This window comes from Lissotriton vulgaris, chromosome 1_1, assembly GCF_964263255.1.
Source record: "Lissotriton vulgaris chromosome 1_1, aLisVul1.2, whole genome shotgun sequence".
Classification (NCBI taxonomy): domain Eukaryota; kingdom Metazoa; phylum Chordata; class Amphibia; order Caudata; family Salamandridae; genus Lissotriton; species Lissotriton vulgaris.
The window spans coordinates 4006209-4553837 of record NC_141685.1 but is presented as its reverse complement, the minus strand read 5'-3'; the positions used below and the strand labels follow the sequence as shown (position 1 = coordinate 4553837).

The window sequence follows — 547629 nt, the reverse complement described above, 5'->3', positions numbered from 1 at the left end:
TCAGGCTGACCTCAGGGAAGACGGAGGTTCTTTTTTTCGGACGTGACACTTCGTTTTGGATACCTGGCTGGTGGACACAGGAACTGGGAGATCTTCCTAACCCAGTCACCACAAAGAGGAGATGGAAATCGCTGAACAACTAACGCCCAGCTAAAAACTAAGGGCCCCATTTACAAGCCCCTTGAACCACTTTTGCATCACTTTTCCCATGTTAAAAGTGACGCAAAAGTGGCACAAGGGGCTTGTAAATTTCCCCCTAGGAACTTCACACTCGCAACCACAACTCGCTTGATTTGGTAAGGATTTATAAAGCGCTCAAAGACCCATGAGCTTCAAGGCGCTGTAGTATAGCACATAACGCAGAAGACTAGTAAAATACAAACGATATAGTGACTTTATAGTGTAAACAACCCGGGGGTTTATATATCCTTGCATCAATTTTGCGCCGCTGGTGCGTAAATGTTTGTGACGCACCATCGGCGTAAAAAATGAGCCTTTTTGCACCATATTAACAAAGTGACGCATCTACCTAGATGCATCACTTTGAATACCCCTGCTCCACATTATACCTGCACCAGGTATAATGTATGCAGGGGGGGGTCAGACGCAGGAAAGGGTCGTAGAAGTGACGCAGTGAAATCTATAAGATTTTACTGCGTCACTTCTAGGGCGCAAATGCGTCAATATCTTATGCCGGCCTCACAACAGGCGTAAGACCGGCGCAGGCACATTTAACATGGGATTTGCCCCATGTGTCATGACCCATTGCTGGAGCTGCGTCACTTTTTTGACACACTCCAGCAAAGCGTCATTTTTGCGCCTACAGATACGTCACAAATACTGAAGTATCTGAAACTCCTAGCGGCATGATGCGTCATACAGTAAATATGACGCATCCCTGGTGTCACAAGGAGGGTGCAATGAAAAGTGATGCATCGCTGTTTTCACGCAGCGATGCGTCACTTCTCATAAAGGAGGCCCTGGGTTTTAGTGCTTTCCTGAAAGGGAGAAGCATTTTCAAGGATGTAGGTCGGAGAGGGAGAGTGTTCCAGAGCCTCCCCATTTCTTCCTCCGAGCTCTAGTCGCAGTCACCCGATTTAGATGTGCCGAACAGCGAGTCCTGGGGCACATACCACTGAAACATTTAATATCAATTGGACCTACCGTGAAGAGAGCTTTGTGTACCGTACATATAGCCTTACACCACACACGTTTCTTCACTGGTAACCAGTGCAGTTCTTGGAGTCCTTTTGAAACAGACTGCTGCATAGGTATTGTCACGGCTGCTGGCTCCTCGGGGTCGGAACAATGCTCAAATGGGGTCCACCTCCTGACGTCCCTGTACTCTGACTAACAGTAAACATCCAGAGCACAAAGGCAATCAAGCGAGGGATAGGTAGGGGTAGGAGCAGCAGGGATAGGGAGACCTGTAACAAAAGAGGACATACGTTAGTACACACCCCTCTTCGCTCTACACTCCTATACTATTCGTTATCCTCAAAACAATACCTGACAATACTCAGGAGATGACCTCGTCCCTCTTCAGAGATACTTCTCTCTTCTGCTGCCTAACTGGTCAAAGGTGCGCTCCTAAGAGTAGATCGGGGAAATTCGACTTCTCAGTTCTCCAAGCCAAAACCATAAACCTTCCTCTTTACGAATTCACCCAAGGCAAGAGTTACTTCACAAAGGTGACAAAAGAAATACTAATAATGTCAGAAAACAAAGACAGCCTACCGGCTGGTTCCGGAGTTGAGGAACCTCTCCGTTCCTTGTCAGAAAGCTAGAGGAAAAACTCCAATGGAAAAATTAGTTTTAGAGTTCGAGGAGGGGGCAATCCAGCGTCTCCTGACTCTAGGGAGGATGGTAACAACCACTACCACTGGTTACTTGGTGCGGTCAGGAAGGGTGCAATCCTGCATCTTCCTGACCGAAGTCTCAAGCAGTAAGTACCCCCAAACACCAGATCTCATTGGTCCACAACACTCAGCCGAGTGCAACGAGGGGGCGCCGAGGGGGAAATCCGGCATCTCATGTGCCTCACCAAGGTACGAATAGCAGTACCAGCCGGTAACTGCTACAGGCAGAAGATACACAGTGAGGACGCAGAGGGGGCAATCCTGCGTCTCTCGCACCTCACGGAATACTGGAGTTCTGGACTTTTTGGTTCCGTCCAGAGGTGTCAGGGATAACACCCGAAGACCCCGGAGTTCTACCTGTCTCGGTGCACAAATAAACAGAAACACGGGCTTCTCGATGGTGGCGTCAAAGACCAAAGGTTTATTACTGCAGGGACACAGAAGTCACAGAAACTACACACGGGCAGTATCTAGGAGCCTGTTCGATTTGTACAAATAGGGTTGCTCCTTATATACTAAATATTAGGCTTCGGGCAAATTCTTTACATGTTAGTACATTCCTAAACCTTTGTGTCTTAAACAATAAATATTTGGCGTTGCACAGGAATCGTCAACAATATCTGATGTCAAAACATTTCGAACGAGGGGTTCCCACTGTTCCATCATAATCCCATGTCAACTTTTCATTCAAGAGCCGGACCGCCTCATCGTAAATTTCGTTACCTCCCCCTAATAAAGGCCCAGAAGGAAAGGAGCAGAGCCAGTGCAGAAGATAGAAAAGCAGGATAAGAGATGTTTGTGGGTCGTAAATGGGCAAGGTTACCAGCTTCGGCCGCCTAATCATGATCAGGCCAACGAACACGAGAACCAGTATAGCAGGACTGGCCTCAGGCAGAGGAGGCAACTTCTGTCGAGTCATGTAGCCATGGCGTGTTCTGTTCTAAGGTGCACGTGTCACTAGCAAGGTGAATCTCCGGCTAAAGCTTACGTGTCCTTAGGTGAAAGAGGTCACTGCGTGTCCATTGACTATGTGAGGGCAAGAAATACAAAATGGCTGCCGTAATCTAAGATGGATGCCATGGGTAGATCAGAAATGTGTTCATAACAGGAGTGCTCTTGCTCGTAGCATAGCGAAAACACCAGGATATGCTAAATGGATCATTTGCGGTTCACTGATACCAAAATTATGTATTTACGACAATGTTGAAAACACGGGTTCAAATCGTCACGGAACCTCAGACCCTCCTTTTGCCCTTACATAGGCAATTACTCTATGTCTGAGTCTATCTCTATGCTCATCAGGTCAGTGACATGTTGTTGCATCATCATTCTTTCTCGCGCCTTTTCTCCAAACGCAGGTGGTTTTCTGAAACAGGTTGCAGCACAGAGACTACATAAAGCGGGACCACACTGGATAATAAGGCAGCACGAGAACAGGAATACTAGGATGACACCAATGACCATCAGAACCTTCCATCCCCACGCTGATAGCAGAGTCCAAAACCACTCCATGAAGGACCAGTTTCCCTTGTCTACGTGTAAAGAGTCGGAAATCTTGTGTAGCTTAGAGATCGCTTCATAGACGGTCGGAGCATTATTGGGAATAAAAACACAGCAGCTCGATTGGATCATTCTGCATACCCCACCTCGATCTGCAAGTATTACGTCTAGAACCATACGGTTCTGCAACGTCATGAGACGATCCGCCTGAAGCTCAGCTGTTAAGTTACTAAGGGCCCCAGCAGTTTCTGTAATAGTAGATTCAACTACCCGTGTTAGTTGACGTAGATTTCTACTATTGGCCATAGGCCCCCAAAACGGAAGGAAACCTTTGAAGAAGTCTCCAGCTTCCTGACCAGCGGTATCTTCCTTGCTGAAAACACCTCTTGCTACTCTGATCTTGTGATAATCTGAAGAAGCAGTGTACGTTGGAGGCAACAGTCCAGCAATATAACATGAACCTGAAAAGTCAGCAGGCAGCCATGTATACGCTCTGTCTTGACAGATGAAGTAGGTACCCCTAGCAGTAAGAAAGGCAGGGGAAGAGTTAGACGGAAACACGTAAGTCTCAACGCACTCACTCCTCCCTAGCTGAGCTCTCGGATTTCTCCCATTTCCTTGCAAACAGACTTGACCTCGGTGAGGCACGACCCAGACTGGAGTGGAGCTTTTGCGCTTGCTTTCTCCCAAACTAAGGCGATACTCTGTAGAGTTCCAACTCAAATATACCCGTAATTCATCTCTAGGGTAAGATGGAGTATTATTGACGTCTTTAATCATGTCAATAATTCCCTGGACTAAAGCTTTGTTGGCAGAGTTGTATTTAGTGGAACGTGGTGGACGCGGAGGATAGGTCTCAAGGGCATAGGCAAAAATGGTCTGAAAGGCCTGAAATGATCCATTATAGCTAAAAGGCAAGACTAGATAGGGAATGCCTTTATCCATAGTGTGGGGTATCAAGCCACACACCCAGCAGTATGTAGTGTTAACTACCAGTTGGTGTTGATGCAAGAGCTGTACAAAAGTGTTATTAATGAATTCTGAGCGTCGGGCTTGCTCGTGTTCAGGAAACGAGTGAAAAGAATGCATAGAAGAAACAGTAGAAGTAGCAGGATCAAGGGGAGGTACTGTAGTTGTTACCGGTGTAAAAATCAAATGCACACAAAAGACGATTCCACCCACCATCGTTATTAAAACAATCAAAAACGTAACTGCACATTGCATTAGAAAGCACTTGCTGTGAAGAATTTTGTAAAGTCTATTTCTGCAAACATAAATTACATTCTCTCGTTGCAGCTCAGGAAGCTCCATCTTCTACAATCCGCTCGCGACCACTGATGATGTGTACGTAGATGAAAATGCCTCTATCAGCCCTGGGAGTTCCCAGAACTAACAGAAAGATCGACCTTGTGTCTGACCCCCGCAGATTCAACTAGGCACACGGCCACGACCCTACGGCTACCCAGACGGCAAGGCAATTTAAAACAACAAAATAATACAAAGTTTTAGCAAACTTCCTGGCTGGAGGTAATGTATCAAAATGTAAATGTGTAAAATAGGCAGTTTCCTGCTTTATTTGTCCATATTGCGAGATCGTAAATTGTATCTCAGTTTTGCAGGAGCTGTTTGATCTGGAAACAGTGTATTTTCAGCAGGTGTTGCAATGTTCAAGTTCGCAGATGGCAAATGTTCTTTTGATGCAGATGACAAATGTTCAGAGTTCAAAAGAGCAGTTTCAGAAGGAGAGTCAAAGTTCGATGTGTCAGTGATTAGTTCTGCATCGCTGAAAGGGATAAACCTGGGTATTTGTTCAGTTTCAGAGGCACCGATTCCTTTCTTCACCCAGTTATCGTAAGGAAGCGGCAGGGGCACACGCTTGACGTGCGTTGTATGGATCCAGTTTTTTCGGCCAGCCACACGAATAGCAGTTCTCGTTGCCAACAACACCTGGAATGGGCCAACGAATCTGGGTTGGAGATTTTTCGTCCTTGCAAAATTACGGATGACCACTTGATCACCTGGTTTCAGCTGATGACCTGGACTCTCCGGTGGCTTTGGCAATGCATCGAAAACCTGTTGGTGAATAAGACTCAATTTAGCAGTCAAGTCGAAAAGGTAATCAATTAACATTGGGTATTCCAGCTGTTTAAATTCCTTTGGCCTAGGTACCCCCCAAACGTTTGCAGGACGACCGAATACTATTTCGTATGGACTAAGCCCTACTCTAGAATGTACAGTTGCTCTTGTGGATAACAGAGCTAAAGGTAGTGCATCTGGCCAGGGCAAACCCGTGGATGCTTGTATTTTAGCAAGTTTCAGTTTGAGGGTGCCATTGTAACCCTCAACTAAACCAGCAGACTGGGGATGGTTCGCACTGTGGAACTTCTGTTTTATCCCTAAACCGGCACACACACTCTGCATAACTTTCCCTACGAACTCACTTCCGTTATCTGACCATACAATCCGTGGCATGCCATATCTGGGGAAATATTCTTTGAGAAGGATTTTGGCAGTGGACAAGGCAGTATTGTCCTTCAGTGGATATGCTTCGATCCATCTGGAAAAAGCACAAACTACCACTAGGACGTACTTTAGATTGTTGCAACGATCCATGTGAATGAAGTCTAACTGAATCACTTCAAAGGGACAAGAAGGAGGAGCGAAATGACCAGCGGGTGTGGGGATTCCCTTGCCAGGATTATGCATCAGGCATACCATGCAATTTCTCACCACTCTCTCTGCACACTTACTAATCCCATCATTCTTCCAGACTGGAGCCAACATCTTACAAATCCCTTTAGAACTGATATGCGCTGCTCCATGTGCCATCGTTACTACTGCAAGCACATACGCATCAGGCAACATCCAACGCTGTTGTTCCGACAAATCAATCCAACACCCACTCGAGTCCAATTTACCCGTATTCTCTTTCCATGCAAGCTTTTCCTCCTCAGTCGCCTCTTTCTGAATTTCTTTCACACTTTCCACTGTGTCCTCACACATTCCAGACTCAGAAATCCATCTTGCAGACGTTGCAACATACATTCTACTCATCATATTCCTAGCTGTCTGTTTAGCGGTCTCATCAGCAAAAGCATTCCCACGACCAACATCATCCGTGATTGCTTTATGAGCACTGCACTTCACAATCGCAACTTCAGTCGGCAAGGTTAGAGATTCCAACAAGTCATTAACTAGCTGACCATGTTGAATCTTAGTCCCATGGGACGTAATGAAACCTCTCTCTTTCCACAAACGGCCAAAACTATGGGCCACGTCGAACGCGTACTGACTATCTGTGAACACATTCACTCTCTTTCCCTTAGCTAAAACACACGCTCTTGTTAGTGCAATCAATTCCGCAGCTTGGGCAGAATTCTGACTCACTCTTGCAGTCTCCACAATCGTACTCAAAGTCGTTACTGCATAGGCAGCAGTCACATCACCATTCTCCAATTTAAAGCAAGACCCATCAACATACAACGTGCCATCTGGATCTGACAATGGAGTGTCTATAAGATCAATTCATCCTTTTGTCTCTTCCTCGGTTCTGAAGCAACAGTCATGTGGTTCGGAATCACTCGACTCTTGACTAGTCGGCAGCAATGTTGCTGGATTCAATACATTGCATCTTTTGATCTGAATATGACTCGCTAGCAATGTCAGCTCGTAGCCAGATAATCTAGCACTGGTAAGGTGTTGTGTCTTGGTTCGGTTCATGAGTGTGTCCACAGCATGAGGAACCATGACCACTAGCATGTTGTTCATCACCAAACCAGCAGATTGTCGAATGGAAGCCGCAGCTGCCGCTGTAGCTCTCAAACAACTAGGCAACGCTCTAGCTACCGGATCTAATGTTGATGAAAAATACGCACAAGGGCATTGTTTATCACCAAATCTCTGTGTCAGAACACTCAACGCACAACCTTCTCTCTCGTGAACATAGAGCGTGAATGGCTTACTGTAGTCAGGTGTACCCAACACAGGAGCTGAACACAGTGCGTTTCGTAACTCAGAAAAACTCTCCTGACATTCAGCAGACCATGGCACCGGACTCGGAACACCTTTCCCAGTCAAAGCTACCAATGGTTTTGCCAAAAGAGAAAAATTTGGGATCCACTGCCTACAGTATGAGGTAATACCTAAAAAGGCACGTACTTCTCTCTGTGTGCTAGGAACATTCATCTGCGTAATTGCTTTTATTCTCTCTGTGGTCAACTTTCTTCCCTCCTTTGACAAGAGATGACCTAAGTAGGTCACTTCTTGGCAACAGTATTGCATTTTCGAAGGTGACACCTTGTGATTCAAACTAGACAAATGATGCAATAAGGAAATTGTAGCTGCTTTGCAAGTTTCCTTGTCATCGGCAGCCACTAGAAGATCATCTACATATTGCACTAAAGCAGAACCAGGAGGAAGTACAAAGGAATCTAACTGACTTTTTAATGCCTGGCTGTAAATGGACGGACTCTCACAATACCCTTGTGGAGCACGTTTAAACCTGAAGCTTCGACCTCCTAGAGAGAAGCCGAAAATATCTCTGCTTTCTTCAGCTATCGGAATGCTGAAAAAGGCATTCTTCAAGTCGATAACTGACAACCATGTGGCTGTAGCAGGAATCAATGTTAACAATGCAGTTATGTCTGGAACCACAGGGAACTGTGGAATCACAATTTTGTTAACCTCTCTAAGATCAATTACAAACCTATAGACTGGAGGCTTTGAAGGATCAGTACGTTTCAGAATTGGCAATACAGGACTGTTACAGACATTTCCTCTAGTTTCTTCTACTACGCCTTTCTTGATCAAATCTTGCACAATCAATAAAAGTGCACGTTCACCTTCACTAGAGATCTTGTATTGTGGGATTCGTGGAAATTTGACATTCGCTTTCAAAGTGACTACATATGGTGGAATTTCTAAAAGACCTACATCGTTAGGACCAGTCACCCAAAGAGTATCAGGGAGAGAACGCAGCTCTGGTGGGAGCGCATCCATCGACAAGTACATCGGGGAGGTGATTCTTTTACCCAACGTAAGCTGTACTCCTGCCGGAGAACAGTACAATGTCGCATATAGGCGTTTTAACAAGTCTAAACCAAGCAGATTTTCATTACAACCCGTCGTCAAAATCAAGGGTGCTTTCAATTGACGGGGTCCAACAGAAATAGACAAAGGACCAGATACGGGGTTGTAAACAGGGGCGCCTGAAAAACCTACAGAGACATTTGTTAAGCCAGACAAAGGTGCGCCAGGGAGTTTCTCATGTATGATAGAACTTTTTGCTGCACCAGTATCCAACAGAAACGGTTCGACTACACCTGATGTTGCTACTGCAACATAAGGCCCACTCTGATCTACTGGAACTGATACTACTCCCTCTCTTTGTCCATGGCTGTCCTAGTACTCACTTTGCTGAAATTCTTCACCAACTTCACAATAGTCTTCAACATGATACTGTTGAGATCTATTTTGTTGAGCAGACTGTCCATTTCGTTGATCAAAATGATTAGAAGGGCGATCATTCGTTTGTGGAGGCATAGCACCTCGTCCTCGACCCCTAGAATTTTGCATAGAACCACCACGACCTCTCTGAGCTGCTGCAGCATTATTTTGCGCTAAGACTGGACACTCATTTTTATAATGACCTTCTTTCTTACAATATGCACACTGATTCCACTGGTATTGCGGTCTCTGAGAACCATAATCTGTCCTTTGATATGACCCTTGCTGTGTATTAGTCTGATTCGTGCGAGGCGGATACGCTTGCTGCAAAAGAACTTTAGTTTTTAAATCTTTTGTCTTCTTCTCTGACTTTTCCTTCTCCTCTTTATCCCTATTTTCATAGTACTGGGCAGTTGCAAGTATTTGCGCAGTCGTAGAGACAGCCCACGCACTCTCAGAATCTTTCAATTTATTACTAAGCTCTGGCAACAGATTGTGCACAAATTTATCAACAAATAGTCTCTGTCCCCCTTCCGTACTCATATCCTGACCACTATGATCTACGAAAGTCTCTTCAAACCTTGTGAAAAAGTCGGAAACACTTTCGTCCTTCTTTTGCCTGCATGCGGACAACTTGTCCCAGTTAACGCGCAATGCTGGCATCAGAGTCTTCATTAAGTCAATTATTCTACCTGGTAAATCAGCAATTAGAGGTTCGGGTTTGGAACCACCTATTTGTTGACCATCCGCTGCAATTATAGCTGCCCAATCACCACCTAGGGCAACTGGATGATTCTCTTTACGAATTGTAGCCCAAATTGGTTGCGGAACTACATTCCCAAATAACATGTCAATGTCCGCTAAATTCATCACACAAGCTTCAACTGTCTGCGCTAACTCTTTGTAATATCCAGCTGGATTCTTACGCGGATCAGGCAAAGCCTGTTTCACTGCTAACACTTCGGCTCGCTTCCACGGAATGTGTATCCACACTCTTTGGAATTGGCCGGAGCGGCAGCAATACCAAGGACCGCATCAGCTTGCACAGCTTCAGGCCAAATTGGAGGAACCTCCCTCATTGGATATTGGCGATTCTGCTTCGTACTACGTTTTTCTAACTCCCTCGGTGAATGAAGGGATGGATCATTCCTATAACTTAAAATCAGTTCCATCGCTTCTTTTATATTTTGACCAACTATCATACCTGCAGCAAATTCTTTCTGAACATTAATTAATTCTTCTAGATTTGATTCAGAGTCATCCTCTTCCAATTCCTCACGCAAAAGGGAGCACATTTCATCGAACACATATCGTTGTGTCGGTTCATTCCATTGCATAAATGTATCTAATATATCTCTAGTACTATATCTTCCACTTTTCGAAATCCATCTAAGAGCTGTGGAATCTAATATTCCCCGTTCTTCAGTACTGGGAAGCTGACTACGTCTCTGCACAGAGTCAGAGGCAGGAGTCTTAATTAAAGTTTTATAGAAGGGAGATAGAATATTAGAGACAGAATCAGTGATTCTCCGACGAACAGAAAGCGGAGTCATGATGCTAGCAGAAGCAGTAAGTAAGGTAGCAGTTGGAACAGATAAAACAGGAGCAGTAGAAGTAGCTGGCAAAGTAGCTTGTGAAACAACAGGTGTAAGCGATACAGGTATAGGTAAAGAAGCCGGCAACCCTGGAAGAGGGGGTGCCGAAGGAACATTAACATTGACCACAGGAGGTACAGGAGCTTGATTCAGGGGAGCAGGAGCAGGAATACCAGGCTGTCCAGCAACCGGTAAAGGTGGAGCCGTAGCACCCTGTGCATACGGTGGGGGTGACCGTAACAAGTAAGACAACAGAGGATCGTTTTCGAGGTCCTCTACTATCTTAGCTGTACTCGATGGCAAGGCAGGATAGCACTTGTCTATCGCTAAATTACGCTCTCTATTGGCCACCTCCATTGCTTTCTCAGACTCGTTGAGTTGCAGCTGCTTAGCAGACTGTTCTAAAGTCAACTCTTGCTCTTTCTGTTCTTTCTTCAACTTTTTAATTTCTCTCTGTTTAGATTCTTTTCGCCAATAACGGAGAGAATCAAACATTGCCGGCCGGGCTTTCTTCTTAAACAATTTCATTTCTAAATTATCAATAACTTTGGGTTCAAAACTACCATGCAGTGGCCAACTAAGGACACCATCTTTCTCCGTATATCGGACCCACACCTCATTATAAGATATAGGACCCACTCCAAACTTACAATACAGATCATAAAGAGGAGTTCCAATCGGAGGAACCAAACATGAGTCCTCCAACCGGGAATCACTGTTGCAACCAAAACACGACAACATACAATTTTTCCGACTTACCATTTTATAATCCGGAACAAAGAACAGACAAAAACACAAACAAAGGTGCGCACTCGAACCAAGAACTTAGGCCTAGCAAAGCGAACAAATGTATCGATACCCAAACTAAACCAAATGATTATCGTAACTAGAACAACCAGTGATAATCTTACGAAACCAAACCAAACCAAGAACTAAAAAGGATTTTATCCGAACAGGAACAACCCTTACGAGATAACCAACTAGCAACCACTTAATACTTAACTGAGGCACTGAAGACGTCACCAAGGAGAAACCCGTCACGTCTCGCCGTACTAAGGACTGCACCTCGGGTCCAAGACAGGGCGACGGTCAAGGCAACGGACCACTGCAGCCGTCCGAACGGGAACCCTCGTGGAAGAGAACGTCGGGCCACTTTTGCGATATGCCGGGATCGATGAAGTGGGGCGCCTCCCTCAGGAATCTTCACACGAAGCTTCTCGAACTCTTCAGGCTTTTGGACCGGTACCGAATGACGTCGCCCTACGTTGGGCGCCAATTGGAGTTCTGGACTTTTTGGTTCCGTCCAGAGGTGTCAGGGATAACACCCGAAGACCCCGGAGTTCTACCTGTCTCGGTGCACAAATAAACAGAAACACGGGCTTCTCGATGGTGGCGTCAAAGACCAAAGGTTTATTACTGCAGGGACACAGAAGTCACAGAAACTACACACGGGCAGTATCTAGGAGCCTGTTCGATTTGTACAAAGAGGGTTGCTCCTTATATACTAAATATTAGGCTTCGGGCAAATTCTTTACATGTTAGTACATTCCTAAACCTTTGTGTCTTAAACAATAAATATTTGGCGTTGCACAGGAATCGTCAACAATATCTGATGTCAAAACATTACGAACGAGGGGTTCCCACTGTTCCATCATAATCCCATGTCAACTTTTCATTCAAGAGCCGGACCGCCTCATCGTAAATTTCGTTACCTCCCCCTAATAAAGGCCCAGAAGGAAAGGAGCAGAGCCAGGTGCAGAAGATAGAAAAGCAGGATAAGAGATGTTTGTGGGTCGTAAATGGGCAAGGTTACCAGCTTCGGCCGCCTAATCATGATCAGGCCAACGAACACGAGAACCAGTATAGCAGGACTGGCCTCAGGCAGAGGAGGCAACTTCTGTCGAGTCATGTAGCCATGGCGTGTTCTGTTCTAAGGTGCACGTGTCACTAGCAAGGTGAATCTCCGGCTAAAGCTTACGTGTCCTTAGGTGAAAGAGGTCACCGCGTGTCCATTGACTATGTGAGGGCAAGAAATACAAAATGGCTGCCGTAATCTAAGATGGATGCCATGGGTAGATCAGAAATGTGTTCATAACAGGAGTGCTCTTGCTCGTAGCATAGCGAAAACACCAGGATATGCTAAATGGATCATTTGCGGTTCACTGATACCAAAATTATGTATTTACGACAATGTTGAAAACACGGGTTCAAATCGTCACGGAACCTCAATACAATGGCAGCACCAGCCGGTGACGGACTTAGGCAGAAGAAACACAGTGAGGACGCGGAGGGAACAATCCTGCGTCTCTCGCGCCTCACGGAATTCAATGGCAGCACCAGCCGGTGACTGCCTCAGGCGAACTAGCTCGTCCGAGCCAGTGCAACAACTTGCTTCGCAGCCACGAAACAGGATCGGCTAATGCGAAGATGAACAAACGAACTCCGCAGCGATTCCGCGGGGAACAGACGTTCGTTTTCCAACTGACTCCTAAGGATGAATCACGAGCGTTCTCCTCTGCCTCTCAAGCTGCTATATGCCTTTCGCGGTACGTACCCCTTCCCGCTAGACATTATGGGAGATGTAGTTGTAGTCTTCCTTCCATATCTTAGGCAGACACATCCGCTAGACCCTGACAGTACGCCCCCCTTCTCTGTGCCTCCTAGCACCTGGGTTCTGCGGGTATCAGGCATAGAATGATCGGACCAATCGAGGGGCATGGACCTCCTCACTCGGTTCCCACGAGTCGTCCTCCGGTCGATATCCCTTCCAGGAGACCAGAAACCACAGCTTCTACTGGCGAAACCTGGAATCAAGTATCCGTCGTACCTCGTACTCCAGTTGGTCACCCCTCTGGATAGGCGGAGCGGCCCTGTGCCGCGCTGACCCCGCTGGTTTCAGTAAACTGCTGTGGAACACTGTATGAATCCTCATGGAAGAGGGCAACCTCAGCTTCTAAGCCACAGGATTGATTTGACGAAGGATGGTATAGGGACCGATGAAACGCGGGTGGAATATACTACGATAGGGAAAGCGGATGTTCTTCGTAGACAGCCAGACCTTGTTACCTACAGCATACCGAGAACTCTCCTGTCGATGTTTATCTGCCCACCTTTTGTACGAAGTTTTGGCTCAAACCAGGTACTTTTAGATACGCCGATGCGTGATCAGAAGAGCCTTTACATGGGCGGCTACCGTGGGATGATTTTGGACTTCTTCTGGCACAGTTATGGGCAGAGTGTTTGCATGAAACCCCGTGTTTGCTTTCTCCTATCGAACTGTGCCAGGCATTGTTGTAAGACATTTCCGCAAGCCATAGCAGAGAAACCCAGGATTGACTCGCTTCCTCTGAATAGCACCTCAGATATTGCTTGAGCGTCTGGTTGAGCCGCTCTGTCTGTCCGTCGATCTGCGGATGAAAGCTGGTGGATAGGGCATCATCCACCCGAAGAGCCTTACACCACATGTGCCAGAACCGTGCCACGAACTGTGGTCCCCTATCAGAGACGATCACTCGTGGAATGCCATGTATTCGCACCACATGAGTCAGTAGCAACTGAGCTGTCTGGCTGGCTGTTGGCAAGTTCTTACACTGGATGAAGTGTCCCATCTTCGTTAGGCTGTCAACTACAACCATGATGGCGTTAAATCCTTGATCGGTGGGAAGGCCAAAGATGAAATCCATAATTATGGTGTGCCATGGATTGGATAGAGTGGGTAGAGGCATGAGTTTTCCTCGGCTCGTAGAATGGTCTCCTGTTGCTCCAGCACAAGTGTCATATTGTTTAATCCACTTCTCCACATCCTTTGGCAGGTTCTCCCACCAGAACTGGCGTTTTACTAGATGTACCATTTTTTTGTTTCCCAGATGCACATCATTATGACACCAATTGAACGCCTTCATCCTCAGGGCGTGTGTTGGTAGAAACAGTTTACCGTCATGTAAGGGTATACCGTGTTTCATGGTCCGTTGACTGTTCTGGTTCACCCATACCTGCCACTGGACCTGGCTTCGTAGTCTCTTGACTAGTTCTATGAACTGATCCAAGGTTACCGAACACACAACCTTTTCTGGTGCAATGATGGCTTGCTGCATCTCTTGTGCTGTTACCATTTCTCCCCCTTGCCTAGAGAGAGAATCTGCTTTCCTGTTTTCTGTTCCTGGGCAAAAAGTAACGATGAAGTTATATTCTGCAAAGAACAACATCCACCTCATTTGACGGTGGGAGAGATGGCGTGCGGTCTTCATGAATTGCAGATTCCTATGATCGGAATACACTGCTATTGGATGTTGTGTTCCCCAGAGGTAGTGTCTCCTCTCCTGGAACGCCCTTTTTATGGCTAGCAACTCTTTTTCGGAGATGGTATAGTTGACCTCGGCGGAGTTGAGCTTTTTTGACAGAAATGCAACCGGATGCAGTTGTCCCGTTTCTTTGTCTCTTTGTGACAACACCGCCCCCACCACTGAATCTGATGCATCCGCTTCCACTACGAATGGAAGGTCCAATTGAGGATGCTTCAGTATCGGGGCAGTGACAAATGCTCTTTTCAAATGGTCGAAAGCCTCCATGGCTTCGGGATTCCATCTGAAAGGGACCCCTTTCTTCAGGAGGTTGGTTATAGGAGAAGCCAACAAGGAGAACTGAGGGATGAATCGCCTATAATAATTGGCGAAACCAAGGAAACACTGCACCTCTTTCACACTGTTAGGTACCGGCCAAGCACGTACCGCTTCTATCTTTCTTTCTCATTTTAGTTTACAAGGGAACCCAAGGAAGCAATATGATAGGGACCTTAGGGTAGTTATATCTATAAACAGGACAGTGGTCCCTAGACAGAGCAATATTGTCAAATAAATATGTCAAATAAATATGGGCTAAATAGACAATATATTCTTAGTCCAGCCGGACAGATTTATTTTGTAATAAACAATTTTTAGAAAATTTTATAAAAAGTGTTAACAGCAGGACACCAGCCGATGTCAACTGACACACTAACGAAAGAAACAAACACGGCAACTCAACAGTCTGTGTAGTTAATTCACAGTCAGACGATATTACAAACACACTATTGCTGGAATCAATATGTACATTTCAAATGCATATAGAGTGGCTCAGTCGACGACGTTTCGAACCTATGATTAATACAGGTTCATCCTCAGGACATTACATATATGCCTTTTCACTTTTATAAGAATTGTAACAAGGTTTAAATTAACTTGCTCAACCCCTGTAGGGATGGCGCAAAAGTCACTATCCTGGGGGTATTGGAGCTACCAGATATGGCAACAGTATACGCTCCGTATTAAGGGGATAGGCTGATTAAGGCAGTAACGGGCCGAAAATACGGTCCACGTCCGAGGATAGAACCACCCTATGTGATTCTATCCTTGGACAATACGGTCCACGTCCGAGGATAGAATCACCCTATGTGATTCTATCCTTGGACGTGGACCGTATTGTCGGCCCGTTACTGCCTTAATCAGCCTATCCGGTATACACCCGTTACAACGCATCTTTTACTCCGCACTACCATTACAACGCGACTTTTACTCCGCATACCATTACAACGCATTGCGCTGGGGGGGGCGCTCTAGGATAGGGAATACGTATAATTTACTATCCAACACCTTCCCTAGGGTCCACGGGGACTGGAGTTAGAATAGTAAATTATACTTACCACTATCCAGCACCCCAAAGCGCTATGCGTTGTAATGGTATGCGTTGTAAAAGTCGCGTTGTAACGGTATGCGGAGTAAAAGTATGCAGAGTAACATGGTACATCCGCCTATCCCCTTAATACGGAGTGTATACTGTTGCTATATCTGGTAGCTCCAATACCCCCAGGATAGTGACTTTTGCGCCATCCCTACAGGGGTTGAGCAAGTTAATTTAAACCTTGTTACAATTCTTATAAAAGTGAAAAGGCATATATGTAATGTCCTGAGGATGAACCTGTATTAATCATAGGTTCGAAACGTCGTCGACTGAGCCACACTATATGCAGTTGAAATGTACATATTGATTCCAGCTATAGTGTGTTTGTAATATCGTCTGACTGTGAATTAACTACACAGACTGTTGAGTTGCCTTGTTTGTTTCTTTCGTTAGTGTGTCAGTTGACATCGGCTGGTGTCCTGCTGTTAACACTTTTTATAAAATTTTCTAAAAATTGTTTATTACAAAATAAATCTGTCCGGCTGGACTAAGAATATAGTGTCTATTTAGCCTATATTTATTTGACAATATTGCTCTGTCTAGGGACCACTGTCCTGTTTATATCTATCTTTCTTTCTGCCATACGGAAACCCCTCGGAGTCAATATAACCCCCAGAAATTCTACCATTTTCACACTGAACTCACATTTACTGAGCTTACAATAGAGAGTGTTCTCTAACAGTTTCTTCAGTATTAGTATTACATGACTGACGTGCTGGGCCCGGGATACAGAATAAACCAAGATGGCGTCAATGTAAACTATAACGAACTGATCTACATATTCCTTCAATACGTCATTTAGGAAGTACTGGAAGGCCGCTGGGGCGTTACATAACCCGAACGGCATTACCAGATACTCGAAAAGACCGTATCGGGTTTTGAACGCTGTCTTCCAATCATCCCCCTCGCGTATTCGAACCAAGTGATAGGCACCACGGAGATCCAACTGTGTATAGATCACTGCCTCCCTCACTTGGTCCAACAAGACGGGGATGAGCGGAAGAGGGTAGCGGTTCCGTATAGTCTGTTTATTCAGTTGGCGGTAGTCTATACACGTGCGCACCTCGCTATTGGCTTTTGGCAGAAAAACAGGGACGAGGATGCCGGAGACCTAGATGGCCGGATAAACCCAATAGCGCTAAAGTGTGCCAAATAGTCTTGTAGGTGTTTGGTCGCTGGTTCTGATAAGGCATACACCCTACAGGACGGAACAATGGCTCCTTTGACCAGATCTATCCGGCAATCGTACTCCCGATGGGGAGGGAGGACTTCTGCCTTGACTTCACTGAATACTTCCCTGTATGCTTCTTAGGCCGCCGGCAGGGTCGTGTCTTTTTCTACTGCCGTGGCTAAGTGCATGGTTCGAGCCAGCGCTAGCGTGCGGGACGTAGGCACGTTCATGCAATTGTTCTTACAATCCTCCGAAACAAAACTCACTGTTTTCGCTTTCCAATCTATGAAAGGATTGTGTAATTCCAACCATGGTATTCCGAGTATGATCTCATATTGAGGGGCTTCTATGATGTTCAACACTATGCTCTCTATATGTTTGACCGTGCTACTTTCTAGGATCAGCACTACCTCCTCTGTGCGTTCGGTAATGAGACCGGATTTCAGGGGTGTTCCGTCCACTGCCAGCACAGTCTCTGGGTTTGTATTGGGGACTCGTCCCAATCCCAAACGGCGCACCAGTCCCTCATCTACAAAATTCCCGGTAGCTCCTGAATCTATCATACTCCACACCGAATGTTGTTGCTTCTGAGATTGCAACAGTGTGGACAGGATGATGTGAGTGGCTATCGGTTTGTCTATGGTAGACGCCAAAGAAGTTAGTCTCCAGACTTTCCCCTCCGACTCTTTTCTGGTTGGGTCTGTGTCTGTGGTTTCATCTGGGTGGCTGGTGGTAAGCGCCACTTTCTTTCCAGAATAAAAAGACTTAGGTCTTTTGGGTTTTGATGGACATTCCTTGACATAGTGCCCTTTCTTACCGCAGTACATGCATAACCCATGTGTACGGCGGCTCTCCCGTTCCGCCCTGGACAAAGGCAAACGAATGGCACCTACATCCATGGGTTCCGGGGCGCTGTCTCTAGGTACTGTGGTGACGACGACGGCTGCCCCGGTCCGCCTGAATATCTATCGTGTTTCCTACGATCACCTCCCCTCTCTGCTAGCCGATGGTCCAAGCGCAGGGTGAGGTTAATTAGATCAACACACGTAGTCGGTTGGGGTTCTATTTGGGCCATCACATCTTTTAAGTCGTCAGACAAGCCCTGATAGTACAATGCCATCCGCTTTTCTTCCGGCCATGCGGTTTCGGCCACCAGCCGGTTGAACGTAGTCATGTACGTGACCAAATCTTTTCTCCCTTGGCGAAGCTCTAAGAGCTCACGATCTGCGCTGAGAGAGGTCGCTCTTCGATCGAAGACTCGTTCGAACTCCGTACGGAAAGCAGACCAATCGTTCAGGATAGGGTCGTCGTTCTTGACAAAAAGAACCGCCCAGTTGGCTGCATCCCCTGATAAGTATGAAATGGCAAATGCCACCCGGGACAGATTTGTGGGGAACGTTGCAGGCCTACAAGAAAAATGAAGGGTGATCTGGGTCAAGAAAGCTTGTATCTTCTGAGGATCCCCCGAATACCTTTCGGGACTGGCTAACGGAATAGGTCACATATGTATAGCGCACTACTCACCCGCTAGGGTCTCAAGGCGCTGGGGGTGGAGGGGGGGAGTCGCTACTGCTCGAAAAGCCATGTCTTGAGTTGTTTTCTGAAGATGAGATGGTCCTGGTCAGCCGTAGGTGGGTGGGGAAGGGGGTTCCACGTCTTGGCCGCCAGGTAAGAGGAGGATCTTCCTCTGGCGGCGGCTTTGCGAGTTCGGGGGACGGTGGCGAGTGCGAGGCTGGCGGATCGGAGCTGGTGGGTGGGTGTTTAGAATGTGAGGCGGCTGTTGAGGTATTTGGGGCTCATGTCGTGGAGAACTTTGTGTGCGTGGGTGAGGAGTCTGAACGTGATCCTCTTGCTGACGGGGAGCCAGTGTAGGTCTTTCAGATGGGCGGAGATGTGGTTGTGGTGGGGGATGTCCAGGATGAGTCATGCAGAAGCGTTCTGTATGCGCTGGAGTCTTTTCTGGAGTTCGGCAGTGGTTCCAGCATAGAGGGTGTTCCCGTAGTCCAGTCGGCTGGTGACGAGGGCCTGGGTGACCATCTTCCTGGTTTCGGTGGGGATCCACCGGAAGATCTTTCGGAGCATGCGCAGGGTGTTGAAACAGGATGACGAGACGGCGTTGACTTGCTTGGTCATCGTGAGGGAGGAGTCCAGGATGAAGCCCAGGTTGCATGACTGGTCCGTTGGCTTGGGGGCGGTGCCCAGGGCAGGGGGCCACCAGGAGTCGTCCCAGGCAGAGGGGAAGGTCCCAGGATGAGGACTTCTGTCTTGTCTGACTTCAGTTTCAGACGGCTGAGCTTCATCCATTCCGCGACGTCTTTCATTCCTTCCAGGAGGCTGGCTCTGGCGGAGGCGGGTCGTTGGTGAGGGAGAGGATCAGCTGGGTGTCGTCGGCGTAGGAGATGATATTAAGGTTGTGTTGGTGTGCGATGGCTGCGAGGGGGTTCATGTAGAGGTTGAAGAGGGTGGGGCTGAGCGAGGATCCTTGCGGAACGCCGCAGATGACGTCGGTGGCCGCGGATGGAACGGGGGGAGACGGACTCTCTGGGTTCTTCCGGCAAGGAACGAGATGATCCACTCCAAGGCCGTTCCTTGGATTCAGGTGTTGCTGAGGCGCTGTATCAGGGTGCAGTGGCATACGGTTCTCCACCCCCTGGTTCTCCACCCCCCTTCGGGAGGAGAAAAGCAGATGTAAGGCTCTCGAACGCAAGTGGAGACTTAACTACGACCTTGAAGCCAAACATCTTTACAGAACGGCCCTAAAACAATTCCTTAAACTTAAAAAATGCGCGATGAAAGACCACTTTGCCGCTCAAATTAATAAAGCCAAAAATTCATCAAAAACGCTCTTTAGCATCGTTAAAGACTTTATTAACCCTCCGGCTAGGGCCCCCCAGAACACCGCTTGTCAGGCTCTTTGCGAGGGACTCTCAGATTTCTTTCTGGAAAAGATTAACAAACTCTGTGTCTCCTTCCCCACAGAGTCTGTCACCCCGTCTTCTTTTACTAGTCCCCCAGAGTCTCCGTCCTTCCTTTCATTTAACAAACTCAACCAGGACGAGGCTATCAGACTACTCATTTGCTGTAAATCCGGTGCCCCCTCTGATCCGGTCCCCGCAAAAATCATGGGAGAACTGGCGCCTTCACTTACCTGCCCTTTCCTTTCCGTCTGGAATGCCTCCCTTCACCATGGCTTCTTCCCTACCACCTGGAAGGAGGCATTGGTGATCCCTATTTTGAAAAAGGCAGACGCAGACCCCGCTGTCTTTACTAACTACCGTCCCATTTCCCTTCTTCCTAAACCCGCCAAGGTCCTGGAAAAAGCCGTGCAGCTCCAACTTACGGACTATTTAGAAGACCACTCTCTGCTTCATGGATCCCAATCCGGTTTCAGAGCCGGATTCAGCACTGAGACGGCCCTGCTGGAAGTATCTGAAACCATCCAAGAATGCGTGGACAGGGGCGAGGAGGCCATGTTGGTTCTCCTCGACCTGTCCGCAGCATTCGACACGGTCTCTCACCCCATCCTCCTTGATCGTCTTAAGCAGATAGGCATCGGTGGCACTGCCCTCAGCTGGATCGAGTCCTTCCTCTCATCCAGAAGTCAAAGGGTTCTGTTACGTCCTTCTAAGTCAGAGAATAAACCTCTGTCATGTGGGGTGCCGCAGGGCTCCGCCCTAAGCCCCCTGTTCTTCAACGTCTATCTGGCCCCCTTGGCTGACGTTGTGGAATCTTACGGAGTCAGGGTGGTCTCTTACGCTGACGACACACAGTTGGTGTTTTCCTTTCGGGACCACTCGGACTCCGCATTCCTCAATTTTCGCCAATGCCTCAATAACATCAGTGGCTGGATGACTGCGAACCACCTTAGATTGAATGCAGATAAAACAGAGGTTCTGTTTTTCAATCAGAAAACCTCTATCCCCTCTTCTTGGTGGTGGCCCACGGCGCTTGATCCTGCCCCGTCCCCTGTTCACTCGGCGCGGAATCTTGGTTTCCAATTTGATGACTCCCTGTCATGCAAAACCCAGATCAATAAAGTTACTTCCGCCTGCTTTATGAAACTACGCATGATAAGAAAGATCCTTCCCTATCTCCCCCTGGATTCCCGCCGCACAGTCACCCAGGCCCTCATCACGTCCCACTTGGATTATGCCAATAGTCTCTATGCAGGGGCTCCCCAGTACCTGATAGGCCGGCTGCAGATTGTCCAGAATGCTGCAGCCAGACTGATCGGTAATATCCCGTACCGTCAATCTGTTTCTGCCTACCGGAGGGAACTCCATTGGCTCCCTGTGGCTAGCCGCATCCAGTTTAAGGTCCTCACTCTTACCTATCGAGCCGTCAACAACTTCGGTCCTACTTATTTGAAAAATCGGGTCTCGATATCCCGCTCCACCAGATCCCTGAGATCCAATGACCTCCGCCTCCTGATCTCGCCCCGTTTCAGACTGTCTAGAACCGGTGGCAGAGGTTTCAGTGTCATTGCTGCCAGACTGTGGAACTCCCTTCCACTTGAGCTGAGGTTCTGTCCTTCCGAAACCATCTTCCGAGCCAAACTTAAAACCTGGCTCTTCTCCGGACTCTAGTCTCCCCACTATTCCTTCTTTTCACTCCCCCTCTCACTTGGTAAACCCTGGATTTTAGCGCCGGGACACCCCTTCGGGGGTAGCTGCGCGCTCTACAAACTACATAAAATAAATAAAATAAAATAAAATACGGTGTCGAAGGCTGCTGAGAGGTCCAGGAGGATGAGGGCAGCTGTCTCCCCATTGTCGAGCAGGGACCTGATGTCGTCGGTAGCTGCGATGAGGGCGGTCTCGGTGCTGTGGTTTGCACGGAAACCGGACTGCGAGGGGTCGAGGGATCCGTTTGTCTCGAGGAAGGCGGAGAGTTGTTTGTTGACGGTCTTCTCGATGACTTTGGCAGGAAAAGGGAGGAGCGAGATGGGACGGAAGTTCTTGAGGTCGGTGGGCTCCGCGGTGGGTTTCTTCAGGAGGGCGCTGAGCTCGGCATGTTTCCAGCTCTCCGGGAAGGTGGCTGATGCGAAGGAGCTATTAATGATGTCCCGTAGTTGGGGTGCGATGATGGAGTCAGCTTTGTTGAAAATGTGGTGTGGACAGGGGTCGGTTGGGGAGCCGGAGTGGATGGTGTTCATCGTGCAGGTGTTGTCTTCGGTGCTGACCGAGGGCCAGGTGCAGAGGGTGATGGTGGGGGGCGCTGGTTCGGTGGTTGGGTGCGTGGTCTGTGCACCGAAGCTGTTGTGTATGTCGGCGATCTTGGGGTGAAAGACCGAGGCGAGTGAGTCTTGTGAGGGTGTGATGTCATTGTTGCGGGCGCTGGGGTTGGCGAGCTCTTTGACGATGCTGAAGAGTTCCTTGCTGTAGTGGGTGTGGTTGTCCAGTCGTTCCTTGAATGTTGTCCTTTTGGTGGTGCGGATCAGCTGGTGGTGTTTGCGGGTGGCGTTCTTGAGGGCTGTCATGTTTTCTATTGTCTGGTCGTGGCGCCAGGCTTTCTCTAGGGAGCGGCAGGTTTTCTTGAAGCTTTTGAGGTCGTTGGTGAACCACGAGGCCCTCTTGCTGCTGGGTCTGCTGGGAGGGTTCTTCAGTGGTGCGAGGTCATCGGCGCAGTTGGTGATCCACTGTGTGAGGTTGCGGGCTGCTTCGTTGGGGTCCGTCGTGTTGGTGGGAGGGTTCTGGCTGAGGGTGGTGGTGAGCTGGTCGGTGGTGATCTTGCTCCAGCTTCTGCGGGGAACCTGTTGCGGGTGGTGGTGAGTCATGGTTCTCCTGAAGTTGAAGTGGACGCAGCTGTGGTCTGTCCAGTGTAGTCCGGTGGAGTGGCTGAAGGAGATGTGCTTGCTGGAGGAGAAGATGGGGTCCAGTGCGTGGCCGGCATAGTGGGTGGGGGTGTTCACCAGTTGCTTGAATCCGAGGTTGTCGAGGTTGTCCAGCAGGGTGGTGGTGTTGCTGTCATTGTTGTTCTCCAGGTGGAAGTGGAGGTCCCCTAGGAGGATGTAGTCTGAGGAGGTTAGGGCGTGCGGGCTGACGAGGTCTGCGATGGCTTCGCTGAATTGTGTGCGTGGTCTTATCTGTGCATACTTGGAACAGCAAATATAAAAAGAATGCACCTCAATTGTGTTCTAGGGCTGTCTGAATGATGAGATCCATGACTGATAATTAAAGGGAACAAAGACAGAAAAGTCACATTACAAATGAATACATACTTTTTTATTTATAACCCTATTTAGTACCAAGACAAGATCTTTCCAGGCTCTTTAAACACATGGCTGGCATTTTTCTATTGGCAACCCTTCTTTATATTCCTTTTCATGAAGTGCATTCTCAAACTACAGCAGTAAATGTAAATTTCAAATGTAAGGAATATGCAGAGTGGGTGCCCAGGGGGTGCTGAAACCAGAAAAAAACTAAGCCTCAGTAACCCGTTTACAAAGGTTTGTTGACTGTGCACCTCAGATAGAGCGTACAGATGACTGTTGTGGTGCACTGTCGCACCCAACAACACTTTTCAATAATGTACATCACACACAGACATGTAATAGCGCACACTGGGTAGAGCTTATACAGCGCATAGCTCAGAAATACCATATCGCTGGATGGCACACAGCTCCCAAGAGCATTGTAAGTAGTTACAACACATGGAAGCATCAAACAGAACGCACTGGTCGGACCTTGCATACACCCCACATAGCTCAGATATACTACACAGCTAGCTGCAATGTGGCCCGAAGAGCACTTTTCAGTAGCATGGAACACACACAAACTTCCAACACAACACATTAAATAGAACATTTTGCTTACATTTAACTAAGCACAGATATGTCGTTTTGCCAGTGGGCCATATTTTCCATAGAATGCATTATATAAACATAAATAGCGTACCATAAGATGTGATTGCTGCCCCTATAGTTGTGTGGCTCTGTCAATAACTTGGTCATCAGAATGTGCTACAACAAAGACGATGATGCTGGGCTGGCAAACAGGAGGGAGGGCCAACCCATCTTCACTATTGAGAGGGTCAGAAGTGCATCATTTAATTCATGAGGCAGGCGCCTAGCCGCAGGACGGATATGAGGCAACTGGTGCACCCATGCGGCCGCTGCGCGCTACAACTACTGCGCTGAAGGCCCGAACTCTACGCCACTCCACTCTATGCCACTGCACTCTATGCCACTGCACTCTACCCCACTGCAGTCTACGCCACTCCACTCTACGCCACTGCACTCTATGCCACTGCACTCTTGGGTAGAGGCGAATCAGTGAGTGAGGCGCCCCAGAACTGGGCTAGAAGTGCCAGCTGCAGATCAGAAATGCTTGGGCACATGTGCAACTCTGAGTGATCGCTGTAGTGGAATTGCAGAGGGGGCCGTCCTACAGGCCAGGCACATGCTGGGAGAGCGGCCAACTAGACGCTGAGCACAGGGGTCATCCCAGAGTGCTAGTGTCACGGCCCAGGCACAGGCACAACGTTTTGACTTTGGTCCTAACAGTGCTGGATGTGTGCGTGAGTTGACAATATATAAGTGGGCTCCAAGGACACATCCTCATACCAGTGAAAACAGTTTTTTTTGTGTTTAAAAGTGCTGGGGGGTTTCAAAATGTTTTAGTGCACAAATATTCACTTTGGTCTTATGTATGACATTCGAGACTGCCCAAGTGGACTAGCAGTCTGGAACAGAAAATACACAATTGATAGAAGCCATAGCATGAAAGAGGAGTTAGAGGCAAAGGAGCTGAGAGGGGTGAAGGGAACCCCTGGGTGCAGAGGGAGTGAAGGGCGGAATCACCTGGATGCTGCAAAGCCGTGGGATCCCACGCTTCTCAGAAGATATTGTGGGACCCGGGTAAAAAACAAACTAGATATAGGGCCCTCTTTCCTTCACTTATGCCAGGTGGCACTGGAATCAGATTCAAAGTATTGAAAAAAGGTGCTCGACAGAAACAGAACAGGTATTGCTGGTTATTATACATGATCTGATGCCATCTACTGCCAGTTCGATGCAAGCTGCCTCCTCATCATTAATATTAAAAGAAATGTCAGGCTTGATTTATAACTCTATAAATCGATTTAGAATCAGGAGAGTGTGGCCCTACAAAAATGCAGGGCCTGGGGCAGTAAAAATGCGTGGCCCTCAAGAGTATGGAAGTGTGGGGTCCCGGTGGGGAGGGAGACCGTGAATGTTGTGATAGCTGCATGATGGGGCAGAAGAGTGTTTTTTTGTAAGGAAACAATGGTCCAAAGCAGTACATGAATAAAAAAGAGAAATATTTAAGCAAAGCCGTAATAAGCCGCCTGTATTTACCCAAGTCCAGCCGGACAAGGAATTTATTTTCACAATGTAAGAATAATTGTAAGTCATGTTACAAAGAATACAAGAGCACAATCCTGTGCTTTACCACAAAACAGAAAAGTTTAGGGAGAGTTAGAGGTAAGAAGAGTTTTTACAGGCAGGGGCAGAAGAGTGTGGAATCATAGAAGCATGGGGGTGCTGTGGCGTCTGGGCTCACTGCGGTGGGCAGTACATTTAAGGAGCCTGGCGGGATCGATGGTACAGTTGGGCACTGGGTGCCGTTGGTGCGAACTCCCTGCGGCCAGAGGTGCATAGAACACTAGATCTCCGTGCATAGGGCTGCGGAGCATATAGGATTCAATATGACTCTTTACTCAGGGATAACTTGTCTCCCGTCCTAAGCATTCATTGGCTCCATTAGTGAATTGCAGTCATGAAGACAGTGAGTTTTTAAGGGAAAGCGCACGCTGGAAAAGAGGTAACAGAACCTGGAGGATGAGCTGTGGCGTTTGGGATTCCTGGGGTAGAGGAGCGATCCGTAGAGTGGAGGCCACTGGAGTCAGGGAGGAACTGGTGAGTTGATTACAGAGTGAGTGTATGACCCCTGCAGGGGGTACAGGGGGGGATGGAAATGATTTCCGTGGGTGTGGGGGGTAGAGAGTGCGGGTGGAGAGTGTGGGATACCACGGGTGGGATGACTGTGAAGAGCAGTTCAGTGTGAGGTGCCCTGAGTGCGGGACGCATGGAGTCTGAGAATCTGTGGGGGCGGGGCCTTGGCGTGAATGATGGTCACTGTCAGGGCAGTGGATTTTTTTGGACTGCCCTGGGGTGCTGTGGGATGCAAAGAGTATTCAAGGCAACGCCCTCACTCGCCATGAATGATTTGATTGGATCCCTTCCCACACTTGATTAACCCGGGTCCATCCTCGGCTCCTGAGACCAGTGGAACGCACAGAGAGTCCATCCCTCGGCGTCATCCATCCATCCTAATGTATTGCAACGGCACCCGTGCGGCGGAGGAGCAGAGGAACAGCGTTACATGTCTGACAGGCAGAGTTCAGTGGGTGGAGGGGGAGGGGTGAATGAACACAAAGGAGGTGAAATGTGCTTGGCATGCAGACCGTAAATCACTTAGCTCACAGCACAAAAGAGACACTTCCTTCTCTCCCTGTCACGCTGTCGTTCAATCCTTCTCTCTCCCTTCCATCCCTCCCAGTCCAGAGCTGCTCTTTCTGCAACTCCCGCCTCTACTCCTTGGCTTGCTGTCTTCTTTCTTCTTGAATATTTACCCTCTCCGCAATCTATTTCCTCATCTTTTCCTTCCCTTGCCCCTCCTTTCAATTCTTCCGCTTCCCTTCCTTCCCCCATTACTCCGGTCCCTCTACTTTATTTATTTATTTATTTAGCTGTTTTATAACGTGCTCTGTTACTACCAGAGTATCCTGGCGCGAAAGAAGAAAACAAGCAGGTGGTCAAAGGAAAACAGAAGAAATTTAAAATAGTCGATTAAGCAAATCTAAAAAGATGAGTTTTCAGTGCCTTCTTAAAAGGTACAAAATTCTGAATTGATCTTCGAAACAAAGGCAGAGTGTTCCAGGCCGAAACCGCAAGGACAACAATTGACTGGCCTCCAAGGCGCACTCGCCGAAAGCGAGGTACGCTCAGCAAATTACGATCAGCTGAGCGTAGAGATCGAGTGGGGGTGTAGCGGCTAAATCTTTTCTTCAGATACGAAGGCCCAAGGTCATTGACTGCTTTAAATGCTAGTGTTAGGATTTTAAAAGTAATCCTTTGTGTTACTGGTAGCCAATGTAGTTCTTTCAGATGGATTCGTACTCTCTCTCTACTGGGCACATTGCAGAGAAGTCTCGCCGTCGCATTTTGGATGACCTGTAATCTAGCGACTAGAAAGGCTGGGGTTCCACTAGGAAGAGAGTTGGCATAGTCGAGGCGTGATAGTATTAAAGCCCTTGCGACCGATTCTCTTGCCGAAGAAGGGAGATATGGAAAGAACTTTCTCATAGCCTTAAGAGATCCGAAGCACACCCCTGTAAGTTTCTTTATGTGTGCCTCAAACCTCAGATCCTCCCCAAACCATACTCCCAAATTCTTTGCAGGGATGGTGACTGAGCTTGGCTGGGGAAAATCCGGAGGCCACAAGAGTTCTCTAAAATAAGGCGGAAATTGGCCATACAACAACATTTCTGTTTTGTCTTCGTTGCATTTCAGCTGTGCCGCTGCTAACAAGTTGAAAACCGAAGAAAGACAGGAACAAATAACCTCAGTGCCTAATGCTGTGTCAGGCCATGTAAATAAAAGTTGCGTATCATCAGCGTACGCTATAATTTTGGCCCCCATTTGTTCAGCCATCACTATAAGCGGGGTAAGATAGACATTAAAAAGCAGGGGGTTCAATGTAGACCCCTGGGGTACACAGGTAGTAAGAGGCTTGGCCGAGGAAGAAAGAGGTGGAATCCAAACCTGCTGGGACCTATCGGACAAAAAAGATTTCACCCATTCCAGTGCTGAGCCCACCACACCAATCTCAGCCAATCGAGTCAGAAGGAGAGAGTGCGGGACAGTGTCAAACGCGGCAGAGAGGTCCAATAAAATTAGAACCGGTCTGCCGCCACTGTCCAAACACTCCCTAATAGCCTCTGTGATCTCCACCAGAGCTGACTCCGTGCTATTTGCTGCACGAAAGCCAGACTGAGCAGTGTGGAGAGCCTCAGAAGATTCAACAAAGACATTCAACTGACGAAAAGCAAGTTTCTCTCCAATTTTCGCCATGGCTGGAAGCAGGGAAATATGTCTATAATTGCCCGGCACAGCAGGATCAGCTCCCGTCTTCTTCAACAAGGGAAGAAGCTTTGCCTGTTTCCATTCCTCGGGAACCTTAGATGTCTTAAAGGATAGGCCCATTATTTGCGAAACCTCCCTTGCCACTGATTCTGCCACTACAGCCAACACCCGGGCCGGGCAAGTATCACCAGGGGCGCCAGATCTCAAAGACTTAATCGCTACCAAAGTGTCTTCCACTGAGGGGGAATAAATGTCTCCATAGTATGGGTAGGCGGTGCTATAGATCTAACATTATCAAAAGTCCTACTCCCACCATTGACAGATCTGAGACTCTGCTGTATTGTAGCAATTTTTGTTAAGAATCGCCTCCTTGCTTCACCAGCCTTGCCTGTCTTACTATTTGGGGCCCGTCTATCGCCCTCGCTTCCTTCACAACAGAGTTCCCCCTTCCTAATCCTCACTTTACCCCTCCTCTCCTCCCCCCATCTTCCCATCCCCCCCCCTTCTTTCTGCTTCTCGTCCCAATGGCGGCCATCTTTACATTTCACTCTCTCCTTTTACCTCCTTTACGCCTCAAGTGACGGTTTCTTCTTTTCTCACCAATTATTTCTCCTTCCTCATACCCTAGCCATCCCGCCGACCCCTCACCCAATCGATCTTTACAACCTTCCTTGTTGTCCGTGCCCACATGCTGCATTGCTTGCCTTTTCTTTTGCTTCCTCTTGGACGTTCTCCAAGAGTGTTACCACTATTGCAGTCACAGCTGAGATGGCAATGGGTGTAGGTGCATGGACCCTCAACCCCACACTCACTCCCAGACAGAGGTAATGGGAGTGAGACCACTGGCTGGGAGCACTGGTCACCTCCACTGCTGTAAAATCTGACGCTGTACAATAAACATCTGTTATCCAGCGCCAAGATACACTTGGGCGAACCTGCGATGCACAAATACACGGTATGTTATGTTATTTTATGTTTTGTGCAATAGCCACAATACCCGAGCACTGTAATTAATGCCTTGAAGGGTCACTTTTCATGGTGCACTGAGAATGAAAAGGTACTCGTATCTCTGCTACGCTTGCTTTTCTCAGGAGTGTCCAGTTTGTGTCCACTAGGGCTGGACTGGTGCCAGATTTTCAAGCACAACTTTCTCTTTGCAATAACCACAAATGCAGTCCCATCCGGCGGTAAGTCGGCCCCAGAACCCATTGAAAAAAGTTAAAGCTAGCAGGGGCGCCAAAAAAGGGGTGGGTACAATTGGTACACTTCACCAAGCCTAGATACCTTGAGACTTCCTTATTTCCAGGCGAATCACTTACAATTTAAATTATTCCTGTTTAAATGCAATCCTCAGACCTGTTTTTAATGTATATATACTTTGAAAATCTGGCAAAGCCCTCCCACGCCCAGCATGGATCCTGGTTTGGAATGCATGTCCAATGCTGCCTTGCATACTATGCCATGCACCACTTTCTGCCTGCGGCCTTACACCCCCTGCGGCCAGGCACCCTTTGCTATCACCACTTCTCTCTGCTTCTAGAGTCCCCGCATATGAACTCATACATACTGTAGGAACTAAGGAACGCTAGCCTCGTCCTCATCTTGTCACTCTCGCGCCTCACCGCCCCTCGACTAATACTTGAGATTGTCATATACCTCTTTTCTATAATTTAATGTCATTTATTAGAGCTGTGGGGAATGGCTGGGAAGACTCCTTTAATGTAAAGGTTCTGTGGATTTAAGTGCCGGAGCAGCCAGACTGGAGCCCAGGATAGGTGAAAGCTGCTGTCAGCAAGTGCAATTTTAAGTTAATAAAACGTGACATTTAAGCGGAACTGTCCCGACATTGATTACCTCAAGGGGCTGGCTGCACTGGCCCCAGTGGTCGAAGTGGGGGGAAAAAGTAGGGGAACTGTGGGTGTAGAATCAGAGGGCGGGAATACACTGAAGATTGGATCAGTGGGCGGAGTCGGAGATGTGGCTAGAAGTAGCAAAACCTATCAATTTTTAGTATGTTTGGCATTTCACTCACCAGTTACAGCTTATAATGTTATTTAATTCAAACAATGGATAAACATGTTTATTTGAGGTTTAATATCTAAGTTGCTTACATTTAATACATTTACAATCTGGGACATGTTTCTAATCACAGAATGTTCCAAATACGCTTATAAGGGGAATCATAGGCCATTTGTGCCCGAGCAATGCAGTTTCTTTCATCTGCACTTCTCCTCCCTTATTCTAACCATTTTTGAACATAAAATTCAGGTTCAAATTCTATGACTGGAAGCCCAACGTCTTTTCTGACCTCTATAGAAGACAGACAGTTGACTGATATTCCGTTCCGTAGTGGTGTGAGCTCATCACTCATTACATCAAAGCCCCGTTCACTTTCAGCAGTGGCGGTACTAAAGGTGTCTATAATGTGCACTAATGGCTTCAGGCTTCCAGGGATGCAATTTTTATTTTGTTGGTACTCTCTGAAACCAAGGATGTACTGCCTAGTATCAAATACATGCAGGCTGCTGCAAAGGGTTTGTAATTCTCCCTCACCGTATAAGATGTCTACTGGATCTGGCTAATAAACTGGTTGTAGGAGTTTCATTCTATGTACCAACTCTTGTATTCTATTTGGCCATTGTTTGTGGTTGTGCATCTCGAAACATTTGATGCATTAGACATTGTCATCCTTTTTCGCAGGTTATTTGCTAAGCTCCTAAAGAACTGTGCCCTATTGATGCTAACACAGCCTTTGTTCTGTTGCAGTCCCACACCAGCAAACTGCATCCATTCAGCAACATTTAATGCAGTTGTAGCAAAGGGCGCAGGTGAATCAGCCATTGAATCAAGCATTAAAACCTGCATCTGTATTGAACAATCCGCCTCATATATGGTCATATCCTGCCGCAGCAGCCTTCTTGATAGGCCACCCAGCTGGAACTGTGCGTTGTGCATGTACCACGTTGCAAGGTGCAAGCATGATGCAAGGCCCTTGGAATCATTCCCCTTAGTCTGGTGTGCATGCAAATCCTGCATTGCCAATCCCTGGTGAGTTGCATTAGTACTGCTGGAATAAGGCCAATGGAGGCACCAATCGTTGAGTCGGACTGGCCTCAAGGGTCCTGTGACCTCAGTGGCAAAGTCACTGCTGCTCTAGGGCGTGCTGCTTTGGAGGTCTGCCCAAGACTGGAGGTGACCTTCAGTATGGATTGTGGTGGACAAGGCTTCAAGGTGAACCCACACTGGCCACCGGTGAGGTCCACCTGCTGGTACTAAGAGACCAGGGCTTCTAAGGTCTAGTATGGTCTTTTAATGTCTAATAGGGGAATGTGCTCCCTCAGGAGAGTGGTCTGAGGGACTAGTCATGAAGGTTGAATCAGGTTTCCCAGTTCCAAATTCTGTAGCTCTGGCCATAGTGCTACATCCTATCCCCCCGAACACCCTTCTGCCCCACTGAGTGAAACTCGCACTGTCTTCAGCTACAACCCGATTCTGCCCCATTATAAACACCGGAATGTGACTCAATTCAAATTATGCGCTGCCTATAAAAAGTAACAACAGTCTGGAAAAGGCAAACACTCAAAGGGAATGCAGGATTATGTAAAGCGCACGAAATATAAGCAGGAACGACATGTTACCGTAACACTTTCACTGTCATTGCTCGAAAATCAATGAGTATTTTTTTGTCTCAAACATTGAGGACATGAATACCGGGCTCCTCCTGTACACATGTGTTTACAGGGCTCAGAAGAGAAAGGGACACTTCAAGAGAATTTGACCTGACTCACGGAAACCCACAAGGGCTCCTTCATATTCATGTCAGCCAGCTAGCTACTCAAACATAGTATCGTACTTATGTATTCAAGTGTCCTGCAAAGGATTCCTTTTGAATTGTCCTGCTTGGCCAACTCTTCTACTCACACAAAACGAGAGCGACATTGACAGTAAAAGGCAAAATTATATTTTCATTCAGGAAGCGAACAAAAAGCAGTAACCCACTGAGCTATGAACATAACATATGGCTCTTTGATATGCATGGTACACGTTCTTCGCAGTAGGTGTATTAACCCTGTGTGCTACATTAGTTAAGTCAAAACTAATAAATGCCAACAAAAAAAACTCCAATTTCTCTCCAGCAGGAAGATAAACAATCTTAAGACTTTTATTGTTGCAGAAAAATGACTGGGTTTATAAGGAATTATCAAAAAGGGGGAGGGACAGATGGTAGGGCTTTTTCGATAGGTCCAGCGTACTTGCCCAAGTCTTAGTGAAACAAAAGGAAGGGTACACAGTTCCTAGGTGAAGTAGTAGTCACCTTAACCCACCTAGACATATGTGCCTGGTGAAGTAAGTCAAACAGGGGTCGTGTCAAATAGAGGAGGAGGGGGATTCCTCCAAGTGGACCTTGGGCTCTCACGCACGCAGCAAGCTAGGTGTCATGCTTCATCATTTGAGCCTGCTCCTCGTCGGGTCGGCGCTGCAATGCCCAACGGGCACCCTTAAAGGGGCTCTTTATCGGAGATCTTTTGTTCCTTGCCGTAAGGGTGCAGTGGGGGTGAGGGGGCCTAGTCTAATGTAGATGTATGTGTAGTGGTTTAAAATAGGTTAAGGATTCCTCTATAATACTTTATTCTGTGGGGTACCTTACCTAGGATAAAAATACGTAAGGAGGGTAGAGTGTTCTATATGCTAGGTGAAAGAACCTCTAATCTACTCCTTGGTGGTCGACATGTTTCTCGCCCTGTTGTTGTCTAAGAGAGATCAATGGTGATGCTTCAGGACCGTGAAAGAAGAAAAATAAGTGAAGAAATAACTATCTACAAGTGGGGGTGGTAAGTATGGAAGTTCTACTTGCCACCATCAAAAAAAGGAAGGCCTAGGGTGATCCTTAGAGGTGATGGAGACCGCCTGAAAATAAAAAGCAGAGCAGACATGATATGAATAGCAGAGTCACTGTGTAGACACTCTTGGAACACAGTATCAGCAAAAATACACATGGATAAAATGCATGTAGTGTCGTAAAAGTAGTATGCTCATGCATTATTAATAACAGAAAACATCCAAGTGTGTGGAAGAAATCAATCACAGATTCTACACCAAAGACAATCACCCAAAAACCAGAGGCTACTCACCTAAAGTGTAGGGAGTAATGGCCTCATCTGGTGCAGTGGTAAAAAGAGACACGCAACAGTAGTGTCCCTAGGATAAGGGTGAGAATACAGTAAATCCAAGCCAAAACAGGTGGCGCATAGGGGGTAAGTTTGAGGTCCAGGAGGAACGGTACCCACTAAACCACAAGAGGAGAGAATGAGCCTCGCTATATGGCCCACTGGTTCGAAAACAATTAGTAGTGCTCGAGAAGTAATCTTATTGCCAACGTGAAAGGGCACAACACAACCACACTAAGCCCCGAAGCAGGTTGGCGCTTTACAGCGCATGCATTCCCACAGCGACGTTGCTTTAGATGACTTGTATGTTGCCGTTTAGGTGTCTCCTCACGTTTAGCAACACCCCCCTTATGACCTACGCAGACTAACACAAAATCCTAATGTATTTCTGCACAGAAACCTACATGCACTTTGCGTGCAGAACGCCAGCATTTGTCACCCATGTACACAGCTGAACGGAGGAGCAGGCGCGTACAGTCCAAACCTGAGTGTCTCATATGAAGAGAATTCAAGTATCCAAACAGTACCAGATAAAGCTCAAGGGGTATTCGTGAGATGATTTTAAGATGGGCAGAAGGCTGTATGGATGAATAGATGTAGGTTTCATGTACACCTTATGCACAGGAAATAGAATTTGAAGTAGAGAACAGAGCAAAATGCTGGCACCCATACAATCATTGGCCTCTCCTTGGTACATCCTATCGCATGTAGTAGTCAAAGGCCATAAAGTGGAGGACATTTTTTTGACCTGGGGAAAAAAACATGAACCACAGGTGCGAGCCTTGGGCTGTCTTGTAGTTAGTGTTTGTATCACTTTTTCCTGTTTGATTCTTACTCGATGCTCTCATGCTTACTGGCAAATCTGAACTTCTGTCTATGATGACTTTGTTAGGTGTGGCGAATTGGAGTGTCCAAAGGATTACTGAGTGATGTGAACTTTAGAAAACGAAAATAACTTGTTTTTTAAAATGTTGCCCGGGCCATCCTGTTTCAGTAAGGACTCACATACCAAGCAATATGTAATCTGGGAAAGGTTGAAACTGGTCCTTGAGCAAGAGGGATGGAATACAAAGATTGGGACAAAGAAGACTTGGGGTACTGCAGATACTCAACTGAGCCCATTTGCTGAGAATGAGTAGAATATGAATGCCCATTCCGTCCTTGGCCTCTTATAGTAGAAATCCCTAGCAGGGTGATAAAAGGCTTTGCTGCAAGCTGAAATTCAGGGACCCCAATAGATTTCCCTTGGCTCCAGGCTGCAAAGAAAATAGACTGTTGCCTCATAACTCCTCCATCAAATCTTACATAAAGTAGACATCATTTGCGTCGAACAGTCCTGTCAGAGAAGGGAATGGTGATTGGTGAGTTCCCCTCGGCCTACCCTCCAAGTTAAACACACAACTGAAAACATATGTCTTGGATTACTAATGGCTTCACCACTATATAAACATATATACCAAAATAGAAAAATTACAAGTAAATTACCTACACCGAGCGTAAACAAGAATTTGCAATGAAATAGGTCTCGCATTTACATGAGTTTAAGCTATTGGCATTGAAAATGACAATGCTTTTTATTTATGTTTCAAAAACATAAAATAAAAGGCATGGCCATTTACAACGCCAATAGCTAAAACTCGCATAAATGCGAGCCCTGTTGCATTGGAAATGTTTGTGGCAACCGTCAGTCTGCGTGAGCCCGAAAATAAAGGGCAGAGGAGGTGAAGGGTGGGGACACCAGAGTATCTTGATGTGACCCTTGTATTGGTCACAGTGGGGGCAGGCAGCATCCTCACTGATGAGGCGTGAACCACGGCAGCAGCAGGGCCATCAGAGGTAGCAGTGTTTGTGCTAACCTAAGACTGATGGCCCTTTTGGTGTTGTTTTGCAGCCCCCCCAGACACAGAGGGGAAGGGAGAGGAGGTCGTGGGCACTGCAGAGGTCTTCCTTGATGTGCACCACACAGGCTGAAAGATAAAGTTGCAATTATAAAAGTAGGGCTATTCCTGCAGTCCCGGGACGGTTTTTAAAGCAAAGAAGTAGGGGAACGGACTGACATAATTTTGAAAAGTAGGGGCAGCCGTGCCCTTCTGGTCCCACCCACTTCTAACACTGACTGGCCGCAGTCTTCTCTGCACAGTCAGATGTTGCCTGGGCTCGGCTGCCACTGCGTCACTGCTCTCATTCGCATCAGTCACCCGTATTTCCGCGTACCTAGAGGAGCTTTTCGTCCTTATCTAGCATTGCCACAAGCACGCAGGCACCGTCCGCAGCACCGATCCTGATAATCCTAGTTACAAATCCTTCCGGGATGGGCATAAAAATGCAACTCTCTCATCGTGGGCATGTCATGTCAAAAATGTGTGGTGTAACTGGTGGAACCGGACTCCTTTAGTCCATTGATGCATAATCGGCATTTAAATGTTTGAGAATAAATATAAATTCCAAAATAAGAACCGAACCAAGTCAAAACTAGCCAGAACTGAACTCGTATTAATCCTAAAAGGGACTACACCACCTATCATACCAAAATGAACCACAAGTATGTCCTGTAAAAATATCCGTGTCCCGTTTCAATGTAGGATACTTTAATGAAATGAGTGAAAAAACTAGCTACTTACCTGTACACTATGGTTCTCCAGTATTATCTTTCATAGATTCACATGCTTGTATCTTCCCCGTCGTCATGGTGAGAGTCTCACGGTAACAGAATGAATATAGCAGAATCATAGAGTAAAACACTGCATAAAAAAATCCCATAGGGGATAATTGGTTGCCAAACCGCCTCATAATTTGGTCCCAAACTCAGCCAATCAGCTACCAGCCCTGACATCACATTTCCCAGCAGAGCCATCATACCTCAGATTTCCAGCCCCGAGTGAGAGCCAAGGATAAGAGGTCTACTTGAGTAACGTGGAGGTGGGAGGGTCGCATGTGAATCTATGAAAGATAATACTGGAGAAACATAGTGTACAGGTAAGTAACTAGCTTTTTCTCCAGTATCGAATCTTTCATAGATTCACATGCTTGTATCAGACTAGCGAGCAGTACTTATAGAAGATGCGTTGCGCAGGATAGAACCTCTCAGACTGTGGGCTCTGCTCCTTTTTTATATATAAATTAACAGAATCTTAGAATAGTTTTTAAATTTAACACATATCATATCTGTTGAACAAACAGAATACCAATAAAGCAAAAGCATAATCTTGAAAGAACGCAACTATGTACACATATATATAAACCTTGGACAATACCTCAATGAAACAGATGGCGAAGAACTGCTTGACCCACTGCTGCATCATGTCACCATGCTGTATCTAGACAATAGTGTCTAGTAAAAGTGTGCACATTCTTCCACGTTGCAGCTCGGCAGATGTCTGGCAGTAACACTCCAGCAAATATTGCTGTAGAAGTTGCCATTTTTCTGGTGGAATGTGCATGTACTCTGGATCGAAGAGGATTACCAGTGTTGTCATGGCACAGAAAGATAGCAGAAGAAATCCATCTAGAAATACTGGCTCTTGAAAGTGCCAACCCTTTTCTTGGACCAGAAAATGCTACAAACAGCTGGTTTGTTTTTCTGAACGACTTCGCCCTGTCAATGTAGAACTTTAGACATCTTTTGACATCTAGGGAGTGTAGAGATTGTTCCACAGGCGACGAAGGATCCTTAAAAAATGTAGGCAATACCACAGGTTTGTTGAGATGAAATATGGACGGAACCTTAGGGATGAATTTAGGATTTGTCCTGAAGACCTCCTTGTCAGGACAAAATTGGAGAAAAGGCACAGAGATCGAGAAAGCCTGAATATCACTAACTCTCCTCGCTGAAGTGAGAGCTAAAAGCAAGGCTGTTTTCCATGAGAGAAATTGCAAATCTGTTTTATGTATCGGTTCAAAAGGAGACTTCATGAGTTGTGCTAGAACTGTGTTAAGCTGCCATGAGACTGTTGGACGGTGAACTGGAGGAAATGACCTGAAAAGTCCCTTGAGAAATTCCTTTATTACTCTCTGAAACCAGAGAGATGGACGGTCAGGATGTCTTCTATATCTTGAGATAGCTGCCAAATGCACCTTTATAGAAGCACTAGCAGCCCGCCCCAGCGTTGCCCGGGGCTGGGGGCAGCATTTCAGGCTTGCGTGCACTCCCACCCCGGCCCCCGCCCGCCACAACATGGTCTGTGTCCCGGACAATGTCGTGGCGGGCGAGGGCCGGGGCGGGAGTGCACGCAAGCCTGAAATGCTGCCCCCAGACCCTGAGCCTTACCGCAGTTGTTCCGGGCCAACCTCCCGCACTGGCTCCCTCCCGTCCCGTGTTCCAGAGCCTTACCTGAGCCGCCGCTCCTCCCCGAGCTCCTCACTTCACCGCCGCTCCTCATAGTCATCACGTACGTTGCGGCCAGAGCTACGTCGTGGCCGTGAGCGTCGCGGCCGGCGCTACTTTCAGGGCACTACTTTTTTTTTCTAAGTTATATTTTTAAATTTACGTTTTTTTTTTCTGTAGCCTATGTCCATCTGCACACCCTGAGGATTACAACAATGTATTGGGTGTGTGGATTGGCGCTGTGGTTCCCGAGTTTACCTTGCCAAAAGGTTTGTGTTCTCTCTTTATAATAGTAGTATAGATGAGAGAGTATTGCTCTGGCCAGATGCAAAAGATAAGGCAGGATTTGTTCTGAAGAAATATTAAAAGGATGAAGATTTTGAGAAGCGCACCATTGACAAAACCCCCTCCATTTTGCTGCATAGGGCTTGTTTGTAGAGATCGCCAGTGATTTGGAAAGAATCTCTGCATTCTTGAGAAATATTCAAAGATTGAAACTCATCTTCATGAGGTTCCATGCCAATAAATTGAGTGATTTCAAATTCGGATGAAGAATTTGGCCTTTGTTCATGAAAATCAGATTCTGAGAGAGCGGGAACTGAATCCTGGGTGCCACTGAAAGCTTGAGGAGATCGGAGAACCACGCTTGTCTCGGCCAAGCTGGAGCTATGAGAATCAAAGTGGCATGGCTCTGATTTCATTTTCCGGTTCACTTTTGAAATTAGAGGGAATTGGCAAAATGCATATGCAAATATTCCTGTCCAGCACACTTGGAGGGCATTGCCCCACGATTCCTTCTGATGGAAACTGCTTGCGAAGTGTTTGCATTTTTAGTTGCTAACTGTCGCGAAAAGGTCTAGGGTTGGGGTTCTCGGAAGATCTGGAGAAGGTGATCCTGATATAACTCCCATTCGTGAGAGACACTTAAAGATCTGCTGAGAGCATCTGCTCTTGAGTTGTTCACTCCCCGAATGTGCTGCAAGTGTAGCAAGATGTTGTGGAGAAGTAACCACCTCCAAATCTCCTACGCTTGTCTTGAGAGAAGTTCCGACCTTGTACCCCCTAGTTTTAGCAGGTAAAACATGGTAGTCGTGCTGTCGGTCCTGACTAGAACTGTGGAACCTCTGATCCTGGGCAGAAAAGCTTGTAATCCCAAGAATACTGCCTTTAACTCTAGCAGGTTGATGTGAAAATGCGATTCCTTTTCTGACCAATGACCTCGAATCTCCAAGTCTTGAAGATGAGCCCCCCAACCTTGCAGAGATGCCTCTGTCATCATTACACAACTTTGATGCTGAGGCTCGAATATCAGACCTTTCGTTAAGTGTATTCTGATTGTCCACCATGACAGGGCTCTTTTTATTTGAGGAGAGATGGACACTATCTTCGAAAGAGCCTAGAGATTGGATCCACTGTTTGTCCAGAAGTTCTTGAAGAGGTCTCATGCGTAGCCTGCAATTGGGAACCAACGGGATACAAGAAGACATCATTCCCAACAATGACTTGTAGATCTTCACTGAAGTGAACTGCTTTTTTTGCAGAGATGCCAGATTGAGCACCTTTTGGACTCGTTTTTCGGAAGGGTAAGCTTTCGCTTCTTTTGTGCAAAGCATAGCTCCTAGAAACTGAAGAGACTGAGATGGGCGAAGACATGGATTTTCCATGTTGACTTTCAAACCGAGACGACTGAAGAGATCCATGCAGCGCAGCAGAGAGAGCTGGGTTTCCTGAAATGAAGCGCCTTTTATGAGCCAGTCGTCCAGGTACGGGAAGACCGAAGACCTTGAAGTCTTAAGTGAGCTGCCACTGGCGCCATACATTCCGTGAAAACCCGTGGGGCTGACTTCAGACCAAATGGCAATACTTTGAATTGGTATTGGCACCCCACCACCATAATGCGAAGAAATTGTCTGTTTTATGTGGATTGGAATATGAAAATAAGCATCTAAGAGGTCCAGGGATGCTAGATAGTCTCCTCGGCAAAGAAGTATGAAAGAATGAATGAATGAATGGAGTCTTGTAATGCGCAACTTAGCCCTAGGGCATCAAGACGCCTCTTGAAGAGAGAACATGCAAAATTAGGTTTTTTTGAGGAATTTGTTCAAACTTCTTAGGTCCATTACCTGTCTCCATTTCCCTGTAAGCTTTTTCTTTATTAGAAAGAAATGAGAATAAAAGCCGTTCCCTTGTTGATGACGTGGCACTTCCTCTATTGCCCCCTTTTGTAAGAGAGATAATATTTCCATTTTGAGAGCAGACAGGTGCTGTTGCTTTCGGAGGATAGGGGGTTGATGTGGAGGCTTCTGTATAAATTCCAGGGTATGGCCCTGAAGGATTATGTCCAAGACCCATTTGTCTGTTGTAATGGATTTCCATGCAAGGTAGAATAGAGCCAGATAATGGTCGTTGGAGTTTGGACAGGTGGTGGGCGCACTGTTGTAGTCACTGTCTTCTATGAGACTGTTGAGCCTTGCCTCTTGCCGATGATTTTCCTCTTGTCTGTTGCTGGTGTGAGGAACCTGAGGAACAAAATTGCTGACCACTTGAAAACTAGCGATATCCCTGTTGATTGTAAGGTTGATATCTGCCATATTGGTATGCCGGTCTCTGGGTATATTGTCCTCTTGACCCTCTCCTACGAAAGGATGGAAACTTTCCCTGTTGCAAAGATCTTAGTGCCCGTGCCGTGTCCATGTCAGCTTTGATGCCTTGAAGGGCCTCATCGATATGCTCACCAAACAGATTCTCCCCGTCAAACGGCATGTCAATTATCTTAGTTTGCACTTCAGGTCTGAATGAAGTAGCCTTAAGCCGCTATAGCCGCTGCCATCTGACAAAATGCAAGCAACGACATATCCATGGCTATATCGATTGACTCTGAAGCCGCTCTGGAGCCATTCTGAATGATGGTGGATGCTTCTTCTTTTTTATCTTCTGGCAAGTGAGACAATAAAGGAGCTATGTCAGACCACATCTGGCGATTGTAACTACTAAGTAGAACTAAGGCATTTGCAGCCCTAATTGCTGCTGCCGCCAGCACAGCAAAGCGTTTTCCCGCTTCATCCATGCGGCTTCCTTCCTTGTTCGGAGGTGCTGCCGTTGTGGATACTGGATTCTTTGAGTTGTGCTGTGCCGCCTGCATCAGCACAGATTCTGTCCATGGATGCCCAATTAAACAGGCCGGACAAGACTCAGGTGCTCTATACTTTTTTCTATCCTCGGCACCGAGGCTGCAACGGAGGCAGGGTTTTTCATCAATTTCAACCCCTCTTCCCAAATAAAGTCTATAATCGGTATTGATCGGACAGATTTACGTGATTCGTCTTTGAAGTCGTAAAGGAAACATTCTGCCTCCTTGACTGGAAGCGAAAGCTCAAAGTGCTTTGAGGCCTTTACCATTATATCATGGAATCCTCCAATATCTTGAGGAGAGGAAGTGGCTGGCGACGGGGATGGTGTTGTAGGGAGAACTTAATCATCCCATTCAGTCCCAACTGGGCTATATTGAATAAGTTCACCTTCCTCTCGCTGATCTCCGTCACTTTCAATCAGAACATCTCTGATTGTAACAATAGTAGGAGAGCCTATTGCGTGGGAGGCGTAGGCAGAGGTGGAGGCCGACTCTTCCGAACCTGAGCAGGACTTGAAACAGATTTTGAGGTGACAGTATTCGCTTCCGGGAAGCGGCGATAGTAGTCATTTATCATATGGCAAAGGTCTGTTACTAGGGAGATTGGCATAGAGACAGTTTCGTCTCTCACCTCTTGTTGAACCCCCTCTTCTACTTCATAGTCGTAAGACTGCTGAAAAGATTCATATCTTTTTTCTGGCACTGGACGATCCTGGAAAGAAAAGTCCTCCTGTACCTCCTGGTACTCCTCCTCATCAGTGTCCTGACTTTTTATTTGTAGCTGGGATGGGCTATAAGCTACTCCAGACTCTTCATCCTCTGACTGCATTTCCAACAGAGTTGAAGGTGGCAACGGTGAAACCTTGGTCTATCTGGTAAAGTCAGAAGATTTTTTCGTCAATGACTTTAAAGTAATGGAGGATTTTGATTTCAGAGACTTGAAATGTGTCGTCGACGAGTCTCCCGTCGTCGAAGATCCTCTCGTCGTCGGAATTTTGATTATCGTCGACGATGTTGTCGACGTCAATAGTGTCGTCGTCCACGAGGTTGTCGTCAACGGCGTCAAAGCTGATCTTCCCGCTGACGAGATCGACGTTGAACCTTTCATCGACGGTGTTGTCCTCGTCGTCGACGAAGCTGTCGTCGTCAAAATGGTCATCGTTGACGTCGTCGTCGTCATTTTTACAGGAATTACAGCTGGAGCTGTGTAAGAAATGGGGGTTACCCAAATCTCCAAGGGGGTAGCATGGCATCAAGCGGGCAGGCCAAACTTCGAGGACATGTAAAGCATTCACGCAGTACCCACAGTCAACACACCAGGTACACCACAAAAGAGGCAGGACACCAGTTTGAGTTGGAAAAAGTTACGTAGTTTAGTAGGGTTTCCAACCTGCAAGGCAAGAGAATGCAAAACAGTAGTGTCACACAGGACGCCAAATGGCGCCAGAGCCAAGTGAATAAAGGGGGGAAATTATTTACATAGGAAGTAGTCCATGCTGAAAGAGAAAAAGGATGGAATCAAAATGTCATTAGATCTGGGGCCAATCTGGCGGGCCAACTCAGACTCTCATCCTACAGGGAAGGCTGTAATTGCAAAAGTTCTACATTAGCATAGTTAACCATCATGCACATTAACACCAACCCAACCCCTGTTAGGGAAAGAAAACATTAGGGCATCACGGCATAACATGGGCAGGAACACCTGCAATAAATCAGCCTATCTGGCCCGTCAATCTGGTACATAAACAAGGGCCTGGATTAACACATCAGGCCAACCCATTGACCAACCTAGGCGGAACATACATAGCCCAGCATAGATATCAGGTAGGGGCCCTCCTCCTAGATCAGGAACACCTGTAAGGAAATAGCTAGGCTCCCTCTACCAACAACCTTGAGGTAGCAACAACAGGGTGTACAAAACAGCCCACTCTTATTACTTCTAGACTCCCTTAGACATTTCCTTGCCCAGACTTCCTCTCTAACTGGGGACCTCAGGACAACCCATAAGGTAGGTACCTACATTTGCATTGAGGGGGAATAAGACTCTCTACCCCAGAATATGCAATAAGGGCATCCGGCTTGCTCCTGAGTTGTCTGTTAGGGCAGTTTGTGGCAGGAAAGTTAGGGCAGTTCAACAAATCTGGAGCCCAAGTCACAGGTGCCCTCCGCAAAACAGGGCGCCTGTCAAGGCAACACAGTCCCAGGGGGCGGGCACCGGCAATGTACCCCGTTGCCCCCCCTCCACCAACTTAAGACAGGCCCCACTCACCAGGCTCTCCTCGATGGCTCCTGCGGGGCTCAGTAGGTCCTGCGGGGCGTCCTTTGGGGTCTCCTCTGCAGGTGGGGACCAGGCACCGACAATGTGCCTCGAGTCGCAGGATTCCCCGGTGATCTGCGCCGGTCACTTGGCCCACAAGGCCTCACTCAGGCCTCAGTATCGCAACCGGGGCTCCCTCTTCACTATGGGGGGCCCCGCTACACAACTCCTGCTGGCTTCACTCCTCTCTCAGGGACCCGGGCTCTCCTCATCAGGACGCAGGGCTCCTTTCCAGAGGAGGGGGCAGGCACCGGCAATGTGCCTCGAGGCCCCTCCTCTCTGCGGCAACACTCGGGCCCCTCCTCCTCTCGGGGGCCTGGGGGGGGGCACTATACTTCTGGGCAGCCACACTCGCCTCACCCAGGCCTCCTTTCCTCACAGGGGCCCGGGGTTTCAATACAACCTCAGAGAGGCCTCAGGGGACACACGCAGTGTCTCGGCACACGTGGGGGAAGCCTGCCTGGCTTTCCTCCCACCTCGCACGGCTCCCGCAGTACTCTCTGGGCTCCCTTCTCCGGTCGCCTCTGGTCGGGAGGCGGGGCTGGCACCGACAGTGTGCCCCGGCCCCGCCTTCTTCACCGGCCCCTCGCGTGGGGCACAGACCGGCGGGGTGGCCTCCCGCTCCGGTCGCTTCTCTCGGGGCTCCCTCCTTGGCACGGGGGCCCCGCAACGGAGCTTCACCCGGGTCCCCCTCCTACCTCACGGGGACCCGGGGCTTAGACTCTGCTTCTCCCTCAAGCGCGGGGGCACTCACCGGCGGGGTGGGAACCCGCTTCGGTCGCTCTTGCTTCGGGGCTCCCCCCTCGACCACGGGGGCCCCACTCCGGCGCTTCACCCGGGTCCCCCTCCTACCTCACGGGGACCCGGGGCTTCGATTCCCCTTCTCCTGGCCTTCCCGGCCGACCGCCAATCCCTGCGCGGCCTTCCAAGGTCACGGCCGCGCAGGCCAATCAGTGCGCGGCGGGGGCGGGCTGATGACGCGGCCGGGCCCCCCGTCATGTGATGGGGGAACCTGACGGCCTCAGGGCCTAGCGCAGCCCTTTCTTCACTTCGGCGGCCCTCTCCTCACACCGGGGGCCGCCGCAACGGTATCCACAACGGTGGGGGTCCCTTAAAGGCGGCACCGGGCCGCGGTGGTGATTTTCACCAGTTTACGACCGGCGCGAGGCAGCGCCAACACTCCTCGGGCTGCGGCGGTAATAAGGGGTAGGCTCCCTTTTAATTAAATATTTATGTCGCTATTCTCCACAGAAAAAGGGGTGCTTTTCTCAGAGGACAGCTCCTCCCTCAGCCCACACAGTCCTCAGAGCCAACAGCACTTCGGGGGCCACACCAATCACAGGGCACAGTCCCTTGGGGGCACAATCCTCCCCAGGCAGCTCCACAGGCAGCAACAGTCTTTAGACACCCAGCGCTTAGGGGGCGATACTGCAGTTTACGCCAGTCAGCTGTCCACAGCCCTTCACCATAGGCACCTCACAGCCCAGCGCTTCCACAGCGGCCACAGCTTCCTTGCGGGCATCAATCTCCCCAAAACAGCGCTATTGCAGCACAGCATCTGGCAGCACACCTCACAGGGGGGTGAACAGTCCCACAGTCCTTCTCAGGGGCACACTCCTCACCTCCTGGGCGCTTCTTCACGCAGTGCTGGCGTGGTACCCGGTCCAACAGCGTCAGTGACCTGGGTAGGGGCCCTCCCTTGTCAGGGGCCCATGGGGACAGCAGCGGGGGGGTTTATAGGGGTGCAGGGCCCAGCTCACAGGCCCATGTGGCGGTAGCACCTCACAGCAGGTCCCCTCCCTTCCTTGTCCCAGCGCTGACTGACTTTCTGGTGGCACTTCTCCCTATTTATACCCTCCTCCCTCACAGTGCCAGCACCTTCCGGAATGTTGGCAAATCTGGCCTAAACTGGTTCTAGGGGAGGGGGTGCGCACCCTGGGTGCCAGGCTTTCCCTCCAAAAGCTAGGGGTAGCTGGGTAATATTATCTAGACCGCTGACCTATGGTAGTCCAGTGGCAAAACCCATGGCCATGGCATCCATTTTAAGAACACAGTGCATTTTAGTCAGGTACATTTTTAAAATGGGGATTGTTTTCTGCACACCATTTAATTTTACAACAGGGCAACTCTTACCACACATGGTCCATACATATTTAATACCATGGGGGAGTCATTCAAATTAGGGGGGCAAAAAGCGAAAAATTTTGGGGGAAAAAGGCCAAGTCCAACAAGCTGGATGAGGGAGCAGATGATACCTCCCTTGAAACAGCAAATCTCTTCAATGCTGTTTGAGGCAAAGAAGATGAAGAAGCCTCTTTTTCTTTGTTTTTTTGCTTTTTAGCAACCAATTTCTCCTCAGGGGCAGAAGACTTTCTTTTCTTGGGAGTCTGAGGATCAACTTCTTCTTCAGAGTCAGTCTCAGTAGTGGACTTCTTATTTTGAAACCACTATACTAAACGTGCCTCCCTATCCCTCAAGGTTTTAGCCGAGAAGGTCCTACAATGCTTGCAGTCTTTAGGGACATGTTTAGGGTGGAGTCAGTATAAGCAGTCCTTATGTGGATCCTCAGAGTAAAGTCTAGGTTTCCCGCGGGATCTGCAGGGCCTGAAAAGCCTCTTTTTGGAGCTTTCAGCCATTGTAGTTAAAGGAAAAAAACAGTACCTGAATCCAGTAGTAAGAAACACTTTCAGTTGAGCAGGGTGAAAAGTTCACAGGAAATAAACTGAGCAGAGCTCTGGGAGACTCTTCTTCACACGAAGGCGGTTGGAAATCGGAGGTATGATGGCTCTGCTGGGGAGTGTGATGTCAGGGCTGGCAGCTGATTGGCTGAGTTTTGGACCAAATAATGAGGTTTGGCAACCAAATATTATGGTCCTCTATGGGATTTTCTACGCAGTGTTTTACTCTATGATACTGATATATTCATTCTGTTACCGTGAGACTCCCACCATGACGACGGGGAAGTTACAAGCATGTGACTCTATGAAAGATTCAATACTGGAGAAACACGATTTAGAAGAGACATAGTGTCATTTATTTTTAAAAAGCTCGGCATACATGGTGCTGGTAGAAATATATGTTTGTCCTCGTAACAATACAGTATCAGTTTTTGCATGGGATATATTGGCAATTGAAAAGAGTGACAGAAAAGGGTGTCTATACATGTTCTCAACTTTGTTAAACACATATCAGTAATATTATTTAATAAGTCTTTTTGGGCAATAGCACAGTAATGGCAGAATTACCCATATATCCTCATAATAGTATAATACCAAATCTTACATGGGATGCAAAGTTATAACATGGGGTTATAGACCTATAATGAATCTCCTCGGTCAATGAAGTTTGTCAATACTCCCTGAATAAAGTTCTAATAACAATAATATACATAAGGTGGCAAAACTTGATGCGCCATGATTGTTTGTGCTAATTAAGAAAGCAGAGTCCCACTGGATATGAAATAGAAACGTGTTTGGAACATTAGTTTCACCTGCATCAATCTCCCAGAAAATACTGTAACTCGTGATCTATGATTAATTATTTTTCCACAGGCTGTAAGCGCATGATCCATATGGCTTCTTTTCTCCTTAGTGCAAGTTCCCTGTAGACTCCTCGGAATCTTTGTGTATATGTTCAATCCCAAAGGGTATGAAACCCCTATGTGGTCCCTGTGCGGCGCAATCTCTCACATGCAAAACTATTGGGAATCTCTCATCATTGTTTTTTACAGCCCTCTTGTGTTCATTCACTCTTTCTTTCAGCATCCTGATGGTGCTACCCACATATATTCAGTTCTATTTGCATTTGATAATGTACACTACATATGTGGTATTGCATGTTATATTTGAGCAAATGTCATAAGTCTTGTTTGGTGCAAACATTCTTCATCTTGTCACTAGCCCACTTACACATACCGCAATGTCCACATTTAAAAAAAAAAAAAAACACTCAAGTTACTCATCCAAAAGATCTCCAAGAATGGTGGTGGGGGAACTCAGGGGCATATTATCAAGCAGGGCGATAGGCAATTATCGCCGTTTTAGCGGCCGTTTTCGGCCTCTAAGCAGTGATAATTCTATCACCCTATTAGCAAGCTGTCGCTAACTGATGTTAGCAACAGCTTTCAGGCGATATCGAGCGGTTTGGGGCCCGCTTTGCATGTCAGCGAGGTTTATCGCTAATGACATGCAAAGTGGGCGTACCCAACCAGTTAGCGACTGAAAGCAGTCGCTAACGTCCTATTAGCAAGGCAGGCGTAGCAATGGATGGAAATATTGGCGCTAAGCGCGAATATCTCCAAATACTAACACCTGCCCAGACCAGTTCTTAGCCATGTCATCCAATGAGAGGTGGATAACATGGCTAAGAGCATTTCGTCGCTAATGCGTGAATATCGCTGTATTCTCAGTGATATTCACGTATTTCGCCGCTATCGCTGGATATTTTAGCACAATGGAGAAAAACGTTGCTAATAGCATGTTTTCTCCGCTAACATAACCAGCGACCAAAAAATTGTCACTAAGCCTATTTAGCGATAATTATTGCTACTTGTTGATAATATGCCCCTCAGTCTTAATCTGGTTTGCAATGTACGACCCCTGCGGAAGGTGATGCTCGGAAAAGCAGTTATAAATTCAGATAGGTTTTTATCCGCTCAGTATGTGCCATTGTCTCCTCATGCTCCTACATACCTGTTCGAATGTTTGTGTGTAATAAGGAGTGTCTTTTCAGATATAACTTTCAGATTTATTTTATTACCCAGTGTTGCCTTTCTTAATTTTATAGATTTTATCCTTGGCCTCATAAATGGTCTTTGAGTCACACCCTATGTTTGTCAAACGGTTACTTATGTCCTGTACACATGCATCGAAATCTTGACCCTGACTGTATTGCGCGTAGCACGCATCATTTCGCCAGACGGTATTGCTTGAATCTGACTCGTCGGATGTGCACTGGATGCATGGAGCAGCGAATTACAGGCGGTCCGTTTCCGGTATAGTCTACTATTTTGGGTGTTGTTGGAAATAAAAAGTTCTGTGTCCAGAAAGGTGATTCGATCTCTACTACTATAGTGTGTAAATCTGATTTCTGCCTCATTGGTGTTAAGAAAATCACAGAATTCCTTCAGTTTTGCTGTAGTACCAGTTCATATCATTAAACAATCATCAATGTACCGTCCCCAGTAGAGAACATACTCTGTCTACTGACCACCCTTTAGGCTCCAGATAAGCTCTTCCTCCAACCACCCCATAACCAGGTTTGCATATGCTGGAGAGAATCTGGAGCCCATGGCTACTCCCTGGATCTGCCTATACCATTCATTCTTAAAAAGAAACACATTATTGAGAATCAGTTCAACAATGGTGATTAGCATATTCGTGTGCTCCCATAGATTGGCCGATCTTGTGTGCAATATGTGTCTCAGTTTTCTGATACCAATGGCTTGCTTAATCCTGGTATATAGCGCTACAACATTCATGGTAACCAGAGTCATACACTCTTCCCAGACCACATCAGATGAAAGGCTCAGTATATGTTTGGCATCCTTGATGTGGAGGGCAGGTTTGCTACAACGGGTTGCAAGAAAATATCTACATATTCTAATAATCTCTCCATTGTCGTCCCTTATACTGGACACAATAGGTCTACCATGTGGGAAAGGGAGGCCGTTGTGTATTTTGGGGAATGTGTACAGGCAGGGGTATATCGGCCGATCCATTTCTAGATACCAATATTCATTATCGTCCAGTAAACCGTTTTAATTTCACATCTTGAGATGTTTAATTATGATTGTCATGATTGCCCAAATGGGATTTTGGGTCCGTTTTTCATACCATGATTGAGTATCAAGTTGTCCCATGATTTCCTGTTCATAATCAATTCTATTCATTATTACAATATTACCACCCTTGTCAGCTTCTTTGATAACGATCTCCGTTTCATCAAGGTATCCAGGGCTTTTTGGTCACCATTACTTAAATTATGTCTGACTTTGTCACCCCGGGAATTGCTGTTCCAGTTTCTCCATGTCACCCTTAACCAATTAGTAAAATATGTCTATTATTGCCAGCAGTGAGTGTAGGTGTGGAGAAGTGTGGCTCAATGGTTAGAGCGGCAGACCCTGATGCAGAAGTCTGTCCCGGGACCAGGGTTCAATTCCCGCATCAGCGGGTTTTGGGCCCAATTTACTCAGACCTGATAATTCTCGCCTCGGTGCCTATTCTAATCATGAGCCCCACGCTGCAACTCTGGGAAATAGCTTGCTTAATCTTCACAACAGCCCCAACAACGCTAGGATGCCTGGCTTCACCTTGGGGGTGCCCAGGAGTGGGCACTTCACAGGGAAAGGCCAGGAAGGGTTCCTCAGCGGTATTCGTACAAGCACCAAGATGCCTCCGGGCAGTCGTGCGCTATCCAAGTACCTCTACATACATTTCGACTTATTTTTTAGAGCAGTCGTAATACTGGTGTCCACCACTACTTCCAAGTCTTCCAAGACATTTGAGATAGTGATGGGATTAACCTCAAGGTCTCTAATGGAAAGCAATGTTTTAGTGTCCCCAGTCACACACCCCGTTTTTCGGTTCTCTCGGGACACTAAGCACTCCGTGTGTCTGGTTTTATAATGCAAAGAGTAAAAGCTTAGTAAAAGTACGTCTGTCAATTTATGGTGTGAGTGATTTTGATTCTTTGACTCAAACAAATATTCATGTTTTATCCCTCTCTACAACTCAAATGCATTTAGCTACATGGGAATATTCAAGTGCCAGCCCTAGAGCCTCTTAGAGATAGTTTGTTTCCTATATTTGTTGCACATGTATGCACAGGGCACTTTAAATTGTTGGTACTTTACTGTAGCTGCATATTGTGATCAAGGCCAGGCTTGGCCAAAACACGTTGTGGCAAATTGTGAACAAAATAAAGAAAACATTGCACACATATGTGGGGGCTGTGTCCTGACGTCCTCTACAAGGGAATCAAAGCGACAGGATCTGTATATATCCAATCATTTTTTGAGGTGTATATGACCCCCATGATTTTGCAATTAATATTGATCCATAAAGGATATTAGGAATGTTCTTGAATTCGACAGTTCAAATGTAAGCCCATTGGGAAGAATTGTAGAGGTTTCTATCGACATCTATTTTCATTTCTATTTCTTTTTACTTTATTTCATCGAATTCTATATATGACGTATACAAAGTTAAACAGTGTGTGTTTGCAATTCAATACTCAAACCCAATGGGGAAATGCCAAAGTGTTGCAGAAATAAAAAACACGTTATAAAATGGCCACGTATAACAGCGACCTGCATTGTCATTTTTCAATTTCCAGTATGCATAACATTATATGTGCAATGCTCACTGTGCATGGGCGTCCTGAGAAAGGCTAATTGCTGAAACGCGTCTGATGCTTTTGAAGTGTATCTGGTAAACTGGAATAAAATTGAACTTTAAACTAGCAACAAGAAGTGCCACCAGGGGTGTGGAATTCATTAAAATATCTACTTGTCCATGGGGCAAGTTGCTTCATAAATCTACTTGTCCTGTAACAAAATCCACTTGTCCCTTTGGTGCCATTTGGTTCGGCAACAAATTATGGCAGCAATCTCATTATATAAGAGCTCTAAAATAGCCTCTCTGATAATGCCAGGGCTCATACCATAGTACTTTTTGAATACTAGCAATCCCTTTATGTTGCCACATTTCTGCAGATCTACATACTAGGACTGAAGGTAGTGGTAAGCAATAGTTCCAGGGTTCTAATGCCCTTTAAGTCTGTGTAAATCTACTAGCTTGCATGTTTTAAGGGGTTTCAACAACTCTTTTCTATTTTTTTCCCATACTGAGAAACGTTGGAAATTTACCCCCGACAATGGCAGACATAAACCTTCTTCCAGAGTTGGGAAAAAAGTGGTTGATGGGAAAATGACCTTGCAAACACTCAGGTTTTCGCACGCGCAAATCTACACATGCATATTTGCTCATGATAAACTGCAATTCACAAATATTTTCCAGGAGTACATTTCTTGCCCTACTTCTATAAATTCTTGTAAATTCACGAAAGCCATACAGCTGCACTTAATGCAAGGACATATACCAAGGGTGCACTTTTGAGACTTTCTTTAATAATAGGGCCCCTAGTTTGGTCTGGCGATAACCACAACCTTTTCGGTTATTAAAATTCTCTCTTCCTCTCTCTGTATCGGCTGGCTTCACTGTGTGTGACGGCATTAAGCTCTTTCACAAGGAGTATATTGGCACACAAAGTAATTTTGTTCAGTGGCAGTAGCAAAATGTTGTTTTTTCCTACTTTCATTTTTAGGAACATTTTATATTAAAAGCAAAGAGTCATTAATCTTGCTCTCAAGCTTCTGCAAATATATGCATCTAATCAGAGAGCATTCTGGGAGCATTCTGCATAGCCTCATATTGCTAAACTTTGAAACCGTGAGTACACATTTTTATACTGTATCCACTGTCAGTAGTGCGATCAGAACTTACATTTACTTAGAGCGCTCCCCCTAATAATTAAGGCTTTCAATTAATGAACCATAAATACAAGTTTTAACAGCACTAACATAGGCACACAAATAATAACTTCAGGCAGTGGCCTTCCCTGGCCCTTAATGTGCTGCTGCAAACTGGCAGCCAAAGGGTTTGTGCTGTAGGGGGTTGGGCCTACTTGTCCCAAGGACAAAATACACATTAAAACTTGTTGCCCTTGGCCCCAAAGAATATGTCCTGGGCGTCGGGCTATAGGAATTCCACATCCCTGAGTGCCGTTCCGTTGTTTAATACGATCGGAAGGGTGGATTTGTTTAAATACACCCGGGCGTTTCCGTGCGTCCCTATAACCTTTGTTTTTTTCAGTGAATTTTTAAGCTTTTCTAAAATGCTAATGCCTACCTATACCGCTCTTGCAACCTTTGACTTTCTCAGTAAATGTCTAAATTTTTTAACAAACAAATTCCAAATAAACATTTCCCAAATTCTTTAGTTACATTGCATCAAAATGGGTAACCATTATATAAATTGATATTCAAATTCAAAGCAGCTTTATTAGAGGAAAAAAAACTCATAAAAGCATGATTATCAGTATTTACATTTGGTAATACAAAACCAATTCAGTTAGAAAAATACTAATAAAACAATTCAGTTAGAAAATACTAATTAAAACATGCACTTAAAAGAATCGCTTAAAACAGACCTAACACTATACTAGTTTAAAACATACTCAGGAATCATTTCATTTAAAATAGTATATAAGCTACTTCAAATACATGATTAACCCCTTCGATGCTGATGACGAGCTCAGCTCGCCATCAGCCACGGTGGTCGTGTGCTGATGACGAGCTGAGCTCGTCATGTAACATTGCTCCTTACATTTTTCAGCACAGGGGAAAAATAACCACAGCAGCCAAGGTGTTAATAAAAACAAATCCTTTTAAAAAAAGAAAAAGGTCACTTAAAAACAACGGGGAATCTGCTCAATCATGTCAGACATTTTTTCCAGATAACCCAGGCCCATCCAAGATATTTTGCCACTGCATATGAAATGACGGGTAAAGTGCTTGTGCGGATTAGTCTTGGGGCCACTGCACTATCAGCGTGCCAAGGAGTCTACAGACAGCTTTTAGCCACACCCGTCTCGGGATGCTATAAGTTGTGCACACGAAGAGAAAATGGGCAATGGTCTCTTTGTCCGTCATACAAGCCGGAGAGAGGATCGAGCTGCCAGGGGTCCACCTTCCAGTTAATGATCTTATTGGGAGTGATCCTGCTCGTAGTTGGAAATAAAGCTTTCTGTCCCCGGGGTTTGTAATCCCATCCCAATATAGCTCTAACTTAGGGAAAGCTTTACAATCTAAGAACAGCCCTCCATAGAGGAGGGGTCGGCAACGTTCCAGTTGCGATATTCAATCATTTCCCAATATTTTTCTTTTAAAGCAACCTTCGATGGGAATGGGACTATATCAGGGTTCTCCGACAACCCTTTCATACCCATTTCCGTTTTTAGAGGTCTTTTAGCCATGCGATCTTGTGGAAGTGGTCATTCTTAATTACACCCAGAAAACCCTGGGCATTGTGGGCCAGATCAGGTGTTACCCAAAACCTTCGCCAATATAGTATGGGGCGCAATCTAGCCATGTCTACTACAGCTTTTCTACCTAGATCATATCGTAGGGGTTTCATTGGTGTACTTTTAGGTAGATGGGTAAGATTGCGGAGAAATGTATTTTCAGCAAGGGTTCGGGCCGCCAGATTGTCATACCCCCATATCTCGGCACCGTATAGTGCAGAGTTCAGGGCCTTTGCCTCAGACTTGGAGGGATGGCCGGATCGGCTTAGTCATAGATTTCTTGTGCTCAATCAGTACTGCCCCTGCATTTTGGCGAAGTTTTAGAGCCGCCATGTGGACATGTTTCTCCCGCTTAATGCCCTTGGCGATGTGTATGCCCAGGTACACAAAATCTGACACCATTTCAACTTTTGACCCATTCATGAAGAAATTCCCTTTGTGGCTTTTGTGAGGGTTAAATGCCATGAGTTTAGTTTTTGCCACGTTTACCTCCATTCCGTGGTCAATGCAAAAATCCTCGAATATCCTTAGCCCCCGTTATAATCCACTGGGAGTTTTTGATACAATGAGTGTATCATCAGCAAATAACAAAATCAGGGTTTTCTTTCCAGCCAGAGTGGGGGCGTCTACAGATTCCGAAAGCATACGCTCAACTATCCCGTTAATATATAATGAAGAGTGTGGGGGCCATAGCATATCCCTGACGTACCTCACGTTCTACGGGAAATTCTGGTGTGACTTGCCCATAACCCCCCATTGTATTTTTGCATGATTCTAATGACCAGTGTCAGGATATCAAGTGGCATGCCTAACTTATGCAATATATTCTACAAGTTGGCTCGGGGCACTAAATCAAATGCTGCTCGCAAGTCAATAAAAGCAGCATAAATACTACCTTTCCCTAGCAAAACAGTCTTCCAGTGTAATAAAGTAAACCGGAAGATCTGATCTATGGTACTTGTTGATTTTCTAAAACCGGCCTGGAATGGAGACAGGATACTTTCTTTTTCTACCCAACCTAGGATTTTATCTAGGGTCAATTTCCCAATAACCTTTTGTATTGTATCAAAAAGGATGATGGGCCTGTAGTTCCCGATATGGTGGTCCTAGACACAAATTTCACACACAATGTTTGATATTATTCCAAAGAAACTTTCTCAATTCTTATTCCATGTTGCGAAATCAATCCTGTATTGAAGAATTTTGGAAACGAAAAGAAAAACACAATAGCCCAAAAATAAACAGGTGTCCAGTAAACACACAGAAGGATTGTTCAATCGTTTTAAAAGTAGAGGAGAGAAGACTCTACTGTTTATTTTCAATAAAATTCCTCCTCAACATTACAATACAGAAATATGCAGTTATTTCAAACCAAAAAGGGGGTTACCAAGCAAAAGTAAGGTGCATAGAGTGAGAGGTTTTGTGCTCGTGTGAAAGAGAGAAAGGACCAAGAGGTCGGGGGATAGCGAGTTTCACAATTGCCTTTGAGTCCAAGGCTAAGATAGTCCTTGGTTTTGATCAGCAAGAGCCTGCCCTCAGTGGTTTTTGCAAAGAAATGTCAATCTTTTTTGTCTTTGCGGCGGTCAATTCGCCATTATGCGAAAGGATCAATTCGGTTTATGAAAGCCGTCCAAACGTGCTCTGCTCTGTCTGTCAGCAGTCGCAAACAGACAGAGCCCCACTGATAGGCCGCGCAGTTCTACTGAGGAGACACAGCGTGTATACTGTTCGACCGATTAATCAATCACCATCCGTCGCCCAACAAAGCGAGGTACTCGAGAGCACGTTTGGACGGCTTTCATAAACCGAATTGATCCTTTCGTATAATGGCACACCATTAAAGGGTGTCAGCCCACACTACTGGGGTTACATGATTATAATGTAACTTAGCTCTTTCCCTTCACCTTCCCATCCTGATGAAGACCCGCCTATGAGGATATAAACTGCCCTTCGTATCCTTGGGTCGAAACGTCGACAATCTCCCCTACATTGAGCCTGCATCTCCTATGCCCCTGCCCACTCATCCCCTCTGAAGATACGAAGCTCCGAGCGAATTGACCGCCGCAAAGACAAAAAAGATTGACATTTCTTTGCAAAAACCACTGAGGGCAGGCTCTTGCTGATCAAAACCAAGGACTATCTTAGCCTTGGACTCAAAGGCAATTGTGAAACTCGCTATCCCCCGACCTCTTGGTCCTTTCTCTCTTTCACACGAGCACAAAACCTCTCACTCTATGCACCTTACTTTTTCTTGGTAACCCCCTTTTTGGTTTGAAATAACTGCATATTTCTGTATTGTAATGTTGAGGAGGAATTTTATTGAGAATAAACAGTAGAGTCTTCTCTCCTCTACTTTTAAATTGATTGAACAATCCTTCTGTGTGTTTACTGGACACCTGTTTATTTTTGGGCCATTGTGTTTTTCTTTTCGTTTCCAAAATTCTTCAATACAGGATTGATTTCGCAACATGGAATAAGAATTGAGAAAGTTTATTTGGAATAATATCAAACATTGTGTGTGAAATTTGTGTCTAGGACCACCATATCTGTAACACTTGATACCCAGGTCCTAGGACTTCCTTTGGGTTACCCCGTATATAATAACGGGCCTGTAGTTCCCAGCCTGCGTTCTATCCCCCTTCTTATAAACAGGGATTATTACAGCCCCTTGCCAAGACCTCGGTACCGGAGCACCCTGTGCTATAGCATTGGCCAACCTCAATATATACAGATCCCAGGGCGTTTCGTTTTGCAAAAAGACCTCCGCTGGTACCCCATCAGGCCCTGGTGCTTTTCCCCGTGAAACAGCTTTCAGTGCCCATTTCACATCGCCAATAGTAAAGGGTGGATCTATACTGAACACTTTAATTATGGGTTCCCTGAGCCTATCTTCCCAACTACATGTATATTGTGGACCAAAATATTCGACCCAACTTGCCTGCGATACATAGTTGACAGGAGGTTCAGGTCCACTATCCACCCCCACTTGACAATACTCCAAAATAGTTTTGAGTCTTTTAAAGCACTGGCTGATTTCAGGGCCTGCCAGTGCAGTTCGTCCCAGTCTTTCTTAGCCCGAAGGATAGTTTTCTTATAATTCTGCCTCGCCTGTCTATTAGCCTTGAGATCTCTATTCTTTAGTGCAACACCTAGGGCTACTCTCGCCACTCTGCAGGATTTATTGTACCACCCCGCTCTTGTTGGATGACTTTTATTGCCTGCAGACTTTGGTACTTCCTTAATAAAATGAACCTTTATATTTTCAAATAATATCTCATGAAGTCTAGTAATTTGCCGCATGTCAACCTCTACTCCCTGAATACCAGCCATAACAGCAAGTGCGCTTAAACTCCACTAAAGAATGCCCAACGGCAAACATAACAATTGAGTAATAAACACTTATGTAAAGTGTACATGATTCTTTCCAAAGCTTATAGTTCATGTGAGTCCAAGTGGCTCATACATCAACTCTGAAAATCATAGGAATTCCTTGTGAGATAGTTGCTAAATGTTAAACAGAATTCAACCAATTGTTTTAAAAATAGGTCTTTAGTGGAGTGTAAGCACACTTTCATTACCAACATGTTCCTAGGCTTATTGAATAACAATTTATATAATGTTACCCATTTTGAGGCAATGTAACTGAAAAATGTGGGTAAGTTTTATTTGGAATCTGTAACTCATAGGAGTTTATATTTTGTAAATTGCATTTCCCTCCCAAAAGAGTATATATATGTGTGTCTATGTTCAGGTGCTGCAGCTGTTTTGCATTGTGTTTAAAGGAATTTTCGACTATGCACTGTGAATTGTGGCTTTTTTCAAAGACCGCAAGGCCGAAACGAGTCAGCCATCACAATAAACTGAAGCTGTATTAAGAACCACAGGGGTGCTGGCTTTTTGTTTGTGTAATGTTTACACAAGGACTCTTCTATAGATACATATATTTATATACATACACATTTAATTTTTTTAAAACATTGGTTTCGCTTACCTGATATATCATTACATCTTTGTTGCAAAGGCATGCACAGGAAAGGCATATGCATGGTAATGGGCATGCGTGGTAAAGGTCGTTTCCCATCAGTGAACAGTCTTCCATGATTGTCTTTGAATTCTGAGAGTTATGCGAGGGTGGACTATTGGTGGTCGAGGACCTAAGTAGTGTAGTGTAGTTCCTATTTCACTGATAGGTTCTGCGCATTGGAATTATTATTATTATTATTAGCACATTTATAAAGTGCAATGGTTACAGTATGGCCAGTGTGTCCCCGCGCTGCGGTAACGTTGCCCAAGATTCTGCTACCCTCCTCTGACCCCCTACTTATCTCGGGGGAATAACATACATGTTAGAAATGGGATTTCTGGTTGGCTAAGGCTTGCGCCAAAGCCAGGCAGAAACCACCACTATAGTCAGGGCAAGGGAGTTACACGCCAAGATAACCCCAGCTCACCCCCTTGGTAACGTGGCACGAGCAGTAAGGCTTACCCTGGATGCAATGAAAGTTAAGTATTTGCGCACGCACCCACCAGCAACAACATTCAAGGCCACCCACAAAAGGAACTCCACACAAGGTTATATCAAAACAGCCTTTGTATTATCAGAACACATCAGAATCACAGGATGTACATTGTGCCATAGGCACGGGCATAATTTACAGGGGATTATATAGATGGGACAGGGCCATATGGACCACTGTCAGGAATAAGCACTGTAGAACTAGCACTTAGAACATAGAACAAGCAGAGCTTCACACATGATGCATAAAAACACATTCAGAGGTGTAGGAAAGACACATGATGCATGAAAACACATTCAGCGGTGTAGGAAAGACACATGATGCATAAAAACACATTCAGCGGTGTAGGAAAGACACATGATTCATAAAAACACATTCAGCGGTGTAGGAAAGACACATGATGCATAAAAACACATTCAGCGGTGTAGTAAAGACACATGATGCATGAAAACACATTCAGCGGTGTAGGAACAGGGTGCGCAAAACATTCCATACAGTACATTTCCTAGCACCCTAAGAAGCACATAAATCACAATTCGCACAGAACTCACATCAAGGTCCAGGTTGCGCCACTGCGCCAATACCTAAACGTAGCAGCTGCCCACTACTTGCTGGGCAGCTGAGGGCAGGGACAGAACAGGGCCTAAATGCTGCAGCTGGCACTAAGCGCTGCGCAGCTGGGGAAGGCCAAGTAGGGCGAAGGAGTGTGACTCACTCCTGAGTCCAACAGAACATGTCCCTAGAAAGGACAACCTAAACGGTGCAGCTACCCACTACTTGCTGGGCAGCCGGAAACAGAACTGAGACAGGGCTCTCACTAGCCCTCTCGACAAGGACTGCGCCAACTGCTGGAGCCATCTGGCTCTGCAATAAACAGGTGCATTAGAGCCCTCTGGCTCTTAAAACAACTGGAGCCCTCAGGGGCAGAACACGGGCCCCCTCTGGAGCCTCGAAACAAATACTACTAACTGGTGGGAGCGGCCCGCTGCCAACCGGGGCTGCTCTACCCTCCAAAATGCCCCTACAAACATGTGGGCGTAGGTAGGAGCCTCCCGTGGTCTCGGAATACCAGGATGCCCCCAGGGTCGTGGGAGCCTCTCGTGCGCGAGGTAGAACATGGCCGGAATAGTCCCTCTCGGGGGACCCTAAATCAATCAATACCCCCAACTCTGGAGTCCCCCCTCTTGGGACTCGGGAATTATGCAGCCAAAATGCAGGAGAGCAACGGGGGAGCGGCCCGCTGCCAAGCGGGGGCCGCTCTACCCTCAGACTGGAGACCCACCGAGACGCCACACTCACTGTCGGCTAGGAGGCGGCGTCCTCGCTGGGCTTCTCTGCTCCATTCCGCGAGGACTTAGGCTGCGGGGCTCTCCTTCACCGGGGCTCCCTCCTCTGCATGGGAGCCCCGCAACTCTGGTGCAGTGTTCTGCTGGCGGCCCCGGGGCTCTCCCCAATTCACGGGAGCCCGGGGCCACCGGAGGCCATGACTCGACCATGCTGCTCTTCCTGTCTTGGCAGCAGGGCGGGCAGCCAATCGCGGGGCTGGACTTCCTGAAGCAAGCGGAAGTCCCTCCTCGCTCCAGGCGCCCGGCCGCCTGACTTCCTGTCTGCGGCCTGGCCGCGGCGGTGATCTATTGGGGGCAAGAGGGGTAGACCCTCGTAATAAAAAAGTAAATAGCAGGGTGAGTACCCGCTTTGGAGCACATCAAAACTGGGTGGGCACCCGTAATAATAATAAAATGCAAATAAAGATGCAGGGTGGGCACCTGCGCACTCGGGGCACACAAAGGGCAGGAGCGCTTCCCTCCGAGGGAAAACGACCGCGCTCTGCCCAGGGATAAAAAGATAAAGCACTCTCAAGGCGCTGGGGGCACAGACAGCACCAGGCCCCTCAGGACTGACCCCCTTAAGCAACCAGGGCCCCAGCAACAAGGTCCTCCTGGGAGCAGAGGGCAGGAGGGTCCAAAGGAAGTCCTCCAGCACCCAGGCAAGGCAAAGGGGTCCCATAACAAAGTCCATCAGCAATCCAGGGGCTGGGCAGGGCCTAGGGAGGCAAGCTTTCTCCTGGGCCCCAGCAGCAGCACGCCCCTGGTGGATTCTAGTCAGGAAAAACAAGAACATTTTACAAGAGGTCACAGCCTCTTTTTATACACACGATTCCTTTGTCTAAAGGTGCAGGCTAGGGGCGAACCAGTTACAACTGGTTCCTGAGCACTTTGTTTTGCTCAGCCCCTCTCTCTATTCACAAGATGGGTCAGGGACATCAGACACACCACAGGGGGTGGAGCCAGCATTGTGAGGGGAAAGCCCAGCCCTTTTCAGGTCCCAGGTGCACTTCTCCCTCACATCACTCATGCAGATCTCCCATTCACCACCGGGGAAGACCCATCCTGACTCCTGGAGCCAGGCACACCAGCCAGTTCCAGCCAATCACAATCCAGCACATTCACTGCAAAGGCACACCAACTTCTAGAAGTGGCACTTCCACACTAGACACATTAAAGCTGCACACATCATCGGGCAGCATTCAATCTCACGAGTTCGCACATACCAAACTCGAGCTTGCACTCCCCACGCATCAGGAATTACCATGGACACAGATTCCCCATGCATTCGTATGGGAGGGCAAGCCAACCTTACCACAAGCACGCACTTTACCCTGGGACACAGTAGTAAAGTGCGCAGAAACCAAAATTCACTAACACCAGGTCACAATTAAAAGCAAAAAGTTCAGGGGTGAACCTGCCAGAAGAGCCAAGTCCAACAATACCCCATGGGCTTGGCATAGGACTGAGGTCAGTATGCCCCTATCGCGTATATTAAACTTGATTACTATGTACCAGCTAGCTCAGAGACCACTAGAAACTTCTTGAAGACAAGAAGGGAATAGCTTCTGGCAACCACATAACATAAAACCCTGCTCCCTCAGAATCGTGGAAATAATATGCTACTTTTCATTCAGTCACTCATCTTAGATAAGTACATAGAAGAAACAGTTGGGTGTATTTACAATAAAATTTATTGCACAGTTGTTATTCTAGTACTGGTTATATGTGTTGCGACAAATGTTGGAGAGCAGCAGAGAAATATGGCCAGCAGTGCAGGTAAATAAAAATGCATTGTATAGTTTTACCATTTTGCAATAGTAATGAACACATACATGAAATACGGAATGCATTAAGATAAAACCTATACGCCTATGATGGCTAACTAGATGTGCCTAAGTGTGCATTGAAATGACAGCTTGGTCACACTTATAAAATCCTGTATTTCTGATGTAGAATTAAAAGCAATTCATTCGCTTGAAGGCCTTGTTACATTCAGAATATCAAAGAGGTTTCCTGCTATTATGTGTTAGCTAATGCTTTAATAAATTATTTTTTAATGAATGCCATATATTCAGAACTCCTACATGGCTTCTCCATAGTATGGTTTTTCCCGAGTCCTATCTGCTGACCCCTTGAGGAGAAGGCATCAGATGGGTTTTCCGATGTAGAGATAGACAATTCTTTCGTCTAAAAGCCTTTTCACATTCAGTACATTGATATGGTTTCTCAACAGAATGGGATTTCTGGTGCCTTATTAAAAGAATTCTTTGTTTATAGGCCATATTACATTCCGAGCACTTAAATGGTTTCTCACCAGTATGCGTTCGATAATGAATTGATAAAAACGGTTTTAGCTTGAAAGCTCGATCACATTCTGTACATTTATATGGTTTCTCACCAGTATGGGTTCTCTGATGATGTGAAAAATCACCCTTTTGCCTGTAAGCCTTGTCACATACTGTACATTTATATGGTTTCTCCCCAGTATGTGTTCGTTCATGCACTGATAACTGATGCTTTGTACGGAATGCTCTGTCACATTCAGAACATTTAAATGGTTTCTCTCCAGTATGTATTCGCTCATGCACTGATAAATGATACTTTTGTTTAAATGCCTTTTCACATTCAGAACATTTATATAGCTTCTCACCAGTGTGAATGATCTGGTGCTTTAATAAATGAATCTTTTGCCTGAAAGCCTTGTTGCATTCAGAACATACATATGGTTTCTCACCAGTATGTGTTCGGACATGAATTGATAAAAGCTCTTTTAGCCTGAAAGCGTGGTCACATTCAGAACATATATATGGTTTCTCACCAGTGTGATTTCGCTGATGGATTAATAATCCTTCCTTTGTTATGTATGCAGAGTCACATTCTGAACATTTATGTGGCCTCTCACAGGTGTGCATGTTCTGGTGTATTAATAAAGCCTTCCTTTGCCTGAAAGCCTTTCTGCATTCAGAACATCCATATGGTTTCTCACCAGTATGTGTTCGCCAATGAATTAATAAACATTCTTTTACACGGAAAGCTTTGTCACATTCAGTACATTTATATGGTTTCTCACCAGTATGTGATCGCTGATGGATTAATAAACCTTGTTTTCTTTTGAATGTCCTGTCACATTCTGAACATTTATACGGCTTCTCACCAGTGTGACTTCTCTGATGGACCAATAAACTGTAATTTGTAGCGAAAGCCATGTCACATCAGAACATTTACGTGATTTTTCAGGTGGACTCTTGGTTCTGCCTGTATATTACCAGTATTGTTGAATTCAGAACATATACAAACTTCCTGAACTGTGTTTCTCATATCCTAAGATATTCATCTCCAACCAATAAAACTCTTGAATATTTCATCGCATTTATATCACCTCCTCTATTAATGTCCTTATTTATCAGTATTTTGATGTTCTGGTTAATCTCTTTACATGGAAGGTGTAGTCATTCAGTACATTTATGTAGCCTTTCACATGCATTCCAGCTAACAGACTCACAATCCCCTCCAGGTAAAGTGCAGGTATAAACATACTTATACCAGCTCTTTAGTGTGCTGTGCCAGTGGGTGTCAGGAAGAGATTCTTTGCATTGAAAACCGTTTTCACAATCATGAGAAATGAGTTTGATTTTTCGTAGATGAAAATCTTCAGTTGTTTCGCTCTTATTTTTTCAGACTTGGTATCTCCTCGGTGGGGCTCTAATGTCTGATGTCTGAGAAGCCTCTCCTTTGACTCTTGATTTAATCGAAAGGAATTTCCTCGACAGTGTTCTTATATAGAGGTGTACAGAGGAGTTCCTTCTAAACATTTAATGTTCTTTTTTCTTTCTTTCTGTGTTTCAATCACCTGTCAGACTGAAAAAAGAATTCCAGAATTAGTGTTGTATGAGAACAAAATAAGGAAATACCAAACAATAATCTAACACTATGGGTCTGAGTTCGGTGGATTGATGTCCGGATTCCCAGTAGGATCCCGGCCAAAAACACAATGGTGGTGTAGTGTAGTTCAAATATTGCCAATAGGCTCTGCGCTTTAGAATAATATATACTATAGATTTGACGTAGGACTGAGGTCGACTGGTCTCTATCGAATATACTAAACTTAATAGTGAGTTCCAGATAGCTCAGAGGTCACTAGAAACGTTCTCGAATACACACAAAGGGATTCGTTTCTGACAACTGCATGACCATGACAACTTTGTTTCCCCAAGAATAAACGTATCTTCAGAGTCGTGGAAACAATAAATAAATATTTTACTCAATCGTGCATGATTAGTTTCAACAGAGGTGCAAAGAAATAGAGAGATGGGCGTTTTCAATAAAAGGATTTATTTAACAGTCTTCTTTCTCAAGCAAGTAAAGTGAACTGCTACAATCTTAGTGCAGGCTGCAAAGTATAACGTGTGCAGCGAGAATAGTATTATAAAATAATACAGTAAAAGCATTGTATGGTTTCTAAGCCATATATAAGTACATACATAAATACACAGGCTAAAATACTCAACTAGTGCTAGCTAAAATACGCCTACCCCAATGTACCTAACCTAAGTCTAGTACGCAGGAGGGAGTAAGTATTTGTGTAGCATAGGTTTGGTTTTCTTTGCCAATAATCTACCCAAGATTTCTCTTAGGGTCTAATCAGCTCCATACCTTAGTTTAGAATGAAGGAGGTCTGGTATCTCTTTCTGGGGGCTTGATTTCCCAACACCCTGAGAGGGTAGATTGGAAACACTGGAGCTGGATTCTCGCAGAGAGAAATGCAGCCTCTCGATCAATGCCTCAGCTGGAGGGTCGGCTTCCTTCGGCACTAGCTGTAGCGAGCTGCGTCGGGAAAGTAGATAGTCAAGCTGCTCCGAACCACCGTGTCTTGCTAGAGCAAGTAAAGGCATATTTACACATTGAAGTGCCTAGTTTGACATAAAGTCGGGCATGATAACGTCAGAAAAGAACCCCAAGGGAATAGTAGTTCTTTGTAAAGTCCATGAGTTCTTGGAGAAATCAATATTCAAGCAGATTTTCCAAGAAATCGTTGTGACGTTTTGGTACGGGTGGAAGTAGCCATGCCTGTATTTGGACTGCACGAGCTAGGTCTAAATATGGGTATGATTTCCATGCCTATATTAGGGCAAAGTGAATTGTACCTATATAAGGGCATAACTCGGGAAATTTCGCTCGGATCCTACAACGCCATACAACACCCACTCCACTTTATTATGTTAGACATTACGAAGTTCTAAGCACATAAAACATATCTAAAGCATGTATTAAAAAAAACCTGCTTGAATATAGAGAAATGCATTCATAATGGGTTGTACCTAAAAAGAGCATTTGTGTTGTACACATTTTAAAAGCAATGTTTTCATTCAAAGCATATAGTATGATATTGGAAATACTATCCGAATGAATCATGAAAAATACATTTATGAAATACAGAAGGAAAAAAAATCAAGACCATTCTATGGCAGATTATATAAACTGTTTGTATTAGGACAAGGTCAAATATTGTCTCTAGGAAGTATTCAAAGAATTCTTGTTCTCTAGGAATAATTCTACTTTAAGCAGAGTACTTTGTGCCAAAAAAAAAAGTTTAATTTTGGAAAAAAGTCAAATTGTAGAAAAATAGAGTTCCAAAGTTAAAGGCTTGTTTTGAAAAGTGAAGGTCGAATACAGAGTCCCATAGAACACTGTGTGCTAACTTCTAAAGTCAGTCTCATTGTTTGGAGAAAACATCAAATCTTCTAAGTTTGTAAAGAATTTGTCTACTACAGTAGGTGAAAGTTGGACTACCTTATTAAGTAGATAGATTGCACAAAAATGAGAAGCATCGCCGTCAGCAGCATTAGCAATGTTCGAAAGAGATGGTACCTGTGTGCCTTTCACCGTCAGCAGTTTGCATCTGTGAGACCTCAATGAATGCCGTCATCAGGATTGGTAGCCGCTGGGGACAACACAATGCATGAGCCATTACCGATCCAAGCAAAGTATCAACATCCGTTGGCAGGACTGATGGGAGTGTCAGACAGATGTCTAACACGGATTCTTCTCCACACAGGCATCGTAGAACAGGTAAAATGCAATCTTGCCAGATTGGTCGGAATGATAGAAACCGCGTGGTATTCAGATCTCTTAAACGAGCCAAGCCCAGAATCTGTATCATGCGCTCTCTACATCACAAGTAGAGTGTTCTCTAAGGTAATCTGGGTGTTGCTGGTGGCTTGACGTGCCATATCGGAGCAGGAGGAACAAAAATAGTATTCTTGCTACGAGTCCCAAAATGAGAGGCAGGCCGCCGAACACAGAGTGCACGAAGTTTGGAAATATGCAGAGGACTTCTTCAAATGGTGCTAAAAGTCCAGAAAAAACTGTCTAAATACATGAACAATACCACTGGTATCGGACATCTTTAAGATATGTCCTAACTTAGAAATGGTTACAGGTGTGATAAGAACTCTATGATAGATTAAAAAAAGGGATTGGGTAATGCGTGCAGCAGCAGAAACCTTAAATAGTTTGGACCATAAGCGATCCCAAACATCAACATCAAAAGAAACATTCAAATCAGTTTCCCAAGCAACTTCAACAGACGATTTAAGCCTAGCAATAACATTAGATAACAACAGTTTATATACAAAGGCTGCTTTAGGTTGATGAATAGAAAATAATGGATAAAGTGGAGTTGAGGGAGAAAAAGGGGGGAAAAATATCAGGTATAGAAAAGGTTGATAAGTGAGATCGTATGGCAGCTGTAATAATTGTAAACTCAGCCAAACAGGACAAGGGCAATTGATATACATTTTGCAGTTCATGGAAAGGAAGGATAGTTATTAGAAAAAAAATTGATGTACAAAAGAAATACCCTTTTCTTTCCAATGTTTGTAATAGAAAGACTTGCCCTTATATCTTAGAAACTTATTGTACCATACAATGGATGAAAAAAACATTGGAGGGGAGTTAAACCCTTAGAAAAAGTATCATGAAGTAGCGTTTGGGAATACTTTAGAACCGGGTGTTTAGTCAAAAAAGTTTTACGTTTCTAAGTTTTCACCATGATCTTCTACGCTTTGTTGGTCTTGCTCTGTTGATTCCGGTAAACTCAGACATCAATTATATGAATGCCCTTCTGTTCTATCCTTTTGGAATTCTATTTGGAATATATGCATGCGAATGTTTCACTGTTCCTCTTCTTTATCATTTTTGAATGTGTTTTTAGGCTCTGTTTCAGATGATATAGATATTACCCCTTCTACTGCTAGGTTACTTGATCTTTTCATTGCTATTGCGTTTAAAGTGATTTTATCCTGTTGGAAAGACAACTCCAAATTCTATGTCAGGAAGCGGAGGCGAGGATTTTGCTAGTCCTTTCTCCATTATATTGGACAGCAAGTTAGAAGTAAGAAAAAACAATAAACCATAGACTACCCAAACCAACATGGCAGCGGTAGTCATGGTAACATATCAACCAATCAGAGTCCAACAGTCAGCATAAAGGGAATCCCAGCTGTTAGTCCTTCCTCTTTCTCCATTGCTGCCTCGGCAAGATAAGTCACGTTTTACTTCAGCTTGATCTTTGTCGTGGCAGTTTTGATTTTGAGTGTAGACAGCTTTGTTTGGATGTCTTTTGATTTGCCTTCGCCTTTGTTGTAGGCTGTGTTATTGTGTATTTAACGCGGTAGGCTTTCAGCCCGAGCGTTTCTCCTTCGCGCGTGCGCTGTCTTGGTGTCGGCTTCTGACGCCGACCAGCTGTTCTCCTCAGCGCTCTTCGCGCTTGAGTAGAAACGCGCTGAGGCTTTGCGCTTCATTTGTTTTTTGCCTCTTCCCTCACACTGACGCCGTTTTTTGACGGCAAGAATTATTTTCTGACTGGATTTTTATAAATTTCAATTTATTTTCAGTCAGAATTTTTGTGTTTCAGGCTTTTTATTGGTGTTAGCCTGTGGGGTACCTGTGTGAAGGGTTTCCCCTTATATATAGTTGGGGTGTTTGTTTATGGGTACCAGTTTTTCTGCTAAAATGCAGTCCGGTCCTTCTACTGTTGAGGTGGTGGCTCCTAATGATCAGCCACAACTGACCCCTTCGCACCCTCCTGCAGAGGTGGACAGGCTTCTCTCTTCTGCGATAGCTCAAGCTCTGGCACCTCTGCAGGACAGTGTAAATAGACTGTCAGACCATGTTTTCAAGACTGATACAGGTGTTTTTGGGGACAGTGGGGCAGGGCCCAGTGATGTTCCTTGTGCTCTACCACGTACGGCCAGGAAGCGTGACGCGGGGCACCTGGAGGGCTTCAGTAAATTATCTGAGGTCTTTCGTAAGAGTGCGCGCACGCTTAGAAGCGCACCCTACCGGGGGACGACTCGCCCGGAGAGACTGGTGGTTTTGCCACCCAGGACCTTTACCCGGAGGAAGGGTTCCCCATCGAGGGAGATGATGAAGAGGACGAGTACGTAGATGAGGATGAGGACGCTTCCTCAGAGGATTTTTCTGATGTGAGCAGGTCTTGGCGCCCAAAACCCAGTGCTCCTAGTCTTACGGAGGGTGATCTGGTGCCTCCTAATATGTTCGACCCATCTACTATTGTTAGGCCCAGGTCATCAGAGTGGTTTCCTGAGCAGTCTACAGCTGATTATGTCGCAGCTAAGCTTCGACAGTCTTTACCTCAGGATGTACGCCTTCGCCTGCGTTCTGAGTGCCCACGCCCTTCCCTTCAGGGTGGCATGCACCCCTGAGATTGATCCCAAGTTGTGTACCTTCTTTGCCAAGTATATCAAGGACCCTAAAAGGGGTATAGATAGGTCCTGGAAAGCCTGTCAAGATAAGCTTTTGGATGTCGTGGGTCCTCAGACAAAAATAATTGAATTGGCCCAACGTTCTAAAGAGTCAGGCTTACCGATGTCGGTTGATGACGTTGCTGGTTGGTCGCAACGGGCAATGTGCCTTCTTGGCAATGCCAACTGTGCGCTTTCGGCGGAGCGTCGACGATCCTTGCTACTTAAGATTTATCCAAAGCTAGGAGAGTTGTCGTCTTCTGAGGCGGGCCCGATTGCGCAGGGTGCTTTGTTTGGAGACCCCTTGGTGAAAGAGTTGGGGAAGTTTGTTGCTACCTTTTCTGCCCTGGACAAAGCTCAGGCTTCTATGAAGAAGTTTTTTCCCAAAAAGGTTTTTGGCGGGGCCGGCAGAGACAGGGGTCGCTCTTCCGGCCGTCAAGTCCAGCATTCCCCAACAGAGGCCAATCCAGAAGAAATAACGGCTGGAATGATGGACGTCAGGGTACCTTTTACCCTTTCCGAGGAGGCAGAGGCCAAGGCAGGGGACGTGGTGGAAACCAGTCCAACTCCAGAGGATTTAATGGTAAGATTTTGTATCATCTCTCTGGTTCATATGGAGGGGAAGGTTAGCGTTGTTTCCCCAGGCCTGGTCGTCGATTACTTCAGATCCTTGGGTTCTAGAGACTGTTCAGGGGTTTCACATCGAATTTTACGGTTCCCCCGTTCAACTCTCTCGTCCTCTAGTTTTTTCTGTCACAGAACAAGAGCTTATAGATTTGGGGGTTCGGGCGATGTTACAAAAAGGCGCCATCATCCCCTCGGTGCTCCACCCAAACGGCTTCCTCAGCAACAAATTCCTTGTGGAAAAGAAGGGCAAGGGGTTCAGACCGGTAATCAACCTCCGCTCCTTCAACGAATGGCTGATTTACAGACATTTCAAGATGGAGGGCATCCATCTTTTGAGAGACCTTCTGTTGCAAAACGATTGGTTGGTTCGCTTGGATCTGAAGGATGCTTATCTTTCAGTTCCAATCTATCCTCCTCATGGTCGGTTCCTCCAATTTCTGTGGAAGGATCAGGTTTACGAATTTCGTACGCTCCCCTTTGGTCTTTCCTCAGCACCTTGGTGCTTTAGCAAACTCCTGCGCCCGGTGGTAGAACATCTCCGTACACTGGGGATTCGTCTAATAGTTTACCTGGACGACATTCTTTTAATGAGTCAGTCCAAGGATCTCCTTCTTCACCATCTTCAGGTTACAATAACCCTTCTTCAGTCTCTGGGTTTCATCATCAATGCCCAGAAGTCGGATCTCATTCCTCGTCAGGAAATGACTTTCCATGGCTTTCTGATCATAACTACGGATGCAACGCTTCATCTTCCTTCCGAAAAGATCTCCAAGATCAAGAAGGAGATTCGCAAGGTTCTCCGACGGGATCGAATATCCCTCCGCCAATTGGCCAGGATTGTGGGCTTACTGTCTTCATCGATCCAGGCCATTTTTCCAGTCCCTCTTCATTACAGGGCTCTTCAGAGACTGAAAGCGTTTCACCTTCGCAAGGGTCTCACTGACTCGGAACTGATTTCCTTAAATCTGGAAGCCCAGTCGGAACTTCTTTGGTGGTTCGATCACATGGATGCTTGGAACGGAAAGGCGATTTTCGGTTCCCGTCCGGATCTTGTGATCGAGTCAGATGCCAGTCGCCAGGGTTGGGGTGCCCGTTGCGGCTCCCTCTCGGTGGGCGGCAGGTGGACGGAGGAGGAACTTCACCTCCACATCAATTGTTTGGAGCTCCTTGCGGGTTCGTTCGCAATCCGCTCTTTCACCTCGACCAAGGTTTCGTGTTGTGTTCTTTGGACAACACGACTGCGGTCAGTTACATCAATCGGTTGGGCGGCACTCATTCCAAGGTCCTAGCGGATCTTGCGAAAGACTTCTGGAACTATTGCCTTCTTCGCCAGATTTCTGTCACGGCGGAGTATCTCCCAGGCGATTTGAACATGGTAGCGGATTGGCAGTCCAGGAATTTTCGAGATGCCAGCGATTGGAGGCTGGATCATTCGGTATTCCTGAGAATTTCGGACCTTTGGGGTCTTCCAGTGATGGACTTATTTGCGTCCAGGTGGAACGCCCACCTTCCCAGCTTCTACAGCTGGAAATGTGATCTGGGTGCGGAAGCAGTGGATGCTTTCCTACAGGACTGGTCCCAGTTTCCAGCTTATGCGTTTCCTCCCTTCCTTTTCTTTCAGAGGGTGGTGGCTCAGGTCCGCAGACAGAGAGCTTCTCTGATTCTGATCACGCCAATCTGGAAAGCTCAATGCTGGTTTCCTTCTCTTCTGGAGCTGTCCTGGGACAAACCTCTTTGGCTACCGTCGTTCGATCACATTCTGACGGATCCTTTGGGTCACCCGCATCCTCTGGTTCTCCAGGGCCATCTACATCTCATGGCATGGAGGATTTCAGGGGACGTTGGTCTTGTGACTCGCTTTTGAGAGACGCTGAGCTCCTCATTCGAGGAGCCTGGGCCCCTAACACCACTAAACGTTATAGATCAGCATGGAACAGATGGGTTTGTTGGTGTGTGGCAAAACACCTGGATCCCATGGGCTCTTCTGTCACTGATGTGATTAACTTCCTCGCTGATCTTTTCAAAAAGAAATTGGCATACAGCACCATTAACTCTTTCAGGTCGGCAATCTCTGCTGGTCATACCCTTGTTGATGGCTCTCCGGTGGGTGAGCATCCTTGGGTTTGTAAACTCCTTAAAGGTATTCGCCTTTCGCGCCCCCCAGAGCCCCGTTTTTCGGGATTATGGGATGTTAATGTGGTTTTGAATTTTCTTAAGTCCTGGCAGGATAATCAGTACCTTTCCCGCAAGGAACTTTCAGCCAAATTAGCGATTCTTCTCTGCCTGATTTCATGTAAGCGTGCTTCAGATGTTCGTGCTCTGGATATCTCAGCCAGGGTTTTTACCCCAGAAGGGGTTACGTTTACTGTTTCAAGAAGAACTAAATGTAATACCAGGTCAGTAACTTACCCGGCTTTCCCAGATTCGCCAAAGCTCTGTGTTGTTCGTTGCCTCAAAACATATGAGGATGTTACTCTTGAGTTCCGCCCTCCGGGCGAGAGACAACTGCTTATTGCGGTTAAAAAACCTTTCAAGGCAGTTTCCTCTCCCACCATTGCCAGATGGGTCAGGTGGATTATGTCAGAAGCTGGAATTAACATCACTGACTTCGGGGCACATTCCACTAGAGGTGCAATGGCTTCTAAGGCTGTACAGGTTGGTGGACGCTTGGAAGATATCATGAATGCAGCGGATTGGTCCTCGGATTCAACTTTTAAAAAGTTCTACTTTAAGCCAATCCATGAGGCTGCATCGTTGGTGGTGAGTAAGCTTTGAACAAGCAAAATCCTCGCCTCCGCTTCCTGACATAGAATGAGAAATTTTCTAGTTATCACAAAGGAAAGTTTCAATTCTATTAAGGAGGCGGAGGCGAGGATTTTCCCACCCAGGCTTTATCGAGCCTTCCCTCCCGAGACTGGACTATGATGATTTTACTTCGTCTAAGGGAAGTATCTTTTTTCCTATGTATTAATGTTCTCATTGATAAACTGTGCAATGATGTTTATTTTCTCTTTGCAATTCGTTCTTTTTACTCCATTGCAATGTTCTTGACTTGTTCGACATTGTTCTTGACACGATATTATTATTATTGTTTCTCTTCCCTAGGCTCCGATCAAAAAGCGGACTAGTGGATGGATAACTTCTTTCCTGCGGCAGCACCCAAGAAAGAGGAAGGACTAACAGCTGGGATTCCCTTTATGCTGACTGTTGGACTCTGATTGTTTGATATGTTACCATGACTACCTCTGCCATGTTGGTTTGGGTAGTCTATGGTTTATTGTTTTTTCTTACTTCTAACTTGCTGTCCAATAAAATGGAGAAAGGACTAGCAAAATCCTCGCCTCCGCCTCCTTAATAGAATTGAAACTTTCCTTTGTGATAACTAGGAAATTTCTCATTATCTGTTATTACTTGGTGAAACGTCATCTGTGATGAACATAGGATTGCTGTCACCTCCTCTTCTTCAGTTTCCCTTAAAATCAAATCTGATCTCTTTTGGCTCCCTTTGGTTTCTTATCTCTCGTCTAATTCACCTGTATGATTTCCTATTCCGCTCTTTCCTAGCATATATTCTCATTACCCTTGGTTTCTTTCTCTCTCTCTCTCCTCCTTTACCCCTATCCCTCCTCCTCCTTCCCTTTCTTCTATTTCTTTCTTTTTCTCTCCTCTTCCCTTGTTTTTTACCCTTCACTTTTCGTTCATTCTTTGCCTTTTGTTTATTATGATGTTTATTGATATTACTGTATGATTTGGCTTGGTCTTTGTTGTAGGAGAGTAGGGTCTGCAATCCTATGATCACCCGGACTTTTTGCCTTTGTTTCACTGGTTTACGACTTTCTCGGGCTGTGGGCCTGCTAATCAGACCCACAGCCTAGCTGTTCTCTCACTAAATTGATGCGTGTACCTTAGGTGCATTACCCAATTGGAACTGGGCCACCTTGTCAGACCCTGTAACTCAGGGCATCGGTGTACCCTGGGCCTACCGGGGGCTGAAGCAAGTATTATGCCACCCCCAAATGGCCATCTAAATCTGACACAACTGGCTGCACGACAGCTGGGGCAACGTAGCATACTCGCTCGTTGCTTTAGGTATAGTATCCCTATATCTAACCTCACAATGGACACCCGGGTTCCTATCAGTCACTCCTATGGCAGGCCTTGACAATCCTGAAGGCAGAGTGCATGGAACCGTGTGAATTGGGCTCTGGCACGAGCCGAGTCCGGTTGCAGCTTGCGGAACCAAGACCCAATAGCTGTTCCATGATAACGCGTATCATATCGGTAACTTCGGTATAGCGTTATCAAGACATGTCGAGTAAGGTGTCATACGAATCGGGATGCTGCCCCCTCACCAATTCTGGCGACGAGGTTAGCATTCCGCCCTTCTAGAGGGACACGACATGTACGTAACTGTGAACCCCGGTTAAAAGTTAACTAAAGCCTCAGCTCCACAAAATGGATGCTGCCACCACAGACACGAGTCTGACCTCCTGCTGCTGGGAGTCCTTCCAGCGAGGAGAGCTTGGACAAAGGGTTTCCTGTCGAGGGCGGTGTTCGCACCGTCCCAGACAGGGTTTGTGTATTCTGGGTAGGTAGGGCTTTGCGAGAAGGTGACTGCGGAGTGGCACCCCGGTGCTCACTACGCATCTGCCGGTTAGAACCAGTTCCAGGGGCGCGCAGCCCCTGACCTGGGGAAAGTCCGGCAGGGAAGAGGGGTATAACTACCCCCCTTCCTGGTCCCACCCCTAGGGCAGGACCTAGTCATGTACCCACCCCTTTCTTTAGGATAAAGGCCGGAGCGGGGACCCTTCCAAATTAGATCATCTTTGAATCAAGAACTACTTTCTACGAAAGGACATTCGAGACTCTTCTCAAGATTTCTCCCTTGTGGCTAAGGAGTAGTCACCCTGCATCTGCAGGCACCATCTAAGAACTCTGCGGTTTGCTACAAGTCCTTCCTCAGGAATCCGACGACCCAGCTCGACGAGAACCGACTTCCCTGGCACCTCTGACCTCTACCCACATCGTCAGCTCAGCTGATATCTGTGGGTGCGACGAGACCTCGAGGGACCGGCCATCATCAAAACCTGCACGCTTTCTTAATCCAGCACGACCACTGAAGGAATCCTCTGGTGAGTGCTCTGGGGTCCGAGAAGCCCCGATCCTGAGCAGCTCCAGCACCTAAGTGCAGCCTCCCAGCATCTCCACGATCTGCGTGGGGCCCTTCTGCTCGCCGCTCAGCACGTTGTCCGATCACTAGCCGCTGGCTTGTGATCTCCTTGACGACATCCGACAACCAACGCTGCTGGTCTAGTTGCTCCAGACCGGCCTTTGCTCCCTTTACGAGAGGAGCACCCCGGACCCTCCTGGTCCACTCAAGACGCCATTTTAGGCCCACCCCATGGCCCTGAAATCTGCCAAGGCTTGTTGCCCCAATCCTGGGCCCAGCGACGCCGACAGCATCAACCTTCGTGGGACAGCTCGCACCTCCATCCTGGTCGCCGACAACGCCTCCTGGTCCGTGAGACTGCAGAGCCTAGCGTCGCCCACTCACCTAGTCGAGGTGACGGCCATCCGGTGCCTTCCTGGTACCCTCTGACTACTGGCTAGTAGTACGAACTTGGTCCCCTCTGCTTTCAGGTATCAACGATCTCTGATCCAGGCTTGGATCTCTACGAACTATTCTTCACTGGTCGCCGGCCAGCAACTCCTTCCGGCTCCAGGCTCGTCAGCGAAGACCCCCGACGCCTGTAAGACTTGTGCAGCCGCAGCCCTTGTGGCTAGGTAACTCCGGCATTTCGGTGCCCGCATAGCCTCCTTACTTAAGGGTCCTGAGTCCCTCGCTTCCGACTTGCCTTATCGGGTCCGCCCGAGACCACTGAACTATCCGTGCCCTCGGGCACTTGTATTGATTGTGCACTTGAAGTATTTTCCTAAGAGTTTTGTTCTGTGCTTAGTACCCTGTCCTCATAAAGAGTACAGGGCTGTTGTGATTCTAATAAATATACTGTTTATTTTCATAACACTTGTGTGGTGTCCTTTCACTTGGTGTTCAAGGGGTATGTGATGGTATAACAGCTGGCTTAACACGCCATCTAGAGTTTAGCCCGAGGACTGCTCGTATCCACGCTACTAGGATAGCTGGTCTAAGGTTGACTTACAACCAATCACCATAAGGGTCATTTGGAACGATACATAGTGATCACTAGAATAGTGAACACTGCATATCGGGCCAACTTCTCACATTTGTTAAAATCCAAATAAAAATTTCTTAAAAAAAAAAAAAAAAAAAAAGATGCCCTAACATTTCTACGAAATGTATAGGGCAGTTTGTTGATAAATGCGCATGTATCTCTGCAGAAGACCTTGCAACTTATAGTACATACATCTCTTTGGACGAGGTCAGTGGCACAGTTTTTTGTAAAAGAATGGCTTTCATTCTGCTTAAAGTACCAATTCGTATAGTAGAGATGTTCAGTGAAGGCCATAACGGTGACTCCCCGTCTTAGTTTTAGGAAACAATACTTGCATACAACAAGTGTCCCCGGCTGACACAGTTACGAGATAGGCTATTCCTGGCAACATGCCACAGCAGCTGTGATCATTCAACATAATATGGCTTCCATTAGAAAGCTGCCTAAAAATTGGCTCTATCACCGCAGCTGGAGAACCTTGCAGGTGGCAGGAAAGTTGGTCAAAGAACCATCGAAGGCCCCGTGTAAGTTAATACCCTGACATAAAAGTGTACCGCTTAGTGCGCTTTTGCAATTTGTACCGCTAAGAAATACTTCTTTTCCCCCACTCCAACATCTATGTGTATATGGTAAATCCCAGGTTGACTTGATGTATTCTTTACCCAACCTTTCATATATGCCAGCTGGTATAGGTTTCAAACTGAAAATGGAAAATTGTGACAGGCAGAGTGATTGTCCCTTGTATTTGCCATTATGTTGCAGGTTTTTCTGAAATAGTTAATGGTAATCTTTCCAGTTTCACAATGCTCAGCACTTTTTAGTCTGCACCTCTTTGAGCCAAAGTGATTTATTTATCTGTAACGTTAAATACAGAAAACGATGACGTAGTGTTGATAAGACGCCATTGCACATATCCCGAACCAAGATTTTGTAACGTCCAGCCTAAAAGCATTATAGAACGCAATTGTGACCATCCATGGTGTAGCATGAGCAAGTCCTGTTCCATTAGGTCTATGGCAGAGGATACTATGCTGTCCAAAGAATAAACTATGGATGACAGAGCCGTTAACTCATTGCCAACTACAGAGAGAGATCTCTCTAAATTAAAACAATAAATTTCTAGTATTTGTTCTGCAGTCTCTGCTTGCGTCGCTTTCCAAGCTTCATTATAAATGGCATATATACCAGCTCATATAAAACATTTATGACGCCGTTTCGCAGGGCCTTGTAAGAAGTCCATTAAATCAACGCCATCTTTAAGGAATGATAAGTGTTGTTTTACCTCTGTTAGGGTGGACTTTTGTAGCCAGTCAAGGCACAGTTTTCCTACACTGTATGTTGTCATTATCCCTGGATGTTATCTCTGGACATATCTTGGCTCTGGCCTAGTGAATGTAAACCATTGTGTCTTATTCAGGAATCTATTTTGACAATTATTCGTGTCTGTGGGCCAGATTAACCATTTCTTCCAATCAGGATCAGTTCTGTTCTTAAGTAAAATTGTTTTTACATCGACCACCCCACCCCCTCTGTAATGTTTTTACTATCAGGTGAAGGTATGAACGGTTTGTTCAAATCTTTTATCTTAGCTAGGCCAAGACTGGATGTCTGTTGGACAGTGTCGTTCAAAAACATTATTTGTTCAGGGATAATGCAGGTTCAAAATAAAGCTTCTATTCCCTGCACCTGCCAGTCTTTTGTGCCCCAGACAGTTTGTGTCTCAATGTTGTCTCTCCAAAAGTCAAAACCTAACAAGGACAGCTGGGCATAAAAGGCCGCAGAATAAATTTGCTTAGTAGTAGTCAACATACTTTTCATTCCTGTCTGAGTAAAAATTTTAAAGTAAAATGTTCCTGGATTTGAGACATTAAAACCTGAGAAGTATGGACATTTTTCATAGAATGTTTTTGAGCTACCCTTTGGTGGTGTTGGACAATGTTCCCATTGATTAGAAGTATGAACATTTCTAGGGTTTGCAGATTTGTGCAAATAATGAGGACCATAGTGATTATAACAGTAAATTTCTTCATAAGCCGATGAACCTTCTAAGTACTCATGTTTTGTAAATTTTGCAGACATCTCCAAGTCTGACATCATATTATTAACAGTCTCAAAGTCCCAATCATCAGAAAAATGTGCTGGGTGAAACAAAGTCACTCAATGAAACCTTGAATTGGTGTGAAATCTTTAACAGCTCTGCAGGACCAAAGATGTCATAATCAGTTCTGTCCCAGGCTATACCATCAGGTAAAGGAACAGCTGTGATGTTTACTGATGTCAAGCCTCTTTGTTCACGATGAGATGATTTGTGTGGCTTGATGAGTAAGTTGATGTTCTTACTTGCTGTGTCCATTTTACTATATCTTCCATTTATCAGCATTCCCAAACTTAATTCAAGAATTAGCCAATGTAGGAGAAAAAGTACACCTAGCACAATCCAAAGTTCAACCCATGGTGAAACCAGATAAGTTTTTTCCAGTAGATGGAAAAGTTTTGTTGCTTGTTCTTTAAAAGTTTTTTTTGCTGGCGTTGTTTCAGGTTCACTGGGATCCTCGGAAAACGTATTAAAGTTAATGAAACAGCCAGATGCAGTTCTGTCAATTGTAGGTATTGCATCAGAATTACTTGAAATCACTGGAGCTACTGGATCCCGTGTCATATTAGTATAGTCAGATGCTATATCATTGTAGACAGGTGTTTCTTGACAAACTGTTATTTGGGTGTCAGGAGGTACAAGTTGCATGGCTTTGTTGCTTAGTCCTTTTCAAACTGCAAATTCCTCAAAGGTGATGATTCTCTCAGTTTGAACCTCTTGGACAGTAGCCAGATTTGGTCGTCTGCTACATCTTTGGAGTCCACATGGCCTACTACTTATGATTGGCCACATGATGTGGTTTTACCAGGTCGATAGATATGAACCTGTTCTCCGTTCTTTCAGCAAGGGGCCGGCAGTAACACAGTTCTTGATCCGTGGATTGCTAGCACATGTACTGGTTGTCTGTAAGAAGGCCCAAATTCCTTCTTGTCCGTGATCTTTTCTCTGACCAGATCCCCAATTTTTGGAATCAGGCAGGCCTTGCTGGGACGGGAGGTTCCCCTTCAGTGGTCGTTGGCTTCTGCAATGTGTTGCTTTGACTTCTCCCTGTTTCATTTAATTCTACAAAACAGACAAAAGGTCTTTGATATCCAAAGGCTTTTGTTCTACCCATGAACTGTGACGATCAAGGTCCTGGACAATCATTCTAGTACCAAAAAGGATTTCATATGGCGTGTTTGCACCCAGAGAACTTCTTGGCAGATTTAGACTACGTTGGACACTTATTAGATGTTTGACCCACCCATCACCCGAGTCTAATACCCTAGCTGTTATAGATTGCTTTATGTCCCGTTTTTTTTCTCTCCAAAACAGAATTTCCCTCAGGATGGAATGGACTAGAATACCGCAATGCAACGCCCAGATTGATAATGGCCTCCTTGTAAGCTTTGGAGCTAAACGCAGGACCCTGGTCAGAATGTAGTGTGCAGACTGCGTATGTGCCGATAAAGACTCGCAAATCTTTTATAACAGTCCGGGCGTCAGCCGAGCGCTGAGGCCACATCCAAATGAATCTGTCCTAATAGTTGTGGGATCGCATTTGTCCATAGGGACGTCTGCGTGTAGATAGTCTAATGCAGTCTAACAATGGTGTCTGTACTGGGCTGGCTACACTGTAGTCGGGTATCTGGCAGTGTTCTTTGCTGCGATCTCTGTTGCAGTCATGGCAATTAATTGCAAATTCATGAATGTGGGCATTCATCCCTGACCCCAGTAAGTCTCCTTTAATTCTAGTATAGATTTAGAGATCCCTTGATGTATCAGACTCGCTCCCAAATGTGTTTCATGTATTAAAACTACTCTATGTCTCCTGTTTGGAATTACTCTATTCCCCACTCCAGGAATACGAGCAAAAGGGATGGAGTTAGCATCAATTATGGATGAATATTCAAGTGGATAGTTTAGAGGTAACACTGCGCCATAGCCTTTGCTTGTGGAATGGACAGCTAGCATTATTTTGCTATCTATTTTCGTTTTTTGAATGAGTGATGGCAGCTACGGAAGCCGTTTGCACAGCTGCCTTCGCGGCTTCATCAGCCAGTGAATTCCTTGCAACATGAAAGCCATCACGTTGATGACTGATCACGTGAGTTTTTTGTAGTTCTTTTTGTAATTGAACTACTAGTTGCCAAAGCAACGTATGCTTGATTGTGCCACCTTTTGCATCTTTGAAACCTGGGTGGGAAGGCACTGGCCTGGCTCCAATCCTACCCGAGCCCTCGGTCCCAGAAAGTCGCCCTTCGCCATCCTCACCAAAACCTATACGTTATGGTGTCCCCCAGGGGTCAGCCCTGAGCCCTTTACTTTTTAATGTGTACCTGGCCCCTCTCTTCACCTTAATTGCCAACTGGGGCATCAAAGCAATTTCCTACGCCGACGATACTTAGTTGGTGCTCCCCTACCAAGATCTGAAGAAGGAGGCCTTTAGTAATTTTAAGGGATGTCTCCGAGATGTTGCCATCTGGATGAACACAAACAAACTAAAATTAAATGCAGGGAAAACGGAGTTGATCTTTTTCGGGAAAAGCCCAGCGCCCTCACAGATCTTTGGTGGCCTACCGAAATGGGGCCTCCGCCCTCTCCTAGTACAAGTGCAAAAAATCTAGGGGTGAGGTGGGACGATGACCTCTCCTTTTCCGCCCACATTCAACAAGTAACGGCTGGCTGCCTTAAATTGCGAAATCTACGTAAATTCCTGGATTTACTGCCTGAAGACTGACGCAAACTCGTAATTCATGCCACAGTGACATCGAGGCTGGATTACGCCAATGGCCTGTACTTGGGCTTGCGGAGGTTTGCTATCCAGCGATTGCAAGTGGTGCAAAATGCGGCGGCAAGGCTTATCAAACATATACCACTCAATCAACATATCTCGCCTCATCTGCGGGAGCTGCACTGGCTCCCAGTGAAAAGCAGAATTGAGTTTAAGGCTCTGACATTTGCCTACCGTGCTTTGTAGGGCAATTGCCCACACTATCTTAAATTAAGACTCCATCGCTACAAACAGGCACGCTCCCTGTGATCAAATGCGCAAAATTTGCTCCTGGTCCCAAACGTCTCAAGAGCTCGGCTTAGAGGGAGGACATTCTCAGCCGCAACAGCCAGATTGTGGAATGCCCTACCACCCGAACTGCGCAATGTAAGCTCAGAGGTGTGTTTCAGGAAACAGCTAAAAACCTGGCTTTTTAATCACTAAACTTTTTGTGGCACTTGCTTCACGATTCCCCCCTCCCCCCACTTGCTCACAAAAGCGCCGGGACACCTCAGTGGAGGTAGCTGCTGCGCTATATAAACTTCAGTATTATTATTATTATTTTGAATCCAGTTCTGCAAGTATTCATTGTAAGATTGAAAGCAATAAAAAGAATTGCACACTATTAGTGTGGGGAATTCACGATCAGTATTTTCAAGCGCCATCTTGAATGCTTGTAGTTCAGCTCGCTGAGCTGTACAATCTGATATTGCGTTTGTGACCATAGGTCGGAATTTACCATCTCGTCAGCGACCTTTAACGATCGCGCACGTAGCACTATAAGCTTGTTTACCCATAATTGTGGATCTGTCTGTATAAATTATACATTGGGACCATTCTAGAGGCAGAATCTCAGTGGGCAGAGGACATTCTTGTTCAAATTGTAGAAATTCTTGTGTGGGTCAAAAACGTATTCACGTCTGTTGCAGCAAGAGAGTTAACCCACTGTATCCATCTTGGATGTAAAGCCTTTGCATTCGGAATGCTTGCTTTTGTCACTGCCTCTAAGGCAGAGTAACGGGGTGGAGTGCCCTTCCAATCGACAGGACTATGGTCACGATTGGTGGTCGGCTGTTCCTCTTTTACCCACTTCTATCCCCTCTCAGCAGCAGCCCGCCCCATTCACATTCGAGGACTGGCCAGGTGACCCGGGTGGATGGGAAGCCGCGGAGGAAAAAAACCCTGGCGCCTTTAACTGGGGATTCCAGCTTGACGAGATCCTCCCCATGGACGTCATCGCAGCAGGCTCCCAAAAGGTGTAGTGTAGTTCCTATATTCCCAATAGGCTCTGCGCATTGGAATAACATAAACAGAAGTGTAGACGTAGGACTGAGGTCATCTAGGTCTCTACTGACTAAGTTAGACTTAATTAGTTTTGCCAGCTAGCTCAGAGGTCACTAGAAACTTTCTCGAATGTTCAGGAAAGGGTTAATCGTCCTGATTTAGACAAGAAGGGATTAGTTTCTGTCAACCGCATAAACATGACAACTTTGCTCCCTCAGAATAAAGAGTGTATCTCTAGAGTCGTGTGGAAACAATAGACAGCTATTTCATTCAGCCAATCGTGCATGCTTAGTTCCACCAGAGTGCAGAGAAATAGAGAGACTGGCGTTTTCAATAAAAGGTGTTATTTTATTGAGCAGTATTCTTTCTCATGCAAGAGAAATGAATTGCCACAATTGCAATACTTATTATAAAGTAAAGTGCGTAGAGTAAAAGTAGTATTATGAAATAATACTGTAAAAGCATGGATATGGTTTCTTAGCCATATGATACTTTAAAATGGATAAAATATATACATACATAAAAACATTGACTATCGAACTCAACTGGTGCTTCTAAGATACGCCTACCCCAGTGTACCTGACCTAAGCCTAATACGTGGGAAGGAGTAAGTAAGTTGCAGTTTTAAGTTAAGTTAAGTTTTTGCCAAGTATCGGATTCAAGAATTCTCTCTAAAGGTTTTAATCAGCTCTGTACCTTGGTTATAGAATGAAGGAGGTCTTGTATCTCGCTTCTCAGGACTCGATCTCCCAGCAACCAGCGAGGGTGACTTGGGAACACCGGAGCTGGATTTTCTCGTTTGGAGAAAATGACAGCGTCTCTCTCAGTGCGTCAAGGGGAGGGGCGGTTTCCATCGGCTCTCATAACACCTGGGCTCCTGGGCAAGTAGAACGTCGCTCTGCTCCCAACCACTGTGTGTTTGCTTAAGGCAACGTTGGTATATTTATACATGAAAGGTGCCGGGTTTGAAGTAAGGTTGGACATAAGACGTCACCGAGAACTAACAGTTCTTTCTGGACTCTAGGAGTTCTTGTGCAAATCAAAACAAAAGCAGGGGGTTTTCCCGGGCTCCTGGAGGCTTGGTTTGTTTAAAGAACGCGTTGTGCTTTCTAGGAGTCTATGGGAGTAGCCTCGCTGTGTTTTGGACTGCATGGGCTATTACTAAATATGGATGGCTGTACCCCTCGAGTTAGCAGCTGGTGCTACCGAGCTGCAGGATCGGAGAGTTCATACCGGAGGCCCTAAAAGGTGCTACAAGAACATCACTAATGAAGCCCTTGCCCCGTATTTAAAAGCCTGCGATTACTCTTCTGTGAGTGAAGTGAAGTGAATGATGCCGCTCAAGATCTTGCTCACTCCATCGCTAAGGCCGTTGATGAACTCGCTCCTTTATCATTCAGGTACTCAGCAAGGCGTAAACCCTCTGCCCCCTGGTTCTCAGAGCCGTTGAGACTCTTAAGACAGAAACGCAGAAGACAGGAGAGGAGATGGAGGAAGACATGGGACCCCTTAGAAAGAGACATGCATAAGCACTTGCTGAAAGAATATAAGTCTAGGGTAATTAAAGAAAAACAGGAGTTCTTTGCGAACCTCACTACCTCTCTATCTTCGGCTAGAGAACTCTTTAAAATCGTCGATTCTCTTTGTTCTCTCCAAATGCCTGATCTGGTTGTGAGCTCGCAAGAGCTGTGCAATAATATCTCCGACTTTTTCCACAAAAAGATAGAGGATATCTATTTTGCCCTGGAGATACAGAGGAACACTTTGGGGGACTCTTCTGCCCAAACCCTAGCCAACCTTGAAGCCTGGTCCAGTGATCCGGCACGGACCTTCTCTCAGTTTCCCCCACTCTCTCTCTCTCTCTCTCTCTCTCTCTCTCTCTCTCTCTCTCTCTCTCTCTCTCTCGAGGCTAGATCTCCTGTTGGAGCGGACATAATCAGCCTCACCTTTGGATCCATGTCCCCTGAAGACTCTGAAGGATTGTAGGCATACGCTTTTGCCGCCTCTGCTGGAAGTGATGAACGGCGCCATGGCCCAAGGCATATTTCCCTTGGTGTGGAAAAAGGCTATAATGAAGCCCCTCCTGAAGAAACCCACCCTGGACCCAGAACAGCTCAAGAATTTCAGGCCTATATCCCTGTTGTCAGCCCCTGCAAAAATGCTCGAGTCGCACCTGAATGCACATCTATCTACCTTTATTGATTCCTCTGGCTTCTTGGATAGTTCCCAGCATGGTTTCAGAAAGGCCCATAGCACGGAATCTGCCCTGACTATGGTTGTGAATAATATCAGGATGAAGGTTGACTCGGGCCAAACCACTGTGTTGGTATTGCTTGACCTCACAGCAGCGTTTGATACCCTGTCTCCCTCTACGTTAACATCTCGTCTGAGGGAGGCGGGGATTACAGGGTCAGCCCTGAGCCTTTTGCACTCTTTCTTACATCTGAGAGAGCAGAGGGTCATGCTTGGAGAGTTCCTCTCCCCTGCCAAATCCCTGCAGTATGGGGTGCCACAAGGGTAAGCCTTGAGCCCGACCCTATTCAACATTTACGTGGCTCCCCTGGCCAGGTTAGTAAAATCGCAGGGGATAGAAGTCATCTCATACGCCGATGACACGCAAATCATGGTGTCTCTGGCCCACTCAGTCACCACTTCCGCCGTCAACTTTAGGACCTGTATGCAGATGGTCTCGGAGTGGATGATTCAGAACTCCCTAAGGTTGAACGGCGATAAAACCGAGATCCTGGTCTTTGGCAAGGACCAGGATATTTGGTCGAGTGAGTGGTGGCCTCCATCCTTGGGAAAGTGTCCATCTCCTTCCCAATCGGCCAAAAATCTCGGCGTTCTGTTTGATACCTCCCTGTCCATGACCTTACAGGTCAAATCGAACAGTGGCCACGTGCTGGGGAGTAATTAAGATCCTGAAAGAAATCGTGCACTATCTTTCTCCTCAAGCTCGTAACCAGATAGTGGTCGCGTTAGTGGGTTCCAGGTTGGATTACTGCAATGCTCTTTATGCAGGTGTCAACAAGGGACTCACGCAGCGCCTTCAGGTTGTCCAGAACGCTGCTGCGCGCTTTGCTTTAGCCCTACCCAATGTATCTTCTGCCACGACAGCTAGGAAAAGCCTCCACTGGCTTCCAATACAACAAAGGATCTCCTTTAAGATCTCGTGCTTGACTTTTAGGGCTCTTTCGGATGATTCCTCAAGCCCTCTGGGTTCTCTGTTAACTCGTCACATACCCTGTAGGACCCTTAGATCATCAGAACTTGATTTGCTGGTGGTCCCCAGAATTAAGAAAGTTCGCTGGGGCAGCAGAGCATTCTCTAATGTGGCTCCAAGAGTATGGAACTCTCTCCCACTAGAGATTAAAGCCCAACCATCTCTGTTGCTTTTTAAAAAGGCGCCTAAAACTTGGTTGTTCATCAAGGCCTACTTGTAATATTCGCATTCCACTCCTGCTAGATCTTTGGTTAGGCGCCTTGATGCCCCTGGGGCTGAGTTGCGCGTTACAAATTTATATAATAATAATAATAATCATAATAATAATCATAATATGATTCCTATGCCTTTATAAAGATATTATCTGTTAAAACCACATAAGGGCTTGAATCGGGAATATCGAATTAGGGTCCCAGATAGAAATACAACAAAGGAAGGAGGAACCCGGAACACGGCGGACGGCGTTTCCCTGTAGGTAGAGAAAGGAGAAGGTGAGCTGAGGTGTGGAGAGAACCCGAGGAGACAGGACGAAGAGAGCCGTGCAGCGCAGACCGAGGACGCCCGCGACAAGCCAGGAGGCCAACAGTTCTGCGACTCGCCCCGCCATGCTCCCGCAGGAGGAGCGTGGCTCAACAAGTCACACTTGTGCACCTGGTTTCCCTCAATCCCGGCCCTTAAAGTATTCAAACCGGACGCCCTCCTAAACCCCTTTCTTTTTTCTTTTCCTTTGTGGTGCCGGTTCCTGACGGAGTGCCTCACAGCCTGTCCTACCGGATACAATCTGGAGTCCCCAAGGAACACCAAGACGGACCCCGCTGTATTTGCCCGGGAAAGGATAACGAGCAGAAGAAGAAAGGCTTATATAAAAATAAAACAGTCTTTGAGATCTTTACTTAAAGTCTCCGATTCTGTGACTCCTCCCCCGGTCGCCCCAACCCAACCCCCACAACTGGTGTCAGAAGTGGGATTTCCAACACAGCCCATCTGCACAACAGAGATGGACGCCCTAATCCAGCACATCATCAAGGGGCAGGAGAAACTAGAATGGGCGGTAGAATGACAGCTCACATCAGCACAGGCAGATCAGGAACTATTCCAGAACACTAATACACCCCAAATCGAAAGCCTACAAAAGAATGTGCCACCTCCCACTGTGTCCATGCCTGTCTAGAGCCGCATACACATCCCAAACCCCTCGGGCATCACGTTGCAGAAGTACCTACCGGGAGAGGATCTTGACGCATTCCTTTTGAACTTCGAAAGGGCCGCCAGAGCGCTGGGTTGGCCAGAAGAGAAGTGGCCCTTTTTTCTGGCCCCTTTACTGGCGGGTGAGGCTCAATTCGCCTACCAGGTAGCCAACCCCGTAGGGGATTCCCCCTATCACCTAATTAAAGAGGTGATTTTGGATCACCTACGACTAGACACCGAAGCATACAGAGTTCGATTTAGAAAGGAACGGGGAACACCGGGCGAAAAGCCCAAAACCCTTTTTTTCCGCCTTAAAATGGCGGCTGACAAATGGCTAAAACCAGAGTCCAGCACCAAGGAGAAAGTATTGACTAAAATATACCTGGAGAAGTTCATGGAGGCTCTCCCATATGCCTCCCAGAGATGGCTCAGGCAACATGCGGGACTCAGCATAGAACAAGCAATCGAAATGGCGGCCAACTACGCCAGAGCCCAACCCCGTTCCTCAGGCTGGGAACATGAGAAAACGACGAAACCTATTCCTCTCGCTAAAACGGATAAGAAGCCAAATCCTGTTTGACCCCATAAGACCCAGGCCGATTAGGATGGAATCTCCCTTGATGAAGGGGCCACAGTGCTTTGAATGTGGCGAATGGGGCCACATTGCCTGCCCATGTCCCTGGAAACGGCCCCCAGAAGAACCAATGGAGGTGGGATACCTTCCCAAAACAGTCCTCTACTCCGCAGAGATGGGAGCCTCGTTCTATGTGAGTATGGGGATGATTGGCTATGTTGTGAAAGCTCTCCTAGATTCAGGGTGCAGGCAGTCAGTGGTCCAAGAACGCTTTATTCTCCACAGCCAGTGCGTTCCCAGGACTGTTGTACACATTAGGTGCGTTCATGGGGACATAAAACCCTACCCCCTGGCACAAGTGACCATTGACCTCCCTGACAGAGATCCCTGTATAGTAAAAGTAGGGGTGGTAGACTCTCTTCCAGAGGACATGATCCTAGGGGTCGATAACCCAGAGTTTCTTTCCCTGTTTAAAAACACCATTGCTAAACCAAACCCTATCCCTTCTCTTATCACTCCAGAGCCCTGGGTCATAGACCAAAGTTTTAAGTTCGCCCAAAAGGAGGACAGGACCTTATACAATGCTTGGGAAAGCGCACACGCTGTACAGGACATACAACCCCCCGTTTACCCCCGGTTCTTCATACATAAGGAGTTGTTCTATAGGGAGACCAAGGAAGGAGGCCAACGCCCAACTACTGGTACCCCTATCCTTCAGATAACAAGTGTTGTTCTTCGCCCATGCACACCTCACTGCTGGACATTCCGGGAAAGAAAAAAACATTGACAGCCTTTTGAGATATTTTTACTGGCCTGGTGTATACAAGGACGTACAAAATTATTGTATGAAATGTGACATTTGCCAAAGAAGGAATACCAATAGACCCCCTGCAGCCCCATTGCAACCCCTGTCCATCATTGGTACCCCGTTCGAGAGGGTAGGTATGGACTTAATAGGGCCCTTGCCAAAGTCTTTAAGGGGACATACCTACGCCCTCGTAATTGTGGACTACGCTACCAGGTTCATTGAAGCCTTCCCCCTGAGAACTACGACTACAGCAAGTATAGCAAAAAAAATTGTGGAATTGTTTTCCTGGGTCGGGTTCCTTAAAGAGGTCCTCACCGACCAGGGCACGCCCTTTACATCCCGTCTGATGAAGGAGGTCTGTAGAACACTGGATATCCATCACCTGAGAACCTCGGTATACCATTCCCAAACAGATGGCCTCGTGGAGCGGTATAAACAGTCCCTCAAAAACACCTTTAAGAAAATGCTGACATCTGAAGGGCCCGGGTGGGATCACTTACTGCCATTGGCTCTGTACGTCCTCAGGGCTAAGAAACAGAGCAGTCTAGGGTGCTCAGCTTTCGAACTCCTCTATGAACGCCAACCAAGGTCGTTATTGGAGATGACTAAAGAGGTATGGGAAACCGAAGAAGAACAGGAACAGAAGTCTCTTCTTGAATACACCCTCCATTTGAGGACCAAGTTGGGCAAACTAAGAAGCCTCGCTTATACCAATCTTGAACAGACCCGGAGGAAGCAGAAGAAATACTATGACATGGGTACGAAATTAAGGAGAATGAAGGTTGACGACTGGGCGTTGGTCCTCTTACCTTCCATTTCCAGCAAAGGCAAGAGCGAATGGTCGGGCCCATATAAGGTGGTGGGCACAATAGGGGATACCACCTACAAGCTACAACTCTCGCCCTCGAAATCCCAATGTTACCTCATTAATCATCTAAAAAAAATGGGTTGGTCCTGCACCCCGAGGAACCAACCTGACTGTACCTACAAACCCAAAGTTGATGACCACGGTACATCACCTGGTTGTCAATGAAGATCTTGCTTTCCAGATGAGAGAAGAACTTAAGGAAGTCCTATCCCCCTTTTCGGAGATCTTCTCCGATATACCGGGGAAAACAACCCTAGTAGAACATAGCATCGATACCCCTCCTGGGAAACTGGTAAAACAAAGACCCTACCGGATCCCAGCAGCTCGAAGGGAAGCAGTGAGACAAGAAGTCCGAGACATGCTGAACCTTGGGGTAATCCGGCCCTCAAAAAGCAGCTGGGCCTCTCCTATCCTGATGGTGCCGAAGCCGGACGGGTCTAAGCGCTTCTGCGTGGATTTCAGAGCCCTCAACGCTATTTCCACCTTTGATGCCTACCCTATACCGCGGGTTGATGAACTCATCGAGAGGATCGGAGACGCGGTATATATCACAACCCTGGACCTCACAAAGGGGTATTGGCAGGTGCCCCTCCATGAAGAAGACCGAAAAAACAGCCTTCATCACAGACGAAGGATTATACGAGTTCACGGTCCTGCCCTTCGGTCTTCATGGGGCACCGGCCACCTTCCAGCTCCTCACGAATACCATTCTAAGGCCATTCCCATCATTTAGTTTAGCTTATCTAGGCGATATAGTAATATACAGCCGTACATGGAAAGAGCATCTTAAACACCTACACATGATTCTAACCGCTCTGAAACAAGCAGGTCTTCACATCAATGCCAGGAAGTCCCAAGCCGCTTTCTCCGGAGTCAACTATCTGGGAAACGTCCTCGGTGACGGCACTATCTCCCCACAAATGGAAAAAGTAAAGGCCATCGAGAAAACAACCTTCCCCTCCAACAAAAGAGACCTCAGAGCCTTTTTGGGATTGATTGGCTATTACCGTAGGTTTATCCCTAGATTCGCGGCAGTGGCTGCTCCCCTTTCTGACCTCCTGAGAAAAGACAAAGAACCGAGAGCTAGAGAACGCCTCGCAAAAAGCACTGCATGCCTTTGAGAGCTTAAAACAGACATTAACCACCTCCCTGGTCTTGGTATCAACTGATTTCTCCAAACCCTTCACACTGGCCACAGACGCTTCGAGTGTAGGGATAGGAGCGGTCTTATCTCAGATAGGGGGAGACGGGCTGGAACATCCTGTACTGTAGGCCAGCCGTAAATTGTTTCCCTGAGAGTGCAAGTATTCCACCATAGAAAGAGAGTGTCTGGCCATTAAGTGGGCAATTGACAAGCTGCAATACTACTTAGAGGGCAGACCATTCATCCTCCATACTGACCATGCTCCCTTGAAGTGGATGTATAGGAACAAAAGCCTCAATCCGAGGGTGCTCAGATGGTTTCCGTCTCTGCAACCTTATACCTTTACTGTCCAACATAAAAAGGGGACGGAGAACGGAAACGCAGACTTTTTGTCCAGAGTCTTTTCTCTCCCCGATCGGGAGAAACCAGGGGGGGGGGGGGGGGAGGGATGTAACGGGTAGAATGCCCTTTCAATGGACAGGACTACGGTCACGATTGGTGGTCGGCTGTTCCTCTTTTACCCATTTCTATCCCCTCTCAGCAGCAGCCCGCCCCTTTCACATTTGAGGACTGGCCAGGTGACCCGGGTGGATGGGAGGCCGCGGAGGAAAAGAACCCTGGCGCCTTTAACTGGGGATTCCAGCTTAACGAGACTCCTCCCCTCATGGACGTCATCGCGGCAGGCTCCCAAAAGGAAGGAGATACCAGGAAGACAGCGGACGGCGTTTCCCTGGAGGTAGAGAAAGGAGACGGTGAGCTGAGGTGTGGAGAGAACCCGAGGAGACAGGACGAAGAGAGCCGTGCAGCTCAGACCGAGGACGCTCGCGACAAGCCATGAGGCCAACGGTTCTGCGACTCGCCGCGCCACGCTCCCGCGGGAGGAGCCTGGCTCAACAAGTCACTTGTGCACCTGGTTTCCCTCACTCCTGGCCCTTAAAGTATTCAAACCGGACGCCCTCCTAAACCCCCTTCTTTGTTTATTTTCTTTGTGGTGCCGGTTCCTGACGGAGTGCCTCACAGCCTGTCCTACCGGATACAATCTGGAGCCCCCAAGGAACACCAAGACGGACCCAGTATTTGCCAGGGAAAGGATAACGAGCAGAAGAAGAAAGGCTTACATAAAAATAAAACAGTCTTTGAGATCTTTACTTTAAGTCTCCGATTCTGTGACTCCTCCCAGGTTGCCCCGACCCAACCCCCACAGACAGGTACATGAGTAACGACCATTATGCATTTTCCCTGTGCGAGGGCTCTCTCTTTTGCTACTGCAGTTTGAATTGCTGTCAGAATTTTTTCTGTAGAGGTGAATTTCATTTCAGCTCGTGTGTACAAGTGTGATTTATAAGTAATTGGTACTTTTCCCCTTCTTTAAAGGTTAAGTACGTGAATCTGCATCTTCTTGGAATGATTCGGATTACAAGGTTGAGTACGTTTACGCGAGTCTGTAAGTGTGTTGTTGCTAACATGTCTGTTTGCACTGAACGCAAAATTTCTGTGTTTTTGAGTCCAATTAGTTGTTTTGAAATAAGTTTGATTAATTCGTAGAGAGGTTTCACCCTTTCTGCGGTTTACAATGTATGTTCTTCCGAAATTTAGGAAGCCTAGAATGGACTACGTTTTTCAGCATTTTTGGAGGTTGGAGCAGCACGCACTTTTCTAAAAAGTTTGCTGCCAGGATTTTACCTTCACTTGATAACTTGTATCCTAGAAAAAGGATGTTGAGGTGGGCAATTCTTGATTTTTTAAAATTGAATTTATACCCTTCAGAGGTGATTCCAAGTATAATGGTATTCACTCTGTTCAAGTGCCTGTCCAAGTCATCGTCTGTTAAATAGATGTCATCGACATAAGATAATGCCTCATCATACGTTTGCAGTAACTCTGTTACTCTAGCTGAGAATAACCCCGGACTATTCTTGAATCCCTGGGGAGACGACAGAAGTGACGCTGTGTCCCCATAATTGAGAAAGCAGTCAAGTACCTGCTTTCAGGTGCAATGTTTTGACAAAAGAAACCGTTAGAAATATCGAATGTGGTTTTATATTTTCACTCACAATGCTGTTCATTAGTGCTGCACTGTGTGCATTTTATACTGCAAAGGTTTTGCAAAAAGAGTGTAGATGTCTGTAATCCAAAACTAGACTATATGTATTGTCCGGTTTGGAGACAGGAAACAAAGGATTGTTCATGGACGAGGTGCATGTTTCAATCACCCCTTGATATTCAAGTTGATCTAATATCTCCCTGACCTGTTTTATAGCTTCTTGCTTAACTGGATACTGCCTCTCTGCAGTCGTTTGTGTTTTTAACTGGATTTTATGGTGAGGGGAATCCTCATCCCATCCTTCATGATGTTTATATAATGCTGGAGCCTGGGCTACAGCCCACTTTCTGGCGTAGGTGTATTTCAAATGATTTGGAATATGATTGGAGAAGGCTGGCATATGGATGTCCTCGCCATGTGGGCACTCCCTGACAAATTCAGGTGGCAGTCTCTCAGCTAGAAGAATGTCATAACCCTTAGAGAGCTTCTCCCAAAAGAGTGCTCTTATTTTCCTAGTTATGTCCCTCTCCACCCGGACCGTTACTTCATATAACTTATGAGGTACACTAACCCTCGTATCAGCTGTTTCAACTTGGATGTACTCATTCAAGTACACTGTCTCCAGATGATTCTTCAAGATCTTGTGAGCTACGGTTAGTTAGGCTGCGCTGTCCAGCATCTTCTGGGCCTATTCCCCGTTCTTGAGTTGTGTCCTCAAGATCCTTGGCACGTCTAATTTTTAGACCTGCTACCTTCTTTTTGGTGAATTGGGTTTTCTTATTTTTTTGGAACGTGTTGATCGTCTTCGGACTTCACATGTTCTTCCTTGTGTTCTGACCGTCCTCTTCTTTCCGATTTCTGTGAGAAAGTCTGAAAGGTACGAGAGGAACGTGTATCAGTATCTTGATATCTATCAGGTTTTTTTCAAATTATCCCTGTTCCTGAGGTTATACCTCTTTTCAGAGGGCTCCTTTTGAGGAGACCTACCTCGGGATTGAGAACGCTTCTCTTTAGAAGTTTGTTTAGTGTTCTCCCACTTCTTTTTGGGAACAGTGAGTGTTTTTAATAAATACCTTTTCAGGACTTTATTAGTTGGGGTTTAACTGGTTTCCCACCCAAACTATCTCTATCTAGTTCTTCATAGGATTTTTCAATTATTCTGGCAAGTTCATATGATTGCTCAGTTACATCAAGTTCTTTTAGTTTTTGGAGGATCGCCACGGATGCTGCTTCACCTTTAATATTAGCTAATATTATAGCGGACACCGGTCTGAAATCCTTCAGTAATTTCATACCTAGATTCAAGGCAGGCTCTGCCCCATATTCATTTTGAATCTGTTTCAGGACGTCTGGTATTACCGCCAAAGATGGAACACCATGCTTTGGTGTAGATTGCAGCAAAGACTGTACCCCAAGTGTCACAGTCCTCCAGGTGTGGTGCAATCCCCATTGGTAAACAGATTGTTAGAATTCTGTGTTTTTCATGAGAGGTAATCTCAGGAAATACTGCCTCGATTGGAGTAATTTTTTTGAGCTATCCAGAATGGAATTTGTTCCCTTTTTGCGGTCAGTTTAGCAATGACTAATTGTATAGTCTGTGGTGTAATTTTATTTGTGTTCCCCTGGTGAGGGGTGTGTTGAGGAATCCTTATAGGAGGTTGAACTGTTAAAGTCCGCATGACATATTGAACATATTGTCTATGTATTTTAATTAGTTGTTTTAGTTGAACTAATAGTTCTGCACCTGTCATTTCTTCAATGGCAGGATGTGGTGTATAGCTGGCTAAAAACGGCCACGTTGCTCCTTGTTAGACCTGGCACCATTGGCGTGGGTCTCCCTTCCATTTTTGTTGTTGCCTCATGTAGTTTTGCTGTGTTAGATGTTTTGGGCACTGTGCCACTGCTATACAGTGCCACAGTGCAAGTGCTCCCTACTGTAAATTGATGTACTAATCAGTGGTTCCATGTTTGGCTATTTGGTTTACTTGTCAGACCCTAGTCTAGTGCACCGAGTGTGCCCACGGGGTGTAAATCCAAATGCTGCTAGTGGGCCTGCAGCGCTGGTTGCGCCACCCACAGAAGCAGCCTTGTAAAATGTGTCTATGGTCCGCCATTGCAGAACCTGTGTGCAGTCTGGTACGCTCATGCTGACTGGGCAAGTGCACCCACTTTCCAGTCCCTAAACCTTCCATTTTCTTCATATTAATCACCCCTATGGTAGGCCCAAGGGTAGGGTGCATTGTACGTATAAGGTAGGACAAGCCCTGATGTGTGTGGCATGTTCTAATAGTGAATATGTTCGTTTTTCACTATTGCAAGGCTACCTGTTCTCCATAGGACAGAATGGGCTGTTAGAATGGTTACATTTTATAATCCTAACAGGCTCAGAGAACATGGTGGAAATTCAAGTTTAGTATGCCTGAACTCAGAATAATAAAATACATCTTTTAGTGAAGTTTATTTTAATATTCTGTGTTTGCAAATACCACTTTTAGAAAGTAGGTATTTGCTTGTCTAACCATTCAAACCTGCCTCTGCTAGGTTGTGTATTCCTATGTCTGGTTTCTGTGAGTGACAGGGCTGGGGAATACCAAGAGATAGGCTGAGTCACCCAGTGGTGAATAGAGAGATCTGTATCTTGATGGGAGAGAGGAGTGCACCTGAACTCTGAATAAGGCTGTGCCTGCCTTCTACAATGCTGACTCCACCCCCTGGGGAGCGGCTGATGTCTCAGCCCTGCACACTGAAAGAAGAGGAGCCCTGTCAACAAAGTGCTCCAGGACTGTACTTGTCTTCCACAATGCTGGCTCCACCTCCTGTGGGGCATCTGATGTGCATGACCGGCACTGTGAAAGGAAAGGAGAAGTCTGGTAAACAGAGTGCTTCAGAGAACAAAGGATTTCTGGGTATAAGTATTGGGACCCTGCTCCCATGAAATTAGATCACTTTTGGACTACAAGAAGAAACCTTTACGGAGGAGAGGAACCTGAAGAAACTGAGGAGACTATTCCCAAGCTGAAGTGCTACTTGGGGGATTGGCCAGCAGTGGTTACCTTACTGCCAAAGAAAGGAACTTTGTGTACTTTGCTTTCAACTTGTGAAGGATTTCCAAGGGCTTGGAAAACAGCTTGTCTCCTGCTGAATTCTCACAGAAACAGACTTCACCCCCCAGCTCCCCAGAGTTCTTGTGGAAGTGCCTGCTGCTGTTTTGGGCCTTCTGAGGAACTGCGTGTCGCAAGGAGCTGGAAGCGAGACTCAACGAGAAGAAGCGGGTCGCTGTGCCTGCCGTTGCAACTCCGGAGAAAGGAGGGTGTCGCCGCTGGAACTGTCGCACTGCACCGCATCGGAGAGAAGCGTGCTGCAACGAAGAGGAAGCGTGTCTCCGTCGCTGCTGCTGCTGCCGCAACTCCAGAGAAGGAGGGTGTCACCGCTGGAGCTGTCGCACGGCACCACATCAGAAGAATCTCGCAATGAGGTCGAAGCGCGTCGCTGTGCCCTGTCTTGCTAGAGCAAGTGAAGGCATATTTATACCTTGAAGGTGCCTAGTTTGACGGAAAGTTGGGCCTGATAACGTCAGGAAAGAACGACAAGGGAATAGTAGTTCTTCATAGAGTCCATGAGTTCTTGGACAGATCAATATTCAAGCAAGGGAAGGTCACTGACTGCTTATGCTGATTTTCCAAGAAATCATAGTGACGTTTTGGTACGGGTGGAAGTAGCCATGCCTGTATTTGGACTGCATGGGCTATGTCTAAACAGGGGTATGATTTCTATGCCTATATTAGGGTAATGTGAATTGTACCTATATAAGGGCATGAATTTGGTAATTTCGCTCGGATCCTAAAACGCCATACAACAGTGGCGAGTAGAGTGACGGCAAAGACAAAAAGAAGGAAACGAACGATGATAAAACCAATGTTTAGAAAATGAGCTGGCAGCGCTGGAAACTCAAGAGGGCTGCCAGATCAGTTATTCTTCCAGGGCACAAATGGAATGGAAGCATGTGCTGGCTAAAGAATGTGCGCTTCACCCAAGTGAATTCCTGAGGAAGCAGCCTCAGGGTTTCTCCATCGTGAAGTTCAGTCAGGGCAGTTGCGTAGTTAAATAATGTAATAGTTTCTTCAGTCCTAGGTCGCGGTAAGGAGTCTGAGAGGAGTAGAATCTCGACCTAGAATCTACTATTCTAATTTAGAGTAGTTTCTTCAGTGAGACAGGGCGCTGAAGTATCCTGTTGTGCCAGAAGTTTACTAATCAAGCATTTCAGAGACACTATCTACAAGATTAGTGTCCAAGCTAGTATAACGCTACTGAAGTCTTTCACAGTACATAGGAAACAAATCAGTCCGCAAGTTAAGAAATATGACTTACCTGATATTTCCTTCTCTCAATAAAACCCCCTGACTTAAGGAACAATAGAACGCTAAAGTGGTTCCTAAGAACTATTTACTACAAGATAAACGCTTACCCGAGGGTACAAAAGTTCATCAGCCTCAGCCTTCCATCCTCCTCCTGATTCACACAAGCACTTCCCCTAGAAGGAAAACACATACAACAATTCAACTGCCGATGGTTATAAACTGAATAAAAAGACCAGTAGATGTGAAATTGTAAAAGTGAATATAGAAAAAACTGCTTATATACAGGAAAGAATATCACTCACAATATATAGAAGAGGAGCATACGTCCTAGACTGATTAGGTATGTCAATTAAGTGATTAAATGAGCACAGAAGTTAGAGAAGACTAGATAGAAAGCATAAAAAATCTTTGTATTCTTTTGCAGTTTCTAACCTCCACGAGAAAGGGTTTGTAGCACTTCTATCTACGTTAATTCTGAAGATAGGAACACCTCCCGGGAAAAGAAGCCTCTGTTGACAGGCAGTTTCTTCCTTTTCCCCCTTCCCCCCTTAGTGCACCTCTATTTGGTAAATAGAAAGAACAGGCGATGCACCTGTGGGGCATTGGGAATGGTTGTCGTTCTGCTCTGTGTAAGTCACTGGTAAGATCCTTCTGACATTTGATGGGTACTCTGGGCACAAACCTGACAGATATCCTTCCACTTTATTTAGGTGGATTAGGCTATAATGCAGTGGTAATAAGACAGATGGGATAAGCTTTGCATTTGTGAACGCGGTAGGAGAAACGGGAGATCCTCAGGAGCACGCCAGGGATTCAACCCCATAAAATTTATCAACCGGATCAAATGTTGAAATATAATGTGTACAAAATGAAGAAATTTACAGAACAGATAACTTTGTAAATAGCCTTGAAAAAGCCCTGGCGCAATTTGCCACAGGGGCGAAACACGTGTCGGCTGTTCACGCTTTTATCCACACTAATAAAGCAACTTTTCTACAAAACAAGGACTCCTTTGATTGCATTTAAATAATACAGGATTGAGCCTAAGGACACTACGATGTAATGCATAACACACTCATCATCCCCTTCAAAAGCATTTGTGACAGAGTCCCTGCCTGTCCAACCCTAACAGGCCTGTATTCTTTATCTTACACAGAGACAATGACATCCCATAATGAATTGTGAATGAGTAGAAGACACAAAGCTAATAAAGGACGTCTCCATCCCTGATCATATGGGATTCCATAGTATAGGGAAGATGATGATTTAATGGCCGCCCACCATGGTCCTTGCCCCGCACCTATATTTTTAAATGCATGCAGCCCTATGGAGAAACGTGCAATACTAAAGCATTGAACAAAAGTCCTGAGTTGGCCACCACATTGGGCTACGCACTGAATCCCTGTCGCAGTGCACTCCAGGGATACTCGAAGCATTGCCCGGGGGCGGTTTGCGGCCCTCCTGACCTTTAAAATGCGGCCCACGTGTAGACTGCAGCTCTGAGCTGCTGTTTATTCGACTCTGCACCAACATAAAAAAGAAATATTAAACAAAATCATTTATTTAAAGGTTAATTTAAGTTAACGAAATTAATAACTATGGTGTCCTGCACTGCTTAATCTTAGAACTAACCTCATTTTAAAGACTTCTTGCAGTAAAAGTGTGATAGTCTGCTCAAAATTCAAAAGCTGTATTTCATTCATGTGCACAAGTGTTTCACCTTAGTATATCAGATTATATCACTGTATTGAGAAGTATTTTTAGGTCTCGCGAGACCTCTAGTAGGTGAAAAACGGGGAAATCAAGCTGACCTGAAATCGCACAAGCTTGTGCATGTGAGTTTCCTTTTCAGCTACCCCATTGGCTTTAGCGTGCGTCTTTTAATAAAAGACTGCACGCTATTGGCCAAAGGCGGGCGCATTGCTCCGCCCACGGCCTATTGGTGTCTATTAAGCGATTGGTATGCGTAATAGACACCAATAGGCCATCATGTGGTTTCAATTACAGTGCCCAGACACGGGCGCGATAATTGAAAGCACATCTCCTGTGGTGCGCACGTGCCACTCAGGGGGATTTGTTCATTTTCGGATCCATTTCTCAGGGAAGCAACGGCTGACGTCTTGTTTTATTGAACGGCTCCCAACTGCTTAGCAGTTAAAATGGGGTTAGATTGGTAACAGTACATGTAACTCTGTATATATATATATATATATATATATATATATATATATATATATATATATATATATATATTTCTTTTTTCCTTGGTAAAATTAACCCCCCCCGTTAACTGTAGTCCCTCACTTCTTCCAAGTGACTAAGAATACTGCACAGAGCTGCCTCTAGCCCTTCAAGTGGGAGGGGAGGTCCAACTGTGATACTTCAATAAAAGTCACAAAGAAACGGCTGTTGGTTGGTCACGCTTGTTCTGCATCTTGCATGCTTCAGTTGCCTGGTTATCTGGCACCCTGCAGGTAACCTTTAGGGAAGCTGCCCTGGTCGGAAACTACCCCCCCCCAACGAAAAAGAAACAGCTTATTAGTGAGGAAGGTGTCAAGGATGCACCGACTCCTGGCGTTTGTGGCAGGCAGCAGTCGAGGATTTTACAGACACTCATTCTTCGACACTGATGTTTTTTTCCTGCCAACACTCCAACTCTCACTCACTCACCTACACTAACGCTCACTCTCCTATTCTTACCACTACTACACTCTCTCTCGTGCACTCTCACTCTCTTCAACTCGCACTCTTGTACGTTCTACTACACTCACTCAGACGCTTGCGCTCACTCCGACACTTGCGCTCACTCCGACACTTGCGCTCACGCCGACGCTTGCGCTCACTCCGACGCTTGCGCTCACTCCGACGCTTGCGCTCACTCCGACGCTTGCGCTCACTCCGACACTTGCGCTCACGCCGACGCTTGCGCTCACGCCGACGCTTGCGCTCACGCCGACACTCTCCTTTTGTCACTGGCAATAATGAGACTCCGTGGGCCCGCAGCACGGCAAGCAACCAATGACTTTAGCAACCATGGGGGCCAGGGGAGGCTACATGGGGGCCAGGGCAGGGTATATGGGGGGGGGGGGTCAGGGGAGGGGTACATGGGAGGGCCAGGGGAGGGGCACATGGGAGGGCCAGGGGAGGGGCCAGGGGAGGGTACATGGGGGGCCAGGGGAGGGTACATGGGAGGGCCAGGGGAGGGTACATGGGCACGCCGCACGACAAACAACCAATGACTTTACCAAGCACTGTGAAGAATTCGCCACATTTTTCTCTGATACAATAACTAACATTGAACTTTCTCTCAAACCACCAACCTCCACAGCCTGCACTAAAGATGCCCCCTTGAGCAACAAGTGTCCCCCAGAGCCCTAAACGATGGCTATGCCTCACTCCCGGCGACACAGAGCTGCACCCTCCATCCTCCGCAACGGAAGAATGCTGCAACATGGACACCCTGCAGCCACAGCCCTGAAGAAGGCCTCCTCAGACCCCTTTGAGCATAGAGTCCACGTGACTGTGGGAGTGCCTTCCCAGTGTGCTCTGGCAGTTTGAATCTGCCATTCATTGCAGTGTGACCCTTCTCCCTGTGTTTGGTTCTCTTCTGTATCTTGCACTCGTCTCTTCTCTTCTCACACTCTCTTTGCTCCTCTCACATGTTGTTTGCTGTCGATACTTGCTCAAGGGCCAGCATTGCTTCGTAGCGTTTGCTCTTGTGCCTGTGTCCAGCATTTATTGCAGTATTTTACCTCTAATTGTACTTTGTTTTCTCTTGTAACCTGCACTCTTGTCCCTCTCTCCTCCTGTATTGCACCGTTCGCTCCCCGTGCATTTTGTTTGCTCACAATTGTCCCTTTTACCTCATGTCACTTATCGTCGCTTTTGTCATTTTGTTCATTTGTATCTTTCTCTTCCTATGGTGAGGCCTCTGAGGCCTTCGGGTAAAGTCCGCGCGAGAGGAAAACGCATCAAAGAAATAAATACACAAATCTCACCGGTTCAACCCCCGCCCCTCCCTCATCTCAGGCCCCTCAGCTCGATGCGGCCCCCATACGACACCCCCGGGCAGGAAAGACTGCGGGGCGGAGCCCCTCACCGGGCCCGAGGACTGAGGGAGACCGAGGGGGCCCCGCCGCGGGGGGGGGGGGGGGACTCTGGACCCACGTGGGAGAGCCGCAGACACCATGAGGGGCCCGGGGGGGGGGGGGGGCAGCGCACGCGTTCACTCACTGAGCCACTCACCGGCCGCGGGTCCGAGGCTCGCCCCCACCGCTGCTGCTGCTCGAGGCTCCCACCGCTTCCGTGCAGGACCCAGATTCCCACGACTCCCATTGGTTACTGCTGAAGCAGCACTGGTTCAGATTGGCTGCCATCCTCCTCATTACCATTGGTTACTTCTGGTAGACAGCGCGGGATCGGATTGGCTGCCACCCTCTAGGATAAGCAGTGGCAGTTTCTCTGTGTAAGTTGGAGTTCTGCCCGCGAGCCAGGCGCGCTTCTGATTGGTTGACCCAAGGACGACGCTCATTGGCTTCACTCCCTGCACGGGCAGGAAAAGAAGAACAGCCCTGATTGAATCAAACATCGACTCCAGGATGAAACTGTTGCCCGGAGTGATGCTGCCATTCAACCCCCGAGGGGGGCGGAGACAAAAGGGGCGGGGCCAGGGGAGGAGCCATGGAGCCAGAGAAGGGGCGGGGCCACAGAAGGGAAGGATACATGGAGAGGCAGGAAAGGATACATCGAGAGGCAGGGAAGGATACATGGGGGGCCAGGAGAGAGTACATGGGGGGCCAGGGGAGGATACATGGGGGCCAGGAGAGGGTACATGAGGCCAGGGAAGAATACATGGGGGCCAGGAGAGGGTACATGAGGCCAGGGAAGAATACATGGGGGCCTGGGAGGGTACATGGTGTCCAGGGGAGGGTACATTGAGGGCCAGGGGAGGATACATGGGGGGCCATGAAAGGGTATATGGTGTCCAGGAGAGGGTACATGGGGGGCCAGGCGAGGATACATGGGGGGCCAGGGGAGGATACATGGGGGCCAGGAGAGGGTACATGGAGAGGCAGGGAAGGATACATGGAGAGGCAGGGAAGGATACATGGGGGGCCAGGGGAGGATACATGGGGGCCAGGAGAGGGTACATGAGGCCAGGGAAGAATACATGGGGGCCTGGGAGGGTACATGGTGTCCAGGGGAGGGTACATTGAGGGCCAGGGGAGGATACATGGGGGGCCATGAAAGGGTATATGGTGTCCAGGGGAGGGTACATGGGGGGCCAGGAGAGGATACATGGGGGGCCAGGGGAGGATACATGGGGGCCAGGAGAGGGTACATGGAGAGGCAGGGAAGGATACATGGAGAGGCAGGGAAGGATACATGGGGGGCCAGGGGAGGATACATGGGGGGCAGGAGAGGGTACATGGGGGCCAGGAGAGGGTACATGAGGCCAGGGAAGAATACATGGGGGCCAGGGAAGAATACATGGTGTCCAGGGGAGGGTACATTGAGAGCCAGGGGAGGATACATGGGGGGCCATGAAAGGGTATATGGTGTCCAGGGGAGGGTACATGGGGGGCCAGGGGAGGATACATGGGGGGCCAGGGGAGGGTACATGGGGCCAGGGGAGGATACATGGGGGGGCCAGGGAAGGGTACATGGTGTCCAGGGGAGGGTACATTGAGGGCCAGGGGAGGATACATAGGGGCCAGGGAAGGGTACATGGGGGGCCAGGGGAGGGTACATGGGGGGCCAGGTGAGGATACATGGGGGGCCAGGGGAGGATACATGGGGGACCAGGGGAGGGTACACGGGGGCAGGGGTGGATACATGGAGAGGCAGGGAAGGATACATGGGGGCCAGGGGAGGATACATGGAGGGCCATGAAAGGGTATATGGTGTCCAGGGGAGAGTACATGGGGGGCCAGGGGAGGGTACATGGGGGGCCAGGGGAGGATACATGGGGGGGCCAGGGGAGGATACATAGGGGCCAGGGAAGGGTACATGGGGGGCCAGGGGAGGGTACATTCGGGGCTGGGGGAGGATACATGGGGCCAGGGGAAGATACGTGGGGGCCAGGGGAGTATACATGGGGGCTAGGGAAGGGTTCATTGGGGCCCAGGGGAGGAACCCGTTGCCCGGAGTGATGCTGCATTTCAACCCCCCAGGGGGGCGGAGGCAAAAGGGGCAGGGCCAGGGGAGGAGCCATGGGGCCAGAGAAGGGGCGGGGCCACAGAAGAGAAGGATACATGGGTCCAGGGAAGGATACATGGGGGCCAGGAGAGGGTACATGGGAGGCCAGGAGAGGGTACATGGGGGGCCAGGAGAGGGTACATGGAGAGGCAGGGAAGGATACATGGGGGGCCAGGGGAGGATACATGGGGAGCCAGGGAAGGGTACATGGGGGGCCAGGGGAGGGTACATTCGGGGCTGGGGGAGGATACATGGGGCCAGGGGAAGATACATGGGGGCCATGAAAGGGTACATGGTGTCCAGGGGAGGGTACATGGGGGGCCAGGGGAGGATACATGGGGTGCCAGGGGAGGGTACATGGGGGGCCAGGGCAGGATACATGGGGGGCCAGGGGAGGGTACATGGGGGGCAGGGGCAGAGATACATGGGGGGCCAGGGGAGGATACATGGGGGGCCATGAAAGGGTATATGGTGTCCAGGGGAGGGTACATGGGGGGCCAGGGCAGGATGCATCGGGTGCCAGGGGAGGGTACATGGGGGGCCAGGGCAGGATACATGGGGTGCCAGGGGAGGGTACATGGGGGGCCAGGGGAGGGTACATGGGGTGCCAGGGGAGGGTACATGGGGGGCCAGGGCAGGATACATGGGGTGCCAGGGGAGGGTACATGGGGGGCCAGGGCAGGATACATAGGGTGCCAGGGGAGGGTACATGGGGGGCCAGGGCAGGATACATGGGGTGCCAGGGGAGGGTACATGGGGGTGATCCAGCGCTCCTACTAAAATTCTGCATAAATGATGTCACCATCTACCACCAAACTTACCAATCAATACCAGGCCCATAGAAATAACAGAGCAGCTGAATCATGAGGCGAATGGATCTAATATGTTTGTTTTCAGACATTCACAATAAACAAGACCAGCTTGTCATTTTAAAAGTTTATTCAAACTTAGGTTTTGGAACTTTATTAAGCAAGCATTAAAAAAGTCATAAGAAAGTTTTATTCAGCATTTTTAAAGAGAGTTTAATTCAAGAAAATATTAATCATTAGCAGAAATAAGTGAAAAGAGCATTTCCAAATCCTAACTAACTCTCTGTCTCTACCCGCATCGCCTGGAAACAAAGTCTTAAAAAAAATACCTTTCCTTACATGTAATCATCGGACAGCAGAACACGTCCCTCTGGAATCAAGAAGCGTAAGCCAAAAATCTGCTGCAAGAGCCTATTTTTATACCCTAAATTAAGCTGAGCTAACTGTTTTTCACATTCCATCAGCTGAATTCTGGCTCCCCATTGGCTGAATCACCTCACACCACAGTAAACTGTGACATCTTCCACCACGAGACCAGGCTTTGACACAGAGCCTTTGTTCATGCACAGAGTCCTGGCGACAGTTCCTCAGTCTGCTACATTTTGTAGCAAACATGTTCAAGCATTACAAAATCTGTCACGTCTCTTCCTTTCAACCTTGAGCCTGTCCGTTCTGAGCTTTCCGTGGCACAAACAAAACCACTCCACAGAGTCGTCTTTAGCAGTTCTTTTTCAAAGCTTTTCATAATAAAAGTTTATAGGCTTGTCATCTTTTTCAAAATACATTTTCTCCTGTGGCTTAACATCAGCAGGCCTCTTTTAGAAGGCGTCAATTTTTCTGCGCCATTTTGCTTGCGTCACTGCGTCACTTTTAGCTCGCGTCACTTTCCAGAAAACTATTATTTAAACAAACACAAAACAATAATTAATTCAGGAAATGAAAGTCATTCTGTTTCCAACCTACATAGCTAAAGTTAACCCATTAGTATAAGTCACCTAGCAGAAGCCCACAAATAAAGCAGCACATTTAATATCTACCCTTCTTCATAGAGTCCAGCTTTAAGTTTCTGAAAGAGTAAAAAGATGATTAAATAATACACAGACAGACAATCACAACATAGGACAAACATATAAGCACATATAATAAAGCACATGCCATGAATGATCAGCCGCATATTAATGTTGACAAAGACAATAGGACAGACATGACAAACAAAACAATATTACGGTAGTTATGTGTTACAAAACAGACTTGAAAATGCAACATAAAGCACATTAGTCCTGTATAATGATGTGGAATCTTACTCTAAATTGGTTTAATTATAACAAATCATGCAAACACTCATTAATATGTTAATTCAAGTTATGAGAGTATGACATCACGAGCTCGCTTCATCAGGGGCCAGGGGCAGATACATGGGGGGCCGGGGGAGGATACATAGGGGCCAGGGAAGGGTACATGGGGGGCCAGGGGAGGGTACATGGGGGCCAGGGGAGGATACATGGGGGGCCAGGGAAGGTTACATGGTGAACAGGGAATGGTACATTGGGGGCCAGGGGAGGATAAATAGGGGCCAGAAAAGGGTACATGGGGGGCCAGGGGAGGGTACATGGGGGCCAGGGGGGGATACATGGGGGGCCAGGAAAGGGTACATGGTGTCCAGGGGAGGGTACATTCGGGGCTGGGGGAGGATACATGGGGCCAGGGGAAGATACGTGGGGGCCAGGGGAGGATACATGGGGGCTAGGGAAGGGTTTATTGGGGCCCAGGGGAGGAACCCGCTGCCCGGAGTGATGCTGCATTTAAACCCCCGAGGGGGGCGGAGACAAAAGGGGCAGGGCCAGGAGAGGAGCCATGGGGCCAGAGAAGGGGCGGGGCCATAGGGCCACAGAAGGGGCGGGGCCACAGAAGGGAAGGATACATGGGTCCAGGGAAGGATACATGGGGGCCAGGAGAGGGTACATGGGGGGCCAGGAGAGGGTACATGGGGGGCCAGGAGAGGGTACATGGAGAGGCAGGGAAGGATACATGGGGGGACAGGGGAGGATACATGGGGGGCCATGAAAGGGTATATGGTGTCCAGGGGAGGGTACATGGTGTCCAGGGGAGGATACATGGGGGGGCCAGGGGAGGGTACATTGGGGGTCAGGGGAGGATACATGGGGGCCAGGGGAGTGTACATGGGGGGCCAGGGGTAGGTACATGGGGGCCAGGAAAGGGTACATGGTGTCAAGGGGAGGGTACATGGTGTCCAGGGGAGGGTACATGGGGGGCCAGGGGAGGGTACATGGGGACCAGGGGTGGGTACATGGGGGGCCAGGGGAGGGTACATGGGGACCAGGGGAGGGTACATGGCGGGCCAGGGGAGGGTACATGGGTGGCCAGGGGAGGATACATGGGGGCCAAGGAAGGGTACATGGGGGGCCAGGGGAGGGTACATGGGGGCTAGAGAAGGGGAGGATACATCGGGCCACGGGAGGATACATGGGGGTCATGGGGAGGATACATGGGGGCCAGGGGAGGGCACATTGAGGCAGGGGAGGATACATGGTGTCCAGGGGAGGATACATGGGGCCAGAGAAGGGGAGGATACATTGGGCCAGGGGAGGATACATGGGGGGCCAGGGGAGGGTACATGGAGAGGCAGGGAACAATACATGGGGGGACAGGGGAGGATACATGGGGGGCCATGAAAGGGTATATGGTGTCCAGGGGAGTGTACATGGTGTCCAGGGGAGGATACATGGGGGGGCCAGGGGAGGGTACATTGGGGGTCAGGGGAGGATACATGGGGGCCAGGGGAGTGTACATGGGGGGCCAGGGGTGGGTACATGGGGGGCCAGGAAAGGGTACATGGTGTCAAGGGGAGGGTACATGGTGTCCAGGGGAGGGTACATGGGGGGCCAGGGGAGGGTACATGGGGACCAGGGGTGGGTACATGTGGGGCCAGGGGAGGGTACATGGCGACCAGGGGAGGGTACATGGGGGGCCAGGGGAGGGTACATGGGGGGCCAGGGGAGGATACATGGGGGCCAGGGAAGGGTACATGGGGGGCCAGGGGAGTGTACATGGGGACCAGGGGAGGGTACATGGGGGCTAGAGAAGGGGAGGGTCGGCCGAGATTACGGGGAGAGGTCTCCAGGGAGAGCCGTCTCCAACGACTGTACAGATAAGTAACTTCCCCCCCCACAGACGGACACCACACAAGATTGAAGGTTAACGAGACTTTATAGGCAATTCTTAGGTTACGTTGATATGATACAAGGAGGTCTGGACTCAGGGGTCCCCTCGGTTCTGATCTCTGGTTGAGGAAAAAGGGGTAGCGGGACAGTCTTAGTTGCCAATGAGTTAAATAGCTCTCAATCCTCGAGCTCGGTGTGTTTGCTGATCGGGCCGTGGAGGAGCCAAGCCGGTCCCGAGATGGACGAAGGATGATCGACGGGCCGTGGAGAAGCCAAGCAGGTCCCGGGATGGATGACGGATGGTCGACGGGCCGTGGAGAAGCCAAGCAGGTCCCGATGCAGATGACGGTTACAACGGTCCGCGGCCTCGCCAGCAGATCCGGACGACGATGAAGGATGAAGGTTACGACGGCTGTGGCAGCGCCAACAGGCAGGACGATGGTGCACAGGACAGAGCTACGGCAGCGCCAGTAGTCCGTCCAGGGTGAGTTCCTCTTTACGTCTCTCGACTCCAAGATACAACTGCCTTCCTGCTCTGGAGCTGCCCCAGTTATAGGGCTGGCGGGCTTTGATGTCCGGACCCTCGCACTTGGAGGTCGGGAGGTCCGGGATGAGGGAGTCCAGACACCCAGCGGGGGGGTGGAGCCAGCGCCCGGGGAGGCGATGGGCGAGCGGCACTGGCCGGGGGAGAGCCATCGACACCTCTTTCTCCCATTGACCTGCCAAGTAGCTCGCTCACCTCCTGGGTGGAGGGTGGTGCCGGAATGTCTGAGGCCGGGCTAGGCCCAGGGTTGAGGTCGATCGGGGGCCAGGCGGCCTCGTGATGAAGTGTCCAAGATGGCGGCCCAGGCTGAGCGCATGGGTCGGCAGTGGATCGGGCCCATGAGGTGATCATGTTCGAGGGCAGGTGTCCCTGAGGGGACGTAGGACGTACAATGGTGGTGTGTGGTGCTTGTATGACTGGGCTCGGGCCTGGTCGAGCCGGGGGAGAGCGGCCCGTCATGTGGCCTGTCCAACATGCGTCCCCCCCAGCTGAAGGCGGGGAGAGTTACCCATCCTCTTGGGGACTCTCTTCGTCGAGGCGGAAAAACCGGGACAGGCCATCCGCGTTGGCGTGGTCGGACCCAGGCCGGTGTTCAACCGTGAAGTCCATACCTTGCAAGGAGATGGACCAGCGTAGCAGTTTTGGGTTTTCCCCCCGCATATGCATCAACCACTGCAGGGGTCGGTGGTCAGTCTGTACCCGAAAGTGGGTGCCAAAAAGGTAGGGCCGGAGCTTCTTGAGGGCCCATACCACAGCGAAGGCTTCCCTTTCTATGGTGCTCCAGCGTTGTTCCCGGGGTAGGAGTCTCCGGCTGATGAAGGCCACCGGTTGATCAAGGCCTTCGGTGTTCACTTGGGACAGGACTGCCCCAATGCCCTGGTCGGAGGCGTCCGTCTGGACGATGAACTCCCGGCTGTAGTCTGGGGCCTGGAGCACAGGAGCGGAACACATGGCGGCCTTTAACTGTTCGAATGCCGCTTGACACTCTGGGGTCCAGTTCACTTTCTTGGGCTGATTTTTTGATGTGAGTTCGGTGAGAGGCCCCACGATGGTACCATAGTCTTTCACGAACCTTCGGTAGTAGCCCGTGAGGCCCAGGAAGGCTCGCACCTCAGTTTGAGTGATAGGGGGTTGCCAGTTCTGGATGGCGGCAATCTTCAGCTGTAGAGGGGCCACTAGGCCGCTTCCCACCTGGTGTCCGAGGTAGGTCACCGACCCTTGTCCAATTTGACATTTGCTGGCCTTGATCGTGAGGCCAGCTCGCTGAAGGGCTTGTAGTACTGCTTGGAGGTGGTGGAGGTGCTCGGTCCAATGGTGGCTGTACACAGCGATGTCGTCCAGGTAGGCGGCGCTGAACTCTTCGAGCCCCGCCAGGACCTGGTTGACGAGCCGTTGGAAAGTCGCTGGGGCATTTTTCATGCCGAAGGGCATGACCTTAAAATGATAGTGGCCATCGGGGGTGGAGAAGGCAGAACGTTCTTGTGCTCGGGATGTGAGGCCGATCTGCCAATAACCTGCCGTCAGGTCGAAGATGCTGAGGTAGCGGGCAGCGCCCATTCGGTCGACCAGTTCATCTGCCCGGGGGATGGGGTGTGCGTCCGTTCTGGTGACGTCATTCAGGCCCCGGTAGTCGACACAGAACCGGAGTTCTGGTGTGGTTCCGGGGGCGGCCGCTTTGGGGACCAGTACGACCGGGCTGGCCCATGGACTGTCTGAGGGCTCGATGACCCCGAGCGTGAGCATCTTAGCTACTTCCGCCTGGATGCAGGCCCGTACCCGATCAGGTACGCGGTAGGCCCGGTGGCGGATAGGAGGGTTGTCTCCGGTGTCCACATCGTGCACACACCAGGAAGTGACACCTGGGGTGAGGGAGAACAGACTGGCAAATCGTGATAGGAGGGCTTGGCACTCGTGGCGTTGTTCTCTGGTGAGGGACTCCGAGAGTCGGACCCCATCCACGGAGCCGTCTTGCTCCTGGGTCCGCAAGAGGTCAGGGAGAGGTTCGGAGTCGTCTTCAACCCCATTGTCTGTGGCCATCAAGAGACTGAGTTCTGTTCGCGCAAAGTGGGGTTTCAGTCTGTTGGTGTGGAGGACTCGGAGCGGATTCCGGGCGGACTCCATATCGATCAGATAGGTGGCAGGACCCTTGCGCTCGATTACCTTGAAGGGTCCCGTCCATTTGTCTTGGAGAGCGCACGGTTCTGTGGGGGACATTACCCAGACCTGTTGCCCCGGCTCGAATTCAATAGATGAGGCGTTCTGGTCATACCATTTCTTCATGTCCTCTTGACTTGTCTCTAGGTTGGCTTTTGCTAGGTCTCTGAACCTTCGGGACTGGTTGCGGAGGGTGAGGAGGTACCGGAAGACATCGGGCGGACTCTTGGCCGGAGGCATCTCCCAGCCTTCTTTGATCAGGCTGAGTGGCCCCCGTACTGGGTGCCCATAGAGCAGCTCGAATGGGCTGAAGCCTAGGGACTTCTGTGGGACCTCCCGGTAGGCGAAGAGGAGGCACGGCAGCAGCACATCCCACTGGCGACGGAGGGGCTCTTCCAATCCCCCGATCATCCCTTTTAGCGTGCGATTGAACCGCTCAACAAGTCCGTTTCCTTGGGGGTGATAGGGGGTCGTGAAGCGGTAGGTGACCCCACACTGTTGCCAGAGGGACTTCATATATTTGGAAATAAAGTTTGTGCCTCTGTCACTGACGACTTCTCGGGGGAACCCCACACGGGAGAAGATCCCCATCAGGGCCCGGCCGACCACTGGGGCTGTCACGGTCCGGAGAGGAATAGCCTCAGGGTAGCGGGTGGCGTGGTCCACTAGTACCAGGATGAAGCGATGGCCTTGTCTTGTACGCGGGTCTAGGGGTCCCACAATGTCTATTCCGACCCTCTCAAATGGGGTCGTGACTACTGGAAAGGGTTGCAGGGGGGCCTTTAATTTGCGGCCGCTCTTCCCACTGGCTTGGCACGTGGGGCAAGATCGGCAATGCTGGTGCACATCGTTTCTCATTTTTGGCCAGAAGAAGTGGGTCACTAGGCGGCTGTAGGTTTTATCTTGTCCCAGGTGCCCTGCCAGGGGGACATCGTGGGCCAGATTTAGCAGGAAGTCTCTAAAGCGGAGGGGCACCACTAGTACTCGGTTGGCCCCTAGCTCGGCGATTCGTTGCTCGCTGTACAATAGGTCATTGTCCCAGTAGACCCAATGAGTTCCGGAGGTATCCCCTGCGCTTTGGGCGAGCGCTTGTTGTCGGAGTCCCTCAAGGGAGGGACAAGTCTCCTGCTCCTGACGAAATTGTTCTTGTGTGGGTCCCCCTTCTTGAGCCCACTGGTCAAGATTAGCAAGGTCGGAAGGTTGGGCAAGTTCGAGGGGGATACCATGGTCGGGGGTCTCGGCGGGGGCGACCGGGGGCGGTGGCGCCGGCCATTCTGGTTCTTCGGGGTGAGGGTTGGCACGGGCGGCCATGGACCGGGTGGTGACGCACGCCCAGTCTGGGACGCCCAACATCCCCAAGTGTTCTTTTCGCTCCACGGCTGCCCACGGGGAGCTTTCCAGGTCATTTCCGAGGAGGCAGTCCACGGGGGCGTCGTCTCGGACCGTTACCTTCAGCATGCCGGAGACCCCTCCCCACTCAAAGGGGACGCAGGCCATCCGACACAGACTCTCTGAGTTGTCGGCGGATCGTACAGGGCAGAGAATGTTCGGTAGATATTGTTCTGGGGTCACCAGATGACAGCGGACGGCTGTCACACTGGCCCCGGTGTCTCGAAGGGCTTCGGCCCGTTGTCCATTGATGCTCACCCATTGGCTGTACTTCTGGGTGTTAGCGGGTAGGGGGACCCGCGGGACCATGTCTCTTCCCCCTAAGCACGCGAGAGTCATGGCTGCTGGCTCCCACTCTTGATACTCTTGCTCGTCTGTTTCTTGTTCCTCGGAGATCTGTTCTTCCCCTAGTGCCGCGGCGGCCACCTGGCGGGGTCTTGGACTCTGATACTGCGGGCAGCTTGGGTCGTTTGCATAGTGGCCGACTCGTTGGCATCGGTGACATGTAACATTGGCTCTGTATCCCGGTCGCGCCGGGGTGCTGCCCCGGTTGGCCGGGGGGGTGGTGCTGGTAGTGGGGGCGGCCGGAGTGTTGTCTCTTCCTCGTCCTTGGCCCCCTCCTCCTCCTCTGGGTCGGGGGTGACCATTGTTGTTCCTGTTCTGCTCGTAGGACCCATTCCGGCCCACTCTGGTGATCTCCCACCGGTCAGCTTCGGCTGCGAGCTGCCGGGGATCGGTTAACTTGCTGTCGAGGAGGTGTTGGCGTAGTTCAATGAAGCAATTGTTGGACAGATGCTCCCATACCATCAGATTGAACAGCTGCTCGTAGGTCGTGACGTTGTTCCCTCTGATCCAGCCTTCGAAGGCTCTGCTAAAGTACGTTACATAGTCCACCCAAGTTGTACCTGGAATGCGTGTGCAGTCTCGGAACCGCTGACGGTACATCTCGGGCGTGAGGCCATAGCGGGTGAGGAGGGCCGCTTTCATATGGTCGTAGGAGGTCATCTGGTGGTCTGGGAGCTGTAACAGAGTATCGCGGCCCTCATTAAGGAATTTGCCCCATAGGCCGGCTCCCCAGTCGGCTCTATCGATCCGGTGCGCAGTCATCGCGATTTCATAGGCCTTAAACCATTGCTGGATGTCGTCTTCTCGAAAATATTCTCGGACCACATCCTTGGGGATGTGCACTTTTTTCTCCGTGGTCCCTGGGGTGGACGGTCGGTCAGGCACCCCTAACTCTTTATTCTGTTTGCGCAGGTTGATCTCGGCTAGGTTCCGCTCGTGCTCGTACGTTAGTCTTTTTTCCTCGAGCTCCCTTTGCCTCTGTTTCTCCTCTCTTTCTTCTCGGAGGCGAAGGTGCTCTAAGTTTATTTTTTGCTCGGCCAATTTGAGTTCTATGTCCATCTTGAGTCGGGCCATTTCGAGTTCGTGTAGTCGGGCTTTTTCTCTTTCTTGGATCTCGTCTTGCGAGAGACTGGTTCTTTGCCCCTCAGGGCCCGTGCTGGTATTTTTCGCGGTGCTTTGCTCAGGGGCTTCGACATCCCCGGTCTCTGCCCAAGATTCTAGGGCATGCTTGAAATCGTCCTTGGTACTTAGTCCGGTGGTAGCGATACCTAGTTCGATGCAGAACTGCTTTAGTTCACGATGGCTGTATTCCTCGAGTTTTTCCATTTGGAACTTCTCAGTTGATCCGCTCTCTTTAGTTGACATTGTTGTTCGTTGTGGGGTGAGCTACTCTCTGTACGTTATGCGGTGATTCGGATCGCGCCGCTGGCCACCAATGTTAGACGGACCGGGAGGGTCGGCCGAGATTACGGGGAGAGGTCTCCAGGGAGAGCCGTCTCCAACGACTGTACAGATAAGTAACTTCCCCCCCCACAGACGGACACCACACAAGATTGAAGGTTAACGAGACTTTATAGGCAATTCTTAGGTTACGTTGATATGATACAAGGAGGTCTGGACTCAGGGGTCCCCTCGGTTCTGATCTCTGGTTGAGGAAAAAGGGGTAGCGGGACAGTCTTAGTTGCCAATGAGTTAAATAGCTCTCAATCCTCGAGCTCGGTGTGTTTGCTGATCGGGCCGTGGAGGAGCCAAGCCGGTCCCGAGATGGACGAAGGATGATCGACGGGCCGTGGAGAAGCCAAGCAGGTCCCGGGATGGATGACGGATGGTCGACGGGCCGTGGAGAAGCCAAGCAGGTCCCGATGCAGATGACGGTTACAACGGTCCGCGGCCTCGCCAGCAGATCCGGACGACGATGAAGGATGAAGGTTACGACGGCTGTGGCAGCGCCAACAGGCAGGACGATGGTGCACAGGACAGAGCTACGGCAGCGCCAGTAGTCCGTCCAGGGTGAGTTCCTCTTTACGTCTCTCGACTCCAAGATACAACTGCCTTCCTGCTCTGGAGCTGCCCCAGTTATAGGGCTGGCGGGCTTTGATGTCCGGACCCTCGCACTTGGAGGTCGGGAGGTCCGGGATGAGGGAGTCCAGACACCCAGCGGGGGGGTGGAGCCAGCGCCCGGGGAGGCGATGGGCGAGCGGCACTGGCCGGGGGAGAGCCATCGACACCTCTTTCTCCCATTGACCTGCCAAGTAGCTCGCTCACCTCCTGGGTGGAGGGTGGTGCCGGAATGTCTGAGGCCGGGCTAGGCCCAGGGTTGAGGTCGATCGGGGGCCAGGCGGCCTCGTGATGAAGTGTCCAAGATGGCGGCCCAGGCTGAGCGCATGGGTCGGCAGTGGATCGGGCCCATGAGGTGATCATGTTCGAGGGCAGGTGTCCCTGAGGGGACGTAGGACGTACAATGGTGGTGTGTGGTGCTTGTATGACTGGGCTCGGGCCTGGTCGAGCCGGGGGAGAGCGGCCCGTCATGTGGCCTGTCCAACAGGGAGGATACATCGGGCCAGGGGAGGATACATGGGGGTCATGGGGAGGATACATGGGGGCCAGGGGAGGGCACATTGGGGCAGGGGAGGATACATAGTGTCCAGGGGAGGATACATGGGGCCAAAGAAGGGGAGGATACATCGGGCCAGGGGAGGATACATGGGGGGCCAGGGGAGGGTACATGTTGGCCAGGGGAGGGTACATGGGGGACCAGGGGAGCATACATGGGGGCCAGGGGAGGGTACATGCAAGTCCAGGGGAGGATACATGGGGTCCAGGGGAGGGTACATGGGGGGCCAGGGGAGGGTACATGGGGGCCAGGGGAGGATATATGGGTGCCAGAGCAGGGGAGGATACATGGGGGCCAGGGGAGAGTACATGGTGTTTCCATGGGAGGGTACAGAAGATTGAAGTGGATTACAATGGCGAGGAGTGGATTACAGTGGGGAGGAGTGGATTACAGTGGGGAGGAGTGGATTACAGTGGGGAGGAGTGGATTACAGTAGGGAGGAGTGGATTACAGTGGGGAGGAGTGGATTACAGTGGGGAGGAGTGGATTACAGTAGGGAGGAGTGGATTACAGTGGGGAGGAGTGGATTACAGTAGGGAGGCGTGGATTACAGTAGGGAGGAGTGGATTACAGTAGGGAGGAGTGGATTACAGTAGGGAGGAGTGGATTACAGTGGGGAGGAGTGGATTACAGTGGGGAGGAGTGGATTACAGTGGGGAGGAGTGGATTACAGTGGGGAGGAGTGGATTACAGTGGGGAGGAGTGGATTACAGTGGGGAGGAGTGGATTACAGTGGGGAGGAGTGGATTACAGTAGGGAGGAGTGGATTACAGTAGGGAGGAGTGGATTACAGTAGGGAGGAGTGGATTGAGTGGATGACAGAGGATTGGAGTGGATTACAATCAATCAATCATTTGTAAAGCGCACTGCATACTCGCGAGGGTCTCAAGGCGATGGGGGTGGGGGGGGCGCTACTGATCGAACAGCCAGGTCTTGAGTATCCTCTTGAAGGTCAGCAGGTCTTGGGTCTGTCATTGGCTCAGTGGGAGGGTGTTCCATGTTTTGGTGGCGAGGTGGGAGAAGGATCTCCCACCGGTGGTTATTCTTCGGATGCGCGGGATGGTGGCAAGTGAGAGGTCGGCAGAGCGTAGCTGGCGGTTGAGAATGTAGAAAGAGAGCCGTCTTTTGAGGTAGGCTGGGCCGGTCTTGTGGAGTGCTATGTGTGCATGGGTGAGGAGCTTGAAGGATATCCTCTTGTTGACGGGGAGCCAGTGCAGGTTTCTCAGGTGGTGGGTGATGTGGCCGCAGCGTGGTACGTCAAGGATCAGTTGTGCTGAGGCGTTTTGGATGCGTGTTAGTCGATTGTTGAGCTTGGTCGGGGTTCCCGCATGGAGGGCTTTTCCGTAGTCGAGTCTGCTGCTGACGAGGGCCCGGGTGACTGTCTTTCCTGTATCTGTCGGGATCCATCTGTAGATCTTGTGGAGCATGCGGAGGGAGTTGAAGCAGGAGGAGGAGACGGCATTGACCTGCTTGGTCATTGAGAGCTTTGAGGCGAGGATGATTCCCAGGTTCTGTGTGTGGTCCCTGGGTGTCGGGGCTGCCCCCAGTACCGTCGGCCACCAGGAGTCGTGCAAGGCTGAAGGGTTGCAGCCGATGATGAGGACCTCCATATGGTCCAAGTTCAGCTTTAGACGGCTGGTCTTCATCCAGTCGACCTTCATTCCTTCGTGGAGGTTGGCTTTGGCGGTGATGGAGAGGATCAGCTGAGTGTCATCGGCGTAGGAGATTATGTTGTGGTTGTACTGTTGGGCTACGTGTGCGAGCGGGCCATGTAAATGTTGAACAGCGTTGAGCTGAGGTAGGATCCCTGGGGTACGCCGAAGATAATCTCTGAGGCTTTGGAACCGAATGTGGGGAGGCAGACGCTCTGGGTTCTACTGGAGAGTAAGGAGGTGATCAAATCCAGAGCTTTGTCTCGGATCCCTGCGGCGTGGAGGCGTGTGCATAGTGTGCGTGGCAGACGTGCTGAAGGTGGCAGAGAGGTCTAGGAGGATGAGTGCTGCGGTCTCGCCGTTGTCCAGCAGGGTCCTGATGTCATCGGTGGCGGGGATGAGGGCAGTCTCGGTGCTGTGGTTGCTGCGGAACCCTGACTGGGAAGGGTCCAGGGTTCTGTTTTCTTTGAGGTATCGGGTTAGCTGTCTGTTGACGGTTTTCTCAATGACTTGGCGGCGAAGGGGAGCAGAGAGATGGGTCGGATGTTCTTGAGGTCTCCTGGGTCTGCCTTAGGTTTTTGGAGTAGAGCGTTGATCTCGGCGTGTTTCCAGATCTCTGGAAAGGTTGCGGTCTTGAGGGAGAGATTGATGACGTTGCGCAGGTGGGGTGCAATGGAGCTGCTTGCTCTGTTGAAGACGTTGTGTGGGAATGGGTCTGACTGAGAGCCGGAGTGGATTGTGCGCATGGTCTTGATGGTGTCATCGATGCTCACGCTGGCCCAGGTTAGCAGGGGGTCGTGGTCAGCGGTGTGCCGAGGGTCCGTTGTGTTGCTGTCTGTTGGGGCTGTCTGGTGTTGAAGCTGTTGATGTCTGCTATCTTGCGGTGGAAGAAGGTGGCAAGGGAGTCGCACAGGGCTTGCGACGGCGGGATGTCGGTGTTGGAGCTGGGTTTGGAGAGTTCCTTCACAATGTTGAAGAGATCCTTGCTATTGTGTGTGTTGTTGTTGAGGCGGTCTTTGAAGGAGGTCCTCTTGGCCACCCTGATGAGGTGGTGGTAGTTGCAGCGGGCGTCCTCTTGTGCTGCGTGGCTGCCTGGAGTTTTTTCACTGTGCCATTTCTTCTCTAGTATCCGGCAGGCTTGCTTGGAGGCTAGGAGTTCTGGGGTGAACTAGCTGGCCCTCTTGCTGGTATCTCTGTGGGGGGGGGGGTTTCTTTAGAGGGGCGAGGGTATTGGCGCAGTCCTCGATCCAACATCTGAGACTGTGGGCAGCGTCTTCGGTGTTGAACGGATGGTAGGTGGGCTGAGAGCGAGGTTTGCGTGTAATTGGTCTTTGGTGATTTTGCTCCAGCAGCGGCGGGGGATCTGTTGGGTGCTGTGGCGTTTGGTGGGCTTCTGGAAGGCGAAGTGGATGCAGCGGTGGTCGGTCCAGAGGAGTTCGGTGGTGTGGCTGACAGAGACGTGCAGGCTTGATCAGTCGACGGGGTCGAGCCTGTGGCCGGCGGAGTGGGTGGGCGTTGTGACAAGTTGCTTCAGTCCGAGGTTGTTGAGGTTATCGATCAGGGTTGTGGAGTTGTTGTTGTTGTTGTTCTCAAGGTGAAAGTTCAGGTCTCTGAGGAGGATGTAGTTGGTGGATTTCAGGGCGTGCTTGCTGATCAAGTTGGTGATGGAGTCGCTGAACTAGGGGCGGGGTCCGGGGGGTCGGTAGATGCGGGTGCCTCTGAGGGTGGACTTAGGGTCTGTGTGGATCTGGAAATGCATGTGTTCGGCAGTGCTGTACACGTCGTCTGTGATAATCGAGACCCTGATGCTGTTCTTGTGGACAATGGCGATCCTCCTCCGACTCCATTGGTGCTGTCTCTACGGGTGATCTTGTAGCCGTCTGGGATGGTGTTGCGGGGGTGATGGGGGTGAAGTAAGGGCACAGAGACCAGATCTTGGTACGTATGGTTTTATTTTTATGAAGGTTTTCTTTTTCCTTCGTGACAGTCTTTCTCGAGCTAATATAGACGGGTTGACTCCTCTTGTGCTTGCTTGGGCTCGTCTATTTTCTTTCTTGGGGTCCTCAGCTGCCCACTCCTCCTTCTCAGTTACTCCACCGTGGGACATGCGTGAGAAGAAATGAGTACCAGTTAGGTGTTGACCTTATTAATCATTTCACCTGGGAACCCCGGGGGTGTTTAGGGCACCGTGATTTGTATATTTATAAAGGTATTTACACGTGGTGAGGGAGGGGTTGTGGGGATAGAATGTGTAGGGATTCAGGAAAGGTTAGGACAGGGCACAGAGAGTATTTACAAGACGCTGCGAACAGGCAAACTATGCAGCGCACTCTCACTCCTGCGAGGCACCTCCCCTCCTCCCAAGCCAGCGCTTTACGCGCTGCCGTAGCTGGTGAAGCCACATTCCCTGGGCGAATCGCAGGGACGGTGGCCACCTGGCTCAGGAACTTCCTCTGTCCGCAGCTTGTCTCGTTCTCCTCCCGCTTCCTCCTCCGAACGTGCTTCCTCTCCCGACTCTTCTCCCTGCCGAGCTTCTCCTTCCGAACCTTCCGACACTTGATTCCACAGGAAACGCGTTCTCCCGGTGACATCACACGCCGGTCTCGGGGTTTCCTGGATTTTTACCAATCCCACGCTGTACACCTCATTTGGGGGCGTGTCCTCCTCACCCTCGACATACGCCCAGTTAAAGGGCTCTCTTGCTGTTCGTCGGGGATGTCTTTCCACAGCGACTGGGTGTTCGAGCTCCACTTGTCCTGGTTTGAAGAAAAAGAGGGAGGGGCAGTCTGGTCAGAGACCCACCAGTCCACTGCAGGGGTCACCCCTTCAGTCGGAAAGTTCTCCACGCTACACTCCTCCCCCTTTGGATTCTCCCGATCGGGGAGAAAACAAGACCGAGATAGGAAGTCTGCATTTCCATGTTCTTTCCCTTTTTTGTGTTTCACAACAAAGGAAAAGGGCTGCAGAAACAAAAACCACCTGAGTATACGTGGGTTGAGGGACTTGTTCCTGTACATCCACTGTAGTGGGGCGTGGTCTGTATAAAGAACAAAGGTTCTACCTTCCAGATAGTACTTGAGTTTTTCTACTGCCCACCTTATGGCTAAACCTTCTCGTTCTACCGTTGGATATTTCATTTCCCTGGGGTGTAACTTTCGACTGATAAAAAGGATTGGGTGTTCAAGGTTGTCTGATCCTATCTGAGACAATACTGCCCCTATTCCTGTGTTTGATGCATCTGTAGCTAGAAAGAAGGTGTTGTTAAAATTGGGCACTATGAGAATGGGACTGGTAGTTATAGCTTCTTTTAGATCCTCAAAGGCCTGTTTTGCTGTGTCAGGGGGTTGATGTAGGTGGTGTGGGCGTACCTCTTTCTTTAGAAGATTAGTAAGAGGGCTGGCAACTTCGGCAAAATTATGTATGAATCTCCGGTAGTATCCTATTAACCAGAGGAATGCTCTTAAGTCTTTCTTGGTGGTAGAGAAGCGAGTACCTAGAATAGTTTTCACCTTTTCATCTTGAGGGGCAATATCCCCATTCCCCAGCATAAAACGTAAGTATTTGACTGTGTAACAGGCAGCTCTCGACTTCTTGGTGTTGACATGTAGCCCTGCTGACTCTAATGCTAGGAGTACTGTGCTGCAGTGTTTTAAATGCTCCTGCAATGAGTTGGTGAAAATTACTATATTGTCTAAATAGACGGAGCAGAAGGCTTTATAGGGTTGCAACACTTACGTTCATTAGTCGCTGGAAAGTAGCTGGGGCTCCATGGAGCCCAAATGGGAGCACATTAAATTCAAACAAGCCCTCGTCGGTGACAAAGGCAGTTTTACACCGATCTTTTCCCCGAAGGGGTCCCTGCCAATAGCTTTTGGTCAGGTCCAGTGTAGTTATGTAGCGAGCCTCCCCAATCCTTTCTACCAACTCATCCACTCAGGGAATGGGATAAGCACTGAAAGAGCATATTGTGTTCAGGGCTCGAAAGTCCATACAAAACCTAGTGGATCCATCTGACTTCGGAACCATAACAATAGGAGAAGACCAACTACTCCTAGATGGACGTATGACCCCCAGGCGCAACATCTCTTGTACTTCCCTTTTTAGGTCTCGCGCCTGCGATTGCAGGCCAAAGGCCTGCAGTCGCAAAGTGAGACTATTGTAATCATTCAGGCTTTCAAGGGCTAAATGGGAGAGGACAAGAGACTGGCACGCGCACGCAGCAGCCTGCCGGAATCGGATCAGGTCACGCGCGTCAACACGCGCTCCGATTCCGGCAGGCTCTTCACAACACATATAAAGCCCCCCCCACCCCCCAGCATACACACACACACACACACACGCACGCACACACATACACAGAGAACCCCCGGCGCTTACACACACATCCCCTACCTCATCTCGGCATCTTCGCGCTCCCTTACCCCCGCTCCTCTGGTGCGCGCTCACCACTGGTTTTGATTCCCGCGTCGGCTCCTCTGTGGTGCACGCGCACCACAGGTTTCTATTATGTGTTTATTTAAACAGCCAATCAGGAGGCAGAACTCCTTTAAGACATGCTCCCTCTCTGGTCCGCTATCATTTTAACTGCACGGTGCGTCGTGCACCCCAGCAAAAACGGCAGCATGGGCCAATCACCTTTGTTTTTGCTTATTATTTCCGTAGCTTTTGGTTATGCGCAGCCCACGTCACGTACAGAGACACCCGTGCGAATACTTTAAACGTGACTTGTCTTTCATGTATGCATATCTTGCTCCGGGCACAAAAGGCCCCTTCGTTTTCGGCTTTTTAACATTTGCGTTATTATGTGTTTACAAAAGCCCACATGTTGGAAATGTTTTTTTTTGCTTTTCCGAGCAAAGGGCTTTTAGGCTTTCTTTTGCTGTCCATGACAAAGCAGTTTTCTTCTGCACTGCAAGCTAACATTTCATATTGATAGCGGCACGCCTTTCCCCAATGCCTTCACGTTTAATAATAGCAGGCAGCATATTGATATAGCCCGTCTACAGTATATATTTTGTGAATTGTTTTTATTATATTTGTAAAACTACAGCACATAAAGCTGCCACGCTTTGTCTTTGTCGCGTGCGCCACAAAAATGTTACTTTTAATGTGTATGTGGTGCACAAAGCTTTATGTTTACGGCAGCCCGTACCAATCTGCATTCTAACATATTGTATTGCAAATGCGTGTTTTAATAGCGCAAACCGGACGATATCAGGCAGTCCTCCGTTAATCTCTCCCCCACCTCCGTAGCACACACGCCGCAGCCTCTCCTCCGGTTGCAGTCATGCTCCTGCATCTGACCAAGACCCGCCTTTGCCACTTTCAGGCTCGTGACCCGGCCATGGGCGAGGTGGAGGAGAAGGGAGTATCTGTGAACTTCCCGGGGCGAGGATCAGAATAGAAAGCGATTAAAACAAAAAGTACATACACGTCGAGTACATACACGTCGAAGAGATAGTAATTTATATCAGGTATGTTTTATTTATTAAATTAACATGTTGGCGTAGACGCTGGTATGCCATACCCTTTGCCGCTTCCTCTCCTCCTGGTTTTCTAAATCAGCGTGACGCCTGCTGTGCCCCAATGTTCACCCTCCATACCCTTCCTGTGGCTTGTCTTTTTTTCCGACACGATGTTCGCTTTATGGTGTTTCCTGCAGGGCGCCTTTGTTTTCTTTGCTCTGCTGGCCAACTGGTTTAACTTCCTTACAGTTGGTGTTACACTTCAAGCAGCATGTCTTGCTGAATACTATCACAAAGCTTTTTGCAGAAACTGCTGTGTCAACAGCGGTCAAAGGCGAGCTGAACAGAGCTCACCTCTGACCGTTTACATAGTCGTTTTTTTGCTTGAAGATTCTCGACCGTGTTCAGCAACACATGCTGCCAGTCAAAGCTTGTGCTGCTTCAGACGTCAGCAGCACAGTTCCGGGATTTGTGTGTTCTTGTTGGAACTGGTGCTCATGTACAGTGCTCCAATACCTTCAGGTCGAATTTGCACTACATAAAACTGCAGGTGAAAAAAAATGCATAAAATTGGCTGCCCACCATTAACATTTCAGGCAGTCACTTCTCGGGTAATTTCTGAAAGTGTTGAAATGTTCTGGTGAAGAAAATAACCGCTTGTTTGTTTAAGCTATAGGTTAGTCCGATTTCCCTTAACACAGTGGTGTCTTAGTTGAGAAACGGCGCATAAATCACATCTTGCATTTAGATTTTAAATAAGTATCTGAGAGTGCAGTTTTGAGACTTATCCAGGGTATGTCCTGTGGTCTGTTGGTGCCAGTGTGGGCTCAGCTGTGCTTTTCCATACAGTCATAAGTGGCTCTCGCCCCTATTTTGAGTCAGTGACCACAGCTATGTTACATCAAGTCCACTATCGTCATAGAAACCCTATGACAATCTGACATCGCTTTTTGAGAACCTTGCACTAAAGGTGTCTTTGATAAACCATCCGATATAAGCCAATACAAATAATACATACTTTAGGCTTTTTAATAAAACAAGCATTGGCAATGCCAATAGGTCACACATTATTGACCTATTGGCTTTGCCAATATTTTGCTGATGCTGTGTAACATAGGTAAAAAAAATAAGCATTTGCAATGCAAAAGGTCTCGCAACTGCGATTTTTAGAGCTATTGGTATTGTAAATGGTATTGTAAATGACAATGCCTTTATTTTATGTCGTACAAACGAAAACATAAATAAAAGGCATTGTCATTTACAATGCCAATAGTTTAAACTTGCGTAAATGCGAGACCCTTTGCATTGCAAATGCTTGTTACATCCTGGCGTCGGGCTTCTGGTATTCTATATGGCCATATTTTAACATGTTTTCCTGGTTCGGTCTCTATTTTATGCTCGACTAAGGTGGTTCGCCCAAGAGTGTCTGAGAATATTTTTGCAAAGGGCTGTAACATTGTAGTCTGCTCAGTTTTCATTCGTGGAGACAGCTCTTCATTTATAGGTAGCTGTTCCAGCGTGGTGGTCTTTGGTGCAGTGGGTAATCCGAATTGATTGTTTTTTGGGATGGGACCTAACCATTTCTTCAGGAGGTTTATATGAAAACATTGTTTTCTTGTGGGTGATATTTGTAGTCTATAGGTGGTATTGCCTAGCGTCTATTACTGGATAAGGACCCATCCATTCACTTTGGAACTTCTGTGTAGAAGAGGGCAATAATACCAGGGCCCGGTCTCCTAATACCAATTTCCTCCATCTCTTCCCTTTATCGTAATGGAGCTTTTGGCGTTGCTGACTTTTTTCAAGGTTAGAGTATGCGAGGTCCCTTAGTTTCCCTAACTTATTTTTCAACTGCTGGTTGTATTCTAGGAGGGTTTTGGAGGCATTCACCTCCTCTTTTTCCCAGGCTTCCATCATAATCTCAAGGAGAGACCGGGGCTGCCTTCCATACAATAATTCAAAAGCAGAGTATCCAGTGCTATTTTGGACTTGAGCTCTAAGTACGTAAAGAGCAAGAGGCAACATTAAGTCCCAATCTTTGTGCTCTATATCCAGCATTTTCCTCAATGTGGCTTTCAGTGTACGGTTGTAACATTCCACCAGATCATCTGTCTGGGGATGATAAGCGAACGTACGTAAATGATTCAGACTCAACATCTTACATACCTCTTTCATCAGTCGTGACACGAAGGGGGTTCCCTGATCAGTTAAAATCTCTTTAGGATACCCCACTCTTGAAAAGAGTTCCCGAAATTTTTCGGCTATATTTTTGGTGGTAGGCGCACGGAGTACAAAGGCCTCCGGAAACCTGGTTGTATAGTCAACAATCACCAACGCATATGTATTCCCTTTAGCTGTTTTGGGTAGGGGCCCGATTATATCCATTCCCACCCTCTCGAACGGGTTGCTAATGATTGGTAGGGGTTGTAGGTGTACTGCAGGGGGTTTATATAGGTTCTTTTTCTGACATACATCACAGGTCCTACAATAGTCGGTGGCTTCTTTATGTATGCCAGGCCAGTAAAACCATTTGAGCATGTTTTGTATGGTCTTTTCTGACCCCAGATGCCCTGCAGTTAGATGAGAGTGGGCATAGAAGAGTACCTGATCTCTAAAAGATTTAGGAACTAGTAATTTCCGAGGTTCTCTTTCTTTACCCTCCCAATACAATAGATCATTTTCTATGAGGAATCGTGGATATGGGGTCTCAGGTTTATTTTGGGTTAGATGGGCCAACTCCCAGGCATTAAAAAGCGTGCATCGTTAGACTGGGTGAATTTGAAGTTTCGGTCCAAGACCCATGGTTCTGCTGTTATTGGGGCTGATTTGGGGTTGGACATTTTATTTACCTCCCATACCTCTGCTCGGAATAAGGACAAGAAGTCAGGATTGTCTACACCTATGATAAGATCCTCTGGTAGAGACTCTATCACTCCTACCCTCACTGTACAAGGTACTCTCCCTTCGGGGTGTATGGATATTCTGGCTATGGGGTACGGCTTGACGTCCCCATGAACACACCTTATGTGTACCTCACTATTAGGGAGGAGCTGCTCGGGACGTAACAAGGATCTTTGTACAACTGATTGCCTACATCTTGAGTCTAGCAGTGCATTAACGGGTCTGTTACTAAGCAAAATACGTACGTAAAAGGAGGGACCCATTTCTGCAGTATACATCACTGTCTTGGGGAGATATCCAACCTCCATTGGCTCTTCCGTCTGTTTTCGTCGGGGACATAAACGTGCAATGTGGCCCCATTCCCCGCAATCGAAACACTGGGGTCCCTTCATTATGGGAAACTTGACTTCTATGGATCTGGTCTTCATGGGTTCAAGTATTGGGTTTGTACTTTCTCTCAGTTTTTTGTCCTGGTGTCTGTTTGGGTTTTTCGGTGACCCACAGAAGAGCTCTTGGTTGGGCTCTGGAATAGTTGGCAGCCATCTCTATGGCTTGGGCTGGAGTCAAACCTGAATGTTGTCTTATTCACCTTTGAGTTCCGGACGGAAGAGCCTCCATAAACTGTTCTAAATATATACATTCCATGATTTCCTGTTTATTCTTATGTTCGGGTTTGATCCACTTATCGGCAGCAGCTTTTAAACGAAAATACAAAGTCTTGGGATTTTGACCAGGTGTTCATCTCTCTTTTCTGAACCGGACTCTAGAGTCTTCCGAATCAAGTCCTAAATGGTCCAGAATTATCGTTTTGATTTCTTGATAAGGAGTGACCCCGTTATTGTTGGCCACCTGGTAGGCCGCCTGGGCCTCCCCAGTTAACAAGGGGGCAAGAAAAAACGGCCACTTGTCCTCTGGCCAGCCACAAGCCTTTGCAGCTCGTTCAAAATTGGTCAGGAAGGCATCAGGATCTTCCCCGGGCGTATATTTCTGTAAGGCTATCCCAGACAGGTGTGGTACTGGAGCTCCTCTGTCTGCTAAGGCAGGTGTTCCTGGTTCCTTTATTGCTTTTTGTAAGCCATCTATCTGGGCTGCCATGACATTCTTAAACATTTCTCGGTCTTCTTGCTCTGAGTTCATCTGGCGTTCAACCGCCCACTCCAGCGTCTCCTGCCCTTTAATCAGGTGTTGTATGAGTTGGTCCATCTCTGGTGACGAGATGACAGGGGAATATCCCACTTCTGACACCACTTGTTGCGGGGGTGATGGGGTGAAGTAAGGGCACGGAGACCAGATCTTGGTACGTATGGTTTTACTTTTATGAAGGTTTTCTTTTTCCTTTGTGACAGTCTTTCTCAGGCTAATATAGACGGGTTGCCTCCTCTTGTGCTTGCTTGGGCTCGTCTATTTTCTTTCTTGTGGTCCTCAGCTGCCCACTCCTCCTTCTCGGTTACTCCACCGTGGGACATGCTTGGGAAGAAATGAGGACCAGTTAGGTGTTGACCTTATTAATCATTTCACCTGGGAACCCCGGGGGTGTTTAGGGCACCGTGATTCGTGTATTTATAAAGGTATTTACACGTGGGGTGGGGGGGGGGGGGGTTGTGGGTATAGCATGTGTAGGGATTCAGGAAAGGTTAGGACAGAGCACACAGAGTATTTACAAGACGCTGCAAACAGGCAAACTATGCAGCGCACTCTGTCACTCCTGCGAGGCACCTCCCCTCCTCCCAAGCCAGCCTGTTACGTGCTGCCGTACCTGGTGAAGCCACACTCCCAGGTGAGTGTGGCTGGGCGAATCGCGCGGACGGTGGCCACCTGGCTCAGAAACTTCCTCCTTGCGCAGCTTGTCTCGTTTTCCTCCCGCTTCCTCCTACGAACGCGCTTCCTCTCCCGACTCTTCTCCCTGCCGCACTTCTCCTTCCGAACCATCCGACACTCGATTCCACAGGAAACGTGTTCTCCCGGTGACATCACATGCCGGTCTCGGGGTTTCCTGGATTTTTACCAATCCTGCGCTGTACATGTCATTTGGGGGCGTGTCCTCCTCACCCTCGACATACGCCCAGTTAAAGGGCCCCTCTCACTGTTCGTCGGGGATGTCTTTCCACAGCGACTGGGTGTCCGAGCTCCACTCGTCCTGGTTTGAACAAAAAGAGGGAGGGGCAGTCCGGTCAGAGACCCACCAGTCCACAGCAGGGTCACCCCTTTAGTCGGCAAGATAACCCCGCTACAGATGGCTATGGCGATGTCGGGTGCGGAGGAATCGTTAAACCAGGCCTCTGTCAGATTACAGAGGATTGAAGTGGATTACAGTGGAGACGAGTGGATTACAGTGGCTTGAGTGCATGACAAAGGATTGGAGTGGATTACAGAGGAGTGGAGTGGATTACAGTGGAGAGGAGTGGATTACAGAAGATTGAGTGGATGACAGGATTGCAGTGGATTACAGTGGAGAGGAGTGGAGTACAGTAGATTACAGTGGAAAGGAGTGGATTACAGTGTATTGAGTCGATGACTGAGGATTGAAGTGGATTACAGTGGAGAGGAGTGGATTACCGTGGATTGAGTGGATTACAGAGTAGAGGAGTGGATTACAGTGGAGAGGACTGGATTACAGTGGAGAGGAGTGGATTACAGTAGCTTGAGTGGATTACAGTGGAGAGGAGTGGATTACAGTGGAGAGGACTGGATTACAGTGGATTGAGTGGATTACAGTGGAGAGGACTGGATTACAGTGAATTGAGTGGATTACAGCAGCTTGAGTGGATTACAGTGGAGAGAAGTGGATTACAGTGGAGAGGACTGGATTACAGTGGATTACAGTGGAGAGGAGTGATTGGATCTTACACTCCTGTGGGGCTGGGGAGTGACTGGAGCTTACAGGCCTGTGGGGCTGAGGGAGTTACCGGAGTTTACAGGCCTGTGGGGCTGGGGCAGTGACTGGAGCTTACATGCCAGTGGGGCTAGCGGAGTGACTGGAGCTTACACGCCTGTGGGGCTGGGGGAGTGATTGGAGCTTACATGCCTGTGGGGCTGGGGAGTGACTCGAGCTTACACACCTGTGGGGCTGCGGAGTGACTGGAGCTTACACGCCTGTGGGGCTGTGGCAGTGACTGGAGTTTACATGCCTGTGGGGCTGGGGGAGGGACTGGAGCTTACACGCCTGTGGGGCTGTGGCAGTGACTGGAGTTTACATGCCTGTGGGGCTGGGGGAGTGACTGGAGGTAACACCCCTGTGGGGCTGGGGCAGTGATTGGAGTTTACACGCCTGTGGGGCTGGGGCAGTGACTGGAGCTTACACGCCTGTGGGGCTGGGGCAGTGACTGGAGTTTACTCTCCTGCGTGGCTGGGGGAGTGACTGGAGCTTACAGGCCAGCGGGGCTGCAGGAGTGACTGGAGCTTACACGCCTGTGGGGCTGGGGGAGTGACTGGAGCTTACACGCCTGCGGGGCTGGGGAGTGACTGGAGCTTACAGGCCTGCGGGGCTGGGGAGTGACTGGAGTTTACAGGCCTGTGGGGCTGGGGGAGTGACTGGAGCTTACAGGCCTGCGGGGCTGGGGAGTGACTGGAGCTTACACGCCTGTGGGGCTGGGGGAGTGACTGGAGCTTACACGCCTGCGGGGCTGGGGAGTGACTGGAGCTTACAGGCCTGCGGGGCTGGGGAGTGACTGGAGCTTACAGGCCTGTGGGGCTGAGGCAGTGACTGGAGCTTACAGGCCTGGGGGGGCTGAGGAGTTACTGGAGCTTACAGGCCTGCGAGGCTGGGGAGTGACTGGAGCTTACAGGCCTGTGGGGCTGGGGCAGTGACTGGAGCTTACAGGCCTGGGGGGCTGAGTAGTTTGTGGAGCTTACAGGCCTGCTGGGCTGGAGCAGTGACTGGGCCTCTCCCATTGGTTAATTTCTCCCTCTGCCCTGCAGCCTCCTGTGGGGCATCCATTCTCATTGGCTGGATTGACCCTCTTGGGGACTTGCAGTGACTTCATCATTAGTTTTACTTTGAACCTCTGAGAGGTCAGGGGTCTTTTTTTTTTTTGCGTTTTATATATCGCAAACTTGACCCGAATCCGAACCGGGTGTCGGAGCGCTTTACATGGCACCAGTTATTTTACAGAAGGACACTTTTATTTTTGTTAGGCCCGGGGAGATGACGTGATTTGCCCAGAATCACAGGATGTTCATGAAGGGTTCTGTAACGATCTCAGCTCAGAGTTTTCCAGTGTGTGGGGGGGGAGGATGTGGTGTGAAGGCCCGCGCTGCGGCGGGTGAAGCCTGGGGAGGCAGATGCTGCTCTCGGCGTCACCTCAACATCCTGTGATGTTCGGCCAACCAGCTGCGCGCAGCCAGGCCAGCCTGTATAGATGTCTATCAACCCCCCCAAAATCTTGGCTTGGGTTTGTTGTGCTTTTCTATCTCTTTTCTGAGCTTTAAAGTGCCTGGGCGGTGAGGCTGCAGCGCTGCTCGGGGTTTAATGTGATGTTGAGTGAGGGGGGGCTGTGTGTGGACCGCTGCCTGGGGGGTTGGGGGGGTCCTTCCTGCCTCCCTGGTGCAGCGGGGGCCACAGAGGCCCACGGAGGGCCCCTCCTGCCAATCGTGCATAAATCATGTCTAATCGAGCACTTTGAGCGGCTGCAGGTGGAAGGAAGCACTCTGCAGACTCGTCACTTCCGATGTGTGAGCAGCACAGCTGGGTGCAGTGGGTACAGCAGCACCGAGCAGGAAGGGCTGGGGCAGTGCCTGTGAGCCCGGGTCCATGGGCCCATCCTGCGTCTCAAGCTCCCTCCGGGTGTGAAGAATATTGAACACAGCTCCTGCTCACACCTGCGCACACCTGCTCACACCCGCTCACATCCGCTCACACCTGCTCACACTGCTCACACCCGCTCACACCCGCTCACACCTGCTCACACCCGCTCACACCTGCTGTTAGAAATGGGATTTCTGGTTGGCTAAGGCTCGCGCCAGGCAGAAACCACCATTCCTACGTCAGGGCAAGGAAGTCACCCGCCAAGACAACCCCTGCTCACCCTCTTGGTAGCTTGGCACGAGCAGTCAGGCTTATCTCAGAGGCGATGTGTAAAGCATTTGCGCACGCATCCCCAGCAACAACATCCCAGGCCCCCCACAAAACGAACTCCACACAAGGTATATGTAAAAATAGCCTTTGTATTACAAAACACATTAGATAGAAACACTAGGTGGCGCCAGAGAGAGGCTGTGGTTTCCTGAATCGCTAGAACGCCATCAACCCGGCAGGCACACGGACGGACAGATACTGCTGTGCTGTGCCCGTGAGCAAGGCGGCAAGCAAAGTGGCAAAGTGGCAAGCGGAGCGGAGCAAGGTGAAGCAGGAGACTCGCTGCCGCTGCTGCTTCTTCGAGGGAGAGAAGGAGGGATCCTGCTGTGGACCGCAGCCCGAGACCAAAGCGGAAAGCGGCAAATCGGCAAACGGTAAGCGGAGCGGAGGTGAAGCAGGAGACGTACTGTGCCTCGCTACTGCTTCCGCTATTTTGAAAGACCGGTGTAGCCCGAGCCGCTAAGTCCCTTTGCCTAAAAACGCGGCTGGAGCCGCCCAGCTGCCCTGCATCTATCCGGCCGGCTGCGTGGACAGTGCTAGAGCCGGCAATACTGCCTAAATGCCGGTTCAGCATCAGTGATTGTGTTCTGCCCCGAGCAGATGACGAACGCTGCAACCAGCTGCTTGTAGACGCTTGTAAACGCAAACGAAGCTCGAACGCTCTTCCTCTTCTTTTTAACCGGCGGTAGGAACCGCGAAATATTGCCTCAGCACGACACGACCAGAGCTGGCTCAAATCACCCCTCAGCAAACCCCTCAGCACTTTTCCCGATATCGCTGAACTACCAAAGGGGTAGTAGAAACGTTGCTACCAGCAGCTGGAGCCAAAGAGCTACAAAAAGACAAAAGACAAAAAAATCTTTGTCCAAAGTCCAAAGCCAAAGCCAACAGTAAGCCCAGTAAGTACATAACTGCAGGTCTTGTCCTGAGCTTGGAGCCTTAAAGCTTGGTGCTTGGCTGGTTTCTTTGGGGGGGGGGGGTTACCTATTCGTCGATTTGTGTGCTGGTGTGCTGGTGTGCTGGTGAGGACGACTTCTACTGATCCTAGGCTATCGATTCACTAGACAGACGCTGAGGAGTTGGAGTTGCCAAGACCCTATCAGTACTGTCTACTGTGGGATTTAAAGGTGTGCTGGTAAAAAAGGCTGATAGCACATAGGGACACAAAGGGACACTTGCTTATCGCCCCATCGCTTCTCTGCTCTGCTTTTCTGCTGCAGCGCCCAGCCGCTTCCCTGCCAGCTGGACTCGCTCCTCGACGGTCGCTCCCTGCCTCACTTCCCTACCTACCGGCACCCCTCCTGCTGATTTCAGAGTGAATTACATTTTGCTGCGCCAGACATCGCCTGCAGTTCCAGCGCCTGGACGCTGTCTTAGCGCCCATTGCCTGTCCTCTGAGAGCGCCTGGTATCGTTTAATAGAAATTAATATTTTATGTGAATTGCGCTGCATTTATTGTACTTTATTTGTCCCCTTCAGTGTGTTCGTGCCCCAGTTTCACTTTCCCTACCTCCATTTGTTGTGCTCGTGGCCCGTGTCTCCTCCCCGCCTCCCAGCTGCCCCTCCCACGCTCCGCCCCCCCTCCACTCACCATTTAGGACAGATGAATCAACGCGCAGCGTCCACGCGCTGTGGCCGCGCTGAAGGTGTGCCAAAGGTAAGCCCGTCTACGCCCGTCCGCGCCAAGCCCGCGCCCAGCGCCAGACCCCCTGGCCCCATACCACCCACCCCACCCGCATTACATACAACGTCTCCACCCTCTTAGCCCTAAACCCCGGCCGACTCCCCAACTGCGCCCAAGCCGCTCCTGGACACACCACTTCACTTGCAACTCCTGCAAATATGACGGCACCAAGACCAACTCCTCATCCACGAACACCAAACAGAGATCTGACACCAGCCACCTAAAATGCATCCTGCTCAACACCCACTCGGTCCACAGACACGCCATCGACCTTTGGAATCTACTAGACACCATCTCTCTGGACGTCGCCTTCCTAACAGAAACATGGATGAACGCCTCCTCAGCCCCAGACATCACCATTGCCATCCAGGAAGGCTACAAGATCATTCGAAAAGACCGCACCTACCGAACAGGAGGAGGCATCGCTATCGTCCATAAGAATTCCATCCGCATCTCAACCAGCTCAGACGTCAACCTCGCTAGCGCCGAACACCTTCATTTCCAGATCCACACCGACCCCAAGACCACACTCAGAGGCACCCTCCTCTACAGGCCTCCAAGACCCCGTGCACAATTCAGTGAAGACATCACTGACTTTATCACCCCACACGCCCTCCACTCCGAGGACTACATCCTATTGGGAGACCTCAATTTTCACCTGGAAAAGAGCAACGATTGCAACGCCACCACCCTTCTGGACAATCCCGCCAACCTCGGACTCAAACAACTTGTTAATACCCACACTCACTACGCAGGTCACACACTCAACCCCATCTTCACCTCCAGCAAACATATCTCCTTCAGTCACGCCACAGTTCTCCATTGGACGGACCACAGCTGCGTTCACTTTGTCTACAAAAAGACCACAACCCACAACCATCCTCAACCTACTCTGCGAAGAAACTGGAACAAAATCACCATCGACCAGATCTCCTCATCGCTTCTTCAAAACCCCCCTGCCCACTCTTCGAACCCCAACCAAGCAGCCATTAACCTCACTCAATGGCTAACCAACAGCGCCGACAACCTAGCACCTTTGAAAAAACGTCAAATCAAACTAGGCAGCAAAAACGCTCCCTGGTTCAACGATTGTTAGACAGGGACCTGGAGGGTCGGCCGAGGACAAGGGGAGAGGCCTCCTGTGAGGGCCGTCTCCAGCGATCGTACAGACAAGTAACTTCCCCCCCCACAGATGGACACCACACAAGGATAAGGTTAACGCTCTTTATATGCAGTTCTCGAAGTAAGGTAGTACGGTACAATGAGATCAGGACACGAGGATCCTCTCAATTCTAGTCTCTGAAGGGGGAAGGGGTAGCGGGACAGTCTTGTTACCAATCTGGTACTGAGATGAAATGATGGGTAGCTCACAATCCTCGAGCTCGGCGTTCGGGAAGGTCGGGCCGCGGCAGCGCCAGCAGGTCTCGAGGTGGTCGTAGGTAGCAACGGGCCGCGGCAGCGCCAGCAGGTCCCGACGAAGTTGGTGGTTGCAAGAGGCCGCGGCAGCGCCAGCAGGTCCTCACGAAGATGGTGGTTGCAAGAGGCCGCGGCAGCGCCAGCAGGTCCTCACGAAGATGGTGGCTGCAAGAGGCCGCGGCAGCGCCAGCAGGTCCTCACGAAGATGGTGGTTGCAAGAGGCCGCGGCAGCGCCAGCAGGTCCTCACGAGGATGAAGGTTGCAGAAGGCCGCGGCAGCGCCAGCAGGCAGGACGACAGGTCAAAAGGCAGGGCTGCGGCAGCGCCAGCAGTCCGTCAAGGATGAGTTCTTCACGGTGTCTCTCGACTCCAGGATACAACTGCCTTCCTGCTCTGGAGCTGCCCCAGTTATAGGTCTGGCGCCCTTTGATGTCCGGACCCTCGCACTCGGAGGTCGGGAGGTCCGGGATGAGGGAGTCCAGACACCCAGCAGGGGGGTGGAGCCAGCGCCCGGGGAGGCTGGGGGCGATCGGCACCTGGCGGGGGAGAGCCATCGACACTTCTTTCTCCCATTGACCTGCCAAGTGGTCCGCTCACCTCCTGGGTGGATGGTGGTGCCGGGATGTCGGGGCCTGTCCAGGCCCAGGGTTGGGGTCGAGCTGAGGCCACACGGCCTCGTGGTGCAGTGTCCAAGATGGCGGCTGGGCCGGGCAATGGTGTTGACGGTGGCCCGGGCCAGTGATACAGAGATATCCGGGAGCGGGCGTCCCGTAGGGGACGGGTTGCGGGTTGCTTCTGTGGGTAGCACCTGGAGAGCCGGTGTCCGGGCCCTGTCGTGCGGGGAGGGAGCGAGCCCTTCATGGGGCCTGTCCAACATGCGTCCCCCCCAGCTGAAGGCGGGGAGAGTCACCCATCTTCTTGGGGACTCTCCTCGTCGAGGCGGAAAAAGCGTGACAGGCCATCCGCGTTGGCGTGGTCCTGGCCAGGGCGGTGCTCCACAGTGAAGTCCATCCCTTGCAGGGAGATGGACCATCGCAATAGTTTGGGATTCTCCCCCCGCATCTGCATTAACCATTGCAGGGGGCGATGATCTGTTTGCACCCGAAAGTGGGTACCGAAGAGGTAGGGCCGGAGCTTCTTAAGGACCCACACTACTGCAAAAGCCTCCCGCTCGATGGTGCTCCAGCGCTGTTCTCGGGCCAGCAGGCGTCTGCTGATGAAGGCCACTGGTTGGTCAACTCCCTCGGGGTTTAGTTGGGAGAGGACGGCCCCAATGCCATGGTCTGAGGCATCAGTCTGGACGATGAACTCACGGCTGTAGTCGGGGGCCTGGAGCACAGGGGCGGTGCACATGGCGGCCTTCAGCTTCTCGAAGGCCGCTTGACAGTCTGGAGTCCAGTTGATTGTTTTTGGGAGTTTCTTGGACGTGAGTTCCGTGAGGGGCCCCACAATGCTGCCATAGTCCTTCACAAACCGCCGGTAGTATCCGGTGAGCCCCAAGAAGGCTCGGACCTCGGTTTGGGTTACGGGGGGCTGCCAGGACTGGATGGCAGCGATCTTGAGCTGGAGGGGGGGCCACCAGACCGCTTCCCACTTGGTGTCCGAGGTAGGTCACGGACCCCTGGCCAATTTGGCACTTGCTGGCCTTGATTGTGAGGCCGGCCTGTTGGAGGGCCTGCAGGACCTCTCGGAGGTGGCGGAGGTGGTCTGACCAGTGGCGGCTGTATACCGCAATATCGTCCAGGTAGGCGGCGCTGAACTCTTCAAGGCCCGCCAATACCTGGTTCACAAGTCGTTGAAAAGTGGCTGGAGCGTTTTTCATGCCGAATGGCATCACTTTGAAATGGTAGTGTCCATCCGGGGTGGAGAAAGCGGATCGTTCTTGGGCCCTAGGGGTGAGGCCGATCTGCCAGTAGCCCGCTGTCAGGTCGAAGATGCTTAGGTAGCGGGCGGCCCCCATGCGGTCGACCAGTTCATCTGCTCGGGGGATGGGGTGAGCGTCGGTTCGGGTGACAGCGTTCAGACCCCGATAGTTGACGCAGAATCGGAGCTCGGGGGTGGTGCCTGGGGCAGCAGCTTTGGGGACCAGTACAACTGGGCTGGCCCAGGGGCTGTCAGAGGGTTCGATGACTCAGAGTGTGAGCATTTTGGAGACTTCTTCTTGGATGCAGGCGCGCACCCGATCTGGTACTCGGTACGCCCGGTGTCGGATAGGGGGACTGTCCCCAGTGTCCACGTCGTGCAGGCACCAGGGGGTGACCCCGGGGGTGAGGGAAAATAGGTTTGCAAATTGCAGCAGGAGGGCCCGACAGTCTTGGCGCTGCTCCGGGGTCAGGGCATCGGAGAGTCGGACCCCGTCCACCGAACCATCTTTTTCACGGGTCCTCAGTAGGTCAGGGAGGGGCTCGGAGTCCTCTTCCGCCCCACTGTCTGTAGCCATCAGCAGGCTGAGCTCCGAGCGCACGAAGTGTGGTTTGAGTCTGTTGGCGTGGAGGACCCGGAGGGGGTTCCGGGGGGATTCCATGTCGATGAGATAGGTGACGGGGCTCTTGCGCTCGACCACCTTGAAGGGCCCCGTCCATTTGTCCTGCAAGGCACAAGGTTCGATGGGGGACATCACCCATACCTGCTGACCAGGTTCGAACTCGATGGAGGAGGCATGTTGATCGTACCATTTCTTCATGTCCTCCTGACTGGCCTCAAGATTGGCTTTGGCGATCTCTCTGAATCGCCTGGTCTGATTGCGGAGGGTCAGGAGGTACTTGTAGACGTCTGGAGGGGTCTTCAGGGGGGCCATTTCCCATTCTTCTTTAACTAGGCTGAGGGGCCCTCGAACGGGGTGTCCGTACAGGAGTTCGAAGGGGCTGAAGCCGAGGGACTTCTGGGGGACTTCTCGGTAGGCGAAGAGGAGGCACGGGAGTAGCACGTCCCACTGGTGGCGTAGGGGTTCTTCCAGCCCCATAATCATCCCCTTGAGAGTGCGGTTGAACCGCTCGACCAGTCCGTTTCCTTGCGGGTGATATGGGGTTGTGAATTGGTAGGTGACTCCGCACTGCTGCCAGAGGGATTTCATATACTTTGAAATAAAGTTCGTGCCCCTGTCGCTGACGACCTCCCGGGGGAAGCCCACTCGAGAGAAGATCCCCATTAAGGCTCGGCCTACCACTGGTGCTGTTACAGTTCGAAGGGGAACGGCCTCGGAATAGGTGGTGGCGTGGTCCACCAGGACCAGGATGAATCGATGCCCTTGTGATGTTCGGGGGCCAGGGGCCCCACAATGTCTATTCCCACCCTTTCGAACGGGGTGGTAACAACGGGGAATGGTTGCAGGGGTGCCTTGAGTTTGCGGCCGCTCTTCCCGCTGGCCTGGCAGGTGGGGCAGGACCGACAGTGGTTGGAGACGTCATTTCTCATTTTTGGCCAGTAAAAGTGGGTCACCAGGCGATTGTAGGTTTTGTCTTGCCCCAAGTGTCCAGCCAGGGGGACATCATGTGCCAGGTTCAAAAGGAAGTCTCTGAAGCGGAGGGGCACCACCAACACTCGACTGGCTCCCAACTCCGCGATTCTTTGTTCGCTGTACAGCAGGTCATTGTCCCAATAGATCCAGTGGGCCCCGGCGGTGTCTCCCGCGCTCTGGGCGAGTGCTTGCTGTCGCAGTCCCTCGAGGGAGGGACAGGTCTTTTGCTCTTGCCGGAATTGCTCCTGGGTGGGTCCCCCTTCTTGACGTCACTGAGCCAGATCCGGAAGGTCTTGGGGCTGAGTGGGCCCTTCTTGGGTTTGTTCTGGAGGATCGGTATGGACGGTGTCTCCCTCCGGAGCGATCGGGGGAGGAGGTGCTGGCCATTCGGGTTCTTCAGGTCTGGGGATGGTGCGGGCGGCCATGGACCGGGTTGTTACGCACGCCCAGTCCGGGAGACCCAACATCCCCAGGTGCTCTCTTCTTTCAACGGCCGCCCACGGGGAACTCTCGAGATCGTTTCCCAGGAGGCAGTCCACGGGGGCATCATCGCGGACAGTCACTTTTAGCATATCGGACACTCCTCCCCATTCGAAGGGGACGCAGGCCATCCGACACAGGCTCTCAGAATTGTCGGCCGATCGGACGGGGCAAAGAACGTTTGGCAGGACTTGTTCTGGGGTCACCAGGTGACAGCGGACGGCCGTCAAACTGGCCTCCGTGTCACGCAGGGCTTCGGCCTTGCGTCCATTTATGTTCACCCACTGGCTGTATTTCCTGGTGTTGGCTGGTAGGGGAGCCCGCGGGATCATGTCTCTTCCCCCTAGGCAAGCCAGGACCATGGCGGCAGGTTCCCACTCGGGCTGCTCCTGCTCGTACTCTTCATGCTCTTCGGAGATTTGCTCTTCTCCTAGGGCGGCGGCAGCTACCTGGCGGGGCCCGGTAGTCTGGTTCTTCGGGCAGCTCGGGTCACTGGCATAGTGGCCGACTCGCTGGCATCGGTGGCAGGTAACATTGGCTCGGAACCCTGGGCGCATTGGGGGATTGCCCCGGCCGGCCGGGGGCGGGGTGTTGGTAGCAGGAGCGGCCGGGACGGCGTCTCTGCCCCGGCCCTGGCCTCCTCCTCCTCCTCGGGGACGATGATGACCTTGGTTGGTTCTGTTCTGTTCGTTTGGCCCACACCGGGCTCTCGGGTGCTTTCCCATCGGTCAGCCTCAGCGGCGAGCTGCCGTGGTTCAGTCAATTTACTATCGAGGAGGTGCTGCCTGAGCTCGACGAAGCAGTTGTTGGAGAGGTGCTCCCACACAATGAGGTTGAAGAGCTGCTCGTAGGTTGTTATGTGGCTACCCTTGATCCATCCCTCGAAAGCTCGGCTGAAATAGTTCACATATTCTACCCAAGTTGTACCCGGGATCCGGGTGCAGTCGCGGAACCTCTGGCGGTACATTTCGGGCATAAGCCCATATCGAGTGAGGAGGGCGGCCTTCATGTGGTCATAGGACGTCATTTGATGGTCCGGGAGCTGTAGCAGGGCATCGCGGCCTTCATTGACGAACCTCCCCCATAGACCGGCTCCCCAGTCACTTCGATCGATCCGGTGGGAGGTCATGGCGATCTCGTAGGCCTTGAACCACTGTTGTATGTCGTCGTTCCGATAATATTCTCGGACGACATCTTTGGGGATGTGGACCTTTGGTTCTGTAGCTCCTGGGGTGCGTGGTTGCTCGGGCACCCCTAGGTCTTTGTTCTGTTTCCGCATTTCTATCTCTGCTAGCTTGCGCTCGTGTTCGTATGCCAGTCTTTTTTCTTCGAGTTCTCTCTGTCTTTGCTTTTCTTCCCGCTCTTTTCGGAGCCGTAAGTGTTTTAAGTTTATTTTTTGTTCCGCCAGTTTCAGCTCTCCGTCCAACTTGAGCCGTGCCAACTCTAACTCGTGTAGTCTGCTTTTTTCTCGTTCTTGGATCTCTTCCCGGGAGAGACCCGCTCTCCTTTCTTCGGTCGGAGTGGTGCTTGTCTCTGGAGCTTCGATGTTTTGGTCCCGGGGTCTGGCGGCATTTGTTTCTGCCCAAGATTCTAGGGCGTGTTTAAAGTCATCTTTCGTGTTCAGACCGGTGGTAGCAATGCCTAGTTCCATACAAAATTGTTTTAGCTCTCGATGGCTGTATTCTTCTATTTTTTCCATTTGGAATTTCTCTGTAGATCCGCTCTCTTTGGTCGTCATTGTGGTTTAGTCGTGGGGTGAGTTACTCTCTGTACGATTACGCGTTGGTTCGGATCGCGCCGCTGGCCACCAATGTTAGACAGGGACCTGGAGGGTCGGCCGAGGACAAGGGGAGAGGTGGAGTTCTGGACTTTTTGGTTCCGTCCAGAGGTGTCAGGGAACAACACCCAAAGACCCCGGAGTTCCACCTGCCTTGGTGCGCAAATGAACAGAAACACGGGCTTCTCGATGGTGGCGTCAAAGACCAAAGGTTTATTACTGCAGGGACACAGAAGTCACAGAAACTACGCATGGGCAGTATCTAGGAGCCTGTTCAAATTGTACAAAGAGGGTTGCTCCTTATATACTAAATTTTGGCCTTCAGGCGAATTCTTCACATGTTAGTACATTCCCAAAACCTTTGTGTCATAAACAATAAATATTTGGCGTACACAGGAACCGTTGATAAAATCTGATACAAAACATCTACGAAGAGGGGTTCCCACTAGTTCATCACAATCCCTTGTCAATATTGCATTCAAGAGCCGGACCGCCTCATCGTAAATTTCGTTACCTCCCCCTAATAAAGATTCAGAAAGAAAGGAACGGAGCCAGGTGTGGAAGATAGGAAAGCGGGATAAGAGATGTTTGTGGGTTGTAAATGGGCAAGGCTACCGGCTTCGGCCGCCTAATCGTGATCAGGACAATGGACACGAAGATCAGTTTAGCAGGACTGGCCTCGGGCAGAGGAGGCAGCCTTTGTCGAGTCATGCAGCTACAGCGTGATCTGGTTTAAGGTGCACGTGTCATGAAAGAGGTGAATCTCCGGCTAAGGTTACGTGTCCTTAATCGAAATGAAGTGATCAGAGGTTATTGCGTATGTGAGGGCAAGAAACACAAAATGGCTGACATGATCTAAGATGGATGTCGTGGGTAGATCAGTAATGTGTTCATAAAAGGAGTGCTCTTGCTCGTAGCGTAGCGAAAACACCAGGATATGCTAAATGGATCATTTGCGGTTCGCCGATACCAATATTATGTATTTCCGACAATATTGAAAACACGGGTTCAAATCGTCACGGAACCTCAGACCCTCCTTTTGCCCTTACATAGGCAATTACTTAATCTATGTCAGAATCTAATTCTATGCTCATCAGGTCAGTGACATGCTGTTGTATCATCATCCTTTCTCGTGCTTTTTCTCCAAACGCAGGTGGTTTTCTAAGACAAGTTGCAGCACAAAGACTACACAGAGCAGGACCACACTGGATAATCAGGCAACATGAGAATAGGAATACTAAGATGACACCAATGACCATTAGAACCTTCCATCCCCACGCTGAGATCAGAGTCCAAAACCACTCCATGAAGGACCAGTTTCCCTTGTCTACGTGTATAGAGTCGGAAATCTTGTGTAGTTTAGAGATCGCCTCATAGACTGTTGGAGCATTATTAGGAATAAAGACACAGCAGCTCGATTGGATCATTCTGCATACCCCACCTCGATCTGCAAGTATAACGTCTAGAACCATACGGTTCTGCAACGTCATGAGTCTATCTGCCTGAAGCTCAGCTGTCAGATTGCTAAGGGCACCAGCAGTTTCGGTAATAGTAGATTCAACTACCCGTGTTAGCTGACGTATGTTTCTACTATTGGCCATAGGCCCCCAAAACGGAAGGAAGCCTTTGAAAAAGTCTCCAGCTTCCTGACCAGCAGTATCTTCCTTGCTGAAGACACCTCTCGCTACTCTGGTCTTGTGGTAGTCAGATGAAGCAGTGTATGTTGGAGGTAACAATCGAGCAATATAACATGATCCTGAAAAGTCGGTAGGTAACCATGTATAAGCTCTGTCTCGACAGATGAAGTAGGTACCCCTAGCAGTAAGAAAGGCAGGGGAAGAGTTAGCCGGAAACACATAAGTCTCTACGCACTCACTCCTCCCTAGCTGAGCTCTCGGATTTCTCCCATTCCCTTGCAAACAGACCTGACCTCGGTGAGGTACGACCCAGATTGGAGTTGAGCTTTTACGCTTGCTTTCTCCCAAACTAAGGCGATACTCTGAAGAATTCCAACTCAAATATACTCGCAATTCGTCTCTAGGGTAAGATGGAGTATTATTGACGTCCTTGATCATGTCAATAATTCCCTGGACTAAAGCTTTGTTGGCAGAGTTATATTTAGTAGAACGTGGTGGACGCGGAGGATAGGTTTCAAGGGCATAAGCAAAGATGGTTTGAAGGGCCTGAAATGATCCATTGTAGCTGAAAGGCAAAACCAGATAGGGAATACCTTTATCCATAGTGTGGGGTATCAAGCCACACACCCAGCAGTCTGTAGTGTTAACTACCAGTTGGTGTTGATGCAAGAGCTGTACAAAAGTGTTATTAATGAATTCTGAGCGTCGGGCTTGCTCATGTTCAGGAAACGAGTGAAAAGAGTGTATAGAAGAAACAGTAGAAGTAGCAGGATCAAGGGGAGGTACTGTAGTAACTGGCACAAAAATCAAATTTATACTGAAAACGATTCCACCCACCAACGTTATCAAAACAATCAAGAATGTAATGGCACATTGCATCAAAAAGCATTTGCTGTGAAGGATTCTATAAAGTCTGTTTCTGCGAACATAAATCACATTTTCTCGTTGCAGCGCAGGAAGCTCCATCTTCTACAATCCGCTCGCGACCACTGATGATGTGTACGTAGATGAAAATGCCTCTATCAGCCCAGGGAGTTCCCAGAACCAACAGAAAGATCGACCTTGTGTCAGACCCCCGCAGATTCAACTAAGCACACAGCCACGACCCTACGGCTACCCAGACGGCAAGGCAATTCTAAAACAACAAAACAATAGCAAACTTCCTGGCTGAAGGCAAAAGTTCAAAATTTCAAAATATCACAATGGGCAGTTGCCTGCTTTATTTGTCCATTTTACGGTTTCGTAAATTATATCTTTGCTTCGCAGGTACTGTTTGATCTGCAAATAGCGTTTCACTGGTAGCTGTTGCAGTGTTCAGGTTCGCAGATGACAGAGTCTTTTCTGATGCAAGTGACAAATGTTCAGAGTTCAAAGGAGTCTTTACCGAAGGAGAGTCAGAGCTTGGAGTGTCAGTGATCAATTCGGCATCGCTGAAAGGGATGAACTTCGGCGTGCGTTCAAATTCGGAGGAACCAATTCCCTTCTTCACCCAGTCGTCGTAAGGAAGTGGCAAGGGTACACGCTTTACGTGAGATGCGTGCACCCAATGCTTGCGACCAGCCACACGAACTGCGGTTCTTGTCACAAGCAGGACCTGGAAGGGGCCGACGAATCTCGGCTGAAGGTTCTTCGTCCTCGCGAAGTTCCTGATAACCACTTGGTCTCCTGGTTTCAGCTGATGCCCTGGACTCTCCGGAGGCTTTGGTAAAGCATCGAAAACCTGTTGGTGAATAAGACTCAATTTAGCAGTCAAGTCGTAAAGGTAGTCTATCAACATAGGATATTCTAGAGAACAAAATTCCTTAGGCCTCGGCACACCCCAAATATTTGCCGGGCGGCCAAACACTATCTCATAAGGGCTAAGCCCCACTCTAGAATGTACAGTTGCTCTCGTTGATAACAAAGCCAAAGGAAGTGCGTCTGGCCAGGCTAAACCTGTGGATGCTTGTATTTTAGCTAGTTTCAGCTTGAGGGTGCCATTGTAACCCTCCACTAAACCAGCAGACTGGGGATGGTTCGCACTGTGGAACTTCTGTTTCAGACCTAGGCCGGCACACACACTCTGCATAACTTTCCCTATAAACTCACTTCCGTTATCTGACCATACAATCCGTGGCATACCGAATCTAGGGAAATATTCTTTGAGAAGAATTTTGGCAGATGATAGGGCAGTGTTGTCCTTTAGTGGGTATGCTTCGATCCACCTGGAAAAAGCACAGACTACCACCAGGACATATTTCAAATTATTACAGCGATCCATGTGAATGAAGTCTAACTGAATCACTTCAAAGGGGCAGGAAGGAGGAGCGAAGTGACCAGCAGGAGTTGGAGTTCCCTTGCCAGGATTATGCATCAGGCATACCATACAATTTTTCACCACTCTCTCTGCACACTTACTGATCCCATCATTCTTCCAGACCGGAGCCAACATCTTACAGATTCCTTTAGAACTTATATGCGCTACTCCATGCGCCATCGTCACCACTGCAAGCACATACGCATCAGGCAACATCCAACGCTGCTGTTCTATCAAATCAATCCAACACCCATTCGAGTCCAACTTGCCCGTACTTTCTTTCCATACACGTTTTTCCTCCTCAGTTGCTTCTTTTTGAATCTCTTTCACACTTTCCATTGTATCCTCACACATTCCAGACTCAGCAATCCATCTTGCAGACGTAGCAACATACATTCTGCTCATCGTGTCTCTAGCTGTCTGTTTAGCAGTTTCATCAGCAAAAGCATTCCCGCGACCAACATCATCCGTGACTGATTTATGAGCACTGCACTTTACAATCGCAACTTCAGTCGGCAAGGTTAGAGATTCCAACAAGTCGTTAACTAGTTGACCATGTTGAATCTTAGTCCCATGGGACGTAATGAAACCTCTTTCTCTCCACAAACGGCCAAAACTATGGGCCACGCCAAATGCGTACTGACTATCTGTAAAGATATTCACTCTCTTTCCCTTAGCTAAAACACACGCTCTTGTTAGAGCTATTAATCCTGCAGCTTGGGCAGAATTCTGACTCACTCTTGCAGTCTCCACAATCGTCTTCAAAGTCGTTACTGCGTAAGCAGCAGTCACATCACCATTCTCCAATTTAAAACATGACCCGTCCACATATAGCGTGCCATCTGGATCTGATAATGGAGTATCCTTTAAGTCAATTCGTCCTTTTGTCTCTTCCTCCGTTTTAAAACAACAATCATGTGGCTCGGAATCACTCAACTCTTGATCAGTCGGCAACAACGTTGCTGGATTCAATACATTACATCTTTTGATTTGAATATGACTCGCTAGTAATGTCAGCTCATAACCAGATAGTCTTGCACTGGTAAGGTGTTGAGTCTTCGTTCGATTCATGAGTGTATCCACTGCATGAGGAACCATGACCACTAGCATGTTGTTCATCACCAAACCAGCAGATTGTCGAATGGAAGCCGCAGCTGCCGCTGTAGCTCTCAAACAACTAGGCAACGCTCTAGCTACCGGATCTAATGTTGATGAAAAATACGCACAAGGGCGTTGTTTATCACCAAACTTCTGTGTCAGAACACTCAATGCGCAACCTTCTCTCTCGTGAACATAGAGCGTAAATGGCTTACTGTAATCAGGTGTACCCAATACAGGAGCTGAACACAATGCTTTTCGTAATTCAGTAAAACTCTCCTGACATTCATCGGACCATGGCACCGGACTCAGAACATTTTTCCCAGTCAAAGCTACCAATGGTTTTGCCAAAAGGGAAAAATTTGGGATCCACTGCCTACAGTATGAGGTAATACCTAAAAAGGCACGTACTTCTCTCTGTGTGCGTGGAACACTCATCTGCGTAATTGCTTTTATTCTCTCTGGGGTCAACTTCCTTCCCTCCTTTGACAAGAGATGACCTAGGTAGGTCACTTCTTGGCAGCAGTATTGCATTTTCGAAGGTGATACTTTATGATTCAAATTAGACAGATGATGCAATAACGAAATCGTAGCTGTTTTGCAAGTTTCCTTGTCATCAGCAGCCACTAGAAGATCATCTACATACTGTACTAGAGCAGAACCTGGAGGAAGGACAAAGGAATCTAACTGGCTTTTTAATGCTTGACTGTAAATAGATGGGCTCTCACAATAGCCTTGTGGAGCGCGTTTAAATCTGAAACTTCGACCTCCTAGACAGAAGCCGAAAATATCTCTGCTTTCCTCGGCTATCGGAATGCTGAAAAAGGCATTCTTCAAGTCGATGACTGAAAACCATGTAGCTGTAGCAGGAATCAATGTTAACAAGGCGGTGATGTCTGGAACCACAGGAAACTGCGGGACCACAATCTTATTAACTTCTCTGAGGTCGATAACAAACCTATACACTGGAGGCTTTGTGGGATCAGTTCGTTTCAAAATCGGTAGTACAGGACTGTTACAGACATTTCCTCTAGTTTCTTCAACCACACCTTTCTTAATCAAATCTTGCACAATCAATAAAAGTGCACGCTCACCTTCACTAGATATTTTGTATTGCGGAATTCTTGGAAATTTTACATTTGCTTTCAAAGTTACTACATAGGGTGGTATTTCTAAAAGGCCTACATCATTAGGACCAGTCGCCCAAAGAGAATCTGGGAGTGAACATAGCTCTGGCGGGAGTGCATCCATTGACAAGTACATGGGAGAAGTGATATTTTTACCCAATGTAAGCTGTACTCCTTCCGGAGAACAGTACAATGTCGCATATAGTCGTTTTAACAAGTCTAAACCAAGCAGATTTTCATTACAACCTGTCGTCAAAATCAGAGGTGCTTTCAATTGACACGGTCCCACAGAAATAGACAAAGGACCAGATATAGGGTTGTAAACAGGGGCGCCTGAAAAACCTACAGAAACATTTGTTAAGCCGGACAAAGGTGCGCCAGGGAGTTTCGCATGAATGATAGAACTTTTTGCGGCACCAGTATCCAACAGAAACGGTTCGACTACACCTAATGTTGCTACTGCGACATAAGGCCCACTCTGATCCACTGGAACTGATACTACTCCCTCTCTCTGTCCATGGCTGTCCTAGTACCCATTTTGCTGAAATCCCTCATCCACTTCACAATAGTCTTCAACAAGATATTGTTGGGATCTATTTTGCTGAGTAGACTGTCCATTTCGTTGATCAAAGTGATTGGAAGGACGATCATTCGTTTGTGGAGGCATAGCACCTCGCCCTCGACCTCTAGAATTCTGCACAAAACCACCACGACCTCTCTGAGCTGCTGCTGCATTATTTTGCGCTAAGATCGGACATTCATTTTTATAGTGACCCTCTTTCTTACAGTACGCACACTGGTTCCACTGATATTGAGGTCTCGATGAACTATAATCTGTCCTTTGATACGAACCTTGTTGCGTATTAGTCTGATTCATGCGAGGCGGATACGCCTGTTGCAAAAGAACCTTAGTTTTTAAATCTTTCGTTTTCTTGTCTGATTTCTCCTTTTCCTCTTTATCCCTATTTTCGTAATACTGTGCAGTTGCAAGTATTTGCGCAGTTGTGGAAACAGCCCACGCACTCTCTGAATCCTTTAATTTATTGCATAACTCAGGTAACAAATTATGCACAAATTTATCGACAAACAGTCTCTGTCCTCCTTCTGTGCTCATATCTTGACCACTATGATCTACAAAAGTCTCTTCGAACCTCGTGAAAAAGTCGGAGACACTTTCGTCTTTCTTCTGCCTGCATGCGGATAACTTGTCCCAATTAACACGCAATGCGGGCATTATAGTCTTCATTAAGTCGATTATCCTACCTGGAAGATTAGCAATTAGGGGTTCGGGTTTTGCACCACCTGTTTGCTGACCATCCGCTGCAGTGATAGCTGCCCAATCACCACCTAAGGCGACTTGATGATCTTCCCTACGAATTTTAGCCCACACTGGTTGCGGAACTACATTGCCAAATAACATATCGATGTCTGCTAAGTTCATTATACAAGCCTCAACTGTCTGTGTTAATTCCTTATAGTATCCAGCAGGATTCTTACGCGGATCTGGCAAGGCCTGCTTCACTGCTAGCACTTCAGCTCGCTTCCACGGAATGTGTATCCACACCCTTTGGAATTGCGCTGGAGCAGCTACAACACCATTTGGTGCATCAGCTTGCACAGCTTCGCGCCAAATTGGAGGAACCTCCCTCATTGGATATTGGCGACTTAATTTCATTTTACCTTTCTCTAGATCTCTCGGTGATCGAAGTGATGGATCATTCCTATAACTTAAAATTAATTCCATCGCTTCTTCTATATTTTCACCCACTATCATTCCTGCAGCAAACTCTTTCTGAATTTTAATTAAGTCTTCTAAATTTGATTCAACATCGTCTTCTTCTATCTCCTCACGTAACAACGAGCACATCTCATCAAAGACATACCGTTGCGTTGGTTCCTTCCACTGCATAAATGTATCTAGCACATCTCTCGTACTATATCTCCTACTCTTCGAAATCCATCTGAGAGCCGTGGAATCTAAAATTCCCCGTTCTTCAGTACTTGGAAGCTGACTACGTCTCTGAACAGAGTCGGAAGTAGGAGTCTTGATTAAGGTTTTATAGAAAGGGGACAGCATATTAGTTACAGAATCAGTGATTCTTCGGCGAACAGAAAGTGGAGTCAACACACTCGCAGATGTAGAGAACACAGTAGAGGTAGGAACAGATAATGGAACAGTAGGAGTATCGAGGAAAATAGTTTGTGGAACAGTAGATGTAAGCGACACAGATACAGGTATAGAAGTCGGTAACCCAGGAAGAGGAGGAGCCGTAGGAACATTTACATTGACCACAGGAGGTACGGGAACTTGATTCTGAGGGGCAGGAGCAGGAACACCAGGTTGTCCAGCAACCGGCAATTGAACATTTGGCACAAGTGGAGCCGTAGCACCTTGTGCATACGGTGGAGGTGACCGTAACAAATAAGATAACAGAGGATCGTTTTCGGAATCCTCCAGTATCTTAGCTGTTTTCGATGGCAAGGCAGGATAGCACTTGTCAATCGCAAAATTGTGCTCTCTAATGGCCACCTCTATGGCTTTCTCACACTCGTTATCTTGCAGCTGCTTAGTTGCTTGTTCTAGAGTCAACTCTTGTTTCTCTTTCTGTTCTTTCTTTAACCTTTTCATTTCTCTCTGTTTGGATTCTTTTCGCCAATAACGGAAAGAATCAAACATTGCCGGCCGGGCTTTCTTCCTAAACAATTTCGCTTCTAAATTGTCAAGAATTTCGGGTTCAAAACTACCATGCAGTGGCCAACTAAGGACACCATCTTGCTCAGTGTATCGGACCCACACCTCATTATAAGATATAGGACCCACACCATGTTTACAATATAAGTCATATAGAGGAGTCCCAATCGGAGGAACCAGAAATGAGTCCTCCAATCGTGAGTCACTGTTGCAACCAAAACAAGACAACATACAGTTTCTCCGACTTACCATCTTTCAGTCCGGAACACAAAACAAACAAAACACGAAACAGATATGTGCACCTGAACCAAGAACTTAGGCCTACCAAAACGAACTGATGTATCGATACCCAAACTAAACCAAATAGATTATCGTAACCAGAACAACCAGCGATAATCTTACGAAACCAAACCAAACCAAGAACCAAAAAGGATTTTAACAACCCTCACAAAGTAACTAGCTAGCAACCACTAAATACTTAACTGAGGCACTGAAGACGTCACCAAGGAGAAACCCGTCACGTTTCGCTGTACTAAGGACTGCACCTCGGGTCCAAGACAGGGCGACGGTCAAGGCAACGGCCCACTACAGCCGTCTTGAACGGGAACCCTCGTGGAAGAGAACTTCGGGCCACTTTTGCGATATGCCGGGATCGATGAAGTGGGGCGCCTCCCTCAGGAATCTTCACACGAAGCTTCTCGAACTCTTCAGGCTTTTGGACCGGTACCGAATGACGTCGCCCCACGTTGGGCGCCAATTGGAGTTCTGGACTTTTTGGTTCCGTCCAGAGGTGTCAGGGAACAACACCCAAAGACCCCGGAGTTCCACCTGCCTTGGTGCACAAATGAACAGAAACACGGGCTTCTCGATGGTGGCGTCAAAGACCACAGGTTTATTACTGCAGGGACACAGAAGTCACAGAAACTACGCATGGGCAGTATCTAGGAGCCTGTTCAAATTGTACAAAGAGGGTTGCTCCTTATATACTAAATTTTGGCCTTCAGGCGAATTCTTCACATGTTAGTACATTCCCAAAACCTTTGTGTCATAAACAATAAATATTTGGCGTACACAGGAACCGTTGATAAAATCTGATACAAAACATCTACGAAGAGGGGTTCCCACTAGTTCATCACAATCCCTTGTCAATATTGCATTCAAGAGCCGGACCGCCTCATCGTAAATTTCGTTACCTCCCCCTAATAAAGATTCAGAAAGAAAGGAACGGAGCCAGGTGTGGAAGATAGGAAAGCGGGATAAGAGATGTTTGTGGGTTGTAAATCGGCAAGGCTACCGGCTTCGGCCGCCTAATCGTGATCAGGACAATGGACACGAAGATCAGTTTAGCAGGACTGGCCTCGGGCAGAGGAGGCAGCCTTTGTCGAGTCATGCAGCTACAGCGTGATCTGGTTTAAGGTGCACGTGTCATGAAAGAGGTGAATCTCCGGCTAAGGCTACGTGTCCTTAATCGAAATGAAGTGATCAGAGGTTATTGCGTATGTGAGGGCAAGAAACACAAAATGGCTGACATGATCTAAGATGGATGTCGTGGGTAGATCAGTAATGTGTTCATAAAAGGAGTGCTCTTGCTCGTAGCGTAGCGAAAACACCAGGATATGCTAAATGGATCATTTGCGGTTCGCCGATACCAATATTATGTATTTCCGACAATATTGAAAACACGGGTTCAAATCGTCACGGAACCTCAGAGGCCTCCTGTGAGGGCCGTCTCCAGCGATCGTACAGACAAGTAACTTCCCCCCCCTCAGATGGACACCACACAAGGATAAGGTTAACGCTCTTTATATGCAGTTCTCGAAGTAAGGTAGTACGGTACAATGAGATCAGGACACGAGGATCCTCTCAATTCTAGTCTCTGAAGGGGGAAGGGGGTAGCGGGACAGTCTTGTTACCAATCTGGTACTGAGATGAAATGATGGGTAGCTCACAATCCTCGAGCTCGGCGTTCGGGAAGGTCGGGCCGCGGCAGCGCCAGCAGGTCTCGAGGTGGTCGTAGGTAGCAACGGGCCGCGGCAGCGCCAGCAGGTCCCGACGAAGTTGGTGGTTGCAAGAGGCCGCGGCAGCGCCAGCAGGTCCTCACGAAGATGGTGGTTGCAAGAGGCCGCGGCAGCGCCAGCAGGTCCTCACGAAGATGGTGGTTGCAAGAGGCCGCGGCAGCGCCAGCAGGTCCTCACGAGGATGACGGTTGCAGAAGGCCGCGGCAGCGCCAGCAGGCAGGACGACAGTTCACAAGACAGGGCTGCGGCAGCGCCAGCAGTCCGTCAAGGATGAGTTCTTCACGGTGTCTCTTGACTCCAGGATACAACTGCCTTCCTGCTCTGGAGCTGCCCCAGTTATAGGTCTGGCGCCCTTTGATGTCCGGACCCTCGCACTCGGAGGTCGGGAGGTCCGGGATGAGGGAGTCCAGACACCCAGCAGGGGGGTGGAGCCAGCGCCCGGGGAGGCTGGGGGCGATCGGCACCTGGCGGGGGAGAGCCATCGACACTTCTTTCTCCCATTGACCTGCCAAGTGGTCCGCTCACCTCCTGGGTGGATGGTGGTGCCGGGATGTCGGGGCCTGGCCAGGCCCAGGGTTGGGGTCGAGCTGAGGCCACGCGGCCTCGTGGTGCAGTGTCCAAGATGGCTGCTGGGCCGGGCAATGGTGTTGACGGTGGCCCGGGCCAGTGATACAGAGATATCCGGGAGTGGGCGTCCCGTAGGGGACGGGTTGCGGGTTGCTTCTGTGGGTAGCACCTGGAGAGCCGGTCTCCGGGCCCTGTCGTGCGAGGAGGGAGCGAGCCCTTCATGGGGCCTGTCCAACAACGATGATCTTAAGAAATCCAAAAAACTCTGTCGCTCCCTTGAGAAGGCCTGGAAAAAAGACCCAAACACCAGCACCAAGGGCGCCTTCAAAAACGCCACCCGCGCACACCACCAACTGATCCGGACTGCCAAGAAAGCCGCACTCAAAGACCGACTAGACAACAACGCCCACAACAGCAAGGAATTATTCAACATCGTCAAAGAATTTACCAACCCCTCAGCCAACTCCAATGACATCACTTCCTCTCAAACCCTTTGCGACTCCCTAGCTTCGTTCTTCCACAACAAAATCGCAGACATCCACAACAGCTTCGACAACCAACCCGGAGACCAACCCACCCAACCTTCTGCCGTACCTTCACCCCCCTTGAACATCCTTAATGACTGGAACCCAATCTCCACTGAGGACACCATCCGCCTGATGAACTCCATCCACTCAGGATCCCCCACAGACCCATGCCCTCACCACATCTTCAACAAAGTAGACTCCATCATAGCACCACACCTCCGAGACGTCATCAACTGCTCCCTCAACTCCGCCACCTTCCCGGAAAGCTGGAAACACGCAGAACTCAGCGCCCTTCTGAAAAAACCCACAGCTGACCCCACTGAACTCAAAAACTACCGCCCCATCTCGCTCCTTCCATTCCCGGCCAAAGTCATCGAGAAAGCCGTCAACAACCAGCTAGCCGCCTTCCTCGAAACCAACAAATCCCTTGATTCCTCACAGTCCGGCTTCCGAGCAAAACACAGCACTGAGACCGCACTCATCGCAGCAACAGACAACATTCGAACTCTACTGGACAATGGAGACACAGTCGCCCTCATCCTCCTTGACCTCTCCACAGCCTTCGACACAGTCTGTCATAGCACCCTGCTACAACGCCTCAGAAACATCGGAATCCAAGGAAAAGCACTGGAATGGATCACCTCGTTCCTTACCGGAAGAACTCAGAGAGTCCGCCTTCCACCATTCAAGTCAGAGGCCACTGAAGTCATTTGCGGCGTAACACAAGGATCTTCACTCAGCTCCACCCTCTTCAACGTATACATGAGCCCCCTCGCGACCATCGCACGCCAACACAACCTCAACATCATCTCCTACGCTGATGACACTCAACTGATCCTCTCACTCACCAAAGACCCTAACACCGCCAAAACCAACCTACATGAAGGAATGAAAGAAGTTGCCGAGTGGATGAAGCACAGCCGTCTGAAACTGAATTCAGACAAAACAGAAGTCCTTATCCTAGGTACCTCCCCCTCCGCCTGGGATGACTCTTGGTGGCCAGAGGCCCTTGGAAAAGCACCCATCCCGACGGACCACGCACGGAACCTGGGCGTCATCCTGGACTCCTCACCCTCGATGAACAGACAAGTGAACGCCGTTTCATCATCTTGCTTCAACATTCTTCGCATGCTCAAAAAAACATTTCGCTGGATCCCCACCGAAACTAGAAAAACGGTCACCCACGCACTGATCACGAGCCGCCTGGACTACGGAAACACCCTATACGCCGGTACCACCGCAAAACTTCAGAAAAAACTCCAACGCATCCAGAACGCATCTGCCAGACTCATACTAGACATCCCGCGTAAAGACCACATTTCTAGTCACCTGAAAAACCTCCACTGGCTCCCCGTCAATAAGAGGATAACATTCCGCCTCCTAACCCACGCACACAAAGCACTCTACGAACTTGGACCCGAATGCCTCAACACACGACTTTCCTTCTACACCCCCTCCCGCCAGCTACGCTCCTCCAACCAAGCCCTTGCTGCTGTACCTCGCATCAACAAAACCACCATGGGAGGAAGATCCTTCTCCTACCTGGCAGCTAAAACCTGGAACTCACTTCCCATTCACCTTCGCCTCACTCAGAACCACCTAGCATTCAGAAAGCAACTTAAAACTTGGATATTCGACAAGTAATTCCCCACCCTTCTTCAAGCGCCTTGAGACCCTCTGGGTATGTAGCGCGCTATATAAATTATTTGACTTGACTTGACTTGACTTGTACCTGTTCCCTTCCTGACGGCAGCTGTCCCTCACCTATAGGGCAGAGGGGCTTGGGAGGGTAAGCGCACAGTGGTGGAGGGGAGGTCTGGACACGCAGCAACGTAAGGCAACGTAAGGCAGAGTTCAGTAGGAGGTCCCTTACCACCCAGCTCCTTAGACAACTCTTTTCCTCGAGACAAACGATAATAACGGGGTGAAGCCTGACCAGGGACAAGACAAAAAAAATAATAAGATTAAATAATCTTGAGTTTGAGGGCTAGTGGCGCGCTGTTTGTATATAGGCGTGAGTGTGGAGCGACGCAGAGACACGTGCTGGGAGAAACAACACCTCTGCAAATTTGAAAACTCCCTGGTACACCGTACCCTACAGGTGGGATCTGGCTGCGAGTGGGTTGAAAGCAAGCGTGAGTGCAGAGCAACGCTGCCGCATCTCACAGGCCTCAGGTACAGAACAATAGGGTAGTTGCGATACAAGAACAAAAATCTTCTTATCTCTAGAAAAAAAAAAACTTAACAGCAACTTGAAATATCTGCATTGTGCTCTCTCCAAGCTTGAGGATACGGAAAATAATTGAAAAAAGGAGGCAGTGAGGTCTCAATAGGATAATATAAAAGAACTATGCGCTCAGGGAAAGTGAGAACAACGGGAACAACTGCCAGACGTATAAAGAAAATACAGCAGCCAAAGGTGAAGGCCAATACTCTAGGACCAAATCAAACTTAAATCTCACCAATAGCCAGAATGTTTGCAAAATCAGGAAAAATCCCGGATAAGTTTGAGTTCCTGAAGGATCCTGCTGGTGCTCTTCTCATTTTGCACAAGGATAAGGAAAATGACAATCTACAAACCCCAATAAACCCAATGTTGTCTGAAAAAATCAATAAACAAATCATTGAAAGCACCCCTCAGAAAGGAGTTTGTGACTTACAAATGAAGGACTATGAGTTCCATATTACAGATCAGGATATCCTAAATGCAACCATCCTACCGGACACAAACAAGGACACATCAGTTGACGCAAATGACCTAGAAATGCTGAGGAAACAAGATGCACTAATTGACAGCAGCATGATGAAACCAAAGCTGCCAGCAATTCCATTGGAAGTAAATGTAGAAATTAGGAAAAAACCTCAGTCATTTGCCGATGAAAACAATATCAGACCAACAAACACTCTGGAGCACAATATTGCTAATGATAACTAAGAAGAAACGGAAATGCTTAAAATATGGCAAAATAATATAACAATTGAGGATGTGTTCCCAAAGGCAAATACTATCCGTACAACAAATTGTGCATCTCTAACGGAACCTCTAAATGAAAAGTCAATTGAAACCAACTTAACTGGAGCAAAAATGCAAAATGTCGGAATAAAATGGGACCTATTCTATCAAACATCAACGTTAACTCTAGAGGCATTAAAATATCAATCGAACAAAATGGACATTCAGATTGATCTACTTACTATGATGGCAACACAAGTTCTCCGCGCCCCTGCCACCGTCCCACGCATCCGTAGAGCGACAACAGGGGAAAGGTCCTTCTCCTACCTTGCCGCCAAGAACTGGAACTCCCTCCCGACCGACCCGCGCCTGACCCAAGACCACCTCTCCTTCAGGAAGAAGCTCAAGACCTGGCTGTTCGAGCAGTAACGGCACCCCCCCCCCCCCTTAGCGCCTTGAGACCCTACGGGTATGTAGTGCGCTCTATAAATGCCTTTGATTGATTGATTGATTGAAGTTGCGGGGATAGATAATAAACTCGCACAGCTTAATAATCTGATAATCAGAGTCCAAAATGACAAGCAAAATACGGATATTGAATGCATTTGCTCCCCACTACTGGATAAACTTGTAGCAATACCAGAGGTCCTGCATACTATAATAGAAGATACAAAAAATGCTATAAAGAAAGAAATTGGGCAGGAAGTGAATATAAGAAAAAATAGAGAGATGGGTATAGAAAAAAAGGAGGAAAATAAATCCATGCCTAATGTGATGAAAGAAGATCTAACAACTTTGTGTGCTAGAGGAAAAAGAGAATGCACAAGATGTAAGTGACCTGTCAATAGAAATAAAAAAAAGGGATGTAACACACGAGGAAGCTACAAGTACAGTAGCAATCGCAGAGTACGATTGTAAGGAACCAGACCCAAACGGTTACATTATGTCAAAACGGCAAAGGAAAAAACTGTGTAAAGCAAAGAAAAAAAAAAAAAAGTCTAACCGACATGAATATGAGGAATCAATAAAATCTAATGGTACAATAAAAGATCAAGGACCGCAACAAGAAGAACCAACTATGGAAAGAAAAAGCTCCCCACTGTACAAGAATGAGTCTAAGAAAATATTCCCAATATTCATACAGGAACCATTACTGGAACAAGCATCATATAACGCGGTTAAAAAGGGACAAGATGAAATAAAATTAAATGAGATGGCTTTAATGAACTCTCCATTGATAATAGACAAAAGAAGGGAGGAAGTTGAAGTTCAGTTGTACAATTCTAAATATGGTCATAGAAATGGTATGCCTGAGAATATACCATTAAAAACAACGATAAAACCCTCCGAACAACAAGATCGGCTGCACAATGAGAACACAGAACTAGGTCTAAGGGAAAACAAAATGATTTAGCAAGATGGAACCTAGAAACTAGAATGGAGCATAAAAACAAAACTTCCGTATTGGGATCACCTGGTAATTGAAAAACGTGGTGGAGAAAAAACAATCAGATATAAAAATAAATCAAACAACGGAAGTGACATGTAAAGAAAACCAACTGGCAGCTAAAAAAATTCAGCTTATATTTAACCCTGAATATGAATCCAGAGGCAGATACGATACACTGAATAGAGGGAATATCCTGAACCATACCATAAACTCCGGCATGTCCTGCTCTTTGATCTTTATCTGACCAGCTGCTTAACAGGGAACTGGCTCTGCGAGGTCAGCCTCGGACAAGGGAGTCACTCGGCCAGGTCATTCAGAAGTCAGCCAAGGCATACGTGTCTCAAGGACTCGTTCGGCCGCAGTCTTCGGCCTATGTGAGGGCAACCACTCAAAATGGCTGCCGCACACAAAATGGAACCCGAAGGTTCAAACGAAATCCTCGAATACATAGTGTTCTCTTCGATCGATTCATGCAAAAACACTCGTACACACTACACTCGTGATTTGTGGTCTGCTGACACCAAAATCGTCTATTTCCGACGACCTTTATTGAACGGGTTCGGAACCACCGAACCAGACCCACAAACTCACGGAACTACAACCCCCGGTTGCTCAGGTCCACAACCGCCAGAAGAACTAACTGGGCGCCGCCGCTCCTCCAGGGTCCAACGTGAGGACCTTCCCGGGGATTTTGGCTTTCGCACCCTTACTGTGCTCCTGCAAAGGGTAGCCTTACTGTACCTTACAGCCTCTGGATCGCCCTGTAACTCCGCCACAGCACTGGGTGTGGCCACCGTCAACCCAGGGCCCCCTCACCACGATAGACCTAGTTACCTATCCCTGCTGATTCCAAGGCCTCCCCCAGATCCAGCCATATTTCACCGGGCCCCAGTTGGATGCTCACCTCACACCTCTGTGTATAGCGCTTGTTGGAGCATGTCCAAGAAACAAGCCAGTCACCACCCTGGGTGACGCCTTGCCCCCCCAAACTTCTGCTAGTCTTCTTGGGGAATGTTTTATAATACTTTGTATTGCCTTTGTGCTTAACCCAGAGTCTCTTCCATCTTTGGCCCTTACCACACTTGTTGGATGACAACTCTGACAACCTGCATGGCTGCCGGCTATAGGGCGGGCGAATTCACATATGTTTCTTGTTAATCAACTCCACGCCTAAACCCACGGAGCTCTCTTCCTACCGGCGCATATGTCCACACACGACTGACCATTGACACCTCTGTATTCCTCTTCCGGATGACGATCTAGTGTCTCATGTTTGCTGGCTTACTACTAAGTGTCCCATATCATGCACTGCTATATCCTAACAGCTTATCTACTTTCCCTGACCACAAGTTAAAGGATAGTTTCAACACCAGACCCAATGTACACAAAATTGCAAGCCGAACTTGTCAGGAGACATTCAACCTTTATCATTGAAGCGCCGCAAATTTGGCAAACGAAATTACAGAAGTCACAAGCCTCTATAGAACTTTAACTCGAGGTGTGACACATGAGGCTTTCCTGTTGGACAGGCCTCGTGAAAGGCCCGCTCCCTCCCCGCATGATAAGGCCCGGACGCCGGCTCTCCCTGTATCCCCAGAAAGAACCATCCCGGCAACCCACCGAGGCAACCCGCAACCCGTCCCCAACGGGACGCCTGCTCCCGAACACCCCAGTATCGGCTGGCCCGGGCCCCCGTCAGCACCATTGCCCCGGCCCAGCCGCCATCTTTAGACACTGCATCACGAGGCCGCGTGGCCTCGGCTCGACCCCAACCCTGGGCCTGGCCAGGCCCCGACATCGAGGCACCACCATCCACCCAGGAGGTGAAGAGACCACTTGGCAGGCCAATGGGAGAAAGGAGTGTCGATGGCTCTCCCCCGCCAGGTGCCGATCTCCCCCGGCCTCCCCGGGCGCTGGCTCCACCCCCCTGCTGGGTGTCTGGACTCCTTCATCCCGGACCTCCCGACCTCCAAGCGCGAGGGTCCGGACATCAAAGGAGACCAGACCTATAACTGGGGCAGCTCCAGAGCAGGAAGGCAGTTGTATCCTGGAGTCGAGAGACACCTTGAAGAACTCATCCTTGACGGACTGCTGGCGCTGCCGCAGCCTTGCCTTGTGAACCATCTCCGAAGCCTGCTGGCGCTGCCGCGGCCCTCTGCAACGTGCACCTTCGCCTTGGCCTGCTGGCGCTGCCGCGGCCCATCCTTGTGAACCATCGCTCCGGCCTGCTGCCACTGCCGCGGCCCCTCTGCAACGTGAACCCTCATCCTAGCCTGCTGGCGCTGCCGCGGCCCTCCTCGTCGTAAAGCCTTCATACTGGCCTGCTGGCGCTGCCGCGGCCCTCCTTGCCGAGAACTATCATCCTAGCCTGCTGGCGCTGCCGCGGCCCTCCTTGCCGAGAACTATCATCCTAGCCTGCTAGCGCTGCCGCGGCCCGACCTTGCAGACTCCTGAGCTCGAGGATTGTGAGCTCCTTCTGGCCGCCCCTGTACCGGACCGGTACCAAGGCTGTCCTGCTACCCCAGAGCCGGCGTCCGGGCCTTATCATGCGGGGAGGGAGCGGGCCTTTCAAGAGGCCTGTCCAACATGTGTCCCCCCCAGCTGAAGGCAGGGAGAGTCACCCATCCTCTTGGGTACTCTCCCCGCCGAGGCGGAAAAAGCGTGACAGGCCGTCCGCGTTGGCGTGGTCCTGGCCAGGACGATGCTCCACAGTGAAGTCCATCCCCTGCAAGGAGATGGACCATCGCAACAGTTTTGGGTTTTCCCCCCCCATTTGCATCAGCCATTGCAGGGGTCGGTGGTCTGTCTGTACCCTGAAATGGGTACCGAAGAGATAGGGCCGGAGTTTCTTGAGGGCCCATACCACTGCGAAGGCCTCCCGCTCGATGGTGCTCCAGCGCTGTTCTCGAGCCAGCAGGCGTCGGCTGATGAAGGCCACTGGCTGATCGACTCCCTCGGCGTTGAGTTGAGAGAGGACTGCCCCAACGCCATGATCTGAGGCGTCCGTCTGGACTATGAATTCCCGGCTGTAGTCGGGGGCCTGGAGCACGGGGGCGGTGCACATGGCGGTCTTCAACTTCTCGAAGGCTGCTTGACAGTCCGGAGTCCATTTGACTGTTTTGGGGTTTTTCTTGGAAGTGAGTTCTGTGAGGGGCCCCACAATGCTGCCGTAGTCCTTTACAAACCGCCGGTAGTATCCGGTGAGCCCCAGGAAGGCTGGGACCTCGGTTTGGGTGACAGGTGGTTGCCAGGACTGGATGGCAGCGATCTTGAGCTGAAGGGGGGCCACCAGACCGCTCCCCACTTGGTGTCCGAGGTAGGTCACGGACCCCTGGCCAATCTGGCATTTGCTGGCTTTGATGGTGAGGCCGGCCTGCTGGAGGGCGTGCAGGACTTCTCGGAGGTGGTGGAGGTGGTCTGCCCAGTGGCGACTGTACACAGCAATATCGTCCAGGTAGGCGGCGCTGAATTCTTCGAGGCCCGCCAGTACCTGGTTCACGAGTCGTTGGAAGGTAGCTGGAGCGTTTTTCATGCCGAATGGCATCACTTTGAAGTGGTAGTGGCCATCCGGGGTAGAGAAGGCGGATCGTTCTTGGGCCCTGGGGGTGAGGCCGATTTGCCAGTAGCCCGCTGTTAGATCGAAGATGCTCAGGTAGCGGGCGGCCCCCATGTGGTCAACTAGCTCATCTGCCCGGGGGATAGGGTGAGCGTCAGTTCTGGTAACGGCGTTCAGGCCCCGATAGTCCACACAGAACCGGAGCTCGGGGGCAACGCCCGGGGCGGCAGCCTTGGGGACCAGTACGACTGGGCTGGCCCAGGGGCTGTCAGATGGCTCGATCACTCCCAGAGCCAGCATTTTGGTGACTTTGTTCTGGATGCAGGCGCGCACCCGATCTGGCACCCGGTACGCCCTGTGTCGAATAGGTGGACTATCCCCGGTGTCCACGACGTGAAGGCACCAGGGGGTGACCCCGGGGGTGAGGGAGAACAGGTTTGCAAATTGTAGCAGGAAAGCTCGACAGTCGTGGCGTTGCTCCGGGGACAAAGCATCGGAGAGTCTGACCCCTTCCACTGAGCCATCCTGTTAACGGGTCCTCAGTAGGTCAGGGAGGGGCTTGGAGTCTTCCTCAGTCCCACTATCTGTTGCCATCAGTAGGCTGAGTTCCGAGCGTACGAAGTGGGGTTTGAGTCTGTTGGCGTGGAGGACTCGTAGGGGGTTCCGGCAGGACTCCATGTCGATTAGCTAGGTGACGGGGCCCTTGCGCTCTATCACCTTGAAGGGTCCTGTCCATTTGTCCTGTAGGGCACAGGGTTCGACCGCAGACATTACCTAGACTTGTTGTCCCGGTTCGAACTCGATGGAGGAGGCATGCTGATCATACCATTTCTTCATGTCCTCCTGGCTGGCTTCAAGGTTGGCTTTGGCTAGCTCCCTGACTCGCCGGGTCTGGTTGCGGAGGGTCAGGAGATACTTATATACATCTGGAGGAGTCTTCTGGGGGGCCATCTCCCATCCTTCCTTGACCAGGCTGAGGGGACCCCGGACGGGGTGTCCGTACAGGAGCTCAAAGGGGCTGAAGCCTAGGGATTTCTGGGGGACTTCTCGATAGGCGAATAGAAGGCACGGGAGCAGCACATCCCATTGGCGACGTAGGGGTTCTTCTAGGCCCATGATCATTCCCTTGAGAGTGCGGTTAAACCGCTCGACCAGTCCATTTCCTTGCGGGTGATAAGGGGTCGTGAATTTGTAGGTGACCCCGCACTGTTGCCAGAGAGACCTCATGTACTTCGAGATAAAGTTTGTGCCCCTGTCGCTGACGACTTCCCGGGGGAAGCCCACTCGAGAGAAGATCCCCATCAGGGCTCGGCCTACCACGGGCGCTGTCACGGTCCGAAGAGGAATGGCCTCGGGATAGCGGGTGGCGTGGTCCACCAGGGCCAGGATGAACCGGTGCTCCTGTGCCGTTCGGGGGTCCAGGGGCCCCACAATGTCTATTCCCACCCGTTCGAACGGGGTGGTGATGACGGGAAAGGGTTGCAAGGGTGCTTTGATCTTTCGGCCGCTCTTCCCGCTGGCCTGGCAGGTGGGGCAGGCCCGGCAGTGGTTGGAGACATCATTTCGCATTTTGGGCCAGTAGAAGTGGGTTACCAGGCGGTTGTACGTTTTGTCTTGCCCCAGGTGTCCAGCGAGAGGGACATCGTGTGCCAAGTTCAAAAGGAAGTCTCTGAAGCGGAGGGGTACCACCAGCACCCGACTGGCCCCCAGCTCAGCAATTCTTTGCTCAGTGTAGAGCAGGTCATTGTCCCAATAAATCCAGTGGGCCCCTGAAGTGTCTCCTGCGCTCTGGGCGAGGGCTTGCTGCCGGAGTCCCTCGAGGAAGGGACATGTTCTCTGCTCCTGTCGGAATTGTTCCTGGGTGGAACCACCCTCTTGACGCCACTGGGCCAGTTCGGGAAGGTCCTGGAGCCGATCGGGCCCTTCTTCGTTTTGTTCTGGAGGACTGGCTCTTAGGGTGGCTCCCTCTGGGACGATCGGGGGAGGAGGCTCTGGCCATTCGTGTTCTTCGGGACTGGGGATGGCGCGGGCGGCCATGGACCGGGTCGTTACGCAGGCCCATTCAGGGAGGCCCAACATCCCCAGGTGCTCTCTTCTTTCGACGGCTGCCCAGGGGGAACTTTCGAGGTCGTTCCCCAGGAGGCAGTCCACGGGTGCATCATCGCGGACAGTTACTTTCAGCAATCCGGACACTCCTCCCCACTCGAAGGGGACGCAGGCCATCCGATACAGGCTTTCTGAGTTGTCGGCTGACCGGACGGGGCAAAGGATGTTTGGCAAGATCTGGTCCGGGGTCACCAGATGACAGCGGACTGCGGTCACACTGGCCCCGGTGTCGCGTAGGGCTTCAGCCCGGCGCCCATTAATGTTGACCCACTGGCTGTATTTCTGCGTGTTGGCGGGTAGGGGGGCCCGTGGGATCATGTCTCTTTCCCCTAGGCAGACCAGGGACATGGCGGCTGGTTCCCACTCGGGCTGGTCGGCCTCGTACTCCTCAGGGTCTTCTGGGGTTTGCTCTTCCCCCAGGGCGGCGGCAGCGACCTGGCGGGGCATAGGGTTCTGGTTCTTCGGGCAATTAGGATCATTGGCGTAGTGGCCCGGTCGCTGGCATCGGTGGCAAGTAACGTTGGCCCGGAAACCTGGACGCATCGGGGAGTTTCCCCTGCCGGCCGGGGGCGGGGCGTTGCTGGCGGGAGCCACCGGGACGGTGTCTCTGCCCCGACCGTGGCCTCCTCCTCCCCCTCGGGGGCTATAGGGTCCTTGGGTGGTTCTGTTCGGTTCGCTGGGTCCGTTTCGGGCAACTCGGGTGCTTTCCCATCGGTCAGCTTCGGCGGCGAGTTGCCGAGGTTCAGTCAGTTTACTGTCGAGGAGGTGCTGCCTGAGCTCGACGAAGCAATTGTTAGAAAGGTGCTCCCACACAATAAGGTCAAAGAGTTGCTCGTAAGTGGTCACCTTGCTGCCCTTGATCCACCCCTCGAAGGCTCGGCTGAAGAAGTTCACGTACTCCACCCAAGTCGTACCCGGGATCCGTTTGCAGTCGCGGAACCGCTGGCGGTACATTTTGGGCGTGAGTCCGTATCGAGTGAGGAGGGCGGCTTTCATGTGGTCATAGGATGTCATCTGATGGTCCGGGAGTTGCGACTTGGGCAGAAGGCAATAGCCCACAATGACTTGACCTACTCTGTGCCTGTTGTGATGGTCCTCTCTCCAAGCCAGACAGTGCCACCTATTGGCAGACTGTCAGAGGTGCCGGTGGTGAAAATTAACTGCCGTGCCTATTGCACCAGGAAAAACCACTCAGTCAGATTTAAGGTGAACTTGCTGCTGCAGATCACAGTAGTGCACCCATGCCGCACTTACGGTAGTCCAGACTTCAATTTCTCACCTTGTGGGATAAAACAATGTACAAAATTGACAAGTTTGTACCCCGTGAGTAACTAGAAGAGCGGAAAAGGTGGCCCCTATTAATTGGTTGCCCCTGAGTAAAACCCCCCATGCCCCACGCTTCTTGGTCATGAGGGCAAGAGAAGCTTCCTAGCGTGCGGGGCTTGCTGAATACCTTCCTGCAAGCAAAATTCTGGATGCCTTAACAAAACCAACCAAAGGATGCGTGCCCCTGTCACCCCTCACCTCTGTATGCTGTGCACAAACTCCCTGAGATCTCAGGCATATCCCATGCAAGATAAAAAAGGACACAAGATCATTGCACTCTACCAGTGCCACAAGAAAAGCACTCAACTGCCAGCATCATCAGGAACGAAAGGTGAACCCTAACAGCAGGGCCGACTACAGCCCTGGTGGCGCCCCCCCCCTATCCACATCCATGACCACCTGCACAACGAAATCTCACCCTAACCACTCACTCGGGGGCATCTAATTAGTTTACAGGGTCACTCATAAAAGTGAAGGGTGTCGGAGCACCTTACATGACACACACCTAATACTTAATCATGCGTATAAATCAATGTATAGGAAACGTTTCATCAGACAGATGGTGGCATTTATATGTCATCCCTTCAGGTAGGTAGTAAAGTTCAGGGGGGAATTGGTTTGGAGAAACCTCTACTCTGGCTTTAAAACGTAAGACCATGGTAATGTATCATCTTTAATAATTGGAATTGTATTTCTACCCTGTTGGACTTGGCCCTCTTGGCAGGGTCATCCCTGAACGTTTTGCCTTCCTTCAATATTCTCTCTGACCTGTTTTTGTTGGTTAATGACTCTGGGCACTTTACCACTGCTGACCCGTGCTAAAGTGCATGTGCTCTCCCTACTATAAAGAGATTAAAGTGATATAAAGTGATGTGATTGGTTTCCATGATTGACTTACTTGGTTTACTGTCAGTCCCCTGTAAAGTGCACTAGGAGTGCCAGGGCTTGTAAATACAAATACTGCTACTGGGCCTGCAGCGCTGGTTGCGCCACCCACAGAAGCAGCCTTAAAATGTGTCTAGGGTCTGCCATTGCAGAACCTTTGTGCAGTCTGGTACTGTCAAGCTGGCTGGGCAAGTGCACCCACTTGCCAGCCTCAAAACCTTCCCTTTACTTCATGTGAGTCACCCCTATGGTAGGCCCAAGGGCAGGGTGCATTGTAAGCATAAGGTAGGACAAGCCCTGATGTGTGTGGCATGTCCTAATAGTGAATTACAGCCAAATTCGTTTTTCACTATTGTAAGGCTACCTACTCTCCATAGGCCAGAATGGGCTGCTGGAATTATTACACTATATAATCCCAACAGACTCAGGGAGCATGGTAGGAAGTCAAGTTTAGTATGCCTGAACTCAGAATAATAAAATACTTCTTTTAGTAAAGTTTATTTTAATATCCTGTGTTTGCAAATGCTACTTTTAGAAAGTTAGCATTTGCTTGCCTAACCATTTCAGCCCGCCTCTGCCAGGATGTGTATCTGCTGTCTGGGTTGTGTGAGTGACAGGGCTGAGGATGACAGGTGGTGAATAGAAGGATTACACCAGGATGGGTGGGGGGAGTGCCCCTTGACTCTGAATAGGGCTGTGCTCTGCCACCACAATGCTAGCTCCACCTCCTGCGGAGCGTCTGCTGTCCCTGCCCCACACATTGAAAGGAGAAGGCAGATTCTGCACAACAAAGTGCTCCAGTGCTGAAAAGGTCAATGCAAAGGCCCCCCTGGCCTGAAAAGACAAAAGAAACTGACTATAAATGAAGGAGCCCTGCTCCTAGCAAATCAGATCCAGTTTTACCACAACGAACCTCTGCCCAACTAGAAGGACTAAGAAGAAGCTGAAGGACTGACCTGCAGTGGTGCCTTGCTGAGGAAGGAGAGGAAAAGACCAAAGAGGACTTTGCTTTGCTGTGCTTAAAACTATCTCCAAGGGCTTGACTGAGCTTGCCCCTTGAACGGAACCCCAGGACCAGTGGGTTCCTTGTGTCTTTGCCCGTCTGTTGACTCGAGCCGTGGGTTCCCCCCGCCGGAGCTGAGACTGCGCCCCTTCGCCCCTCCTAGGGCCGAGGCACTCTGTAACTTGCTTGCCCTTCTACCCGTTGAGAGCCTCGCTCTGCTAGAGCCTTGTGTGCTGTGACCTGCCCCTGTGCGCTCCTGCCTGCCCGCCTTGTGCGCTGACCGCATGAGGCGCGTACCCGGTAGTAGGAGCCTCTTGTTCGTCTGGCAGTGCGAGTCGCACCAGAGCGTACGACTGCAGGGGAGATCGACCGCGTCGTACGCGGTGCACCGTGAGAAGCGTGAGAATCGGCAAGGCCGGTTCTCCCTGGCCGTACGACGCGCACAGAAGCGCCGTGAAGCACACGGCCCTCACGACCCTTGCCCCAGCGCCTGGATATAGTGTCATAAGTGAAGTGACACTGTTTTTGAGTCCCTAAGAACCTGATGGAAGCAGCTTAAGCAATTTGGTAAACTTTAAAGAAACACTTGCCATTCTGAACTCTTGTGGCCCCCTTTGAAAACGTTATAAAAGGTCTTGTGATAATTTGCCTACATATATATAATTTTTACATAAAGTCTACGTATTTTTATAGAAATACTGCCTGATGTCCATTTGTAGGGGGATCATTGGATTTATTGTGTGTAATCATAAATGCTTAACTGACAGCGCTCCTGAGATTAGCCTTGAATGCTCGCGCCACGCAACCTAGAGGGTGAGCAGGGGTTATTCTCGAGGGGTAATTCCCTTGCCCTGACTTAGAGGAGAGGGTCCCTGCTTGTCACAAGTACCTACCTGTGCCAACCAGAGACCCCCAATTCTAACATACCCCAATCAACAGTTTTTACAACATTAGTATTCTGAAAGTCTGGGGGGAAACTTAATACGCTGTAATCCATACTTTCCTGCATTTCAGTTCTTTAATGACAGTAAACAGCTAACGTCTGTGCACCAAGCATAGATGACTTACAAACGCAAGAACATTCAAGCAATAGTCCCCCCCCCTCCCGCCACGCACCTGCCTGGCCAGGCTGAAAAAAGTGATTGTCCTGATATATACAAACCTAACATTACCCCAAACGCAAGCCAGGACTATTCTCATTGTCAATGCTTGTTCGAGCATGAGTTAAATAAGAACAACTATGGCTACGCTGTGAGAATATTGAAAAGGTTTCGAAGACAGATTTCAAACACCACACCTGTGACCAGCATCAGGCGGGTAAATCACCGGCTCAGAGTTCGCCTCGCAAACACCGAAACTTCCAGCAGACATCCGAGCGTAACGCAATGCAACACAAGCCAGAAGCCCTGGACAATGCGTGGTCCATTCTCAATAAAGCAGCAGGTAACCGCAATCCCTTGAACATCCCCGACCGCGCAATGACAAAATCATCATAGAGAGGCAAATGAGATTCCTGCACAATCTCCCTGGCACACGACACACTCCATGCCCTGGCGATGGGGATTGGGGGCCGGGGATGTCAAACCAGGCTGTTGTGGAACGCCGAAACTGAAGCCTGTCTCAGCCACGCACCAGCGATATTCACACATTTAGCCGCTATCGCCAGATATTTTATCGCATTGGAGATAAACGTTGCTAATAGCACGTTATCTCTGCGATAAAATCTGGCGATGAAAAAAACGTTCACTCAGCTTCTTTAGCGATAGATATCGCTAGTTGTTGATAATATGCCGCGCAATTCTTAGTTTTCACAAAACGGGATTCTTTTAATCGTGGTGTTAAGGAAAAAACCTCTTTCTTTGCAGGCCCCCCAGCCCCCAGAAATGAATGGCTAACGCTGGGATCGTCTTATGTGCCGTGGGATGAAAACATTATGCAAATGACCCTCAGATGCCGTTTCACGTCGCATTCCCCCTTCCCCCCACCCCGGGAAAATGACCTCAAAATTGAGCAGTTTCAAAGCAGAGCCTGGGTGGGGCAAGACTTTCATGTTCATAATATACACATTCAAGTTTATTCTTACTTTTTTGAGTAACTTTACTACGTTTGGTTATTCCCCATTTACGGGTGTAAAGTTACACAAATGACGTATGCCTACACTTCGTAGTAAACACATAAAGGGGATAGTTTAATGATGCAGTGGAGGTGATATGGAAGTGTGTGTTTAAATGTTCTCTGTACAATTCTCGGACACTACTTCCTTGGTTTTATTTCGTTTAGAGCCAAGGCATCCTCCTTATCCAAAACTACAGGTAGACGCGAGGGCAGGCTGGGGCAAAAAAACATGCTTTGAGTGGGTTATAAATGGTGCTGTGTGTGTGAGGTGCACCCCCCCCATTCAAGAAACCATCATCCGCCCATTTGTGAGGGTGCCAGGGGGCAAAGACAGCGGTGCCTGGTCCTGTCAGCGTGCCTGAGCGCACAGTGGCTGCCAGCAGGCTGGCTCCTCGACCTCAGCCCCCCAGAGACCCCCTGCCCGACGCAGCGCATTAGCACCGTTGAGCTGGACAGATGCATGGATTCTGGGGGTTCAGTTTGTGTCCTAAGGTGGCCTTGAGGGTCTCATGGTGCAGGAGTTTGTGTCTGAAGGTGGCCTTGAGGGTCTCATGGTGCAGGAGTTTGTATCCGAAGGTGGCCTTGAGGGTCTCATGGTGCAGGAGTTTGTGTCCGATGGTGGCCTTGAGGGGCTCATGGTGCAGGAGTTTGTGTCTTAAGGTGGCTTTGAGGGTCTCATGGTGCAGGAGTTTGTATCCGAAGGTGGCCTTGAGGGTCTCATGGTGCAGGAGTTTGTGTCCGATCGTGGCCTTGAAGGGCTCATGGTGCAGGAGTTTGTGTCTAAAGGTGGCTTTGAGGGTCTCATGGTTCAGGAGTTTGTGTCCGAAGGTGGCTTTGAGGTTCTCATAGTGCAGGAGTTTGTGTCCGAAGGTGGCTTTGAGGGTCTCATGGTGCAGGAGTTTGTGTCCGAAGGTGGCCTTGAGGGTCTCATGGTGCAGGAGTTTGTTTCTGAAGGTGGCCTTGAGGGTCTCATGGTGCAGGAGTTTGTGTCCGAAGGTGGCTTTAAATCGTCTCATGGTGTAGGAGTTTGTGTCCTAAGGTGGGTTTGAGGGTCTCATGGTGCAGGAGTTTGTGTCCTAAGGTGGCTTTGAGGGTCTCATGGTGCAGGAGTTTGTGTCCGAAGGTGGCCTTGAGGGTCTCATGGTGCAGGAGTTTGTGTCCGAAGGTGTCCCTGAGGGTCTCATGGTGCAGGAGTTTGTGTCCGAAGGTGGCTTTGAGGGTCTTATGGTGCACAAGTTTGTGTCCGAAGGAAGCCTTGAGGATCTCATGGTGCAGGAGTTTGTGTCCGAAGGTGTCATTGAGGGTCTCATGGTGCAGGAGTTGGTGTCCGAAGGTGGCTTTGAGGGTCTCATGGTGCAGGAGTTTGTGTCCGAAGGTGGCTTTGAGGGTCTCATGGTGCAGGAGTTTGTGTCCTAAGGTGGCTTTGAGGGTCTCATGGTGCAGGAGTTTGTGTCCGAAGGTGGCTTTGAGGGTCTCATGGTGCAGGAGTTTGTGTCGGAAGGTGGCTTTGAGGGTCTCATGGTGCAGGAGTTTGTGTCCGAAGGTGGCCTTGAGGGTCTCATGGTGCAGGAGTTTGTGTCTGAAAGTGGCCTTGAGGGTCTTGGAGTTCTGGACTTTTTTGTTCCGTCCAGAGGTGTCAGGGAACAACACCCGAAGACCCCGGAGTTCCACCTGTCTTGGTGCACAAATAAACAGAAACACGGGCTTCTCGATGGTGGCGTCAAAGACCAAAGGTTTATTACTGCAGGGACACAGAAGTCACAGAAACTACGCATGGGCAGTGTCTAGGAGCCTGTTCGATTTGTACAAAGAGGGTTGCTCCTTATATACTAAAAATTGGGCTTCAGGCAAATTCTTCACATGTTAGTACATTCCCAAACCTTTGTGTCCTAAACAATAAATATTTGGCGTTGCACAGGAATCGCCGACAATATCTGATGTTAAAACATTACGAACGAGGGGTTCCCACTTTTCCATCATAATCTCATGTCAACTTTTCATTCAAGACCCGGACCGCCTCATCGTAAATTTCGTTACCTCCCCCTAATAAAGGCCCAGAAGGAAAGGAGCAGAGCCAGGTGCAGAAGATAGAAAAGCAGGATAAGAGATGTTTGTGGGTTGTAAATGGGCAAGGCTACCAGCTTCGGCCGCCTAATCGTGATCAAGCCAACGACCACAAGAACCAGTATAGCAGGACTGGCCTCGGGCAGAGGAGGCAGTCTTTGTCGAGTCATGCAGCTACAGGGTGTTCTGGTCTAAGGTGCACGTGTCACTAAAGAGGTGAATCTCCGGCTAAGGCTACGTGTCCTTAATCGAAATGAAGTGATCAGAGGTTATTGCGTATGTGAGGGCAAGAAACACAAAATGGCTGCCATGATCTAAGATGGATGCCATGGGTAGATCAGAAATGTGTTTGTTACAGGAGTACTCTTGCTCGTAGCGTAGCGAAAACACCAGGATATGCTAAATGGATCATTTGCGGTTCACTGATACCAATATTATGCATTTCCGACAATATTGAAAACACGGGTTCAAATTGTCACGGAACCTCAGACCCTCCTTTTGCCCTTACATAGGCAATTACTCAGTCTATGTCAGAGTCTAATTCTATGCTCATCAGGTCAGTGACATGCTGTTGTATCATCATCCTTTCTCGTGCCTTTTCTCCAAACGCAGGTGGTTTCCTAAAACAAGTTGCAGCACAAAGACTACACAGAGCAGGACCACACTGGATAATCAGGCAGCATGAGAATAGGAATACTAAGATGACACCAATGACCATCAGAACCTTCCATCCCCACGCGGATATCAGAGTCCAAAACCACTCCATGAAGGACCAGTTTCCCTTGTCTATGTGAATAGAGTCGGAAATCTTGTGTAGCTTAGAGATCGCCTCATAGACTGTTGGAGCGTTATTGGGAATAAAGACACAGCAGCTCGATTGGATCATTCTGCATACCCCACCTCGATCTGCAAGTATTACATCTAGAACCATACGGTTCTGCAACGTCATGAGTCTATCCGCCTGAAGCTCAGCTGTCAAATTGCTAAGGGCACCAGCAGTTTCGGTAATAGTAGATTCAACTACCCGTGTTAGCTGACGTATGTTTCTACTATTGGCCATAGGCCCCCAGAACGGAAGGAAACCTTTGAAGAAGTCTCCAGCTTCCTGACCAGCGGTATCTTCCTTGCTGAAGACCCCTCTCGCTACTCTGGTCTTGTGATAATCAGATGAAGCAGTGTAAGTTGGAGGCAATAATCGAGCAATATAACATGAACCTGAAAAGTCAGCAGGTAACCATGTATACGCTCTGTCTCGACAGATGAAGTAGGAACCCCTAGCAAGTAAGAAAAGCAGGGGAAGAGTTAGACGGAAACACGTAAGTCTCTACGCACTCACTCCTCCCTAGCTGAGCTCTCGGATTTCTCCCATTACCTTGCAAACAGAAGCAACAGAGCTCCGCAGGCAGTCGCCGGGAGACACGCTATTTTTAAAACATTGTGTAAATTGATTGATTTTATCTGTTCACTGTGTACTTGAAGCCTGTAGCTTCACTCGCCAAAACCTAGCTCGAACAGCGTCCCACGAGACAGCTGCAACGACCCCCTCAGCTCGCCTTCGGCGACGCACAGGCCACGCCCACTTGGAAGGCCACGCCCCCTTGAGACATCATTGAAAAGCGCGCGCGCCGAGCGCCGCCTTCTGAAGCAACAGAGCTCCGCAGGCAGTCGCCGGGAGACGCGCTATTTTTAAAACATTGTGTAAATTGATTGATTTTATCTGTTCACTGTGTACTTGAAGCCTGTAGCTTCACTCGCCAAAACCTAGCTCGAACAGCGTCCCACGAGACAGCTGCAACGACCCCCCCAGCTCGCCTTCGGCGACGCACAGGCCACGCCCACTTGGAAGGCCACGCCCCCTTGAGACATCATTGAAAAGCGCGCGCGCCGAGCGCCGCCTTCTGAAGCAACAGAGCTCCGCAGGCAGTCGCCGGGAGACACGCTATTTTTAAAACATTGTGTAAATTGATTGATTTTATCTGTTCACTGTGTACTTGAAGCCTGTAGCTTCACTCGCCAAAACCTAGCTCGAACAGCGTCCCACGAGACAGCTGCAACGACCCCCCCAGCTCGCCTTCGGCGACGCACAGGCCACGCCCACTTGGAAGGCCACGCCTTCCCCTGCCCATATCATGTGCTGCCAGCGGAAGCGCAGCGGACGAGCGCAGCGGGAGCGCCGTTTGCGCGCCGAAGGCGCGCATAAGGCAAGCTCGTCTGCGCTCGTCCGCGCCGAGTCCGGGCCTAGGGCCACCCCCCTAACACCCGTTACTACGAAACCCAGGCAGTACAGCTCCGAAAAACTCTTAGAGCTAAGACTCCCACAATTGAACTGTATCCAGCATCCTTACCACGTTGAATGTCTTCCGTATATATGCAACCTCTGCAAATGCACCCTCAAGCCCCCCCCACCCTCGGACCAGTGCCACGAGTACCGCATGTTCTTGCTTAACTGTAGGTCTCTGCCCAAGCATAAGAACGAATTTGCACTCTTGATGGAGGTGCACAAGCCCGACATTGTTTTCCTAACGGAAACCTGGCTCACCTTAGACTCGGACCCAGCCTTGGTTACAGCCATTCCCCCTGGCTTTAAAATCTCCCGCCAAGACCGCCCAAAAGGCAGAGGAGGAGGATTAGCAATTGTTCACAAAGAACAGTTCCTCTGCCGAATCATCGCAGAAAGCATCCCAGACTGCGAAAGCCTAGCGTTTAGTCTGGAGCTCTCGCCGAACAACTGCTTCTCAGGCACCCTCATATACAGACCTCCCGGCCCCCCAAAACAATTCCACATCCAACTAGCACGGATTGTGGCAGATCGTGTCAGCAGTTCCGCCAATTTCACATTGTTGGGTGACCTTAACTTTCACTTCGATGCCAAACTAGATTACACAGCAGCTCTCCTTACCGACGACCTTGCCGCGTTACAATTACACCAACTGGTCAGCTCCCCTACCCACGATCAAGGACACCTGCTTGACCCAGTTTTCAGCAATTGTACTAATTTGACAACTAGTCCACCCCTCCCTCTCCCCTGGACTGACCATCTACTGGTCCCTTTTCTATGGCACACCACCAGACCCCCAGCCACCAAACCCACTATAAGAATAGCTAGACCGTGGTCCCGCCTCCCTATCGAGACATGGACCAAAAAACTGTCCAGTAACACACCCCCGCTTAATGAGGACCCATGCCTCGCAAACCTTTCTTATGAGGAATGGATCACCAAGTCACTCGACCTTTCCCTACCTAAACGGAAAACCACCACTAAACGCTGCCACAAATCAGCTCCATGGTACTCTGAATCCCTCAGAACTACAAAACGTCAGTGTAGACAAGCAGAAAGAAAATGGCGCCTGGACTCTCTGCCAGAAAACAAAATCCAATACCAAAAATTACTCAAAATATATAAAGAACAAATTAAGGCCAGCAAAACAGCCTATTTCGCCAACAATATCATCCTGGCGAAATCTAAACCCAGGGAAATTTTCCGCATCGTGAAAAGCCTCACCAAATTACCACCCAGTCTAGATGAGTCTAAGACCGCAGAACACTGCAACAACATGGCAGATTTTTTCCTGCAAAAAATTACTACCATTTATGAATCATTCCCTGCTCCTCCCAGCACCCCCTCTATCGCAAGCCATTCTGACCTGAACTCCACCCCCACTTTGGACCACTTTGCTCTCCTTAACCTCTCGACTCTTGAGTCCTTGGCAAAAAAAGTCAAATCCGGGTCTCCGGGGGACCCAGCCCCGCCAGACATCATTATGTCAGCCTCAGCTATCACCCTGCCCGTCATCATGGACCTCCTTAACTCCTCCATTATTACTGGCGTAGTCCCGCCACAATGGAAACAAGCCATGGTCCGAGCTCTATTAAAGAAGCCCACTTTGGATCCCTCGAACCTCAGTAACTACCGGCCAATCTCTCTCCTTCCCTGGCTTGGTAAAATCCTAGAGAGACATATCAACAGCCAGTTGATCAAATATCTCGAAAACCACCAGCTCCTTGATCCCACTCAAACGGGCTTCAGACCAAGACATGGCACCGAAACCGCGCTCCTCATGGTCACCGAGGAATCCAGAAACATCTTGGACCAGGGAGGATCAGTGGCAGTGATCCTCCTTGACTTAAGCGCGGCTTTCGACACGGTCAGCCATGACACTCTGCTGGACCGCATGGCAAACATCGGCATAAAGGACAAAGCCTTGTCTTGGTTTGAATCCTTCTTACAGGACAGATCCTTTCGGGTATTTGACGGAACTTCCTCCTCTACCAGCAGACCATCAAAATGTGGAGTCCCGCAGGGCTCATCACTGAGCCCGGCGCTCTTCAACATATATATGAGGCCACTGGCTGAAGTTGTTCGTCAGCATGGAATTAAGATCATTTCATATGCTGACGACACCCAGCTAGTGGTCTCACTGGCACAGGAAGTTAACCAGACCTCAAAAGGAGGGCTGAGGAAATGCCTAGAGGAAGTCAAGGACTGGATGTCCTCCTCCTCATTAAAAATGAATGGAGACAAGACAGAGCTTATGCTCCTGGGCCCTGCCAACCCTAACTCCCTCAGCACTCTATGGCCACCCTGCCTGGGCACCCCTCCGGCCCCAAAGGACAGCATCAAGAGCCTTGGGGTGTGGCTAGACAGATCTCTGTCCTTCGGCACCCAATCCACCAAACTGGCAGCCACCTGCTTCGGCCTCCTCAGAGTGCTAAGGAAGGTACTCCATCTTCTACCGATGGAGGCAAAACAAGTAGCCATTCAGGGCCTTATCCAGTCACGACTGGATTAAAACAACGCCCTCTACCTCGCCGCCCCTGAGTACACGATACGGAGATTACAGACGGTGCAGAACTGTGCCGCGCGCACTTTGCTTCAGATCCCTCGACGTCAATCAGTCAAAAATGGACTGAAAAAACTGCATTGGCTACCCATTCCCCAAAGAATACAATTCAAAGCCTTATGCATTGCGCACCAGGCGTTCTGGGAAACGGGTCCTCTCATCACTCGCAACCTAGTGTCACACTACCTCCCCACTAGGAATTTGCGATCCAACCAGACCTTCATGGCCACAATTCCCAAAATAAAAAAGTCCAGAACTGGCGGTAGGACTTTCACCTACAACGCTTCCAAGCTATGGAACACCCTACCCCTCCACCTAAGGAAAAATTCCAATCTCACCTCATTCAGGAAACAGTTAAAAACATTCCTCTTCACGGCTGCCCAATAACACCGGGCTACCTCCCCTTGTTCTGTTGGTTTCTTAGCGCTTGGACGCCCCCGGGCAGCAATCGCGCTCTACAAATCGACATACAAATACAAATACAAATACAAACAGACCTGACCTCGGTGAGGTACGACCCAGATTGGAGTTGAGCTTTTACGCTTGCTTTCTCCCAAACTAAGGCGATACTCTGAAGAATTCCAACTCAGATATACTCGCAATTCGTCTCTAGGGTAAGATGGAGTATTATTGACGTCCTTGATCATGTCAATAATTCCCTGGACTAAAGCTTTGTTGGCAGAGTTATATTTAGTGGAACGTGGTGGACGCGGAGGATAGGTTTCGAGGGCATAAGCAAAGATGGTTTGAAGGGCCTGAAATGATCCATTGTAGCTAAAAGGCAAAACCAGATAGGGAATGCCTTTATCCATAGTGTGGGGTATCAAACCACACACCCAGCAGTCTGTAGTGTTAACTACCAGTTGGTGTTGGTGCAAGAGCTGTACAAAAGTGTTATTGATGAATTCTGAGCGTCGAGCTTGCTCATGTTCAGGAAATGAGTGAAAAGAGTGTATAGAAGAAACAGTAGAAGTAGCAGGATCAAGGGGAGGTACTGTAGTTACTGGTACTAATATCAAATTTATACCAAAGACGATTCCACCCACCAACGTTATCAAAACAATTAAAAATGTAATAGCACATTGCATCAGAAAACATTTACTATGAAGTATTCTGTAAAGTCTGTTTCTGCGAACATGAATCACATTTTCTCGTTGCAGCGCAGGAAGCTCCATCTTCTACAATCCGCTCACGACCACTGATGATGTGTACGTAGATGAAAATGCCTCTATCAGCCCTGGGAGTTCCCAGAACCAACAGAAAGATCGACCTTGTGTCTGACCCCCGCAGATTCAACTAGGCACACAGCCACGACCCTACGGCTACCCAGACGGCAAGGCAATTAAAAAAAACAATAAAACAATAGCAAACTTCCTGGCTGAAGGCAAAAGTTCAAGATTGCAAATATCACAATAGGCAGTTTCCTGCTTTATTTGTCCATATTACGAGATCGTAAGTTGTATCTTATTTTTGCAGGAATCGTTTGATCGGGAAACAGTGTGTTGTCAGTAGAGTTTGCAATGTTCAAGTTCGCAGATGGCAAAGTTTCTTCTGATGCAGAGGGCAAGTGTTCAGGAGTCAAGGAAATAGTAGTTTCAGGAGGAGAGTCAGAGTTCGGAGTGTCAGTTATCAATTCGGCATCGCTGAAAGGGATGAACTTGGGCGTTTGTTCAAATTCGGAGGCACCAATTCCCTTCTTCACCCAGTTCGTCGTAAGGAAGTGGTAGAGGCACACGTTTGACGTGGGACGCATGTATCCAGTGCTTGTGACCAGCTACACGAACAGCAGTTCTTGTTGCAAGCAACACCTGGAAGGGGCCAACAAATCTTGGTTGAAGGTTCTTTGTCCTCGCAAAATTTCGTACCACAACGTGGTCACCTGGTTTCAGTTGATGACCTGGACTCTCCGGAGGCTTTGGCAATGCATCGAAAACCTGTTGGTGAATAAGACTCAATTTAGCAGTCAAGTCGTAAAGGTAGTCAATTAACATTGGATATTCTAGAGAACAAAACTCCTTTGGCCTCGGTACTCCCCAAATATTAGCGGGACGGCCAAATACAATTTCGTATGGACTAAGCCCTACTCTAGAATGCACAGTTGCTCTCGTTGATAACAAAGCCAAGGGTAGTGCGTCTGGCCAGGATAAACCCGTGGATGCCTGTATTTTAGCTAGTTTTAGTTTGAGGGTGCCATTGTAACCCTCAACTAAACCAGCAGACTGGGGATGGTTTGCACTGTGGAACTTCTGTTTGATGCCCAGACCGACACACACACTCTGCATAACTTTCCCTATAAACTCACTTCCATTATCTTACCATACAATCCGTGGCATTCCATACCTAGGGAAATATTCTTTGAGAAGAATTTTGGCAGTTGATAGGGCAGTATTGTCCTTTAGTGGATATGCTTCGATCCATCTGGAGAAAGCACAGACTACCACCAGGACGTATTTTAAATTATTGCACCGATCCATGTGAATGAAGTCTAACTGAATCACTTCAAAGGGGCAAGAAGGTGGAGCGAAGTGACCAGCAGGAGTAGGAGTTCCCTTGCCAGGATTATGCATCAGGCATACCATACAGTTTTTCACCACTCTCTCTGCACATTTACTAATCCCATCATTCTTCCAGACTGGAGCCAACATCTTACAGATTCCTTTAGAACTTATATGCGCTACTCCATGTGCCATTGTCACCACTGCAAGCACATACGCATCAGGCAACATCCAACGCTGTTGTTCCGACAAGTCAATCCAACACCCACTCGAATCCAACTTGCCCGTACTTTCTCTCCATGCACGTTTCTCCTCCTCAGTTGCCTCTTTCTGAATCTCTTTCACACTTTCCACTGTATCCTCACACATCCCAGACTCAGAAATCCATCTTGCAGACGTAGCAACATACATTCTACTCATCATATCTCTAGCTGTCTGTTTAGCGGTTTCATCAGCAAACGCATTCCCTCGACCAACATCATCCGTGATTGCTTTATGAGCACTGCATTTCACAATTGCAACTTCAGTCGGCAAGGTTAGAGATTCCAACAAGTCGTTAACTAGCTGACCATGTTGAATCTTAGTCCCATGGGACGTAATGAAACCTCTTTCTTTCCACAAACGGCCAAAACTATGGGCCACGCCAAATGCGTACTGACTATCTGTGAACACATTCACTCTCTTTCCCTTAGCTAAAACACACGCTCTTGTTAGAGCGATTAATTCTGCAGCTTGGGCAGAATTCTGACTCACTCTTGCAGTCTCCACAATCGTCTTCAAAGTCGTTACTGCATAGGCAGCAGTCACATCACCATTCTCCAATTTAAAACATGACCCATCAACATACAACGTGCCATCTGGATCTGACAATGGGGTGTCTTTTAAATCAATTCGTCCTTTTATCTCTTCCTCCGTTCTAAAACAACAATCATGAGGTTCGGAATCACTCGACTCTTGATTAGCCGGCAACAGCATTGCTGGATTCAATACATTACATCTTTTGATCTGAATATGACTCGCTAGCAATGTCAGCTCGTAGCCAGATAATCTCGCACTTGTAAGGTGTTGTGTCTTGGTCCGGTTCATGAGTGTATCCACAGCATGAGGAACCATAACCACCAGCATGTTGTTCATCACCAAACCAGCAGATTGTCGAATGGAAGCCGCAGCTGCCGCTGTAGCTCTCAAACAACTAGGTAACGCTCTAGCTACCGGATCTAATGTTGATGAAAAATACGCACAAGGGCGTTGTTTATCACCAAATTTCTGTGTCAGAACACTCAACGCACAACCTTCTCTCTCGTGAACATAGAGCGTGAATGGCTTACTGTAATCAGGTGTACCCAATACAGGAGCTGAACATAATGCTTTTCATAACTCAGAAAAACTCTCCTGACATTCAGTAGACCATGGCACCGGACTCGGAACATTTTTCCCAGTCAAAGCTACCAACGGTTTCGCTAAAAGAGAAAAATTTGGGATCCATTGCCTACAGTAAGAGGTAATACCTAAAAAGGCACGTACTTCTCTCTGTGTGCGAGGAACACTCATCTGTGTAATTGCTTTTATTCTCTCTGGGGTCAACTTCCTTCCCTCCTTTGACAAGAGATGACCTAGGTAGGTCACTTCTTGGCAGCAATATTGCATTTTCGAAGGTGATACCTTGTGATTCAAATTGGACAAATGATGCAATAACGAAATCGTAGCTGCTTTGCAAGTTTCCTTGTCAACGGCAGCCACTAGAAGATCATCTACATACTGCACTAAAGCAGAACCTGGAGGAAGGACAAAGGAATCTAACTGACTTTTTAATGCCTGACTGTAAATAGATGGGCTCTCACAATAGCCTTGTGGAGCGCGTTTAAACCTGAAGCTTCGACCTCCTAGACAAAAGCCGAAAATATCTCTGCTTTCCTCGGCTATTGGAATGCTGAAAAAGGCATTTTTCAAGTCGATGACTGAAAACCATGTGGCTGTAGCAGGAATCAATGTTAACAATGCAGTAATGTCTGGAACTACAGGAAACTGCGGGACCACAATCTTATTAACCTCTCGGAGATCAATGACAAACCTATATGCTGGAGGCTTTGTAGGATCAGTTCGTTTCAAAATTGGTAATACAGGACTGTTACAGACATTTCCTCTAGTTTCTTCAACCACACCTTTCTTAATCAAATCTTGTACAATCAATAAAAGCGCACGTTCACCTTCACTAGATATTTTGTATTGAGGAATTCGTGGAAATTTTACATTTGCTTTCAAAGTGACTACATATGGTGGTATTTCCAAAAGGCCTACATCGTTAGGACCAGTCGCCCAAAGAGAATCAGGGAGAGAACGTAGCTCTGGTGGCAGTGCATCCATTGACAAGTACATCGGGGAGGTTACTCTTTTACCCAACGTAAGCTGTACTCCTTCCGGAGAACAGTACAATGTCGCATATAGGCGTTTTAACAAGTCTAAACCAAGCAGATTTTCATTACAACCTGTCGTCAAAATCAAGGGTGCTTTCAATTGACACGGTCCAACAGAAATAGACAAAGGACCAGATATGGGGTTGTAAACAGGGGCGCCTGAAAAACCTACAGAAACATTTGTTAAGCCGGACAAAGGTGCGCCAGGGAGTTTCGCATGAATGATCGAACTTTTTGCGGCACCAGTATCCAACAGAAACGGTTCGACTACACCTGATGTTGCTACTGCGACATAAGGCCCACTCTGATCCACTGGAACTGATACTACTCCCTCTCTCTGTCCATGGCTGTCCTAGTACCCATTTTGCTGAAATCCCTCATCCACTTCACAATAGTCTTCAACATGATACTGTTGAGATCTATTTTGCTGAGCAGACTGTCCATTCCGTTGATCAAAGTGATTGGAAGGGCGTTCATTCGTCTGTGGAGGCACAGCACCTCGTCCTCGGCCTCTAGAATTCTGCACAAAACCACCACGACCTCTCTGAGCTGCTGCTGCGTTATTTTGCGCTAAAACTGGACACTCATTTTTATAATGACCCTCTTTCTTACAGTACGCACACTGGTTCCACTGATATTGAGATCTCGGTGAACTATAATCTGTCCTTTGATACGATCCTTGCTGCGTATTAGTTTGATTCATGCGAGGCGGATACGCCTGCTGCAAAAGAACTTTAGTCTTTAAATCTTTCGTTTTTTTATCTGATTTCTCTTTCTCTTCTTTATCCCTATTTTCATAATACTGTGCAGTTGCAAGTATTTGCGCAGTTGTAGAGACAGCCCACGCACTCTCGGAATCTTTTAATTTATTGCATAGCTCAGGTAACAAATTGTGTACAAATTTATCGACAAATAATCTCTGTCCTCCTTCTGTGCTCATATCCTGACCACTGTGATCTACAAAAGTCTCTTCGAACCTCGTAAAGAAGTCGGAGACACTTTCGTCTTTCTTCTGCCTGCATGCGGACAACTTGTCCCAATTAACACGCAATGCTGGCATCAGAGTCTTCATTAAGACGATTATCCTACCTGGAAGATTAGCAATTAAAGGTTCGGGTTTGGAACCACCTATTTGCTGACCATCCGCTGCAATGATAGCTGCCCAATCACCATCTAGAGCAACTGGATGATTCTCTTTACGAATTTTAGCCCAAATTGGTTGCGGAACTACATTCCCAAATAACATGTCGATGTCTGCTAGGTTCATTACACAGGCCTCAACTGTTTGCGCTAACTCCTTATAGTACCCAGCAGGGTTCTTACGCGGATCTGGCAAGGCCTGTTTCACTGCTAATACTTCGGCTCGCTTCCACGGAATGTGTATCCACACTCTATGGAATTGCGCCGGAGCGGCTGCAATACCATTAATGGCATCAGCTTGCACAGCTTCGCGCCAAATTGGAGGAACCTCCCTCATTGGATATTGGCGAGTCTGCTTCGTACTACTTTTCTCTAAGTCTCTCGGTGAACGAAGAGAGGGCTCATTCCTATAACTTAAAATCAGCTCCATCGCTTCCTTTATATTTTGACCTACTATCATTCCTGCAGCAAACTCTTTCTGAACCTTAATTAAATCTTCTAAACTCTATTCAGAGTCATCTTCTTCTAGTTCTTCACGTAAAAGCGAGCACATCTCATCAAAGACATATCGTTGCGTTGGTTCATTCCACTGCATAAATGTATCTAATACATCTCTCGTACTATATCTCCTACTCTTCGAAATCCATCTGAGAGCCGTGGAATCTAATATTCCCCGTTCCTCAGTACTTGGAAGCTGACTACGCCTTTGTACAGAGTCAGAAGTAGGAGTCTTAATTAAAGTTTTATAGAAAGGGGACAGAATATTAGAAACGGAATCAGTGATTCTTCGACGAACAGAAAGCGGAGTCAACATACTAGCAGATGCAGAGAACACAGTAGTAGTTGGAATAGATAGCGGGACAGTAGGAGTATCGAGGAAGACAGCTTGTGGAACAGTAGGTGTAAGCGGTACAGGTATAGGTAGAGAAGTCGGCAACCCAGGAAGAGGAGGTGCCGTAGGAACATTTACATTAACCACAGAAGGTACAGGAACTTGATTCTGAGGGGCAGGAGCAGGAATACCAGGTTGTCCAGCAACCGGCAATTGAACATTCGGTACAGGTGGAACCGTAGCACCTTGTGCATACGGTGGAGGTGACTGTAACAAGTAAGACAACAGAGGATCGTTTTCGGAATCCTCCAGTATCTTAGCTGTACTTGATGGCAAGGCAGGATAGCACTTATCGATCGCTAAATTATGCTCTCTAATGGCCACCTCTACGGCCTTCTCAGACTCGTTGACTTGCAGCTGCTTAGCCGCCTGTTCTAGAGTCAACTCTTGTTCTTTCTGTTCTTTCTTCAACCTCTTAATTTCTCTCTGTTTGGATTCTTTTCGCCAGTAACGGAAAGAATCAAACATTGCCGGCCGGGCTTTCTTCTTAAACAATTTCGCTTCTAAATTGTCAAGGATTTCGGGTTCAAAACTACCATGCAGTGGCCAACTAAGGACACCATCCTTTTCAGTGTATCGGACCCACACCTCATTATAAGATATAGGACCCACACCATGCTTACAATACAAATCATATAAGGGAGTCCCAATCGGAGGAACCAGACATGAGTCCTCCAATCGTGAAACACTGTTGCAACCAAAACACGACAACATACAATTTCTCCGACTTACCATTTTGCAATCCGGAACACAGAACAGACAAAACAAGAAACAGATATGTGCACCTGAACCAAAAACTTAGGCCTACCAAAAATGAACTGATGTATCGATACCCAAACTAAACCAAATAGATTATCGTAACCAGAACAACCAGTGATAATCTTACGAAACCAAACCAAACCAAGAACCGAAAAAGGATTTTAACAACCCTCACGAAATAACCAACTAGCACCCACTGAATACTTAACTGAGGCACTGAAGACGTCACCAAGGAGAAACCCGTCACGTTTCGCCATACTAGGGACTGCACCTCGGGTCCAAGACAGGGCGACGGTCAAGGCAACGGCCCACTGCAGCCGTCCTGAACGGGAACCCTCGTGGAAGAGAACGTCGGGCCACTTTTGCGATATGCCGGGATCGATGAAGTGGGGCGCCTCCCTCAGGAATCTTCACACGAAGCTTCTCGAACTCTTCAGGCTTTTGGACCGGTACCGAATGACGTCGCCCTACGTTGGGCGCCAATTGGAGTTCTGGACTTTTTGGTTCCGTCCAGAGGTGTCAGGGAACAACACCCGAAGACCCACCTTCGGAGTTCCACCTTCGGAGTTCCACCTGTCTTGGTGCACAAATAAACAGAAACACGGGCTTCTCGATGGTGGCGTCAAAGACCAAAGGTTTATTACTGCAGGGACACAGAAGTCACAGAAACTACGCATGGGCAGTGTCTAGGAGCCTGTTCGATTTGTACAAAGAGGGTTGCTCCTTATATACTAAAAATTGGGCTTCAGGCAAATTCTTCACATGTTAGTACATTCCCAAACCTTTGTGTCCTAAACAATAAATATTTGGCGTTGCACAGGAATCGCCGACAATATCTGATGTCAAAACATTACGAACGAGGGGTTCCCACTTTTCCATCATAATCTCATGTCAACTTTTCATTCAAGACCCGGACCGCCTCATCGTAAATTTCGTTACCTCCCCCTAATAAAGGCCCAGAAGGAAAGGAGCAGAGCCAAGTGCAGAAGATAGAAAAGCAGGATAAGAGATGTTTGTGGGTTCTAAATGGGCAAGGCTACCAGCTTCGGCCGCCTAATCGTGATCAAGCCAACGACCACAAGAACCAGTATAGCAGGACTGGCCTCGGGCAGAGGAGGCAGTCTTTGTCGAGTCATGCAGCTACAGCGTGTTCTGGTCTAAGGTGCACGTGTCACTAAAGATGTGAATCTCCGGCTAAGGCTACGTGTCCTTAATCGAAATGAAGTGATCAGAGGTTATTGCGTATGTGAGGGCAAGAAACACAAAATGGCTGCCATGATCTAAGATGGATGCCATGGGTAGATCAGAAATGTGTTTGTTACAGGAGTACTCTTGCTCGTAGCGTAGCGAAAACACCAGGATATGCTAAATGGATCATTTGCGGTTCACTGATACCAATATTATGCATTTCCGACAATATTGAAAACACGGGTTCAAATTGTCACGGAACCTCAGTCTCATGGTGCAGGAGTCCTGTGTCCAAAGGTGGCTTTGAGTGTCTCATGGTGCAGGAGTTTGTGTCCTAAGGTGGCTTTGAGGGTCTCATGGTGCAGGAGTTTGTGTCCGAAGGTGGCTTTGAGGGTCTCATGGTGCAGGAGTTTGTGTCCGAAGGTGGCCTTGAGGGTCCCATGGTGCAGGAATTTGTGTCTGAAGGTGGCCTTGAGGGTCTCATGGTGCAGGAGTTTGTGTCCGAAGGTGGCCTTGAGGGTCTCATGGTGCAGGAGTTTGTGTCTGAAGGTGGCCTTGAGGGTCTCATGGTGCAGGAGTTTGTGTCCGAAGGGGGCTTTGAGGGTCTCATGGTGCAGGAGTTTGTGTCTGAAGGTGGCCCCGAGGGTCTCATGGTGCAGGAGTTTGTGTCCGAAGGTGGCTTTGAGGGTCTCATGGTGCAGGAGTTTGTGTCCTAAGGTGGCTTTGAGGGTCTCATGGTGCAGGAGTTTGTGTCCCTAGGTGGCTTTGAGGGTCTCATGGTGCAGGAGTTTGTGTCCAAAGGTGGCTTTGAGGGTCTCATGGTGCTGGAGTTTGTGTTCGAAGGTGGCTTTGAGGGTCTCATGGTGCAGGAGTTTGTGTCCTAAGGTGGCTTTGAGGGTCTCATGGTGCAGGAGTTTGTGTTCGAAGGTGGCCTTGAGGGTCTCATGGTGCAGGAGTTTGTGTCCTAAGGTGGCTTTGAGGGTCTCATGGTGCAGGAGTTTGTGTTCGAAGGTGGCCTTGAGGGTCTCATGGTGCAGGAGTTTGTGTCTGAAGGTGGCTTTGAGGGTCTCATGGTGCAGGAGTTTGTGTCTGAAGGTGGTCTTGAGGGTCTCATGGTGCAGGAGTTTGTGTCCGAAGGTGGCTTTGAGGGTCTCATGGTGCAGGAGTTTGTGTCTGAAGGTGGTCTTGAGGGTCTCATGGTGCAGGAGTTTGTGTCTGAAGGTGGCTTTGAGGGTCTCATGGTGCAGGAGTTTGTGTCCGAAGGTGGCCTTGTGGGTCTCATGGTGCAGGAGTTTGTGTCTGAAGGTGACCTTGAGGGTCTCATGGTGCAGGAGTTTGTGTCTGAAGGTGGCCCCGAGGGTCTTATAGTGCAGGAGTTTGTGTCCGAAGGTGGCCTTGAGGGTCTCATGGTGCAGGAGTTTGTGTCCTAAGGTGGCCTTGAGGGTCTCATGGTGCAGGAGTTTGTGTCCGAAGGTGGCTTTGAGGGTCTCATGGTGCAGGAGTTTGTGTCCGAAGGTGGCCTTGAGGGTCTCATGGTGCAGGAGTTTGTGTCCGAAGGTGGCCTTGAGGGTCTCATGGTGCAGGAGTTTGTGTCTGAAGGTGGCCTTGAGGGTCTCATGGTGCAGGAGTTTGTGTCCGAAGGTGGCCTTGTGGGTCTCATGGTGCAGGAGTTTGTGTCTGAAGGTGGCCTTGTGGGTCTCATGGTGCAGGAGTTTGTGTCTGAAGGTGGCTTTGAGGGTCTCATGGTGCAGGAGTTTGTGTCCGAAGGTGGCCTTGTGGGTCTCATGGTGCAGGAGTTTGTGTCTGAAGGTGACCTTGAGGGTCTCATGGTGCAGGAGTTTGTGTCTGAAGGTGGCCCCGAGGGTCTTATAGTGCAGGAGTTTGTGTCCGAAGGTGGCCTTGAGGGTCTCATGGTGCAGGAGTTTGTGTCTGAAGGTGGCCTTGAGGGTCTCATGGTGCAGGAGTTTGTGTCTGAAGGTGGCTTTGAGGGTCTCATGGTGAAGGAGTTTGTGTCTGAAGGTGGCTTTGAGGGTCTCATGGTGCAGGAGTTTGTGTCCTAAGGTGGCCTTGAGGGTCTCATGGTGCAGGAGTTTGTGTCCGAAGGTGGCTTTGAGGGTCTCATGGTGCAGGAGTTTGTGTCCGAAGGTGGCCTTGTGGGTCTCATGGTGCAGGAGTTTGTGTCTGAAGGTGGCCTTGTGGGTCTCATGGTGCAGGAGTTTGTGTCTGAAGGTGGCCTTGTGGGTCTCATGGTGCAGGAGTTTGTGTCTGAAGGTGGCTTTAAATCGTCTCATGGTGCAGGAGTTTGTTTCCGAAGGTGGCCTTGAGGGTCTCATTGTGCAGGAGTTTGTGTCCGAAGGTGGCCTTGTGGGTCTCATGGTGCAGGAGTTTTTGTCTGAAGGTGGCCTTGAGGGTCTCATGGTGCAGGAGTTTGTGTCTGAAGGTGGCTTTGAGGGTCTCATGGTGAAGGAGTTTGTGTCTGAAGGTGGCTTTGAGGGTCTCATGGTGCAGGAGTTTGTGTCCTAAGGTGGCCTTGAGGGTCTCATGGTGCAGGAGTTTGTGTCCGAAGGTGGCTTTGAGGGTCTCATGGTGCAGGAGTTTGTGTCCGAAGGTGGCCTTGTGGGTCTCATGGTGCAGGAGTTTGTGTCTGAAGGTGGCCTTGTGGGTCTCATGGTGCAGGAGTTTGTGTCTGAAGGTGGCCTTGTGGGTCTCATGGTGCAGGAGTTTGTGTCTGAAGGTGGCCTTGTGGGTCTCATGGTGCAGGAGTTTGTGTCTGAAGGTGGCTTTGAGGGTCTCATGGTGCAGGAGTTTGTGTCCGAAGGTGGCCTTGTGGGTCTCATGGTGCAGGAGTTTGTGTCTGAAGGTGGCCTTGAGGGTCTCATGGTGCAGGAGTTTGTGTCCGAAGGGGGCTTTGAGGGTCTCATGGTGCAGGAGTTTGTGTCTGAAGGTGGCCCCGAGGGTCTCATGGTGCAGGAGTTTGTGTCCGAAGGTGGCTTTGAGGGTCTCATGGTGCAGGAGTTTGTGTCCTAAGGTGGCTTTGAGGGTCTCATGGTGCAGGAGTTTGTGTCCCTAGGTGGCTTTGAGGGTCTCATGGTGCAGGAGTTTGTGTCCAAAGGTGGCTTTGAGGGTCTCATGGTGCTGGAGTTTGTGTTCGAAGGTGGCTTTGAGGGTCTCATGGTGCAGGAGTTTGTGTCCTAAGGTGGCTTTGAGGGTCTCATGGTGCAGGAGTTTGTGTTCGAAGGTGGCCTTGAGGGTCTCATGGTGCAGGAGTTTGTGTCCTAAGGTGGCTTTGAGGGTCTCATGGTGCAGGAGTTTGTGTTCGAAGGTGGCCTTGAGGGTCTCATGGTGCAGGAGTTTGTGTCTGAAGGTGGCTTTGAGGGTCTCATGGTGCAGGAGTTTGTGTCTGAAGGTGGTCTTGAGGGTCTCATGGTGCAGGAGTTTGTGTCCGAAGGTGGCTTTGAGGGTCTCATGGTGCAGGAGTTTGTGTCTGAAGGTGGTCTTGAGGGTCTCTTGGTGCAGGAGTTTGTGTCTGAAGGTGGCTTTGAGGGTCTCATGGTGCAGGAGTTTGTGTCCGAAGGTGGCCTTGTGGGTCTCATGGTGCAGGAGTTTGTGTCTGAAGGTGACCTTGAGGGTCTCATGGTGCAGGAGTTTGTGTCTGAAGGTGGCCTTGAGGGTCTCATGGTGCAGGAGGTTGTGTCTGAAGGTGACCTTGAGGGTCTCATGGTGCAGGAGTTTGTGTCTGAAGGTGGCCCCGAGGGTCTTATAGTGCAGGAGTTTGTGTCCGAAGGTGGCCTTGAGGGTCTCATGGTGCAGGAGTTTGTGTCCTAAGGTGGCCTTGAGGGTCTCATGGTGCAGGAGTTTGTGTCCGAAGGTGGCTTTGAGGGTCTCATGGTGCAGGAGTTTGTGTCCGAAGGTGGCCTTGAGGGTCTCATGGTGCAGGAGTTTGTGTCCGAAGGTGGCCTTGAGGGTCTCATGGTGCAGGAGTTTGTGTCTGAAGGTGGCCTTGAGGGTCTCATGGTGCAGGAGTTTGTGTCCGAAGGTGGCCTTGTGGGTCTCATGGTGCAGGAGTTTGTGTCTGAAGGTGGCCTTGTGGGTCTCATGGTGCAGGAGTTTGTGTCTGAAGGTGGCTTTGAGGGTCTCATGGTGCAGGAGTTTGTGTCCGAAGGTGGCCTTGTGGGTCTCATGGTGCAGGAGTTTGTGTCTGAAGGTGACCTTGAGGGTCTCATGGTGCAGGAGTTTGTGTCTGAAGGTGGCCCCGAGGGTCTTATAGTGCAGGAGTTTGTGTCCGAAGGTGGCCTTGAGGGTCTCATGGTGCAGGAGTTTGTGTCTGAAGGTGGCCTTGAGGGTCTCATGGTGCAGGAGTTTGTGTCTGAAGGTGGCTTTGAGGGTCTCATGGTGAAGGAGTTTGTGTCTGAAGGTGGCTTTGAGGGTCTCATGGTGCAGGAGTTTGTGTCCTAAGGTGGCCTTGAGGGTCTCATGGTGCAGGAGTTTGTGTCCGAAGGTGGCTTTGAGGGTCTCATGGTGCAGGAGTTTGTGTCCGAAGGTGGCCTTGTGGGTCTCATGGTGCAGGAGTTTGTGTCTGAAGGTGGCCTTGTGGGTCTCATGGTGCAGGAGTTTGTGTCTGAAGGTGGCCTTGTGGGTCTCATGGTGCAGGAGTTTGTGTCTGAAGGTGGCTTTAAATCGTCTCATGGTGCAGGAGTTTGTTTCCGAAGGTGGCCTTGAGGGTCTCATTGTGCAGGAGTTTGTGTCCGAAGGTGGCCTTGTGGGTCTCATGGTGCAGGAGTTTGTGTCTGAAGGTGGCCTTGAGGGTCTCATTGTGCAGGAGTTTGTGTCCGAAGGTGGCCTTGTGGGTCTCATGGTGCAGGAGTTTGTGTCTGAAGGTGGTCTTGAGGGTCTCATGGTGCAGGAGTTTGTGTCCGAAGGTGGCTTTGAGGGTCTCATGGTGCAGGAGTTTGTTTCCGAAGGTGGCCTTGAGGGTCTCATTGTGCAGGAGTTTGTGTCCGAAGGTGGCCTTGTGGGTCTCATGGTGCAGGAGTTTGTGTCTGAAGGTGGCCTTGAGGGTCTCATGGTGCAGGAGTTTGTGTCTGAAGGTGGCTTTGAGGGTCTCATGGTGAAGGAGTTTGTGTCCGAAGGTGGCCTTGTGGGTCTCATGGTGCAGGAGTTTGTGCCTGAAGGTGGCCTTGAGGGTCTCATGGTGCAGGAGTTTGTGTCTGAAGGTGGCTTTGAGGGTCTCATGGTGAAGGAGTTTGTGTCCGAAGGTGGCCTTGTGGGTCTCATGGTGCAGGAGTTTGTGTTCGAAGGTGGCCTTGAGGGTCTCATGGTGCAGGAGTTTGTGTCTGAAGGTGGCTTTGAGGTCTCATGGTGCAGGAGTTTGTGTCCGAAGGTGGCCTTGTGGGTCTCATGGTGCAGGAGTTTGTGTTCGAAGGTGGCCTTGAGGGTCTCATGGTGCAGGAGTTTGTGTCTGAAGGTGGCTTTGAGGTCTCATGGTGCAGGAGTTTGTGTTCGAAGGTGGCCTTGAGGGTCTCATGGTGCAGGAGTTTGTGTCCGAAGGTGGCCTTGAGGGTCTCATGGTGCAGGAGTTTGTGTCTGAAGGTGGCTTTGAGGTCTCATGGTGCAGGAGTTTGTGTCCGAAGGTGGCTTTGAGGGTCTCATGGTGCAGGAGTTTGTGTCCGAAGGTGGCTTTGAGGGTCTCATGGTGCAGGAGTTTGTGTCTGAAGGTGGCTTTGAGGGTCTCATGGTGAAGGAGTTTGTGTCCGAAGGTGGCCTTGTGGGTCTCATGGTGCAGGAGTTTGTGTTCGAAGGTGGCCTTGAGGGTCTCATGGTGCAGGAGTTTGTGTCTGAAGGTGGCTTTGAGGTCTCATGGTGCAGGAGTTTGTGTCCGAAGGTGGCCTTGAGGGTCTCATGGTGCAGGAGTTTGTGTCTGAAGGTGGCCTTGAGGGTCTCATGGTGCAGGAGTTTGTGTCTGAAGGTGGCTTTGAGGTCTCATGGTGCAGGAGTTTGTGTTCGAAGGTGGCCTTGAGGGTCTCATGGTGCAGGAGTTTGTGTCCGAAGGTGGCTTGAGGGTCTCATGGTGCAGGAGATTGTGTCCGAAGGTGGCCTTGAGGGTCTCATGGTGCAGGAGTTTGTGTCCGAAGGTGGCCTTGAGGGTCTCATGGTGAAGGAGTTTGTGTCTGAAGGTGGCCTTGAGGGTCTGATGATGCAGGAGTTTGTGTCCGAAGGTGGCCTTGTGGGTCTCATGGTGCAGGAGTTTGTGTCCGAAGGTGGCCTTGAGGGTCTCATGGTGCAGGAGTTTGTGTCCGAAGGTGGCCTTGAGGGTCTCATGGTGCAGGAGTTTGTGTCCGAAGGTGGCTTGAGGGTCTCATGGTGCAGGAGATTGTGTCCGAAGGTGGCCTTGAGGGTCTCATGGTGCAGTTGTTTGTGTCCGAAGGTGGCTTTGAGGGTCTCATGGTACAGGAGTTTGTGTCTGAAGGTGGCCTTGAGGGTCTCATGGTGCAGGAGTTTGTGTCCGAAGGGGGCTTTGAGGGTCTCATGGTGCAGGAGTTTGTGTCCGAAGGTGGCCTTGAGGGTCTCATGGTGAAGGAGTTTGTGTCTGAAGGTGGCCTTGAGGGTCTGATGATGCAGGAGTTTGTGTCCGAAGGTGGCCTTGTGGGTCTCATGGTGCAGGAGTTTGTGTCCGAAGGTGGCCTTGAGGGTCTCATGGTGCAGGAGTTTGTGTCCGAAGGTGGCCTTGAGGGTCTCATGGTGCAGGAGTTTGTGTCCGAAGGTGGCTTGAGGGTCTCATGGTGCAGGAGTTTGTGTCCGAAGGTGGCCTTGAGGGTCTCATGGTGCAGTTGTTTGTGTCCGAAGGTGGCTTTGAGGGTCTCATGGTGCAGGAGTTTGTGTCTGAAGGTGGCCTTGAGGGTCTCATGGTGCAGGAGTTTGTGTCCGAAGGGGGCTTTGAGGGTCTCATGGTGCAGGAGTTGTGTCTGAAGGTCGCTTTGAGGTCTCATGGTGCAGGAGTTTGTGTCCGAAGGTGGCCTTGAGGGTCTCATGGTGCAGGAGTTTGTGTCTGAAGGTGGCCTTGAGGGTCTCATGGTGCAGGACACAAGTGCAGGAGTTTGTGTCCGAAGGTGGCCTTGAGGGTCTCATGGTGCTGGAGTTTGTGTCCGAAGGTGGCCTTGAGGGTCTCATGGTGCAGGAGTTTGCGTCCGAAGGTGGCCTTGAGGGTCTCATGGTGCAGGAGTTTGTGTCCGAAGGTGGCCTTGAGGTTCTCATAGTGCAGGAGTTTGTGTCCGAAGGTGGCCTTGAGGGTCTCGTAGTGCAGGAGTTTGTGTCCGAAGGTGGCTTTGAGGGTCTCATGGTGCAGGTGATTGTGTCCGAAGGAGGCCTTGAGGGTCTCATGGTGCAGGAGTTTGTGTCCGAAGGTGGCCTTGAGGGTCTCATGGTGCAGGAGTTTGTGTCTGAAGGTGGCCTTGAGGGTCTCATGGTGCAGGAGTTTGTGTCTGAAGGTGGCTTTGAATCGTCTCATGGTGCAGGAGTTTGTGTCTGAAGGTGGCTTTGAATCGTCTCATGGTGCAGGAGTTTGTGTCCGAAGGTGGCTTTGAGGGTCTCATGGTGCAGGAGTTTGTGTCTGAAGGTGGCTTTGAATCGTCTCATGGTGCAGGAGTTTGTGTCCGAAGGTGGCCTTGAGGGTCTCATGGTGCAGGAGTTTGTGTCCGAAGGTGGCCTTGAGGGTCTCATGGTGCAGGAGTTTGCGTCCGAAGGTGGCCTTGAGGGTCTCATGGTGCAGGAGTTTGTGTCCGAACGTGGCTTGAGGGTCTCATGGTGCAGGAGTTTGTGTCCGAAGGTGGCCTTGAGGGTCTGATGATGCAGGAGTTTGTGTCCGAAGGTGGCCTTGAGGGTCTCATGGTGCAGGAGTTTGTGTCCGAAGGTGGCCTTGAGGGTCTCATGGTGCAGGAGTTTGTGTCCGAAGGTGGCCTTGAGGGTCTCATGGTGCAGGAGTTTGTGTCTGAAGGTGGCTTTGAATCGTCTCATGGTGCAGGAGTTTGTGTCCGAAGGTGGCTTTGAATCGTCTCATGGTGCAGGAGTTTGTGTCTGAAGGTGGCTTTGAATCGTCTCATGGTGCAGGAGTTTGTGTCCGAAGGTGGCTTTGAGGGTCTCATGGTGCAGGAGTTTGTGTCCGAAGGTGGCCTTGAGGGTCTCATGGTGCAGGAGTTTGTGTCCGAAGGTGGCTTTGAATCGTCTCATGGTGCAGGAGTTTGTGTCTGAAGGTGGCTTTGAATCGTCTCATGGTGCAGGAGTTTGTGTCCGAAGGTGGCTTTGAATCGTCTCATGGTGCAGGAGTTTGTGTCCGAAGGTGGCTTTGAGGGTCTCATGGTGCAGGAGTTTGTGTCTGAAGGTGGCCTTGAGGGTCTCATGGTGCAGGAGTTTGTGTCCGAAGGTGGCCCTGAGGGTCTCATTGTGCAGGAGTTTGTGTCTGAAGGTGGCTTTGAATCGTCTCATGGTGCAGGAGTTTGTGTCCGAAGGTGGCTTTGAATCGTCTCATGGTGCAGGAGTTTGTGTCCGAAGGTGGCTTTGAGGGTCTCATGGTGCAGGAGTTTGTGTCCGAAGGTGGCCCTGAGGGTCTCATTGTGCAGGAGTTTGTGTCCGAAGGTGGCTTTGAATCGTCTCATGGTGCAGGAGTTTGTGTCTGAAGGTGGCTTTGAATCGTCTCATGGTGCAGGAGTTTGTGTCTGAAGGTGGCTTTGAATCGTCTCATGGTGCAGGAGATTGATTAATTGAATTGCTGAGAATCACAGGATGTTAATCTGATCCGAGGCTCAAAACCCATCTCCTAAATTAGCAGCTCAAGCATTAAACCACAAGCTCTACCACAAGAGCTGAAGCATTTTCAATATCATTTACAACTTTATGCAACAAACAACCATTGACAAAGCCAATAGTCCTGGCTTCTTGTAGGTGTAATGTTACTTGTATTATATATTTGGATGCAATGACAGAAGAAGCAAAACATCAGTCAGGTGGCACACCATGCTAAACACAGATTTTTAGCTTAATTGCTTTTAAGCCATGCCCTTACTTGCTCCGGTCACGCCCCTTTGAAAGACACCCCCCCCCCTAGTTTTTTCATCCCACTTACAGCCATGGTCTACCTGGGCAGTCGGGTTCTTGGCGCACATAGCCTTGGCTGCAGCGCACAGAAACCTTAGTCTGCCGCACACAGAGGAAAAAAATTAGAGGGAACATTGGTCCTGGATAGCAGGATCCCAGGCCAACTAAGTCGAAAACCAGCTAAACACCAGGCAAAAAGTTTGGGGTAATCATAGTCAGATATCCACCTTCCTACACAACCTCCCCCCCAAACGAAAGGAGATAAGGCTATCCTTGACCAGGTAAGCCTATATTGCCTGAGTGACCATATGAGGAGGTGCATGAACTGGCATGGGTACCCCCTGTCTCATGGTCCACTAAGCAATCCCTCACCCTAAGGGTATCTGAGGGTCTCCACCATAGGGAATCTCTACCTGTGGTGTGTTTTGGCAAAGTAAAAGGCTGGTGCTGGGATGGAGTACTGAAGTGAGGCTCCACTAATGTTGGGCTCAACTTTCTCCAATCACTATCCCCCATATGTGCCTTTCTTTCCAGGACTGAGTTGCAGTGAGCTCTCAGGGTCAACCTCTGGCTACCTAAAGCTGGAGGCTGGGTCCCTCTGTTTGGCTTACTGGAGGGACAGGTCAGGTTTGGGGCCCTTAGGTCCCAGGTTTGGCTGTGCCCAACAGTGTCCATCTGTGGGAGGTCCCTAAGTAAGTTTAAGGTGGATCCCTCAGGAGTTTGTTTTATTTTCACTTGCCTAGGTCGTCTAGCTTCAGTGCCCTTAATCTCCTGATTGGGGAGTTCTTTTGGACAGGGGGCCCTTTGGGGTCCACTACTCGCCTCCCTGACCTCTGCAGCCCTGGGCTGACTGAGGCAGGGTAGAGAGGGGCAGGTTACCTGCTCCAGACTGGGTCCCACCTTGGAAGGGTCCACTGACATCAGGGGCTCTGCCAGGCTAGGCCTGACTACCTCTGGGGCAGTTCCTTCAGAAGGGGTCGAGTCAGTTCCCTGAGGAGGCTGATCCTTTCCTAAAGTCTGGTGGGAGGGATATTTCTCTTCCTCCTCAATGCTCTCTGTTTCAGTGGAGTGATCCATAGTTTCAGGCTTCACAACACTATTATCTGTCTGAGTTTGGGCTGTGGCCATCACAACTCCACCAACCTTTTCAGGAAGGGACTCAGTTTGGGTTTGGGCTGTGACCATCACAGCCTTGCCAACCTTTTTAGGGAAGGAATCTGTCTAAGATTTTGCTGAGACTGGCACAGCCCTCCTGACCTGTTTAGGGAGGACATCTTGGACTGGGGCTGTGGCCAGCACAGCCCCACTAACCTTTCCATAGAGATTTACCATTTTAGAATGGGTTACTTGCTCTACCTCAGCCCAGGCTGAGATCTCTAAATCATTCCCCAGAAGACAATCTACAGGCACGTTTGATGACACTGCCACTCTCTTGGGACCAGTGACACCTCCCCAGCTGAGATTTACCACTGCCATGGGATGATCTCTCTGCACTCCATCCATGTTGGTCATCTGGTATGTGGCTCCAGGTATAAGTTGCCTTGAGGGGACTAGGCTCTCAGTCACTATAGTGATGCTAGCCCCAGTGCCTCTATAGGCCTCAACTTTCAGACCATTGATGAGGGGCTCCTGTCTGTACTTGTCCAAAGTGTTGGGACAAGCAGTGAAGTTGGCAAACCCCATGCCATTTTCACAAACAGGAGTATCTGTGGTAGGGGACATGGTTAGGCCAGAGTCCACCTGAGTTCCCCAAGTATACCCAACCAAATTCTTGGGGGCACTCCCACCACCTGGGGGATTACTACTAGTAGTAACAGGAGGTGTTGGAGTATTACCTGGAGGAATATTTTCCTTATTGTTGGCCTTTGGGCAACTGCTGTCACTTTGGCAATGCCCTACCTGTTTGCAGCTATGGCAATAAGGTTTCTTTGGGTATTGGAAGTATTCTGGGCCCCACCCCCTTCAGAGGATTTTTGGGGCCCTCATGTGGTTTGCTCTTTGGATTTATTCCCACCCTTCTCTTGAGGCTTGGTTGATTCCTTCCTTTGGTCACCACCTTGGTTCTTAGGCCTGATCCTGGTTCTGACCCATTTGTCTGCCCTCCTACCCAATTCCTGTGGAGAGGTCAGATCAGAGTCTACCAGGTGCTGGTGTAATAACTGGTTCTGACAATTATTTAAGACTTGCTCTCTCATAATTAGATTGTACAATCCTGTGAAGTCAGTAACCTTACTTCCCAGTAGCCAGCCTTCAAAAGCCTTAGTGGCACAATCAACAAAGTCAGCCCAATCCTGAGACTGAATTTTCTGGGTGTCTCTGAACATCAAGCTGTACTGCTCAGTTGTTAAGCCAAACCCATCAACCAGCGCATTTTTCAGGACTTTGTAATCATTAGCATCCTCAGCTCTAACAGTGAGGAGCTTATCTCTACCTTTACCTTCAAAGGAGAGCCACAGGATAGCTGCCCACTGACTCTGGGGTACCTTCTGTACTTTGCAGGCCCTCTCCAAAGCAGTCATCCATTTGTGGATGTCATCTCATACCTTAAAGGGGGGCACTGTTTTACTCAGGTGTCTATTGTCAAAACTCCTGTTTTTATCTCTGGGGATAAGGCTGCCACCAGTGGGTTCTAACCCACTCAATTTCCGCTCTCTGGCAAAGGCAAGTTTCTCTTTGGCAAGGGCTAGTTCTTCCCTTTTAATCAATGATCAAAGAAAAGGAAAAGCAATGAAAAAACGTTCCAATGCAGGCTTGTGCTCTTATTTTAATCAATTCTTTAATGTTTCATTTAATGAAGGCATTTAATATATCACTGTTCTTTTGCATATGCCAAACAACTGTTGCATGTTCTATCCAATTTCCTCCGCTACAGCCTACACATTTCGTCCCCTCAGGGACTTCATCAGGGCTTCAAAAGCAAATATCCTTTCTCCAGTCCAAACTTCTGATATATTTGATAATTTCCTTAGGCCTATTATTCAGTGACCAAGACACTATCAAAAAACTATTTATAATCCTCTTGAAATAGAACTGCAATGGCCACTAATCCTCCAAAGTCTGTCGCCTTACAACCTTTTATTTCATTAGTGCGAACCAGTGACAGGTAGCTTATCTTTGGTCCCCAACACCACAGGGCACCCTATTTTCCTTATTTCCCTCAACGCAATTACCGTCAGGAGTCATCAAATTGGACCCTTTTTCAATCGTCTAGACCATCTCACTTCGTCGTCAGCCCAGTATAAAGCAACAAAATTTCATCTGACGACTGGTGCGATAAATCCCGCCGTCATCTAGGAAAAGACTGTTTACAATATTTGACTCATTTCCAAGAAGAAGCTCTGGTTTTGATATGTTTTCTGTCATGAAGAAATGTGGAGTCCTGCTGGCACACAGTTGTGTTTCGTGGAAGCCATGGGATGAGTCAGACGATGAGAGCACTCAGCATAGGTCTGAATGTCTTTTCTGTATGCACTAAAGGGGAGTATGAAAGAGTTTTTTCTTTTCTGAATGTAATGAAGACTGTCCTTTGCCGCCAATGTAATAAGAGCTGCATTACATAATTTATGAAATAGAATATCAGGTGCATTGGTTACCCTACATTGAAGCCAAATTGAAGTCTCACAGCAATGTCAGCAAACATTTTTATTGTTCAATAATTGGAATAATAATCATATTACACACTTTAGAATGATATGCTTACTTAGTGTGGTTATTTATAATGCAAATAGTTAATCGTCTACACATTTTTAGAATGTTTCTCTTGCTACTGTCTGCACTTTTTATATTATTTTTTTCCTAAAAAGACTGTATTCTGCAAATGTGACAGTTTCCTCTCTTCTTTACTGTATTTTGCATTACAATTAGATTTATTGAACAGTACATTGATCATCAATAAACATAGCTGGTCAATGTTCTACAATATAAATATTTGAAGTTATATGCATATAGCAAATTACTGTACGGTCTCTTGAGGGGTCTGACATATAAGTTTGACCTCCGTTTCACCCCAGAAGTTGCAGAGATTGAAATATGGGTAAACTGTGCCAGTGAAGTCTGCATCTGTCACTTCATATACCATTTCCATTGTAGCAGCATCATATATGGAAAGTTGGCCTGCCTCATGGTCTATGTACACCCCTAGCTTCATGGGGTTTCTATACTGGAACAGAGGGGAGGGGTACCTCACGGCCCAGAATCCATGCTCAGGTGAGTGGGTGATCCCACCCTTCCTTTTCACAGACTCTGCCGCCACTCCAACTGACCAGCCGCCCTCCCCCCGCATCAGGAGCAGCTCCCAGTAATGCCTTCCTGAGGAGATTCCTTCCAACCCAAGCACACAGGGATCAGCAGTGAATCTCTTGGGATTATCCGGAAGGGGATGTGCTGAGTGTGTGAATTTCACTTGTCTTCCATCTTTAGAAAGTGCCAGTAATTCATTAGCTGTGTCTGGATCCAGAGTCACAAGCACTGCAAAGAAAAGACAAAACAGATAAAGCCATCAATATGTGGGGGAAGTGGTATAAATAAAAATGAAACTTAATATTGCATACTTGTACAGAGTGGAGTGCAATGTCATTCAATCAATCAGCTTGTAGAGAGCAAACTACTCTCCTGGAAGGATCTCAAGGCATTGGGGGTAGGAGTAAGGGAGAGGGGGTCCGCAGCAGTCTGGAGGGTCACAGAGTGCCATGGAAGAGCCAGGTCTTGAAGTCCTTTTGGAACTATGGGAGTGATGTGGGCTGTCGGAGGTGGAGCGGGAGGGAGTTCCATACCTTGGCCTCGAGGTGGGAGAACGAGCATCCTCCTGCTCTGGTTTTCTTGATCCGAGGTACCCTCACAAGGGAGAACGTTGGGGAATGTGGAACGTGAGGCAGTGGTTTAGGTTGGCGGGTCCAATCTTGTGGAGGGCTTTGTGGTCATGGGTGAGAACCTTGAAGGTGATTCTCTTATCGACGGGGAGCCAATGTAAGACCCGTAGGTGTGGGTGAGGCTCTTGTTGATCCCGGCTTAGAGTGTATTGCCTTAGTCCAGTCTGCTGCTGATGAGGGCATCTGTGATGGTTTTTCTGTGATCGTGGGGAATCCAGTTGAAGGTCTTGTGGAGTAAGTGGAGCGTGTGGTAGCAGGAGGAGGTGATGGCTTTGACCTGGTGGTCCATTTTGAGTTCGGAGTCCAGGATGATTCTGAGGTTGCGTGTGCGGTCCGTGGGGGCTTCCAAGGGCGGAGGGACACCAAGTGATGTTTCAGGCGTGGCATGGCGGTGAGTTCGGGTATTATACTTCTATTTAACACTTTATTCCTTGGCTCTCTCACTGCTTAACATATTAACTAACACTTTGCTATGCAAGGTATGAAGATGAATGTTAAATTCACACTCCTAGATGTACACGTACCTGCCAGAAACCGTTTAAAAACCGCCCGTTCACATCTAGGTTTTTAAACAGTTTCTGGCAGGTACCTGTACATCTAGGAGCATGAATTTAAGATTCATCTTCATACCTTGCATAGCAAAGTGTTAGTTAATATGTTAAGCAGTGGGAGAGCCAAGGAATAAAGTGTTAAATAGAAGTATAATACCCGAACTCACCGCCATGACTGATCACCGGTGGTTGAACTAGGAGAGGGAGGGGAGCTATCATTGGAGTGTAAAAGCATTAATTGAAAATGGGGAGAGGTAGAGAGTATGATCATGGAGGGTGCAGTGCCGGTTAAGACAAAATTGCTGTATAAAGAGATGTTATTTGTGGGTTAAAGTTAATATGAGATTGAGTGAGACAACTTCATGATGCAGCATGATGTATTCTGATGGACTGTTACCTTTATTGTTCATTTACAGTGACACCCGAAGAAGGGCACCTCATGCCCAAAATACATTGGGTTTTATTTAATAAACCATCGCCCTTTACGATACTTCGCATCAGTCATGTTCTTTCAAGAGCCCCGGAGTGGCACAGGTTGAACATTAGAAACGTGGAAAAAAGGCGCACGACGTAAAGTGGGGACAACAAACTAAGCGAGTTGAATCAAAAAGATGAGGACAAGAATGAATGAAACGAGTCAAAGTGGTTTAAAAGGTAATAATCTTTGCTAATGTGGCACATTTTGCTGTGCATTGGGTCTGGGTCGAAGAAAAGTCCCATGTTCATGTTGTTAACTTTTTCAGTGTCTTTTGGGCATGACACTGGGACCAAGCTGCACGCATATTGGAGTACGTTCAGACAAACTAAAGTTGAGCAAGTGTAAAGAGGTGTGCATTCCACAACACCCTGTATGTTTAGATTAAAGAAACCACATCCTATTACTCGTTCTAAGATGTAATATACCACTAACTCAATAACAAGCAATATCACCAGTAGGTAGTTATAGTTAGGACCAATTTTCCATAGGAAATCCGCAACAATCTATTCCCAATAACTTTGGCGCCCATTGACGAATCTTTGCGAAATGTTTTCAAATCTTATGGCCCGCTCCTATCCTTATCGTTTCACATGATTCGTCAAGAGGGGGCTGAGAAGAAATGGGGGTCCCAAAACGGGTTTTCTCCATGCAATTACGAATAGGAAACTTTGCCGCAGCTGCAGCCCGGACTGCTGAACGGAATTTCACCAAATTTTGCAAAGAGGTAGCCCTTGATTCATAAGGTGCATTTTTGATGAATGGTGTAAATCCGTTCAGTAGTTGCTGAGAAATTCAAAAGTAAAAACAAATATATATCTAGGGCCCGGATCCTCCCGAGCACAAGCTTTATGCTAATTGGCTGTCAACACTTCAAACCAGGATGTGTTGGCAGCCATCTTGTGCTTCGGTAGAACCGAGGCACAGGAAAGCAGTGAAAGAAATGTGCAAAACACGCTAAGGGGGCAGTGTAGAAACACCCTCACCCCCTAGGCCTGCTCAGGAGATCCCACAAGGACCCCCAAGGCCCAAACAAAAGTATTAATTTTTTTTTTAATCGCTGGATGCGCACAAGATCTGCAAATCCTGCTGCCGAACATCTAAAACTAAGTGGGGTTCCAGCGCTTCGTTGTTAATTAGCCCCCAGGGGGCCAAGTCCAGGGGGCAATATGCAGGTGAACACCCATTACAACGATGAGCACACATGGCGGTTGCACATCGCGTGCTATTACAACCCATTTACATGGTGGAACTGTGTCATGATAACTAAACAACAGAGAGCAGGGGCATGTGGCATGGCGACAAGGAGGTGACAGCTGCACATTCACGCTGCTGCAATCTGTCACCAGAGATGCACGCAAAGCTTATCCACTATGCATGCAGTCCTCTAACCACCTACACACTTGTTTTTTACACCTGCAATTCCCTAGTCAGTATACATACACAGTTTGAGTTTGAGTTTTAAAATACTTGTAAAGCGCTCATACACCTGCGGTTTCTTGGCGCTACAGCTGACAAGATCCAGGGCTAAAAGACGGGGGAGACTGCTGGGGATTTAGTCAAAAGACTTTGTGAACAGGTGGGCCTTGAGGTGTTTACGAAATTGCGGGTACAGGGTGATGGATCGCAGATCCAGGGGAAGGGAGTTCCAGAGGATCGGGGCAAGGGTAGCAAATTTCGAGCCTCCCCACTTCTTTGTCCGGTAGCGTGGGATAGTGAGGAGGGACTGAGAGGACGAGCGGAGTTCCCTGGTGGGTACGTAGGGGGTGATCTCTGAAGAGATGAATGCTGGAGCCAGGTCCAGACGGGCCAAGAAGGTGATGGAGGCGAGCTTGAATTGGATCCGGGCTCGCACAGGGAGCCAGTGTAGGGATTTCAAGAGGGGGGAGGAACGGTGGAATTTAGGAAGATTGAAGACCAGGCGGGCCGCCTGGTTTTGTATCTGCTGCAAACGCCGTAAGCTGTATGCAGGGATACCTGCATATAAGGCGTTGCCGTAGTCCAGGCGGGACACCACCATGGCTAAGGTGATGAGTTTGAGAGCTGAGAAGGTGAAGAAACGGGACTCCCTGCGTATAGTGCGCAGTGAAAGGAAAGAGGAAGATACCACAGAGCTAACCTGGGAGTGAAGGGTGAGTTGAGAGTTGAGTTTTATGCCGAGGGTTTTGACAGAGGTGGAGGGTTCAGGAGAGGGGCCAAGAGAAGGGGGCCAGAAGAGAGAGGACCAGGGGCTGGATGAACCACCCGTCAACACCAGCTCGGTCTTGTCGGGTTGAGTTTAAGGTGATTGTGGTTCATCCAGTCCCGGATGTGGAGCATGACAGATTGAAAATTAAGGACAGAAGAGGGGGAGGAGAGGTTAAAGACCAGCTGGAGGTCGTCCGCATAATTAAATACGGCGACCTCCATTTGTTGAAGAGAAAAGATAAGAGGGGCAACATAGAGATTGAACAAGAGGGGGGAAAGGGAGGAGCCTTGGGGGACCCCGCACTGAACTTTCCGGACGTCCGCTGTAAAGTCACCCAGGCGGACGGCCTGGGTGCGGTCGCTCAGGAAGGAGGATAGCCAGACCAAGGCAGTCCCCCCGATCCCGGCCGCCCTGACACGGGAAAGCAAGATGGTATGGTCCACCGTGTCAAAGGCGGCTGAGAGATCGAGGAGTACTAGGGCCTGGCGCTGGTTGGTATCCATACCCTCCCTGAGGTTGTCCAAGACCGAGATGACAACGGACTCCGTGGAGTGTGCGGGGCGGAAGCCGGCCTGGCGGGGAGCGAGGGCTCCATGAGTCTCTACAAAGGAGCTCAGAGCGCAGGTGACATGGCGCTCGAGCACCTTTGCCAGAAAAGGTAAGAGGGAGATGGGGCGGAAATTGGCAGGGACAGAAGGGTCTGCCCCAGGTTTTTTTTAGAATCGGCACAATAACCGCAGACTTCAAGGGGGATGGAACCACACCTTGAGCCAGAGAACTGTTGAGGAGGTGAAGGGGGCGGTCCGGGCAGGTAACAAAAATATGGCGAAGAACGTGAGCAGGACAGGGGTCAAGAGGAGAGCCAGATTTAACCAAAGGTACTAAGGAAGACAAGGCTTCCTTAGATATGGGGGGAAGGGCAGTGAGTTGTCCCTTGTGAGGGGGACATTGGGGGTCAACAAAGGAGGGAGAAGGGGCGGGATGTTGGCTTTAATAGTAGCAATTTTATGGATGAAGTAGTTGTTGAGGGAGTGGCAGAGTTCCTCGGAGGGGGCGGGCTTCAAAGTTGTTCTGTCCGAGAACGCCAGGTTATGGACAATCGTGAAAATCTCCTTAGGCTGGTTTTCTGCAGCAAGGATTTTGGAGGAGAAGTAGGCGGTTTTGGCCTCCAAGATGTCTTTTTTGTACTGGGTAAGGATGTTGGTGTACTCCAGTCTTAGAGTGGGGCAGTAATTTCTCCTCCAAGCCCGCTCCGCGCGACGTACAGTAAGTTTGGTGGCCTTAAGCTCTGCGTTGAACCACCGGTTGGCATCCTTATCATGTTTGGAGGTAATACGTTTGAGCGGGGCAACAGAGTCACTGCCAGCGGAGAGCCACTGGTGTATGGCCTCGGCCTGGGAGAGAGTAGAGAGGCCCTGCAGGGAAGGGAGGGAGGTGATAAGAAGGGAAGAGAGGTCTTCCGGGTTGACATGGCCCCATGCACGAACCCAGATGTTTTTGGGGCGAGGGGGCTTGGCTGGGGGGTGAATGGGTAGGGAAAATGAGATAAGGTGGTGGTCGGACCATGTGCAAGGTGAAATAGAGAGGGATTCCACGGGACAGTTTAGGGACCAGATCTGGTCTAGCGTGTGACCTTTGATGTGGGTGGGGGAGTGGACATGAGGGGTGAAGTTGAGGGACTGGAGGGTTTCAGAAAATTCCTTTGAGGACGAACATTCAGCTGGGTCGGAGGGCCAGAAGTTGAAGTCGCCAAGGAGTAGGATAGAAGAATTATTAACTGTAATGGTAGCCAGGACTTCCAAGAAGTCAGAGAGAAACTGTAAAGGGGATTGAGGAGGACGGTAAGTGAGAAAACAGGTCAGAGGAGGAGTGATGGAGGTAGTGCGAATAACCAAGTATTCGGTGGTCGCGAGATCAGACAGGGACAGGGTTTGAAAGGGAAGATCGGTGCGTGCGATGACCGCCACGCTGCCCCCAGCTCTGCCGGAAGGGCGATCAGCCCGAAGGGCGTAGTAAGAGGCCGGTAAGGTGGCTAGTAGGGCGGGGAGGGAGTCGTCGCCGAACCAGGTCTCCGTTAGGAAGAGAAGATTAGGGGCTTGAAGATCCAGCACGACCGAGAGTTCGTGTGCATGGGCGACTGCTGACCGGGTGTTGAGGTAAAAGGCCGTGAGGGATTTAGGGGTTTGAGGTAAATCGAATTTTATATGACCAGGTATGTCCCCTATCGTGTACCCCAACGTCCCATGTATGTGCATGACCTCCGTGCATTTTCCCTCCATGGCCGAAAATGAAGACACAAATGCATTTGCGTCCAACGTTAACATGTTAGCTACCAAGTTCTCCAAGAAAGCAACATTAATTTGGTTTCTAAACCTATGTTGCCAACGTCTTTACATGGTGCACTTTTAACGCGAAGCCATGTTTTCCTGGCTCTGCCAAGCTATGCCCTGAATTGAGGCTCCGAAGTCTCTTCTGTCTCTGAAAGCTGCCATTTAGGTATGCATCCCTGACCTCTGCCTTACTTCCTGCCCAGCGAAGCGGTGCCCGGCTCAGCCTGGCCTGCCTGCCAAGACAGTATTTTGCCTATAGTTATCAGCTCAGCCTCCTCGAAAACACATTCCAGTCTAGTGAAATAGGTAAACATATTCCCGGCTGCAGAGTAAAGGGCCCTGCCTTCCTGTCTCCATGCAAGCGATTTACAGCACCCGTTACCATGGTAGGCCCATGGCCCCCGCGCATTGTACCAAGACACGTATGCACTCCCTAGCATTCAGTGATGTATGGCCCCTGCCCAAGAGACCTTTTACTTCAGACAACACATCCTCCAAACATGAGATATCAGATAGGTTATAGGTATAGGTCGTTCTGACATCCCAGACATCGAGACTCTTCTACTAGAGCTAAAGTCAAAGCCCCCAGCTCTCCCCAGTTACACGTCATGCCAGCTGTGCACGCATATAGAATAAAAGTTTCTGCTGACCCTGCAGAATCCTCCTATACATCCACCCACTTGTGACGTTTCTTGTGTCGTTTCTCTGACATGTCAAGTGCACGCCCACATGTACGCCCTTCTTACACGCCTCCTGTTACGCACATGTGTTCTTATCTCTTACTTTTCACCTGTTACGCCTACTGTATTCATTTCAATTATACTGTTTTACTATATATAATGTGTGATGTTAATAAAAAGTTGAATGTCCCTTCCTGAACCTTAGTGGTGATGGAACCCGATGTCCCATGCCTCGAGGCATTTCATTAAAGCCCGTATGACTCAGGTACCACGGACTCTGCCTCTCATTTGATTGAGCTATCCTTATTGTTATTTAATGCATGGAAAAATAGTCCGGTAATTTTATTTACCACATAAGCCTGGCGCCCGAACAGGGACCCCCCCCCTTCCCCACTCGCCGGCGATGTAACGCAGGCCTTGACCCCTTCTACAGCCGCGACGGATCCTGCGCGCATCTGCGGGTTTTCCTGCTATCTCCCTCGGGCCCACGGAGGAGACGGATACTGCGGTCCGGCATCCAGACGAGGCGGTGAGGAATGCGGAGGATCCCGACCAGAGCCCCAAGTCGAGAGAGCAAGGTTCGAGGTATCCGGAGGCCCACCTGTTCCGAAGCGCATGCGTAGGAGAAATCGCAGTCCGACTCGGTCCAGTCCAGTCCAGTTTCCGAGGCCTTCAGTTTTGCTTCCCGGTGAGTACCGTTGTTGGGAACGCATCTAGACGGGTTCATTAATTTGTGCCCGGTCAAGACAGGTCTGGGTACACAGACCTGGTCCAGACGTGTTCACTTAGGTGAACGCGGTATGACGTGTCTCTTAATGGGACCGGTATTGTCTGTACTGTTTTAGCAGTGCATCTAGTAATCCAGTATTCTAGTATTGTTTCTCGAGATTTTCAGAGTTTGTGTTTTCTATGTTCCAGGTAATATCAGTCTGAAATGTTTTAAATGTGTTTAATGTCGTGGTATGAATGATTGTTTGCTATTCATTACTGTGTTCATTGTGTTCACGTTCAAGTCAATTCAAAAATGCCGCTGTTCTCAAAATTACGTCAGATAGGAACTAGGAAAGGGATACTCGAAGAAGCAGTTCCCGTCCCACCTAGGGACACTCCCGGACATTTTATGTACCACAAGCACGGCTTAGATGCCATACTGTACCTAGATTTGTGGGTAGATTATACTAGGGATCTGGAAGAGAAGTATAGATGGCCTGTCTCAGGGACATGGGATGCTGATTGCATCATGAGAGGAGAAGAAGAACTATGGAAAAAGAAAGCCAGACAATCCCAGAAAGATGCCATAGAATCGTGGCGTAAAGAAGCGCATAGAAGAACAGAGGAAGAAATCAGGAAAGCAGAGAAGAGTAGAGAAGAATCTGAAAAAGCTAAAGAAAGAGAGTTACTAGAAGAAGGAGAACGAGTCAGAATAGAGCAACAAGACAGACAAAGAAATATCCTTATTACAGGTATGTATCCTGTTCTTGCCGAGGGCCTGCCCAGGGCGACCCCGGAAGTATCCCGTAATTTACCGCCACCATTGGTCCCGACTAAACTCCGTCACAAACAGACCGCAGCGGACATTTTCCTTTCTTCCTATTTAGATGATGTAGCTCCAGAATATACCAATGTACGCGTACCACCTGCTAATAATATGCATCAGCCTATCCAGCCTGTTCAAGATACGTTACCCCCACTCCCTCAAGACTCGACTCCTCCACCCATTGTCGTTTCCCATCCTGTCATTACTACTGCTACTGTTCCTCCTGCTGTCGGTCCTACCAATCCTTTTTCTACACTTGCAACCCAGAGTCTGCCTACATTACCTACACCTACTTTTCATGCTATGACACCAGTAGTAACAGCACAGCTAGTTGATGGTTATGCTTCCGCTTCAGGAGGCGCCGTAGGAGGTCGCCCTGTCACCCCGCCTCAAGTAAAACGAATGACGCTTAGAGAAGCAGCATTACAGCGTACACCCAAAGCTGCGACATTCGCAACCCTTAGACAGTACATTACAGATTGTAGATATGATTCAGTACCAGGCGAAGAAGATATGATGTTATTTTCATTACGTCTACGACGTGTTACAAACTATTTGATTCTTTTACCAGAAATGACTAAACATTTAGACAACATATATCATTTTATTAGAACGGGGGAGAGACCAGAATGCATTCGCGAGGCCATGGCACACCACAAGGTTGAGACACAAAGAATGATCTTACAGTTTTTGATAAATTGTCTGATAAGGGAACGAGATCGGCCAGGAACAAGCAAAGAAGAGATGGACATCCTGATAAATTGGAGTAACAATATAGCTGATGGTAAACATAATAAACAAAGTTGTATAGAATCCATGTACAGAAAGATCCGTAAAGAAATTGGAATAATACACGAAAAAGAAAATGCAGCTAGGGAAGCCGAGAAAGAGGAAAGTGAAACCACAGAGGAAGAAGATATAGAAGATGCACAAGAAGACCCAGACAGAATAGCGTACGTAGGTAGAGCAAGACCTTTTGACAGACCCATTCGCCTAGAAAACAAGAAACGTTTTCTTTCTCCCATACCAGAACAATGTTCCCTTGAACATTTATTCCAAGCCACTGATAAAATACTGAAAGAAAGAATAGGTTACAGTGAACTTAGTACCATGCGTGATCAGGAACTAGCACGGTCAGCAGTCCAATGGGCTGGAAATAATAATATATATAAAGATGATTCAGTAGCGCAAACATTTTTGAGTCTTTCCCCAGACGAACAGCGACTAGCTGGTATGTACATGATCCAACATCTCATTACACTATATGAAAGTCAGCATTCTGATCCAGGTCCCCTATATAATATACTGGAAGAATTACTCCTAAAAAGATGGAGAGGCCTGGGTACCGATTTAATTAATACCATTCTAGAACAACGCCACAAATACAAAACTTTCCTAACTCCACATTTTGTTCCTGTCCCACCCCCAGTAAGGAAACCATTCTACATAGACAGACAGAATCCCTTGCGAGAAGTTCATCCCGTCCAGACCCCAGGGGGTGAGCTTCAACGAGTATTCGTATACACCCCCCTGACCAAAATGGAATTATTGGAAATGAAGAAATTAGTGCCCTGTCATGATAAAGATCCAGATGGATTCCACAGCGAATTAAAAAAGACATGTTACTCATGGGGGATTACACATATCCTGATATTCTTAAAATGTTAAAAGTACTGTTACCTGCTGGCATTTACGAAAAACTTAAAGAAAAAGAATGGGAGGTGGGAGAGAAAAAGATCGATTGGGCAGTATTAGAAAACGAAGAAAACACACGAGTCCCAGGTATTGGTCTTGGAGAACATGCTAAAGCATTACCAGGATTATTAGTACAGGTCTTGCCTAGGTTATTGACAGTTAAAAAAGAAGACTGGGATGTGATCTCAGCCTGCAAACAGAAACAAGATGAAGACACTAGTGATTTTTATTCTAGATTTGAGAAATGTTTCATTATTAATAGCGGCCTGAAAACAAGTAGTGAATCATATCCACATCTTTTCGTGACCAAATTAGTCGAGAATTCCTTACCACAAGTTAAAAACAGAGTACTGAAGGTCGAGAGTACATGGCAAGCAAATACCCCTTCCCAAATGTTACAAATGTTACAGTATCACCAAAACCGAATTAGAGAGGAACATGAACATGAACAGAGGCGTATGAAAGATACGAAAATGAAAGTATTAGTTGCCCAGTCCGTCCCAGCAGACAGCCAGAAGAAGGGTACGACACAGACTAGTCCTTCTGCAGCTCCTGTTAAAGGGAATTGCAATTATTGTAAACAGCCAGGTCACTATATAAACGAATATCTGGTTCTGAAACACAATATTGCTACAGGTAGGACGAAAGAAAGACCGCGTCCTCCTAGACAAGAACACGTTCCACAGTATATTCCACAGAATACGCAACCTCCACAGAATACACAGCAGACAGTAGCTGTACCGCAACCCCAACCCATTGCTGCCACACAACATGTCACACAGCAAATGTACCAGTATGCACAGTCAGATTACCCCGATTATCAGCAGTACTCATGAAACAGCCTAGAGAGGGGGGTTGGCTTGCCTCTTATTGAGGTTCCTGTAGATCAAGAGGGTCCCTATGTACACAGTCAGGTATTAGGGAAAGACAGAAAATTTTTGATTGACACAGGGGCGAGCAGAACTACCATCAGTCATGACGAGGTTCCAGGGGCACCCCTCTCAGGCTCACAGAATGTTTCCCTGGGTTTTTCAGGAAAGCCTATTGTTAACAAAGTGTCAAAGCCAGTTTCCCTAGAAATTGGTCCGTTATCTCGTACTACAGACTTGTTACTTACGAAAGCATGTCCTGAAAATCTGCTTGGTATTAAAACGTTGAAAGCACTGGGAGCAGTGATATGTTGTTCTCCGGAAGGAGTGAGATTGTTTTTACGTGACTTCAAAGGTCATTATGTGTTGAGAGATTTTGATCCGAGATTGCAGAATGTACCACAGCATTTATGGGCCCAAGGTCCAACTGATGTAGGTTGTATGCACATTACACCTTATCGCGTCACTCTCAAGCAAGGTGTTGTTCTGCCCCGAATCCGACAATACAAGTTGCCACCTGAGGCTGTAGCAGCCTTACTGAAAATTATTGACAAACTGATTGCTCAAGGAGTAGTTGTAGAAACTGACTCCAATGTATGTAATTCTCCAATCATTCAGATTCTTAAACGAACTGACCCAAATGCACCTCCAGTCTACAGACTGGTGATCGACCTTCGAGAATTAAATAAATGCATCATTCCCCAGTACCCAGTAGTGCCAGACATTTCTTCCCTATTGACTGCCATTGATTCCGAAGCAGCGTTTTTTACTGTAATTGACCTTAAGAACGCCTTCTTTAGTGTCCCCATCCATCCGGAAAGCCAGTACCTTTTCGGATTCTGTTTAAATGGCCGAAGCTTCAAATTTGCACGTGCACCTCAAGGGTTCACCGAAAGTCCTAGTATTTACAGTCAAGCCCTGAAACGACAACTAGACAGTATTCACATGCCTACTGACACTGCCCTACTGCAATATGTTGATGACTTGTTAATTACAGCACGGTCCGAACGTGACTGCGAACGCGCATCACTGACAGTCTTGTATTTTCTGGCCGAAAAGGGGCATAAAGTGTCCCCTTCGAAGCTACAATTCTGTGCCCAGCAAGTGGTATACCTAGGACACTTGCTGTCCAAGAGGGGTAGACAGCTGACACCAGACCGCATCCAGTTAATTGCACATCTGCCACAGCCCAAGACACAAAAGGAAGTATGGGCCTTCATTGGCCTCACTTCTTAATGCAGACAATGGATTCCTCAGTATGCATATCTAGCCAAGCCACTCATACAGTTGACAACACAGGAGGCAGCGTCTTCGACTGTCCTCCCTTGGACTCAGGAACATACACTTGCTTTTGATGAACTCAAGAAAGCCCTATGTCAAGCACCTGTTTTAGCGACACCATGTTACAGCAAACCTTTTACACTTTTTGTCACAGAACGTGATGGCACAGCATTATCTGTCCTCACACAAGATCAAGCAGGAAAACACAAGCCCTGTGCTTATTTTTCTAGTACATTGGATCCAGTAGCCCAGGCCTTGCCTGCGTGCCTAAAATCAGTTACAGCCACAGCTCTAGCTATCAGACAAAGCGACTCGATAGTGTTAGGACATCCCCTGACAGTACAAGTTCCACACTCCGTGGAAGTCCTTCTAAACCGAACCCAGACTCAGCACTTAACCATAGCACGGCTGACAGGTTATGAACTGACACTGTTCCAACCACACATAAAGATCAGACGTTGCAACATACTCAACCCTGCTACACTGTTACCCTCAAGTACAACTGATCCTGCACCACATGATTGTGTGGAAGTCATTAATACTGTGACAAAGCCCAGACAAGACTTGACAGACATTGCATTGTCCGACCCAGACCTGACACTTTACGTGGATGGTTCGTGTATGAGAACAAACACAGGAGAATTAGTGGCCGCATATGCAGTGACCACTGAAACTGAAGTCATAGAAACACATCGTATTGACACACTGTCTGCTCAAGCAGCAGAGCTCACCGCTCTGACCCGAGCCTGTATTCGAGCCAAGAACAAAAAAGTAAACATATACACAGACTCACAGTATGCATTTGGAGTCGTTCACGACTTCGGTGTTCTCTGGCAAGAAAGAGGTTTTTTAACTTCTCACGGTGCCAAGATACAACACGGTCCTCTCATTCAAGCTCTGTTAGAAGCAATACATTTGCCTACAGCCATAGCCATCATGAAGTGCAAAGCACATACTAAAGTCATCGACACTATTTCCCAGGGTAACGACCTGGCAGATCGAACAGCTAAACTCACAGCTCAGACTCATACAGACATTCCAGCTGACACGACAAAGACTGAAGTAACTTCACTGACACATTGCATGACAGTTAAGGATCCCACACAAGATGTAATCGACATACAGACACATGCCACTCCAGACGAAATCAAGAAATGGACTGAACAAGGAGGGATCCAGACAGATCAGGGATGGATGACGAAGAGAAGAGCCACATGGTTCCTCCCCGACTCTATGGTTCAAGTTATCATTAACACAGCACATAGTCCAGCACACTTAGGAGAAAAAGCCATGTTAGACAGCATCCAGAATCTTTGGTTCAACAAGCATTTACGTGCAGCAGCAAAACAGAAAGTGCGCACCTGTATGATCTGTTGTCAGTTCAATCCAGGCAAAGGCATTCCCGTGGAACAAGGTGGATTTCATCCTCCTGATCATCCTTTTGGAATCCTCCAGATGGATTATATCCAGCTGGACAGATGTAGAGGATTCAAGTATGTCCTCGTAGTTGTATGTGCCCTTTCCAGATGGACAGAAGCATATCCAGTCCCAGATTACACTGCTGTAACCACTGCCAAACAGTTGGTTCGTGAATTTTTCCCGCGATATGGTTTGCCCCGTGTCGTGTACTCTGATAATGGACAGCCATTCTCGTCCGAGCTCATGAAACAGGTATCACTCTTGTTAGGTTACCAGTGGAAATTCCACTGTGTACGACACCCCGAGGCAGCTGGTTTGGTCGAGCGACACAATCAGACTCTGAAAACACGGTTAGCGAAGGTCTGTGCAGAAAAAGGCATAGATTGGATGGTAGCCCTGCCGGTTGCCCTCTTTTATATGCGAATGGTAGCCCATTCCAGAACTGGTTTATCCCCCTATGAAATAATTTTCGGTCGTCCCCCAAATATGTGGGGTACGCCTATGCCCCGCAAGATAACTGATGTTGAAAGTACTATGCTGACAGATTACCTAGCTTCCTTGATGTCTGCACTACAAGGGAAGGGTGATGCTACTGGGCGAGAGAGAGAGGTCAACTGTAGGAAGGGGGATGTGAGAGGGAGCGGCAGGGGAGAGACCAAGAGAGAAAATGCGGGAACGAGTGGAGGCTGCGATGGGCCAGGGTCCCTGGAGGTTGTGGAGTTGGTCCGGGGTATAGGTGATGATCGGGGCAGAGTGACGCTTCGGCAAACACCCTGTAACTCCCCTAGCACTCCTCCAGTGACCCATTCAGCACCATGTACTAATCCATTCACTGCGTCAAAACCCAACCACTTATACATTCACCCAGAAACTCTCCATGCAGTACTGTCATCATTCAGTCAGTACCCAAGTACTCATGCACTGACCCAGGCCTTGGAAGCGCCATGAGACCTTCCGGTGATAAGTTGCGCTATATAAAAATCTTTGGCATTGACATTGACATTAGCACACGGACTGCTTCAAACCCCTATCCACTATGCATGCAGTCAAGACAAGATATTAACTATGTTTTATTAATTTGTTCTGGTTTGCTATTATGTCAGCAGAGATGGCTGAAGCCAAGAAATTTGCAGTTATCTATCCTCTCAGCATCAGCAGTACTACAATCACTTTGTGCTCCCCCAAATGAATCATTTAGTAAAATAATTTGTAACATTTTTAAGTGCTTCCTAAAATTATGTTAAGGTGCACTAGTTTGTACCTTGTAGAGGCTGAGAGTGAAGTAGTGTGGCTCACTGGTTAGAGGCGGCAGACCCGAGAGCAGAGGACGGCCCGGGACCAGGGTTCGATTCCCGGCGCGGCAGGTTTCTGGACCAGGGTCAGCGGACTCGATAATTCTCTCGCCTCGGTGCCCACTCTGATCAGCGATCACACTCGGCAACTCTGGGCATTAGCTTGCCTCATCTTCACTAACGGCCCCACCAGACCGCCGGGGATGCCTGGTCTCACCCTGGAGATACCCATTAAGGGACCATCTCTCAGGGAAGCCAGGAAGGGTTTCGCAGCGGTCGAAGCGCCTTGGGACCCTACGGGTAAGTAGTGCGCTATATAAATGCCTATACATTTACATTTACATTTCTATATGGGTATTTTTTACATCTTATGGATCAGCCATTTGTAATGCCTTATTCGTGGTATATAAATTATTTATTTCATGTAATTTTTAAATTCCTGCTGCAAGAAAGACACGTTATATTCTTTTTGTGGAATAACATGTTGCTGCTTGTTGGAATGTTGTTAAATGAAAGGTTTTATACCTTAGATAGCTTATATGATTGGTAGACCTCTTGGTGGGGTGGTGTATTTTATTATGTGTATTCAATTGTAAATTAGAACCTTTTTTAAATCTATATGTATGTAATTTTTTATGTGGACCTCTTTGGAGTTCTGCAATCATAATTGTTTTAAAAAAACAGTTGAAACTTGACAGAAAAGTACTTACATTTACAATTTTCAAGATGTTTTCTCTCTGAAATTAAGACAAAAGCTTCAAATGTTATACCATGCACAGGAAAAACATGTGAAGTATTTTAATGAACTATTATTTGTAATATAAATTTAAATTTGATATTTATTTATATTATTATAAATATTAAGCATAATGTTTCAGAATGACATATTAGTTCAGTGCCTTTGTAGACTGAAGACTTGGCAGAGTGAGCAGATCAAATGTGGTGAACGTTCTGCAAAGCTTCCATGTTGTTAATGGGGTCTAATATCACAATCTGCCTAATAGGGATCTGAAATATGACAGGAAAGCCTCTACCAGTGGAGTTCACATAACCCACATAATAGGGGGATTTAAACTACACTGAAATGTTATGGGTCATCAGGTTTCTGGGGTTTATAGGGCTTTATCTCCGCTTTTTTGGCTTTAAAAGCCAGAAAAGCGGAGATAAAACCATCGCCCTATCAGCAAGAGGGTGCTAACAGGCATATTTGCATGTTATCACCCTTTTGCACTACGCCTAACTTTGCATCTCTAATGAGATACAAAGTGGGTATTCTTGACATACACCACATGTCAGGACATCAATAGCGCAGCTTCGCGCTATCAGCAAGGATGCCTTAGTATTTTAGCAGACGTTACTTTTAGGAGAAAACTGCTGTTTTCTCCAAAAAAGAACGTCTGCTAAATTCTTGACTTAGTCACCCCTAACACAGGGTGTGGATTCTGCTGATACGACCCTATGGGTTGTATAAGCAAGGTTATCGCCGTTTTGCAGGGAACATCACTGGACAAACCAGTGATGTTAGCTGCAAAACGGCGATTTCCCCGCTATCGTAGGAATTTTTATCCCCTTGGAGAAACGCGTTGCTAATAACGCGATATCTCCGTCATAAAAACCTGTGATAGCGGGCGTTAGGGAAAGGAGCGCTAAGCGCGCTTTGCAATAGTTATCTCAAAGCATTGCTGATATGCCCCCTAGTTCAAGGAGTACAATTGGTTTAGCTCCGGGTAACTTCTCAAGTGAACATTTTAATTGCATCAGTATGAAACAGTTCCTGTTCAACAGTGAGAGAAAGATGGGCCTTAACATGATGAGGGTCAAATATCTGACCATCCCTGTGGGTTACATTTGGCCTTTATGCACCTGCAGGTACCTATGGCTATTGTGAAGTGTGCGGAAAGAGTCAGGAGTATGGAATATTCCACAGAAGGTCATTAGGGAAGCTGCACATACCCTCCAGAGTCTCTAGCCTGGGCTCCCTTCTTTGTCCTGAGAAGCCAACCACAATGTTTCTGATATTCCGCTCTGGAGTAAAGAAAATGGAAGCAATTATTTATATGATTATATTTATTAGAGCATTAGTACAATTTCTTCACATGAGCATGTCACATTGTCAAAGTCCTTTGCAATCATGGGGCAGTAAAAAATGACGACAGGCACAACATGTGCAAATAAATTCATTCCAAGACACATTCCCTGAGTGCATCTCACTCCTGTTCATAAAAACAAAAATAATATTTACCAGAATTATTTAGGAACAGTGGAACTGATTCCTGTTTTATTATCTCAAATCTCTGATAGGAGCAATAATGATACTTCACTTTACAGGGCACGTTACAGACAGTTTACAGGAGGAAAACACGGAGAATTAAAACATTTTAAAAGCAGATTCACAGTAGACTTGGGGGCAGATTTATGTCGGACTTGCGCCACGTAAATGCGGCGCACCATGGGTGGCGGAGTTGCGGCGCACAATAACTGACGCATCCCTGGGGATGCTCCAGTTATTGTCAATCTGCCCCCAAGTACTTTGGAATCCCAAACCGCAACTCAGCTCAAACCAAATCTCACATCAGTTCAAATCACTGCGTTGCGTTACTTTGCCCCAGGGATTTTTGGCACATTCCCAAATCTGCCATTACTGGTAGACGTGGGAATGCAACAGAACTGCTGTACATCTCCAGGGGAGGTGCCACAAGGGAAGATATGTTTATTTCCCGTTTTTTTTTGTATGTGTGCTGCATTCTGCAAAATGGTGAAAATGCCTCAGGGGATTGTTTTAGTGCAGGAAGGTATGTGCAGGAAGGTATGCCTTCCTGCACAAAAACAATACTTCTTACAACACAGGCACCCTTGCACCATTTTGCAAGGGTGCCTGCATGGGCTCTTGGCAGCACATTGTGCACCAGAGCTGTAAAAATACAAAGTAAAGTGCACTATCACCTTGCAGTTGCCCTGGCTCTATGGGCTCCTTTATAAAGAAAGTGCCAACTTCGAGGCTGAGGCCTGAACTCACAGCATCTTTTTAGCACATATTGCAGTACTCCAAGTAGCAACGCGTTACAGTAATCAATTCTACTAAGAATCCCACTTATCGACAAGTTAGCGGCACTTTATTGTAGCCAAAGTGGCGATACATTTATCACCCTATTCGCAAGCTGGTGCTAACAGCCAATATTACCAGTTTTCCTGCAATACCAGCCGCAAAAAACATCACCACAGATGACCCCGTAAACTAACGCTAATGATATGCAGAGTAGGCGTTCACAAGCAAAAAGCCGCGACAACACCACTCCGCAGCATTCTCAATGACCAGCCAGATCGGCAATAAGATCCCAATACAGGCGATAAGGTGCGTTAGCAGCAGAGATTTAACACCTGCTCTGACCTGGTGTAAAGTCAGAGGACAACCAGCACCATAAAAGGGAGCCCAGCCTAGAGCCACACCTGAAGAACAACAGATGCCATGGAACTACTGTTCATGTAGCTCGGAGCCCCAAAAGGGCCAGTGAGGAAGGTCACGGAAATGTAGCTTGTTAAGTTCCCCCCGTAAGCGTGAGCGTAGTGGGCTGGCCCAGCGTATGCCAGGCTAGCGTAGGAGTGCGAATAAAAAAAACATAGCTCTGGCGGTGCTCCCTTCTGGAATGGCCAATGTGTCTGCCAGCGTGGCACCTCTCACCCTGCCATGAGGCCGACGTCATGAGAGGTGTTGCCTGGAATCCTGTGTGACTGCTGCAACCCGGGCCACCGGTCCTCAGACCTGTCTTGGCTGCCCCTGCGTGTCCAGGCCTCACTGCTCAACTGGCGACACCAGCGTGTGTCAAAGAGGGCCCACCATGTGCCGGTGCAAGCTCCAAGCCTGAGGCCGGTAACCTTGTCCTCCACGACACAGGCCCCCCTCACTCCTTACTCGTTGATATACCCCACCGCTGCCTCCGGCCTACTCTGCGGTCTAGTAGGTCACACATTTGGAACTGGTTCTTGATTTATTTATGGCAGAGTTTATATAATTGTATGCAAGGAGAGGGGTAAGAGGAAGTAATAGTTCAGCCCCGAGGAAAGAAGGATCATCATCAGGGAGGTGATTGAACATTACCAACAACTGCTCTGGTGTCATTAACTCTGTGCATTGCAAGCCAAAGACACGTCGCTGTGTGCCCCTGCTGACTGATGCCTCCGGCCTACACTGCGGACAAGTAGGTCACACATGTAGAACTGCGTCTTGATTAATTTATGGCAGAGTTTATATCATTGTACAGGCCTCATCGCAGACTGCATCCCATTTCAGCCCTGGTGCCACTAGCTCTGTCCCCGAAATTCATGGACACTCACTGGTTGAACTCTGGTGGCTTCTGAGTATATGGCCTGGGGGGTTGTCTTCATCATCATGTAGCTGATACTCACTTGGTGTTAAGAATGAGTCTGTAGCATTCATCTCCTCCATATCGCCTGTTTCTGCTTGGTTCTGCCCTCTGCATTATGCCCTGGAAGAACACCTTCCACTGACCCCTGCAACCCCCTGCAACATTCACCTTGGACATCGCCAAGGACCCGCTCAGCTCTCGTGGCTCTACCTCAGTGCACCGCAAGCCACCGTCCCGTGGTGGTATGCTTGTGCCGGGTGCAGTACATCCGGGGCCACTAACTCTGTGCAGCTCAAGTCATGGACCCTTGCTGTTTAAACTTTGAACTTCTGATTGGCTACTCACTGTTGTAGTTGTTGCAAGCACCGACCACTCACCCCATACCCAACCAGCACAGGCGACACTGGACATGTTACCCTGGCAATAAAAGGGGCAGAGCACACGTGCCGTAGCTAGTTCCACAAACTATCTAAATGTGTCCTTGTGGTCATTATGTATACATGAGGGCCCTGGGCCCTACCACATTACATTGTGCTGTGTACAGCAGATGCAACCATGTCACCTGGGGACGACCTGGGACATGTAGCTGTGTCGTACCGCCCTTTAAGCATAAGCGGAGTGGACTGGCGTATGACAGTCCAGCATAGGGGTGTGGTTAATCAACCTGGGGCTCTGGGGGTGGTTAAGTGTGAACCTTGCCAAGGAAGTAAGTAATGCGGGTGTCTCTGTTGTTGGGTCGGTGCCACCCGTCCGCAATGGACAATGTTGAAATGTAGCATGCCTCCAGAGTGCAGGCTCCCCAAAGGGGTAAATGAAGGAGCGCAAGCCCGCTGGGATCCGAGATCATACATGCCAACTGTTGTATGTGTCGCTATTACAGCAGCATAAGCCAAAGGTCTACCCTCAACCGCATGGGGAGTTCAGCCAGCCATGAACTCTACATCTGTGTCCGCCCTATCCTTACCATAGGCCTACACACACGTGGACGTCCATCTTGAATGCACAACCTCACAATGTCGTTGTCAGGCTTGTGGACTTGCGCAAACAGGTATGACAATGGTGTGCAAGTGATGCAACTGTGCTGCGCACACAAGTGAATAGGCTCGAGGATGGAGGAGCAGCAGTGAGGCTACTTAATACACATTGATGCAGCTCATTTGCTACAAGCAGTACATGTTAACCATGAGTGACTAAGTCACACATCTCACACACCAATGAACCAGTGAGCCACCAACACGTCATGCACGACCAACTATTGATTCAAATCTCTTCACTGTCACAGGTGGCCAAGGATATGCACTCTGCCATTGGATGATGACACCCCTCCGAGCCCCGAACACAAATGCATCAGGGGCATTGTGGAATGCACATTTGGCATGTTCAAGTCACGTTGGCATCACAGGGGAAAGGCTCCTGTACAGCCCAGACATCGTGTGCAACATGATCGTTGCATATTGTGTGTTGCACAACATATGTGTAAGCACCAATGCCCCATGGATACAAGTGCCAGATGCACCGGACGATGATGAGGACGATGAGGCAGGTGGACCACACCCCACTGCAGCTGCAGTAGGAATAGCCCGTAGGAACACCTTAATTGACAATTACTTCACATGAGCACGTCACATTGTCACAGTCCTTAGCAATCATGGGGCAGGACAAAATGACCACAGGCACAACATGTGCAAATAAATTCATTCCAAGACACATTCCCTGAGTGCATGTGTAGTAATCCAGAGAAAAGGTTGAGCTTTAAGAAGTGTATTTGACAGCACAGCACAAGATCCTTGTACAGCTAGATCAGGATTCAACTGACATAAGATACAGAATGCAACATGAGGAAAGCTCTGTTCAGAACTTGGAATGTAATCAGAAACATAACATGTCTCATGCTATTAAAGGAACAGTCTTACAAGGCTAATACATAAATGAAACTATGACAGAATGTAACACATCCCCCCCATTAAAGGGAAAAACACACAAAAGAAATTTAAACAAAATCTTGTAAGGAAATTGGTCTTCTCCTGATTCGTGTATCATCTTTGATTCTTGAAGCCACTGAATCAAGGAAATAATTATTTTTTGTTTTAGCTTTATCTAAATCAACATGAGGCTGAGATTGTACAACATTTTGCATTGGGCATTTCGCAACTTTTTTTTTTTTTTAAGGGTGAAGAAAAAAAAAACTTTATTGTTTCAACAGAATAAACAATACGTTCCCTCCCCAAAATTGGCATCAAAGTACAGAAAATACATGTGTACGCTGTTCACCCCCCCAGCCCGGCTCCAACAGTTGCAGATAGAACAGGAAACGCAAGAATCAGATCCACGGGATACAGTGCAAGTACAGAAACTGACATAAGGAACATGTGCGTAGTCATCAGGGTAGTACCCCAGCCCCTACTTTCCCTCCCCTTCCCCCGCCACCCCTTCCTCAGGTCCCGATTCCTCGGACGAGAACAATGCAGCACTAGTAGCATCGGAGTCGCTGTCAGCCGACCCCACCGCACACATCATACGCCATGCAAGTAAGTCCTCCTGTAGCCGCTCATCCCTACGCGTATGCTGCATGTGCGTTTCTTCAGCCAATGTCCATTCCCCCACATCCCGAAGCCATAATGTCATATCTGGCGCCCTTTGTCCCATCCAGGTTATAGCCACCCGCCGTCTAGCCAGCACTAAGAGCAGCTGCAGCATTTTATATGACAGATTCCTCTTCTTAGGTTTGGGGACCAGGGCTAACAAGCAATGGATCGGGGACAGGTCAAGCCGCAGTCCCGTGACCCTCCGGATGTAGGCCACCACTACCCTCCAGAAGTCCCCGACCAGCGGGCACTCCCAAGCTAGATGGAGAAATCCGGCTCCTGCTGAACCACACCGAGGACAGGCATCCGATTTATCCGCCGCAATACGGCGCAGAGCAACTGGGGTTACGTAAGTGCGGTGCATGAAATTAAAATGGATTAATTTGAAACGTGCGTTACACGATACCTTCTTGGTGAGCGTCCCTATCCGCCTCCGCTGTCCCGGGTCCAAGGCAACCCCTAAATCTGCCTCCCACGCCGCCCAGGACGGAGACACCGGAGGCGCCGAGTCGCTTCTCATCGCTGTATAGAAAAGCGTTATCAATCGCCGTCCCGCGCCGCACGATAGCAAGATATTCAAAGTATGGGACACCTGGGGCGCCTCAGGGAACTGTGGCCACGTCGCTCTCGCCATGTCCCGCAGGCCCCCATAGTGAAGGTATTGGCCCCCTGTAAGACTGAAGGCCTCAACAGCTCTCTCCAGGGTCACAAAGGACTCGTCCGGATATAAGTCTGCCAATGTGTCGCAGCCGCCCTCACGCCATTCCCGAAACGACATGTGCTCTTCCATTAGAGCGACCGGTGCCAATATCCATATCGGCAGCTCCCTATGAAAAGGGGCCCGTCTCAGCACTCTTTCCACCACTCGCTGCCAGATCCCCGCAGTATGCCGAACAATATACGGCAGGTTGCCATCCGCGCCTCTGCCACGCATCAGAGCCAATTGCAACGCCCTCTCATCTGCGCTACCAGCCAGGAGTTGCAATTCCCAATTTTCCGCGCCCGCGAACCAGCGCGCAGCCGGTATAAGTTGGGCCGCGTAATAGTAGAGATCAAAGCGTGGGGCCTCCAAGCCCCCCTCCTCCCAGCGCCTGACCATCGTGCGCAGCGCAACTCTGCTGCGTCTGCCTGCCCAAAGCAGGGAGGTAAGCATCGTGTTAAGCTTGTTGAAGATTCGAGGGGGAAGAGGACAGAGGGTATTCTGTAGGATATACAATATTCTAGGCAGCATCACCATCTTTGAGACGGCCAATCGTCCCATGAGGGAGAGAGGAAGCGTATTCCAAAAGGACACAGATTGTTGTAGGGAACTGAGCACACGGTCGGCGTTGCGGGCCAGCAATTGTTCATCAGAGACAGCCACCTGAATACCCAAATAGCGGAAGGCCTCCATCTCCCACCGCAGCCCCAGGGGCGGGAAACCCACACGAGGGTCTTCACCGCATCCCGCAAGGGGAAAGATCAGGGATTTCTCAGGATTAAGACGCAGCCCAGAAGCTGCACCAAAGCGTTCCAAGTGGCGTAACAGGATCGGCAGCGACTCCCGCGGGGAGGTCAGGTAGAACAATGCGTCGTCCGCATAAAGCGAAACCAGGTGTACCACATCCCCCACTCGTATTCCCCAGGGTGCCATCTCCGCGCGTAGTGTCACTGCGAGGGGCTCGATCGCCAGAGCGAACAGGAGCGGTGACAGGGGGCACCCCTGACGGGTGCCCCTGCCCAACCTCCACTCCTCCGAGCGGGCCGCTCCGAGCCTGACCCTGGCCGTGGGCGCACTATAAAGGATCCGAATCCAGGTGCAGAAAAGGGGCCCCATCCCCGCTAACCGAAGCACCTCCAATAGGTACCCCCAGCTAACTGTATCGAAAGCTTTAGCCAGGTCTATCGAGACCAGGACCTGAGGATCCTCCCTATCGCGCACCTCATGTAGAACGTGGTTCAGACGCCGGAGATTCATGGCGGTGTTGCGGCCCGGAATGAACCCGCACTGATCAGAATGAACCAAGTGGGTCATATGCGGAGCCAGCCGGGTGGCCAAGATCTTAGTAAGAATTTTGGCGTCGGTGTTGATTAAAGTGATCGGCCGGTAGGCCGTAGGATCACAGTCATCCCCACCCGGTTTCAGGAGCATGCAGACCTCACCCTGCTGCATGGTGGGCGGGAGCGCAGCTCGCACCATCGCTTCATGGTAAACCTGCAAGAGATGGGGCGCGAGAGTATCAACAAACGCCTGGTAAAACTCTGGTGGAAAACCGTCTCCACCCGGCGACTTAGCCTTCGGCAGGGCGGCCACCGCCACCTTGACCTCATGAAGCGTCACCGGGGTATCCATGTCCTCAGCATCCTCTTTAGAGAGGGTCTGGAGGGGCAAATCCCGGAGGTATGGCTGATAGGACGCCTCTGTCACCAGGGGGTCAGCAGTATAGACTTTCTGCAGATGTGTGCGGAGCACCGCAAGAAGGTCCCGTTCCGAGTGTACTAGGACCCCAGCGGGATTTCTCAACGCAACAATCCGCGCAGGGGCCGATTCTCTTCGGAGAATCCAGGCCAGCAATCGGCCCGACTTGTCCCCCTCACGGTGAAGGCGTTGGCGATATCGACCAAGAGTGAATCTATCCAGCCGGTTTAGGATATCATGGACGCCTTCTCGGGCTGTCCGCTCAGAGTCCATGTTCGACCCATCCGGGTCCGATAAGGACTGGCAGTGGCTGAGGCGCTCCTCAGCACTCGCGAGGTCACGGAGCAGCTGTTTGCGAACCCCATATGTCAGACCCATACAAGCGCCCCGCACGACTGCCTTAAGGGCATCCCATTTGATCGCAAAAGGGCTATCACCCACTTCCCAGTTCAGGTCCAGATAATTACGCAGGGACGTCTCCACATGTTCCCGTCCCACCGGATCCTGCAGAAGATCCCCTGGCATCCGCCAGGTCCTTGGGCGGGAGGAGCGGTCTACCCACTGCACCGTGCACGTCACGGGCGAGTGGTCGGATAAGAACCGGGCCTGATGTGTGACCGATAAAACAAGGGATGCGCCAATGTTGGCCGCAAGGACCCTGTCGAGCCTGCTATGTGTGTTATGTGTGGGGGTATAGCAAGTGTAAAGCTTCAGTCCCGGATTGCCGAGTCGCCAGACATCCACAGCACCCAGATTCTCCATTACCTCCCGGAGTCGTGCCGTCATCCGAGGTTTTGTACCCGCCCGGGGGGGATGCCTGTCCAGCAGTGGATCCAGTACACAATTAAAATCTCCAAGCCAGAGGAGGGGGGCTTCCAGGTCCGTCGCTATAAGCTCCTGCAGGCCGGTAAAGAAACTCGGGTCATCTATGTTAGGTGCATATGAGTTCACCAGCAGGAAGTCCCTCCCATCCAATTTCACACGTATAAGAACATATCTGCCCTCAACATCAGCCTCTACATACTGGACTGCTAGGGGTACCCCCGGTGCCACCCAGATCAGGACCCCCCTAGCATAGGTAGAGAAGGAGGAATGGAACACCTGACCCCTCCATTTCCTTGCCAATTTAAGAGCACCCTCCTCATTCAAATGCGTTTCCTGCAGGCACGCCACTGATACTCCATGCCGACGAAGGAAGGATAGCACCCTATGCCGCTTGGAGCAAGTACCCAGGCCACGCACGTTCCAAGTTAAAAATTTGAATCCCATAAGCGTTGGTCATGCCCATCCGGGCACCCAGGTCTCACTTCTGCAAACAGCCTCCTAGGGGCACGAACAGTAGTATACACTATGCCAAAAACAAATACCCCCCACAACTCCCCCCATCCCCACAACACCCGCAACCACCCAACCCCAGAATCAGTCCCCCCCCCCCCCCCCCCCACCCATAAGGAGGAATGACTCAACAGAAAAACACACCAACCCGGTCATCCCACGCCAGTGCCTTCCAAAAACCAAAGGACCCAACACCCCATCAAAACCAATCCCCCCCCCCCCCACCCGCGAGCAAGAGGACAGCAACAACCAAGAACGCTACCCTGCCCTTCCCCTGCCAGTGCCAGGACGTGCACAGCCACCCCATACACCCCACGCACCCCACACTCACACACAACCAACCAAAACCCACCCACCCTTTCCCCCAACTCCCCGAGGACCCAATGTTCCAGAACAGTCTCTGGGAATGTTCATGAAAGTCAATACCAATGCTGGGCGACGGTACGCCATAAACTCTTGGACCTCTCACCACCTCGCCTCGGCCAACATGATGTCCATCCATTGTTCAGCCCACCAACCAGGGTTCCCAGTGCCAGGCAGGGACAGCACTGGGCAGGCAAAATCCAGGGGGGGCGACCCACCCAACCCCCCAGGGCAACAACATTTTAACAAGACAGTACCTCATATCAGAGTTCACTCGGGCCGTGGTTCGGAGAGGGCGGTTTCCGGTATCACCGGGGGAGCAGAGTGTACCTCCAGCAAGGTTTCCTGCAAGGTATCCGGGACCAGGATCTCGCCAGGTGCAGTGGCCTCAGGTGACTCCGAAGCGGCCCCCGCCGTCGATGGTCTCACGTGGAGCGCCCCATCCTCGCCCACGGTAATCCGGGACTCGGGTGAACCCCGGGATCCAGACCTGCGTCTCCCTCTGCCTCGCCGGCGCCTCGGGGGCCGGGTCCCCCAGGTCTCGCGGGGGCCACCCCGCTCTCCAGGAGGTAGGTCGTCTCCCCGTATCTCGAGCCACTCCCACACTTCCGCCGGGGACTCAAAGAAGTGAGCGCGCCCTTGGGAGAGCACCTTGAGTTTGGCCGGGTAAAGGAGCATGTATTGCAGCTTCATGTTCCGAAGTTTCTGCTTGACTCCCAGGTAGGACTTCCGTTGCTCCTGCACCTGCGGAGTATAGTCGGGGTAGATGGAGACACGACTATTTTCAATGGTGATGGACTCCATTTCTCTCGCGGCCCGTAGGATACAATCCCGATCCTTATAATTTAGAATCTTTGCAATGATGGCTCTAGGTGATTCGCCCGGGCGTGGAGGGGGAACCAGGGCCCTGTGTGCCCTCTCAATAACAAAGACACTGGACAGTCCGGTCGGGCATAGCTGGGTACGGATCCACGTCTCCAAGAAGCGTTCAGCGTTTCCCGCCTCAAGGCGCTCCGGCACGCCTAGGACCCTGATGTTGCTCCGGCGGGCCCTGCCTTCCGCATCTTCCGCTCTCCGCTCCAGAGCACGGGTAGTGGACGTCAGGTGCGCGACCGATTTCTGCAGGGAGGCCACTTCAGTTTGCAATTGTGTGATGTTGCCTTCCGCATCTGAGACCTTGTCCGCCACGTTACGGAGGTCCGTCCGGAGGAGATTCACATCGATCGACACAGTCTCGATCTGCCTCTCCAAGGCAGAATGGGAGCCCTGGATTGCCTTCAGGATCTCCGCCCGGGAGGGTTCATGCGGTCCATCGCCCCCTTCGTCCGGTCCCGTCTGCCGCGTGATCCTCTGCGATGGCAGTCTTGGGGTGGTATACTGCACGATGGTGTTGGGTTGGGAGGATTTCGCAGTCTTATCCTTGCGGTTTGTCATCCTGGCGGGCAGACCGGGAGCCCCCTCGAGGCGCCTCAGCTAGGACTCGCCCGGTCCCACCGGGTAGGCACAGATCCCAGCAGCAGAGCTAGGGCGGAAGGACCGGTGTAGAGGACAAATCAGCAGGGCGTACCAGGCAAATCCGGCCCAAGTGACGACCCCCACCACTAGCCAAGGGAGAGCGCAGCAACCAGTATGCAAGATGCACTCACCGAGCTGGGCGGGAGGACCTCCAATAGTCAGGGTAAAAGCAGCCTACCGCCAGCCAGCGCACCTCGGGCGAGCCCCCTCCAGTTCCAGGGGTAACACTGCGATTTTCAAGCCCCTCGGGGCAGCACAGTCCGAGTTCCGCTGCCACACAGGGGGGGGGGGCGTTCCGGCAGACGGGGAAAATAGCACGTGTCCCCCAGGAGTCGACACTGCAGGACGCCACTAGTCACAGCGCCAGTTCCACGTGGGATGGTCTCCGCAGCACCCCGCAGCAGGGACGGAGGCCGCAATCCCCACAGCTACAGGGAAACCACAGGGGACAGGCCGCCCGGCTCCCAGTGCAGAGGCGGGCCGTGGCGTAAGCAGGTCCGGCGATTACACCGCCTCAGTCCCCGAGAGGTCGCGCAGAGCCCCAGGCACCAGCGGAAACACCCACCTCGAGCCGCACTCCGCAGCCGGGAGCTCCGGTGTAGGATCGGGTCGGTGGGGGGAGGGGCCAGCACCTCAACCCCCTGCACAGGTCAGCGGGAGTCACCGGACCCCAGCTCAGCCCTCCACTGGCCTCTCAGGACGTCCACCACAGGTCACCGACCATCAGGAGGTCCGCCGTGCACTCGAGCGCCTCCCCAGCCGGGAGACTTCCTCAGCAAGCGGGCCGCACGCACCGCTACTCCCTCGCGCAGGCCCAGTCCTCGGTCTCGCGTGCAGACAGGCGGAGCTCACCGAGCGCCGCGGTGTTCTCCGGCGGCTTCAACGGGGCATCAGAGGCTCTCCTGGCGACGTGGTGGTCCCAGACGGGACGAGAAAGGATCCGGACCGTCAGCACCTCTATGGGGGGTCCAGCAAGGATCTATTTAGCAGGATATAAAGGGTCCTCGGACGGAGCTGGTGAAGCTCACGTCCTGACGGCCATGCTGCTTGGCCACGCCCCCGGCATTTCGCAACTTTACTCACATTCCAAACTTTGCCATCCTGAGTAATAACAGAATTACTGAAAACCTTTTTCACTTGCATAGGCCTGCCATACTTACTCATGCCCTTGCTGATCATGGAAGGTTTTAAAATCCTGACCCAATCACCAACCACAAAATTATGCTCTTTGGTTTTACATCTTCTATTATACCACAAAGCTGACTTGCTTTGCTTGCTACTAACCCTGTTGGCAATTCTTCCAATGTCCACTTCATCTTTTGCCACATTTTTGCATTTCTCCTTAAACCACCAAGGGCAAATAGCTGAAGCAGGATCTCTACCTTTAAGTAGTTTGAAAGGACTAACCTCCGTGGTAGTATGAGGAGTTATGCGATAAGTCCACAACTTCTCTCTAAGCACACTTAACCAATTACTTTTCTCCTTAACCGCATCTGCAACAAAACCCTTCAATACCCGGTTAAAGCGCTCAACCTGTCCGTTCTCATGTGGTTCATAAAGAGATGTCCGAATATGTTTGACATTACAACCCTTTAAAAATGTTTGCATCTCGGAAGAAACTAATTGCACACCATTGTCAGATACTAGAATAGAGGGAGATCCCTCTCTCGCAAAAACCTCTTTGAAAAAGGAAATAACTACTTCAGAGGTAACTTTAGACACAAACTTAACCTCTGGCCACTTAGAATGATAATCTATCATGACTAACGCAAAGCGAGAGGCTTCCGGTAAAATATTGAAAGGGCCTGAAATATCAAACGCAATTTTATTCCAAGGTAATTCTGGCCATTGCACAGCTTTGAGCGGTGGAACCTACACTTTAAGCATTTTGTCATTGGAACAACACTCATTACACTCCCTAACTGTGCGATCACCAAACCTGTCCATCCCTGGCCACCAAAAATCTAACCTTATTAAGCGCTTCATGGCTGAAATTCCAGGATGGGTCTTGTGAGCTAATTTAAGAATAAGTTCTTGTATTCCAACCGGTGGAATGCATTTACCAGATTTGAAAAACAAATCACCCTCACACCATAACTCATCTGCCACATTAAAAAATGGAATTAAATAATCTCTCACACTGGTTTTATTAGGCCAACCTTCAAGCAGATATTTCCTCAACAAAACCAACTTTTCGTCCTCTTCTTGACATTTCAACCATCCTTGCTCAGTAATGTCCTGGTACATAGGAGAAACCAAATCTGACAATCCCAAAACAAAATCAACCTCCTTGAAACAATTAATTTTGTCAACCGTACTCTCACAAGGTAAACGTGACAGGAAGTCAGCAGTGACATTTTTCTTCCCGGGAATATATTCCACAGTGAAGTTGTATTCCTGTAATTTTGATGCAAGACGTGCAATCCTTGCCGTGGAGTTCCAACCTCCACCAACCGATAAAATATGCACCAGCGGCTTATGATCTGTTCTCAGAACAAATTTACTTCCCCATATATAAATTCTAAAGTGCTCAATAGCCCAAACGCAAGAAAGCAACTCACGTTCAATGACTGCATACCTGCGCTCTGTCTCACTCAAGGTCCTGGAAGAAAAGGCAACATTCCATTCCATGACACCATCAGTCTGGGATAACACACATCCAAGACCATACAGACTTGCATCAGTGGTGATAATACATCTTTTACCCATTCTAAAAGGTTTCAGAGTTGGCGAATTTACAATATCATTTTTAATGTCCGTGAAAGCTTTTTCCTGTTCCTCTTCCCAAACAAACTCATTATTTTGTCTTAGTAGTCTCCTTAATGGTTCCATTTTGGTGGCGAAATTCACAACAAATTTACTGTAATACTCGCACATGCCCGAGAATGACAGTAGTTGTTCCTTATTACTTGGAGAAGGAGCTTTGAGAATAGCATCCACATTGGATTTTTTGGAACTAAACCATCCCCGACAAAGTATGGCCCAAATATTCCACAGACTTGCAAAATAATTTACATTTGTGTGCCTTGAGGGTAAAACCAGACCTTTCCAGCCTAGTACACACTTCATTTAAGTGTGTGACATGCTCAAATTCATCTTTAGAAAATATCAAAATGTCGTCTTGAAAACATTTAACAAAAGAATCAAGATCTCTAAAAATTTGGAACATAACCCGTTGGAAAACAGAGGCAGCAGATGCCAATCCAAAAGGCATTCTTTTATATTGAAAAAGACCCATAGGAGTGATGAACGCTGTATATTTTTTAGATTCCTCAGTGAGCTCAATTTGATGGTACGCAGATCTCAGATCTAATTTGGAGAAAATCTGCGCACCATCAAAAAGGGAAACAAGTTCATTGATATTTGGAAGAGGGTGACAATCTATAACAATGTTTGAATTAAGTGCCCTCAAATCAATGCAGACTCTCAATTTTTGATCAGGTCTCCGTACTAAAACTATGGGCGAAACCCATTCTGATGACTCGATGGGTTTAATAATGTTATCCTTAAGTAAATCGTTCAACATTTCCTTTAACTCTTCTCTAACATTGAGAGGAACTCCTCTTAGTTTCTGTTTAACTGGGAGTGCGCCTTCCTTCAGCACAATCTTATGTGCAAAATGTTTTAATTTACCCAACTGGTCACAGAAAACTTTATCAAATTTGTTGGTCCAGAAAGAAATATCATTTTTTTTAACTTCAGTAGTACAAATGGCATTTAACATATCTTGCTCACTACAGAGAGAAATAGGATCTTTAGCACGTGGATTTAAGGTGATGCCAAGTTCCCATTGGTCATGCCAACCCAGAACATTTACGCCTTTAACAGCAATATACAACTTAATATAGGCAGATATTCCCTTAAAACTTAAAGGAACTTTGAAATAACCTTCAACATCAATTTTGTTCCCACTGAAACTTTCAGCTAAAATATCAGATTCTTGAAAACTAGTAACATGACATATATCTTGTAGTTTTTCATTAAAATAATCTCTAGTAATTATAGTCCTAGGAGACCCAGAATCCACCATAAGCTCAATAGCAATATTGAAAGCATGAAAAATACATTTTGGTGATTTCTTACTGGTTAACATAATACAACCACTTTCAACAATAGAGACCACAAAACCTCTGTCAAGATTTTGTTCAACACACTCGCTACTACTGGTACCTATAGATGAGACTTTGGCGGAAGTAAAACTGTTTGAAGATGGACGTGTTTGTCCTGTTCTTAATTGATTATTAAAACGTCTCTCTCTACAAACATTACAGAAATGTCCTACTCTTCCACAATTATTACAAGTTTTGTCAATAGCAGGGCAACCTTGAAATGACGCAATGTGTGATTTGCTCCCACACCTGTAACAGGACATAGAATTATTACCTAATTCTGTCCTCCTATTGTTGATGCCATATTGATTTTTAACCCTTACTTGTGCAGGAATAAAATGTTTGTTGTCAACTTTAGGTTTTAAAACACATACTTCTTCTTCAGAAGAAGTTTTACCAGCATTAGAATTTTGTGTGACTACAACATTCATCCACTTTTCTGACAACTCAGTGGATTTAGCGATAGCAATAGTTTCCTCCAAATTTGGATCACCTATACACCATAACTTATCTTGAATTTTTTTGTTTCTAACATGAACAAAAATCTGATCACAAATCATTTTATCAGACATAGCTCCAAAATTACAATGCAATGTTAGAGCCCTTAGAGAAATAAGAAAATCATCAAATGACTCTTCCTGCTTCTGTGCCCTAGTATAAAACTTGAAACGATTCAAAGCAATGTTAGCTGTAGGTTTAAATCAGTTTTCCAATCTATTGAGAGCTTCAATATATACATTCAAAGTATCCCCACTACCCGTAGGAACTGACAATTGTGGTAAAGTTCTAAAAATTTCCTGGCCCTCAGAACCTAAACAATGTAAAAGGATACTTTTTTTCCTTTCAGCACCCATTCGCTCCCCATCAATAGCCCTCATGCAATTGAAAAATTCCTCCTTCCACCTAGACCAGGGCATAGGAGGATCACCCTTAATTTGAAGGAACTTAGCAGAAGGGTCAAATTGCATTGTGATAAAAGGTACAGGATGAACAGTGGAGAGAAAATAGAATAACAATCACAATATGAAGAAATAAATAAATAAATAAATAGCAGTGTGTATCAGGCTGTAAAATGCTTGTGATGAAAAACGCCAGAAAAACAGTACTTGTAATGAAATATGTAAATCAAACAGTATATAAGATGAAGACACGAGTTTTGAATAGGCGTGTACCAAAAGTTTCCTTTCCAGATTGTCAAGTTGTATTGAGATTTATGTGGGTAAAACGCGAGTAAATATGATAGAAATGCAGGCTTCATGTTGAAAAATTATCTGATGTCGGTGAAAGTTTACCAAATCTGAAGTCGCGTAGAAATGCAGGCTTCGTGTTGATAATAATCCGATGCCGGTAACTGTTTACAAAGCCTGGGGTCGCGTAGCAACGCTGCCGGTGAGTAAATGGCCTGAAGCGAATGATAGGCTGATCGCGCTCACGTCAGCGTGATCGAACCCTAATGAGCAGCCTTGTTGGAAAAGGAGCGCGTTCGTGTAACGCCGGGAAAAAGAAAAAAAATAAATAAACAAAAGGGTGATTTCACACGATCTCAAAGGCAGGCAGGCAATGAAGTTCCACAATTCAGATGTCGTAAGTGGATGTAAATTAAAAGAAACACTGAGGCTTCGGGAATCAATGAAGCATAAAGTCAAACCGGCACAGAGATGACGTCAATCTGAGGGTGCTCGAGGAGCAAAGCTCGAGGAGAGACGAAGCCACAAACAGGTAACTAGGCAACAGTAACTTGAAAGATGCTTGCTGTAGAAACGCTGGAAAATGAAGATAAAGTTCTTAAATTGCGCAGAACAGTTTCCAAAGAACAATATCCTTCACCAGGAAATGATGTAGAAAATTTTTTTTCAAATGAAATTTAGAGAAAAAAAAATGAGAAGTTGAAGATAATCCAGGAAGGTAAAAAAATAAGTAAATTGGGTCCAAAACTCCGCTCCTGTGCTGTAGATGGCTGGAGTAAGGTTGTCCTCGTCGCCAAATTTTGTAGTAATCCAGAGAAAAGGTTGAGTTTTAAGAAGTTTATTTGACAGCACAGCACAAGATCCTTGTACAGCTAAATCAGGATTCAACTGACATAAGATACAGAATGCTACATGAGGAAAGCTCTGTTCAGAACTTGGAATGTAATAAGAAACATAACATGTCTCATGCTATTAAAGGAACAGTCTTACAAAGCTAATACATAAATGAAACTATGACAGAATGTAACAGCATGTCACTCCTGTACAAGCACATCACTCTGATAAGTGTAAGTGCAACATGTAGTGCTAACAATCTCAATGGTGGGTGTGTCACCTCTGTACAGAGAGGCGGTTTAGGGTGTAACGTATTCGAAATGCCATTCCTGTTTGTCAAAGATAGTACGGAATCCCACTCATCAGCGTTTCACATGTGCCACAAATGATTACATATAGGTTGTCATTTGTGACTTCCAATTGACAACAGGGCTACTTTTGGGCTCAAATATGTACCTCCATGATGCAGGGATGCACCCTGTGACTCAAGTCCCACAACATGAGCAACATGTACGTAAGGGGGAATCACTGCCCCTACATTCATCCTTGCTTTCATACTTGATTGATCATAGACATGACATGTCTGTGTGTATTAGTATGTATTGTTCACGTTCAGTGGAGTGTTGACGCTGTCTTAGTCAGACCCTCCAGTATTTCGCCAATTCACGATTTTGCTGTTTGCCCGAAAATCTGCACTTTTGTAAAAATGCCGCGATTTTTACAAAAGTGCCCACAAAATCGGCACTTTTGTAAAAATGCAGTGATTTTTACAAAAGTGCCAGCGAAATCCAGACATTCAGATCCCACAGAAGACATGTAATACTGGAGAAGACAAAACTTGAGAACACGTGCTATGTTGTAAAAGGTCTTGGAGAAAGATGGAGCTTTTCTTTTACTTCAAATGTTTATATTGATAGTTTACAAAAACATTACACTATGGTTCAACGTCAATTAGTCAAACCTTATTTGGGAATTATTCTAACACATGAAGGAAGAAAAGAAGGCGAGAATTTAGCCTTTAACCAATCAGGATTATGAAAGACAGGAATTAAATTGACAGTGCACCTTGCACCCTTATATTTCCGGGAGGAGGTAAAACAACATATCCACAATATTCTCAAAATTAACCCGCCCATCCCATTCAAACAAATTCCGGTAAAGGAGGCGAGGAATCTGATAGGCATTTCAACCTTTATGGAAGGATCCAGCAATCTTACTAATAGGAAGGTGACGGACCCTTGCATACAGATATCAACAGACCCGTGATTTGGGACACCAAAAGCACACTGGCATCCACTGAGCTCGAAGGTGGATACAACAGGTTTTCAATTCAGGATTCTGAGAGGTTTTTTATTTAATGAAAGAGTTGGAGTGTCCTCAGTTAAGGGAGAGTAAAAGAAAGGAATTCTAGTTGGGACACATAGTCAATTAGGGTTTAACATCTAGCTGTGTATTACTTCTCGGAATGGGTGATTTTATGGCTTATCATTTCCATGGCTAACATCGGCCAAAGTCTGCTAAACCATATTGCAATGGTGGTGGGGGTGGGGGGGTCTTTCTTTTTCCAAAAGAGGACTATAAGCTGTTTAGCTGCACATGAACAGCTCTCCTTTGGACTGACCACAGCTGCGTTCACTTCACCTACAACAAGCCCACTTCCAACAACCACCCCCAACCCACTCTGCAAAGAAACTGGAACAAAATCACCATCGACCAGATCTCCACATCGCTTCTTCTAAACCCCCCAGCCCACTCCTCAAACCCAGACCAAGCAGCCACCAACCTCACCCAATGGTTATCCAACAGCGCCGACATCTTAGCACCACTGAAAAAACGACAAATTAAACTAGGCAGCAAGAAGGCCTCCTGGTTCAACGATGATCTTAAGAAATCCAAGAAACTCTGCCGCTCCCTTGAGAAGGCCTGGAAAAAAGACCCAACCACCAGCACCAAGGACGCCTTCAAAAACGCCATCCCCATACACCACCAACTGATCCGGACTGCCAAGAAAGCCGCTTTCAAGGACCGACTAGATAACAACGCCCACAACAGCAAGGAATTATTCAACATCGTCAAGGAATTTACCAACCCCTCGGCCAACTCCAACGACATCACCCCCTCTCAAGCCCTCTGCGACTCCCTAGCCTCATTCTTCCACAACAAAATTGCAGACATCCACAACAGCTTCGACAACCGACCCTAAGACCAACCCACCTAACCCCCTGCAGGACCCCCACGCCCCCTGAACATCCGCAATGACTGGAAGCCAATCTCCACTGAGGACACCATCCGTCTGATGAACTCTATCCACTCAGGATCCCCCACAGACCCATGCCCTCACCACATCTTTAACAAAGCAGACTCCATTTTAGCACCGCACCTCCGAGACGTCATCAACTGCTCCCTCAACTCCGCAACCTTCCCGGAAAGCTGGAAACATGCCGAACTCAGCGCCCTCCTGAAGAAACCCACAGCTGACCCCACCGAACTCAAAAACTACCGCCCTATATCACTCCTTCCATTCCCGGGCAAAGTCATCGAGAAAGCGGTCAACAACCAGCTCGCCGCATTCCTCGAAACCAACAAATCCCTCGACTCCTCACAATCCGGCTTCCGAGCCAAGCACAGCACTGAAACCGCCCTCATCGCAGCAACAGACGACATTCGAACTCTGCTGGACAATGGAGACACAGTCGCCCTCATCCTCCTCGACCTCTCCGCAGCCTTCGACACGGTCTGTCATGGCACCCTTTTACAACGCCTCAGAAACGTCGGAATCCATGGAAAAGCACTGGAATGGATCACCTCGTTCCTCACCGGAAGAACCCAGAGAGTCCGCCTCCCACCATTCAAGTCAGAGGCCACCGAAGTCATCTGCGGCGTACCCCAAGGGTCCTCACTCAGCCCCACCCTCTTCAACGTTTACATGAGCCCCCTCGCGACCATCGCTTGCCAACACAACCTCAACATCATCTCCTATGCTGATGACACTCAACTGATCCTCTCACTCACCAAAGACCCAAACATAGCCAAAACCAACCTGCATGAAGGAATGAAAGAAGTAGCCGAATGGATGAAGCACAGCCGTCTAAAACTGAACTCAGACAAAACAGAAGTCCTCATCCTAGGCACCTCCCCCTCCGCCTGGGATGACTCTTGGTGGCCAGAGGCCCTTGGAAAAGCACCTATCCCGACTGACCACGCACGCAACCTGGGCGTCATCCTGGACTCCTCACTCTCGATGAACAGACAAGTCAACGCCGTTTCTTCATCTTGCTTCAACATTCTTCGCATGCTCAAGAAAACATTTCGCTGGATCCCCACCGAAACTAGAAAAACAGTCACTCACGCTCTGGTCACGAGCCGACTGGACTACGGAAACACCCCCTACGCCGGTACCACCGCAAAAATCCAGAAAAAACTCCAACGCATCCAGAACGCTTCAGCCAGGCTCATATTAGACATACCGCGTAAAGAACACATCTCTGGCCACCTGAAAAACCTCCACTGGCTCCCCGTCAATAAGAGGATTACTTTCCGGCTCCTAACCCACGCACACAAAGCACTCTACGAAATCGGACCCGAATGCCTCAACACGCGACTGTCCTTCTACTCCCCCTCCCGCCAGCTACGATCCTCCAACCAAGCCCTTGCCACTGTACCTCGCATCAACAAAACCACCATGGGAGGTAGATCCTTCTCCTACCTGGCAGCTAAAACCTGGAACTCACTTCCCACTCATCTTCGCCTTACTCAGAACCACCTAGCATTCAGAAAGCAACTTAAAACGTGGATATTTGACAAGTAATTCCCCACCTTTCTTCTAGCGCCTTGAGACCCTCTGGGTATGTAGCGCGCTATACAAATTTATTGACTTGACTTGACTTGACTTTTGGGGCATTTATTCATTAACATGTTTATGTTCTATATGTAGCCTTGAAGCCAAACAAAGTGTCTACTTTGTAAATAAACCATATGTACACAGCTTCATGTTAAATAACTAAAAAATCTAAGATATCTGTGTTTGTTGTAGGAAAAAGAGCCACATAAAATGCAGCAAAATTGCAGCTAAATTTCCATATTTGTGCCGCTAAATTTCCATTTTTGTGCCGCTAACTTTGCTATTCCATGCCGCTATATCCTGGGGGGGTCTGCTTAGTACTGGGCCATGCAGATAGCACTTTACAATGTTGCCCCGTGGAGGGCCAGCCAGTGTTCTTTAGGGATTAACAAGTTACTCGGAAGGGGATGAGTCCAGTCCACAGGCTGATTGCTGTGTCATTGTTAAGCAAACAAAATATGGCAGTCCATGTTGAGGTCCAAGGTTAGTGTCGCAGACTGTATCGGGGGATGGTGGAAGGTGTTATTCCAGGGTCTGATGCAGAGGGCAGAACCAAGCAGAAGCAAGCGATATGGCGGAAATGAGTGCCAATGCTTCCTTCTTACCCCAAGGCAGATTCATCCTTATCTTCATCTTCTGACATTTCATGTGCCTCACTTGTGGGTGGTGGTGTTTGGTCTGCAGCACTGTGTGACACTGACACATCAGGGGCTGGAGATGTGGATGTAGAAGTTGTAGCAGCATTCATCTGCGCAATGTTTTGTGGCATCACTCCCATGATGAGGATCTGCAGTGCATGAAAGATCCCATCTACAGCTGTCTCGTGTGAAGCTGTGGTAGCCATTCTTTGTGCCTGCATCCGCTCCATGTTCTCCATGACCCTCCTTATGTTTCCCAAATCACGGATGACATCGTTGTGGCCACTCTGACTAGAGAGTTGTTGTTGCCTCCGAGTCACGACTCCAGCGACGCCAGCCATTGATTGTTGGAGGGCATGGGATGAACTGTGGGTGTAAGTTAGGGTGTGCATGTGGTCCCTGATGGTACTTAGACACCCACTTATGGCATCTATTTTGGCTGCCATGAGGTTGAACCCCACCCGCACCTGTTCAGCCGGCTCCTTCTGGCGGTCTAACATACGGCTTAGAATGCCATGTGTTCTTCGGTGAGGTGCTGGGTGCCAGACATGGTGGTGGGTGCTTCCTGCTATGTGGTCTGTGCAAGGGGTGGGCTCACCTTGATGGTGCTGGGCTGCCCTTCTACTGGAGGTGGGGTGCGGAGATTGTCCATGATTCGATGGAGTTTGTCGTAGTCGTTGTCCTGGGGGTCGTCTCCATCCTCACTGACATGATATCTGATCTGCTCTGCAGGAGGTGTTGATTGTTCCTATGCAATGTAAAGGGAAGATGCGGTTTCAGTGTTTTACATACAGACTGCATGACAATGTACATTGTGTCTGTTTGTGAGGAGATGCCTATTTGATGCGGGACAGTGGACAGTTGTACTACATCACGGATATGTGGTTGTACTCGTACATTGTCATGTCACAGTTTTTTTCTCTGCTTTTATGGTGCATTTTCCCGCATGACGCATGGGAATTGCAGGCCGGTCAGTGGTTATCGCTGATTTTTGTTTCGTGGTTTGGGACATGGCAGCTTTTATCGCGTTCCTGTTTTGCATTTTTTATGCATTGCATTAATTTCAACGCAGTCATTTGACACATTATCGTGAGTCTATTGCATGGTATCACCATGTTGAGAATACAACGCTAGCACAGCGTTATTTTCCCACAATAGACTGTGATGTGAAAGGTTGAGTTAAGCTAATTTTGCGATGATTAGCACACCTCCTCAGAATATCCCCCATAGTCTTTACATGTGGTGGCAACATAGGTAGAAGTTTACTTAAACCTCGTACAAGCACAAAACAGGTGCTTACCACATTGTTTACGTAACTCTCTAAGGTTAGCTTGTTAGATTGTGTACCATTTCTGATTTGATTTACTTTGGTTTCTTTGGTCAGGGTTCAGAAATTCTAGGGGAGTTTCATGTAGATTTTTGTGGCTGGACAACATAAACACACAGTTGTTTTCCTATTGAATTTTAGTGTGTTTCTATCTAGCCAATCTACAATGGCACTTATGCACTTGTGAAAAGCAGCCAAGGCATCAGGGTTGTTGTTTTGATTGGATTGGATCAGCCAGGAATCATCAGCATAGTTGACTAGCCTGATGTCCTGTGACTTGACTTGCTGAGAGTTATCAAGGGCCTCATATAGTTGTCAAAAAGGATCGAACTGAATGGAACTCTTTGCTCAATAGTTTAAAGTCAGAACAGTAAAGAAACATCAAAATTGCACAACAACGATCTGACAAGTAATAACTCATCCAGGTAAGTATGTGTAGTAAGTGACTACACATACAATTAAATAAAAGTAAAGATGTGTTGTTATGATACAGGTACTGAGTAGCAGTATCAATCAGTAAACGACTCTGTAGCAACTGATAATGGCAACCCTCAAACATTCTAACCAAGAATGGAATGACACAATAGTTCCAAAAGTTCTACTGCCTTATCCCTAACCTCTATTAAAAAGCATCTGCATCTTAAGAAAATGAAACAAATCAAAATAAATAACAAAAAATAAGAGAACATATAAAACTATGAATTTGGAGAAAAGAAACGTAAGAAATAAAATAATCCTGTCAGGCAGAAATTACACAATGCATCTGATTATGACCAAACATTTGTACAAATTGACACAGATGACCCGTAAGGAAAACCAGGAAATAAACTCAGCAAAATCTTGGAATATCACATGGTCAATTGTTCCTACGTGGCCCAAAGAGGACCTCTTAACTGCCCTAATTTGTTTTGGTGCTGTTGTGTCTGTAATTATATTGCTCCACACATAAATACATGTAATGAACACATTAGAATACTTCCTTTATTCTTTTAGGTTTCAGAATTTCTCTCTATTGTTTTTTTTAATTTCCATATAAACAGTTTTTTAAATATTCAAGGACATATAGAAGTCAGAAGCTCAATGTATTTTATCAACACACTTTCTAGAAAATTCTACAACACGTGTAGGTTAAAAGTTCATACATTTTTTTAAACCTAACGATATTTTTTTGCAACATTTTCTCGAACATTTAACAGCACGTGTAGGTTAAAAGTTGACGATTGTTTTAAGTTCGAACAGTGCCTTCCAAATGAAAGTAGCAGGTGTGGTTGAGTTGAGCAAATTTTATCCTATGATATGTACTCCACGTTTAAACTGCTTTTCTGAACAAATCACAAAGATGCTTTTCCACAAAACGAATGTGCACCCTACTTTTAAAAAAACTTTTTTTCATCTCCCAATCAGGTATGATTTGGTATGGCAAAAAAGTACTTCCCCACCTTTAAACATATCTCTTACTCTACGAACGGACTGCATGAGCTACAGACATCTATCCATTCCTCCCAGCCATCCCTTCAAAATGCTAGTGTGGATCGTAGGACACAGCTATGTTTTGTGGTGCAAGAGGTATGCAGAACAGAGACGTATTGACTTAGACCTAGGTTTGCAAAATGTGGACATTAAATGGTTTGCACAGAGAGGATTGAAGTGGCACCAATTGTTTTCTTATGTTAAAACCTGTTTGTATCTCCAACACCCTGGCCTCCTGATTGTGCTTTGTGGTGGAAATGGCCTAGGCACATTGACTGGGGTAGGTTTGGAAATGCTAATGAAGGACACCTTTTGACAATTGATGTTGCTTTTGCCTCAAACTGTCTATGTATATTCCAACATATGCCAAATACATAAGTGGAAATGGTCAAACGATTTTTCCCCTGAGATTGAAAAATCTAGGAAGAATGTCAACAAAGCTGTGTCTGCATACCTCGGAGACCATAGAATGGGGTCGATCTACAACAACAACATATGTTTTGATAGGGCTGATATCTACAGAAGTGATGGAGTACACTTCACAGATCAGGGACATTAAGTTTTTCTGAATAACCAGAAGTTGTGCATCCGCACTTATATGTAGCTCCAACTAATAAACAGAAGAGCTCTTTTTAGAGCCGCCTTATAACTGACAACTTAGGGCCAGATAACGGCAACTTCCAGACCCTCACCAACATTTTTTCTCCACACACCTGTGGCGCAGCGGCAAGACCATATGACTTTGGAGCACAGAGCTCTAGCTTTGATCAATGGCTCTAGCGACAGCTCAACCATGTGACTCAGGGCAATAGCTCACATAATTTCCACGCCAGCCTCCAAGGCCTTCAGACCCATAAGGGTGAGTAGTTTGCGCTTTACAAATGCTGTATTGATTTACCTTCGCACTCCCTGTATAACACCACCTTAGCACCATGTTCAAGTTACTGTGTTTCAAACAAAACTTCCTCCTACTACGAATAAAATATTGCTGACACTACTTGGACAGCTGTGGCACAGCGCCCAGAGCACATGACTTCACACCATAGGACACACAGTTTGGGCTCACGCTTTAATCCCAGAGTTCAGCAGCAGCTCAATTTAGCAGCATGACAAGCTAAGCAATATCTCACTTAATTTCCGTACCCAACACTTTCAGACCGGTAGGGGTCAGTAGTTCAGCGGCTTTATCCCCGAGTCCAGCAGCAGCTCAGCTTACGCCCTCAGCGCCATCACAGCCATAGGAGTGAGTAGTTTGCACTTTACTAATACCGAATTGATTTGATATGCGCAAATTTACCTTCGCACTCCCTGTAGAACACCCCTAAGCACCATTCACAAGTTACAATGTTTGAAACAAAAGTTCCTCCAAGTAGGTATAACTACATGCTGACACTACTTGGACAGATGTGGCACAGCAGCCAGAGCACATGATTTCATCGCATACAACACACAGTTTGGACTCACGCTTTCATCCCGGCAGCAGCTCAGCTTAGCAGCATGAGATTCTAGACAATACCTCACATATTTTCCATACCCCAGGACTTTTAGGCCAGTAGGGGTCACTAGTTTGTCTTAGTTGGTATAAACACATGCTGACACTACTTCCACAGGTGTGGTGCAGCGGCCAGGGCACATGACTTCACAGCATAAGGCACAAAGTTTGGGCTCACGCTTTAATCCACGAGTACCGCAACAGCTCACCTTAGCAGCATCAGACTCTAGGCAATACCTCACTTAATTTCCATAGCCCAGCAGTTTCAGACAGGTAGGCATGAGTAGTTTGCTTCGCACCCCCTGTATAGCACACCCTAAACACCCAACAGAGGTTACAGTGCTCCTACCCTCCTCTTTCCTACTTTTTTCAACCTTTTTTCCCCTTACTCACTACAATGGAATCACAAAAAGGCTGCCAGCACTTCCTAGTTGCAAACGCTTGCACCGCTCGCAGCCAATAAACAGCAAGCTTGTGCTTGTAACTGCTCAGCCAATCAGATGGCAGAATTCCCAAATATTGATATCTGTAAATTTCGATATTTCTCCAAAACTACTGAACGGATTTACTCCAAATAAACAAAAGCGTACTTTCTAGACGAAGACCCTTCTTCCTGCCAAATTTGGGGTAATTCCCTTCACCCGTTCGACCTGTAGCCTTGTCTAATGTTTCCTATGGAAATTGCATGGAGAAAACACGTTTTGTGACCCCCCTTTTTTCTCGGTCCCCCCTTGAAGAATCACACCCAATCTTTCAACATAGGAGCTGATATGAACAAGAATTAGTTTGGAACATTTCATGAAGATTCATCAAACGACGTTAAAGTTATAAGCAAAATCAAAAATGCTCTTCTTATGGAAACTTGCTATATATATATATATATCCAAATACCTCCGTACAAGTACGCAATGCACTCCTAGCATGCAATCACAGTATCCTTAAAGCTTGAAAGGTTATTTATTGATCATTGTATCAAGACAAAAACGAAACTCAACGCGTTTCGGTGGTGAACCGCCTTGGTCACGGGTATATATATATTTGCACAGCTCTCCAATCCTCGATTGAAAGAAAATAGGAAGGCACGCACTTAAGTATTTTTAGGAATTACAGCGACTTTATTGATGCTTGTCTTTGCCCAATGCGTTTCACCTTATCACAAGGCTTTTTCACGGGACGTCAATAAAGTCGCTGTAATTCCTAAAAATACTTGAGTGCGTGCCTTCCTATTTTCTTTCAATCGAGGATTGGAGAGCTGTGCAAATAAGTATCAGCCGGACCCCTGCCGTAAGGCAAGGCTCTGCGTGTAAAACAGAGTGTCAGCGTTAATAGGAGTCAACTGTGTCTGGATATATATATATTTATTTTTATTTTGGGGCCTTTGAGGGGTGGTCAGCTTACCACAAAACCACAGATCCTTAGGCTTGGACGGGACATTTGGAGAGGTGGCCCTGCCCAGCCTCCTTCAGGCTCCAATAGGCTTGGACAGGGAAGCAGGGAACGCTTTTCAGCGTGTGATTGGCCTTCATGCTGCACTGCAGGCTCGCCTCCTGGCTTATTTTGTGGAGGAGTGTAGTGTCCCCCCAACAGGTTAGGCCAATAGAAGATCAACCCCCAACCTGGCTCCCCGGGGACAGAGATTATCATTGAGAAAGACTGTGGAGAAATAGATGTGGAATTAGAGGAGTGGCTGAAAGACAGAGAAACTTATATAGAAGAAGAGATTACCTAATGTCTACAATTCATAATATTACTGACGTCTGCATTTGGTGTCATTCTCAATGCATTAGAGGGAATAGGGTCAGAGAGATGAGTGAGGGTTGGATGATTGGGTTTCCAGTAACGTAAAAAGAAGCATGCTGCATAAAGGCATCTACCACTGATCCAACTTACCTTGTCCCAAAGGAAAGATTTCTGCAATAAGAAACACAATAGATTAGAAACAAAAACCTTTATAAATGTCCAAACAGAACTGATACTGATAATTTCAGAAAAGGAAAAATATGCATTTTCATTGTACATTATATTTAGCATGACATGGGCCTTTGTTTTTGGTGCTGTCAGGTTAGTTCACTGAGGAGCAGATTTTGAACTTAGTGGAAACTTTGCATATGCTGGTTTTAAACAGGTTTTCTGTTAGTGAATTCTCCACAGATGTGGATTCTACTGCAGCAAATGCAAGATCTGGCTTCAGGGCAGGGTGATCTCCTAAAACCACTGATAATGCTCAACAATGGTGACTCTTGTGGTATTTAAAATCATCCATCACACTATCTACAGTCTTACTTTGAAAGAAAGAATAGATACACATTATAGATATCGTTCTAGTGTGGTAGGGTGCTCTAAACAGGAGGAGCTCTCCACCTAAACTTGGCAACTACCCAGAGTTCTCTGTTTCATTTTTGCATAATTTATGCAGCATTCTAAGCCCTAGACATTTGAGGTGAGAGACTTGCACTGTGTTGCGTTGCTGTAGATTTATCAAGCCATGCAGGGCCACGCAATCGGACCTAAGAGTTGCGTTCCTCTTGCGCCCTGTTGCAGCATGCAAGGGCATTGCAATCCTTTGATACATTTCACCCCCCATTGTACAGGAAGACATGGAATAGGATTCACATTCCCGTCAAAAAAGAAGACAAGCAGTTGTAACCAGATCTCAATTTAAATTATTGAATGCATACATGTAATGATAAGGAATCAGTGAAAAAGGAAAGTGTTTTGCCTTTTTAACAGCAATTCATTGATCCTAATTTCCCTCACGTGAGTCAGCTATCATTTAAAGATTTTTCAACTAATCAAGCCTTGGCCAAACAAATGCAGGTGTTGGTCTTTGGCTTTTATTTCAATGAGGTCTCCATAGCCATAGTGCAAACTCTAGAAAGCAGTTGGCACACAGGTAAGAAGAAACAGACTTGCATATAACCTGGATATACCAGTGTTTCATTCTAACAACATCAACTTTCTAAGTGTGTACAACCGTCTCTGCTCTGACCGCTAACCCCCTTCCTATATATACAATCCCCCCATTCAAAAACATATACAATGCCTTGTTGAGCAAAGGAGCCCTTTCACCTCCGAAGGCAATTGATGAGATAGACATGAGCGAGAACACAAGTGTAAGGTAGCATGCGAGGAGCAGACACAAGATTGAAAAGGAAGGGATGCACTACAGGACGGGCATAACATGCGTCTTTTCTAAAGAGCATGTGCTCAGTATGAGTCACTCAGGGGCATATTAACAAGGAACAGGGAAAATTAACACTAAGGGCGCTTAGCGTTATTTTTTTTAGCGCCTGCTATAGCTGGATAATATCACCTGGTTAACGCTAATAGCGCTAACCGCCTAGGTGATAAAAAATCCAGCGATGGCGGCATTTTGGGAGGGTATCGCTGGTAATGCAGCAATAACACTACAAGGATAAGGATATCCTTTTTGATAGCCCATGGTGGATTTAGCCATGGAATCCATCCTCCCATTGGATTACATGGCTTAGTCTGAAAATTAGCAGACGTTAAAAAGCAGCGTTTACCCTGGTTAGCGCTGCTTTTTTGTCTCTAACAGGGTTAGCGATATCCTTGATAATAGGAGAAATGTCGCTTAGCGACATTTCTCCTATTATGTTGCTCTGGAACGCCCACTTAGCATCTCATTAGGACTAGGAGTAAGAGCCCAGAGTTCAGCAAACCTGTGCCCACATGTTTAAACACTGACAATAATGCGAGTGTAAGAGAATTGAACACCAGTACAAGGACAGAGGGGCATATTACAACGGCCAGCAATAATTAGATTATCGCAGGTTATCTCTGCTTTTTATCGCTATGTTAGCGCGTTAACAACGTGTTACTCCAGAGCGATAAAAATTCCAGCGATAGCGAGGTTATCGCCCTTTTGCAGGAAACATCACTGGTTTTCCAGCAATGTTCCCTGCAAAAACGTGATAACCTTGCTGATTCGACCACCAGAGTCGTATCAGCAAAATCCACCCCCTGTGTTAGGGGTGACTAAGTCAAGAATTTAGCAGGCATTCGTTTTTGGAGAAATCAGCAGTTTTCTCCAAAAACTAACGTCTGCTAAAATGCTACGGCATCCTTGCTGATGGCGCGAAGCCCCGCTATTGATGTCCTGACATGTGGTGTATGTCAGTAACGCCCACTTTGCATCTTATTATAGATGCAAAGGTAAGCATAGTGCAAAAGGGTGCTAACATGCGATTATGCATGTTAGCACCCTCTTGTAAATAGGGCGATATTTTTATCTCCGCTGTTTTGGCTTTTTGAGCCAAAAAAAGCGGAGAAAAAGCCGCCACAGTACTTTCAAATCTGCATGTTTGACTGCTGAAGATGGCGCAAATGAGAGCAAAAATGGGGGTCTTCATTATAATAACGATATGTGGACTAGATGCCAGATACAGAGTTCTGTATATCTGTGTCCACATGTTTTAACACCAACAATATGGCGAGTGAAAGAGAATTGAACAAGCCGATAGTACTTTCTAATCTGCATGTTTGACTGCTGAATATGGCGCGAAAGAGACCCCATATGTGGGTCTTCATTACAAGAACATTGACACTTATGTAGATATTGTCTATTGTCTCCCTATTGATGTCACCCAGTATATGAGGAACTCCTCGTGTTTCACCTCCCAGGTACTGCTGAAGCCTGGCTAGTTTACTTGATTGGGTGAGTCTCCATCATGTCTGCTGCATTTTATATTTGCCACAAGGGCTGGAGTTCACACTAGCTCACTGTGGGCACTTACCGTGTGGCCCTGTTTTTAAACAGTTTTTATTGTCCTTTATGCATTTGCATTCACGGTTTACTGATAAAGATACAAAGTCAGAGTCACAAGGGATTTGAAATTGCATAAATATATGTACCACACTGATAAAACCAATGCCATACTTTCGCTCCCCACACAGGTAGTTCCAGGTCTGACAGGTACACTAATAGGTAGTCACTTGGTTGATGTGAGTATGATTCCATGTCACCAACCCTAGAGTGTAGATAGTCTTCAATGTTTTGGTCCTGTTGAATCGCATGTAGACTTTACATTGAGCGAGAAACATGTTGACCTTTATTTAACAATAGGTACGCTTAAATCCAAAACATAATACTTAGCAGAGTGCCTTATTGTTTGGTTTTACTTAGGGTAGGAGACCTATTGATTAAAGTTTGGTTCACTGGTACTCCCAGCCCTATTTTAATTACACTTTCAATCCATACATCTTCATATTTCTGGCCCCTCACCCCCACTTCACCATACTGCTATTGGAAAAAGATCTCCGCTAAAGTGCCCCTACTATAGGGAGCCCGTCGGGTATTGCACAGCCGACCCGACGAGGAGCAGCCCAGATGATGAAGCATGACGCCCAACTGGGTGTGTGAGGGCATTAAAATCCAATATATGGACTCCCAACTTTGAACCCCCGTGGTCTGGCTGAATTTGTTTTTCCTTGTTCTGACTCTGATCCCTGAAGAACAGCATAACCTTATTTTTCAAGACTTAGTCTGGGGCATATATGCTGGACCTCCCTCTCAGTCAAGGCCTCCAGTCATCCCCTTTTGGTTATACACTCATTCTTATCTCATAACAACACAATAACATCAAATATATACATAAGAGTGTGGATACCTGGAAAGTGAGCGTGCACACATACCACACAAACCACTTGGAACCTTTGCAGTAATGAATCAGGTATCATTTAGATGGGCTGCATACTGGGTCCTTTTCCCTGGTGGCTTTCTCACCTTTTGACCTCCCTGAGTCGCTGAAGATCATTAGGACACTTAAGTCAGGCTCCCCTACTGATCTCTGTGTTGCCAGACTCCTGGCCTTCGTCGCAGAGGCAGTAAACCCAAAATCCAATAGACTTATCAATTTGTCCCTTCAGGAGGCCCTTGTTCCTTCAGTTTGGAAGCAGGCAAAGATTTTGCCCCTCTTAAGACCTTGCGTGCTGCGCCGATTCTCCCCCGGTGCTGAACATTCCAATCGCGGGTGTGGTCATGACGGAACGGTTCCGTCATGAGCACAGCGCGATCGATGCTCATGACGGAACCGTCCCGTCATGAGCATCGAAGGAGTTAAAGAAACCAACATCCGATCCACGGAACCCAGTTAATTACAGCCCCATCTCCCTCCTCCCTATTATGGTGAAAGCCTGTGAAGAGGTGGTCAATTAACAACTCACAGACTTCGCCGAGGGTTCTGGCCTACTTCATCCAGCTCAATCGGATTCAGAGCCTCCTATAGCACTCGGTTATGGTGGAGGTCTCAGAGGCTATTCAGGAATGTCTGGATACAGGAGTGAGGGCAACTCCTATTTTGTTGGATCTCTCTGCAGCATTCGATACTGCCTCCCATTCTTTGCTGCTCACTCAGCTTGAGGCATGGGGATTTCGGGTGCTGCTTTGAGTTGCCTCAAATCTTTTTTGGAAGGATGCACTCACCAAGTTTGGATCCCTCAGTTTTGCTCCTCACCTTAGAAGGTGACCACTGTGGTGCCACGGGGGTCCTCCTTGAGCCCCTTCTTTTTGACCTGTATGTCACTCCTCTGATCTAGAGCTGGGAGCCAAAATCATAGCTTATGCTGGCAGTACTCAGCTGCTGTTTACCTGGGTAAAATCTGACTGCTCCCTTTTACTGGCCAAAAATTGCCTTGCCTCAGTCTTTCAAAGCCTTTCCTCAGCACAGATTAAATGTAATGAGGGTACGTCTAAAATTCTTCTCTATGGGTCCTTCCCTCCCAGTTTAGAGAAACTCTATGGCCAGCGGATTTCCCTTTTGCCACGGGGCAACCTGCAAAAAATCTGGGGGTCTGATTTGAGGAGAATTTTAGTTTTTCCACACAGATTAAGAAGTTAGCTGCGAATTGCTTTGGTTTACTTAAAACTTGAATGAAATTTCTTTCGCTTCTCCCCAGAGCAGCTAAGGAAACAGTAACCAGGACCCTGATACTCACGATACTCTCATGGCTCGACTACGCCAATGCTTTGTAAGCCAGTCTGCCGGGCCATCTTTTTAATAAACTACAGGCTGTCCAAAATGCCGCTGCAAGACTTGTCTTTAACATCCCGGTGAGACGGCATTTCTGATCATTCCACTGGCTGCCTGTGGCCAAGCGAGTCAAGTTTAAAGCTCTGGCCCTCGTCCATCGTGCATTGCATGATGGCGACCCCTCCTATTTGCGGTAGCGGTTCCAGTTATAAGCACCGTCCAGATATCTTTGTTCTTCTTCTCAGTACCTGGCCTATACTCCCCGCTTCCGCCTCACTAGAGTGGGGGGCAGCGGCTCACTTGCTGTCAGAGCTACCTCAGCCTGGAATATACTCCCTCTGCCTCTTCGCAGCATTCAAGAATCTGTCTATTAAAAAAAAATTGAAAACGTATCTTTTTACTTTAACCCTTTCGATGCTCATGACGAGCTCAGCTCGTCATGAGGCACGGTTGAGCTGTGCTTATGACGAGCTGAGCTCGTCATGAAACCATAGTATTCAAAGCCTCCCAGGACAGGAGGGGAAAACCCTTAGCAGCCAAGGTGTTAACGAATCTTCAGGTGTCTCTGCTTACTCTCCCTTTCTCCAGGCTAGTGTCGGAACACTCCTCGGAGTATATGTGCGCGCTACAAGTGCAAATAACATTACACAACATACCTACTTACTGTGATGCATAGTCCAACTAACCATGACAGTTTGAACTTTACTGTGCAGTGATGACTTTTCTGATGGCCCTGTTGGGGTTAGAAAATGGGATACCCTACAGACGAGTGAAAGTGGATGCTTCAAATCGATTCAAGAGCATGCCGGCTCTCTGTCTGCAGATAGGATTCCGATCATGCACCTCCTTTTATTAACTTTGAGATATCATATAAAAATTGTCATTGAAAATATGTAATTCCATTAACACATACTTAGAGGTCAGCGGTCTCATTGAATGCAGTTAAATTAGACACACACATTAGACCACTGTAATCTTTGGCCTATTATATAGCTTATATTGACTTTAAACCTGGGAGACTAAATGATCTATTTAATTGGGCAAGATAGAAGGTCACAAATAAAGCAAGATCTACTCATGTTCATCAATCGTAAACGCCCTCTTATTTTTTCCAGATATGTATCTATACTGGTAAAAAATATTAAGCTAATTATTTTACCAGAACAACCAAGAATCCGTTCAACGGGACCAAACATGGCAGAACACTGATTAAAGAGAAAAAGGCAACTAGTAAAGAAAATAGAATAAACAAAGCGGCATATTTACAAGGGCATTATTGCCAATTTAGCAGCACTTTTTGCCACTAAAGCGCCTATAATTTTATCACCCTATTAATAAGGCAGCACTAACATGCATTAGCGCATCTTAGCTGCCGTTTTATAATGTCACGCATCTTAGCGATATAAATCGCTATTGAGATGCAAAGTAGGCATACAGTCCTGTAACACAATGACAAACGGTCGAGAACAGGGCATCACGTTATTTACAATGCAGCCCCAGAAATACGAAGCGATGAGGAAAGCCGCGCTAACTGCAATTTACGCTGGATTCTTACGCCTGGTCAAAACTTGACTTAGGCATGTTTTGAATGGGTGGTGGATTGTTTGGTTATGTACACACTCCCCTTTTATCCAGATTTTCATTAGCGTGTGAAATCATTGCTTTATTTCACAGGCTAAAGAGGAATATCGCCTTCTATAGTGCAAGAGTGCTTGCTTTGGTACAAGGCAGCGATTTGTGCACCAGCGCAGTGAAAAAGCAGCACCTCATAGATACAGCCCAGTCCTGTCTTTTCTTTTGACGCAAGGCAGCACAGAATAGTGCGTGAAAAAAAACTGTAAATGAGGCCCTGGGTTCCTATGTTCTGTGCAAGATGGGAGGGGAGGATGTAAAACTGCTTAGTGCTCCATCTCTCTACAGGGTATGGACTTTGCAGAGGGACACAGGCCCAGATCTAATCACGTTGGTGCAGATGACCTTTCCAGGTTCTTCCGCTCAGAAGATGAAAACTGCCAAGGGAATGGCTGCGTTGATCCACACTTTTCATGTGGGGGCAGTGTGAGAAAGTACCTGTTTTGCATGGTGAGATCCTTTTTTTGTGAACTGATGCTGCCCAATTCGTAAATCTGCACCATTGGGTACTGCTGTCCTGTCACCAGAGTATTTGCTATTACCCCTAAAACATGCTAAAAATGTTAATCTTCCATAGAAATATTTAGCTTACAAGTAAGGCCCTAGTATATGTTGTAAAAAAAGACACCAAAGTCACCTGTGGACTGCTGCACCTACTGTGCCATTCACCGGGCAGAGAAAGAAAACATGTTTAATGCCCTCATGCAGCTTTTAAACTTGCAGACAGCCATATCAAAAATCCTTTTGACAGGAGGGAAATCCTATTTTAAAATATTAAGTTAGTCACTCCGAAGTAGGGTTTGTGTCACACAAACTATCTGGCATTTAATAGTGGAACATGTAATATTTGAATGTTTGCATGTTCCTACAATGACTGATCCCTAGAAGCTATGCTCACTGTGACTAGTTTTATGAATAGGAAGCTACAGTAATACTAACAGGTAAATTGTGTAAATATTTTCTTTGAAATAAGCTACGAAGACGGTTTAACCGCTTGGATGTGTTGGACGTCACGACGAGCGTTTGCGGAGGACGGCCCCCAACCGTCGAAACCACATCGACCCTTTATTTAGCCTTCATCGCAGTGGAATTTCCGTTGCGGTTAAAGGGTTAAACATGGTTATAACATTAATGAGAAACAGATTACCGTCACGGAAAGACAGGCGGTTTTTGCCATTGGGGGCCCGTAGGGGGCCCCCAGGGATTCTTGGGGGTTGGGGGTGAACATGGGGGGTACATATGGCACCCCCTTGCAGTTCCATGCACAACATGGCAGGCACCGTGCGGTGCCTGCTACATTTTGCATGGAAGTGCACAACATGCCTTCTTGGGATTGCGGCGGACAGGAATGCAGGATGCGCCTGCCTACGTGATGGGCGCATCACACTGAACCCCGCACCAATGGCGGACTGGCCCCTTCCACGGTAGGATGGTGGGCGGACAAAGCTGTTGCTGACGTGGCACAAGAAAACAGTAAACTATATTGTTATGTATTCTGAGCAACTTTGTACAACATGTGCAGCCTGAATCCCAAGAAGAGTCTGTGAATAACAAACATAATGTACAGTGTATTCTTAGAACAATGTCACAAAAACAATGCTTGTTTCCGGTCCAGGGAAGACATGGCGTGGCAGTTCGGGCTGGACTGTTCCCATGAGGCACAGGGTCAGATTGATTTGCATATGGTCATGTCTGAACTGGGGTGGTGGAGTGAGCTAAAGAATGGTGATGGATTAAACCCAGATCAGTTGACTGGGGGTGAGTGTTTGATTTGCTCAAACGCTCCGTCCATCATCCCCTTTTGTGTCACAAAAACAAATGAGGCAGACTAAATATCTAAGATACAATATAAAGGGAGAACCAAAGTGGACCCGGAAGGAAAATCACCACACCTGGGCCATGATGGCCTTTACTGGAGGGTGTCCTGTTCCCCAAGTGCTATCCCTGAGATCCTTGGAGTATTAGAGTGGTAAATATTAACTGATGCAGCTAGTCTGAAAAGTTGGGACTTCTGCAGAACCTTGCAGATTAGCTGCCCAAATTCAGAAAGACTTAATTTGAAACAGCTTAAAGCTTCCCCCATGGGTGATTTTAAGCTCTAATAAAGAAAAACATTGACTAGCCAAAGCCACGAAAGTATCCGCCTAATGAGTAGACTTTTGCTTCTGCCAAAATGAATTACTTCAGTGGGACCTTGTCCAGTGGCAATCTGGATTTGGTGGAGCGGATACAGCCTCAACCCTGCCCTGCAGGAGGATTTCAAAGTTGAAATTACAAGAAGCGAACCTGGCCAAGGACCCTCTGCTTGGAAACTTCACGAGATCAAGGTCAAGGGCAAATAGGGATTAGTGATCAGCCCATTCGTTTTCTATAGAAGTTTTCATCCTAAAACTTTAAAATAGGCATTTCTCAGGTCTCCTCATTGAATTTTAGTGGTTTTAGTGTAATTGTCTTAGTAAGTTGTTCTTAATTTTTAGAATGTAGTTGTAGGATTTTTGTTGAATGTTGTTTATACTTTTTGACTGTTTGCTATTTTAGTGCTGTTAAATACATTTTGTTCTGGGACTTATTACTTAGGTGGACCTCACATTCTCCTCAACTGATAAAGGATTTTCTTACACACACCAAACAATGTTTTCTGCCTTCACTGTGTTGCTGAATGAATGCATTATTTCAGCCCTATTTTTGACGAATAATTATTTGAGGGGGAGAGAGAAGGCTAAGAGGCAAAGGATCAACATTTTTGAGATGTCCAGGGATCAGTCATTGTCAGATAACCCTTCTTAGAAGAAGGGATACTAGATACCTTCCTCATCTTTCCAAAATCCTGGAAAGATGCGTTCTCCAACAATTAACTCAACACCTTGACAATATCAACCTCCTCGACTCCCATCAGTCGGGTTTCAGGAAAGGATGTAGCACTGAAACCGTGATTCTCAACATTATTGATGATATTCACAAATCACTGGACTCAGACCAATGCTGCCTCCTTATTCTCCTAGACCTATCGGCAGCATTCAATACACTTGACCACACACTTCTCCTCAAAGCTCTTGAAGAAAGGGCTGGTTTAAACGAGGTGGTCCTTAAATGGTTCTCCTCATTCCTTCTCAACCGCTTCCAGAAAATCAAAATCAGATGCTTCGAATTGGCCTGCAACCAGTCTTGAGGGGAGTCCCCCAAGGATCAGTGCTCTCCCCGTTACCTTTAACCTTTATATGGAACCCCCGCCGCCTTACTCAGGAAAGCCAACATCTCTTTTCACCTATATGCTGATGACACCTAAATCTACCTGGAAATCTCCTCTGCCAAAGACATACAAAGACTCAATAATACACTAAGAGAAGCGCAACTATGGCTATCAAGCAACCAATTAAAACTGAACCCGGACAAAACCGAACTACTCCTCATCTCGAACAAAGAAGAGAACCCTCAAGTGGCGGAGTGGCTAAAGGAGATGGATGCGCTCAACATGAACCTCTCCTTGGCCGATTCTGTCAAATCATTAGGCATCACACTAGACTCAAAACTGGACATGTGACCAAACACATTAAGATTTCGGCTAAGAGCGCCTTCCTTAATCTGAAGCTACTAAACAAAATAAAACCTTTCATTCCACCCAACAACCTCAAACAAGCCACCCAAGCATTGGTGCTGTCAAGACTGGACTATGGAAATGCAGTCCTCTCTGGAATTGCGAAAACACACCTTGCTCTGCTAAAAACAACCTTCAATACGGCTGCCAGAATGGTAACATGTTTAAAGAAATTTGACCACATCTCTCCTGCCCTCAAAAACTAAAGTGACTACCCATAGAAATGCGGGCGAACTTCAGAACGGACTGCCTCACTCACAAAGCCCTCCACACAGGCAAACCCCAATATCTGGTGTCTAAACTCAAAAAAGCAGGTCAGAACAGGAACCTCAGAAGCTCTAATACCCTACTGCTTATCCGGCTAAAACCTTGAAAACAAAAAAACGCGGTCAGATCCTATGCCAGCAATGAGCCCAATATATGCTTCTAGAGGGGGCATTTCATACATACTCATTAATTACTACAACTCAAAACATGCATATTATCTTGACATACTTTATATATGTGGACATGATGTGTTACATTTTACCAGAGACCCCTCTAAAAAGATTGAGAAGTGGAACATAGCGTGTGGTGTGATATACTGCCTGAGTTGATTGAAACCTTTAATAAGACGCTGCTACTTACCTGTCCTTAAAATTCACTGTTTTACTGTTTTAATATCACAGATTTTACTGCACCACAAAAAGTACAGGGCAAACCAATTGAAGCTAACAGGGAGAACCAATCAGCAAATTGCTCAGTTGTGGATGGAGTGAGGAAATATAAATTTTATGGTCAAGTTATGTTCCCTAACGTGTACCCCACCGTCTCCATGTACCAGCTTAAAGTGCATGTAACTTCCCTCCTGTGCCAGCTGTGAAGACGCAAATACATTTGCGTCCAACGTTAACATGTCCTCTTTCAGACCCGCCATGAACGGGTTGAATATTCAGTTTCTAAATATGCCATGCCAACGTCTTTTTGTGGTATACTTTCCATGTTTTCCAGCCCAGGCGAAGTAGGCCCTGAATTCTGCCATCAAGCCTCTTCTGCCTTCTGACTCTGAGATGCCTCAGCCTGGGCCGGCCTCTGTACCCGTGACCTCTGCCTTACTCCCTGCGGGGCTCACCGCGTTTAGCTCAGCCTGCTGCCTGCCAAGACTGTATTCAACCTTCGAATTATCTGTTCCGCTCCTCGACAATGCATTCCTGCCTACTAGTTTAAGTAAACATCCCCCCAGCTGCAGAGCAAGGGCCCGGCCTCACTGTCTCCGTGCAAGTAATTCATAGCCTCTGTTACCATGGAAGGCCCATGCCCCCACGTTTCTCATGCAGACACTTAGACGCTTATACACGCACTCACAGTCAGTATAGAATAGCTTCTGCCCCAGAGACCTTTCCGTCCAGATAATATAGTTCCTAAACATCAGATATCAGATATGATAGAGGCACGAGTTGATCTGACATGCCAGACTTCTGTCTCTTTCCGCTAGTGTAAATGTCAAGTCCCCTGCACCCTCCAGTTTCACGTCAATCACACGTCATGCAGCTGTGCGCGCATCCAGGCCTCAGATTTCTGCTGACATTGCAAGATTCTACTTTTGTTGCCACCCACATATGACACTTACATGTGACGTTTCTAGCACACGCCTCTATGTTCACGCCTAGTTCACGCCTTCTAATTACGTATCAATACCACGTGTGTGTTTTATCTTGTTTCTCTCAGCTGTTACGCCTACTGTATTGGTTTCTATAATACGGTTTAAGTATATAAGCTATGTATTGTCAATAAAATAGGGCTCTATCCCTTCCTGCACCCCTGTGGTGGCAGGAATACGATATCCGGTCTGGTACCATTCCTTTTTGAGGAATAAAACCCCTAAGAACTCTAACACCACGGACTCTGCCTCTTTCTTTCCGATTGAGTTATTTCTGTTTAAGTACTTACCTGCATAGAAATTAAGACGGTAAATCAAATATTTACCACATTATTTTGGCGCCCGAATAGGAACCCCTCCCCCACCCCACGCGCCGGTTGGTGCGTTGCAAGCTCTGTCCCCTGCCATCAGTTAGACGGAACTACGCGTATTTGGCAGGATTTCCTGTATCTCCCTCTGGCCCACGGAGGTGACGAAGACTGCAATCAGCACCCAGACGAGGCGGTGAGGAGTGCGGAGGATCCCGACCAGAGCCTAGCCGAAAGAAGCAAGGTCCGAGGTGTCAAGAGGCCCACCAGTTTCCGAAGTATCCACGTGTCGAGTCGAGTCCGGTCCAGTCCAGTCGAGTTTTCCGAGGCCTTCTGTTTCCGTGCTTCCCGGTGAGTACCATTGCTGGGACGTATCTAGACGGGTGCATTATTATGTATCCGGTAAAGACGGGTTTGGGTACACAAATTCGGTCTGCACTGTTTTAGACAGTGTATCTGTACTGCTTAGCAGTACATCCGTTATTCAAGTTCTTGCACTGTTCTTAGCAGTGTATCTGTGCTGTTTAGCAGTACATCCAGTATAGGGGGTAGTCATATATGTTTCAAATGTTTTCATGTGATTAATGTTGTGGTATGAGTGATTGTTTTTAATGTGCATTATTGTGTTCTTGTGTAACTAGTTGTGTCAGAGTTAAGCAGCAAGGATTGAGCATTCAGTACTAAGTAAACAAGATGCCGTTTTTCAATAAGTTGAAGCAGATAGGAACTAGGAAAGGGATACTAGAGGAAGAAATTCCTATCCCCCCTAGGGACACGCCTGGAAATTTCATGTACCATAAACATGGCTTAGACGCCATACTGTATCTAGATTTATGGGCCGACTATACTAAGCACCTAGAAGAAAGACACAGGTGGCCCGTTACAGGAACTTGGGATGCCGAGTGCATCCTTAAGGTAGAAGAAGCTCTATGGAGAAAGAAAGCCAGACAATCCCAGAAAGATGCCATAGAACTGTGGCGTAAGGAATCACATAAACGTGCCGAAAAAGAACTCCGTAGAGAAGACAGACTTAGAGAGGCGCCGGATAAAGTCCGAGAAAATGAATTAGTTATTGAAGGGATTCGAGTAAAAGCAGAACAAGTAGACCGTGCACGAAACAATCTTGTAAATGGCATGTACTTAGTGGCCGAGGGCTCGCCTGAAGCCACTTCAGAAATACCGAAAAATCTGCCGCCACCATTAGTTCCAACTAAAATAAATCATAGGACTACTAAAGACATATTCCTGACCTCTTATCTAGAGGATGTAGCTCCCGCTTACACCAATCCACCTGCCCGTGTGCCGCCTGTTGACGGTGACGGAGGTGGCAACCCGCCCCAAGATCGCACTCCGCCATTACCGCAACAAAGTTCCCCAGGCCGACAGGCTGTTCCTCCACCTCCGCCACTTCCCACACCTAAGGTTAAGATACCAGATCCGCGTTTGCCTGACCCTATTAAAAGACAAGTTCAAGTACAGATACAGACTCCACAGAGAGATAATGCTCAAGCCTCAGCCTCAGGAGGTGCGACCGGGGGTTACCAGACCCCGCCAGCAACACACAGATTACACCTTAGGGACATGCAGAAGCACCCTACACTCCAATCACCCCGTCTCGACATACTCAAAGAACCGCTTACAGTTTGCAGATACGATCCAGTACCCGGTAAAGAAGATAGGATGTTGATAGCATCACTACGCTTACGACAAGCTACAGATTACCTAGTGTTATTCTCAGGGATGACTGATCACCTAGATAGAATATATCATTTTGTCCAGACTGGGGAAAACCCTGATAGTATTAAGGAGGCCCTGGCACATCAGAAAGTTGACACTCAAGCATATATACTACGTTTTTTCATAAATTGCTTAATAAGAGACCGAGACAGGCCAGAGACAGACCAAGATGAAATGGAAGCCCTAAACAAGTGGGGCCAAAATATATCCGAAGGAAAACACGATAAAGGGAGTTGCATAGCTAGTATGTACAAGAAAATAAGAAAAGCAGTAATAGAAATGCACGAAAAGGAAAAAGAAAACGCCTCCTCCGAGGAGGAGGAGGGATCTGAAGAACCAGAAACGACTACAGATACGATAGCGTATGTAGGTAAGGGAACTTACCTTAGGAAAGGCATTCGTCCAGAAAGCAAGAGAGTTTTCCTCTCTGGCATATCAAAACCGAATTCTCCTGAACATCAGTTCCAAGATACTGATAAAATGCTTCGAGAACGAATAGGGTACCATGTACTCAATTCTATGGATGAACAAGAACTAGCCCGGTCAGCAGTACTATGGGCTGACAATCCTAATATATACAATGATGACACAGTAGCACAGACATTTCTGAACCTTTCCCCAGACGAGCAGAAATTAGCAGGTGTATACATGATTCAGCACCTCCTCACGTTATACAGAAATCAACATTCAGACCCAGGTCCTTTACCTGATACATTAGAAGCACTACTTATGGATAGATGGAGAGGCCTGAGTACCAAGTTAATTCAAATAATTCTAGAACAACGGCACAGATATAGCACTTTCTTAGGCCCACAATATGTTCCCGCTCCGCCCCCAGAAAGAAAAATGTATCATATGGAGCGTCTGCATGGCATTGAAAGTCAGAACCCATTACGAGAAGTACACCCAGTTATGGGTACCGATAATACCCTGAAACGTGTGTATGTATACACACCCCTGACTAAGTTAGAATTATTGGAAATGAAGAAACTAGTACCCAGTCATGATAAAGACCCCGCAGGTTTTCACAGGGAACTTAAAGACATGTTACTTATGGGAGATTACACCTATACAGATATTATGAAATTGTTAAAGGTTCTGTTGCCCACCGGCATCTACGAGAAACTCAAGGAAAGAGAATGGGAGGTGGGAGAGAAAAAGATTATATGGACTAAAATAGAAGACGAGGAAAAAAGTTCGTACTCCAGGGCTAGGCCTTGGGGAGAAAGCTAAAGCACTACCAGGATTAATAGTACAGGTCTTGCCAAGATTATTGACAACTAAAAAGGAAGACTGGGACGCAATCTCAGCCTGTAAACAGAAACACGATGAAGATACTAGTGACTTCTATTCAAGATTCGAGAAATGTTTCATTATTAATAGTGGCCTGAAACCAGGTAGCGAGTCTTACCCACATCTTTTTGTAACGAAATTAGTCGAGAATTCCCTGCCATTAGTTAAGAACCGCGTATACAAAGTTGAAAGTACATGGCAAGCAAATACGCCATCCCAGATGTTGCAAATGTTACAGTATCACCAGAACAGAATTAGAGAAGAACAGGATCATGAACAGAGACGCATGAAAGACACGAAAATGAAAATGTTAGTGGCTCAGTCGGTTCCAGCTGACGGCCAGAAAAAAGGTACGACCCAGACCCAGAATTCAGCAGCTCCCGTTAAAGGGACATGCAACTATTGCAAGCAGCCAGGTCACTACGTACATGAATGTCCAGTCCTGAAACACAATATATCAACAGGTAAAACTAAAGAAAGACCACGTCCGCCTAGACAAGACCACGTCCAGCAACAGACCTCACAGAATACACAGCCTATGCATGCTTCACCACATACAGTACAGACCGTAGCGGTATCACAGCCACAGCCCATTGCCGCGACTCAGCAAGTGTCACAGCAGATGTACCAGTATGCCCAATCTGATTACCCCGATTATCCACGATACACATGAAACAGCCTAGAGAGGGAGGGTGGCTTGCCTCTTATTGAGATTCCTGTAGATCAAGAGGGTCCTTATGTACACAGTCAAGTATTGGGAAAAGACAGAAAGTTTTTAATTGACACAGGGGCAAGTCGCACAACAATCAGCCATGATGAAGTCCCAGGGGCACCCCTCTCAGGCTCACAGAATGTTTCCCTTGGTTTTTCAGGACAACCTATTGTAAATGAGGTATCGAAACCCGTCCCCCTGGCTGTGGGGCCATTATCACGTGTTACAGACCTGTTACTGACGAAATCATGTCCAGAAAACTTGTTAGGAATAAAGACACTGAAGGCTCTAGGAGCAGTGATATGTTGTTCTCCGGAAGGAGTTAGACTTTTCTTGAGAGATTTTAAGGGTCATTATGTGTTACGAGAGTTTGATGTCAGATTGAAAAATGTACCGGATCACTTGTGGGCACAAGGCCCAACTGATGTAGGTTATATGCACATTACACCATACCGTGTTACACTCAAACCAGGTGTTGTTCTACCCAGAATCAGACAATACAAGTTACCACCCGATGCTGTAGTGGCTTTACTGGAAATCATTGAAGAGCTCATTGCCCAAGGAGTGGTCGTAGAGACTGACTCCAATATCTGTAATTCCCCCATCATTCCGATTCATAAACGTACTGATCCCAATGCACCGCCAGTATATCGGCTGGTGATTGATTTGCGAGAACTGAATAAATGCATTGTTCCACAGTACCCTGTGGTTCCCGACATCTCATCCCTATTGACTGCTATTGATTCAGAAGTGACGTTCTTTACTGTAATTGATCTCAAGAACGCCTTCTTCAGTGTACCTATTGACCCAGAGAGCCAATATCTCTTCGGATTCAGTTTAAATGGACGAAGTTTCAAATTTTCACGCGCACCTCAAGGATTCACAGAAAGCCCCAGCATCTATAGCCAAGCACTGAAAAGACAACTTGATTGTATCGTAATGCCAGTTAACACTGCCCTACTACAATACGTCGATGATCTGCTGATCACCGCACAAAGTGAACCCGATTGTGAGCAAGCATCACTGACAGTTTTACATTTTCTGGCCGACAAGGGACACAAGGTGTCTCCTTCGAAGCTACAATTCTGTGTTCAGCAAGTTGTGTACTTGGGTCACTTGCTGTCCAAAGTGGGGAGACAGCTCACTCCCGATCGCATTCAGTTAATTATAAATATTCCACAACCCCAGACACAAAAGGAAGTGCGGGCTTTTATAGGCCTCACCTCGTACTGCAGACAATGGATTCCCCAGTATGCATTTCTAGCCAAACCACTCATTCAGTTAACAACACAGGAGGCAGCGACTTCGACTGCCCTTCCTTGGACTCAGGAACATACACAGGCTTTTGAAGAATTAAAGAAAGCTTTATGTCAAGCACCAGTTCTAGCGACACCATGTTACAGCAAACCTTTTACACTTTTTGTTACAGAACGTGATGGTACAGCATTGTCTGTCCTCACTCAAGATCAAGCAGGTTCACATAAGCCTTGCGCTTATTTTCAAGTACATTGGATTCAGTAGCCCAGGCACTCCCTGCGTGCATGAAGTCAGTTGCAGCGACAGCCTTAGCAATCAGACAAAGCGACTCAATTGTTTTAGGACATCCATTAACAGTCCAAGTTCCACATTCTGTAGAGGTTCTTTTAAACAGAACCCAGACTCAGCACTTGACTATAGCACGACTGACAGGTTATGAATTGACATTATTCCAGCCACACATAGAAATCAGACGCTGTAGCATTCTAAACCCCGCAACATTGTTACCTTCGAGTATGACAGATCCAGCCCCGCATGATTGTATAGAGATCATTAATGCAGTAACAAAGCCTCGACGAGACTTAACAGATGTCCCACTGACAAACCCAGACCTGACACTTTACGTGGATGGTTCATGCATGAGAGCAAGTACAGGAGAATTAGTGGCCGCGTACGCAGTGACCACTGAAACTGAAGTCAAAGAAACACACCGTATTGACACACTGTCTGCTCAAGTGGCGGAGCTCATCGCTCTGACCCGAGCTTGTATACTAGCCAAGAACAGAAATGTTAACATATACACTGATTCCCGTTATGCGTTCGGAGTTGTACAAGACTTCGGAATGTTATGGCAAGAACAAGGTTTCTTGACCTCTCATGGTGCCAAGATCCAACACGGTCCCCTCATTCAAGCACTGTTAGAAGCAATACATCTGCCCTCGGGCATATCCGTCATGAAGTGTAAAGCACATACAAAAGTTACGGATTCTGTTTCCCAGGGTAACGACCTGGCAGACCAGACAGCAAAACATACAGCATTGACTCACACCCAGACTACTGATGTGACAAAGACAATAGTACCGACACAGTGTATGTCAGTTAGGGATCCCACCCTAGATGTAATCGATATCCAGACACATGCCACTCCAGATGAAATAAAGAAATGGACTGAACTAGGAGGGATTCGGACAGATCAAGGATGGGTCTCGAAGGGAAAATCTACATGGTTTCTCCCTGACTCAATGGTTCAAGTCATAATAAATACAGCACATAGTCCAGCACATCTAGGAGAGAAAGCTATGTTAGACAGTTTACAGAATCTCTGGTACAACAAACACTTACGAGCAGCAGCAAAACAGAAAGTGCGTACTTGCATGATCTGTTGTCAGTTCAATCCAGGTAAAAGCGTCCCTGTAGAGCAAGGTGGATTTCATCCTCCCAATCACCCTTTTGAAGTCCTCCAGATGGATTATATCCAGATGGACCGTTGTCGAGGATTCAAATATGTCCTCGTAGTTGTTTGTGCACTTTCCCGTTGGACCGAAGCATATCCAGTCTCAGATTACACTGCCCCGACCACTGCCAGGCAGCTGGTTCGAGAATTCTTCCCACGGTACGGCTTGCCTCGTGTCGTGTACTCAGATAACGGACAGCCATTCTCATCCGAGCTCATGAAACAGGTTTCCCTTCTGCTAGGATATCAGTGGAGATTCCATTGTGTCCGACATCCCGAAGCCGCTGGCCTTGTAGAAAGGCATAACCAGACACTGAAAACACGCCTTGCCAAAGTTTGTAAAGAGAAAGGGGTCGACTGGATAGTCGCCCTGCCAGTTGCATTGTTCTATATGAGAATGGTCGCCCATTCGAGATCAGGGCTATCCCCGTCTGAAGTGGTCTTTGGCAGACCACCGAATATGTGGGGGACGCCCATGCCTAAGAAAATAACAGATGTCGATTGTAATATGCTGACAGATTACCTTGCCTCCTTGATGTCTGCACTCCAATCATGTCGTTCACAGGTTGCTGCAGCCTTCCCTGACAACACTGATGTAAAGCCACACGATGTCCGCCCCGGGGATACAGTCCTAATTAGGAATTTCGACAGGAAAAGCCCGCTGGAGCCCCGCTGGAAAGAGCCGAAGACCGTCCTTCTTACCATGAGGACCGCTATCAAGGTGGAAGGCCGAAAGGGGTGGATCCACACGAGTCATATTAAAAAATGTAACGAACTGCTGCCAGAAACAGACTCGTCCACCCCCTCCAAAGACTGTATCGAACCTAGTGACTTTAAAGTTCCCGAACGAGAGAAAACTCCCCAAGAGGAGTATAGAATGAAACTTCGATCTAGCAAGTCAGACAGTTTAATTGTTTAAGTCCTCCCCTAGGTGAATCGGTTAAATAGTTTCTGACATGTATCCCCTAGATCGAGATAGAGAGAGAGAGAGACAATTCAAGAAACGTGCATACTGCAAATCACTCCGTAGTCACTGTATAGTGACATTATTGATTATGTTTTTTCTAAGTCTTTTGATTATTGTTGCTGGCATACTGTTGCCAATATACTACCCTATCTTCAAGCGTGAACAATCTGCTTACAATGTTTCTGCTGAACATTCCTTTAGTAAATTACCGCCTCACGAACTGTCCTACAGACTTGCGCTGCGCAACAACACATTCATTAGTATGTTACATCACTCCCATCAGACTAACAATGCTACAAACTGCTGGATATGTGGCCGACTCCCTACCTATCAGAAATACAAGGGAGTTCTGCCCCTCTTTCCATACCCGTTCACTCACAATGGCTCCTGTGGTGCATGGATTAGATTACTTAATTCTTTAGATCCTGATATTGCTGTTTTCGAGGGGGGTTGGATTTGGGGAAACCTGAACCTAGTCCTGCTCGATGCCTGTTACCCTGACAAAAATGGACAACCCGTTAGAACAGGAACTGATCTAGAAAACGAAGTATATGGATTAGGTAATTATACAGTTAACCTTCTGATTCTTACTATTGAATCCGAAGCTGCACCCGTTCTCCCCGCTATGTCAGTATTACCAGTCACTGGTCATTTTTGTGTCAGAAAGAAGGGTTCAGTACACTTAGGTCATAGTAAATGTACTACTGTGGTCGAATTCACTGATGAGGGTAGGTCCTCATTTCGAGCTACACGCCACTCCTACTTTGTTTGTGGCCATACCGCATACATACGCTTACCTCCAGATTGGGATGGTACCTGTTACATTGCCTTCCTTCTGCCCCCTGTTTTCCTAGCTCCTCCTGATTATCATAGAAATACAAATCTAGCAAAGAGTAGATTCCGAAGAAACCTCCCGATTGTCGACTATACTGAAACGGCATGGGAGCAATACACAGATTTCAATAAAGGATTCTTTTTCTTCACAGGTCCCGTCCAAAACAGTAAACTAATACGTAGATTAACCAGAACACTTGAAGCAGTAGTGAATGAAACTGCCTCCGCCCTAGGTAACTTAACAGAGGAGCAGTCTGCTATGCGGATTGTTGTCCTTCAAAATCGTCTTGTTATTGACGTCATCTTGGCAGATAGAGGTGGAGCTTGTAAGGTCATCGGGTCAAGTTGCTGTGTTTTCATTCCAGAAAACGCGCCAACTGTATACAAAGCTATTACACGTCTTCATAAGATTGCAAGTTTGATACATCAGAATCCAGGCACCTGGACTTGGTCCGGTTGGTTCTGGACAACGTTGACCGCTTGGGGATGGAAGATCCTATCCTTCCTAGGCATTGCCCTTGTCATAGTATTCAGTTGCTGCCTGTGCCTACAGTGTGGGCCAGCGATTTGTGGACTGTGCGCCACATCGTGCATTGAACATTCCAGTTTTCTCTCAAAACGTAAAAGAAAGAAAAAAGAGCAAATGATGTTACAAGAACAGACTGATCGGTTCATGAGGATCGATATATCATGAAGGGTCCGTAGGGAACAAGGAGGGAATGAGGAAATATAAATTTTATGGTCAAGTTATGTTCCCTAACGTGTACCCCAGCGTCTCCATGTACCAGCTTAAAGTGCATGTAACTTCCCTCCTGTGCCAGCTGTGAAGACGCAAATACATTTGCGTCCAACGTTAACATGTCCTCTTTCAGACCCGCCATGAACGGGTTGAATATTCAGTTTCTAAATATGCCATGCCAACGTCTTTTTGTGGTATACTTTCCATGTTTTCCAGCCCAGGCGAAGTAGGCCCTGAATTCTGCCATCAAGCCTCTTCTGCCTTCTGACTCTAAGATGCCTCAGCCTGGGCCGGCCTCTGTACCCGTGACCTCTGCCTTACTCCCTGCGCGGCTCACCGCGCTTAGCTCAGCCTGCTGCCTGCCAAGACTGTATTCAACCTTCGAATTATCTGTTCCGCTCCTCGACAATGCATTCCTGCCTACTAGTTTAAGTAAACATCCCCCCAGCTGCAGAGCAAGGGCCCGGCCTCACTGTCTCCGTGCAAGTAATTCATAGCCTCTGTTACCATGGAAGGCCCATGGCCCCACGCTCCTCATGCAGACACTTAGACGCTTATACACGCACTCACAGTCAGTATAGAATAGCTTCTGCCCCAGAGACCTTTCCGTCCAGATAATATAGTTCCTAAACATCAGATATCAGATATGATAGAGGCACGAGTTGATCTGACATGCCAGACTTCTGTCTCTTTCCGCTAGTGTAAATGTCAAGTCCCCTGCACCCTCCAGTTTCACGTCAATCACACGTCATGCAGCTGCGCGCGCATCCAGGCCTCAGATTTCTGCTGACATTGCAAGATTCTACTTTTGTTGCCACCCACATATGACACTTACATGTGACGTTTCTAGCACACGCCTCTATGTTCACGCCTAGTTCACGCCTTCTAATTACGTATCAATACCACGTGTGTGTTTTATCTTGTTTCTCTCAGCTGTTACACCTACTGTATTGGTTTCTATAATACGGTTTAAGTATATAAGCTATGTATTGTCAATAAAATAGGGCTCTATCCCTTCCTGCACCCCTGTGGTGGCAGGAATACGATATCCGGTCTGGTACCATTCCTTTTTGAGGAATAAAACCCCTAAGAACTCTAACACCACGGACTCTGCCTCTATCTTTCCGATTGAGTTATTTCTGTTTAAGTACTTACCTGCATAGAAATTAAGACGGTAAATCAAATATTTACCACAGGAGGTACGTGCTCCCAGACATTTTAAATGTCCATTAAGTCACCGACGTGCACAGCAGCTGCACCGAAGGTGCCAAAGGCAAGCACATCTGCACTTGTCCATGTGTGGTCAGGGCCATGGGCCAGTGACTATGCCCAAATTTGTAAATATTCTTCAAATCGCATTAAGAATCTCCTCCTTGCCAACTACAACCTAGACCCTATGTCCCATCAAATTTACATGAATTAGGCATTCTGAATACTACTACTACTTCCCCAATTAATAGAGTTATACCAAACCTTTCCTGTTTCGAAACCCCATCCCAAGTATAGTGCCCAGAATAATCTTGCTAAAATAACTATCTATTACTTAAATGCATGCTTCATGGTGTAGCACTAACCACAAATCTTCCATCTGTTTGAATCAGAAATTGCAGACATTCTGCTATTAATAGAAACTTGGCTCACCTAGGACTCTTCTCCTGAAATCCTTGCAACACTACCTGAGAACTATCACAACCTTCGAGTCAAGTCAACCGACCCTGGCAAAACGGGAGTCAGCATAGCCACAGTAAATAGGAAACCCATGAAATATACTACACTTACTTTCTTAATTATTCCTGCGGTAGGCTGCAATAGGCAATCTGATAATCAAACTGTAATCTAACGCTTCCTCCCTCATCTGCTCCCTCTCGTATTATCCCCTGCGATGTATGCAGCATTTTCCCCATCCTTTTTTCGAAGCCATCTCTCCTTTCTGTATCAACCATGCCAAGATCCTAATGGTACAAGATTTCACTCAGCAACTTTTAGACCAATGCTGCGTGAAAACCCTGCACTCGCTTGAAGCAGGCGTTAGGATTGACACAGCATTGCAAAGATAGGGCCCCCCAGAGCATTGCTGGAGCTGCGTCGTGCTTGCAACGCAACTCCATCAATGCGCCGCCTTTACGGCACATATGCTGACTCCCGCTTTGCGGTGGGTCGGTTGACTTGAAGGTTGTCACGCCTCTGTCCATTTTTGCACCACAGTGCGCCGCATTTACCATGCGGCGCATCCATGGTGGTGGAGCCGTGACGCACAATAACAGTTATTGTAAATCTGCCCCCAAGTTTGGTCCTTGCACCTTTCACTTGTTAATCTCACACTGTCCCCATGGGCTTGGTCTGGCCATCACCTATTCAAATTCTCATTGACAGGTCAATTTCCCCATAAAACCCCACCTCAGCCTGGACTTCTTACCAGAAGCTGGTTATGAATTGACTTACATTCTTTTTGCAACTCATTGATGTCACCTGATCAAGATAATGAGGAGAGATGATTTCTGAGTTGCTTTCAAAAGCCAGCGATATTCATGCGCCCTTACTTACAATAAAACAGTCTCTCATCTTCAGGTAAATAAAAGGGGATATTTGGAATAAGTTCGGAATTTTCAAATCCTGACAGAGTGACTTTACCTGTTACCCCCTCTACTATTCTAAACCCAGCCCTGTGTCTTCTAAATCATATTAGAGGCATGCGACCTTTGCACCTACACAGAGGCATGGCGGATGACTTGTAAGCAGAAGGCAACAAAGGCGACACCCAAGTGCTCACGCTCCTCGATCTATCTGTGACCTTTGACATGTGAAGGACAACTTCCTGGTGGACCGTGACACAAAAAAGTGACTGAAGGGAATCTTGTAGATTTCACTCAGCCACCTTTGCGAGGCGTTCCTGCGACAGAACGCCCTGCCCTGCGCCGGAACGCCCATTTGAAACCTGATGCAGATTTCGTGTGGCGCAGGGCTTTACATCTCCCTAGATGCAGCACGTTATAAATACCCTGCAGCAGGGCGCTAGCTTTATGCTGCCATTGCATCACAGAAGTGATGCAATGGCAGGGCAAAAGTGGCGCACAGGGTTTGTAAATCTGCCTCTACAGGTTTTGTCTACGGAGTTCTTTCCTCACACACGGTTCTCACAGCCTAAGGTCTCTGGAGCAGATTTACAAGCCCCCTGCGCCACCAGCACGTCAGTTATCATAACAGTACAGGAAAAGCCACCCTGCGTGACTTTTCCTCTCATTGTAAATATGGCCCCTTCACACGCAGCACTGTGCGTTGAAGGGGCGTTCCATGGGTGTTGCTGTGGGTGTTCCCATGCAACAACCATAGAACAAGAAACATCCCCAGATTTACGAGAAATCTTAAATCTGGAGATGTGTCTGAATGCTTCGCCACCCTAAAGGTGGTGCAGCGAGGTGCAACAAGAAGAAATGTTTTCATTTCTCCTCGTTTTTTCCTCTTTCAATGAGTGCTGCATTCTACAGCACGCATTGAAAGAGGAAAAAGTCTTTAGTGATTGTTTTTTGCAGGAAGGACCCCCTTCCTGCACAAAAACAATCTCCCCACGGTACAGGCACCCTTGCACCATGGTGCACGGGTGCCTGCGCCGGCGCTTGGCAGCGGTTTGTGCGCCACCGCAGGGGTGAGCACATGAATGAGACATGTTCATGTAAATATGTCACATTCCTGTGCTCTGAAAGTGCTGCAGCGTGGCGCAGCCAAAAGGTTTTCTGTGCCATGCGGTGGCACTTTCTTGTAGATGTGCCCCTCTGTTTTTTAAGTGTGCATGATGATGCGCTCACCTTTGGTTCCAGGAAGGTGTCTGTCTACAGGTGTGAGTCATGATTACTTTTGAGTGCCGCTTTGGGAATACCTTGGTTTTCTGGGGCATTTTAGGAATCAAAGCAGTGGCACACATACTCCAGCTCGAATATGCCTCGTTACCTGCGTGCTTTTTTCCCGCATGCCATTACATTGCAGTCATTACAATGACCGCGTTGTAACAACTCTGCCATTACTCTGCAAGTCGAAACAATGACTTGCTCTAGCGGGGGGCGCTGGATGTTGGATTAGTATAATTTACTATTCCAACTCCAGTCTGTGCAACAGTAGGGAAGGTGTGAGATGTTAAATCCAACACATTTTGACCCCTAGAGCAAGTTGTTGTTCCAACTTGTGGAGTAATGGCATGCGTTGTGACAACGTGGTCATTGTAACAATTGCATGCAGTTTTCTGTTTTGTGGTAAAGGTAAACAGTGTTTACCCTCCAGCTCTCCATTGTGAATTCAGGTGTGTCCTCTCTGGTTTTCGTCCGCGTTGGCATGCACACCATTTTTTGAGTATTTCTTTAATGTTCTACAACGCGGTGTGGTGCACACCTAGTTGATAGTGAGGATATTAGCTGCTTAACCGCGGCGGCAATTTAGCAGCGGTGCATCGGTTTAAAGGTGTGGGTGGGCCGCGTCGGCCAACGGACATGCGAAGCACTACAGAGGTAGTGCTTACGACGGCCGTTGGGCGACGCACGCATCGAAAGGGTGAAGAGAAGCTATTTGTTTTCTTCTCACTTTTTCTTTGCTTCAAGTGGTGTTACATGGTTTAATCTGTGGCTGCCAGATGCAATCTTGTCAGTCATTTTAATCATCAGACTGTGTAGTTTCCCTTCTTTTGTGTAGTACAAACATCAATATGTATTTATTGGTTTATTTATTCCATTTCGTCTCATCTTGTTCTGGTCTACTCTACGCAGTCTGAAACACCACCACCACCATTCCTTGACGTGTCTGGTAATTCTCTCTTTGCATGTAAGACCTGGAATGATGATTTTGTGACATACTTGGGAGCAAAAGTAGCATCACAGTAAAGACAAAAGAAAATTACTATATACGAGTATGTAGAAATTGTAAAGAAACTAGAGTTATGTTTTGATGTCCTGCCTAGTTTAGTTGCCATCAGACATACATTTTTCAAAAGAGAACAAAAGTCTGGGGAAGATGTGGACGCCTTTGTTTCTGCACTCAGGAAACAGAGTGCAGACTGTCAATTTGAGAGCTTCAGAGAGCAACTGGCCAGAGACCAATATACCTGCAAGTCTTCGGGTAAGTCTATCTAGTAGAATTTGTAATCTGTGGAAACCCATCTTTTTAAGAAAATATCCATACTGCAAAGAAGCATCACCGGACAAACCTCTCAAGATAGATCCACCCAATCGAAAAGTATGAGGATGTAAAGTCCAGCCCACCAATAGGGAGTATGGGCCATTTTATACAACATAAGTAAGGGTAGTGCCAGGTCAAGTTAAGGGTGGCACGTATTTAAGTCAGGAATGGTTACTGCTACTAGGTCTTCCACATAGATTATATCCCCACTAGTGGCCAACTAAGAACATATACACGGCTATTACATTGTCTGAAAAATAAATGTGAATGGGCCAGTATAGGAGTCTTTATCTAATATAAAATATGAGTTTTTGTCTCAACACGGTTTATCGTCGCCACAGTGAAATGATGCAATCTAGATTTGTCACATAAGTGAATATTATAATTGTAGTAACTAACATCCAGTTGGAGTTGTATGCACATTTTATGGATATTTGCCCCTGGAAGTGCATGGCACAACATTTGTCCTTATAAGTGCAGAGCGTTAAAAGTAATCTCGTCACCATAAGTGTGCAGTGGTTCGAGCTTCCGTCTTGGAGAGTCAGTTTGTTAGCGAGAAACGGGTGGCGCACGTAGTGAGCTTAGTGACTTTGTAAACATATCTGTATAGCTGTTGTAACTTGGAAGAAGATAAACTAAACATGTCCTTGCACAACATGCAGTTGGACTTGAAGCAAGCATGAACATTCTCGCATCATCTTTGCATTAAACTAGAAGCAGGAGTATATAATGCGTATATTAGGAGTACCTTGCTGATCATTAAGTGGTACTATAGCAATATACAGGCCTGCAATCACAGCATTCAATATTATGGCCACAAAATCTAACTGTTCTTGTAATCAAGTCACTAAGTTTGCGAATGTAATTGTAAGGGAGTCAGCCATAACGTGAATGTAAGGTGTTTAAGATATATCACCTCTACAACACAGGTATACGCAAATAAGGTAGAAGGAAATAGGCACTTATGCTCGGCTGTATATCTTTTTATCTTAGAGATCTTGCATGCGGTTAATCCAAGTCCCTATCATCAAAAAATGTGGACCAGTCTTAATCAAAAGTACAACAAATAAACTGGAAAAGAGATAAACCATAGAACAATGAATACTTGTTAATCTAAGGGTCAGCCATTTCTTACGTATAGTGAAATGGACAAGGTGCAATAAACTGGTATGCCTTAGCATATGCCGGGGGTGATCAATAAGATAGGCATATTAAGACAAAATTCCTTGTGTAAATAACATAGGACTACACGGATTTGGATAGTTTTCCATCATATTGAAAAAATTAGTGTCTTGGCTAATTAAACTATCAACATTTTGGTTAATCAAGTCAGAGTCAAATGGTCTTTATTCAGATATGAAATATCCATAAAAGTACAAATCATCACAACCAATAGGACATAAATATACAAATCGACATTAAAAAATTCAGTATTAAAAATAATAAAAATAGGGTTGGATTTGTCAAGTCAAACATCGTTAATAATATGAGTCAAATGTGCAAAAGTAGCAATAAGGTGCAAAAAATACTATAAGTGCATTCTACAACAACAAGCAACAAAGTTGTGCAAATTCGCATATGTGTAAACTTTAGACTCGGCGCAAAAAGGCAATTTACAAATCCACCAACTCCTCTTTAAACAGTCAATACAAGTATAAAAAGGCAATTTACATTTAATTCACATTTCTACAGTGTATTCATAGAGGCTCGCGAGCGTACCGCAGATTGCAAAAATAGGCTCGAAAAATTATATCATCACTTCTTAGCTGCAAGATTTCATGAAATGCCAGATTAAAATCAATAATAGCATGCACCTTAACCCCTTCCACACTCATGACGAGCTGGGCTCGTCATGGTGTAGCCTCCTCAAACACTGATGACGAGCCCAGCTCGTCAAAAAACAATGTAAAAAAAGAATTTTCAGCACAGAGGGGGAAAACGCATAGCAGCCATGGAGTTAAAATAAGGAATTAGGTACTGTTTAGTATATCTGGCATAAAATTTACAGAAGAATAAAAAGTGTAACAGTGTCTGTTTACAACCAATGCCGCACGGACATCACAAACTTTCTAAATTGTTATTAAAACCAACCGGAAAACAAAGTGAATATTTTATGCTGCCGTCCCTGAGACGAAAGAGCAAACTCCTATTCCATCTCCCAATATTTTTCCTGAGGTTTTCCCGTGGCATGTTGTATTTATTACCTGATGACACTAAAATAGGGTATACCCAATAATAGATGGTTTACGGAATTCAATATATTCTCTTTCCTTGCGGTATAAAACATACAGTGCTCCTCTCACAGTTTTTAGATTTATACCGTCTGTCACTTGGGGATGGAGGAAAGTATGCTCCAGCTTCACACTGGCTAGGCTTTTTTTTACTGCTCCAAGCCAAGGTATGTAGCCTCCCCTGTCACATTTAAGGCAATCTTTAATTATCTCCTGTGTTAAGATTGCAGCCGGATTACGCCATATCTTTAGCCAAAATAGTGCAGGCAGAGATTTAATAAAATCCTCGACATAATTTAAACTTAGTTCATTGTGGCATATATAATTCGGTGATGAGATTTGTGCCCCTAATATCTTACTGCAAAATCTATTTTCCTCAATCTGAATCCTGCTACAATTTGTGTACCCCCACACTTCAGCACCATAAGTCGCCGTTGGTACACATTAGGTTTTATAAATCTGTATTAGCAGTGTCACCACCTCTGCCTGCTTAGGCTGTCGTAGGCTGATAATGGAGTTTACCGCCTCACCAAGTTTATTTTTACCATGGACCACATGTGCTTGCCATGAACCGGAATCTGAAAATACTAAGCCCAAATAATGGAAGGTGCTAGTACTTTTAAGCAAATCATTTCCTGACACTATATGATTAATACAATGCTTCTTAGGCCCACAGGACATTATTTATGATTTTTTAAAATTAGTACACAGGTCCAAAATGGCTATAAAATATACAAAACCCACCAGGACCGCATCATCCGCATATAGAAGTACGGGAAGCAATTTGTCATTAATTTTTGGTACGTCATATGTCAATTTAGACAGGGAATTATTTAATTCATTTATGTAAAGAATAATAAGTAGGGGAGCTAAGACGCACCCTTGTCTAACCCCCTACCGATTAAAATATCCCCGGAGACCTCTCCTTCATTATTTATCCTTACCAGTGCCTTTAGGTCTCTGTGCAATTGGCCCAAACGTGAACAAGTGCTTCATCCAACCCATAGATTAAAAGAATCTCCCATAGTCGTGATTGGTTAATAAAATCAAAGGCTGAAGTTAAGTCCATAAAGCCCAAATATAATTGGGCTTTTTTAGCGATGGTATATTTGCCCCATATTAGGTTTAGGTTCAAACACTGTTCTACAGTTCCCACATTACTCCTAAAACCCAACTGACAACAATTTAAAATTTGATTCTCTTCTGCCCAATCCCTGATCCTATTAAAAACAACCCTGCCCAGAATCTTCACACTATTATCTATCAAAGATATAGGGCGATAACAACTAGGGTCGAGTCTATCGCCCTTCATAAAAATGGGCACAATAATACTAGTTGACCTGGTTTTTGGGATTGTGATATTGGACAGATTATTAAAAACGTTGCATAATAAAGGGGACCAGAAGTCTGGTTCAGATTTAATAAGATCAATGGATAATCCATCTGAACCCGGTGCTTTATTCCTTGCGCTTTGATGTATGGCATCTTCAACTTCATTTATAGATATAGCAACCTTGTTGACTGGGCGATAGCTATCAACAGTCATTATTGGGGCTGTGTATATTCTTGAAAAATGCTCCTCCCATGACTTACTAGCTATGTTACGATCTATGGGAGTGATATTTAGTCCCATTGTCCTCATTGCTTTTACCTCACCCCAATACCCAGTTACATCTTTAAGTGCAGCGGCACGTGCAAGAGAATCCCACTGTGCCTTCACTTTCTTTAGTCACTTTCTTATAGCGCTCTCTCAGGGCTCTAACCAGAGTCACGTCCCTGGGCTCCCCAGCTAATGCTTCACGGAGTTCTCTGTTCGCCCGGGAGCAAGTGCCATCAAACCAACTAGGGTTCTGACTTGAGTTTGCGACAGGTTTAGAAATTTTGTGTTTAATACCAGCACATAACCCGGTAAAGGCCTGGATAATCTTTATGCCTGAGCATCTACTAGACAAGCACGTATCCACAAAAAGGGGATAGGACTTTATAGTACGTGCAAGTAGGGCCTTGGTATCTATGCCCTTCCAAATTACTTTAAGTTTGTCGGTCGATGCTACCAGGTTCTTTGCCCCTATATCTTTCCGTTTTAAAATTTTATTAACAAATCTAATAATTGTCAAAATTGGGTTGTGGTCACTGTAGCTAGTACATACAACTTCAGACTTGACTAAATAATTCTCGAGGAAGGAAGATATGAAAACGTAATCAATGGTAGATGAACAACCACGTCCTCTAAAGGTAGGCAGTGGACCTTTATCAGACTTGCAGCCAACTTTATCTATTACATTGGTTCTCCGAGTGGATAGGTGGTTATGCAATTCTTCCCCTCTTTTACATGGAATTACCCGAGCCGATGTAACAACAGATTTATCTATTCTGTTATGCAAATGTGCATTAAAATCACCTCCCAAGCAAATTCCATCCAATTTGCCGTACCTATGTTCCTCTGATAGATTGTCAATAAATTCAAATAAATCAATAAAATTCCTATTCGGCTGTGATGTAAAATCATTATTGTAAAAATGTATTAAACATAACGTAATCCCAAATAAATAGATTGTGGCTTGAAAGTTGCCATTATTTGTCTCCAGGGGTTTAATATTACTACCTGCGGTGATCCTTATCCTTGTAGATAATCCCCCACTGGGTCGGCCAACTTCGGGGCTGGGTACAATATTATTATAGCAAACAAATCCCTCAAGAAGCAAAATTACAAACCAGTTCAGTCCACTCTGCTATATTTACTTTAGATTTTAGACCTGCAATATTCCAGCTAAGTATTTTTAAATCTTGGTCTAGAAATCTGGAATCACTAATGACAGGACAGGGTAATAGCGATTCTACCGGGGAAGCTTTATGAGGAGTTTCGGTACACCGAGGTTTAATCAAAGCCTGATTACCCAGTTGTACAACCATAGGCCGTTCTATACTGTTTAATGGATTATTTGGTAGTCAGTCCTGTCTCTCTAAATCCGACAGAGCGGAGAACCGGTTATGTATAGGATAAGTTGAGGTAGTTTGATTGCAAGCTCTCTGGGGTGGTCTATAAAAGAAACCAAGTGGTAGTGAGGTTATGATGGTTGGAATGCTAAAGTGGTCGGTATGGCTTTTCAGAATGCATTTCACCAGGCTAGGATGCCTAAAGTTCACGACTATACAGTCGCCTGTAATATTCTTAACTGAGGGTCCGACCCACCCCACCCGTCGCACCATCAACATTTCATTAGCAATCTCCATACCCTTCCCCTTGTACTTAGATAACCAGTCAATACACTTGTTTTTGACTTGAGCCCAAGACTCGCTTTGATCTTCTTTTAATGGGGGTACTCCAGCTAGAATTATAACATAAGGGAAAGCTTCTGGGGGAAAGTGCAGAACAGCCTCAGCATGTTTTTTGAATTGTGTATCAGGAATAGACTTGTTATTAATACCTGACACCACTTTCAGGGGGGCTAACACAGATACAGCAGTGCCCTTACTAATGAAGAAGTATGGCTCGGGGGCCTGTTAACAACGGGTGCCTCTGACAGAGGCAATGTGCTAACCACAGTGCTGGGTGTGAGATTAGTTGACAGGCTGTTCTTTTTACCATCACATTTTTCACAAACAATGTTGGTACCAGATGTAATACAGTTGTCACTTCCCCCCACAATGCCTTTGTTAATAGCTTCCATGTCCTTTAAAAGCCTGTGATCCTGTCCCGCGTCCAACCCCGCCGGGACTACACACCCCTCCCGACTCACCGGTATCCAGGGGCCCCCACAACAATCCCCGCTACCGAAAGCCCGTAACACACCACCATGACGGAGCGGCAACAGTGACTCGAAGTATCCCGCCCCTCTCTTCCATGCAGGAACCAATCCCCGGACGCCGCCAACAGGAAGCAATTGAATGCAACCCCGGAAGTCCCGCCCCTACAACAGTGAAAAGCAACCCCAGCGCCCAGGACCCGGTCGGAGTATCGTGGCAGGATTCTCAGGCAGACGGAGAGGACGACGGAGCAGAGAGAGCGGAAGAAGACGTATGGTCAGAAGATTGGTGGAGTCCCTGAGGAGGTGGCTGAAGAGCGGCCGTAGTCCATCAGAGGGCTACGGCGGACCGCGTGAGTACCTAGTACCCCTTTCTGAACACCCTAGGTGCTCAGTGTATATAGTGTAAAGTCTCTCCTATTTAGACACGGAGCACGCTAGAGATACTCTCACTGTATATTTTTGTAAAGCACGTTCACTGCATTGCCCGCTCCCCTCACTCACCCTTCGGACACCCTCTCTATTCCCTTCCTCCTCCTTCACCCTCCTTCCTCCCCTTTTCCGCACTTATCTTCGTTTCTTGGTCCCACACGTATCCGGTGGTGGTGTCGGAAGGACTGCTGTTCCACAGTACTGGTCTAACGGTCCCTTCTTTCTCTTATTGCCCTCCGAGGTACCTCCCCGACATCTGATCCAACGCGAAGGCCAACAAGACGGGATCCGGGACAAGGAAAGAAGGACCGGACAAAGACCCTCCCCGCGGAAGTACAAGACCCGACGTCCCGGGAGTCACACCACCTGTTGTTCTGGGACTTACTTGTATACTTTAATAAACCACCATAGCCCACTATATACGGCCTCCTTGCCTGCTATTTCAGCCTGCGACAACCGCCCCTTCACAAAGCCGTTCACCCCTAATCTGATCAATAATAGGGGCCCCTTTACTTTTGGCATCCTCTTTCTTCACCAAACCTTCCAATCTATCCAAACGTTTAAAAATAGTATTAAATTGTTTATCCAATAGACTTTTCAAACGATTAAAAGTGGAGTCCACTATGGTATCAATACATTTTCATTTGGCCTTCCTTGTATACCATTTACAGATGTTGACTCAGTTTGTATGCCAATGGAATTAAATGTCACTCCAGTTAAGTCTACTGTGCTATCATCCAGTTGCGCAGACGTGCTGACTGCTACCCCACCTGTCTCAATTACTCCACGTGACCACATACTCAGCGGAGTTGGTTGAGTTTTATTGCGGGGTGGTTGTTTCCTCTTATTGATAGTCATTTTTGAGGGGCCTCTCTACCTTTCCTCCCCCGCATTCTTTGTATTTACAGCTGGTTTGGTGACACTACTCTTTACTTGAAAATCCTGCTGGGATTCCAGGATGTCCATGCATTAGTGTCCGACACAGGGCCCACAAATGACTTGCCTTGAGGAATCGAATGATCAATTATTATACTTGGTGTTAGCGGCAGAGGGGCCGTAGAACCACCCTCTCTGGATCATCATGGAAAGTCTCCTCTCAGTGATTTCGTTCTCTGAGGTGACCATGTTGAAAGCGTTTTCTAGCATGTTTCCAAATGAAGAAGTAATAGTGTTGGAACTTTTAGGGCCCGGGGCAGTTGTGGTGGCTGTCTCCCCATGATGTTACTTTGCACTCACCTCGTTTCAAGGTTTAGGGGGGTGGCCCAGCCCAGCCTCTGCTGGCCCCGGACAGCCACAGACGCCCTGCCCTTTGTCCGGGCTTACCCCACGCGCGTTCCTGCAACGCGGGGGCTCTCTTCAAATTTAAGCGCCTCCGGGGGCGGTGTAGGCGGCGGCGGCTTCCGCCGCAAAGACACCTGGGGATTGTGGTCCCCCCTTTGGCCACGCTGCGCTGGTGGAAATGTGCAGCAGCGGCAGGAAGACCGGCGGCGGGACACAGTAGCCACCAGGTAATGCCCCAAAAAACTCTGTCCTCAGAGTCCCGCTCCACTAGGGCTCTCTTCAAATTTAAGCGCCTCCGGGCGCGGTGAAGGCGGTGGCGGCTTCCGCCGCAAAGACACCTGGGGATTGTGGTCCCCCCTTCGGTCACGCTGCGAGGGTGGAAAAGTGCAGCAGCAGCAGGGAGACCGGCGGCGGGACACAGTAGCGACCAGGTAATGCCCCCAAACACTGTCCTCAGAGCCGCCTGGTTAATCATAAAACCCTGACAGTAAGAGAAAATATTGTTTTGGGTTTTTAATGCATGGATAACATCACTTGTTGGGTGAAATACGAGATTGTGTGTTATTTGTTCACATGTTTTGTGTAGTATTCACTGTTGTGGTTCACAGCGGGGGTTAGATTCATTATTTCTTACACCATGTATATAGGGGAGAGTTTCTAGGCTACACATATGTACACTCATGTTATTGTTGTAATATGCACTTAGGCTCTAGACCACAAATGTATTTTATATAAAATAAAACTTTTTCTCATTCTAGTAACCACTGGTATGAAAACCCCGAAGAAGGCTTTGCCGAAACGTGTTGGTAGTTAACAACTGTTACCAGTATTTTCCAAAATTGGCATACATTTTTGTGTTTAGCTTACCAGAGATCAGGCAGATCTTTGCAGATTGGTTTTGATTGTTCTGTTTATACCAACTGTAGATACATATGCTTTTCAGGATAAACCATACAATGCCATTATCTGTGGTTCAAATATGTATACCAATATCATGAATGTATGTTTTATGAAAAGAAGAAGTTATCATGTAATAAGTGTGTTTATAAATGCTTTTCTATCCTGAAATACTTTGAAAAAAGAAATAAAATACAAAGAAAATACATTTTTTTACATATCAGTTGCATAGCTTCCATATTTTGGTCTGTGGGTCTTAAGTTTAATTGCTTTGCTAGCATTATCCAGCACTATGCCCGGTGCAAAATATTTTACCAAATAAGTCCTGCCCATCAACTATGTGTTCTTTTTGTACACAAATGTGGTGTGTAATTATTTTATCACACTCATATTAATGACCAAAATTAATAACTTATAGATAAATAAATACACACATACACAAACAATATGCACGTTTTGGAAGAAAGTAAAGGGATATTTTACAGAAGTCTCCTAAAATATGTATCAATTGTACATGTACAGACTATAACTAAGTGTTCTTTAATCATCAAGTGGCTTCATTTTTACTGTTTATTTATTTATAAAGTTTTATATAGCGCAAACAAGATCCCGAAGGATAACAGAGCGCTTTGCAATATGAATGGGAGGAATAACATAAATGCAGTATCTACATCCCAGCAGGTGAAAGTTTCCCTCTTAGGGTAAGAATTTGTTCATAAGGAAACTCTTGGCTTCCAATTTGAAAGCCTTCATTGAAGAGATTCTGCGTACTTCCGGTGGAAGTGAGTTCCAAATCTTTGGTGCCGCGCAGGAGAAGGCTCAGTGACAAGTTCTTTTTTTGTTAAGGACGAGTGGTTTCAGGAGGAAGGTAGAGGCACTTGTTGAGGCGCTATAACCACAGGATAGTTCATGCGCAAGGTAACTGGGAGTATTGAGGTCAAGGGATTTGTGAGCCTGAGCAGCAATATTTAACTGAATTCGAGTGTCATAGGGTAGCCAATTGAGAGATTTTGGGACTGGGGATATATGTTCTTATAGTTTGGTACCTGTGACCAGTCAAGCCGCCGAGTTCAGAGTTGACCTTAGTTGAGGCAGGGCATATATTGGGAAGGCCACAGAGGGTAGAGCTGCCATAGTCAAGCTTTGGCAAGACAATCGCTTGGACTACCTACTTGAAATCATTTAGTGGAAGAAAAGGTTTGATATTTCTGAGTGACCTCAATAAGTGGTTTGCTCCCTTACATACATTTCTGATATGATTTTTCATATTCTGGTGCTTGTCCATGGTGACTCTGAGGGATTTGGCTGACTCTATGATAAGAGGGGTGCAGTTGAAAGCAGTGAGGTGACTCAGCCACATGTCTAGCTTTGGGATGTGGTTGGGAGGGGAGATGAGCAGGAATTCCCTTTTGGAGGTGGAGAGCAGGAGATGGTGCAGAGTTAACCAGTTTTGAGTAGACGTTACGGTGGTTTTGAGGGAGATGATGTTATCAAAGGAAATAGAGTTGCATGTCGTCCACATACATGTGGAAGAGAATGTTAGTGGAGTTTAATGAGTTAGCGAGCGGAAAAGTTTGAATAGGATGGGAGATAGGGCAAACCCTTGAGGGACCCCCATGAGTGCAGGAGAGGGCTGGGAGAGAGTGGTTTGCCTTGACTCTTTGTGATCTGTGATGAAGGAAAGACGAGAACCATTGTAGCACCTGACCAGCAAATCCATTTTGTTACTTGCAGCTATGCATCAAGATAAGAATGTGTTTTGCTCTTGGAAGGAAGGATGTCATTTTTATTGAGGGTTTTATAAAAAAAAAGTGTGCATTCCCAGAGTGAAAGCATGTGAACTGTACCCGGCCAGCATTAAATGTACTTTAGTAATAGAAGTGTAATTTAAGACAATGTTGAGCTACAATAAAAAATTAAAATGGTAAATAAATTGCTGTGGTTGCACATTGTATTTTACATTTTGCAGACATAATTATGAATGTTTAATGTTTATTTTACATACTAAGGAGGACTGATAAACTAGACTTAAGAAACACTATGATAACCATCCATTGAGCTTGTTCTTCTGGATAGAAGTTTCCAGCAAATGACATCTGTCCAGTAAATATTAGAATATAGTTCAACATGTTAGTCTAATTGTTAGCCTGGCACCTTGGCGTGGGTCTCCCTTCCACTTTTTATTGCTGTACCTCATGTGTTTTGCTGGTGTTAGCTGCGCAGACTACTGTGCCACTGCCAATCTGTGCCACAGTGCAAGTGCTCCCTGTATAAAATGTATATCTTGGTTGGATCCCATGATTGGCTTATTTGATTTACTGTCAGTCCCCAGTAAAGTGCACCAGGAGTGCCAGGGCTTGTAAATGCCAATGCTGCTGGTGGGCCTGCAGCGCTAGTTGTGTCACCCACAGAAGCGGCCTGGTAAAATGTGTCTAGGGTCTGCCATTGCAGAACCTGCAGGCAGTCTGGTACTGTCATGCTGGCTGGGCAGGTGCACCCACTTGCCAGTCCCTAAACCTTCCCTTTACTTCATATCAGTCACCCCTATGGTAGGCCCTAGGTCAGGGTGCATTGTAAGTGTAAGGTAGGACAAGCCCTGATGTGTGTGGCATGTCCTAATAGTGAGTTACAGCCATTTTCATTTTTCACTATTGTAAGGCTACCTGTTCTCATAGGCCGGAATGGGCTGTTAGAATTGTTACATTCTATAATCCTAACAGACTCATGTTTAGTATGCCTGAACTCAGAATAATAAAATACTTCATTTAGTAAAGTTTATTTTAATATCCTGTGTTTGCAAATGCTACTTTTAGAAAGTTAGCATTTGCTTGCCTGACCATTTCAGCCCGCCTCTGCCAGGATGTGTATCTGCTATCTGGGTTCCGAGAGTGACAGGGCTGGGGAATTCCAAAGGGCAGGGCTAGGTAGCCTGGTGGTGAATAGAGAGATTTACATCCAGATGGGTAGGAGAGTGCCCCTGGACTCTGAATAGGACTGTGCCCCCCGATTCTGACACTAATTGTCTGTGAAACGCAGATAAATATTCAGAAATAAACATTTATACATATAAGCTTTCCTGCAAGATGGTGACTGCCAATGTTGGTGGCTTTATGCAATATCTCCATATTTTTCATACACTGGAAACCTGAAGATCAAAAGTTTTTCTTTGTTATCTTTTTTTGTAAACTAGATTAAAATGTGTTATGATGTTTTTAAAAGAATGTATCTTATTCAGTACTATAACAAATGGATAGTGCTCACAGGAAATTAGCCAAATAAAACCTTAGTCTTCATCAAAACCCATGTTCCTGATGGACAGACATTTTATTTTGGTTATTTGGTGGTTCATTAATTATAGGATGATCCCTTCTGGTAACCTCCCAGACCGTCTTTCTTCTGTACCTTCTCCATCCTCCTTACTACACAGTATGGTGATTTGACATGTAGCATGACACTACTCTCCTCAGTCGCTCACGTGACTTTAATATCTCTGGCTACTTAATACTCTCTTCCGTGCAATACTGATGTTACTCCCCTGCTTCTCACCTCTGCCTGGCATCTGCAGTGGATGATCTATGGCATTATCTTGTTATTGATGATGTACCCATGATATTTGACGGTTAATGAACTTGTAGTGAATATGTTAGTACTGATTTTACTACTTGGCATGCTGCAATTCTGGAAAGTGATACCCGCACGGGTCATGCTCCCGCTAAAAAAAGCGATTAAAATAAAAAATAAAATACAAATGAAGTGAAAAGTTCATCCTAACTCTATTCTTAAATACGGTCCACCATCTTCTTCGAGGTCCCTTACCAACATTAATGTCAGGCTATGCTCTTTGGCGCACCTGTTCTACTCTTTACTCCAGCTTTTTGTAAGATTCCCATTAATTCACTTTCCAACAAGTAATGAGTTAATTTCTCTACACACATGGAATAATTTCAAATGTTGTACAATCCTAAGGATGACACAGCCTAGTAACATTTCCATCATTGCTCTTGAAAAAGCAAACTCGTGGTAGAAACATTTGTACTTGATTTAGAGTTTGGCTGATGGGTACTCAGGCAGACATGACTGATATACTAGCTGTTTTATTCTGACTGCAATAGGGTGCACGGATAATTAAACAAAAGAAAAACTGGATTTAGTCTATCATACAAAAAAAATATATATTTTCTTAAAGTTAAGTTATGGTTAATATTGATGTTAATACAGACTTTTACTGACCAAAACATAGCCACATTATAATTTTTAGTCACACAACCGCTAATATATTCCGTTTATAGCTAATCGTAACATGCATCCAATGCACTTTTTTGAACTCACACTTGATGTCACAAGTGACAGATATGATATCAATATCTTCTAACTATACAGAATGTTTTTATATCAATCCATATAAGCTTATCTATATATATTGTGACTATGGACAGGTCCATATACCAGCATTATTTCCTATTTTCAGCAAGATCTGCCTACTCTCACCATGTCATATTTAGTTAATTACCTTTTAGGAGAGATACTTTTTCCTCAAGCGAGGCATTCTCTTCACAGTAGCTGTTCCATATTTCCCCCAGTTGAGCAGTCTCACATTTCAATTTCGGAGCCTGGATTTTATCGCATCTGTAAAATAAGAATCCAGTATACACTCTTAGATAACAGGATTGTTATATATCAGAAAATCATTACTATGAATTAAATAAAAACATAAATACCTGAGAGATGGAAGTATGGAATTAGAGCCGTTACCACTGGATTGGCTCGATGAAGGATTAAAAAAACTTCTAGTTGGAAGTATTAGACCATAAGAATATCTCTTCATGTTTCTGATATGAAAGAGACAACTAGGAGACCAGTCTGGGAGTGTGTAGAAGCTGAAGTGAAGCTATGTCAGTACACATCGCCTGCTCCTCTCTGCTTTCTCTAAGGATGACCATCATTGAAAATCTGCTTCAGGATAAGTTTGAGATTGTAACATGCATTTCCAGGAAGAGGGGCTTATTAGCCTTATAGTGAGAGGAAGCTTATTTTATTTATTTATTTATTTTTAGAGTTTTCTATAGCGCGAACTTGAACCGATTAGGTTATCAGAGCGCTTTACATAGCACAAGTTTCGTTACATGTTAACACAGCAGTTTACATAGAATCAGTTACGTTGCACATTTCAGTAGCTTGAACCGAATAGGTTATCAAAGCGCTTTAAATAAGACAGCATTCGATGTCCAGTGCCCTCCTCCGCTGTGTAGCGGGGGACCACTTCAAGCCCTCCGAAGTCGTCGAGCTGTCGGGACTAGGCTCCTGGAATGTCCAGTGCCCTCCTCCACCGTGTAGCGGGGGACCTCTTCCAGCCCTTCGAAATCGTCGACCTGTCGGGACTAGGCTCCTGGAATTTCAGCTGTCCCTTTACAACTACTTTGTTTGAAGTCATGATGGAGGTCTCAATCCCAGCTTGTTTTATTGCAGCCTCTAATATAAATTGGAGGATAGGATGTTTGCTGAGAGAAGAATTATCCAGAGCATTTGCACCTGTCCTGCATTTCTTGGCTTCAAGATACTGTCACAAATCATGTATTTTAAAAATATTTTGGTAAAGTTAACTGGTCCTCAGACACACATAGCATGTACTATTGGGAACACCAAGACAATTATATTAAGTTTAGGATGTGCACATTTAAACCGCTTCTAAAAGCAGTCGAGCACACCTAGCAGCACTAACCTAAAATAAGGTGAATCTCTGTAAATGCTTCAAACTGCATGAGAAGTACAGTGTCTGATGACACGAAATGATTCACCTGCATGGATGTGTTTGTATTCACTTCTTCAAACACTCTGTTAGTGCATTTATTCAAGGAATATGACAGTTAGAGGCATCCCCAATCCTTGTACCAGAATGTGCTTTTTTCATGGCAACACAAGGGGCCCGATTCACAGAATGAACTTAAGACTCAATCCTAAACTTACTACTTTTGGTATTCACAGAAGTTAGTATTTTGTCTTAAGTTTGTCTTAAAACAAACTTAAGACAGACTTAAGACAGACTTAAGACAAACTTAAGACAGACGTAAGACAGACATAAGACAGACTTAAGACAAAATCCTAACTTAAGTCTGTCTTAAGTTTGTCTTAAGTCTGTCTTAAGTTTGTCTTAAGACAAATTTAAGACAAAATCCTAACTTCTGTGAATGCCAAAAGTAGTAAGTTCATTCTGTGAATACTAAAAGTAGTAAGCGTATTCTGTGAATACCAAAATAGTAGTAAGTTTAGGATTGAGTCTTAAATTCATTCTGTGAATCGGGCCCGGGGATTCTAAAGCTGCTGTATTTTAAATTAACTCCTTAAATAGCTTAAGGGAAGAAAAGTAGTGCACCCAGGAAAAACTAAAATTAAATTAAATTAATTTCCATTCAGTTCTACTCACTTTCAAATATCAGTAAGTGGGTCCGGACTTACCTTAACCGTAAGGTGTTGTGTATGTTTTGCAGTATAAGCTAGTCTCACACGTTTAGTTGCCTTTTTAGAGGTGTCACTACTGTTGCATTATGAGGTTTTAGGACAAATGCGTATGTGTAGGACCATGCAGTTTTGGTTTGCACCATTCTTGTGCATGCATTTGGCTACGTTTAATGTACCCAAGATACCCTTGCAGGACTATATTATTGATGCAGGATGGTTTATGACTTGGTGTGACTCAAAATCATTAGTTTTCTAAAGCTAATGAGTTAGGTCCTAAAACATTGGAGTGGGCTGGACCTTATAAATCAGAAAAATACAACAGCAGTGCCCACACCAACCAGATTCTCAAACAATTATTTTAAGAGTCAAACCAAAAAGTTCATTTTAGTTTGTCTGGGTACTTTTATTTATACCCTTTTGACTTGCACAATTCTTTTAATAAACTATTTTATCTCATTTATGAATGAAAAAAGAAACATATATACATTCAAAGCTATTTACACTAAAAAAACACATATACATACTACATGACGTTACTTAGTACAAAAGTGAGTACAAAACATACATCCTACATGCAATACAAACAATATATCTTGCATATGTATTCAAACAATCAGTATTCAAAATGTTATTTTAGACAAAGTCAAAAAGGAGACACAAAAGGAGGCTGTTGTATTTTTCAAAATCATTACTGGCACAGAGCCATGACAACTTAGGGAGCGATGGTCCAGGGATTGTAGTAAGGCTTATAGGTCCTTGTCGACAATTTCTCAATTAACATGAGCTTCGCTACTATGAACCTGCTTGTGCGCACAACACTGCAAGCATCTATTTCGCAATACTTATTTGTGCGCCTTTTACGCATGAGAACTGTCTGCTTTGCAGGTTCTTTGCTGTGCTCTGAGGTTTAGTCTGCACTTGATGTTCAAGGTTAAACAACAATGGCCTTTGTTATTCTGTTCTGATCCGTCCCTCGCACCTAGACATAACAGGCTTCACACACCTGCACTTCTGGAAAGCGTGTACTTTAATATTGCAACACTAGCTGTTTTCACACACACGGAGAGACACCTTTCCAGAGCGAAGACCTGTGTTTGTCCTGCGATGTGAACATTGCATCTAGGCCTCGAGGTATGGGGATCTGCTGACAAAGCCCAGAGGTCTTCTGTTTTATAATAAACTATTTCTTGTCAAGGGGAGGGTGGTTAGGTCGTTCCGTCCTTTTCCATTATTTTCTATAACATGACATCCCCGTTTGTATTCTATGGTATTGTACAATGCTGACTACATTGTGTTTATGCATTCTGCTGCTAGTATTGGCTCGTGTATTGCAACATAGAGCGCGCTAGTTGAAATAAACATTTTAAACTATACAGCGTCTCTGATTACTCGCATTGTGGACAGATATGAGTGTGTGAGTGAAAGAGTGTCTGGCTCCCACGATTTGAAAGATAGAGTGACATGTTCTGGGTTGTCTAATCATTGGTAGCTTCGCTGTAGACGTAGAACGAATGAGACACTATAGCTAGTGGGATAAAGATTTTGGGCACGGATGTGGTAGGTTGGTACACCACCTACTCACTGAGGTCTTGTTTTTCTGTGTATACTTCTGTGTATGTGCAGAATCCCCGCAAAAAGGCGTGTAGAAAGGTGGAATCTGACTACATGGTTACCCCCACTTTTTTCCTGGTGTTTTGATGGTTTTTGACTTAGTTTGGGTAGGAACCTGATATTCAGGACCCTAGCCTATCTGCTTTCCTCTCTAACTTGATTCCATGTACTATAGGTACACTCCAGTTTGGTTACTGGGGTACCCTTGTGAGTCCCTAGTATATGGTATACTTTGTAATAAGGGCATAGGTATCCCAGAGGCCTACCAGGGGCTGCAGCATGTATTATGTCACCCCTGAGAAGCCTTCCAAAATGACACCACAGGACTGCTACCCCTTACTAAGATATGGGTTACCTATATCTACCTAAAATCACTGCACATAGAAACCCCTATGGCAGGCCTTATCAATCCTGAAGGCAGGGTGCTTGGTTTCATGTGAGAGGGAGCCCATGCAGTCTTCGGAACCTATTCTCTGGGGTTATTCTGTATTGCTGCCTGACCATATACTCTTAAGTGCATTATAACCTCGCGGTAAATGCTAACTTTGGGATATGTGCACGGAAACATGTTGTGTTTGGTGTCAAACACTTTGTAATCATACCATCCCCCCGCCTGTCCTGGCGGTGGGGGAATGATCCAACCTTTTAGAGGGAGAGACATGTACACACCGGTATACCTGGAAACAGTTTAAAAGAGCCCTAGCATCACAAAATGGATGCTGCAGCCACAGACACGAGTCTGACCTCCTGCTGCTGGACAACATTCCAGCAGGGGAGGCCTGGACAATAGGGTTCCTGTCACAGGGAGTTGTAACCATCTCCCAGACAGGATTTAGTGTATTGTGGCTGGGTGGCTGCACTCTAAGAGTGCTTTTAAGTCTCCACTGAGGGCACATTTGGTGTCCCTGTGCATAGTCCAGTTCAAACCGGTTGCAGGAGCTACCTGCCCCTGCTCTGGCTCGAAACTGGACAAAGGAAATGGGTGTAGCCACTCCTCTTTCCAAACCTTCCCAAAGGTGGGTCCCAGGAGTATGTCCAACCCCTCCCTTAGGTATAAGTAAGGAACCCCTGGCAACAGGACTTTAGATATCCTTGGACGAAACTCTGCAACTGAATCCTGGAACTTTGACGATCTGCTCAACGCCAGGTGACTAAAGAATCTCCTTCGGAGTAAAGTAGTTACTCCCCTGCTTGGCAGGCACCAATAAAGCATTTGCCGGTCTGCATCTCCGAAGCTCCTAACTGACTCTGAAGTATTTGCAGCCCAGGACTTCAGAGGCTGACCCCAGTCCCCAGCAAAGCTGAGACTCGCAGCACTCGTGAGTAACGTGGAACCAGAACTCCTGACCATTGTGCACATTTGCAAGTGTATCAGCTTCTCGACGTATCTTGAAGCTGTGCTTTAGGTTACATGTAGCCCAAGCCCTGAGTACCACCTGCACTGAAGATTGCTGGCCTACACTCCTTGAGTGTTCCATGAGCCAGTACTGAGTATGACCGCTCAAGGCCCCTTTGCGATCCTGTTGACTGGTGGGTTCCTGTGATGGCAAATCTGATTTTATTTGGGCTTCCCTTGTTGCTCCAGACGTGCCCCGACTCCCAACCATGTGGTGAGTCCCTCAGACCTTGCTGGTCAGCACCAAAGCATCTTTCTCCTTTCTGCATGAGTTGTTGTTGCCAAAGCTTGTTAAGTACAATCCAGGCACTGACACTTCAGCACTCTACATCCTTTGTGGGACACCTCAAATCCAGCTCCTGGTCATCGTCAACACCTCCTGGTCCTTGGGGCTGAAGAGTCAAGCTTCACCTCTTTCACCTGAAATAACCCGATATCCGTGGGATAGTGACCCAGACTCTGTCCCCTCTGCTTTCAGGTTCTTCTCATCATTGATCCAGGCTTAGATCACTCTGGACACTTTCTACTTCGAAGGCAGCAGCACTTTGTAGCATATCGCCAATGAAATCAACGAATATTCATTACACCAAAAGACACCTATGCACCCGGCTTCCCTGGGTGAGGTAACTCGAGTACTCCAGTGCTCCCGTGGGTGATGGCCCCAGAACCTCTTAAGTCTAAAGGGGTTTGCTCCAAGTCCGGTCTTAAGTGTCCTTTATCTTTAAATTTCCAACCGCGACTTTCCCCATTGAAGTTAAAGGGTGATTTGCAGCTGTGTTCTCACACTGCACGCGTCCCCCGTGGGTCCCCTTTGTCACTACCATGGGTGATTCCTTGCGGTCCCAGCACTTCTACAGGCTCTAGGCCTTGTGTCGAGTTAAGTTGTGGTTCTTCTACCACTTTATTGATATATGGTTTGGTTCGCCCCTCAAGCCTATTGTATAGTGTGCTAATTTAGTGTGTTATTAAGTGTAACCTATGTGCTTTTACCTCTAGCCTCATCAGTCTAGTATGGTCTGCTTAGAATAAATACATATATTTAATATATATACCAGGGGTTGTTATCCTTTCATTTGGTTATTCATGAAATTATAGACTGGTAAAACAAGCTGCTTTACATTCCTTCAAGACTTAGGGGCATAGTTACTACTTATGGCGCACCTCTGCTAATCAGCAGGGATGCACCAGAAGAGTTGTGACGCATCTGCCCACCTGTGCGCCACCACTGATGCGCCGCATTTACAATGCGGCACACTGTGGTGCACGGATGGGCAGATGGGTGAGGCAGCCCCCGGCGAAAAGGTGGCGCATTGCTGCAGTTGTGTTGCAAGCGCGACGCAGCTCCAGCAAGGCTCGGGGTGCCCCTATGGCTAACATGCTGCATCAATCCTTACGCCTGCTTCAGGCAGGCACAGGGTTTTGACGCAGCATGGCCGTAAAAGTGACTGAGTGAAATCTTGTAGATTTCACTCAGCCACTTTTGCGAGGCGTCCCTGTGCTGGCATGCCCACATGTGGCACAGGGTTTTACAATGTGACGCATCTCCCTAGATGCGTCACGTTGTAAATACCCCACAGCATGGCGCTGGCTTTGCGCTGCGGCTGCATCACAGAAGTGACGCAACGTTGGTGCAAATGTGGTGAAAGGGGCTTGTAAATCTGCCCCTTAGCCTTAAGGCTGCTCTCCATAGCTACCACTAGTATAGCTTTCAATAAAGGTTGTCTTTAAGTTATCACCTCTAAGGGGTTGTTTGGACTGGTGCAAGGTGCCCACTATCACTAGTGGACAGCATATACCAGGCCAACTTCTCACAAGGCGCCACCAACGTTGGTTCTTATCTGAAAGACACTTGAGTAGTGCTTGTGCTTGTCCACAATACCCTTGCATCCGCTTACGGAGACGGCTGTGACGAGAATTCCTCCTATATTGAATTTTTTATAGGTTCTTTTAAGCTTGACGTTACATAAAAAAAGGTTACTCTCTATTATTAGCCCGTACTGTGCTGCCTACATTAAGTTATACATCCTACTTTTGTGATGGGGCATGAGATTGCCGCACACAGTAGTAACCCGCTCAGGGACTTCTTAAGGAATTATGGGGTCCCTGATACTGGGGTCGATCTAATTTATGTAGTTAAAACGAATACTACGTATCCGTTTGAGGTATTTTATTCTAGGGTCACCTTTCTTGCAGTTGAAGCAGATGATAATATGTTTCATGAGTATACTTACACTGCGATGCCAGTGTGTATCGTCCATACCAGACCCGAGAGGTACCACTATCAGCTTGGCAACACTGTATTTGGTTTAATGGCACCCTTCCTCACTCATTTACACCTGCCCGGTTAGGTCCGTTATCAATTAAAGGAGCATCATGGCCGGTGTTGGCTGGGTAAGCACCGCACCCGAGTGCATTAACAAACGCTAATCTTGATGAGTTGCGAGCGTTGCAAACTTCCTTAATTCATGTACTTAGAGCTGTTAAACAGTTTGGTCCCGTGCTTTTCAGGCAGCTCCACCAGGGGTTGTTGCACACCCGGTGGTGACTGGTGGGGTGACTATCAGTCCCGTTATGGTTAATTTGATAATGGGTAAGTGTCCGACAAATAAGGATGAACTACCTTATTGGCTTGCCGAACAATTTGGACATATTGAAGCTGCTTTTCCTAATACCTCTCCTGTAGAGAAACACCAAATTTTAAAAATAAGTTTGCCTCAAGATTTGCTTACCGAATTAGCTAATTGTAACACCTGGGGAAAGGTCTTTGCAGCTGTATACTCAAAATGTTTTAGCACATCATCTATGACTGTCCTTCTCTCCATGATAAAGCGTGTTCAGAAGGGACACTGTGCTGAAGCGGCTGTGGAATTGGGGATGCGTCTGGTGGGAGTATTCAATGTGGTGGCTGATATGATCCTTGCCAATGTCAAGGGCGATGCTGTAAGCTTTCAAGTCGCTAACGGCTTGGCAGCGGTCCCTGAGATGGATAAACCATGCGAATTACCAGAAATTATTGCTAAGGTTTATAAAACCATTGGCCACAATAGTTTGGGGAACAACCCGTTTACTCATTCGCAAACGCAGGCTAAAAAACAGCCTAATGTCCCATCTGCTACAGAAGGGTGCCCAGTCTTTTCTAAAAAGAACGAGAGAAATTGGAAAAAGGGGAAGAACAACAACAGAAACAAGGTTCTTGTGCTAGTTGCCCGACTAGTGAATCTTCTGAGCGTACTTATGCCTTAGTGACCGAGCAAAAATTAAGTCTCCTGATAGATTTCAAGTCCCTGATCAGCATTCTCCTCGTTCTTCACAGGACACATTTCGCTCAAAAGCTGGTGGTGGGGATCGCCAGGATCGAGGCAATAGTCAGCAAGTATCATGGGGACGTGATCAAACTCGTCAGTTTGATGGCAAAGGGAAACAGGAAGAGCAGCCACCTTATTGGCTTGCCGAAAAAATTTGGACATATTGAAGCTGTTTTTCCTAATACCTCTCCTGTAGAGAAACACCAAATTTTAACGATAAGTTTGCCTCAAGATTTGCTTACCGAGTTAGCTAATTGTAACACCTGGGGAAAGGGGTTTGCAGCTGTATACTCAAAATGTTTCAGCACACCATCTTTGATGGCAAAGGGAAACAGGAAAAGCAGCCACGTTTCCTATCACCTTTTTAAAAGAAAAAAGTTGCCGCTTTAACAGCGAGATATGCCTCAGACAGTGAAAACACGACTACTGGATTATACTTGGGCGGTAACCCTGTTAGACAGCGCAGCAGAAGTTACAATAGTGTGGGAGGCACTAAATCCTTGTCTGGAGGTGACAGCAACTAAAACATTCATTACGGTAGAGACAGCCGACACACAGGTAGCCCCCCGGATCGGCTGTATGAAATAGTATTTCGGAAAGAGGGTTACATTGAGCGTGTTATTACTGGGATTTTTGGGGAAAATCTGACCGCTTCCTCTGACATTTTGCTAGTGAAGGCTGACTGGCCCCCGCCTTTTGTTCTGGGTGTGGCTCGCGGTGAAGACATGATACTTCCTAGTTTTTCACGTTACGTTCCTAAAATGCATGCGGATGCCTTTACAAGTGAGTGGGCTTTGGCCCTTACTCCGGCTGTGTACTGTAATCAGGTTGGCTGGGATAAAGTATTCCCGTCACATGAAATTCTTTTGCGGTCGATGCCTCTACCTCAACCCCAATATCCTATTAAACGGAATGCAAAAGATCCTGTTGCCAACATTCTCACTCAGTTAGAATATCAAAGAGTGATTGAGACTTGCATATCGCCAATGAACAATCCGCTCTTTACTGTATCCAAACCTGATGGGTCATACCGTATAGTTTTTGATTACCGACATTTGAACTCCCATTGCCGGACCATTGCGGTACAAAATACCCATAGCTCTGCCTTGGTGGACAGTCTGGTTCGTAAAAAATACAAGACAACACTGGATATTTCAAATGGTATTTACAACCATAATCTGTCCCCTAAATGCAGCCAATGGACCGCATTCACAACGGGTGGAGTCCAGAAAAAAACTGCGTCTCCCAATGGGCTACAAAAACAGCTCCAAAGTTTTTGGTGCACATGTTGTCTCTTTATTAGACAGCATAGACCCAGACACATATTCGTGTGTTGATGGTATCTATCTCACAGACAACGATCTATGGCCGCATCTGTGACGAGATGACCACATAATTCGGCATTTTGAATATTACGGTTACAAGTTTAATTTTGCCAAGTCTCACATTGCATGTTATGCAGTTCTCTTCTTGGGCTACGACCTCAACAATGAAGGTCAAGGCCTGGCTCCTCATTTCCCGGAGAAATGCGCATGGTTGTAATCTCCAGCCACACTAAAAAAACTTCAGTCTTTGCTGGGATTTTTAAATTTCAAGTGTACTTTTATTTCCGATTATGCGCAGCGCATCAAGCCACTTTTTGTCTTGATACAACCTACTTTTTCAAAAGCCAGCTGGTTACTGGAACATTCTGCTATTTTACTTTCTTTGCAATCTGATTTGCTTGAATTTACATACTTGGTAACACGTGACAACCACGTTAACCTGGTGATACGAATCATACCAGGTGCAGTGGGTTTCACTTACTTGACGTTTAATAAAGGAGTCACAGTGTCAATCACATTTGTACACTTCGGCCGAAATGAGGTCTTTAACTGTCCAGAAATTTTGACAGCTGTCCAAATGGCGGTTCTCAAGAAACTCACTTTTGAACAGGGAAAATGAATTTTTGTGTTTACTCCATATCCTGCTTTAGAGGCAGTTATGAAGGCAAGTGTGCCAAACTCAAAAGCTTTACATCCCTGTTAGATACAATGGGCTGCTTCTTTGGGGTCCATGGATGTCACTTTTATCTTTGACGCTTCTCTTCAGACACAGGAGTTCTTGCAGTATGAACATGTTCATCTACCTCCTTTGTCTTTACTTTATTTGGAAGACTATGCATGTATTATTTACACCGATGGTTTGGTTCAGCAGGCCACGGATTCTAAACATGCCTACTCAGCAGCGTATCCTATATTTGCTGGTACAATGGTGAATGGAGAATTAAAATCTTCCATAGTGCACACTCAGGCACTGGGAGACTGTACTGCACAATTAGTTCTTGCTCTTGAGTTTGCTGATCCAAACGTTTTGACTCTTATTGTCTGCGATTCATATTACTGTGTTCAGTCTTTCAATGACAACTTATCCTTCCAGTCTTAAAATGATTATCAAGACTCTAAAGGCAGCACAATTAAGCATAAAACGCTTTGGGTTCGAGGGGCAGATCTTAAACAACGTTTGACACTCACACATGTTATACATACTCTTGGCCACCAGCGTACCGGGGCACAGGATGTTGAGAATAGTTTGCAAAAAACACAGTTGATGGACAGAATGCAGAACAATGTCTTACATTCACCCCAGTACAAAGATCTGGGCCTAAATCCATCTTTTTATTGCACTCCACACCACCCTAGGTCAGACAATGGCGATATGCCATGGAGAAGTGTGGCTCACTGGTTACAGCAGGCAGACCCTGAAGCAGAAGTCAGACCCGGGACCAGGGTTCAATTCCCGACGCTGCAGGGTCTTGAGCTCAAATGTCCACGGACTCGATAATTCTCGCTTCGGTGCCTGCCCTAATCATGGGTTCACACTCTGCAACTCTGGGCATTAAGCTTGCTTAATCTCCACAACGCCCCCCCCCGTGGCGGGATGCCTGGCTTTCACCTTGGGGATGCCCTGTAGGGGCTATCCCACAGGGAAAAGCCAGGATGGGTTCCCAATGCAAGCGCCGAGATGCCTCCGGGTGATTTGCGCGCTATATAAGAACATACAAAAAAATAAAAAATATGCAAATCAGCCTTGACCCTGTGCCTCATGGGAACAGTCCAGCCCGAACTATCTTTCCTAGACCGGAATCAAGCATCCAAGGACCGGTTTCTGGCTATCAGCCTTCTTCAGCCTGGATAGCTTGACTCCAGTGATGTGGAGAGCCTGGGACTCACGTCTGAGCATACCCAGCCACCCCTTTTGTACCGCTTTTGGTCGCCATGAGTGTGGCAGGGTTTGCTCAGACGTGAGTCCCTTGCTCACTTTGCCACTGGATTCAAGCAAGCCGGGCTGAAGACGGCTGGAATGCCAGAAACCGGTCCTCTGAAGCTTGTTTCCGGTCCAGGGAAGACATGGCTTGGCAGTTCGGGCTGGACTGTTCTCATGAGGCACAGGGTCAGACTGATTTGCATATAGCCATGTCTGAACTGCGGTGGCAGAGTGGGCTAAAGAACGGTGATCGATTAAACCCAGATCTTTTGACTGGGTGTGAGTGTTTGATTGATTCAGATGCTCCGTCCATCACCACCCCCTTTTGTACTGAAGTCATTTATAAAGCACGGTGGCAGCCAATGTTAAAATCAAAGGACCTTGCATGCACAAAGCTGCTTTCACTGACTTCCACACGAAGGTAAATTTAAAGCGTGTTAAAGTCAGTGAAAGCTTTTCAGGGCAGGCAATGACTTTTGATTTTTAACATTGGCCTCCGCTGTGGTAGCATCTCAGTGCCTGCAGGATCGTGGTTTTTAATATCGGCTGCCACGGCGCTTTGTTACTGAAGGCAGATATAAAGCGCTGTGGCAGCCGATGTTGAAGTCAAAGGCCTAACAATGCACTTAGCCAGTTTTACCAACTATGCTGTTAACAATCAGGGCGAAACATTTACCAGTCCTGCGCAGTTTCCCAGGCAGACGAGATGGGCCAGATAGCAATTATGAACTGCAGTGTCTGCCTGGAGAAAGCAGGTGGTGCGTCACTTCAGGAAGAACGTCACATTCTTTGGCCCGCCCCACCCCAGATAAGCTCACTTCAGCTAATCAGAGCAGCTGGTTTGTGTGAGGGCGGGCAATGTCTTAGAGCTGGCAAAAACAATGAATGGATAACAAATAAAATATTTAAATGACATCTCTAAAATTAGAAAGTAGCGCGAGCTACTGCCAGGGGGTCGGCGAGCTACCGGTAGCTCACGATCGATCGGTTGGAGACCCCTGCGTTAGCCAATGAAAATGAGGGGCAGGGCTTCAAGCCCCTTTCTCAAAACTCCTCTCTAACTGTAAGTCTTGAAGAGCGACCAGCACAATCGTTGCAACGCTAGGCGAGACCTAAAAATGTCAGAAGGCTCCCAAACTGATGGACACAATCTGTGAAGCAGGCCCGGCCTGCGTAAATAATATCAGGTCTCATGACAACCTGCAAAATGACACCCAAAGACAGAAACAATGGAGCCTAGACCACTTAAAGAAAGAAAGGCTAATTGAAAAGACACCTTCATAAAGGAAACACGTTTCAACGATCAAAACGCCGCTTCCCGGGCACAGCCTGGGAGGCTAAGAATAGGGATAAGAAAGCAGGTTTTGCAGAACATGTGATAAATATAAGCCTCGAATTGTTGATTTTTTCTTCCCGAGCAAGACAACCTAATTTGCAATTGTTTCTCCATCTGTGTGTCTGGTACAAGTTGCAGCATCAGTCGGACAGAGTACCACCGGAACCAGCATCACAAATGGCAGTGCTAATTTTGAGATGGCTCAGCTTATAAGACGTCACTTCCGTTTGCATTGGCACACATTGTTTTAAGCCGAAAGTAACCTCAGCCGCTTGGATCAATTCATTTTACCTGATGACTTCAAGTATTCACTATTGCCATACAACAGCGCTGAAGTCTCATTCAAAAAACCTGTTGCATCCTGGGAGCTGTGATTGTCGGTCACCCCAATTGAACCAACTGAACAAACGTTCAAAATTGCAAGGGCTTGTAGATAAAAAGAAAAGTACAGTATGGTCACTGCCCAATGAGGTGAAGCCATCTGGTAACTTTCATGTTAATTTAACCCAAATAAGTCTTGCACAGAAAATTCTTTTTTCTGGAACGCGTCTGGTCTGTTTTGGCTTATACTGAAACTTATATTTTCTTTTGTATCTATTTTATAATTCACATTATGACAATCGTTCAACAAAGGGAAAGACACTCAGAACAACACAAATCTGTACTTTATCAGCAAAGTAAACAAGCATTTGCAATGCAATAGATCTCCCATTTACGCAAGACCTATGTAATTGCCAAAGACAATTGGAGGGAGGGCGGGGGAGGAGAGGATGACAAAGAACCTTCTGGAGGGAGGTAAATGAGCAAGGAGTGTCTGGTTGTGGATTAAAGAAGCGTGAGGTGGAATGGTGAAATACTTCCTTACTGTCCAAGCAAACACCCTCTTCTTTTCACATTTCTCGAGGACTAAATGCTCCCACAAAACCAAGCCCCCTTTCCAGTACGCCTTCATGGAAAATACGTTCAGCTGTTAACTCAGAGTTACTCAGGCATCCCTACCACAGCATTAACTGCAGGAGCACACTCTAGGAAGCCCCCCATTCGAGAACAGCTGTGTTTTTAGGTCTTGAAAAGCAAAGCCAGTGTTAGGTTTGAGCGCACAAGCAAGCTTACAAAAACCACTCGAGCCAGAATCACTGCAGTAACTGACTGGTGCCCTGGCTCTGGCATACAGTTCCACAGCTCCCGGCCCCATCCCCGTGTACCTCAGACACCACATGCAATTGTGGCCATAGGGGAAGTAGCTGTTGGGATCATCACAAACGTACTTGTTGTCCCGGAAGCCACAGCAGTAGAAGACTCCTACCTCACTGTAGGCGGGCGCTCTGGGGCAGCTTAAGGTGCTTACCAGCACCGTCTCCGCTTTGGTGTAACTCGTGCACTCAACATTTATAGTGCCCGGCAGGGCTCGTCCATGTGTAGGCAGGGGTGAGAGGTAGCAGGTATGCAGCACCCTCGCCTCCACAAACCGCCAGTAGGGGGAGAGGGATGTCAGCAGCCATCAGTGCATGTTCCAACTCCGCAGCAGATTAAGGTGAGAAGAGTGCCCCAAGAGCTGCGCAGGTAACCAGTCGCAGAACTCAGCACCAGGCAAAGGTAGCTCTCTCACAAGGTGTGTGTAAGGGGGCATAAGCCAGCTGCATTGCGAGTACTAATGTCCTCGCTCCTACCCTCCACCACTGCCAGGTCATAGGAAGGTACCTCCACCAAACCTGCCTGCCCTGCCGCGATACCAATGGACTTAGCATCAAAGCGCATCAGTGCTCCACCTAGCAGAGCATGCGGCTCTGGCGTTGTCACTAGGAGAAGAGTCGTACGTCACATTCATGCTTTACCTGTACAGCAAAAGAGTCAGCTCAGCTGAATGACCCCCTAAAGTATGGGACAGTTGAATGCATGACATCGAAATAGTACACACCCGTGTAACAACGAAGTAAAGGGGACAGTAGCCATGGGCGAGGATAAATAACATCATGGCTGCACTAAGGAGGGACTAATAAGCCTCACAGTCAATCAGAAGATAGCATTTACAAAGGACAAACACAAATGCCAATGAAGAATAAGGGTGTGGGAGTGGATGTAGCTTCACACTGTACTTTACTTCCCCAGCTCTTCGCAGAGCAGCGCTTGCGCGCTGGCTCACGCTCAACCTAAAAAGATATGAGACACCTCTGAGATCTTTGTGAGGGTGTAGGGAACACAGGAACATTTACTATGATGTGTAAAAGAGAAAACATTGCATTACTGAAGTAAACAAGGAAAACTCTTTCACAGAAAACCTAGAGGCATATGCGCAAGCCCCTATCGCCACCACAACATAACTTAATGTGGCTTAACACTGCCTTGTAAATAAGGCACCCTTTCACGGTGTACTTAGTGTGAAAGGGGTGAGCAATGGGTGTTGTGGTGGGCGTTCCACCACAATACACACTGATGTTGACACTGCTCCCTATCTACAATGGCGGTGTAAATAGAAGGCAGCACCAAAAATAAAACCAGAGAAAACCTGGTCTGAAACAGGCAAAATGAGGAGAAATGCTTAAATTCTCCTCGTTTTACTGTTTCCAAGTGTGTTGCTTTGTGCAGCAAATATGGAAACAGCAACACACCAATTATTGTTTATGTGCAGGAAGGCCTGTTCAAAAAATGACATTTGTAACTGCAAAGTGTGCTGCATTATGCAACACACATAAACGTTCCAAAACACCATTTAAAGATTGTTTATGTGCAGGAAGGGAGACCTTCTTGCACACAAACAATCACTCTCCTCTATGCAGGCAACCTTGCACTATGGTACAAGGGCTGCGTTGGCGTTAGGCTGCTAAATGTAGTGCTAATGCAGGGAGAAATGCAGGGCTACATCATATCCTTGTATATATGGTGCAGCCTTGCATTCCGGAAGTGGCGAAGGGTGTTGTTAGCCTTCTTGGCTTCATGACACACTTCGCCACTTTGTTATAATTATGCCCTCTAAGAGTTAATTTCATTCGAGAAACGGAATACCTTCTTTACCTGAAAAATATTCATCATTTAATGATGCTACTGCATGTATGTATTAGCTATAATTTTACACACAAAACAGGTGTACAGAATATCAGTGTTCAGTCATACCTGGTCAAAACATCTGGTGCATCCTAAAAAAGAAAAAAAGAAAGGACAGAAATAAATGACAACAAAATACTTTAAAGCAGGTGCCATGAATTGTACAGAACATGTTGGGAGAAATTACTAAAATGTGACGCAGCATAGCATAGCAACCAAAGTCGCGGCACTGCATTCCGCCAAAGGGAGAGTAAAAACATCACTCTATCAACTAAGAAATGGCCTTGTTAAAGCTCTGATGCCCTTTAGCCTACCATCAACCAACATACCCATTCTTGCACTATAGTGCTAAGGTGAGTGTGTTCTGTCAAAGGTAGCTTTTATACCTGAAGGGGGTCCCGCCAGTATTAAAACGGTGCTATTGTATTTGTCTAACTTCATCTGTGTGCTGTACAGTGCAGAGTTTTAAAAGTATGGAGAACTGAAAACATTTCTTGTCCCTTACCTCTGCCTCGAGGAGGTGTAAGGTTTTGCACAAATCCATGTCTAGAATTGTTAATAGATACACCCATGTACCACTCATGTAATGACCTCTTGACGCAAAGTAGCACAAAGTAATGGATAGTGCTGCTATGCATTACTTTGTTCCATTTTCCTACACAAATCCAAACGGAAAAGTCAATACCACCACAATACTTTAAACCCTGTTCGTGCTACAAAAGTAGCATAAACCCTCCAAAAAGTGGTAGTAAATCTGGACCTTTGCTTTTGCAGAAAATGCCCTTTCAGAATGATCAGTGGCATGGCATAGAGTACTAGCTTGCCCTCATATCTACTCAGCCTTACGAACTGTCAAATGGGATTAAAGGGCCTGTATAAATCCGGTAGAAATGCTCTCAGATCAGCACATTTATGAGTCAGTATATATTATATTTGAACATTCAATTTGTAGCCTGTCAAAGTACAAGGGTACTCTCGTGGAGCTGTATTACCCAACCCCTTAGGGTAAAGATCTGCTAGATCTGCATACGCAGTGTAGATCACAATATAAGACAAATGCACCAAAGCACACCAAATCTCTGTTACTTTTATCCTCAGACAGTCATGGAACACAAAAGAACACATCCGAATTAATAGAGTTCTATTTGCAAATTTCCCAAGAAGTAATTCATAGTTGTGGACGTATCAGATCATATGAGTTTATTCCATTGTACAAAAAACAAGGATGTATGATGTTATAACGCGATCATTTAGATCGCTGTACATTACATCACTGTTTTTACAACGCAACTTGCGCTGGAGGGCGCTGGACTTAGGAATAGTATGTTTTACTATTCCAATTCCGGCCTACGTACAGTAGGGAAAGTGTTGGAATAGTAAATCACACTATTCCTTAGTCTATAGCGCCATCCAGCTCAAGTCATTGTAACGACTCACGTTGTAAAAGAAGCAATGTAAATGTATTGCAGTGTTTTTACCGTGCTGTTATGGTAGTTTTCCACAAAAAAAAAGGAAGCCGACGCGTGTTTCATCCTCCTGGACTTTCTCAAGGCTGCAAATTACATATACAAAAAATATCCATCAAAATGTATTTACTAGCAATAATATGTACAAGATTAAAAAACGTGGGCCCTATTCATAGTGAAAACTGAGTGCACAGTCACAATTACTACAGTTTCAAAAACAAAATTTAAAAAGAAACAGTAAGAATAAAAAATGCTGCAAGGAAGATAAGGAAGAAAAAGATGTGCAGGCAGGGTTGGGACAGACCAGCGGTCCGAGATGGTCAGCGATAATAAATACAGGCCTTGATCCTGCTCTTGGTATAAATGTGGCTATGCAATGAGTCACTATTCATTAAGTAGGGGCCAAAAATTCGTTCCGCTCACGGAATTTGCGGATTTTCCGCAATTTCGTGATCCGCAAATCTCGTGAAATTGCGGCAAAATCTGCGAATCCGCGAGCGGGACAAATTTTGTTCAGGAAGCACTTACAGGGTTACAGCAGGTTCCCAAGTTGAAGCTAATTTCTTTGTAACCATTTACAAAATGGTTGCAAAGAAATTAATTTCAACTTGGGCACCTGCTGTAACCCTGTAAGTGCTTCCTGAGGCGCCTCGTTGCCTACTTGCAACTATTCTCTGACCCTGCTCTGACCCTCGAAGCAGGGTCATAGAATAGTTACAAGTGGACAACGAGGCTTCTGTCACAGAAATTAAATGTGAACAGGAAGCACTTACAGATATAGATAGAGCAGGTGCCTGAGTTGAAGGTCAAATTCAGTAACTCCTTAATCAGCCCCAAAAAATTGTGCGCTTTGTCGAGGCTGGGCAGGTGTGCTTTCTCCCCATATCTACAATCGAAAATTAGCTATGATGCTTGATGGAGACCTTTGCATCCTTGACTTTCACGGGCGCAATCCCTGTGCAGTTCCTGTGACCAGGAGCTTCTTTCTCCTCATCTGCTGCTCTGATCAGTGTCTGACCTTTTATACACACAAGAGGCATGTGAACTCGCAAAGAAGCCCCCCGTTGCCCCTCTCACACACTGGCGGTGTGCACCGTCTTCCCTCCCTTTACCCACTATGATGGACAGCTCATTCAAGGGACCCAAGGGCGCACTTCGGCGCAATGGCAAAGTTAATCAGCCCAAAACAAATGTGCGTTTTGTCCAGGCTGGGCAGGTGTGCTTTCTCCCCATATCTACAGTCGAAAATTAGCTATGATGCTTGATGGAGGCCTTTGCATCCTTGACTTTCACGAGTGCAATCCACGTGCAGTTCCTGTAACCAGTAGCTTCTTTCTACTCATCTGCTGCTCTGATCTGTGCCTGACCTTTTATGCACACAAGAGGCATGTGAACTCGCAAAGAAGCCCCCCCGTTTACCCCTCCACACACTAGCGGTGTGCACCGTCTTCCCGCCCGTTACCCACTATGATGGACAGCTCACTCGAGGGACCCCGGCGCCCTTCAGCGCAATGGCAAAGTTAATCAGCCCAAAACAAATGTGCGTTTTGTCGAGGCTGGGCAGGTGTGCTTTGTCCCCTTATCTACTGTCGAAAATTAGCTATGATGCTTGATGGAGGCCTTTGCATGCTTGACTTTCACAAGTGCAATCCCAGTGCAGTTCCTGTAACCAGTAGCTTCTTTCTCCTCATCTGCTGCTCCTGTCTGTGCCTGACCTTCTATACACACAAGAGGCATATGAACTCGCAAAGAAGCCCCGCCCTCTGTTTGCCCCCTACACACACTAGCGGTGTGCACCGTCTTCCCGCCCTTTACCCACTATGATGGACAGCTCACTCGAGGGACCCTGGTGCCCTTCGGCGCAATGGCAAAGTTAATCAGCCCAAAACAAACGTGCATTTTGTCGAGGCTGGGCAGGTGTGCTTTCTCCCCATATCTACCGTCGAAAATTAGCTATGCTGCTTGATGGAGGCCTTTGCATCCTTGACTTGTGGAGTGGTGTGGCTCACTGGTTAGAGGCGGCAGACCCGGAAGCAGAGGTCGGCCCGGGAGCAGGGTTCGATTCCCAACGCGTCAGGGTCTTGGGCCATGATCACCGGACTCGATAATTCTCACCTCGGTGCCTACTCCAACCATGGGTCCCACTCAGCAACTCTGGGCAATAGCTTGCTTAATCTCTACTAACGGCCCCATCAGCGCCGGGGATGCTTGTCTTCACCTTGGAGATGCCCAGGAGGGACCATCTCACAGGGAAAGCCAGGATGGGTTCCCCAGCGGTGTACAGCGCCGGGACGCCCCTTTGCTGGGGCAGCTGTGCGCTTTACAAGTATACAACATTTAACATTTAACATTTAACTTTCACGAGTGCAATCCCTGTGCAGTTCCTGTAACCAGTAGCTTCTTTCTCCTCATATGCTGCTCTGTTCTGTGCCTGACCTTTTATACACACAAGAGGCATGTGAACTCGCAAATAAGCCCCCCCCTGTTTCCCCTCCCCACACACTAGCGGTGTGCACCGTCTTCCCGCCCTTTACCCACTATGATGGACAGCTCACTCGAGGGACCCCGGCGCCCTTCGGTGCGATGGCAAAGTTAAACACACATGGTCACTGGAGGCGACTCTTCTGGCCCTACGAAGCTGTAGTGCAGGAAAAGCACTATACATATACCCAACGAGGTAGCACTTACTGATTAGCTAGTAGACAGTACTCCACTTAAGTATGGTGCAAATCTCAAAATAATCCGCGATTTCGCAAGGGAATCCGCAAATTCACAGATTCTTTGCAAATTCGCAGACCGCTGATTCGCAAAATTCACCCATACTCACTATTCAGTATGCACAGGGAGGGAATGGGGCCTTAAAGAATGTTCCTCCTTGCCAATCTGTAATAAAGTTGGTCACTGGAAGAGATAATGTTGATTTAATCCTGACAATTTGAGACTCAAGTACAGATCATCACCTTACAAGATGGAGCAATGCAGTTAGAACCCCTGATGCCATTTGCTCTTATGCATAATAAACAGAACTATTGATACATGAAGATGAATATGCCTCCCATCTCCATTGTAGACTCACAAATACAGAATGGAGGTTCCAAGTCCAGTCCCACCCCACAGTTCAACAGCCCCCGTTCATGCATAGTGATCTCCTGCCCCTGTCAGAAAAAGAGATCCAAGTTATAGATATCACACATCAGCAGTGCACAAATAAAGTCTCAGCCTGAGACCCCCAGCCACATAATGTTGCATTAAAAAAAACAATCACCACTTTGTGATTTGAATTTGAGTCCAATGAACCTACTAGGAATATATGTGATTTGCAAACTAAATTGCAGGGTTTACTACATGATGAAAAGTGTGGAAATAGAAACCCAGGCAGCTGATGCAGAAATAATATTAAAGTCAAAAGAATCGGTGGTCAGGATATATCCGGTACTCACAAAGAAGGATTTACCCATTGGTGTTGAAGAAAGTATCAAGGAATATTTGTGGTATTTAACCATGAAAGAAGTTGGGCTGATCAAAGATGCAAAAAGATTAAAAAGCACATTGGGGCAGGATGCAGGGGCATATTATCAAGGAGTAGCGATATCTATCACAAAATTTTTTTTATCGCCACCTATCGCCAGAAATTATCGCTGAGATAACGTGCTATTAGCAACATTTATCTGCAATGAGATCAAATTTCTGGCGATCGCGGCTCAATGCGTGAATATCGCTGGAAATCCAGCGATATTCAGGCATTAACGTCACTGGGGACTTAACCTGATTATCCACCTCCCATTGGATGAACAGGTTAAGTCCTGGTCTGAGCAGGTGTTTAGTTATAACGATATTCGCGGTTAGCGAGAATTTTTTTATTGCTTCGCCTGCCTTGCTAATAGGCGATAGCTGTGTTAGCGACTGTTTTCAGTCGCTAACAGGTAGGGTACGCTCACTATGCATGTCATTAGCGATAAATATTGCTGACATGCAAAGCGGGCCCCAAACCTGTAGCTATTGCCTACAAGCTGTCGCTAACTGCTGTTAGCGACAGCTTGCTAATAAAGCGATAAAAATATTGCAGCTTTAGCGGGAAAAAGTCAAGCTAAAGCAGCGATATGGCCCTTGATTATATGCCCCCCAGGCTTTTTAGCTGGTATAACACCGATCATTCAAGAATGTTAGAAAGAGTTTTCTGAAGGACGTCATCAGGAATCCATGTAACTCTCTGCAAATGGGGCTTACGAAATTGTGTTGATGGCCAATACCTTTAACTATTCAGATTAAAAGATATGACTTTTGTGTGGGGTAGAGATCCTAAAGGGTATACAGAAAGACCTTCATTGTTTACTCAGATAATGAAGAAAAACCTGGAGACCCTACATTGGCTTATAGTCCGATATTGGTGCACTACATTGATGATCTGCTCCTGGCATGTGTGACCTGGAACCAGAAAGGTAGGACACGGCTACCCTGCTCAAGCATCTTGCTGAGAATGGGCACTAGGGTTCCCCTGATGAATTGCAGTACTATCAAAATGATGTTGTTTATCTAGAACAACAAATTGATAAAGGAGCCAGGAAAATGCTGCATGAGGGCATCCCCACAGTCTTGAAAATGAATTGATCTGTCGTACACAGAGAGGTGAGGATATTTTTGAGAATGGTGAGCTACTGTCGCCAGTGGATACACAACTGTTCCCTTGGAGCAAAACCCCTACAGAGGGTAACATAAAAGATATCAGTGACTAAGTGACTTTTGAAGAAAAATGCATAAAAGACTTTCTATAGCTAAAAAATATACTCTGTAGTCCCCCTGCTCGGTGAATGCCAAGCTCTAAGATGAAGTTCAACTTGTTCTCTCAGGAGCATGGTGGATGCATATTTTATGTTTCGGCACACACTCACTGGGAGGAGAAGCGTCCAATGCCATAGGTTTCAGCTGCACTCGATCCTGTGGTCACTGTGCTTCCAATTTGCCTCAAGCAGTTGCTGCTATCAATATGAGTATACCACAAAGTGAGGCAATAAAGATGAGCCATCCCCTCATTGTAATGGTCCCAGTGGCGGTGCGTCTATTGGGGGCGTTGGGGCGTTGCCGAACTAGCCATAGACGACCGTCATGTCACGCATTCAATAAGGATGGAAGTAAGATATGATTAAAAAATAAATTATCCTAAGCGCACTCACAGTCTGCGTCAATAAGAGACAGATGTACCGGGACAAGCCCGACAGAATTGGACATCGCGGAAGGGTGTGGGGGCGGGAGTGCGGCAGTGAGTGACAGTGCAGCCAGCTGAGCAGAAATAGCGCAGCAAGCAGCAGCAGTGTGTGCTCATTTTGGACTAGTCATTTTTTACGACTGGCCCACGCATGCGCACACACAGAAGTACCTTCCCCCCTCCTCCTCCCCTCTAACTCGCAGACAGGCAGGGACCCGGGTCCCCTGGGTCTCAATATGGGCAGTATTAACCCTGCTCTTTATCCAATCCTGGCACAGTGGCGCTGTTAATGCTGCGCCAGGATTGGCTGAGTATACACCGCGCAGATTTCAGCACTGGTGCCGCGCGTGGGTGGTGGCTGTGCTAAGTATGGCCAATCACATGTGGCTTATGTCAAGCCATGCAGTGGTGATTGGCCATTTCCCTACGCTGTCGGCAAGTCACTGCGCCTGGCATGCCACAACAACACGACGAGTCAGAGTCACGAGGAGAGTGTTTACACAGACTGTGTAGTAGACCTCGTGACTCGTGGCCACTGCTCGTCGTGAGTCTTGTGGTGTGCCTGCTACAGTCAGTAGTGAGTGTCTTCAGTCAGAGAGTCGAGTCAACACAATTCCTCATAAAATGTAAGTTTTTTTAATACAGTCGCTGACAGTGACTGTGTACAAGAAGTGAGTGTGGTGTGCGGTGTGCGTGGCCCACGCAATCAGTGATAGATTGATAAACTGGCTGCACTTGATGACGACAGATTTTAAGCGCACTGAAGCTAGTTAGCTATGCATCGGAGGGAGGCGCCCAATAGCCCCGGCCCCCGGCACCTCCCTCTCCCCCCTCATTTTCACCCCAATATCTGCACGCACATATACTCAGTTTACAGGCCTGAGTCCAAAATCGCACCCGGTCGTGACGTGACCCGCAATGCAGCTCACAGAACCAGCCATCCTGCTGAGATATCGCAGCCATTCACTGAATGTAATGGGATAGTCAGCACCGACAACGCGGCTGTCCTGGGCATCTGACCCGGGTCCGGCTCTCCTGGGCCTGCGTTGGGGTCGGGGATCGGATCCTTCTTGCACCGCCAGATATAAAGATCTGACGTCGGCGTCCCATTCACTGCTCTCACCAGCACGTAACATGAAGGGTTTCCATAAATCAATGCATTCTACTAATCTACTTGCAAATGAAATGAACAAGTGCTCCCCCCTCCCCCCCCCCCAACACACACACGGCAGCTCTCCAAGGCTCACAAAGGCTCACAAAGTCTCTACAGATCTGAAGGCTCAAGATTGATTGTATGTACTGATACTATAGCACCCGAAGACTCAGGTGCCAAGTGAGCGCTAGAGAGTTCACAACAACCCGGGACCTCCTTAAGGTGCACCACCCCTCCTGCGGAACAGGGTGGGGAGGGGGGGTCAGGGTCAAGGGATAACAGTCAGGGGCGGAATGTGCCACAAAGCCATGATACTATAGCACTCTGAAGACTCGTGTGCGGTTTCATCATCAATAGTTTGGTTATTGACTGCAGCGGGTGTTCGCACTGGTGAAGGGATAATGACTGGGCACTCCCTCCGAGTTTCACCAGGACGCCCAGGAAGGCACACTTCATTGACGCTGTATTTTTCACAGCCATTCTTTCCATCCCACTGAAGAAACCGATCCTCTTTACGACAAAATGCGCTCTCAGCCTCAGGCACTAAACAATGCTTCCAATAAACAACAGAAGAGTGAAAAAATATAACAAACAGCCTCAAAATAATATGTGAGGTGGAAGGAAAAACAGAGGGATGAGACAATACAAGGTAATTTAAGAACCCTCACTCACCAACCTAGTGGTGACATGTTAAATGAAGTCCAATCATATTCCTCTGTCTCGGGTTTCAGATTAAACAATGACAAGTGCGAAATCTTACACTTAACTAAATATACTTTTAAAGATGACTTTCTAAGTTTCCTTGGAACCCACTTCATATAAAATATCTTCCATCAAAACATCAATTCCACTCAATTTCAATAAATGTATTGAGAAGCTTAGCTCCCTTACATTAAAATGGCATCTTCTATATCTTTCATGATGCTAACTCCAATTATCCTTTATCTTATCTCTAATATTCCCATAACCATTCCAACGAAATGGTTCCATAAACTCAACTCCATCCTCACTTCCTTTCTATGGCTGAATAGAATGAATGTCCCTACTAAAATTATCACGTCCAAAATCTGAAGGTGGTGTTCGCTTCTCTGATTTTCTCAAATATCATAAATCCTTTTTACTAAGACATGTATCCAAGTGGTTGTCTGACCCTTCTCCTGACTCGTCTCTATGGATTGATCTAGAGAGTTCCTTTCTTTCCCCTTTTTCTTTTCAGGAATACCTATCTTTCACACGAAAAAAACAAAATCTATATACACCAGTTTTCAAACATTCTTGTAAAAGTTTGAACAATCTTCTTCACTCTGAGCCACATGATTTGGATACATTTCTCAATTCCACCATTTGGCATAAGGACTTCATCTGCATTAAGAATACACCTGTTTATTGCAAAACCTGGAGAGATAGGGGTATTCTGGGGTACATCAACTATTTGAGAATGACACTTTCCTCACTTTTTCAAAGGCATGCTCTCTTTTCCACTTGCCTCCCTCATTTTCACATAAATTTTTAGCTTTATGCACAGCTTCACTAGATTCTCACTCTTATTTTAAATCCTTGCATTCCCCCTCTCCATCACCAGACTATACTTAGTCTAGCACCCTCCCGTAGATTGCCCAAGGCCTCCACTCTTTACACCTGCTTATTAATCCCCTCCACGGCAAGAGTTAAAACAAAAACTGAGTTTTCTTGGGAAACTGACCTGGATACACATTGGCCCATTTCTGTTTAGGATATGATTTGGACAAAAATTAGGAAGTCTTCCAGAGCAGCTAGTGCTATACAAACTCTTTTTTAAAATGTATAATAGACTATTGTTAACATCATTTTTCTTACATAGAACGCATCCTGATATTCCTGATGATTGATGGTCATGCTTCCACGAGCAGATCTTAAACACTTACTTTTTTCGTGTACACAGGTTTTGCAGTTTTTGAAACAAGTCTGGTTACAAATTAACGTTATCTTTGGTGCTAACATTCCCCTATCATTTGCTAATATTTTTCTAGGTAGCTTCTCCACTAGTTGGTCTAACAAGAAAACACAAGTGCAAATCATTGATTCGTTATTGGCAGCAGCTTTTCAACAGATAACAAAAAACTGGAAAGATACTTCCAAACTCTTGTATTGAGCTTGCTGGTATTCTGTTTGTCACAATTACAGACTTGACACGACCTTTGTATTTCCTATGTCTCTTGCAAAAAAAAGATTACAACTCTGGTCTCCTATCGCACAATTTTTGGATACTAGCGCTAAAAGATCTTTTGCTCCAGTACCACGTATCCAAGAAGTTGCTACCCCCCTTGAATTTTCTGATTTTGTGATCATTGTTATCTTTATTTGGTTTAATTTAATCCTGATGTACACTTATCAACCCTTGAGCCTGTTTTAACTCTTTTATTGCTCCCATAAATGTTCTCTTCTTGTGTGATTTCCTGCCCATATGCTATTAGTTATACCTTTCGCAGTGTATTTTGATGTTTTAACACTTGATACTTTGCTGTTCTCTTTTGATATGTATTCAATAAACTTATCTTTTGAAACTAAATGTATCCCATCCTTAAATAGGAAATCGGCACCCATTCACTTGACTGCAAGGCATGTGTTGTGGAACCCTTGTAAAGCAAATTATCAGTCTACTTTGTATAATCATCAATCATTGTTTTAATGATATTAATAACAATGTTTGCCCCAGACATTTATTTGCACAGAATTATTCAAAGAACTACATTACTATTAAGAAACCTGGGTGATGTTGAATTATGCATGAAAGTAAGATCATTTCTGTTTTAGGGCAATAACTGCCGACCGCCAGACCATACCTTATGGCACTAAGGTGCTGTAAAGCAATCAGGTAGTTGAAATGTATTTGAAAAGTGATGAGACAATAGGATGAGCTGGACTGGTTAAGGCAATTCAATAGGTGATTGAGTAAAAACTTTGTAGCTTTTCATTGGCTGTAAGGACCCTGAAGTGTGACAAGGGTGTTTTAGTTGTTACTGCTGCTGCCTCTTCCAGCACCCAGAGTAAAAAGACCCTGGTGGGATTCCTAGAAGTCAGAGGATACGTTTAACTTAATGGGATACTGTCAGAACCAGCCTGAGTATGCACAGCCAATCAGGAGGACTCTCTGCACCTCAAACATTTCAGTCATGGAAACTAACTGAAAAGATTTAATAGTATTTAAACTAAATAGAATGGCATGGTAAGCAAAAAAACAATAGATTTAGGCCCAGATCTCTGAACTGGGGTGAATGTATGACATTGTTCTGCATTCTGTCCATCAATTGTTCTTTGTGCTTTCTGATAAGGCATATCCTCCAAATAAATAAAATGAATCTTCTTCTGTGTACTATGTACATCTTTGTACCAACTATGTTGCCTCTATACTTGGGTTGTATCCTTTAGATTTGCTTAGTAGTTAATAAATCATGTTGTAATTGTTACTCCTATATCTTTTTGTACCAAGTGTGTTTTGTTTTATATTACTCACATTCATCTTACAATAAATTGAAATTATCTTTGCAAAACTACTCAAAGTTGTCTTATCTTGAATGCTACAGACAACTATGCGATGTTACTGTGATCACAGCCAATCAGGTGGACTCTCTGAATCTTAAGCATTTCAGTTATGGAAATTAACTGAAAGGATTTATTCAATAACTAAATTGAATACGTGATTTAAAAAAATATATATATAGATTAGAAATGTACTTAGTAGAAAATTTGAAAATGGGAACATTTTTATGTTGTGGTGGACATTACAGATATAACATCATCAGTGCAGACAACAGAAGTATATCATTTCTTATGAATAAAGTAAATTGGCACTAAAGGCAAAAATAATACATTTTGAAAATAAACAAAACACCCTACAGTGAAACAGGGCTCACAAACTGCATGATCCATGTTTCCTTTGAAAGAAAAAGTGGAAAGACACAGCAATCATGCATATTCTAAAAACAAAGAAGTTGGTGATGGACCAAGGTCTTTGTGAAGATTGCCGTACCTGCTGTCTTTGTTGTTTTTTATCAGGCTGCTGCACCCCGCTGACGCCAAGGAGTTTGCCGGGAGGCTTTTAAACAGCGGCCATGGCTCCCGCAGCGCTGGGATCTTTCTGAACATTGTCATACCTGCCGTCTTCACTGTTTTTTACTGGGCTGCTGGGCACTGGATCACCGGTAGCGGAGACATAGGGGACTATATTGCCCAAATCCTCTGTGCAAATCACCCCGTACCGCCATGAGCTCATGGTTTCAGGGTTCTGTAGCCCCCCTGAATGTTGTGGGTGTTGACTTAATAGCTGAGCCCATACCAAGAGAGGCAACAACCTGTTCTATTTGCACACAAACTGATGCCGCAGTGACTTCTTTTACCAGCTGCAGCTTTGGCGAGGCCTCAATTAATTCTATTGTGGACACCATATGTGAGCGCATTAAAGACCTTGTGGAAAAGATCTTTTCTGCCCTTTGGAAGCGCATAGATCATCTTGAGACGATGTTAAATAGGCTAAATTCCCAAATTAATATTCATAAGGTTGTCTCACAACGTCTGACAAATTCAAATCTTGGTGGTGCATCTAATCTTGGTCAGCAGTCACAGGCATTAGTTCTAACAGCCACTCATTTATCAGAAGCTTGTGATACTTGCTATAAAGTCAAGGAATATTTCTCATCCAAACCCACTGCTGCCCATGACAAATAATCTACTGCTGGGCAAACAAGCTGTTCACCTACTACATTACTATGTAGATCATCAGCTCCACGTAATGCCCTCGAGAGTACCATAGATCGAACAAACTTAGGGGGTAGTTTACACAATGCACAAAGTGGGGGCGTCCCTAATTCCTAAAGCATGATAACAACTGGGGGCATTAGGGAAGTCCTTAGCCTCCCCGCAGCTTGTCCCTGTGTATTGGTTTTAGCAGGAGTACCTCCTCTCAGGAAAGATCTGGTAGAGTCTTGGGACCAGCTGCGCAATAAATGTGCCAATTGGCTCAGAAAACATAAAGGGTTTCGGGCGGCAAACATATGTGACATCATAATGGTACGTAGGGTAGGGTGGGTTGGTACCTCCTCGTAGAAGATTAAGGGTGACTGTACAGTTATCAATTTCCGACAACCATGGTTGGTAAAATTATTATTAACTTCTAAGGAGCCCAACAATGTGTGCTCTACCCTCATTTCGTCACTGCCATTGGGTTATTTTTACAAGCCCGCATTGGGGATGGTAACCCACGATGTTCCTTTCCTGACCATGCATAATTGTTTTTCCACTCTGTCTGGCCTAGATAACCAGGATTGACTGGCCCCATCACTAATATCTGACACAACTATTCCCATAGTAGCCACGCCTATTTCTCCAGGCCAAGACACCCCACCCACCTTAGAAACTGATTTAAATTTAAATATCTTGAGCTGGAATGTTGCCGGCTTGGCAACTAAAATAGACTCTGAGGATTGGATAAAACCAATTCAAATATACAACATACTTATGCTGCAAGAAACTTGGCCAACACAGGAATTACATCAAGAAGGGTTTGAATGATTTAATATAATTGTCCCTATCCCCAAGATTGGCTGTTCATCAGGTGGACTTTCTATTTGGGTCAAAATCTCTGCAGGTGGAAGCGCTAATGCCTTAACACCAGACAATGATAACTTTCAGGGGCTCAGATTTATACACGGGGGCTTCCATTTGTTTTATTAACTTTTATAATAATGATTTCCACACTGTCCCAAACATAAACTTCACTAAATTGTTTAATTTTATCTAACATTTACAAAGGCAAAATATGTTTGCCAAACTAGTTGGTATCTGTCTAGGCGGTGACTTTAATGCTAGGATCTCCAGCAATACTAAACTAGCTATGGATCTCCTCGCCAACAAACGCCCATGTAATGGGGGGTAGAATTGCTGGACCATTTGTCCAACCATAATTTATCAAATGTAATGGAAATCGCGGCTGTCCCCCGCACAGATAATTATATTGTACCAATATATAGAGGGCGAGGTTGTGCCTTTATTATTGATTACGTGTTCATATCTGCTGCACTTGAACACTGCTTGTTAAAGGCAGAGGTTATACCAACTTTCTTGGGTGACCATAACCCCATTGTTACAACATTAAGATTCGCCCCTAGGCCGGAATTTGTAAAATAATGTGGGGCCAATAACTTAGTGCCCTATACTGACAATTTAAGACTGGTTTGGCAGAGCGTTGATAACAATGATCTATTCTCCTGAATGATAAAATCACACTCAACACTTATCAATACTTGTCTGACACTACACGATCATAACCCTGTGGTAATCAATGCCTTTATCCAACTTTGTCGGGGCATCAAACAAATGATATCTAGAGCGATAGTGGAATCCAATCGGGGACCACGTTGATTCAACAGCGCTTGCTACAGAGAGGTTCGCGAGGCACTTATGATGAGCCCAAGGGATCCACCACTTGTAAAGCCTTTAAGGCATCAATATAAATGTATCACGTGGCAGCGGAAAGACAATGTTTTAAAAGAACGATAGGACAACCTTGCTTACGCCTCTAGACTTAATAAGGAGAATAGTTTCTGGTTAGCAGTCAAGGACATGAGATCCGTGGGTCTCACATTAACATCCATAAGCTGTAACATTACTAGGAACTCTTGGGTATCCCACTTTTCAAACATCTATCAAGCCACATCACGGAATGCAGATTTATATATCTATCAAAGCTCCTTGTCCTGACGGGCTACAGATAGATCTTTTTAAATACAAAACTGAATTTTGGGTACCCCTTTTACTCAATGTTTTTAATAATTTAACTGTTGCTTCAATTTCCAGCACATGGTCTACCAGTATTTTTGAACAGCACTCGAAACACTTAGGACCTCACTATAAGGAAGCAGATAAGGGAGGAAATATGGTGGTCATGCGCAGTAAAGACTATGACCATGAGATCCTGATGCAACTACAAGACATAGAATGCTATGAAACATTACTAGGAAACCCAATATGGAGCCTCAGTAATTACATTAACACTAATTTAAAAAAGTGGCATGGATCGTGCTTACTAGATGACAACGAACTAACATATTTAGGAGTAGACCGACCAAGATACCCATGTACATATACTGTACCAAAAGTACACAAACTACATAAATTCCCCCCAGGCAGACCAATTATATCCGGTATTGGAGGCCCGACAGAGAGGCTGCCGGAATACGTGGACGTATTTCTTAAATCACTGGTGACGAACCTCCCGTCCTACATCAGAGACACAAAGCACATCTTGGGAACCATGGCCGACCTAAGTTGGGATGACAACATGCTTATGGTTACCCTAGACGTAGTCTCACTATACACCAGCATCAGAAGAGTCATAAGACTGACAGCAATGAAAAAGATGCTAAATCGAAGGGCAGCCAGTGCATGGTTGCATACCGAAATGATTTTAGAGATGGTAGAAATCATACTTGATAACAATGTTTTCCTTTACCAAAACCAATGGTACAGACAAAAACAGGGAGTAGCAATGGGCTCCAGATTTTCACCCTCGTATGCCAACCTAGTAATGGGCTGGTTCGAGGAGAAGAGAATCTGGGGACCATTAGCCTCCAAATGGAATGATGCCATACTATTTTGGGGCAGATATATAGATGACTGCATCATGATCTGGACAGGAACAGTAGAAAAATGACAAGACTTTTTTGAATACCTGAATAACAACGACCTAAACATAAAATTCACGATGGAATACAGCAACACCAAACTACCCTTTTTAGATGTGGAGTTTTATATACACAACAACACAATACAAAGTAGACCATACCTCAAATCCACAGCTTGCAACTCATTGCTACAAGCTTCAAGCGCACATCCAGAACATCAAAAAAGCGCTATCCCTTATGGAGAACTGATTAGAACACGCCGCAATTGCAGCAGAGATGACGAATTTGAGACCCACAAAAAAGGGGTCCTCAAAAGATTTGAAAACAGAGGATATAACAAAAAAGTACTCATGAAGGCAGAACAAAGAAGTGATAAGGTGAAGAGAGTAGACACATTGAAAGAACTACCCAGAGATAAAGGCAAAGATGACAAAATCAGAATAGTGACTGGCTATAACAACTGGGCAACGATATTGCGCAAAAGCCTCAACAGACACTGGCACCTACTTTAAACAGACTCATCACTCAAAAACTATATAACAGAAAGACCAACGATAACATACAGAAAAGGGACTACATTAAGAAACATATTAAGTCCCAGCTACCCTATATCTAAAATGAAGGGTACTTGGCTTGACACACATACACTGGGATTTTTCAGTTGTGGACACTGTATCGCTTGTAAATGGGCATACAAAAGAAAGACTGAATTTGAAGGACCGAATAAACATAAATACCGTATCCGCACACACATCAACTGCCTAACCAAATTTGTAGTGTATGCTTTAGACTGCAAATGCGGCAAAAGATATGTTGGAAGTACGGTGAGACCAATGAGGGACAGAATAAATGAACACATAAGAGCTGTCAAACAGGGAGACATGAGATACCCAATAGCTGCACACATGTCTATCTGCCCGACACAAAAGAAGAATCACTCCTTTGAATTTTTTGGTATTGAACATATACCCAATCACCCAAGAGGAGGGAACAGAGAACTATCACTAAGAAGGAGAGAGGCACACTGGATACTCAAACTACAGAGTGTTGATCAGGGCCTAAATATAGACCATGTGCTACACTACTTCTTGGGTACCTAGACAAGCAAACTGACTATAATGAGGGATAAGATCAGACTCTAAAGATCAATGCAGGATTTTTGATGGCTGTAATTGATGAAGAAATCTCATTCAATATATGTAAATGGTTTTTATATTGTTCTATGTTGTCTGCAAATACCATGCGCTCACTTATGTAAAAATATTATTTGCATCTTTTTGTGATGAACCTCATAAGATGGAGAGACTAATTATGAGCACTCTCACACTCGTGAAATTTCTTTAAAATCACAAAATCCTATAGTCACTAAATATGCACTTCAAAGAATGCTGTTTGGAATACTGACACAACTTGTAATAGATCATATGGCCATACAAATAATATAATCAAGAGAAGAGAATTTCTCGAACTAATCAAACCATAATTGAGTAAGGACATATTATATCTAACGAACAAATGTACAAAGAAAGAAATTAGGAAACAGATATTACATCGCATCGAGTAGTTAGCAATTTTGAGGTTTTCCAGAACCCCATATCGTATATAAATATAGCTTAAACCCTTTATAAAAACATCATTACGTCAATTAATATTCACGTAATAAATTTAGGCGGGTTGAATTAATGACTGAATTTATTGGAAGATGACTCCATAAAAATATGCCACAATTTTACGATGTATGGTGAAATATCAGGATTTTTAGTGGCGTCCAAACACTCAAGAAATATATAAGAATCAAGTGATATACAGGGGATTGGTAATTCTAAGATGGTCGCCAAAGCGGCTTATGAATTGAATAGGTACCTAACACGATTATAGCAAATGCGTATATCTCGCGGGACGAAGCGCCCACGAAATATCGCACAAACAGGATCAGAAAATACAGGCCGGAAGATAAAAGCAACAGCAACTCGCCGAGCTCTCGAACAGAGACTGACGAAAGACGGGTGACAGCAGAGAATAACTGTTAACGCTGGCGAAAGGTAAGAAGGAAGAGGGTTTTGCCGTAGTACTCGGATGACAACCCATTGATAGCTTTTTCAGAAATTCAAATGTAATCTTAGACACAGCATGTTTCAGACGTTAAAGGACTCACCAGTTTTCTGGATTGGGAGAAAAAATTAAGCCTAATTTGACATTGTCAGTTAACATGTTATAACAGAACCAAAAAGCCTATTAACTTTTGAATAATTAAGTCGTATTAGACAGCACCACAAACTAGAAGCACATGCAACTGAAGTACTTAGAGGTTGCCACGCAATAGACTTTCTCTACCATACTAAACGAAATAAGATAATTAAGACTCGGGTGTCACTCAAATTGCATGAATATCAAATAAACCTTGCTTAAAATTGCAAATAAAAAATGACAATAATAACTTGGCGACTTAATCATAAGTCAACTACGCAGGGATTACCTAGACTCTAATATCAGACACCATCTTACCTTTTCAGCCGTTATCGGACTGGAAGTCACATATTGACTTGTACTACAAACAATATCATCACACAAGAGACGCCCCCAATTGAACCCCATTGCGGGCTGGAATTATCACTGCATAATAAGTAAGTAACAATAATATGCATCTCACTAATATGCTAGTTATGTTTTTTACCAGGCAATATTTATTGATAGTCTTTCCCCTCCATCATTTTCACAGATTCGACCGATTTTTCTGGAAATAGGTATTTAACGTAAATATAAATTCTATATATAATACAATGCATGCGGTGTTTCACTAAGACACTATCACTGTCAACACCTATTTTAAACTAATGACGAATCACTTACCACGGTGAACAATTATTCAACACTTAGTCTTTCTGTTCTATAATAGGCTCATAGACCTACTGAATATCAGAGGTACATTATATGTGAATCTCAAAAATGTTTTATATAATAAAGGAATAACTTTCACAAGTCTAACAATAAAAATATATTCTTTTCTGTTTTACCACCACCTACATGTTCCAACTGAAGTACTAATGAACATTGAAAGATAAATACGGACACTGATACTCCTTATTCTTTGTAATTGTTTAAACACGTATCTGGAGGACATTGGTATAAGTCCCAAAAAAACAGTATTCTATGTTGTTTTCTTTTCAAATGTTCAGCCTTGAGAAAGTCGTGGGTTACATTCCCAATACAACGAAACACGTGCCGGCTGTGATTCTCCAGAAATAAACAACAAAGTAATCTACAGGTTTCTAAGGACAAGAATTATTTATGAATGCAAGAGTGATGAATGGTGGAAACACTTGTATACTGTGAAGAAACAATAATCTATAACGTGTGCTAGGGAGCTTTTTCATGTGTAGGCCTTTGCCAGACTTAAAGAGGGATAGTGGTTCTCTTTACCTTGTAGCACCGTCCAACTAATAGAACCTTTTTGAAACCAAGTGTAATATTCTAAGTGGCGCCATTAGACCTAAAAACAATACCACTAGCCGAGCATTTCTTACCAGTATTTTTGTCCCTATTTTAAAAAAAGGCGATCGTTCCAACCCTAGCTGCTATAGACCAATCTCCCTGATTGATAATATATTGAAAATTCTTGGGAGGATCTTGTTTAAAAAGATCAGGTCCTGGGCCGAGGATGAACATATTTTAAATTCTTGTCAGTTAGGTTTTAGAAGTAAAATAGGCACAGTCGAACAGTGCTTAAACCTTAACTTGATTATTGGTAAATATACCATAGCACAGAAATCTCCTATTTATTTGGCCTTCATGGACCTTACTTCAGCTTTTGATTTTGTCCAAGAGTCACGTCTATGGTCGATTCTTTTAAAATATTGGTTGGATGAAGTTTTAGTTCACTTCTTGCTGTAGTTACATAGGGACCTGAAAGCCTGGATGCTGATTGGCAAAGGTGGAGAGGTTTCACAGGACATCATTATTGGCAGAGGGGTCAGGCAGGGGTGCGTATTGGCCACACTCCTATTTATTTTATATATTAACGGTTTGAATGATTCCCTGACCAAGCTTACCAATGATGTTCCCAGCATTAATAGTAACACCCTCCCGCATTATTATAAGCAGATGATGTGGTCCTAATGGGTTGCACACCAAATGCACTGCGCACTTTAGTCCAGGGCTTTGTTAGGCCGCTTTAGATCTCCGCACAAATTTTTAACAAATCTTTTTTAATGGCATGCAGCCCAAAAAAGCATCTCATCAAACAATTTCCATAGGCAGTGAACGTTTACATCACACTTGCACTTTTCCTTACTTAGGGCTGATATTTGCAGCCAATGGTTCTTGGACTGATCATATGGCACACAGTATGGGCAAGTTTGCAAAAGTAATTAATTCCGTCTTGTCCCTTACCCAACCAGAAAAGTCGAGGTGGTACTATCTATAATTAAAAAAAATTAAAATACAATGTATCCCTACTGCAACTTATGGTGCAGAAGTTTCAGGCCTCACAAACTGTAGTGGTATACAAGGTAAGGAAAATATATTCTGCAGGAAATTGTTGGCTGCTCCGATCTCCTCATCACAATATATCTGTCATAAGGAGTTAAAACTGACAGACATTGAAGATTACATCAGGGCTCTGCCAGCAATATTTTGGCATAAAATTTGGCCAAATCCCACGGCGATCCTCACTAGAAATATAATTATTGACTGCCTTAAATGTGAAAAGGGCAGGGACATACCTTGGCTCGCTGCTGTAAGGGAAAGTCTAAACAGCGTGAGCAGGGGCGTAGCTAGAGCTTGTGGCGCCCGGGGCTACCCCTCAGATTGCCGCCCCTAGGGGGGGGGGAGCGGTGGGGGAGGGTGGGCGTGGGAGGGGGGCTGGGAGGGGGGGTAGCGGTGCTGGGGAGAAAGGACGGTGAGCACTTGCAAGATGTCCGAGTCTCCGAGGAGAGACACGTAGTATTGCTGCTAACAGTTACCTCGATCATGCAAGTTACATGCACATACATGACACGGTCAAAGGCTAGACAGTTGAATACACCGGAGACTGGCAGTACAAAAGCGTACACACAGACTGCATGATCTATCTGGGGACTCAGAAAAACCACACGTGACATCCATCAGAGAGCTGTGTGAACAATTACCCCTCAGCACAAAGCAAACATGCACATACATCCCATCCTAATAAATTAGCAAGAAACAACATGCGATGAACAATGGCACCCTTGGTTGTAAAGTGCTCCGTCACTCTTCTGGGCTAGCAGCGCTATAACAAAAACTATTAAATTAATATAAATATGCTGTATGTATGTGTTCTCTTCTACTTTGGACATGGTTAAATATTTGTGTGGTTGGAGTCGCTGGTTATCCGTGGTGCATGACCCCAGCTTACCACAGTCCCCCATCGATGATTGTGCTGTGGGACACCGAATGTAAAGAATTCCATTATTCATGCCCCACACTGTTTGTGCTTGCAGTAGCTGGGTGCAAAGCACCACTGGTCGCTTCGGAGGTTTGCATTACTAGTGCCTTGCCACTTCTGCTTTAATGCTCCAGGTTCTATTCAGGAAGTGAAACACCCCCAGGTCATGTACTGAGATGTTTTACAGCCTGGTAATGTGGGGACTCCTCGGACAAATTTGCCTGGATCCTTCAGGAAAAGCCTGTGCGAGGTACCCTCTCAATTTATATCAACTAATATTAATGTTGTGTGCAGGGCTGGAGTAAACCCCCAGGGCTGATTGTGGGTAAATTATTTCCTGATGTAACCTAGGCCACAATTAGTTCAGCTTTTGCTTAAGCGTGAAGCCGAAGCCCATAAACAGGACAGTCAGGATACACTCTTTTTGACATAGCTGTCCCTCTGTTTCTTCTGTGGGGAGTGTTTGCTGTGATTAAGACAGTGATTTTAGTATGCATTGTTTCAGCTTCCGAAGTCACGGGACTGCTGTAGGTTATTTTAACACTTCCCATGATTGGGACCCGGAGCGCTGCACACTGCCACATGCTGCTACATTGAGGCTCGGACGTCACTATATAATTTTGATATGCATAACATCTGCTGGTTACGAAGGCACACCTCCCCCCACGTTTCCTTTCCCCCAGTGGCATAGCTAGGAGAGATGGGGGGAAGGTCGAGCACTGCTTTTGGTGGTGGCGGAGGAGAGTAAGTCATGTCTGTGTCCGTGTGACGACTACCACCAGACCCCCCTGCTCACGGAATAAGTCGTCCATCGGCCGGCTCCCTCCTTACCTGCACCAGGGTGCAGGCAGCAAACTTAGGATATGCCCTGCCCTGGGTGGCATTAGGTCTAGCTATACAGGTAAGTAACACTAAGAAGAGAGTGCAATCATTGTAATTGGACGGACCGTCGCGCAGACGGTTCTTTATTCTGTCTCTTAGTCTCACTCTCACCCAGTGGTCGAAGTGGGGAAAAAAAAGTAGGGGAACTGTGGGCGGAGAATCAGAGGGCGGGAATAACCTGAGGATTGGATCAGTGGGCGGAGTTAGAGGTGTGGCCAGGGTGCGCAAAACATCCCAATCTTTAGTATTTGTCTGGCATTTCACTGACCAGTTACAGCTTATTATGTTATGTAATTCAACCAATGGATACACGATTATTTAACGATTAATATGAGCTATTGACATTAGAAACATATTCCACTGTGTGAATTTATTTCAATCACAGAATGTCCCAACAATGCTTAAAAGCGGAAGCACGAGCCATTTGTTTCCGAGCCATGAAGTTTCTGTCGTCAGCAATATACACAGAGACCATCAATTTTACGTGTGTAAATGACTGTATAGGAAATGTTACATAAGACAAAGGACTACAAGGTGTAGGAGTCACATGACAACCATACTAGTGGGCAGTATAGTTTAATAGTGATTGGTCTGGACAAACACAAACTCAGAATTTAAAACTTACTACCATGATTGGGGGTTCTCTTTAAAAATGATTATTGATTTGTATAAAAAAGAACACTTTTTGCAACATTAGGATAAGCAAAGGCTTAGGGAAAAAACCATAACGCTCTAGTTTATACCTTGCAGTTTGCATGCAGCTCTTAGATGAAAGTTAGTAGCTCACTGTTCTTTGTTAGGATTTTAACTTATAAACTGCAAGTAGCAAAAGGATCTCACTGACAAAAGCAGTAACCCACTGACCTATTTACAATATGTGCACTTTGTGATGGGCCTGGTACATTTTCTTTGCAGCAGGCACATTAAACCTCTGCACCATCTTTCCATGAGTCAAAACTTCCACTAGACAAATCTCCTATCTCGCTCTAGGAAGAAGTTTATTCATCAGAGTTATCATTACATTTTTATTATTGCCGAAAATAGCTGGCGGCCAGGAAGGAGGCAGCAAGCGCTTTTAAAACCATAATATACTCCGCCCTCACTGAAAGTCAGCGCCTGTTGCGGTCACACCAGTCGCACCGCCCTAGAGCCAGCTCTTCTCAGGGGTCCTGTGACCTCAGTGACAGAGTCACTGTTGCTCTAGGGTCTGCTACTTCGTAGGCCTGCCCACAAGACTGGAGGTGAACTTCAGTATGGATTGTGGTAAGCAAACCTTCAGGGTGAACCCACACTTGCCACTGCTAGGGTCCACCTGGAGCTAACACCAGGGCTTTTCTGGAGCCTTCTAGGGTCTGGCATGGGAATGTGCTTCCTCAGGAGAGTGGTCTGGGGGACTGTTCATGAAGGCTGAACCTGGTTCCCCCGTTCTAAATTTAGCAGCTCTGCGCCCAGTGCCACATCTGCTCCCTTACTGAACACCATACTGCCCCACTGAGAAACTCATACTGCCTTCAGCTACAATCCAATTTGACCTGCTATAAATAACTGGATGCGACTCAATTCAAATTACAAACTAGGCAAGAGCAATATGCTGCCTAAAAGAAAATGTAACATCCTGGAAAAAGCAAAACACTCATAAGGAATGAAAGACTTAATTAAGCATGTAAAATGTAAGCAGGAACATGGTGAACTTAACGCTTTTACAGTCAATATTCAGAAATCAACAAGTATTTTTGCCTGACAAGTTAAGGACATAACTACAGGGCCCAGAAAGGACCCATTTCAATGTCCACCGCTTATATGCTACAAAACGTAAGCAGTATGGTTTCAAAAGACCACATTTGTGAACACAAAGCCGCCGTACACATTTCGTTTTCCAATCCACCCATCAACCAGGTATTGCAGTACCTCCAGGCAGGGCCGGTCCTAGGATTTTCGGGGCCCTAGGCAAAAGGGAATGTGGGAGGCCCCTGAAATCTACATAAGTGACACCTTCTGATCTCGGGGAAGCTGCTTTGGGCAGACTCCACTTGGGCCGCAGCTCCTCCTCTCAGCCACCTCAAGCACCTCTTGTACAGCCCATTTCGAACTGAAGGTGTCAGAATTGCTTGGGGGCTAAGTTAAACCTGTGTGGGCTAAAGTGCTGACAATGGGTGCCCTGCCGAGTCTCTGAACTGGCTGCCTGAGAGGTGTACCCTCCACCAAGGCCTTCCCACACCATACATTAGAGGCCCCAGGGGGGGGGCCTCCCATGAGCCCGTTTGTGAAGCATTTCTTTCACACTGATCCGCAGACATACACGAGGACTAGTGGGGTGTTAATTGCCATTGTGGGGGGCCCCATCCTGGCAGGCAGACTGCCAGGCCCTGGGCAGCTGTCCACACTTCTCAAGTCTAGCGCCGGCCCTGTCTCCAAGTAGGAGGTACTGGAGGAAAACAAAGGTGTTCAAAGAAAGACAAGAAAACAAAAGTAGCACTTTACTGGCAAACTCTGTAAAGGGGTGCTAATGTGTTGGGGTTTGAAAAAAATTATCTGGCCCCTTTAAACTGCAGTTTGACTGCCCGTTCACAGGTCCTTACTCCTGAGTGCAAAACCAGAAATTTGAACGAGAGCAGCAGTGTGTAGAATGGGAGCGACCGGAAATCAACACAAAATTATATTTTCTATTGGAATTTTTACTTCAACAATTGGTTCAGTTAATATATTGAGCGTGACATTATTTGTTTATAATTAAGCACAATTTCACATAATGTTTCAGTAATTCTGCATAATTATGTTACAGCAAATTGCATGAATTTTGCACCTGGCCTCTCCCCACTCATATGTAGTACTCCTGGCTAGGCAAATGTCCCTGTGCGGAGGAGTGCCTGCTTCTTCTTGCTGTTAGGAGGCAGACAAAACAGAGATAACTCAACCTGGTACATCGAGAACAGAGACGGTAATTTATTTAGAGACAAGTGAAATCAGGGAACTAGTGGCAGGTATCAGTGTGGTCACCAAATGACTCCATGCCATCAAGGGCGCAATGACCCTGTTCTACGCTTCTGTTTGCCAATGAATCTACACTCTTTTGGGCATTACAGTCTTGCTCACTTCCTTTGAAATAACACACCTGAAAACAGTGACTTGCAACCATAAGGCCGAGTCTCGCCTTGAATTATGTTATCAGTAGTAAGCAGCAGGCTGCAGTCAAGTCAGCCAACGACATTCGGTATCTGGTAATTAATAAAGCAGGCTGCCTGTATGACCCGCCTCTCCTGCCGTCCTTCACTGCAAACGGTGGTCTCCACTCCTCGGCATGACGAGGGGCGAGCGAGGGGAGGGGAGGGAGCGGGGCAGTGAGCTCGTAACGCGTCACACTGCTACGGTAGGGCGAGGCCTGCCCAAAAATGTCCCCTAGGGCCGCCATTGGTTGCGCTCACGCATGCTACCACTGATTGACGGCCCTGGGGACTAGTGTGAGAGGGGCGGGCAAGAATGGTTGGGTTCAAAGCACCCTACAGTCACCGCGGCCGCAACGGGCCTCGGCTCGGCCTCCAGTCCCTGCTGCAGTCAGTCAGTGCTGGCCCGCGCTGCCGCCTCAGAAAAGGTGCCGCCTGGGAATCGCTTCAAGGGGTGCTATATGATAAGTATAGTAGGGCAAGACACGAAGACAAGCTCCGTAAATCCTCAGTATGTCCTTAGAAGATGTACTATGGTCGTCATCTTACCTGCCATCTACTTATCTCTTAACACCTTCGCTGCGGCGGCTATTCCGCCGCAGCGCTAAGCGGGTGGGGCACCCGCGCGGCGGCTCCATACTAGTGACGGAACCGCTCCGTCACGGTTCGCGGGCGAGCTGTGCTTGTGACGGAACGGTTCCGTCACGAACCCGCCCGCCCATCAAAGCGTCAGCGCAGGCGCGTAATCAGCGCCGCGCAGGCGCGGCGAGCGGGCCGTGACGGAACCGCTCCGTCACAAGCACAGCTCACCCGTGGCTTGTGACGGAGCGGTTCCGTCACAAGCATGGGAGGGGTTAATGAATATTGGTCAACGGGAAAGAGGTTTGTTGTTCCGCGTAAGGGCAGACACTATGAACTACATGCTTTGTTTTCCCTTGGGGTTCAATGTTAAGCTTGATCAAATGCTATGCTCATGTGACAGTTGTAGCAAACAAACGATGCTACATTTTTTATTTTTCTGTACTTTTTATCAAACATACACAAAATTGTTTCTGATTCCTTTTTTCAAGAAAACTGCCATTATTGATCACAATAATGGAGAAGTGTGGCTCAATGGTTAGAGTGGCAGACCCTGATGCAGAGGCCTGGCCTGGGACCAGGGTTCAATTCCCGGCCTCGGCGGGTCTTGGGCTCAAAATTCCACGGACCTGATAATTCTCGCCTCGGTGCCTATTCCAATCATGGAGTCCCACTCTGCAACTTTGGGCAATAGCTTGCTTAATCTCCACAACGGCCCCCACAACGCTAAGGATGCCTGGCCTTCACCCTGGGGGTGCCCAGGAGTGGACACCTCACAGGCAAAGCCAGGACGGGTTCCACAGCGGTATTCGTACAAGCGCCTTGAGACCCTTGCGGGTGAGTAGTGCGCTATACAAGTATCAATTTACATTTTTTTTATACAACTTAACCAACCTATACATAAATTCTTAATTTGGAGAAGGATGCTTTGGTTTTCCGTGTAGGATCATTTTTGAAACCAGCAGTTCTCTCACACTCAATGATGGCAGATTTTTATTGCGCCTTACACTGCTTTTAAATTTACAATCTTGATTAGTCTTAAAACATGTGGATATTCATGTTTATCTATTCACCCACCTCCATAACTACCGTGGAAGTCTATATGCACAACGTATATGTTTATTCTTTTAAAAAAATGTGAAACTGAGGCACTTCATAGTGAACATGCGAAACTGAATGCACTTTATGGTTGAACGTTACTGCTATGCTACTATCTTGCGCCAATAAGTCATTGATTGGATATTGTCTTTTATGATGCTGTTGTTTTATATTTTTGCGTTTCAAACATTTTATGTATTTATAATACTGATTGTTCTGACATGTGCTTTTATGGATACATTCGGATGTATCTGAATAAAGATTAGTTCAATTGAATTGAATTGAAGTACTTTAAAATAATGTAATTATTTTTAAGAAACTTGGGTGATGTTGAGTCATGCACCAGAGCAAGAAATTGCTGATAGCCAGGAATAGTTTGTGGCACCAAGGTGCTTGCAATAAATCAGGTAAGCTGAAAATTATTTTGATAGTAGCGGGTAAAGTGTGGTGGTTTGGATTGTTTGAGACAACTCATCAATCAATCAATACACTTATAAAGTGCACTACATACCCGTGAGGGTCTCAAGGCACTGGGGAGGAGGGGGTAGGGGGTGCTGCTACTGATCGAAGAGCCAGGTCTTGAGGAGTCTTCTGAAGATCAGTAGCGCTTGGGTCTGCCATACGTTGGTGGGGAGGGTGTTTCAGGTCTCGGCGGTGAGGTGGGAGAAGGATCTGCCACCGCCGGTCGTTCTACGGATGCGAGCGACTGTGGCGAGGGCGAGAGTCGTCTGTTGAGGTATGCTGGGCCGGGATTGTGCAGAGTTTTGTGCGCATGGAGGAGGAGTTTGAAGGTTACCCTCTTGATGACGGGGAGCCAGTGCAGGTCTCTCAGGTGGGGTGTGATGGGGCTATGGTGGGGGATGTTGAGGATCAGGCGTGCCGAGGCTTTCTGGTTGCGTTGCAGCCGTCTCAAGAGCTTGGCCGACGTTCCTGCATAGAGGGAGTTTCCGTAGTCCAGCTTGCTGGTGACGAGGGCCTGGGTGACTGTTTTTCTCGTTTCGGTGGGGATCCACTTGAAGAACCTGCGGAGCATTGGGATGGTGTTGAAGCAGGAAGAGGAGATGACGCTATCCTGCTTAGTCATGGAGAGGGTGGAGTCGAGGATGACCCCTAGGCTGCGTGCCTGGTTGGTGGGTGTCGGTGCTGTTCCCAGAGTCGTTGGACCCCAGGAGTCGTCCCAGGTCGAGGGGCTGGGGCCGAGGATGAGTACCTCTGTCTTGTCTGAGTTCAGCTTCAGTCAGCTGTTCTTCATCCATTCAGCAACGTCCTTCATTTCTTCGTGGAGGTTGGTTTTGGCAGTGAGAAGGTCTTTACTGAGGGAGAGGATCAGCTGGGTGTCGTTGGTGTAAGAGATGATGTTGAGGTCGTGCTGTCGGGCGACATGGGCGAGGGATGCCATGTAGATGTTGAACAGCGTCGGGCTGAGGGATGAGCCCTGGGGTATGCCGCAGATGATCTCGGTGGCCTTGGAGCGGAAGGGGGGAGGTGGACACTCTGAGTTCTGTCGGAGAGGAAGGATGTGGTCCAGTCCAGGGCCTTCTCTTGGATTGCGGCTTCATGTAAGCATGTTCGTAGTGTGCGGTGGCAGACCGTGTCGAAGGCGGCTGACAGGTCCAGGAGGATGAGGACTGCTGTTTCTCCATTGTCAAGCAGGGTCCTGATGGTGGCATTGAGGTTGTTTTCAGTGCTATGGTTGCTGTGGAAACCGGAAAGGGATTAGTCCAGGATGTTGTTCTACTCGAGGTAGCGGGAACGGAAGCATGGAGATGGGTCATAAGTTCTTGAGGTCCTTGGGGTCCACCTTGGGTTTCTTGAGTAAGGCGTTGATCTCGGCGAGCTTCCAGCTTTCCTGGAAGGTTGCTGTCTCGAAGGAGATGTTGATTACTCTCCGGAGATGGAGTGCGATGGCTGTGCTGGCTTTGTTGAAGATGTGATGAGGGCATGGGTCTAACGGTGATCCAGAGTAGATGGTGTTCATGATCTTGCTGCTATCCTCGTTGTTGACGCTTGTCCAGGAGAGCAGGCGGTTGGTGCACGGGGTGGTCATGGGGGCGGTGGTTGTTGGGGTGGTCATGGAGCAGAAGCTGTTGTGGATGTCGGCAATCTTGTGGTGGAAGAAGGTGGCCAGTGAGTCGCACAGGTCTTGCGAAGGCCGGATGTCGTTGGTGTTGGGGCTGGGGTTGAAGAGTTCCATCACGATGTTGAAGAGCTCTTTGCTGTTGTGTGCGTTGTTGTCTAGGTGGTCCTTGAAGGAAGCCCTCTTGGTAGCTCTGATGAGTTGATGGTGTTTGCAGGTGGCATTCTTGTGGGCTGTGTAGCTGTCCAGTGATCGTTTGCTGGAGCCAGTTCTTCTCCAATTTTCGGCATGTTCGTTTGGAGGCCTGGAGGTCTTTGGTGAACCAGGTGGCTTTCTTGCTGATGTGGCTGTTGGAGGGTGACTTGAGCGGGCAAGGGTGTTGGTGCACTCGTTGATCCATTGTCTAAGGTTGCGGGCTGCGGTGTAAGGATCAGTGGAGTCAGCGGGTGGGCTCAGGGTGATGGTGGGGGTTAGCTGGTCTTCGGTGACTTTGCTCCAGCAGTTTTGAGGCATCTGTTGAGTGCGGTGGTGCGTGGTGGGCTTCCTGAAGGTGAAGTGGATGCAGTGGTGGTCTATCCAATGGGATTCAGTGGTGTGTTGAAGGAGACGTGCGGGCTTGCGGTGAAGATGGGGTCGAGCGTGTGGCCGGCGGCGTGCGTGGGTGTTGTCATGAGCTGTCTGAGACCGAGGTTGGCAAGGTTGTCGATCAGGGTGGTGGAGTTGGCGTTGTTGTTGTTCTCGAGGTGGAAGTTCAGGTCTCCAAGGAGGATGTAGTCTGTGGAGGCGAGGCGTGCGTGCTGATGAAGTTGGCGATGGAGTAGCTGAACTATGGTCTGGGTCCGGGGGGGGTCTGTAGACAAGGGTTCCTCTGAGGGTGGTGTTGGGGTCGGTGTGGATTTGTATGTGCATGTGTTCGGCGGTGCTGAGGGTGTCGTTGGTGTTGGAGGAGACTCTGAGGGTGTTCCTGTGGACGATGGCGATTCCTCTTCCTACTCCATTGGTACGGTCCCTGCGGGTGATCTTGCAGCCTTCCGGGATGGCTATGGCGATGTCAGGTGCTGAGGCGGGGTTCAACCAGGTCTCTGTCAGGAAGGCGACGTCCGGGGTGATGGAGTCGAGAAGGTCCCAGAGTTCGACGGCGTGTTTGCGGGCGGAGCGGGTGTTGAGAAGAATGCATCTGATGTAGTTGGGTTCCTTGGTTGGTGGTTTAGGTGGCTGGATGCTGGTGAATCTGCAGCTCCTAGAGGTAAAGGGTCCATGGGTGTGCTTCGGAGTGGCCCAGTAGCAGGTGTGTTCTCAGCCGGTGTTGACTGCGTGGAGGGTGCTGGCATCGTTGCTTGGTCAGGCGTCATTGTTGTGTCCGCGGGGACCAGGGGTTCTGGCACTGGGTGCGGTCCAGGCGTGGACGGGTGCAGATGGGCTTGCCTTAGGCTCACCTTTGGCGCTTCAGCGGCGCAGTCGCTCAGCGGCCGCCATAAAAAGGGGCGGTGGGAGGGAGGTGCAGCTGGTAGGGGGGAGCGACGAAAATGGGGCTCAAAAAACGATAGCAGAGCACAAAAATAGAGCACAATAAAACGATAGCAGAGCACAAAATAGAGCACAATAAGGAACAGCAGTGACTAACCTGTGGCCCACCACTGGCCACCAGGGATGAGGCGCAGGTGGTAGCCTGCGGGTGAAGGCGGGCCTCAAACTCGGCACCAGGCAGCAGCTGGGCTCAGGAGCACAGGCGCAGTCAGGTGGAGCTGCGCAGCGTGGGGAGCGACCTGCCTGGAGACAGGGTCAAGGGTCGCTCATCAGAAGATTAACCGAGTACATGTTTCCACGCTTGTTATTTGGCTGTAGGGTCTGAGAACCGAGATAACAGCTTTTTAGTTTGTGAGTGCCCTTCTCTTTCTATTGGAGAGCGCCAGTCCCCAGTTTGAAAAGATCCTGGCAAGGTTCCTAGCGGTCGCAGAAAGATTTCATGAGAAAGAGAAACTGAAACTCAGGGAATTCAAGAAAAGCTGCAATCAAATTGAATCTTCAATCAACGTAAAGAATGCAAGGGAATTGCACTCATAAACATCTTTGTGGCAGCACAGGAGTAGAGGCACACATGTTCCAATCATTATTGTAGGACAACATCGGGTGCTGTATAAGTCAATAAATAAAACATAGCAAGATAAATGGTAGCATCGGAGCATCAAACGTAGGGCCTTATAATGACTTTGGCAGTCCTACAGTGGATGGTGCAACACACTGTCCGCTGTAGGACCACCAAAGCTGTGGCGCTGTTGCTCTCCAGAGTATGAGATCAATCCTTCTATGGTTGCGGTGTAAGGTGGCAGTCTGTCAGGCTCATTGAAGAGCCTGACATGCAGACTGCCATTCTCAAACCACCGACGGCACCTACCTGCATGGTGTGGCATACATGCCACACCATGCATGAACTGGGGATGCAAAACCAGGGATGCAAACCCCCCACCCCCGCATGTACTCCCACGCCCAGGAGCAGCAGGGGGCCCTATAAGGGCCTAATACCTCTTCGCCACCATTTTCATGGAGTGCTCACCGCCAGTGGCATACTGAAAGCGGAGGGGGCCCCCCTGCAAAGTACATGGAGGGCGCCCCCTCCAGGCCACCACCTACCATTTTTGCAGAGGAGGCCCCCTGGAGATTGAGGGCCCACCCTGCACCGAGGGGGCTGCAGTGGCTTATCCTACGCCACTGTGAAGATGCCAAAAATGCCACAGTACAAAAATAGAAAAACTTTCTCATGTGCCCCGGCGGTGAGGTCTGTGGGTGATAGAGGGGAAGATTTTACTATATAAATATCCTGGGACACTCTCATCGCTTAGCCAGCATTAACCCCTGTGTAGGCCCTGCTGCTTGAAAGTTATAGGCCTCAGTTACGTTGACCAGAGTGCTGCCATTTTCTCCTAATCAGAAAGCAGGTCTGACCCAAGCTTCACCCAGCTCCACTTCTGCGAGGCTCCACACTCCTGTTTCTAGCCCCCACCCTACTGTGTGCCAAGTTCACGAACGTTAAAGTTCCATTTCCTATCTATTCTTTCAACACATCCCGGACCGACACCTAAGGCTGTGCATGAAAAAAAGGGAAGTTCCCGCCGCAGCTACGCCAAGCTTGAGGGATAAATGTGGCGACAAGCATTACAGACTGGTTCATACACACATAAATAGAGTTCTTTTGTGCAATAATAACCCTTTTCTGCCTTTCTGCCGCCGAAGCAGAATTTATGACAATCTTCCAGTCAACAAGGCACGACCTTGTTCTAGACAAGTGTACGTGTCGCATTTACAGGAAAGGGGCTACATTTGAACGTATGATGGGAAAGGTACAGGCCAGGCTGTAGGTGACGAAGGAAGGGTATGTGGTACGAGGTGGCGTAAGATGACGTGACGATAGGCTTCTCACCGCCTGAACAATATAAAAAGGAGGTCCACAGAAATATCCTCGGACAACTCCTCGTCTGTTTGTAGGTATTCAGGCAGCGAGTTGTCTCCAAAGGCCCTTGTTTAAGTGTTTTGTACTTCATGTATATATGTTACCTGTATTGTATTTTAGCTGCTTTTTAATAAGAAAATCTATATCTGCAAATGTTCTCTAAACTTGTGTCAACTTTAATCACATTTCATGTTTTTCTATTGTGATTGCAGGACATCTCACTTATATAGTACTGTGAGTGTTCCAATAATATGTACTTTGTATTCTATGAGTAATCTCAATGAAGTGTACTTCACCTTTTGTAATCTACCTCAAAGCCTACATATGCTTCTTAGTGTACACTCACTCTCAATCAGGAAACTGTACCTAGTATAATCAAATTGGTCTATGCGACTACCAGTGAATGCGGAGCGCTGGACTAAGAACTTATGTGATTTCTCATGCTGTGAATGTATTTTTTAGAAGTTGCACGTTCTTAATAAACCTGTTAAACTTTCAGCCTCGATTTCCACGGCTCATATATCTGTTTTTCTCTATTTTTAGAGCAAGGGTTCCTGCACAACCGGGTACAAATTAAGGTGCTCCTTTGTCCCTAGTTCTCTCTCACGATCTTCCCAGCGCAGGCTTCTGAGCCGTTGTGCCCCGGCCCCTGACCCCTCCTGCCCTGTAATAAATCTCCCTCTAACATGGGACTGGCAGGTGTTTGTGCTCGAGGAGGTCTGTGGGACTGGCAGGTTTCTCTGCCTGGAGAGGTCTGTGGGGCAGGCTGGTTTCTCTGCCTGGAGAGGTCTGTGGGGCTGGCAGGTTTCTCTTCTTGGAGAGGTCTGTGGGGATGGCAGATTCTCTGCCTGTGTAGGTCTGTGGGACTGGCAGGTTTCTGTGCTTGGGGAGGGCTGTGGGGTTTGCCAGGTTTCTGTGCCCGGGGAGGTCTTTGGGGCTGGCAGGTTTCTGTGCTCGGGGAGGTCTGTGAGACTGGCAGGTTTCTGTGCTTGGGGAGGTCTGTGGGGCTGGCCAGGCTTCTGTGCCCGGGGAGGTGTGTGGGGCTGGCAGGTTTCTGTGCCCGGGGAGGTCTGTGGGACTGGCAGGTTTCTGTGCTTGGGGAGGTCTGTGGGTCTGGCCAGGTTCTTGTGCCCTGGGAGGTCTGTGTGGCTGGCAGGTTTCTGTGCCCGGGGAGGTCAATTGAACTGGCAGGTTTCTCTGCCTGGAGATGTCTGTGGGGCTGGCAGGTTTCTCTGCCTGGAGATGTCTGTGGGGCTGGCAGGTTTCTCTGCCTGGAGATGTCTGTGGGGCTGGCAGGTTTCTCTGCCTGGAGATGTCTGTGGGGCTGGCAGGTTTCTCTGCCTGGAGATGTCTGTGGGGCTGGCAGGTTTCTCTGCCTGGAGATGTCTGTGGGGCTGGCAGGTTTCTCTGCCTGGAGATGTCTGTGGGGCTGGCAGGTTTCTATGCCTGGAGAGGTCTGTGGGGCTGGCAGGTTTCTATGCCTGGAGAGGTCTGTGGGGCTGGCAGGTTTCTGGGGCAGGATGCTGGGTGATCTTGTCACACCCACAGAGTCAGGGATTTTGAGCCATTTATAGACCAGAAACATTGATCCTTTTACTGCTACTGAGCGGAGTACGATGGCTTCAAGGTGGAAAAGTGCACGGAGCGCCCCACAGTTGAAAGGTCGCAAGTGAGGTAGGTTGTTGTGCTGGTGTTAAAAAAAAGTCCAGAAAGAGAACAGAGTTACACCGCTGGTGCCTGTTTCCACATAAGTCACGTGCAACCTCTGGTAGAACTGCTCTGTAAAGTAAAAAGGCTGTTAATTTTATTTTTTTCCTTTCATATCAATGGGGTGGGATTGGTGGCTCTTAGCGGCAGCAGTAAACAGAGGGGAAGTACATAGTATGCAGTGCCATGAGAATTATGCTGCAGGTACTCAATTATGCAGCAGGAAAAGGCAAATTATGCGGTCTAGTGCTGCACATTTTGTGATACTTATACTTAATTTTTTGTAATGTGTGCACCTTTTAGGACTGTTGTAAATGTAAATGTATTGGCATTTATATAGCGCACTACTTACCCGTAGGGTCCCAAGGCGCTTCGACCGCTGCGAAACCCTTCCTGGCTTCCCTGAGAGATGGTCCCTTAATGGGTATCTCCAGGGTGAGACCAGGCATCCCCGGCGGTCTGGTGGGGCCGTTAGTGAAGATGAGGCAAGCTAATGCCCAGAGTTGCCGAGTGTGATCGCTGATCAGAGTGGGCACCGAGGTGAGAGAATTATCGAGTCCGCTGACCCTGGTCCAGAAACCTGCCGCGCCGGGAATCGAACCCTGGTCCCGGGCCGTCCTCTGATCTTGGGTCTGCCGCCTCTAACCAGTGAGCCACACTACTTCACTGTTCTGGCAAATGTTTCACCTCAGTCTCAGTTTAACAACCAAACAGTAACTGAAAGGTGGCCTGTCAATTTTCGCGAAGGGCATTCGACTGTGCAGCAATGCAGGTTGCTGTATTTAAGTAACTTTTATCTGTCTCAGCTAGAAACCATTTTTTCTGCAAGCTGCAATTTATGTAGCGCCACTGCCACCACAGCCCCAATCCTCACCCTCTCTGCCCCAACCCTCCCCCCACTCCACCCACTCCACCCACTGATGTCCAGTTCAGCTGGACCCGCCCCTTCAGAACTGACATCACTCGGCAACTAGAAATCAGCGACATGAATTCGGGTTAGTTTTGTGGGGAAGTGGGTACCACTTTGCCTTGATAAAGTCGGGAGAAACTGGGAAACTTCTCCCAAAGTCACAGACAAAGGTGCAAATTGATAGGTGAAGGGTAAATTTTCTTGCGTCCACAAACATCAATGACAATTTTTGTGTTTTCTGTAAAATCCGCAAATCAACATAAATCGCAGGTGAAACTGATGACCCGCACTTTTAATCTTTAATGTGTAACATAACCCCCCCCCTCTTTTCCAAACAACCTCCATGTACCAAAGGCGCCTTTCTTTTACTAAATGACTTCACTCTAAACTGGAGACCATACGCCACGGGTATTCATAGTACGGCCCGAGGGCCGCCAGTGGCCCGGCAAGCCTTCCTTAGTGGCCCGTGGATCTTGCAGACATGGTTACTGTCAGCAAACACAGACTCTGCTCGACGGGGGCTGGGCGATTCCAGCGACAGTCAGAGTGGAGATGCAGGGGCGCTAAGAAGAGGTGAAATACAGCAATGCCTCATTAGCAAGTAAATGGTCTTTTAAAGACCTGTGAAGTACTTGTGTGTGGCTGTGTGTGTGCCCGGGCTGTCTCAGCCCAGCTGACACACACGTGGGGGGGGAGGGACAAAGCCCTTTGAATTCAATGGGCGTTGCGCGCATTTATGTGGCACATATATTTCCTGTAGGGCTTTGGCCTGGCACGCAGGTTTCTGGTGATCACATACTACATAAGCTTGCTTGCCCCTGTCTGACAGCAGGGCTGTCCTTCACAACCTACTCTTAATAACAGTGTCCTAAGCTTCAATTTACACCCAGCGACAGATAGAGGCAGAGACAGATAGAGACAGCGGCAGACAGCTAGATAGAGACAGAGACAGGGACAGACTGACAGAGGCAGAGACAGATAGAAGCAGAGACAGAGTGTGTTAGATAGAGGTAGGGACAGACAGAGGGAGAGACAGACAGAGGTAGAGACAGACAGAGCTAGAGACAGACAGAGAGACAGCGATAGAGAGTGAGACAGAGACCAAGAGAGAGACAGAGAGAGAGAGAGACAGATAGAGGCAGGTACAGATAGAAGCAGAGTCAGATAGAGGCAGAGACAGATAGAGGCAGATACAGACAGAGGCAGATAGAGGCAGAGACAGAAACGGGGAAAGAGGGAGACAGGACAGACAGACAGAGAGGGATACAGAGGGAGGGAGACAGGGACAGAGAGACAGATAGGGGCAGGAACAGGGACAGGGACAGACAGATAGAGGCACAGACAGAGACAGAGGCAGAGAGACAGAGAGAGGGAGACATAGGGAGACAGTGAGAGGGAGACAGAGGGAGGCAGTGGGAGACAGAGGGAGGGAGTCAGGGGGAGACATAGGGAGGGAGACAGACAGTGGGAGACAGACAGAGGGAGACAGAGGAAGACAGAAAGAGGAAGACAGAAAGAGGAAGACAGAGGGAGGGAGATAGAGATAGGGAGATAGAGATAGGGAGATAGAGAGAGGGAGATAGAGAGAGGGAGATAGAGAGAGGGAGATAGAGGGAGGGAGACAGAGGGAGGGAGACAGAGATAGACAGAGGGAGACAGGCAGAGGGAGGGAGACAGAGAAGGAAGGAGGCAGAGGGAGGAGACAGAGAGGGAGACAGACAGAGGTAGGGAGACCCTTTTGGAAGGAAGGAAAGACCAATGGGATAAGTTCTCCTTATGTCGCGACCTTCCCAAGTACAAGAAAAATTCACAAGGAAACGTGCCTTATCTCCAACAATGAACAAACAATTTGAAACTCTACTGCAGCTAAGATATCCACCTCCAAGAGTCACTTGCTGTCTACTTGTGTAGTACTTGCTGTAAGACGACTGTTTCACTGCAGGCTTTTTAACCTCTGCTAAGCCCTTTCTGCCTGCTTGTATATTGGCTCTTGTTACAATTACTTTTCTTGATCTCTACTTCTGAAATTCTCTCTCCATTATGTAACACACTTTGGAACTTGCTCAAAAGATTAGAACCGTACCATATAAAAACAGCCCTCTGAGATGTTTCTTCTTGAGTGACCCTGGTTGTGCCGAAACCAGAACCATTGCAACCATCTTACAACATCTTATGGTTCCCAGGCTTCCATAGTTTCAATATTGTTGTTTAACTGTTTCAATTCAGAGTAATCCATCTCTCAGTGGTTCCAGCCCTATCTATAAGGTTGTCCCTGTTCATATGAGTACACAAACATCTCAACACTTGTTCATTATTTCCAAGAAACAGACCACCAAAGTTTGAGAACAGCTTTCCAGCACCCTCAGCTTTGAATGGGACCTGCAGAATTTACTACTCATTTCCTTCAACCATGTCCAGAATTCCTGCTTATTAACAGTGGATCCCAGAAGCCATTGTGTGCAGTGCACTGACTTCCAACTTTCTCCAGTTTTCTCTTGTGAACCATCAACCTCTATTGAGTGATTTTTGGATTCTGGGGCACTTTTGGTTGATGGGAGTTGGGTTTGAACATGACCCCCACATTATTGGTCTGAGGAAGATTGAGCAACCATCCCCAAAAGCATGGCCTGTGACAAAGTTGGGCAAAAGGCTGCCTTATGATAACATGTCAAATACCCTGTATCTGCCTGGATGACTCCCAGACTTCTGTACCTAGCCCATAAGAAAATAAAAATGAGGAGAACTAAGGACAGTGGTGTAGCTAGACCTACTGCCATAAGTTTGCCGCCCGACATAGGTAACAGCAGGGGTTGGCGGCCCGACGGATGACTTGATCTGGGCAGGGGGAGGGGAGGATGGGTAGCGGTTGATGGACGACTTGTCTTGGGTGTGTGGTGGTGGTCAACAGACATAACTTGCTCTACTCTGCTGCCCCCAAAAAGAGTGCTGCCCAAGACGTAACTCCCTAGCTATGCGGCTGCCGGAGGACATTCAAAGAACGCCAAAGTCTCCCTGGTCCCTCCTAAAAGAAGAACAGTGCCCATGAACTCTAATGCTTGAGTGTTTCACCTGGCCGCATAAGTTTTATAATAATGTCTGGGGTCACTCCTCAGATGTTTTGGTTTTCTTTGACCTGTCTTATTTCAAATGCCATACTTTTGTCTGTTGTACAAATAGACATATTGCGTTATGAGCAGCTCTGCTTGGACAATGATTTTATTGTGTATGCATATCATATTGTCTCAGAGTGCTACTACTACTCCCTACAACCACCTCCTGATTAAGTATTAAATGGTCCCCCAGGCCTCAGTTGAAGAGTCAGGAGTACCAAAGGACTACTCGGACAGTCTTACTGGGGTTCAAGAGTGCCTTAGGCCCAGGGACGTTAGCGATACTTGAACTTATGAACCACAGATATCACCCCTAGCTACTACCGGACACGTAGAGAAGGCTTCAGGATTGTAATACATTTAGAATCTTCAGAAAATGCACAGATTTAGTCATAGAGCTACAGCACTAAGACATATTTGTAGGCACTTGATGCTGGGTTGTGCTGTGCTATGTATCTTTGGATGCCCTTCATCCAGACCCCTCTAAAAATGAAAGAATTTTTTTTCTGCATCTTAACCTCTCCTATTATCATTTTCAACTCTTTGTACCCATCTTCATCCTCTGTCTCCCTCGTCGACTTCAACCCGACTTCCAAAGGAACTTGACAGAGCAGCTCCTACGAGGCTTGGCACATTCTGCTTTTGACAGGAATATGGAATTAAAGGCTATTCCTGTGCTTTAACTTTAAAGGTTGAGGTCTTAAATGCCCTTGAGGGCATCTCTTGAGTTTTGTTCTCTTCAGGGCGTTATACCGCAATTCTGTGGACCTATTACCATTTGGGAATAGTTTTCCTGGGTCGCGCTTTATTGGCACCAGGACACATTGGAATTGTCACCTGGGACACCCTTCACTGGCACTAGGACTAGGTTGCCCCCACCCCCCCTTCTGTCCTGAAGAAGATTCCCAAGCGGAGGTTACAAGCCACTCATTGCGTGGGGTTGAAACATTGACGCATTTCCCCCAGCAAAGGGCCTGTATCATACCTTTTCCCTAACATTCATTCACTTACAGAATAATGCAAAATGTGTTGTGAATAAATGTCGTGAACAGGCTATACTGTACTGGTTTTTCTCATAAACCTGTCGTCTCTTGTAATAAGGAACAGTCTGCAACTTTAAATCCTGTGATTCTTACTCCTTTCTCCTCTAGCACGAGCACCTCTTTCTCCCCTTCTTTTGAGCAACCTTTCATTGTATATGTGTGTTAATGTCTTTACCGTTGAATTTGTGTTTGCATTCAACTTTCAGAAACATATATAAAAAATTTACTCAACTGAAGTGTGGGTGCAGTTTGTATATACACATTGTGTATCCTAAGAAACTCTCTTTTCAGGGTGTGCATTTACAATCGAGTAGTACTGGTTACCAGTGGTTGACCGTTATGGCAACACCTATGTGATATATTTTCTCTCATTATTGGTTTTTTCTAAGGCCAGTCAAGGACCATTTTATTCATATTACATTGTACCCAGGTCCTGTGGCAATTTTCCTAATGGTTAGGAATTAGATCTCTGTCAGACCTAATCCTGGGCTAATCTGCCGGTATTCCACGCCTTTCAGTGCCTTCTCCCAGAGATTTAGGAGGGATTCCATAGCACACCACAGTAAGCTCTGCGGCATTCCTAAGTGTTGTATCAGAAGGGGGTCAGAAGGTCTAAAGAGCAGGCGGCAGTGAGAGAGCCGGGATTCCAGTTGGATTCAATGCAAGGAGAGGGCAACTACTCTGTGGTGATGAAAATCAGAGGAGAAATCAAAAACAAGAGATTCGAGCCTGACAATCACCGATCAGCATAGAGATCCCTGGATGTGCATACTCAATACCCGCCAGGTACCAAGCAGCGATGCAAAATAGTAGCGGTAGATATGGGCTCTGAAGCCTTGTATTGACCTGGCCAGTATTGTACTGTGTGCGCGCTTAGATCACTTTGTTATAGTACAATAAACACAAAGGAGGGCAACCAAGATTATTGAGGTTGTGAGCTACCAATCCCCAATTGTAGTTGGCTGACCCCGGACCAAACCATTTATATCATGTACTGTTCCTCGTGACTTTTTTCATAGATAGGTATACAGGGATGAAAAAAATCTGACTCTCATCAAATGTAGAGAAACCCCAATTCCACTCAGCACCAACCACTGACATTTTCTACAAGTGAGGGCACCAGGCTCTTGCAGAATCCTGGAACTGCAGTCTTCATAGCGGTGAGTGTATAGGGTGATGGGTAGTTTGGGGGGTCAAAATATAAACAGATAAACATAGATATACATAACGAAAGGTGGAATGACTCTATAGATGTATAGGTTGCTTTAGTTGGAAGATATGTAGAAATAGGTTGTGGTGGGTACATGGATGACTAGGAAGGTATGTAGAAGGCTAGGCAGATATGTAGATGGATAATTAAGGATTTAAGCATTGTCTCACTAAAGCCATTGGCTGCTCAAAAACAGTAACCCTGGTACCCTGTGCACTTCATTAAAATTGAGAGTTTTTGGGTGGTGGCTCACCTCTTGATGAGCAAGTGCTCCATGGTCTATGGGAATTTCAGGGGCATTGTTAGAAATGGGTGTCTCTAGTTGGCAGAGGTAGGTACCTTTGTCCAAATAGGGACCCTTGCTTCTACTAAGGGTAAGGGGGATACACACTCTAGATAACCTCTGCTCACCCCCTTGGTAACTTGGCACGAGCAGACAGGCTTATCCCAAAGGTAATGTGTGAAGTATTTGCTAACACAATGATAACACCACAAATGGACACCACAGATGTTTAGAAAAATAAAGTATTGTTAGCTAAACTTAACAAGAACAAAGCAACAGAAATCTAACACACAAGTATTAAGAAAAATGACTTTCAAAATGTTTTAGCAACTGAGACCATAGAAAATTATGGATACTTGATTTCTTGCAAAGTACCTGTCGTTGCAACAAAATTCACCAAGCCAAACAGCCGCAGCGATGGGAAGCATTGAAAATAAAAAGATGCGCCAATTCCTGAGACCTTCGTGGATGGGATGCAACAGTTCGGCTGGACACAGGGGAGCGGTCTCGGGTCTGGTATTTAGGGGGCAGCAATTTGTCGATTCTGAGACAACTCCGATCTGCAAGGTGATACTTAGGGGGAAACTTGCCACACAGGGACAATGCGTGGAAAGCCGGGATGTGTCGGCGAACAATGCGGTGCGGTTGAGCAGCGCTGCATCTTTCTCTTCATGCATGATCCCTCAATGCATCAATTCTTACAGCAGCAAAAGGTGCTGCGTCGGTTTCAGCAGAGGTACGGCGCTACAGGGAGATTCTTTTCTCACCACTGCGTTGCGTCGGCAAAACTGTCGCAAGAAGAGCGATGCGACGATTTTCTAGTTGTTGCATTGCTTTCCAGCTCCCAGTAGCAGAAACAACATCCAGAGGCCACATACAGTCACGGGCACTCCTGGCAAATCAGAACTCCCAGCAAGGATGTTCAGGGGAGCTGGGGGGTGAAGTATGTGTGTTCTTGAGACTTCAAAACAAGAGTGCAGAATAACATCCATTGTCTGTGTGAGCCTTGGCTCGGGACAAACCACAAGGGGGAAGAGCCAGCATTGTGGAAGGCAGGCACAGAACTATTCAGGTACAGGTGCTACTCCTCCCACCACTTCAAATGCAGACAAGGACTATTTAACCTAGTGCTGACAAATTCAAGAAATGCAGGGCAAACATCACCCCCCATTTCCCCGGGTGACTGTCTGAGAGAATGCATCTTGCCAGCCCCTGTCACTCCTAAACCAGACAGTCAATACACAAACAGGCAGAAATACACACCAATGTTAAACAAGAAAATGCCTACTTAAGTGGCATTTTCAAACACACAATTGAAAAACCAACTTCAGCAAAAAGATGTGTTATTACATTCTGAGTTCAGAGGGCCTAAACTATATTTTTCTTTCTTATCCGTATGGAAAGATATGCTTGTAAAATGTTACAAAGCATTCCCTTTTCTGTCCTATGGGGCAAGATAGCCTTTCATTAGTGAAAAACGAAATTGGAAGTATTTTACTATCAGGACATATTACACATATCAGCACATGTCCTACCTTTCACATACACTGCACCCTGCCCACAGAGGTACCTTGGGCCTACTTTAGGGGTGACTAACATGTAAGAAAAGGGAAGGTGTAAGGCCTGGCAAGTGGGTGCACATGCCAAGCTGACATACCAGTTAACAACTGCGCACAGACACTGCAGTGGCAGGTCTGAGTTACTTTTGCAGAACTGCTCATGTGGGTGGTACAACCAGTGCTGCAGGTCCACTAGTAGTATTTGATTTACAGGCCCTGCACACACCAGGCACTTTACTAGGAGCTGACCAGTAAATCAAATATGCCAATCAGGGAGAACCACTCATAATAACAATTTACACAAAGAGCATATGCACTTTAGCATTGATTAGCAGTACTAAAGTGCCTAGAGTCCTAAAACCAACAACTACCGGTCAGGAAAAAATAGAAGGAAGAAGCAAAAGGTTTGGGGATAGCCCTGCAAAAAGGACCATTTCTAAAAGGCATTCACCTTCTTATTTTTGGGGGGCCAAATCATTTTACGTTACACGACTAGGACCACATATCTATTTCCACTGAGGGCATCTCTAAATCCTCACCCTGTAGCCTAACTTACCTTACTTATGAGAATGTAGTCAATAGCACTGTGTCTTTAGTGACGTTGCCTTCCAACAACTGAGTGGCATAGTTATGACCCCTAATGCTGCAAGAGCATCACTTTTTGTGCCGCTCCGGAAATGCAAATCTTGAAATCATAGCTATGAGGCCATGCAATGCCACTTGAACATGGACTATGGTAAGGCAGCGCAAACCATTGCATTGCCTTATACTGAGTTCAGGAGGTGTTCAATGGGCGTTGCGCTGGGTGTTCCTATGCAAAACCCATGGATTTTGACACTTCATCAAATTTACAAAACTGTGTAAATGTGGGGATGCTCTAAAACCTCATGCCTCCCCAGGGGAGGAGCAACAAGGAGAAAGAACGTTATTTCTCCTTGTTTTTCCTCTTGTTCTGTGCAGAGAGGTGCCCTTTCCTGCTCAAAAAGAACCCTGCTTACAATACATGCGCCCTTGCACCATGGTTTGAGGGTGCCTGCATTGTTGCTTGGCTGCCAAAACAGTGCTACCACAGGGGGAAAGGATAGGAATGCACTGCAATGGATAAATACGGTGCATTCCTGACCTTTTACTTTGGCGTAGGGCAGTGCAGCACGCTGACTTGCTGCACTGCCCTACGCCACAACCCCATAAATGAGGGTTCAAGTCTACAAAGTGGAAGGATAACCTTATAAGAACCCAGCCTAACAACTGCAGATCTAAGCCCACAACAGTGAGACAGGGTTATGCTAAGTGTTCAAGTGTTCAAATGTTCACAGAGCACCCAGAGTTTCCATGCAAGTTTGCATCCGGCGTTCCCTCGACTGCCTTCAGTGATGACCCCCTCAGCCGGGTAAGTGGGTCACCTCTGCTGTGCACCCCTCCACTAACACAGCCACCCTGATGTGGTGACGTATGAAGAGCTGTTGCTGCTATCACCTTGCAAAGGGGCTCGAGAATATGCACATTTTGAACAACTCAAAGTTCCCTTGGAGGGCTACTGCTGTTCTCACCCCAGGGCACGCATTTTCACCCTCATAACAAACTGATGAAATGACGTAATTGAGTAGCACTTAGAAAGGAGTGTATTGCTCGGAAGAGGCTTTGCAATTGCATGAGACATCAGCCAATTACCAAACCATCCTTTTACAAGAGTCTGGCTCTGGCTCCCATCAGCATTGGAGATTGACGTCAGAATCCAATGTATATTATGCTGTAAGGTATTAATAGAGAGTACCTTGGGAGATACCCTGTATTAATGACGTGTCAAATTTCTCAAATAAAAAGAGTGTAATGGAGAGATGGATTAATGAAACAGCTCAGTCAGCAGACATGAGTAGCAGCGGGTGAGGTGGGTGGATCGATCACGGATGGAGGGATACGCGGGTGGCTAGGAAGGCAGACTGATAGAATGCGGAAGTGGGTGGGTGCCAGGGCCGGTCCTAGGACTTTTGGGGCCCTGGGCGAAAGCGAAGTTGTGAGGCCCCTCTAATTTGAGACATACTGGGCCGGCATTAGGGCTGGTGGCCCTCGGTGCAACAATGCTTGTTGGCACCTTGCCAATGAGCTCCTTCACTATGAATTCCCTCACTACCACCCTTTAACAGTGCTCCTCAAGTTATGCTATGTGGATTTATACTATGCAGATTTATAAAGCTCATAGCTGCCCGAGGGCTTCCATGTGCTGCGTGAGTCATCGTGTTCACTAGCGGGATTCAGAGGTGGTACATGTCTAGGGCTAGTGGTGGTAAAGCCATGTTTTAAGCATTTTTCTGAATCGGGTCTCATTCATTTCATTTCCGAGCTAAGCGGGCATAGCATTCCAAAGCTTAGGGGTCAAATGCGCGAAGGATACACGCCCCCCAATCTGATCCTTGGGACCTTTTAGCAATCAAGCTTTGGAGGATCTTAAGGTCCTGCTAGGAGTGTAAGGTACCAGAAGAGCCACTATCGAGGAGGGTCCATTATAGTTGATTCCCCTGTGCACCAAGTAAAGTGCCTTGAATATTATCCTTTTCTCCACTCAAAGGAAGCCACTGCAATTTTTGCTGGGATATGTTTGGAAAGCTTGAGGATAGTCCTGGTTGCCACACTTTCGACTAACTGGAGTCTCTTGATATATATATATTTGGGTGAGCCCATATACAGGGCATACCCATAGTCCAAGTACTTTTACAAAATTATAACTTACAGAGCTTTGTGAAATATTGCACAGATTATTACCATATTTAGTGATCAACTACTTAAAAATGCCTTTTATTGCAACTTAACTCCCTCAACATCCCAACCCCCCTTCCGGATGTCTCCTGAAGTTTTGTGGGATATCATGCTCTCATTGATATAATTCCTATTGTTGTGTGTTATATGAGGTTCCTGAGTCAATTGTCTCGATCTGTCAGTTCATGTTCGACTTAGGCTGCAGGTCGTTTATCATCAGTGAGCATGCTAGGAGGTCGTCCGGCAGTCTATCATCTTTCCTAAATAGTTTCGTTCTTACTCTCTCAGCAGTAGCCCAGTCACACATTTTTTAAATTATTTCAATATTAAGTATGTTAATTTAAACCCTATGCTAGCCCACATTTTCCACACTGTTACACTCACTGGAGTTGGAATAGTAATTTTAACCCCAACGCTATTCAACACTTTCCCTACTGTTGCACTCACTGGAGTGGGAATAGTATATTTTACACATACGCTATCCAACACTTTCCCTAATATTGCACTCACTGGAGTGGGAATAGTATTTTTTACACCTAGGCTATCCAATATTTTCCCTAATGTTGCACTGTTTGGAGTTGGAATAGTCATTTCAATATTTTTTTTAATATTTTAGTTAATGTCGTATATAATTAATTAAAAAAATATAAAAAATATTGTCATTTTTTTATTTGTTATATATATTTATTTAGTTTTTATTTTTATTATTTTATGTGTAGAGACGTATTTGTAATTTCATAAGATATTTTTTAACAATTTATAAGTTATTAAAATAATTATAAAAAAATATTATTAAATAAGTATATACATTATATATTATATGTATATGTTTAATTTGTTTTTACATATATTAGTTATCAATCAATCAAAACAGCTTTTTTCGGTGTAAATAATACAACCATAAAAGCATACTTAATAAAAAAACATTATACGAGATAAAAATTTCAATTAAATTACAGTCGATATTTATACAATTTTGAAGGGATCATCAATTAACACATTTTTGAGAGTCGGGGGGACTAGTAGCATACAATCATTTTATAACAAATGAACATTCTGTTAAACATTAAAATGCAGCAATAAATAACATGTCCTAAAAAACGGATTATTATACCCTATTTTAAAAAGAGAATACCCACATTTTTAAATTGTACCAATTAATTAAAATACTTTATATCAAATTCATCAAGTACTTTATATCAAATTCATCATAATAGAGTATATTGAAGATAAAAAACCTGTGCAAAACCACATTTCAAAGGTAACCAAAATAAATCAGAAAATGTAATTTCTGTTCTTATTTATAGCGTCACTAACTATTATCATCCAGTTTCTCATATAACAACACTTCTATGTAAGCTTATTCCTTTCTGTTCCTTATGGCTCTTACTATGAAGCGAACAACATAGTAAACAGTCTTTATATTATAATGTCTACATAAAAAGTAAAAATTATTTTTATAATTATACAGCCTGTCAGTAAGGAAAAGTGGTTTTAAAACAGATTTCCGAATATCGCTCTACAGGGTACAAAATAACATTAGATGTAACGTGGATTGAGGGTTTTTTCCATTACATGGACAGTTGGGTAAATTCTAAAATCCCTTTTCTTTGTCATGAAACGCAGTTATAAAGTGTATAGTATCCATTCAAAATCTTGTTAAATAAAATCTGTGCTGGATATTACCTAACAGTGTAAGATATCTTTGTATACCCAGCACAGAAGGAATTTGGCTAGAAGCATTAACACCATGGGTCCCATTAGAATGGCGGGCGTATTGCCCCCGCCAGGCTGGCGGTAGCCACCACCGGCCTGGCATGGGCAATCCGGCTGCCATCCTCACCAAAATGACCCCTCGCCATATTAGGATGGTGGGGGGACCCCAGCCAAAGACCGCCTGCCGCTTTTCCAGCCCGGTCATCTTGCGACTGGGGTGGAAAGGTCAAATATGGTGGCTGTGTCTAATAGACACCGCCAGCAATATTAACATGGGCTTTTGTAGATGCGGTCTTCACTTTGGGGGCCCCCAAAGTGAAGGAGAGGGGGGGTGCACACGGGAGGACCTGTGGTACCCCCCTGCATTTGCATAAACAAAGCAGGAGGCACCGAGCGGTGCCTGCCACTTTGTTTATGCAAATGCATACGTGCATTTTTAGCATTGTGGCGGACGGTGCTGAGAGCAGCGCCCACCACAATGCTAAAAATGCAGGATGCACCCGCCACAGTGATGGGCGCATCCTATTACCCCCCACTGGACTCACCGCCCTTATGGCAGGTGGTCCCAAAACCCGATAGGATGGCGGGCGGACTAAGTCTGCCCGCCATCCTAATGTCCCCCCATCTTTTTATCTAGCCTCATCGATTCTAATGCAATCCCTGGCCGAAATGAATCTCATCCTCTGCTCATTTTTGCCAATACCTTATATAGCTGAAGGGTCCCCTTTATCGTACAACATGATAATAGGTTTTGAATATATTCAAACCAAGGGATTTTGTTTCCAATGATCAAGGGTTAGGCAATCCTTAATTATTTCTTTGGTAAATTTGGTCTCTTCCTTTGTCCACAACCCTCGCCAAAATGTAAGACCAGCTATACTAATAGTATTGTTTATATAAGGTACTGCCAATTCTTTGTGAATGATATAATTGGCTGCTATAATTTTTAAACATTTTAAAATATTTTTAACTGTGTTTATTTTATTTTAATTATATGTATCATTTACTTTATTTTACATTATTTTTGTAACTTTGAAAAAACGATATTTTTAACAAAGATATTTTTGATATTGATATTATTTTTGTACTTACCGTAATGTAGATAGGATGTCAATATTCTTGACTTCAATATTTTAGAGTTGATATTTCTGCAGATCGATTTTCTGTCTCTCGATATTCTGTCAGTGATTCGCGTCAGGCGCATATGGTGCATGTTTGACCATTTTTCTCACCGTATATTCTCATGACTCCGCCACGTGCCTAATAATATACAGTGTCATCTCGGCAATCCCTCTCCTAGCATTAATAGCTCTGGCAATGAACCTTCTTTATAAAACCCTTCCAGGAGCCATTTTTCCCCATTGTCCTGGTTATCTAACCAGTGGACTGTGGATCACTGACTAAATATTGAGGGACAAAATGTAGACTACCCAAAATGTAGATTCCAAAATATCGACAGACAAAATATCGAATTCCTATCTACAAACAGGTAAGTACCAAAATATCGACCCCAAAATATCGTTTATATATATATATATACATTATAAAAATATCGAATTTCTTAAAATTAATCTAAAAATATTTAAAATAAATAGCTAAAATATACTTAAAAATACTTAAATTACCTTAGAAATTATTAATTAACTAATTTAACTTATAAAAAAAATCATATCTGTTAAAACATATAAATGTATATTAACATAATATTAATAAAAAATACACAATATTAGTACCGTAGGATAGTGGAGGTGTAAAAATTACTATTCCCACTCCTGGAAGTGCAACAGTAGGGAAAGCGTTGGATAGCGTAGGGGTAAAAATTACTCTTCCCACTCCAAAGAGTGCAACAGTAGGGAAAGCGTTGGATAGCGTAGGGGTAAAAATTACTATTCCTACTCCAGAGAGGGCAACAGTAGGGAAAGCGTTGGATAGCGTAGGGGTAAAAAAATACTATTCCTACTCCAGAGAGTGCAACCGTCGGGAAAGCATTGGATAGCATAGGGGTAAACTTTACTATTCCCACTCTAGTGAAAATAAATTAATATAATTATCAATTAATCAATTAATACAAATTAATTATCAATTAAAAAGTAATTAACAATTTGTTCAAAATAAATACCAATAAATTAATTAACATATTTAATTAATTATAATTAAATACCTTCCCACCCTATTCCCCTATAAACCTACAACCCGCTACAGAAAATAAATTAATATTATTCACATAATTATCAATTAATCAATTAATAAAAAATAATTATCAATTAAGAATGAATTAATTACCAATTAAAAAATAATTAACAATTTAATCAAATTAAATACCAATTAATTAATCAACATATTTAATTAATTATGATTAAATTACTTCCCACCCTATTCCCCTATAAACCCACAACCCACTACAGAATTAAATTACACAATAATTAAATAACATAAAATTAATTACTTAAAATAAATTACAAAAATATATACACTTTTCACACATATACTAAAATAAATAAAACTTTAAAAAATGTGATATTAAAAATTGGATATTTTTAATAAACTATATTATGTACTTCGATATTTTGACTGTCTATATTTTTAAAATCGATATTATATTACTTACCTTCAAAACGATATTTTTGATGTCTATATTCGATATTTTGTCCATTCTATATTTTGGACTCGATATTTTAGTTTGTCTATATTTTGGAATCAATATTTTGCCCATTTACCGTGGACTGCATATTGTAGCTGTGCCGCCATGTAGTAATACTCAATACGGGGTACCACCACCCCTCCCATCTCCCATGGTCTCTATAGAGTTGAAAGGCTAATACGCTTGCTTTTATTGCCCCACAGCAGTTTGGTTAGCAGGGAATCTATTTGCTTAAAGAGGCACTGCAGAATCCTCTAAAATGAATTTTGTATAAAGTACAACCAACGTGGTATAATGACCATTTTCATGATTGCAATCTTGCCCATCAAAGATAATGGCAGCCCTACTACTGGAAGCTTTTCCACTGGTAAATCTACCAGACATCCCATAGGGAGCAACTCTGATTTTTAGGAGTTCACTCGGAGCCCTGACTACCTTACCGAATTCTTCCAAAGCTTGCAGCAGGGCTTGTATGGCATTCCGTTGTTGTCTATAATACACAAGGGTATCATTGGCGTACATTGAGACTACATGGTTGGTGCAACCCACTTTCATTCCCTATGCTTCTATGCGGGTTTGCAACGCACAAGCCAATGGCTCCATTGCCATGGCAAATATCAGAGGCAATCGGGGGCAGCCCTGCCTGATACCCCATTTGCAGCTAGAACGCAGCCGAGACTCTACCTCCCACTTTAACTCTGACCCTGGGCGAAGCATGGAGTAGTTAAACCCATTTGATAAATCCTCGTCCCACTGACATTTTTTTGCTATGTAGCCCAAACAAAGAGCCAGGAGACGGAATCAAACGCTTGTTCAATGTCCAGGAGACCCAGGACGTCTCGTACCCAGATCATGCCATACATGAGCCAAAACGTATTAGATTAAGCATGGTATTATGGCGTGAGATGAATCCCCATTGATCCCGGTGGATTAGATATGACATATGTGGGAGCAGTCTGCTCACCAGTATCCCACTCAACACCTTCACGTCTATGTTTAAAATGGAAATTGCCTATAAGAGTTTTGTTGTGTGGGGTCCCTGTCCAGCTTTGGAATCATTATTACCAAGGCTTCCTACATGGAATCTGGCAGGTTTTGTGCAGTTAGAGCCTCATTGTATACTGCCATCATTCTATCTGCCAGGATCGGTGTGTATTGCTGATAGAATTCTGCCCGGAACCCATCATTCCTAGGTGTTTTCCAAGACTTTAAGCATTTTATAGCCCCCAATAGTTCCATGTGCGTAATCGGGTAGTATCTCTGCCATATCGTGCTGTAAGTGGGGTAACTACACTGAGACCAGGGATCCACCAAATGGCGGAATTCAAATACTCAGTTCCCTGCGCATAGACTTTGGCCAGGTGGCCGGCTAAGAGTTCCTAATACTTGTTTGCAGATACACCACTGGCCCCTCAGGGTCATGTAAATTTAGTATTATTCCATGGCTTGGCTCTCCCCTTAGTAATCTAGCCAAGAGGGTGCCTGACCTGTCTCCCTCAAGGTGCAGCCTATGACGGTACACTGTATGGTCCTACTTCTCCAAACGCTTCCATATCTCCAGTAACTCAGCCTTCACCTTGTGCCATTCCCCAAGTAATTGAGGGCTAGCATGTAGCCTCTTTTATAACCTGGACAAGGTATGCTCGTGTTTCTCAACTTCCCATTCATATGCCCTGCTAATGGCCGTCCCCCAATTTTCCTCAAAATATTTTGGTAATGGTCCTGCAATGCCTCTGTACGGAGGCACCACATGGGTATGGTCGCTCTGCGTTTATGGCCCTCAAAACTGATCAGGATCGGTGAATGATCTGAAATATATCTTGCTTGATAGGTTATCCCCTTCACTTCCCTTGCTAACATTGGTGATATTACGCAATAGTCCAATATGTTGAATGTATTAGTGCCTGGTCTGTGGGAGGAGAAGATTTTCTGCATAGGTTTATGGTCCCTTCATATATCTAGACGGTGCATTTCCCTTAACTTGTCTGTCAGTGTTCCCATCATATGTGGTTTGGTATGTAGTCGAGGGGGGTCACGGTCTAGATTCCCATCTATGACACAATTTACATCTCCCAGCATTATTATCGCCTCCCCAATGTACGGTACAGCTGCTCTCATAAAAGGCGCAAAGAAATCCGTGCAATCAGAATTCGGAGTATATACATTTATAATACACAAGTCTTTCCCCTCCAGTGTGCCCTGCACAATCACATATTGGCCTTCAGTGTCTATCACCTGGTAGAGGTGTTCAAATGAGACCTCTGATGCCACCCAAAATAAGGCCCCTCTAACAAATCCAGAATATGAAGTAGCAAAAATGTGACCCCTCCGTCTGCTTCTCAAACACAGGATTGTGTCTTCCCACACATGGGTTTCTTGTAGACATGCAATCAACACTTTGGGGGTCATTAGGATGGCGGGTGGACTTTGTCAGCCCGCCATACTATCGGGAAACAGGACCGCCCGCCATAAGGGCAGGGGTCCCGTGGGGGCAACTAGGATGCCCCCGCCACAGTGGCAGGCGCATCCTGCATTCCTGTCAATTGTGGTGGGCGGTGCACTCAGCACCGCCAGGCACAATGCCAGGAAGGCATGTCATGCACTTCCATGCATTTTAGTGAGTGCCAAATCGAGTATCACCGCTCGCTGTACGCAGGAGCTGTGGCAGCCAATGCGCTCATCAATAACCGGGTCCCGGCACTAACCTCACTGGGGTGATCCACTCCAAGACCAACCCCCGTCCGCTCTCACAAATGGGTCTGCCGTGCATGCAAGGCTTCGGGCTCCTTCAGGCCCGGCCCGAAATGCCTCAAGATGGCGACCAACATCTTTCAGCAGCCCTGCAGCTTCCACGCCCCTCGACCTCTCCAAGGACACTTCAATGGGACTTCTCCAAGCCCAGCGGGGTCTCCTGCTTCTCCGCTACCTGAACAGAGTATTTCAACTGCTGGGGAGATCAGGATACTGATGGATTTGGAAGCACCGGCGGGAGCTTGGGCAGACCGACTAGTCCGCCATGCGTCCAAGCCACCAGGGGAATTTGAAGTTATTTTGAAAAACAATGACCAACCTGGTAGCACTAATGTATACATAGAGCCATAAACTAATACACATGTGCACAGGAGTACAGTTTAACTATTACTGAACGTGTTTGAGCATGTACTCATAGCAAGATACCAACAGTTGCATAGCACACACTTCCTTCTTGCTCAAGTCTGCCTATGCTTTGTCACCCATTCACTTGTGCCCCCACCATGCACATTGTTGCCATCAATAATGCCGTTTCAGATGTTATCAGTGATGTCATTGATGAAGTCACTCAACATGTCATGTGTGATACCATCTGTGAGGTCATAAGCAGTGCATGGTGCAGCCCATATTCTAGTTAACTATAACTGGTGAATTTCAGTGATTATCTGAGTTTAAAGTGGTTACATTTTAATTGGCTTTGTCACTTAAGTGTAATATCAAATCAACCTTTGTTTTTACTGTGCCTTTCAAAGCTTTTTCAATGTAAAGTAAGATATTATTACCACACCTAACTATAATATCTAAGGTTTTTAACATAAAGTAAGATCTTATCACTATGCCCAGCCCTCCCGGCCATGCACCCGACATCCCATGGAAGGCCACACCCATGGACACCCCCCACATTTTTTTTAGGAATTCATTTTTCTGGTTCCTTCAGAGTCTCACGGGATTGCAGCATGATTTCCAAATATTTTTTTTCATTCTATTACAGTCTAAAACTCTGATAGAGTAGTGGAAGTTGTTCTCTTTCTGTTTCCTTGGAAGAATGGCCTACTTTGGGACTCTTAAGGACTATGGGGCATATTAGCAACAAATAGCAATATTTATTGCTAAATGCACTTAGCACATTTTTTTTATAGCTGTCTATCGTCAGATATTATAGCGGAGATAACATACTATGAGCAACGTTTATCTCTAAAGCGATAAACTCTCCGGCGATAGCTGCTCAATCCGTGAATATTGCTGGAAATCCAGCGATATTCAGGCAATATCGCTAATGGGGACTTAACCTGAATATCCACCTCCCATTGGATATACAGGTTAAGTCATGGTCTGAGCAGGCGTTAGGTTTTTGGCGATAGTCGTGCTTAGCGCACCTTTTATTATCACACAGCCTGCCCTGCTAATAGGCGATAGCTGTGCTAGCCACTGCTTTCAGTCGCTAACAGTTTGGGTACGCCCACTTTGCATGTCATTAGCGATAAACATTGCTGACATGCAAAGCGGGCCCCAAACCGCTCGCTATCGCCTACAAGCTGTCGCTAACTGCTGTTAGCGACAGCTTGCTAACAGGGCAAAAAAATAATCGTCGCTTTAGTGGGAAAAAGTCCCGTTAAAGCGGTGATAGTGCCCTTGCTAATATGCCCCTATATTCTGTACTGCACTTTCTTTATAAATTTAGGACCGGTTTAATATAAGATAGAATGGAGGCTGAATTTTAATTGAGAGCTGAGGGTATAAAAATACTATAGCATTTCAGTGGGTTGAAACACTTGTTGTGCAGACCATACAAAATCCTAAAAAGAGGAAAAAGACACATTATGGATCGTCCAAGATTAAAAATTATAAAAAGAAACAGTAGTACTAATTTAAAACGCAGCGCTAAATCAGGAGGTGAAACTATACCGCAAAGGAACATTTCTACTCAGCTCTATTCCCAATTTAGCATTTTGTTGGTTAGATGTGACACATGCCAAAACACAACACAATTGGTACTTGCCTTTACACATTTTCACCTAAGTAGTGGGGGAGAACTTATTGCTTTAAAGGATGTAGTGAGAATGTATAACACAATTGTATGTTTCCTTTAGATTCACAATTTCTTTCAAATGGTATTTTCTGTGAAATTAATGTTTTTGTAGCTATGTACAACAAACAGAGAATGCAAATATGCCTTGGCATAAATTAATTTACAGTTTTATATTTTTACTCTCCAGAGCGAAAATACTTTTCTTACACCCCACCTATTTTTGGCATTGAGGTGGTGTTTTCCACCACACCAAGGAATAAATTCACTCATGCCAATTTTAGACTGTAATCTCCATATTGTGCTAAATTGGGAGTGGGTTATGGAGAAGCCTGTGAATATGAAAATATTTGTGAGCTTGTTTCCAAAGTTAAGTGTCACATCTGAAATACTATGTAACCCTGTGAAATATAATAATGTCTTTATGAATTATGTGCAAATTGCCACATGTCTTTATCACATGCTGGTGGAATATATGTAAAGTCCAGATTGGAAAAGCAGCAACTGTTGCATCTCCTGCACTGTGACTGAAGTATGAACCAGCACCTCGGGTGAGTAGCCCTGCCTTGCAAGTCCATGATTGTTTGATTGAATCTGAGACTTGCACTTGCACATTTGGGTGAGATTGCCCACTCACTTTCCTCGGCACCTCCATTAAATGCTGACGTCACTGGCTTGCTTTCATAATGCGTTATTTGAGGGAAGAATGCTCGTCTGTCCCTTTACACCCGCAGCACCTCCCCATCTCGCAGTGACTCCTCCTGTGGCAGCAGTGTTTCCAGGAGAACGCTGGGCCTCATTTATGAAAAGTGACGCATCGCTGCGTGAAAACAGCGATGCGTCACTTTTCACTGCGCCCTCCTTGTGACACCAATGATGCGTCATATTTAATGTCTGACGCATCATGTCGCAAGGAGTTACAGATACGTCAGTATTTCTGACGTGTCTGTAAGCGCAAAAGTGACGCATTGCTGGAGTGTGTCACAAAAGTGACGCAACTCCAGCAATGCATCCTTTCACATGGGGCAAATCCCACGTGAAAGGGCCTGCATCAGTCTTACGCCTGCTGTGAGGCAGGCGCAAGATATTGACGCAACAGCATCCTAAAAGTGACGCAGTGATATCTCATAGATTATTATTAGTGAAATCTATCGTTAGTTCTATGAGGCTTGCTTGCATCTGAACGCCCCCCGGCATACATTATACCTGACGCAGGTATTATGCAGTGCAGGGGTTTATAAAGTGAAGCATCTTTTTAGATGTGTCATTTTGTAAATAGGGCACAACCAGAGGCATTTTTTACGCCGCTGATGCGTTACAAAAACTGTTGCAACGGAAGCGCAAAACTGTCGCAAGGCCTCATAAATAAGGCCCGCTGTACTTATGTTTTAGCCGCTGAGCCTGCAGCTGCCCTTTGAGCTCGCACCTACGTCTCCCTGCTTGCACGGTTCCATTGTGTCTGAGGGAAACCCGAAAAATAATGTTGCTCTTCTGGTTAGAAAGATACACTCACCATGAGCAGATCCACACCCTCCAGCTGTGACTTTCCTTCGATCTCTGAGACCAGGCTCGTCAGGGTGGAATGATGATTCTCCAGTTCCAGCACATTCCCCTGAAGGATCGCCATGGCCTCTTCCTTATCGCTGTTCAATCTCTTCAGCAGACGTTGCTTCTCCTGCGCAATGGTGTTTTCTAGCTCAGTAAAAGCACGATGAAGTGTTTCTTCCTGGCTCTCTAATTGAGTCTTCAAAAGAAAACAAAAAACATTATTATTATTTTTAGGTGTCGGAGTACCAGCAATTCTTTATTTAATTTCATAATTTTTTGCAGCACATACAAGGCGCAAGTTTACACAGTATATTGTACAATACATTAACAGTGTAACCAACACAGAACATCTTGGGGCAGATTTACAAACCCCGTGCACCACTTTTACGCCGCCGTTGCGTCACTACTGTGATGCAGTGGCGGCGTAAAGCTAGCGCCATGCTGCGACGGATTTACAACGTGATGTATCTAGGGAGAAGCGTCACATTGTAAAGCCCTGCGCCACATAAAACCTGCGTCAGGTTTCATGTGGGCGTTCTGGTGCAGGATCGCATCAGAAAAGTGCCTGAGTGAAATCTACAAGATTCCATTCAGTCACTTTTCCGACGTCGCTGTGTCAAAACCCTGCGCCTGCTTTCTGCAGGCACAAGGTTTGACGCACCACGTTGCGTATGGGCAGGCCATGAGCATTGCTGGAGTTGTGTTGCACTTGTGACACGACTCCAGCAATGCGTCACCCTTCCGAAAGGAGATGCTTCACGCATCTGTTTATCCTTGCGCCATGAAGCACTGCATTGTAAATGCGGCACATCTGTGGTGGCGCAAGGGTAAACTTGCGTGACGCATCTTAGCTGGCGCATCCCTGCTGATTTGAAGGGATGCACTAGTCGTCATAAATCTGCCCACAGTATATAAACCAAGGAAAGGGTAAACAATACATTAACCCAATGTAAGATTAAATATAAAACATAAAAATGTATAAAAAACATCATAATACCAAACCACAGTGACAGCTTATTACAGGAATAAGGATGGACGTTTGCACTGAACATGGCGTACAGCAGTTGAACTAGGCAAAGGGCCGATTGCTGAGTTGAACATCACACTGGTGTCAGGTGCATTAGTGATCAAACCCCATTGCTCAACTGGTAATAAAGCAAAATCCTGAGAAGGCTAGTGATGAACTTGTGTAGGAGAAACATTGGAGACTGATAATTGACAGTTAGTAGAATGGGGTCCAGATAAAAGAGATCAGACAAAGAAGGCCAGACAGAGCAGGTCATAATGGATATCGGGGATGGATGGGACTCCACACCTTAGTCAACAACCATAAGTCAATTTTGCTGGATGCTTGGATGCTTGGTAGCAGCTATGGAAACAGTGAGACTCCACAGAGATTTTCTCTTTTCGGCCCAAGCAGTGTAAAGAGTCAACAGCTAGGACTTTGTAAATTAGACCTGTGGGTTTGATGGTGCATCATCCTTCAAACCAGGTGCTCCACACAATGAAATGGGTACATATTTAATGGGCTAAGACTTTAGGAATCCATGTAACAATGCATCTACAGCAGCTTCTCCAGAATGACTTCAATACTTGGATCATCTCTTTTTTAATTGCAGTTTATTTGTTTTATAAAATATCAAAAGAAAAGGGCCTGCAAGTCCTACAAACGTGAACAATTATGCCACCAGAACAGTTCCATCAGGTTCATGACTGTTGGATACAGTGCCACAACAAAGAACACCAAGGAGTTTGGTTTTACACATTAAAACATGCATCCTCTTCACCGTGTAAGCATAGGTACACAGATTAGTTTAAATAATCAGAACAAAGAAAACCTCATTATAGAAGGAAAATAAACGTTATTTTTAAGTAACCCTGACCTACCAGGGTTACCCCATGGTGGCTGCTTCATCATAGGGTTCCTCTCTAACCTTCTGCGGAAAGGGACGTGCTACTACCAACGAAGACGCAGGAGCACTGCTTGCAAGGTGTTCCTAAACACCTAAGTTGACTGATTGGATTTGGGAGTGGGTTTACTTACATACAAAAAAGGAGATTAAAATATCTAACTAGTGGGATAAAAATAGTTTATTCACTCCCCTAGGTGAGATGGTTAAAATATGGGATGTCGGGAAATGCTTAAGGTATATGACCCACCTTTTGCCTAGTCTACTAGTTTCAAGTCCTACCCCAAGGCCTTTCTTCAGCACCAAAATGGGGGAATGCTCCCACTCCTCGAGTTACGCATTGACTATGAATGAACAAACTAAACAAATCAAGCATAAATGAAGTTTTACAGCACCTAATTAGTCTGTTCAAATTAAAAAACCATGGTACAGACCCTGTTAGGCCTCATGAGTACAAGCAGGAAAAAGGGCCACTCTCTCACTGGTAGGAGACCCATTCTCCAGTGACTCCGCAGATTCGTTTATACATAATGGTATATAGTCTGTTACCTGATGTGTTCTGATTAGTAAGTCTCCTATAATTAGGAGCTAAGGGGGACCTTAAAAGCTGTGTTGAAGGATATACATCCTTGGTGTCAGTGCAACATATAAGGTACGCTATACATTATTTTCCTCTAGAGGGAGGTCCACCTAACCAATGTATGGCCATCCTTCTTTTGGCCAGGAGTAGTACTAGGGAGGATATTCAGCATGTTGATTTAGGAAACTATTTTGTGGAACCTATTAACACTTTAATTAGAGCGACAGCTGTATAGGCAAAATTTAAGATAGCATTCAGAATATTATTCCCTAAAATGCAACTATCGGTAGACATGACCACGTCATATGAAAGTAGATGGGTTTGGGATGGTGACATCTGTGACATTTCGGGTCACTTATAACCCCTATAGTATGGGGCCTGGAGTGTACTGCAATCTGTGTAGTAATTTGAAATGTAAGTTTTGATATCGGCTATTCAATTAAATCTGTCGTATCTGCAAACAACAAAGGGGCATATTACCAAGCCCTCGATAAATGCGTTAGCGACTTTTTAAAGTCGCAAACGCATTTATTTTCATTTCGCACTATTCCCAATACGTCTTTAACCTGAGTTAGAGATGTATTCTTGACGTTATCTATCGCCCCGCGCTGGGGGCGATAGATAACGCTAATGGGATGCAGGGTGGGCGTTCCCACGTCTAACCACATGTAAAGTGTGGTTGGAGGTGGTAACACCCTATCATCAAGGCAGGCGTCGGGAGAAGGAGACCTGCCATAAACTCGTTTATCGCAGGTCTCCCAATGCCTGCTTTGATCAGGAGTTAGGCATAGATAACATGGGGGTGTGGATCATAAAGCTGAATCCACCCCCCCATATTATCAAGGCACACAGCGCGTGAAAACAACGCTTGTTTTCATGCGCTAATGTTCCATATCTCAGACTATCGCCGGACTTGATTTTGCCTACGTGATGCGCCTTGATAATTACGCTCTATCATGGCGAAAAAATCCAGCGATAGCCGGCGATATGAAAATGTGCGATGGTGGTTTTTTAACGCACATCTAGATAATATGCCCCAAAGTTCCATACATCACCTGTTCTTGGATAGTTGAGATCCTGCCCCCATCTGTCCCTGGCTTGTTAATATTGAGTCATCACTAAACTCTCATTATATAATTTAGTGATCAATAGATGCATAGATTATTGATCGAGCCAGAATTGAGGAGCATGGGTGTCTGAAAAAGTGGGATAGTGTTTTCAGTTTTCTTTAGTTGCCAATAGAAGAAGCTATCCAAAAAGAAGGTACGGTTATCACTAGTGTTAAAAATGTGTCCTCTGGGAATATAAATTCAGTTGTTGTTGGGCCTTGGGCTTGGTGAAGATGGAACGATTTTTGGTATTATGATTGGGAAACCATGGGAGAACATTTTTATATGATCTGCCTGGCGTGATACTCAAGTCCAAGTATATGCAGTATATGTGACCATCTCAAAGTTCACTTAGGGGTGTGGTTGTTCTTGTTCTTCAGTGGGGTTGCCGGCCGTGGTTTGATTAATGCCATAAACAGGTCATTTGTGCTCTGTGTGCCCCAGGGAAGAAGTTTGGATGCCCAAAAATGGAGTTCCTTCTCATCTCCTCCCCCAAAAAAATCCAATGACATCCCTGAATGGATTAACTCGAACACATCACTCAACTGCACACCAATCATAGTGGATTCTGCCAAATCGCTTTGGACACTTGGACCGCAACCTGAATATGCGTGAACACATCAACACAATGGCCAAAATCGCCAGGTTCCAGCTGAGCTACTTGAGAAAACTAAAACCCTTCCTTGATGCTGCCGACCTAAAAACTGCAGTACGTGCATTAGTTATCTCCAGAATTGAATACAGCTGCTCCACCCTATCTGGCCTACAAAATACTTTTATGGCCCCGCTAAAAGCTTGCCTCAACGCAGCAGCTAGACTCTTATCGGGCTCAAATAAATTTGACCACATTTCACCACATCTGAAGGCCTTGAACTGGCTTCCTCTTGAAGGCAGAACTCAGCTCAAGCTGGCCTGCATCACTCACAAAGCCTCATACACGAACACCCCAAAGTATCCTCGCCCAGAAAATTGTCTTATCTGGGAGAACCAGAAACTCCTGGTCCGCCACAGACACTCCGCTTCCGCAATGCAAAAACATATAACCAAGCATTCTATGGGGCCGCACCAAGAATCTGGAACTCTCTATCTACCTACCTCCATCAGAAGAATTCTTACATTGTCGTGCTTCAAAAAGGAAGGGAAAACCTTACTAATGAGCACATTCCTCCATCAACTCTCCTTTATTGCATATTCCCCTTCTCATAGCCTGTGTTTTTGTGCATAAGCTCCTGTATTGCTTGGCCCTCTCCATTTATAACTTGTTCCCCTTGTTTTATTGCTGACATGTTGCTCACTGATTTTGGTACTGTACTGGTTATTGTATATAGCTCTGACTTTTATCCTACTTGAGTCAATTCCCTAACCCAAACCTTGTATTTTGCCTATGCCTATATGGTACGCAACGTGTTGATCCCTGTAAAGCGCTCTGATACCCTACCGGGTCATGTTCGCGCTATATAAAACCTCAAATAAATAAATAAATAGGTATCTGGTTTGTACTAAGATAGTATTGCTCTCTGTGTGGGGCGGATAATTCTCTCTTGAGGTCAGGTAGTGTTAATGTTGCCCAGCTGACCCTGGAGTGCTTTCCTGTCTAAACACATTTTTGAACATGGATCAAATTGAGAATGAATGGATATTGATAAATAGATAATGTATGCAGGGCATGAACACCATTTTTAGGTTGAGCCTAGGCAGCACGCACTTGCTGCCTGCAAAACCTACTGTACAGGAAAATGACTTACCTCCCGCCTGCTGGTCTCCCATTGGTACCCTGCAGTGTTGTTCTTTTTTGCTACGTCCTAAATGGCTCAACCAGTTTCCTTCCACTTCAATAGTTTTTGTAGGACTTATGAGAACTGTTTTATTTTTTTTCCTAATTGCAGCGCAAGCATGCCCAGTTGTATCTTCAACTATGGTGGCTGCATCTTTGTTTAGTTTTGCACTGCACGCTAACGTTCATTTCAGCTTCCGCTCAGTCAGAACAGTAAGGGCCTCATTTATGAAAAGTGACGCATCGCTGCATGAAAACAGCGATGCGTCACTTTTCATTGCGCCCTCCTTGCGACATGCTGGATGCGTCATATTTATAATATGACGCATCATGTTGCAAGGAGTTACAGATACGTCAGTATTTCTGACGTATCCGTATGGCGCAAAAGTGGCGCATTGCTGGAGAGTGTCACAAAAGTGACACAACTCTGGCAAGGTGTCCTTTCACATGGGGCAAGCCCCATGTGAAAGGGCCTGCGTCAGTCTTACGCCTGCTGTGAGGCAGGCGTAAGGAATTGATGCATTTGTGTACCAGAAGTGGCGCAGTAAAACCTCATAGATTATTATTATTATTATTATTATTATTATTTGCTGCGGTTGTAGCCGTCCCAGTTGGGCTGGGTTGCCTGTCTGCTGTTGGTGTGTTGAACATTTGGTCCTTGTGGTCGGGTGGTGGCTAACTGATTTTGTTGTGGCTGAGTGTAAGGTGCAATTAGATTGGTCTGAGCTTGATTTTGTGGATGAAGATTTTTTTGGAAAATGGCCCAGGCTTATCAATCTCTGCTCATGATATGCCTTTAACTGGCATTGGTCGGCCATTGGGCCTAGTTTGTGGCAATGCAAACATTCCCTGAGGTATGTCTGCTGACAACCTCCCTGACCTCTACCATTAGGGGTGTTGGAAAACCTTTGTAGCTCCCTCGAGGTTGGTATTTTTCAATTTGTGTTGGACCAGCTTAGAGGTGTTTCATTGGGCTCACTCCTGTTTTTCCCTGTCCTTTTCCTGTTTCTTTCTGTAGTAGGGTAATATGTGGTCCTGTATTTTCTTTCCAGGGCTTTTTGCCTAATCCTTTTATGCTGTCCAGTCCAATGACTTTTGCTAGGCAGGCCCTTTATGAGGATGTTGAAGAAGAATGCAAACTGGGGTCCTTGAATTAATGGCTGTCCTGTCTAATGTCCCCAACATTCCCACGATCATTTTCCATAGAGTATACAATCTATGACCGACGGCTGAGACGACCGCGTCCGAAATATTGCACAGTGAGCTCCCACTATAAGTGGCTACAGTTTGGGATCCCATCTATATGAACAAACCAGTTCACGGATCCCCAGCAACACCATAGTGCTCCATATTTAAAGTAATCTTGGATTCCCACACAAGATCAAGGCTGTAGGGGACATTCAAGTGCACCTCCATCACTTTAAACATCTTAGGAGGGGTGTTGTACCCATATACTATAAACCGTGCAAAACTGGCGCTTGGAGCCCTACGGAGCCTCGCCCAAATTGATTTAAGGACACAAGGTTCTGATCCACCCTTGGGATTGTCAAGGACTTTTCCGGGTCTTAATACGAGAGAGACTGTTACATAGTTGTAGTCTTGAAGAAGGTGGTTTATATCTGAAAAATACCACCGAAACGCGTCAACGCCTTTGGTTTTTTACATGGTTGTATCCAGGGAACTTGTTTATGTACAATAGAGTATGAAGGGCTGTGGACATTTAAACAAATAATTGAACAAATCCCATAGGTAACCACCGATATTAGATGTGATTAATAGGTTGCATTTGTATGTCTTTGTCTCTCATTATCATATGGATGCAATATTGTGTTTTGCATGTATTTTTAATGTATTGTGATAAAATGGATCATCTAATTGACATTAAGAGAACTTGGTAAAAGAAAACTTTTTTTAATAATAAAAAATCTTTTTAATGCATTTTTGTTGTATTACATGTATTATTATTGGTCAATAGGGTCTGGGGTCTTATTGATTGAATGTGTGTAGCTGGTAAACTGAGTGGCATAAGAGGGAGAACTAGGTATTATTGAGAATGTTCTGATCCTCCCAAGAGAATTTAGCAATTTTTTATTTACCTGTGGTACCCCTTCTCTTGGTCAGTGGGGTCGCTTCCTTTTATTCCAAGTTGATGTATTCTTTACCCAATCTTTCATGTGTGCCTGCTGGGATATGTTTTAGGCAATATTGAAAATGGAAAATTGTAACAGCCAGAGTGATTGTTCCATGTATAATCCATTCAGTAGATGGCTTTTCAGCAACTGTAAATGGCAATCTTTCCAGTTTTTCAATGCTCAGCACCGTATAGTCTGCTCCCCTCTATGCCAGTTTGATCTGTTTATCAGTGAGATTGAATTCTGAAAATAGTGACGTAGTATTGATTAAATGCCAAGGCACGTGGCCTGAAAGTATGTTTTGCAACGTCCAGCCTAATAGCATGATAGAACGTAATTGCGACTGACCATGTTGCAACATGCCCAAGTCCTGTTCCATGATGTCTATGTCAGAAGACACTATGCTGTCCAATGAATATATCCTGGACGACAGAGTTGTTAACCGATTGTCAACCACAGAGAGAGTTTTCTCTAAATTAATACAATCAATTTCTCGAATTCTTTCTGCAGTCTCTGCTTGCTAATCTTCCATGCTTCATTATAAGCAGCATAGATACCGGCATATATAAAGCATTTTTGACGCAGTGTCTTGGTCCTAGCAAGAATTCCCTAAGATCAGTGCCATCTTTAAGCACAGATGAGTGTTGTTTCACATCCTTGAGTGTAGATCTATGTAACCATTCAAGGCACAGTTTCCCTACACTGTATGCTGTTACTATTCCTGGATGCTGTCTTTGACCATATCTTGGGTCTGGCCTAGTGAATGTGAAACCCTGTGTTTTGTTCAGGAATCTATATTGACAGTGGTTTGTGTCTGTGGGCCAGATCAACCATTTTTTCCAATCTGAATCTGTTCTGTTGTGATGCAAAATAGTATGTACGTCGACCTCCCCCTCTGAAGGGTTACTGCTATCAGGTGTAGGTATGGACGGGTTGTTCAGGTCTTTTATCTTGGCTAACCCAAGAAAAGACTTCTGTTGGACAGTGTCATTCAAAAACATAATTTGCTCAGGGAATATACAGGCTCTAAACATAGCTTCTATACCCTGCACCTGCCAATCTTTTGTGCCCTAGACAGTTTTGGTCTCAATGTTGACTTTCCAAAAGTCAAAACCTAGTTTGTACAGCTGAGCATGAAAGGCTGCAGAATAAATGTGTTTGGTATTCGTCAACATACATTTCATGCCTGTTTTGTTTACATTTCTAAAGTAAAATGATTCAGCATTAGATACATTGAACCCTGAAAGGTACGGAAATATTCTAGTAAATGTTTTTGAGCTACCCTTTGGTGGCGTTGGAAAATGTTCCCATTGGTTATACATTAACTCGTTTCTAGGATTTGTAGATTTGTGCAAGAAATGGTGACCATAATGATTATAACAATACATTTGTTCATAGTCTGATGAACCTTCTAAGTATATAAAGGGGTCCCAGACCAAGCACAAAATCAATTATTGAATATTACAATATTTAGTTAGATTGATCCAAAACAAATGAGGGTCCACAGTGTTTTTTATTTTCACTGCACCGTTATAACCATTCAATGATCAGTAAATCGGTAGTAGTATACACAAATTCAATGCGCCCACAGGGGAAAGGGAAAAGGTGCAGTGGAAAAAAACATTTTTGATAGTTGTACATCACTGATCAAAATTCTCATATGCATAAATCCACGAGTATAAATCATAAATGCAATTGATCCCCATACGAGAGGTCAAATAAAATAAGCATACATCAAAACATTTTCATAGCAGGAGAACTCCTAATCTGCTGTGTACATCATGCTAATGTTAGGAGTTCGTGGTGTAGATAACTGTCTACGTTTCGACCCAGAAGATGTAGGACAGTAGATCCTTACTGCGTGGGTCTTCGTCAGGACGTGAAGGGAAGGTAGGGGGGTTGATGGGGCTGATTCCTAAGCATAATGGAATAGAGACTAATTACTAAAATGGTCTCAAAGAGTCCCGAAACAATATATAACGGAAAGGCCCGTTATCTTCAAAATTGAAATTAAAATAATTAAATTAAAGGTAGAAAATTATACTGAGGATGAGCCACATGTTGCACACAAAACATTATTAAAATTACCTGGTAGGAAGGGAAGGAGGGTGTTGTCTAAGGTGAGGTTCCGTGACGATTTGAACCCGTGTTTTCAATATCGTCGGAAATACATAATATTGGTATCAGCGAACCGCAAATGATCCATTTAGCATATCCTGGTGTTTTCGCTATGCTACGAGCAAGAGTACTCCTGTTACAAACACATTTCTGATCTACCCATGGCATCCATCTTAGATCATGGCGGCCATTTTGTGTTTCTTGCCCTCACATACGCAATAACCTCTGATCACTTCATTTCAATTAAGGACACGTAGGCTTAGCCGACGATTCACCTCTTTAAGTGACACGTGCACCTTGGAACAGAACACGCTGTAGCTGCATGACTCGACAAAGGCTGCCTCCTCTGCCTGAGGCCAGCCCTACCGAACTGGTTCTCGTGTCCATTGTCCCGATCATGATTAGGCGGCCGAAGCCGGTAGCCTTGCCCATTTACAACCCACAAACATCACTTATCCCACTTTTCTATCTTCCACACCTGGCTCTGTTCCTTTCTTTCTGAATCTTTATTAGGGGGAGGCAACGAAATTTACGATGAGGCGGTCCAGCTCTTGAATGCAATATTGACAAGGGATTGTGATGAACTAGTGGGAACCCCTCTTCGTAATGTTTGGCATCAGATATTATCGACAGTTCCTGTGTAACACCAAATATTTATTGTTTAGGACACAAAGGTTTGGGAATGTACTAACATGTGAAGTATTTGCCTGGAGCACAATTTTTTGTATATAAGGAGCAACCCTCTATGTACAAATCGAACAGGCTCCTAGACACTGCCCATGCGTGGTTTCTGTGACTTCTGTGTCCCTGCAGTAATAAACCTTTGGTCTTTGACGCCACCATCGAGAAGCCCGTGTTTCTGTTTATTTGTGCACCAAGGCAGGTGGAACTCCGGGGTCTTCGGGTGTTGTTCCCTGACACCTCTGGACGGAACCAAAAAGTCCAGAACTCCAATTGGCGCCCAACGTGGGGCGACGTCATTCGGTACCGGTCCAAAAGCCTGAAGAGTTCGAGAAGCTTCGTGTGAAGATTCCTGAGGGAGGCGCCCCACTTCATCGATCCCGGCATATCGCAAAAGTGGCCCGAAGTTCTCTTCCACGAGGGTTCCCGTTCAGGACGGCTGCAGTGGTCCGTTGCCTTGACCGTCGCCCTGTCTTGGACCCGAGGTGCAGTCCTTAGTACGGCGAAACGTGACGGGTTTCTCCTTGGTGACGTCTTCAGTGCCTCAGTTAAGTATTTAGTGGTTGCTAGTTGGTTACTTCGTGAGGGTTGTTAAAATCCTTTTTGGTTCTTGGTTTGGTTTGGTTTCGTAAGATTATCATTCGTTGTTCTGGTTACGATAATCTATTTGGTTTAGTTTTGGGTATCGATACATCAGTTCGCTTTTGGTAGGCCTAAGTTCTTGGTTCAGGTGCACATATCTGTCTCGTGTTTTATTTGTTCTGTGTTCCGGATTGCAAAATGGTAAGTCAGAGAAATTGTATGTTGTTGTGTTTTGGTTGCAACAGTGATTCACGATTGGAGGACTCATGTCTGGTTCCTCCGATTGGGACTCCCTTATACGACTTGTACTGTAAACATGGTGTGGGTCCTATATCTTATAATGAGGTGTGGGTCCGCTATACGAAAAAGGATGGTGTCCTTAGTTGGCCACTGCATGGTAGTTTTGAACCCGAAATCCTTGATAATTTAGAAGCGAAATTGTTTAGGAAGAAAGCCCGGCCGGCAATGTTTGATTCTTTCCGTTACTGGCGAAAAGAATCTAAACAGAGAGAGATTAAAAGATTGAAGAAAGAACAGAAAGAGCAAGAAGAGTTGACTTTAGAACAAGCGGCTAAACAGCTGCAAGTCAACGAGTCTGAGAAGGCCATAGAGGTGGCCATTAGAGAGCATAATTTAGCGATCGACAAGTGCTATCCTGCCTTGCCATCGAAAACAGCTAAGATACTGGAGGACCCCGAAAACGATCCTTTGTTGTCTTATCTGTTAAGGTCACCTCCACCGTATGCACAAGGTGCTACGGCTCCACCTTTACCGAATGTTCAATTGCCGGTTGCTGGACAACCCGGTATTCCTGCTCCTGCTCCTCAGAATCAAGCTCCTGTACCTCCTGTGGTCAATGTGAATGTCCCTACGGCACCTCCTCTTCCTGGATTGCCGACTTCTATACCTGTATCTGTATCGCTTACACCTACTGTTCCGCAAACTATCTTCCTTGATACTCCTACTGTCCCGCTATCTGTTCCTACTTCTACTGTGTTCTCTGCGTCTGCTAGTGTGTTGACTCCACTTTCTGTTCGTCGAAGAATCACTGATTCTGTTTCTAGCATTCTGTCTCCTTTCTATAAAACTTTAATTAAGACTCCTACTTCTGACTCTGTTCAAAGACGTAGTCAGCTTCCGAGTACTGAGGAACGGGGAATTTTAGATTCCACGGCTCTCAGATGGATTTCGAAGAGTAGGAGATATAGTACGAGAGATGTACTAGATACATTTATGCAATGGAAGGAACCAACGCAACGGTATGTCTTTGATGAGATGTGCTCGCTTTTACGTGAGGAAGTAGAAGAAGATGATGTTGAATCAAATTTAGAAGACTTACTTAAGGTTCAGAAAGAGTTTGCTGCAGGAATGATAGTAGGTCAAAATATAGAAGAAGCGATGGAACTGATTTTAAGTTATAGGAGTGATCCATCACTTCGTTCACCAAGAGATTTAGAGAAAAGTAAGATGAAGCAGACTCGCCAATATCCAATGAGGGAGGTTCCTCCAATTTGGCGCGAAGCTGTACAAGCTGATGTACCGAATGGTATTCTTGCTGCTCCGGCCCAATTCCAAAGAGTGTGGATACACATTCCATGGAAACGAGCCGAAGTGCTAGCAGTGAAACAGGCCTTGCCAGACCCGCGTAAAAATCCTGCCGGATACTATAAAGAATTAACACAGACAGTTGAGGCCTGTGTAATGAATCTGGCGGACATTGATATGTTATTTGGTAATGTAGTTCCACAACCAATTTGGGCTAAAATTCGTAAAGAGAATCATTCAGTTGCCCTAGGTGGTGATTGGGCAGCTATCATTGCAGCGGATGGTCAGCAAATAGGTGGTTCAAAACCCGAACCTCTAATTGCTAATCTTCCAGGTAGGATAATCGACTTAATGAAGACTCTGATGCCCGCATTGCGTGTTAATTGGGACAAGTTGTCCGCATGCAGGCAAAAGAAAGACGAAAGTGTCTCCGACTTTTTCACGAGGTTCGAAGAGACTTTTGTAGATCATAGTGGTCAGGATATGAGCACAGAAGGAGGACAGAGACTGTTTGTCGATAAGTTCGTACATAATTTGTTACCTGAGCTATGCAACAAATTAAAAGATTCCGAGAGTGCGTGGGCTGTCTCTACAACTGCGCAAATACTTGCAACTGCACAGTATTATGAAAATAGGGATAAAGAGGAGAAAGAAAAATCAGATAAGAAAACGAAAGACTTAAAGACTAAAGTTCTCTTGCAACAGGCGTATCCGCCTCGTACGAGTCAGACTAATACGCAACAGGGCTCGTATCAAAGAACAGATTATAGTTCACCGAGGCCTCAATATCAGTGGAATCAGTGTGCGTACTGTAAGAAAGAGGGTCACTACAAGAATGAGTGTCCAGTCTTAGCGCAAAATAACGCAGCAGCAGCTCAGAGAGGTCGTGGTGGTTTTGTGCAAAATTCTAGAGGTCGAGGGCGAGGTGCTATGCCTCCACAGACGAATGATCGCCCTTCCAATCACTTTGATCAACGAAATGGACAGTCTGCCCAGCAAAATAGATCTCAACAGTATCTTGTTGAAGACTATTGTGAAGTGGATGAGGGATTTCAGCAAAATGGGTACTAGGACAGCCATGGACAGAGAGAGGGAGTAGTATCAGTTCCAGTGGATCAGAGTGGGCCTTATGTCGCAGTAGCAACGTCAGGTGTAATCGAACCGTTTCTGTTGGATACTGGTGCAGCAAAAAGTTCTATCATTCATGCAAAACTCCCTGGCGCACCTTTGTCTGGCTCAACAAATGTTTCTGTAGGTTTTTCAGGCGCCCCTGTTTATAACCCCATATCTGGTCCTTTGTCTATTTCTGTTGGACCGTGTCAATTGAAAGCACCCCTAATTTTGACGACAGGTTGTAATGAAAATCTGCTTGGTTTAGACTTGTTAAAACGCCTATATGCGACATTGTACTGTTCTCCGGAAGGAGTACAGCTTACATTGGGCAAAAGAATCACCTCTCCGATGTACTTGTCAATGGATGCACTCCCGCCAGAGCTGCGTTCACTCCCTGATACTCTTTGGGCGACTGGTCCTAATGATGTAGGCCTTTTGGAAATACCACCATATGTAGTCACTTTGAAAGCATATGTAAAATTTCCACGAATTCCTCAATACAAAATATCTAGTGAAGGTGAACGAGCACTTTTATTGATTGTACAAGATTTGATTAAAAAAGGTGTGGTTGAAGAAACTAGAGGAAATGTCTGTAACAGTCCTGTATTACCGATTTTAAAACGAACTGATCCTACAAAGCCTCCAGTGTATAGGTTTGTCATCGACCTCAGAGAAGTTAATAAGATTGTGGTCCCGCAGTTTCCTGTAGTACCAGACATTACGGCATTGTTAACATTGATTCCTGCTACAGCCACATGGTTTTCAGTCATCGACTTGAAGAATGCCTTTTTCAGCATTCCGATAGCCGAAGAAAGCAGAGATATTTTCAGCTTCTGTCTAGGAGGTCGAAGTTTCAGATTTAAACGCGCTCCACAAGGCTATTGTGAGAGCCCATCTATTTACAGTCAAGCACTAAAAAGTCAGTTAGATTCCTTTGTCCTTCCTCCAGGCTCTGCTTTAGTGCAGTATGTAGACGATCTTCTAGTGGCTGCCGATGACAAGGAAACTTGCAAAGCAGCTACGATTTCGTTATTGCATCATTTGTCTAATTTGAATCATAAGGTATCACCTTCGAAAATGCAATACTGCTGCCAAGAAGTGACCTACCTAGGTCATCTCTTGTCAAAGGAGGGAAGGAAGTTGACCCCAGAGAGAATAAAAGCAATTACGCAGATGAGTGTTCCTCGCACGCAGAGAGAAGTGCGTGCCTTTTTAGGTATTACCTCTTACTGTAGACAGTGGATCCCAAATTTTTCTCTTTTAGCAAAACCATTGGTAGCTTTGACTGGGAAAAATGTTCCGAGTCCGGTGCCATGGTCTGATGAATGTCAGGAGAGTTTTTCTGAGTTACGAAATGCATTGTGTTCAGCTCCTGTATTAGGTACACCTGATTACAGCAAGCCATTCACGCTCTACGTTCACGAGAGAGAAGGTTGCGCGTTGAGTGTTCTGACACAGACATTTGGTGATAAACAACGCCCTTGTGCGTATTTTTCATCAACATTAGATCCGGTAGCTAGAGCGTTACCTAGTTGTTTGAGAGCTACAGCGGCAGCTGCGGCTTCCATTCGACAATCTGCTGGTTTGGTGATGAACAACATGCTAGTGGTTATGGTTCCTCATGCTGTGGATACACTCATGAATCGAACCAAGACGCAACACCTTACCAGTGTGAGATTATCTGGTTACGAGCTGACATTATTAGCAAGTCATATTCAGATCAAAAGATGTAATGTATTGAATCCAGCAACGTTGTTGCCGGCTAATCAAGAGTCGAGTGATTCCGAGCCCCATGATTGTTGTTTTAGAACGGAGGAAGAGACAAAAGGACGAATTGATTTAAAAGACACTCCATTGTCAGATCCAGATGGCACGTTGAATGTGGATGGGTCATGCTTTAAATTGGAGAATGGTGATGTGACTGCTGCCTATGCGGTAACGACTCTAAGAACGATTGTGGAGACTGCAAGAGTGAGTCAGAATTCTGCCCAAGCTGCAGAATTAATAGCTCTAACAAGAGCGTGTGTTTTAGCTAAGGGAAAGAGAGTGAATGTGTTCACAGATAGTCAGTACGCATTTGGCGTGGCCCATAGTTTTGGCCGTTTGTGGAAAGAAAGAGGTTTCATTACGTCCCATGGGACTAAGATTCAACATGGTCAGTTAGTTAACGACCTGTTGGAATCTCTAACCTTGCCGACTGAAGTTGCGATTGTGAAGTGCAGTGCTCATAAAGCAATCACGGATGATGTTGGTCGTGGGAATGCTTTTGCTGATGAAACCGCTAAACAGACAGCTAGAGACATGATGAGTAGAATGTATGTTGTTACGTCTGCAAGATGGATTGCTGAGTCTGGAATGTGTGAGGATACAATGGAAAGTGTGAAAGAGATTCAGAAAGAGGCAACTGAAGAGGAAAAACGTGTATGGAGAGAAAGTACGGGCAAGTTGGATTCGAGTGGGTGTTGGATTGATTTGTCAGAACAACAGCGTTGGATGTTGCCTGATGCGTATGTGCTTGCAGTGGTGACGATGGCGCATGGAGTAGCGCATATAAGTTCTAAAGGAATCTGTAAGATGTTGGCTCCAGTCTGGAAGAATGATGGGATCAGTAAATGTGCAGAGAGAGTGGTGAAAAATTGTATGATATGCCTGATGCATAATCCTGGCAAGGGAACTCCAACTCCTGCTGGTCACTTCGCTCCTCCTTCCTGCCCCTTTGAAGTGATTCAGTTAGACTTCATTCACATGGATCGATGTAATAATTTGAAATACGTCCTGGTGGTAGTCTGTGCTTTTTCCAGATGGATCGAAGCATATCCACTAAAGGACAATACTGCCCTATCAACTGCCAAAATTCTTCTCAAAGAATATTTCCCTAGGTTCGGAATGCCACGGATTGTATGGTCAGATAATGGAAGTGAGTTCATAGGGAAAGTTATGCAGAGTGTGTGTGCCGGTTTGGGCATCAAACAGAAGTTCCATAGTGCAAACCATCCCCAGTCTGCTGGTTTAGTTGAGGGTTACAATGGCACCCTCAAACTAAAACTAGCCAAAATACAAGCATCCACGGGTTTATCCTGGCCAGACGCACTACCCTTGGCTTTGTTATCAACGAGAGCAACTGTACATTCTAGAGTAGGGCTTAGTCCCTATGAGATTGTCTTTGGCCGCCCGGCAAATGTGTGGGGTGTGCCTAGGCCAAAGGAGTTTTGTTCTCTAGAATATCCTATGTTGATCGATTACCTTTATGACTTGACTGCTAAATTGAGTCTTATTCACCAACAGGTTTTCGATGCATTGCCAAAGCCTCCGGAGAGTCCAGGGCATCAGCTGAAACCCGGCGATCAAGTTGTGATCAGAAACTTCGCGAGGACGAAGAACCTTCAGCAAAGATTCGTCGGCCCATTCCAAGTCCTGCTTGTGACAAGAACCGCAGTTCGTGTAGCTGGTTGCAAGCACTGGGTACATGCGTCTCATGTCAAACGTGTACCTTTGCCACTTCCTTACGACGACTGGGTGAAGAAGGGAATTGGTGCCTCCGAATTTGAAAAAACGCCAAAGTTCATCCCTTTCAGCGATGCCAAATTGATTACCGACACTCCGAACTCTGACTCTCCTCCTGAAAAGACTCCTTTGAACTCTGAACATTTGTCCCCTGCATCAGAAAAAATTCTGTCATCTGCGAACCTGAACACTGCAACAGCTACTAGCGATACGTTATTTGCCGATCAAACAGTACCTGCAAAACAAAGATACAATTTACGACCTCGTAATATGGACAAATAAAGCAGGCAACTGCCTATTGTGATATTTTGAAATTTTGAACTTTTGCCTTCAGCCAGGAAGTTTGCTATTGTTTTATTGTTTTTTAAAATTGCCTTGCCGTCTGGGTAGCCGTAGGGTCGTGGCTGTGTGCCTAGTTGAATCTGCGGGGGTCTGACACAAGGTCGATCTTTCTGTTGGTTCTGGGAACTCCCAGGGCTAATAGAGGCGTTTTCATCTACGTACACATCATCAGTGGTCGCGAGCGGATTGTAGAAGATGGAGCTTCCTGCGCTGCAACGAGAAAATGTGATTTATGTTCGCAGAAACAGACTTTACAGAATTCTTCACAGCAAATGCTTTTTGATACAATGTGCCATTACATTTTTGATTGTTTTGATAACGTTGGTGGGTGGAATCGTCTTTGGTATGAGTTTGATTTTTATGCCAGTAACCACAGTACCTCCCCTTGATCCTGCTACTTCTACTGTTTCTTCTATACACTCTTTTCACTCATTTCCTGAACATGAGCAAGCTCGACGCTCAGAATTCATTAATAACACTTTTGTACAGCTCTTGCACCAACACCAACTGGTAGTTAACACTACAGACTGCTGGGTGTGTGGCTTGATACCCCACACTATGGATAAAGGCATTCCCTATCTGGTTTTGCCTTTCAGCTATAATGGATCATTTCAGGCCCTTCAAACCATCTTTGCTTATGCCCTTGAAACCTATCCTCCGCGTCCACCACGTTCCACTAAATATAACTCTGCCAACAAAGCCTTAGTCCAGGGAATTATTGACATGATCAAGGACGTCAATAATACTCCATCTTACCCTAGAGACGAATTGCGAGTATATTTGAGTTGGAATTCTTCAGAGTATCGCCTTAGTTTGGGAGAAAGCAAGCGTAAAAGCTCAACTCCAATCTGGGTCGTACCTCACCGAGGTCAGGTCTGTTTGCAAGGTAATGGGAGAAATCAGAGAGCTCAGCTAGGGAGGAGTGAGTGCGTAAAGACTTACGTGTTTCCGTCTAACTCTTCCCCTGCTTTTCTTACTGCTAGGGGTACCTACTTCATCTGCCGAGACAGGGCATATACATGGTTGCCTGCTGACTTTTCAGGATCATGTTATATTGCTCGATTATTGCCTCCAACTTACACTGCTTCATCCGATTACCACAAAACCAGAGTAGCAAGAGGTGTTTTCAGCAAGGAAGATACCGCTGGTCAGGAAGCTGGAGACTTCTTCAAAGGTTTCCTTCCGTTCTGGGGGCCTATGGCCAATAGTAGAAACATACGTCAGCTAACACGGGTAGTTGAATCTACTATTACCGAAACTGCTGGTGCCCTTAGCAATTTGACAGCTGAGCTTCAGGCGGATAGACTCATGACGTTACAGAACCGTATGGTTCTAGACGTAATACTTGCAGATCGAGGTGGGGTATGCAGAATGATCCAATCGAGCTGCTGTGTCTTTATTCCTAATAATGCTCCAACAGTCTATGAGGCGATCTCGAAGCTACACAAGATTTCCGACTCTATTCATGTAGACAAGGGAAACTGGTCCTTCATGGAGTGGTTTTGGACTCTGATCTCAGCGTGGGGATGGAAGATTCTAATGGTCATTGGTGTCATCTTAGTATTTCTCTTCTCATGCTGCCTGATTATCCAGTGTGGTCCAGCTCTGTGTAGTCTTTGTGCTGCAACCTGTTTCAGAAAACCACCTGCGTTTGGAGAAAAGGCGCGAGAAAGAATGATGATACAACAGCATGTCACTGACCTGATGAGCATAGAATTAGACTCGGACATAGACTGAGTAATTGCCTATGTAAGGGCAAAAGGAGGGTCTGAGGTTCCGTGACGATTTGAACCCGTGTTTTCAATATCGTCGGAAATACATAATATTGGTATCAGCGAACCGCAAATGATCCATTTAGCATATCCTGGTGTTTTCGCTATGCTACGAGCAAGAGTACTCCTGTTACAAACACATTTCTGATCTACCCATGGCATCCATCTTAGATCATGGCGGCCATTTTGTGTTTCTTGCCCTCACATACGCAATAACCTCTGATCACTTCATTTCAATTAAGGACACGTAGGCTTAGCCGACGATTCACCTCTTTAAGTGACACGTGCACCTTGGAACAGAACACGCTGTAGCGACATGACTCGACAAAGGCTGCCTCCTCTGCCTGAGGCCAGCCCTACCGAACTGGTTCTCGTGTCCATTGTCCCGATCATGATTAGGCGGCCGAAGCCGGTAGCCTTGCCCATTTACAACCCACAAACATCCCTTATCCCACTTTTCTATCTTCCACACCTGGCTCTGTTCCTTTCTTTCTGAATCTTTATTAGGGGGAGGCAACGAAATTTACGATGAGGCGGTCCGGCTCTTGAATGCAATATTGACAAGGGATTGTGATGAACTAGTGGGAACCCCTCTTCGTAATGTTTGGCATCAGATATTATCGACAGTTCCTGTGTAACGCCAAATATTTATTGTTTAGGACACAAAGGTTTGGGAATGTACTAACATGTGAAGTATTTGCCTGGAGCACAATTTTTTGTATATAAGGAGCAACCCTCTATGTACAAATCGAACAGGCTCCTAGACACTGCCCATGCGTGGTTTCTGTGACTTCTGTGTCCCTGCAGTAATAAACCTTTGGTCTTTGACGCCACCATCGAGAAGCCCGTGTTTCTGTTTATTTGTGCACCAAGGCAGGTGGAACTCCGGGGTCTTCGGGTGTTGTTCCCTGACACCTCTGGACGGAACCAAAAAGTCCAGAACTCCAAAGGCGGCCAGAAAAAGCATGGTCCGTGACAAAACTGTGGCTTGGAAACGCTATCCGTATCTAAAGGACCGTGATGAAATAATGGGGCCAATCATTCATATGAACGTCAAAGATATCACTTAGACCATACAATTTAAATTACTTTATGAGGCCTACCTCATCATTCAAGGATAGCAGGATTAAAGAAATAATCTGGTTCATGCTCCTCCGTCAAAACGAGAAAGGGGTTTTCTTTAAAATCTTTAAAGCGGAACGATCACTCATATATATCTGCAATAGCGAAGGGTAAAAAACGAGTCAATTCTAGGGCCATACACGAGCGACTAAATCAAAAAACGCCCGCAGACATCGCCTGTTAAAGACTCACCCGAGGAGATTGTGATTGTTACGGAGCGTTCGAGCCAGCATCTCAGCGCGTCTCCTGAAACCAGGAAGTGCTGCCACGGGTAACACGAGAGGTTTACAAACCTCAGTGACTATGGGTGAAGAAAGACTCCTGTTGCTATTGGTAACAGGGAAGCGACTTTTGCGTGTAGTTTGCAGACCTCACCGACTATGAGTGGAGAAAAGACTCCCGTTACTATTAGTAACAGGGAAGCATTTTAGAGTTGGGGTAAGGAATTTGAAATAATACTACCCAGATTGGCTTACACCCTCTATATGTTTTGGAATGCGTGGCGTGTCTGTTTTAGGTATAAACAACGTTTATTAGCCAGAGCAACAGAGCCTGTATCATCGTGTTGCGCGGACCTGCCAAACAGAGCGGTCAAGGCGCATGATGAATCATAAAATTGCATAAAGTTGCATTTGAACCCTTGGGACAGCCAGATTTTGACACAGGGAGATTTTGCCATTTGCAACGTGGGTGGAGTGGTATGCCATTATTCATCAGCAGATAACATAGTGGCTAAAGCATTCATTATAAAGCGCGAACCTGCCAAGCATGGTGGTCGGGCGCATGATACATCAAACTGATTCAATTTTCATGTGAAGTAACACAGAGAATTATTGATAGATACAACAATGACAGTAAGTGATCATGTCGCCAAATTTGCGTGAACCTACCACACGGTGGTTAAACGCACAGTAAAATTGAAAAATCAGAGGGTAGCCATTTGAGCAAAACTACTCTCGGACTCATTCAAGCCCATGAGTACTGAATCAAAAAATCGGATCCATTTGATCTCCCTAACATTAAGGATAGGTTCTATGTTACCACCCCTTGGACCCAGTTTCACCTGTTCCAATATAGTCCACTTCAGGCTTTCAGGGGGGTGATTTTTGTCATTGCAATGGTCAACCAAGGGGGCTCCTTCAACCTTACACCTTACATGGCTGCAGTGTTGCAAAAAACGCACCTTAGCGCGTTGTTGTGTCTGTCCCACATATATCAAATCACAGGGGCATGTTATGCAGTACACCACATTGGTGGAATTACAGTTTGTGTGTGATTTTAGTGAAACATGCTGTTGTTTGTGAGAAAATACTTTGGTTTGAATTGTCGCTGGACAAGCCTTGCAAGAGCCACATCGGTAGTGTCCCACAATAGGAGGTAGATTCCACATAGACGCAATGGATGGTTCTTGTAAGGCTTGTCCAGCGACAATTCAAACCAAAGTATTTTCTCACAAACAACAGCATGTTTCACTAAAATCACACACAAACTGTAATTCCAGCAATGTGGTGTACTGCATAACATGCCCCTGTGATTTGATATATGTGGGACAGACACAACAACGCGCTAAGGTGCGTTTTTTGCAACACTGCAGCCGTGTAAGGTGTAAGGTTGAAGGAGCCCCCTTGGTTGACCATTGCAATGACAAAAATCACCCCCCTGAAAGCCTGAAGTGGACTATATTGGAACAGGTGAAACTGGGTCCAAGGGGTGGTAACATAGAACCTATCCTTAATGTTAGGGAGATCAAATGGATCCGATTTTTTGATTCAGTACGCATGGGCTTGAATGAGTCCGAGAGTAGTTTTGCTCAAATGGCTACCCTCTGATTTTTCAATTTTACTGTGCGTTTAACCACCGTGTGGTAGGTTCACGCAAATTTGGCGACATGATCACTTACTGTCATTTTTGTATCTCTCAATGATTCTCTGTGTTACTTCACATGAAAATTGAATCAGTTTGATGTATCATGCGCCCGACCACCATGCTTGGCAGGTTCGTGCTTTATAATGAATGCTTTAGCCACTATGTTATCTGCTGATGAATAATGGCATACCACTCCACCCACGTTGCAAATGGCGAAATCTCCCTGTGTCAAAATCTGGCTGTCCCAAGGGTTCAAATGCAACTTTATGCAATTTTATGATTCATCATGCACCTTGACCGCTCTGTTTGGCAGGTCCGCGCAACACGATGATACAGGGTCTGTTGCTCTGGCTGATAAACGTTGTTTAGACTGAAAACAGACACGCCACGCATTCCAAAACATATAGAGAGTGTAAGCCAATCTGGGTAGTATTATTTGAAATTCCTTACCCCAACTCTAAAATGCTTCCCTGTTACTAATAGTAACGGGAGTCTTTTCTCCACTCATAGTCAGTGAGGTCTGCAAACTACACGCGAAAGTCGCTTCCCTGTTACCAATAGCAACGGGAGTCTTTCTTCACCCATAGTCACCGAGGTTTGTAAACCTCTCGTGTTACCCGTGGCAGCACTTCCTGGTTTCAGGAGACGCGCTGAGATGCTGGCTCGAACGCTCCGTAACAATCACAATCTCCTCGGGTGAGTCTTTAACAGGCGATGTCTGCGGGCGTTTTTTGATTTAGTCGCTCGTGTATGGCCCTAGAATTGACTCGTTTTTTACCCTTCGCTATTGCAGATATATATGAGTGATCGTTCCGCTTTAAAGATTTTAAAGAAAACCCCTTTCCCGTTTTGACGGAGGAGCATGAACCAGATTATTTCTTTAATCCTGCTATCCTTGAATGATGAGGTAGGCCTCATAAAGTAATTTAAATTGTATGGTCTAAGTGATATCTTTGACGTTCATATGAATGATTGGCCCCATTTTTTCATCACGGTCCTTTAGATACGGATAGCGTTTCCAAGCACCTACCGTAATTAAAGCCACAGTTTTGTCACGGACCACGCTTTTTCTGGCCGCCTTAGACAACCCCCTCCTTGCCTTCCTACCAGGTAATTTTAATAATGTTTTGTGTGCAAATTGTGGCTAATCCTCAGTATAATTTCCTACCTTTAATTTAATTATTTTAATTTCAATTTTGAAGATAACGGGCCTTTCCGTTATATATTGTTTCGGGACTCTTTGAGACCATTTTAGTAATTAGTCTCTATTCCATTATGCTTAGGAATCCGCCCCATCAACCCCCCTACCTTCCCTTCACGTCCTGACGAAGACCCGCGCAGTAAGGATCTACTGTCCTACATCTTCTGGGTCGAAACGTAGACATTTATCTACACCACGAACTCCTAACATTAGCATGATGTACACAGCAGATTAGGAGTTCTCCTGCTATGAAAATGTTTTGATGTATGCTTATTTTATTTGACCTCTCGTATGGGGATCAATTGCATTTATGATTTACACTTGTGGATTTATGCATATGAGAATTTTGACTAGTGATGTACAACTATCAAAAATGTTTTTTTCCCCTGCACCTTTTCCCTTTCCCCTGTGGGCGCATTGAATTTGTGTATACTACTACCGATTTACTGATCATTGAATGGTTATAACGGTGCAGTGAAAATAAAAAACACTGTGGACCCTCATTTGTTTTGGATCAATCTAACTAAATATTGTAATATTCAATAATTGATTTTGTGCTTGGTCTGGGACCCCTTTATATATATATCGACTATTTACCCAGGTCCCACTGACTACATGGGTCTAACCCAATTATCTATAACATAACGAACCTTCTAAGTATTCATGATTAGTGAATACTGCAGACATTTCTAGGTCTGACATCATATTATTAACAGTCTCGAATTCCCAATCATCAGAAAAGGTACTAGATGAAACAAAGTCACTTAATGAAATCTTGAATAAGTGTGGAATCTTCAACAGCTCCAATGGGCCAAAAATGTAATATTCGGTTCTGTCCCAGGCTATACCACCAGGTGTAGGAACTCCTGTGATGTTCAATGATGACAAGTCTCTTTGTTCACGATGTGATGATTTGTGTGGTTTGAGGAGTAAATTGATGTTCTTACTTGCTGTGTCCATTTTGACATATCTTCCATTTATCAGCATTCCCAAAGTTATTACCAGAGTCAACCAAATTAGAAGAAAAAGCACACTCAACACAATCCAAAGGTCAATCCATGGTGAAACCAGATAAGTATTTTCCAGGTGAAGAAAAAGGTCTGCTACTTGTTCTTTGAAAGTTCTTTTTACTGGCATCATTTCAGGTTCGCTGGGATCCTCAGAAAAGGTAATGAGATAACCAGATGCAGTTCTGACAATTGTAGGGATTGCATCAGGATTCATTGAAATCACTGGAACCACTTGATCACTTGTTACTTTGTTGTAGACAGGTGTTTCTTTGACGAACTGTTAATTGGGTTTCAAGAGGTACAAGTTCCATTGCTTTGTTGCATAGTCCTTTCTTTTTGCACTGCAGATTCTTCAAAGGTGATGAGTCTCTCAGTTTGAACCTCTAGGATAGTAGCCAGATTAGGGCGTCTGCTACATTGGTGGAGTCCACTTGGCCTACTGTTTATGATCGGCCACATGATGTGGTTTGACCAGGTCGATTGACACAGACCTGTTCTCCTTTTTACCAGCAAGGGGCGGCAGTAATGCTGTTCTTGATCTGTGGATTGCTAGGACAGGTACTGGTTGTCTGTAAGACGGCCCAAATTCCTTCTTGCTCGCGATCTTCTCTCTGACTAGATCCCCAAGCTTAGGAATCCAGACAGGCCTTGCTGGGACGGATGGTTTTTCTTCAGTGGTGGTTAGCTTCAGGAACCAGTTACTTTGTTTCGTTCTTATTTCATTTAAGTCCTGTAAAACAGCCAAACGTTCTTTTGATATCAAATGGTTTTTGGTCTACCACTGAAGTCTGACAATCCAGGTCCGCTACTAACATTCTGGTCCCAAAAAGGACTTCATATGGAGTGATTCCCCCTAAAGAACTTCTTGGCAGATTGTTAAGACTACGTTGGACACTTATTAGATGTTTGACCCACCCGTCACCCGGGTCTAATACCCTAGCTGTTATAGATTGCTTTATGTCCCGTATTTTTCTCTCTACAACCGAATTTCCCTCAGGATGGAATGGACTAGATACCGCAATGCAACACCCAAACTGGCCATGGCCTTCTTGTAAGCTCGAGAGCTAAACAAAGGACCCTGGTCAGAACGTAGCGTGCTGACTGTGTATCTGCCGATAAAGACTCGCAAATCTTTTATAACAGTTTGAGCGTCAGCCGAGCGCTGAGGCCACATCCAAATAAACCTTGTCTTAATATTTGTGGGACCGCATTTGACCACAGGGACGTCTGCGTGTTGAAAGTCTAATGCTGTCTAACAATGGTGTCTGTACTGGGCCGGCTATGCTATAGTCAGGAATCTGGTGGCGTTCTGTGCTGCGATCTCTATTGCTTTCTGTTAGACGGACCGGGAGGGTCGGCCGAGGATAAGGGGAGAGGTCTCCGGGGAGAGCCGTCTCCAGCGATCGTACAGACAAGTAACTTCCCCCCCACAGACGGACACCACACAAGGGTAAAGTTCAACGAGACTTTATAGGTAATTCTTTAAGTACGATAAGATGGTACAAGGAGGTCTGGACTCCGGGGTCCCCTCGATTCTGGTCTCTGGTTTGGGAAAAGGGTAGCGGGACAGTCTTGTTACCAAAAAGATGAAAATAGCTCTCAATCCTCGAGCTCGGCGTTCTAGATGATCGGGCGGCGGCGGAGCCAGCAGGTCCCGAGATGGACGAAGGAAACGACGGTCCGCGGCGGAGCCAGCAGGTCCCGATGAAGATGATGGTTACAAACGGTCCGCGGCCACGCCAGCAGGTCCCGACGGCGATGAAGGATATGAAGGTTACGAAGGTTGCGGCAGCGCCAGCAGGCAAGACGATGGTGCACAAGGCAGAGCTACGGCAGCGCCAGTAGTCCGTCAAGGATGAGTTCTTCTTTGCGTCTCTCGACTCCAAGATACAACTGCCTTCCTGCTCCGGAGCTGCCCCAGTTATAGGGCTGGTGTTCTTTGACGTCCGGACCCTCGCACTTGGAGGTCGGGAGGTCCGGGATGAGGGAGTCCAGACACCCAGCAGGGGGGTGGAGCCAGCGCCCGGGGAGGCGATGGGCGAGCGGCACTTGGCGGGGGAGAGCCATCGACACCTCTTTCTCCCATTGACTTGCCAAGTAGCCCGCTAACCTCCTGGGTGGATGGTGGTGCCGGGATGTCTGAGGCCTGGCTAGGCCCAGGGTTGAGGTCGATCGGGGGCCAGGCGGCCTCGTGGTGGAGTGTCCAAGATGGCGCCCAGGAGGGGCGCGGGGGCCAGCAGTGGTTCGGGCCCACGAGGTTGATATGTTCGAAGGCAGGGGTCCCTGAGGGGCCGGAGGACGTGCAGTGGTGGTGTGGGGTACTTGCGTGACCGGGCTCGGGCCGGGTCGGGCCCAGTTGTCATCGTGATTTCGTCGTGGGGTGAGCTACTCTCTGTACGATTATGCGGTGATTCGGATCGCGCCGCTGGCCACCAATGTTAGACGGACCGGGAGGGTCGGCCGAGGATAAGGGGAGAGGTCTCCGGGGAGAGCCGTCTCCAGCGATCGTACAGACAAGTAACTTCCCCCCCACAGACGGACACCACACAAGGGTAAAGTTCAACGAGACTTTATAGGTAATTCTTTAAGTACGATAAGATGGTACAAGGAGGTCTGGACTCCGGGGTCCCCTCGATTCTGGTCTCTGGTTTGGGAAAAGGGTAGCGGGACAGTCTTGTTACCAAAAAGATGAAAATAGCTCTCAATCCTCGAGCTCGGCGTTCTAGATGATCGGGCCGCGGCGGAGCCAGCAGGTCCCGAGATGGACAAAGGAAACGACGGTCCGCGGCGGAGCCAGCAGGTCCCGATGAAGATGATGGTTACAAACGGTCCGCGGCCACGCCAGCAGGTCCCGACGGCGATGAAGGATATGAAGGTTACGAAGGTTGCGGCAGCGCCAGCAGGCAAGACGATGGTGCACAAGGCAGAGCTACGGCAGCGCCAGTAGTCCGTCAAGGATGAGTTCTTCTTTGCGTCTCTCGACTCCAAGATACAACTGCCTTCCTGCTCCGGAGCTGCCCCAGTTATAGGGCTGGTGTTCTTTGATGTCCGGACCCTCGCACTTGGAGGTCGGGAGGTCCGGGATGAGGGAGTCCAGACACCCAGCAGGGGGGTGGAGCCAGCGCCCGGGGAGGCGATGGGCGAGCGGCACTTGGCGGGGGAGAGCCATCGATACCTCTTTCTCCCATTGACTTGCCAAGTAGCCCGCTCACCTCCTGGGTGGATGGTGGTGCCGGGATGTCTGAGGCCTGGCTAGGCCCAGGGTTGAGGTCGATCGGGGGCCAGGCGGCCTCGTGGTGGAGTGTCCAAGATGGCGCCCAGGAGGGGCGCGGGGGCCAGCAGTGGTTCGGGCCCACGAGGTTGATATGTTCGAAGGCAGGGGTCCCTGAGGGGCCGGAGGACGTGCAGTGGTGGTGTGGGGTACTTGCGTGACCGGGCTCTGGCCGGGTCGGGCCGGGGGAGAGCGGCCCTTCATGTGGCCTGTCCAACACTTTCATTGCAATTAATTACACATGTGTGAATGTGTGCATTCATTCCTAGCCACCAGTACATCTTTTTTAAATCTAGTATAGTCTTAGAGATCCCCTGATCTATTAGACCCTCTATTAGACCCTCTCCCAAATGTGCATCGTATATCAAAGCTACTCTAAGTCCCCTGTTGGGAATTACCCTATCCCCCACTCCAGGGATATGAGTATTTGAGTGGAAACTTATTAGGTAACGCTGCACTGCTGACTTTGCTTGTGGCATTGACAGCTAGCATTATTTTGCCGTCTATTTTTGTTTTTGAACGAGTGATTGCAGCTACAGAAGCCGTTTGCACAGCTGCCTTCGCAGCTTCTGCAGCCAATGAATTCCCTTCAACATCAACACCATCACGCTGATGGCTCAGCGTATGTATCATGTGAGTGTTTTGTAGTCCTTTTCGTAACTGAACCCATTGTTCCCAAATCAGTTTATACTTGATTGTGCCACCTTTTGCATCTTTGCAACCGTTTTGTAGACAGTTTTGCAAGTATTCATTGTAAGATTGAACACAATAATGCGAAACGCACACTATTGGTGTGGAAATTCGCGATCTGTATTTTCAAGTGCCATCTTGAAGGCTTGTAGTTCAGCTCGCTGAGCTGTACAATCTCCTAGAGATTGAGTTTTAGTGACCATTGGTCGGAATTTGCCATCGAGCCGAGCAAACTTTATTGATTGCGCATGCTGCACTATAGGCTTGTTTACCCTCCGTAGCGGGTTGAGCTGATCCTTCAGTATAAATTATGCATTCCTTCTGATCAAGAGGCAGAATTTCAATAGGCAGAGGACATTCTTGTTCGCATTGTAGAAATGTTTGTGTTTTCAAATATGGGTCAAAACCGTATTCAACGTCTGTTGCAGCAAGAGAATTAACCCATTGTATCCATCTCGGATGTAAAGCAATAGCATTAGAAATGCTCGCTTTCGTCACTGCCTCTAAGGGAGGTACAGGTGTAACATCCATAATGTGCTTCCACTGTGCGAGGGCTCTCTCTTTTGCTACTGCAGTTTGAACCGCTTTCAGAATTTTTTCTGTTGAAGTGAATTTCATTTCTGCTTGTGTGTACATATGTGATTTGAAAGCTATTGGTACTTTTTCACCTTCTTTAAAAGTTAAGTACGTGAATCCGCATTGTCCTGGAATGATTCAGATCACTAAGTTGCGTACATGTACGTGTGTTTGCAAATGTTTTGTTGCTAACATATCTGTTTGCATTAAACTCAACATTTCTGTGTTTTTGTGTCAAAATTTTTGGATTTTGTGGTGAGGAGAGTCCTCATTCCATCCTACGTGATTTTTGTATTATACTGGGGCTTATTTTTATGCTTATGCCATTTCCTCGCATAAGTATACTTTAAATGAATGGAATATGATTAGAGAAGGCTGGCATAATGATGTCTTTGCCATGTGGGCACTCCCTGACAAATTGTGATGGTCTTGATCAGCTAGAAGAATGTCATAACCCTTAGAAAGTCGCTCCCAAAAGAGTGCTCTTATCTTTCTTGGTATGTCTCCCTCCATTCGGAATATTATTTCATATAATTTATGTGGAGAACTAACCCTGGTATCTGCAGTTTCAACTTGAATGAATTAATCCTGATGGACAATGGAGAAACAGCGGCCCTCATCCTCCTAGACCTCTCCGCGGCATTCGACACGGTCTGCCACCGCACCCTAGTACGGCGCCTCAGCAACATCGGAATCCAGGACAAGGCGCTGGAATGGATCATCTCCTTCCTTGACGGAAGAACACAGAGAGTCCGCCTACCACCGTACAAGTCAGAGGCCTCCGAAGTCATCTGCGGCGTCCCCCAAGGATCATCTCTGAGCCCCACCCTCTTCAACGTCTACATGAGCCCCCTCGCGGCCATCGTACGCAAACACAACCTCAGCATAATCTCCTACGCCGATGATACCCAGCTGATCCTCTCCCTGACCAACGACCCCGCCGCCGCCAGAGCCAACCTGCACGAAGGGATGAAAGAGGTAGCCGAGTGGATGACGACCAGCCGCCTGAAACTGAACTCGGACAAGACGGAGGTCCTCATCCTGGGCTCCTCACCCTCCGCCTGGGACGACTCCTGGTGGCCTCCCGCCCTGGGCACCGCACCCAAACCGACAGACCATGCACGCAACCTGGGCTTCATCCTGGACTCCTCCCTCTCCATGACCAGGCAAGTCAACAACGTCTCCTCGGCGTGCTTCAACATCCTATGCATGCTACGGAAGATCTTCTGGTGGATCCCCACCGAGACCAGGAAGACCGTCACCCAGGCCCTCGTCACCAGCCGACTGGACTACGGCAACGCCCTCTATGCCGGGACCACCGCCAAGCTCCAGAAGAGACTCCAGCGGATCCAGAACGCCTCAGCCAGACTCATCCTCGACATCCCACGAACCAGCCACATCTCCGGACATCTGAGAGACCTTCACTGGCTCCCCGTCAACAAAAGAATCACCTTCCGCCTCCTCACCCACGCACACAAAGCCCTACACGACCAAGGCCCGAGCTACCTCAACAGCCGAGTCAACTTCTACGCTCCCAAACGCCACCTCCGATCAGCCAACCACGCCCTCGCCGCCGTCCCCTGCATCCGAAGAGCGACTACAGGAGGAAGGTCCTTCTCCTACCTGGCCGCCAAGACCTGGAACTCCCTCCCTCCCGACCTGCGCCTGACCCAAGACCACCTCTCCTTCAGGAAGAAGCTGTAGACCTGGCTGTTCGAGCAGTAGCGGCACCCCCCCCCCCCCCCCCAGCGCCTTGAGACCCTACGGGTATGTAGCGCGCTTTATAAGTGCCAATGATTTATTGATTGATTGAATTCAAGTCCACTGTCTCCAGATGATCCTTCAAGTTCTTGCGAGCCATGGTGACATCTGCTGCGCTGTCCAACATTGTCTGGGCCCACTCCCCGTTCTTGAGTTGTGTCCTCAAGATCCTCTGCATGTCTGATTTTTAGACCTGCTACCTTTTTTTTGTAAATTGAGGTTTCTTTTTTTTCTGAACATGTTGATCGTCTTTGGACTTCAGGCGTTCTTCCTTGTGTTCAAAACCGTCCTCTTCTTTTGGATTTCTGTGATGAAGTCTGAAAGGTACGAGAGGAACGTGTATCAGTATCTTGATATCTATCAGGTTTTCTCAATGTAATGTGATTTAAATGTTTTACGGTGCCTTTAAACCAGAGCTCATGCTCCTGGTATGTGAGTGCAATTTCAATATCCTCGAAAGGAATATATTCCTTTGGTGGTTCATCTTCTTTGTAGAAGTGAAACATCTGTGTTACTGGATTTGTTTCGGGGAAGATTCTCCATGAATAGAATATCTCTGTCTGGTGATATTCATGTGCCTCTATCACAAAAACGATCCTACCACCTCTTAATGTTAGGCCATTTCTTATAAGTTTTATAGTGATGGCTTTTCTTAAATTCATAGTAACGCATAACCTAACCTAAGTCTAGTACGATGGAAGAAGTAAGTATGGTCTTTAGCATAGGCTTAGTTTTTCCCAAGAACTGCCAAAGGTTTCTCTAGGTTCTAATCAGCTTCATATCTTAGAATGAAGGTGGTTGGTATCTCTGTCTCGGACTCGATTTACCAACACCCGGCAAAGGGAGTCAGAAACAATGGAGCTGGATTCTCAGCAGAGGAGGACGGCTTCTTGTCAGTGCTTTAGCTGGAGAGTCGGCTTCCTTCGGCACTTGATGTAGCGAGCTGAGTCGGGCAAGTAGGTAGTCGTACTGCACCGAACCACACCATGCTTTGCTATAGCAAGTGAAGGTATATTTATACCTTGAAGGTGTTTAGGAATGCCAGTTCTGACATAAAGTTGGGCATATGAACGTCATGGATAAACCCCTATGGAATAGTTGTTCATGCATAATAATGAGTTTCTAGGAGAAATCAATATCCAGGCTAGGGGAAGTCCCTTCTGCTTAAGAGTCTGGTGTTCCAAGAAATCGTTGTGACGTTGATGAACGGATGGAAGTAGCCATGCACGTATTTGGGTAGCATGGACTATGCCTAAATAAGGACTGGATTTCTATACCTAAATAAGGGTAAGGACTTAAGTATGCCCCCTGGGCGCACAGCAGCGGCGTTGTTGGTGCCTACAGGTGCAAGGGCAAGGCTTTCCGGGGCTTACAGTCCCCCTTCTGATCCCGCCGGTCAGTGTGCAGATGGCGTAGAGGTTCCCTAACACTAGTCACAATAGACAGAATAAAATACATATAATACAACCATAAAAGCAATTATGTCACACTTGCCATCCAAACACTACATTGAATGAAAACACACATGTGTAAGGAGGAGGGTGCCCCAAAGCAGGAATGGTATGCCTGGCTTCCACAGTTGTTTGTGGGTATGTGTGTTAAGCCTGGGCGTAGCTTGCGTAGTGGCGCTACGCGTAGCTACGCAAAGTGCACCTCGCACTACGCAAGCTACGTGTAGCTACACGAACTGCGTAGTGCGAGAGGGAAAATACTGTTAGCACTGATTGCACAGTGCAGGATGCCTTTCCATACTGTGCAATCATTGCAAACGGCACCTTGCACAGTGCAAGCAGTCATTTTCTGCCGCTCAAGTAGATTTGTACTTGAGCAGCAGCTTTCTCAACGCGGACTGGTAGTTTCTCATCGCGAGCGATCGCGAGCATACGCGACCACTCGCAATGAGAAACCTGACCTCCCCACGTTGAGAATCTCACCGGGAGGTATATTTTCCACGCTCTGCTGTTGCTGATCTCGAACGAAGAAAAAGTCTCGCCGGGATGTTGATTTTGCTCCATTGCGGTCACCAACTTGACATTGAGGACCTCGAGCAAGCAAAAAATGCCCGCTATGCATTTTTGCACAGTGCTACGTGCAATTCGCGTAGCACGTAATAGCATGAAATACGCACGCTCAGCAAGCATAGCGTAGTCCTACGACCAGGGTTACTGTGCACATAATTTTGGACACATTTCCTTCTTGCACTCTTTTTGTGTGGTCTCCTGCAATTTAGGGTTTGCTGCTGTAAAAATGAAGTCTTCAAATTGAATAGAAGGCAAATAAATAGAGAAGTAGTAGTAATTGAAAATGAAACACAACAACCCCCCAATATTTTGACTTTCATGAAATGTTAGGTAAATGTTGTAGTTGAAAATTCAACTGAGAGGAATGTTAATACTGGCATTAGTTTACACAACTATACATGTATATTCAACAACGAGATCAATCACTGTTGGCAAGCTCCTGAGATGACTTCTCCATCAATTCTGGGTAAGACATACGTTGTCAGGCAGGCCCTACGACCTCGGCCTGAGGCCACTGATTGACAGATCACAGATGGGGTGGCACGTAACAAGCCGGACAGAGACGTAAACAGGAAAAACCCAGATTAGTCCCACAGATAGGCAGCAACACCACAAATGGTCCCAGGAGATTGGCCCCAGTAAAGCACATATGGCCAGAGGGGTCCCCATGTCAGGCATCTGCACACTTCACCCACCGGCCTTGAATGTGTCCAGGCAAGGTCGAGACCCACCTGAATTCACTTTCAGGTTGCCTTACTCACGACCCATGACTAGACCTGTATTGCTCTCTCTTAAATCATTTCTAAATTGTTTTATGATGCTCCAAAGACTGTATATAATGAAACTCAGAATGAATGTATATTGATTCAGGCCTCAGACCCGTTTCTGTGGATGTTTCCTGCCCAAAGAGTTTAATTAAACCAACTGTTCCTGTTTTTGCCAACTACCTCTTGGCTTTTGTTTTTTCAAGGTTAATTCATATTCCAGCAACAAGTGAGTTCTTTAAGAAGTCTTACTACACCCAATGGCTCTCTGCACATTGACATATTGACCCATTGCATCCTACATTGCAGTGTTGTGTCTGAAGCGTCTAGTAGTGCTTAGCAGTATAGCCACCCTCCTTGAGTGAGTGCTATACCAGGAGAAGTAGCTATATACTTCCCGACTTCCACCAAAGTGTGGCTAAGCATGGTGTGTTTGATATGTCTGGTGTGTATGTAATATATATATATCTTGTATGCTAAGATATGTCTGCTTCTTTTGGGTGATTGTTTCCTTGCACATTCTACACATACATTTAAATCTGGTATGTGGGTATTTTAGTTGCTACAGCCTGTGTCCACAGTTGTCACTAACTGTAAATTCCACATGTACATTTGCTACATAAATACTGTTTATATCTGAATGACAATACCAGAAAACCAAAAGTGCTGATGTTATTTTCAAAAGTGCAGGCAATGAAATAGAACAATCCAACTGTACCCAGTCAAATGGTCTCACCCAAGAACCTCTCAAAACTAAACATCCTAACAATGAATTAAAAGTATTAAACCTATAAATCAGAGCTTGTGTGCGAAACTCACAATAGGGGATATAGGACTCAGCCAGCTTAGCTTACAACAACTATGGTACAGCCGCTAAAATGCCTGGGCCTCATTTACAATGAATTGGTGTAGGGAAGCGCTGCAAGTCTTTCTGCGGTGCTGCCCTATGCCAAATCGAAAGGGTATGAATTCACTGTATTTATGAGATACAGTTCATTCCTGTCCTTTCAACCAGCGCCAGTGCACAATTTGGTGCTGTGCCTCCATTTCGGGCAGGACTGTTTTGGGGCAGTAAAGGACACCTTCCCGCACAAAAATCGCAAGAGATGTTTCCTCCTTCTATGTGTGCCGAAAAATGCAGCACACATAGAAAGATGAAAATACTAGGAGAAATGAAAACATTTCGCATCATTATGTCTGCTCCAGGGAGGTGTAAAGTTTACATGAATTAGTAAATCTGGGGCAGTGTCAAAATCCATTGCCTTTGAGTGGGAACACCCACCGCGAGGCCCATGGAACGCCTCCTCGGCGCAGAGTAAGACAACGTAGAGCTTTGCACTGCCATGCATTACTCCATATCTGTAAGGCCAAGAAAAAACAACACAGAGTGTCTATGCATGGCCACATAGATATGGTAGAGAGGTCTGTGCCACCAGAGTGCCAGAAAATGTAATGCTCCAGTGGTGCAGGCCTCTTGTAATTAACCCCCAGGTATCTAAGGGTACCACATCAGGCATAAAAATACCAACTGATTACCACATTATGATCATGTGGAAACATTACTAGATAAGTCATTATCAAACCTCAAAAGACAAAGGCATTGGTTTTTGATCCTGCATAGCTGAGATGATGTCTCTGGATGAGCCAGTCATAGACAACTAGCCATCGTCCTCCATGCTCAAGAGCACCAAGAGTTATGCAGGAGATTGGCTCCATCTTGAGGTGTCAATAGCATTTTGTTTCAGGTGTAAAGCTTGAGGAACCTCATGTACGGCAATAGTAAAATCAGGAAAAAAATGATTCATTTGAGCCTTCATATTTTATATATTGCTTTTCAAAGGCAAGTTTGGGACACTATCTCTTGGTCCCTCTACTTTAATATTTTTCAGTAATACATTTTTAATCACATTCTAGTTGTAGGTCCCTGAATATCTGTCCGTTTTTGCCCAAATTCTGCTTATCACCACATTGCGGAACTTTCCTCCCACAAGGTTACAGAAAATGTGAGCTGGCGAGCGAGATTTGGCATCCCTTAGCACGATTTTCTTACATGGACGGTCACGACCATCCTTGGTCAGAGGGCTGCTGCTTAAATCGATTTACTACTCGAGTGACAGCAAAATCGACTCAAATGGAGCTAAATTACATGGGGTGGGCTGAACTCGTGGAGTTTAACTCTACGGAATTTTGCAGCATTTCATAAAAACTGCAGAAGTTACAGCAGATTTCTGCCAACAGGCAGGAAATATGCAACTCTCGCTGCTTGTGCTGTTATAACTAGAACATGCTTCCATATCCTTATTCTGTGCTTGGGTAGTTTCTCCAGTTTTTTCAATGTGTCGGATTGTGTTATTGTGTCACCTTCAAGTTCTGAAATTTGCCATTCTGCGCCATCCATTCTTTCAATGAACCCATTCATCCTATGTTACATCAAGTCCACTCTAGATGAGTGAAAATCGATTTGTTTGTCAATACTTTGGAATGTGCCTGGTGCTTGAGACCTTCTACTCCTGATGTGGTAGAGCTCTGCCTACTATGGATCCTGAGCAACTGGGCCAAATCCACCTTCTGCACTTGACTCTCAGTGGTACAATACATGCGAATGAGCAGTTAAAGGCTGCCTCAGTGGGGCAAAGGGGAGGAAAAAGATTAGTAAACATGCTTTATAACTCCAAGAGCACTTAGCTGCAGCAATAAATCATTGCCCTGCCAAATACATGAGTGACCACTGCGCCTCGGCCTGGTCACCCCAACGCTCCCAGTACCTCCTGCTCCTGCTTCCTGCCTTCTGCTGCTGTGCCTGCCTGCCTGCTCGCCTTCGCCATCAGCGAGCACCCCAGCCGCCGCAGGGCCGCCCACCAAGCCCGCACTCGCTTTCCCGCCGCTGCCTGCGGCCCTGCCACCCCTGCCAGCCGATTGGATCCCATGCTCCCGCCTCCCAGCTGACCCGCCCTCCCAGCTCCCTTCTTATGATGCCCCCTCAGCGACCGCGCAGCGGACGCACCGATTGAGCGCCCGGACCGTGCCCAGTGCCAGTACCCCTGGCCCCCGCAGACTCCAGCCCACCCGCCGGACCTACGACGCCACTGAACTCTACGCACTCAACGCCGGCCGAACCCCAGGTTGCTACCGAGCCACCCCGAGACGCACCCACGGACCCTTCTGCTGCCACACCTGCAAGTTCGCCTGCATCCGGACCTGCACTACTCCAGCACTGACCAAGACCACGACGCGCAACAGCAGCAGCTCAACACCCGCTCCGTCCACAGACACGCCGTCGAGCTCTGGAACCTCCTCGACATCACAGCCCCAGACGTCGCCTTCCTCACGGAAACCTGGATGAACGCCTCCTCAGCGCCCGACATTGCCATCGCCATTCCAGACGGCTACAAGATCATCCGGAGGAACCGCGTCAACCAGACTGGAGGGGGCACCGCCATCGTCCACAAAAACACCATCCGCATCACGACCAACACCGATGACACCCTCGCACCCGCCGAGCACCTCCATTTCCAGATCCACACCGACCCAAAGTCGACCCTCAGAGGCACCCTCATCTACAGACCCCCGGGACCACGCACACAATTCAGCGAAGACATCGCCGACTTCGTCAGCCCGCACGCCCTCCCCTCCGCTGATTACATCCTCCTCAGAGACCTCAACTTCCACCTGGAGAACAACAACGACCGCAACACCAACACCCTGCTGGACAACCTCGCAAACCTCAGACTCAAGCAGCTGGTGACCACCCCCACCCACTACGCCGGACACACACTCGACCCAGTCTTCTGATCCAGCAAGGACATCACCTTCAGCCACGCCACCGGACTCCACTGGACGGACCACAGCTGCGTCCACTTCAGCTTCAGAAGGACCACGATCCACCACCACCAGCAACAGGCTGCACGCAGAAGCTGGAACAAGATCACAGCCGACCAGCTCGCAACTTACCTGAGCAAGAACCCACCCACCAGCGCAACGAACCCCAGCGAAGTGGCCACCAAACTCACGAAATGGATCAGCGACTGCGCAGACGACCTCGCCCATCTGAGGACCCAGCCTAGCAGACCCGGCAGCAAGAAAGCCCCATGGTTCACCGACGAACTCAAGAGCTCCAAGAAGAACTGCAGAGCCCTCGAGAAAGCCTGGCGCAAAGACCCAACACCGGACAACATGACTGCCCTCAAGCTCGCCACCCGAAAACACCACCAACTGATCCACGCCACCAAGAAAACTGCATTCAAGGAACGCTTGGACAACAACGCACACAACAGCAAGGAACTCTTCAACATCGTTAAAGAGCTCTCCAACCCCAACGCCGGAAACAACAACATCACCCCTTCGCAAGACCTCTGCAACTCCCTCGCCTCCTACTTCCACAACAAGAAATACACAACAGCTTCAGCACTCAACCGACGCACGCCACGACCGAGCCAGCGCCCCCCACCACCAACCTCCGCGCCTGGACCCCGATCAGCACCGAAGACACCGTCCGCACGATGAACTCCATCCACTCCGGATCGCCGTCCGACCCCTGCCCTCACCACGTCTTCAACAAGGCCGACAATGTCATCGCACCCTACCTGCGGGACATCATCAACACCTCCTTCAACACCGCTACCTTCGCGGAGAGCTGGAAGCACGCCGAACTCAGCGCTCTACTTAAGAAACCATCAGCCGACCCCACCGACCTCAAGAACTACCGCCCCATCTTGCTGCTCCCGTTTCCTGCAAAAGTCACTGAGAAGACCGTCAACAAGCAGCTGGCCGCCTTCCTCGAGATGAACAGATCCCTCGACCTCTCGCAGTCTGGCTTCCGGGCCAACCACAGCACAGAGACCGCCCTGATCGCAGCCACCGATGACATCCGAACCCTGCTCGACAACGGAAAAACAGCGGCCCTCATCCTCCTAGATCTCTCCGCGGCCTTCGACACTGTCTGTCACCGTACCCTAGTACAGCGCCTCAGCAACATCGGAATACAGGAGAAGGCACTGGAGTGGATCATCTCCTTCCTCGCCGGAAGGACACAGAGAGTCCGCCTCCCCCGTTCAGATCAGAAGCCACAGAAGTCATCTGCGGCGTTCCTCGAGGCTCCTCGCTCAGCCCTACCCTCTTCAACGTCTACATGAGCCCCCTCGCAGCCATCGCACGCCAGCACAACCTCAACATCATCTCCTACGCCGACGACACCCAGCTGATCCTCTCCCTCACCAACGACCCCGCCACCGCCAGAGCCAACCTACACGAAGGGATGAAAGAGGTAGCCGAATGGATGAAGAACAGCCGCCTGAAACTGAACTCGGACAAGACGGAAGTCCTCATTCTGGGATCTTCACCCTCCGCCTGGGACGACTCCTGGTGGCCCCCCGCCCTAGGCAGCGCACCCAAACCAACGGAGCACGCACGCAACCTGGGCGTCATCCTGGACTCCTCCCTCTCCATGACCAGACAAGTCAACGCCGTCTCCTCGACGTGCTTCAACATCCTGCGCATGCTACGAAAGATCTTCCGGTGGATCCCCACCGAGACCAGGAAGACGGTCACCCAGGCCCTCGTCACCTGCCGCCTGGACTACGGCAACTCCCTCTACGCCGGAACCACCGCCAAACTCCAGAAGAGGCTCCAGCGGATCCAGAACGCCTCAGCACGACTCATCCTGGACATCCCCCGTCGCAACCACATCTCGGGACACCTGAGAGACCTGCACTGGCTCCCGGTCAACAAGAGAATCACCTTCCGTCTCCTCACCCACGCACACAAAGCCCTACACAACCAAGGCCCAGGATACCTCAACAGCCGCCTCAACTTCTACGCTCCCAAACGCCAGCTTCGATCGACCGGCTATGCCCTCGCCTCCGTCCCCCGCATCCGAAGAGCCACCACAGGGGGAAGGCCCTTCTCCTACCTCGCCGCCAAGACTTGGAACTCCCTCCCGACACACCTCCGCCTGACCCAGGACCACCTCGCCTTCAGGAAGCAGCTCAAGACCTGGCTGTTCGAGCAGTAACGGACCCCCATGCCCTAGCGCCTTGAGACCCTCCGGGTGAGTAGTGCGCTTTATAAATGCCTTGATTGATTGATTGATTGATTGAATACATATTTTTATATAACAAAAAGAAGTATTTTATTTCTAACTATATTCATGTAACGGAAATTTACAGCATTCACAGACAACAACACAGTTCCTCATAAGGTTGAGACTCTAGTTTTTCAGTGGCAAGTCCCTATCCCGCCCACTACTCGTAATGTGATCAGAGTTGTTTTCCCATTCACTGGTGGCTGCATACAGGGTATGCTCACAAGTCACCCTTTAACACAAGAGCCCAATCTGACTTTTCAATTACAGTCAAAGATGTTGTAGCACAGCAGGGCTTCAAGCAGCGAGGTCCTGCAGCCCAAGAGGCCCATTACAAGTCTTAGCTGCTCCAGTAGAGAGGAAGAATACTGCGTCTTGGAGGGTGCCCTATCTATGGGCACTTTCAACAGCTATGGCCCTATTCGGGTGAGTTGGTTGCATGCAAGTATCACGCAACACTTGGTGGGCACAGTGGCAGAGACATTTTAAGGCAAGGTGGGCTCTGGCCCCCAGCCTTTCAAGGGGCTCCCTGATAAAGACAACTTTGTTCTGCAGAAAGTCTTGCCCTGATGACCTTGAATAATTCTTAAATAGCTTGCTTTAAATACATCTTCTTTTAATGTGTTTTAGTGTAGGTGTTCTGTGAGAGTCTATTACAGACAGTTTGCCGAGAAATGTTTTGCAGCATCCAGAAAAAGTTTCTTCTAGGTGACAATATGACCTCAAAGATGAGAAATGGGACGGTGTAACAGATTATTTGCAGCAATATTAGTGAGCCGCTGGTGTGGTACAATTTGAAAACACGTCATTATCCCTGAATATTAAATACAAACACATTTAGAATTTGGACCAGTGTGCTTGTGCGCTGTCAGTGACCTGGCTAAACAGGGATGAAAGACCTGAAATTGAATCATAATTTGGAAGCTGTTCCAAACAGGGCCCCCAACATACATTTGGCCCATGGCCCCCAATATCCTTGAGATGTCCCTGCACAGTGGTACTCCGGCAGTAATCAGAGATATTTCCGTGCTCCTCCTGCAGGGTAATTGTCCTTGCCCGTAAGATTCGCAGTCTTTGTAGCTCCTGGTGAACTATGGGTCACTGCCACTCACAGTTCGCGGGCTCCGGCCCGATCCACCCGGTACAATTACTCCCAGCAGTCCTTCCTGACAGATGGGCTTGTTGCACCACTGCAACACAAGGCTTCAGACTTTACCGCTCGGCAGTTCTCACCAAGGTGCTCCCTCCTGGTATATGAGGTCTCCACTACGTCATTGCACAGCGTTTGGCCCTTCCCTGTCAGCAGTCTTTTCCATGGGGGTCTCTCCTGGCATGTGGAATCACTGAAATGGTGTTGCACAGACTTCCACCCTTACCACGTGGTAATCGTTACACAGCTATATTCAGGGTAACCCTCTCCTATCATACTTGGCTCCCAACTCGACCTCGCTCCCTCAAGCCCTCTCCTCTTCATCACAGGGCACACTGGTCAAACAGACAGATAGGCACTGGTGCTCCAGTATCCATAGCAGGTGGTCCTGGGTTTTCTGGTTGCTGTCCCTACTGCCAGCAAGAACACTAAAAGTCCTTGGCCCCAGTCCTGGTTGCAGGCAGTAGTCTTGCAAAGCTTCTCCTTCTCACACAGCCCGTCTGGCTGCTAGGCAGATGACAACTTTTGGGGTGTCAACCGCCCCTTCTTATAGTCTGTCTACACAGACATGTAATTTAGGGTCTGGGTCTTTGAAGCTTTATGTTGCAGTTATGCTTCTTTAGAAGTGCATGCTTCTTCTCTCTCTCTTTTTCTTGAAATGCTGTCTGTCACAGCATCAGCAGGAGAGACTCCAAAGCTGATAGTCCCACAATGCAGGCTACTGGAGTGACTCGAGTTCACACATGTATGCAAGCCACAGTGATATGTGTCATCCCCGGGGAACATCACTTACAACGCATTTATTACAACGCACTACCATTACATCGCAACCATTACAACGCAAACCATTACAACGCATTGCGCTGGGGGGCGCTCTAGGATAGGGAATATATTTAATTTACTATCCAACACCTTCCCTACTATCCACGGGGACTGGAGTTGGAATAGTAAATTAAATAATTCACTATCCAGCGCTTAAAATCACTATGCGTTGTAATGGTATGCGGTGTAAAAACCGCGTTGTAACAGCAGGCGTTGTAATAGCCTGCGTTGTAGTGACACCAATCCATCATCCCCACTCTTTGATTCCCATGTGAAACTTATTCAATTCAATAAAAAATTTTGAAATAAAAAAAAAAAAAAAAAAAGAGCACCCTTTGAAGTGTACACGGGGAGCCTCGCTCTCCCTCCTCCAGTGTGTTCCGCCCAGCTACTATAATAGAGCAATGAACACATCTGTCTTGGGGGATTCCTCTACCTCCTCATGTTTTTACTAGACAGGCCTAGGCCACCCAAAATGCATGTATGTACACAGCACATCAGCAAGGATGGCCTAGCATTTTAGCAAACTTTAGTTTTTGGCGAAAGCTGCTGTTTTCACCAAAAACTAATGTCTGCTAAATTTTTGATTTATCCGACCCTAACACAGGGGGTGGATTCTACTGATACGACCACAGGGTTGCATCAGCAAGGTTATCGCCCTTTTGCAGGGAACATTGCTGGAAAACCAGCGTTATTCCCTGCAAAAGGGAGATAACCTCACTATCTCTAGAATTGTTATCGCCCTGGAGTAACGCGTTGTTAATTACGTGCTACCAGGGCGATAAAAAGCAGAGATAGCCTGTGATAATCTAATTATCGCTAAGCACGGCCAACGATAATTATTGCCGTCCGTTTCTAGTATGCCCCAAGGACCTCAGTGAAGCCCTTTTCTTCTTTTCCAGGTGGTGTCCGTCAGTCTGTGTGACACCAAAGTATCCTGATGTGACCATTGTATTGGTCAGAGTAGGGGCAGGCAGTCGAAGTCCTCACAAAATGAGGCGTGAATCACAGGCTCACAGCAGCAGCAGGGACATCAGAGATAGCTGTTTTCGCGCTATGGTAGGCTGATGGCCCTTTCAGCGTCACTTTGCAGGCCCCAGGCCTAGACACAGAGGGAAAGGGGAGGAGGTCAGTCGCACCGCAGAGGCCTTGCTCAATGTGCAAGGTGCACCACACAGGCAGAGTGTTCGCGGTGAACTGGACTACAGCAACCTCTAGTGATTACTCAGCAGGCCAGTGACTCTGAATGACAGGAGGAGTTCAGCAAAGGCACTCACGTTTGATGAAAAGCATAATGCAGACAGGGCGCGGCCCTGGGGAAAGAAGTGCACACAGGAGTTGGTGCTACCCATCCAATGACAGGGGAAAAGAAATGCAACAAGAACATGGCACTACCCACCCAGTTGTAGCGTTCTAATCTAGGACCCTGATCGATACTGTGACCTTATGCCCCTATTTGGCTATAAATCCATTTATTCCCTATATTGGCATAACCGTTCAAGTGCAATATTCAGAAACTCATCTCTGGCCTCACACGAACAGAGCCACATTTCAGAATAGCTTACTCTGCCACTTCCTTTGCAACCAATTAGTGCAATGACATAGCAGAAGTCACTATCTGAGATTCCTAGATTAACACTCCGAGTTCTTCAACAAGATAAAAACTCAGCAACCTGGGAAACCCCCGCTTGCTTTGTTTTGATTAGTAATAGAACTCTAATGAGCACTGATAGACGATCACTTCCTAGTGACATCTTTATTGACGTCTTATGCCCAGCAAACTTACGTCAACCAAGGCACCTTTCAGGTATAAATACTACCAACGTTGCCTTTAGCAATGCTTGTTGTTGCTGCAGCTATGCTGATGATACCATAGCTGCTATCGCTACTGCTATCGCTGCTAACTAGCGAACGATGGTGTGGTGAACTTAGGAGCTGAACAGCCGTCCCCCTGCAAGAGCCCAGCAGATGCAAGCTGCCCGCGGACGCTGTCCCTCCTCCTCCTCCTCCTCGACGCGCTGAGAAGAGACGCTGTCTTTCTCCTGCAGAGAAATCCAGCTCCGGCGTTTCTAGTCTACCCTTGCGGGTGACTGGGATATCGAGCCCTGAGGGAGATACCAGACCTCCATCATTCTATTCCAGAGGTATGGTGTTGACTAAACCCTTAGAGAGAATTCTTGAAGGCTTAGGTCAGGCACACTGGGGTAGGCTTAGTTAGAAACACCAGTTGAGTATGTTAGCCTAAATGTATATAAATGTATATATGTTTTATTCATTTTAAACCATTGTATGGCTAAGAAACCATATCAATGCTTTTACAGTATTATTTCGCAATACTCATCTTACTGTACGTACTTTTTATAATAACAAGTCTTGCAAGTGTGGCAATTCATTTCTCTTGTACGAGAAGAAAGTCTGTTCAATAAATGTTACCTTTTATTGAAAACGCCCGTCTCTCTATTCTCTACATCTCGTGAAAGTAAACTGCACAACCACTGACTGAGTAAAATAACTGTCTATTGTTTCACACGACCCTAGAGATCGACTCTTGATCTGAGGAGCAAAGTTGTCATGTTGCACGGTTGTTGGAAAACTGAATCCCTTCTTGTCTGTGCCAGGGAAGCTGATCACTTCCTATTTCAGTCAAGAAAGTTTCCAGTGACCTCTGAGCTAGTTGGTAACAAACCCAATTAAGTTTAGCATAGTCAGTGGAGGCCTGGAAGATCCGCACTTCTACGTCGATACTACTGTTTATGTTATTCTAATGCGCAGGGCCTATTGGGAAAATAGGAACTACACTACATGGCGCCCAACGTTTGGTAAGGCGATAAACTAACGCAAGACGTTAGAGTAACTCAGTCGTGCATATTTCACACAGACCCCTTTCTCCCGTAAATACTCCAATAGACGTCTGGAGTGGGTGAAAGGTTAAAATCCGCCCGAACTCAGTAGGAAGAGATTCCTATGTAAAGCTCTGGTTTATTCAACGTTGAAGGATACAGTGTTCCAAAATATTGTGCACCTAGTCTTTGTCTCCTTGGAGACCTACTCTGCAAACCTTGCATTTACACAATGCCAGGAGAAAACGGAACCACTGGAGCCGCAGCAGATGCGACTCAGCAGGGTCCCGATGGAAATACTGAACTGGGTGCAATAAACATCCCGGCACATTTAAGAAAATCTATAACGTCAAAACTTATAGAAAATGGACTGACACCACAAGGTGGTACAGTCGTCTTCGTGATAGAGGCTCACGAATATCGGCAGACAGAGGTATTCTATTCATGGATAACATTTCCAGCAGCAAACGCTGCAACACACGAGTTCCACTATTATAAAATAGAGGATCCACCGGAAGAGTACGCTCCTTTCGAGGAGACTGAAATCCCACTAAAATTCCAAGAGCACCTGCTCTGGTTTAAGGGAGCCCTAAAACATAATGATCACATTACCAGGCTCGGTCCACTAGGTAGACCAGGAGCAACGTGCCGGTTCTAGCCAGCTACACACCACATCCGGACATTGCAAAAATGTCAAAAGAAGAACTCTTAGTTAACATAAGAGAATTAACAAAAGCATATAGAGAGTTAGTAAAATTATTTATTAAAAGTAATTCAAACACTCCTAAAAAGAGCTGGGATGGAAATAAACAATCCACTCCCAAGGAAAAAGTTTTCCAGTCCAGAGGAAGGTCTCCTCGACGGAGGGAAAGAACTCCGACTCGAGAACACCAGTCTCCCCAGAGGGAGCCCTCTGAGAAAAGATATAACCTTAGAAATAGGGATAATTTGAAAAAACCTGATAGATATCAAAGTATTGATACACGTCCCTCTCGATCTTTTTCGCAGAAATCGGAAAGAAGAGGACGGTCAAACCCAGGAGAGCACACCAAGTCCAAAGACAAGGAACCTGCTCAAAATAAGAAATCACAATTTCCAAAAAAGAAGGTAGCCAGTATTAGAGTAATCAACCATGCCGAGAATACAGAGGACACAGTTGAAAAACGGGGAGTGGGCACAGACGATGTTAGACAGTGCAGCAGAAATCAGTATAGCGCGCAAGATCCTGATGAGTCATCTGGAGACAGTGGACACGAATGAATACATTCAGGTTGAAACTGCCGACACCAGACTTAGCGAGCCCCATAAAATATACGAAATAACATTGGTATAGAGGATGATAAGACTAGGAAAATAAGGGGTCTATTTTGGGATAAACTCTCAAAAGGCTATGATAGTCTGTTAGCTGAAAAAGACTGGCCCCCAGAGTTTGTCAGGGAGTGCCCTCGTGGCGAAGAAATGATTATGCCTGCCTTCTCGAATCACATTCCGATTCACAAAAAATATACTTATGCAGGGAAATGGGCAGTAGCCCAGGCACCGGCATTATATAAAAATCATGTAGGATGGGATGAGGACTCACCTCCTCACAAAATCCAGTTAAAAAGTGAACCAACTGCCCAACGGCAGTATCCCATTAAGCAAGAAGCTAAAAATCAAGTCAGGGAGATTTTAGATCAACTTGAATAACAGGGGGTGATTGAAACATGCACCTCTCAAATGAACAATCCTTTGTTTCCTGTCTCCAAGCCAGACAATTCATATCGTCTAGTTTTGGACTACAGACACCTTAATGCATGTTGCAAAACTCGCATAGTGCAGCCCTAATGAATAACATAGTTAGGAAAAAATATAAAACGACATTAGACATTTTTAATGGTTTCTTTTGTCAAAATATTGCACCAGAAAGCAGATACTTGACCGCTTTCTCAGCATTTGGGTCGCAGAAAAATTTCTGTCGACTCCCACAGGGGTTCAAGAACAGCCCAGGACTATTCTCAGCTAGGGTAACAGAGTTACTACAGATATATGATGATGAAGCATTATCTTATGTCGATGACATCTATCTCACAGATGATGACTTCGATACTCACTTGAAAAGAGTGAACACCATTATACTTGGGTTCGCAGCAGAGGGTTACAAATTCAACTTTAAAAAGTCTCGAATTGGGGGCGTGGCTACGCAAGCGGAGATGGCGGTCGCAGCTTGCTAGAGCTCCCGCCGGCCCGCCAATTATCCGACGAGTTATCCTGGTCCCCAAGCCCACAAACCCACTACCGGACCAAGGCTGATGTTCCTGGAGGCGCCGGGAACCATCCGGTGTGCTCGGTGGTGATCTCGTGCCCCCGGACGGAGCTGAGCAGTGAGGGGCGAGGTGCGGCCTGGTGGCCGCGGAGCAGCCGGGGCCTCGATTTTAGCGGAGCTGCAGAGTGCGCTGCTTGGCCCGGGAGCGACCGCGGTGTTTGCTGTCCCTGAGGCCGCGACACTGCTGACGATCCTTCTCCCAGGGCCAGGCTGGGCCGAGGAGAGGCACAGGCGCCACGAGTGGACAGTGGCTGCGGAGGCGGCCTGGTGGCCTGGGCGCAGCCGGGACCTCGATTTTCGCGGCCTCGTGTCGGGCCGGGGCCGGCGGCCTGGAGGAGTGACTGGCACCCCCGGCGACCCTGGTCGGAAGCAGACGGACGAAGGGCGACCCGTGGCCCGGCGGGCAGCAACCGTGAGTAGTGGCCCTCCCCGGCCCCCCCCCCCGAGGCCCGCTGTTCAGTGACATTACCGGTGCAGCAGCGCAGGACGCTGGGGGTCCCCGCGCCTCCTGAGGGGCGACACAGGTCACAAGGGGCCCTGGTCGGCGGCGGCTGGGGGGGCTGTTCCTGGGGGAAGTGGCTGAAGCCTGCCCCCTAATTCTCATCTGCCACTAGTTCTTACCGAAGAGACTTCTTTCGGGTCTCCCCTCCTGGGGGCCGGCGACCCTAGTGGCCCTCATCCACCCAGACAATCATGACCAGGGGAGGTGGTGGATCCACCAAGCAGGTGACCATCGACAAATTTACTGGCCCCGGTCGGGGCCCTGGATCGTCGGGGGTGGTCCATCTGGAGGAGGGCCGGATAATGCAGCCCTTATGGCGGCAATAACCCAGTCAAGAGACATGCTGGACGCAAAGATAGGGGCAGTTGGTGCAGATGTAACCCTGTTGCGCCAAGATCTTAGAAACGCAGTGGCACGGATCACGGAAGCCGAGTCCAGGGTGTCAGTGGTGGAAGAGGATGTAAGTGCCCTTAAGAAGAGAATGGCGGCGATGGAGAACGCGCAGCGAACCACAGCGCTCCGGGTGGAGGATGCTGAAGGGTGGGCACGGCGTAATAACCTCCGTTTTCTTGGATTTCCGGAGAGCTGTGCCAAGGGCAATATGGAACACTTTCTCACACAGTGGCTGGAGTCATGGATGCCCCCGGGGTCGCTATCTGCCTGTTTTATTATCGAAAGAGCGCACCGCGCCCTGACGCAAAGGCCGCCTGAGGGCGAGCGGCCTAGGGCAGTAATCGCTAGGCTGTTAAATTACCACGACAGGGACGCTATACTGAGGGAAGCCAGAACCAAGGAAACCCTCCTGTATGAAAATCATAAGATCATGATTTTCCCTGACTATACTAGACTCGTGCAGCAACAGCGCCATTCTTTCGTGGCGGCTAAGGCTAAGTTGAGAGGTCTTAAGCTACAATACTCCCTGTTGTACCCAGCGCGCCTGAGGGTGATATTCCAGTCACGGACACTGTTTTTTGATACCCCGGAAGACCTTTTCAAGTGGACGGATGAAACAGTGTGGGTCAGACCGAATTCTCAGCCAGGACTTCATCCGGGCACCCCTGAGGGTTCACCGCGGGTGCAGAGAGACCAAACGACAAAGAACGGGCGATCCAAACGCTCCAAATCACGCAGGCGTGCGGCCTCGGTGGATGGCTCACAAGACACTGGTAGAACTGAAGATTCAGAGCAGTCGGGAACGGATCACTGAAGTCTCCGGAGCCTTGACTCCATTTTTTGCTAGTAATGCTGTGACTCCTGGCTGAGTGCGCTGAGTCGCTTGAGACCTTTGAATTGCTGACTATTTTGCAGCTCTGAGATAGTACTGCTTCGATCTCCTAATTGTGGGAAGAGTTTTGGTGGGGTTGGGGACTTGGGGACTACGAGATAGGGGCTACCACTCTCCTAATTGTGAGTGGGACATCAAGGGGAGGGGGGTGTGTTTACGGTTTTTTCTGTTTGGGATGTTGGGATCCATTGGTATGGGTGGGCCCGGGCCCTCGGTTTTGGTCTCGAGACTACCCATGCCGCGACAGGTACTTCATGGTTCATTGAGGTATAGGGTGGGGGGAGGCGGGGAATGGGCGGTCGGGGGTGCGACTGCTGAGTTGGGGAAGGGAACTGTTGCAGATCATGGGACAAGGGGGTTGGTAGTTTTTCTTGGGGTAGTTAGTGTAATGCATGTGTGTACCGAGATGATGCTTTGTGTGGTGTGTGGCGGGTGGAGCGGGCCTAAGGGGCTTTTATGGTGGACTCCGATTGACTATGGCTGAATCGACCAATCGTCTCCCTGTAGACTCTATGCGGGTGATTACGTGGAATGTCAGGGGGTTGTTAGACAAGATAAACGTGGGGCGGTGTTGCGATGGGGGAAAAGAGAAGCGGCAGATGTATTATTGCTTCAAGAAACTCACATGATGGGCACGAAGGCGCTGGGTCTACAGAGATTTGGCTATCAGCAGGTTTTCCACGCGGGGTTCTCCAGGGGATCCAGGGGAGTGGCCGTACTGATACACCGCAGGGTGGCATATGTGCACGAGAAGCAGTGGGTGGATCCTCAGGGCCGCTACTTGTTTGTTAAGGGCATGGTGGGCACGGAGCCCGTGGTGTTTGGGAGTGTATACGCCCCCCCTCCCCTGCAGTGGGCCCTGGCAGAGCGGCTGTTTGCGGTGTGGGAAGACGTCTCTGGATCACTGGCAGTGATTGGGCGTGATTGGAATGATGTGATGGACGTGAGTGTGGATCGCCGGAGACGTCGAGAGGTGACCGAGACCCCCCCCCCCTCCCTTCCACCCACCAGATTGCATGCAATGAGTGAGGGGCTAGGCTGGGTGGGTGCTTGGCGACATATGCACCCTGTAACCCGAGATTATACGTATGTCTCAGCAGTACATGGCTCGTTCTCGCGGTTGGATTATATGTTTCTACCTGGAGAATACTTGTGTAGGGTGAAGGGCGCAGACATCTTGCCGAGGGGCCTGTCCGACCACTCCCCAGTTTCAGTTAAAATAGATCTACTTCAGAAACGGCAGCCATTTAGATGGAGGATGTCCTCGTGGCATCTCCTGAACCCGGCGTATACTAAGCACTTGCGAGAAACCATAGACCATTATTGGCGGGAGAACCTGGTGGAGGGTGCCGACATAGGTGTGGTGTGGGAGGCTATGAAACCTACCATACGGGGAGTCGATATCGCATGGTGCTCAGCGGCCCGTCGGCAGCGTCGTGAACATACTACAGAGGCGGCTGCCCGAGTGGCGACCCTCGAACAAGAACACAGTGCTGGTGGTGATGGGGTGGATCTGCGGCTGCTCCTGCAGGCACAGCAATCGTACGCGTCCCTGTTGCTAGATGAAGCCAAGCAGGCGTGGCTAGCCACAAGAAGTAGGGTGTATCAATGGGGGGACAAGTCGTGTTCCATGCTCCATAGATTGTGCCAGCACAACTTCCAGCCCCTCGTACTGCCGGGTCTCACGAACGACAACGGGGAAGTCCTGACCGACCCGAACGACTTGGCGGCAAGCTTCGCCACATACTTTACTGATCAGTATGCCCCGCGCGACCAATTGCCTGAGGGCGACTTGGCCCGCTTCTTCGCAGAGTTCCCGCCGGTGCCAGTGTCGGACGAGACCAGGGAGGCCCTAGATGCACCCCTCACGGCGGAGGAACTGGGAGACGCATTGGGGCAACTCAATGCCGGTAAGGCCCCTGGACCGAATGGCTACCCATGTGAATTTTTTAAAAAATTCCATGTGCAGTTGGGACCACACTATCGCCGAGCGCTGGAAGCGGCCCGTACTCGGGGTATGCTGCCACCAGACTGGCGCCATGCAGAAATAGTGGTCTTTCAGAAGCCTGGCAGACCCCCAGATAGCCATGATTCGTATAGACCCATCTCCTTAATTAATATTGAGGCTAAGATATTGGCCAAGGCTCTGGCGAACCGTCTGGCTCCACACATCACGGATTTAGTCCATTCGGACCAGGCAGGCTTTATGCCCCACAGGGCAACGCGACATAATATCCGGCGCGCACAGGCGGCGATCGACGCTGTTGGGGCCTTAGGGGACCAGGCGGCGTTGTTGCTGGCCGAAATAAACAAGGCCTTCGACTCGGTTGGCTGGTCGTACCTATTTACATTACTATCTTGGCTCAACTTGGGCCCGGTCTTCCTGTCCTATATAAAGCTCCTCTACACCGATGTTACAGCCTCGGTGCGGGTCGCCGGGGCGGTATCAGAGACATTCCGCATAGGCCGAGGGACCAGGCAGGGCTGCCCGCTCTCCCCCTATCTTTTTGCACTGGCCATGGAGCCCCTGGCGGCAAGAGTGCGCCGGGATGCACAGATACGGGGCTTTGTATGGAATGCTACCCTGTCGGATAAGATTGCGTTGTACGCGGATGATGTCCTCTTTTTCCTTACCGATTTGCAACGCTCGGGTCCACGTGTCTTGGAGATCATGCACCAGTTTGGAGAGGCCTCGGGCTTGTATCTTAACCTCCACAAGTCCACCCTGTGGGTGCTATCAGGAGACCCGGTGACAGACCCCTGGGCTTCAGGATTACGAGTGGCCACAAATGGGCTGAAATACCTTGGGGTGTTTCTCTCGGACTCGGCTGACACTGCCTGGGACCATAACCTGCAGCCCGTCTGGGAACGAGTTCAGACGGACGTCAAAACTTGGTCTCGAATGCCCCTGACACTCTTTGGCCGTTCTGCCATTTTCAAGATGGTTGCGCTCCCGCGCCTACTCTACCAGTTACAAAACCATCCGTATCCTATCCCACCTCGGTGGTTTAAACAGGTTAACTCAGTGCTGGGTCGCTTTTCTCTGGGCGGGAGGTTCTGCCCGGGTGGCACTGCGCACATGTTTTTTGTCCACCTACTGTGGAGGCCTGGCCACCTCGGATCTGCAGTCGTATTACCAGGCCGCTCATCACCTTATTCTGAACGAATGGTGGTACGGTGACGGTGGGGATCCGGCCTATGCCCTAGAGCGTGCTTTGATGGGCGATAACTCGCTCCATACCATCTTATACTCACCCCGACTGCGTAGCTCGCTGCCGAGGGTTACTAAACTCGTATTTGCTATATGGCGACAGGCCTTGCGTCGCGTGGGCTGGTGGGGCAGACTAACCGCAGAAACGCCTTTATGGCGGAACGGTATGCTACCTGAACTCTCTAAACTATCAGGCTTCGATGGCTGGGATGCAATAGGTATCTCGCAGTTAGACCAGGTGATGTCTGTAACGTCGCTCAAATCCTTTCAGACCCTCAGTACCGAATTTGATATGCCCCAATCTCAATTTTTCCGGTACCTGCAATTCCGACATGCACTGACGCCCAGTATTGCCAACCTTGACTCACTCCCTGAATTTAGCCCGATCGAGGTTAAGGTCTTCATGGGTGATCTTGGGGACAAAAAAGTATCGCGCATTTACCAAACAATGGTCACCCACTGCTCCCCTACTCTTCTCTCACTGAAGACGACTTGGGAGGCTGATCTCGGCCCCTTGGACGAGGATGACTGGCGAGAGGCCTTGGAATCCCCGAGGGGAGCGGCTATCGCTATGCGATTTCGACTCATACAATTCAAGATTCTCCATAGAGCATACTATACCCGAGAGCGTCTGTGGAAGGCGGGCCTGATTGGGTCCCCAGAGTGTCTGCGGTGTGGGGCTGAGGTGGGTACGTTGCTTCACACAATGTGGTCGTGCTCTAGGCTGGTTGGCTTCTGGAGGGGTGTTTGGGGATGTCTGTCTGAGGTGCTGGGCTGGACCGTCCCCCGTACTCACCGTCTGGGTCTATTGCACGTCCTGGAAGGGGTTGGTGGTAATATCTATAAGCGGCACCTGCTCCTACTGGGGCTAGTGGTAGCTAAAAGAGACCTGGCCCGAGCATGGAAGAATGTGAGGCCCCCCCCCCTGAATGCATGGAAGGCTGGTATAGACTTCTGTATGGGCCTGGAGAGACCTATATTTGAGGCACGAAGATGCCCCCGCAAACACTTTAAGATATGGAAGAGGTGGGCAGACTATAGAGGTCTGACACTGGACCCCCCAGTGGAGCAAGAAGAAGATCTTTAGCCCCGTACAGGCTGGCAAAGCCCATGTCCACACACACCTTACCCACGTCACAAACTTACATCGATACAGTTAGTGCACACATGTATAGGGTCAGGGTGGGTTCCAGGGTGGGATCAGGGAGTTGGGTAGGTAGATAGCGGAATAAGATGAAGGTGGGGTAACTGTTTTCTGATATCCTTGATTGCATTATCTCCTTGCTTGGACACTTGGTTGACTGCTGTGATTGTATCAAAATGTCTGGTGGTGTGGTCCTGATTGTGGGCTGCCACTCTATTTCATATGCTTATCTTCATCAATAAACTGGTTGTGAAAAAAAAAAAAAGTCTTGAATTGCTCATCTGACAGTAGTATTTTTAGGATACGAATTATCAAGTGAAGGAAAAAGCCTAGCGGACAACTTCTTAGAGAAGTGCGCTGTACTCCAAGCTCCAAAAACGCTGAAGAACTTACAATCAATCCTAGGTTTCCTGAATTTCGGAAGAACTTACATTCTAAATTACGTGGAGAGGGTTAAACCTCTCTAAGAACTAATAAAACCTGATTTTAAACAAATTACTTGGACTCAAAAACACACAGAAATTTTGAGATCACTGCAAACAGACATGTTAGCTAAAACAAAATTAGATACACGTGACAACACACGCGATCTTGTAATCCGAATCATCCCAGGAAGATGCGGATTCACGTACCTGACCTCTAATGAGGGAGAATTGGTACCAATAGCATACAAATCTCACTTGTACACACAAGCAGAAAAAACATTCAGTCTCACAGAAAATACTGTGCAAGCAGTGCAAACAGCTATAGCTAAAGAAAGAGAACTAGCAAAAGGATCACTGTTGTTACAGCGGAATCCGCCTTCGAGGCGCTATTCAGCCCAGTAAACATGCCTACATTGTCACTGGATCCGAAATGGATACAGTACATAGATTCTCTCACAGCGGAGGACGTGAAATTCTATCACGGCCCGCTCTTGAACGAACTGAATGATTTAACTTATGAAGAAGAATATCCTCTGCCAATCGAACTTCTGCCTCTCCCACAATACGCCTGTATAATCTATACAGATAGATTTGTACAGCATTTCAACGTAGAGAGCAAGTCCTACGATGCAGCATACGCGATTATTAAAGGTCGCTGACTGAGCGGTAAATTCAGACCGAAAATAACAAAAAACTGAATCAGTAAAGTACTGTTCGGCTCAAAGAGCTGAAATCGAATCTTTAAAGATGGCGCTTGAAAATGCAGAACGTGAATTCCCCACACTTATCGTGTGCGATTCTCATTTTTGCGTCAACTCTTACAATAATAAGCTGCAGAGTTGGATTGAAAACGATTACAAAGATGACACAGGTGCCACAATAAAGCATAAATTGCTCTGGAACCACGTAGCTCTTTTACAGAAAGAACTAAAAAAGACTCACGTGGTACACGCACAGAGTCTTCAACGTGATGGCGTTCACGTTGCAGGGAATTCATTGGCTAATACAGCCATAGCGGAAGCAACTAAACCGGCTTCCGTAGCCACAAAAAAGCTTACAGAAAAATACATAGACGGGGAAACCATGCTGGCAGTAAAAATGACCGTAAAAGGCGACTGTGCAGCGCTACCCGTGAACTATCCACTCAATTATGCATACGTAATCGAAGCAAACTCCGTTCCTTTTGCTCGAATCCCTGGAGTGGGGGATACAGTGATTCCAAACAGGAGCAGGAGGGGCTTCCTCTTACTGGAAGCACACATGGGGTTGGGTCTGAGACACCAAAAAATCAAAGACTCTTTGAAAGAATTACAATCAGAGTACAGGTGGCCAGGAATGAGCATAGACATTCAATGTTTTGCTAAATAATTGTGAAGACTGCAACAGAGATCGCAGTAATGAACCGGCCAGTGTAGTTTCAGGATCCCTGATAGACAGCATAAGGCGATCTATCTGCGCAATCAAAGAAGAGAAGCGCGTCCCATTGTACACTATTAAGACAAAATGCACTTAAAAAATGTGGCTTCCGGCGCTCGGCTGACGCTAGAATGGTTATAAAAGATCTGCGAGTCTTTATCGGCACAAACGCAATTACCACGTTCCACTCTGACCAGGGTCCTGCTTTTAGCTCTCGAGCTTATAAGGAGGCCATGGCCAGCATGGGAATTGGGTTGCGGTATTCTTGTCCGTCGCACCCCGAAGGGAATAGTGTGGTAGAAAGAAAAAACCGAGACATAAAGCGATCTATAACAGCGAAGGTATTAGGTTCAGGCGCTGGGTGGGTCAAACATTTAATAAGTGTCCAGACCAGTCTTAACAATTTGCCAAGAAATTCTCTAAAAGGTTTCAGCCCATACGAACTATTGTTTGGAATTAGAATGAATATTCAGGACTTAGATAGTCAGGTATCAGTGGTACAAGATAAAAAAACAGACTTTGACATCAAAGATCGTTTGGCTGTTTTACAGGAACTGAATGAAACAAGAAAATCCTTAAGCAACATAAAGTTAAAGCAACAGCCAGATACCACTGACGAGGCACCACAAGCAACAGCCCCAGCAAGGCCTGTCTGGATTCCAAAGATTGGGGATCTAGTCAGAGAAAAAATAGCGGTGAAGAAGGAATTTGGACCTTCTTACAGAAAAGCAGTACCTGTCTTGGCAATCCACAGAACAAGATCAGTAGTACTACCGCCCCTTGCTGGTAAAAAGGAGAACAGAGTCGTGTCCATGGACCTGGTAAAACCACAAACATGTGGCCTATAATCAACAGTTGGCCCAGTGGACTCCCAAGAAACAACAGAATACCCAAACTTGCAACAATCCAAGAGGTTCAAACTGAAAGACTAATCAGATTCGATCAGCCTGCAGTACACAAAGAAGGACTATGCAATAATGCCATGGAACTCATGCCTCTTGAGACACAGATTGAAACAGTTCGTCAAGATACACCAGTCTACAATGATGTGGCATCAGAAAGTGCTACCGAAAGACAAATTGAAAGAACAATCCCAACAATTGACAGAACTGCCTCTGGTTATTTCATCGACATCGATAACTTCTCTGAAGATTTAAGCAACCCCGAAGTGATGCCAGAAACAAAAAAGACTTTTAAAGAAAAAGCAACAGAACTCTTTCAACAAGTCAAAGAAGTATATCTGGATGTACCATTGATTGAGCATTGGATTATTTCGGGGGTATTTATACTCCTACTATGCCTAATTTTAATTTTAATTTTAGGTAGGTTTATTACAATTGAATGGACACAGCAAGTCAGAACATCAACCTAGTCCTCAAACCACACAGATCATCCCACGTGAAGAAAAGAGAACTGTCAACAGTAAATGTCACAGCCATTCCAATACCCGGTGGGGTAGTATGGGAGAAAACTGACTATGAGATCAATGGTCCGGTCGAGATCCTGAAGTATCCTCATCAACTGAAGGTTTCCTTAAGTGACTTTGTAAAACCTAGTACATTCTCTGATGATTGGGACTTTAACAGTATTAATGACATGATGTCAGATTTAGTAATGTCAGCTAGATTCACAGAACATGATTATTTACAAGGTTCGTCTAGTTATGAACAGTTGTTCTGTTATACACATTATGGCGATCATTATTTGCATAAATCTGCACAGCCTAGAAATGTTTTTAAGTATAATCAATGGGAACATTGTGCTACACCACCTAAAAGCAGTTCTAAAACATTCTTTGAGAAATTCAAGTACTTCTCAGGGTTTAACACCAGTGATGCAGAAACGTTTTATTATAAACTGTTAGATAAAACAGGAATGAAAACAATGCTGACAAATACTAAATTAATATATTCAGAAACATTTTATGAAAAAATGATGACATTTGGTTTTGATTATTGGAAAAATAACATTGAAACAAAAACAATTTGTGGTACGAAAGAGTGGCAGGTACAAGGCTTAGAAGCACTATTCAGAACCTGCATGATACCAGAACAAATGATGTTTTTAAATGACACAATTCACCAAACATCCTGTCTTGGCCTAGCTAAGATCAAAGACCTTAACAAACCGTCTATTCCAAAGCCAATACCTGAAAATGCAACTACAGATATTGAGATAGACGTAACACAAATTTTACATTTTAACAGAACACATCCTGATTGGAAAAAGTGGTTAATCTGGCCTATTGACACAAACAACTGTCAAGATAGATTCCTGAACAAAACACAGGGGTTAAAAATGTCCAGACAAGACCCTAGATACTCCCAGAGACAACATCCAGGGATAGTAACAACATACAGTGTAGGGAAACTCTGCCTTGAATGGCTAACATCATCCACACTGGCTGAAATTAAGAAACACTTGTCTTTACTAAAAGATGGTGCTGATTTGCGCGATTTTCTGATGGGACCACGCAAACAGCGTCAAAAGCGTTTCATAGCGACCAGTATCTATGCTGCATACAACGAGGCTTGGAAAGTCACACAAATTGAAACAGCAGAAAAAATACGAGAAATTGATCGTATTAATTTGGAAAAATCACTTTCTGTAGTGGACAATGGGTTAATGACTCTGTCCTCCAGAATATATTCGTTGGACAATATTGTATCAGAGACTTGCTAATGTTACAACATGGCCAATCTCAATTACGTTCTATTGTACAATTAGGCTGGACGCTGCAAAATCTTCGTTCAGGCTATGTGCCTTGGCGTTTAATCAACACAACGTCATTATTTTCCATTTTTAACCTTACTGATAAACAAATCAGTTTGGCACAGAAAGGCGCAGACTATACAATCCTGAGCATCGAAAAACTTGAGAGATTACAATTGACAATGTCAGAGAGTCCTGTCATTGAATGGATAATACACGGAATTATCAATATTCCGATAACAACTTTCCGATTTAAAAAGTGCCTTAAGTACATACCTACTGGCCAGTATGAACAATTGGGTAAAGGATATGTTAAGTCAGCATGGAAATTACCATACACACATTCATGCTATAGTGACAACGACAAAAATGTATTTCTTAGTGGTGAAAACTGTAAACATTCACTAAGCGGTATACTTTTGTGCCAGGGTATTAATTTACACGGAGCTTGTGATGAAAATTCTAACAACCTTTCATGCCACCAGCTTGTCACACCTGCAACTCAGATAGAGCCCTTCTTTATGCAACTTTCGAATGGGAGTTACATTCTAAGAACGGATCACAGATGTTGTGGCCTTGTTCCAGGGAAAAGTTATCTAGTGAGAGTAACGTCCATGGTCAAATGCTGTATGCAAGCATTGTTTCCGAGCGGGCCTGGAGACATGGCGACTCCCATCTGGCCTCGTCTGAATTTCTCTTCTATACGAATTGATACTTTAAGCAAAATGAAGTTTGTGCTTTTGCAGACAACAGTGCCCATAACGTCATCAAAAGAGACGTATGATCTCCTAGTTGCAAGGACAGCTACGGAGGTTCATGATCTATTATCAACAAATTGCCCCGTGCATTTCGTAAAAATGTTGAGCCAACTCCTTAACATGTCTAGTGCCACAGGCATCCCAGGCATATTTAAGACGATTTTTACGGGACCGCTAACACCATTTCAAGCAATTCTGGGAATCGTTCCAAATTTTGTCCACTCTGTTTTTGGCGGCATACCCCTATTTTTGGGACTTGTAGCAGGGATTTTATTTTTGACCATCCTGCTTCGTTATGGCAAGCCACAGCTCAGACATGACTCCTATGGGAATGGAAGAGACAATCCTAGCAATGCGCTACCGGGACAGAATAACTAACGTCCTTGGATTGGCCAGGCTGAGAGATCTAAACATGACCTGGTTCCTTTCATTCAGACCTATACGGCAATCTTGCATCTTACCGGTACTACGATGTATGCTATGCGGAGATGAGTGCGTGTTGGACATTTGTCTTTCACTTCCATCAGCAGTACCAATGGATATCGATACTTTGCTAAGTCCGATAACGGCTCACGCATTGTGTTGTCCCCAGTGGCTACCAATCCTGATGACGGCATTCGTTGAGACTCCTGTGCTACGACTAGGTGGTAACAGTGGAGCGAGTGACAAAAGCAACATCATCCAGGTACGACCATCCGTGAGCATTGCTGATCCAGCCTTTGATGACAGCAATCATTCTCACACCTGCCAAGTTACAGCACTATCGAATTTGGTCGAACTGTCACCTGATTTTGTAGACCAATTCTTTGAGAGCCTGTCTGATATGATGTTCTCACCCGAACAGAAACAATAACTTTTGAGAAGCATTCCGACACACAGTGTTCCCATGAACTCTGAATTCGGCCTTCAGTTTTGAACAACAAAAACTGCTAAAAGCGTTGGAACTCTATTTTTCCTGTTCAAGCAATAATTCTTTTGAATTGAACATTTTTTAATATTCACACCTTTTTTGGCATGAAAAATTCTTTGCTTAAAAGTAGAACTATTCTTAGAGAACAGAAGCTTCAACTTCTATTTTATAGACACGTCTAGAGACATAATAACTTTACACCAGCCTCTAGCACATGTTTTTGCAATGCATTTATATGTGATGATTTATCTCGCCCTTCTTCTGTTTCAGAGATATTTCATGTGTAATTCTTTTTGCATAATCGTTCATTGATTTCATATGCTATAATTTTTGAATGATTTCTATGCTTCAAAAACGTACAGTACCTACATTTTCACGTATTACAAATACGCCTATTTCAAATGCATATATGTATTTTGGGGTGGGCAATATTACACATGCATCTAATTGCTCTAGTTTTAGTAATTTGATGGACATGAATTCGTGGAGTGGGTGTAGCGTTCTAATCTAGGACCCTGATCGATACTGTGACCTTATGCCCCTATTCGGCTATAAATCCATTTATTCCTTATATTGGCATAACCGTTCAAGTGCAATATTCAGAAACTCATCTCTGGCCTCACACGAACAGAGACACATTTCAGAATAGCTTACTCTGCCACTTCCTTTGCAACCAATTAGTGCAATGACATAGCAGAAGTCACTATCTGAGATTCCTCGATTAACACTCCGAGTTCTTCAACAAGATAAAAACTCAGCAACCTGGGAAATCCCCGCTTGCTTTGTTTTGATTAGTAATAGAACTCTAATGAGCACTGATAGACGATCACTTCCTAGTGATATCTTTATTGACGTCTTATGTCCAGCAAACTTACGTCAACCAAGGCACCTTTCAGGTATAAATACTACCAACGTTGCCTTAAGCAATGCTTGTTGTTGCTGCAGCTATGCTGATGATACCATAGCTGCTATCGCTGCTAACTAGCGAACGATGGTGTGGTGAACTTAGGAGCTGAACAGCCGTCCCCCTGCAAGAGCCCAGCAGATGCAAGCTGCCCGCGGACGCTGTCCCTCCTCCTCCTCCTCCTCGACGCGCTGAGAAGAGACGCTGTCTTTCTCCTGCAGAGAAATCCAGCTCCGGCGTTTCTAGTCTACCCTTGCGGGTGACTGGGATATCGAGCCCTGAGGGAGATACCAGACCTCCATCATTCTATTCCAGAGGTATGGTGTTGACTAAACCCTTAGAGAGAATTCTTGAAGCAAACCTTGGCAAAACCAACTTAACTTAACTTAAAGCTACTTGCTCCCTTCCACGTGTTAGGCTTAGGTCAGGCACACTGGGGTAGGCTTAGTTAGAAACACCAGTTGAGTATGTTAGCCTAAATGTATATAAATGTATATATGTTTTATTCATTTTAAACCATTGTATGGCTGAGAAACCATATCAATGCTTTTACAGTATTATTTCGCAATACTTATCTTACTGTACGTACTTTTTATAATAACAAGTCTTGCAATTGTGGCAATTCATTTCTCTTGTACGGGAAGAAAGACTGTTCAATAAATGTTACCTTTTATTGAAAACGCCCGTCTCTCTATTCTCTACATCTCGTGAAAGTAAACTGCACAACCACTGACTGAGTAAAATAACTGTCTATTGTTTCACACGACCCTAGAGATCGACTCTTGATCTGAGGAGCAAAGTTGTCATGTTGCACGGTTGTTGGAAAACTGAATCCCTTCTTGTCTGTGCCAGGGAAGCTGATCACTTCCTATTTCAGTCAAGAAAGTTTCCAGTGACCTCTGAGCTAGTTGGTAACAAACCCAATTAAGTTTAGCATAGTCAGTGGAGGCCTGGAAGATCCGCACTTCCACGTCGATACTACTGTTTATGTTATTCCAATGCGCAGGGCCTATTGGGAAAATAGGAACTACACTACACAGTGGCAGGGGGAAAGAGGCACAGAGAGGTCAGGGAGGGCTTTTCACTGCTCATCCAGTGACAGCGGGAAAAGAAGCATAAACATGACTTGGCGTTGCCCAGCCCAGGTGAAATGAAGTGCAGACAGGATCTTGCACTGCAGTGCAGTGGTGCATATATGTCTTCTTTGCTTCGTAGTGTGCATTATGCACCTCTGGCCAGAATCATACTTATGAAAGTGTACACCTTTTCATTATCATGTTATTGTGTAAAGAGTATATTCTGTGTACTAGTCTGCACTGTACACAGCACATACTTTGTGCGCAGGCATATATGTATATATACATATAAATTGGCAGCAGTTAATCAGCGTGCATCTGATCAATTCAGTGTGGACTACGTGGCCCAGCATTCCTCACTCCGCACGTGACGAACATTCCTAATAGGGTGCTTTGAACGAGGGAGTGGCTCATATAGAGCGGACCATTTGAACTTAATGTCCAGTCCACAAACACGCAACGCCAGCTCATCCGGCCTCGGAGGAAGAAGTTTGGAATACTTCGAAACGCGTCAGGCTCACGAATGCGCTGGACTGTGAAAGCTATTGATGTTCATTTCCCCTTGTACCAATAAAGGGTGTGCCTGCAAGCGATGTCAGAGTGCCTTCCATTGTGTGGTGACACCTCGGAGCTAGAATACATATATATGTGTTCGTGTGTGCGTGTATGTGTGTGTGTATGTTCGGTTCGGAATATGTACAACAGAGTCTGTGCTGCTCCTTCCATGTGTTGTTTCTTTATGCACCCACAGACAATAATATGCACTATATACAATCGTGAATTGGGCGAACATATATGTAACATGTACAACTATACCGGTGATCATGCTCACTGTACAAATCTGTATATTTATTTACAATAAATAGATCCTGCAAAGCGTGTATGTAACTTACGTAATGTGTGCAGGATACCACCATACTCACTATACACAGTTGTATGTTTCTGTATACATTATTCTGCTATCTGTACATCTGTATGTACTATGTGCAACATAGCATGCTCATTGAACTCATCAGTATGTTAACATATACAGTAATCTGCCTTGTACATGTAAGTAAGTGACACAGAGAACACTTGTTTGTCTCCCCTTATGGAGACGACAGTCAATGGATTATTGTGAATAGAATGTGTGCATTTTGCAGATGTGGCATCTTGGGGTACTAAGCGTGGTCACGGGGTCACAAAGAAAGGGCACATTCACACAGCGATGGGCGATGTTTCTCATAAAGACAGGAAGAGACAGGAAAGAGGACCAGAAAGGGAAGAAGGACTCGAGGGCGTGAGGGATACATAGGCAAAGGAGGTGTGTGGAAGGGTGGGTGTGTAACAAGAGTGAGAGGTGGTGTGCGAATGGGGGTAGAGAAGGAAACAAGTGCTGAAACTGACTAGCCAAGGGGGAGGGGAGGCAGTGAAAGGACAATAAGCCACTGAAAGCAAAGAGAGCGCTGGCGCCTGCGAGGAAAGAGAGGCACCAGAGCACGGTTATTTATTTTATTCTTTGTAGTTTTAGATAGCACAGATTTGATCCCAGGGCATTAGAGCACTTTAGATGACCTCCAGATTACTTACACAAAGTCAAATTATTATTTTCAACATGCAGACAATCCAGGGATCCTCTACAGACAGGATCTTGGGGTGGCTGAAACCGTGCACAAGTGGAAGCTAAAGGGTTAAATACTCCCAGAGGGGTGCACACAGCAATTATAACAAGCGTGCAGCAAAAGTGAAAGCATTGGCAAAAGTGAAAGCATTTCCCTTGCGGGAGCAAGCGGCACCAGGAGCGATAATTGATAACACATGGCAAAAAATCTCGCTTCCGCAAATGAATCGCCAGAGGTGCACGCGTTGCCATTGGAAGTAATGCAACGCGTGCACATTTTTGCTGGCAAAGCTGTGCCGATTGCTACAGGTCTTTTTCCTATGCATGCTGTATAGGTGAGACCTAAAAAGTGCAAAGCCTATAATGATGAATGTCAAGCCTAATGCTGTTTCCCCAGAATTAAACAACACAGTTAGAAGAAGGAATGAAATCTGTCATTGAAAAAAGTATTAAATGGAGAATTCATCAGAAATATTTGGAAACCCTTGAAATTATTCTGTGATGGAAATTAAGAAACCAAGGGGGTCATTATGATGGAGAGCGGATTGCCTCCAGTGGCTCGGCAGTGACGATCTGCCGGCCATCCCAACTTGATTTACCCCCGCCATATTATTATGGCGGGGGTATCGCGGCAGACGGAAAATCCATCCGCCGCTTTTCCGCCGATTGGCAATCATTACAATTTCTGTCCGGGCTGATTTTGCCACTACTATGGTGGCGGTGCCTACCAGGCACTGCCATCCATATTAGGATGGGTGTGGTCACTGGCCTTTCTTCGCCACCATGGAAAGGCTGGCACGGATGTGCTTCGGGGGCCGGTGGCGGGCCCCTGAGGGTGTGGGGGGTTGGTGGCTACACGCGGGGCTACCATGGGTACCCTGTTGCATTCCCATACACAAGGTGGCAAGCACTGCACGGTGCCTGCCACGTTGTGCATGGGACTGCACAACATGTCAATTTGGCATTGCGGCGGGTTCTACAGCACTTCCCTCAAAGTCAAATAGCAGAATGCGACCGCCAGGCTGGCGGTCACATCCTAATCAGCGGAGCGGACCACCGCACATCTGATGGCCGGTCCCAGCACTGCGAGGATGGCGGGCAGACTGAAGTCCGCCCGCCATCCTAATGGGCCCCCAAGTGTTAAATATAAAATAGTGCAAGATTTAAGACAAATAAATACAATTGTGATTCCATATTGTCCAGCAAGACTAAATCCAGCAGTGATCAATTTCCAGATTCCATAAGATGCAGAATGGCATACAAATATGACAGTACAAACACCGTCATTAGTTTTTTGCATTCAGATTTCACAATAAAGTTCTCGTCTGGTGTTGAATTCCACAAGGGGTATACTGAATGTCCTTACATTTTCTTGTTAAATCATGAAGAAAGCTCTAGAAATTCTAAATATTGATGATCTACCAGTTGCATCTAAACCAATATAAGACTGTAAATCTGATACAATTGCTCCATTGAATCCTTTAGCCTTTTTCCACAAGGTTCCCCCTATGAAAATGCAGTGTTGTAAAACGGAGGTGGTAATATTGATCATCGCATTGAGAAAGGAACAAGTTAGTATCAAAAGAACACGTTTCTGCAAGTTTGAAAATAAATCCATCTACTTGGAACCACACAGGGGGTGGAGGGCATGGCAGAGAGGGCACTGGAGGTGGAAAGCAGAAACCAGGTTAGGAGTACTGGGGGAGATAAAGTTGGGCAAACAATGGCAGCAAAGAGGCATAGATAACCAGGACCCACAAACAGAGAAAATGGGAACAAAACACAACAATCAGAGCATAAAAACATGGCGAAAAAGAGATACCATCATTAGAAAACAGATCAGACAGGCACAACAACAGAGTAAATAGCTGACAAGAGACACACAACAAGGGAAACAGAGCAGGAAAATGGGGAACAAAAGAGGCACAGTAAGGTAGACAAATGGAGTACACACGCACAATTACCGGATAACAACTGCAGAAGAACAGAAAAACAGGGCAAAAGATTCAGAGAGAGTAAGAGCAACCAGGAGTGGAGCAACTAGGAGAGGAACATATTGATGCTTGATCAGGGGTGCAGATAGGCTCTAGGGGTAGGAATGGTACCTGCAGTAAAAGCATCTTGAAAATGTTCCACATCACAACCTTAGAATAACTGTTGGAGGAAATGTATTCTGAAATGACAGCCTGATAGGCTCATTCAGATAATTTTTCACCACCTGCATGCTAGGCCATATGTTTCTGTAGCCTCACAGAAAGTAAGATGGAGCTGGTTTGCCTTGTACTTCACAGGATTTCTCTTCATGCTAGTGATTGTCTATCGAGAGAGTAATGGAGAGTGTGTGAGTATATGTGCCTGTGTAAATATCAATTTCTCCTATTGTGGCATCCACAAAATGTTGTGAGCAGGATTCCAACACTGATGGACAGTCCCCTGAGCCAATGGCAGGAGGCGGATAAACTACAGTAGCCATTGGCTGAAAGAGGCTATCAGTAAGCCTTTCCATTATGTTTGTGTGTGTGTATCGAGTGTTGTATGTTGTGCCTTGGGTGTTGTGTGATAACGTTACCTCTCGCCATACTGCTAAAGCTGTCTATAGGTGAGATCTAAAAAGCTAAACATAGATCACTTTCCTATGAGTTTGATTTGCCGTCCCTCCTATAAAGCAGTTCTACATTTGCACCTTTAAATTATGCAATCTTCATACCTCTAAATCAGCGATAGCCCTCTCCTTTTCAGTCTTCCACTTCATGACTCTCTCTAGTTCTTTGTTCAATTGTGCCAGCTGTCTACCAAGAAGGCTCTGAAAAGGAAACATTTGGATTTCATGTTTTTCTTAATCACACATTCAGAGGTAATGAATCAATTTTCAAAGTAACTATATAGTAAAACACAACTATGTGTAATTCAATGTCTAGCAATTGTTGGCCACTTTGTACATATGGGTGAATTTCCCTCAAATCTCAAATATATTTTTTCTCAATTGAATGTATAGCCATACACGGTTCTGAACTATTAATTGAGTAATCCTTTTTTGTATTATTGTGTTGAATTTTAAGCAAATCTTTCATTTAACAACTATATTCTGCCTTGAACATTTGCCTTAATTTATCAGGCTGGTTTAGCTTCCTGTTACACCACTGCAGTGGCAATTCCCAAAATGGAGAAGATTAGAATGGTGGGCAGCTTTCACACCATATCTAGCGGTTAGGATAGAAAGGTTTGTCTTAAGCAAGTCATCCGAAATCTTAAACTGGCACAGCGTTGTCCGCACTGTTCTTTCACACTCTATTCATCTTGCAGTTCACCAGTACCAACAGCAAAGAAACACATTTTGATATTTTTATAAGTAAAAAAAGTACCATCAATCTCTTACGTTGAATTTTTATAAAATGGGAAGCTCTCAATAGTATGATGATTGAGTGTTGCAGCTGTGTATCCAGGTGCTCAAGGGTCATTATGGTTCAGGTGACTCCGTTAAACAGGCAGGTCTTGAGTGCTCTCTAGAATTCCTGTAGAGAGGTGGAGGACCTTAGATGTAGAGAGGTTGTTCAAGGTTTTTGCTGCAAGGTAGGAGAAGGTTCGTTTTCCGCTTTTGCTTCAGTAGGTGCAAGGGGTGTGGGCGAGTGAGAAAGAGGTGGAGGGTATTTGTCTAGAAGGGTGGTGGAGTTTAAGGGAATGGTTGCAGTATGCTAGTCCTTGGTTGTGCAGGGCTTTGTAGGTATGGATCATTAGCTTGAATTGGCATCTCTGCTGAATGAGGAGCCAGTGGAACTTCTGAGGGTGGGTAGTGATGTGGGACCATCTGGGGAGCTCAAGGATGACTCTCATAGCAGAGTTCTGTATGATCTGGAGTCCCTGCAGAAGGTGCGTGATGAACATAGAGTGTTGCCATAGTCTAGTCGGCTGGTGATTAGGGCCTAAGTGACCGTATACTTGCTATTCAGGGGGAGCCATTTGGAGCCATTTCAAAACAAGCAAAGTGTGCAAAAGTGGGGTGAGGCGACGGCGTTGATATGGGACTTAATGGTCAGGTTTCTGTCCAGGATTATGCCAAGGTTTCTGGCATAGTGGGTCATTTCGGTGATGGTTAAAGTTCAGAGGGCCACCAGGATTCATTCCAAGGGATGGTGTTGTTGCTGAAGATCAGCACTTCCATTTTGTCCATGTTGACTTTCTGGCACTTGTCCTTTATCCAGTTGGCGATGCTCACCATGCATCTGTGGAAGTTGGTTCTTGTAGAGTAAGAGGTTTGAGCTGGGTGCCATCTGCTTAGAATATGGTGTTTAGTCTGTGGGATCTGACCATGTTGGCCAAGGAGGTCATGTAGGTGTTGAAGAGAATGTGGCTGACCCCCTTTGTCTATTCCCTCCCTTCAATTCCTGTCCCTCCAAGGGTGGGTGGGCGGGTCTTCTCCTGCCAAAATTCCCCGGAGAAAGAGGGCCTTGTGCCCGGTGCCCACCCTTAAATAGCCCTTATCTCCCTACCACATTCCTACCTTAAATTTATGGCTGAGCTGGCCCAGCCCCAATGCTTGGTGGGCCCGCTCTTTCTCTTTCCCTGCCTTTGCTCCCCTTATCTCCCGCCAATCATTGGGTACTCCGGCTCTGCCTCCCGGGGGTGGCCTCCACTGAGACCCCCGTTCCAGCCACTATCCCCCTCCCCCTGGGGAGTGGGGGGGCTGAACCAAGGGGCACAGCAGAGGCACCCCCACATGGTCGCACCGCCCGAATCCCAATACATTCAGACCACACCAGTTTGTTTTATGGAAGAATTAAGGCCGCAGTTTATTAGGCATTATCACTACCTACCTGGCGGCCAAGACCTGGAACTCTCTCACCACTCACCTCCACCTCACACAGAACCACATTTCCTTCAGAAAGGAACTTAAAACTTGGCCATTCGATAAATAATGCACCCCCTCCCACAAGCGCCTTGAGACCCTATGGGTGAGTAGTGCGCTATACAAATCTCTGAACTTGAACTTGAACTTGAACTTGAGCAGTCTTTAGGGACACTGCAGATGATGTCCTTGGGTTCAGAGGTGAATGGAGGTAGGCAGACTTTCAGCGTTCTTCTTGTGAGAAAGAAGGCGATTCCCTTGGGGGTGTTTCCTTGGATACTAATGTGATGTAGTCTTCTGATCATGGTGTGCTGAGATACCGTGTCAAAGGCTACTGAGAGGTCGAGGAGGAACAGAGATGATGTTTCTCTCCAGTCAAGGTGAGCTCTGATGTCATTGCTGACTGTGATCAAGACAGTCTTGGTGCTGTGGTTGTCATGTAATCCAGATTGGGAGGTGTCTAAGAAAAGGTTCTGCTCCAGATATTTCGTTGTTGGTTGATGGCTTTTTCTGGGACTTTGGCTGGGAAAGGGAAAAGGGAGATGGGTCTGTAATTTTTGAGTTTGCTCAGGTCTGTACCTGTTTTCTTGGAGTGGTTAAAAATCTGCATTATTCTAGTCTTCAGAAAAGGTGACTGTGGCAAGGTGTTGAAGAGGGTGGTGAGCTCGCTGCTGATCCTGCAGCTTCTATGGTTGAAAATATGGTACAGGTGGGGTCCGTGTGGGCTCCTGAGTACACAGTGTTGAAGATGGTGGTGGTGTCCTGGGGGTGAGCTGGTCCCATGAGGTACGTTAGTGTTCCATGTTGGTTGCGGTGAGAGCATGAAGGAAGTCTGAATGCTTGGTGGTTTGTGGCTTGAAGTTCTAATAGATGGAGGTGACCTTATTGTGGAAAACGTTGGCAAGTCTGTCACATGGTTATTGGGAGAGGGTGATGATGCTTTATGTGGCTGTGGGGTTGACAAACTATCTGACGATGTTGAAGAGCTCTTTATCATAGTTGGAACTGGACTCGATTCTTCAGCTTGGGCTTTCTTCTTTGTCTCTCTCAGTAGCCAGTGGTAGATGTCGAGGAAGGTCTTGAAGGTAGTCCTGTCTGAGGTGTCCTTGCCTTGCCTTGAGTTTCAGGCAGCTCTTCTTCATTCAGTTGGCGACAGCTTTCAGCCCTTTTCGGAAGTTGTGCCTGGTGATGTTTTTTTAAAAAACTTTCTTTAAAAACATTACATCCTATTTCCAAAAATATAGCCATCAAAAAGAAAGATTAACAGAACGGAACTTGCAGGGAGAAGAACTATATCGGTCTTCACACTAAATAGATAAAGCATCAGATTATGAACATGGATTCATGTCATGCAAATTAAATAACAGGTCGAAAATATTGTGAACCTCTTTGATGAATTAGTGACATAGGTATAAACTTGATGAAAAAGGTTATTTTGGATGATGTATGTTATGACGCGGGCCTGACTATTCACGTTGCCATGATGTGTGAGAGAGCATGGGGTGTCTGGGTTTCATGTGCGTAGCCATGTCAGGAAGGGACCCCAGATATATCTGGGTCTGGAGGCATAAGGCACCATCTCCCAAAATGTAGACAGTTGTTCCTGACAGAAGGGGATGTCTAGGATCTAGGCTGTGACTGAAGGGGCACAGGATCTGCCCCAGGTTATAGCTACCCTCCTCTTCACCAATAACAGCAGCATAACAAGCAGTTGGCGGGTTTTAATTTGGGAGTCTTTCACATATGCCAGCATCCTTAGTAAGGGCATCGGTACAGTCTGTATCTCCAGAATTTCACTAATGTTGCGGAACACATCCATCTAATATGTTGCTATGGTAGGACAGCTGTATGCTATGTGTAAGAAGGATGTGTGGGCCACATTACATCTCCAGCAGTTAGTGTCAGAGCGGATACCCATGCAGTGCACTTATATGGGTGTTCTGTAGTAGCGAGTAAGGCATTTAAAATGAATGAGCCCAAGTTTGTTGTTGGGGGATAAAAGTTCCAATTGTTCTCAGCAAAAGTGCCACTGCTTGTCCGTGATAGGCGGGTGTAATTCTGCATTCCACCCTGTGAGTGCTTTTGATTTGATCGCAGAGGAGTTTCACTGCATGAAGGTGTAGGGATGCGTAATTAATTTGCACGGTGAGGGAGTGGTTAAGATATACTCCAGAGCCAGTAAGGTAGTCAGAGGCCCGTGAATGTGCTATGGATTTGACGGCAAGTGGCACAAATATGGTGATAGAGGTGTAAATCCGAGAAGCCTAATGAGGATTCTTCTTCCAATGAAGGTGGAGCAATGGAAGTGCCATCAGGGTATAAGTCTGCAAATGTGATAATAACCCATCTCTTAGCTCTAATCACATTACCTCGATCAATTAGTGGTGGCATTTGCTGGAGCAAGCAGTGCCAGGTGGTTCAGTTTGCAATGTCCCACATGAACTCTGCATGCTGCAAACCAATTTTGTAAGCCGAATTTAGTCATTGTCACTGAGGCCAGTGTTGGTAGCCGTTTGATTAGTTGCTCCCAATGTTTGGCGTACTTTAAAGCTGCTTTTACATCTGTAAAGTAGTGAACATTATTTTCATAGGTTATTTGCAATTTTGCGGGATACAAAAGGGTTTAGGGGACCCCGGCTTACTGCAAAATGCCTTTAACAGGAAGAAATGTGCACCGGGCAGCCTTGACACCAGGCATAAAGTCTGGCTAAAAAGAGACCTTATTACCTTTGTGTGAGATGTTACCCCTTTCTCTGTCATGGACGCGTGTCTCTATCGAGATAGTTTAGTATTCTCGCAAGGATGGATCTAGGCGCAGCTCCCAGCGGCGGCTTGGGGCCCAGCGAATGGTGGACTTGTTCCACGATTAACATATCCGAATGATCTGAGCTGAATATCTCCCTAAGTAGCTCCGCTACGACGGTTTCCATGCGGCCCATTTCTGTGGTTTCTAGAATGCCTGTGTTTCTAAGGTTATTCCAATGGGATCTAGCTTCGAGATCCTCGTTTTTAGCCCTTATGACGTCCAGAACTTTCTCCATGTGAAGCAATTGCTCTTTAGTTTCCACCTGGAGTTCATGGGCATCTGTTGCGCGGTTCTCCAGTTGGTCCAGCATCAGTTCATGGGAGTCGACCTGTTTTTAACTTGGTCCATTTGAGCTGTGAGGATATCAAATTTGCTGTCTATTGTTCTAAGGCTGGACTTGACTTCTAGCAGGATAGAATGCAGGTCTTCATTTGTGCCTTCCGAGTCCTGCCTCAAACCTTCTTCCGATTCTGTTTCAGCTTTAGTATCCATTTGACATGTCAGCCTTTTATTTTTGAGCAATAGCTTGGATTGTTTAAGATCGTGCTTTCCCATGTTGGTTGCTTGCATCGTTGGTATGGCTGAGCGCCACTCAAGTGAGACTTTCCATGCAGAGGTAAGTATCCTCAGGCTCAGGGCATGATGAATCACACGGAGTTCGTGTAGGGGGATAAAGAAGTGCCCTGGCCTCGTCGACTAACAGAATATTTGATGGTTCACCAAGCACCTCCGATGCCCGCGGGTCCAGCAGCAGAGCCCCGTGAGGTCCACCAGTCCCAAGCAAGAATCCTCAGGCTGAGGGGACAAGGAAAGGTTCGCCTCTTGTATAGCAGGTGAAGGAGAGCTCCGGTGTTAAAGTTCTGCTAGGGCCTCACAGTGTGATGCATAGTGGGAAACACCGGAAGTATCTGCGGGTCCAGCAGCAAAGCCTTGTGAGGCCCACCAAGCCCCCAGTGGTCCAGGTAGGGTCCAAGTCTGTCCTCATACGATCGATCAGTCACAGGGTCCGGGGCCTCCTCCCTGCCTTCGGCCCCCAGCTCACTAGATCCTCATCCCCACATACCACAGCAATCTCCCCAAGGCCTCACGGCAATGTGAGCAGTGGACGCGGCACCGCACCAGTTCCTGCCACAAGCTCAACAGTTTCCCGCAGGAGCAGGCCTAGCAGCCGCGCACAAATCCACGGAACACCCAGGGGGCCCACTCCTCATCTTATGCACACTTCCAGCCCAGGCAGGGACATCAGCAGGACAGATCTCCACGCGGCTTGGATCGCCGGCCCAATTCTCCAAGGATGGGTGAGTCCTGCATGCCAGGGTAACCGCCAATCCACACTGCACCTTTAGCAGTTTTCTCATGTCAGATGACCTCAGGGGCACCCCAGGATGTTCACCGGTCTCTGGCACTTTCCTTATGGGTCAAGTCTGCGATTCCCCGCTCCCCAGCAACCATTCAGCCCTCTGGATTATCAGCTCAGTCTATGCTTGGTTGCATCAGCCAGCAGCCCAGCGGTTTTAAAGGTGTCTCCCACCTCTCTGTATGAGGATAAATCACAGATTATGAATCCTCCGCCAGAGCCCTCTCAACGAGCAGCCATCTTGCTCCTCGGTGAGACCATGCCTGTGCCTGGTGATGTTGGGTTCTTTGGTGAGGGAGAGGTTGAGCTGGGTGTCATCGGCTTAAGAGACGATGTTAAACCCATGGTTTCTGATGATGGTTGCGAGGGGGGTATTTATTTATTTATTTTACATATTTGTAGAGCGCTCTGATACCCGGAGGTGTCCTGGCGCTAGAAGGATAGACTGGTGTGACGGAGCGTGCTTACTGAGTGAAGAGCCATGTTTTTAGACCTCTTCTAAAGACCATCAGATTCTGGGTTTGTCTGAGCGCAAGTGGAAGTTTATTCCAGGCCTCTGCCGCCCCGAGAGAAAAGCTCCTGCCTCCCCAGCGAGCTTTTTTAATTCTGGGGACCGTAACCAGAGCCAGTTGTCCTGACCTCAGGGTTCTTGCTGGTTTATGCCAGCAGAAAAGAGATTTCAAGTGCCTAGGGCCCGAATCGTGGAGGGCCTTGAAGACCATACATACTGCCTTGAAAGTGATTCTTTTACGGATGGGTAGCCAATGTAACTTAACCAGCTCCTGAGATACCGAGGCAAATTTGGGTGTGTCAGTGATTAGGCGAGCGGCTGCATTTTGCAGAAGTTGAAGTTTATTGAGTACGCTCTGCTGGGCGTTTAGCATCAGGCTGTTGCAATAGTCTAGGCGTGAGAGCACTAGACCAGTGACTATTGTTTTCCTGTGTTTTTTCTCAAGATAAGGTAAAATTTTTCTGATGGTTTTGAGTATGAAGTGGAGGGAGGAGGAGAGGGCGCTCACCTGGGATTTAAAGGTCAGGGTGGTGTCCACCAGTATACCGAGATTTTTCACTTTGTCCACCGGATCTGGGAGAGGTCAGATTTCGTCTGTCCACCATCTCGGGGACCAAAAGTTGTCTCTGGCACCAAAGAGCAGAACCTCGGTCTTCGAGGAGTTCAGCTTAAGGCAGCTTTGTGCCATCCAGCGGCCAACTTCAAGCATGCAGTTTCTGAATCTATCGGCAGTGTTTTTCGTGTTGCCGGGGAGGAGGGACACCACAATCTGTGTGTCGTCGGCGTAAGCCGTGAGTTGAAAGCCGAACGATCGGATCACCGGGGCGAGGGTGGACACATACACATTAAAAAGGATTGGGCTTAACGAAGACCCCTGGGGGACTCCACAAGGGAGTACAAAGGAGTGAGATTCGTAGCTGCCCAACGCCACTGTCTGGGATCTATCAGATAGGAAGGCTTGTAAGATTTTTAGAGCCTTTCCCTGAATTCCACAGGCCCTCAACCGGTCCACCAATAGCTTATGGTGGACCGTGTCGAAGGCCGCAGAGAGATCCAATTGGATCAGGGCTGCTCTGCCCCCTGCATCCATCACCTGCCTGATGTCTTCCATAGATTTAATCAGGGCGGATTCCGTGCTGTGCCCCTCTTGAAAGCCGTGTTGGGAGGAATCCAGTACATCCGCTGATTTTAGGAAGGCGCTAAGTTGTGCGTTCAGGTAGCCTTCTATTATTTTGGCAGGGAGGGGGAGTCTAGCGATCGGGCGGTAATTGTTCATCTCCGTGATGTCAAGATTGGGTTTTTTGAGCAGGGGTAAGATGGAGGCTTGCTTCCACCTTGAGGGATATTCCCCTTTCTCCAACATCTGATTGAAGAGGGGGGTGAGACCCCTGGCAATTGCATCTGGTGCGAGTTTAGTTATTGTCATGGGGCAGGGGTCATGAGGGGAGCCTGATTTAATTTTTAGTAGGCGACTTCTCACATCCTTTTCCGTGATGGGCGGGAAATATTGAAGCGTGGTTTCAGGTCTGGCGGGATCGGGGGCCTCCCTCGGTGAGGAAGTCATCACTATCCTGTCTAGGGGGAGAAAGATGTTCTCCACCTTTTCACGAAAGAAGGTTGCCAAACTTTCGCAGGGTGAAAGGCTTACTGGAATTTCAATGGGTTTGGGGTTTGCTAGGGAAGCGACCGTGAGGAAGAGTTCTTTAGCGGTGTTAGTAGCGTCTTCTATCTGTCTCGTGAGAAAGGCTTTTTTCGCTTGTAGGATGATTTCCTTGTAGCGTCTTTGTTCAGAGTTAGGCGTTTTTTTGTCTGCGTCCCTATAGTGCGTACGCCAGATTTTTTCAAGTTTTTTGCACCTTATTTTGTGTTCCCTTATTTGATCTGTGAACCACGGGGCAGCGTGCTTGGCCCGAGTGGAGTGGATGGTTTTGGGGGGGGCTAAGAGTAGGCAAGCCCAGTCCAGCCAGGTAGTATAGGTCTTTGCTGCTTCCTCCACATTGTTTGGAAGAGGGGGCAATGTGATGTTTAATGTGTTATCTAGAGAGTCCCCAGTGATATTTTTCCATTTTCTCACTAGTTTCGGGGTGTTTCTCTTGTTAACTGATTTTTCATGAGTGGTGAGAGGAATAGAGAAGTGGATTGCTGAATGGTCGGACCAGAAGACTGGTAGAACCGAGGAGACTTTCAAATTGGACTGATTAGAGAAAATCCCGTCTAGGGTATGTCCTGCTCTGTGAGTAGGATCGGTTACTAGTTGCAGCATGTCGATCCCAGCCAATAGGTCGATTAGTTCCTGGGTGTCAGGAGATATCTTGCATTCCAGGTGGAAATTAAAATCACCCAGAAGAGTGAATCTTTGGGAGCAAGCTACTGCTTCTAGTAGTTTGCTCAAGGCTGCTAGAAATCTAGTTTTCTCTCCCGGGGGCCTATAAACAAGGCATCCTGTGAAGGACTGGTGATTAGAGAGGGTAAAATTGAATAACAGAGATTCGTCTAGGTCAGAGGGACTGGGTTGAAAGGAGCCTCTGATGTCTTTGTGATATATGATGGCTAGGCCGCCCCTCTCCTCTTGTCCCTGTTTTGGGTGTAACAGATAAAGTCCTGAGGGGTGGCTTTAACTATATCTGGACCTGATGCTGCATCAGTCCAGGCTTCCGTGATGAATGCAATTTTTATGCCTGCATCCTGGATGTACTCGGCAATTTCTGAGCTGTGCTTAACTAGAGACCTCGTATTGAGGAGGAGGCATTTTGCCAGGGGGTCGTTGGTTGTTGAACAGGTGGTCTGGTCTCTTAGTTGAGCAATTGGTAGCCAGAGGGGTTTGAGCAATAGTGACGAGCACTTGGGGCAGTGGGAAGGTGTAGGAAGGTATTTGGTCCCGGGTTCCCAAATATTGCAATCCTTACAGGGATGTATGATGTTTAAGGCTAGGAGCGTGTCTCTGTTGTAGACAAGCCTGGGTAATTGGTAAGGTGCGGGAGAGACAGGGGGAATGGCCCTGGGCGCGGGTCCGGCGCGGACGGGCGCAGACGGGCTCGCCTTTGGCGAGCCTTCGGAGCGCGCCGGCGCGCCTGCTGCGCTCGTCCGCTGCGCTTCCTCGTGAGGGGGGCCATATAAAGGAGAAAGGGCGGGAGGGGCGGAGCACTGCACTGCTCTGCCGGCTCCCAACCCAAAATGGCGGTACCCTCCGGAGCGGATCGCCTCCAGACAAGGGTTCGAGTCCCCAGAACACAAAAGGGTACTGTAGATGTTGAGGAGGGTGGGGCTGAGAGAGGATCACTGGAGCACTCCACATCTTGTCTCTGCTGGTTCCGAGAGGTAGGGTGGGAGTCTGACTCGCTGAGTTCTACCTGTGAGAAATTAGCATATCCAGCCAAGGGGCTTTCTGCAGATGCTGGCTTTGTGGATTCAGGTGGCTAGTTTGCGGTGGGAGACAGTTTCTAAGTCTGCTGAGAGGTCCAGAAGGATGAGGGCTGACGTGTGAGTCTGGTTGAGGATTGAGCGGATGTCATCGGTGGCGGCAGGTAGAGTGGTGTCGGTGCTGTGGTTGCTGCGAAATCTGGATTGGGAGATGTGCAGGACATTGTTGGCTTCGATGAAGGCCTTTCGATGACCTTGGCTAAAAATGGAAGCAGCTAGATGGGCCTGAAGTTCTTGAGGTCTGTCGGGTCTGCGGAGGGTTTCTTCAGGTGGGGTTTGACTTCAGCGTGTTTTCAGTCATCGGAGAATGTGTTGGTTTCGAGGGAGCAGTTGATTGTCCGGCTTAGTTCAGGTGTAATGGCTGTGGCGGCTCTGCGGAAGATGTGGGATGGGCAGGAGTGTGAGGGTGCTCCAGAGTGGATATTCTTCATGGTCCTTTGTGTCTTCTGTCGTGAGCGCAATCCATGTGAGCAGGGTCTGTTAGGTGGCGTCGCTGGGGTCTTGGTTGTCAAAGTTGTAGTGGATCATCTTAATCTTAAGGTGAAAAAAGGTGCTGAGTCTGTTGCAGAGGTCTTGGGAGGGTAGGACGTCTTTTGTTTTGCTGCCGGGTTCGGCAAATTCCTTGATGATGAAGAAGAGTTCTTTGAAGTTGTGGGCATTGGTGAGCATTCTGTCTAGGAGGAGGATTTGATGAGGTGGTGATGTGCTGCGGCGTCTGCTCTGTAGGCGGTGCGTGTTTCTGGGGTTTTTGTTGTTCCTCCATGTTTTTTTTCGAGTCGTCAGCAGGAGTGCTTGGATCTAGGAGTGCAGGGATGAACCAGCTTGCTTTCTTGATGTGTCGCCTTGTGGCGTTCTTGAGAGGAACGAGTGTGCTGGCGCAGTTTGTGATCCAGTGGTGGAGGTTGCGTGCTGTGGTGTTAGCAATTAGCGTTGTCGGTGGTGGGATGCTGGTGATGGGGGATGAGCTGGTCTTCAGTGACTTTGTTCAAGCTTTTACAGGGGAGTCGGTGGGCATGCTTGTGTACGGTGGGTTTTCTGAAGGAGAAGTGGATGCAGTGGTGCTCTGTCCAGAGTAGTTCTATGGTGTGGCTGTATGACACACTGTTTTCTTCTGTGAAGACAGGGTTGAGTGTGTGTCCCGCTATGTGCATGGAGGAGGTGACGGATCATCCTTATAAGCTATCCAGGGGGAGCTGATTAAAATTGAGGCAGCCGCAGGCTTCAGGGTTAATTTGACTAAATCTTCTGTGTTAAATCTGACTGTGATGGAGGGGGAAAGGTTATTGATTTAGGGTGAGTTCCCATTTGTGTGGGCCAAAAATGCAATAACGTACCTGGGGATCCAGATCACCCCTCGCATAGAGGGCCTGTGCAAAGCGAACTTTCTGCCTTTATTCTCCCAGGTACAGCAGGATCTGAAGAGGTGGAAACCTCTGTTTATTTCCCGTCTGGGGCAGATAAACGCAGTCAAAATGACCATACTTCCTAAATTGCTATAATAGTTTCAAGCGCTCCCTATAGAACTGGAGAAGGACTTTGTACCAGGGGTGCACTCCAGGATCCTAAGGTATTTTGTGGCAGGGTGGGAGAGCCTATCTACCCTTCCTCGTACTGAGGAAGCCAAGGTCCGAGGGGGGAATGGCTCTACCAGACTTTGGGCTTTACTATAGAGCGGCCCAATTGAAGGTGATATCAAAATGGTCCATGAGGTAGTCAGACAAGCACTGGTTCCACATGGAACAGGCTATAGTGGGTAGGACAATATGGGACATTCTTTCGAAGCTCATAAAAGATAGAACCCGCAATACTTAATTAACCCCTTAAGTGCGCCCGTCGGCTAACGTTGCACACACTACCTTGGTAGTGCTGTGTACGTCCATTGCCCGACGCGACCCCGTCTGCCCAATCGAATGCCCGCACCACAGGGGAATTGCCGCTGCAGTAAACAGATTAAGTACCCCCACTCAAACCCCACTCAGGATCTGCCAGGGGTGGACCTCTTTTTTATCCCCATACACCCACATACATTTTAACCCAGAGTTCCCTCTGGCGTTGGAGGCAGGCCCCTTTGATGCTTGGTGGGAGGGGGGTGCTTGGGCCTTTCTGAAATGTTCCTCAATGATGACATTCTCACTTTTGAATACTGCCAGCAGGTAATGTCTTACCGACAGAACACTTCAGGTGGGGTGTGATGTGGCTGCGGCAAGGGATGTCAAGGATCAGGCATGCATAGGTGTTCTGGATGCGTTGGAGCCGTCTCATGAGTTTGGCCGAGGCTCCAGCGAAGAGGGTGTTTCCATAGTCCAACCTACTGCTGACAAGGGCATGGGTGACTGTTCTTCTCGTTTCAGTGGGGATCCACTTGTAGATCCTACGGAGCATGCAGAGGGTGTTGAAGCAGGAGGAGGAGACGGCGTTGACATGTTTAGTCATGGAGAGGGTGGAGTCGAGGATGACCCCTAGGTTGCGTGCATGGTCGGTGGGTGTTGGAGTGGTTCCCAGTGCGGTCGGCCACCAGGAGTCATCCCAGGCCGAAGGATGAGGACCTCCGTCTTGTCCGAGTTCCGCTTCCGTCGGCTGTTCCTCATCCATTCAGCAATGGCCTTCATTCCTTCGTGAAGGTTGATTTGGCGGAGTAGGGGTCCTTGGTGAGGGAGAGTATCAGCTGGGTGTCATTGGCATTGGAGAGGATGTTGAGGTCATGCCGATGGGCGACGTGGGCGAGCGGTGCCATGTAGATGTTAAACAAAGTTGGGCTGAGGGATGAGCCCTTGGGTACGCCGCAGATGATCTCGGTGGCTTCGGAGCGGAAGGGGGGAAGGTGGACGCTCTGAGTTCTGCCAGAGAGGTAGGAGGTGGTCCAGTCCAGGGCCTTCTTTTGGATCCCAGCGTTGTGGAGGCGTGTTCGTAGTGTGGTGACAGACCGCGTTGAAGGCGGCTGACAGATCCAGGAGGATGAGGGCCGCCGTTTCTCCATTGTCCAGCAGGGACTTGATGTCATTGGTCGTGGCGATGAGGGCAGTCTCGGTGCTGTGGTTGCTGTGGAACCTGGACTGGGAATGGTCAAGGATGTTGTTCTCCTCGAGGTAACGGGTCAGTTGTTCGTTGATGGTCTTCTTGATGACCTTTGCCGGAACGGGAGCACGGAGATGGGCTGGAAGTTCTTGAGGTCCTTAGGGCCCGCCTTGGGTTTCTTGAGTAAGGCGTTGATCTCGGCGTGCTTCCAACTCTCTGGGAAGGTTGCTGCCTCGAAGGAGGTGTTGATGACTTTCCGGAGATGGGGTGCGATGGATGTGCTGGCTTTGTTGAAGATGTGGTGTGGGCATGGATCTGAGGGAGATCCGGAGTGGATGGTGTTCATGATTTTGATGGCGTCATCATCATTGATGTTTGTCCGGTAGAGCAGGAGGTTGGTGCGGATGGTGGTCGCGGGGGCGGAGATCTCAGTGGTTGTCGGGGCGGTCGTGGCATTGAAACTATTGTGGATGTATGTGATCTAGCGCTGGAAGAAGGTGGCCAGCGAGTCGCACAGGTCTTGCGAGGGTGGGACGTCTTTGGTATTCGAGAGTTCCTTCATGATGTTGAAGAGCTCTTTGCTGTTGTGCGCGTTGTTGTCTAGGCGGTCTTAAAAGGAGGCCCTTTTGGTGAATCTGATGAGGTGATGGTGTCTGCGGGTGGCATTCTTGTGGGGGCGTGGCTGTCCGGTGTTCGTTCACGGAGCCAGATCTTCTCCAGCTTTCGGCAGGTTTGCTTGGAGGCCCGGAGGTCTTCAGTGAACCAGCTGGCTTTCTTGTTGGTATGATTGTTGGAGGGTTTCTTGATCGGGCGAGGGTGTTGCTGCAGTCGTTGATCCACTGTCTGAGGCTGCAGGCGGCGTGTCGGGGTCGGTATGGTCAGCGGGTGGGCTCTGGGCGAGGGTGGTGGTTAGCTGGTCTTCGATGACTTTGCTCCAGCAGCGGTGAGGCATCTGTTCGGTGCAGTGGTGCGTGGTGGGTTTCTTGAAGGTGAAGTGGATGCAGCGGTGGTCGGTCCAGTGGGTCTGGAAGTGCAGGTGTTCGGCGGTGCTGAGGGTGTCGTCAGTGTTGGTCGAGAGTCGAGACTCTAAGAGTGTTCCTGTGGACGATGGCAATTCCTCCTCCCGCTCTGTTGGTGCGATCCTTGCGGGTGATCTTGTAGCCTTCCGGGACGGCTATGGCTATGTCGGGTGCCTAGGTGGGGTTCAGCAAGGTCTCCGTCAGGAAGGCGACGTCTGGGGAGGTTGAGTCGAGAAGGTCCCAGAGTTCAACGGCATGTTTCGGGGAGCGGGTGTTGAGAAGGATGCATTTAAGGTTGTTGGGTTATTTCCTGGTCGGCAGCATGGTGGGGCGGATGCTTGTAAAGCTGAAGTTCCAGCAGGTGAAAGCTGCGTGGGTGCGCTTTGGGGCGGCCAGGAAGCAGGTGTGTGATCGTCCGGTGTTGAGTGCGTGGAGGGTTCCGGCATCATAGCGGTGTCGGGCGTCGTGGCATTCGTGGTGTCATGGGGTCCTGGCGCTGGGCGCGGTCCAGGCACGGATGGGCACAGACGGGCTTGCCTTAGGTGCACTGCCGCGTAGCGGCTTCCATATGAGGGGATGTGGGAGGGAGGAGCAGCTGGGAGGCGGGAGTGGGGCGGCGAATGGGATTGCAAGTGGGCGGGGCCGCAGGGATGCAGCGGTGGGAAAAATGGGCGGGGCCGGGGGAGAACTGGGCACAGGAAGGAAAAACAAGTTTAGGCAAGAAAACAAGTACAAGCACAGAGAAAAACAAGTCTGGGCAAGAAAGCAAGTTAGGCACAGGGGAATAAAAACAAGTCTGGGCAAGAAAGCAAATACAGGCACACGGGAATAAAAACAAGTCTGGGCAAGAAAGCAAGTACAGGCACATTGGAATAAAAACAAGTCTGGGCAAGAAAGCAAGTACAGGCACAGAGGAATAAAAACAAGTCTGGGCAAGAAAGCAAGTACAGGCACAGGGGAATAAAAACAAGTCTGGCAAGAAAGCAAGTACAGGCACAGGGGAATAAAAACAAGTCTGGGCAAGAAAGCAAGTTAGGCACAGGGGAAAAATACAAGATTAGGCAAAAACAATGCAGGCAGAGCCGTGCAACAGCGTGGGGAGCGACCTGCCTGCGAGCAGGGTCATAGGTTGTAGAAATACATCGGAACTAATACTAAGCCAAACCTACGGGCAAAGTTGAGTCTATGAAGCATACAAAGAATGACCGGTTCTAGAATCAGGTCGCAGAATATAACTGTGCCTACATCAAGAGCATACTTCATTGGAGGTTCATAAGTAAAAAGCATTAGTCTGTCCCCACACTACCACTAACGTGACATCCCTACTTAGCATTTACCAGGCAAGTTCAGGAAAAGGTGTCAGCATGTGAAGACTTCCTAAGAAGTGCACTCACATTAAACGGGTCAAGTAGCATAAAGCTACAGAGCTCATTCTAAGATGCTGTTTTTTCTCTCCTGTTCCGATCTCCTCTCCCAGCTGATTCCCCCGGGACACTATCCCTAACCCCAACACCAAAATCATAGGACACACCCATCGTCACATCACGCGATCACCCCATCCAGCTAGACAACACCTCGTAGGTAAATTTCCAGGTGGTTGCGATACACCCAGCTCTAGCTCGATGACCTTGATTCCTAGGCCTTCTCCAGTAAGAAAAAAACACAGTCCCACATTATCAGCACCGCTTGTTCAAATGTATCCTCTCCTCCCCCAGGCGAACTCCTAAAACAAAAGCTTTATTCTAACTAACATAAGAATCACCATGAAACTTCGTTAAACATGCATATACACGAACATTATTACTGTGCACATTTAAATCAATGCCAAGTAGATGTCACAATGGTCAGTTAGAAACACAGCTCCCTTCTGCGAGAGGGAGTGATCTCAGCTGACTCAGGCAGTACATTTCTTCCATTCTTTCTTTCGACCCTTCTAAATAACCTTGGGTGCCCAACTATGCTATGCTCGCAAAGTTTGCATAGTTTGTGCTACTTCGCGCTTCGTGAATTGCACGTAGCACAGTGCAAAATCGCATAGCGTAGCGTAGTTGGCATTTTTTGCTCGCTCACGGTCCTCAACATCAAGTTGGCGACCGCGAGTGAGCAAAATGACATCCCGGCGAGACTTTTTCCTCGTTCGCGATCAGCAACATCAAGTTAGCGATCGCGAACGAGGAAAATAAACCACCTGGCGAGATTCTCAACACAGGAGGTCAAGTTTCTCATTGCAAGTGGTTGCGTATGCTCGCAATGAGAAACTACCAGTCCGCGTTGATAAAGCTGCTGCTCAAGTAAAAATCTACTCGAGCGGCAGAAAACGACAGCTCGCACTGTGCGAGATGCCGTTTTCAATGATTGTCACCTTGCTGCGCTACCACTGCGTGACAAGGAAAGAGCAAGACTGCAAGGTATTTAAGGCAATACAGAACATTCTTAAACTTTTCCCCTGTGCTGCTGCCCTTTTTGCAGCACGGTGCTAACACAGACACCCTTGCACCATGGTGCAGGCGTGCCTGCATTGCATGAAGGATTGTTTTTGCGTAGCAAGGACACGTGGCTGCACAAAAACAATCCTGAAATGCAAATTCCTCTTTTTCTGTAGGCTGCAGCAGACATAGAAAGGGCAAGTAACGAGGAGAAATAAAGATATTCTACTCATTATGCCTCTCCTGGGAAGGCATGTTTTTTGGGCACAAACCTAGGTCTACCAGTTCTGGTAATTCTGGTAAAGCGTCAAACACGATGGGAGGAAGACCCAAGCAAAGCCTGCGGAATGGCTTCCTAGGGAAGAGTAAGGCAACACAGCGATTTGTTCCGCTGTGCTTTACTCTAGATGTATGGAGTCACTCAGGGCTTCATAAGTCACATGTATTATTTATTTATTTTATTTTTTAAACTTGTAAGGCGCAATAGCTACCCAAAAAGGGTTTCCCGGCGCAGTGACACAGCACAGAAGACTGGTATGGGGTTCGCAGGGTCGTTTGTGTCACGCTTGCTTGTAAATAGGGCCATAAGTTAAAAGAGTCCCTATAGATTTGATGAACTTCAGATGTCTGACTATTAAATTAGTGTGCTGAGGTTCCGTGACGATTTGAACCCGTTTTTTCAACATTGTTGTAAATGCATAATTTTGGTATCAGTGAACCGCAAATGATCCATTTAGCATATCCTGGTGTTTTCGCTATGCTACGAGCAAGAGCACTCCTGTTATGAACACATTTCTGATCTACCCATGGCATCCATCTTAGATTACAGCAGCCATTTTGTATTTCTTGCCCTCACATAGTCAATGGACACGCAGTGACCTCTTTCACTTAAGGACACGTAAGCTTTAGCCGGAGATTCACCTTGCTAGTGACACGTGCACCTTAGGACAGAACACGCCATGGCCGCATGACTCGACAGAAGTTGCCTCCTCTGCCTGAGGCCAGTCCTGCTATACTGGTTCTCGTGTTCGTTGGCCTGATCATGATTAGGCGGCCGAAGCTGGTAGCCTTGCCCATTTACGACCCACAAACATCTCTTATCCTGCTTTTCTATCTTCTGCACCTGGCTCTGCTCCTTTCCTTCTGGGCCTTTATTAGGGGGAGGTAACGAAATTTACGATGAGGCGGTCCGGCTCTTGAATGAAAAGTTGACATAGGATTATGATGGAATAGTGGGAACCCCTCGTTCGTAATGTTTTGACATCAGATATTGTTGACGATTCCTGTGCAACGCCAAATATTTATTGTTTAGGACACAAAGGTTTAGAAATGTACTAACATGTAAAGAATTTGCCCGAAAGCCCAAAATTTAGTATATAAGGAGCAACCCACTTTGTACAAATCGAACAGGCTCCTAGATACTGCCCGTGTGTAGTTTCTGTGACTTCTGTGTCCCTGCAGTAATAAACCTTTGGTCTTTGACGCCACCATCGAGAAGCCCGTGTTTCTGTTTATTTGTGCACCGAGACAGGTAGAACTCCGGGGTCTTCGGGTGTTATCCCTGACACCTCTGGACGGAACCAAAAAGTCCAGAACTCCAATTGGCGCCACACGTGGGGCGATGTATGTCATTCGGTACCGGTCCAAAAGCCTGAAGAGTTCGAGAAGCTTCGTGTGAAGATTCCTGAGGGAGGCGCCCCACTTCATCGATCCCGGCATATCGCAAAAGTGGCCCGACGTTCTCTTCCACGAGGGTTCCCGTTCGGACGGCTGCAGTGGTCCGTTGCCTTGACCGTCGCCCTGCCTTGGACCCGAGGTGCAGTCCTTAGTACGGCGAGACGTGACGGGTTTCTCCTTCGTGACGTCTTCAGTGCCTCAGTTAAGTATTAAGTGGTTGCTAGTTGGTTACTTTGTAAGGGTTGCTCCTGTTTGGATAATCCTTTTTAGTTCTTGGTTTGGTTTGGTTTCGTAAGATTATCACTGATTGTTCTAGTTACGATAATCATTTGGTTTAGTTTGGGTATCGATACATTTGTTCGCTTTGGTAGGCCTAAGTTCTTGGTTCGAGTGCGCACCTTTTGTTCGTGTTTTTGTTTGTTCTGTGTTCCGGATTATAAAATGGTAAGTCGGAAAAATTGTATGTTGTCGTGTTTTGGTTGCAACAGTAATTCCCGGTTGGAGGACTCATGTCTGGTTCCTCCGATTGGAACTCCTCTTTATGATCTGTATTGTAAGTTTGGAGTGGGTCCTATATCTTATAATGAGGTGTGGATCCGATATACAGAGAAAGACGGTGTCCTTAGTTGGCCACTGCATGGTAGTTTTGAACCTGAAGTTCTTGATAATTTGGAAATGAAATTGTTTAAGAAGAAAGCCCGGCCGGCAATGTTTGATTCTCTCCGTTATTGGCGAAAAGAATCTAAACAGAGAGAAATTAAAAAGTTGAAGAAAGAACAGAAAGAGCAAGAGTTGACTTTAGAACAGTCTGCTAAGCAGCTGCAACTCAACGAGTCTGAGAAAGCAATGGAGGTGGCCAATAGAGAGCGTAATTTAGCGATAGACAAGTGCTATCCCGCCTTGCCATCGAGTACAGCTAAGATAATAGAGGACCCCGAAAACGATCCTCTTTTGTCTTACTTGTTGAGGTCACCCCCACCGTATGCACAGGGTACTACGGTTCCACCTGTACCAAATGTTCAATTACCGGTTGCGGGACAGCCTGGTATTCCTGCTCCTGCTCCCCTGAATTAAGCTCTTGTACCTCCTGTGGTCAATGTTAATGTTCCTTCGGCACCTCCTCTTCCAGGGTTGCCGGCTTCTTTACCTATACCTGCATCACTTACACCTGTTGTTTCACAAGCTACTTTGCCTGCTACTCCTACTGTTCCTGTTCTATCTGTTCCAACTGCTACTTTACTTACTGCTTCTGCTAGCATTATGACTCCGCTTTCTGTTCGTCGGAGAATCACTGATTCTGTCTCTAATATTCTATCTCCCTTCTATAAAACTTTAATTAAGACCCCTGCCTCTGACTCTGTGCAGAGACGTAGTCAGCTTCCCAGTACTGAAGAACGGGGAATATTAGATTCCACAGCTCTTAGATGGATTTCAAAAAGTGGAAGATATAGTACTAGAGATGTATTAGATACATTTATGCAATGGAATGAACCGACACAGCGATATGTGTTCGATGAAATGTGCTCCCTTTTGCGTGAGGAATTGGAAGAGGATGACTCTGAATCAAATTTAGATGAATTAATTAATGTCCAGAAAGAGTTTGCTGCAGGTATGATAGTTGGTCAAAATATAAAGGAAGCGATGGAACTGATTTTAAGTTATGGGAATGATCCGTCCCTTCGTTCACCGAGGGAGTTGGAGAAACATAGTACGAAGCAGAATCGCCAATATCCAATGAGGGAGGTTCCTCCAATATGGCGCGAAGCTGTGCAAGCTGATGTAGCGAATGGTATTGCTGCCGCCCCGGCGCAATTCCAGAGAGTGTGGATACACATTCCATGGAAGCGAGCCGAAGTGTTAGCAGTGAAACAGGCCTTGCCAGATCCGCGTAAGAATCCAGCCGGATATTACAAAGAGTTAGCGCAGACAGTTGAAGCTTGTGTGATGAATTTAGCGGACATTGACATGTTATTTGGTAATGTAGTTCCACAACCAATTTGGGCTAAAATTCGTAAAGAGAATCATCCAGTTGCTCTAGGTGGTGATTGGGCAGCTATAATTGCAGCGGATGGTCAACAAATAGGTGGTTCCAAACCCGAACCTCTAATTGCTGGTTTACCCGGTAGAATAATCGCCTTAATGAAGACTCTGATGCCAGCATTGCGCGTTAACTGGGACAAGTTGTCCGCATGCAGGCAAAAGAAGGACGAAAGTGTTTCCGACTTTCTCACAAGGTTTGAAGAGACTTTCGTAGATCACAGTGGTCAGGATATGAGCACGGAAGGAGGACAGAGACTATTTGTTGATAAATTTGTGCACAATCTGTTACCAGAACTTAGTAATAAATTGAAAGATTCCGAGAGTGCGTGGGCTGTGTCTACGACTGCGCAAATACTTGCAACTGCCCAGTACTATGAAAATAGGGATAAAGAGGAGAAGGAAAAGTCAGAGAAGAAAACGAAAGATTTAAAAACTAAAGTTCTTTTGCAGCAAGCATATCCGCCTCGCACGAATCAGACTAATACACAGCAAGGGTCATATCAAAGGACAGATTATGGTTCTCAGAGACCGCAATACCAATGGAATCAGTGTGCATATTGTAAGAAAGAAGGTCATTATAAAAATGAGTGTCCAGTCTTAACGCAAAATAATGCTGCAGCAGCTCAGAGAGGTCGTGGTGGTTCTATGCAAAATTCTAGAGGTCGAGGACGAGGTGCTATGCCTCCACAAACGAATGATCGCCCTTCTAATCATTTTGATCAGCGAAATGGACAGTCTGCCCAGCAAAATAGATCTCAACAGTATCATGTTGAAGACTACTGTGAAGCTAATGAGGAATTTCAGCAAAGTGAGTACTAGGACAGCCATGGACAAAGAGAGGGAGTAGTATCAGTTCCAGTAGATCAGAGTGGGCCTTATGTCGCAGTAGCAACATCAGGTGTAGTCGAACCGTTTCTGTGTGATACTGGTGCAGCAAAAAGTTCTATCATACATGCGAAACTCCCTGGCGCACCTTTGTCTGGCTTAACAAATGTTTCTGTAGGTTTTTCAGGCACCCCTGTTTACAACCCCGTATCTGGTCCTTCGTCTATTTCTGTTGGACCCCGTCAATTGAAAGCACCCTTAATTTTGACGACCGGTTGTAATGAAAATCTGCTTGGTTTAGACTTGTTAAAACGCCTGTATGCGACATTGTACTGTTCTCCGGCAGGAGTACAGCTTACGTTGGGTAAAAGAATCATCTCTCCGATGTACTTGTCGATGGATGCGCTCCCACCAGAGCTGCGTTCTCTCCCTGATTCTCTTTGGGCGACTGGTCCTAATGATGTAGGTCTTTTAGAAATTCCACCATATGTAGTCACTCTGAAAGCGAATGTCAAATTTCCACGAATCCCACAATACAAGATCTCTAGTGAAGGTGAACGTGCGCTTTTATTAATTGTGCAAGATCTGATCAAGAAAGATGTAGTAGAAGAGACTAGAGGAAATGTCTGTAACAGTCCTGTATTGCCAATTCTGAAACGTACTGATCCTTCAAAGCCTCCAGTCTATAGGTTTGTAATTGATCTTAGAGAGGTTAACAAAATTGTGATTCCACAGTTTCCTGTGGTTCCAGACATTACTGCATTGTTAACATTGATTCCTGCTACAGCCACATGGTTTTCAGTTATCGACTTAAAGAATGCCTTTATCAGCATTCCAATAGCCGAGGAAAGCAGAGATATTTTCGGCTTCTCTCTAGGAGGTCGAAGCTTCAGGTTTAAACGTGCTCCACAAGGCTATTGTGAGAGCCCATCCATTTACAGTCAGGCATTAAAAAGTCAGTTAGATTCCTTTGTACTTCCTCCTGGTTCTGCTTTAGTGCAATATGTCGATGATCTTCTAGTGGCCGCCGATGACAAGGAAACTTGCAAAGCAGCTACGATTTCCTTATTGCATCATTTGTCTAGTTTAAATCACAAGGTGTCACCTTCGAAAATGCAATACTGTTACCAAGAAGTGACCTACCTAGGTCATCTCTTGTCAAAGGAGGGAAGGAAGTTGACCCCAGAGAGAATAAAAGCAATTACGCAGATGAATGTCCCCAGCACACAGAGAGAAGTACGTGCCTTTTTAGGTATTACCTCATACTGTAGGCAATGGATCCCAAATTTTTCTCTTTTGGCAAAACCATTGGTAGCTTTGACTGGGAAAAATGTTCTGAGTCCGATGCCATGGTCTGCCGAATGTCAGGAGAGTTTTTCTGAGTTACGAAATGCATTGTGTTCAGCTCCTGTGTTGGGTACACCCGACTACAGTAAACCATTCACGCTCTATGTTCATGAGAGAGAAGGTTGCGCGTTGAGTGTTTTGACACAGAGATTTGGTGATAAACAACGCCCCTGTGCGTATTTTTCATCAACATTAGATCTGGTAGCTAGAGCGTTGCCTAGTTGTTTGAGAGCTACAGCAGCAGCTGCGGCTTCCATTCGACAATCTGCTGGTTTGGTGATGAACAACATGCTAGTGGTCATGGTTCCACATGCCGTGGATACACTCATGAACCGAACCAAGACGCAACACCTTACCAGTGCTAGATTATCAGGCTACGAGCTGACACTGCTAGCGAGTCATATTCAGATCAAAAGATGCAATGTATTGAATCCAGCAACATTGTTGCCGACTAATCAGGAGTCGAGTGATTCGGAACCACATGACTGTCGCTTCAGAACCGAGGAAGAGACAAAAGGACGAATTGATCTTAAAGACACTCCGTTGTCAGATCCAGATGGCACGTTGTATGTTGATCGGTCTTGCTTTAAATTGGAGAATGGTGATGTGACTGCTGCTTACGCAGTAACAACTTTGAGTACGATTGTGGAGACTGCAAGAGTGAGTCAGAATTCTGCCCAAGCTGCAGAATTGATTGCACTAACGAGAGCGTGTGTTTTAGCTAAGGGAAAGAGAGTGAATGTGTTTACAGATAGTCAGTACGCGTTTGGCGTGGCCCATAGTTTTGGCCGTTTGTGGAAAGAGAGAGGTTTCATTACGTCCCATGGGACTAAGATTCAACATGGTCAGCTAGTTAACGACTTGTTGGAATCTCTAACCTTGCCGACTGAAGTTGCGATTGTGAAGTGCAGTGCTCATAAAGCAATCACGGATGATGTTGGTCGTGGAAATGCTTTTGCTGATGAGACCGCTAAACAGACAGCTAGGAATATGATGAGTAGAATGTATGTTGCAACGTCTGCAAGATGGATTTCTGAGTCTGGAATGTGTGAGGATACAGTGGAAAGTGTGAAAGAAATTCAGAAAGAGGCGACTGAGGAGGAAAAGCTTGCATGGAAAGAGAGTACGGGTAAATTGGACTCGAGTGGGTGTTGGATTGATTTGTCAGAACAACAGCGTTGGATGTTGCCTGATGCGTATGTGCTTGCAGTAGTAACGATGGCGCATGGAGCAGCGCACATCAGTTCTAAAGGGATTTGTAAGATGTTGGCTCCAGTCTGGAAGAATGATGGGATTAGTAAGTGTGCAGAGAGAGTGGTGAGAAATTGCATGGTATGCCTGATGCATAATCCTGGCAAGGGAATCCCCACACCCGCTGGTCATTTCGCTCCTCCTTCTTGCCCCTTTGAAGTGATTCAGTTAGACTTCATTCACATGGATCGTTGCAACAATCTAAAGTACGTCCTCGTGGTAGTCTGTGCTTTTTCCAGATGGATCGAAGCATATCCACTGAAGGACAATACTGCCTTGTCCACTGCCAAAGTTCTTCTCAAAGAATACTTCCCCAGATTTGGAATGCCACGGATTGTATGGTCAGATAATGGAAGTGAATTCGTAGGGAAAGTTATGCAGAATGTGTGTGCCGGCTTAGGGATAAAACAGAAGTTCCACAGTGCGAATCATCCCCAGTCTGCTGGTTTAGTTGAGGGTTACAATGGCACCCTCAAACTGAAACTTGCTAAGATACAAGCATCCACGGGTTTGCCCTGGCCAGATGCACTACCTTTGGCTCTGTTATCCACAAGAGCGACTGTGCACTCTAGAGTAGGGCTTAGTCCGTATGAAATAGTATTTGGCCGTCCTGCAAACGTTTGGGGGGTACCTAGACCAAAGGAATTTAAACAGCTGGAATACCCAATGTTAATTGATTACCTTTTCGACTTGACTGCTAAATTGAGTCTTATTCACCAACAGGTTTTCGATGCATTGCCAAAGCCACCGGAGAGTCCAGGTCATCAGCTGAAACCAGGTGACCAAGTGTTCATCCGAAATTTTGCAAGGACGAAAAATCTCCAGCCCAGATTCGTCGGACCATTCCAGGTGTTGCTGGCGACGAGAACTGCTATTCGTGTGGCTGGCCGAAAAAACTGGATCCATACAACGCATGTCAAGCGTGTGCCACTGCCCTTCCTTATGATAACTGGGTGAGGAAAGGAATCGGTGCCTCTGAAACTGAACAAGCCCCCAAGTTTATCCCTTTCAGCGATGCAGAACTAATCACTGATATATCGAACTTTGACTCCCCTTCTGAAACTGCTCCTTTGAACTTTTGAACAGTTGTCCTCTGCATCAAAAGAACATTTGCCATCTGCGAACTCGAACATTGCAACCCCTGCTGAAAATACACTGTTTCCAGATCAAACAGCTCCTGCAAAACTGAGATACAATTTACGATCTCGCAATATGGACAAATAAAGCAGGAAACTGCCTATTTTACACATTTGAATTTTGATACATTGCCTCCAGCCAGGAAGTTTGCTAATATTTTGTATTGTTTTGTTGTTTTAAAATTGCCTTGCCGTCTGGGTAGCCGTAGGGTCGTGGCTGTGTGCCTAGTTGAATCTGCGGGGGTCAGACACTAGGTCGATCTTTCTGTTAGTTCTGGGAACTCCCAGGGCTGATAGAGGCATTTTCATCTACGTACACATCATCAGTGGTCGCGAGCGGATTGTAGAAGATGGAGCTTCCTGAGCTGCAACGAGAGAATGTAATTTATGTTCGCAGAAACATACTTTACAAGATCCTTCATAGCAAATGCTTTCTGATACAATGTGCAATTACGTTTTTGATTGTTTTAATAACGTTGGTGGGTGGAATCGTCTTTGGTGTGCATTTAATTTTTACACCGGTAACAACTACAGTACCTCCCCTTGATCCTGCTTCTTCTACTGTTGCTTCTATGCATTCTTTTCACTCGTTTCCTGAACACGAACAAGCTCGACGCTCAGAATTCATTAATAACACTTTTGTACAGCTCTTGCATCAACACCAACTGGTAGTTAACACTACAGACTGCTGGGTGTGTGGCTTGATACCCCACACTATGGATAAAGGCATTCCCTATCTGGTTTTGCCTTTCAGCTATAATGGATCATTTCAGGCCTTTCAGACCATTTTTGCCTATGCCCTTGAGACCTATCCTCCGCGTCCACCACGTTCCACTAAATACAACTCTGCCAATAAAGCTTTAGTCCAGGGAATTATTGACATGATTAAAGACGTCAATAATACTCCATCTTACCCTAGAGATGAATTACGGGTATATTTGAGTTGGAATTCTACAGAGTATCGCCTTAGTTTGGGAGAAAGCAAGCGTAAGAGCTCCACTCCAGTCTGGGTCGTACCTCACCGAGGTCAAGTCTGTTTGCAAGGAAATGGGAGAAATCCGAGAGCTCAGCTAGGGAAGAGTGAGTGCGTTGAGACTTACGTGTTTCCGTCTAACTCTTCCCCTGCCTTTCTTACTGCTAGGGGTACCTACTTCATCTGTCAAGACAGAGCGTATACATGGCACCCTGCTGACTTTTCAGGTTCATGGTATATTGCTCGACTGTTGCCTCCAACGTACACTGCTTCTTCAGATTATCACAAGACCAGAGTAGCAAGAGGTGTTTTCAGCAAGGAAGATACCGCTGGTCAGGAAGCGGGAGACTTCTTCAAAGGTTTCCTTCCGTTCTGGGGGCCTATGGCCAATAGTAGAAATCTACGTCAGCTAACACGGGTAGTTGAATCTACTATTACAGAAACTGCTGGTGCCCTTAGCAACTTAACAGCTGAGCTTCAGGCGGATCGTCTCTTGACGTGACAGAACCGTATGGTTCTAGACGTAATACTTGCAGATCGAGGTGGGGTATGCAGAATGATCCAATCGAGCTGCTGTGTTTTTATTCCCAATAATGCTCCGACTGTCTATGAAGCGATCTCTAAGCTACACAAGATTTCCGACTCTATACACGTAGACAAGGGAAACTGGTCCTTAATGGAGTGGCTTTGGACTCTGCTATCAGCGTGGGGATGGAAGGTTCTGATGATCATTGGTATCATCCTAGTATTCCTGTTCTCGTGCTGCCTTATTATCCAATGTGGTCCCGCTTTGTGTAGTCTTTGTGCTGCAACCTGTTTCAGAAAACCACCTGCATTTGGAGAAAAGGTGCGAGAAAGGATGATGATACAACAACATGTCACTGACCTGATGAGCATAGAGTTAGACTTGGACATAGACTGAGTAATTGCCTATGTAAGGGCAAAAGGAGGGTCTGAGGTTCCGTGACGATTTGAACCCGTGTTTTCAACATTGTCGTAAATGCATAATTTTGGTATCAGTGAACCGCAAATGATCCATTTAGCATATCCTGGTGTTTTCGCTATGCTACGAGCAAGAGCACTCCTGTTATGAACACATTTCTGATCTACCCATGGCATCCATCTTAGATTACGGCAGCCATTTTGTATTTCTTGCCCTCACATAGTCAATGGACACGCAGTGACCTCTTTCACTTAAGGACACGTAAGCTTTAGCCGGAGATTCACCTTGCTAGTGACACATGCACCTTAGGACAGAACACGCCATGGCCGCATGACTCGACAGAAGTTGCCTCCTCTGCCTGAGGCCAGTCCTGCTATACTGGTTCTCGTGTTCGTTGGCCTGATCATGATTAGGCGGCCGAAGCTGGTAGCCTTGCCCATTTACGACCCACAAACATCTCTTATCCTGCTTTTCTATCTTCTGCACCTGGCTCTGCTCCTTTCCTTCTGGGCCTTTATTAGGGGGAGGTAACGAAATTTACGATGAGGCGGTCCGGCTCTTGAATGAAAAGTTGACATAGGATTATGATGGAATAGTGGGAACCCCTCGTTCGTAATGTTTTGCCATCAGATATTGTTGACGATTCCTGTGCAACGCCAAATATTTATTGTTTAGGACACAAAGGTTTAGAAATGTACTAACATGTAAAGAATTTGCCCGAAAGCCCAAAATTTAGTATATAAGGAGCAACCCACTTTGTACAAATCGAACAGGCTCCTAGATACTGCCCGTGTGTAGTTTCTGTGACTTCTGTGTCCCTGCAGTAATAAACCTTTGGTCTTTGACGCCACCATCGAGAAGCCCGTGTTTCTGTTTATTTGTGCACCGAGACAGGTAGAACTCCGGGGTCTTCGGGTGTTATCCCTGACACCTCTGGACGGAACCAAAAAGTCCAGAACTCCAGTGCCATCGGCCTGTGTCCTCAATATAAACTCCTAAATAGGGCATGTTGGATACCTTGGACACTCTATTAGCGTTAATAAACAAAGAGTTCAAATAATATCTCTTAGTTTCAGCATTTTTTACGATTTAGATTAATTGACGTCCATATCAAGTCCACTCATGAAAGTCATATTGTAAGAAAACCTAATTGATTTTGAGTGGTACATTCCAAGATACAGCCCCTTCATCTTTGGTACCCCAGTAGATAAGGTGCCCAGTGCAATTGAAGCACCCTGTCTCAGAGCACCAACTGTGAGAGCCCCTTCCTCGCCCTGTGTTGGATACTAGGGATCCTACAAGAATACATCTTGAAAGAAGTAAAGAAGCAAACTAGGCCTTTGGCTTTCAGATGGGTCACTGGTTATCTTAGTTTTCTTTTTTTCCGTTATTATTTTTTAGATATTGTTCTAGAAATCAGGCCACACAGGCTCTAACCACTGTGTTGTTCAACTTTGAATGTAGGGCTGCTATGACACTAGAGCTGGTGCAAAACAACTTCATGATTTGCTTCCACAAATGCTAGATAACAAAAATGTTAACTACATTTAACTAAACCAAGTATTATCTAACATTATAAGAACACTGCTTTCAATTAATTTCTTACCTTGAACTCAAGGACAGCTTCTTCTATAGGAACAACAAAGTGATGTTTATGATCAGACGACATGCTGCACACAAGGCAAATTGCTTTTTGATCTTTCTTACAAAAGAGTTGTAGCCTCTCTTCATGTTTCACACATATAGTATTCCCTTGGAATCCCCATGTAGGCAAGGGGGTGTGTTTGATAGCTTGAACCATGCTTGATAGTACCCTATTGCGTTTCAGGTTTTCTTTAGGCACCACCTCCCTGCATTGAGGGCAGTGTGCATGTGTACCTTCTCCCTTCCAACTTTCGCTGACACAGTATAGACAGAAGTTGTGTCCACACTCGGTAGTGACTGCATCTTCAAAGTACTTGAAGCAGATACTGCATGTAGCCTCTTCCTGAAGAAACCTCATTGGGCTTGCAGCAGCCATGGGTCCTGCAAGAGAGAAGTAATAAGGGCTTCAGTGAATTTGGATTTGCTTCAAATATCACAGGACACAGTGACAGGGATAAGTGTAAGGTATTCGATAGTGTACCCTCGCCAATAGCAGTCGAGTGTCGTACATTTTCAAAGACGAGCATACAGCCAATGAGTAATAGGAGAGGACGCTGAGGTAAAGACTGTTAATGCATTATGTTGTAGTGTTTTTAAACAAGTGAGTCTTCAAATCTTTCTTAAATTGCAGCTGTGTTTAGTTCCAATTCCAAATCCTGGGTGCATAGATGGAAAAGAACCCAGGAGGTGCCAGCCAATTCAGTAGTACTTACTCCTGCCCCGAGGGTCTCAGCTGTTATAGTAAACCCTTCTCTGGAGAATGCCAGCTGTTTTATTAATAACCAGCTCTGCACTGGGTGGTACCATCGGTTCAATAATATCAAGTACTGCCCTGGTGGGTACAATTCAGCCCCCTGTGTGAAGGTACAAGCCAGTACAATAATGCCAAGCTCTGCCCCTAGATTGCCAGCCATACCATGTTATGCTACGTTATATTTATTTCTACACTGCACAAATACCCAGAGGTGTCTTGGTGCTATCTCTGCTATAACAGATTGACATAGAGCTCACTGATTTCCAAACAGCCTTGTTTTTAAAGCTTTTCGAACTGACAGTAGATGGGTCATGGATTTAACATGCATGTGTAAGATATTCTGGGGCATATTTACAATAACTGGCGCATCCCTGCATATCAGCAGGGATGCGCCAGTTATTGTGCATCACGGCTCTGCCACCATGGATGCGCCGCATTTACAATGTGGCGCACCATGGGGCAAAAACGGACAGATGCGTGATGCATCTGTGCCGTAAAGGCGGCGCATTGTTGGAGTTTCAGCTGCAGCAAGGCTCGGGGGTGTCCTATCCCTAACATGCTGCAACAATTCCTACGCCTTCTTCAATCAGGCGCGTGTTTTTGACACAGCATGGCCCTAAAAGTGACTGAGTGAAATCTTGTAGATTGTAGATTAGATGGGGATACAACGGATTCTGGATGGATTTGGTCTTTTCTGTAGACAATATGGTCTAGAGATCAATGCAGGGAAGACCAAATTCATGATTTTTAACCCCTCACCTAAGACTAGACCTAATCCATTACTGAGCTCTGTAAACCTGGAGAGGGTAAAAACATTCCAGTACCTGGGGGTAACCCTGCATGAGAATTTATCCTGGGAACCACAAATAGCAAGATCTCGGATAAAGCTGTCTCAATTGTCCGGGGCAATTCTGAAGGTTGCGAACACTTCCACTTTTAAACCCATTACCCCAGCAGTTGAAATGTATAAAACACAAGCTAAAGCGGCTGCATCATATGGTAGTGAGCTATCGGGGCACAAAGCAAGGACAGCGTTGGCCAGCATAGAAAATAATTTCTTGAGACGTCTCCTGGCCCTCCCCCGTGGCACACCCCTGCTTCCCTTAAGATTAGATGTGGGTCTTCCCCCCATAGGCGAGGATCTGGAACTAAAGCCACTAAGATTCTGGCACAGGCTCTGGACTACCAGTGAGCTTGCACATTATAGGCAAGATCTCATCCACGTTATGAATTTGAACAAATGTGATAAAATTCCGTGGCTGGCATTTGTAAAGAAAGAACTGCACCGGCTACGTCTTCATGAGCTATGGTAGGCCCCTGAGCTAGGCTGTCAAAAAGTCTCTCGAAAAAGACTGGTGGAGATTCATAAGGAGAGAAGTCTTGCTTCCCTTGTGCTTGCACCCCACAATGGGATTTTAACTGAACGTTTTCTGGATTCCAAAAGTTCTTATCACTTTGAAAGTTTTATGGATATCATTTTCCCGATACTGGCAAGAAAACTGTTCATCCAATGGAGGCTAGGTACACTGCCCATTAAATCTTTTACATGCAAATAGGCAAAGGGGGATGACAAAACTTGCCCAGGCTGTAGTAACTATGATGAGGAGGAAATCCATGTTCTGTTCTTTTGCCCAGCCTACAATAGACCAAGGAAACATTGGCTAGTGCCTATATGTAGGAATTTGGGCATAAGGAGTTTTGTGATTTCACACAGAATATTGAAAACAAATACTTCCCCTCATATAGTATTTGCAGTTGCTAAGTTTTTAATGGCCATGTGGCACATCAGGAGGAAACTACTAAAAGCCTGACTACCAAAGGACGGAACTTTTATATAACTGTATTGTCAATGTACCTTCTGACCTTCAATTGGAAATTGATTCTTTTCTTCTTTATTTCCTCTTCCAAGTGTTTTAACTATAATGTGGACATTTTACGATGTATGTTTTTATGATATATGTTTTTATATGTATCTTTTATGGCCTATATGGCCGAAATAAAGAATATTTGGATTGGATTGGTATACGCCATTGAAAGTACTGGAGACGTGACTGCTGTTTTCAGTGAGACTGGAGGAATGTAAGGAAGGATCTTTTTTATTCTCTTTATAGATGAAAGGAAGAGGAAATTACCGTTTTGAGCTGGTCACCATATGTTAGCCTGTGGATTACTAACACTCCTACATTTTGAGCCTTCCTGATTGGAGCCGAGTAGAGTGCCCAACTCTTGTGGCCACCAAGACGGGGACCAGAAGAATTTCCAAATGGTATGACACCCGTTTTCCCAGAATTTCATTTCAGGCAGATTTTGGACATCCAGTCACTGACTGCCTGCATACTATCATGGAATCTGATGCCAGTGTCTATCACTACTGGACAAGGAGATGACAATCTGCTTATCGTCAGTGTGGGATGTGACAGAGAATCCGAAAAATCTGTTTACATCGGCTAAAGTGGTGACATACACGTTAAACAATGCTGGACTTAGTAAGTACCCCTGAGGGACTCCGCAGGACAGTGAGAAGGGTTCAGAGACAAATGCATTAAGTGCCACCAATTTTTCTTGTCCAAGAAGAAAAGATCATCATCTTAGCAGGGCCAGTGCAGCCCTCTGATTCTGGTGTTGTGGAGGCGGTCTATCAGCAGATCATGGTTGATTGTGTTGAATGCTGCCAATAGATCGAGTAAGAGGAGGACTGCTCTACCACCCGTTCAACTGCCACCCTTATCTCCTCTCTTGGCATGATCAAGGCCACCTCGGTGCTGTGGTCATTTCTTAATCTTAACTGGGTTGAATACAGAAAAAGATTTACTTGTGTAAAGGTGGAAAGTTGTTGGTTCATGGCCTTATCCACTATCTTGACTGGCAGTGGTTTCATACGCTGACGACTCACAGCTTGTTATCTCCATCTGCAAGCAACCTGTAGTCACAGCTGCCATATTTCATGCATGTCTCTCAGAGATCATGACCTGGATGAACCATAGCTCCCTGAAAATAAACACTGATAAAATGGAAGGGATAGAATTCGGTCATGGCCGGTCCCTGTGGAATGACTCCTGGTGGCCGATTGAAGCCGAGAATTGTCCTCGTTCCGTCACCAAAATCAGGGATCTCGGGGTCATCTTTTATGACCAGTTGAATTTTTCAGCACAAGTGAATAGTCTCACTTCTTCCTGTTTCTTTCTATTTAAAACTTTGAGAAAGATCTTTCCGTTTATCTCACAGGAACTACAAAAGACAGTGATCGTGTTAGACCTGTCAGCCCTAGGGTGGTCTTTCCCTGTTTTTTTCGCCCTTGCCTCTTTTTTTCCACTCTCTTTTTCATTGGCCTTAGGTCTCCGAGCGCCTTCCCATTGCTAATCAATGCTAAGGTGCAGGTGCTCTCATCTTCCAACATGGCTGCCACAGGCCCCTGCTACTGCAGAGTGGTCTTTTTAGTAGCATCCTAGTTGCCAGGAGCTGGCTGGAACCCTTAAACATTGTTGCAACACCAGCCTGCCTTGCCTGCCCATAGCTAGAGTGAGGAAGCTCCTGGAACCTTCCAGAAGAGGGGGGGGGGTCTGCTGTTTGCCGACTTAGAGCGTGGTCACCTGACCTGGGCATATATAAGGAAAGGAGGGAAACTTTTTAGTTAGTTGGGACAACACTGACCTGGGGGACCCTACGCAGGAGACTTAGGCGGTAGGGCCTAGTCAGGGACCTATACCACTGGGAGTGACAGGGCCTAGGTGCTGCCTTCCAAGCTGAGTGAGGAACACTGATCTAGCCCACTGACCTGGCCCGGCGGGAGGGGAACCCAGGGACCACCTGCAGTGACCTGCTGAGACTGTCCTGCCTCCAGCCTCCAACTCCACCCTCCCTCCAAGAATCTACTTCTAAATGGCACTGGAACCATTTAGCACTGAGAAGACCACCCATCTGTGCCCCCAAGGACTGCTGGGGATCAACCAGGTAATGGGCTGTGCCATCTCTGCCCCCTTGGTCCTAGTCTGTGCCCCTGCGCTGTCCGGTCTCATCTCCCCTGCTAAACTGCCTGGACTGCCTGATAAGCGCTCTCCTTTCTTGGCTCGCTATAACACTGACCTGCCTGATTGCTGGGACTGCTATATTGCCTACATTATCTACCCAGCCCTCTCCTACTGTGCCCTTGAGCAGCGCTGTAACCTGCCGACCTCCTGCCTGCCCCTTGCGCTATCGCTGCCAAGCGCTTCTCTAACTTGTGCCCCGGCGCTGAGGTCCTTGAGCACTGTATCCCCAGAGGCGCCGCAAACGCCATCCGACTTACCGCTATAGTGCGGGAGCCCTCTGAGCCTGCCTGCCCCCGCTGTGGCCCTGTGCTCTCGGTCATCTGCCCCGGCGGCCCCCGGTGCCAGGAGAGGGCCGCCGCTGTGTTGCTGTAGGCCGCACCCGGCCCGATTGTGCGAGTTCCCTGCGGCGGCCCCCGGAGCCTTGGGGAGACCGCCGCGAACTACGACTAGGCTGCGCTTGGCCTGAAGCCACTGCACTCCCCTCACGTGACGAGGGCACCCGTCCGCGTCATAGGCCGCACCCCCGCCTCTACTGTGATTGGCCGCCGGCCTCGCCCCCCTTCAAGACAGGCCTCTGATTGGCCCAATCTGGGAGAAGCCCCAGCCCAACCCGGGAGAAGCCCTGGCCCGGTCCGAGTCTCATCGCGGAGGGGGCCGGGAGGAAAGGAAGCCCCCTCTGACTAGCTGCACCCTCGGGCCGGTGGAATTATCAGCGCGGCCCAGTGAAGCCCGGCTGCGCCCCGCGACCAGCCCTGCGACACAAGCCCTCCTTCAACCAGCTGACCCACGGCAAGGGGCCCGTGGAGGCCCGAAGAAAAAGGTAAACCCCCGGGGAGGAGGGCGGAAGGCCGCAGGAGGCCCCGAGTTTGCCCCTCCCCAGGGGAAGCTGAAGTTGGGTCCCCGTTGGCCCTAATTGACTCTTTCGACACTGGAACTGGGCCAGAGCCCGAAAGACACCTTTGGGGCCTGAGTTAGGAAACGTTAACCCCCGGCTGGGGGAATATGGTCCCTACCGACTACTGCTAGGCTCTGATCCAGGGGAAAGTTACTGTTGCCGGCTGAGATGTTGCCTGGTTGCTAATTATATGTGAATTCCTGATTGCTAGAACACTGACCAGACGAAACATTTTATGCCTACCTGATGACATGCTTACCTTGACTAGATGAAGTGTTTAGGCCGGCAGGAGAAGCTGTTGACTCAAGGCCTACAGTTGTATGATGTAATGTTTATTACTGAGTGATGAAACGCTTATTCCCTTAATGAAATGGTTATGGAAACATGCTGCATTATTGAATTGCTCCCTTGGCTCCACTCTAATGAAATGTACTGATGGGATGTTGATACCTTGATCATTGAAAATTACTTTGAATGATTTGTAGCCGTGATTTTGATTCTAGATAAGAGTATTGTTTTAATCAACGTCACTGGTGTGGTGTCAGTCATTGCGTGCGTTTATTGTCTCAGTGGATGTGTGTGCTGTATGGTCACTTTACACCTAAGCTTTCGGGTGCCTACCTGCTCGTGCCAAGCTACCCCCTGTGGGATTGGAAACCCCAGTTCCTACAGATGGTGAGTCTCTTTTTGTCTAAATTAGACTACTGAAGCCCTCTTTTGGGCATTGACAAGACTCAGATGAGGAAACTCAAGTCCTTACAGAATGCAGCACCAAGACTGCTTCTGAACATCCCCAAAGGACAACCAACTTCAGCGGTTATTAAATCACTGCACTGGATTCCTATCCAGCAGCGGGTGGAATTTAAGGCTTTGTGCCTGGTCCAGAAAGCACTTCACGGGGTGGTGCTGAGGAAAATTCAAGAATGTTCTCACCCTAAATCCCTTCGCGTGCTCTTAGATCTCCCAACTTACGCCTACTTCAGATTGCTAAAATGGGGAGGCAGGACATTATTGAACGGCGCAGCAAAATTATGGAACAAAATGCCAACGGCCATGAGATTCCAAGCAAATCGGCAGATTTCTAGGAAAGATCTGAAAACATGGCTTTTCTCATCCATCTGGTCCCTTTGTAGTGTAGTTCCTATATTCCCAATAGGCTCTGCGCATTGGAATAATATATCCTATAGATGTGATATAGGACTGAGGTCTATTGAATATACTAAACTTAATTGTGAGTGCCAGCTAGCTCAGAGGTCACCGGCTTCAGAAGCAATCAAACCCTACCGAAATCCCCTAGACCACCAGCCTTCCTCATCAACATCCCTATTGAACCCAAAGTAGAAAGATCCAACACGAATTTCATGCTTATTAATTGCAGATCCGCCTCGAAGCATGCCACAGAGCTGGCAGAAACCATACTCAATCATGACATAGACATAGCCTTCCTCACCGAAAAGCAGCATATACAGCAGCGTATTTACAAGGACAGTAGGTTCTGCCACCAATGCATACTCACGGATACAACGTGCACTTTAAACATTTTCTGAGATAGCCGACATCTGCAGGTATTTTTTGATGCGTCATAGGACATGACTCGATTGACGCACGCACCATTATACGTATATGCTAACATTCTGTAGCTCGCCAGTCTGTTGTCGTTGTAGGTTTCACAACGGCAAAGAAAGCAGTGCTGAACGGGAGAAACAAAGTTGGGGCTGCTGGGGTATCGAGTCAGAAGAGGGTGGGGGCGGAGAAGGAAGAGAATGCCAGGGAGGTGGAGAGCAAAGGTAAACAACTGTTGCCGCAGCCACTTTTACGGGAGAAACAAAGTTGGAGCTGCTGAGGTATTAAGTTGGAAGAGGGTGGGGGCGGAGAAGGAAGAGAGAGCCGGGGAGTTGGAGAGCGAGGTAAACAACTGTTGGTGCTGCCCTGAAAGTGAATGGGAGAAACAAAGTTGGGGTTGCTGGGGTATCAAGTCGGAAGAGGGTGGGGGCGGAGAAAGAAGAGAAAGCCGGGGAGGTGGAGAGCGAAGGTAAACAACTGTTGGCGCGGCCACATTTACGGGAAAAGTTGGAAGAGGGTGGGGGCGGAGAAGGAAGAGAGAGCCGGGGAGGTGGAGAGCGAGGTAAACAACTGTTGGTGCTGTGCTGAAAGTGAACGGGAGAAACAAAGTTGGGGCTGCTGGGGTATCAAGTCGGAAGAGGGTAGGGGCGGAGAAAGAAGAGAAAGTCGGGGAGGTGGAGAGCGAGGTAAACAACTGTTGGCGCAGCTCTGTAAGTTACAGCACGCGCGTGCACACAATGGCAAAAGTGAAAGCAGGCTGGCGAGTGGCAAATGGCAGCTGTGCACATCACGCTTGCTTGTGCGCGTAATAGCAAACTGGTGGCCGGACTGGGTAGCACTTTGGAAAGCCCCTTACTAAATTTCTCGCATGTGCAGCGCATGCGCTGACTTTAGCGAGACCTAAAAAAGAGGTCTGGATGCGGCAGCTGGGTCCTCCATATGAGAAATTTTGAGCAACGCTGAGCGAGGAACTTCCTGGCCTCCTCAGGGGTAGACTGAGATGCTTAGAGCATTGGCAGGGGAGCCCTTGTTCCCGCAAACCTGGTGAATAGCAGCTGCCCTCTGGGAGAGCAGCGCTGCCAGAGTGTGGTCAGGTGAGGCCCACGGCCTGCTGGAGAGCAAGAGGTGGGTGCGGCCTGATCCCGGGAACGGGATACAGGCCTGGATTAAGCCCACACAATGGAAGGTAGGACTAGCGATCTCCCTTTCTGGCCCCTTCCACCCTGGAGTTAGATTAAACTGAATATTTCGGGGATTGCTGGGGGGACAGCAACAGCAATGATGGAGATGAGGTGAGTGGTGGTTCTTCATAGTGCTGCCTGGGACCTCACTCCCCACAATTTGGATGTGATGGCTAACACCATGTAACAGCGAGGGGCACTGAAGCAACAAAAAGTAGTGGCTATCACTGTGCGGAATCACTTATACCTCCAACACTCCCTGGGGGGGGGCATGGTGCTAAGCCTCCATATCATGCTGGCTACAGCTAGACCCGGCTTTTGGATCTCTACCTTGAGAGCAAAACGCCAATTCACCAAAACCACCAACACGACCCATAGCTGTAAACTCTCATTCTACCCACCTAATCACCTGCCTCACCACAGGACCACCCCGGTGACCATCTACTCCAACTGCACCATCTTGAGCCAAGCTAACAACGACAATCTGGAGGTCTTTGATCTCCTCTTCCCCTCTCTTCACTCCAACCCAATCCTCGCATCAACCTCCTCCCCTATGCCCCCTTCCCAACCGGGCAACCAGCCCCCCATGCCCAGTTCACCCCCGCATCCTCAGCCACCTACGCTCAACCCCAAACCCTCCCCACTCCTTGCAGCTCCAGTTCTCCCCCGCATCCTCAGTCACCTACGCTCAACCCCAAACACTCCCCACTCCTTGCAGCTCCAGTTCACCCCCGCATCCTCAGCCACCTACACTCAACCCCAAACCCTACCCACTCCTTGCAGCTCCAAGGACTTGGCCATGCCCCCTGGTATAGGCCTTCAGTCAGATCTTCCCCCTAGGCTTAACATCCCCCTATCTGCCCCAGATGATCGCAATACATCCTCCGTAGCTCCCAACCCCTAGCCTTGACCCTTCTTCAAGACCAAACGACCACCACACCCTGATCCCCCACACCATACTAAGCCTAACATCCCCCTACCTGCTCCAGACGAGCGCAATACATACTCCGCTGCTCCCAACCCCCAGTCTCGACCCTTCTCCAAGCCTAAACGACCACCACACCCTGATCCCCCACACTATACGACCTACTCTAGTACCCTATCCGGTAACGTAATAAAAAAACAAAAGACAACACATCTCCAGCAATGCACCAACAGGCCGTAGTGACCCCATCCAGAAGTAACCCCCCCCCCCCAACTCAAGATGAGACGGACTGCCGTCTTGTCCGTATCGAAAATCAAGTCACCGTTATAATACAAGGACTGAATCTCATCCTATCCAACCTCTTGACGCTTCACCGCCCCCCCTAAACTCCCACCCCTCTCCCACTGTTCTTCACCCCACACGCCCTAGGCATACAAAGCCCCCGCCCCCTAGGCAGGCACCCCGTCCCTCCCCGCACCATGCCACGAGACCAAGTAGAACCGCAGAAGACATGTCCCCAGAGGAAGCGCTTGAGCTGGCCTCCTCATACATCACCCCTCACAGTGAGCAATCTACAATCCAGGTAATCACCGGCTCCAGAAGCGAACAAACCCTCCTGAAATCCCTTAGACTACCAGCCTTCCTCATCAACATCCCTATTGAACCCAAAGTAGAAAGATCCAACACGAACTTCATGCTTATTAACTGCAGATCCGCCTTGAAGCATGCCACACAGCTGGCAGAAACCATACTCAATCATGACATAGACATAGCCTTCATCACCGAAACCTGGCTAAATGACTGTTCGCCTCCCATTCTGGATATGCTCGTACCCCTGTGCTTCTCTATCATCAGCAAAGGATAGGAAGGACCAAATAGGCGGTGGCGTGGCAATTATCCACAACAACAACAACATATCGATTTCTGAAATAGAGTCCATTAACCACAACTCTTTTGAATGCCTAACCACCAACATCAGTAACGCCAACAACACTGTACTCCATTGAAACCTCCTGTACCATCCATCAGGCAACACCACCTCATTCACGGAGCACCTGTCAGACCTGATAGCCCACTGCTCCCTCCGAAGCACTAACAACATAATTTTAGGCGACCTCAATCTCCACTGGAATGATGAGAATAGTGTTTCAGTACAAGCACTGAATGATCTATTTCACTCTAGCAAGCTTCCCTAGCACTGCTCAAAAGAAACCGACAATAAAAGGGGCAATCCTGGACGCCATCATCGCCCAACAGGATGCAGCCACTATAGACCACATCCTTCCAGTCGACTGGTCGGATCATCACCTATCGCAACCGATCATGTGTCAGCCCTCCACCAGAGACCCCCTACGTGGTCTAGGAACCTATCGCAAATCAACACTGTTGACTTAGAAGAAAAAATATTCTCCCTCCTATCTATCTCCCCGGACGGCCTCTCTACTGCAGAACTCACAGCACACTACAACACAATAATGTCCTCCATCTTAGACCAACTCGCCCCGTGAAACCGAAAAAAAACAGGAGCATCCCCTCAAGAACATGGTTCAATAAGGGCATCAATGAGGAAAGAAGGCAACTCAGAGCCTCAGAATGGCTCTGGAGAAAGAACCCCTCCCCTAGCCACTACGAAAAGCTCAAATCAGCAAGAAGAAAGTACAACAACCATATCAACAATGAAAAAAACAACTTCTTCTGTACTGCGCTCGATAAGGCAAAAAACAGACCAAGAGAACTATTTGACATTATTAAAAAACGAAAGTCCAAACCGTCAAATTCCCTTGTCCAGCCCTCTAAAGCCTTATGGGATAACTTTGCCAACTTTTTTAATGACAAAATCGACAAGATCGAACTTTCCCTTGACATCAGCCCACATCCTCCAGGCAACAACCTCACAACAATTGAAACCACCTCGAGCAGGCGACCCACAATTACCTGGTCCGCCTTTGACCCTGTCACTGAAACTGAGATTCTCAACTTAATCGCCACATCCAAAACCTCATCCCACAACTTGGACCCTATACCATCCCAATTGGCCAAAGATCTGAAACTCTCCCTTGCCCCACTCTGGTGCAAAATCATAAACAGCTCTCTAAAAACAGGCACCATACCTGACTGACTAAGGTCGGACAAGTAACACCTCTCTTGAAAAAAACAGGCCTAGACTCAAACGACCTGAATAACTTCAGACCGGTCTCCAATCTTCCCTTCTTGGCCAAAATTCTGGAAAAATGCATTCTCTGTCAACTGAACAAACATATCGACACTATCAACCTGCTAGACCAGCATCAATCAGGTTTTAGAAAAGGTTGTAGCACCAAAACTGCAATCCTTAACATTGTGGATGACATCCGTCACTCCCTTGACTCAGACCATTGCTGTTTACTCATCCTCCTTGACCTGTCAGCAGCCTTCGACACAGTAGATCATAGTCGTCTCATTAAGGCCCTCAAAGAGAGAGTTGGTGCAGATGAACAGGTTCTGCAATGGTTCTCATCCTTCTTCCAGAATCGCTCCCAGAGAGTCAAAATCAAATCCTTTACTTCTGACCTTCTCCCCGTGAACAAAGGCGTCCCCCAAGGTTCCGTTCTCTCCCCTAAATTGTTCAACATATACATGGTACCCCTCACCTCCATTCTGAATAAGGCCAACATCCCCTTCCATCTATACGCAGATGACACCCAGATATACCCTGAATCCTCCTCCTTCAACGACATTCTAAGACTCAGTAATACTCTCAACGAAGTCCAAGAGTGGCTATCATCGAACCACCCTAAACTCAATCAAGGTAAAACCGAGATCCTCCTCATCTCCAACAAGGAAGAAAACTCGCAAATGACGGAGTGGCGGAAAGTCATTGATACTCTCAACGCGAATCTCACCCTGACAAACTCGGTAAAATCACTGGGAGTCACCCTGGACCAAAAACTATCCATGACTAACCACATCAAAAACTCTGCCAAGAGTGCCTTCCTCAATCTGAAGCTACTCAACAAAATCAAACCCCACATTCCACCTATGAACCTCAAACAAGCCACCCAATCTCTGGTGTTATCCAGACCGGACTACGGGAACGCAATCCTCTCTGGTACGCCTCTCTTCCATCTAGCACCCCTAAAAACTACTCTCAATGCAGCTGCCAGAATGGTTTCAGGAGTTAAAAAAATTTGACCACATTTCTCCCGCACTCAGAGAGCTAAAACGGCTCCCAGTGGAAATGGGGGCCAGCTTCAGAACGGCCTGCCTGAGACACAAAGCCTTGCACACAGGGAAACCAGAATACCTAGCCTCGAAACTCAAGAAAGGTGGTCAATCTAGAAGACTCAGAAGCTCCAACTCCCTCCTTCTCATCCCCCTGAAAACACGCGAACAGAAAACGGCAAACCGCTCCTTTGCAGGGAATGCTCCAAAAATCTAGAACGCCATCCCCGTGGACATCAGAACTATTCCCTCCTTTCTAAAGTTTAAAAGCCGCCTAAAAGACCTCTACCTAAACTGTGCCTTCCTGAGCCCAGTTACGTAACTCACAAGCTCTAACATGTCAGTCTTCAGACTGCACGCACCTGCAACCGACCTCATCCCCTCTATCCTCCCCATCACATGGGGTCTACTCCACTAGGAGAATTTCTCAGGATAATTATTTGCCGAGTCAGCAAGAAATCTTTTTGACTGTTCTACCTCAACGACGACCTCCGATCCCCTGAACCCTATTCCTCAGCGTCACACCTCATTGCCTGTGGTCTATCTGAACGCTTATCTTTGTGTATATTTTACTTGTTGACTCTGTATTTGACTTATACATATCCTGTTGTGAAGCGCTCCGATACCCTCGGGTCTGTCTAGCGCTATAGAAAACTTCTAAAATAAAACTAATAAAATGTATAGTACCCACATTTACACTGAAATACAGGTACATGGCCTTGCCTAGTTCTTTCACCACCTGTGTATTCACTAGTCTCCAGGTGGTCATCCTCCATGAAAGAGGTTCTCTAACTTTGGTGGTAGTTATGATACTTATAGAGGAGTATGGCCTTTATCCTCCTTGCCGAATATCTGGCTTTCGAGATCCTCCCTGCACTACCCCTGGGTACCAGAATGTAATCAAGTCAAGTGCGGAGGATATGGAAAGTCAGGAATCCTTTCAGTAAATCACTTCTGTTTTCCAGGGTGTTCTGGAGCCAGACGGAACCAATGCTACTTCCGTTGAGAGTCAAGCCACATAGTTTCAGAGATCCTGACCTATAGATCACCACAGATGCCGACTCGCATATACGTGCTAATCTGGACTTGCTGTTACAGAGGCTAGAAGAGAACATTAAACATGAGTGGAGCGAATGTGAGGGGGCTGCACTGGAGGGAGGGGGGCACCCACCCTCACATAGCAATGTCTATATAGCAGTGGGCTAACTATGATGGGGGCGTCGCTCTGCCCAATCTGATATCGTGGACCTATGGGGCACTAATACGGAAAACGAAGGGCTCTTTGATGACGAGGATTGGCAGGAAGCCCTAAAATTCCCAGCAGAAGGTGCCATAAGGGCAAGCTTTAGGCTAATAGAAATCAAGGTACTGTCAAGGTCATATTATACAAGAATCCTGCTTCACAAGATGGGCAACGCCGAAAGCCATTTGTGCCTTAGCAGGTGTGGAGAGTAAGAGACTTTCTTTCACACTTGGTGAAAAAGCCCTGTAATCCGTTCATTCTGGGACAAAGTGAACAAATCTCTGGAGAAGATGGTGGGGATAGACAGTGACATATCACCTTGCAGGGCCTTGCTGGGTAAAAGGGACCCCTCTGACCTCTCAAGGTACCAGGAGATCCTGGTGAACATGGGATACATGGAGGTTAGAAGGGACATAGCTCAAAAATCGAGATGTGACAAACCTCTATCTATCAAACACCGGGAGAAAGGGACAACACACTGAAAAATTATTGAAAAGGAGGGCTATAAGGGCAGGGGGTGCGTGAAAAAAATATGAGAAGATATGGGGGACATGGGACATAGGGAGACATAGAAAAGGACCACTCAATAGTACCCCTGATAGAGGTATAAGGGCAGAGGGTGTATAGATAGGAGGAGAGTCAATTCATTAGGCCCAACCTTAGATGGGGCAATACACCTAATTCATGCTAAGCAGTGAGTGCTTTTAGAGCACAGGTGGTAAGAGGGAGGGGATGTAATGAGTGTCATATCATAAACTATTGCTAGATTTATGATCTGTCGAAGTCTTGATGTGCTGCTCCTGCAATCATTTTGTGTTGTGTCCGAAGACAATAAAAATGATGTACCTGTCAGAGCTAAAGTCACTCATTGCTGCATGTTGGACCCGGCCTCGTGGCGTGGTCACCCCCAAACCAAATAGCTTCCCCGACCCTGGGCTTCCCCGTCCTCATCCCCCATTTTCCTGACATCCGAGGCCGAGGCCCCTGTCCCTGCACCTAAAATGGCCGCCCCAGCCCCAGCCGACCTCGGCCGACGGCGCCATCCCCAGCCAGGGGGTAGAGCGCTCCCTGTGAGCGAAAGAGGGAGGAGTAGCTTGGTCACACCTTCCACCTCCCCTCGAGAGATGAGTTTCGATCACCCATCCGGCCTCCGGGCCTGCTGAGTGTCTGGGATCCCTCCAGACCCAACTTGAAAGGATGAAAGGAGCTGCCGAGGCGGAACCCCAACAACCAGCCCCCAGGTGCTAAGACCTCCGCCTGCAAGGACTACGGACATCAAAGGCAAGAAGATCTATATCAAGGGTGGCTCTGGGACGATCAAACCAGTTGTATCCTGGACTACGAGAGCCCTGCTGACCTGGTCGCGGCTTCCCTACTATCCGGAGAACTCTTGAGCCCTGCTGATTCGTTCACGGCTCCTTTGCAACCGAGAAGACCACCGAGCCCTGCTGACATTGTCACGGCTCCATCACTACTTTGAGAACTCTTGAGCCCTGCTGATTCGTTCGCGGCTCCTTTGCAACCAAGAAGATCACCGTGAGCCCTGCTGATTCGATCGGGGCTCGAGAGACTACTCTGGTCCGGCTGGACCCAAGATCACCCCGTATCCCCAAGCTCGAGGATTGAGAGCTGTGCGCTGGATACCTTGAACTTTGAGACTGTCCCGCTACCCTATCCCTGCCAAGACTCTTTGAGCCCCGGCTCGCCTGTACGTAATACTTTGCGGATCATAAAGATCCATTTTTATTTGAAGAGATAAAGAATGTGTTCTCTTAAAATCTCCAGTGTGGTGTCTCTCTGTGCAGCGCGTACGATTCTAGATTCGAGATCCTCAGCCTGAGGGTCTCCCGCCAGTGCTCGGCTGTATTCCTAAGAGAGGTAGGTCCCAGGGTGGTCAGGTGCGAAATCTGTTCCCTCCTGAGATCATCCCTCTAACATTGGTGGCAAGCGACGGGATCCGAGTCCGTAAATCTAGATATCGTACAGTAAGCGGCTGACGCACTACCAAACAGAGATGGCAGAGAAGAGTACCAAGGGTGCCACTGAGAGTGATGCAAGCCCCGCGTTACTTCCGGAACGATTAGAAGATTACACGCACAGAGAACTGAAGGAATTTTGCAAGGAACGAGGAATCGCTACCACAGGCCTAAATACCAAAGAAGATATGCAAAAAGCTTTACAAACTTGGGTTGAGTCCGAAGACAACCTTCCCCCGTCAGGAGGAGGAACAGAACAACCGATCGAACCCGAACCCAACCCAAGAGGAGGCAGCAGCACTCCGGTACGGAGCAGCTTCCCGGATGGGGGCCTCTTCCCCGGAGAACTAGCGGACAGAGAAAGGACCCGCAATCATGAACTTGAATTGGCCAAACTCAAAATTGAGTGTGAACTGAAGCTAGCCGAAAAGAGACTAGTGGTGGAACAACTACGAGGCCAAGGAGAGTTGGAGGAAAAGAAGCTCCAACGAGAACATGAAGGCAAGAGACTCCAGCTGGAGCACGAGCGCGGCCTGAAGGAGATCAAGCTCAAGGCCCGAAGAGAGGAAAACCGAACCTTGGGGAGCAGAGAAGCGGTTCCCCCACCAGAACCAAAGGTCCACATCCCCAAGGAAGTGGTAAAAGAATATTATAAGAACAATGATATCCAACAATGGTTTAAAGCCTACGAAGTTGCCATGACCTCCCACCGAGTTCCGCAGAAAGATTGGGGAGCTGGGCTGTGGGGCCGATTCCTGAGTGAGGGGAGAGACACCCTGCTCGACCTACCATCCTCTATGCAGAACTCCTATAGCCACATGAAGGAGGTCCTCTTGTCGATATACGGCCTCACTCCAGAAATGTACCGCCAGCGGTTCCGGGACTGAAAGAAGATCCCTGGGTGGAGTACGTCAACTTTTTCAGCAGAGCATTCGACGGGTGGGTCAAGGGCAGCAAAGTGACCACCATGGAAGAACTCATTGACCTCATGCTGTGGGAACATCTGTCCGTGAACTGTTTTGTGGAACTCCGCCAGCATCTGCTCGACAGTAAGCTTGCCGACCCGAGGAAGCTGGCTGTGGAGGTGGATCGCTGGGTGAATACCCGGGTCCCCAGGGGTCCCGTAGTAGACTCCCCCAAAAACAGTCAGGGATCTCCCCGCCAGAGGGGTGTGGGGAACCAAGGTAGACAGAGGGATCCCCATTCAGGACCCCAGCGTAGTCCCCCCAGAGGCCAAACCCAGACCACACCAGCCACCGCACCAGCCACTTCCGCTCCCCCGGGCAACCATGGGCACCGGGTCACGATTTCCTGTTACCGATGCCAACAAACCGGGCATTACGTCAGTGACCCCCTGTGTCCCATGGCCCCGCGACCCTCCGCAACAGCTTCCCCAGCCAGACAGGTAGCAAATGTAGCTCTAGGGGAGGAGATGGAGGACACCGAAGAGTGGGAACCCGCCGCCATGGCCCTAGTCTCCCTAGGAGACCGAGAGATGATCCCTGGGGCCCACTTGCCCGATAATACCAAAAAGTACCAACAATTGGTGACGGTGAACGGCCACCGGGTGAAGGCTCTTCGTGACACCGGGGCAAGTATCACAGGTATCCTCAGCCACCTAGTCAGGGAGGACCAGATCATTCCGAATGTCCTTTGCCCCGTATTGTCCGCTGACAACACTGAGAGTCTTTGCAAGATGGCCCTAGTACAGTTCGAATGGGGGGGGAGTGACAGGAGAGTTACGAGTCGCTATCAGGGCCTCCCAACCCGTAGGCTGTCTCCTGGGCAATGACCTAGAAAGTTCCCCATGGAAACAGGTAGCAAGTAAGACCCACCTAGGCATGATGGGCCTACCCGAGTGGGTGTGCGCCATCACTCGATCCATGTCCGCTCGACTACCCCCCATCGGGGTGGTCGTTGCCGAGCCTCCCAACCACCTACCGGTAGAAGAAGATAGAGAGGATCGAGCTGAGCCCCACGGCCTCTCCCCGGAAGGAGAGCTCGTCCCCGACCACGAGGAACCTGTGCACTCGTGACGTTGAAGGAAGGCGTGTGCGGCTGTTCCCCGAGGAGAGGGATGCAGTGAATGAAGGCTGCTTCGTGAGCCGCAGGACTGTGCGCCCACGACCCGTGAGCCACGAGAAGAAGGCACGTGCAGTCACTCCGTGAGCCAGTGAGCCCGTGAGCCTGTGCCCTCGCGACCCCTGTGACCCTCTTCTGACCACTCCTCCCATGGTCGTGGGTATCGGAATCCGGTCCGTGTTTTTGCATCAACAGAGGACGCCAGTGCCGCGAGTAGCAGGCGGGTAGCGGAGCGGAGCTGTGTGGAGAGAACTCTGATACACCCCCATCTGAGCACGCCGCCTGCTGCCTTTTACTCCCAGCGGCTCATGGCCAGCTGTAGTGTTGCCATTTGTCACCAACCCAAGATCTATAAAAAGATCAATTTTCTAAAGGATGCAGGGTTAGTCCTTTTTTCTAGCAATGCCTCTCTTAAAGGCCTGCATTCGCCACTGGTACCCCTACCTCTACAAATGGAAGTGACCGATTTAAGCCTGCCATCCTTAGACAAAAACGGATCATTACAGCAACAAGGCCAGGAACTTATGTCTAAATTCAATCACTAATACACCCGGTTGGGGCGAAAGAGGCAGGCATCACATCGCCAGCGGCTTTCGCAGGAATGCCCGATAATTCAGGACTGCCCTCAACAAAACATAAGCAACAGGGCAGCACTCAGAAGAGCCCGATTGTAGAACACAACCCCCAAAAAACAGATGATAATGCTAGAGCCGAAGAGCATGTCATCAAAGAAATCAAATGCAAGAGTGAAACCAGCACAAAGAGAGAAGATGGGGTACAAAATACTGAAATTAACTCCAGCCCCTTAACCAACATGACAATAAGAAGCTATAGCACTCCTACTAAAGTTATAAATCGAGTAACTGTAAAATCACCAATTCCACAACCCCTGGCTCACGGAACTGCGATTAGTCAACATGAGGTTTATGCACAGGGGTCCCGGATTTAAGACAGATAGAGGAGGGAAGGGTGACCATTTCCTACTTTTACAGACAAGATTGGGAGGACATGCTCGGCACTTACACTTCAGACCAAGCACAAAGAGTGCACTTCCGTCAAGACTCTCCTCAAGAGTGTCCCAGGGATTCTTCCTCGGTAGAACAAAATAATAAAAGCTTAAAAGAGAATGAGCACAGAAAGGAACAAAACACTGGCACTTGGATCTCACTGTTAAACACAATACAACTAGCCGTCAAAGCACTGCAATATCAGTCTGAAAAGATGGATATCCAACTAACTTTATTGAATACACTGGCAGTCTTTACTGCAGGCATTGATGAAAAACTGGGCAATCTAAACGGCCTAATAACAAGAGCGCAATCAAATACATACCTCAGCTGTAAATACGAGCAGGTTGTTGACAAACTATCCACCTTGCCCACAATGTTAAATGGTTTGATAACGGATATTAAATGTGCAACAACAGGAAACTCAATAAAAGACCACGGCATGTCTAAAAGCCCGGAGGGAACAACAAAAAGCAAAATAACTGGCAACGTATACACAGGCAAGTCACAGGTAGACACTGAGAAGACAAGCAGACGCAATGATGGAGTGCTCCAAAAACGTAATGCCAAACAGCGTCGCCAACAGAAAAAGCCCCAAATAAACGCAATGAAATACTTCCCTATCATGAGCCCTATCACCGGGCCCAGAAGAAAAGATTGCGGAACGACAGACAGGCCAGACCAGGTCTCACTGCTTAGAGAGACCAAAAGGTTTTGTACACCAACCAAACTCAGTCCCACATGCAAACCACTGGAACAAAGGGCACAGATTGGGGGCCAAGAATTAAAGCAGACAACCCTCACATTCATAACATCAAAACCAACTAAAAAGAACCTTATGGCAGAAGGACCAAGAAATCAGGTGGATATACAACCTGAAAAAGGAAACAGCTTTACACCTCTACCAGAATCATCCGATATTGTAAACGTACCGTCATCACAAATACCAAAAATTAGACTACAAGACACAGAGGTCTTGGTCTTTCATCCCCTATTTACATCAAAGGGGCATCAGGACGGTATGCACCTGTTACAACGCATTTTTTACAACGCGATACTGTTACAACGCATCTATTACAACGCAGATACTGTTACAACTCATGTTTTTACAACGCATTTTTTTACAACGCAGGTACCTTTACAACGCATACCATTACAACGTAAGTATTGGTAAGTATATAATTATATTTTAAATGTTATATGTTTGGTGTAAAGGGGTATTTTTAGGGTTTAGGGTCAGTTTTGGGTTTTAGGGTAAAGGGGTATTTTTAGGGTTCAGGGTCAGTTTTCAGTTTTTGGGTAAAGGGGTATTTTTAGGGTTCTGGGTCAGTTTTCAGTTTTTGGGTAAAGGGGTATTTTTAGGGTTCAGGGTCAGTTTTTAGTTTTTGGGTACAGGGGTATTTTTAGGGTTCAGGGTCAGTTTTTAGTTTTTGGGTAAAGGGGTATTTTTAGGGTTCAGGGTCAGTTTTTAGTTTTTGGGTAAAGGGGTATTTTTAGGGTTCAGGGTCAGTTTTTAGTTTTTGGGTAAAGGGGTATTTTTAGGGTTCAGGGTCAGTTTTCAGTTTTTGGGTAAAGGGGTATTTTTAGGGTTCAGGGTCAGTTTTTAGTTTTTGGGTAAAGGGGTATTTTTAGGGTTCAGGGTCAGTTTTCAGTTTTTGGGTAAAGGGGTATTTGTAGGGTTCAGGGTCAGTTTTTAGTTTTTGGGTACAGGGGTATTTTTAGGGTTCAGGGTCAGTTTTTAGTTTTTGGGTAAAGGGGTATTTTTAGGGTTCAGGGTCAGTTTTTAGTTTTTGGGTAAAGGGGTATTTTTAGGGTTCAGGGTCAGTTTTTAGTTTTTGGGTAAAGGGGTATTTTTAGGGTTCAGGGTCAGTTTTTAGTTTTTGGGGTACAGGGGTACAGGGTAAAAATAATTTAAAATTAATTTTAAATTAAATTAATTAATTGAATTTAAATTAAATTAAATTACATTAAATTATTTTTGGGGTTGAGGGTCAGTTTTGAGTTTTTGGGGTACAGGGGTACAGGGTAAAAATAAAGTAAAATTAATTTTAATTTATTAAAATATTTAATAAAATTAATTAATTGGAATTACATTAAATTAAATTACTTTAATTTATTTTTGGGGTTGTGGGTCAGTTTTGAGTTGTTTGGGTACAGGGGTACAGGGTAAAAATAAAGTAAAATTAATTTTAAATTAAATTATTTAATTGAAATTAAATTAAATTAAATTACATTAAATTATATTTTAGAAAATTAATTTACGATTATAATATTAATATTAATATATACTTACCAATACTTACGTTGTAATGGTATGCGTTGTAAAGGTACCTGCGTTGTAAAAAAATGCGTTGTAAATACATGAGTTGTAACAGTATCCGCGTTGTAAAAGATGCGTTGTAACGGTATGCGTTGTTACAGTCTGCGTTGTAACATCATATATCCATCAGGACTCATAAAATCGAGGAAACATTTTAAGACTAATGAAGTCCATTCCAAACTTGGCCAGCATGAGTCTAAAGGATCTACTTTCTGTAGAATTTATATCTACTGTTAACTCAAAAAATCGAGAGGCAACAAAGACAACATGGTCCACAAGTAAAATTGCAGATACAATCCTAGCTGAACTGGGGGTATTCCAAAACTGGGGCATTGACATCACCCCCCTACAAAAACCAGCCTATTTCCATTACTGTGCACCACAAGCCCTGTATCAACAAAACCCAAAGCGTACGCAAATAGCATACTGAGAGGCGCACAGGGAAGAACGGGACAACGGAATACAAGCAGCCAGTGAGATCGACCAGACTTGGCTGAAGACAGTCTCCTACTCAAACCAAGGTTCTAGCAGGGGAACATTATCCTGCACAATAACTGTGCATTCAGAGGACCATCAACGCAATCTACGAGATAGAGCGAATAGCAGGACAATGTAATTTCCCCTTAGTTTATGCTCATGGAATATCAGTGGATTAGCAACAAAAATAGAGGACCCTGACTTTTTGAACTGCGTTACCACCTTTGACATAATCCTGCTGCAAGCAACTTGGCTCATAGATCCACCGCATATTAAGGGCTACACATGTTTTGCCGTACCAGCAACAAAGATCGGTAGGTATGGCCACTGTTCGGGAGGGCTGATCACCTACGTTTCTACAACAAGCATAGCCTCAGCAACCCCCATGGACTTGACGCCAAGTGCAACATTAGCAATCAGAATTAGGATCAAGCTGGATGAATAGGAAAAGGAGGTTTACATAATTAACTTGTATGTTCATCCCAAATGTAAAGCAAAGGACTCGACTAAAATCACAAATCTTTTGTCGGAGTATGCAGCAGAGATGGAAAATCCAATGTTCATTCTGCCAGGGGATTTAAACCAATATTTCTTCGGCTCGGCAGAAGGGGAGGAGGTATCAGCTCTAACCAGAATCTTCAATATTCCTACACAATCTGCTCCATTGCAGGAAAAGAAGAAAGACCACCATAGCCGCTTTCTTGAGGACCTAGAACATCACAACCTTCGTGCACTGAACGGAAGATTTCCGGAAGACTCTCCCCCGGTCGAATCCTTTTATTCCACGATAACAAGCTCTCTTCTGGATTACACCTTTGCTAGTCTCGAGCTGTTCCCTTACATTTTTGGGTTTAGAATGGGGGACAAGGGTGACAGTGACCACCACCCCCATGAAATTAAATTAACAGCTACTGCACCTATTTCAATCAGGCCAGACATATCCCTAGGGCCTATTTACACCCTAGATCTTAAAAGGATTAAATGCACAATGAACAACTCAAACTTGCAGTCTGAAGCCGCAATAAATCTCTTCAATTCTCAAACTCTGAGCACAGTTGATCTAATTGCTCACGGGGAGCATTTTACAGTTATACTGCTACAAAAGCTTGCAGGTACTCTCCCCACTAAAGTCAATCTTCAGGAAAAATGGGGAAAAAACGAAATACAGAAAAAGCAGAGAGCACAGCTCAAGTCACTCAAAAGATCAATAAATTCGATCCTGCGTAGGCTGAGAAGATTCCCAGGAAATGTCAATGCACGAGCAGCCCTGAATCATCAAAGGTTAGCGCTAAAAAGACTAAAATGGAACATCAAGAGAGACTGTGAGAAAGAAATCTGGGCAAAACTTCTATATGATATATATCGTAATAACAGCGCCCGTTTTTGGAAAACTGTGAACGGGATAATGCGCCCAAAATTTAAGGACATCGGGTCTCACATCTCAGAAGCAACCTGGATAAAATACCTTACTAGCCATTTTAACAACCACGCAGAAAATGCAGAAGCACAAATGGACAACAGACGGCTTCCAGGTGGAATAGCTGTAGCTAGCATATCCGAGATAAGGGAGCAGGAGTGTCCAGCCACAGGAATTAAACCATTGGGCACAGCAAACCATCCGCTGTCACTCCAAATTCAAAAGCAGATCGCCAAAGGGAGGAAAGAAGATGCCCCGGGACCAAATGGTATACCACCTACCTTGTTCGAAGCGAAGAGTAAAGAATGGGCAGATATTCTACAACCTCTTTTCTTGGAAATTAGGCTGATAAATAGAATACCAGAAGCCTGGAAGGGCTCAACAATAGTCCCAATTCACAAAAAAGGTGACAAGGTCGAGCCTAACAACTATCGCCTAGTAGCGCTAATTGACAACGAAGCAAAGTACTTTGCAGGCATCATACTAGAGGAGCTTACACTCTGGGCCGAGATGAATCAGATGATACCTCTGAAACAGACCGGTTTCCACAAAACAACTAGTACAGCTACAAATATCCTTGCAATTTCTCCAATAATTGATGCAGAAAAAGCCTCCAAGTTACCCTTACATCTATGTTATATTGCTTTTGACAATATTGAGAGAGGCAGACCATGGGGGAAACTGGCACGAGGGGGCATCCCACAGACCATCTTAAACATGCTGATGCTTCTACATATGGACACCTGGGTGCAGGTGAAACTAGGCGGAGGCACCCACCTTTCCTCGAAAGTACCAACTACAAAAGAACTGAAGCAGGGTTGTGTGCTTGCACCAACCCTGTTCAATTTATTTATGACTGACCTTCCAAATGCGATTGAGGCCTGCAATTCCCACGCTCCCAGGCTGGGAGGGAGAACTTTAACAAATCTCATGTATGCCGATGATGTAGTTCTGCTAAGTCATACTTATGTTGGCCTTCAACATCTATTAAGTGAAATGCAGAAATACGCAACAGAAAATAACTTAAAAATAAACCTGAGCAAAACGAAGACAATGTCAATCAATAGTAAAAAGACCACACAGAAAAATTGGTTCCTTGCCGGCTTTAAAATTGTCCATGCTAGGGAGCATAAGTATCTAGGAGTCGTATTTGACAAGGAAGGGTCATTTGGCGCCAAAAAGAGGAACTAAGAAGGAAAGGTCTGTTAACTGCCGTGATGATGAAAAATCTTGCAAATAAATTGATGGGACCGACGTTGACTCCGCTACTGAAATTAGTTCAGGCTAAACGTCTCTTCTCGATAACCTATGGCAGTGAGGCAATGCGGGGAAGAGACGCTAAGGAGTTAGACAGGACGTTGGTGAAAATTTACAGAACTATGTTCTGTCTACCGTCTTACACATCAGCAGCACAAATAAGGCTGGAGTATGGCCTTCAACAACAAGTCTTAGACAGATATGGTGCATATATCATCTGTTGGCATAAGATAAGAAATGCCACTACACACATGCTTAACTATCTGTTGTGGCGCGATATACAACACAGGTAGATTTCCCAGGGAAGAAATTTTCTCCAGCTAGCCTTAGATTCTACCAAACTCCCTGGACTCTGGGATGCGCAACTCGGCTACCTATATTTCAAAGAATTTGTCTGGAAAAACAAAAAACTATCCTCCTTATTGGAGGACAAGGCAAGCTTCTCGAAAAGATCACACTCCTGGATGACCCTCAGTTCCTATAAACTACTCACCCCACAACCATACTTCAATCAGGGCTACCCCAGGGCGATACAAATGAATTTCTTAAGGTACAGACTGGGGATCCTTTCATGCACTCATCATCTACCACCATGGCTGAGGATAAAAGGCCAAGATACTTGCAGGCTGTGCAATATCAAGAATGGTGATATCCTTCATTTAATTTGCCTATGGGAAGAACTGCACCAAGCGGGGATACAACTTCTAAAAGAACCACTCAAACAGAAAGGCATCCGCACCAGAAGGCAAGCAGTGCTGGCCTGCCTAAACCCGGTAAATACTCAATTAAACTGCAGACTGGTAAAATTCCTGATGATGGCGGAACAAAAAATGCCACAAACATCAAAGAATGCTTCGCAAAACCCACCATCATGAAACAGACTGCCAGATGTGAACTAGGCTTTCAGCAGAACCTCATCAAGGATGCCAGGAGTAGCAGTGGGAACACTTTTGTAACAGGCAGAGATAATTTGCTCGGATAAACGGGCAAGCAGGGCCAGATTTCGGAGACAAACAAAACTATAGCATCCAGCGATCCATTGACTTTTCCCAACTAGCACAATCTAATTGTGTTTTAAGTGCAATGAATTTTCTATCTCGGATTTTAAACAATTTTTACAATTATGTTTAATGAATTTTGTAGTGCTATTTTTGCAATGGTTTTAATTAGCTATGCAAATAAAAAAGAAACTGAAACTGAAACTGTCGTCAGGTGGATGGTGTGAACAACACTTTGCTGTGAAGCTTGTCCAACCCACTGCAGCACATCATGATGCAGCACTAGAACAGCCACTCTGGAAAAATAGGTCCTACTTGGTACTTTCCATTTTGGGCAGATGGTTGCCAAAAACTATAATAATCCAACTCCTTTCATAAAAGAAAAAGAGAGTAGATCCAGCGCTAACATTTTTGCCAGCTCTCCACTGTAGAAACGTGCAGTTGGGTGTTTTCGCGCATTGGGACCCTCCTGCCTAAACATGCCCGTAATAGTAGCCTGGTTTCCTTCTTTTCTTGGGGCACTGACACAGGCCTCTTTTGGGACGTAGATGCTAGTGGTAGACTCAATGTGCGTCATGGTAGTGGGGCAGTCACTGTATGCCATGGTGTCTCCGTCATCTCTCTCTGAGACTTCTTGTGCCATTGTGAAGTCACTGTGGTGGGTGAATCTGCTGGCACACTTCTGAGGACAGGGCTGGTTTACATGAAGATGTCACCCTCTTCTTTCTCATCATGATCACCTTCCCCCGTGATTGGACTTGTAGCTGATGTTCCACAGCTCTCCCCACTACCACAACCATGTTCAGTAATGTTTTTAAGGTGCTCCTTCCCCTTGATTGTGTGGTGTTTTTTCATAAGGGTCGTCCGGCCTCCAGTACCCTAATGTGTAGCAGGCTTACCTAATCGAACACTGGTGTGGCATATGGTGCACACTGGGCCACTGCCAGTGCTGAAGAAGAACTGGAGGTAAGTGAACATGTCATCTCTGCTTCTCCTGATGCAGGGTTGGTGCAGGTCTCAGCTGGGGCTTTGCAAATAAGGGAGCTAGTGACGATGCTACCTTTGCCACATTCCTCGGAGCTGGTTGAATAGCAATGTCAACTTCACCCATGACTACTTCATCTCTGTCATCCTCCTCTTCATCCCCTTCCATAAGTTTAAGTGTATCAGGAGGTTTTCTTTTCCCTTGCCTCTCCTGTTGTCTCCTGCTCTCTGTCAGGGTCCACTCCGTATCCCTACCATCATCATCAGAAGTGGTGTTTGGAGAAGATGGTTTAGTAGTACCCTTCCTTTTCCTTGCTGGAGATCAGGGAGCCAATGATTCCAAAAAAAGAGGTTAAACGTGTTGCCCGGAAAGAAGGTCAACAACCTGGTCTGCTTCAACATCAAATGTACTGTTGCTGGCTGTGGCTGCTGTCCACTTTGCTGTATTTCTTGACTTGATTGTGTACTACTTTGCGAATGGGACAAATCAAATTCAACATCACTACTCATTGTTGTCGCCATGATTGCAGTGACTGCCTTACTGACAGACATGGTCCTCAGCTTATGTTGGAGGGTGGTGCTGTTGATGTTATATTATGTTAAATTGGTACTTATAGAGAGCCCAGCTACTCAGAAGAGTGTCCCAGCGCTAAAAGACCTCAGGGCAGAAAACTGTCACTATTACTAAAGAGGAGAGGGGGCTGTTGGTTATTGCTGAAATAGCCAGGTTTTCGGCTGCTTCCTAAAGGTAGGTAAATCATGCACCCGTCTGAGTAACAATGGCAAACAGTTCCATAGACGGGCAGCCTGCACTTGGAAGGAGCGGCCACCTTTGCGGGTGCAAGGAACTGCTGCTGTGAGGAAGACTTCAAAGTTCTACCCGGGATGTAGTGCTGAACTCTCCTTCTAATATATAAGGCGCCCACATCATGTAGAGCTTTCAAATGCCAAGACCAAAGCTTTGAAACAAATTCTCTTTCGGACTTGCAGCCAGTGCAGAGCTTTCATGTGGGGGGCAACCCACACTTGGGTCCTAACATGAAAATCGCCCTGACCGCTGCATTCTAGACCACCTAAAGCCAATTCAGTAGGTGTTTGACCCGGCCCTTTTGGCAGGTTCACCCCGAGACTTTTTGCTTTTCCTAGCCTGTTTCTGTGACCTGGTGTTGTTGATTTTAGGCCTCTGCGCACTTTTTCACTGTGGTACAGTGTAAAGTGCGTGAGCTCTCTGTGTATGTGTGGTGAGTGACCTGCCCTCCCATAGGAATGAATGGGGAATATGTATGCCCATGGTAGTTCCTGATGTGTGGGGAGTGCAGGGTCGAGTTTGGTATGTGCGAACTCGTGAGATTGAATGCTGTGCAATGATATATGCGGCATTATTGTGTCTAGTGTAGAAGTGCCACTTTTAAAAGTTAAGGTCAGAGTATGCTACAAGGGACTTATTTAAGAAAATAGTCGGTCTAAATTATGAGTTGTACATATGTAACACACTCAAAATGTATCCAAAGGATATCAATCTCAGTACATAATCGAAGTAAATCGGTGGAAGGTACAAAGAGAACACACAGAGGAAGGAAATATATTCAGAGAATTTATATTTACTAAAGGAACATAAAGTTGGGGAGACAAATACAAAAAAATGAATTCAAGCAATAGTAATGAACAGAGATGAGCAATAGTTTCTCTACAGTTCACAACTAAAAACATCAACTCCTAGTAGATATAGCAAACAACCAAAATTAATTAATAGAGAATGGTCGTGAGTTTGTGCCAATGCAACGTTTACGGAGATGATGGAGGTGTCGACGTTTCGGTCTAGAGGGCTGTCGTCATGAAGACCATCATCAGGACAGAATATTTCAATGCTGAAAAAACTCCCTGGTACTTTTGAAAAAGAGCCGTTTTGAGATGGCAGTGAACGGCACTGGTTGTAGAGCACAGTGTCAACAGAAAAGGAATCTTCAATGTAGATTAGTGGGGCCACATCAGTTGGCCCAATTTCTGGAAACAATTACTTGAACAGCGTAACCAAGTTGCTTTTTGTGCGAACACTCGGGTAGAGTCCTATCTCTGTTTGCAGGTTCGGCATTAATAATTTAGACCGACTATTTTCTTAAATAAGTCCCTTGTAGCATACTCTGACCTTAACTATATAGTGCCCAAGCCTACAAGGATCGATTGGGTTTTCCCCTGCCTATAACACTTTTAGAAGTTGGCATATTTGTGTAATTTGTGTCTGGCATGTGATTGGCTGGAGCCTGGCTCCAGGAGGGTGCCTGGGCCTGCTTGTGGATTGACTGTCTGGTTTGAGGATGACAGGGGCTGGGGAGCCCCCAGGAGGTTGTCTGAGTCAGCCCTTGGTTGAATGACTGCATCTGCAACTAGAGTGGTTGGAGGAGATAGCACCTGGGAGTGAAAAGGGCTGGGTTTTCCCCACACAATGCTGGCTCCACCCCCTATGGTGCATCTGATGTCCCTAGGCTGGCCTGTGAAAGGAGTTCCCAATAACCAGTTGTAGCTGGTTCTCACACTGCCTGCACCCTGCTAGACAAAGGATTTCTCTGTATAAAAAGGGTCTGTGTCCCCTTACAAACTGTCTTGTTCCTGACTTGAATCCTGCCAGGGGCGTGCTGCTGCTGGGGCCCACGGGAAGGCTTGCCTCCCTGGGCCCTGCCCAGCCCCAGGACAACTGATGGACTTTCCGGTTCTGGGAGCTGCTGGGCTCCACCTTATGTCCTGGACTGCTGAGGTCCTGGACTCCTGAAGGACTTTGCTGCTTTATTTTGGGGCACCTAGCGCTTTGGAGCGCTTTATTTCTCCCCCAGCGCTTGAGAGCGCTTTATTTTTGCTTATAGCGCTGAGAGCGCTTTACTTTGCCTTGCTCATTGCACCATCAGGATTCAAGCAAGCCGGACCGACGACGGCTGAAATGCCAGAAACCGGTCCCCGGTAGCTTGTTTCCTTCCCAGTGTAAGAATTGGCTTGGTAGTTTGGTTTGCCCTGTTCCCATCATGCACTGGGACAGGAACAGACTAATTTGCATATAGCCAGGTTCTGAGCTGGGATGGTGCAGTGAGCTAAAAAACGGTGTTGGATCTAGCCCTGATCTCTTGATTGGGTGAGAGTATTCTGCTTGATTCAGAAACTCAGTCCATCACCACCCCTTGTTGTTAAATATTTTGTCCACCCTAAGCGTGGAAGGGTATACTGAGATGTGAGTCCCTTGCTCATTGCACCATCAGGATTCAAGCAAGCCGGGCCGACGACGGCTGAAATGCCAGAAACCGGTCCCCGGTAGCTTGTTTCCTTCCCAGTGTAAGAATTGGCCTGGTAGTTTGGTTTGCCCTGTTCCCATCATGCACTGGGACAGGAACAGACTAATTTGCATATAGCCAGGTTCTGAGCTGGGATAGTGCAGTGAGCTAAAAAACGGTGTTGGATCTAGCCCTGATCTCTTGACTGGGTGAGAGTATTCTGCTTAATTCAGAAACTCTGTCCATCACCACCCCTTGTTGTTAAATATTTTGTCCACCCTAAGCGTGGAAGGGTATACTCAGATGTGAGTCCCTTGCTCATTGCACCATCAGGATTCAAGCAAGCCGGGCCGACGACGGCTGAAATGCCAGAAACCGGTCCCCGGTAGCTTGTTTCCTTCCCAGTGTAAGAATTGGCTTGGTAGTTTGGTTTGCCCTGTTCCCATCATGCACTGGGACAGGAACAGATTAATTTGCATATAGCCAGGTTCTGAGCTGGGATGGTGCAGTGAGCTAAAAAACGGTGTTGGATCTAGCCCTGATCTCTTGACTGGGTGAGAGTATTCTGCTTAATTCAGAAACTTTGTCCATCACCACCCCTTGTTGTTAAATATTTTGTCCACCCTAAGCGTGGAAAGGTATACTCAGATGTGAGTCCCTTGCTCATTGCACCATCAGGATTCAAGCAAGCCGGGCCGACGACGGCTGAAATGCCAGAAACCGGTCCCCGGTAGCTTGTTTCCTTCCCAGTGTAAGAATTGGCTTGGTAGTTTGGTTTGCCCTGTTCCCATCATGCACTGGGACAGGAACAGACTAATTTGCATATAGCCAGGTTCTGAGCTGGGATGGTGCAGTGAGCTAAAAACGGTGTTGGATCTAGCCCTGATCTCTTGACTGGGTGAGAGTATTCTGCTTAATTCAGAAACTCTGTCCATCACCACCCCTTGTTGTTAAATATTTTGTCCACCCTAAGCGTGGAAGGGTATACTCAGATGTGAGTCCCTTGCTCATTGCACCATCAGGATTCAAGCAAGCCGGGCCGACGACGGCTGAAATGCCAGAAACCGGTCCCCGGTAGCTTGTTTCCTTCCCAGTGTAAGAATTGGCTTGGTAGTTTGGTTTGCCCTGTTCCCATCATGCACTGGGACAGGAACAGACTAATTTGCATATAGCCAGGTTCTGAGCTGGGATGGTGCAGTGAGCTAAAAAACGGTGTTGGATCTAGCCCTGATCTCTTGACTGGGTGAGAGTATTCTGCTTAATTCAGAAACTCTGTCCATCACCACCCCTTGTTGTTAAATATTTTGTCCACCCTAAGCGTGGAAAGGTATACTCAGATGTGAGTCCCTTGCTCATTGCACCATCAGGATTCAAGCAAGCCGGGCCGACGACGGCTGAAATGCCAGAAACCGGTCCCCGGTAGCTTGTTTCCTTCCCAGTGTAAGAATTGGCTTGGTAGTTTGGTTTGCCCTGTTCCCATCATGCACTGGGACAGGAACAGACTAATTTGCATATAGCCAGGTTCTGAGCTGGGATGGTGCAGTGAGCTAAAAAACGGTGTTGGATCTAGCCCTGATCTCTTGACTGGGTGAGAGTATTCTGCTTAATTCAGAAACTCTGTCCATCACCACCCCTTGTTGTTAAATATTTTGTCCACCCTAAGCGTGGAAGGGTATACTCAGATGTGAGTCCCTTGCTCATTGCACCATCAGGATTCAAGCAAGCCGGGCCGACGACGGCTGAAATGCCAGAAACCGGTCCCCGGTAGCTTGTTTCCTTCCCAGTGTAAGAATTGGCTTGGTAGTTTGGTTTGCCCTGTTCCCATCATGCACTGGGACAGGAACAGACTAATTTGCATATAGCCAGGTTCTGAGCTGGGATGGTGCAGTGAGCTAAAAAACGGTGTTGGATCTAGCCCTGATCTCTTGACTGGGTGAGAGTATTCTGCTTAATTCAGAAACTCTGTCCATCACCACCCCTTGTTGTTAAATATTTTGTCCACCCTAAGCGTGGAAGGGTATACTCAGATGTGAGTCCCTTGCTCATTGCACCATCAGGATTCAAGCAAGCCGGGCCGACGACGGCTGAAATGCCAGAAACCGGTCCCCGGTAGCTTGTTTCCTTCCCAGTGTAAGAATTGGCTTGGTAGTTTGGTTTGCCCTGTTCCCATCATGCACTGGGACAGGAACAGACTAATTTGCATATAGCCAGGTCCTGAGCTGGGATGGTGCAGTGAGCTAAAAAACGGTGTTGGATCCAGCCCTGATCTCTTGACTGGGTGAGAGTATTCTGCTTAATTCAGAAACTCTGTCCATCACCACCCCTTGTTGTTAAATATTTTTTCCACCCTAAGCGTGGAAGGGTATACTCAGATGTGAGTCCCTTGCTCATTGCACCATCAGGATTCAAGCAAGCCGGGCCGACGACGGCTGAAATGCCAGAAACCGGTACCCGGTAGCTTGTTTCCTTCCCAGTGTAAGAATTGGCTTGGTAGTTTGGTTTGCCCTGTTCCCATCATGCACTGGGACAGGAACAGACTAATTTGCATATAGCCAGGTTCTGAGCTGGGATGGTGCAGTGACCTAAAAAACGGTGTTGGCTCTAGCCCTGATCTCTTGACTGGGTGAGAGTATTCTGCTTCATTCAGAAACTCTGTCCATCACCACCCCTTGTTGTTAAATATTTTGTCCACCCTAAGCGTGGAAGGGTATACTCAGATGTGAGTCCCTTGCTCATTGCACCATCAGGATTCAAGCAAGCCGGGCCGACGACGGCTGAAATGCCAGAAACCGATCCCCGGTAGCTTGTTTCCTTCCCAGTGTAAGAATTGGCTTGGTAGTTTGGTTTGCCCTGTTCCCATCATGCACTGGGACAGGAACAGACGAATTTGCATATAGCCAGGTTCTGAGCTGGGATGGTGCAGTGAGCTAAAAAACGGTGTTGGATATAGCCCTGATCTCTTGACTGGGTGAGAGTATTCTGCTTAATTCAGAAACTCTGTCCATCACCACCCCTTGTTGTTAAATATTTTGTCCACCCTAAGCATGGAAGGGTATACTCAGATGTGAGTCCCTTGCTCATTGCACCATCAGGATTCAAGCAAGCCGGGCCGACGACGGCTGAAATGCCAGAAACTGGTCCCCGGTACCTTGTTTCCTTCCCAGTGTAAGAATTGGCTTGGCAGTTTGGTTTGCCCTGTTCCCATCATGCACTGGGACAGGAACAGACTAATTTGCATATAGCCAGGTTCTGAGCTGGGATGGTGCAGTGAGCTAAAAAACGGTGTTGGATCTAGCCCTGATCTCTTGACTGGGTGAGAGTATTCTGCTTAATTCAGAAACTCTGTCCATCACCACCCCTTGTTGTTAAATATTACTTTGCCCCTAAGCGCTTAGTAGCACTTTTATTTTGATTCCCGAGGGTGCCCACCCCTCCTTTTCAGCCATATAGAATCACTGCTATCGGCCCGAATCATTGTTGGAGCGGCCGCATTATGATTGGCTCGCTCCGGGGGGCTTGACTGGAGAGGCCGCGCTGTGATTGGTGCAGCGCTGGAGGCTGCACAGATGAGCTGCGCTGGGATTGGCCAGCGCTCGGGGAGAGTGGAGAAGAAGATGGCGCCAGCCGCTGTGGGGCTCCCGTGACCAAGGGGGAGCCCCGTACCCAGAGAAGAGGCGGCTGGAGGTACCGGCGGGGCTCCGTTCCTGAAGAGGAGCCCCGCGCTGTGAGAGAAGCCTCGCCCCCTGCACCAGAGCTGCCCAGAGGAGCCCCCGCTACAGGAAGCCGGTGAGTGGGGCCGCAGAGGAGAAGGGAGGGGTGCCGGGACACATTGTTGGTGTCCGCCCCCCCTCTAGCAGCGCGATCCCGTGCTCATTGTGCTTGTGAAGCCAAGAGGGCTTCAGGGGGCATTGTGATATTCAGAGCCCGTTGAGGCTCCAACGCGGGGGCACTTCGTTACTGCTTTGAGTCCACAAGGGACTCCAACGACGCCCGCATCCTTGGTGATCGGAGTCCCGAGGCTCCTGGGGCCAGTTTGTGTAATTAGAGCCTGAGAGGCTCACAGTTGTTTCCGAGTCCCCCGTGAGGAACTCCAATGTTTCGGGCATTGTGTCTGAGCCCCAAGAGGCTCCCGCCCATATTTGATTTACGAGCCCAGCGAGGCTCGAGGTGCCATTGTTTTAAGAGCCAGAGAGGCTCATGGGGGCATATTTGTTCAAGAGCCTGTGTGGCTCCTACCTTTTGCCGCAGTTCTGTTCGAGGGCTAATGAGAGCCCATGCCATAGTTTTATTGATGTCCCAGCTGCCCAGCAATTAGTGGGCAGCTGCACCGTTTAGGCCCCTGACTTTTGGACACAGGGCGTCCTAGCCCCAACAAGGCCAGTTGGCCTAGGGACTGCCACAGGTAGTGGCTAATGTGAGTTTTTGCGCAATGTGATGTGGTGCTAGGAAATTTAATGCATTTAATATAATTACGCACCTTGATCTTACACCTCTGAATCTTTTTAGGCATCATGTGTTTTTGCGCTACTGAGTTGTGTTCTGGCACCTCTGAATGTTTTTATGCATCATGTGTCTTCCTTGTTCTTACACCTCTGAATGTGTTGGTTTATGCATCATGTGTTTTTTCTGCGATGCACCTCTGAATGTGTTTTTGATGCATCATGTGCCTTGTTCTTACACCGCTGAATGTATGTTTTATGCATCATGTGTTTTCCTTCCCTACACCTCTGAATGTTGTGATGCATCATGTGTAATGTGTTCTTGCTTATACCCCTAACTGTAGTTAGGTGGTTATTCTTTTTAGTACAGGTGGTCCTAGTGAGGTCCTGGTCCCCTGCGTGACATTCTCCTAAGGTGGTTAGGGTTGCGTAGGTGGTACTTACCTGTTACCAGTAGTTACTGGTTGTGTGCTATATTTGCTAATTTGTGCTACAGTTATTTTATATCCTATATTCTATGTTCTAGAAGTGCTATTTCTACTAAGTGCTGATTCTGACAGGCGCCCACGTGGCCCTGTCTTGTGTAAATAATCCCTTGTGAATATTGCCTGTGCCAGTTGGCACAATGTACATGTGTGATTTCTATCTGATGTGTTTTGACAATACAGAAGTTATTTTTATATAACCTTGTGGAGTTCCTTTTGTGGTGTGCCTAGGATGTTGTTGCTGTTGTGTGCGTGCGCAAATGCTTTACACATTGTCTCCAGGATAAGCCTGTATGCTCGTGCCAAGCTACCAAGGGGGTAAGCAGGGGTTATCTTGCCCTGACTAGAATGGTGGTTTCTGCCTAGCTCTGGCGTCAGCCTTAGCCAACCAGAAATAGCCAGTTCTAACAGTAGGTATTCTGGAAGGCCCATGTACAAGATATTTACGTAGTCCAACCTCGAAACAACAAGAGCTTGGACTACTGTCTTCCTTTGAGTGATCAATAATAAGGGGAGAAAGTTCTTTAGCATTCTTTAGAGGCCAAAGCAGGAACCGGCTACTGTGTGAATCTGAGATTTCATATATAGATTGTCTTCGAGCTTAGCCCCCAGGTTCTTAACTGTATTTACTGAGGTTGCAGGGGGTGACATGTCCGAAGGCCACCATTGATGCCATGCGTTGTAGGATGGAGAATCAAAAAAGATTATCTCGTATTTCTCAGGATTGCACTTTAATTGGTTCAGCCTTAGCAAGGTGAACAGACCTATCAAGCATTTGTTAATCTCCTCACCCCTAAAATCATCACCCTTGTCACATTTAAAAAAGAGTTGTGTATTGTCTGCGTATGAAATTATTGTTGCACCAAATGACTCAGCCAGGGGATTAAGGGGAGCCATACATAAATTAAAAAGTGTTGGGCTCAGAATCGAGCCCTGAGGAACCCCCACCTTCATGGGGGGAATGGGGCCAGCAAATGTAGGTGACCAAATCACTTGATGCTGGTCCTTAAAAAAGGAGGTTAACCACTTGAGTATCGTGCCACCAAGGCTGCACTCCTCAAGTCTCTGCAGGAGACGGTCATGGGGCACGGTGTCAAAGGCCGCTGAGAAGTCCAGCAAAATCAGCACAGCTTTGCCTCCTTTATCTAATGTCTCCTTAATAACCTCAGAGACTTCGAGCAAGGCTATCTCTGTGCTAAAATTAGTTCTAAAACCGGACTGGCTGTGATGGAGCAAATGGTTAGTTTCCACGTATTCTGTGGTGACTAAATTCACATATTTTTCCAGGGCTTTGGAGAAAAAAGGAAGTGGAAATATTGGCCTATAGTTTGAAGCCACCAAGGGGTCGGCATAGGGCTTTTTTAATAATGAGAGAATTTTCGCATTTTTCCATCTGCCCGGCACCGGCCATTTTACAACGAAGCATTGAGGAACAAATTTCCGACTGGAATAATGATCACAGCTACAGATGCCAACACTTTAGCTGGGTAGAGGTCGGAGGGAGAGCCTGACTTGAGAGCTTTCATACTCCCCAAATAATTTTCCAAGGGGATTGGATGAAACTGTGCAAGAAAAGGACCTGTTTCAGGGGTGACAGGAGATGGAGGTCCAATGTTCACACCATTTTCTTTTCCTCAAGGGCATGTTTGTAAATTGCTTTATCTTCGGGATTAAAATGTTTCCGTCATGCCCTCTCCAGTCGTTTACAGGCACTTTTGCTCTTGCTGAGAGTTCCGTAAACCATGGGGCTGAGACACCAGCGGATTTAGCTGAGCGAGAGGAAGGGGGAGCAACCTCCCAGGAGCGTAGCGGGAGCCAATTCTCCAGGCAGAGTACATCACTCTCGAGGTTGCCACTGAGGGAAATTGGATGGTGACTGAGTGCTTCACTCAGGGCTGCTGTGGTGATCTGATGGGAAGATCTGAAAGAGATGGGGCAAAACTTCCCATAAGATGGAGGGTAATTTTGCCCCTTACATACTCTAAAACCTATGAAGGTGTGCTGCTCTCAGCTGGCTCGCCGTAGGCCAGTGCATCTGGCACAAGGTTCCTCAAAAAGGTTGCGGTCGGCATACCAGTGGTGAAAATCTGCATTTTGTTCTCCCCACTAGCCACTTTTTTGGCAGGACCTTTCTTTGGGGCCGTTTTGAAGCTGTCAGTTGGTAGTGGCACTTAGCTTAACAACAAGCTGAAGAGATGACCCTGTTCAGTAGTCAGTCACGTGTTACATCATACACAGGCTTTCTGTCTGGCAGTACTATGGGTGATGTCTCTTCTCTTGTGCACCTAAAAGCAAACAAGCAAGAAAACATCAGTGAAACGTGGCATTGCTGCAGTTCAAGTAGTAATACAAACAAGCAATAATTAGTGTGGTGACTTAGCAATAATACAGTCTAACTATCCATTCGCAAAACCACACAAACAAAATGTAATTGTGTGAAGTACACTCAGGAAGGATCCGGAAGAGCAACTACAACAACATACAGATGTAACCTTTTGATTTATGTGCACTCAGGGAGGTACAGGTGACAAAGAAATAATATTAAGACAATGAATGCTGCTGTGCAGTGGACCTATTTCAGTCATGGGGTTGATGCCAGATGTTATAAAAATGGAAAAAACATTTTTTAGATCAAAATTTAAAAATAAATGTAATTTTAAAAATTATAATACCAAAAATAAAAAATGACAATTTTTGAAGAAATGTTTTTAAACACAAAGAAATAAAAAAATACAAAAAAATGTAAATTAAAAAATCAAAATACATATTTTTTGAAATATATCATTTTTTAAAATTTAAATCACAAAAAACTAATAATTTTAATAAACAATAAAACTAAAAAAGGTAAAATTAAAACAACTAAAATTCAAAAAATGAAAATAAAAAAATTAAGTGAAAATATCTGCAAGCATATTGATTTATTAAACTGCTATCATCGTCAACCATCCATGCAAGCCTATGGCAAAGGGACAAATTAGCTTGACACACAAAATGGCTCCCAGCCAGTGCAACATGTTCATCAACAATAACTAACACTGAGCAAGGAGGCATGGTCACAATTTCAGAGAAGACATGCAGGCCTATGGGGAAAGCACACTGGCTGGCTACTCAAAATGGCCACCAGCCACATGATCATAGAACAACAACAACCAGCAAAGAGGCATGGTCACAATCAGAGAAGACATTCATGTGTATGGCAAATGCACACTGGCTGGCGACACAAAATGGCCTCCAGCCACATGGTCACAGCAACAACCAGCCAGAAGGAATGGCCACAAACAAAGAAGACATGCAGGCCTATGGCAAAATCACATTGGCTTGCTGCACAAAACGGTGGCCAGCCACATGGTCAGAACAACAACAACCTGCAAAGAGGCATGATCACAAACAGAGAAGACATGCAGGCCTATTGCAAAAGCACACTGGCTGGCTACACAAACTGTCCGTCAACCACATAGTCACAACAACAACCAGCAAGGAGGCATGGTCACAAACAGAGAAGACATTCAGGCCTATGGGGAAAGCACACTTGCTGGCTACAAAAAAATATGTCCGCCAGCCACATGGTGGGAACAACAACCAGCAAGAAGGCTTGGCCACACATAGAGAAGACATGCAGCATCAATGGCAAAAGCACATTGGCTGGCTATACAAAATGGCCACCAGCCACATGGTCTCACCAAAAAGCAGGAGGCCTGGAAAACAAAGAACACATGCAGGCCTAGGGTGGACACTGACTATACAAAATATCCCCTGGCTACATGGCATAATGAACAACAAAGGCAAATGGTAGCCTATGGCAAACCCACATACACACACACTGGCCAGACAAAAGAGGCATGGCAACACAGAGAACACAGCATTAATTCATCAATGCCAAAAATGAAAATTAGAGGGTTAAAAATTACAAAACATGTCCTCCAAAGCTTTTACCCCACCTATACACTGTTTACCATAAAAAAAAGTGAAATACCACTAAAAACTGATTTTATATTTTAATCCAATGTAATCTGTGGCCTAAATGGTGTTTTAATTCTACAGATACCCTAGTAACAGTTGTCTAATGCACCCATGAATAGTACAAGGCATACTGAAAGGCCCATTGGTAGACTATGCCACAAGGTGAATTAAATTAATATTGTACATTTATCAAAAAATGGGAAGAAAATGTAGTAAACTGCGCAACACTTTTCCTTGACAAAAGAAGAAAAATGAAATGCAAATAAATAACTAGACCCCCTACTTAAACTGCAGGCCTCCCACCACAATACATTTTTAAAATCATATAACAGTTCAAATAAATCTAGGTCCATGCCCCCAATCAAAAAAACAACACCCTTAACACCAGTTTTTCAACTTACTTGTGATATCTCAAAAAGAAAGTCCTTAAATCCAATGGTATATATGCAGCAGACAAGGAGAGTGATCCTTCTTTCTCCAAATCCCAATGATAAGTGACCCGGGAAGGACAAAACACGGGGAGGAGCCTGCTAAACAGTAACTGGAAGTTGGAGTCTCTGGGGTATTTCCTTCTGGTTTGAAATAAAAAGTTAAAAAAAATATCTCCCCTACATTAAAATCAACTCCAACGGGCAGTTTGATAAGAATATCCCCTCCAAACGCCTCTCAGCTGCATTCTCAAGCAGAAAAGCTGCTAGACCGCTCCGTTTGAGATCTCAATCGTCACTAAGGATGCTAAATTGATGCAGTCGCAGCCGGAAGCCATGCGAGTGAGCGTGAAGTCTTACGGGAGCTCGCTAGTGGTATGAAAAGTCTTGCATGTTCTTGCAAGTGGCCCAGGAGCGAAAAAATTGAAAAAAACTCAGGTTTGCACCCTAATGGCAGAATTCAGGGATTCTGCGTTCCTCTGCGGAGTGCCCAAATCCTGCAAACTCTGCTAGCGGAGTTGAGTTTACTGCTCAGGCTTACTCCAACCCGCCAAATAACAAAGGGCCAGGCGAGGACGGCTTCAAGGGAGAATTCTATCACTGACTTAAAGTACTGGATCCATTTAATCAATCAACTCTGATTTATAAGCTCGGTTACTCACCCGTGAAGGTATCTAGGCGCTAAGTTCTTGCTAAGATCAGGTCTTGAGTCCCTTTCTGAATTCTGGGAGAGAGGATGCTGTTTGGAGGTGAAGGCAAAGGTTCTTCCAGGACTTGTAAGCATGATAGAAGAAGGAAAATTATCCACTGTAGCTACGGGGGTTGCTGTGAGTGTGTATGAGGGTGAGGGAGGTGGAGCGCAGGTGCCTGGAGGTTCCTGAAATGGGGGGTGATGTGGATCTGTTTAGGGAGGTAACGGATGAGACTGACAGTTGAGTTCTGAATCGTCCAGAGTCTCGATGGGTGTTGATTCCTGCGTAGAGCGCATTGCCATAGTCCAGCTGGCTGGTGACTAGGGCTTGAGTGATGGTTTTCCTGGTGTTGACGTAGAGCCATATGAAGATCTTTCGGACCATGCAGGGGGTGTAGAAGCAGGTAAAGGAGAGTGTGTTGATTTGGCATTTCGTGGTGAATTTGCTTTCCTCGATGATGTTGAGGTTGTCGGAGTGGTCTGTCGGTGTCGGTCTGACTTCGGAGGGCCACTAGGTGTTGTTCCATGGGGAAGCGTTGTTCCTCAAAAAATTGACCTCTATCTTATCCGTTTTGAGCTTCAGGCAGTTGGCCTTCATCCAGTCGCAGACACCCGTCATGCAGCATGGACGTTGGTTGTAAAGGTTGAGGGGTCTTCTGAGAGTGAGATGATGAGCTGAATGTCATCTGCATAGGATATCATGTTGAGGCCATGTGTTCTGACGATATTGGCCAGGGACATCATATACGTTTTGAACAGGTTGGGGCTGAGGGATGAAACTTTGGGACACCCCAGATGATGCTCTTAGGTTCTGAAGTGAAGGGCGGTGGAGGGATTCTCTGCAATTGTCCTGTGAGGAAGGATGCAATCCACTTGTGGGCGTCTCCCTGGATCCCAGTGTGGTGGAGCCTCTTGATGAGTGTGCGGTGGGATAAGGTTTTGAATGCTACTGAAAGCTCTAGTAGGATCAGGGACAGTGTTTCCCTCCAGTGAAGGAGGGTTCTGATGTTGTTGGGAGCAGCAATCATGGCGGTCTTGGTGTTGTATTTGAAGTGGAAACCGGATTGGGAGGTGAAAAGCAGGTTGTTTGTCTCCAGGTATTTAATGAGGTGGCAGTTGATGGCCTTCTCCGGGACTTTGGAAGTGAAGGGGAGCAGAGAGATGGGGCTGTAGTTCTTGAGCTCTCAGGGTCAGTGGAAGGTTTCTTAAGGAGGGGTCTGACCTCTTCTTTCCATCCATCGGAGAAGGCGGCCATGCTGATGGATGCCTTTGAGAATGGAGGTGAGTTCACCTTGGTTGAAGAAGTGGTGAGGATAGGGGTCTGTGGGTGGGGATGGAGTTCATGGTGCCTCTGGTGCTCTGAGCAGTACGCTGTTCCCATTAGGTGGGCTGGTGGTTGTGGGTGGCATCAGTTGCTGTGATGAGGTTGTAAATGTTGGTGGGCTGGGGTTCAAAGTTACTGTAGATTGTAGATATCTTGTGAAAGTAGTCCACCAGGGTGTTGTAGAGTTCCTGGGAAAGGGAGATCTTGTTCTCTGTGGCTGAAAGGCTTGATAACTCTCTGACAATGCTGAAGAGTTCCTTGCTGTGCATGGAGATTGCTTTTATGCAGTCCACCAGGGTGACTCATGTTCTGTCTTTTAGGAATTGGTAGTATTTCTGCAGGGCTAACTTGAAGGTGGCTCAGTTTTTGGCTCTTTGCTGCTGCACCATCTTCTTTATAGCCATTTGCAGTTGAGTTTCATGGTCTTGATTTTCTGGATTATACCAACTGGATTGTTTGGTTGATCTGCTGGTCTTGGCTGGCTTGATGGGGGCGACTCTGTCAGGGCAGTTGGTGATCCAGGTGGAGAAATTCTGAGCAACCTCTTTGAGTTTTGTCGTGTGGTCAAGCTGGTTATTGTTGAGGGCGTCCGCCCATTGGGTCTGTGCCACTTTGTTCCAGCTGCGGTGGAAGGAGCTGTGAGGGCCTGGTGGTTGTGCATGGTGTTCCAGCGATGGTGAAATGGATGATGACATGGTCGGTCCAGGTGAGTTCGGTGACATGACCATTACCAAATTTGTTCATCAAAATAGTGATCACGGTCCTACCGAAACCAAGTAAAGACAATCTCCCTCCTGAATACTAATCAAAAATAATAGCGAGCATTCTGGCTACCTGCCACAAATAGGGCATTCTGAGCCTCATCCATGATGCACAGTAAGGTTTTTTTTCCAGGGCAAATCTTCCTGAAATCACCTTCACACACTGGCCCACTTTCTATGACTGTCTAAGGAGTCAACAAAAGCCATGATTCTGCTCTCTGAAGATGCTGGAGAAGGTCAGAGACCACAGAGTGTTGGTACATTTTCGGACTCCTTAGTACGAAGGGCCTGGGGACAATTTGACTGACTGACTGACTGAGAGTATTTGTAGAGCGAACTACTGCCCAGGGGTCTTGGCGCCAACTTAATTTAAAAAATCAGATGACTCTACTCTAAGCCCATTGCTCAGGGAAACTGCAGTATATTCTTATCAAATGTTTTCTCAATTCACAGAGGGGCAAGGCAGTGGCGGCCCCTCTCACCCCTGCTGTTTCTATTGGGCATGGAACCTCTAAAGTGGCCATATGCCAATCATCCCAAATTACGGGCATATCTACCAACATCGATACATCCAAGATTCTACTTTATGCTGCAATATTCTGCTCACACTTACTGACCTAAAGAGAACAAAACCAGACTTGATGTCTCTCATCTTGTCCTTTTACAGAATCTTAGGATACAAAATCAATTGGGATAAAAGTGAAGCAGTTCCTCTGTCCCCCATCACGAAAAAAAGCAATCATCACTGAATTTTTGTTCCATATGAAAAATCACTGAGTCAAATATTTTGGTATCCTGAATAATAGAGGTCTTACGAACATGAAAGCGGACAACCAAGACCCCCTTATTAGCCAAACTTTTTCTTGAATATATTGTACAGCCTTAATTTTTCCCTATAGGGAGAAACAAAGCGGTCAAAGTCAAAGAATTTTGTAAAGCGCACATTTCACCGTTAGGTCTCAGGGCGCTCGCAGACATATCGACCCACCAAGATCTATAACACATCATTGGGGAAACAGCCATGTTTTTAGTTCTCTGCAAAAGTGCAAGTTATCTGGAATAGACAAGATGTATGACGATAGCTTATTCCAGAGATAGGGGGCAAGATAGGAAAAAGTGCAGCCGCCGTTTCGCACAGTGCGCACCCACAGAGGAGCTAAAAGAAATTTAGAACTAGATCTCAGAGTTCTAGTTGGCTGGTATTTTTTCAGTTTCTTTCCTAGATAACCAGGGCCCATAGCATGGATGCTTTTGTGAGTGAGGCACAAAATGTCGTATTGTCCTCTCAAACTGATTGGCAACCAATGAAGGGTTTTTAAGTTGGGACAAGACGGCGATCTTGAGGGTAGGTCCAGAATTAATCTGGCCGCGGTGTTTTGCAGGGTCTGCAATTTGGAGAAAAGGTCTTTGTTTACAGAGGCCAGTAGAGCATTGCCGTTATCCACACGAGAAATGATTAGGTCCTGTACAAATGGCTTCCGGGTTTCAATTGGTAGCCATTTGAAGATCTTCCGGCAGTTTCCGCAGAATGCCATAGCAGGTGCCTAGTACACGGTTCAAATGTGCTCTCATCGAGAGTTTATTGTCGATGGTGATCCCCAGATTGCAGATGGTTTGTTTAGGAGAAGGACAGGGGCCCAGTGTCTAGGGCCACCAGTCGCTAGACCAATAGTCTTCGGCCCTGCCGAATAGAATGATCTCGGTTTTGCTGTTATTCAACTGTAGTTTATTTTGCCCCATCCAGCTGTCAATGTGGGTCATACAGTTTCTAAACCAGATCATAGTCTCTGCAGGGTCCGGGCCAAAGGTAATCAGCAACTGGGTATCGTCGGCATGCGATACTGTGTTAAAATCGTAAGACCTGATTATCTTAGCCAGTGGGGTAAAGATGATGATAGCACCCCATTTTACATCTGTCCTTGGAATGCTGGCCTTTCTTGTCTGAACCCCCATCCTTGAGACTATAGACAAGGGTATCAACTCCTTTATTTGGGGTGACTGGCTATCCTTTTCCAAACAGCTGTCGTATCAAGATGTGGGGTTCTAGGAGTGCCCTGTAAGGAAATCTCTTAGCATGCTATACATCGGGAGCAGCTTTCCTATCTAGGACATGGGGTGATGAACTCCCCGTTCTGGTTCCGATTGGAATAAGCCATATCCAGCAGTAATGGTGGCCTTGACATCCTTTATTGCCACAAGCTACTGGAAACTGATGACTAACTTTCCGTCTACTCTGATGACGAACACTATGGTACAAGCGATGGCTAAGCGTTTGGAATAATGCCCACATACTTGCATGCAGCCCAGCCCAATTACATCAACGGGCCCACTTGTGGAATAACACAGCCATACAAATAGGCAGCCATCCCCTACAGAGAATGTACTGTAAGACCTCTAGAGGATATTGCACAAAATAGTGAACTGAAGTTATTTGCCAAATTGCAGGATGAGCTCCACCTACCCCTCCGTAACCTACATCTGTGGTGCTACTCTCAACTTCAACACTGCCCCCATGTACGAGAACACGGAATGTCCGAATCTCTCTCATACGCCACTACATGGACACTTGGGAGTCATGTCCGGGATTTACAATTTATTGGTCCAACATCTCCATTCCCGCCCTCTCCTGACCTCTCTCCGTACACTGTGGTAAAACGTTCCCGGAACAAATTAGCGCGGAGATACTCCCTTGGGAGTTTATTGAAGCGTTCTACAAACCCGCAAAAAAAAAAAAAAAAAAAAATGGAGACTGAAAGGAACTGACAAAAGACCTGGGCAGAGGGTAACACGAGACTAGAATACAAATCTGTCTCTTTAAAATGGTCCAGAAATGGTACTGGAGCCCCATGAAACTCTTGGCATCTGGTCTCCTCCCTCGTTGCAATGCTGGAAATGCTCTCCATCACAATGCAACGCAATGCATATCTTACAAGACTGTCCAGTCATCTACCGTCTTTGGGCCCACATAGGGGACACCCTTAGCCCTGTGATTGCTCTGCCCTCTCTGCTCCCACAGCCCCTGATTGTGCTACATGACATCACAGATCTACCTGACCTACCACACACATACACAGAGCACATATTTATCCCACCTCAGCCTTGTGTAATACAATAGTGGTCCTCTAATGAGTTATTATGTTTCGAAGCTTGTTCCCTACATGTTACGTCCAATCTGAACACATCTGTGAACACTGTCATGAAATCTGTTGTATCGCAGGAACATAATAATATGGGGTAGCAAAGCCGCAAGTTCCTCCCACAAAGTCCTATGGAATGGTGGCGTGCAGAAGGAAACACTTCATAAAACATGAAATCACTTTTCTAGGGATTCACAAGTAAATTAAATATGCCAATTGGGTATGAGCCAATTCTACCATGCTTTAAGGCGAGAGCACAAGCACTTGAACACCGGTTAACAGTGGTAAAGTGCGCGGAGTCCTAAAAGCCAATTAAAATGGGTTCTGAAAACAGGAGGGTGAAGACAAAAAATTGGGGATGAACTCACAAAAAGGGCCAGGTTCAACAGGACTTTTGGTAAGGTAGCCTTGGTGTGAGATATGCTGTTTCACCCTCCTGTTTTCAGAACCTATTGAGGGTCCAGAATATAAATTAGAGTTAAAGGGCAGAGGGTGATGACTATACATTGTACAAATGTGTACTTTTGATCCAAGGTACATTCTAACCATCCTGGTTCCATTTCTGGTAGGATGGAAGGTGGTCTGCTGTGGTTAGGTCTAAGGGGACTGCTCTTTACAATGGGCAGAGCATGGGTGGATCACAAAACTCCTCCAGGAGGGAAAAAGTTGGCCATATTGGATTTAACTAAATATGGTGCACTGTGAGACCCGTAAGGTAAGCCAGTTGTGATGTAAAAAGGAAAGAGCGTACACTAACCGAATGCCCTTTAGTCAGTCGATAAACAGATCCCTGCTGTGAGGAAAGCTGAAAGCCTGGCAGACCTCCTGTGTGGGTGAAGGGACAACAAAAGCTGCTAGAGATCATTTGCAAGTAGACCCGCACTGGCGCCGGATGTTTTCCTCTGCTGGATGAGGTGTGCTCTGTAGGTGCTGTCATTAGGTTTTTTGGAAGTTCTAAAAGTGACCTGTCAAAAGAAGGGAACGTTGGGACTATGTTCACCATTCAGATCTTGCAAAAGGTATTTTGTTCTTTAAGATACCCTTTTTTCTCTGTGAAAAGCAATTTGCACTGCTCTAGATCTAGGATTTACTTGGGCATTAGAGTGCACTATTCAGTTTTTGATTAAAGACCAGATCCACTAATTTAGCTAGAGCAATCTGCATCAAAGCTGGTGCCAATGCAGAGAAATATTTGTATCTATCCTAAACATTCCGGGCATTGCATGCATCCTAATATTCAAAAGGCACGTCCGGTCTGCGTGACATCCTTCTATATTTGACATAGTATCACTGCACTGGAAGGGTATGCGTCAAGTACAGATCCTACACACTCATGTCTGCAAGGCTCTGCAGCAGGCCAAAGCTAATAGATATGGCTCTGCGTTATGTCTTCCCCTTTTCATAATACAGTGCGATGAATTTGATTACTGCAATGTGTTGCTTGAAAAGTTAGTAACTATCGCTCCCCACTCTTTCTGTGTCTTGCCCGTTTTCCCTTTCTATTGATCTGCTACTTGCCCGGGCCGTGCGGCAGTCTATGCATGGCTGTCAGTGGGTACAAGGAAGAATGGATAAACATGAAAAAGGGCCCATTGTAGCATTCTCATTCACAATCAAGGGATGGTTGATTGGCACACTGATTGGTGTGCAAATGCAGCTAATGGGTTCCATCACAAATTCCTTCACAGGATATCCTAAAACTACCTGCCTAATTATTATTAATAAGGCAGGTCGACCACCTGTGAATGGCTTCCAAATCAGGAATTCGGGCCTGCAAAGGGACAGAAACCCTCCGTTTCTTCATTTGCCATCCAAGTCAGGAAACATTTCTTTTAAAAACAGACCATGTCCACTAAAAGCACAGGTGGGTACTTTCTTGAAAACAAATGTTTCCCAAGAGCTGGTGACATGGTTCACAAAGAGGCAAATGTAGCAAAGGTACACCCTCCGCTTCAGGAATTAGTTACTACCTCATCTTGGGGGTCATTAACTCATTGTTTGCGACTGCAGTTGGAGTCATAAACCCTTTATGCATTCTTGTCCAAATCCCAATAAATCGCCCCCTCCTATTTTCAATTCGGTAAAGATCACATAAGCTCTTTAAGCTCTTTTAGAGGTCTGGAACTATTTTCCAACATGTAAAACAGCTTTCGGTAAATTAGCCTTTTGAGTTTCATAAGTTGTGATTTTGCAAATTGTAGGTTTTGCCAGTGCATAATGGCTATGTACATCGGCCCACATTACCATGACAACACAGCATCATGGCAACAAAATAACACAAAACAAAACAGATCAAACAGGACAGTAACAATACCTGACAGCACAAGAACGAAGCAACAACACCACTTTACACAAACAAAGCAATCCAACACCAGAAAACTGAAGAACACAGTTGTGAAACAACCATGCAAGTATAACACAAAGACTTGTAGAGTTGAGAATGTGTCAACATGCTATGCCTTCTCAGAGGGGTATAACAAGGAGAAATCTCGTTACTTCTCCTTGTTGTTTCCTCTTTCTATGTGTGCTGTATTCTGCAGCCCACATACAAAAAAAACTCTTGAAGAATTATTTTTGGTCAAGAAGGTGCTATTACTTCCAGAAAAACTATTTTGCTTGTAACGCAGGCACCGTTGCACTCTGTTGCACGGGTGCCTACGTGAACAGTGGGCAGCACACAGTATTTCATTGGTAAATATAGAGCATTTCTTTTCTCTCTTTCACACAATGTAGACCAGCAACTTTAAATGTGTGAATGATTAGTAAATGTGTCCCCTAGTGTGCACTGCTTGCCTTTCTCATGTAGGACAAGATTATTTTATCTGTGACTTGTTGGTTGACAGCATTAGATTTTCAAACAAGCATTGGCATAGCCAATAGGTCTCGCCTTTGGGACCTTATAAGTGTTTAGCCATACAACAGTTGATGTTGTTGCACCAAGGATATTGTGCTGGATAACTAACATTTCTAAGGTCCCAAAGGCGAGACCTATTGGCTATGCCGATGCTTGACATATAAATGACAAACATCAGATAATGGCGTTTAAGCCATCTCCATGATTCAGAATCCTAAGAGAAGGGAAGTGAAAAAGGTTTACACGGACAAAACAAAAAAACAAAAAAGATTTTTTTCACATAACATTTGGTACTATATTAGACTAACTGGAAGATTTAAGAAAGTACGCTAGGGTTGAATGTTCCAGTGGTCTTACCTTATACATATGTTTAGTATTTTCTGGTTGTTATGTAGAGCAGGCCGGCAAATAATCCAACGAGACCACATGAGGCTAAAATAAGTAACATGTAGATCACCAGGGAACAAACAGCCACTGAAGGCCAGCTGCACACATGACATCATCCAGGAAGCAATGATTGTGGTGCACTCCACCCAGAGGCAAGAGCGCCCGCAGCTCACATTTTAAGAACGTCTACAAAACAGTCCTATACAGGAAGCAGAAGACAAACAGCATGCACAGCAACAGACTTTGAGATTATAAAAATCTATACAAACTTTTATTTAGTGTTAAAGTCATATTATGTGACATAACACAATATGTCAATTGTCTTCTACCTCAAAATACTGCATGCTGGGGAATTATTTTATTTATAAAGTGCTAGCAGGCCGTACTAACGGCATTAGAGAGAGATAAGAATATCTATCTCTTGACATATCATGTAAGTGTTTTTAAAGTAAACTGGATTGGTAGAAGGGGACACATGGGCAATTTAAATAAGGTTTGTAAGCTGCAATTCAGAGGCAAAAGCTATTTCACGTGATTATGTACTGCTCTGCTTGGGAAGTTCTGTAAGCAAGCATGACTCTGCGTTGGGGAGCATTGGCTCTGACATATTTTGACAAGGTGGCACTTCAGCTGTAGGAGGATATATGTATTGCGTTTTTTTATCCCGTCGCAGGTATTGCTAATAGGCGATAACGATGTTAGCGACTGCTTTCAGTCGCTAACAGGTTGGGTACGCCCACTTTGCATGTCAGTAGCAATAAATATCGCTGACATGCAAAGCGGGGCCCAAACCGCTCGCTATCGCCTACAAGCACATGTATCACCCAAAGGTCTCAAGGCGCTGAAGAACAGATGTTCATTGTTACCCATCTCAACAGTACTCATTTTATCGACCTCAAATGGATGAAAGGCTGAGTGCCCCCCCCCCCGTGATCATGAGGTCGCACACAGGCCCCTGCAGTGGATGCATTAGTCCACTGACCCACCAGACCCATTTCAAGCAGGAGCTTTAATGAAACATTCCGGTGCATTCTGGGAGCTGCATTTCGGATTCCTTACATTTTTACAGATGAGGCTGTAAAAGCGGTGCTCCGGTGACCCGGCTTCATGGAGACTTTTGGACTTACATCGATAATTTCAGCTCAGTGCCAGTGATTTCGCATGTTTCCGGGTCTGTCATTAGTAGCACACACACGCACGCACGCACACTAACCTGGCCTGTGTGCGCCTCCACCGGCGGTCGGCTCCTCGGCTGCAGTACCAGAGGCGCTTTGCTGCGCCTGCTGCGGCTGGAGGTGCCGTGTCCTCTTTGTGTGTGTGCGCTGCCTGCGGTTGTCCGGGAGACTCCGTGGGGACATTATGGGCTGTCAGAGTCCTTCCTGCGGTGCTTCTCCTCTGTGACTTCTCTTCCTCCTCTCGTCCGCACGCTGCACCTGTTCACTAGACGAACACTCACAGATATCGATCGGCCTTCTCATGCCCTCATCACAGGCCTTGAAAGGATATTTCGCTTTCTAGCGCTCATTTTTTATGCACCAACAGTGGCGCTTTTCAAGTGGCATTTGATCGTGTCAGTACATTTGTGCATCGTCTGTCTTTCCTCAGTCGCCTGTTTAATGATTCGAAGCCATATCTTCAAGATTGTCAGACTGGCCTTTGCATGAAGACCAGTGCTTGTAATTAAAATGAGTAAGACAATTGCTATTTACTAACTTTCTTTGTGAGTTACTACAGTCCTGAAGGGTGTCAGAACGGCACAAATGTAATACACCACTACCCTTGCAGCAACTCAAGAGTCCCAGATAGGCACACATAGGTACCACAACACACTCCCTTGGAAATAATGATAGCAAATAAAATAACACGCAAGCACCGAGTAGGAACTAACATTGCATAAAATAAACTACTTTGATACTTAATTCAATGTTTCGCAAGATCAATCTCATGTACAAAATATGCACCAAGGGGTCCAAGTAAGATGTAATGCTTCAATACCTGACCAGTCTGCACTATATAAAACTTGCACACTTCTGTCATTGGATTATACGTGGCTACATTTGGGCTCTTTTGTCTCTGGCGGCCATCTTGGGAGACTTATTTGTTATGAAGTTTCCTAATTTCCTCTTTTACAGCAGTCTTCTCAATCCATACTAATATAATAAAGAGAGAGCCCAAACCTTTGAGGCGGGTAATCTCAGGAACCACAGCACCAATCACAACACCCAATACAGCGTTGGAAAGGGCAGTTGCAGCAGAATGACATAGGCTATCCAGACGCCCACCATATACATTTAAAAGGTAAGAGAACCTTGCCAACAAAGTAGTCCCTTGTGGGCGTGTCTGCGATGTGCTGTGGGAGTGTGCTGGTTGCGTGACAAACGCTGGGGGCGTGTGGTACGTTCCGCCCTTCATGCCATGTCTCATATCGTGTGCGAATCCCACCCTGCTCCCTTTAAATACCCCTGCACCCCATAATCATAACCCACCCTTACTCCTTAAAATACCCCAACACCCTTAAACACTAACCCATCTTAACCCTAAAAATACCCCTGTACCTCAAAACCCAAACCTACCCCTGAACACTAAAAATACCCCTGTACCCCAAAACCCAAGCCTAGCCCTAAACCCTAAAAATACCAATGTAACCCAAACCTACCCCTGAACCCTAAAAATACCCCTGTACCCCAAAACCCAAACCTAGCCCTGAACCCTAAAAATAACCCTGTACGCCAAAACCCAAACCTACCCCTGAACCCTAAAAATACCCCTGTACCCCAAAACCCAAACCTAGCCCTGAACCCTTAAAATACCCCTGTACCCCAAAACCCAAGCCTAGCCCTAAACCCTAAAAATACCAATGTAACCCAAACCTACCCCTGAACCCTAAAAATACCCCTGTACCCCAAAACCCAAACCTAGCCCTGAACCCTAAAAATAACCCTGTACCCCAAAACCCAAACCTACCCCTGAACCCTAAAAATACCCCTGTACCCCATAACCCAAAACTAGCCCTGAACCCTAAAAATACCCCTGTACCCCAAAACCCAAACATAGCCCTGAACCCTTAAAATACCCCTGTACCCCAAAACCCAAACCTACCCCTAAACCCTAAAAATACCCCTGTACCCCAAAACCCAAACATAGCCCTGAACCCTTAAAATACCCCTGTACCCCAAAACCCAAACCTACCCCTAAACCCTAAAAATACCCCTGTACCCCAAAACCCAAACCTATCCCTAAACCCTAAAACTACCCCTGTACCCTATAACCCAAAACTATATCTGAACCCTTAACATACCCAAACACCCCAAAACATATACCTCAGTACCCCAAAACATATACCCCTATACCAATACTTACCTTATCCAAACATTAAAAAAACACATGCTTTTACCATTCATGCATTTACAACAAATTTCGTTGTAAATGTATGCGTGGTAAAAGCATATAAAATCTAATGCCATGCGTTATAATGGCATTGCGGAGTCATGTACTTTCGTAATGAAAGTATGCGGAGTGATGGTATGCGGAAAGAAAGTTGCGGAATAATGGGTGTTTACCCTCCCCCGGTAAGTACATTGGTGGCACGGCGGCCACATCTCCAGTAACATACTCATATTTTTTCACCACCCATTTGAAAAATGCACAGGTCTCTCTCATTGATGGCCAGCACCGACATACACTTTTAGACACACCTCCCGCCACAAGTTCTAAAATTGCGAACTTTAGAGCTGGGAGCTACGTTCGAATCTCGGCATCAGCTCTACATCCTGTGATTCCAGGCAAATCGCTTTGTCTCCCTGTGCCTACCACAAATGAATGTGTTCTTCTGTAATGTAAATCGTGCTCATGCCATGTTGTCGAGTTCGCGCTATATAATATTGCAAGGAAAAATAAAGTAGGGAAACTCGAGTTCACACACTACTGTACGCGCACTCTTAACTGCATCAGCAGTGCACTGTGAATCAGAGCGTTTCACAGGCCCGTCACAGATAAGAAATGCTATCAAAACGAAATCCTACAAAACAATATACTACTGGCCGGCAGCAATTTATACCCGGACAACGGGACGGGCTGCTAGTAGGAAATACTTTCAGTTTTTTACTTTGGTTCATCAAGAAGGCATTCAGATGTGTCACACATTTGCCATAAATTCTGAATGTTTGCACTCTAGTCGCTCCTTAGATCACTGTAGTAAAGCTACTGCTCACCAGGGAAGTCTGCTGCTGGTATTCAAAGTGCATGTTTCAGTCTGCATGTCAGAATTGTTTTTAATGAAATTGAAGAGGATTTGAGAAGTCACTCAAAATGTGCCCTAATTTTTCTTTCTGCAGCACTAATCATACTTTCTATGGCAAAATAAACCCCCTCATTTTGTTCCTTTTTAAATTAAATGTTTTAAGAGTTACCACTTTATTCCAATCAAGATGGCTTCAAGTGTGCCATACCTTTGTAATAAGTAGGACTGTTAGCACTCTAGTTGTTCTTTAGAACACTCTAGGAGGCTGCAGTAGAACACAAAGGAATCAACTGACAGTCTCTGTCCTTGTTGGATGTACATGTTTTACTGAGAATGTCAGACTTCATTTTCACATGACTGAGAAAGATAATGTGAATTTACAGAAAATATGCTTTCAGTTTAGCTTATAGATCCCCTTCCAAACCACTGTGGGAAAATCATGAGATATTAGTTTTCTTTCAAACATGATTCATGATATCCCAGCAGAAGGCTTTTTCACATGGTAAAATCACCTTAGAACACACCACATTTCCTAAAATGAGTATGGTACCATCAACAAATGATTTATAATGTAACTAAAGTCTGTTATCACCCTTTATAGTTATCCTTTGGGCGACCCTCAAAACCTTCTATTCACTACAATGCATTTCAGTGGGGTGCCGTTGGGCCTTTTTGCAGGGTCATCTCTGAACGTTATGCCTTCAAACTAGCCTTTTCTCTGACATGGTGTTAGTGGTGTTAGGATTCTGGGCACTTTATCACTGCTGTCCAGTGTAAAGTGTGTGTGCTCTCTGTGGTAAACATGGTAAGATTGGTCTACACCTGTTTGGCTTATTTAATTTACCCGTCAGTCCCTTGTACAGTGGTATCTCAGACACCCGGGCCAGTAAATTAAATGCTACTGGTGGGCTTGCAGTGCTGATTGCGCCACCCACCAAAGTAGCCTTCCAACCCTACCTCAGGCCTTTGCCATTGCAGGGCCTGTGCGCGCAGTGTTACTACTGCTGTGACGTTGCACCTAAAGTGTGTGCCATGTCGGTGACCCCCTTTTTACTGCATGTCAGGCACCCCTAAGGTAGGCCCTAGCTAGCCCTATGGGCAGGGGGCATTGTAGGTGAAAGGTAGGACATGTACCTTAAGTGTGTGACAAGTCCTGGAAGTGACAAACAGCCATTTTGATTTCTCACTTCTGTGAGGCTGCCCTCTCATAGGAATGCATTGGGGATTCCCTGATAAGTGTTGCAGTGGTAATTCCTGATATGGGAGGAGCAGCATGGTCAAGTTTGGTATGTTTGGAATAGTGATAATAAATGCTACGCAGTGGTGTGCGCAGATTTAATATCACTATTTAAGAAGTGCCACTTTTAAAAGTTGGCATTTCTTTGTGCTATGTGTCTGCCTGCCTGATGTGGATTGCATGTCTGGCTTTGGAGTGACAGGGGCTGGTGAGGTGTGTGTGGCTCCAGGAGGGGCAGGGTGAGGCAGCGCTGGGCTGAATAGGAGATCTGCATTTCGAATAGTGAGAGGAGTAGTCCCCTGACCCTGAATAGGTCTGTGCCTGCCCAGGTGAGTGCTGGCTCCACCCCCTGTGGTGTGCCTGATGTCAGAGCCTCAAACTTACAATGGAGGGTGGGAACCCTGTAAACAAAGTGCTCCACACCCCACAGAACCTGTTGAGGCTGGATTCCCCCAAGCCCTGTGCCAGGGCAGACAAAGACAATGTACTATATATATTGGGGCTGTAACCCTATGTAAATGTTTTGCATTCTCTGCTCCCTGGTGACTTGTTGCTGCTGGGCCCCAGGAGGAACCGCCATGATAGATTGCCTCCCTGCTGGAGGGCCCTGTGAGCTGGCCTGCCTGGGCCCAGCCTTTTCCCCTTTACCTTTGGGGTCTCAGTGCCTTGTGAGGGCCACACCTTTATTTTTATGCTCCAGGATTGGGGAGCATTATGTTTTAATTTGCAGCACTGGGCTGCGACGAATTTGGAGGGGGTTCCAATGTGGGAATTCCCCCACATTGCTGGCTTGGAGGCGGGAGCCTACCCCGGTGCTGCTCTTGGCAGGAGCCTCTCCCGCATTGTGGGTGCTTCTGCAGCAGAGCGGGAGCCCACCCGCACTGTAATTGCTAATAAAATCGGGAGCCCACCCCACATTGATACAATTTGAGCAGGAGCCCACCCCGCCATTATACTTATCTGAAAGCGAGAGCGCACCCCGCATTGCCCAGCTGGCGAGAGGAGCCACCAGAAGCTACACGGAGACGGAGCAAGAAGTCAGGCAACTGTTGTCTGACTGTGGGTGGGGCTCCCCGATGTGGAGGAGAGCCCCGCGTGGTGTCAAAGGCTGTTTTACATGGCGACAGGCTCTGCTGAGGACCGGAGCCTTGAGGGCTGCAGGCTGAAGTCCTGCACTGTGCACAGAGACCGGAAGAAACCCACCAGAGAGCCCAGGTGAGAGGGATACCCGAGGCACATTGTCGGTGCCTTCCCCCGATGTGGAAGAGACCAAAGGAGTCCAGTAACAGAGCTCCAGTGAGTGGGGCAGAGCGAAGCTGAGCTTGCCCTCTCTGAGGCACCGTGGTGTCTGTGCCTATTTTATTTTGAAGGCAATTGTGTGTTTAGAGTCCCAGAGTGGGGCTCCCCAGGCACAGTGGTGCCAAGGCCAATTGCCTACAGCTGCCCTGCCGGACAGAGGGCAGCTGCAACATTGGGTAAAATTGTTGTAAAGTCCCAGTGGGGAATCAGGAGGCACAGCAGTGCCAAGCTCATTCTCACAGCTGCACCGCAGAAGCGCAGGCAGCAACAACACAGGGTAATTTTTGTTTGTTTCCCTATGTGGAAGGGGTGAGTCACACCTCCAGTGCATTTAGCAGATTTCTTGCTGCGTTGGCAGCCAAAGGGCTACTTAAGTAGCCATCGGAGTGAAAGCCCTGACATTTTGGACAAAGGGCATTTAAGCCCCACAGAAGGCCAGTGTGCCTGGGGTCAGCTTTTTGGTGTAGATAAGGGTGCAAGGCCCTAAGGTGATGTATGCACCTAATTAGTGTCAAGGTGGTGCACAGCCTCATGTACGCATAATGTGTTTATGCTGATGGTTGCCAAATTTGTTATGTGCTGTGATTCAGACATGAGGCATTTATTTTACTAGAGAAAATGCCAAGTACAATAATTTACCAGTAGTCACTAATTGTGTTTTATATGTGCTACTAGTGTTGTGTGGCATTTTAGGCTCTGAGTGAATTTTCCCAATTCATGCCCTTATATAAGTACAATTCACATTGCCCTTTTTGTAGGCATAGAAATCAAACCCTTATTTAGGCATAGCCCATGCTAACCAAATACATGCATGGCAACTTCCACCCGTACAAAAGGTCACAACGATTTCTTGGAAAATCGGCTTAACTCTTTCAAGTCTTATGACGAGCTCAGGTCGTCATGAGCCACAGTGCTAGTGTGCTCATGACGAGCTGAGCTCGTCATGACCTTTAGAACGATCGCACGCTGGCATAATTCCCCTGCTGTGCGAGCGTTCTAAAGAAACGGGTGTAATCATGACGAGCTCAGCTCGTCATGAGCACACTAGCACTGTGCTGCTTGGCAAGCTGAGCTCATCATGAGCACGGGGGTGCTGTGCGCACCCCCCTGCCCCCCAGCACAGCAGGGGAATTTGCCCAGCTGTGAAGGGGTTAAGCAGTCAGGGACTTCCCCTTGCTTGAATATTGATTTCTCCAAGTACTCAGTTACTTTACAATGAACAACTATTCCCAAGGGGTTCATTATGATGTTCATATGCCCGACTTTACGTCAAACTACGGCATTCCTATACACCTTCAAGGTATAAATATACCTTCACTTGCTAAAGCAAACTACGGTGATTCAGAGCAGTTCAACTATCTACTTGCCCGAAGCTGCTCACTGCAGCAAGTACAGAAGGAAGCCGACTCTCCAGCTTACGCACTGATCAGGAAGCTGCCCTTCTCCTGCCGAGAATACAGCTCCAGTGTTTCCGGCTCCTCTTGCGGGGTGTTGGGTAATCGAGTCGCGAGACTGAGATACCAGACCTCCTTCATTCTAACTAAAGCATGGAGCTGATTAGAACCTAGAGAAACCTTTGGTAGATTCTTGGCAAAGAAAACTAAAACCTATGCTACACAATACTTACTTCTTCCCGCGTACTAGACTTAGGTTAGGTACATCGGGGTAAGAGTATTTTAGAAGCACCAGTTGAGTATTTTAGCCTGTGTATTTATGTATGCATTTTTATATGGCTTAGAAACCATACAATGCTCTTACAGTATTATTTTATAATACTATTCTCGCTGCACGCATTATACTTTGCAGTCTGCATAACGATTGCCTTTTACCGTTTAAATTGGCTCCTTTGCGCCGCTTGAGCTGACGAGCTTGGGAGCTCCTGCATGCACTGAGTGGAATTATGCCTATGAAAATTAAGCGGCAGCATGTCCAGCAACCTACGACTTTTTCCCTACTGATGATGGAGGAATCCAGAAACACGTCTCTAGGGATACACGATAACAAATTAAGGCATTAGCCTATTATTACTAAGAACTTTGTACTGAACTGAAAATGAGGCACTAAATCTACCAAGATGCCCAAAGGTAGTGACGCTGAGACGTGAAGTCAGTGTGCCCCTACCCCCTTTTACCGTTTAAATTGTCTCTCTTGAGCCGCTTGAGCTGACGAGCTTAGGAGCGCCTGCATGCCCTGAGTGGAATTATGCCTGTGAAAATTAAGCAGCAGCACATCCAGCAACCTACGACTTTTTCCCTACTGATGACGGAGGAATCCAGAAACACGTGTCTAGGGATACGCGATAACAAATTAAGGCATTAGCCTATTATCACTACGAACTTTGTACTGAACTGAAAATGAGGCACTACATCTACCAAGATGCCCAGAGGTAATGACGCTGAGACGTGAAGACAGTGTGCTCCTACCCCCTTTTACGGTTTAAATTGGCTCCCTTGCGCCGCTTGAGCTGACGAGCTTGGGAGCGCCTGCATGCCCTGAGTGGAATTATGCCTGGGAAAATTAAGCAGCAGCATGTCCAGCAACCTATGACTTTTTCCCTACTGATGACGGAGGAATCCAGAAACACGTGTCTAGGGATACGCGATAACAAATTAAGGCATTAGCCTATTATTACTGCAAACTTTGTACTGAACTGAAAATGAGGCACTACATCTACCAAGATGCCCAGAGGTAATGACGCTGAGACGTGAAGACAGTGTGCCTCTACCCCCTTTTACCTTTTAAATTGGCTCTCTTGAGCCGCTTGAGCTGACGAGCTTGGGAGCGCCTGCATGCCCTGAGTGGAATTATGCCTGTGAAAATTAAGAGGCAGCATGTCCAGAAACCTACGACTTTTTCCCTACTGATGACGGAGGAATCCAGAAACACGTGTCTAGGATACGCGATAACAAATTAAGGCATTAGCCTATTATTACTACAAACTTTGTACTGAACTGAAAATGAGGCACTACATCTACCAAGATGCCCAGAGGTAATGACGCTGAGACGTGAAGACAGTGTGCCCCTACCCCCTTTTACCTTTTAAATTGGGTCTCTTGAGCCGCTTGAGCTGACGAGCTTGGGAGCGCCTGCATGCCCTGAGTGGAATTATGCCTGTGAAAATTAAGAGGCAGCATGTCCAGAAACCTACGACTTTTTCCCTACTGATGACAGAGGAATCCAGAAACACGTGTCTAGGATACGCGATAACAAATTAAGGCATTAGCCTATTATTACTACAAACTGTGTACTGAACTGAAAATGAGGCACTACATCTACCAAGATGCCCAGAGGTAATGACGCTGAGACGTGAAGACAGTGTGCTCCTACCCCCTTTTACTGCATACCAATTGTAGCAGTTCACTTCTCTTGCATGAGAAAGAAGACAGTTCAAACCTTTTTATTGAAAATTCCTGTCTCTCTATTTCTCTGCAACTCTGTAGAAACGAAGCATGCACGATTGACTGAGTGAAATACTTATCTATTCTTTCTGCAACTCTGAGAGATATATTCTTAATCTTGGGAAACAAAGTTGTCAGGTTTATGCGGTAGTCAGAAACTAATCCCTTCTTGTGTATTCGAGAAAGTTTCTAGTGACCTCTGAGTTAGCTGGCACACACAATTAAGTTTAGTAAATTCGATTGAGACCTAATTGACCTCAGTCCTACGTCAAATGTATGGGATATATTATTCCAATGCGCAGAGCCTAATGGGAATATAGGAACTACACTACACTAGTGCTTTCTAAATGTTCTGACAGTGACCCAATTGGCGTCCTGTATATAATGCCCTATCAATATTGCCTAGTGCCAGTTGGTGCAGAGTATATGTGTGATTATAATTTCAATGTGTTTTGGATAATACAAAGGCTATTTTTCTATATAACCTTGTGTAGAGTTTTTTTTTAGTGTGCCTAGTGTGCTTTACGCATTGCCTCTAGGATAAGACTAACTGCTCGTGCCAAGCTACCAAGGGTTTGAGCAGAGGTTATCTTCAACGAACTCCCTTGCCCTAACTGGAGTGATGGTTTCTGCCTGGTTTAGGCGCAAGCCCTCGCCAACCAGAAATCTCATTAACAGGTGCAATCATGCATATTGGTGCCATTCACTACAATGCATTTCACTGGGATGTTATCATGTAGATTGGTCCCAAGATGGCCATCAGTGATGTCATTTGAGATGTCATCAGTGATGTCATGTGTGATATCACTGACCATGTCTTGAGTGATGTAATATGTGATCAGCAGTGCATTGCGGTCGCGCGAGTTATAGTTAGCTGAACTAACTATAACGGGGGAATTTCAAAGGGTTTGTATGAGTGAAATGTCCAGATAACTATAACATGTGTGAAACCTATGGTTTTTTCAGTGAATTTGCAAGGTTTTTTAAATGCTAATTCCTAACAATAACGTGTGTGAAGCCTATGGTTTTTTCAGTGAATATATATATATATATGACTGGGTGTATGAGCGTCTGAAAAGATGATTTAGTAGGTGCAAGACTGACTGTATAAATGAGTGATTAAACATGTCTTACTGAATGCATGGGTTAGTGAGTAAACTGTGTAAATGTCTGTATCAGTCTATCAGTTGGTGTGTACAGCAGCTGCATGGGTTGGTGAGTAGCTATATGAGTGTCTATATGGATTATTGATTGGCTGTCTGAGTATCCGCATGGGTGCCTGAGTGTCTGTGTGGGGGTGTGTGTGACTCTGTGCACAGATGTGTGAGTGAGTAATTCACTGAGTGTATGGGTTCAAGAGTACATCTGTGAAGGGCTGTATGGGTGGGTGAGTAGGTGTATGAGTGTGTTTGTGAATGAATGGATATCTCAGTGGTATGTGTGAGTAACTACATATGTGAAAGGCAGTATATGTGAGTGTTGGAGTATATAAATCACTAAATGTGAGAGTGAGGGATTGTGAGTGTGGCTGTATGGATGAGTTTGTGCCTGATTGTATAAGAAATTATGTGTGTGTTAGTATCTGTATGAATAAGTGTGAAGGTGTGGGTATAACTGTGTAGGTGAATAATTGGGAGTGTGATTGATTCTTTGAATGATTGACTAGGTGTGTGAGTAACTCTATGGATGCTTGTTGATGTGTGAGTGTCTGTATAGGTGTATGAGTGCAAATGATAGAGCTATATTGATAAGTGACTGCATGTATGAGTGACTGTATGGGTGAATGAGAAGATGTGTGTGTAGATCTAGGAATCATTTAGTGGGTATGTAGTAACTGGTATTGGTGTGTCTATGGTTTTGAAAATGGTAGTCTGTATTTTAGAATGGGTATATCAAAGGATGTGAGGAGGTGCATCAGATTATCACGTGAATTATGTCATCAGTGAGGGCATTTGAGATGTCATCAGTGATGGCACTGACCATGTCATGAATGATGTAATATGTGACGTCATCAGCAGTGTATTGCAGGGGCGCATGTTATAGTTAGCTCAACACCAGCTGCTACTGTGGTATGCGACCGGTATGCACTATCAAGCCGCTCGTTACTTCATGTACGTATGGGGTGACGCCCGCTGCGCATTGCGAATGCGACAAATACCACTCCCTGTGTTACGTCATAGACGTACGGTGTTGTGCTGCATACGTCATTCTCTCATTTGTTTTTTGTCTCATAACTTTATCTAAATAAATTTAAAGTATATATGAGAGCAAGCGATAATTAAAAATATTTTAAACATTTATATATTTCTAACTGTAATAAACTGATATTAAAGTAAATATATTTTCTCAAAATCACATTAGGTGCAGTCTCTTTGCGCACTGAGTGGTGCGCGATTGCCATGTGACCACAAAAAAAAACCATTTCATTTATTCATAACATTTCCCATTGGAACAGTTAGAAAACGCCACCCATTTTATCTGTACTGCATTTCACTAGACACACCTCTTCTGCTTAGAGAGCTTTTTTCTAAACGTTTTGCAATATACACATATCTAAGACTACACACAACCAGCAAACATCATATTCAGCAATATTCATGGTCTGTAAAGTAGCCTTCCACCTGTGATAGCCATACAAACTTACATTACCAAAATGTTCTCCAATACCGGAGGTAACATGGTTGCATACGCTGTCCGCAGCACAACGTAATAATAAATACGGCCCAGAGACAGTATCATGCATAGATAATGAACACACGGACACAAATAGATAGTGGAAGTGGTTACAGGCATGTGCGCTCGACTCCTTTTTATTACCAGGTTCACATATCCAGTGTCGTCTGTGCTGGATAAGTGTGGGGTGAGTGTAAACAAGCCCTCAGGGAATGGTTGCTGCTAGCATCAACTACTACAGTAATCATTGGATCACACACAGAGATTCAATATTAACAGAATTAATTATTTCTTCTGCAGTAAGGTAGGGGCAGTAGATGTGCAATATTACAGAAATAATTGTGGGGCATATTATCAAGGAGGGCGATAAGAGATTATCGCCGCTTTAGCTGACAGGCTAAGCGGCGATAATTCTATCGCCCTATTAGCAAGCTGTCGCTAACAGCAGTTAGTGACAGCTAGTAGGCGATAGCGAGCATTAGGGGCCCACTTTGCATGTCAGTGATATTTATCGCTAATGACATGCAAAATGGGCGTACCCAACCTGTTAGCGACTGAAAGCAGTCGCTAACATCACTATCGCCTATTATCAACGCAGGCGTAGCGATGGAAATATTTGCGCTAAATGTGAATATCTCCAAAACCTAACGCTGGCTCAGACCATTATATCCAATGGAAGGTGGATATTCTGGCTAAGTCCCCATTGCCGATAATGGCTGAATATCGCTGGATTACCAGCTAATGCCGAAAATGTTATCGCATTTGAGATAAATGTTGCTAATAGCACGTTATCTCTGCGATAAAATCCGGCGATGCACGGCGATAGAAAAAATTTTGCTAAGCTTAGTTAGCAATAAATATCGCTACTTGTTGATAATATGCCGCTATATCGTTAAAGAATAACAACTTGTGCTATACTGAGACACAATCAATAGATCTGAAATATTACACTAAAAGATTATATCATAAACGCTCCAGCAGTTCTAGTGCACTCACATAGCCACATCAAAAGCATTCAGCATGTGCACATTCAGCGATGATGCGTGCTGCAGGGGGGCCGTACTAGGATCTGAATTGTGAACACTGCTGTCGAGGGTAGGTCACAGAGAGCAGTCAGCAAGGGCCCACAGCCACATGGAATTGACTTGAGCTCCACAGTTTACAATACACGAAGCAAAAAAAATGTGTGCAGATCCTGCAATGATGCGTATGAGTGGTGCAGACAGAGCACACTATAGCTACAAAACTGTGTCATCTACAATACCGACTCAATGTCAAATGTGGACACTGAAGTCTGCAGTAAAGGGCCAGAGAGAGTGTTCACAAGGGCCCACCGCCATGTAGCATTGACTTGAGCTCCACAGTTTTCAATGGGTGAACCAACAAAGACCGTGTGCGGAGCCTGCAATAATGCATGTGAGTGGTGCGGACAGAGCACACTATAGCAATAGCAATGTCTCTTCTTATAGGACTGCGTCATCTCCAATAGCGAGCCAATCTGAATTGTGAACACTACTGCCTGCATTGTTAATTGAAGGCAGTACTCACACACACAACCATCAATACTTTTCCTCATTGCCTCTTCACAAAATACAACAACATAAATTACAGAAAACTCTACAATAACTAAATCAAAACAATTCGAATTGGGATTTCATCTACACTATTCACTGTTCCTTTGGACTTGCAAGAAGAATTTGGTCATTTTACTAAACCTATAAATCTTCTAAAAAAAGTTCTTCAAGCAAGTATACTATAGACTTATACCCCGCCGTAGCAGGCTATACCGGCTATTAAAAGCCCTCTCCAGCATTTAAGGCCTGAGCCAAAGGCGAGGGCCTTTAACAAGCGAGAAGGACTTTAATAACGAGTATTGCCCAGCCACAAAGGACTATAAGGCAATTAGGCAATTAGAACATTCTGCCACTAGAGGGTAGAATGTTCTAACAAAGAAAACAAAACTTTAAGGGAGCGCAAAGGGATTGGAATCCCCTCAGGCTCCCTGAAGCCTCTGTTCACAGCCAGAGTAGTGAACAAAGAAACATTAGAATATTGTAATTCAAGGCTTATACCAGCCATTATAAGCCCAGAGCACTCCATTGTTTTCAATGGAGCTCCCAACATTCCAATGTTCTAATAAAACAATATTGTGTATATTTCAATAGACATTGTAGTTACTTGACTATTGGATTCTATCATTAAACAATCATCACTCGATCTGAATTATGAAACCTGCTAACCGCAGCGTAGGCTAGAGGCTGTGGTCATTAACACCTCACAGCCACGTACCGTTAGATTCAAAAGCACAGAGTTGGTAGCACCTGATCAGAGGAGGTATACAGAAATCATCACAGACTTTAACTTATGACATCCTCAATCATAGAATCAAGACCCCATTTCACTACTCAGACCTGCTTAACCGCGATGTATTCCACCGACTAGTGTCAACTAAGCCTAATAATCATGTGCAGCAGTTCGAAGCACAGATTGTGATGCACCTCAACAGTCGAAGTTACGAAAAAAACAAGCTGCAGGTAATATCAGACATCGTCCGTTGTGGGATCAAGACACCGTTCCACTGTTGGTACCTAGAGCTGGTTGCACCTGGTTGAAGGGAGTACCTCCATCTCCACTCTCAGATACAGTTCTAACATCGTCCATTGTGGGATCAACACACCGTTCCACTGTTGGACCGGTCCGGTCCTCGGATGCTTGATTCCGTTCTGGGAAGGACATGGCTTTTGTAGTTCGGACTGGACTGTTCCCATGGGGCACAGGGTCAGAGCTGATTTGCATATCGCCATTGTCTAACCCAGGGTGGTGTGGAGTGCAAAAAAACGATGGATTTGGGCCCAGATCTTTGGACTGGGGTGAATGTGTGACATTGATCCACATTCTGTCCATCACCTGTTTTGTTTGCAATACTGCCATAAGTGCGCTGGGGATGCTCAGACGTGGGTCCCAGGCACTCCACACCACTGGAGTCAATCAATCAATCAATCAAAGACATTTGTAGAGCGCACTACCTACCCGTAGGGTCTCGAGGCACTTAGGGGGGGGGGGGGGGCGTTACTGCTCGAACAGCCAGGTCTTGAGCTTCTTCCTGAAGGAGAGGTGGTCTTGGGTCAGGCGCAGGTCGGCCGGGAGGGAGTTCCAGGTCTTGGCGGCCAGGTAGGAGAAGGACCTTCCTCCTGTTGTGGCTCTACGGATGCGTGGGACGGCGGCGAGGGCTTGGCTGGCAGATTGGAGGTGGCGTTTGGGAGCGTAGAAGTTGATCCGGTTGTTGAGGTAGCTCGGGCCTTGATCGTGAAGGGTTTTGTGTGCGTGGGTGAGGAGCCGGAAGGTGATTCTTTTGTTGACGGGGAGCCAGTGCAGGTCTCTCAGGTGTCCGGAGATGTGGCTGTTCCGTGGGATGTCGAGGATGAGTCTGGCAGAGGCGTTCTGGATCCGCTGGAGTCTCTTCTGGAGCTTGGCGGTGGTTCCGGCGTAGAGGGCGTTGCCGTAGTCCAGTCGGCTGGTGACGAGGGCCTGGGTGACGGTCTTCCTGGTCTCCGTGGGGATCCACCAGAAGATCTTCCGAAGCATGCGCAGGATGTTGAAGCACGACGAGGAGACGGCGTTGACTTGCCTGGTCATGGAGAGGGAGGAGTCCAGGATGAAGCCCAGGTTGCGTGCGTGGTCCGTCGGTTTGGGTGCGGTGCCCAGGGCGGGGGGCCACCAGGAGTCGTCCCAGGCGGAGGGCGAGGAGCCCAGGATGAGGACCTCCGTCTTGTCTGAGTTCAGTTTCAGGCGGCTCGTCGTCATCCACTCGGCTACCTCTTTCATCCCTTCGTGCAGGTTGGCTCTGGCGGCGGCGGGGTCGTTGGTCAGGGAGAGGATCAGCTGGGTGTCATCGGCGTAGGAGATTATGTTGAGGTTGTGTTGGCGTGCGATGGCCGCGAGGGGGCTCATGTACACGTTGAAGAGTGTAGGGCTCAGCGAGGATCCTTGAGGGACGCCGCAGATGACTTCGGTGGCCTCTGACTTGTACGGTGGTAGGCGGACTCTCTGTGTTCTTCCGTCGAGGAAGGAGACGATCCATTCCAGTGCCTTCTCCTGGATTCCGACGTTGCAGAGGCGCTGCACTAGGGTGCGGTGGCAGACCGTGTCGAAAGCCGCGGAGAGGTCTAGGAGGATGAGGGCCGCTGTTTCTCCGTTGTCCATCAGGGCTCGGATGTCGTCGGTGGCGGCGATGAGGGCGGTCTCGGTGCTGTGGTTGGCACGGAATCCGGACTGCGAGGGGTCGAGGGATCCGTTCGTCTCGAGGAAGGCGGCCAGCTGTTTGTTGACGGTCTTCTCGATGACTTTGGCTGGAAACGGGAGTAGAGAGATGGGGCGGTAATTCTTGAGTTCGGTGGGGTCTGCCGTGGGTTTCTTGAGTAGAGCGCTGAGTTCGGCGTGCTTCCAGCTCTCGGGGAAGGTGGCGGTGTCGAATGAGGTGTTGATAATGTCCCGCAGGTGGGGTGCGATGGCAGCGTCGGCTTTGTTGAAGACGTGGTGAGGGCAGGGGTCGGTCGGAGATCCGGAGTGGACGGAGTTCATCGTGCGGACGGTGTCTTCGGTGCTGATCGGGGTCCAGGCTCGGAGGGTGGTGGTGGGTGGCGTTGCTGTGGTCATGGCGTGGGTCAGTTGGGTGCTGAAGCTGTTGTGTATGTCCGCGATCTTGTTGTGGAAGTAGGAGGCGAGGGAGTTGCAGAGGTCTTGCGAAGGGGTGATGTAGTTGTTTCCGGCGCTGGGGTTAGAGAGCTCTTTCACGATGTTGAAGAGTTCCTTGCAGTTGTGTGCGTTGTTATCCAGTCGGTTCTTGAAAGCCGTTTTCTTGGCGGTGCGGATCAGTTGGTGGAGTTTCCGGGTGGCGAGCTTGAGGGTGGTCCTGTTGTCCGGTGTGGGTTCCTTTCTCCAGACTTTCTCGAGGGCTCGGCAGTTCTTCTTGGAGCTCTTGAGTTCGTCGGTGAACCATGGGGCTTTCTTACTGCCGGGTCTGCTGGGCGGGGTCCTCAGGGGGGCGAGTTCGTCCGCGCAGTCAAGCTAGCCGGGCTAATGAGAGGTGTTACCTCGGAACCGGTCCGGTCTTCGGATGCTTGATTCCGTTCTGGGAAGGACATGGCTTTTGTAGTTCGGACTGGACTGTTCCCATGGGGCACAGGGTCAGAGCTGATTTGCATATCGCCATTGTCTAACCCAGGGTGGTGTGAAGTGCAAAAAAATGATGGATTTGGGCCCAGATCTTTGGACTGGGGTGAATGTGTGACATTGATCCATATTCTGTCCATCACCTGTTTTGTTTGCAATACCGCCATAAGTGCGCTGGGGATGCTCAGACGTGGGTCCCAGGCACTCCACACCACTGGAGTCAAGCTAGCCGGGCTGATGAGAGGTGTTACCTCGAAACCGGTCCGGTCCTCGGATGCTTGATTCCGTTCTGGGAAGGACATGGCTTTTGTAGTTCGGACTGGACTGTTCCCATGGGGCACAGGGTCAGAGCTGATTTGCATATCGCCATTGTCTAACCCAGGGTGGTGTGGAGTGCAAAAAAATGATGGATTTGGGCCCAGATCTTTGGACTGGGGTGAATGTGTGACATTGATCCACATTCTGTCCATCACCTGTTTTGTTTGCAATACCGCCATAAGTGCGCTGGGGATGCTCAGACGTGGGTCCCAGGCACTCCACACCACTGGAGTCAAGCTAGCCGGGCTGATGAGAGGTGTTACCTCGAAACCGGTCCCGTCCTCGGATGCTTGATTCCGTTCTGGGAAGGACATGGCTTTTGTAGTTCGGACTGGACTGTTCCCATGGGGCACAGGGTCAGAGCTGATTTGCATATCACCATTGTCTAACCCAGGGTGGTGTGGAGTGCAAAAAAACGATGGATTTGGGCCCAGATCTTTGGACTGCGGTGAATGTGTGACATTGATCGACATTCTGTCCATCACCTGTTTTGTTTGTAATAATCATGTGCAGCAGTTCGAAGCACAGATTGTGATGCACCTCAACAGTCGAAGTTACGAAAAAAACAAGCTGCAGGTAATATCAGACATCGTCCGTTGTGGGATCAAGACACCGTTCCACTGTTGGTACCTAGAGCTGGTTGCACCTGGTTGAAGGGAGTATCTCCATCTCCACTCTCAGATACAGTTCTAACATCGTCCATTGTGGGATCAACACACCGTTCCACTGTTGGTACCTAGAGTTGGCTGAACCTGGTTGAAGGAAGAACTCCCATCTCCACTCTCAGATACAGTTCTAACATCGTCCATGTTAGGCATCAGGCTTCATGCCTAGTCAATTGGAGTCACGGAGAGAGCTAAGTGCCTGCTGTATGATGGATACGCTCTTTTGAGCAGGTCCCTTGCTGTTCTGGCAGAGGTGCAGTTTGTTGACACTCCATTCCTTTAAATACCTTGAAGTGACGAGGAGCCAGTGCTTGGCTTCCTTTCCCCTAAATCCATGCCCCTTCCTTCGGTTCCAGCGTTTGACTGCCTCTCTCTGTTGCGATAGCTAGATTCCTGCCCTGCCTGCCTCTCCTGTGCGTTCGTCTCCCTATTACCCCCTTCTCGTCTAGGCGGGTCTTGGTTTTTGCCCGCTTCAGTTCCTGAGCTGTCTTCCCAGTTCCTTCTTCGGCAGCCAATAATATGTAGGGGCCCCCTGAAAACTGATCAAGGGCAGACCAACAGGGGAAAACAGAACCATCCAGAGTTGCTGCAACAAGCAGACCTTCTTGTGTCACACTTTTCTTTTCTTTTCATTTTTGTATCTTCCATTTTCTTTGCTTAATGTTGATTAATAAGGTTGTTATATTTGTTGCTGTGTGATGTCCTGCCGAGGGATTCCTATGTCCTTAGTTTGGATGTTCATTTTCTCATTGTGTTTATCCGAATTTGCAGATTTTGAGTTCACTAATGCATGGTCAAAAGTAAAAAAGGACGAACCGTTGAAGGAAAAGAAAAATTTAAATACTGAAATGTTCTTATTTTAATAACATGATTATATTGAAATTATCAGTTGGAATTGATTTATATGTAAAATAATCTGCCTTTTTGCCCGCTACAAATTATGTTGCTGTTTTGATATTGTTCCTGTGCCCTCATTTCCCACTGTTGAATGCCCTGATGAAGGTGTGGCCGTAGATCTGGCACGGCACCGAAACGCGCGTTGGCGTTGTTTTACTCTTTCCTGCTATTTTGATATCTGGTCCCTGGTTCTACTGGGAAGACTCCGCAGGGCAGCTATAGTATGCTACATCTGAAATCTTGTTAAGGATGAGTGATTAAATAGGTGATGGATATATGGATATGTTTGTTGTAATGTGTCTGGAGAGGATGTATAGAATGTGATTAAGTGCTGTTGAGTGAATGTAAGAATTTTGGGTTGTGTGGGACGGTTTAGTTCTGATTTGTGAATATGGTTATCTGTGTTATATTTGATGATGCAATTATTTATTTGTGATGAATTCAATAAATAACACTTTTGTACTTTTCTATTATGTTGTTTTGTTAATTCTGTGGGCTGGCTATGCATTTTAGTGACCTCAAATCTGCTATGCAGTAATATTGGACTCCAAGTGAGCCATTTGTATTAAGTAGAAGGGGCAGACTTTTCTGTGTCTTGTTGGTTCCTTCTTCGGCAGCCGTCTATTTCCTCCAGCGGTGTCCAATTTGTCCGATACCGCGTTCGCGCCCTTTTGTTGTGCGAGACGCGGAAGCGTCTCATCCCCCCGGGGTTACAATGTTTCCTTCCGTGTAGCCCTATTCTTGTGATGACTTCGAGATAGTTTATACGCGCGGTGAGCATTTGTTTTTTCTTTCTTGTGTAGTGGTTCCTTTTTTTTGTTTTTTTACGTGCTGTGCGCAAAAGTTTGCCTTCTTGCTGACTATATGCCTGAAAGGATAGCAATAGATTTTTGCATCTTAAGCGCTTGAAAACCCTTGAATTCTTCTCCTGCTAAACTTAGAACAAAGCGCTAGTTTTATAACTCTGTTGGAGTGTGGCTTACAGAGTTTGTCTTCCTCATTTTATTTGGCTGGTCATTTCCTTGGTGTGATTAACCCATTCTGCCTGCTTTGACCAACATCAACAGAAATTAGTTTCTGCACTGCTGATCCTTCAGACATTCCTTTTAGACATCAGGAGATATCCAGCGGGTAAGGGACCGTGCGTTTCTCATTAAGTTTGCACTTAAGTGACTTATGACCTCTGTGACTGTACTAGAGGGGGAGGTTTTATCCTGTCATCTTTCTTGTTTCCTCTGTAGGTTCACCTCTTCTTTGGTCATTCTGAGGGAATTCGCTGGGGAATTTGAAACACTTTATCCAGGTTTCTGATCCCCACATCTCCAAGTAGTCTGATTCCTCTCACCCATAGGCAGGATTTAGTAGTGTGGGGAACTTCTTGTCGCTCCTGTGGAATGGGCCTAGAGACATACCAAAGGTTAGTGTTATCGGCAAGAGTCCATTGTGGGATCAAGACACAGTTCTACTGTTGGGACCTAGAGTTGCTTGCACCTCATCAGAGGGGGTACAGAGAAATCATCACAAACTTTAACTTCTCAAATCCTCAATCATAGAATCAAGACTCTGTTTCACTATTCAGACCTGCTGTACCGCAGTGTATTCCAACGATAGCAGTCAACTAGGCCCAATAATTATGTGCAGCAGTTAACTACGGAAGTACAGACTCTGATGCACCTCAACAGAGGGAGTTCTGTGAAAAAACAGCAACAAGTTATATCGGACAACGTCCTTTGTGGGATCAAGACCCCATTCCACTGTTGAGACCTAGAGTTTCTTGTACCTTGTAGAAGAGAGTACCTTCATCTCCACTCTCAGATCCAGTTCTAACATCGTCCATCGACGGATCAAGACACCGTTCCACTGTTGGTACCTAGAGTTGTTTGCGCCTCATCACAGGGTGTACACAAAAATCATCACACACTTTAACTTCTGACATATTCAATCATTCAATTAAGACCTCGTTTCACTGTTCGGACCTGCTGTACCAATGTGTACTCCAGCAACTGCAGTAAACCATGCCTAATAATCATGTGCAGCAGTTAACTACGGAAGCACAGAGTCAAATGCACCTCAACGGAAGGAGTTCTGTAAAAACGAAGCAGAATGTCATATAGGACATCTTCCATTTTGGGATCAAGACACCGTTCCACTGTTGGAACCTAGAGTTGCTTCCATCTGGTCAAAGGGAGTACCTTCATCTCGACTCTCAGATGCAGTTCTAACATCATCCATTGTGGGATCAAAAACACTGTTATACTGTTGGTTCCTGTCGAACTACTGTGCTAGTAGCATACAGAGGACTCCACGGTGCTGGGCCTCAGGCTGGGCGCTGTGTGCCTCTGTCGCGGTACCCAGCATTAATCTCAGGAGCCTTCCGAGCTCACAGACCTCGGCCCAGGAGCTTCCGCCGGCAAATGGTGGGCCCTCTTTCACATACAGTGGTGTCAAAAGGTGAACTGTGGGGCATATATGCGCTTTCTAGATACCAGCACGCTGAAAGCATCATTCACGACGCCACCTTCGCTCACGGTTTCAGCCTCGTGGCGGTGTAAGCTGCGCAGACCTGGCAGACACTTTCGCCAATCCGGAAGAGAACGACACACAGAAAAACATGCCTCTTCTTTAAACCCCTATGCTAGCAGTGCGTGTGCCAAGCCAGCCCTCTACCCTAAACATTTGGGGGGGGGGCACGTACGCGCTACCATTCCGTAATCTTTTCTACTGACTGTACTATCAAGGTTGCATCCACTGTCCACTACACTCAATAGACCATCATGTCTGTGCTCTGCATACTCAACTCTGTCCGGCACAAGACTTTGCATTATATACTTTTATAGTCAATAATTACTTGCCACCTTCGCACATACTTTTCTCCCATCTCCCCCCGCCTTCCGCATTGTGAGGCAGAGGTGCCATGCCATGTTTGGTTTGTGTACATGGCTGGCCAGGTTTCCCACAGTATGTAGTGTTGTTGAGTATGCTAGGTGCACATGTTGTTTGTCATGTTGAATGTGATTATATAAGGTAGCGCGTTTATTCACGAGCAGTGGTTTCTCCCATTTAAATATCGCTGTCTTAAAGAGCATACAGATGTTTTACTCATTACTATCCAAGAATGTCCAACTACAAGGCGCTTCTAAACTTACAGCCCCCAATCTTGCGTCCTTTCTTAAAAGGACGCCAACTCCCACAGTCAGACCAACATTCACACAGCTTTCTAATGGCAGTTATCTGTTTCTCAATAACATGCACTCCTACGGAATGTGAGCTGGCATACCGCATGTCTTTACTGTTTCAAACACAGTAACTTCCTGTGGCAGTGTCTATTCTCACCCACACAAAATAACTCCCAAACTTCAACTTGACCTTCGATTCCTAGTTTGAAAAGCACTTTTGTTCAGGACAGAAGTCTCCCTCACTTCTGCATAAGACATTTATCGACTGCAAATACCACGAACTTCAAATAAAATACATTCCCTTTTAAATACGAACCACCAATTACACTTTGTGAATTGTTACACAATTTTCAACACATGTCACACTCAAGGTCTGGCACACTTTTTTAACACTGTCTCCTAGAGCCTTCTAACACGCTTTCAAACTGTTCTTCATTCAATACCAGACTACATTCATTCGATCATCTCTGGAATAACAGGAACAGTGTCCATAATTCTCATTCTCTTTGCGGCCATCCTACTAATTCTACTTCTAGAAATTGCTACGCTCTCTGTGGTAACAACTATGTCCGACAGAATACGCCTCTACGCCAAGCTACATCAATACTGTAAAATAACAGAAAAACTTTTCAGATACCTGCCTCCATCTATTATTGGAGCTAGCTACAACTTAACATTTATCTACACTTATGCAATATGTGATCAACCATCTTATGATTGCAAAACTTGCCCATTTGACTGGTGAATGGATGTATGCCTTGCCAACATCCCAACAATCTCTCCCGATATCCAGCAGGTAATGCATTATCTTGAAAACCATGAACGTGATTGTTCTGGCAGTGGAGAAATGGCAAATGCAATGCAAAAAGGAATCGCAGCGGAATGGGATTTCTGCACAGCCACAAAAGATCTTCTGCAATGTGCAACCTTTCACAACATCGCAGATGGCCTGCCAATTCAAATTGCCGCTCCAACATTCGAGTAACATTACTGTCCCTTCAAGGATATGAATTGGATTGCTTCGGTTTTCTCACACGATGGAAACAATAGCCTCTTGGAACATTACGCATCTCAAACCGCTGAAGAACTTCTGGACTGGAATCTCCAAGACTTGTGGGAAACTCACGTTATTCTTGAATGGATTTTTTTCCATCTTTTTTTACTTTTTCCTTTAAATTTTTTATAATACACTTCAATCATACTACTTTGATATAATAACTTTCTGAGTATACTCAGACATTTGAACTCTATCTTCATTATTGCCCCTTACGTCTCCACTCTGACCAGGGATCGGTGATGTATGGCCTATGCAAATACGCTATTTACTTCCTAAATTAGCTTAAACGCGACACCCATTTAGAAACCACGTCTATTCTTTGTGCACATGCTTCTCTGCCTGCCTGTTATTCACAAAGCCCTTTCACACAAATTTACTCAAATTCAGCCTCTGCTCAGAACCTCACGATAAAAATGAAAAAAGATGACTTTGCTTAGGAACTGGTTGGCACAGTGTGGTAATCGTAAACTACCTTTATTTTCATTATACAATTTATTCATTCATGTCTAATAGCTATTGAGTATGTCACATAGAACTGTGACATATAATGTGCAATTCACTGATGCAGAAGCTTTGATTTGACGACAGCAGAAGCGGTTGGAGTTTGTCACAGCTCGATGCGCTAGCTCTCTACACAAAAATGTTTTTTTGAAACAGCTGAAGACAATAATGTACGGTTTGACAACAAAGGTACCAAATGTGCTTCTCAGGAGCGCAATGTTTGAATTCATCCTCAAAGTTCCAATGTGGGTAGAACTAGTACCATTGCTGACACACACCACGTTGAATCTACTGTACAACAGATTGCTAACTATTCTACTGTTGATAATTTTCTGTTACAAAAAAGCACTGCCAAAGTACCTAAAAGGTTTTATGATTACATTTTGCAATTTCTTTTTTTATTTTCTTAAAGGATACATGTGGTAATCGTATCCTACCTTTATTTTCCTTATGGAATGTGGAGTCATAGAAGTGTAATAGCTATTGTTTATGTCACATGCAACTGTAAAATGTAATATGCAATTCACTGATGCAGGAGCTTACGTTTCAATACAGCAGAAGTGATTCAACTTTGCATCAGCTGGATGCCCCAGCTCTTGCACCAGTGGGTTCAATTATGTCATTTAAATAAAGACACTTTCCATATAATTTTTAAACTCCATCCCTTTATTACACACAGCCACTTTCTTAGACACACCTCATTTCACCATTTTTCTTCTGTGGCATTGCAACATTCTGCATTATATTCTTCCCAATTATTTCTGTATTCCTGCTTCCTAAAACACTTCATTTGAGTCTTCAGACAGGTAGGGGTGAGTAGTTCATTTCCCACTCCCTGTATAGTATAAACGCACACTAACACTACTTACACAGGTATGCTACAGCGGCCAGTATCCTACATCGCCCACAGCACATCACTTTACAGCAATAAACTCACGACTTAAACTCACAGTTTCATCCCCGATCCTTCATACCGGTACCAGTGAGTAGTTTGCTTCCCACTCCCGCTATACTCTAAACGCATATTAACACCACCTGCACACATATGCTACAACAACCAGTATGCTACACCACCCATAGCAAATCAGTTTACAGCACTCAGCTCACAGTTTAGGCGCACGGTTTCAACCCCGAGTTTAGCGGTACCTCACCTCTGCACCATCTCACTCTAGACAAAACAGCATTTTCACACAGGTAAGGGTAAATACTTCGCTTCTGCCAGTATGAACAGACCACTCAGCTCACAGTTTAGGCATACGCTTTCATCACTGAGTATACCAGCACCTCACCTCACTACCATCTCACAGTGGGCAAAACAGCACTTTCACACCGGTAGGAGTAAATACTTCGCTTCGGCCAGTATGCTACAGCACCAAGAGCACATCCTTTTACAGCACTCAGCTCACAGTTTAAGCACACGCTTTCATCCCGACTTTACCGGTCCCTCACCTCAACACCATCTCACTCTAGGCAAAACAGCACTTTCACACCGGTAAGGATAAATACTTTGCTTCTGCCAGGATGCTACAAAGCACTCAGCTCATAGTTTAGGCACACACTTTCATCGCCCACTTCACCTGCCCCTCACCTCTGCACCATCTCACAGTGGGCAAAACAGCACTTTCACACCGGTAGGGGAAATACCTTGCTTCGGCCTGTATGCTACAGCGCCCAGAGCACATCAGTTTACAGCACTCCGCTCATGGTATACACGCACGCTTTCATCCCGGAGTCTACCGGCACCTCACCTCAGCACCATCTCACATTGGGCAAAACAGCGCTTTCACACCGGTAGGGGTGAATACTTCACTTCACACTCCCTCTATAGCACACCCTAACCACCATACAGAGCTCACAGCACTCCTACCCTCCTCTTTCCCACTTTTTTCTCCCTTTTTTCCCCTTACTTGCGTCAACAGAATCACAAAATGGCGGCCAACACCTCCTAGTTGCAACCGCTCACACCGCTCGCAGCAAATCAGCAGCAAGCTTGTGCTCATAACGGCTCAACCAATCAGATGGCAGAATTCCCAAATATCGATCACTGTAAATTTTGATATTTCTCAATAACTACTGAATGGATTTACACCAAATAAACAAAAGCGTGCTTTCTAGATCAAGACCTTTCTCCCTGCCAAATTTGGGGTAATTCCGTTCACCTGTTAGACCTGTAGCCTTGTCTAAAGTTTCCTATGGAAATTAACATCGAGAAAACACATTTTGGGACCCCCTTTTTTCTTGGCCCCCCTTGACAAATCACCCCCAAACTTTCAACATAAGAGCTGATATCAACAAAGAATTTGTTTTGAAAATTTTGTGAATATTTATCAATCGGCGCCAAAGTTATTGGGCCATTAGGTGATATATATATATATATATATAGACATCACCAAAGCATTAAAAGTACCATACTGCTCAGGTGGTCAAAGCATTCCATGGGATGGAATCGTTCAGCGCATCAATGTGCGTGGTAGGCGGTATATCCAGCGTTGTTCCTTCATAAGGAGGGCCTTTTCGTTGCTGGATATACCGCCTATCCACGCACATGATGGGCTGAACGATTCCATCCCATGGAATGCTTTGACCACCTGAGCAGTATGGTACTTTTAATGCTTTGACCACCTGAGCAGTATAGTACTTTTTAATGCTTTGACATCTTGAGCAGTATAGTACTTTTAACCTATGAACATATGAGAAATGTTCTTGCCCCTCCACCTTTGTGTATATTTTTCAGTACAACTCCTACTGATTAGATATATCCCTGCCTGAATCGTAATTATACTCTGTTTTTTCGATTATGAAACACTTCTCCGAAAACCTAACATCCCAGTCTATTTCTTCTAACTTAAAATCATTGCACTTGAATGACCCACACCTTGCGGTCCTATTCTCGCCTTCTGCGCTCCCACGCGCATGTGCTGTAACCCGGCACTACTTTGAGTCCATTGCGCATGTGCACGCAACACTTATCCCGCACGCATGCGCACGCTCCATATGACTCAGTGCTTCTAGCGCGACCGCACCTCTTCCATTTTCATTCCCGCTCCAGGTGTTGCAAATCATACGGGCTATTTAAACCCGACCGGGGCCCTCACTCACTTACCCGGGACACCGCAGCAGGACAACAGGTCTATGGAGCATGCAGATCGGCAATTCCGGGAGTAAACACGCTGCTCTACCGCTACGAACTAGGTAGGCTGCAGCATTTTTATCCCTACAGGTTTGGCACTAATCTCTGCCTTTCTACAATGTCTAGGGTCTTTTCTCCCTGCCAGGTGACCTAAGGAAGCTTTAACAGCAAACGGCAAGTGTGAGGATAATTCATTATACTTACCTGTACCTCACCCTGCACTTACCCCGCTGTTTAGCCCACCACCCCCACCCCGGTTTTACGCTTAAAACCACACCAGCCATGCAACCAGCGTGGCCACATTTTTTCTGCCGCTTTTAGGCCGTTTCACACACCTTAGTAGCCGGCAAAACGTTGTGTTTTTGAAATATCATCCTAATTGACTCTACCTTGTACGTCTGTCTGTGTCTTTTATGTTATGTGTACAGTAAAGTAGAGGGAATCCCCCTCTTACACGTAACGCACCTTAGTGAGTGCAACACTTTTAATTACACCACAAATCACTTAAAATATTTATTGTCACCTTCACATACTAATTGGTCCTGAGGAAAGCCAGTTTTAATCAAAAGGCCTGGCTGAAACATGTAGACCACATAGGATGAAGGAGGTCATAATTTACTCCAACGCGTCCGTTTGCCTTTTTAGTTGCTAACAGGGGCCCAGTATTTAAAGTCTATCCTTATACCCTCGGGTACTGGGACCCACTGTATAGCTTTTAAATTTTCACTCTCACATTCACCAACACTGCACACTCAGCGAGTATACCAGCTCCTCAGTAATCTGGAGTCGCAGCACACCCGGGACACATTCAGTGTCACTGTGGTGGGCCCGATGATGAAGCATGCCACCAACTAGGTTGGTGGGTGAGGGCTTCATGAACAAACCAAATGGTTTGCCAACATGCGTACCCTTTGAGTCCTTTCACACAACTTAGCGAGTCCTTTTTGATAAACTATATATAACCTAGGGGATCCGGACTAGCTTATCTAGTCCCCTCTCTCTATTTTGATTTGACGATGTGAGAAGTTGGCCTGTTAGGTAGTGTTTCCAATTCTGGAACCACTTGGTAACAGTCCAAACAAACCCCAAAGATGTCTGGTTGTAAGTCAACCTTATTAGACAAGCTATCCTAGAGGTAGCATGGACTAAGCAGCCTTAAAGGCTTAACTTAAGAGGTCGTGTTAAGCGAGCTGTTTTACCACATACAATCCTGTAATCAAATGAAAGGACACCACACAAGTATATATTATAAAAATATATGTATTTATTTCTAAATTACTCCCCAGTACTCTTTATGAGGAAAGGGGCACAAGCGTTAAATCAAAAGCACAGTATAACATACAAAGTTGCACAATTTTGGATAAGGGCCGGTGGCCACTTAAACCATATACTAAAAAAGTGGTATAAGGAACACCAATCGAATAGTGGTTAGGCCTAGGGCCTAGAGATTCGCTGGGAGCAGTCAGGACTAGCAATGCTGAAGTCGGGAGTAGCCCACAGGAGACGGGTGCAGCACGGAAAGTGCGGCTTGCACCAATGCAATGTCAATGGTGCGTAAAAGTTACATAAAGTGAGTTAAAAGATACTTCCGCTGAACCTAGAGGAACCAAACTTATAACACAGACCCTAGAGGTGTGTACCAACGTGGGCACACCGGCGTTGCAATGTTACCTCACCCACAGGCCGTGGGTGCACAGGGTCGAAGTGGCGTCGGGTTTTGACACGCAGGTTCTTGGTGCTTGAAGCTGTTGCAGCTGCAGGCGAGGTGAAGCAGAAGTGTCCGGTGCGATCCAAGGGTGGATCGAAGTAGAAAAGTACCTGAAAGCAGAGGGGACAGAGTCTGGGTCACTCAGCAGTGACCAGGGTGGAACCAGGACGGAACCAGGCAATGTCGGGCGCAATCAGGTGGTCGTCGGTAGGCTTCTCTCCGCTGTCACGTGGGCTCTGGGGCATCTGCGACGTCCAGGAGCGGGTCACGATCTGTCCCACGTAGGCTCTCGCCGTCAGCACCGTCGGCTTCAAGATTGCAGCAAACAGCACTTGGCAAAAGCAATCCACACGGAACCGGGAGATTGCTTATCACTCGAACCAGGAGGGTCAGAGTGGGGGCTCCTTTTTACAGGAGCTGGTGCAGATCTGGAGCAACCAGAAAAGCAAGTCGTATTTCAAGTTTCGTCGGCACAGGGGCCACAAGCCAGCTGGCAAGTGACTGGGCCAACGCGTCGAGCCAAAACAAGCAGAAGGGCCCCACGCAGCACTCGTCGAGTGTGGAGGGGGTAGCTTTGGTGCAAGTGTAGCTCGAGGTGGGGGCTTCTCAGACCCCGGTGTACAGCTTCGAGGATCACTCGTGGGCTGCACGGTCAGCGTCTCGTGGCCTTTTCAAGATGGCGTGCCCCACGCTTCCGGTCGCCTCCACTGGTCTCAGCTCTGCAGGGACTGTGGATCGGGCTGGGAGAAGGCAGGCAAGCTTGATCTCGTCGATCTCTGTCGCTCGAGTTCCGGCGGGAACTGCAACAAAGCAAGGGTCGAGGGCTGGATGTTGCCTGTTTGCACAGGGTGGTCACTCCTTGACCACAAGGGAGATTCTTCAGTCTTCTGCGTTGAGTAGAAAGTCGAAGGGTCCAGAATTCGTTTCTTATGTTTCTTCAGGATGATCTGAGTTGCATTAGCTCTGCTCCCACTCTTATTCGAATCTGGGGGGCTGGACATCCTGCTAGGTCCCCTCCTATGGGTGGGACCCAGGAAGGGGGTGGTTACACCCCTTTCCTTTGATCCAGGCCCGTCCCAGCGCGGCCTGGATCAAAGGAAAGGGGTGTAACCACCCCCTTCCTGGGTCCCACCCATAGGAGGGGACCTAGCAGGATGTCCAGCCCCCCAGATTCGAATAAGAGTGGGAGCAGAGCTAATGCAACTCAGATCATCCTGAAGAAACATAAGAAACGAATTCTGGACCCTTCGACTTTCTACTCAACGCAGAAGACTGAAGAATCTCCCTTGTGGTCAAGGAGTGACCACCCTGTGCAAACAGGCAACATCCAGCCCTCGACCCTTTTTTTGTTGCAGTTCCCGCCGGAACTCGAGCGACAGAGATCGACGAGATCAAGCTTGCCTGCCTTCTCCCAGCCCGATCCACAGTCCCTGCAGAGCTGAGACCAGTGGAGGCGACCGGAAGCGTGGGGCATGCCATCTTGAAAAGGCCACGAGACGCTGACCGTGCAGCCCACGAGTGATCCTCGAAGCTGTACACCGGGGTCTGAGAAGCCCCCACCTCGAGCTACACTTGCACTAAAGCTACCCCCTCCACACTCGACGAGTGCTGCGTGGGGCCCTTCTGCTTGTTTTGGCTCGACGCGTTGGCCCAGTCACTTGCCAGCTGGCTTGTGGCCCCTGTGCCGACGAAACTTGAAATACGACTTGCTTTTCTGGTTGCTCCAGATCTGCACCAGCTCCTGTAAAAAGGAGCCCCCACTCTGACCCTCCTGGTTCGAGTGATAAGCAATCTCCTGGTTCCGCGTGGATTGCTTTTGCCAAGTGCTGTTTGCTGCAATCTTGAAGCCGACGGTGCTGACGGCGAGAGCCTACGTGGGACAGATCGTGACCCGCTCCTGGACGTCGCAGATGCCCCAGAGCCCACGTGACAGCGGAGAGAAGCCTACCGACGACCACCTGATTGCGCCCGACATTGCCTGGTTCCGTCCTGGTTCCACCCTGGTCACTGCTGAGTGACCCAGACTCTGTCCCCTCTGCTTTCAGGTACTTTTCTACTTCGATCCACCCTTGGATCGCACCGGACACTTCTGCTTCACCTCGCCTGCAGCTGCAACAGCTTCAAGCACCAAGAACCTGCGTGTCAAAACCCGACGCCACTTCGACCCTGTGCACCCACGGCCTGTGGGTGAGGTAACATTGCAACGCCGGTGTGCCCACGTTGGTACACACCTCTAGGGTCTGTGTTATAAGTTTGGTTCCTCTAGGTTCAGCGGAAGTATCTTTTAACTCACTTTATGTAACTTTTACGCACCATTGACATTGCATTGGTGCAAGCCGCACTTTCCGTGCTGCACCCGTCTCCTGTGGGCTACTCCCGACTTCAGCATTGCTAGTCCTGACTGCTCCCAGCGAATCTCTAGGCCCTAGGCCTAACCACTATTCGATTGGTGTTCCTTATACCACTTTTTTAGTATATGGTTTAAGTGGCCACCGGCCCTTATCCAAAATTGTGCAACTTTGTATGTTATACTGTGCTTTTGATTTAACGCTTGTGCCCCTTTCCTCATAAAGAGTACTGGGGAGTAATTTAGAAATAAATACATATATTTTTATAATATATACTTGTGTGGTGTCCTTTCATTTGATTACAGGATTGTATGTGGTAAAACAGCTCGCTTAACACGACCTCTTAAGTTAAGCCTTTAAGGCTGCTTAGTCCATGCTACCTCTAGGATAGCTTGTCTAATAAGGTTGACTTACAACCAGACATCTTTGGGGTTTGTTTGGACTATTACCAAGTGGTTCCAGAATTGGAAACACTACCTAACAGGCCAACTTCTCACATTGGTGTGCAGCGGTGCGGATTTGAGCTTGCTGTTTGTTTTACCATTGCAATCTTTATCAAATTGAAAGATCACATCAAGTACCTTAGGTACATATAAATCAAAAGCTTAGCATATTAAGTTCTACTGAACTTAGTAGTTGTAGATTAAAGGGATTAGCACACCCTGACTAGAACTCACTAGCAAGGGACAGTAGGAAAACACTCAGTGTAGGTAAGTGCATCACTTACACCACACTAGCAGTCATGTCTGATACAGGTAGAGCCACAGGCTCTGCTCCTGTAACAGTTGATCCTATAGGGACAACATCCAGATATGACAACTTTAGCCACAAAGACCTGAGTGCCTTGTGCACAGCCAGGGGGCTAAAAAAGGGCAGAGGCCCTACCATTCCTTCCATAATAGCCCTCCTAGAAAAGGATGACTTAGATAAGGTGAGTCAGGCTCCCTTAGATTCAGGTGAAGGGATAAACTCCCCTGAGAATGAGGATCTTCCAGAAGAAGAAATAAATACATATATTTTTATAATATATACTTGTGTGGTGTCCTTTCATTTGATTACAGGATTGTATGTGGTAAAACAGCTCGCTTAACACAACCTCTTAAGTTAAGCCTTTAAGGCTGCTTAGTCCATGCTACCTCTAGGATAGCTTGTCTAATAAGGTTGACTTACAACCAGACATCTTTGGGGTTTGTTTGGACTGTTACCAAGTGGTTCCAGAATTGGAAACACTACCTAACAGGCCAACTTCTCACAGACGAGGATTGCACAATAGCAGCAGATCACTCCTTAATTTGTAGACACATACAATTGCATGCTCTTGTAATGAAGATGCGCCTAATTTGGACTGAGTTTTGAAAGGCAATCCGACACCTGCTATCATACCAATGTTCAGTTTACTGGAAACGGGAGTTATTTACTTCGAAATAATGCAGATTGTTGTGCGATGTTAGCAGGCATCGCTTACGTGATTACGGTAACAGAGCGTGTGGTTTGCAATAAAACAGTTGTGTTTACTCCTCTGCATGGGAAGCTGGATGTTTCCATCTGCCCGTCGATACCAACCTTGAAAGCAGAGTCAACCAAGTGAGCCATATAAGAGCGCTATTGTCTCAAAAAGTGGTCGCTCTTACATCTGCTAGAGAAACATTTGTCCTTCATATAGCAAACACCCGCACAGAAGTGCATGATTTATTAAATACAGACGTGCTCCTGAATTTTGGGGAGTTAATTTAGAGTATCTTTAATGCGTCCTTGACTACGGGGTTACCTTACTTTTTTAAAGTTAAAAGCAGTGGCCTTGTGACTTCTTTTCAAATTATATATGGTGTCTTTTCGGCATTTTTTCAATCGAATGTATCATATAACAACGCACGCATTCATCACGCATGCCTTTACCACGCATATGGTATGTGCTATACTACCTATAGCGCTTAAACTTTCGCTCTGGGCAGCTCTTCTACTCCCTCTCTACATTTCTGTTAATGCGTCAAACATGCACTCTCGCACCCGTACTGCCCTCTCTTTCCGATTCACCTACCCTTCACAGTGACATACCACGTAGTTCCTGGTATGCTCCTCTATGCTGCATGTGTACACTTCCGAGATTGTTTATTTCCGTTTTTTTTCTGCACCAATTGTAGTCTCTACGCTTGCGCAGCCTGGTTTCCAACACCACGCTTCTTTCTTTATCTTCAAGTCCGTAAAGCCACCCTCTCCTCATTTCAGGTATTAAATTGCCGCTTTGTTCTCCCGGCTGTGTGCCTCATCCGCTGCTACACTTTTGTAATATATTAATAATCATATTCTATCTATATTTTTTTGAAACGTGTTGCTTGGGGCACCAAATCGTGATTACATACTCCGTCCTCCGCCATTTTAGTATTTTTCCTCCGTCATTTTTAATATACCTGACACATTTTTATATTTATTTTACCTCCCGCCTACCTTCTCTGTGATTCAGAAAAGGGGGTGGTGATGGACAGAGTATCTGAATTAAGTAGGAAACACTCATACCCAGTCAACAGATCAGGGCTTGACCCATCACCGTTTTTTAGCTCACTGCACCATCCCAGCTCAGAACCTGGCTACATGCAAATTGGTCTGTCCCTGGCCCAGTGCATCATGGGAACAGGGCAGACCAAACTACCAAGCCAATTCTTTTACTGGGAAGGAAACAAGCTTCCGGGGACTGGTTTCTGGCATTACAGCCGTCTTCGGCCCGGCTTGCTTGAATCCTGATGGTGCAATGGGCAAGGGACTCATGTCTGAGCATACCCTTCCACGCTTATGGTGGACAAAACGATTCAGAAAAGGGGGGTGGTGATGGACAGAGTATCTGAATTAAGCAGAAATCTCATACCCAGTCAACAGATCAGGGCTTGATCCATCACCATTTTTTAGCTCACTGCACCATCCCAGCTCAGAACCTGGCTACATGCAAATTAGTCTGTCCCTGGCCCAGTGCATCATGGGAACAGGGCAGACCAAACTACCAAGCCAATTCTTTTACTTGGAAGGAAACAAGCTTCCGGGGACCGGTTTCTGGCATTACAGCCGTCTTCGGCTCGGCTTGCTTGAATCCTGATGGTGCAATGAGCAAGGGACTCATGTCTGAGCATACCCTTCCACTCTTAGGGTGGACAAAACGATTCAGAAAAGGCGGGTGGTGATGGACAGAGTATCTGAATTAAGCAGAACACTCATACCCAGTCAACAGATCAGGGCTTGATCCATCACCGTTTTTTAGCTCACTGCACCATCCCAGCTCAGAACCTGGCTACATGCAAATTAGTCTGTCCCTGGCCCAGTGCATCATGGGAACAGGGCAGACCAAACTACCAAGCCAATTCTTTTACTGGAAAGGAAACAAGCTTCCGGGGACCGGTTTCTGGCATTACAGCCGTCTTCGGCCCGGCATGCTTGAATCCTGATGGTGCAATGAGCAAGGGACTCATGTCTGAGCATACCCTTCCACGCTTATGGTGGACAAAACGATTCAGAAAAGGGGGGTGGTGATGGACAGAGTATCTGAATTAAGCAGAACACTCATACCCAGTCAACAGATCAGGGCTTGATCCATCACTGTTTTTTAGCTCACTGCACCATCCCAGCTCAGAACCTGGCTACATGCAAATTCGTCTGTCCCTGGCCCAGTGCATCATGGGAACAGGGCTGACCAAACTACCAAGCCAATTCTTTTACTGGGAAGGAAAGAAGCTTCCGGGGACCGGTTTCTGGCATTACAGCCGTCTTCGGCCCGGCTTGCTTGAATCCTGATGGTGCAATGAGCAAGGGACTCATGTCTGAGCATACCCTTCCACGCTTATGGTGGACAAAACGATTCAGAAAAGGGGGGTGGTGATGGACAGAGTATCTGAATTAAGCAGAACACTCATACCCAGTCAACAGATCAGGGCTTGATCCATCACCGTTTTTTAGCTCACTGCACCATCCCAGCTCAGAACCGGGCTACATGCAAATTAGTCTGTCCCTGGCCAAGTGCATCATGGGAACAGGGCAGACCAAACTACCAAGCCAATTCTTTTACTGGGAAGGAAAGAAGCTTCCGGGGACCGGTTTCTGGCATTACAGCCGTCTTCGGCCCGGCTTGCTTGAATCCTGATGGTGCAATGAGCAAGGGACTCATGTCTGAGCATACCCTTCCACGCTTATGGTGGACAAAACGATTCAGAAAAGGGGGGTGGTGATGGACAGAGTATATGCCCTTGTGAATTCCCATAGAAGCCCAGGTTAACACCAGAACCTGGGCTTCTATGGGAATTTACAAGGGCATATTATCAAGCGCATTATCGCCGCTTTAGCGGCAGTTTCCTGCAGATAAAAGCGGCGATAATGTATCGCCCTTGCTTGATAATATGGCCCTAGGATTTTACGTGTGCAGTGTGCCTGATACATTACACTTCTGTTATACTCCTGCGTTCAAGTGGTGTCTATATGGAAGTGCCTACTGCGTTATTGACTCAAAAGTGGTGCAACGGTTTTGTAAATAAGCCGATTATGTCCTAGTGCATTTAATTGGAGGCATTGTATATCTAGGCTGCTGTGCTTACCTTGTATAAACACTGCGGCCAACAGAATTCACAAGTTGAATTTATCTCTGCTTCTACACGTCAAAGTAGACAGCCGTGTCTATACATTTAAAAGAAAGAGAAGAGAGTGAGAGAGAGAAAGAGAGAGAAAACAACATTAAAACTGTGAGAGAAAGTTATAGATGGAGCAGTTAATACTGGAGAAAATACTCATAGCTCTCCTTTTCCTCCGTTGTGTGTCCACGGATGTGCTGCTTCAGAGTGCACCATCAAGCTTACTGATCTTAAAGATAGTATAAAGAGTTATTATAGCATAATCCATACAACTGCACACGTATATTTTTGCTTTATTTTTATATATACTCAGGATTCTATATTACAACAAGTTCCACTGTAAGGAGGTATCTGTGTGTTGTTTTTCTTCCAAAGTATTATATCCCATACACTCCCACTACATAGCAGTGAGTTCTTAATATTGCTTACCTAGACTGTTGCACCGCATTGATTCGCAGAGTCTGGAGTTGAGAGTTTTTCCTGAGAAGTCAGAAGCAGATTTACAAGCTCCTTGCGCCACCTTTCCCATGTTAAAAGTGACACAAAAGTAGCGCAATGTAAATGTAAATGTATTGCGATTTATAAAGCGCACGTATCACCCGAAGGCATCAAGGCGCTTGCCTTGGGAACCCGTCCTGGTATTCCCCTGTGAGATAACCCCAGCAGGGTATCCACAAGGTGAAAGCCAGGCATCCCGCCGCGAGGGGCCGTAGTGGAGATTAAGCAAGCTATTGCCCAGAGTCGCAGAGTGTGAACCCGTGAGTCGAGTAGGCACCGGAACGAGAATTATCAAGTCCGTGGAATTTTTGAGCCCAAGACCCGCCGAGGCGGGGAATTGAACCCTGGTCCAGGACCGATCTCAGCTTCTGGGTCTGCCGCCTCTAACCCCTGAGCCACACTTCTAAGCTTGTCGATCTGTTCCTCAGATTGTTGTAACCAATATTTTGTCACTACTCAGAGGTAATTGTATATTTCTACACAGTCAAGCTGCTGCACACTACCCACTCTCTCCTTTTACAGATAACTTGTTGTTGTTTCTGAAACACGTTTCTTTGCTCACCTAGTGCCATTGGTGTGATTCAAAGAGGGTACACTACGTGTCAAAGCAGGCTTCACTGTGGCCAACAAAGTTCCCTACTTGAACTCAGCTAAGTGTTGTAGACAAATCTAGGGCTCTAGTGTAATTTTTTCCGATTCATATCCTTATATAGGCATCAGAATCATAACCATATTTAGACACAGCCAATGCAGTCCAAATACGGAATGGCTACTTCCACAGATTCCTAGAAATCACAACGAGTTCTTGAAGAGACCAAACCTCCAGCAGTCCGGGACTTTCCCCTGCTTCTGTATTGATTTGTCCTAGAACTCCTGGAGTCCTAAAAGAACTGCGAGCTCTTAGTGACGTATTATGTCCAACCTTACGTCAAACTTGTCACCTTCCAGGTATAAATATACCAGCATCTGCCCTAGCAAAACACACGGTGGTTTGGAGCAGATCGACTAACTACTTGCCCGACGCCCTGCTGTAGTGAGTGCCGAAGGAAGCTGACCCTCCAGCTGACGCACCGAGAGAGACGCTGTCTTTTCTCTTGCCGAGAAATCCAGCTCCGGTGTTTCCCTGCTACCCTTGCGGGTTACTGGGAGATCGAGTCCTGGGAGAGAGATACAAGACCTCCTACATTCTATAAACAAGGTACAGAGCTGATTAGACCCTTAAAGAATTCTTGGATAGATTCTTGGCAGAAACTATTTATCTCAAGCTACATCTCACTTACTCCTTCCCATGTATTAGGCTTAGGTTAGGTTCACCGGGGTAGGCGTATCTTAGAAGCACCAGTTGAGTACGTTTAGTCATCTTTTATCATTGTATGTATTTTATCCATTTTAGGTATCTTATGGCTTAGAAACCATATAAATGCTTTTACAGTATTATTTCATCATACTCTTTTTACTGTACTCACTTTACTTTATGACAAGTATTGCGATTGTAGCAGTTCACTTCTCTTGCATGAGAAAGAAGACTGCTCAATAAATACCCTTTTTATTGAAAACGCCTGTCTCTATATTTCTCTGCACTTCTGGTGAAACTAAGCATGCACGATTGACTGAGTGAAATAGCCATCTATTTTTTCCGCGACTCTGGAGATACATTCCTTATTCTTGGGGAACAAAGTTGTCATGTTATATGGTTGACAGAAACGAATCCCTTCTTGTGTATTCGAGAACGTTTCTAGTGACCTCTGAGCTAGCTGGCATTCACAAATTAAGTCTAACATATTCAATAGAGACCTAGTCAACTTCTGTCCTACGTCTAAACTATTGTTTATGTTATTCCAATGCGCAGAGCCTATTGGGAATATAGGAACTACACTACATAAGGTTGTACACAGCAGAGTAGACACCAGCGTCCATAACTTTAAAAGAGGAAGAGAAATGATTGAGAGAGAGTAAGAGAGAGATAGAGAAAGAAAACCACTTTAAAACTGTGAGAGAAATTATAGATGCAGCAGTTAATACTGGAGAAAATACTCTAATATTTTAATATTTCCTCAGATTGTTGTAACCTATCTATTCTCACTGCTCGGAGGTAATTGTATATTTCTATGCAGTCAAGCTGCTGCACACTACCCACTCTCTCCTTTCACAGATAATTTGTTGTTGGTTCGGAAGCAAGTTTCTTTGCTCACCAAGTGCCATAGGGATGATTAAAATGGGCTGCTGTACGTCTCGAAGCAGGTTTCACTGTAGCCAACAGAGTTCACCACTTAAACTCAGGTGCGGTTCTATACGGCACAGTGGAGACAGCAGTGTCCATAACTGTAAAAAAGAGAAAAAAAACGATGTGAGAGACAGTAAGAAATAGAGAGAAAAAAGGACATTAAAATGTGGAAGAGACACACACGACGGGTGGAGGGATGAAGCACTGTTACTACTTATTCTCTCCTTTCACAGATAACTTGTCGTTGTTTCAGAAACAAGCTTCTTTGCTCACCTAGTGCCATTGGCGTCATTCAAAGAGGGTGCACTACGTGTCGAAGCAGGCTTCTCAGTCGTTGTTACAGTGGCCACGCATCATCGCAGAATTCACGAACATAGAGCTTTGTAGGTTTTTTTTGGGGGGGGGGGGATTAACGCCAATTTGTGAATCACAACCTGTAAGATAAAAAGGAAGTTAACATTGTGTGTAATTTTTTTATGAAAGGAGAGAAAGGAAGTGAGAGACTGACTGAAACGAATATTCGCAGCTCACCTTTCTATCACCGGAGTGTTTTTCACCACGTGCTGGACATAATGCACCCTGAAGCTTTACATCTAAAAGATAGTCAAAGAAATATGTTATGATTGGTAATTGTTTGTATCTTAATGTGGAGTTGGATAACAACACCCTTTCATACACGTTCCTTCTCACATTTAAAATAACTATTTGTATAGTTTATTTTCCGGACATTTGAGTGATTATAAAAATGTTCCTGCAATTGGAAAAAAATATATAGACATGTAATTTGATATACTATATAGGAGTGTGTTTGTCTAAATCGCTGTGTCGCCTTCATGTATCTAGTCTGCTACAGCCCTTTGTCTCCCTCCGATGCGTACCCAGGCCTCTCTGCTTACCTTTTTGCGGACAGGACACCTTCTGCATCATGTAGTCCGGATCTGCTACAAAGAAGTGTCACATATGGTGTTGAGTCTTGATATCTCTATGGTTAACAACATACTCGTGCTCCCATCATCATCATCGCAGGTTCTTCAACCGCTCAGTGCTTCGGGTACCTCTAACTCAGTGACAAAAGAGGCCATGCACCCCTTAATGAGCCTCGTTCTTCGGTAGTTTGGACCTACAAGAGGGTTTGAACAACCAGGACCAACCATCACAGCGCTTGCGATGGGAGCAAATCTAAAATGGCGTACAGCACGTGCCCCGTCTTTTCTATTGGTAGGGTCACATGTGTTGTGAAGTATGGGCTGAATGGGTGTGGTGTGGGTGTATACCAGCCATGAGAGAGTGTGCGTGTCGTTCTGACAACTACACCTGGAACTAAGAAATCACTACAATGGAAATCTGGGCAATGTAGTGTTGTTGTGTTTTCCTGGTAGCGTAAGCGGAGTGGGCTGTCCTAACATATTCAGTCTCGATTAATTTATCACCTCCCCCCGGGGCATTTAAATGTTGGGCGGTGGACCGTGCGGCTCCGAGAAACTGCAGGAGCTGGTCCTGGGGAGTGGCAGTCTCCAGGCCTTCGAGGGCTCTGGCCATAGGATTATGCAGTCTACCTCACACAATACAGTAAAAAAGAAGAGAAAATGATGATAGATGATTTCTGAAGTGTTTAAGATTCAGAGCCTAGATAATCATTAAATGGGGTTTTGCAGTGAAGTGCGTACTTAAACTGGAAGAAGTCTTTGAGGGTCTTCAAAGAAATCTGTTTTGATGATATGTTAAAAACAGAAACTTTCAACACTTCTTTTTGATTGGTTGTTAAGCATTGTAAAAAGACGTATTAGCGACCAATCCCTTTCCTTGCGCAGATTTTGAAAAAAATGTCATTGTCTGTTGGTACTTACGTCTACCTTCCTGATGCTAATTTTGATTGGCTTTCTTTATTGTATGTGACGTTACGATACACTCACCATGTATGTAGCCCATTTTATGACGCACTTTATTTTACTAAGTGTTTCAAAAACGAGTTGTGGTAGAGTGTTTTTAACTTAAACTGTGTACTCTACTTACGAGTTTGTTGACTGTAAAGATATTTAAAAGTATTATTATATTTTCTATTCTATCGTAATTGTGCTGACTTCTCTCCTTTAGCGTGGAATACTATGTTCTTTTATAAAATATACAATTCTTCAAACCATCCTTGAGAGAAAAATGCTCATGTTTTCAAAATATTTTTATTGAGTCTTTTGTATTCATCATATAGGTGAAATGCAAAAATTAATTTACATTCATTGGTATCACGCGTTGGACCACATTTATTTTATTTTATCATAACCACTCATTCCTTATGTTTACATTATATAAGTGTTGCCCCATCATCTTTTTATAAATGTTTGGGCTTTTTTTACTTTCAGATAAAGTAGAATAAAAGTGCTACGACAAATACTCCCTCACTACTTCATCTTTCTTTTTTTATGTACATTTTCTGTCATGATTACATTTAAGAATCACAACTTTTTAAGCCACAATTATATTACTTTTTCTCATAAAAGTACTTGCGAAGATAATCCCACTATTCTTTACGACTGAAAATTGCAAAAAGCACTACTTAATATAAATACTTTTAGTCCAATTTCACTCTAGGAGATAAAGAGTTTTGTTTTTAGTGCATTTTTCAATCCTGAAGAACTACTTGCATACTAAAAAAACATCTTCGTTGAAAGTCATCCAACTCCAGTTGAAGGATCATAAAGTTATATATAAATTAAAATATAGATTACCAATATGATCCCTCTGTGGAAATGAAAGATAAATTAAAGATTATGACATCGCTCCTAATCAATACTTTGCACATAGTAATTCGTTAAATAACCTATATTTCCATTCAGATAATTTACCTCTCTTCGATATTCTTTCCTTCCTCCGTAGAAATTCATCCAACTCCTCTGGAAAGTACATACGATTTTATGTATTTTGAAATATACATTAACAATATGTACTCTCTAAAGAAATGAAAGATAATGTGAAGATGTTTCCGCAGTTCCAAATCATTCCTTTGCTCGTAGTTTCTTCTCCCGTATTGATTCTCTGAAACTAAACTAATCATCCCACGGGTGTTGTTTATATACTTTTTGGTTGCATAACAGTCTATCGGATCAATGTATTGCTCCTCCCACTATTAAATCACGTTTTTCAGTTGACAGGTGTTCTCATTTACACAGTTTTAGCGTGTCACGTGTTTATGTAAATGTGCATCTTTCCATACTAGTTAGCTTTCGTATAATTTCTAAAATGCTTTATTTAAACCTTTTTTTATTATTAATCATTTGTATAGGTTATTTTTTTAATAGGAGTATTAACATTAATTCCCCTTTTTTTCGACTTATTATTCTAGTAACTTCCCATTTTAAAAAAAAATTCTCTTTATTACCATATATTAATGTAATCCTTCACTCAGTAAGCATGTACTCATGCAGTGAGGTAGACTTTAGGAAATGTAGTGATTCAAAGTGCTATGTATTATGCATGTAGTGGTTTTTTCAGTGAACTTCAAAGGTTTTGTAAACGATAATTTTTAAATGTATTAATTATTACATTATTTTCTTTTTATAATAATTTCCTACATTTTTATTATAAATATTTTTATACATTTTATTTTTTAAGTTATATTTCATATTCTTAATGTAAAATAATAACAAAACTAAATTCAAAAATAATTTATTTATTTATATTATTTCATATCAAAATTAAATTCTATATAATTCCTTTTTCATTGTTTTTTTTGTAATCGTACGGTACACGTACAGTGATCGCACCATACTTTGTGCAGGTAATCGTACTCTGAGTGTACGGGTGCATACGTTACGAATACGCTTTGACGTTACGCGTCGTATCAACGCTTCTGTGTGACGTCATGTACGGCGCCCCGTACGAGTACGGCGCGAAAGTTTCTAATTGTATAAAAACATATATTTATGTATTTAATGTACATATTAAGGAAAGACATTATCTGGGATAATCATGAAAATAGTTTTTTTACTTTTAATAAGCATATATTACTTTTAAAAGTAATTACTGAAATTGCGGCGGTACGTCGTCCATACGTCGTCCATACGTGCTTCGTAAGTGCACCGTAAGCGTACGCAAAGCCATGTCACTTTAAAAGAACAGGTTTTATAGGTTCATAACACTTCCTATTCCAACTGTTGAAAGACCCCACCCATTTTAATCATTCTTCTTTGACTTTCTCAGGAGAAGTGCATCTCTTCTGTGGAGCTCCAGTCAATTTTGAAACAACCTTCACCATGGCTGCACTTGTGGAGTCCTCTTCTGACCACTCTTCAGAGGAAGAATTTGTTGCAGAACAGCCTCAGCCAACAAGAAAAGAGGCTGTAATCTGGAAATGTTTTACCTTCCCTGAAGCTGACAAAAAAGTCAATGCCCCAAAAGTCACTTGTAAGGTATGTGACACAACTCTATCCAGGGGCAACCCAAGTAAAAAATATTTGTTCGGGACAGCGAGCATGGTGCGCCATGTGATGACTCTGCACCCTAATATTTTTGCAAGAGCTTGCGCACAAAGACTGCGGGACAATCCTATATCTCTTGTTCCAAGCACATCAAATGCACCACAACCTCAGGCAAGGTGTTCGAACCTGATTTTGCGGATCACACCATACGTTGCAAATTTTGCAATGAATTGTTGTGTTATGGTGAACAATCAATAGATCTTATTATCCGTTGTTCACGTCAATAATTTCTCCCAAAAAAATACAAAACTTCAAAAAACACCAAACACACAGTTCTTTTCAGAACTACCTTCACTGGTCATTGGTCAAAGAAAGAGCTAGAAAGAAAGAGCTAGATTTCTTTGATAGTGTGTAAAACCTTGTCTGAATGAATGTGTAGTGCATAATGAAGGAATGAATAGGCGTTTTCCTCTGCGTCACACATAGAAAGAGGAAAAAAGGAGAAGAATTTAAAATACTCCTCGTTATGCCTCACCTCGGAAGGCATCTGTTTTTGCACTTCCCCAGGTTTACATAGTCTTGTCAATCAGGGAAGTGTAAAAATCCATAAGTATAGCATGGGAAAACCTACGGCAACACCCATGGAATGGCTCCCGAGCACTGAGTAGGGTAACCTTGCCTTACTCCATATCTATGGGGCCACTCAAAGGCACGTATAGTGGCTTTGCATGGCCTCATAGATATGAGTGTGTGTTTTGCGCTGCCAGATTGTCACAAAAAATGCTGATCTGGTGGTGATGAGGCTTGTAAATATGCCCCAGGGTGCCTCTGCATTTCATGCCAAATCTAATTCTAGGTTTGCATCACCCTTCATCTACTTGCGAGGCACGACAGTGTTGTAAAACTGTGTTGATATATTAAATGACGTAGAACACATGATGTTCTGTGTTCCATGTTCTGCTCTATGAATGTTGTTCACCAGGATGGCAGTTGCCTCCTGGTGCTGTTTGATGTCATATTAACACATAGGATGGGGCGTGGCTATGCGCCAAACATGGCGATCATCTTTTGGACGAGCTCCGGACCTGGGCCATCAAAATCCTGAAATATATCTGCCAAATCTGCATGAAAAAGACAGAAAGTGTGGATACAGCCGGCCGGAGGGAGCACGTAGACTTGGTGCACCGCCCCGCGGACCTGAGAGCCAATGGGCTTGGAGAATCTGACATAAAGGTACTCTTCTCATCAACAACCAAGACGATAAGATTCTGGGCAGCAGTCTTGGTTTCCTGCTGTGCACTTTATACAAGTCATTCAGACCAATCTTATCAGGCCCCACTGCTTTCTTTAAATTGGAGTCCTCAAAAGCATGAGTTATTTCGAGCAGTTGTATTTCTTTACATAGATGCCTAATTTCGTAATCTTCAGGTATCCGATCAATCGGTATGAATTTAGGGTTTTTCTTGTTTTCTTTTTCAATTATGCTTTTGTAGTATTGAAAAATTTCATCAGCACTGATTTGGCAAGTGTCATCTTCTGCCCCATCAGTGATAATCCTGGTAATTTTCTTTTTGTCTTTTTTAAACATTGTCTGATATTCTTTATAGCTGCCCTTTGCTTTTGCATAATTTTTCTTGTGCATCCGCTTAAGCCTTCTATTTTTCTTGTCTTTTTTTGTTATCTTGTTTTCTACTGAGGCATTCTGGTGCTCCTCTTGAGCAGAGTTCATAGGTTCATTATTACGTTCATTTGCTGGCTCAGTTGTTGGTACCCTTGCTAGTGCAGGACTTATATCAGTGGTGTTTTCTGAGATATAAGTTACTATTTCATCCACCAGATCCATAGCAGCATCGTGTTGCTCTACGTTTTTAGTGTTCCTCTCGATTTCTGTGATTCTATCTTCCAGCTCATTAAAGTTCTTGATTTTTTGCGCACGTTTGCGATTGATAAAGTCTTTGCGCTTTTTCTGTTGTTACTTCCACTGTAACCTCTGGTTCATCGCAAGAGTCATTTCGGAAACATTTGATGCTTGCAGTACATATATATATATTTACACACAGTACACACAGTACACATATATATTTCACCGGCGGCCCAAGGGCCTCCCACTTACCCTACACCTCTCATGTCTCTTCACAGTGCCAGACTAGAGTCAAGTTCAATAGGAACTTCTTTCCCCGCTGATTCTGCCAAGCCTGTTCCCTTTGCTGTGGTTTCGCTAGATAGTAGGTGTTGTATCCTAGTAATGATGTCACTGTCTCATGGCCACTGTGCTCACTGGATTCCAGAGTGTGGAATCCAGGGGGCAGACCACAGATGCAGAGTTTCCAGTGAAGTTGGTCCTTGAATGCTCCTGGGGTTGTTTATCAAATAAACTACTTTTCCTACCATCAACCACTGTACGCCTAGTCATTTCAGTGGCCACGAGGATGGGATCCATTTGAAGAAGAAATGAAGAAAATCTGACTTGGACTAAAGATATTTCAACAATCTGAAGATTTTCCACACAACCCTAGGAAGCCTGAACATTTCATAAAAGTTTCAAGGTACCTGATAATCATCTACTATTTAAAAAAAAAAAAAATATATAGACTATTTTTTTTGTGTGCTTAATTTGGAATCTACTTAAAAAACTCTTCTAAAGCTAATTTTCATGAACTATTTTGCATATTACTACATCGCGCTTGTGATTTTAAATTCATTTTTATCACAAAATCAACCACTGTACGCCTAGTCATTTCAGTAGGTAGGGACAGAGGGAATCTTGTTCATCCATTCATGCGCATCACTAATTAGATGACGAGGCATTTGGCTAATCTGTACCACCTCGCGGTGGCTCATTCTGGCTTATTATGCTGCCCATCAGCGTCTATTCGGTTTTGCTTCCAACAATACAACATTCTTTTGCTCCGGAGTACAGCCACAAATGCTGTCCTCACTGGAACTGGGATCACGTATAGGCCAGAGATAATACAACTTGCAGTACTATTCCAACAATTTTAAGATTGTCTACGAACAATCCTGAGAAATTAAAATATGATTAGCAGGACATCAATAATCAATGTGTGATGATTATGTGTATGCGATTATTTGAGACCTATTCATCATTCAAGACATTTCAATAAGTATGATGTACACAATATATCTACATTGTTATAAGCACACATATATATAAGACAAAAAAACACATCTAATTAGAAAAAGCACATCTAGAAAAATTCACATCTATAAAATTTACATCTATACTAACTCTTGTGTCAACTATAAACCTATATGTTAAAACATAATTCTTTATAAGGGTGACATGTGTGCTGCAAGAAAGTGTACATCTCATTATAAGATTGATACTCAATTGTCCATGAATACTTGGCACATTTTAAGAGTGTCCATTAAAGTAGTCAGGCAAACATTTGTCTTGAATGGAAATGCCATTTGTAGACCTAAATCAGCCAGAACAACATCATTACATTGAGGCCAAATACCACGACATCCAACGATAAAGCCATGAAATTTAACAGTGTTACATTTTGTGAGATCTTTGATTTGCTGTGACAGATCTTGATAGTATTTCACTTTACTCTCAAACGCTAATTCAAGGGAATTCTGAGAATTTTCATAACGAATTGAAACATCAATCACTACAGCGGTACCATTTTTGGTAAACACTACATCTGGTTTTCGTAGTTCTCCTTGATTGTTCTTAATATGAGGTTCCCTGTACTCCATCCACCCACACCTTTTTGCTCTATCAATAAGCAATTCCATGAATTTTGTTGTGTCTTTTAATCCTAATGTCCTTAGTTTTAGGACATGCCCCTGAAATATGAGAAATTGTTTCACAAATATCATTACAATACCTACATGTAGCAAATGCATGATTTCTTCCCCTAGTGATGGTTCAATACCTACATGTAGCAAATGCATGATTTCTTCCCCTAGTGATGGTTTCTCTGGTATATAAAACATTTGCTCTTAGCATCAGCGCATCTATGTACTGGTTTTCTTTCATTTTGTTATGCCTGCTGATCCAGAAGTTTGAGGTTCGATTACTTGCTAAGTATTTTATACCATCACCTTGGACAGGGAGATTTGCCCATTTCTCAAACTCTTCTTTTCTCCAATCATATGTTGCTAACAATTTCAAATCATACCTCAGACAGTTACTGTTTAAAATGTTAAGTTTGTGTGTTTTGATGATGTTATCAAATTTTTCATTCATATCTTCTCCTGCATACATGAATGAATGTGCTATTTACCGGTCTGGAGCTGCCCTGAGATATAATAAACTATTGACTTTATTGAGACCAATTTGTGTACATAGTTTTGGAATACTGAGGCCCCAAAATGATCTTTTCGAATATTGGAGACCTTCACATGTGTATGCAGGAAGGTGTAGAACGTGTTTGACATACTTTTTTATTGTTTGATCCAGAACATTTAAAGTTTTTGCTTCTGTTCCTGTCATTTCCAATTTGAATGATAGTTTAGGTACCAAGTACTGGCACAACATTTCTATTTTCTGTGTGGGCTTAAGTGGTAGATTATCAAGTTTTTGAGCCCAATTGACAAGAACATCATTAATTTTGTTGTTGTTTGTATGACCAGTGTGTGGATCAAAGTTCAATCCGAGGTATCTCTCACTTTCTCCTGGATGAATATTTTCAATATTTTCTTTTTCAAATTGCCATGGTTTACAGCTGTTAACCGGGATTTTGTCTTTATGGTGACTGATATAAAATCCATGTGTCTTTTTCACATTAAGTTTTAAACCTGTAGTTTTACTGTACTTTTCAATGATTTACAGATTTGTACTTATTCCTTCCCAGGTATTTATTTATTTATTTATTTTTAGCAATTTTTAAAGCGCTGCAATTACCCGTAGGTGTCTCGGCGCTGGCAGCTAAAGGCTAACTAACCAGATAATAAACATTGAAACAGTGGATAAAGTGATCTACAGGAATGTCATTGGGAAAACAGCCAAGTCTTTAGCTGCTTTCTGAAGACAATCAAAGATGGACTAATCTTTATGTTAAGGGGAAGGGAGTTCCACAATTTCGCCGCTGCTATGGTGAAACATCTGTCTCCCCAGGTCACTTTTCTTGTTCTAGGAATCTGAAGCATGTGAGCCGTGTTGGAACGCAACGTTCTGGGGGTTGCCAAAGGTTTAAAGGAACTTCTCAGGAATCTAGGTCCCGTGTTATTTACTGCCTTATAGACAATACAGAGGGTCTTGAACTTCGTGCGGCTTCTGACTGGAAGCCAGTGCAGTTGGTCGAGATGTCCCGAGACAGAGCTGTATTTGGGAATGCCCAGTAGAACTCTAGCTGAGGCATTTTGTATTAGTTGCAGTTTGGAGATAACCTTTTTTTGAGCATTGAGGAAGAGGGAGTTGCAGTAATCGATGCGGGAAAACACCAGTGTGGATATGAGTGTTTTTCCCATAGCTATGGGAAGGTACGGTAGAAGTTTCTTTATTTTCCTTAAGATGTTAAAGGAAGATGACACTACCGAATTCGCATGATGATGGAAAAGGAGCTTGTTGTCGAATATCACTCCCAGATTTCTAACTTTACTGACAGGTTGTGGTGGGGTTCCTAATTCCTCAGGCCACCATGAAGGGGACCACACAGGTTGAATATTTCCAAACAGCATAACTTCTGTCTTAGCTGAGTTGAGTTTTAAGCAGTTGGAAGCCATCCAACTGCTAATGGCCCTCATACCATTCTTGAAATTTGCTGCGACCGTGGGTCCATCTTTGTGAATAGACAACACCAGCTGAGTATCATCAGCGTATGTTGTCAAATTGATGTTGTGCTCCTTTATTACCCTCGCTAAGTCCGAAACATAGATATTAAAAAGAGTCGGACTTAGCGAGGAACCCTGAGGGACTCCACAGGGAAGGCTGAAGGTGGGTGAAGTAAAAGTGCCCAACTTGACCGCTTGGCTACGATCCGCCAAGAATGATGCAATGAGGTCCCTAGCTTTCTGTTTAATGCCGATGGCCTCGACACGGCCGACCAAAGTTACATGATCGACCGTGTCGAAAGCCGCCGACAAGTCCAGCAGTATTAGAACAGCCTGTCCACCCTTATCCATTGTAGCACTGATTTCATCTGCCGCCTTGATCAGGGCGGTCTCTGTTCCATGACCTTGCCGGAAACCAAACTGGGTTTCGTCTAGCAAGTCATTAGTATGAATGTAGTCAGAAAGTTGTTTATTCATGACCGATTCAAAGATCTTAGCAGGAAACGGCAGAGATGCAATGGGACGATAACTGGAGGGTAGTGTGGGATCTAGGGAAAGTTTTTTAAGAAGCGGCCTGATAATGGTGTTTTTCCAAATGGTAGGATAGGATCCAGTGACAAACATACTGTTGCAGATACGTGCGAGTGGCATAGAGATAATGTCTGGGATGTTATTGAGTATGGATGGATGACAGGGATCCAAAGGGGAACCAGATTTGATTGACTGAATTAATTTGTGAATGTCTTGTGGATTTGTGCTGGTAAATTCAGTAAATTCAGTAGAAGCTGTCAGAGTCTCGTGTAACTCAGAGTCAGAGGTGTCGGAGGTTATCACTTTAGGGCTGAAATCCTTGAATATGGATGTGACCTTTTCAGAGAAAAAGTCAGCCAGTGTGTTACAGAGATTTTGAGACGTTTCCGTCGGGGGGTTAGAAGGTTCAGCAAGATGGTTGACAACTTCGAACAATTTCTTCATACTACATCGGGCTTGGTTTATTTGGGCAGTATAATAGATGTTTTTCTCCGATACTATGCTCTGCTTATAGCTAAGAAGTGCAGCTTTGTAGGCAGTCTTGTCTGATGAGTTGTAATTTTTACGCCAATGTCGTTCCTTGTTACGACAATATTGTCGTTGGAGTCTAAGGTTTTCGGTAAACCATGGGGCTGAAGGGATCTTCCTGTTGCATTTGAGTGTTTTAAGTGGGGCCAAGGTGAGAAAAGCTTCTTCCAAAATAGAGGTGTAGGTGGCTGCTGCAATATTTGGGTTGTGTACAGTGTCTATACTTGCAAAGGCATCAGTAAGAATCTGTGCAAGTTGATTAAAGTCAAGGTTTTTCCAATCTCTGGAGGTAAAATCAGAATTTACAGACGTGGTGTAGGGAGCTGTAGTTTTTGTTCGTATGTCAAATAAAATAGCAAAGTGGTCAGACCAAGTTAAAGGAAATATGACGTTTTTGATAATATGGGGGTCATTAGTAAATATACCGTCAAGCGTGTGGCCAGCTTCATGGGTTGGCTCTGTGATCAGTTGTTCAAGACCTACAGCAAGCAGATCATTAGTAAGCTGATCAGTATCTTTATCTAACAGAGAATCGAGGTGAAAATTAAAATCTCCCAGGAGAGTGAAGTGTTTGTGATCTGCAGATAGCTCGCTCAGTTGATTAAGTTGAGAGAGAAAGATAGAACGAGAGCCTGGTGGTCGGTATAGAAGAGTACCTGAGAATGTTTGGTAGGTGGTGAGGGTAATCGTAAAAGCCAACGCCTCGCAACTTGAATGTTTAAGGTCGATGGTTTTCACACGAAGGCAATTGCGGTATATTATTGCAATCCCCCCGCCTTTATGGGCAGAAATACGATCCTGCCTATGGACACAATAGTCCTCTGGCATTGCAGCCTTAAAGTCTGGCCCTGATGCATTGTCTCCCCAGGTCTCAGTCAGAAATAGGAGATCAATAGCATAATTGTTGAGCAACTCCAGTATGTCAATTTTATGACAGGGGAGCGAGCGAGCATTAACAAGTGCAGCGTGTATAAGTTTCTGGGAATTAGGGGAAAAGTGGGTTTGGGTAACCGTGCTCTTATTAGTGCACAAAGTGCATAGGAAAGGACCTCCAATAGGGTCAGCTAATAAGCATGTCGGAGGTATATGTACAGTCTGAAATGTGTTATTAAAATGACGAAGGTCATTAGCAGAGTAAACTAACCTTGCTGAGGGTGACGATATAAGGGGGGTGGCCCTGGGCTCGGTCCAGGCGCAGACGGGCGCAGACGGGCTTGGCTTAGGCGCGGCTTCGGCACGCGCCCGGCGCGCCCGCTGCGCCAGCCCGCTGCGCCGTCTGGAGACAACGCACATTATGTAGCTAGTTGAGGAGGGCGTGAGTCCTGCGCGACTAGAGCGCTGACCCCGCTATCCCCAAGATGGCGCCCACCGCTGCCAGACGCGTCAAGAAATCGCCACAGACAGAGGTAGGGAAGTATTGAAGGAGCGTGTCAAGGATGTCAGAGTACCTACAATAATTCCCAATTACATTCTCAAAATTAAAAGCCCCCAAAGAGAATTGACGAACTAAGTACAATTTTATCGCAGCCTGGTGCAGAAACGCTAAGGAACACAGTAAAAACACAGTAAAAACAGTCTCGGTTGTGTATCTCTGGTATAGCGCGATTAGCTCGCAGCCCCAGTCGCTGTCGCAGGGGAGAGCTTCTGAGTACTGCGATGTCATCGGCAAAGGCGAGAGCGGTGATTTGCTCAATAAGACCATCTGATTCAAATGTGAAGCCCTTGCCATTTTTCTGAAGATCACAGATCAGAGGATCCATGGCAATGTTAAATAGTAGTGGGGATAAAGAGTCACCTTGTTTGACCCCAGATTTCATTGTTATTTCAGGAGTTGATTCGTTGTTCTTTCCCTTGAAAGATGTTGTTGAGTCAGTGTATAAGTCTTTTATTATGTCTCTGATGTATGATGGAACTCTTTGCCTTGCGAGACTCTGTATAATGTGACAATGGCTGACAGAGCCGAAGGCTTTCGATATATCAATGAACACCACTGCTAATGAGTAACTGTTTTTTCGTGCCCCTATTGTGATATTTTGCATGAGAGTCAGATTATCGAGACAACCTCTCACCTTCATGAAGCCTATTTGTCTCGTATTCAATTCAACAAAAAATGAGAGTCTTTTAGTTAATATTTTTGTGAATAACTTCATGAATGCAGTACCGATGGTAATTGGACGCCAGTTACAGATTTTTTTAAGTTCACTAATCGGTAAATTGTTAGGTATCACAATTGATCGGTTCTTTTTGATAATTTCTGGTACTCTTCTCATCAGCAACCAAGACGATAGAATTCTGGGCAGCAGTCTTGGTTGCCTGCTGTGCACTTTAAATAAGTCATTTAGACCTACCTTATCGGGCCCCACTGCTTTCTTTAGATTGGAGCTCTCAAAGGCATGAGTTATTTCTAGCAGTGTTATTTCTTTACTAAGATGTCTAATTTCATAGTCCTCTGGTATCCGATCAATCGGCATGAATTTAGGGTTTTTCTTGTTTTCTTTTTCAATTATGATTTCATAGTATTGAAAGATTTCATCAGCACTGATTGGCAAGTGGCATCTTCTGCCCCATCAGTGATAATCCTGGCAATTTTCTTTTTGTCTTTTTTAAACATTGCCTGGTATTCTTTATAGCTGCCCTTTGCTTTGGCATAATTTTTCTTGTGCGTCCGATTAAACCTTCCGTTTTTTTGTCTTTTTTTGTTATTTTGTTTCCTACTGAGGCATTCTGGTGCTCTTCTGGAGCAGAGTTCATAGGTTAATTATTGAGTTCACTTGCTGTTTCATTTGTTGTTGTTGTAAAGCTTTTATTCGACAATTTTTCATAAAGCCAAAACATAGAATACATTCATATACAAAATTTTTAAAAAACAAATACATCTTTACAAAAAAGTGCAATATGTGCATAGTTTGAATCCCAAGACAATATCACAGGATATTTGCAATTTATAGGGGGATACATTGCTTTTTCATTATTTATAGTTTAACATACAAAGTGTAACATTCTTACAGTTTGGAATTAATTACAAGACCGAGTAAATATAAAAAAAGACTATGTACATTATATAAATAAATAAAATGCCAGTAGTTAAAAAGGACTTATTATCTTATGTTATAAGTCCGAGTTTCTTTCTAATCAAGCAGACACTATGGAGGTACCTACTGACTCCAAAGGTTACCAACTGAGAGGATGGAGATCTAAGTATCCTTTCTGCCTCTTTGAACGATCTTATGCCCAAATTTTTGCACAGAGGTTTAATCCATTTCATTCGTTGCAGTTTGTATAACGGACAAAAGAATAGGATATGGGCCTCGTCTTCCTTTTGGTTAAGTTCACACAATTTACAATGTGAGTCATTCCCCTTGGAGTTTCCCCACCGGCTGGTGTTTGCGTTTATTTGTAACACCCCATATCTGTATTGTAAATATACAGTTTTAGCCAGAGGTGGCTCAACTTCATCCATAAATTGTTCAAACATAGGGGTATCCTTAAATTGTAAAAACTTTTGGGCCAAAGAGCCAATACCACATTCATAGGAATGTGCATTATTAATAACATAACACCAGAAAGCAGTTTTTACCTGATCTTTACAGTTAGTTTGTAAAGCAGCTGGATTGGTCCAAAAGTGTGAACGGCCTATTTTTGCGAACCAAATGGATATATGTCTCAGCCATTTAATTGAGTTGAATGTGTCAAGTTCCCTAATTTCTATTAAACCAGTTCTGTAGTCAGCGAGTTCCGGGGTTGACCATATCCTTACCCAATAAAGAAGAGGCCTCAACCTACATAGAGGGTCTGTACGTTTTATATCAATATCAAGGTAAACAGGCACTAAAGGTGTTCTTATCTGTAATCTTAATAAGCGCCTGAAGAACACGTTTTCTTCAATTTCAAATGTCTTGTTTGAGTAAGCCCCCCAAATCTCGGCCCCATAGAGGGCTGCAGATTGCGCTTTAGCTTTGAACACTTCGATTGCAGGAGTTATAGCTTTTGAAGTGCTCCCGCCATGAATTTTTAGAATTGGAAGTGAGTTTTGTTTAAGTGATAGCCTACTTTTTTCTAGTTGTTTATTCCAATACATTTTACTATCTAGCCTGATGCCCAGGTAATCAAAAAATTCCACGTACTCTAGTTTGGTATTATTTAATGCCAAATTCTTCTTAAAGGTTTTTGGTGGGTTAATGGCCATGTACTTAGTTTTTGATGAGTTAATTTCTAGCCCCTTTGCCTCACAATAACTATTGAATTGGTTTATTAAGTTTTGTAAACCTTTTGGTGTTTGCAATATTAAAATAGTGTCATCCGCAAATAACAGTGCTGTAATTGCCTCATTGCATAGTTTCGGGGAATAGTGGTTACATTGTGCTAGATAATGGGGGATATCATTTACAAATAAAGAAAAAAGGGTGGGGGCCAACACGCACCCTTGTCGTACCCCCCTTTTTACGAGAATAGCTTTGGTAAGTTTGCCATTTCTTCCCCACCTTACTTTTGCAAAATTATCAGTATGAAGCTTTATAAGGTTAAACAGCAATTCGTCCGGGACTCCCATGTTCCTTAAAGTATCCCATAGTAGGGAATGTGGGACAAGATCAAATGCTGAGCGTAGGTCCATAAATAGTACATATAGGCTACTCTTCTTTAGTTGGACATATTTCCAGCAGATACACATGAACCTATACACCTGGTCCACAGTGCTTGTCTTAATTCTCATTTGTTGATACACTTGCTGGTGTAGGACTTATATCAGTGGTGTTTTCTGCAATATAAGTCACTACCTCATCCATCAGATCCATAGCAGTATCGTACTGCTCCACGTTTTGAGTGTACTTCTCGATTTCTGATTTTCTTGTGAGAAGTTGGCCTGATATATGATGCTCACTAGTTCTAGTGATCACCTTGTATCAGTCCAATCAACCCTTATGGTGATTGGTTGCAAAGTCAACCTTATAGACCAGCTATCCTAATGGTAGCATGGACAAAGCAGGCTTAGGCTAAACTCTTTTGGCATGTGAAGCCAGCTGTTTTACCACAAATAACCACTTGAAAACCAAGTGAAAGGACACCACACAGGTTGTTATGAAATTAAACAATATATTTATTAACTAACATACACCTCTGAACTCTTTATGAGATCAGAGGGCTAAGCACATGACAATCTCTTAGGAAAAATACGTTTAAGTTGCACAAATTACAATGGTGCCCTAGGGGCACGACAAACCATATACTAAGTAAGTGGAATGTGAAAGTCGATAGAAGGAATGGAGCTGTCCAGAGGCTGTAGGATCGCTGGGATCATGCTACACTAACTTTAGGTAAGTAATAGGAGGCCCACGGAATGCGTGTGCAGAGTGTGAACTCACACGCGAGATGCGTAACAACGTCTATGGACAGTACAGTTCAAGAAAAAGGTGAGTACGGACAATCCTGACTAGTTAGGACTAAAACGACAATGGAACTGGACACTAGGAGAGTCAAGCTACCCTTGAGCACCGAAATGCTCTTGTTACCTCACCCACAGGCTGCGGGTGCATAGGTGCGAAGTCGTGTCGGGTTCCGGCGTTGAAGTCTATGGACCCTGGAAGAAAAGATGCTGCAGGCGACCAGGAGGAAGATGTCCAGTGTGATCCAAGGGTGGATCAGAGATGTTGAAGATCTGAAAGCAGAGGGGACAATGTTCAAAGTCACTAGCCAGTGACTGGAGTGGAACCAGGAGTAGAACCAGATGTTGTTGTCACGATCAGGTGAAGAGTGGACGCTTGTTTCTGCAGCCACTGGGACCAGGAGGTGTCTTCGATGACCAAGATGGAAGCACGAGCTGTCCCACGCAGGCTCTCGCTGTCGGCGGTGTTGGATCCGGGTTTAGAGTCAACAGGCCTGGGCAAAGGCAACCCACGCGGTGAGTGGAAACGGCACCTGGTGCGGACCAGGAGGGTCCGGGGTGCTCCTCTTTTGGAAGGGAGCAAGGGCCAGTCTTGAGCAACCAGACCAGCAGTGAAGATTTCAAGGTTCGTTGTCTAGGAGGCCACAAGCCAGCCGGCAAGTGACCAGACAACGTGTCAAGCAGCAGGCAAGCAGAAGGGCCACACGCAGATCTCGTGGAGGCTGGAGGTCTGATCTTCGGTGCAGGAGCTGCTCGGGGCTGGGGCTTCTCAATCCCCAAAGCACTTCATCGAGGTTACCTCAGAAGTTGTGCTGGAAGCGAAGTGCAGTTTCTTTCAGGATGGCCGGTCCCACGTGTCTCGTTGCACCCACAGGTCTCAGCTGTGCTGCAGATGTAGGTGGAGGTCGGAGAGGTCTGGGAATCTGGGTCTCATTGGGCTCTGAAGTCTGGATCCTCGAGGGAAGATGACAAAGTGAAGCCGCTGGACGCTTGATGGTGCCTGCAGTTGCAGGGTGGACACTCCTTGCCCACAAGGGAGCTTCTTCAGTCTTCTGTGGAGCAGAACGTTGAAGTCCAGAGTTTCTTCTTGTAAAGTTGTTCAGGATAATCTAATTTGGAATGGGACCAGCTCCTACCTTTATCCTGCTAAAGGGGGCTGTACTACGATTAGGTCCATCCTCTGGGTGGGACCAGGAAGGGGGTGGTTACACCCCCTATCCTTTGTCCGGTCTTGCGCCAGAGCTGGGGCTGGAGAGCCCCAGGAACTGGTTTAGACCGGTGTATGCACAGGGACACCTTGTGTGCCCCAGGCATGTCTCATTCCTTTCAGCCCTGTCCTACCCAATACACAAAATCCTGTCTGGGGTGGTGCTAGCACCTCCCAAGGCAGGAAACCCTTTGTCCAAGCCTCCCTCGCTGGAAGGACTCCCAGCAGCAGGAGGTCAGACTTGTGTCTGTGGTGGCAGCATCCATTTTGTGATGCTGAGGCTCAAGTTAACTTTAACGGGTTCACAGTTACATACATGTCCTGTCCCTCTAGAAGGGTGGAATGCTACCACCGTCGCCAGAATTGGTGAGGGGGTAGTATTCCAATTCGTATGACACCTTACTCGACATGTTTTGATAATGCTATACCAAAGTTGGCAAATAACCGCGAGGATTATAATGCACCTAAGAGTATATGGTATAGCGTTATCATGGAAACAGCTAAAGGACTTGGTTCCGAAAGCTGCAGACAGGCTCAGCTCATGCTAGAGCACCATATCACATAATTTCAAGCACTCTGCCTTCAGGATTGATAAGGCCTGCCATAGGAGTGACTGATAGGAGGATATGTGTTCATTTTAGGGTTAGATATAGGGATAGTATATCTAAAGCAAAGGGTGATTACACCACCTTGCCCCAGCTGATTGATTAGCCAGTTGTGTCAAATTTGGATGGCCAGCCAGGGGTGGCATAATACATGCTGCAGCCTCTGGCAGGCCCTGAGTGCACCTATGCCCATGGTACCTAAGGTAAACTGTACAGGGACTGATAAGGTGACTCAGTATCCAATTAGATATGCACCTAAGGTACATGGATGTCAATTTAGAGAGAGAACAGCTAGGCTGTGGGTCTGATTAGCAGGCCCACAGCCAGTGAAAGTCGTAAACCA

The 547629-nt window shown here is 46.8% G+C and overlaps 2 protein-coding genes across 4 annotated transcripts; both read right to left on the bottom strand.

Annotated features, from left to right (window-relative positions):
- Positions 1 to 60932: 60932 nt before the first annotated feature.
- LOC147736929 (uncharacterized) lies at positions 60933 to 99535 on the bottom strand. Of its 3 annotated transcripts, none has more exons than XM_086953867.1 (3): positions 99429 to 99535; positions 95291 to 95356; positions 60933 to 63117 (listed from the first exon to the last, which is right to left on the bottom strand). In XM_086953867.1, the coding sequence occupies exon 3, from the start codon at positions 62463 to 62465 to the stop codon at positions 61377 to 61379; it is 1089 nt and encodes a 362-aa protein (XP_086809993.1). In that variant the 5' UTR covers positions 62466 to 63117; positions 95291 to 95356; positions 99429 to 99535; the 3' UTR covers positions 60933 to 61376. The 3 variants fall into 3 exon arrangements, with proteins under 3 accessions (XP_086809993.1, XP_086810003.1, XP_086810013.1); XM_086953877.1 differs by having other exon boundaries at positions 99417 to 99491; XM_086953887.1 differs by lacking the exon at positions 95291 to 95356 and having other exon boundaries at positions 99429 to 99480.
- Positions 99536 to 192064: 92529 nt separating this feature from the next.
- LOC147736928 (E3 ubiquitin-protein ligase TRIM39-like) lies at positions 192065 to 491402 on the bottom strand. The gene is made up of 10 exons (XM_086934083.1): positions 490947 to 491402; positions 441665 to 442083; positions 413177 to 413272; positions 347852 to 348082; positions 292569 to 292591; positions 276618 to 276733; positions 237093 to 237113; positions 209698 to 209769; positions 208455 to 208481; positions 192065 to 193026 (listed from the first exon to the last, which is right to left on the bottom strand). Exons 1-10 carry the CDS (start codon positions 491089 to 491091, stop codon positions 192512 to 192514), a joined length of 1665 nt encoding a protein of 554 aa, XP_086790209.1. The 5' UTR covers positions 491092 to 491402; the 3' UTR covers positions 192065 to 192511.
- Between the last annotated feature and the right edge of the window lie 56227 nt (positions 491403 to 547629).

Bases quoted from the DNA above. Each gene is read 5' to 3' on its own strand.
- LOC147736929 (XM_086953867.1), bottom strand. From the start codon at position 62,465: ATGGCTTTCGCTACAAATTACAGTTTATTGGTCCATCAGAGAAGTCAC.
- LOC147736928 (XM_086934083.1), bottom strand. From the start codon at position 491,091: ATGTCCCCACGGAGTCTCCCGGACAACCGCAGGCAGCGCACACACACA. The intron at 442,084-490,946 runs GTTAGTGTGCGT...TCTCTCTTGCAG, and splicing joins TGGAGGCGCACACAGGCCAG to GACCCATGGCTGCTGCAAGC. The intron at 208,482-209,697 runs GTATGTGCAGCT...TCTTAATTTCAG, and splicing joins CAGGCTAGAGACTCTGGAGG to AGAGAAAACATCTTGAAAAT.